Source organism: Typopeltis vanoorti, chromosome 20 (genome assembly GCF_054136105.1).
Source record: "Typopeltis vanoorti isolate ZY-2024b chromosome 20, IOZ_Tvanoo_1.0, whole genome shotgun sequence".
Taxonomy (NCBI): domain Eukaryota; kingdom Metazoa; phylum Arthropoda; class Arachnida; order Uropygi; family Thelyphonidae; genus Typopeltis; species Typopeltis vanoorti.
Genome location: NC_143568.1, coordinates 61,262,526 through 61,823,570, shown reverse-complemented (window position 1 = coordinate 61,823,570; position 561,045 = coordinate 61,262,526). Strand labels below are relative to the sequence as shown.

The following is a 561,045-nucleotide window of genomic DNA, read 5'->3' as shown; positions in this document are numbered from 1 at the left end:
AGCAGGTTATCAAGAATAGGAGATATAGCCAAGATATGAGTTTGAAGAAGATTAACTCATTCATGCCGGGCTGTGTTGCACATTATAGGTAAGGCTTGATTGACTATATATGCATCCTTTTCCATATCAAGCAGACAGACACATTCTTATAATTTCAATATATATATTGGCATGGCAGAATTTGATTTGTAACATCAGTATTAGGGAACTCGCTAAACAGAAAATTGCAAATATGTTCACTAAAATCAGTAATTTTGTCCTCTAGCTTAAAATCTACCAATATGGAAGTTACATCGCATATACTAGCATTAACAGGTATAGTTACATTTTCCACAACTGAAGATGTTTCAAAAAAAAAGTTGCTTTGAGGCAGAGGAAGAAATGATAAATTCCTTGGGAAGAAAAATTTGCATGTTTCTAATCAGTTCATTGAATTTGTAATTGTGTATTGGTAGTAAGTAAAGTTTACTTCCCTTTAAAGTCTCCTTAGAATGGAAACTTGACTCTTTCAGTTTATGGAAGAAGTAAAGTTTCCTTTAAATCACTAACACAAATACAGTTGAATATTGTGTAAAAACATGCACAACGCTAATTATTACTTTTATAAAATAATCATATACTTGAAAGAAAACTCAAAATCATGTGGAAGACATTTCATTACCAGACTATCCTACTAATTAGGGGCCTGATGTGGTTGAAAAAGTTCTGTTCGATCTTTAGAGCAGGGTCTCTGGACTATATAAAAAAAAAAAAAATGAATGTAATATGACATTCTACATATTTCTGTATCAAATAGTCTGATTTATATATATATATATATATATATATAAAAGCAGTTTTTGAAATGATTTTTAGGAGTTGAGATCACCCAAAATTCTTACTATAAATTTCTCATATCAAATATTTTGAAGTGTTATTGGGATGTATATTATATTTGCTGCAATAAAACTTTTCTTTTAGCCTATATCTATGGGGGGGGGGTCATTACACAAGGTCATTTTCATTCCAATACTAAGTAAACAAAATAGACAGGTGCTATTTATTATTGGTTAGTCCTTACTGGACTTGCAAATTATTGGTAATTCATTTATCTCTACTGAATGAATAGATGTGTATCATTCACACAGGTTCATGTCTTATTAATGTATATTTACATATAATTCCTTATACATCTGAATAATTTAAATACATCAATCAACTAATCTCTTAATTGGTTCTAATATATCCTAAAGAAATAAAGGTTAAAAAGATTATTTTCCCTCTCCCTCTACATAATTTTGGTTTTGAGGAATACTGTCTGCATGATATGCAAACAAAGCATGAGACAAATTCTTGTTCTGCCCATCATGTAAGTGAACAAATAATCAATTTAAACCCTATTAAAATTGAAGATATAATAGCAATGTAGAAAGTTTTATACAAGTAGCTCAGACGTAAATATATTTCACGTGTGAAAAAATTTGTTTTGCTTACTTGAGAAAAGAATTAAAATAGAGTATAAAATTTCTTGGTACATTTAACGTATATTTCATCCAAGGTAAAAAAAACTTTCTACATCTTTCTCTCATCCAGAGATTTTTATGAAAAAGGTCAAGTTCCTTTTGTCTACTTGTATATGAGATATATATGACTTCTGCATTAATTCTCCTGAGTCTGGCTCTCACTGAAGAGACCTCAATAAAGGTTGAAACCAGTCTGGGTAGTGGCCCTTCCCATTATGCATTGCATTATACATGCCTGAAAGGGGATGTTTTGCATTATGGGATGCATACTAAGGCAAGTGATATGAAGCCATTTAGCCTCTATATACAAGTAGCTCAGATGTGAATATATCTCACACCCAAAACTTTGCTTTGCTTACTTGGGAAAAGGATTAAAACCAAGTATAAAATTTCTTGATATCTTTAACATATAATAGCAATCTTTTCTAAATATTCAAATATGCATAAGCAGACTCTGTCTTTGATGTAAAAATGCAGAAAACCCAGGTGTGTATGTGAAATGATAGTTTCAACAGAAAAATAAGGCTATAGTTGAAGAAAGAGCCTGTGCTACAGTTTGACATAGCAAATTACAGAAATAAGGCTAAATTTTTTTTTTATTTTATAGCCAAATAATTGATTAAACTTAAGTTTCAAAATTGACCAGTGAGCTTATGGGAATACAACCTTCATCATTGAAGTTGCCTAGTTACTGCATTACTTAAGAGATACAAACTCTGATCAGGAGCTCTTTTATTAGTTCTTTTGAGATTTTAGAACAGACAGTGGTTTTGAACTGTTGCTTCTCATCAGAGACTAAGAAGAAACCTTTAGAGGATTAAAAAAACCTTCTTTTGAATCACGTGTAAGAAAGTTGGTTCTGTTTGGGCTCTGATGACAACCAACAATTTGAAACAGTTGTCAAAACAGTAAAACTTTTAATTAAAGCCCTAATAAAAGCAAACATATAGGGTTCTGGCCAGAGTTTATCTTAAGTAGTGCAATACTCAGTCAACTTCAATGTTGAAAGTTGTATTCTCATACGCTCTCTCTCTCTGGTCAGTTTGGAAACTAAGTTTATTTATTATTCATTTATTTAGCTATGAAATAAAAAAAATTTAATATCATTTAAAATTTCTGTAGGATGATGAAATCACTACAGAAATTTTGCACAATTATAGGATGGGATATCTCTTGATTTTTTAAATCTCTTATACACAAGCTAATTCGACCTATACTCTTTAGAAAATATAAGTATAGCAATAGAGGAAATTGATGTAGAGGATCAGAAAAATTTCTTCTATGAGTGTTGAATAACCACTATGTTTTAACAGTTTTAGAAGAGGGCGAGAGAATTACTAATGCCAGTTCTGATAAACTGACCATGGAAATATTTGTAGAAAACATAATCAGCAGAAATATGTGTGATGAATAGGTGTGAGATTAATCAATTTAATTTCTTTCTTCCATATTAAGTTGAAGTTTTAGGGAGCTGTGAGAGAGACAATACCCCAACGTGATAGCAGTATTCACTGGGTATGGATTTGAGAATTTTATGAGTTCAGTGGTAAAGATAACCTAATTTCTTGGCGGATGAGATGATACTATAGCAAATTCACATGGACCATGCAAATAGTTTGTTATGGTGAATTTCTTTTAGCATAGTATTCTACATATAGGGCTTTGTTGAGAAATTCTGGTAGTTACTGCAGTATTTTAGAGTTGACTGTGCATTAGGTGGGAGATAAATGTAACTGCTCAGTGTAAGACCACCAGCTTATTAAAGCCTAAAATGGCTTGAAAAGTTCCATTTTGTCTAGAGCAGGGTTTCTGGACTACGTAAAAAGAAAATGCATAATGTAATATATATACACACATACTTCTTGGAAAGAAGTCAATTGACATCATAGTGTGAAGAACAAACAGCCATGGCACCCATCATAATAAGATCTAGAGATCTCCTTTTGCTGCAATGACTGCATCAACCCTATGAGGCATACTCTCCACAAGCCTACGATAGCAATCGATGGGAATTTTGGCATGTAATAAAGTTCTGGACTGTTGTAAGGTGGACATCCCTTAACCTCACCTGACACTTCAGTTCATCCTACAGATGTTCATTAAGGTTGAAATCAGAGCTCTGGTGACCAGTCAAATGTAATGATATTCATGTCCTCAAACCACACACATTCCCACAGTTACAGCAGTAACCTTATGACACGGTACATTATCTTGCTGAAACAATGATCAGTTCCGTTCTTGGAGTTCAGTGTTTGTGGCAAAAGGTCTGAGGTCAATACCATGGAAACCAATGTTGTGAGCCTCCATTCTGAATGTTTTTGTGCAGATTTGTACTCCATTTGACGCCCGTATGGCAGTTTTACATATCCTGCATAGCACCCTACAGTCACATTCGGTTAAGTGTGGTGAGTCGTCCACTGTGGGCAGCACTTGCAATTGACTCCCTGCACTTTCATGGTATCGCTGATTTTTGACCTGGGATGGTCCAATTTGCCAAACGTGGCATCCTATAACAATGCCCCTTTCAAACTTGATCAGTTTCCTTCTTGCAGCCATTTCATCTGGACACAGCAGCACTGACTTGTGAGCATTACACTCCAAATTTATACTGACTACAAACGTGACACAATGTATCTTTCCCTTGGGATGTCCATTGCTTTCTTTCCAAGCAGTGTATATACTTGCCAGCTATAATTAAACTTCCCCTATTCAAACTTTATATATCTTGATCTAACAACTGGAATATCACCAAATTTGGTAGGGAGATTAATCAAGACATGGGAAGAAATCTGCAAAAAAAAAAGTTCGAAATGTTGCTGATAAAAGAAATATGGCACTGTATAATGTAAAAAATAAAATGACTAAACATAATTATCATTTCAGTATTGCACTTATAACACAGCAATAAAACATTTAATATCAATTAAATGTTTTATTGCTTTAATTATCAAATTTAGCACTAATTACGGTATGACAGTTACTGGAATGTGTTTTACAAACCTGTTTCACAACTCGAGAATACTGAGTTCACTGATGCGAAAGAGGATCTGGTTCAATGTGGCCACCATTCTCATGGACCAGAAACTGTAGCTTGTATACTGCATTCTTGACAGCAGAACGTAACATGTCTGAAGGAATGTTTGTCACAGGCCATGATATATTGTCCTTTAAGGCTGCCAAGTTGAAGACACTGCAATGTTGGCATTCAGGTAACCCCACCATTAAAAATTGCACAGAGTAATATCAGGGGAGTGAAGTGGCCATGCAACTGGGAAGAAGTGACTAATTGCACTTTCTTCTGTGAAGTGATGCCATAGAAGCTGAAGTTGTGGAATCACAGACTGCTCAGCATACATATTGCGATAATGGAACAAGTTACTGGTCCTGTCAGAGTGATGTCTTCAAAAAAAAGAATGGTCCTATTGTAAAATCTGCTGTGAAGCCACCCAAACATTACATTACATTACATTCATTGAAAACAGTAATTTTCAATGAATGTAATGAGTTCCTGGAGCACATGAGGTTAGTCAGAAGCCCAAATTCAACAATTTTGGGGTGTTTACAGTTCCATTAGATGCACCTCATTTCCCCACAGAATTTTCGATTTTCAATCTGACCAGAAACATCAGAGCAAATGTCAGTTGCTTATCATAATCACTGTGTAGCAGTTGCTGTACACAGCTGATCTTGATGGATAAAATGTAATAATTTTGCACAAGACTTTCCATACCATGGAATAAGGCATATCCAATTGTCACGTTACTCCATGGATGCTGCTATTACCAGCAACATTTTCATGTGATCTGTCGACAATTGCAATAGCAACTTCTTCAATTACCTGTGGTGGCACCGGTTTCGAACTTCTGAAGATCCCATTTCTTTAAACTTCCAAATCATCAATCTAACTGGATTAATTGAGAGGACCTTTATGCAAGTTCTGGCAGGTTTTAAACTCATGAAGAGCGGCTGATTCATTGCATTCATTAAGGTAAGATAATTTTACAAGTAATAATATGCAATAAGGTAAAGTGAGGTACATGTCAAAAACTAATATCAATACTCTGAATAGTTGAAGTTTAATTATGGCCATCCTATATAAAATTAATTTTAAAAAAAAGTAGAAAAAAGATCCTTATCCCACCCATAGTATGAACTTAACCCCCAATCATGAAAGATTTATAAAAACCCTTTCTTGAGTGGATCACATAAAAAAAAAAAAAAAAAAATTGTAATGCCAACATAAACTAAAGGGTTTGAAGGATTTTTTTTTAATGTGAATCTCCAACAGCTGTTAGCATCATGGTGTGAGCTAAGGATTACATAATTTAGAAATCCTGCTCTAGAGACTAAACATGGTATTTTTCAAGCCACTTCAAGTAAGGAAGTGAATGTTACCTCACCAGGTGATAACATTCATCTACCAGCTAAAGAAATTTCATTGTTAGCATGGATATTTTATGAGATTCAAGCCCATAGTTTGTTGCCCTTGACCAACCAAGCCAATCCAAAGATTTGAATATTGTTAAAAGTAAGATGGAAAGAAAAGGTTTTCTTTTGTGACATATACTGGCTCAATTTTACAAGCTTAACAGTTGTTAAAACTCTACTGAATAATCGCCGGAAAATTAGAATTTTAGGGTATATAGAATATCTATTTCCATAACTGAGGTGATGCTAGAATAGTAGTAGTGTTGCACCTTCTTCTTTTCAGCCATTTTCTGTCCACTGCTGGATGAAGGCCTCCTCCAGTTCTTTCCACTTTTCTCTGTTCTTGACAATGGTTGACCAGTTTTCCCCAACAAAATTTGACAATTCATCACTCCACCTTCTTTTAGGATGTCCTCGGCCTCGTTTCCCTTCTTTTGGAATCCAGTTCATTTAGTATGGTGGTCCATCGCTCATCTTCTCTTCTGGATAGATGTCTGGCCCATTTCCATCTTAGTCGCTTATGGTGAAGAATGATGTCAGTGATGCGAGTATGGCTTCTTATCTTTTAGTGTGATGCCTAGCATCAACCTCTCCATTTTTCTTTGAGTTGTTGTTAGTTTATTTGCCAGTGCTTTTGTTAGCAACCAAGTTTTACAACCATATGTGATGACTGGAAGTATACACTGAGTATACAGTACTTCCTTTTTTTTACAGTGGGACATCATTTTTTTGAAAAATGCTTTTCAATTTTCTGAATGCACTCCAGGCAAGTTGAACTCTCCTATTTATTTCCTTTTGGAGTCGATAGTTTAGGTCAATGAAATGACCCCGAGTATGTATATGAAGAGACTCTTTCCAAGAAATAATTTTCTATTATTATGTTTTTTGGTGTTATAAAATCATTAAAGATGATTTTAGTTTTTTCTATGTTTATTTTTAGACCAACTTTTCTGCTTTCATGATATAGGTCCGCCATCATTTTATTAAGGTCTTCTTGAGTGTCTGCAAAAATTATATCATCTGCATATCTTGGGTGTGTTAAATTTCTGTTATTAATTTTTATACCAAGGTTTGTCCAGTTTATATTATTAAATATATTTCTTGAAGGACTGCTGTAAAGATTTTGGGTGTAGAGAGTCTCCTTGCCAGACACCCTTTTCAATTGATATTTTATTGCTACTCATGTGAAGTTGGGTTTGTTGCTGTTGTAGTGTGGTATATTTCCTGGAGGAGGTCCATATATTCTCCAGGAACTCCTTGATTCTGGAGTGCTTTGATTGTTGCATTAGTGCTGATGGAATCAAATGCTTTTTCATAATCAATAAAGGCTAAACAGAGAGGCGATTGGTTTTCTTCTGCTTTTTCTATTATTTGTTTTACTGCATGAATATGATTAATTGTGTTAAAGCCTTTACAGAATCCTGCTTGTTCTACTAGTTGATTAGAGTCTAGAAGAGAGGTTAATGTTCGTTATTACTTTTGTGAGAATATTAATTTGTCTATAATTCTTTACTTCTTTGTCCCCTTTTTAAAATAACAGTATCAGCATTTTTCCAGTTTTCTGGTATCTTCCCCTCTTCTAGGCACAGATTTAGCAAGTTTGTGACATGGCGAATTATACTGTTTCCTCCCCATTTAATTAATTCTATGTGAATTAGGTCTTCACCAGAACATTTCCCATTTTTCATTTGTTTTAATGCTTGTTTTATTTCATCTGAAGTGAATGGGAGGATGAATTCTATATGTGATGGAGAAGAGTTATTTATATTTGATTTATCTATTGAAGGATCACTATAGAGTTCCTTATAAAATTCTTCTAGCCTGCTTAGGATTTGTTCTTGGTTCCTTATTGTAGTTCCATTCTTATCTTTATTGCAGTTATTTGACTTTTGCCAACTGATAGGTGTTGCACCTATCTTACAGATAAGTTTTATTTTAGTGAATATTAGTAATTATTTTTCGTTATATCTTATTTTTATACTGTAAAGTTGAGTATGTGTGTGTTTCAGAAATTTAATACAGGATATCGTTTAGAAAACAGTTCGGTTCTTCATGACACCGATGCGTACAAAGAAAATCGCAGCCTTATTTAGCACAAGTATGTTTTATGTATTCAATGCCAAGAGTGAATGGGTTATAGTATGAAAGCGAGACTATGGATAGCTGGGTGGTTGATGGAGAGATATCAAAGAGTAGTTTATTCAGGAGTAGAGTCCAAAAGACGGCCTGTGACTAGTGGTGTGCCACAGGGTTCTGTTCTTGGACCACTGCTGTTTAATCTGTTCATTAACGATATAGGGAAGGGTCTAAGTGGGACAGTTCATTTGTTCGCTGATGATGCAAAGTTGGGTAGGGCGATAGTGAACGCAGAAGATGTCAAAGTCTTGCAAGATGACTTAGATAGAATGGAGTTCTGGACTAAGGAGAATGGATGTCAATTTAATGTGACAAAATGTAAGGTTATGCATTTTGGAGTGAAAAGATTAGCAGCAGTATACCACATTGGTGGAACTGTACTCCAAGAGATTGATGAGGCCAGGGACTTGGGAGTGTTGGTGGATAGGGAGATGAAGTTTAGGGGGCACATTGCAAAAGTAGCTAAATCAGCTCATCAACTCACTTTGGTTGTTGAAAAATACCTTGACGAGCAGAGACAAGCAAGTTATTGTACCTCTGTACCGAGCCCTGATAAGACCTCATCTCGACTACTGTGACCAGATTTGGTCACCTCGGTTCCTTCTTGATGGGGATGAGGTGGAGAGGATCCAGAGGCGAGTGACTAAGATGATAGCAGGTCTATGGAATGAACCATATGAGAACAGGTTGAAGATATGTGGGTTGCAGAAACTAGTTGATAGGCTGAAAAGGGGAGATATGATTGAGACATTCAAATTGCTAAAAGGATTCTATAGGATTAATTCAGATGATATTTTTGAGATCAGGACTGGTGGTGGGAGAACTAGGGGACACCCATGGAAGCTGGGCAAGAGCGTGGTTAGCAGGGGTGTTAGAGCTGGGTTCTTTACTTTTAGAGTGGTAAATGAGTGGAATAAGCTGCCAGAGTCTGTTGTGGGTGCTATGACAGTGAGTGAGTTCAAGGCAAGGTATGATAGATACTGTGAGAATGTTGAACAGTTGTGTGAACATGATGTTTAGGGCCTCCCTCGATGAGTCTAAGGACTCCTGGAGTAGCCCGTAGTAATAATAATAATAATGTGAATACAAGAAGTGTGAATCATGTAGAAAACAAGAAAATGAAGTGAATAATTATTATTTTTATGGCTATTTAGTAATATGGCTATCCTAAACAAAAAATGGGCTTTTGTTTAGGAGTATCCCTTTTTTATATAAAGTCATAGGCTTTTTACTCAATTTTTAGGGCATTACTGTTGTTTTTTAAAAACAGATATATGAAGAATATATAAGAATAATAATTTGGACATACCTTTGCAGGATGTTGCTGGTTGTCTTTTTATTCAGCGGCATATGGCGATATACATTTATCTGCTGTTAAAGTATGACTGAAAGGAAGGGGGCTGGAAATGTGTGTGTGTGGGGGGGGGATAGAGAGATGTGGGAGAATTATTGGTGAGGCAAGAGGTGTGTGAATTTTAAACCCAGGCTTTTTAATGGTGGGCAGAGAATTCTTTGGGAGGGAGGTGAAAGACAGAAATTTTTTGGAAAGGAGAAGAATATGATGGGATAAGATCAGGGGTAGAAAACCCAAGCCAAATTAGAAATGAAGTGAATAATATCAATGATGTAAGGAAAGACAGCAAAGTGTTTTGGAGAATGTGAAAGTAGTGAATACTAGTGCGTGAAATATTATTATTATTATTACAAAAACCTCCATGGAGTCAAAGACTCATATAAATAAGAGCACGAAAGAAGTGGCTGAAAGTAATGTGGATGATGAGATGACAGTAAGGAGTGAAATAGTGCATTTACGTGACATCCCTTACAGGACAAAACAGGAACTCTCAAGCAACTGGAGAAATGACAGGCATGTGGTACAGCAGGAGGGAGAATGAAAGAAAACAGTAAATGGGACAAGTATGACTGCAAGAAACTGGAAATAAGAAGATATTGTATGGAGATTCGATTATAAGCAGTATACTTTATGAGAAAGTGGCGAAAGCATGTTTCCCTGATGCAAAAACAAGGATGTCAGTGAACTTGCTAGTTTGCAGAAGGGAGAAGTGGAAGAATTGATTGTTTTGGGCAGGAACAGGTGATTTAAAAGGGAAGAAATAAGCAATGAGAGGGGATATGAATGAAGTAAAAATGAAGAGTAAGATTATGAGTTCTGCCTTGGTATGATAGGACAGAGTTGAGAAGTAGGGCCATTATCACTAAAGTCAATGTGCAGGAGGAATGGTGTACAGTTCATAGATGTATGGAGTGAATTTGATGAATGAAAGTATATTTGAATAGTTTTGGAGTTAGATGTTTGGAGAAGGTGTTGTTTAGCGAGAGTTTGTAAGTGCAAAAACTAGAGATATTAGGGGATGGGGAGAAATGCAATCAAGCACATGTCTAGCCATTCCTGGGATAAATGAGTGTGTGTACAGAAATAATTATGTACTGCTGAATGTGATTACACAGATTTCAGATTTGAATGATTTGGTAATGACATTACACAAGGGTAATTGTGGGTCCAAGGGGATGATGAAATGCATGTACATGAATGCCATAAGTAAATAAGGGAAAGGGTTTTTTGGCATTGATGCCAAAAACCCTTTTGGCATAATGATGCCTATAATTTTTGGCACTTGGCCAAAAATTATAGGCATCAGTGAGACCTGGTTAACAGAAATGATAGAGTTATAGGGATAGAACATAAAGGGTGCTGTATTTTCAGGGAGGATATAGGGAATAGGACAGGAAGCAGAGTATTTAGAAATTAAGGAGGATTTTAGGACAGGAGTAGAGTACATATCAATACCTGAGGTAGAAAAAAACATTGAAAACTTGAAATGTGGAAAGGCGCTGGAGTAGATGATGTTCGGTCAGAAATGCTTAAGTATGGGAGTATAAAAATTTTGCATAATTCACAGGGCCTGGTTAGAAGGTCGAATTCCAGATAATTGGAGTGGAAAAGGGAATGAAGCTGGATGTGAGAATTACAGAGGAATTTCTCTGCTAAGTGGTTCAGGTAAGATTTATGCAAGCCTACTTGAAAAGAGGTTGAGAAAGACTGTGAAAGAGAAACTTATGAGTAAGCAGTTAGAATTGAAGGAAATACAGGAAGATGGTTTGATGTAAAATCAGGGGTAAGACAAGGATGCACATTATCTTCACCGATATGGATCACACTGATATTAGAATTGGAGATGTCAAACTTAGCGCTTTGCTTTATGCAGATGATGTACTCCTAAACACATCTAGTGGAGTCTGCAGTATTTTCTAACTAAATTGAATTTTGCTATGAAATCAGCAATAGCAAAACTATGAAAATAGGCAGAAACATTGAACACTTCAACTGCATTTTTGAATGGAGAGCCTATAGAACAAGTACAAATATAATAGAACAAATATTTTAGCTATTTAGGCACAGCTTTAATGAAGATGGCCAGTTAAATCTGGAAATAGACAAAATAAGCAAAGCTGGCATAGTGGGTAGCCAGCTGAATAAATATATATGGAATAAGAGAGAAATTAGCCAAAACACCAAACTAGCAGTACACAAGACAGTGGTCAAACCATTTTAAGTTATGGATCTGAGAGTTGAGTTAGAAATAAATCACTTAATCAAAGACTAGAGACCACAGATATGAGGGTTCTGAGAAAAATTAGGAGAGTGAACAGATGCATCAATATCAATGGCAAAATCATATTAAAAAATGATATTACAAAGGAACCTGACATTGTTAGCATTGAAGAATGTGTAAGCAAAACTAATCTAATGTGGTATGGTGGCCACTTAAATAGAATGGGTGAGAGAAGGTTGGCAAAACAGTGTTTGATCCCAAGATGGGGAAAGAGACCCAGAGGAAGACCAATGTCTAGGTGTATTAATTTAGTCAGAAATGCCTTAGAAGCACAAAATGTTAGATATAAGAATATTGGAGTGCTCACGATAGACTGATTTGGAAGAAAATTGTGGATAGGAGGTTAATAATAATGTAAGCTTAATCATGTAGAGCTGTCATAGTAGTCTGAACCCTCCCCCCCAAGGACACACAGAAAAATGATGTGTTGTATGAAAGGAGAGAAAGTTAGCACTCCCCTTGATAAAGACGACCGGCCTCTGGGCCTAATACATATAAGGTTAAGGCACTGCTGCCAATTTTTTCAGGATTCTAATTTTGCCAGCCTGGCTGGCCAAGTGGTTAGCGTATCAGCTCTCCAGTCAAGAGGCTGCGGGTTTGAATCGTGCCGTGATGTTTGTGATTTTCTGTGGAAATACTAGTGGTGGAAGCAGAGTTGCAGAGTGGATACCCTCCCTCGATGAGTCTTTGGACTTCTTGGAGGTGACAAATAATAATAATAATAATATATCAATGCTACTGGAGACTGACAGTTTAGTCACCTCGATACTGTTATATGCAGATGACCATGCTTGGTCCCAGCCAATAACGAAAATGAATTGGAATATTCTCTGGACAATCTAAATCTTAATTGCTGAAAGCTTTAATATGGAAATATCAACTTGCTGGCCTGGTTGGCTTAGTGGTTAACATACCTGTTCTCCAACCAGCAGGCTGCAGCGTCAAATCACACTGTAGGCATGGATGTATGTGATTGTCTTCAGATGAGAGATGAATTTTATCTAGCAGTCTACAACCACTTTAGAGTTTCTGGATTGGATTAAAAAAAAAAAAAAAAAAGTACAACAAAAATGATAAAACAAAATAAAAGTAATGACAAAAGTACAAAAAACTCCTTAACTTGTCCACAGTACTGATGTACTATAGGTTTACAATTTCATGGGCAGGTGACAAAGAAAAGCTAAAAAAAAAAAAAAAATGATGGCCTTTCAAGGAAGGGAATGAGTTAATAGTAAAATATGTACTGAAAATACAATTCTTAAGCAAAAGGTCTTAAGCGTAGGTGCTAGGGGAGCAGAGCCCACCTAGTATATATATATATATATATATATATATATATATAATTTAGTATTTTATGACTAGAACAGCGAGAATTAAAAAAATAATAAAAACAAATTTTATTCGCATGACTAGTTTCGTCTTTCACAGACTTCTTCAGGTGCAAAAAACATAGAAATAACCAGCAAGATAACCATACAGGAACTGGCTCTGAACAGTACAAAAAAGCATTAGCAAATAACTGTTAAGGTTTAAAAAAGAAGACCTCTCTCTAACTGTATTATTAGGCAAAAAGTGTGCATTTAAGATCTCGAGCACGCCAATATTGGATAGCAGACAATCTGACAAATTGCAACTCAGGTTACTGTTAATATGTACAGGGTTAAGGATTATTTCTTTCGATTCTATTATTGTCCTTTCTGTTTCATCGTGACAATGATGAATGTTATTTGACTTTTCCCAGAGAACTGGATGTGTGAGCTCTTCGTTGGAATTTGTGGAAAACAAAACATGGCTAGATAAAGCACTGGTTCGTGTCTGCTTGTAATTTATGTCTCTCTCTCTCTCTGATGTTCCTCGATGCCAAGTTCAATTGATTTTTCTGTCTGGCTTACCACAATTGCCTATATAAATATATATATAAATCTTGCTATCTTTAGTAATGAAACAAATAAATAAATAAATAAATATGTATATATATATATAATATAAAAATCAGAAAATATGATGATAATAAGAAACAAATAATATTATGCAGAGAACAATCATAATAATGTTAACATAAGAAGAGTAAGATATAGACGGTCGGGATGATGACCCTGAAGGGTGTCGCAAACATACGTGTATATGTTCGCGTCCTGGGCGACGGAGTTTTGTCTTTAACTTTCCGACTTCCTTGAGGCTCATGATCCCTCCTGATCGGTGCACTTGCCGATGCCGTCTGACTGCTGGCGTGCTTCGGCATAGGTGCACGTACTCAGTGCCGTTTCGAAGTGCTATTGCTGCCTATCGCAGACAATCTGTTAGACACCGGGATATTTGAGGTTGTTATGTCTAGTTTTTGACTTAAAAACTAGACATAACAACCGACTTAAAAGAGAACGTAGCTTTGGTAGCGTCGTAAAGAAAGTCCGTATGTTGCAATTTTGGTGTGACAGAGCTGATGTAAGGAATAGAAATGTTCCCTTTAAAAATTGTAGTATCTTCATTGCAGCGAGGGAGAGGACCGAACAGGAGTTTGTTGATAATCTTCATTGAGTAGCCATTTAATTGAAATGTAGTAAGAAGGAGATTGAGTTCATAGTTAAGTTCTTCGTCTGAAAGAAGTGAGCAAGCCCGATGTCCGAGTGTAGAAATAATTCCGAATTTCTGTGGAGGATAGTGGTGGGAGTGAGTGTGAAGATACTTGTCTGTATGGGTAGGTTTTCTGTAAATAGAAATCTTGAATTTACCTGCTAAATGGGTCAGCTTGACATCCAGAAAAGACAGAGAACTGTTGACTTCCAACTCTGCTGTAAACTTTATGTTAGGATGTATATTATTCAGGTGATCTTGGAAGTTCTGAAGGGATTCAAGGCCATGTTCCCAAATCATCAATGTAACATTTCCAAATCTTTGGTTTTAAAGGGAAAGATGATATATATATAAGGATGCTCCCAAAGTGAAATACACAATTAATTATTGGAAGTTTTTCCACTTGTTTATGCTATAAATTAAAGATACCAAGAAATTACATACTTGGTTTAATCCTTTATCCAAGTGTAAGCAAACAAGTTTGGGCTTGAACTATTTACAGGACTGAGGAAACTTGTATAAAGAAGCTAATGACTTCACATTACTTGCTTTGGTATCCCATAATGCAAAGCACATCTCCTTGCAGACATGTTCTATTCTGCACCTCTCTGCTACATTCCTCATAAGAGAGATAGGTCCAGTCTTCTATATTTTTCATCCACTCCAGTCTTTGTCTTCCTCTTTCCCTCAACAGTTCCTTCTAAGGCAGTTATGTCTCAGAATATGTCCAAAATATCTGACTTTTCCCTTTTTAATTTCTTTCATCAGTCTCCTGATGACGCCTGCCATCTCTAGTATCTCTTCATTTGTCTTTTTTTCTTTCCATGATATTCTCATAATTCTTCGCAGCATCCACATTTCAAAGGCCTCCAGTTTTTTCACACTCAGATTGGAGAGTGTCCATGTCTCTACTCCATATAATAATGTAGACCATATGTAGCATTTGGAGATTCTTAGTCTTGTTTTCAGATTTAATTCTCTAGATGTTAGTAGAGTTTTCATACTGTTGAAAGTTGACCTTGTGATTTCAATCCTTTTTCTAATTTCATCTTCTGTCCTGCCATTCTCTGTGATCAAGTGTCCGAGGTATATGCATTTTTGCACCTGTTCTTTTTTTTTTCCTTTTATATTGATGCATATTTTTGGTATTTTCTTTTCTCTTGAAATTATCATGATTTTTGTTTTCTTAAAGTTGAAACTGAGGCCATACTGTTCGCTATACTTGAGGGTTTCATCTGTAAGAGTTTTGAGGTCATATTTGTTTTCAGCTAGAAGAACCGTGCCATCTGCATACTTTAGGTTATTAATATTTCTGCCCCCTACAGTGATTCCTTTGAGGTTACTAATTTTATTAAATATTTCTTCTGTGTATAGGTTAAAGAGAATTGGAGAAAAGACACAGCCTTGTCTCACACCTTTCTGAACTGGGAATTCTTCTGAGGTCTCTCTATTTATTCTCAGAGATGCAGTCTGTTCCCAGCAAAGATTAGTTAATAGCCTAATGTTCTTTTCCACCCATGCCTATTTTTGAAAGGATTTCAATTAATTGTTCATGCTGGACATTGTCAAATGCCTTTTTGTAATCTATGAAGCAGAGGTACACATCTTTTTGTTTTTCCAGATATCTTTCTATGATGGTTCTGACGTTGAAAATACCTTCTCTTGTACCTACATTTTCCTTGAAGCCACTTTGTGTATCATTTATTTCTATGTTTATTTTTCTTTTATTTCTTTCAAGAATAACGTATAGGAGGACTTTTGATACTTGACTGATGAGGCTGATTGTCCTGAACTCTTCACATCTTGTAGCTTTTGTTTTTTTGGGAATTGGAACGAAAATTGAGTGATTAATATCTTTGGGTAGAAATTCAGTCTCGTATATTTTATTGCATCATTTTGTTAGAAATTTCAGTCCTCCTTCATCGAGAGCCCTCAGCCATTCTACCAAGATGTTATCTATTCCTGCAGCTTTATGTGGTTTTAGTTTTCTGACTGCATTTTCACCTTCACAGAGTAAAATGGATGGTCCTTCTAAATCAGTCTGTTCAGGAATATCATTTCTTTGTTGTTCATATAATTTCCTTGTGTATTCAATCCATCTTTCCATGATTTCTTTTTTATCCATCAGAATATGGTCTCCTGAGTCTCTAATGACACTTGCATGTTTGCTGTATTTGTCCTGCTTGTCATTTCTCTGATCTTTTCATGCATTTCTCTGCTTCTGTGTTTTTGGACATGTATAATGCTATGCATTATGGAAAGGGTCACTACCCAGACTGATTTTGACCTTTATTGAGGTATGTTTAAGTGCAATTAAGAGGTATTACAAACCAGGAATACCTCTCCAAAAACTCATGCAATTTCTCAGATTACCAAACAATGAGTGACCTGAAGGATCATTTAACTCAGCAATAGTTCTACTCCCACCCCACCACCAATAAGAACTTTCAACAGTGGCGCTGCCCAATGGCAGGCTCACCCCACCATTGAGCAGAGCCACTCACATCTCAGGGAAAGCAACCACTTCAGCACAAAAAAGCACATCAGTGGTAGCCAGACCCAGAAGTGATACCAAGGTTGAAGCAATGCAGAAGTCATAATTTTCATATACGAATAGCTAAAAGGTGTCACACCTTATCATTAAAATACTCTAGATTAGAGAAAGTTGTTGGAAGTTTTTCCACTTGGTTATGCTATAAATTAAAGATAGCAAGAAATTGTATACTTATTTTAATTATATACTAATTATAATTAATTATATACTAAGGCAAGTAATGTGAAGTTATTAGTTTCTTTATACAAGTTGCCCCAGTCCTGAAACTAGTTCAGGCGCAAACTTGTTTGCTTACACTTGGATAAAGGATTAAACTAAGTATATAATTTCTTGGTTTAATCCCTAGAATTCTTCGAACTCTAGGGACACATTCTGATATCACATCGTTTAAGTATTTTTTAAACACTTCACAAAGGCTGTTGATATCCTTCCAATCCAACAATTGATACCATGGTGCAGAAACCAGCACACTCTTCAGGCGATCATAATTTCCTGTTTTGTAGTTTAGCATGTAACCTTTTCTGAACGGAACATTCATAAATTTAGCCACTTCCTAAGTGAGTACCACATGATCACTTGACACAGTTTGACAACTTGCAGATCTCTGTTCTTATCTAGCTTCTTACTTATGCAGACATCTTCACACATGCTTAATAAGGCCAAACCAGATGAACACAGAATCATTCTCTCTTCATAATCATTCTCATCATAAATACAGTTACTTAACACTGTCATTCTTACATGCAGATTCTCAAGATTCCTCCCATCAGAATTTAGTTCCCCTGACTCTTTGTGTTAGGTCTCATATCAATAATTTTTTCATGACTCCTGATACTTATTTTAATTATATACTAATTATAATTAATTATATACTAAGGCAAGTAATGTGAAGTTATTAGTTTCTTTATACAAGTTGCCCCAGTCCTGAAACTAGTTCAGGCACAAACTTGTTTGCTTACACTTGGATAAAGGATTAAACTAAGTATATAATTTCTTGGTTTAATCCCTAGAATTCTTCGAACTCTAGGGACACATTCTGATATCACATCGTTTAAGTATTTTTTAAACACTTCACAAAGGCTGTTGATATCCTTCCAATCCAACAATTGATACCATGGTGCAGAAACCAGCACACTCTTCAGGCGATCATAATTTCCTGTTTTGTAGTTTAGCATGTAACCTTTTCTGAACGGAACATTCATAAATTTAGCCACTTCCTAAGTGAGTACCACATGATCACTTGACACAGTTTGACAACTTGCAGATCTCTGTTCTTATCTAGCTTCTTACTTATGCAGACATCTTCACACATGCTTAATAAGGCCAAACCAGATGAACACAGAATCATTCTCTCTTCATAATCATTCTCATCATAAATACAGTTACTTAACACTGTCATTCTTACATGCAGATTCTCAAGATTCCTCCCATCAGAATTTAGTTCCCCTGACTCTTTGTGTTAGGTCTCATATCAATAATTTTTTCATGACTCCTGATGCCAAACACATTCAAATATAGGCTGTCCCTCTTATACAAATCCACTCTTCCCCAAACTCATCCCATACATCCAAAAACTCATATCCACTCTTTCTACACAGCCTATGCATTGAATCGTTTGCCATCATAGCCATTCTTCGTAATTCATTATCATCATATCTAGGTAATATATTAACAATTTTATTTTCTCACTCTTCACTCTCACTTCTTCCAACAACCATTTCATATCCTCTCTCATACTGAGTTTAACACTAGTTAAGTCATTGGTACCTACTAGAATTACAACCTTATTTACTTTTCTTTTCAGTTTTTCAATTGCTTATGTTATATATTTAATTTCTGCTCGAGGAAAATTTATGTTATAACACGCTCATCAATGGCATGTTTTATGATAAGTCACTATATCAAATAACATTCTTCTTTGTACAATCAACTTTACTTACCAGATTTTTGCTTTATGCACTAACTTACTTGATTCAATGCTTTGTTGTTTTTCATTTTGTTGCTGAACTTTTTTTTATTCTTCCTACATTCCATTAAAAATGCCACTTAACTTTCTGTAATTTCCTCATCATCTGTCTAATAATCTGCTTTAACCTAGTAATTTCATAGGTTAAATTTTTTCAATATCCTCTTCAATATTGTCTTAATGGAGAAATCCTACTTTGCTGTTCTTATTAACATTCTGTTTCTTCTGCATTTTTGGGCAATTTACAGTTGTATTTAATATTACAATATAAATATGTTATAAAGACAAATGGATACTTTAAAAACATGAAAATCTACTCCTGAAGAGGAAAGAAAACACAATAATTCCATTATACAAGGTTGGAGCTAAGAGTGATGCAGCAAAGACCAATTAGTGTTTCTGGTGGGATCAGTCACCAACATATTGGAAAGGCTGGTTAGGAATTACATCCAAAAGTGAGTACACAATGGTGGGATCCTCTATAGAGAACCCTGTTAAAGGTAGGCTTTGTTTGAGCCATCTGGTTCTATAACAGAGTAACAGCAGCATTGGTTAAGGGGAATAGAGTGATAGGTTTGCATAACATATGCAAAATGCATAACTTTACATTTGCAACAATGAACTGACATTTTATTACATAACCATTCTATACAAATCAGCATGCTTGCAAGGACTCTGTATCAACTACATTCGTTATTGCCCTCCCGAACTCAGCATTGTCAGCAAATAACTGAACATCGCATTACAGGCAGAATACTATATTAATGGGAATTTGTTGGCAGTAGTCAGTGAAATTTAATGGGCAGTCTCATGCACCCAAATTTGTTGACAGGGCCAGTCTTCTCTATAAAGGGGCCTGGGTGCAAGAAACTTTTTTGGGGCCCTAAAATATTTTTCAAAGGTAAAAATTAAAAGGATTCGAGATAAACGTGTTGTAAAACCACTTATCTGCAAATGATTTTGGCACAGGAAAAAAAAAACACATTTGAAATGTAATACGTTTCCGCAAATGTGTACCGACTGTGCCCACTCGATCGTGGGACCTGGGTGCATTGCGCCCACTGCACCCCCGAGATGGCCGGCCCTATTTGTTGAGGTTTGGAAAGTTTTTTAGGTGCATGAGACTACCCCAAATTTGGGAAGCTTGCATCTTGAGAACTTCAGCCCAACAGCCAAGACAACCCAATATAGCCTGCTAGGAGGTACTTTTAGGATCTAGTAACACAGTAGTTTTCTCTCTTCTGCTGCATTTGCTTTTTGTAGTGCCTGCGTACACGTGTCATAGTTGTATGTTCCCATGAAGATGGCAATGTGACATTGCCGAAATATAGGAGGTATTTATTAGTTTCTTTTAATTAATATTCCAGTATACGTTGTAAATTCCTTAAATAATTTAATAGTCATGTGTTATCAACGTATAAGCTTATCTACAAGAATTCTGTTTCCTTTGTATGTTTTTGAAGGAATGAATTGTATGCCATTTGTTTTTCTTTTATTGCATTGTCTATCTATATCTGTGTTCCAGATTTTTAATGTTTTTCTTTTTAATATTTTATTTTTCTTTCCAAGTACTTCAGAAGCTGCTTTATGGATTATCTTTATTAAAGTTTTCCATTCTTCTATAACTTCGCTGATTTAAGCTTCCTTTAGATAATTTGTTAATTGTGATTGATATAGTATTCTAATGCTTTCTTATTGTAATAGATATAACTTTTTCTATTTATTGTTTTTTCTTATTTACTTCCTTTCTCCATTTTGCTAGTATTTCTATTTTAGACTACTAAGTAATGATCTGAAAAAAATATCAGCTTATTACTTAGTTTCACTTCCACTGTAAACATGTACACATCTCTCACATGTGGAGCTAGTTTCTGAAATTAGTAATGATGTAATCAATTATAGATCTTGTCCTCTGGTATCACAAGTATATTTATTGATATCCTTTTTTTTAAAAAAAAAAAAGGATTGATTGTTTTAAAACTATTGAAAGTACAGAAGTCTAATAGTTCTTGACATAATAGTCTAATTTCATAGTTTTGGCAGATAACAGATTAATCTGGAGGAAAATTGTCAACAGGAAGTTAGTAATGATTAACTTTTTCATGTAGTACTATCATTATATCCTGTCCTCCCCCCACCCCAAAGGGACAGGGGAGGAAACCCTATACGAATATTATTATTATATCCTGTACACTCCCTAAAAGGCAGGACTTTGATGACGATGTTAATGCAGCTATCTTTTCTGTTTTACCGAGTCTAAAACATGCCAATGTCCATGAAACCGAAATGATTGGTATAGTCTCCAGGATGGATCTGTGTTACAACTGAGCCTCATTCTAATTAGTTATTGCTTTGGATGTAAGACTCAACTACAGCTTAAACTTCTGTTCAAAAATGATTTTCAATGCTTTTGAACAATGTCATTCACATGCAACAGCCAGTGAAATTCCATTGTTTTAATAAATAAAGCAAAGATGCAACTTCAATTATCAGTACATTTTCAAGTAAAGAAATGCATAATAAATGAAATAACACTGAAAATATGTGTCATCCAGTAAAAACAATACATGCATGACAAAAATAAACAGACTATCTAAACAGTAACTGGATAAAGACACTTTTTATCTGACAGCAGGCTTCAGAATTAACTAAATGTTTTAATAACAGAAGGTTGCCTTGACTGCTTTTTTTTTTAAGATTTCTTCATCGCTTATTATAAATCTTTCCCTGACATTGATATTTGCTATGAGTAAGTGCATTCTAACAACGTTAAATTACAGTTTACTTAAAATCACATCAGTTCTTATAATTGCTGCATCCATTTTATTTATTTTTAACTCCTAAATATATACTAAAATGCAGGTAGTACTGTCAGCATGCTATCTCCAGTGATAATGTCACTCAAAAATGTCATCATATGTAACTAGGTCTCGTTTATCCTTATGAGGTCCTTTTTGAGAATCACTTGCAGCTATATATAAAAAAAAAAAATAATAATAAAAAAAAATCAGCAGTTATAATAATAATAAAAAATCAGCAGTTATATAAAACACTATCTTCTATAAAGTTTAATGAATTATGCAAATGATATTAGATGCAAGTGATAATTTTTTTTTATCTCCAACATAAACAAGACAGGTTATGAAAAAAAAAAAATGTGCATAACATTTGATCATTAAACAATCAAGAATGAATATCTTTGAGAACCAGGAACAAAATTTTTTATTTGTATTAAGAAATATGCATTTAGCAACTCTTACCAGCTTAGCAGGGCAAGAAAGTAAAGCTCTGCTTATGCTATCAACAGTGAAATGAAATCCCACTATGGCAGGGATGGTAAAAATCTTTAGCTGCTTGCTAGATACTTCATTATCCAACAGTTAAAGATACCTAGCATGACATGATTATTCTGCTTAATGGAGGGCTGAAGTGGCATAAAAATCTATTTGGTCTCTAGAATAGCATGCCTGGATTAACACAACTGTTCATTATATTATACATTAATGAACTACAGGTTTCCAAACTATTATTGAAAGTTTGGAAACCAATGAAAATTTAACATGCTGGTCTTAAAAAACAAGGAATAATGACGACTTTTTTTTTAAAATCAAAATCAAGCTAATGCTCATTTTGCAGTATGTGGATCTTGATGAAGTAACTTTTATTTCATAAAATCACACGTTAAAAAAAAAGAAAAAAGAAAAGTGAATACGTACTAGAGAAAGCAGAGGATTGGCCGCGGTTTAGAAGTGTTGTTAACATGTTCATTATTGATGTACTTTTCTGATAGGTATTTGAATTCATAACAATGCCAAGTGATCCCAGCTTTCCAGAGTTTCTCCTTGTTCATTGCATTATTCAAGATCATTTGACAGCCAGATACTTCAAATATGAAGATGTTAAGAAATTTGTTCTTGAAATTGTCAATTTCTTAAGCTTAAATGGGAAGCCCACCGACAGTTCAAAAATTTTATTGAAAAACTGGAGCTTGAAGATAACCCCAGTGATGTCTCGTTCTACTATATTATGAAGTGTCTTAAGTAGGTTTGTGGAGCTGTTGGAGCCTATTATACTTTTCTTGAAGAAAATAAAAGTTTCTATCTTCAACTGGAAAATGATGAATGGATGAAAACCTAATGTTCCTTACTGATATAATGAATCATCTACAAATTCTCAACTTGGCACTGCAAGGAAAGAATAAGATTGTTTCTTATCTTTGTCTGAAAGCTGAAAATTGTCTTACCCACATAATTTTCAGCATTCAGAATAAAATAAGTTTTTCAAAGAGACACAGTATCAAGAAACTTCAGTTAACTTCCCAATCTCAAAAGGAGAGTAAATACATTCCCTAATATTGAAATAAAAGACCACAAATTGCAAGATAAATTACAAGGACTGCTTGATAATTTCCTAGATAGGTTTGAGAACCTGCTTCACCTTTCTTGTAAATCCATTCATGCTTGATGTGATCAATGATGGTTGTCCAATTCTCGAACCTCTGGTTGCAGAATCATCTGCTGTGGGAATAGAACCAATAGAATTACAGGAGGATCTGAAAAGATGATCCATAAATCCCAGTCTTCAACTAAGTTCTGGAAGCAAGTTTCAGAAATAAAACATCCTGAACTGAAGAATTGTAGCAATGTTTGTTTGTGTCGAAAATATTATGATAAGACTATAATTTTTAAGGTGGTATTCTGATTAAAATATCTCTAATTTTATTGGTTTACATATATATTTCCCTCCATGTTTTGACCAGATATTTACTAAGACAGATAATTATCATTAAAATATCTGTTTTATCCCTTTTATTTTTGGCAGTGTCATTTAATGTTAATGAAATGCAAATGTGCATTTTTTTCTTAGATATTTCCATAGTTGTATGTGTACTTTGTAATTTTTAAAACTAATACAAATTAACAGTTTAAAAACTGCATGCATGAATAAATATTATTACATACATGTATTTCTTAATATTTCTATAAAATTTTTAACAAAATTATTATTATTACGGGCAACTATAAGGAGTTCTTAGACTCACTGAGGGAGGCCCTAAACACCACGTCAAGAACTATCCAACATTTGTGCAATCTATCACACTTTGCTTTGAACTCATTCACAGTCATGGCACCCACAAGAAACTCTGACAACCTATTCCACTCATTCACTACTCTCCAAGCAAAAAACCTAATTCTAACACCCTTGCTAACTACACTCTTACTCATTTTCCATGGATGACTCCTAGTTCTCCCACTAAGACACCTGTTTGAAAAATTTCCTCTGAATTAATCTTGTAAAAACCCATCAGTAATTTGTATGTCTCAATCATATTGCCCCTTTTCCATCTATCAACCAGTTTCTGTAACCCACAAATCTTCAACCTGTTCTCATAAGGTTCATTCCATAGACCTGCTACTACCTTGGTCACTTGCCTCTGGATCCTCTCCACCTCCTCCTCATCACCAAGAAACCCTGGTGCCCAGATCTGCACACAGTAGTCAAAATGGGATCTTATGAAGGTTCGATAAAGAGGAACAATAACCTCCTTGTCTCTGCTCGTCAAAGTATTCTTCAGTAACTAAGTGATCTGATGAGCTGCTTTAGCCACTTTTGCTACGTGCTCCCCTAAACTTTAACTCCCTATCCACTAACACTCCCAAGTCTCTGGCTTCATCAATTTCCTGAAGTATTCCAGTGATGTGTTATATAACTCGTAATTTTTTCACCCCAAAATGCATAACCTTACACTTTGTCACATACCTAGTCTTACACCTAGTCTGCCAATCTATCCAAATAGTTCTGCAAAATTTTGACATCATCTGTATTAACTATTGTTCTACCCAACTTTGCATCATTCGCAAATAACTGAACATATAACCTCTCAGATCCTTTCCAATATTGTTAATGAAGGAATTAAACAGTAGCAGTCCAAGAACAGAACCCTGCGACAGGCCTTCTTTTGGCCTCTACTCCTGAATAAACTACCCTAATATCTCTCCATCAACCTCCCTCCTATCCATCCCGATGTGCTGCAGTTTTCTGATTAGAATTCCATGTGGTATCCTGTCCAAGGCCTTTGCAAAGTCCACAGTATCATTGTAAACCCATTACATTTATCCAACTCAACTGTGCGTATAATGTGCATGTTTGCAACTGATGCTGACACTGAAATAAACAAATTAAAAGTGAATATTAATTCAGTTTTAATTTGTGAATGAAGTAACTTTAATATTTACTAGTCTTCTTTATTTAGGAAGTAAAAATTAGGAGTAATTTTTAGAAAAAAAAATACTCATACTGTTAACTAATAGGTATGTTAATGGGTAAACAAAATGTGCATGTAACAATAAAAACATGTGTGTAATATTTGTTCATATCTTGCAGCTCTCAAACATCTGACATTTAGTGCACATGGGTCTTAAGTAAAGGAAGTTTGGCTGCCCAGTACTATAAGAGTAGTTCCTACAAGTTTTCTACATGAGTTTACTTACTCTAGTTAAATTCCATTTCAAGTCAACCAAAGAGAGCAGACCATTTCTGAACTGAGAAAGGATCCTGCCATATTGTTAGTTAAAAGATGCATACCCATTTATGTTAAAAGTATGAGTAATTTTTTTTCTAAAAATTGCTCCTAATTTTTACTTCCTAAATAAAGAAGGCTAGTAAATATTAAAGTTAATTCATTCATAAATTAAAACTGAAATAAACAAATTAAAAGTGCCAATTAATATTCACTTTTAATTTGTTTATTTCAATGTCAATATCAGTTGCAAACAAAAGTTCCCATTATTTGTTAAGACACTGATATTTCAAATTAGCACTTAACAGATGAAGTGCAGAAATCATAGCACTCTTTGGTTGTTTTTAATACAAAGTGGCATAATTCTGTCATTGATTTTTCAAATGCAAACAATGTTTTATGCAACAAAAGAATGACAGACTTCAATAAAATGTTTCCAAATTTCAAAAGGAAATTATACATGTTAAGCATTTTCATATCTCACTGAAAAGAAAATTTAATAAACATACCTATAGCAGCCCAAGGAGATGCAGTACTACCTTCAGCAAGAACAGGAATCAAAGGTTGCCACCTTGCTAATGACACTCTTAACTTAACTCCTGATACCATACTGCCATTTACCTAATACACATAAGAATCAACAAATTATGTTTAGTTGCATACAATGAAAAATCATTTTAAAAGTTTCAGAATTGTAACAAATTTTTTATTTATTTATTTTAAACGAGTGCTTGAATTGGCTAATGTTATATTGATATAATTCTGAATTATGAGTATTCTCAAGAGTGGAAAAACATGCCCAAATCAGACTACCGCAGTTTAAAAAGAGCACGATTAATAAAATAAATTCCAGATAAAAATGACTCAAATTATTAATGCCAAAACAATCCCTCTCCCTTGTTTAAATTCATTGCACTGGCATTCTCTTCATTTTTTGAAGAATTCTTAGAAGCAAATTTAAGTTTACTTTTCAGTTCTTCCAAGGAAGTTTAATTTTATGGTATCATCATCAAATTCCTGATATGCACCCTCAGGGAATGTACAGGATAATTATGATTGTACTACATAAAACATTACTAAATTCTGATCAACAATTTTCCTCCAAATTAATCTGTTATCTGTCAAGATTCCAATATTATTAGATCTTATATTTGTCTTTTAAGATGCTTTTTACTGGATCAATTCATCTACATCTTGGTCTTGCTCTGGGTCTATTTCCTACCAACCTCACAAAGAATACGTGTTCTGCTAATCTTTCCTCTCCCATTGCTTTATTGACCTTACCAGCTGAGATTAGCTATACTAACAGATTCCTGAATGCTAACCATGGCAAAGTTCTTTGCTAATATCCTCATTTTTAATGTGATACTGCCATTAACGCCATCTATTCACTCCACTAATCTTTCACAGAACTCTCATATCAGAGGTCTTCAGTTTTTGATCAAATGTTTTATTTTCTAACCCAGCTCTCAGATCTATAAGTTAAAATTGGTTTGAACACTGTCTTGTATACAGCTAATTTAGTGTTTTGACTAATTTCTTTCTTATTCCATATAAATTTATTCAGCTCAATTCCTACCATACCAGCTTTACTAATTCTCTTATCTATTTCCATATTTAATTTCCATCTTCACTAAATATTGTGCCTAAATAGCTGAAATGTTTTACTTGTTCTACAGGTTCACCATTCAGGATATGGTTGATGTTTACAATGTTTCTGCCTTTTCATACCAAATTTATTACAACAGTTATTCAATTTAGCCAGAGAATCATGCAGACTTGTACCAGATTTATTCAGAAGAATCTTCATCATCATCTGCATAAAGTAAAGAGCCAAGATTAACATCACCAATTTTGATATCATATTTAATACCACTTTTCTTCATAATGTGATCTGTACAGATAATGAATAACGGTGGAGAGAATGTGTGCCCTTGTCACACACCAGATTTTACCTCAAACCATCTTCCTGTACCTCCTTCAATTCTAACTGCTGACTTATAGCTTAAATTGAGACTATGTATTGCTTGATATAATGTAATGTAATGAAAGAGCAGTTGATTGAGGAACATCAGACCATATTTATTGTACAAAGTTATGTATAGTTTCCTTTTATTCATATTTAATTATTATTTCCCTGTATAATTCACCTACCAAATCTAAACTGATTTCATTGTAATGTATCCTAATGTGTTGTAAATCACTTAATTACTTATTACTGTACCACTTGTGTTTGGATACGAAATAAAAAAAAAATATATAATGTAACATTTATAGCATATAATTGTAGCATTTTGAAGAACTTTCCTCTTGGCACCTTTTCATATTCCTTTTCCAGATCAGCAAAACTTAAATACAAACCCTTATTATATTCTCAAGATTTCTCAACTATTTGTCTTTAAGTGAAAATGATGCAGACAACCTCTGTTTGGCCTGAATCCAGCCTGTTCTTCATCAAGCTTCCTTACTACAATTTTTCTTAGCCATTTCTCAAGTATACTTGCATAAATCTTTGCCAGAAAACTCAGTAGGAATGCCTCTGCAATTCTCACATTCAATTTTATTTCCCTCTTTATGGATGGGTGCTATGAGAGCTGTGCTTCAATCATCTTGAATTCAATCCTCAGCTTCCAAAAAACTAGAATTTCTCTTTCACTCAAGATGTTACTTCACTCTTAAACAGTGTAAACTTTATACAGCAATCCCTTGATTAATGTGCTAATGCATTCTTTAAAACAGGCACACTAATTGAATATAATAACCTATGGGAAAAAGTATAATTCATTCCTCAAATTTCCTTTTTGATCCTTAATTTTTTTTTATAAAAGAATTAGGGCCTAGTTAAAGGAAAACCACAAAGCTGAAAGACAATAAAACATATTCAGAATATAAATGTATTATTCTGTTTCTTAATAAAGAATTGAGCTAACGCAGTTTGGCAGGCAATCAGTTTCTTTTTTTCATACAACTGACGATATGGCCCTATTGCCTCTTCTACTCTTCTGCAAATTTTACTGCTTCTGTCTTCACCAGGGTCTTCTAAGCATTGCTGCTTAAAACTTTGGTTGCATGAAAAATATTTTCAATTTGTTTCTGTGAAATCATTTTGGGCTTGTCAGTGATTAAATTTTCTTCATATTCTTCAGGATCTTCCTGCTGTGCATCTAAATTTAGCAGGTTGGAATGACTCAATATTTCAGAATGAGATTTAATTAATTTAGATTCATTTGAAAAGCTCTAAAATCATTTGCACAATGTGGAAGAAGGTGCTTCCAAGTGGCTCGCATATTGCTAGCAGTAATTTCATTTGACTTTGAGACTTTATAACCAGGCCGAGATTTCTTTGATTTGGCCAGAAAAGTCTTGGAAGGCATTCGCTTCCAAAAATGGCCGGTTTCATTGACATTAAATATTTATTGGTCACAACAGCCCCTTCTTACACAATTTTCTTCAAAATCTCTGGATAATTTGTGGCCACCTTCTTATCTTCACTTGCAGCTTCGCCTGTGATTAGAACATGATGTAGGCTATTTCTCTTTTTGAAACGCTCAAACCACCCAGCACTATGTGGAATTCTACCTTTTTTTCATCATTGATAGTCCCTTCTTTCGTTCAAGGTTACAAAGAGACTTAATGGTTTTGATTTAATAAGGTCAGTGCTTAGCAGGATCTGTTTTTGATTACAATCTTCGATCCATGTAGAAAGAAATCTCTCTAATTCAATCATTATAATACTTGGATTTTATGCATGATGAACTTAAAGCTGCCTTACCTTTCTCCTTGTATTTAGTAGCTTTTCTTAAAATTACTCTTATAGTTGATTCACCTATTTTTGTGTTCTTATCCTATCTTTGCTCTGAACTCACCTTGTTCATTTTTCTTTATTATTTCAAGTTTTTCTTCCAATGAGATTACTTTTCGAATCATTTTCACACTTCCACTTTTTTGCTCATTAATTCTTTTACTCATGATGAAAGGTTAGGAAAATACTTTAAAATGAAAATAAGAAAGGAAAACAATTGCAAAGGAGGCACGAGATATAATCAGCAAAATGCTATATAATTAGTAGAAGACATAAATTTTGGCGGTAAATTTGGAACATAGTGTACATGGAAATAGTGTAGTATGCCATTAAAAAATAACTTCGTAAAATGTTTTAAATCAGTAACTAAATTATTTCATCCTAGTGAGTAATTTTTTAAAATAGTTAGCCATAAAAAATGTATAGATAGAAAATTTTTTAAATCTGTAACATTTATTTTTAAGATGTATATAGGCGCACTAATTGAGGGATTGCTATACAAATCACAAATCTGCCCAGCTATCAACTATTGCTCTCACATTTGAAGTAGAGCTCCTAAAAGCTCCTCCGAAATGCTTAACTCAATACAAAGGAGAGCAATTAGAGATTGATAAATGGCCCATCTCTTACTGACCCCCCCCCCCCCAATTTCACACAGATATTTGGTCTCTGCAATTTGTGTATTCCATAAATATTTCCACGGCAAATGTTCATCTGAAATAGCATCAATAATTCCTCCACTCAGTACTAAGCCCACTGGAACACATACAGCTGCCACCCAACATCCTTTCACAGTGCACCTTGAAATCCACAGAACAAGTTGCTTTTCCTCCTCCTTCATCCCTGCTACTGCTGTTCTGTGGAACAGTCTTCCTCTGACGTATTTCCCAAGGAATACAATATGCAGACCTTTAAAATAAACGTAAACAAGTTTCTCCTTTCCCAACCCGCTACCCATATACAGTACTAATATACTATAGGTTGATCAATCAACCTCTCATGTATGGGCTCAACATTAAAAAAAATCTGAGAATTTATAACTTATGTGTAGGAGGTGAGAAACAAACAAACAAACTCTGTACTGCTTGAAGGCTTTAACAAAGCATTCAGTCAACTGCATCATATTTGATCATATCTCCCATATTCTTATTGTATGAAAGCAATTCCAGCAAAGCAATTAAAACTATATAACAAGTATATTATGCCAATGTCAATATTTTGCATTGAATCCAAGATGAAAGATGAAAACCCAAGATCCAGGAAGGGAAAGCACACTAACATAGGGGACCAGTTAACTCAGTTTTTTACTCTGAAAAAAAACTAATAAATGTTCTGCTCTTATAATAACAGCAATCAAACTCATACCTTTCCAACCAAAAGGCAATCATCAATGATTTCAATACGTGGAACTGGCCTCAACAAGTTGCTGTAAGTAAATGATTGCATGTTACTGATGCACTTTATCCTGCTCTAGAGACCAAAGTCTCTAGAGCAGGATAAAATTAGCTAATTCAGTCCTCAAATAAGGATGACAGTGGTCTTATACAGGACAAGGAAATTCACAAATATCCATGCCTACAGGAGGATTTGAGCCCACACCTGTTGGTTTAAAAGCAGGTTTAAAATATATTATTTTACTCAAAAGTTAGTTTAAAATATACTATTCACTCAGTGAACAAACAATGTGTGAAGGGTTTTTTCTGATAAGATCAGACTAGAAGTGATGGTGGACAGGGAGGTGAAGTTCAGAGATCACTGTCAAGTTTGTCAAGAAAAACAAAAGATTACTGTGATGCTGTTTATGACATTAATTATTAGAGAAAAGTTATTCATTAAGAACTTCCCTGATATAAATGCATCTGGACTACTATTCTCAAATCTGTTGTCTAGGTTAAGAAGAGGGAGGTAACATATATAAAATGGGTACAAAGTCAGAATAATCAAGATAACATCAGGACTAACATGTTAATTATGAAGATGAGAAAGTAAAGTATGCTATAAAGTTCGGCAAATAAGCAGAAAAGAGATGATAAAATGCTGTAGGATTTTGTAGTACAAATGCAAGTGGCAGGAAGTAAGAAAGAGAACAAAGGGATCATCCCTAAATATTAATGGTGAACAGTGAATTAAATGGAATAAACTACAAGGAGTGGTGGATACGTCATCAGTGGAATGATTCAAAGGAAGGATATTATACATTGTGCGAGTTATAGTAGGCCAAAGTCCTAAAGTCCTAGGATTCTCTGGTATAAATAACTGAATAATATTATACTATTCCAAGAAAGACAACAGGGAGAGAGGGAAAGAATCACTGCTGATCGACACTAATATTTCCCAAGTGATAGGCAAAAGTAATAAAAATGATTTTTGCCAGATAGAGAATTAACAATTTCACATGAAGATGAGTAGTTCACATATGAGTACTGAATCATTTTCTAGGATTTAATCATAATCAGCTAGGAATTAGCAAAGATGATGATAGAAATTTTAGAAGCACAGTTTTATTCTTACCTCATTGATAGCCTTTTCAGCTGATTCATTTTCTTCAAATGTCACAAAACCACAGCTGAAACAAATTTGCTCTGTGTTAATAATCAAAATAATGTTATAGCAATTAATATTCAGCAACATTTAAAATTTTACCTTGAAGCAGAAGTATGTGAGAATTTGACTAATTTGATGTGTCAAATTCAAATATAAGCCAAATCTTGTTCTTATTGTTCTCCAGTTTTCCAGGAATCAAAATTACATCCGGTGTATTAAAAGCAAGGGGCCACTATACAAAGCATCATACATCTCCTCCAGGAGATGTGCTTTGCATTAAGGGTAAACATTAAGAATAGTGATCAGACCTTATTCTACTTTTTACCATGAGTTGCCTTGGTCTTGCACTACGTGCAGGGTCAACTAGACTTGCAACACTTGCAGGTGCAAACTTGACTTGTTTGTCTGTTTGTTTACTTGGGAAATGGAGTAAAACCAGGTTTAAAATAGCTGGGTATCTTTAACAAAAATGTCATATATTGATGATAATTGTTTCACAAGAAACTTTAGGGAAGCCTCACAAATGCTTAGGATCTCTACACAATGTAATAAAAGTTTTAAAAGAGGTATATATACCGTGAGTAGACATATCGATACAAAATTAATAACGGAAAAAACTCACGTACAAAAATTATACTATTAAATAATCTTTGTACGTGAGTTTTTTCCGTTATTAATTTTGTATCGAAATGTAATAAAAATCAAGGCTTAATTTTACATCAAGTATGATCTGCTTTCATCAAAAATTTAACTGCCACAGACCTAGAATATAGCACACGTGATACCATAAAACGTGATAACAACTAGCGACGTTCCAACATACAGTAACGAATGTATCATTTGTGTTCTGGTTTATCAATTATTTAACAGTTGTGAAGTTAATACGTTTTTGTTGTGCAAAATTTTTATGTACCATTACCCCTGATGGTGTATGAAACTTGTCAGGTTTTAATTGTTTATTTTTAATAACTGTGTTTATTTTTATTACCCCTGATGGTGTAATTCTTATGGTGCATGAAACTTGTCAGGTTTTAATTGTTTATTTTTAATAAACTCTTTATATTACAATGTAGTCTCAATACTGAAAACTACCTACAGAACTGCTAGAGAAACCTATGTGTACATCTGGATTTACAACTTTTCATGAGCAGGAATCACTTGCAAAAATGAATCTTTAATGACAGGTTATATCCTGTTGATTTATATACCTATAGCATGTCTTCAATAAGATCTGTTAAAAGAGACAATTACTGAAGCTTTTAACAAAAAATTGACAGTAACAGTTTTGAAAACCTTTCAAACAAAAGCAGCATCATTTAATATGTCATTGAAGGATCAAGGGCTTACTTTGGTGAGTATGGGAGTGACAAACCTGAAGTACCTGATGCTGAACCATGCCTTATTTCATGTAATATACATCTGTTATATTATCTGTAGACTGGTCTCTACCCTTTCTTTTTATTTGCTTCCTGCTCCCCCACCCCCAATGCTATTAGAGTATTTGAGGGCAAGGGGTGAATCTTTCCTATTTTAATAATTCTTTTCGTCTTATGCAGTGGGAGTTGCCCTTTTCTCTCAGGTATTTGCCTCACATTGAAGTCACAACCCACCTAGCTGACCTGGACGAAATGGGACCAAAACTCCCCATATATGTAGAAACTGCCTCTGCAATCCTATAACTTTTTTCTTGCAGTGACTTCACTCCAAAATACTAATATAGCTGCCTTATAATACATTTCATGCTGCATTGGTGGTCATGCAAAATAATCATAGCTGTGTTTAGGGCTTAGGCAGAGGGTCCTGTTTGAGAAGTGTATTACAGTCTCCAACACAATAATAAATTTAGTTTAATCCTTTATCCAAGTGTGTGCAAACAAAGTTTGAGCCCGAAAGTATCTTCAGGACTGGGATAAAGTGCTACAACGCCGGGCAACTCCTTGCAAAGGTGGAGCAAGCTACCAACACTCCTATCTCAGTATCTTCCATGATGCAAAACACATCTCCTTGCAGATATGTATAATGTTATGCATTAAGGGAAGGGCCTACCCAGACTAGTTTCTACCTTTATTAAAGTCTCTTCAGTGGGAGCCAGGCCCAAGTGGAGATACCAGGCAGAAGCATTAGCAAGGTCATCTCCTCCTATAGGAGCTGCCAAATGGTGTGCCACCTTTTTATTAAATTACTCTGGATTTAGAGAAAGATGTTGAAAGTTTATTTTTCACTTGGTCAGACTATAATAAATTTAGTTTAATCCTTTATCCAAGTGTGTGCAAACAAAGTTTGCCCCTGAAAATATCTTCAGGACTGGGGTAAAGTGGTACAACACCGGGCAACTCCTTGCAAAGGTGGAGCAAGCTACCAACACTCCTATCTCAGTATCTCCCATAATGCAAAACACATCTCCTTGTGAATATGTATAATGTTATGCATTAAGGGAAGGGCTACTACCACTTTACCCCAGTCCTGAAGATACTTTCAGGTGCAAACAAAGTTTGCACCTGAAAATATCTTCAAGGAGATGTCCGCAAGGAGATGTGTTTTGCATTATGGGAGATACTGAGATAGGAGTGTTGGTAGCTTGCTCCACCTTTGCAACGAGTTGCCCGGTGTTGTACCACTTTACCCCAGTCCTGAAGATACTTTCAGGCATAAACTTTGTTTGCACACACTTGGATAAAGGATTAAACTAAATTTATTATTTTGTGACCAAGTGAAAAATAAACTTTCAGTCTCCAACACAATCAGAGTTACTGTGAACAAGGAAGGTTAACCTTACAGTGAACTTTATATAGGCATATGGTCTACAGATGGGTATTCTTGATATCGTCTGAAAAAAGATGGAAAGGATTAAAATCCCAGGAATTACAGAGACCAGATGGATGAAGAAGGTCATTTCAAAAGACATGATGGTGAGCTAATTGTTTATTTGGGTGGCCAGCAATCTCCCCATATCTCAACCCTATTGAACACATTTGAGACACAATAGGGAGATGCACTGCTACTTGAAATTCCCCTCCAGAAAACAAACAAGGACTTATATTTGTTTCAAGGACATATCCTTGAAGGAGAAGTCGGCCAGTTTGCCGATTTGAGGCAAGGTGTGAAGATTAAATAGAAAACTCGTTTTTTTTTAAAATAATATATATATACATATATATATATATATTATTATATTTAAGGGTGCTTTTTGATTTACATTTTATAAGCAAAAAATGTTTTGAGCAAAAAAAATACACTCAGGTAGTTTTTTAACATGTTCATGCTAGGCTATGTTTCACATGTGTCGCACATCTGATGTTGGCTCCCTTGATTTTTGTAAATTTCCCTTCCACTTTGGGTGAGCAGGCATGTTTTTATACAGAAACTATATCATTAGTTAGTGATTTACAACTCAAAAGTTGTAAATCACCATGTGCCTTCAGAGAATACAGAGAAAAATTTATGGAAGATATGTGTAAAAGTAGCTAATAAAAAGTCATGGGAGGATTTTAGTAAGACAGCAGTCAAAACACTCCATGTTTCGACTGCTGTATTGAGATCATCATCAGGAAAATATACATATGCATAAGACACAAGCTATATGACACCACACAAAAGTAAGATCTATTTAAATGCTTTGTCAATCATTTACCCTAGCCTAAATTCTGGTGGGAAAAAAATTAAATAAAAATAAAATTCATTTTTTATACATATCAGTATAATAATATACAGATTTGGAGGGGGGGTTATAGTAGAACTACATAATACAATTTCTATCTATTCTTCTCATATTAAGGTTTTCTTCAGTTTGGGGATGTTCTGGATACTAAATGGATTGAAGATGGATCCTCCAGATTCTTGGAGTTATTAATCCATCATTCTTGTTCAGATTCGGATGATGTTTAAATAATAATAAATTTTTATATCTGCCTTTTGAAACTGAATAAGATTGTTTATATCATGTTTTCAAAAAACATGGTATTAAACCATTCTCTTTGAAATAGCCCTTAATCTATTTAAAATTACTTATAGTTCAATAATTCAACTTCCAAATTAGTTTAAAACAATGATATATATATATATATATATATATATATACACACTTACTTTTTTTCAATTTCCATAGAAATGTTTATTATTTTACCAAATGGAGTAAATCCATTTCTCAGAATTTCTTCAGTTACTCCACAACCAAATACATAAATTGTATTTCCCTGACGAGGTCGTTCCTGCCTACCACTCCATTCTCTTTCTGGCTTGTCTACATTTCTTTCTCTATCATCTTTGTTTTCTCGTTCATCAACTTCTCCTGCACTAACAAAGCTTTCATATAAATTTTTAAGTGCTGGTCGAGACACTCCACCTGTCTATAAAAATAAATATATCTTGAGTTCACATTTGAAATATGGATCACATCATTTCAAAGTTTCTTTCTCCTACAATATATTTTCAAAAAAGTATATGGAAACATACTGAACATCGATATAGTGCTTAGACTAGTAAGTCTGAAAACAAAGACCACAGGGTTTGAATTCCATATTATGTTTTAATGTGTATTAACTTATATAAGTTATGAAAGAATAACAGATGGGGTGCTTAAGGGTCAAAGCTGTATAACTGAGAGGAGACCTCCACATAGCCTTTAAAGGAATGCGGAGAACCGACCAGGGCTTCTGACCTAATGTCCAATCCTCACCTTCTCGTGGTGCACCCTGTTGGGTATCTACTTTGATACTGAACGAACGAGGATGGGCTGGCAATTTGGGATTTAGCCGACCAAATTGTATTCTTATTGGTTAAACCAAAATAAAAAATGATGGTACAATATGACAAAATTTCATGCCGGCTGGGGCGTCGCCCGGTTAAACAAGGCCCCCGTTGTTTTCGCCAGGGAACCAGGGCGAACAGCGAAAAGTCAGCTACTGGAACAAATCTGAAAACAAACCCCAACTCAACATCACCAGAGTTAAAGATCGGTACTATCAACGTAAGAAGCCTGAATGGCAAAGAAATGGAGCTAGCTGAGGAATTAGATAAGTACCAGATCGACATAATAGGGGTGACTGAAACAAAAAAGACCAAAACTGGTGAGATCTTTCTGAGCAATAAATACAAAATGTTATATTCAGGCAATGACAATCAAGGAAAAGAAGGAGTAGCCATAGTATTCAACACAAAATACGAGGCTAATCTTCTTGAATGGCAGTCAGTCTCAAGTAGAGTAATGTGGGCAAATATGAGAATGGGGAACTGGACAATGAGACTTATTTGTGCCTATGGTCCCACAGAAGGTTCTACTAAGGTAGAAGTGGAGGAATTTTTTGAGGCTTTAGAAAAAGCAACTGACACAATGAAAAAGGAAAAGTTGGTCCTTGTTGGGGATCTAAATAGTAGAGTAGGAAATGATTGTGAGACATACAAAAATATTTTGGGAAAATTTGGAGAAAAGAGCAAAGCTAATAATAATGGCAAATATCTGTTGGATTTCTGCTCAGGACATGGACTGGTTATTACTAACACCATGTTCCAACATAAAAATGTGCACAAATTCACATGGAGAGAAGAGGCTAGGAATAAGAAAAGTCTCATTGACTATGTTATTGTTGATAGTGATGTTTTCTCCCTGGTGCAGGACACCAGAGTGTACAGAGGATTTGAAATTGGAAGTGATCACTATTTAGTCTTGAGCAGGATAAAATTGAATTTCATATTGAAAAGAATAACATGTAAGAAAGTTTTAAAGCGAATAAAAGTTGAGCAGCTCTCAGATGTGAACTGTAGACTAAAATACAGAAATATTATTGAAAAGAAAATGAAAGAGTTTGAGAACAGGAATCAAACCTTGGAGATTCAGTGGCAAACTCTGAAGGAAACATTGATTGATTCTGCCAGAGAGGCATGTGGTGAGGTTGTGTGCAAGGATAAAAAAATCAGAACTCCCTGGTGGACACAGGAAGTTAAAGAGGCAGTGAAGGAAAAGAAGAAAGCATATCAAAAGTTCCTGGCAAATAAGTCAGCTTTTACTCTTACAGAATACAGAGACAAATGTAAGAAAGCTAAACAGTGTGTAAAACTGGCTAAACAAAAGTCATGGGAGGACTTTGGCAAGAATATAGAAAATAAATATCAAGAAGGTGCAAATTATTCTGGAGGTTGTTGAAGAAACTTAGGAATGGAGGAAAGAGTGCTGTAAAAGGAATTAGAGATGATAAAGGTGAAATGAAAACAGGAGAAAAAGATATCCTTGAAGTATGGAGTAATTACTTTGAAAAACTGCTAAATGAAACAAGCAGTGATGACAGCACAGTGATAAAAAACACTGACCAGGCATGCAGTCAGGAATACATATCCATACTTGAAGTAGAAAAAGCCATCAAAGGCTTGAAATGTGGAAAGGCAGCAGGAGTAGATGATATTCGACCAGAAATGCTGAAGTATGGTGGTATAAGAGTCTTACAGTGGCTGCACTGCATAGTTCAGAAAGCCTGGACAGAGGGACGAATTCCCGATGATTGGAGTAGAGCTCTCATAGTACCCATATATAAAAAGGGAAATAAAACTGAATGTGAGAATTACAGAGGTATTTCCCTACTGAGTGTTCCTGGCAAGATCTATGCAAGTATACTTGAGAAACGGTTGAGAAGAATTGTGGAAGAAAAGCTTGGTGAAGAACAAGCTGGATTCAGGCCAAATAGAGGCTGTCAGGATCAGATCTTCACTTTACGACAAATAGTCGAGAAAGCATGGGAATATAACAAAGATCTGTATTTAAGTTTTGTCGATTTGGAAAAGGCATATGACAAGGTGCCAAGAGAGAAGCTATTCAATACGCTGCAGTTGTATAGTGTCAATGGGGCGTTATATCAAGCAATACTTAGTCTTTATTTGAGTTGTGAATCAGCAGTTAGAATTGAAGGAAGTACAGGAAGATGGTTTAATGTTAAATCTGGTGTGAGACAAGGATGTACATTATCCCCTCTGTTATTCATTATCTATATGGATCACATTATGAAGGAATGTGGTATTAAACCTGACATCAAAATTGGAGATGTTAATGTCAGCTCTTTGCTTTATGCGGATGATGTTATACTTCTAAATAAATCCGCTACAAGTCTGCAAGATTCTCTGACTAAATTGAATAGCTGTTGTAATAGATATGGTATGAAGGTCAGCAATAAAAAGACAAAGACAATGAAAATAGGCAGAATCATTGAAAATGTCAACTGTGTTGTGAATGGAGAACCTGTGGAACAAGTAAAACATTTCAGCTACTTAGGCACAATTTTTACTGAAGATGGTAAACTAAATATAGAAATAGACAACAGAATCAGCAAAGCTGGTATGGTGGGAAGTCAACTGAATAAATTCATATGGAATAAGAAAGAAATTAGTCGGAACACTAAATTAGCTGTATACAAGACTGTGTTCAAACCAATTTTAACTTATGGATCTGAGAGCTGGGTCAGAAGTAAAACACTTGACCAAAGACTAGAGACCGCAGATATGAGAGTCCTGAGAAAGATTAGAGGCGTGAACAGATGGCATCAATGGCAATATCATATTAAAAATGAGGATATTAGGAAAGAACTTGACATTGTCAGCATCCAGGAATGCGTTAGCAGAGCTAATCTCAGATGGTATGGTCACTTAAATAGAATGGGAGAGGAAAGATTAGCAAAACAAGTGTTCTCTGCCAGGTTGGCAGGAAAACGACCTAGAGGAAGACCAAGATATAGGTGGATTGATACGGTACAAAGTGCCTTAGACGATAGAAATATAAGATCTGATGATGTTGGAGTCTTGACAAGTAACAGACTGATTTGGAGGAAAATTGTAGATAGGAAGTTAGTAATGATGTAATTTTTTCATGTAGTACTGTCATATCCTGTACACCCCTTGAGGGTACATGGCAGGAATTTGATGATGATGATGAAGAATAACAGATTTAATGAGTGCCAGCTCCCAGAGAGGACAGATGCATATATAAACACACCAAACAAAAAAATTATAGAATGCTGATTGAAACATGGACATAATTTTAAAGTTGATGAACGTCAAGAGTCATACAGATAGGTAGTGCAAAACTGCTGGAATATGATTGTGGATGCCTGAGGTGTGTGCGTGTGTTTAAATGCATTTGTAGCATTCGGTATTCTCTTTTACAGGTATAATCATGAGTCGTAAAGGTGAGTGACAAAAGGGGTGTCATTACTTTTGGTCAAGAACATGGACATTTCTTGAAAGAGGTGGCAAAGTTTGTTGGAGTGTTGATTGGTTAATTCAAGTGCATCTGTATACAGTTTTGTTCATTAATTAATTTTATTTTTACCCATATGCTACATATAAAGGGTGTCCCAAAATTCACGCAAGATTTAAATTTAGCGCCATTTGTGCGGTAAAGTGTTGCCAACGAGAAAAAAAGACAGCGTGACAGTTCAGGGTTATCAAAAATGGAGTGCTACACGAATGAACAACGCATTTTCATTGTTGAGCAATATTTTAAAAATAATGAAGGCTTGGCAGCTACAGTTCGCAATTTTTGTACAAAATATGGTCGGAATAGTGATTTAACTTCATCAACTGTGAAAAGATTAATTAAAAAATTCAAGGAAACTGGATCAATTAGTGATCTTATACACTCTGGCCGTCCTTCAACAAGTCGTTCAACAGAAAACATCGAAGCAGTTCGTGAGAGTGTTGCTGAGAGTCCAGGAACATCAATTCGGCACTGTGGTTTTGAATTGGGCATTTCGAGAAACTCTCTACAGCGTATTCTCATGAAAGATTTGCATCTTTATGCTTACAAAGTTCAACTGACTCAAGAACTGAAGCCTACTGACCACACACAGCAAAGAGAGTTCGTTGAATGGATTATGGAATAACAACAAGTGGATGCTTATTTTTCGAACAAAATCATCTTCAGCGATGAGGCTCATTTTCATCTTGATGGCTTCGTTAATCGACGAAATTGTCACATTTGGGGTTCAGAAAATCCACAAGTGATTGTTGAGAAACAAATGCATCCACAACGTGTCACTGTTTGGTGTGGATTTTGGGCTGGAGGCATCATCAGTCCATTCTTCTTCTTCGAAAATGTGGCTGGTAAGGCAATAACAGTTAATGGTGCTTGCTATCGTGACATGATAATCCAGTTTTTTTGTGCCTAAATTGCAAGATATGGATGTGGACGACATGTGGTTTCAACAAGACGGTGCCAAATGCCATACAGCCCGAGAAACAATTCAATTACTGAAAGTCATTTCCTGGTCGTGTAATTTCCCGTTTTGGTGATCAGAATTGGCTGCCCAGATCATGTGACTTAACGCCGTTGGACTTTTTCTTTGGGTTTTTTTGAAGTCTAAGGTTTATGCCAACAAGCCCACGACCACCCATGCCTTGAAGGAGGAAATTGAGCGCTGTATCAACGAAATTCAGCCACATTTATGCAAAACATTCATGGAAAATTTTGACAAAAGAGTGCATATGTGCCAGCAAAGCCTATTTATGCATGGAATATGCTATTCCATGCATAACCCTATACTGTATACTTTATGAATCAATAAGGAATTACAATTTTTAATTAAAAACCCGTGTTTTCTATCAAAATTACTTCTTGCGTGAATTTTGGGACACCCTGTATAAACCATCAGAAGTCTAAAACCCTGATGGAACTGATGTGACCACCATCATGTAGAGCATTGGTCGCCAAAGTGGTCGATATCGATCCCCAGAGGTCGATTGGGGGTAGATAGAAAAATATAAGACATCATTGTATGGGTAATATTTAATTCGGTTAACTTGGATTACCTCCATCCTGAACGACAACGCAATTAAGAGTGAATCGTGGGAACAGTGACATGAATAAAACCTGGAAGATGGAGCAAGGTCATGAAAATAGTTACGGAGGCCAAAATGACGTATTTACCAATAAACGGATGTCGATGGTTCCTGCCCAGCAGTGCGGCGGGAGAGAGAGATTGCAACACGTGCGTGGTTGCTTATTTACTTATACTTACACGTATTCGATCCCAGTTCTCATTTTTGCACATCGACATACAAGTGAGCGTTAATGTTCTAAAATTTATCAACATACATATTACAATTCAATCGTTATTCATTCATGAACTAAACTTCTCTATGTTGAAGAGTTGAGCAGGGCTGGTAGTTTTGTACATCCTATATATACCTATAGGAAGATTGTATTATTGTTATTTTGTTATCTAAATTAAATTTTATATATTATTTATCTCTCCTATCAAATATGTAATGTTAGAAGGACGTCGAAAACAAAACGTATCCCTTTGACATTAAGCCAATATAATAGTATATACTATATTACACATACAAGAAACACTGTAACTATAAAATAAACAATCTAAAAACTCACATAAGTGTCTTTTCTGCTTGTCCTATTATAATTACGTAATAGTAAAATAGAGGGGGGTCGATAAAAAGTCAAGAAACTCTTGAATGGGTGGACGGTCAAAGAAGTTTGGCGACCCCTGATGTAGAGTATACTGAACTTTGGTGAATTCAGGTTGAACTGAGTAATGCTCTTCCTACAGCTACTGGTATGGGTATGCACATTTAGTAACCCTGGATAATTAAACTGTCAATCTGTATACAGTTTTGCTTATTGATTTCTTGTACTTTTACTCATATGCTAAATAAATCCTCAAAAGTCTAAAACACTGATGAAACTGATGTTGTGACTACTATCACGTAGAGTACACTAAAGTTTGGTGAATTCTGGTTGAACTGCAGCAACCCCCCCCACACACACTCCTGCCAACCAGCTTCAGACCATCAGAATGACAAAAAAACTATCTATAAGTGAACTAACATAGGTAGGGATCAAGGAATGGCAACCCTCAGCAGAAATGCCAAATCTCTGTTGTACTAGCCATCGCTAAATGGTATACAAGTTTCATTACCCAAAGTATGAAATATGAATGTTTTAGATTTGATTTCATTTGATTTTTATGGTGCAAAGACATCAAAGGTTATACTGCTCCAGGACGCAGGTTATACCAGTACATATGGTAAACAGTTCGTAGAACAATCACAAACATCCATGCCCTTGGCAGAATTTGAACCCACAGTCTCTTGGCTGAAGAAAGGATATGCTAACCACTTGGCCAACCAGGCAGACAATGATGTTTTAGAATTATTTCAGGCATCATAGAGAGAGAGAGGTTGAACTTTTCTTTGTGAGGCTATGATTTGAAAGGAATTGGATAATCTCCATGCATAAAGCTTAGTAAGGAATCCATCACACTATATTTCCAGTCCCCTCCTAATTTTCATTAAACTTAAAACAACATGAAAATTCAAGCAAAGAGAAATAAATAAATACATGCAAATAAAATTAACCCACCTCTATAAATCTTCCAAATTCACTTCACAAACATGCAAGGTCTGACCTCACTGATGTTCATTTCCACCTGCAGTGTGCAAACCTACTGTTATGTCTCGTTTTATCTCCCCTTTGTATAATGCTATTTTGATTTAGTGGTCACTACTCTTTCCTTTACCTTATTATATATGTTGGCCTCTGTCTGCTATCTTTAACCCTTATATATCCCTAAATCGTCTGCCTAACACTGAGTATATGATCTTACTGCTTACCTGACAATTTCTAAATTTTGGGCCCCAGAAAATACCTATTCCCTGATCTCTATAAGTCATCCACATTCACTGAGACAAATTTATTTCCTGCACCAGCCTGGGATTTAAGGACAGAGCCAAACTCAGCCTAAGGATGGTTATAGAATATCAGATGCCACTAATATAATTTGCTTGAAATCAGAAGCCGTAGGTTTTCCTTTTGTCTGTTTGCAGTCGTGCCCCCTTTCCTTTCTTACTTAGGATATCCCTGTGCATGTATATTTATAAAAATCCCTGTATTTTTATGAAGGGTCTATGTCAGTCAACATGGTCAGAAAAGCAAGCATGGAAGGTAACAAACAAGTGTAATAAATTCATAATTAATTACAATACAAAGTTGATATTAATGCTAGGCTAAAACTCTTATGTTTCTCTCACTTTCTCATTCTTAGATAAACATGGATTTCTTAATCTCTACAACACTATTCCTTCAAGTTATCAAATATTTAGTTTACAACTTAATAGGAGCCAGCTAGGTATTTGGCACATTATTAATCTCCCTCGAGTAGGTCACGACAGAATCTCCAGTAAGTTACTAGTTCTTAGAATTCAGCTTAATGGTATAGAGTCATTCACACATATATTAATTCTTCATGCTTTTCCTTATCATAAATTCGAGATACACTTTCTTCCGCTTCTGTTAGTCACATTCCCTAAAGGGCTAGAATATGCAAAGATACTTATCTACTCTATCTTAGGTTCCTTCGGGGTTTTCTCCGTCCTTCCTTCTTACGAAATTCTGGCTGCCTTGGTTCTGTTGCCACATGGGAATCGCATGCTCTCCCTGGATTGGGTGCTCAGTTTCTTTACTAAGGATTTACGTCTATGCTATTCCTTACCAACGGCCTGCGTTCAAAATTTGCAGTGCTCTGTGGCGGTGGCATACTGAAATTTCTCGGAGATCGGCTCTTAAATATAAGAACTGAATCACGATGACCACTCGAAGCACACGGTGAGAATACAGGAACAAACAAAACAGGGGGTTTCAATTCTGTGTTGCAGGTTTTATACGCTCCCCAAGAGCGCCACCTTTCCGAGTCTGATCTCTCCTTTTGCCCTTCCGATTCATCCCTGACTAGGTGACTTCACTGATCCTCATACGGGGCTTTCCAATTCCGGAAATGCATGAGTCTTGATGTTTTCTTAGAGGTAGCACCCAATACTACAATAGCAGCTTACGCTGCTATTGTAGTATTGGGCGACCGTTGCCCCTTCTTACCGAATTACTGGCATTCTTTCACGTGTAGAAATTCACTGGTAATTACTCTCATGTGAGCCCTTTTTGTTGACTTACAGTTACATAAAAGTATAAACACACTAACTACAATACAAACAGTTCTTATTCTAATTTGCCAGTTGTTATTTCTTTTAACACATAGTTAAATTATGCCAAATGATAAGTATGCTCATTTAATGGATATTATCTGTTAGACTCTGGAAAAGTGACCTCATTTAGAGTGAGGTCACCTGTTTCAGATCTAACACTACACATACTGTTTCTAACTGACTTAAATTTCAGATTTTTCAAGCACCAATGACTTCACCTATTCCTAGTTACACTCTCATTTGCTTGTTTCACCTCAAACTGAGGTGAAATATCTGATATATCATGTCAATTTGCAACATAGTATCTTCTCTTTTTTGATCTTTCACTGAAAATATCTCACTCCCACATTCTATTATTCGTTTCTTGTCTCTTATTACTCTACCAATGCCACCAACCATTCTGAATTTGATTTCCTTTCTTCACATTTCTTCAAGTTCAATTTTCCCAATAGTGAGGTCATTTTCCACAGATTTTAACGTTCACAACTTCATGTGGCTTTTCATTTTTAACTACAAAGCAAGTAAATATGCTAAGATCATTTGCTATCACCAGTGATCTAACACAAATTGTTCACATGCCTACCAGCACACTACAAACACTCTAGATTTCTTCCTCACTAATCATCTTACTATAACATGGACATTTTTTGTCCTCTAAATAATTCAGACCAAAATCCATTGTTGATTTTTTCTCCCATAGAGCAGACACTCATGCAATCATTCTGATCCATGTGCTGTCAGGCATTATTTAAGTATATTTAAACACTTCCCATGCACTATTGATATCATTCCCTTCCAATAACTGATGCCATGGCACAGAACCCAGCATACCTCTCAGGTGATCATAATTTCCTGCTTTGTAGCTGAGCATGTAACTCTGGGAACATTCATAAACTTGGCCACACCACTTCCCAAGTGAGTACCACAGGGGTTCAATGTCACCAACCAGAGGCAGAATAGTTACGTCTTTAATCAAACTCCCTCTGACACTATAATCAGATCTAACACTCTTCACAAGTTCCTTCTATCACATGCTGCTTAAGGAAGTTGTCTCGCAACAACTCAATAAATTCAGTTTCATTCTTCTCATGCGATCTTACAACTATCCGCTCAATGTTTGGATAATTAAAGTCTCCCATTATGATTGCTCTTTTTGCACCCATCGTATTTATTTGTTGATGCATTTCTTCATTACTAGCAATTGATCTCTTGCTTAATTGATTACACATCCATTTCACTCCTATTCTATTTATTCTCTTGAACTCTAGGGACACATTCTGATATCGCATTATTTGAGTATTTTTTAAACACGTCCCATGCACTGTCGATATCCTTCCCATCCAATATCTGGAGAACTAAATAAGAAAAGATCAAGGTGTTATTAAAGTAGAGAAGAATGCATAATATTCCAGTAAGTAGGTAGATAATTCAGCATCTCTTCCAGCGTGTTCACTGGAAAAGAGAAACAAGTTAGAATCGGAGATTACCGAAGTCACTAGGAAGATGTTTTCACATGAATAGTAAACTACAAAGTCAAGCTTCAGAGGGAGAAAACTAAAAGTGAGAATTTGGTGAGCAGTAAAGACAACAGATAAATGTAACTGAATGATGCAATGAAACCTTAATCCAAAGAATATCAAAAACAAGAATTCTAGATTTGAACTTCTCTGTTACAAAGGTAAAGCTACCCTTGTAGCAGAAAGAATTGGTCATGAAGTCTGGTCTTGGTGTAAGTGGTAATGTACATTACAATGTTTTTCATATTTATGAATTTAGGGACACAAAACACACGTGTTGAAAAGATTATTTTACTGATTAATAATAAAATAATAACTTGACGTTTCGACCCCTGTATTGAGGTCATCATCAGAAAGATACATGTGTATAAGAACCAAGCTACATGCTGTTGCACTCTATACAGGTAAATTACATCTACGTTGTTAACTAATCTTTTTTCTTAGCCTGCCCTCTGGTGATTAAAAAAAAAACCCTACAATAAACTCTGCTAAAGTCCTCACATACTAGGATTCTTCTGGAATTATACAGTTTATATTATTATACTGCGATTATCTTCTGGATTTGTACAGTACAGGTTGCTATTGAATGTTCAGGGGAAAAAAAAAAAAACTTCACCAAGTCTTCTTGTATTGAGATTTTTCTTCGTAGTTGCTATGAAGGTTGCAGATCGATCCTCCACATTCTTGGAATGGTTAGACCATTATTTTTATTCAGATTCGGATCATGTTTGAGCATTTCACATGCTTCCTTGAATTTCCGCTCAAACCAGGCTTTGGTGCGGTGTAGGGACTTGGTACCTTTCCAATCAATTCTGGGGTATGTTTGGAGTGCATGGTCAGAAAGGCCAGTTTTTCCAAAATGGAGGTATTTTATGTGTCGTTTGTGTTCATCCTTTCTGATTGGGATTTTTTTTTTTTTTAAATCACTAGAGGGCAGGCTAAGAAAAAAGATTAGTTAACAACGTAGATGTAATTTACCTGTATAGAGTGCAACAGCATGTAGGTTGGTTCTTATACACATGTATCTTTCTGATGATGACCTCAATACAAAGGTCGAAACGTCAAGTTATTATTTTATTATTAATCAGTAAAATAATCTTTTCAACACGTGTGTTTTGTGTCCCTAAATTCATAAATATGAATGCTGATCACCGTGTAATCTTAAAAGAAAAAATTACAATGTTTTTGTTTATGCTGCAAGCATTGGTGAAATAGATATAAAAATTATTTATTGATGGAATTTTTTTCCTATATTTTTATTTTTTGAGTTTTATTTTTTAACTGTAGTCACACTAGCTATTTGTTATTCTGGTCGTGGTTCATTTTGCTCTACTGCTGAAAGTAAGAACATGCTGTAAAAATTACTCTTGGAATTGATCCCATATAGAGAGCAGCCAATCTCCTTGGCATATTTTGGCCTCAATAGTGTCTCCCTTATGTGACTATAATAATTTATAGTGACAGCCAAGAAATGATATTCTTTGTTTAATCCTTTATCCAAGTGTAAGCAAACAAAGTTTGATAGTGAGGTATCTTCACACCTGGACTACTTGTATATGGAGGCTAATGACTTCACATCAACTGCCTTAATATCCCCTGCACTGCCTGGTTGGGCGAGTGGTTAGTGTACCCGCTCTCCAATCAACAGATCACAGGTTCGAATCCTGCTGTGGGCATGGATGTTTGTGAATGTCTTACCTTGTGTACTACTATAACCTTGATATGGTGCAATATAACTTTTGGTGTCCTTGTGCCATTAAAACCATAAATCATCACCTTAGTATCCCATAATGCAAAACACATCCCCTTTCAGTTGTGTATAATGCCATACATTATGGGAAAGGCCATAATGGTTCAACCTTCATTGAGGTCTCATCAGTGAGAGCTCATACAACTACTTGGATGACTCCCCTCAAGCACAGTCTGACAGTATGTGATAGCAGGATAATACTCCAGCTGATCAGGGCCAGCTGCCAAATGGCAACTAGTCTGTAAATGCTTTACTGCTATACTGTTGAATAGAGATTATGGATTTCCATGATGTGTTTGGCATGCCCTTGAAGAATATCTTGCACAGCAGATGGAAAAGAGGAAGAAACTAGAACTCCTGCTCTAGCTCCCATAATTGTGCTGATTATTTTCTGAAAAGAGAATAATCAGCACAAGAAGGAAAGGACTGACAACTGACAGAAAAAGCATGCGTTTTGCACTTCACCTGCCAATTCATGGACATAACTTAAGGAGATGAAGTACTTGGAAAAAGTTCCATGTGTGTGGACTCTAGAAAGTAGAGTTTTGGGATTATCTAATACTTAGTCTACCCACAGTACTAATGTAGGTTACATTTACTACCTCTTTGTGAATGGGGGTTCACATAAGAAAAAAAAAAAAAGTAATAAGAGCAGGTATACAGAAAGCAGCAGAAATAAACAAAGTCAGTGTGAAATAAATGTTGTTTAGAGCATGGTCAAACAATCTAAAATCATCAAAGATGAGTGAATGATAAACAAAAGATTCCTGAAGAGAAACATTTTTCTTTTCATCTCAAGTGAGTGTTGCATAGTATTTGTCATAACTGATTTGTCACAACAAGCACCTTCTCCACGTCAAACCAAATCAACCAAACCACAAAATAGCTCGTTTCTATAAATGGGACTTAGGTGCACCTAGAGAGTGTATGCTAGAAAAATGCGTTTATGCCAAGTAAAGAAAATGTAGACTCAACCTCTAGGTAGTGGATAATTTTCATAGCCCAACAAAATGTCACCATGCTGTTTATTAGAGGCCTGAAGTGGTTGCTGCATGTACTGGATCTCTGGTTTCTGTTACTTCATTTCTATATATATGCAGTGTAGAGAATCAGAATCACTCATATTCAGTGGTATAGTAAAGCAGCTCCACAGACCACCTGCAAGATACTATACAGAACAGAAAATAAAGGCAATGCATCAGGTTTCCTAACCTAAATATGATCCAGATGCCACACACCAAACAGACTATCTGGGAGACATGTTCATAAATCTTTAACCTCAAACTGCTACTCTGACTTTTTAAATGACTATGGTGTCTAAAATCCATCCATCCATCTATTCACTGGACATCAAGATGTTGTATGGTCACTCAGATGTTCAGTGACACATCACCGAACATCTGAGTCCTTGCCAGGTGGTCCTGTTGTATGCTTTTCTAGAGGCTTCAACTCTTTGAAGATCAGTCATTCCAGACATACCATCCATCTCATTGATGGTCTACCCTAACTCTTTTTTCAGGAACTTTAGTTTCTGTTACTGTTCTGAGAAGTCCTCCTTTCCATGTGTCCAAAGTATTTCATCTTTCTTCTGTCAAATATCTTTAAGCAGCATTAAAGTTCTACTGATCCTTTCCAGCACCCATCCATTTGTTTGCCTTTCGGTATATGATATCCTCAACAGCCTTTTGAAACAAAAACATCTCAAAAGCAGTAATCCTTTTCCTATCAGACTTCTTTAGGTTCCCAGTCTCACATCCATAAGTCGTTGTTGAAAAAACAGCTGCATCACAATTCTCAACTTTGTTCCTGTGGAGATAAATCCATTCTCCCAGATTTTAGACAAGTCTCTGACTGTTGTTTTAGCCATTCCTAATCTTCTTCTGAACAGCAATTCTTCACACAAACTTGCTGACTTTCTCAATTCTTTCTCCATTAAGGTACACTTGTTTCTTAGTATCTTCCCTGTTTATATTTCCTTTGAGAACCATAATCATGTCTTGCTGGGATTGATATGAATCCTCTATTCTTACTGATTTTGTTAACTTTATCAAGAATTTGTTCTAGTTCTTCCTTGTCATTACAAAGGAGTACTGCATCACCAGAATAGCTCGGATTACTGATCAACTACCACCTATCCTAATTCCTGTCTTAAGCTCATCCAATGCTACACGCATGATGTCCTCTGCATAGATGCTCAACAGGTGAGGAGAAAATAGGCATCCTTGCCTAACTCCCTTTCCAACCTGAAGCTAATCAGTTAATCCAACAACTGTTCTTACAGTGGCATCTTGCTCACCGTACAAGTTAGCTATCATCCTGATAGTGTGTTGAGGAAAACCTATTATTTTCATTATTTCCCAGTTTCACATGCTGAAGCTGTGTCACAGTCAAAAGCTTTAGAGTAGTCTAAGAAACACATTACCATTGGGAGTCTAAATTCTTTATACTTTTCTATGATCTGATCTCTGGTATCTTTACCTTTCCTAAAACCTGCTTGTTCCTCAGGTATCTCTGCCTCAACTTTGGGCTCAATCCTATTTAGAATGATCTTTAATAAAATCTTGCTTGCATGAGAGATTAAACTAATAATGCTATAGTTCTTGCAACCTTCATATCTTCCTTCTTGTGCAGTGGTATGAAAACTGACTTCTTTCAGTCTCTAGGCCACAATCCTGTCTCCCATATCCTTGTAATCAATCTATGAAACAATCTTATCCCTCCATCCCTTGTGGCCTTAATTAACTCTGCTGAGATTCCATTTGCACCCAGGGCTTTATTGCTCTTAAGCTGTTTAACTGTTCTTTCAACCTCATGCGTAACTGGAGAGTTCCAAATCAAAATTTTCCTGGTGAGAAGGCTCCTCCAAATTTTCCTTATCTTCTCTGTTATACAGTTACTCACAGTATTCTTTCCATCTTTTTTAATTTCCAGTTCTTCTGTTAATGGTGCTGCATTCTTGTCTTTGATGACATTTAATTTGGGCTTAAACTTGTAGTTTAGGTCACGAACTAAACACTGCAGACCAGAAAAATTCCCCAAAAAACAATACAAAAAATCCTTTAAATCTTCAATCAAAAACCTGGAAAATAACAAAAATTCAACAAAATTGAGGAGTTTGTAATTTTTCATAAGAAATTACCCATTTCTCATAAGAAATTCATATTAATTATTTAATGGACATTTCTAGAAAAAAATCAATTAGGAAAAATTACTAGAACAGGTTTTGAAGATTTATTTGCATAAAATATTGTCTCAAGTATCAAGAGCATCTGTATAAAATTAAAAATGAAATGAAGCCAAACAATGAAGAATCAATAATGTAAATGAGACAGTCATGTGAATAACAGAGAAACGCTAAAGTCCTAGTGGTGGTTATATAAAATAAATACAATAAAAATTAGCCAGAATGAGCCATGTTAATAACAAATTCCTATAAAGCAGATTCTAGTCCATCAAATCTCTGTAGATTAGGATGATGTAGCAAGGTTTCACAGTTCTCTTTAATACAACCACTGAAACTGAAAAACAGCAAAGCAGAACAGATGCTCATTCTAGAAAATAAGATAAAATCATGCGAAAAGATTATACCATCAATCTTAATGCAAAGGTGAATGATACATATATATATATTCTTGTTGGAAACTGAAGATTAATACATTTACAATGGGAAGTGTTTCACACATTTATCGTATGATGGGACTTCTCATTACCGTTTATGTGCTGCCTTCCATGTCGGGTGGAAGGGCTCATCTGACACAAAGTCTATATGGCATGTTAATTGCAACTCTTTTGATATAATTATTTGAAGTTAGGATTTCTGATCTGTCATAATGACATCAAAGATTTCAAGTGCAATCAAACAAACACTTATTTCATGTAATTGAAAATTTGGACAAATGTTTTTAGTTAGAGACTGTGTTTGGCAGTACAACAAATTGTTTTGCACGAGTCTATGCAGCATAGTTTCTGTGAGGGGGGGGGGGGGCATGTGATTCATTAGGTAGTGCCATTTTTACCCCAGTTGTCTATAATTACACTATTTGTTGACAAATAAATTATGCAGACCTCAAATATCTCTGTACCTTATTCAGTGAGACAATTGTTTTTCTTGCATCTGCAGTATAGTGGCTGTTAAGGAGGGCATGTTGTTCACTATATAGGGATAGTTGATTCTAGTCTTCAGACAGTAAGCACGTAGGGAATAAAAATTTATCTTTTCAAAAAATTAAAAATTATTTGAAGTTAGGATTTGTGATCTGTCATAATGACATCAAAGGTTTCAAGTGCAATCAAACAAACACTTATTTCATGTAATTAAAATTTGGACAAATGTTAGGACAATTGTTTTTAGTTAGAGACTGTGTTTGGCAGTACAACAAACTGTTTTGCATGAGTCTATGCAGCATATTTTCTGTGTGTGTGGGGGGGGGGGGGGGGGCATGTGATTCATTAGGTAGTGCCATTTTTACCCCAGTTGTCTATAATTACACTATTTGTTGACAAATAAATTATGCAGACCTGAAATATCTCTGTACCTTATTCAGTGAGACAATTGTTTTTCTTGCATCTGCAGTATAGTGGCTGTTAAGGAGGGCATGTTGTTCACTATATAGGGATAGCTGCTTCTAGTCTTCGGACAGTAAGCACGTAGGGAATAAAAATTTATCTATTCCTAACCGAAAATGAATCCTTCTATATTCTATAAGAAGAATGCATCTCATGAAAGCCAACAAACTAGAAACATATGTGGGAAATCCACATGTTCTAGTAATGAGTTTCCTGAGCTGCTGGGTAAAAAAAAAAAAAAAAAAAAAAAAAAAAACACGCATGTGATGAAGTTCAATTTTTGAAGATATAGTGAATAATTCAGATGATTTTAATCGAGTATTGTGTTTACAGAGCAGTTCATCTGACGAAGAAGATATAACAGAGGGCACACGAGGATTGAGGGTCTTGGATTTGGTCATCTCGTCAGAGTATGTAATTGTAAATGAGGTGTCAAATCAGCCACCAATTGGTGAGAGTGACCATGAGGTGATTACCTGGGTGGTTGCCAGCAGTGTGAGGACCTCTGTGAGAAAAGGGTATATGTGGACCTACAAGGGGGGGGGGGGTGATTATGAAGAGCTCAGGAGACAGCTTGAGGGTGTAGCATGGAATGAGGAGTTAGCTGGAAAAGAGATCAATGCAGCTTGGGGGATTTTCAAAAACTGTTTAGTAGATGCAATGTCTAAATGTAGTCCAAGGGTGAGAAAGTTAAATAAGGTGGGTGTGAGATGGATGAATAAAGAGATTAAGCATGCGATACAGAGAAAAAGGGCATTGTGGAGGCAGCATAAGAGAAGTGGAAATAACCAATTCCACGAGGCCTACAAAGACCAAGCAAGGAGGGTGACTTGGTTGGTGAGGGTAGCTAACGAGAGGTATGAAGAGCATTTAGAAAATGATGCAAAAAAAGAATCCTAAGGAGTTCTTTCGATATGTAGCCAGCAAAAGAAAGAATAATTATGGAAGGATGACATTGATTGGAGAAAATGATATAAAGACAGCTGATGCAGAATGTGTAGTGGAGATACTTAATGAGCAGTTCATTAAGATCTTTCAATCTTGTGAATGTGACTTCATGGAGGGATTGAGAGCAGCTGATGATGGGGAGGAGAGACTGACTAGGTGAGCAAGAGGTGTATGGGGGAGTTGAGTAAACTAGATGTTAATAAGGCTGTGGGACTTGATAATATATCACCACGTATTCTGAAAGAATGTGCCAGGGAGTTGATGCCTGCCTTGACATATTTTTTAATATGAGTCTTGCACTCGGTCAAGTTCCTAAGGAGTGGAAGGAGGGCAAGATTGTGCCACTTCATAAAGGAGGTGATCAAACTCAAGCATCAAACTATAGGCCTATCTGTGTGTCAGGTGTTGTGGTTAAGTTGTTGGAGAAGCTTGTGAGAACTAGGATCCAGAGTTGGGTTGATAACGATGGTATTATCTTTGATGGACAGCATGGATTTGCTAAAGGGAGGTAATGTTTTAGTAATCTACTTACTTATTACAATAAAGTGACTGCTTCCTTGGACAGAGGAAAAGGATGCACAGTAATATACTTGGATTTCGCAAAGGCTTTTGATAGAGTACCTCATGATAGGTTGACAGTCAAACTAGAGCAGATGGGGTTGGATATTAGATTGGTGCATTGGATTGGAGACTGGCTATCTGATAGGTATCAACAAGTTGTGTATGGGGGAGTGATATCCAGGAAAAGGAAAGTCACTAGTGGAGCGCCTCAGAGGTCTGTTTTAGGTCCATTACTGTTTAACTTGTATATTAATGATATAGGTGAAGATTTGGATGGAGATATTCAGTTGTTTGCAGATGATGCAAAGTTGGGACGAACCATGAAGTGTAGTGAAGATGTTGTGGCCTTACAGGAAGACTTGAATAGATTGAGTGATTGGGCAGAAATGGGGATGTGAGTTCAATGTTGCAAAATGTAAGGTTTCAAAATTTGGAAAACAAAGATGGGATGCAGAATTTATGCTTGGTGAGAATATATTGTTGGAGGTATAGGAAATACGAGATCTGGGGGTGATAGTGGCTAAGGATCTAAAATTTAGGGGACACATCACCAAAATAGTGAAGACAACACAAAGGCTTCTGGGAATGATGCAGAGGACACTGATGTGTAGAAGTAGGGAGATTCTTGTTCCGTTGTATAAGGTTTTGATTAGGCCACACATGGACTATTGTGCTCAGATTTGGTCACCGGGTTTTCAGAAGGATAAAGAGATGTTGGAAAGAGTCCAAAGGAGACTGACTAAGGTAGTTTTTGACCTCTGGAATGTCAAGTATGAGGAAAGATTGAGAAGATGTAATTTGCAGAGTCTGGTGGACAGGAGTTGGTAAGGGGTTGTTATAGGATCATTGCTGGAGAAGTTCTACAGAAAATAGTCAGAGATCGGGGGAGAACCAGAGGTCATCCCTGGAAACTGTATAAAGAGGGTGTGAGTAGGGGAGTGAGAGGCAGGTTTTTTTCGTGCAGAGTTGTGAATGATTGGAATGCCTTGCCTGAGAATGTGGTGTCTGCAAAGAGTTTGAATGTGTTTAAAACTGTTTATGATGAGCTGTGTGTGTGATAAAAGGACCTCCCAGATGAGTCTTGACTCCATGAGGTCTTGGTAATAATAATAATATTTCGTAAAATAAGGTTTCTGAATTTTCAGTTTCTAACAAATGAAATCCAGTAAGTAATGTGGCAGTACCGATTCAGGAGTACAGTAGAGAAGATGAGCTGCTTTCACCACTTGATGCAGAAAATCTATCTGCAGTGTACTCTGCATTTCTAACTGATTGCTTAATGGAATTTATAGTAAGAAAAACCAACAGATATGCAGATCAGTACTTATCTACAACTCAGAATTGCAAAACTCCAGGTAGACAAGTGAATTCCAAGAATTTAAAGTCATTAAGAACAAAATTATTTATGCATATATTATACTGCTATGTAAAAAACACTAATCATTAGTAAATAAAAGAATTATTAGAAATAAAGTGAAATATACATAAAAAAAAAAGAAAGAAATACATATATACAAGAAATATATTACCCAGACCAGTTTCAACCTTTATTGAGTTCTCATCAGTGGAAGTCAGACTCAAAAGAAATACTAAGCTGAATCAATGCAGAAGTAACAAGAATATAGTTTCTTGTCAAGTATAATTTACTTCTTAACCAACTGAAAAAAAACTTCCTGACTGTCGCTGATCCAGAGTAGTTTAATAATGAGGTGATGAGCTTTTTTACTACTTGACAGAGAAAACACGACTTCTGCATTGATTCAACCTTAGTATCACCTCGGACTATCCTACTGATAAGATCTCAATAATGGTCTAAATTGGTCTGAGCAGTGACCTCTTCCCATAATGCATAACAATATACATGTCCAAAAGGAAGTGTAGTTTGCATTATAGGATACTAATTCTTGAAGAAAGGCTTAGACATTGGTTGTACATGCTTACTAAATAACTTAAGGAAATTACAATATACAATAGAATATCCCTTAAATTAAACTTTAACATATTTCCAATATTTCGGCAACGTCACGTTGCCATCTTCAAAGGAACTTGCAATAAAGACACGTGCACACCAGCCTAATGGAACCTTGGTTTTTCTCAGTTTAGAGATAACCCACCCATACATTCACCAACAATCCCACCATCCCCCTCACAAAAATATGGAGTTGTTAAGACACTATACAACAGGGCTAAACTAATCTGTTCAAATGACAATGCCCTAACCAATGAACTAAATCATATCCTCAACACTTTCTCAGCCAATGGCTATCCCCCCCCCCAAAAAAAAAATCCAAAAAATATTGAAACCAGAAAACCACGATCCCCCTCCCCCTCACAACAAGGATTACTCTAAATCCATCACCATTCCTTACATCCGAGGCACCTCAGAAAAAATTACAAAAATCCTAAAAAAACATGACTTGACCTCTTGTTACAGACCATATAAAAAATTGGCATCCCTCATCTGCTCCACTAAAGACCAACCACTCCCCCTAGACCTACCTGGTGTATACCAAGTCCCTTGCAGCTGTAAGTTGTCCTACTTTGGCCAAACAGGCAGGACAGCAAATGTCAGAATTTCAGAACACAAGGCATCAGGTTTCACCAGTACAGCCGTTCCAGTCTTGCAGACCATGCTCTGGATACTCACCACAGAATACGGTGGAAGAAAGCCACAATAGTATACTGTAGCAAGTTTAAATTTGAAAGACTATTCATGGAATCAGCCTCAGCCCTAAGAAACATGCCAAACCTCAACAAATTTGGTTGCATGAGACTGCCCCAAATTTGGGAGGCTTATATCAGGAGACTTTCAGCCCAAAGGCCAAGAATACCTACATAGCCCGCTATGGGGCACCATCAGGACTTTTAGGAAAACCATAGCTTCCTTGCTTTGTTTCTCATTTACTGTGTTTAGTGTCTGCATGCACGTGTCTTTATTGTAAGTTCCTTTGAAGATAGCAACGTGTGGTTGTCGAAATATTGGAAATATATTAAAGTTTAATTTAATGTATATTCTACTGTACGTTGTAATTTCCTTAAGTTATTTAGTAAGTGTATAGCATACTAAGGCAACTGATATGAAGTCAACAATATCTACATACAATTAGCCAGTTGTGAAGATACTTCATGTACAAACTTGTTTGCTTATACCTAAATAAAGGATTAAACAACAATTCCTTGTCAGGTATAATTTACAATACTGATAGGATTAACTGCCCTATCATAAACAGTAAGAAGGTTTTCTAAGGAACCAAATTAACTTACTACAACAGGCCAGTAAGCCTAATATGAAAGAGAAAACAAGATGGGATGGTATATGGAACTCTGATTGGCAAGTTACATGTAAGTTAAGTGTTATATCATATAATATTTGTGGTAATTTTTTCATTACAATCAACTCTCACTATAGCAAACAATGCTATAACAAACTACAGGGCTAAACTAATCTGTTCAAATGACAATGCCCTAACCAATGAACTAAATCATATCCTCAACACTTTCTCAGCCAATGGCTATCCCCCCCCAATGGGGATAAAGGATTAAATAACAATGGCTATCCCCCCCCAAAAAAAAACATGAAAACAGTGCTTTGACACAATACCAACGTTGTTCTAAATTAACACAAACAACTTATGTATATAAATTAACTATTTACTGACATGAAATTTTCACACATCAACAAAAATTATGCATACACTAAAATTTGCAAATGCAATACTAATGTTTTAGTAAGATAATAATGCTCAGTTTAGTAAGGTAATAATGGTTAATTAAAAGAAATAATAAATATTAAAAGAAAATTTAAAACAAAAATCAGGAAAGATGAGCACAGTTAAGGAGTATTATTTCCCATAAGAGAAGCAAATGTAAATCATCAGAAACTGGAATTCAGGTGATTGATAATGCTTCACAGCTTTCTAAGTAAAGATGTTTCATAAGAAATCTGCTCTTGTGTAAAAACCCTAATGTTTAGAGGACATAGTACATTCCACAAGTCCAGACTCATCAGGTTCATGAAATGCTATAATTTTATATTTTATATTCTTCACAACAAACAGAAGCTTTAGTAAGGTAATGAAAAATTCCAAACTGACCAAAATATGATAAAATCACAAAAGGAAGGAATCTGGTAAATACATAAAAAGTTCAATAAGGAGAACCTTGTTTGGGGGTGATTAAAGAAAAGAGGAAATTTTGAAGACAGAAAAGAACAACATGCTACATGAATAGTAACTGGCCTGAGAATATCTGATATACAACCAGATATTAATTTGGCATAGGGGATTAAAATATGATTGATTTCATCTTGAGAAGAAGAAGAGTTCTGCGACTATTTATTGCTTTATAGAACACAGGACATGTGCATGAATTAGGATCTTAAGATGAAAAATTGAAAATTTCCATCTGGTTGACGAAGAAAATTATAATCATGGTTTTTGACCATTTCCAATGTTCTAGGATAACTTAAACAGATACATTAATTTTTGTAACAAATTATTTTTTTTTTTTAACTTTGTTAAAAAAACTGAAACATCGAAGAACAGAGATGGGGGTTCCCTCAAACACTAAGTTTTTTTAAATAAAGTTTTGCAGACAAACTGTCAAAAGAAAACACAATTAACAAATGTAATACACTGGCCTCATAGCTTTGGTTGCTTTAGCTATTACTCCAAATATGTGGAAAGGCTTATGTGTTCACAGTACATATTATTTATTTTCACGGTATTGATGACAACACAGAATGATAAGAAAATAATATTTATTAACTTATTTGCTGATATTTCGCTGGTATTATATCCAGCATATTTAGAGCACAAAAACAGTTTGTCATATTATTGCTAAACAACAAATTTGGTATAACAGTGGGACTAGTTTAAAAAAATTGTAACTGACAACACAAGGAACTAAAGTCCTAATTAGTCATCATCTATGTTGGAAAAAGAGAGAAAACAAATATTAATTAGATCTTAAATTGACTGTCTCCCAGATTTTTGGTAAATTTATACAACCATACTTGTTGAGGTTTGGAGTATGTTTTAAAGCTTCTGTTGATTCCAAAAACAATCTCTCTGACTTGTATAGCACTTTTCTGTGTAGCACTTTTGTTTTCTTCCAATTAATCCTGTGTGAAGTGGTATCCAAGGCATGGTCTGCTAGACCCGACTTATCATAATGATAGTGCCGGATGTGTTTTTTTACGTTTACCAAGGTAGATGTCAATAGTTCTTCCTGTCTATCCATAGTAAGCCTGGTCACGAGAACAGGGCACTTCATAAGCTCCTGGATGTGATAAAGAAGAGTATGTCCTTAGGTGAACAGATGAGAGTTGCCAATTTGACACAAGGTTTAAATACGATGCATAGCTGATATTTATTGAGCACTCTAGATATCTTTTCAGATGTGCCTTGAATGTATCAGATGGTAACAGTTTTGCTGCAGTCTTGTATGGTAGGCAATGGAGGGAATTTCTGGGGAGCATTTAGTATTTTTTCTATCCTATGGAGATTATAGCTATTTGTTAAGAAGGTGTGACATAAGTGAGTGAGTTCAGCAGTAAGAGCATTGTCATTAGAACAAATAGCTCTAGCTCTGTGAGTTAGTATTTTTAGGATACTATGCTGTTGAGCTGGATGATGGTGTGACTATTTGTGCAAATATCTCCTTGTATGTGTGGATTTTCTATAAACATAAAAAGATGAGGAACCATCTGGAAGTGTGTGATTAGTGTATCCAGGAAGGGCAGACAGTCATTAGCTTCCTGTTCTATTGTGAAGTGGATTTTAGGGTGTTGGCTATTTAAATGTACTAAAAATTAATCCAAAGTGTCTGGACCATGTGGCCAAATAGCAAACACATTATCAACATAGCATAGCCAAATCACTGGTTTGAGAATGGTTGTATTCATAGCTACTTTTTCCAAGTGTTTTGTTTAGAAATTGGCTAAAGGGGGAAAGCCCATTGCTGTCCCATCTAGTTGTTTGTATATATCTTCCTTTCCATGTAAAATAACTTAAATGTACTATAAATTTAAATAGTTCAAATATATCAGGGGGAAAACATGACTTTAGTAAATCAAGGGTTTCAATTAATGGTACAATTGAAAATAGTGAAGTGATAACAAAACTAATCATTACGTTTGAACTTTTTAAGATATGGTTTTCTAAAATACTTTTTAGGTGAACAGAATTTTTAACAAAGGAGGAAGAATTATTTGTGAGATTGGCTAGTAATTTAGCTAAATGCTTAGCTAGTTTGTATGTGGGACTGTTTATACTGTCCACAATAAAGCATAGGGGGTGTACCTTGTTTGTGAATTTTAGGTGCCAGATAGAGAGATTTTCAATTTTCTCTTTCAAGAAAAAAAAAAAAAAAAGAGTATAGGATGCTACATCCATGCACAGTCCTGCCATCATCAATTTCAAAAAAATAAAACAAATAAATGACATTATTATTGTGCATGCCCTGTATTCTACTGAGGCCCTATTATATCAAAAATTATACATCTAGCTAATTTCAATTAGTTCATTATCAACAATGCAATCAACAGTTGCACATCATCTTCCTCTCAAGAAGATGATCACATTTTAATTCCATATATCCAAAGAAGTATTGGAATCTCTCTCTAAAGTTCTTAGGCACCTTGTACTAAAGAAGCATGACAGTTTGTCATAAAGTAACCTGAAATTGTTGGAACAGTGGTTGTTAAAGAAAGAAAAGAGGAAGAATCTCTAAAATTGATTTTCCAAGCTTCTGCAACATATGGAACTGGAACTTACTGAACAGGATTGGGGTTCTTGAGGACATGTCGGCTTGTGTCGGATGCACTGAATCATCAACAAAGAGAAACCATTCGTGTCAAGTTCTCATTTAAGATCGTCAGGAGCGGAGTAGAAAACATGTGCTCTACTAAACAAAGATTTGATGATGCTATTTTTTGAGAGGAATCACAAGCTGAAAACTTATTGAAACATTCTGTAAAGTAGGTTTACAGGCTGCTACAACAAGATTTAGTTCACCGTAAACCTAATTTGAACCTTACCTTAGTTTGTAAACCAAAGCTGTTAGTAGAAGAGATGGAACATGGTAGAGGAGGACATCCAAGAAGGCTAATTTTCTGTCCTTTTTCATGGTGAAGTTAATATGATGGTGTAGGCTCTTAATCTTGGTTAGGAAGTAAGACAGAGCTGCTTCGGGTTTGGGCCAAATGGTGAAAATATCATACAGCATAACCAAATGAAGTTGTGGCTATACTGTCATTGTCTGGTAGCATCCTCTAGCAAGAGGGTTGCAGCAGATGAGCAGCTCTTCTCCATTTCTCTCTGTCTGTCGCCTCCGTCATTTTTAAACCAGTCCATTCCACAATATCGTTGAACCACTCTCTAGTTGGTCTTCCACGTCTTCTCCGCCCCTCAACTTTCCCTTGTAATATAGTTCTTGTCAGGTGTCCCGAAGAACCTCTCAGAAGATGTCCTGCAAATCTGGTCTTTCTTTGCATAATATTCTTGAGCAGTGTTCTTTCCATCCCAACTCTTCTTAAAACTTCTTGATTTGATATTCTCTCTATATAGCTAATCTTTTCCATTTTTCTATAACACCACATTTCCAATGCATTAGTTCTTTCCATATCTCTCTTTTTGAATGTCCATGACTTGCAATACTCCAAACTGTTGCTTTAACTATTCCAACTCTAACACCCAATTTAATATTCTTGTTTATTAAAATTCTCTTCGTTTCCATAAATGCCGATTTAGCTTTGCCTATTCTATTTCTAATGTCCAACTCTGAAGTTCCTTTCTCTGAGATCCAGCTACCTAAATATTGAAATCTATCCACATCTTCTAAAATCTTTCCTCCACATCTTATTTTTACATTATCTCCTATTTTTCTGCCCATTATCATTATCTTGGTCTTCTTTGTGTTAATCCTTAGTCCGTATTCTTTACAAGAGTTTTCAATTCTTCGAACAATTTGTTGTAATCCATTTTCACTTTCTGCCATCACCACTACATCATCTGCATATCTTAAGTTATTAATGATTCTTCCATTTATTTTTATTCCTTCTTCTACATCCTCAAGCACCTCTCTAAGCATCTGTTCATTATAAAGATTAAACAATAATAGTGATAACTTGCATCCTTGTCTAACTCCTCTCTCCGCTGGGAATTCTCCTGTTTCCTCTCCATTTACACATGCTGAAGCTGTTTGTGATCAATACAATCTCTTTAGAATTTCCAAGTCATAAGAGTCAATATCAATATTTTCTAAAATGTCAAAAAGCCTTTTATGTTTCGCTGTATCAAATGCCTTTTCAAACTCTAGAAATCCCCAAAACAATTTTCCCCCATGGTTTAGTGTTTTCTCCCCAATAATTCTTAGTAAAGATAAATAGTCGGAGTTGACAGAATCAAAGTTTGACTAAGTCTGAGGGAATTCTTGTGATAACAAATGGAGAGATCAGCTAACTCATCTTCAACTCAAAATAATGATTTCTCCCATCAAGACAAGAATCAAATTCAGGTAATTTCCAATTGAAGAATGCATTGTCCCATCATTCTTTCAACCACACTCGTTCCCCATCATCCATGCTAGGCCTGATGGGCAGTCATGGCCAAGTAACTTGGATCCTTAGAAACCTTCTTACTCCTTATAACAGGTTGGTTAATCCTATATTCATAGTCTTCTATATCCATAAATTGTATTCTTCTGGCAAGTTTGCATATTTGTAGGATGGAAAGCCTGCCACCTCCATATGAGACTGGCTAACTGATCTTCAACCAAACAGCTGAGTCCCGATTTCCAACCAAAGGCACCAATACTAACTGAATTACAGAGCCTCTAAATTTTTAAAATATGTCTCTCTAAATATGGAGAGACATATTTTAAAAAAAAACCTCTATACCAAATATGTATATCTTATTAGAATTAGAGCCAATTAGAATAGAAGACAGTAATAAATCAATCACATTCTTAGAGATTCATGAACTGCAGAAAAAATTGCAAATTTTTTTTGTAACATTTTTTTTTATATTTACCTCCCTGTAAATGTTTTACTTCAAATAATAAAGCTTTTTAGCTTACCATAGCATCATGTTCTTCATCATTGGGATGACTTGCTGAAAATGGCTGATATCCTGTTACTGCTCCACCTAACTTTTCTGAACCAAAACGCTTTCTTTCAAGGGCCTTAGGACGCTTAAATCCTTGTCTTTCTTTAGGTTCTATCTTAATTGCACTAATAGCCTGTAAAGAATATAATAAATTTAGTTTAATCCTTTATCCAAGTGTGAGCAAACAAAGTTTGCACCTGAGAGTATCTTCAGGACTGGGGTAAGGTGGTACAACACCAGGCAACTCGTTGCAAAGGTGGAGCAAGCTCACAACACTCCTATCTCAGTATCTCCCATAATGCAAAACACATCTCCTTGTGGATATGTATAATGTTATGCATTAAGGGGAGGGCCACTACCCAGAATAATTTCGACCTTTACTGAGGTCTCTTCAGTAGGAGCCAGGGCCGAGTGGAGATACCAGGCAGAAGCATTAGCAAGGTCATCTCTACCTATAGGAGTTGCCAAACAGTGTGCCACCTTTTTATTAAATTACTCTGGATTTAGAGAAAGATGTTGAAAGTTTATTTTTCACTTGGTTAGACTATAATAAATTTAGTTTAATCCTTTATCCAAGTGTGAAAAGCCTGTAAAGAAAAGAAACCAAAATGGTATAATGCTAAGAAAGGGGGGGGGGAAGAACTTCCAGGAATAGATAACATGTAAACATTACTATTTCATAGTTATATTTTTATTTAGAAAAAATAATAATAATAAATAGTAGATATTATTATTATTATTAAGGGAAACTCCAAGGCATCCTTAGCATCAAGGGAGGCCCTAAACATCATGTCAGGAACAACTATTCAGCATTTGCACAGTATCTATCATACTTTGCTTTGAACTCATTTATAGTCATGGCACCCACAACAAACTCAGACAGCTTATTCCACTCATTCACCACTCTCCAAATAAAAAACCTAGTTCTAACACCCTTGCTAACTACACTCTTGCTCAGTTTCCGTGGATTGCCCCTAGTTCTCCCACCACCAGACCTGTTCTGAAAAATTTCCTCTGAATTAATCTTGTAAAAACCCTTCAGTAATTTGAATGTCTCAATCATATCCCTTTTCTGCTTATCAACCAATTTCTGTAACCCACAGATCTTCAACATGTTCTTGTAAGGTTCATTTCATAGACCAGCTATCATCTTGGTTACTTGCCTCTGGATCCTCTCTACCTCCTCCCCATCAAGAAGAACCTCCCCCTGGCGCCCAGATCTAGCCACAGTAGTCAAGATGGGTCTTATCAAAGCTCGATTAAGAGGAACAATAACTTGCTTGTCTCTGCTCGTCAAAGTATTCTTTAACCAAGTGATCTGATGAGCTGATTTAGCCACTTTTGCAATGTGCCTGCTAAACTTCAACTCCCTATCCACCGACACTCCCAAATCTCTGGCTTTGTCAATTTCCTGGAGTACAGCTCCACCAATGTGGTATACTGCTGCTAATCTTTTCACCCCCAAAATACATAATGTTACACTTTGCCATATTAAACTGACATCCATACTCCTTAGCCCAGTCTTCCAATCTATCCAAATCACCCTGCAAAATTTTTACATCATGTGCATTCATTATTGCTCTACCCAACTTTGCATCAACAGCAAACAAATGAACAGTTCCTCTCAGATCCTTTCCTACATCGTTAATGAATAAATTAAATAGCAGTGGTCCAAGAACAGAACTCTGTGGCACACCACTAGTCATAGGCCTTCTTTTGGACTCTACTCCTGAATTCCTATCCATCCCCATATGCTGCAGTTTACTGATTAGAATTCCATGTGGTATCCTGTCAAAGGCCTTGCTGGACCTTAGCAAGGTCCAGCAGTATCACTGTAAACCCATTACCTTTATCCAGTTCAGCTGTCACTGTTATAAAACATGAGCATGTTATTGAGGCATGATCTACCCTTCACAAAACCATGCTGTCCCCCATACAGTATCCCATTATCATCTATCCATTCCTGTATTTTGCTCTTGACTACTTTCTCCAAAACCTTGACAATGACTCCTGATATGCTGATTTGTTGGTTATTTGCACAGCAGTCTTGGAGCCTCCTTTATGCACTTGGAGCCCTCTTTATAAATTGTTATAAACATATTTATAGAAATATGTATTTAAAGTTCTGAAAGGGTTGTATTAAAATACTAATTGACTACTAAAATTAGAGTTGCAATATTTCAATACAGAAATAATACATGTATTCTGTATCATCACAACCAACCATTTTTAATAACCAGCTATGTGATAAAATAATTCCTTTCCCCTACAAGCACTTAAGAAAATGTTAGACATTTCCAGGCAATTAATTATTTCTCTTTAAAAAAGATGTTATTAGAAAAAATAAAACAAAAGCTTAACAATTTATCAATCTTTCATTAATGAATATTCTATTGTGAAATGGTACAATGATTTAGAAAGATTATGATTACCGAAAGTATGACAAGATCCATTAATAGGATTACAAATTCTTAACATTTCACATAAAAACAACTGTGAGGACTTGTAATCCTCTATAATAAATAAACTGAGAAGAATATCACATCAGTAAACTTGTTAAGAGATTATTTGATTACCATTGGCTAATGAACCAAACTTCCCCATTATAAATGAAATATCTTTATTTCTACCTATGAGATAATATACAACTTACAAAGAAAGACTTTACAATTTAGAATGAAATGGAAATAGAACTGGGGTCTAAAAAGAGAGCTAAAGACATTCTTGCTGAGATAACTAAGATATACTGCATGATTACAGTAAGTTATGACATAACTACAAAACAGTAAAATTACACAATAACCACAGTATAAAAACACCTTCAATGAAAGTGCAAATATTTCCTACTACAAATAACAGCACATCAAAGAATGGGAATATAAGGTACATACAACAATAGGTTGTTTACCAATTAAAAGTGGTTGCCAGTGCTAGAAATTAATATAAATAAATCATATAATTAAAATTTTAAATTTAAAAAAATTAAAAAATATAAACATAAATGGATGGAACATGTTCAAAGAATAAAAATAGAAAGATTACCAAAACAAGCCTTGAAGTACAAGCCATTAGGAAAAAAAAACCAGGACATCCTCTTAAAAGATGACTTCTAAGGCCGGAACAGGGGCCACATGCTAGGCCTAAATCCTTGATATGCATGATGATGAAATAATATAATTATTATTATTATTAGACACCTTCAGGGAGTCCAAAGACTCATCGAGGGAGGGCACCTACTCTACAACTCTGTCTCCACCCAATGCTCCAACTACAATCATCATCTACACCAACTCCATTTACCGCCCATCACCACTAATATTTTCACAGACAATCACAAACATCCATACCCATGGTGGGATTCGAACAGCCTTTTGGCTGGAGAGTAGATATGCTAACCACTTGGCCAACCAGGCTGGCAATAATAATAAATATAATAATAAATATATTTTTGATGTTTTCATAAAATGAGAATCTCTTAAACTGCTGGGGGGGGGGAGAGACAATCATTCTGATTAGGCCAATGTAAAAGGGCTCCATACTTAAAACTGCTTCTATTGAGGACAACTTCATCTTGCAGGATACAATGTTTAGTGTGAATACCATGCTGTGCCACACCAGATGCTTGAGGTTTCACATATTCAATATAGTACTGACGTTCATTAATTCTTTTTTCTACAGAATGGCTTGTCTGCCCATAATAGACTAGTTTATTATATCAGTAAGCTACATAGAGTGAACCATTATTATGGAATTAATTTGACATACCGATAGACAGACTAATTTGGAAGAAAACTATTGATACAAGATTAGTAATAATGTAAACTTAATGGTGTAGCACCATCACAACATCCTTGTACACTCTTTTGAGTGTACATATGAGGAATCTGATGAGTAATATTGGTATGATAAGTAGTAAAGCTCAGCAGATTGTAGGCTTAATTATAATAAGCTTCACTTGTAGGAGCAGAAGTTACATTATCCTATAAGAATGCCTCACTGACTATTAAAGTGTCCTCAATCACAACTTTCACTATAAATTTCCTTATAATCTGAGTTTGAAAAATATTTTTTGATTATTGGCAGATCAAAATTTGATAAGTGGTATGTTCTGTCTGCACAAAAAAAATATACTATGAATGTTTCTTCTGGTCAACAGTAATATTCAGAACATATGTTGCAAAAGCTCATAATAAAATGCCTTTGCATTCCTGATTTAAATGTTCAATCATCAATTTTTTTTTCAGAAGTATACTTAATTTCTTTTCCTTCTTGTTGCAATCATAGTAACTTTACTTCTCCATACAAACTTAGAGAAAAAAAGTTTCTTAATAAATAATCTTCTTACAATACAACAGTCTCTTTCTTTTACTCCAATTCTGTTGCCCTTATCTACACCTTTTTAGATATTCCCACATTCAGATGTTTACTTCTGCAATTTCTGTTCTGGTAATTTGAAGAGACCAATAAGGAGGCAGAATTCTGATAGCTGCTCAGAAAAGATTCAAGTTGCCATTATTACCGTTTCATATAGTGTAAGTAGACTATTAGAGGAAGTTATTTAATTTCTTGTGTGCATCCAATCAGTAAATTACTCCACAGATTAAGCGGTTTAAGTCTCAATGCTTAAAAAATAATATCCGAAATTACAAAACACAGATTCATAACCCAAGATATCATACCTATAACATGTCCTCTAAATTAACATATTAACCATTAACTCATTAAGAGACTGAGTTTTCAGATATTTTTTAATTAAAAAAAAAAGATGTAATTTACATAAAAACATACATATATACAAGGGCGGTCTGAAAAGTTCTCGGCCTCGCCCATAGATGGCAACACTATCGGCAAGATTTTTCTTTTCTAAGTCGGTAGGTACATCTGTCATAAGCATCCATGTGAAATTGCAAGTCATTCTATCAAGTAGTTTGTTATATACAGCTATGTGAAGCAAAAGTGTTGTCTGTATCCCTTGAAATGGATAAAATTGGGTATCGTGCGGTTATAAAATTATATAAAAGAAGGTTTAACGCTAAAAGAAATTCATTTGAAGTTCATAAAAGTTTATGAGCACTCTTCTCCTTCATTTTCGACAATTAAGAAATGGGCTGCCGGGTTTAAACATGACCATACGCAGCCTTGAAGATGATCCATGTGAAGGACGTCCAAAAACTGTAACAACACCAGAAATTATTGATCAAGTGCACGATATGGTATCGGATGACCGGTGAGTGAAAGTGCGTGAAATTGCTGAGACTATAGGCATTTCAAAAGAACGTGTAGGATATATTTTGCATAAAGAATTGCATATGAAAAAGCTTTGCGCAAGATGGGTGCTGCGCTTGCTCACACCAGATCAAAAACGCACTAGCATGAAAATCTCTGAACAGTGCTTGGAGCGTTATAACAAGAATAAAACTTGGATTCACCATTACACACCAGAATCTAAACAGAAGTCAAAACAGTCAACAGAAGCTGGTTGTTCAGCACCAAAGAAGACAAAGTCAGTTCCGTCAGCAGGAAAGGTGTTTTGAGATGCTAAAAGCATTTTGTTTATTAATTATCTTGAAAAGGGTAAAACAATAACCAGAGAATATTATTCTGATCTTTTAACCAGACTAGATGAAAAAATTCGTTAGAAAAGATCCAATTTGCAGAAGAAAAAAAATCATCTTTCATCACAATGCACCTGCCCACAAGTGTTTTGGCAATGGGAAAATTAAGGGATCTGCTATGAATTGTTGGAACATCCACCCTATTCCTCAGATTTGGCTCCCTGTGACTTCAATCTGTTCCCACAACTAAAACTCTTCCTCGTGTCAGCGTTTTTTTTCGAATCAAGAGGTGATTGCTGCTGTAGAGAGGTATTTTACAGATCTTACTGAGAACCACTACATGGACAGGATAATGGATTTGGAGCATTGCTGAAATAAATGTATTACTCTTAAGAAAGATTATGTTGAAAAATAAAAATAATTTTGAAATTATAAATTCGTTTTTTCATTGTTAGGCTGAGAACTTTTCAGACTACCCTCATACAACATAAAATCAATTTTCAATAAAAAAAAGATGTAATTTACATAAAAAACAAATATATACAACATAAAATCAATATAACTGAACCATGCAAGCACAAATATATATATAATACTTCAGATCACAACATGACACTATATGAAAAATACTTTCAATGCACTGCCTTCTTTAATTATATTCCTTTTTGGACAAATTTCTGAGAACTTAGTCTCTTGTTTTGTTTCTAGAAGAACGTTTGCTCTCTTGAATTCATGCAGGAGTTAAAATTAACACAAACTGCTTCCTGTATAACAGCAAAATCAATCTGATTGTCCGTCTATTCTTCATTATACATCTTCCATTATTGTTTGTATTTGCACTTTTTCATATTGTTTTTGTTCTTTATGTTTGGTTCCTGCCAATCCTTAGTCAATATGTGATTTCCTATATTGTTAAAGGAAGTTTTTAATTTCTTTTGTATATCCAATCAGAAAATTACTCCCTTGTTTGAGTGGTTTAAGTCTCAACATTAAAAAACATACCATTATATTATTCTTCATTATACATCTTCCATTATTGTTTATATTTGCACTTTTTCATATTGTTTTTGTTCTTTATGTTTGGTTCCTGCCAATCCTTAGTCAATATGTGATTTCCTATACTGTTAAAGGAAGTTTTTAATTTCTTTTGTATATCCAATCAGAAAATTACTCCCTTAGTTGAGTGGTTTAAGTCTCAACGTTAAAAAACATACCACCTTCTTACCCACATAACTAGTGGCATATCCATCCCCATTTGTTCTAATTTATGTGACAGAGTTCCATGTGGTATTTGGTCAAATACCTTTGCAAAATCATCATGCAGCCTTTTCCATAGACTACCAACCAGACTTTTACTCAACTTCCAGGGATGATCTCTCGTTCTGCCCCTTTACCCAAGTGCTGAAACATTTCCCATGCACCAATCTTATAAAATGAACAGACCTGAGCACAATAATTCAGAAGTGGATGTATCAAGGCCATATAAAGAGGTATAACAATTTCTTTATCTCTACTTGTTAGATGTATTCTTCAATAGCCAAGTAATCATATAGCTACCTTAGCAATATATCTTCTAAACATCAAACTCTCTGTTCACACTCCTAAAATCCCTGGCTTCATCTATTTCCTGGAGTATAGTTCTATCAATGTGCTACATAGCTTAAAACCTATTTATTCCAATATGCATAACTTTACATTTCTCCACACTAAACTGATAACTGTTATCTTTTGCCCATACTGATAGCCTATTTAAATCATCCTGCAAGTTCTCCAAATCACCTTCATTCACTATTCCTCTACCTAATTTTGCATTAGCAAACAACTGAATATTTTCTTTCAGGTTATTTCCTATATCATTTATGTACAAATTAAACAGTAGTGGTCCTAGCACTGAACCTTGCTGCACCACCACTCATCACTAGCTTTCACCTGGATTTTGCTCCTCCATATATCACTTTCTATTATCTGTCCAGCAACCACCCTCTTACCCACATAACTAGCGTCATATGCATTCTACATTTGTTCTAATGTGTATAACAGAGTTCCATGTGGCATTCGGTCAAATGCATTTGAAAAATCCAGCAGAATCATCGTGTAGCCATTTCCTTTATTCAACTCAGTTGTCATTATTGTAAAATGTCAGAAAATTACTAAGGCATGACTGCACTTTCACAAATCCATGTTGCTCCTCAGAGTATATCATATTTTTCTCCACCCATTACTGAATTCTCTTTTTGACCAATTTTTCCAGTACTTTTATCACCACTCCTGAGATACTGACTGGAATATAATTTGCTATTGCAATCTTAGAACTTCAATTATGCAAGGGAATTATTTTGCCTCATTCTGCTCCCTTGGAACTCTACCAGAGATGAGACTTAAATTAATGAGCCTAGTCAGAGGCATTGCCAGTTCCCTTGCATACTCCTGTAAAACATAAATATAAATACAGCTGTATTTACAGCGAGATTCTGCAATATCTTAAGAACCTCCAATTCATCCACCTCTGTTCCCACATAAACCTCGTATCTGTATGATATGCTCTTGCAAAGTGGTCACTCGGTAACTCACCTATTTTATCTACTTCTGTTACCTTGTGACCATCAGCACTTATTCAGGCTATTCTTCCTCTCTTTGGGATGTCTTTCACCTGGCTCGTTTCTTCTCACAACCTGATTTTGCCTTCCTCACCATATGATAGCCCTCTCCTTATATATCCTCCATAGCACTTTTATTTTTCTGAAAATTAATGATATTAATGATGTTACTCATCCATCTAACTCCTACATGATTAACCCTCCTTACCTGACATATACAATTTAATGTAGCTTCCTCTAATGCCCTCTTGTCCTAAAATTTCTAGCATTAGTATATAGAAACTGCAGCATCCAGCATCCCTGTCTGGGACCTAAAGTCCCCCAAACACCTTTATTTCCTGAATTTACTACCCTATTTAATATTTATAGTTAAAAGACTGGATTACACACTTATTGGTCATTCTCCCATGCACTCACCTCATGGGTGCCTTCACACATTCACCTACATCCACCTTAATTGCTTTTTCCTGAATTTGTGCTTCAGCATACTTGGTGAAGCTCTATCTAGACACTTAAAACAAAAACCATTTAGACATAGTCTGCCAGCATTATACAAATCCTTCTTTCTGTCAAACACAGATCATAGGTCCACAAACTACATCATTCCTTCTGCACAACCTGTGTATTGATTTGTTTGCTATCAACGCCCTCCTCCTCAATTCACCCCATCATAGCATGGTGGGACTTACTACTTTCACTTTCTTGCTCTTCATTTTTGCTTCATCCAACAACTCCTTCACATCTTCCCTCATAGAATACTTCTCATCTCTCAGATCATTAGTGCCAACCAATACAACCAAAACTAATATCACTAATTTTTGTGCAAGGGAAACACGATTTTGTTATACCTTGTTTTTCTCATTTCTTGTTTTTGTTATACTTTGTTTTTCTCATTTGTTGACATGATCTATTTTTATCTTGGACCACTGCTTCTTTCTCTTCTCAGCCCTCCTAATCTCTTGTCACTTCTGCAACTTATCAAATTTGCACCTTGTCCTGTGAGGAATAACATGTGAGGCTGTACAAGCAAAAAACATTAAGCATAACACAACTGTCTATCAACAAACACTCCACATCTTTCTTCGGGTGCTTATACTCAAGTCCAAAACAGCTGCAATAAATCTATCAATGCTTCCAAAACTGCCTTTGTAAAAAGAAGGAAACTTGCATGGTGTCCAAATGACAACCAAGCCTTCTTGTCTCTTTCCAAAGTAATTGGTTGTAATTTTTGGCAACACTTCTCCCACCCTTGTTGCAACCAATGGCTCCACTGTGTTCACTACTGACAGAAAAAGCCAATTTCCAGGCTTCATACTTTTCCTTCAATGCATGCATAACTAATGCTAATAAATGCTCCAACCATTCTAAATGTGCAATACTCAATGCCTCCTTTATCCTTTTGCCAGAAAGAGATCAGAAGAATATTGTCCAAATTAGACACTAAAAAGTCTAGTGGTCTTGATGGCATTTCTCTGTCCTGAAGGGTTGAGTGCCAGAGCTGACTCCTGTCCTACATCACCTGCTGATGCACCATATATCCCACAGCCTGAAAATGGGCCTGTGTTCAACCCATTCCTAAGAATGGTGACAAATCACTACCAAACTAATTTCCAATAAGTGGTTGCACTTGATATTATTATTATTATTATTATTTGACAAATTTTTTTGAACTTTTTTCCATATCCTCTCACTATGCAACTAATACCAGGTGTTCCACAATGGTCTGTTCTCTCACTAAACCTTCTTCCTCCTGTATACATCAATGACTTACTTCAGCTGACTGCCAATGCAACACACAATTTTGCTGATGACAGCATGCTGCACTACTCCCTTTCAGTTGACAAATCATGCACTACACAAACCACGTCAACTTACAGAGCATCAATCGCCTGTTCTCAATTCTGATCACCATCCTCCATAGGAGTTCAAGATAATCTTGTCAATTTTAGTGTTAGCAAAACACAGTTCTGCCTCATTTCCCATAAAAAACATCCAAAGAGGGCAATATGATAAATCCTTTCATAAAGGAGGCTTTAACACTACAGTAGCAAATTATAGACCAATCGGTATCATAAGAGTGGTGGTAAAAGTACTGAAAAACTGGTCAAAAAGAGAATTCAAGAATGAGTAGATAAGAATATGATACTCTATGAGGGGCAACATGGATTTGTGAAGGGTCAGTCAAGTCTTAGTAATATGCTAACTTTTTATAATTGACAGGCTGAATTGGATAAAGGAAATGCCTACATGATGATTCTGCTGGATTTTGCAAAGGCATTTGATTGAATACCCCATGGAACTATTAGGCAAATGGAGACAGATATGTCATCCATCCCCATTTGTGGTTATGTTGGTAAGAGGGTGGCTGATGGATAGATGCAAAAAATTGGTATATAGAACAGCAGAATCCAGGAGAAAGCAGATAGCCAGTGGTGCAAGGTTCTGTGCTCCAATCACTACTGCTTAATTTGTACATAAATGAGAAAGGGAATATTTGAAAGGAAATATTCAGTTGTTTGCTGATAATGATCCAAATCATCTACCTTTATGATATAAATAGGCTTACAGTATGGGGCAGAAGATAATGGGCATCAGTTCAATGTGGAGAAATTAAAATTATACATCTTGGGGTAAATATATTACAGAATGTATACCATACTTTAACATATTTTAACATCAATGTTAAAATTTCATTGATGACTAATGAATTGACCTTATTAAGTAACAAATCTGCTTTAAGCATGTATATTTAAACTTGTATATTGGACAGTGGTATGAGCTCAGCTATAAACTTATTCTTGGACTTAAACTGGAACATTAATGCAACCATAAGTTGGGGAAGTGCCAAAGCTGATGCTGATTCTGAAAACAGTCTCTTCCAACTAATCCTATGTGAAAGAGCATTCAGAGCATGGCCTGACAATTCCAACTTGCCATATAGATAATTGTGGATGTAATTTTTGTGTTCTTCAAAGCAGATGTTAACTATCCACCAGTATGTCCAAAGTAGGCTAAACCTACAGACACAAGGAATTTTATACACTCCAGGATGTGCAAGGGGATGAAGTTGATTTTTAGGAGAATGGAAGGTAGCTAATTGAATGAAAGGTGATTGAAAGTGGCATAGAGATCATATCTGCAGAGAGCTTTGACTATTTTTTCTGATATACCCTTAATATGTAGGATGGGAATGGGTTTGCTTTGATCCTATGTATTGCAGGAGTGACGTATGAAGTATTTTATTTTATACAGACTGTAGCAAAAAGCTAAAATGATGTTGAGTAGGTTGCTGAACACAGTTTCAAGGGCCATGCATTTAAACAAATAGCCCTGACTTGGAAAGTGGAGGATGCCATACTGCTGAGAAGGGTGGTGGTGTGATTGCAAGCCTAGTTGGCCAAGTGGTTAGCATACCCACAAACCAACAGGCTGTGGGTTTGAGTCCTGCCTTGGGCATGGATGTTTGTGATTGTATTTAGGTGGGAGATGAATTCCATCATCCAGTGTGAGACCACTTCCCTGCTTACTGGAGGCCAAAAGTGGCTTGTAAAAGTTCCATGTTTAGTCTCTAGACTAAACCATAAACCCTGCTGTTTATGGACTTGTAAAAAATAAATTTAAAATTTACAAAAAAAAAAATAATAATAAATATAATATATATATATATATATATATAAAATTGATAAAAATAGAAAAAACAAATCCTTAGCTCACCCACAGTACAAAATGTATTATAGGTTTGCAAATAACCTTTCATGGGTGAGAGCAAGATAAAAAAAAAAAAAAGATACCAATTTCAACAAGTCATGAGAACAAGGATTTTCACAAATGAATCTGATCACTGGCCAAACCTGAGCTTTGTTAATGGCAAAAACCATTTCTTCACTACTATTTGTTAAAACTGAAGGTCCATCAATGACATGCTTCGATCCAGCAAAGTATGCTGATTCATGGCTGCTTAGAAAATGTCATTCAACAACAGACACAAATAGCAAGGAAAGAAGTTGGCATATTGTGCCATATGAGAACTTAATAAAATTTCAGAATTTTTTATAAAAAATTATCATATACATTTTACTTATTTTTTATATACTTGTATGGGAGGGGGGGGGTGAGATGAGAAGTTCTAATAATCACCATAAAGAAATTGAGGAAGAACCATGCAACTTACACATTATTCTACATATTCCTCCATGAAGTGCTATACACTTGTTACAATGTTGCTGCATCATTTGCAATCTTATGAGAAAAAAATCACATCAGAAAATATCATTTTGTTCTAGATGTTTATCGCAACTTCTCATTCCCCCCCCCCTTGTATAATATATTTATGCATCATAAACTGTGTGTTATATATTTAATTTGTTTTCTTATTATAAAATCAATCACACTATGAAGTAACAATAAGAAGAATTTTTTTGTTTTTTCATATGCTTTTAATTTTCAATCTTTACTGCTAGAATAGAATGAGTACTTGAACTTTTTCTGTATTAAAAAAAAATAAGCTTCTAGTACTTAAGTGTTCTCTAAAATAATGGAAAAGTTTATCAACAGTCAACTTCTTAATCACCTAGAGAACTAACCAGTGACCACCAGTGAAAATGATGACAATCGAGATCTACAACAGATCATCTACATCAGGGATTCTCAACCTATGGTATGCATACCACTGGTGGTACATGAGCCACTACCTTACTGGTACATCTAACATCTTGAATTAAATATAATGGTACATCACTGGAAAAGGTTGAGAACCCCTGATCACCTATCTCTGGAAACGTGCAATAGAAAGATTTGATAGGGTCTGGCATAGAGGCCTTTCCAACACATTGCCATCTTATGGTCTGCCTTCCAGGTTTGGTAAATGGATTACTAATTTTCTCTCAAATTATTGGTTGCATAGATTTGCAAACAAATCAGTACGAAATATTTTCTTACCTTCCCTAATATATCTGTGGGAGAGGGAAGGAATGCATAGGTATTCAGGTTGATCACATCAGAACTATTTGTCATTCAATGTGTGATAAGAAGTAAATATAATAAAATCACCACAAAATGTTATTTCCTTTATCATTTATTTTAGCACATATGTATTTTAATTCAATAAAATGGATATTATATATAGTTCACACTTTTATTCATGAGTAATACTACTAATAAACAACAAATTACACAATAACCACAGTAATTAACTTTAATGAAAGTACAAATATTTCATACTGAAAATAACAGTACATCATCAGTGAGTAAAAACAAGCAAATCAAAAAAACAGGAATACAAGGTACAAGCAACAATTTTTTGTTTACCAATTAAAAACTGTTGCCACATGCTAGAAATTAATATTAATAAATAATATTATTAAAAACTATTTTTTGATAGTTACATAAAATGAGAATCTCCCCAAACTTAGGGGGTGGGGAGAGACAATTGTTCCAATTCAGATTTGGCTGATGTAAAAGGGCTTCACAACTTTCTTTGAAAGGCATTCATATTTAAAACTGCTTCTATGGAAAAGACTCCAGTAATTTATCAACTAGTGTTTATCGAAAACCTACCTTTACTGGCAGATACATTCATCAAAAGTCTGCTAATTGCACCTCTCAAAAAATTGATGTTATTAAGTCTTTAATTAATAGAGCACATAATGTGTACTCTTCTCCCTTAAGCTTACAAGAACTTATTATCAAAACTTTAATGGAATTTAATGATCACAACCCTAATCAAATCCAGCAGATAATTGACTCCTATGCTCCAACACCACAGGATTCTTCAACTTCTTATATTTCTGTTATCTCTGAACCAATTGGTAGAATTTTGAAGAAGTATCATCTTATTCCCACATATTTTCCTATGAACAAAATTTCTCATCTGTTGCCATCTACAAAAGACAAACTGTCACCTCTATCATTAGCTGGCATTTACCAGATACTCTGTAAATGTAATCTGGCATACTTTAGGCAGACAGGCCGTTCAGTGGAAAAAATAATTAATGAACATCAATATTATATTGAATACATGAAATCTCAAATCTGGTCTTGCACAAAATAGTATTAACACCAAACACACTATCTGATGGGATGAAGCTCATCCTCTCCATAGAAGCAGCTTTGAATACGAATACCTTTTCAAAGAAGTTGCGAAGCCCTTTTTACATCAGCCAAATCTGAATCAGAATGATCGTTTCTCTCCAAAAGTTTGGGAGATTCTCATTTTATGTAATCAGCAAAAATAGTTTTTAATAATATTATTTTATTTATTAATATTAATTTCTAGTACACGGCAAGTTTTTAATTGATAAACCATCAACTGTTGTATATACCTTGTGTTCCCGTTTCTTTGATTTACTTGTTTCTATGCACTGATGATGTAATGTTATTTTCAGTACGAAATATCTGTACTTTCACTTCGTTAAAGTTAATTACTGTCATTATTGTATAATTTGTTGTTTATAGTCATGCCACAGGTATCTTTAAAGATTAATATTACTAATACTTAGGGGTCCTGTTACATTCTAATAAAGAACAGCATAAGTATAACTAAGAGGATGCAATTGTGATTCTTTATCAATCTGTGGGATGGAACCTAAAAACAACTGACATAATTCCATAAGGAACATCTGTTCTACTGCTGAAACATAACTGAAATCAGAATCACAACAATGTTTCAAACCAGAAATTTTTACTACAAAATTCATTTCCCTTATTATTTTTTTTCTCTTCTCTTTAAAAATTATGCCTTCTTCACAAAATCCAGAATTTTCAGACACATTTTGGGACAAAGGATTTAGATTCTTCCTTAGTACAGATGACTACCGTACTAAGGAAGTTTGTAGTAAAAACTTCTCCCTCGATGAGCATTTGACTCTGGAACTGTGTTGATAATAATCAGTTATCTAGTGTAGCATATAATTAACTGGTTGTTTCAAAGATGATCCTTAAAATATATGTTAGTATGTGCCCACCTTTGTTGTTCGTATTTATTTACAGATCTCTGTACATTTAAATGTATTTATTTACAATAAATACATTTGAGGTAAATGTTCTCCCTGTACATCTTGTAATATAATAAAGTCATGCATGTAAAGCCTTCCATCCAATGTTAAATCTTCATTACACTTTCCTACTCCATATCACATGTAATTAAAAAAAAAAAAAAAAAAAAAAAAAAAAAAAAATGAATACAGGCACAATGTTTTGAATTTAAAACAACCAAATAAACATATTATAAATTAAAGATGCCAAGAAATTATATTCTTGGTTTCATTCTTTATCCAAGTGTAAGAAAACAAAGTTAGCACATGAAGTCACATCTCCCAACTGGGCTACTTGTATATAGAGGCTAATGACTTCACATCAGTTGGCTTAGTTTCCCATAATGCAAAGCACATATCCTTACAGAGATGTGTATGCCATGCATTATGGGAAGGGGCACTACCCAAACTGGTTTTGACTTTTATTGAGGTCTCATCAGTGGGAGCCAGACCCAGAAGTGATACCAAGACTGAAGTAACGTAGAAGTCATATTTCTATATATAAGTATTCAAAAACGTGTCACACCTTATTACTAAAATACTCTGGATTAGAGATATAAGGTGGAAATCTTTTCGCTTGGTTATACTATAAATTAAAGAAGCCAGGAAATTATATTCTTGGTTTCATTCTTTATCCAAGTGTAAGCAAACAAAGTTTGCATGTAAAGTAACTTCATGAAACCAAGAATATAATTTATTGGCATCTTTAAATTTATATTATATTATAACCAAGTGAAAAAACTAAAAAATTTCAACAAATAAACATGTTGTTATAACCTTCAGTAATTATGTAATTAATGGAATACAATGCAGTATTGTAGATTATATTTCTATTCAGCAGTTTTCAAAGCATTCAATGAAAATACTTATAACCTTTTGAACTCCATCATTCAAGATATACCCTTTCCTCTCACACTGCCTCTTGAGGCAGTGTGAGTTTTAAGGAGATCCAGAAAAATACTAGGCCGTTTAATTAAGGCATCAATAGTATTTACTGATATAGTACTTTTAACTATGGTAGCCCATCAGCAAACTAAAAAAACATGGTTTTCTTTTGTTCTGGAAAATAACTTCATTCTTGGACAAAATTGCTAGAGCAGGGACAAAAATTATTAAGTGTGTGACATAACTTACATTTGGGGTTAAGTGAGTACTTGTTATACTCCTTCCTTTCAATGACTGACTTATTTTCACATTTTACTAGTATTTGTTGACAGGTTGATGATTAGTTTTAATGCTAATGAAGTGTGATTAAAAAATAAATTCTGTGCTGAAAATTTGGCAGGTTCTAGCAATATCTTCCCAAATTAATATTTACATTGGTTTGATTAAAATGCAATTGCAACATTCGTAAACATTGTGTTATTTAATAGTTTCTGGTATACTTTTTCTTATTGTAAATGTCTTTAGCTATATAATAATTAGAACAACAAATTTTTTTTCTACATTCCCTATCCTCGAGGCCTCTTCAACCTGCAGTTATGCAGTCCTTCCAACAACTTAATCATGGGATAGGTTGTTTTTTTATCCTGACGAATTTTCAGTAATATCACAGCATTAAAAATAGGTCTTGCAATCCACCATTAAAATGTGTGCACTACTGGTAACAGGTAGCTTCTTGTCATAAGCTCTTACTCACTAGCAAGCGCTTCGATTTCTGGAGGAGCTGAACTATTATCTAATAATAAAAACACAGCAAATTGCTTATAGTTCAGTATTTTTGCTGTGTTCTCTTCCATTTGTACAAAATTAGACTTGTGAACAGCAGATCTGCTCTACAAAAGGAAGTGGATCTGGAATCCATGGACTTTTGAAAGTCCTTAGGTAATAGATGAATTTTTTTTGCTTGGGCGAGACCACTACACTCTTTATTGGAGGTCCGATTGCTTAAAAAAGTTCCATGTTTTTTGATGATTGTAGCTTATAAATTCAAAATACATAATCACTCTTGCTGTTATTATTTTTTCCCCTGTTTTAAACTCAATTCAGAATACTTGTATTTTAAAGAAATATAAAGTATTTCTTTATATTTAATAAAGAAATACTTTATTTATATATGTATATAAATGGCTGCATATTGTGAAATTGGTAACTCATTAACAACCAAGTTATTTCTTGTTTATGAGTTGTAAAGACCTGAACAAACATTACAAACATATAAACAGAATAATCATTTTAACACTATCAACAGAATAATCATTTTAACACTATCAACAGAATAATCATTTTAACACTATCAAACAAGGTGACAATAAAGCAAAGAAAATATTTTATTCTTTTAAAATTTTACACATTTCATAATCTTAAAAAAAAAGTTTTGTAATATACTACAAACAGTTAAGAGTCCCCATCTCTTGCTAGAGAATCTTGAGTAATTTTGGAGTAGGCTGATTTTATGAAAATTTCCAGGAGATGTTAATTGCATCCTCTGGGATCTTTTGGTTTGGATAAAACTTGAGTAACTTTTGTAGTCATCTACTCTTAAGGACCAAAGATGCATATCTTTCCTTCAAAAGCAATGAATTTTTTCAAATGGTTTGTGCTGTTTACCAAGTTAAACTTTTGTCTTCAGCATCTTCATTCTTGCTGTCCTTGCAGTCCCCTTCCTTTGGACTTTCTAGTGGTGGAGTGTTAGTCACAAATTCAATTAACTCTTCATTGGTAAGAGTATGTGCACTAGGTGCAAATGTCATTCTGTATCCAGTTGTCTATGTTCTTCGGCAATATTCCCAAAATTGAAGTAGCTATTTCCGGAACGCTTACTTCTTAATGTAGGTGAGTAATTCTTGAATTACTCACCTACATTAAGAATGTATAGATCTAAAATCACCTACAAAATGTATAGATCTAAAACCACCTACAAAATGTATAGATCTAAAATTAAACACTGCCAGTGTGGATCAAATTCTATTCCATGCATGCTTTAGCATGGAGATTTATGCTCTTCCATGAACTCACTATTGCCTTTACTGTATATTTCATATGAAATTCCTGAGGTATTTCTTCAAAAACAGAACATTCTTTCTGTACAAATGTTTCAAGCTTCTGATTATTCCTTGATCCATCGGTTGAATAACTACTACAATTGGGTTGCAGAGAGAGATGGCAGAAATATTTCTGCTGGCAAGGGTTTTGATTTCTGGATGTGTCTGACTATTATCTAATAATAAGAACTCAAGAGTGGTTGCTGGAAGTCCAAGTATTTTGTTATGGCTGATTACTTCTGGTATAAAAGTATTCGTGAACTATTCCTGGTTTTGTCATCTATGCATTTTTCTGGCCTCTATACAGCAATCCCTCGATTAATGCGTTCTTATCGAAAATGCACTAATCGAATATAATAAGCTATGGGAAAATGTATAATTCGTTCCTCAGATTTCTTTTTTGACCCTTAATTTTTTTATAAAAGAATTAGGGTATGTCTCAGGGAGGGCCTAGTTAAAGGAAAACTATGAAGTTGAAAGAGAATAAAACATATTCAGAATATAAATTTATTATTCTGCTTCTTAACAAGGAATTGAGCTAACAAGTTTGGTGGGCATTCTGTTTCTTTTTTCCATACAACTGAAGCAGCCTTACCTTTCTCTTTGTATTCAGCAGTTGATTCACTCATTTTTGTGTTCTTGTCCTATCTTTTCTGTGGACTCGCCTTGTTCATTTTTCTTTATTATTTCAAATTTTTCTTCCAATTAGATTACTTTTAGAATCAATTTTACACTTCTATTTTTTGCTCACTAATTCTTTTACTCATGATTAAAAGTTAATAGGAAAATAATTTAAAATAAAAAAGTAAGGAAAACAATTGCACGAGATATGATCAGCAAAATGCTATGTAAAACAGATGACAAATTTTGGTGGTAAATTTGGAACATAATGTACATGGAAATAGTGTAGTATGCCATTAAAAAATAACTTTGTAAAATGTTTCAAATCGGCAACTAAATTATTTCATCTTGGTGAGTGATTTTTTAAAATAGTTAGCCATAAAAAATGTATAGATCTAAAATTTTTAAAATCTGTAACATTTATTTTTAAGATGTATATAGGTGCACTAATCGAATTTTGGTATCAAAAAAAAAAAAAAAATGATCGGGGGCGCATTAATCGAGAGATTGCTGTATATGACATGGAGAGAGATACTCCCACAAGTGATTGTGGATCACATTTTTTTTTAAATCACAAGGGGTTTTCATCTCTGGGTTTCAGCAGCATAGGCAACACAAAATATTAACCCACTTTCTGCTATGTTTATATCCGGCTGATGCATCATTTGCTGCCATGCACCATAGTTGATGTGGGCAACATTCACTAAAACAAGCCAATTCTTTGCGTTATTCACTTGTTCAGCAGATAACTTATGAACAATTTCTTGGAAAACTTTTACAAAGTCTTCTGCAGCCTCATAACCCAATGACTGCTTTTCTCTGCAAAGCACAATTGGCCTCTATTCCATGATACTGCTTAAATCAGTACAACCATCACTCACAATATATGCAATTTGAATGTATGTTTTTTTTTTTTTTTTTTTTCGGTCATTTCTCTAATCAGCCAGGCATGACATGGAAATCTTCCTTTCTGGTTGCTGCATGTACCATTCCTACACAACTTCATCCACAATCTTGGTTTTATCAGTCTTCCACTTACTCAGCATATTAGATTATGAGCAGATAAACTTAAAAAAGACTTCCCTTTTTTGCTAAAATATCCACCACAGTAGTTTTGCCAATCTGCAATGAGTTGTATTCATTGTAGATTCAAAATTTTGGACCTCCTACTTCAATCTATTTTAGAATTCCAGTTTTCTATGTTTGAATGTTTAATATATCCATTTTCTTTTTTGATAGGTGATGAATTAGATACCATTTTACCATTTCCAATAAAATTAAAAGGAGAGCAGTAACTATATTTCAGAGAAATTTCAATAGTTTATATATACTGGTATACTACTCTCTAGCCTATGAATTAAGATAACTTACAAAGCAAATTAATTTATTAGTGACAATATTTGCCATCTAATCAGTGCAATGAACAAGGTATTTTATTCAGGATCTTTTGTTTTACTGAAAATATTGCAGAAGTTTTTTTGTACTATTTTCAAATGCTTGCACAGAAAATAATTCCATTAAATATATACGAAAAACACACAATGGTTTCAAATAATATTTATTGAAATATATGGACTTTTTTTTTTCTTTCCTTGCAAAATTGAGTATACCTTGTCATCATGCTTACAATTACATTATTTTAATCACAACAATTTCATCAAAATTTATAGGCATGGAATATTTTTCTTTTACTTTTTATTAAACAGGAAATTTTTTTGCATTTCCTGTTTACCAACTGACAAGTTTAGCTCTAAGCCAGCAAACTTAACCACTACCTCCACCTTCTTTTCTCTTCTGCCATTAATAATAATACACAACAGGTCTGAGATTGCTACTCATTCTGAGTAAATCATTCCCATTGTTGTGAGATTAGTATGATCTGAGCGTGGGATTGAAAGTAGCAAAGCTAGGCTTTTAGTGCCCCCCAGTCTAATTCATAACTATGGTCTTTATAGTGTGACAGTTTCAACACTTTGTAAAATATCTTGTTATTAGCAGCCTTGGAAACCGTACCAATGCCAAAGCATTCAATACTGCTAAGAATACAGCTTAACAAAGCTTAAAATTATTAATTACAGTTGTGGAGAAAATCCAGTGCACCAAACCAATCTCTTACATGATATACAATTAGTCGGTTGACTGAAAGTGTTAGAAGTGCACGTTCCAAAACATGCAATGAGTAAAGCATTATTTTATTCCAATTTGATATTATTATTTTATTATTTATAACATTATTTTATTCTAAAAAACAAATAATTCTTTACACATGGTAGTTATATAAGAAACAGACAACATGAAATTTCCTTAGCTTTTAAAAATATTACTGTCGAATGGCGTGGACAGAGTTTTATCCTAGAAGTTGTTCATGTGAGCAAACTGTAACTAATATTGGGTACAGCTTGTAGAGAACCTGCATTGATTAGCACCAATACATTACTGAGACCTCTTATTTCACACTTAAAAATCACATTTGCCAAAATTCACAGTAATTTTTTTCCATGTTACAGTGGGCCGATTAAGGTATTTTCTTTTTCATTTTTATTTATAAAAAATAAAATGTATAAAAAAATACAAAAGTTTTTTTATTCATTTCTTTACCAAGTCTGGAAACTCTGTTCTAGAGACCAAACATGGAACTTTTTCAAGCCACTTCAGGCTTCTAATAAGCAGGACACCTTGCACCATCTTGCAATGAAATTCATCTCTCACAAAAAGACATCACAAACATTCCATCCCTAGGTGGGATTCGAACCTACAGCGTGTTGGCTGAAGAGTGGACATGCAAACAATAGTATATAACAAAAAGTAAATCTGGGTCAGTTTCACAATAAAAAAGCAACCAGTTTTTATGAAATTTTATGTTATAGTTCATTGCCAGCACCTAACAACGTTATTCAGAAGAAAAATGAAGGAAAATGTAGCTTTTAAGATTTTTTTTATGTACATAGTCATGACTTTTCTTTTATTATATTACACATCATCTGTTATTTTAGTTTAGCTTACTTTATAAAAGCTGGAAAAATGTGAAAAAAAAATGGTAATGAATAATGAGTATTTCACTCCACAAGCTATTTGTAGAATAATAAATTCAAAACTATTTTTTTTTTCTCAGCCAAATGTATAAGAAACTTTTGAAACTATTTGATGCCTGTCATTAAAAACTTTTAAATAACTTTTTTTTTTTTACATAAGCTAAACCAATACAAATAAAGAATGTCACAAGAGCAGTTATTCCAAACAACCAATTTTCTAAAGTTTCAAAATACCTTATATTAATCAATTACATGAATAGATATGAATTTGGTTGGTGCAATTTCCATACTGATAAATTACAACTAAAAAAGAAACATTTATTATTTATAATAAATGCCTAAATAAATAAATAATGCCGGCGTGGATGGCCGAGTGGTTAGCGTATCCGCTCTCCAGCCAAAAGGCCGCGGGTTCGAATCCCGCCATGGGCATGTAAGTTTGTGCTTGTCTGTGAAAATACTAGTGGTGGTGGTCGGCAGTAGATGATGGTGGTGTAGATGATGAAAATAGTTGTAGTTGGTGGAGACAGAGAGTTGTAGAGTAGGTGTCCTCCCTTGATGAGTCTTTGGACTCCCTGGAGGTGTCATGTAATAATAATAATAACATTTATAAATAATATTCTGCATTAATAAAATGCAAGTCCTTTCTTTCATGCTTACACAGTGATCAGAATACATTTTGAAAAATTATGGAGACAACTACTGTATTAGAGTAAAACATTAGTTTAATATAAACCAAAATCAACACTCAACGTTTCCACCTTCATATCAAGGTCATCATCTGGAGCATACAAAATATATACAGAGAAACAAGCTGCATTACAATCTACATGGTTTGCTAAAGTTACTGATCAACCATTACTACAATTATTAGCATGACCTCTGGTGAAAAAAAAAAACAAAAAAAACTTTACTATATCAAAGCTAGAGTCCTATTATTATCTATTAGGTTACAAAACTAAATTGGGCTGGAGAGCAACATGTTATATATATATATATATATATATTAGGGTTACCAAGTAATTTTATAAGCTTGGTTATTTAACTCCTAATCCCAAGTATGCAAACAATTAAGTTTGTACCCCTGAAACATAGTTCAAGTTTAAAGATTACAATGAATTGCCCTGGTACAACACCAGAGCAACTCGTTGTAAAGCTCTGATCACTATTCTTAGTATTTTCCCATAATGTAAAGCACATCTCACTAAAAGATGTATACTGCAATAAATTATGGGTGGGGTCACTACCCAGACCGGTTTCAACTTTTTTGAGGACTCCTCAGTGAGTAGCTAGACCTTAAATACCCACCTTTACAATTAGTTGCCCTGGTGTTGTACCATCTATAGACTTGAACTATGTTTCAGGCACAAACTTAATTGTTTGCATACTTGGGATTAGGAATTAAATAACCAAGCTTATAAAATTACTTGGTAACCCTAATATACAGTGTCCCCAAGTTAAAAAATTTATTACATATATATATATATATATATATATAAACATGTGTTATATAAAAAACAAAAAAAAAAACAATGTGATTATACATATAAATTTCAACCAATGGGGTGCTTAAGGGTCAAAGCTGTATAACTGAGAGGAGACCTCCACATAGCCTTTAAAGGAATGCGGAGAAACGACCAGGGCTTCTGACCTAATGTTCAATCCTTACCTTCTCGTTGTGCACCCTGTTGGGTATCTACCTGGATACTGAACGAACGAGGATGAGCTGGCAATTTGGGATTTAGCCAACCAAATTGTATTCTTATTGGTTAAACCAAAATAAAAAATGATGGTACAATATGACAAAATTTCATGCCAACTGGGGCATCACCCGGTTAAACAAGGCCCCTGTTGTTTACACCAGGGAACCAGGGCGAACAGCGAAAAGTCAGTTACTGGAACAAATCTGAAAACACACCCCAACTCAACATCACCAGAGTCAAAGATTGGTACTATCAACATAAGAAGCCTGAATGGCAAAGAAATGGAGCTAGCTGAGGAATTAGATAAGTACCAGATCGACATAATAGGGGTTACTGAAACAAAAAAGACAAAAACCGGTGAAATCTCATCATCATCAAATTCCTGCCATGTACCCTCAAGGGGTGTACAGAAAATGATAGTACTACGTGAAAAAAAAATTACATCATTACTAACTTCCTATCTACAATTTTCCTCCAAATCAATCTGTTAATTGTCAAGAACTCCAACATTATCAGATCTTATATTTCTATCGTCTAAGGCACTTTGTACCGTATCAAGCCACCTATATCTTGGTCTTCCTCTGGGTCGTTTTCCTGCCAACCTGGCAAAGAACACTTGATTTGCTAATCGTTCTGCGCCCATTCTGTTTAACACGTTCGCTGCCAACTACGAGTATACTCGTAGTTCGTATATGAGCTTCACAAGCCAACTACGAGTATACTCGTAGTTCGTATATGAGCTTCACAAGCCAACTACGAGTATACTCATATGTCGATTTACCGACCTCCTATGCCAAACACGAGTTAACCTTTAGTATAATTACCCTAATTTGGACCCTTGGATTCTGAATAAAGCGGAGAGCACATCTGAGGGGTTGATAGAAGGGAAATAATTTCAACTAAAATATAGTATATTATGTATGTGCCTCAGATGCCAACTAAGAATATACTCGTATGTTGATTACCAACCTCCTATGCCAAGCACGAGCTAATCCGTAGTATAACATTTAATTTGTAAATCAATTTAAAACTGATAAAAATCAATAAAAATAACAAAATGAAATCAATAAAATAAAAACAAATTTATTGAAATTACGAATGATACACTTCAAAACAATTTTCCATGCACAGTGGTGGTTTTTCCTGGCAAACAGGACAATAATAACGAGTCGTTGTTTGTTTTGTGTACATACTCGGCATGGCTTTGTCAGCGAATATTTTTTTCTGTAGGTGGTAAAATTCCCAAATAATTAAGATCCCAAATCCTGCTATTAATCTGTGAAGCTGTAAGCTTATCCATTCCAACAAAAACTGAGATAAATTGATCTCTAAATTTTATCATTGCATTTCCAGTAATTATATTATAAAATTTATGTGCTTTTTGAATGTATATATCAAGAATGTGTATTGCCAATTTCTTTGGCCCTCTAATTGTCTTTTGTAAGGAGGAATAGTAAGAAAGCATTTGATCAGAAAGATCGATGCATGACATACCGAAATTATAGTCCCTAACAATATTTGGTTTTAATTGAATTTTACCATTCTGATTTTTTGCATCAATCATTTAAAATTTGTGCATATTTGAAATGGAAAGAACTTTCCTCTTATCCTTCCATTTGCGATGATGAATTCATTAAATTCTTCATCGCTCATATTAGCGTAAACTTATAATTCTTTATCAGTAAGTTTTCTTTTACTGGTCATGGCGAAACTGAACGTTTTTAGAGACTAGATGCAATAAACATATTCGTCAGCGCACGTAATATATGGGTGGGGGTGATACGAGATTACTCGTAGTTGGCATACGAAACAACATTCTATCTGATAAGCCAGCTACGAGATTACTAGTAGTGACCTTGAAGACGCAAAAGCGTTTGGCGTGCGGGAACAAACTATGCCCGAGGAGCGTGGCAGCGAACGTATCAAGTGACCATACCACCTGAGATTAGCTCCTCTGCTAACGCATTCGTGATGATGACAATATCAAGTTCTTTCCTAATATCCACGTTTTTAATATGATATTGACATAGATGCCATCTGTTCACACCTCTAATCTTTCTCAGGACTCTCAATATCTGCGGTCTCTAGTCTTTGATCAAGTGTTTTACTTCTGACCCAGCTTTCAGATCCGTAAGTTAAAACTGGTTTGAACACTGTCTTGTATACAGCTAATTTAGTGTTTGGACTAATTTCTCTCTTATTCCATATGAATTTATTCAATTGACTTACCACCATACCAGCTTTGCTGATTCTGTTATCTATTTCTATATTTAATTTACCATCTTCACTAAAAATCGTGCCTAAGTAGCTGAAATGCTTTACTTGTTCCACAGGTTCGACATTCACAACACAGTTGACATTTTCAATGATTCTGCCTATTTTCATTGTCTTTGTCTTTTTATTGCTGACCTTCATACCATATCTGTTACAACAGTTATTCAATTTAGTCAGAGAATCTTGCAGACTTGTAGCAGATTTATTTAGAAGTATAACATCGTCCACATAAAGCAAAGAGCTGACATTAACATCTCCAATTTTGATATCATGTTTAATACCACTTTCCTTCATAATGTGATCCATGTAGATAATGAATAACAGAGGGGATAATGTACATCCTTGTCTCACACCAGATTTAACATTAAACCATCTTCCTGTACTTCCTTCAATTCTAACTGCTGACTTACAACTCAAACAAAGACTAAGTATTGCTTGATATAATACCCCATTGACACCATATAACTGTAGCATATTGAATAGCTTCTCTCTTGGCACCTTGTCATATGCCTTTTCCAAATTACCAAAACTTAAATACAGATTTTTATTATATTCCCATGCTTTCTCGACTATTTGTTGTAAAGTGAAGATCTGGTGAAATCTTTCTGAGCAATAAATACAAAATGTTATATTCAGGCAATGACAATCAAGGAAAAGAAGGAGCAGCCATAGTATTCAACACAAAATACGAGGCTCATCTTCTTGAATGGCAGGCAGTCTCAAATAGAGTGATGTGGGCAAATATCAGAATGGGGAACTGGACAATGAGACTAATTTGTGCCTATGATCCTACAGAAGGTTCTACTAAGGTAGAAGTAGCGGAATTTTTTAATGCTTTAGAAAAAGCAACTGACACAATGAAAAAGGAAAAGTTGGTCCTTGTTCGGGATCTGAATAGGAGAGTAGGAAATGATTGTTAGACATTTAGGGAAAATTTGGAGAAAAGAGCAAAGCTAATAATAATGGCAAATACCAGTTGGATTTCTGCTTAGGACATGGACTGGTTATTACTAACACCATGTTCCAACATAAAAATGTGGACAAATTCACATGGAGAGAAGAGGCAAGGAATAAGAAAAGTCTCATTGTTAATGAAAAGTTGACTATGTTAATGTCGATAGTGATGTTTTCTCCCTGGTGCAGGACACCAGAGTGTACAGAGGATTTGAAATTGGAAGCGATTGCTATTTAGTCTTGAGCATGATAAAATTGAATTTCATATTGAAAAGAATAACATGTAAGAGAGTTTTAAAGTGAATAAAAGTTGAGCAGCGCTCAGATGTGAACTGTAGACTAACATACACAAAGATTATTAAAGAAAAAATGAAAGAGTTTGAGAACAGGAACCAAATCTTGGAGATTCAATGGCAAGCCTTGAAGAAAACCCTGATTGATTCAGCCAGAGAGGCATGTAGTGAGGTTGTCTGCAAGGATAGAAAAATCAGGACTCCAAGGCGGACAACACAGGAAGTTAAAGAGGCAGTGAAGGAAAAGAAGAAAGCATATCAAAAGTTCCTGGCAAATAAGTCAGCTTTTGCTCTTAGACAATACAGAGACAAATGTAAGAAAGCGAAACATTGTGTAAAACTAGCTAAACAAAAGGCATGGGAGGACTTTGGCAGGAACATAGAAAATAAATATCAAGAAGGTGGTAAGATATTCTGGAGGTTGTTGAAGAAGCTTAGAAATGGAGGAAAGAATGCTGTAGAGGAGTTAGAGATGATAAAGGTGACAAGAAAACAGGAGAAAAAGATATCCTTGAGGTATGGAGTAATTACTTCGAAAAATTGCTAAATGAAACAAGCAGTGATATCATAGTGGTAAACACTCAACAGGCATACAGTCAGGAATACATATCTATACTTTGAAGTAGAAAAAGCCATCAAAGGCTTGAAATGTGGAAAGGCAGCAGGAGTAGATAATATTCGACCTGAAATGCTGAAGTATGATGGTATAAAAGTCTTACAGTGGCTGCACTGCATAGTTCAGAAAGCCTGGACAGAGGGACGAATTCCCGATGATTGGAGTAGAGCTCTCATAGTACCCATATATAAAAAGGGAAATAAAACTGAATGTGAGAATTGCAGAGGTATTTCTCTACTGAGTGTTCCTGGCAAGATCTATGCAAGTATACTTGAAAAACGGTTGAGAAGAATTGTGGAAGAAATGCTTGGTGAAGAAGCTGGATTCAGGCCAAATAGAGGCTGTCAGGATCAAATCTTCACTTTACGACAAATAGTCGAGAAAGCATGGGAATATAACAAAGATCTGTATTTAAGTTTTGTCAATCTGGAAAAGGCATATGACAAGGGCCAAGAGAGAGAGAAGCTATTCAATACGGTACAGTTATATGATATCAATGGGGCATTATATCAAGCAATACTTAGTCTGTATTTGAGTTGTAAGTTGGCAGTTAGAATTGAAGGATGTACAGGAAGATGGTTTAATGTTAAATCTGGTGTGAGACAAGGATGTACATTATCCCCTCTGTTATTCATTATCTATATGGATTACATTATGTAGGAAAGTGGTATTTAACATGATATCAGAATTGGAGATGTTAATGTCAGCTCTTTGCTTTATGCGGACGATGCTATACTTCTGAATAAATCCGCTACAAGTTTGCAAACTTCCCTGACTAATTGAATAACTGTTGTAATAGATATGGTATGAAGGTCGGCATTAAAAAGATAAAGACAATGAAAATAGGTAGAATTGTTGAAAATGTCAATGTCAACTGTGATGTGAATGGGAAACCTGTGGAACAAGTAAAACATTTCAGTTACTTAGGCACGATTTTTAGTGAAGATGGTAAATTAAATATGGAAGTTGACAACGGAATCAACAAAGCTGGTATGGTAGGAAGTCAATTGAATAAATTCATATGGAATAAGAGAGAAATTAGTCCAAACACTAAATTAGCTGTATACAAGACAGTGTTCAAACCAGTTTTAACTTATGGATCTGAGACCTGGGTCAGAAGTAAAACACTTGACCAAAGACTAGAGGCAGCAGGTATGAGAGTCCTGAACAGATGGCATCAATGGCAATATCATATTAAAAACGATGATATTAGGAAAGAACTTGACATTGTCAGCATCCAGGAGTGCGTTAGCAGAACTAATCTCAGGTAGTATGGTCACTTAAACAGAATAGGCATGGAAAGATTAGCAAAACAAGTGTTCTTTGCCAGGTTGGTAGGAAAATGACCCAGAAGAAGACCAAGATATAGGTGGATTGATACGGTACAATGTGCCTTAGACAATAGAAATATAAGATCTGATAATGATAATATTGGAATCTTGTCAAGTAATAGACTGATTTGGAGGAAAATTGTAGATAGGAAGTTAGTAATGATGTAAACTTTTCATGTAGTACTATCATATCCTGTACACTCCTTGAGGGTACATGTCAGGAATTTGATGACGATGATTTCAACCAACTGGTATGGAATAGTTTCCTAAAGTCGTAAACTATGCTAGATATTAAGTAGGCTGAATATGTGCCATCCAATTTCTTGGAATTTTTATGCCACCATTATTGTTGAGATTAGGGTGGTTAATCAGAATTTCACAGGCCACTTTAAATTTTCTTTCATACCAGGTTTTTGTATGATGTAAAGAGCAGTTACTTTTCCAATCAATTTGGTGTAGGGTGTTGAGAGCGTGATCTGAATGGCCTGCTTCACCAAAATTGTTATATTTAATGTGTCTTTTTTTTTTTTTTTTTTTTTTTTTTTTTTTTTACATATAGGGATTGTACGTCCAGTTTTACCATTGGGAGGAGAAGATCCTTAGAGGAGTTGAATATGTTTTTTAATTTTATAGTTGGTTTAAGAGTGGCATTGAGATTATAATGGTGTAGGATTCTATTGATTTTTTCTGATAACCCTTTAATGTATGGGGTAGCTATGGTTTTACTGTAATTCATATTTTGTTTTGATGAAGTTTTATGAAGAACTTTATTAATAGTATTTTTTGTTATATCCATTATTTATAAATGCGTTGCTAATAATTTTTAACTCTTGTTTAAGAGCTTGTTGATTAGAGCAAATTGTCATAGGTCTGTTTTTAAGGGTTTGTGTTAATGACTCCAAATTTTTGTGATGGGTGATGATATGAGGTAGCATGCATATATTGGTCAGTATGGGTCTGTTTGTGCTAAACCATGAAGGACAGTCCATCTGATGGAAGACGTGTGACCAGTGTATCCATTTTCGGGAACGAGTTCTGATTTTCAATTTACTTACCTTATATTGGTGAAACTGGACGTACAATCCCTATACATAAAAAAGAACACAAAAGACACAGTAAATATAACAATTTTGGTAAAGCAGGCCTCTCAGATCATGCTCTCAACATAAGGTAAGCAACATAAGATGGTTGGTGATATGAAGTAGCATGCATATATTGGCCAGTATGTGTCTGTTTGCAGTAAATAGTGAAGGATAGACTGCCTGAGGGAATACGTGCGACCAGTGTATCTAGTTTCGGGAGCGAGTTCTGATTTTCAATTACTTACCTTATATTGGTGAAACTGGACGTACAATCCCTATACGTAAAAAAGACACAGTAAACATAACAATTTTGGTGAAGCAGGCCTCTCAGATCATGCTCTCAACACCCTACACCAAACTGATTGGAAAAGTATCTGCTCTTTACATCATACAAAAACCTGGTATGAAAGAAAATTTAAAGAAGCCTGTGAAATTCTGATTAACTACCCTAATCTCAACAATAATGGTGGAAATTCTTGGAATAAAAATTCCAAGAATTTGGATGGCACATATTCAGCCTACTTAGTATTTAGCATACTTTAGGAAACTATTCCATACCAATTGGTTGAAATTTATATGTATAATCACATTTTTTTTAATATATATATATATATATCTACTCTATATATATATAAAAAGATAAGCCAAAATTTGAAACATTTTTATGTCACGTTTTTTGTCTTACCAGCTTACTGGCCCGGAACTTGGGGTGGGGGTGCCATAGGTGACTGGGGGGGGGGGGGCTTCCTAGTATGTATATATATAAACATGCTGTTCTCCAGCCCAATTTAGTTTTGTAATCTAATAGATAATAATAGGACTCTAGCTTTGATGTAGTAAAGGTTTTTTTTTCATCAGAGGTCAGGCCAATAATTGTAGTAACGGTTGGTTCAATAACTTTAGCAAATCATTTAGATTGTAGTGCAGCTTGTTTCTCTGTATATATATTGTGTTGCTCCAGATGATGACCTTGATATGAAGGTGGAAACGTTGAGTGTTGATTTTGATTTATATTAAACTAAAGTTTTACTCTAACATGGTAGTTGTCTCCATAATTTTTCAAAATGTAATAAAATGCAAGTATTTTTCATAGTACTACAAAGAATATCATGTAGAAACAAGATGCCTTTAAATTATTTTGCCTGTATAATCTGTATCAAAGCTACAGATAGTAATTTCTAATTACTTGCTTATTGGAAATTGTGATAATCAACAATAACATACAAATTTACAAAAAATGCTTGCTTTTTTTGTGAAACTGACCCAGATTTACTTTTTGTTATACAGGATTGTTTGCATGTCTGCTCTCCAGCCAACAGGCTGTGGATTCGAATCGCACCTAGGAATGGAAAGCTTGTAATGTCTTTTTGTAGGAGATGAATTTTGCTGGAAGGTGTGAGGTCACTGTCCTGTTTTTCAGAAAAAGAGTGATGGAGACTATACGCGCGTGTGTGTAAGAGAGAGAGGGGGCGGGGGGGGGTGAATGAGTGTCAAAAGAATTTGAATTCATGTTTAAAGTTATTAGCAACAAACATTTCCCTTTCCATCAATTATACACAGCATTTAAACACAATTTATTATGTGAAATGTGTGAATTTCAACCCAGATATTATTTATTGTTGAAGAAGGTATGAGAACACTGTCATGAGTTAAATTAGTAGATGAAAATCCTCTGATTCTCTTAGCAAATTTCTAAACATCCAAAGTATTGCATCTTGAATGCTGTTAACTGTTTTATTTTTCTAAAAACAAACATACTAATTTCTGATTGTCAAAGAGGATGAAGTATACAATAAAAATGTGCAGTGTGTGAAATGATTTTGTTATAACACTTAACATTTGTAAAAACGGACGACTCTCTTCTGGGTAACAATTATATATTTGGTTTAATTCTTTATCCAAGTGTAAGCAAACAAAGTTTGTGCCTTGGTCCGTGTTAGGGCAACTCGAATATATGGACACTTGGGAAAGCAATCATGTCTTCTATATGGTCTGAGCTAGGACAACTCGTAAATGCCGCAAATGTATTCCTGCAGGCTCTCTTGTCAACTTTTTTTTATGAAACTTGCATAGGTTCTACATTTGGCTTTGAAATAATGCTGGATTTATCATCCACTTGATTTATATAATTGTGTTGGTATTTTAAAAAAATATGGTGTCTTAAGCAAATTCATTTTTTCTTTAGAATGTCATCCAAATGGATATAATTCTGGTTTATTGTCTCTTGTTTGTGTTTACTTATTGACAATATTGATATTTATTCTTCTTTTCCTTGATTTACTATATTATAGTGCAGGCTCTCATTTGCTTTCAAGCTGGCTAAGAAATATCGATATTTATTATGACTTTCTAAATTTAGCAAAAGCAAAGATTACAGGCAGAGCCACTGTAGCCTGCTCAGCAACCAATGCATGCCTAGGAGCTACAAGTTAAGATGGCACCAAAATTGTATCACATAAAATTTTTATTTTACATATTTTCCAGAATTTTGGAACAGCAAATTTTAACTTCCCTAGAGGCAGTATATATGCTAAGAACACTCCCAACAAGCATTTATATGTACAATCTGTTTTTGCTGTTCGTGCACTATTCCACATGAAGAAATTTCAGAGTGCATACTTTGCTTGCTGCATGTTAAAATCTGGCTATTTGTATGCAAAACTGAGCCATCAATGCATACTGCCAGTTGCCATCATTTGTGTTATACATTACTGAAAGAAATATCCTGTTTCTTAGCATAGAGACGTCATTTCCTGTCAACTGTCTACAGGAAATTTGTAATTACAATTACTTCATAAATGAAAATGCGTCTGTATATTTTTGAAAATGCTTGGAAACAACACTTTTTTTTTTCCAGGAATGGTTATCATTTGATGCCCTAAGTAAGTGCACATGGAGAAAGCAGTTAACTTTTAGTTTCAGAATCACTCAAGAATGTATACAACACTAAGTGATTGATGCTAATCAGTCATATACATCACTCTGAGTAATTAAATGCATTTCCTTTTTTATGTTATCAGGCATTTAATAATACTATAATATACTCAACACTATTACAGTAAAATGTCAGAAACATTTGTACATTAAAATTATTTAAGAATTAGTTTATTATTATTAATTCTAGTATGGATGATTTAGGAGAATTATGCATAATAAATTTAGTTTAATCCTTTATCCAAGTGTGAGCAAACAAAGTTTGTGCCTGAAAATATCTTCAGGACTGGGGTAAAGTAGTACAACACCGGGTGACTCGTAGCAAAGGTGGACCAAGCTAACATCACTTCTATCTAAGTATCTCCCATAATGCAAAACACATCTCCTTGCGGATATGTACAACGTTATGCATTAAGGGAAGGGCCACTACCCAGACTAGTTTCGGCCTTTATTGAGGTCTCTTCTTCAGTGGGAAGCTGAGTAATATAAATTAAAATTTAAGATTAATATTCAAGATTCAAGAAATACACATTACCCAGAAGAGATGATGGAAGTTTTTTCACTTGGCTATACTACCAATTATATATTTGGTTTAATCCTTTATCCAAGCGAACGCTCGGTCAGTGCGTAAAGTATTTTATAAAATAAAGAACCAAAAGGCTTCAGTTCGGCGATGCGAAACATAAATCAAGTAGATATTAAATCCAGCATTATTTCAAAGCCAAATGTAGAAATTATGAAAGTTTGTAAAAATGCTGACCAGAGAGTTTACAGGAATACACTCACTGGCATTTATTTTATATAGCAAATACTTTACACATTGACCGAGAGTTCGCTTAGGAAAAAATACACCTTTCTGACACTTCGAGTTCCTTAGTACTGAACGAGAGTTTTTGTTCTCTTAAGGTTTCTGCCTGGTCTCTGAGGACAACCAACCAGTTTGAAACAGCTGTCAGGCCAGTGAAACCTTATCAATTTGGACCAATAAAAGGCAAATATATGGACACTTGGGCAAGCAATCATGTCCTATATGGTCAACGTTAGAGCAACTCATAAATGCCGATGAGTGTACTCCTGTAGGCTCTCTGGTCAACTTTTTTTATGAAATGTTCATAGTTTCTACATTCGGCTTTGAAATATTGCTGGATTTAATATCCACTTGATTTATATAATTTTGCATTGCCAAACTGAAGCCTTTTGGCTCTTTATTTTAGTAAATACCAACACAATGTTGTGATTTTTTCCATTATATTATTCATTTAATGTTATTTTTGCAGTTTAACATACTTCTACATACAGACACTCTGTGACAATATGTAGACCATTCCGCAATTTACACAAGTTGAAATTTACGCAGGTTGGATCCCCCCACCTCCTTCGACCTTTCATAATTGGCAAACATATATATAAAAAGTAAACATATAATTAATGCAATGCAGAAATATTAAATAGTAAAAAAAAAAAAAATTATAAACATCCTGTATTAAATAAAAGATGCATACATTTTACACCATATCCAGTTGGACAATTTTTAAACATTAAGCACACCAAAAATATTTTACAATTTGACTATTTGAAAGCCAAGCATGCAAACTAACCACTGTTTGCAGCAAACAATTGTGTTACTTCAGGATATTTTCCCTTAATGTCTTCAAATAAACTTCCTGTCTTAGCTTATATTGTCATAAGGCTCAAAGGAACACATTTCTGCACCTGCTCTTCCATCCACATCGAAAGCAATTTTTCCATATTTGTTAGTGTGTCTTCATATTCTTTTGTTATTACAGTGGTTTTCGAGCTGATATTTATTGTTGATACCACAAGAACGCATTCACGTGCTATACCTGATAAGCTTTGTCCACCTTCATATTTCTTTATAATCCATAATTTCATCTCTAGATCGATTGCACTACGTTTGCGATATCGTTCACATATTGATTCAAGGGCACATTCACCAGCAGCCATGATGAATCATATTTAGAAAAAAACAACAAAAACATGAAAATAAGTACAACACTATATAAATATGTTCATAGCAAGAGACATACAGGAACTGGATGATGCAGCATGCATGTGAGGCTGAGCAAATTTCTTATGTAAGTGTGAATTTACATATTCCAGGGTGTTGCTGTATTTATAAAGAGTGATATCTAGTATTAAGAGAAAAACAAAAATTCAGATGACTGCACAGAAGCACTGATATATCGCAGAAAAGTGCAGTTTCAGGGGATAGAGTTCAAATCCTTGAAGGATCGTTCTTTCAGAGATCGAATAAGTGGTAGGTTACTGTACAGTATTCTGCATAAAGTAAACAGCTGAGATGACATCTCCAATTTCCTTTGTGATGTGATTCATACATATAGATGATGAATAACAGTGGAGATAATATGCACTGTGTCTAACAGCTAATTTAATGTAAAACATCTTCCTGTACCTTCAATTTTAACAACTGAATTCCTCAAACGTCCCACTTACACCATATAACTGTAGTGCTTTGAACAGTTTTTTTTTTTGGCACATGACCTTTTCAGTTCTACAAAACTTGAATACCAATTCTCGTTATATCTCCATGATTTCTCAACTATTTGTCTTAAAGTGAAAATCAGATCCTCACTATTTCGCCCAATCTTTCTTTCTTTCAACAATTTTTCACAGCTTTTTCTCAAGATGCTTGCATAAATCTTATCTAGAATATTCAATCGAGAATTTCAGAGAATTTCTCAAACTCTCACATTCAGTTTTATTTCCTTCTTTTGCAGATGGACACCACAAAAGACCTACTCCAATCATCTTGAATTCAACCCTCTAAATAGGCGTTCTGAATTATTCAGTGTAACCACCAAAAAACTTTTATACTTGTATAATTTATTATTTGTGATTGAATATTTTCTACCCCAACCACCTTTCCACATTTCAGGTTTTTCCTATCTCAAGTACCCATGCGCTCCTGATTGCATTCCTTATGACTACTTTCTACTACTATCCTGATGTTGCTGCTTGCTTCATTTAGCAATCTTTTCAAGTAATTACTCCTGAAATTTAGAATGTCTTCATTTTTTGTGTGGCTGTTATCATCTATGATTCCCTTTACAGTACTTTTCCATTTTTAAGCTTTTTTTTTATAAACAGCTTCCAAAACATTTTGCCACCTTCCTGGTATTTATTTTGCATGTTTTTAGCAGTCTTCCCATGACTTCTGTTTAGCTAGTTTTACATAATGATTTGATTTCTTATATGCTTTCTTCTTTTCCTTAACTGTCTCTCTAACTTCCTGAGTCCATCATGGAATTCTGATTTTTTTTTTTATCTTGCAGACAATCTCATTTCATATATCTCTTTGGCTGAATAAATCAATGTTTTCTTTAAAGTCTATTACTGAAGCTCCAAAGTTTCATTCTTATTTTCAAATGCTTACATTTTTTTCTTGAATAATATTTGTGTATTTGAGTCTATAATTCACCTCTCAAAGCTGTTCAACTTTGATTTGTTTTAAAACTTTCATATACACTCTTCTTTTCAATATGATATTCAATTTTAACCTGCTCAAAAACTAAATAGTGATCACTTCCAGCTTCAAATCCTCTGTATACTCGTGTCCCAAACCAGCATGAAGATAATGTTATCAAACAATAACATAATTAAATGAGACTTTTATTTTATGTGTCTTCTTTCCCCGTGAATTAGCAAACATTATGTTTGGACAAAGTGCTAATAATGACTAGTTCATGTACTGAACAGAAATCCAGCAGGTGGATTTATTAGCTTTGCTCATTTCTCCAAATCTCCTAAAACATTTCTATACGTCTGGTAATCGTTTCCTACTCTGCTATTTAGATCTCCTAAAAGGATCAACTTTCTTTTTCATTGTGTCACTTTCCTTCTCAAATGTCTCAGAAAATTCTTCCACTTCTTCTTTAGTAGACCCTTTTGTGGGAACCTTAGGCCCAACTCATTTTCCATTTCATCATTGTCATATTTGTCATCACTACCTGATACTGCCTACCATTCAAAGTTATCCTCATATTTAGTTTTGAACACTATAGCTACTTTTTACTTCTGCCTTAGAGGAAGTTTTTCAAGAGTCTAACCAGAAGAATGGAGGAACTGAGATTAATAGAAAAATTCTGACTCATCTGTCTTTTGCTGATGATATAGTTCTCTTGGTAGAAGATACAGAAGACCTAGAAATAAAATTAAGGGAATTAGCTCAAGTTTTCAGTCAAACTGGGTTGAAGATAAATTTAAACAAAGTAATGATGAATGACAATTTAACAGCAAAAAGAATTATACTGAAAGACAGAGAAATGGAGAAGATAGATTCGTGTTTATCTGGAACAAATTGTAAAAATTAAAGATGGGCAAACGGAAGAAATAAAAAGAATGATACAACTAGGTTGGATGGCTTTTGTGAGGATGAAAGATATGTGATATTACTTTGAAGAGAAAAGCTTTCAATCAGTCTTACCTATAATTACATATGGCAATGAAATTTAACTCATGATATGGTTCACAAATTGAAAGTTGCACAGAGAAGAATGAACATGCTCCATGTGACACCTTAAGACAGGATGCCTTTCCATTTGATAAGATTGAGAACAGGGTGCACAAGACATCATCAGTTATATTATGCATTCAAAATGGAGATGGGCTGGATGTATCGCAAGATATAACAACACCAGATGGCCTAAATTATTGACAGAAAGAACCAATGGATACCATTAGGCAAAGGGGAAGACCAAAGAAGAGATGGCAAGATGAAATTGCTATGATTGCTGGAATGCAATGGATGAGATAAGCTGAAAATAGAATGGTATGGAGAATAGTGGGGGAGACTTTCATCCAGCAGTGGAGGCTGAAAAAGAAGACAGGTACTCCTTTCTCAGATCATTATTTTAATAATAATAATAACAACGATGACACAGTTAGGTTCACTTTTATATCATCCATCTTTAATGATGAGTGAAGCATGAAGTTCAATACATGCGAAGTTGAACCAACATACTGATGGTGACTGGCAGCTGTTCAGGTTTTCAATGGAATGAGAAAAGCTGAAAATAGAATGGTATGGAGAATAGTGGGGGAGACTTTCATCCAGCAGTGGAGGCTGAAAAAGAACTACTCCTTTCTCAGATCATTATTTTAATAATAATAACAACAGCAATGACACAGTTAAGTTCGCTTTTATTTCATCATCTTGACAGTAGCTAGTATGACAGAATGGCATCAAAAAAATAAAATAAAAAACTACAGAAAAGTTATTTACTTTATTCTATTACTTTATTACTTTATTCTACTGCCTATATATATATATATATATATATATATATATACATAGGCAGTAGAAGAAATAGGGTAAGAAAAATATATTGGTCAGTTTTTTGAATAGCTAAAAGCTGTAATCTTCTGGTAAATAAAAAGCAAGAAAAGCTATTAAAAAAGAACAGAGATAAATGAAATTAAAGAGGAGAAGATGATTTGGCAAGTTTAGAGATGCATGGTAAATCTATATATTTACCAGCAGCTGCTCCTGTTCTTGTGGTTATGGAAGAAAGTGGAGGAGTGATAGTGGCCAGTTCAGCAGAACACTGTTTATACTTGTAGAAGAGGCATAAGACAGAAACCAAACATCTATGAAAAAGGGGAGAGATCAGAGTGGTTATATGGGAGAGGGTTCATCAATTAAATCAGATTGCCCTCTTCTGAAAAGCATGAAGCAGTCTCAGAGAAACTTTGGGTTCACCACCCCAAATGCATGAGCAGTATTCCATGGCAGGGTGGATTTGGGATTTATAATATTAGCAGCAGTATAGGTAAAAAATAGCACCTTAAACAGAAAAGTACATACTTTATTTTTTTTGCAGAAGTTATAACTGAGATCTCTGTGATAGGAAAAGCTGGAGATGTAGGCCAACCCATTAATAAAAATCTGATACATGGATATTATAGAAAGTAAGGGGAAGTGATGTGAGCTCTTCCTTGTGAGAAATTATACAATATTGTTTTGGTAGCACTGTCATGAGGATAATCTCTCCCCAGTGAAGAACAGAGAAATCGAAGTTTAGGGCATTGATTATGGAAGATCTTGAGACTTCTAGTAATCGGAGCTGAGCTGCTTAAGAAAAGCTACGTAATGTGCATTGACAGATCTCGAGCAGCTCAATATACAGTATCAATAGTTGTACGAGTGAGAAGTAGCATCTTAAATGGAAAGGGACACCAAGTGTTTTGGATGCTGAGGAGGATATAAATGAGATGTATGTCATCAAAGTCTAATGGTGCAAATTCTATATTATGAGATAATATAGAACCATGTTTTGGTAGCACTGTAGTTGACATTTTGCCCTCATCTCAATGGAGAACTGCTAGGAAATTAGTATTTAAGACAGTGATTAAGGGTTCCTTTCAATGTTTGAGCATTACAAGGCCTGTCAAATGATTAACAGAAATAGAAAATGCTATCATCAGCAAAACATCACAGATAGGATTTGAGGCAGGTGAAAGAATGTTCCTTAAGAGGAAGAGCATAGGCAAAAGTACAGATCCTGATCCTTGGAGTACACTGGTATTGAAGGGGAAATCTGAAGACAGGAAACATCCACTATATGCAGTGAACAACCAGAGAGGACCCAAAGGGGTGGACCATCATCATCATCATCATCATCAAATTCCTGTCATGTACCCTCAAGGGGTGTACAGGATATGACAGTACTACATGAAAAAAATTACATCATTACTAACTTCCTATCTACAATTTTCCTCCAAATCAGTCTGTTACTTGTCAAGACTCCAACATTATCAGATCTTATATTTCTATCGTCTAAGGCACTTTGTACCGTATCAATCCACCTATATCTTGGTCTTCCTCTGGGTCGTTTTCCTGCCAACCTGGCAGAGAACACTTGTTTTGCTAATCTTTCCTCTCCCATTCTATTTAAGTGACCATACCATCTGAGATTAGCTCTGCTAACGCATTCCTGGATGCTGACAATGTCAAGTTCTTTCCTAATATCCTCATTTTTAATATGATATTGCCATTGATGCCATCTGTTCACGCCTCTAATCTTTCTCAGGACTCTCATATCTGCGGTCTCTAGTCTTTGGTCAAGTGTTTTACTTCTGACCCAGCTCTCAGATCCATAAGTTAAAATTGGTTTGAACACAGTCTTGTATACAGCTAATTTAGTGTTCCGACTAATTTCTTTCTTATTCCATATGAATTTATTCAATTGACTTCCCACGATACCAGCTTTGCTGATTCTGTTGTCTATTTCTATATTTAGTTTACCATCTTCAGTAAAAATTGTGCCTAAGTAGCTGAAATGTTTTACTTGTTCCACAGGTTCTCCATTCACAACACAGTTGACATTTTCAATGATTCTGCCTATTTTCATTGTCTTTGTCTTTTTATTGCTGACCTTCATACCATATCTATTACAACAGCTATTCAATTTAGTCAGAGAATCTTGCAGACTTGTAGCGGATTTATTTAGAAGTATAACATCATCCGCATAAAGCAAAGAGCTGACATTAACATCTCCAATTTTGATATCAGGTTGAATACCACATTCCTTCATAATGTGATCCATATAGATAATGAATAACAGAGGGGATAATGTACATCCTTGTCTCACACCAGATTTAACATTAAACCATCTTCCTGTACTTCCTTCAATTCTAACTGCTGACTTGCAACTCAAATAAAGACTAAGTATTGCTTGGTATAATACCCCATTGACACCATATTACTGCAGCGTTTTGAATAGCTTCTCTCTTGGCACCTTGTCATATGCCTTTTCCAAATCGACAAAACTTAAATACAGATCTTTGTTATATTCCCATGCTTTCTCGACTATTTGTCGTAAAGTGAAGATCTGATCCTGACAGCCTCTATTTGGCCTGAATCCAGCTTGTTCTTCACCAAGCTTTTCTTCCACAATTTTTCTCAACCGTTTCTCAAGTATACTTGCATAGATCTTGCCAGGAACACTCAGTAGGGAAATACCTCTGTAATTCTCACATTCAGTTTTATTTCCCTTTTTATATATGGGTACTATGAGAGCTCTACTCCAATCATCGGGAATTCGTCCCTCTGTCCAGGCTTTCTGAACTATGCAGTGCAGCCACTGTAAGACTCTTATACCACCATACTTCAGCATTTCTGGTCGAATATCATCTACTCCTGCTGCCTTTCCACATTTCAAGCCTTTGATGGCTTTTTCTACTTCAAGTATGGATATGTATTCCTGACTGCATGCCTGGTCAGTGTTTTTTACCACTGTGCTGTCATCACTGCTTGTTTCATTTAGCAGTTTTTCAAAGTAATTACTCCATACTTCAAGGATATCTTTTTCTCCTGTTTTCATTTCACCTTTATCATCTCTAATTCCTTTTACAGCACTCTTTCCTCCATTCCTAAGCTTCTTCAACAACCTCCAGAATATTTTGCCACCTTCTTGATATTTATTTTCTATATTCTTGCCAAAGTCCTCCCATGACTTTTGTTTAGCTAGTTTTACACACTGTTTAGCTTTCTTACATTTGTCTCTGTATTCTGTAAGAGTAAAAGCTGACTTATTTGCCAGGAACTTTTGATATGCTTTCTTCTTTTCCTTCACTGCCTCTTTGACTTCCTGTGTCCACCAGGGAGTTCTAATTTTTTTATCCTTGCACACAACCTCACCACATGCCTCTCTGGCAGAATCAATCAATGTTTCCTTCAGAGTTTGCCACTTAATCTCCAAGGTTTGATTCCTGTTCTCAAACTCTTAAAAAAAAAAAAAGGGGTGGACCATAAAATGATAATTTAGTAAGTAGGCTTCTCTCCCAGTCAGATGGTCTGAAAATATCGTGAACAATCATAGTTTCTCCACATCTTTTCATGGCTTATGTCCAAAGCTGAACACCATCAGCTAGAGATGTTACTGAACAATGATGACAATCACTAATTAATAACTGGTCGGTAGTGAGGATAATGGATCTTGGCATGACCATGCTATAAACTTACATAGGCTATGTTCTCTCTCTCTTATACATAACAAAGAAATTTTTATCATAACATATCAGAACTACAATGTTTCTAACACACACATATATTTAATTTAGCACCAAATTTTGACAAAGACCTAACAATGTTGAAAAGGCAATTTCCCCATCAACATACTGCTATCCATGATCAGCATCATTTCACTGTCTTACATTTTGGATTTTAATTTAGTTCACTTTATGCATTTCTTTAGCCTTTCACAAAAGTGTTCTATAATCTCTACTCATCTCTAAAAGTATTCCGTTTAATATTATACCTAATGGATGAAATTTAAACTGAATGAACAATTATTCATAATCAACATGCTACATATTTCTCATGAAACCCTTATGCCAAGTAAATCTCTTTATGATATTCTGTAAATTTGTTTTAATTGTGACACTCCCCCCCCCCCCAGCCCAAATGTGTAGCATCAGAAAGTTGGAATTGGCTCTTTATACTACAGACATGCTATTCTTAAGAAATTTTTTGAAATATGTTTTGAGTTTTCTAAAATTACTTTTAACTATGACTGGAAACAATCAATCATACCACATTTACTGAAATACAGCAAAAGTAGTACTAAGTTAAGAATCAGGTCATGAAAATAGAAGTTTTTTCTTTATAAGATTTCTTTTCTTCTTTATGAGACCATCTAACTCATCTCACTTCTTTATGAGCTGAATTAGATGGTCTCATATGGAGGTGGAAAGGTGTTTTCCTCCCAGAAATTTTTCATTCCATAAAAGAGGCAAACAGACAAAGAATGCTCACAATTGACAGACATAGCATACTATGCAGACAGGATTAACCATCATGATCAATTAAGTTTCTGGGATGCTAATAATTGGCCATGATTGGCCACTGAGCTAGCACCTAAGGAAAAGATGTAATGATAATTAGATTTTCAAATTTAGTCTGACTAGACAAGAACACCTGGCTGATTAGAAAAACAAACAAGACAAACATTTATTAGACTTTATATGAGTAATGTTAAAAAACATACTTACTCCTGATTTTAACAATTTTTTGGCAACTTCCTTTGCATCCTGTTTGGCTTCAATGGCTAACAACAACAAAAAAAAAAAAAAAAAAAAGAAATTTATAAAAATCACATTTTATTCAGAATTAAAATGTGATGAATAAATACCTATAACACTTAAATATGCTCTTTTTAAAAACAGTTCCACTTAATCAAGGGATACGAACTATAAATAATAGATAATCTTTCACTATTTTTATATATGAATCCCATCCACAAGATGATGTTGATCTCTACTACATTTAGTACCACAGGCAACATGGAGTAAGTTTAGATTATCCAGTTCCCTGCTCTAGAAAAGCTACAGTGCTTGTTAAGCCACTTCAGGTTTCCATTAAATAAGCAGAGTGATGATCTCACAGCAAGTGAAGAAATTCATTACCACCAACATTCATGCATTCACAAATGCAGTGGATTCTATGCATCATGTGTATCACATGATAGTATCACCTGACATGGTCAACCAAGTGGTGGTTAACCCATTCTTGACTAGCTTCAGACAACAATGTTTGTGAATGTCATGCTGCTTTTAGATGAGATTGAGATTAGGGTGGTTAATCAGAATTTCACAGGCTTCTTTAAGTTTTCTTTCATATATCATCACCTATTGCAAAAATGTGGAGTCATTAACACCCTTAAAAACAGAGCTATAACAATCTAATCAACAAGCTCTTAAACAAGAATTAAAGATTATTAGCAACACATTTATAAATAATGGCTATAACAAAAATACTATTAATAAAATTCTTAATAAAACTTCATCAAAAAAGAATATAGATTACAGTAAAACCATAGCTATCCCATACATAAAAGGGTTATCAGGAAAAAATCAATAGAATCCTATACCATTATAATCTCAATGCCACTTTTAAACCACCTATAAAATTAAAAAACATATTTAACTCCTCTAAAGATCCTCTCCTCCCATTGGCACATCATCCTGGAGTTTATTGTATCTACTGAACCTGTAACTTGCCTTATATTGGTGAAACTGGATGTACAATCCCTATACGTAAAAAAGAACACAAAAGACACAGTAATATAACAATTTTGGTGAAGCAGGCCTCTCAGATCACACTCTCAACACCCTACACCAAACTGAAGGAAAAGTACCTGCTCTTTACATCATACAAAAACCTAGTATGAAAGAAAATTTAAAGGAGCCTGTGAAATTCTGATTAACCACCCTAATCTCAACAATAATGGTGGCATAAAAATTCCAAGAATTTGGATGGCATATATTCAGCCTACTTAATTTCTGGCATACTTTAGGACTTTAAACAATTTTCAGCTTTTATTGGAAACTCTTCCATACCAATTGGTTGAAATTTATATGTATAATCACATATAAACATGTTGCTCTCCAGCCCAATTTAATTTTGTAACCTAATAGATAATAATAATAATAATAATAGGACTCTAGCTTTAATGTAGTAAAGGGATTTTTTTTTTTTTTTTTTTTTTTTTTTTTTACACCAGAGGTCAGGCCAATAATTGTTGTAATGGTTGGTCAGTAACTTTAGCAAACCACGTAGATTGCAGTTCAGCTTATTTCTCTGTATATAGTGTATGCTCCAGATGATGACCTTGATATGAAGGTCAAAATGTTGAGTGTTCATTTTTGTTTATATTAAACTAAAGTTTCACTCTAAAATGGTAGTTGTCTCCATAATTTTCGATAAATGTATTTTGATGACCATGTAAGCATGAAAGAAATGATGCCAGCTATTATCATTATTATTCCTCTTATTACTACTATTATTACTGGAAACTCTTCATTATGTCCCAGTATCACTTTGCTGAGACAAGCAGTAAAAAGAAAAGTTTGATACAAGTTGAATGATATAATGTTGGAGGTTTAATGGATTTTTTACAACACTCAGAAAGGATTAAAAAGAATTTAATACTTCCTATATTTCGTCCTAGTCACTAGGACATCTATGGGGATTACAAAAATAACTAATGTAACATAACACAAATATCATACAATACTAAGCCCAACCATGTGGGTGACACTAAAGTCCTATCTAGGTGGAGTGCCCTCTAAGGGCGGTTGTAGGTGGCCTGGAATATAAAATAGGATCTCTGGTGATGAGTGTTTCCCAAATTTTCGGAAGCTTAATGTAACCGTATTTATTAAGATTTGGTTGATTTCTAAGAGCTGCTGCTGCTTCTAAGAATAGTCTCTCTTTCTTGAATTTGCTGTGATGGAGCATGGTGGTTTTCTTCCATGATACTCTGTGGGTGGTGTCCAAGACATGGTCAGCCAAGCCTGAATGACCATAGTTGTGTTTAAAGATGTAAGCAATGTACGAAAGATCAGCTCCCTCCTCTCTCTCTGCCTGGAGTTTACAAAGTACCCTGTTCCTGTAAGCTGGCGTACTTTGGACAGACAGGCAGATCAGCATCCATCTGCCTAGAGGAACACAAGTCTTACATCTGTAAACACAACTATGGTCATTCAGGCTTGGCTCCATCACAGCAAATTCAAGAAAGAGAGACTATTCTTAGAAGCAGCAGCAGCTCTTAGAAATCAACCAAATCTTATAAATACGGTTGCATTAAGCTTCTGAAAATTTGGGAAACACTCATCACCAGAGATCCTACTTTATATTCCAGGCCACCTACAACCGCCCTTAGAGGGCGCTCCACCTAGATAGGACTTTAGTGTCACCCACGTGGTTGGGCTTAGTATTGTATGATATTTGTGTTATGTTACGTTAATTATTTTTGTAATCCCCGTAGATGTCCTAGTGACTAGGACGAAATATAGGAAGTATTAAATTCTTTTTAATCCTTTCTGAGTGTTGTAAAAAATCCATTAAACCTCCAACATTATGTCTTCACAGCACTTAAGCCTCTATACACAAGTTGAATGACTTCAGCAGGCTCCAAATGACATCTCAACAAACATGCTAAGTCTGCTACAACCTATCATGACACTTTCATGCTATACATTAGTGAAATCCAGGCAAGTAAAAATTCCTAAAATTTTAATGAACTGAAGAAGAAATGTCAGTATAAGAAAAAAATTGACATGAATGAGGAGGCAAACTAAAAGGAATGATATATAAATCAAGTGGATATTAAATCCAGCATTATTTCAAAGCCGAATGCAGAAGCTATGAGTTTCATACGAAATTTGACCAGCGAGTTTACGGGAATACACTCGCTAGCATTTATGAGTTGCTCTAGTGTGAACCTTATAGGAGACACGATCGCTTGCCCAAGTGTCCATATATTTGCCTTCTATTGGTCCATTTTGATAAGGTTTCACTGGCCTGACAGCTGTTTTGAACTGGTTGGTTCTCCTCAGAGACCAGGCAGAAACGCTAAGAGAGCAAAAACTCTCGTTCAGTACTAAGGAATTCTAAGTGTCGGAGAGGTGCATTTTTCATAAGCGAACTCTCGGTCGGTGCGTAAATTATTTACTAAAATAAAGGGCCAAAAGACTTCATTTCGGCAATGCAAAATTATATATAAATCAAGTGAATATTAAATCCAGCATAATTTCAAAGCCAAATGGAGAAACTATGAGTTTTGTAAGAAATTTGACCAGAGAGCTTACAGGAATACACTCATCAGGCCAATGAAACCATATCAAAATGGACCAATAGAAGGCGAATATATATGGATGCTTGGGCAAGCGATCATTTCTCCTATAAGGTCTGTGCTAGAGCAACTCGTAAATGCTGGTGAGTGTATTCCTGAAAGCTCTCTGGACAAATATCATATGAAATTCATAGTTTCTGCATTCGGCTTTGAAATAATGCTGAATTTAATATTCTCACTTGATTTATATATAATTTTGAATTGTCGAAATGAAGGCTTTTGGCTCTTTATTTTAGTAAATAAAAGGAATGAATTAAAAAGATATCTTGCTAGGACTAGTGGCTTTCATCAGTTGTTGCAATTAATTACAAGATGTTTTTAATAATTGTTTTTTAATTATTATTATTATTAAGAAAGACCTCCAGGGAGTCAGGGACTCACCGAGGAAGGCCACATACTACATGCACCAGCTATCATACTTATTCTTGAATTCATTCATACTGCTTGCACTCAACATCCAATGGCAATCCATTCCATTCACGCAACACCCTACGAGAGAAAAATCTAACCCCCATCTGCATCCTAGCGGCATTCATTCTCAGCTTCCCCATAAATTGTAAAATTCCATTAACTGAAACCCTGTATGACCCTTTCAGAAGTTTTTAAGTCTCAAACATATCACCCCTCTTTTTCCTGTTTCCTAGTGTCTGTGATACTGATTATGAAGACAGATTGAGAATCAGTATTCCACAATCCTGATATTATTTTTAATACTCTCCGTTGCACTCTCTCCACTATATCAGAATCACAAGAGAAACCAGACTTGTGCAGAGTAGTCCAAGTGAGGTCTTATCAAGGCCTTGTGAAGAGGCAAAAGGACATCCTTATCTTTACATGTGAATGTTAGTTTCAGCAGTGCAATTATACATCTTTTGAGATGTATTTGCAATCTTTGCTACTTGCTAGGACTAGTGGCTTTCATCAGTTGTTGCAATCAATTACAAGATGTTTTTAATAATTGTTTTTTAATTATTATTATTATTAAGAAAGACCTCCAGGGAGTCAGGGACTCACCGAGGAAGGCCACATACATGCACCAGCTATCATACTTATTCTTGAATTCATTCACACTGCTTGCACTCAACATCCAATGGCAATCCATTCCATTCACGCACCACCCTACGAGAGAAAAATCTAACCCCCATCTGCGTCCTAGCGGCATTCATTCTCAGCTTCTCCATAAATTGTAAAATTCCATTAACTGAAACCCTGTATGACCCTTTCAGAAGTTTTTAAGTCTCAAACATATCACCCCTCTTTTTCCTGTTTCCTAGTGTCTGTGATACTGATTATGAAGACAGATTGAGAATCAGTATTCCACAATCCTGATATTATTTTTAATACTCTCCATTGCACTCTCTCTCCACTATATCAGAATCACAAGAGAAACCAGGAGACCAGACTTGTGCAGAGTAGTCCAAGTGAGGTCTTATCAAGGCCTTGTGAAGAGGCAAAATGACGTCCTTATCTTTACATGTGAATGTTAGTTTCAGCAGTGCAATTATACATCTTTTGAGATGTATTTGCAATCTTTGCTACATGGCCCTGGAACTTCCACTTCCTATCTACTAACACTCTAAGATCCCTAGCCTCATTAGTTTCTTCTAGCATAATCCCACCAATATAATATGACATTGGATATCTAATCATGCCAAAGTGCTCGACTTTGCATTTACTGACATTGAACTGACATCCAGTTTTTTTTTTGTCCACAATTCCAGCCAATTCAAATCATTCTGCAAGTACTGTATATCAGCAGCATTCCTGATTACCCTAAGTATCTTTGCATCATCAGCAAACAGTTGTATGTCGCTTGTCAAATCCTTCCCAATATCATTAATGTACAGATTGAATAATAGTGGACCAACTGATCCTTGTGGTATACCACTGGTTACCTTAAATCTTGCAGACTCACATCCTCAGTACAACACTTTTTGATATCTGTCAATCAACCATCCTCTTATCCATGCTAATATTCTATAACCCAAACCCATGTTCTCCAATTTATGCAGCAGTCTGCCATGCTGTATTCTGTCAAAAGCCTTAACAAAATCCAAAAGTATCATGGTGTATCCATTCTCTTTCTCTAGTTCAATGGTAACATTGTTATAGAATGTGAGCAAGTTGCTAAAACATGACCTTCCCTTAGTAAACCCATGTTGCTCATTGCAAAGTAGAGATTCACTGTCAACCCACTTCTGAATGAGAGCCCTAACCAATTTTTCCAAAATCTTCACCACCACTCCTAAGATATTAATTGGTCGATAGTTGGATGCATCTGTCTTTGAACCATCCTTGTGCAATGGAATTACAATACATTCTTTACATCCTGTAGAAACTTCCCAGTTCTGAGACTTGTATTAAACAGCATGGTCTAAGGAATAGCCAAATTCAGATGAACACTCTTTTAGCATGTGTCCCTATTGCTGAATTCTTATTCAGTTTGTGCAACAGCTCTAATACCTCACCCTTATACAGCTGAGTTTCTTCATCCAGTGAAGAGGTAGCAGTGAGCTCAATGTTGCGTACACCAGGTTGATAGCTTTTAACAAAATGGGCACTCATTAGTTCAACAATCTCTTCTACATCTGTTACCCTCATGCCATCTGCAATTAGAAGAGTTATTCTTTCATATTCATTCTTTCTTTTACTTGCAGCATATCAATAGAATTCTTGTGGGTTGTCTTTAGCATGCAGAGGCAGTTTCTTTTCATACTCAGACTTTACTTTCCATACAACAGTTGTGACTATTTTAGCTTGCCGCTTATAACGTTATTAATTGACGTCATCCTTATGCACACAGTATTCCTTCCACATTGTCCTTTTCTTATGAATCTCTTGCATAATAAGATTACACATCCATTCGACTCCTACTCTATTTATTCTTCGAACTCTTGGGACACATGCTGATATCGCATCATTTAAGTATTGTTTAAATGCTTCCCACGCACTGTCAATATTCTTTCCACAGCAATCGATCCCATTCCACTGAACTCATTATACTCCTTAGTTGGTCATAATTTCCTGCTTTGTAATTCAACATGTACCCTTTTCTGCATGGAACATTCATAAATGTAGTCACTTCCCAAGTAAGTACCACATGATCACCGTCACCAACTGGAGGCGAATAGTTACGTATTTAATTGAAATGCCGACTGACACTATAATCAAATCTAACACTCTTTGACCTCCAGTTCCTTCTGTCACATGTGGATTGAGGAAACTGTCCTACAGCAGCTCAATAATTTTTACTTTCATTCTTCTAATGAGATTTTACTGCTACCCAATCAATATCTGGATAATTAAAGTCTCTCTTTATGATTATTCTTTTCACGCTCATCTTTTCTATTTGGTGATGATTTTCTTCATCACTGGCAACCGATCCACCGATCCCCCCCCCCACACACACACACAGTCATCCCTCGACTTGCATCTGTTCGGAGATATGTCTATAATCCCATAAGAGAATAAATAACATTTACGACTATACTTTCGAACAAGATGCAAGCGAGCTTAAAGTAAAAAGGTTTCTATTTAGCAACAATGCATCATGCGCAGTGGCAACAGTGCATTCAGCGGCAAACTCCCTCGGCAGTCAGCACGTCTTCAACAGTTTCTCTGTTGATTTTGTGTTTGAGAAATAGGTTATTTATGTACAGGTAACCTTTGTACAATGCGATTTCGATATAACGCGGTCTAAAAATTGTAGTAACCCTTTATCTTTTCATAATTTTTTCCCTGCAAGAATTAAAAATCAAATTTTATCTTTATTAAATTTGGGTCTGCCCATATCACGCATGTAGTTATAAGCAGCGAATTTATATTAGGAAAAATACCCTTTAGCACGCATGTACATCAATTGTTTACAGTATAAAGTGTTTATACTGTAAACACTTTATAGTGTATTGTTGAAAATTGTCTTCGTTTTCTGCCAGGAAAGCGCATTAAAAATCAAAAGTGTGTTAATCTGAAGCTGAGCACTTTATTTTCAGGTGAGTTGCATACAATATGTAATGCTTTATTATGTAAAAATTTTATTTTTATAGTAATAAAATTTTTAGTTATAAAATTATAATAATAAAATTTTATAGGGCTTTTGCGATTTGGTTGAAAATGAAATTAGTGAATTAATTGATGAGGAAATAGATTTAAATGAGGAGGAACTGGTTTAGTTAATAGATGATGTCGAACCAAATGGCAGGGAAAGTTCTGCCGAAAATTCTGATTGTGATGAATCCGTTAAAGAATTCAGTTTAAAGAAATTAGCAGAAGGATTGGTTTGGGCAAGAAAGTTATTTACGGATAATGATCCCTCAATGGAGAGCTCCGAAAAATTCACGAGACAATTGGATTTTGTTTAGCTCCATATTATGAACTTATAAAAAATTGCAGTATAGAGGTAAGCAAGGTCTTATTACTGACTTCTTGATAACTAAATGCTGAAGTATGCAATGAGAATCATACAAATGATGTCCAAGAGATTTCAAGTGATGATGCTGTCCGGCCACTCGTAAAAAAAGAACATCTATGAAATGTCAGTTTTGAAGATGGTGATGATGATTAAAATATGCCCTTTATTTTATTTTTCCTAAAACATTTAAGCATTATGTGCAATGAAGTTTATGTACAGTTTGCATTTTTATAAGTTTATACTATGTATTTTGTTTCATAGTTTATATGTTTTCGTAACTCACATCAATTACCTGAATTAATACATTTTTTTTGTTGGATATATCATTGTTGTTTATACAATTAAAAAAAAAAAACGATTTTGGAACATAACCCTAATTTTTCAGTGTGATCCGAGTCTCGCATAATGCGATTTATATAACACGCCATTTCTGTGTAACCTAACATCTGCGTTATATGAAGATTACCTGTATTTATTGTTAAATATTACAACATGGCCCCTATACACCCAATCAAAAAAACTAGTGAAGAATCACAGAAAAAGAGGCGAGCAATTGATCTTGAAATGAAGTTGCAAGTTATAAAGCAACACAAAGCTGGTAAGCATGTCAATGCGATTGCACATGACTTTGGATGGTCTCATTCTACTGTGACGACCATTTTGAAAAATAACGATAAAGTCATAGAGGCTGTGAAAGGATCTGCTTCCATTAAATCGACAACAGTGATAAAGCAACAACAAGGTCCTATTGGCGATATTAAAAGCTACTTGCATCATGGATAGAGGACCTGAACCACAAGCGCACACCCCTTAGCACTATGACCATAACCGCTAAGGCACTAAATCTCTTGAGGTGAAAGCATAGTCCGATTATGACTATGACTACGAATTCAATGCTTTTTCCGGTTGGTTCAGGAGATTCAAGCAGCGTTTTGCACTGCATAATGTAAAAATTATGGTGAATCTGCAAGTGCAATGAGAAGGCTGCAAGGAATTTGTGGAGAAATTGGATAAAATTATTACGGAGGAAAATTATTTACTACATTAAATATTTAATATGGATGAGACCTCCTTGTTTTGAAAAAAAAATGCCCAAGAGGAAATTCATCCACAAAAAGCTAAAATCTGTGCCTGGTTTCAAAGCTCTTAAAGATAGTATTATGCTTCTGTTAGTGAGTAATGTGGCTGGATAACCATTTGTGATATGGCAGCGAAAATCCACGAGCCTTCAAAAACATTAGGACACATACTCTTCCAGTTCATTATGTGGATGAATCAAAAATTGTTTGAGGATGCCTTAATCAACTGTTATGCAAGTGAAATGAAAAGCTATCGTGTGAAAGAAAATGTAGAATTTAAAATTTTATTAATTCTAGATAATGCTCCAGGTCATCTACCTTACATCGGAGATCTTCGCCCCAAGATCAAGGTCATGTTTCTCCACCCAAACACTACTTCATTGATCCAACCAATGGATAAGGGAGTTCTTACAGTGTTTAAGACTTATTGTCTAAGGAGAACTTCTTCACAAGCCATTTCCACAAATGAAGGAAATTATTAGACTTGCATGCAATTCTAGAAAGCATTCAATATTTATCATGCTATTAAAAATATTGCTGTGGCTTGGGATGAAGTGATCTTTCAATGTATGAATGGCATATGGATAAAGACATTAAAAAGGTTTGTGCATGATTTTGGAAGTTTTGAAAAAAATGAAGACCTTTGTAAATTGAGTGAAGAAATAGTGGGCCTAGAAAACAGTCTGAATCTTGAAGTGAATGATGACGACATAGTTCAACTCACAGAAAGTGCCTCTGAAGAGTTGACCAATGAAGAATTGGTAAAACTGGCGAAGCAACGTGTTGCAGAAGAGAAAGAATGAGAAAAGGAAGAGGTAATTAAACAAATCACAGTGAAGGGTCTTGCAGAAATGTTCTCTGCAGCTCACAATTTTCTCAAAGTGGCTGAAGACATGAACCCCAGTGTTGAATGCCACTCACTAGTAGAAAGAAAAGTACATGATGTGTTTGCTTGCTATAAACAAATTTATGAAATAAGCAAAGCACACTGGACAGTTTCATCAAAAAAACAAAGCTTACACCAGAAGAGCCACAGCCTGATCCTCAACATATGGAAGGTAATGAAGATGTGACTGTGGAGGAAGATTTAGGTCATTATTTTCTAGTGTCAGTAACACAGCACGGTTTTATAAAGATTGAAAATTAAAATCACTGCATACTTATTATGGTTAAGTTCCTAACCTCTATAACTCTGTTGATTAAATGAATCGACTCACGTCATGCCAGATGGACTGGAACCCTGCTGTAAGTTGAGCCATGACTGTGTGTATGTATATATATATACTAGCGGGGCTCCAGCACCTGCAGCGTCCAACCCCCCCCCCCCCCCCCCCCACCGAGTTCCGAGCAGGTAAGACAAAAATCATGACAAAAAAACATTTCAAATTTCAGCTTATCTTCATATATATATAGAGTAGATATATCATCATCATCAAATTCCTGCCATGTACCCTCAAGGGGTGTACAGGATATGATAGTACTACATGAAAAATTTACATCATTACTTCTTATCTACAATTTTCCTCCAGATCAGTCTGTTACTTGTCAAGACTCCAATTTTATCAGATCTCATATTTCTGTCGTCTAAGGCACTTTGTACCGTATCAAACCACCTATACCTTGGTCTTCGTCTGAGTCGTTTTCCTGCTTGGCACAGAGCACTTGCTTTACTAATCTTTCCATGCACAATCTGATCAAGTGACCATACCACTTGAAATTAGCTCTACTAACACATTCCTGTATGCTGATAATGTCAAGTTCTTTCCTAATAATCTCATTTTTAATATGATATTGCCATTGGTGCCATCTGTTCATGCTTCTAACCTTTCTCAGGATTCTCATATCTGCAGTCTCTAGTCTTTGGTCAAGTGTTTTACTTCTGACCCAGCTCTCAGATCCATAAGATAAAACTGGTTTGAACACTGTATACAGTTAATTTAGTGTTCTGACAAATTTCTCTCTTATTCCATATGAATTTATTCAATCGACTTCCTACCATACCAGTTTTATTGATTCTGTTGTCTATTTCCATATTTAATTTACCATCTTCACTAAAAATCGTGCCTAAGTAGCTGAAATGTTTTTCTTGTTCCACATATTCTCCGTTCACAACGCAGTTGACATTTTCAACGATTCTGTCTATTTTCATTGTCTTTCTCATTTTATTACTGACCTTCATACCATATCTATTACAACAGTTATTCAATTTAGTAAGGGATTCTTGAAAACTTGTAGCAGATTTATTCAGAAGTATAACATCGTTTGCATAAAGCAAAGAGCTGATATTAACACCTCCAATTCTGATATGTTTTATACCACTTTCCTTCATAATGTGATCCATATAGATAATGAATAACAAAGGGGATAATTACTTGTCTCACACCAGATTTAACATTAAACCATCTTCCTGTACATCCTTCAATTCTAACTGCTGACTTGCAAATCAAATAAAGACAAAGTATTGCTTGATATAATGCCCCACTGACACCATATACCCGCAGCGTATTGAATAGCTTCTCTCTTGGCACCTTGTCATATGCCTTTCCCAGATCTACAAAACTTAAATACAGATCTTTGTTATATTCCCATGATTTCTCAACTATTTGTCGTAAAGTGAAGATCTGATCTTGACAGTTTCTATTTGGCCTGAATCCAGCTTGTTCTTCACCAAACTTTTCTTCCACAATTCTTCTCAACCGTTTCTCAAGTACACTTGCATATATCTTCCCAGGAACACTCAGTAGTGAAATACCTCTGTAATTCTCACATTCAGTTTTATTTCCCTCCTTATATATGGGTACTATTAGAGCTATACTCCAATCATTGGGAATTCTTCCCACTGTCCAGGCCTTCTTAACTTTTATACCACCATACTTCAGCATTTCTGGTCGAATATCAACCATTCCTGCTGCCTTTCCACATTTCAAGCCTTTGATGGCTTTTTTTAGATCAAGTATGGATATGCCTTTTTTACCACTGTGCTATCACTGCTTGTTTCATTTAGCAATTTCTCGAAGCAATTACTCCATACATCAAGGATATCTTTTTTTCCCCGTTTTCATGTCACCTTTATTATCTCTAACTCCTTTTATAGCACTCTTTCCTCCATTTCTAAGCTTCTTCAACAACAACCTTCAGAATATCTTACCACCTTCTTGATATTTATTTTTAATGTTCTTGCCAAAGTCCTCCCACGACTTTTCTTTAGCTAGTTTTACACAGTTTTTAGCTTTCTTGTATTTGTCTCTGTATTCTCTAAGAGCACAAGCTGACTTATTTGCCAGGAACTATTGATATGCTTTCTTCTTTTCCTTCACTGCCTCTTTAACTTCCTGTGTCCACCATGGAGTTTTGATTTTTCTATCCTTGCAGACAACCTTACCACATGCCTCTCTGGCTGAAACCAATCAAGGTTTTCTTCAAGGCTTGCCACTGAATCTTCAAGGTTTGGTTCCTGTTTGCAAACTCTTTCATTTTTTCTTCAATATTCTTTGTGTATTTTAGTCTACAGTTCACATCTGAGAGCTGCTCCAATTTGATTTGCTTTAAAACTTTCTTACATACTATTCTTTTCAACATGAAATTCAATTTTATCCTACTCAAGACTAAATAGTGATCACTTCCAATTTCAAATCCTCTTTACACTCTGGTGTCCCGTACTAAAGAGAAAACAACACTATCAACAATAACATAGTCAATGAGACTTTTCTTATTCCTAGCCTCTTCTCTCCATGTGAATTTGGCACATTTTTATGTTGGAACATGGCGTTAGTAATAACAGTCCATGTCCTGAGCAGAAATCAAACAGGTATTTGCCATTATTATTAGCTCTGCTCTTTTCTCCAAATTTTCCCAATATATTTTTGTATGTTTGACAATCATCTCCTACTCTGCTATTCAGATCCCCAACAAGGATCAACTTTTCCATTTTCATTGTCTCAGTTGCTTTTTCTAAAGCATTAAAAAATTCCACCACTTCTAGCTTAGTAGAACCTTCTGTGGGACAATAGGCACAAATTAGTCTCATTGTCCAGTTCTCCATTCTCATATTTGCCCACATCGCTCTACTTGAGACTGCCTGCCATTCAAGAAGATTAGTTTCATATTTTGTGTTGAATATGGCTACTCCTTCTTTTCCTTGATTGTCATTGCCTGAACATAACATTTTGTATTTATTGCTGGGGTGCTTAAGGATCAAAGCTGTATAACTGACAGGAGACCTCCACATAGCTTTTAAAGGAATGCGGAGAACCAACCAGGGCTTTTGACCTAAAGCCCAATCCTCACCTTCTCGTGGTGCACCCTGTTGGGTATCTGCTTGGATACTGAACGAATGAGGATGGGCTGGCAATTTGGGATTTAGCCGACCAAATTGTATTCTTATTGGTTAAACAAAAATAAAAAAATGATGGTACAACATTTCAAAATTTCACCGGCTGGGACATCGCCCGGTTAAACAAGGCCCACATTGTTTACGCCAGGGAACCAGGGCGAACAGCGAAAAGTCAGCTACTGGAACAAATCTGAAAACAAACCCCAACTCAACATCAGCAGACTTAAAGATTGGTATTATCAACATAAGAAGCCTGAATGGCAAAGAAATGGAGGTAGCTGAGGAATTAGATAAGTACCAGATCGACATAATAGGGGTGACTGAAACAACAAAGACAAAAACTGGTGAGATCTTTCTGAGCAATAAATACAAAATATTATATTCAGGCAATGACAATCAAGGAAAAGAAGGAGTATTCATAGTATTCAACACAAAATACGAGGCTAATCTTCTTGAATGGCAGGCAGTCTCAAGTAGAGTAATGTGGGCAAATATGAGAATGGGAAACTGGACAATCAGACTTATTTAAGGACTTTGGCAAGAACATAGAAAATAAATATCAAGAATGAGGCAAAATATTCTGGAGGTTGTTGAAGAAGCTTAGAAATGGAAGAAAGAGTGCTGTAAAAGGAGTTAGAGACGATAAAGGTGAATATGAAAACGGGAGAAAAAGATATCCTTGAAGTATGGAGTAATTACTTTGAAAAACTGCTAAATGAAACAAGCAGTGATGACAGCACAGTGGTAAAAAACCTGACCAGGCATGCAGTCAGGAATACATATCCAACTTCAATTAGAAAAAAACATCAAAGACTTGAAATGTGGAAAGGCAGCAGGAGTAGATGATATTCGACATGAATATCATCTACTCCAGAAATGCTGAAGTATGGTAGTATAAGAGTCTTACATTGGCTGCACTGCATAGTTCAGAAAGCCTGGACAGAGGGACAAATTCCCGATGATTGGAGTAGAGCTCTCATAGTACCCATATATAAAAAAGGAAATAAAACTAAATGTGAGAATTACAGAGGTATTTCACTACTGAGTGTTCCTGGCAAGATCTATGCAAGTATACTTGAGAAACGGTTGAGAAGAAATGTGGAAGAAAAGCTTGGTGAAGAACAAGCTGGATTCAGCCCAAATAGAGGCTGTCAGGATCAGATCTTCACTTTACAACAAATAGTCAAGAAAGCATGGAAATATAACAAAGATCTGCATTTAAGTTTTGTCGATTTGGAAAATGCATATGACAAGGTGCCAAGAGAGAAGCTATTCAATATGCTACAGTTATATGGTGTCAATGGGGATTTATATCAAGCAATACTTAGTCTTTATTTGAGTTCTAAGTCAGCAGTTAGAATTGAAGGAAGTACAGGAAGATGGTTTAATGTTAAATTTGGTGTGAGACAAGGATGTACATTATCCCCTCTGTTATTCATTATCTATATGGATCACATTATGAAAGAAAGTTGTATTAAACATGATATCAAAATTGGAGATGTTAATGTCAGCTCTTTGCTTTATGTGGAAGATGTTATACTGCTAAATAAATCCACTACAAGTCTTCAAGATTCTCTGACTAAATTGAATAACTGTTGTAATAGATATGGTACGAAGGTCAGAATTAAAAAGACAAAGACAATGAAAATAGGCAGAATCATTGAAAATGTCAACTGTGTTGTGAATGGAGAACCTGTGGAACAAGTAAAACATTCTAATTAATTTACCACCTTAGTGAAGGTGGTAAATTAAATATAGAAATAGACAACAGAATCAGCAAAGCTGGTATGGTGGGAAGTCAATTGAATAAATTCCTACGAAATAAGAGAGAAATTAGTCAGAACACTAAATTAGCTGTATACAAGACAGTGTTCAAACCAATTTTAACTTATGGATCTGAGAGCTGGGTCAGAAGTAAAACACTTGACCAAAGACTAGAGACCACAGATATGAGAGTCCTGAGAAAGATTAGAGGCGTGAACAGACATCAATGGCAATATCATATTAAAAACGAGGATATTAGGAAAGAACTTGACATTGTCAGCATCCAGGAATGCGTTAGCAAAGCTAATCTCAGGTGGTATGGTCACTTAAACAGAATGGTCGAGGAAAGATTAGCAAAACAAGTGTTCTCTGCCAGGTTAGCAGGAAAATGACCCAGAGGAAGATGAAGATATAGGTGGATTGATACGATACAAAGTGCTTTAGACGATAGAAATATAAGATCCGATAATGTTGGAGTCTCAACAAGTAACAGACTGATTTGGAGGAAAATTGTAGATAGGAAGCTAGTAATGATGTAATTTTTTTCATGTAGTACTATCATATCCTGTACACCCCTTGAGGATACATGGCAGGAATTTGATGATGATGATGCATTTATTGCTCAGAAAGATCTCACAAGTTTTTGTCTTTTTTGTTTCAGTCACCCTTATTATTTTGATCTGGTACTTATCTAATTCCTCAGTTAGCTCCATTTCTTTGCCATTCAGGCTTCTTATGTTGATAGTACCAATCTTTAACTCTGGTGATGTTGAGTTCGGGGTGTGTTTTCAGATTTGTTCCAGTAACTGACTTTTCGCTGTTCGTCCTGGTTACCTGGCGTAAGCAGGGCGAACAGCGAAAAGTCAGTTACTGGAACAGGGGCCGTGTTTAACCGGGTGATGCCCCAGTCGGCATGAAATTTTGTCATGTTGTACCATCATTTTTTATTTTGGTTTAACCAATAAGAATACAATTTGGTCGGCTAAATCCCAAATTGCCAGCTCATCCTCGTTCGTTCAGTATCCAGGTAGATACCCAACAGGGTGCACCACGAGAGTTTAGGTTGTAGATAATTTAAATAAGGTGTGAGACTCTATCCTACTTATCAGAGGATTAAAGTTGGCTTAATTGGTTTCTAATGCTGGGTGCCCATATTAGATAACCTTCAATCCTCATTCATGGTACTAATGTGCTATCAGTTTACAACCTTTCATGGGTGGGTTATTATAAGAGGATGATATCAAAATAGCTTACACAAAAATAATGGTATTATTTAAGTGAAGGGGGGGGAATGCAATATGGAGTCATGGTTTTGTTGGGTGCACTGAATGATTGTAGCACTGCAATTCTAAGAAATCTTACTGAAATGCACATTTCTGAATTATCTGCCCATTCACAGTCAGTTTTCCTTTGTTGTATTATCTAGTACAGGAAAAGTACTCATCAGCTTCAATTGCACTTCTACACAGACTGCAAAATTTAAATAGTTGTTACACTCAAATGTTATTGAAAAGTCATCTGTTATTTATAAGATCCACGATTCCTTTGATGGCACTCTTAAATGATAAATGACCATTAATCAAATATAACTGAGAAAAGACCTCCATATGGCCTTTTAAAGAATGCAACTTAAGATCCTATTTACTGGATGGCGAATAAAAGAGGATGAGATGGCAATTTGGGATTTAGCCAACCAAAATGTATTTATTCCCTATTGGCTTAAGCATCAAATAAAAAATGATGGCACAAACCAATGGGGAAATCACCTAGCTCCACAAGCTCCCACTATTTTCATCAGAGAAGAACCATAACAAACAGTGAAAAGTCAACTATGGGTACAAACACATTGTCAGCAGAAACTAGATAGGAAATAATGTAAGAAGTATGAATGGAAAAGTGGAACTGGCAACTGGCAGAAGAATTTTAGTTTTGAATGGCTGCATGTTGAAGTGTGAGCATAAATCAGGATATATATATATATATATTTCCCTTCTTTTGGAATCCACTTTGTTAGTATAGTGGTCCACTGCTAGTCGTCTATTCTGGATAGATGTTTGGCCAATTTCTATTTTAGCTGCTTGTGGTAAAGAATGATGTCTGTGATACAAGTCTGGCATCTTATCCAGGCATTCTGTTTCTTATCTTTTAATGCGATGCCTAGCATGCCATTCTTTTTCTTTGAGTTGTTTCTAGTTTATTTATCAGTGCTTTTGTCAGAGACCAAGTTTCACAGCCAAATGTGATGACTGGAAGAATACACTGGTTATATGTGTTCTTTTTTAAACAGAGTGGGACATCCTTGTTTTGAAAAATACTTTTCAATTTTCCAAATGCACTCCAGGCCAGGTGAGCTCTTCTGTTTATTTCCTTTTGGAGTCCACTGTTTAGATCAATGGGATGACCTAAGCATGTATATGAAGAGACTCTTTCTAAGAAATAGTTTTCTATTATTATATTTTTTGTGCTACAAAATGATTAAACATGATTTTAGTTTTTTCTTTGTTTATTTTTAGACCAACTTTTCTGCTTTCATCATACAGATCTTCTATCATTATATTAAGGTCTTCATATATATAAATTTACTCTTCACGATTGAATATAACTAAAAGAAGATATAGACAAAGTGAAAGATTAACATAACTGATGCAGTTGATCGAAAGGAATAATAAATATTATTTTTATGGCTAATATAGCGTACTTTTGTTTAAGAGTGTCCCTTTTTTACAATGTCATTGGCTCTTTACTCAAATCTTAGGCATTACTGATGTGTTATAAAGCTATGTATGAAGAATAATATAGGAGGAAAATTCGGACATACCCTTTTTAGATGTTGTTGGCTGTCTCCTTATCCCGGCGATATGCATACATCTGCTGTTAAACTGTTAAAAGAGGGGAGGGGTTGGGAAAGTGGGGGTAATGTGGGAAATTATTTGAAAAAATCCAGGTTTTTTATATGTGTAATATTATTATTGTTAAGGATGGGTAAAGAGCAGGATCTGAAAATAGAAACTATTTTTTGGGGAAGAGGAAGGATCGATGGGAAAAGGTCAGGGGTGGGAGTAACAAGGTGTGAGCCGTTTCGACAGTTCATCGTCTTCGGAACTCGTGGGGAAAGTGGAGGCTATGTCATGTCGGCTTGGTGTTTCTGTCTTTGGTGTGCTTGTGTTATCTCCTATTGGTCGGACTCGTGACCTAATTTTTATGTTAAAGAGCTTCCAACTGTAAGAGATTATGCAGGTCAGTGGATGTTTATTGAGTTTTCGTCACATTTTATGGCTACTGTTTCTGATATTATAAGCATTGTTTCATTGTCTTGTATGTCTAATATTATGGCCTTGTCGATTTGTGGGGTATGTTTCTGTTTAAGTATTGATATATATAGTCCTGACTGCATTTCTTTTGAATCATTTCTATTACTGTTCTGTGACTGCATCCAGACAACAAGAATATCTTTATCTTCAGTTTTCGTATCATCTTTATTATCTGATTTTTTTTTGGTTTTGGATATTATTTGGTTTTCCTGTAATTTGTATTCTGTTTTTCTTTTTGTTGTTGCATTTTTTATTGTTTAAATGGATGAAAATTTGGATATACACAGTGTTGTTAAAGTAGCAAATTTTTTTGTTTCCGGGAAATGTGCTGTTCCCGAGTACTACCGTGAATTTTGGTGCGATGTTGTGATTGAGGCAATTTTTAAGGAATTTTATGTGTAGTTTTTGTGCAATGTATGTTAGGATGGTTTTTTGGTATGTTACTTTCGTGAAGTTTATGCTGTCATTGATTGTTTGGTACATGCGCTAAGAGATACTATTTTTAAGTGTGTTCTGTGCAGAGGGGGGGGGGAGTTGGAGGGTTTGAGTATAATATACTCAAACCCTCCAACCACCCCCAACTTTTATATCTCCATATCTGAGAATTTCTGGTGAAATATCATCTATTCCAGCTGCCTTGCCACATTTCAGGTTTTTGATGGAAAATTTTTCCTATCTTAAGTAATGATATATAGTCCTGATTGCATTTCTTTTGAATCATTTCTATTACTGTTCTGTGACTGCATCCAGACAACAAGAATATCTTTATCTTCAGTTTTCGTATCATCTTTATTATTTGATTTTTTTTTAATGGCACTAATGGACTTACAATTCAACAGGAGTGGCTCGTGCCTAGGTACTATGGAACTGCAGCACCCCGAATTTTTCTCGATATATATAAATATATTTATTAATTTATTGATATTTGCTTGTAATATTTAATTTTATCATCATCAATTCTCTTATTTTGTATAAAAAATAATAAAAATCCATCACTTAGGAGGGTGAAGGATGCTAGCAGCACTGTGTTTACCAGTGTCATATTGCTACACATGCAAGCATATGCACATCATAGTGAGCTATTAGCGTAATGCAGCACTGTCCATTGCACAGTTCCACTGTTGTTTATATGCAGTTTGCACCAGTAGTAGAGTGTTCGTAGTGCTTATTGTGTTTACTCTGTCAATTTAAATATTTGGACATTACAATTAAAGATATAACATTTATTATAGCTTTTATTTTAGAACATTATTGGAGTTATTGACAATTATGACCTCAGAAATGCAAGGTATTCTTTCACTAAACATTTAGTAGCTGCTAAATTATTTAACAAGGATAAATTAGCTAATTTTAAGAATAAATTGTCTACAGAAGAAATAAAATTGACCACTGAAGCATATCCCATGATCACAAAGAAAAAACTTGAAACTGAACATTGAGTATTCTACAGTAGACCCGACATGCATGATTATTGTAAATTAATTGACTTTTAAGTAATTCTGAATTATACCAAGCTGTATAATTTTATCAATAATAAACAATATTTTTTCATGTTTAATTTTTACCATCATTTTGATATTTTATCCAAACACGTATACACTGTACTTACAGTGTGTATGTATATTTCGAAAGTTGCAACACCCTCACGATTTCAAGCCATGAGCCCCCACTGCAATTAAAGCTTGCTTCATGCTTCTAACACCTCATGATCTGGTTTAAACAAAAGATATGCTTCTAAGTGTTATGCTGATCTTTTAAACCATTCGGCTATCTTGATAATGGTCATGAGATATGACTGAAAATTATTCTAATTAAAAAAATGTAGATAAGTGGTTTCTCCCACTCCCATTGATTATTTTTATCTTCATTTTAACTTATTTATGCTGTTATGTGATTCAAGAGAAGGCCTAGTTTGTTATAACCAGCATTTGTGTTGTATTTACTATTCAGTAATGAACGGCTGTAACCATCATGTGTTTAAATTTATTGTGAGCAGTTTTATCATATAAAATTACTTACTCCGCTTTAAAGGATTTTGCGTTGGTGGAGGGTCCTGTTTTGGAGCCTTAAGCTGCTGAAAGGCTTTTTTCTGGGGAAAAAAAAAAAAAGATGAATTTAAAATCCCAAGTATAATGAAATTATTTTCTAACATTATATTAATGAACAATAACAGAAATTTTAAAATGTTAATTTCATTGCACACAATAACAAATCTTATAATAAAAGTAATCTTTCTAAAAAGGAAAACATTACTATGAAACAAGGACTAAGTCTACATATACTGCAAAATAGTTATAATGCTAACTTTTCAGCTCCTTATCCATTTAAATTTGATTTAAAAAAACCTGTCTAGATAACTGTTTCGCAAGCTTTTCACTAAAACATGATTCAGAAGATTTCATCAATTTCTAAGAAAAAAAAGTTATTAAGTCAGTGTGTGAAAGAAAAAAGATTTTTCTTTTTCTTCCAAACCAAATTTGCAAAAATACAAACTTTCAATATCAGTTCCCTTGATGCCACGCCACCAACTCAGTGCTCTACTTAAGAGTTCACTGGCCTGGCAGCAGTTAACAATAATACTATGAATAAAACAAGAATACTATGGTAGTTCATAAAGTCACATTATTCATAAGCAACTTCCTGCTACTGAAGAAAATAACCCAAGTTTTGCAACACTGCTTTAAGATTTTTTTCATAAACCCTTTACCATTCTTTCAAAGGTACACAAAATTTGGATACTTACTGTATAATAATGAATATTTATTATCCTTTCTTTTAATAAGTTTAAATGTGGGGACAAAGTCTTTTTGGTTCTTTTCTTTGAGAACCGAATTGTTTAAAAATATCAATACAGTGACTTAAGATATCAGATTACAGATACGAGGGGTACCTAAAAATAAATAGAATTATTTTTTTAAAAAAATTAAAGTTTATAATACCATATTCTAGTATCCTTCAAAGTACTTGCATCGTTGGCATCCAGCATGTGTTAGCAGAGCTAATCTCAGATGATATGGTAACTTAAACAGAATGGGAGAGAAAAGATCAGCAAAACAAGTGTTCTCTGTCAGAAAAAAAAAAAAAAGACCCAGAGGAAGACCAAGATATTGGTGGATTAATACAGTAAAAAGTGCCTTAGAAAACAGAACTATAATATATGATAATGTTGGAGTTTTGAGAGAGATAGATTGATTTGGAGGAAACTTGTTGATAGAAAGTTAGTAATGATGCAAGTTTTTCATGTAGTACTATCATAATATCTTGTACATCCCTTGAGAGTACATGTCAGGAATTGGATGATGATTTTTATTAAAAATTATCCTATACATTTTACTTATTTTTTTATATACTTGTACAATAAATTTACGCTTAATAAACTGTGTTGAAAAACTCACATGGTTGCCCTCTACATTTCAAAGGCATTTGATTGGGTTTGGTACAGGGGCCTACTTAACAAACTGCCATCCTATGATGTGCCTTTCTCACTCTGCAACTGGATCACCAACTTCCTCAATGATAGCTCATGGTGGACAGTTTACTCTTCCCCACCAATGCAGGAGTACCCCAGAGTTCTGTTCTTTCACCCACTCTTTTCCTCTTGTATATAAATGACCTGCTGTCTCAGACTTCCAATCTTACCTATAGCTTTGGTGACAATTGCACACTCTATTCCATTCAACAAACCTTGTAGTTACTCAAGTGTTAGAATCCTCAAGATCTACCATGACCAGCGACTTGAACTCATATCTCCTAGCTATATCCCAGTGAGGCAATCAATCTTGTAAACTTCAATGTCACCAAAACTCAGTCCTGTCTGATCTCTCGCAAGAAAGAGTTCACATGCCTTCCCCCCCCCCCCATCCCTACCTTCAGTAATACTGAGATATTCAAGCACGATCAGATTTCTCTTCTTGGTCTGACCTATACCTCATCTTTCCTGGTACAACCACATTTCAACTATAGCTTCTGCAGCTGCCAAAAATTATGGCGTACTTTTTTGCACAAAACACTAACACTTCACAGCTGCTAACTCTAAACAAAGCCCAAATCCACCCAACCATGGAATATTGCTCCCATATTTGAAGTGGTGCACCAAAATTTGCTCTAAGATTGCTTGATTCTGAAAAGAGGTAAATCTGGCTAATTAATGACCCCCCTCTCTTATATATCCACTTCAATCCTCTCTCACAGATGCTCAGTTCTGCCTTGCGCCTCTTCTATAGATACTTTCATGGACAGTGCTATGCTGAATTGGCCACTGTTATTCCCTCCACTCTCCTCCAAAATCATTAAAACAAGAGCCATTGCTAACCAACACCTTTTACAGTGAATCTTGAAACTCACCAAACCAATTTCACTGCCTTCTCTTTCATTCTATCTACTTCTGCTTCAGCTGTTCAAGCAAAATGTGAACAGATTCCTCCTTTCTTCTATTCCTCTGCCCACACATGGCTAATGTGATATGTCATGTAGCTTTTTGTGTATGGATCAGATATAATATAAAACTTAATTTGCTGTTTTTATTCCAAAAACAGCATCACACTATGAAGTAACAATATCAATAAATGATTTTAGTTTTCTTTTCATATTCTTTTAATTATCAGTTTTTGGAAAAGTGAGCAAAAGAGCTATAAGGATCCCATAGATCAGAGATGTCCAACCTGCGGGCTGCATGCAGCCCTGGACTGTTAGTAATGCAGTCCCATAAGATTTTAAACTGTAAACATTATAATGTGATGCAAAAAATATGCTGTCTTTCTTTCCATTTTGATACAGGAATTTGAGAACAGGTTTCAAGATTTCAGAAAAAATTATCAATTGATTTGTGACTCCATTTCCTGTCGATATAAACACATTACCTTCAAATTTTCAAATGGAATATATAGAATTGCAATCAGATATTCAACTCAAAGAAAAATTTGATCATGTCTCTTCGCTAGATTTTTATAAGACCTATTTTCCCAGAGAAAAATATCCTTCGCTTCACAATCATGCTTCATTCATGTCATCACTTTTTGGTAATACATACACTTGTGAACAACTATTTTCAAGAATGAAGCATATGAAGAGTAAAGTAGATCAAAAATTTCTGACGAGAACCTTGAGAGCTCACTATGAATTGCAACCACTTCCATCGAACCACACACTGATTTCACGTAAACAAGGCCAAATATTTCAATAGTTTTGCATTTATGCTGCCCTCTTTTTTTTTAATGTTATAATAAAAAAATTTTAAAAATGCCAGCCTAAAAAATGGTTGGCATATCTGCTTTCCAGCCAAAAGGCTGCAGGTTTAAATCCTGCCATGGGCATGGATCTTTGTGACTGTCTGTGATAAATACTAGTGATGGACAGTAGATAACATTGGTGTAGTTTGCTGTAGTTGGTGGAATGAGTGGTGGAGACAGAGAGTTGTAGAGTAGGTGCCCTCCCTCGATGAGTCTAGGACTCCCTGGAGGTTTCACATAATAATAATAAAATAAAGGAAGTTTTGTTAATTATACATTAACTATATTATACATTTTATATGCAGCCCAAGACAATTCCTCTTTTCCCAATGTAGTCCAGGCAAGCCAAAAGGTTGGAGACCCATGCCATAGATGAAAAACAATGAAAAGTATGTTCTTCAACATCCTTAGAAATAAGCTGGTTATTATCCTTCTCAATAAGGATTTGATATGGCCACATTTGGACTGCAGTGAAAGTAATTATACTAATAATAAATTATATTATTGTTCTTATCGTTAACCTAATAATGAGCAAACAAGAGTTTGCATGGTTACTTGTACATAGAGGCAAATGTCAGCTTGGGTGGCTAATCTACTCTCCAACTAACAAACTACAGGTTCAAATCCTGCTGCGGGCAGAGATGTATATGATGTCGTTAGGTGGCAAGTGAATTTCATTGTTTGGTGCAAGCCATTGCCTTGATTATTGGAGGCCTCAAGTGGCTTGAAAAAAAAAAAGTTCCATTTTTGATCTCTAGAGCTGGGTTTCCAAACTAGGTAAAAAATGAATTATAAAAATATAATATATATATTATATTTAAAAATTATTAATGTAGTATATATATATATACAGGGTGTTCGGGATAAATTTGACAGTTTCGTAAGGAAAAAGAAAATCTTCTTTGTATCTATTAAATTTAATGAATTGACAAAAAAACATTACAGGCAGAGTTAATTACAATACTATCAACAAGATTTACTCAAAATAACCACCATTAGCATCGATCACAGCTTCAATTCTGCTTCAGAACCTCGAACAAGCTGATGCTACAGTCTCCCTGGGAAGGGCCGCAAAAACTGTTTTAATTTTATCCATTAACTGGGCTTTTGTATTACTGGAAGTGCGATTGGTGTCTTTTTCAACTGCGCCCCATACAAAATAATCCATGGGGTTAAGGTCTGGGGAGTTTGGAGGCCAAACATTTGGACTGGTGAAGTCGTAGAAATTTTCAGACAACCATTTTTGACTTTTCCCAGAGGTGTGGCAAGGGGCCGAATCCTGCTGCCATACATACGGCCTACCATTGGCTACCCTTGTTATCCAGGGCTTGACTACAGTTAGCAACTCCACGAACAAAGCCCGAATTCCAATGCCAGGGTTCTTCAACACCTGTTCCTGCAGATTTGCGAGGAATTCTGCTGTACGAACGCAATCAGATCGTCTGCTAGGGATCTTTCTTCTTGCTACATCCTTGTAGTCACCATTGCAAGTCTCTAGTTCATGCCTGATTGTTTTTACTGTATTCAGGGAGCATTGGGCAGCAGTCGTAATATCCTTATTTTGATGGCGGCCACGAATCATCATGATATAAGTTATTCTCTTCCATGATTCAGGTGGGTTCCAGCTATCCATCCTTTCTGACATCTTGTATATGAATGAAGAAGGGTCCAAACTTTTAAATGAAGAGAAGTGTGTGTTAATACATGTAACTTACGGAAAAATATAATTAATTATAAATATGTCAAATTTATCCCGAACACCCTGTATATACTATATTAATAATAATTTAAATATAAATATATATATATATTATTAATAATAAAAAACCTTAGTCCACCCACAATACTAACGCACTACATGTTTACAACCTATTGTGGATAAGTCGTGTGAAAGATAACTTGACATCAAACTGCCCTAGGAGCCAAATGTTTGCAATTAAAATGAAGTGGTTTTACAGAATATGATGAGGACATTTTTCAATATATATATATATATAAAATATGACAGGAGAGATCATGGGGGATCGACTCCTAGAACCTGTAAGTGTACAGTTAAGATGTGAAAACTAGAATTTTTTGCTTAGAGAATGGTGAATAAGTACCACATGAAAAATGGTTAGTGTGGGCCTGTAATGAGTCTTTGAATTGTACAGAGGTTCCTGCATAATAATACTGCTAAAACTTTGAGCAATGTCTGTTAAAGTTTTAGAAGTTTTTCAAGTTAACAAACCATCTACCCTCAACTTTCCTCTGTGCCTAGAAAAATACCAGTGGAAGTAGATTAACATCCTGCCCAGTCCAACTCTAAAACCACTAAACCAGTCCCTACTTCTAGTTCAATCCATCTTCTAATCTTCAGAACTATCTTCTTTGCCTAGATACCTCTGTTCTCAACCTCTGGGCCTATGCAGAGCCCTGTGCACTGGGATCCACAACCTATTGTTATTTGAGGAGCTGATATTATAAACATCGAGTTGTCTACTTTTTCTAATCTTTATTTAATAGGGGAGATGGAAGAAAAGCTACCTAACAGAAGTGATGTCAATTCAGGAGTTACAAATCCTATGAAAACATATATTTCTTTTAATTTGAGATGTAAACACTGTTGTGCTACTATAAATGAAATGGATGGCCATTATTTCCTTGGTTTATTGATCTATGTTAATATTAATACCTGTGATCATTTCCCCTCCCCTCCATGTATCTGTGAGTGTTGTAATAATAATTTCATGTTTCTGTTGTCTCTATCCCTTTCTCGCCAGAAACGACAAAAATTAAATATAAATAAATAAATAAATGATAATAATTATAAAAGAATAAATTAAACCAGTATACTTCCAAAATACTGGCCATTAATTACTGTTTATTGGCTGTGGAAAGGAGCATCTGTGAGATTTAATTTAATATGCAGATTTAGTAATCAGCGTGAAATTTGTTTATATTTTATAAAAGGATATTTAGGTATATTTATTGGCATTTAAAAAAAAAATATACAGAAATTGACATTAATTTCAAGTATTCTAATAGCTTTTTCATAAAACCAAAGTAAGCATGGAAATAATGACTAACCATTTCATTTATATATAGCCAAGTAGGGTATTAATATAGACCAATAACATATGTGAATAATTTCTTTGCTTACTTTCCTTTTTAGCTTTTGATATTTCTTCTGAAGCATTTCCTCTTCCTCGGTAAAACTTTGAGGAAAATGTAAATAAACCATCAGAAACAAATTTATACACGTGCACAACACCACTTTAACACTGACAGTGAATCGCTAGCGTCGTAACGAGTGATGTAATACCACACTCAATCCCTCAAGAAGTAGACCAGAATATTCCCCATACGAAAATAACAATATATCAGTATGAAGCAGCTCGAAATCTGAGAAAGAGCGATTTTCAAATTATATACTGTATATATATTCGACGTTCCATTACCATCAATACAATTTGTTTGTAATAACTGTACTGATGATGTCTTGGAAAAAGGCAAAAGAACTAACTTATCTTTAGATGTCAAGGTTCGTTTCAGCATTGCCATTATTCTCTGAATTGTATTTATAAATTTTACTTTTTTTAATTAAAATTTAATTACTGTGGTATAGTGTGAATTTATAGTTTTTTTTAAAGCTTATTATATGCACATCTCTATGATGCCCGTAGATTCATTGTGTTAGGCTTAAATTATAATAAAAAAACTGTTTTCCAGCCTTCCTCTGTGTCCATTACTCTATCTGTAGATCGCAAGAGCATTCAACACAGGATAAGGTGGTTGTCCAAGTTAGTCTCCCACCTCAGATGACTTTTCTGAATTGTTTCTATTAGGGGTGTTTGCTGATTTCTTCGAGAATGGTGGTATTAGGAATGCTATCTTGTTTTGTCCATCCTAACATTGATTGAAGGCACGTTGCTCCAAAACTATTGATGATATTAACTGCTCGTTGAGTAGTTGTAACATCAGCAAATAGCTGTATTTAACATGTCAAATACTTATCAATGTCATTAATGTGCAGACTGAATAACAATGGACCAAGGACTGATCATTGAGGCACACCAAAGTTTCTATTGTAGAATTAGTAAAACCTTAGTCATATTTATTTGCAATTTGTACTGCGCTGTAAATTATGTGATTGTAGTTGTTATATAGCTATTACTTTGCGCACCATAGACAGACTCCAGAAAGGGGGAAAAACAGAGAAGAGTAGCAGTGTGGAAAACACTGCCATAAACAATGAATCAATCAGTTGAGTTACTTATTGCTTTACAATCAGTCAAGCATCTGAAATTTTTTTATCCACCAGTTGAATATACTCAGCTAGTGGTTTTGTTTTAATCAGATATGTTGCCATGACAATTAGGTACGGAGTTTGTATGTAGAATTAGTGAAAACTTGGCCGTATTATTTGAATAGTGTGCCGGCGTGCGCACTTGATATATAACAAATAACTTCTTTGAGATAGTTTGTGTATTTGATCTGGTATAATGTAATCCCATTTTCTAAAATTTAAGGAACAACATTCCATGCTGTATTTGTAAAAAAGCCTTATAAAATTCCAAAAGTGTCATGGTACCCATCTCCTATTCCTAGCAACCTTCTGAGGCAGCAGAAGTATTCAACGGTTCTTCTTTTTTTGAAGAAACCTGCTTGATTTTTGAACAGAAGAGGTGTCAAATTATACTTGTCAAGAAATTACATTCTTCTTTAATCGTTTATCCAAGATTCCACGGTAATTATCTTCTCGACTAGGCTACTTTTATACGGTGGCTTAGGACATTCAGTTATCCCATAATGCAAAGGGCACTTTCTTTCAAAAGTGTATAATGCTATGCTTTAACAGAGGGTAACAAACCAGATCGGGTTTGACCTTTCTTGAGGTCTTACGATTGCAAGTTACTCCTAAAGAGTTATTAAGATTGAATTGATGAGAAGTCATACACTTCTCATATACAAGTAGTAAAAAGGATTTGAAATGTAGTATATATGAAAATAGAGAAACTATCTGACCTAGTCACGTGACCAGTCAAACGAGCTGTTACAGACATGTGATTTTTTTTTTTGTGTTGGAGTAGATTTTCCCTCTAACTCATCATTCGTTATGTGCCATGTATGGTATTCTTCAAACGTTTCCTGTATCATTTCATCACGAAAATCAAGTCTTTCTTCTTTTAGCAAGGTTCAACTCTCACATCCGTATGGTAAGAGTTATCAAGGGATCAATGAAATAGCTGCATTTTATTATCCTTTTAAAGTGGCTGTAATCTCGGAAGGGCAAGAGTTGCTTTAGCAATCAGTACGTTAATATCATGCTTGGATCAGCCATCTCTATGTTGTACACTTCCCAAGTAGGCGAATCTTTCTACTTCTTCCCATTCTTCACGATAACCTGAAATTTTCACATTCTCATTGCCTGAAGATATCGCTTTCGATTTGAATGCTGATCTTCTATCCATAATCACTAACTGCCTTAGAAACTCTGTTAATTATTGTAACTGATGTTCACTCTCTGCTGTTAGTTCAATGTAATCGTGGAATCTGAAATCATTGACTTCTGATAACTAATTGTAATTATCACTGTTTTCTAAAGCCATTTATTATATATTTCAAATATATTAGGTCAATGTCATTAGTGAATCTGAGATTACTGATTTTTCATCACCAATTGTAATTCCAATACCATTGTTTTTTAAAGTCATGTTTATTGTATATTTCATATATATATATTATAAGCTAGATTTTTTTTAATCCTTTTTCCCAAGTAAGCAAACAGACAATACTACCGAGAATAAAACTCATTAAAGTTTAATGCTGAGATGCTACTAGTTTCGTTGAAAAAATCAACTTCTTCAGGTATCAAAGAGAAAGAATTATATAAAATATAACAGAGACATTATAAAATTACATGAACAGATCTAATATAAAAGACCGTAGTACAGTTTAAACAGGAATGCGTGCTGGAGTTCCAATTGAAGTTGACTACGTGCGTGAGTTATCATGAGAACGCCAATACTGGACAGTGGCAATGTGTGCATCAGGAAGGTTGTAGCTAAGACTGTTGTTTATATGGGAGGAATTGAGGGATATTTCTTTAGATTCGATTATCGTTCTTTCGAGCTCATCATAACTGTATAGACGTTTGCGGCCAGTCTACGAGGTGTTGGTGACCTTCATCCCAGTTAATAGAGAAGAGAACGTGGCTTGAGAGAGCGCTGGCTCTTGTCCTATTGTAGGATATGTCTCTTCTGTGTTCCTCAATACGTAAAACGATAGATTTAGCCATCTGACCGTAATATGGTTTGCCACATTTCACATGATCTTGAAGACTCCTGGATACTGAAGAGGGTGATGCTTCACTTTAGGTCTATTTAGTATGGAGCGAAGTCTTTGAAACGTAGTGAAACAAGTTCTAATGTTGAATTTATTAAGAATTTTTGCCAGTTTTGGGTAGAGAGAGAGCTGATGTATGACAAAGATATAAATGCTCTTGGGGAAGAAGAATCTCCAATAGGTGAGAGATAAATTTATCAATCTTCTTAAGAGAGAAACCATTGTGGACAAAAGCCCTTTTTAGAAAATGAAGTTAATTTTCAATATCTATTTCGTGATTGAAAATGAATTTTTAAAAATGTGTTAAATTTTTAAAAATTTTAAGAAAGATGGTCTAGAAAAATATTGAGGTTGTTTAAACCGTGTTCCTAAATGAAGAATGCATCATATATATAACGGTACCAGATATTGGGTTTTAGTGTTGAGGAATTAATCGCCTTTTCTTCGAAGAATTCAAACAGAACTCAGGATTGGCTATGGGTAGTCTGCTCTCTCCAATTCTTGCTGATAAATTTCTTAAGGACTTCGAAGAAAAGGCGATTAGTTCCTCAACACTAAAATCCAAAATGTGGTAGCATTATATAGATAATGTATTTCTCATTTGGGAACACGGTTTAAACAACCTCAATATTTTTCTAGACCATCTCAACAAGTTTCATGAGAAAATCAATTTCACCTACGAACTGGAATCCAACAACTCTCTTCCCTTTTTGGACTTAAAACGTTCAAGATGCGCTGAAAATATCAAAATCCCTATTTTTAGAAAACCCACGCACACAGACAAATACCTTGAAGCTTCTTCCCATCACTACTCTCGGCAAAAATTTGGTATTATTTCAACCCTGGCACATCCAGCCAGATCTTTATTAACAGGCGAAACAAAGATTGAAAATGAACTTAATTTTCTAAAAAGGACTTTTGTCAACAATGGTTTCTCTCTTAAGAAGATTGATAAATTTATCTCTCACCTACTATTGAAGCTTCTCCTTCCCCAAGAGCATTTATATCTTTGTCATACATCAGCTCTCTCTCTCTCTCTCTCTCTCTCTCTCTCTCTCTCTCTCTCCAAAACTGGCAAAATTTCTTAAGAAATTCAACATTAGAACTTTGTTTCACTACGTTTCCAAGACTTCGCTCCATACTAAGTAGACATAAAGTAAAGCATCTCCCTGTTCGGTATCCTGGAGTCTACAAGATCATGTGTGAATGTGGCAAACCATATTAGTCAGACGGCTAAATCTATCCTTTTACATATTGAGGAACACAAAAGAGAAATATCCTACAATAGGACCAGAGCCAGCACTCTCTCAAGCCACATTCTCTTCTCTATCAACTCGGATGAAGGCCACCAACACTTCGCAGACTGGCCGTAAACTTCTAATATACATATGTATTATGATAAGCTCGAAAGAAAGATAATCGAATCTAAAGAAATATCCCTCGATTCACCGGTTTTGTTTGCCTTGCGTCTCTTAGTGCATCTTTTTGTGTGATTTTGGTGTGTTATAATTTATAATTTGATAAAATACGTTGAAAGTAAGTATGGCTCCAGTACGAAGGAAAATGGTGGCCAGTAATGATGGTTCGCCATCTTTATCAAAGAACGGTAGTATAAAAGAGATGATTCAGTGTACTAGCTGCGAAATGTACACTTTGCGGAGTGCGGTCGGAGTGTGGTTAGATGATAATAAAGGAGTGAATGTGTGTAGAAAATGTAGGGAGAATGAGAAATTGAAGAGTATTTCGGATCGTGAGTGTGATATTTTTGTCAAACTTCAGAATGAAGAAAATAGGAATATAACAAGAAACGGCGAGGTTGTACCAGAGAATTGTGAGAGTGTGAATGATAGTATTAATGGTTTTACTGAGAATAAAAAAGATGAGATAGACGCAATGAATGAGATCGCGTTGTTGAATGGTGCGAGACAAAGGGCAAAACAGCAGCTAGAGCGTATGAGCGAAAGTCGACTGAATGAACCAGCCAATAATAAAAAGTATGACAGGAAAAATAGACGTATGAGTGTGAACATGAACAAAATGAAGGATAGAGTGCTGTATGGAGACTCGTTAGTACGAGGTGTGATAGTAGAGGATTTGACAAAATCGTACCAACCTGGTGCGACCATAAAGGATGTAACTGAGTCAATTAGAGAGCAAAAGGAAAGGGTGAAATAAATGATTGTTGTGGCAGGTACGAATGATTTGAAAGGAGACAAAATGGAAATGATAGAAGACCTGAATGAATTGTTTGAGGTAGCAAAAGAAAAGAGTGAGAGAGTTAGAATGATTAGTCTTTTGCCACGGTATGACAGTGAAATGTTTAAAAGGAGGGCCATAATTGCGAATGACTTTATGTGTGGGTTATGTATGACGAGTGGTGTGGAATTTGTGGACGTGTGGAGTGAGTTCAATGGGCGAAAGGATCTATATAAGATGGATGGCTTGCATTTGAATGGTTACTGTGTAAGAAGACTTGAGAAAGTGTTGCTGAATGTGGTGGATGTGCAAATTCAGGGAAACTAGATTTATTAAGGGGGGTGAGTAGATATACAGTCCTTAGGGAGGCAGTTGAATGTAAGAATGAATATAATATGCCCGAGCAAATAAGGACAACAAATCAGAGTGGGATAGTTAATATAAGGCATCAAGGTAGGGTTGGGGTTAATGGGGGTCTTAAATTCATGTACGCTAATGCTAGGAGTATTAGGAACAAGAAGCAAGAGTTTTGGCCATGGTTGGGACATCCAGACCACAGGTTATTGGTATTAGTGAAACATGGCTGATTGTAGATGATATAGCTAGTGGGATTGAATGTGATGGGTATAGTGTGTTCAGGAATGACAGGGAGAATAAAATGGGGGGGAGGAGTATTGTTGATGATAGCTGATGAGCTGCAGCCAAGGAGAATAGAAGTTGAATTGCAGGATAGAGAAAAGAGCACATTTGAGGCCATTTGGTGTGAGATTGTGGCTAGCAGAACTAAATATACAATTGGGTGCTGCTATAGACCAGGTGATGGAAAAGATGGTGGTGACAGTATGCACAAGCAAATAGAAGAAATGAGTGGAAGGAAGGTAATTATTATTGGAGATTTCAACTATGGTCGCATTGATTGGAGTGAGGAGAGGACACACGGGAGGAAAGAATTGGATTTTATGCAGTTATTAAGGGAAAACTATCTGCGACAGCATGTAATGGAAAATACTAGAGGTCAGAGAGTGCTTGACCTAGTAATTACATCTGAGGATTTGGCTGTAACAAATATGACCACATTGCCACCAATTGATGAAAGTGATCATAGGGTCTTGACTTGGGAGGCAGCTAAAGGTGTGGAATTTACAATTAAGACAGGGTACATGTGGAATTCAGGCTGGAAAGTATGACAAGCTTAGGAGTTTGATTGGTTCAGTGCCATGGCATGTACGACTGCAAGAGTTAGAAGTTGATAGTGCACGGGAGGCAGTTAAGAAGTGTTTACATGAAGCAATGGCTGACTGTATACCTAGAGTCCGAATAATAAATCAAGTAGGAATTAAATGGATGAATAACACCATTAAGCTTGAGCTGCAAAAAAAGAAACAACTATGGAGGAAATTTAAGGAGAAAGGTGACCGGCAGGCACATCAACAGTTATAAAGCACAGGCCAGAAGGGTAACGAGTGTGGTAAGAAAAGCAAAAAAGGATTACGAAAGAACATTGGCCATGCAGGCTAAAGAGAATCCTAAACAGTTTTTTAGATATGTAGCAAGTAAAAGGAAAAATGTACATGGCTGAATGATTTTAAAGAATGCCGATCGTAGGGAGGTAACTGAATCAGTTGATATAGTTGAGTTACTGAGTGAGCACTTTGCAAGAATATATCATCCGGGTGGTGACATTGTAGAAACGAATGTACCAGTAGATTATTCGGGAATTGTGGTGAATGAAGTGGAGGTGAGTAGTCTATTGCATAACCTCAATGTCAATACATCTGTGGGATTGGATGGTATACCAGCTCGTGTTGTACGAGAAGCAGCTAAAGAATTGTCAGTACCCTTGACCATTTTGTTTAATTTGAGTCTCGGGTATGGGTTAGTCCCAAGGGGATGGAAAGAGGGGAAATAGTTCCACTGCATAAAGGTGGTTCCAAGACTGCTGTTGTAAATTACCGACCGATTAGCATATCAGGAATCATTGTCAAGGTCTTAGAGAAATTAGTCAAGAAAAGAATACAGGATTGGATAGATGAAAATAGGATATTGTATGGGGGACAACATGGTTTTGTGAAGGGTAGATCATGATTCAGTAACTTGATCACGTTTTATAACACAGTGACGGCTGGATAGGGATAATGGGTTTACAGTAATACTACTGGACCTTGCCAAGGCTTTTGATAGGATACCACATAATACCACACACAACTAATAAGTAAACTGGAGCAGATGGGGATAGATATATATGGTTGGTGAGATGGATAGGAGGGTGGTTGAAGGAGAGATACCAGAGAGTGGTTTATTCAGGAGTGGAGTCTAAAAGACGGCTTGTGACTAGTGGAGTGCCACAGGGCTCTGTTCTTGGACCACTGCTTTTCAATTTGTTCATCAATGATATAGGAAAGGATTTGGGAGGAATTGTTCACTTGTTGCTGATGATGCGAAGTTGGGTAGAGCAATTATGAGTGCACAGGATGTCAAAATTTTACAGGATGATTTGGATAGTTTGGAGGACTGGGCTAGGAAAAATGGATGTTAATTTAATGTGCCAAAGTGTAAGGTTATGCACTTTGGGGTGAAAAGAACAGCAGCAGTATATCACATTGGTGGAACCGTACTCCAGGAGATTGATGAGGCCAGGGATTTGGTAGTGTTGGTGGATAGGGAATTGAAGTTTAGGGGACACATTGCAAAACTGACTAAAACAGCTCACCAAATCACTTGGCTTCTGAAAAATACTTTAACATGCAGAGAGAAACACGTTGTTGTTCCTCTGTATCGTGCCTTGATAAGACCCCATCTGGACTACCGTGCCCAGTTATGGGCACCAGGTTTCTTCGTGATGGGGAGGAAGTGGAGAGGATCCAGAGACGAGTGACCAAGATGATAGCAGGTCTGTGGAATGAACCTTATGAGAATAGGTTGAAGATTTGTGGGTTACGGAAATTGGTCGATAGGCGAAGGAGGGGTAATATGATTGAGACATTCATATTACTGAAGGGTTTCTATAAGATTGATCCAGAAGATATTTTTGAAAATATGACTGGTGGTGAGAGGACTAGGGGCCATGAATGGAAGCTAGGTAAGAGCGTGGTTGACAAGGGTGTTAGAGCTATGTTTTTTACTTGGAGAGTAGTGAATGAGTGGAATAAGCTTCCAGAGTCTGTTGTGGGTGCTACGACCGTGAATGAGTTCAAGGCAAGGTATGATAGGTACTGTGTGAATGTCGAATATTTGTTCTTGACATGATGTTAGGGCCTCCCTCGATGAGTCTGTCGACTCCTTGGAGTTGCCCGGAACAACAACAATAATAATCCCATATAAACAACAGCCTTAGCTACAATCTTTTTGACGTACACATCGTCACTGTCCAGTATTGGCGTTCTCGTGATAATTCACGCACGTAGTCAACTTCAATTGGAACTCCAGCACGCATTCCTGTCAAAGGAATGCGTGCTGGATCCTCGCAATGTCAAAGAGGCAAAACTGAAGTTTTAATGACGATCTCCAGAAAGAATTCAAATTTATTAAAATAGAGATGCTGTGTAGTGATGTAACAAAAGCTAAAGCGACATCAACCAATATATACGTAGCCAGAAACATAAGGATGCTGAAAAGACTGTTTTCAGTTAAAAACATCAGCTCGTTATGGTGAGGTGTGGTGATAGTAAAGGCGATAAAATTGCAGCACGTGAAGCTTTTGTTGCTTATTATACTGTGATTCACGGACAAAGTTTTCGCACAAATGACTTCTTGTCGATATATATATATAAAAATCAGCTAACGCGTTTTTATTCCCGTATACGGAAGTAGGCGAGCCATTTAGCCCTATCTAACTTTTGGAGACTGAGTGGGTAGTTCCATCTCCACTGGTACCAATCAGAGATAGATGGCCCAAGGCTATCATTAATTAAGCGGTACATAGTGAAGAGAGTCGGCTCAAATGTACCGCCATCTCGTGGTCCCTAACCCTAACACAATATATTTAATGTCTGAAAATAGTGTGAGTTTTCTTGAGTTTACGGGATGAAAAAACCCGCTTACCCGTACCAGAGATCGACAAACTCGGGAGCCATTCGAAAAAAGAGGTTTAGAAAAATTTCCTCTAGTCGCCGGCTAGACTCGAAACCAAGTCTTCCTTCGTGCGCCCAAGCGCCATGGTGTGCAAACGCCACTAACGCGTTTGTTCCCGTATAGGGAAAATGGGAGGCCGCTTAAGCCCTATCTAACTTTTGGAGACTGAGCAGGCAGTTCAATCTCCACTTGTATCCAATCAAAGATAGCTGGCCCAAGGCTATTACTAAGTAATCGGAACGCATTGAAGATGGCTAATAAGTGCCGCCGTCTACTGGTCAGTAACCCTAATAGAATATTTTAAATGTCTGAAAATAGTGAGAGTTTTCTTGAGTTTACGGGATGAAAAAACCCGCTTGCCCATACCAGAGATCGACGAACTCGGGAGCCGTTCGAAAAAAAAGGTTTAGAAAATGTTTCTCCAGTCGGCGACTAGACTCGAACTTATGGTTTATATTCGTGCGGTTAAGCGTCATAAAGTGCAAACGCCACTTCTACTGAGATACTCAAGCTCCTTACTTGTCGATTTTGATAAACAAAATTTATGAACCAAAATTTTCTTCAGCACTTACCAATCTGAAGCAAGAATTAGCAACGTTTTATCACCATGCATATTGGGCGAAGAAATAAAGGATTTGAATAAAGCATTACAGTCAGTTTATATGCATCAAACTCTTTCTAATGGTTGTGTGGTAGTTTTTGCCAAATTGTGGTGTACAAGACAAAATTATAGACTATTTCCTTACCTGGTGAAACATCCCACATGCAGTGTGCTATGTTGAAGGAAGTAAGTGACATATTTGCCTTACAAAACAAAATTGTTGCTTTGTGTGCAAATAACACGAACACCAATTTTTGGTGGTTGCAAAAGAATTGGCAAAAATAATGTGTTTATGTAATAATTTTTTTATTGTCTTACTTTTTTCATGAATATAAAATGTTTCATAACCCCTGTCCCATTTTTTTCTCTAGGAAATATAGTCAGCCTAACTATAAATCTATCTTCGGGCAGCCTAGTGCAGAAGATGCAAGCGTCACTTCCACTGAACTAAACAGGCCTCGTAAGAATTTTAATTAGGTGTACTATTTTCTTATCTAGTTCATTTTCCACGACTCTACTCTACTGTGAACTACTCCCGTATGTCTGTCCCGCGGCCACCCTGATATCCAAGTGGCCAGATTCCCTCCTATCCCGATGTCCAATTTACGTAAAAGAGGTAAATGCAAGTATTCTGACAATAGCTTTAGTTAAGTCCAGCAGCTAAATTGGAGAAGAAAACGTACCATAACCCTAGGAAATTCAGTTGTTACTATTTTGTGAAAAAAAGAGAGTAAATTAATGAGACATGACGTGCTATTCTTATAGTTTTGTGAAATGTAAGCCATACTATCCTAATGAAGGATAGGCATGGCATGCATTTCAGTAAACCATGCTGCCTCTATCGCTCACTACTAAATTTTGCTATAAACTAACTGCTCTAACACCTTGAGTGCTACTCCTGAGATGTTGATTGGTAGATAATTTGCTACACCTCTTGGAGTCTGCTGAAACAGACTTCTCATTTCTTTCCACTACTTTTGAACCCTACCGGAAATGAAACTCAATCTGGTCAACAGCAAATCAGTTCCTCACCATATACTCATAAATGCGTGCTGTATTCGCAGAATGCTTCTCGTAATATCTCAAAGGACCTCTAATTTATCTTGCTCAGTTTCCACATCAGCCGTTGTCCCCAGGGGTTGCAAATCACGTGAATGGAACAAAATGTCTTTAAACATTTACCGGTAATTCAGTGTTTTACACCGGCATTTGGGAAAATTTTTTTAATGCATGCTATAATAATTTGAATATTGATTTTTTTTAAAAATAATATAGAATTTTTAGTTCCTTGTTTGAATAAACCGTTCGTCCTTAATGTTATGTAGATTTGTGATAAGGCACTTGCTGCAGGCGATCGTTATGTTTATGTAGTGTATGATGATACAAAGGCTGGAATGCCCACACGAGTATTCGGCATCATCTTATGATACGATATATTTATCACTAATTGTTGTAACGTATTTGTCTAGTTGAGTGAAGAAAAACTCGAGTTTCGGTGTGGAGAGAAATCTGTACCTCGGTATTAAACCAGCTAACACATTCAACTGAAAAGCCCTGGTAAAGATGTTTCACGTCCTAGATGAAATTCGAGTTGTGGTGTTTATAACCAAAAGGTTTCGTCTATACTGGGTGATATAGGCTAAGAGATCAGCCATGGATTAATTTAGCAAAATTCATAGCGTGGTCGTTGCTTAAATGGAAAGCATCTAGTAGTTCAAAAGTTGACTACTGATGTTTTTTTTTTTTGCATTATCTTGAAGAGAAGAGGACTGAGATAATGCAATACAAAGGTAATGAGATTGCAGGTTTTCATTCCCCTTTTCTGGAATACGTGCCAGCATACAAAATATAAAAGATCGTCGTGACAATACAAGACAGAAACTATCACTAGATCACAACGATTGACTACAATTAGAAAAATGCTATTGGGCACAGAATATTTTTGTTAATGTATAAGTTATTTTTTTGTCCATAGACCACAGGGGCATATGGTGCTCAGTTTTTGATATGGCAGGTGACGATTTGTTTTACGTATCTGTGGAAGAGTTGAATAAGAGCGATGCCAGAAATTCAGTTTTATCCTTAAGTACTGCAACAGTAGTGCCATTTCTATGAAAGAGAGAGGGAAATGTAGGTGAGCAGGACTTATCAGATAAAAGACTAGCAGGCGTGGCTTCCATTCGGACTGAAGGCGAGTTTTTATTTTTTTTTATGTCCTGGCCCTTTTGTGTGTGTGTTGTGTTTCTCCTCAACATGGTTGCTGGGGTAGAAATGTTACTTTACTAGGGAAATATTATATTATAGAACAAGGTGATTTTCTATTTCCTTCCTTGTCCAATAGTATTCTTTGTCTGTAGGTATACTTTACTTTACTAGGGAAATATTATATTATAGAACAAGGTGATTTTCTATTTCCTTCCTTGTCCAATAGTATTCTTTGTCTGTAGGTATCACCCATTCAAATTGGGATTTATTGTTGGTTGCTTTAAACTTATGACGTGGGCTACGAGCACATAGCTGGTGTTATTACGTTAGTCACATCGTTTTGATATACATTTTGTTGAACGACGGCTTGGAAATCGGGTAGAACGTTTGGGTGGAATAAAAAAAGAGGTTACATGCCAGTAAGGATAATCTCTGTGACGAATCAGAACAAGTTATTGAATCAATATAGGAGCAGTAGTCTAAGAAACAAAGAAAGCTCTAGTAGTTACACCACTTTCTCTTTATTTTACTAAAGACCAAAGATTGAGGTTGGATGTAAAAAGGAAAGTATTCTTTGAGAAAATAACTTGCACGAGATTGTGATCTGAGTTACAGAGAGACGTGATCTCTGCAGTATAACCAGGAGGAGGAAAGATGAAGAAATGGAGTTTATAAACTAGAGAGTTATCAGGAATTTGAGTTGTCAGATGTACGAATTGCATTAGGTCAATACTCAAACTGAATTCTTCTGCATCTCATCCATCTGAATAAGTTTTGATAGAAAAGAGAAGCCAACAATTGGAGATTTTTTTTTGTCAGACTTCCCACCCCCCCCCTCTAAAAAAAAAAAAAAAAACAAAAAAAAAAAAAAACACGAGGTCCCAAGATCTATCATATGGCATTATTCTGTGTGGAAAAACGGCACAAAGAACGGAATTTGTTGATGTTTTTTTTGAAGGGCTAACTTTATAATTATTGGCTGAAACAGAGAAAGTAGTATGGTGAAAACATTTCAATGTAAGAACTGTATGATGAAACATTTCGTTGGAAAGAACTGGGTTCGAATCCCGTCTATGTAGGCTGACCATACTTCCTTTAGACAAAAACGGGACGGGACTTATGTAATATTCTGTATTCATGAAAAAGTAAGACAATAAAAAAAAAAGTTTTATTACATAAACAATTATTCTTCAGTGACAGAACCCATACAAAAATTTAGGTAGACGTAGAGCAGGACTGTATTTCAGGTAAGGAAATAAAGTCTATAGTTATGTCTTGAACACCACAATTTGGCAAAAAGTACTGCACAACGATTGGAAAAAGTTTGATGTCTTTTTTGTTTGATAAAACGTTGGTTATTATTGCTTCTGATTTTGGTTCGAAATTTTATTTACCAATGTCGACAAGCAGTCATTTGTGCGAAAACTTTGGTCGTCGCATACAGTATGATAAGCAACAAAAGCTTCACTCGCTGCAATTTTATCGCTTTCACTATCACCATAAATGAACTGAATCCAGACTTTTCAGCATCGTTATATTTCTGGCGATGTTGGCATACTACTTTTGTTCCATCGATACACAGCTTGTCCAGTTTAATCAATTTAAATTCTTTCTGGAGATCGTCATTAAAACTGCAGTTTCTCCTCTTTGATATTGCAAGGATAGGCTCAAAACTAAAAAAATATGAAATTTATTTAAAGCATCGGCATTGAATAACAAAGCCACCGTTTAGCATACAGGCAAAACAGAAGCGGCGTCTGAGACGTGCAAGTGTTGCCGACATGCATTTATTATTATTTTCTCTGAATATATCACTGCAGATATCGATATTTAGCATCGAACAATGCGACTCCATGGTTATACAAAATAATGGTATCCATGATATTGATATACGATTATAGGTTATGAATAATAACCTATAATCGTATTATTTGTTCCATCGCTACACATCTTGTCCAGTTTAATCAATTTGAATTCTTTCTGGAGATCGTCATTAAAAGTGCAGTTTCTCCTCTTTGATATTGCATTCATTTTTATAGGTTATGAATAATAACCTATAATCGTTTTTAATAAAAACTATAAATATTCTTTATTATTGACCAATATTAAAGAATATTTATAGTTTTTATTAAAAACGGGAAAATATGGACATTTTTATTAAAACGAAGGGACAGCCGGGAAATACGGTACTGTCCCGTTCAAAACGGTACATATGTTCAGTCTACATCTATGCTGTGAGTAATCTGTGGTCTTTTAAACCAGTTCTGAGTTATTTGGTCTCATACGGTGTAGAGGTTTTTATTCCTGGAAAATCGGATTTAACCATTCAAACCTGGAGAACTGACCATCTATAGGCGCGCGCGCACGCGCACACACAGACACATATATATCTATATATATTAGCGCTTAGGGAATGCAGATGAAGAGTGACGTACTGGCTACATTATTAAATTGTCATAACCCTTAATCAGGGGATTCTACGCTTTCCTAGTGGAAGAATACGTTGAAGATGAAGAAAGTGGCAGTAGTTGAGCAAAAGAGAAATAGGGTTTAGAACGAACGTAAAAAAGAATGCCAACTTTCGGCATTCTTTTTATTAAAGAGGAAGCAGCTATGAACATGAAAGTTTTGTCTGGATAGGCTAGATGAAAATCAACCCAAGAAGAGAAAATTGATCCTGGTTTCCAAGTAGAATATTATATGTTGTAATGGTATAAGTAGAATATTATAAACAGAAGTGGGAAGCAAGATAGGGCATTTTGGGGTATTAAAATTCATCCAAGTATCTTTTCTCCACAAGATAATGGCAAGGAGATTGGTGTGGTTTAAGGCATTGAGTACAGTGCCTTAAAGAAGCCAAAATAATTTGAACTTGGCAAGGTTTTGAGAATGATAGGAGGAATGAAAGGTATTACTATCAATAAAGCTGAATAAGATTGGATGTCAGAGAGAGAGAGGGATGCTCGTTGACTTATAGTAGGAGGTAGAGAAAAGCAAGAGACCTGGGATACACCATCATTGATTGAAAAAACTGGATGAAAGAAAGGATTGCCAGATTATGTGGTCGTCCATATGCATGTCATAAGGGGATGGTTTCTTTCATCCAGTAGCTTAAGGTCACAATTCCAATCCGATAAAATACCTTGAAATATCATATAATGGACAATCACTTGGGTTGCTCCAAACTTTTCCTTAGTATGTATATAAAAGTGAGGATTAAGCTAACAAAACTGGTTGTGAAGTGACAATGGCAGAATCCACATTGATGATAAGTAATTGGAGAATCGCCAAGTAACGAAGCAGTTAGTTCGTGACGATGTTTTTCATTATTTGTAAGAGGGTTGGGAAAATGCTGAATAAAAACCTACTACTAGGTTGTTGATTAAATGTCAGATGAGTATAACAGCTTGAAAACGCGAGCCAATATGGTTATTAATTCCGGAGCACAATCTTTCAATATAAATGGAAATACTCCATCAGAGCAATAGGTTTTCATATAAACGTTATCAAGGTCAGAGAAAGCATATTGTGTATAATTCATGGAAGATTTACCTTCGTTGTCTATAAGAGTTGGAGAAATAAACTGACAAGAAGTTTACCTAATATTTAGCCGATGTTAACGCAGAACCAACAGCATGTGAGGTAAGTGGAAACATGAAAGCAGGGGCTACATCGTGCAGCCTTGGCGAGTGATTACAAGGATCGACCGCCATTTGAGTAGGAGACAAGTTTAGTGTATATGGTCCGTAAAAGCCTGCTTTGGAATCGTTCTTTTTGTAGTTGTTACGACTGTAGTATAAACTTAGTGAGAGTTTTAGGTTTTGACTTGAACCATTGGCTATATTCTGAATTTTTGGTTTGGACTGCTTGGAATAATCGTTGGTAAAACAGGGCCTTGGATAATGGTAGATTGTTTTGAGTGTAGTAGAGAATAAAAATACTCCTCATAGCAAGAATTTCAGTTATTAGATCATAACAAGTGCTAAGATCAGAAGCAATAATCTAACCATAGACACAAAACACAGAAATCACGAACGCCATCCCAACTCTTACTTTTGTACAGCCACAGGATACAAGGCTGATATTGACTGAGAAAAGGACGATCTTTACAAAGATAAGCATTGGACAAAGTTATCATTCAGACCCAAGAGAAGAGCTAATCAAGTGTATCTGGAGGGAGAGAGATTTAAGAGGCGATTTGGGACATTGGAAAATGATGAGGATTACCTGGAAGTTGTGGTAAAGCATTTTTGTGACAGCAAACAGTTCAGCTTATCTTACAGCATGGTTTGTGCAACTAAAGGAGGAAAGCCAGTCTGAATTATGGGCGCTGGCATCACCAAAAATGATCTCACTACTAAAGTAATCAGACTGTATATGATCGACTTTCAGAGTTAGTCAAATAAATTCATAAAGTCATCAGAGTTAGGGGAGACTTAGACACACAAAGGATCAAAATAAGGTAAGGAAATCTTAAGTCAAGCATATAAAATAAAGGGGATTACAGGAGTGATAAATTAGTAGTCATGGCAAATCCACTCTTATTGCAAAAAACATCATAAGGTTCAGTGATAAATAACACATCAGGTTTGGATGTTAGTAGGTGCATGTCATTGATATTAGAATCACTTGCCTTATGGTTCCACATTGAGCCCTTCTTGAGAGAATATTCCTCTGGTTTTATAACATCCAAAGTCAAGATTGCATGGTCACTTTCCCCAATCAGAGGCAATGTGGCCACCTTGGTTGTGGATAGCTCTTTTGATCCTATGACCAGGTCCAATACTCTAGCACCCAAGTCCCCTCCATCACATACCGTTTCAAATAATTATCACTCAGTAGGTGTATAAATTTCATTTCCATTCTGCCATGTGATCTCTCCTTTCAACCTATATCTCCATAGATTCTTCAAGTGTCATCCCCTAGGAGGAGGTTGGCAACCATGTCACAGAACCACCTTTTTCTTTCTTTTGCTGCTCTGGAACATTTATGGTAATTCAAGCCAGTCCAGTCCTTAATATCTTCAAACCACATTCTTCTGGGGCTACCTCTCCCTCTTTTTCCATCCAATTTCCCTTCTAATATTATTTCATTAACGTTCTTTTCATTTTTGCTGTCTTTAAAACATCTTCGTTTTTCATTTTCTCTGTCCATTGTATTTTCAACATTCTTCTGATGGTCTACATTTCGAAAGCTTCTAATATTTTCTCTGCTTTTTTATTTAGAGTCCAAGTTCCACTGTTGTGGAGAAGGCTTGACCAGATATAGCATTTTATTAATCTTTTTCTTGTGTCTATATTAATGTCTCTGAATGTTAGAACAGTTTTCATATTGGTAAAGGCTTTTCTTGCTATCTCTATTCGTCTTTTTATTTCTTTAAGGGAATTTCCTCTGTCTGTCTGTAAACATTTGTCCCAAATATATAAAAGACTAAACCTGCTCAATTTTCTTTTTGTTAACAGGTATGTTTAGTTTCTTATTTATTGGTTCTTTTGACATAATCATGCACTTTGTTTTCTTTAGGTTAATAATTAGTCCCATGTTTAAGCTTCTGTTGTAAATTTCTGTGACTAAGTTTTGAAGATCATCTTCAGATTCAACTATAAGGACTGTGTCATCTGTATACCTGAAGTTGAAGTTCCCACCTCCGACTTTTACACCCTTCAGTTTTGAAATATTTTTAAAAACTTACTATATACATTGTACAGTAAGGGTGATAAGACACATCCTTGCCTTACTCCTTTTTTGATTTCAAAGTTGCCAGAACGAACGCTATTTCTGAATATCACAACTGAAAATTCAGATGAACCAGCTGTGGCAATATATTTATATAACTGATGATTTCAAGTAGAAAGCAGGTAGACATTCAAATTTTTGAATCTTGCACAAAGGGATCATGTAGTAGCACTCAACAGGATAAAAGGCAAACGGCTGCACTAAGTGAATTGTGTTTGAAGGAAGCACTTTTCACGAATTTAGGTTTATAAAAAATAACAGGTGTAATTAACTCTATATTTAAACCAAATTTTATTCATTCCTAGTTCAAAAAAAACCAGACTAAAAGTATACAATACATAGCCCTACCAGTCCTAATGCATGGAAGTGAAATCTGGACAATAAAACAAAAAGACAAACAAAGATTAATAACAGCTGAAATGAAGTTTATGAAAAAAACTTGCAAAGTATACTCTATTTGATCACAAAAGAAACGAAGAAATTATGAAAGAATTAAACCAGGAATCAGTAACAGAAAAAATTAAAAAATATAAACATAAATGGATGGAACATGTTCAAAGAATGAAAACAGAAAGATTATCAAAACAAGTCTTAAAGTACAAGCCATTAGGAAAAAGAAAACCAGGACGTCCTCTTAAAAAAATTCAACAATGACTTCTAAGGCCAGAACAGGCAACTCTAGGCCTAAATCCTTGATAGGCATGATGATGCTTTTCATGAAGGAATAAAACTGCAAACTTAGATGCCGTGTAATGTCTTATACACATCATCTAGATGATTTCACATAGGGAAGAATTACTGGAAAGCTTGAAGGAGGTTACAGAATTATTGATATTGGCAAAGAGTTTGGAATCTCACGCAGCACTGAATCCAGGCTTTGGGCATCGTTTCACACCGTGCGTTCCAGATGTTTGCTAAGGGGTCTACCAGGAATATGAATTTTTGTTAACAGCAATAATTAATTGACACACCACAGCAGGTCAGTTTGCAAGCAAGTTCCATTCAAGCACAGGTACACGGATATCTCAACAAACTATAGTAAGATGTCTGCGACAAGTAGGCCTATATCCCCGAAAGCCTGTAGTCTGTGTCCCTTTATCCACAGCTTGTCGTAGAGTAATTTTCAGCGTAATGTATTAATAAAAATTGGACAAGGCACCAATAGGCTAATATACTCTTTACAGATGAGTCGTTCACTCTTTCCTCCAATTCTAGACCACTTGATCTGCCATGAAAGTGGTACTGCTTCCCATCAAGAGAATGTTCTTGAAAGGGATAGTTATGGCATTGCTGGAGTCATGGTGTGAGGAGGCATTATGTAATGGACGTACCAAGTTATAAGTGCTGGAAAAAAGGACTATGACTGGTGAATGATACTGCAATGAAGTTCTTCAATGTAATGTTTAATCCTTCTGTGGTGCTGTAGGTGAAGAATTCATTTTATAGATGATAATGCCACATTGTACATGAGCAGTGGAGATAATTCTGGAGACCAAAGATATTAATCAAATTGAGTGGCCAGCATGACCCCCCCCCCCCCGAATTTCAACCCCATAGAACATGTTTATGATGCAATAGGGAGATGCAGAAAACAAACAAGGCCTTATCCTTGCTCTGAAAGAGGAGTCAGCCAATTTGCCTCAAGAACTCCTTGAATCATTTGGTAGGAAGTTGTCAGAACTGCATCACAGTTCGGGGTGGACATATTCCATACTGAAATGTCTCTCTGCATAGTTTTCTGCATGCACTGTACATTAATTCCTTAACTACGTCCTTAGAAAATTTGTAACTTTTGCCAAAAATGTACTGCAATTTAATCTGCATGAAATTTATAACATTTTTTGTGTAATATAATTTATTAGGATGCTGGCATAAATTTATGTCTACATTTGGCTGCAGTCATGAAAATTTTTTCATATACATGTAAAAATGAAGTTTGTTCTTAACTTTTGGACACCAGTGTATTAATTTACTAATGCAAGTCTTCCAAGATCATCCCTGGAAACCCCCCCCCCAGCCTATAGCAGCAAACAACGGTATATTTTGATATTTTGTTTTATTGACCTTGATCTCACGCCAGAATACCTCAAATGAACAACCACCTTCCTGCCTATCTCCTATTCTCTTTGGTGAAGTATCGCTCCACATCCTAACTTCTCTATCTTCCTTGAAAATACTAAATGTTTTGTATTCTATCCCTGTAACTACATCTTACACTGTTAGCCAAGTCTCATTCATGCTTATAATTTTTGGTGAGGTTGCACTAAGCAACCAAAACTCTTCCCTGAGACTTCTGGCATTAGTATATAGAAATTGCAGCAGCTCTTTAGGTCCACTCCCACAACCACCTTTACTACCTGAATTCACTATCCTATTCAATATTTCTGCTTAACAAAACTAGATTTTGCACTTGTTAGTCATTTTCATTCACTTACCTCATGGGTGCCTTTACACATTCACCTACATCCACTCAATTTGCTTAAGTTTTTCTGAAGTTGAGCTTTAGCATGCTCAGTGAACAAAGATCTCTCTAAATACCAAAACAATTTAGATGAAGTCTATCAGCATTATAAAAATCCTTCTTTCCATGAAACTCAGACCACAGGTCCACAAATCCTACATAATTCCTTCTGCACAACTTGCATACCGATTTGCTTGCTATCAACACCCTCCTCCTCAATTCACCTCTGAAAAGTTTAAATATAAACCATAATCCATCCAATAGTGCATGTGACTTCAATTACTAAGAATCAGATCAGAAAATGGAAGCACTACACAGCATCTGATAAAACAATTGTTTCATGTTACTGCCTCTCAGGTGATACTTTGTTTTGCAATGTGCACAGTGAGGTGCATAGGCATACAAATGCTTTTTTTCTTGTCAGTGATATTTTGATTCATATAATCTTTTGAAAATTTTACTGGGGATTTTGAGAATTGCATTCTTCAAATGGAGAAGCATACTCACTCATTACTATTCAGTAATTTAAATAATCCTCACTATGATTCATTTACTTTTTACTGCCCAAAAAAGTTAATTTGAACATCCTCAGGATTTTTTAATTATAGACAGTTTTTGCCTTTTGTTAGTTTTATGAAAATAAGACAACCTTTAGCTGTTTTAGTTTAATAAAAATGTTTTATGAAGGGTGATTTTTAAAAAATTTTTTTTATTTTTTATTTTTTAAATATTAGGGCTATATTTACAAATAAAATTATTTACCTCTGAAATACTGATCTGGAATGCTACATCCATAATTTTTCAATGCGATTTGTTATTCATTTTGGTTTTCTTTATTCTAAATTGCTGGCAAACCAAATTTACCTCTTTACAATAAATTGTCTTATATAAAGTTCCCTTTTTAGTTTACATTAAAAATCCTTAATAATGAAGCTCTTAACTATTTTTTGATATAATAATAAATGCCAAAACACAACTAGAGATAGCTTATAAAGTGTGTGTGTATATATTGCAGTGTGTGTGTGTGTGTGTATATATATATATGAATTATAATGCCATATGAGGTAAATGTTTTTTCTCAATACACATAATGCATTTTGATGTTTATATACAAAATTCTCTCTTATGAAATATATCATTACAAATGAAGTATAATTTTATATGGTCCGAACTTTGACATATGAAAATATATATTATATACAGATATATACAAATCATTTCGGTCATAATGTAGGTGATTTTGACAAATTTACCTTCGGTGCTTTGTTATATACATTATAAACAATATGATTTAACAGTCTTAGGCTGTCTGTTCATAATGATACACAATTTGTAGAAACATTCATCTCTTACTACAGCGAAAATTGCTGCAGAGAACTCAGTCATTATAACAAACTTCAATAAAGTTCACCAATGCCCCATAGCAACAATACAATTTTAAAGGATATTAAAGTATAGCCAATTTTTCACAATAACAAACTATTACTTTGGTCCTGATGAGTTCAATAAAATGAGTTGATCTTGCCTCTTCTCAGCTATCACTGTTTAACTCTAATTAGAATACATGTGGATGCTATGAGTATTATCTTTCCAGTTCTACTTTGGTTTTGCCAGTATTTTTTGGCATTTTCTTGTTTGATGAGTCCTCCAATTCCTTGGATTTATAATAATGAGGAGCAACTTCCAGTAGCCATTTACTCTCAATTTCTATCACCTAAATAGATGGATGAATATTATACTTGATTAGTAAGCAATTTCCATAATTAAGCTAGAAATTTAATTATAAATTACGAGGGCTGTTCAATAAGTAATAAGACTAATTTTACTGTCGTGAAACCACTCATCACAATATTAATTTCTGTGGAATAAAGAAATGTTGCGGTCTGTATTAACAAAAGAGGTTGATAGATGGTGCATACGGGTTGATGTGCCAGAGTGTAATGTGACTAAACGCAAGCTTGTTTCGGCACGCCTACGAGCCGCGACTGGTCTTCGAAATGGAAGTGTCCTTGGAACAGCGTTATGGGATTAAATTTTGTGTGTGTTTGCAAAAATCGACATCGGACACTTGTAACATGATATGCGAAGCTTTCCACGATGAAGCAATGTCGAGGGCAAGTGTTTTTCACTGGCATAAAACTTTTAAGGAAGGAAGGCAAAATGTGGAAGATCTTGAACGTGGGGGAAGACCTTCAACGTCCATCACAGAGACAATGATCAACACAGCAGCGATTATCATCAAGGAGGATCGCAGAATTACAGTATGCCAGCTGCATGTTGTCCTGAATATTTCTGTGGGAAGTGTTCACTTAATCATGGCTGAACATTTGGGACTGAAACGTGTTTGCGCCCGATGGATTCCCAAACTCTTGACACCAGAGCAAATGCAGCATCGAGTGGATGTATACACAGAATGGAAAGAAAGACTGGAACAAGATGGCAACAACTTCTTAAAACGCATCATTACAGCAGATGAAGCTTGGTTGTATCACTATGACCCTACAACGAAACGACAAAGCAGTGAATGGAAGCATCCATCTTCGCCTACCCCCAAGAAAGCAAAAACTGTAAAATCGGCTGGTAAAGTTATGGCCATGATGTTTTTTGACTATGAAGGCATTGTTTACCAACACGCTGTAGAACCCGGGAATACTGTAAACGGCTCATATGCTATGCGGATGTTTTACGGACAATGGTACAGCATGTCAAAAGGAAGTGTCCATTGCCGAAGAATGGCTTCTTATTGCAACACGATAATGCAAGGCCACATATTGCTGGTTGTGTAATGGACGTTTTGCAGAAGAACAACATAGATATCCTACCACACCCTCCATACAGTCTTGATCTTGCACCGTGCAATTTCTGGCTGTTTCCTCAGCTCAAGAACCAATAAGAGGCCGCCATTTCGAAAGCAACAAAGCATGTGTAAAAGCTGCGGAGGAAGTTTTGAAAGAACTCTCTCTCAAAAAAAAAAAAAAAAAAAAAAAAAAAAAAAAAAGGACTTTCACATGTGTTTAAGAGGTGGACGCAACATTGGGACAAATGCATCGCATCTCATGGTAGTTACTTCAAAAAAGATCATGTAAATGATGACGATTAAAGGTAATCTGTTTTCTGTATAAATATAGTCTTATAACTTATTGAACAGCCTACGTAAATTATTATTTTTTTTAAAAGTCTTTTTTGCATTAGTTGATGTATCTATTTTGAAACATTTTTTGTATGTAAAAATGGAAAAATTACTGAAATCAGTTGTAAGTGCCAGTAAGCCCTGAAAAATTTTAGTATTGTGCATATTTTAAAATTCACAACGAGGCAATGATAATCTGGACATGAAGAAAACTTATGATTAACACAAAACTCTGTACAATTTTTTAAAGGTTTAACATTGATATCAGTAATTTTTTTAATGTTTTCAACATGATGCCCTAATATAGTAATAAGAGATCTAATAATTATTATATCAGTTTGATTTTGTAGTAGTCAGCATTGTTAATTGTTCATAATTAATGGTACTGACTGTCAGCACTATTAAAAAGTTAATATGTCAATTAGTGCTATGAGTGTGAGGAAACCAGGAAACCCTGCCCTAGAGACCAAACCAATGCTCAAATTATCCTAATTTCATCAGTGTATAACTGAATCCTGTTACATAAAATAAATTCTGGTTTTGTACATTGCATCTGATCATCCTAGCTGCTCCAATGACATTCCAAAGCTCATCCTGCATGTTATATTAGCTATGCTCATCAAATGGCCACACACACACACACACACCTGGTTTATTTTGCCCAATATCCTGGATAGTGGTTATCCAAATACTGCATGATATCAAAGTGCAATGGGCAGGAGACCATCATCCAGTACTCATACTGCCTGCAATGTTGGCAACAGTTTACTGCTTGTAGTCATGCAATTATTTCAACAGAACATTTAACAGGAAGCTCCTGATAGCTCATCTAGTGTCTCATAAAGGAAATGGAAGGAGACCACCAATCATTCCTGTCCAAACATATATTACAAATTGTTGTTTGTAATATACGTTTGGGACAGGAATATGAATTTTCATCAGATAAATATGCATACTGGTGATACACATATTCAAAATCCCATTCCATATAAAGTATACTTGAGTCATCATTCCAATTACAGTTATGAAAAGTTGAATAAACTGCAACTTGCTGCAGTAGACTGAATTTATTCAGACATCTTTATATAATCTGTTTCTGGACAAATTTATCACAATGATTAGCTATCATAGATAATAATTTTCATCAAATTAAAAATTTTACTGAAATATAAAATCTTTTAAATTCATCAATTCTACATCCTCATTCAGTACAAAGTTTATATCATATAAACAGATGAAAAATGGCTTTTGTTTTAATCTTGTCTTCAGATGCTGGTAAGCCTAACCGTGCTGCATAACTTCAATTAGCTAATGACTTTTAATTCAGGCTCTGGGCATAGTTTCAAACCAATGTGTGTTCCAGACATTTGCTAAGAAGTCTACCAGGAACATGTAGTCAGATTTTTGGATTAACAGCAAAATGTAATGAATACACCACAGCAGGTCAACTTGCAAGCAAGCTTCATTCAAGCACAGGTACACAGATATCTCGACAAACTGTGGTAAGATGTCTGTGACAAGTAGGTCTATATGCCCAAAGGGCCTGTAGTCTGTGTCCCTTTATCCACAGCTTGTCGTAGAGTAATTTTCAGTTGTAATTATTATTATTATTATTATATCACACCTCCAAGGAGTCCAAAGACTCATCGAGGGAGGACATCTACTCTACAACTCTTCGTCTCACCATTCCACCAACCGTCATCATCTAACACCAACGCCATCTACCGCCGACTACCACCACTAGTACTTTCACAGACAATCACAAACATCCATGCCCACGGTGGGATTTGAACCTGCAGCCTTTTGGGTGGAGAGCGGATACGCTTCCCATCAAGAGAATGTTCTTGAAAGGGATAGATATGGCATTGCTGGCCACTCAATTTGATTAATATCTTTGGTCTCCAGAATTATCTCCACTGCTCACGTACAATGTGGCATTATCATTCATAAAAATGAATTCTTCACTGCAGTATCATACAGAGAACAGGAGAGGGTGTTGTAGCACTAACTTTTGGAGACTGAGAGAGAAGTCAGAGATAGCTGGTCCAAGACTATCATTAATTAAAAGTAATTCAATTTCTTAAAGAAATTTTAAGAAATTGAAGTTGATAATGTTTAAGCTGATAAATGTTGCTGTGTGCTTAAAATCTGAATAAAGAGACTAAATATACTATCATACGAAGCACAGTGAAATAGTTGTATGTAGCTAAGGTGACCCTGAAGTTACTGAAGAAGTTGTTTCAAAAACAATCTGAAATTCTGTTCTTTATCTTTTGTGATGTTCATAAATATGTTTGCAATTGTCTTTTTCTCTGAGAAGAATTAAATGGATACCAAAGGTAACTAACTACAGAGATGAAAACAGAATTTCTTACTCCTCCTGTTAAAATCAATCTTGTACAAACTTTGTATAATCTGCATTTTGTAATGGAGCTAAGCTTAAAATAAATTTTGAGTAGCTGCATTTTTTGACATACTCTATATATATCTAATTAATCAAAAAAAAACATTGTTAGCAAGAATATTTTATTTTTTCTTTTAAGTGCTTAGGAACCTAATCCTAAGGTTTGACCATGTAACTGACAAACTCCCAATTACATAGATATAAGAGCATCATGCTTTGTCAGTAAGCTCCCAGCTCAAGACATTTCTAATGCTTGTCCAATATATTCAATTCAGTCCATCCACACAGTGGAAAAAATCTACCTTTTTCATATGATTTAATCTTATATCCTTGTAATTCTAAGTACAAGCATGAATTTTCCACACATTTACTATCTCATTCTCATCAAACCTAGAATATTGATCTATCAGAACTTTTAAAAAGATAGCATAGTTTGATACTTTTCTAGCTCTTTAGTTCTGCACAAGGCTTGGCCTTTCCTACTTATTCTCCCCCTCCCCAACTTAGAACACAGAGAAATGAATGCCTTGTGATGTGCTTCTACTATAGCAATATCATATTTGTTAATCAATAATATCACATGAGTCTATAGAATAAATTACTGATTTCTCCATATTGTGGTGGACCCATATATTTACTGTACTGGTTTTGGGGTTTCAGTGATGGATTCACATTACATCACCAATAACACTTTTTTTTTTTTTTTTGTGTGTAACTATCTGTAATTAAGCGGACACAGTTCTATTCACACCTGATAAAATTTCTGCTATTTACTGCATATTCCAAAATGCAATTTATTACAATTCTGAGTACACCCCGCTAACATAATTTACTAACAAAGTGCTTATGACCTCATATACTTATAAGAACATTTCTGTTCATATAAGTAAACTCATTCATTCTCATTCACACTTTTTAAGTAGTAAGTGGCAGATATCTTTCCCTGTTTGGTGATGCATTACTGATTTGCTTATCAGTGGTTCTGAATAGATAAAGCACTTTCACAAGTAAGTCACCCCTCTCATCTATGCTGTATGTCTCTACACTGCAATTAAATTTCTGACTTCACCAACCAGGAAACTACTGAGGCCACTAGAAACAAATTTCTAAGTATTTTGAAGAAAACCAAAAGCTTAGATTTTCTGCAGTGTAATTACACAAACTGCGAGGAATTCAGACTAAACTGTTTGTGTTTCTGTTACTACAGCATGTGTTTTGGTACCACAATGGTGCCAAATTGAATGACCTCTGGGAATTTCTATTCATCCTTTCCATGGTCTAATTACTGTTTCTACTTTCTGAGATCCCAATATTCAAAAACAAATAACTGAAACAATCCTTGCTGGAATGAGGGTCCCCTCTTTTTCCAGCTCCCTTCAAATCCTCCAACGACTATCAAAACCCTGTTCCCTAGTAAATTTGCGAAAGCAGTTTAAGATAAAAATCTGAGATGTCTAATTGATCCAAATTGAATACTTCAGCTTTGTAGTGCACAAACAAAATCTACAAAAACACAACAACAATTTCTAAATTTCATTCTCTCATATCCAGATGGTACTATCATAACTTAAAAAAAAAAAAAAAAAAAAAAGCTGACCTTTTTGCATCAGGTCTTCTCTTCAGCTCTTGCAGAGATGACCAAGGCATATTACCCCCAAGCTACCAAAACCAGCACACTGCATGCCTCCTCTTCCCCCCCCACCCCAAAAAAAGACATCAGAACAATCCCTAACAACTTGAATACCACCAAGTCTCTTTCTTGTCCAGATTGTTATTTGTCCAACTGTGCTCGAAATTTGTACAGTTGGACAAATAACAATCTGGACAAGAAAAAGTTATTATAAAGTCATCACATTTCTTTGGCATCCACCTAATATCATACATCTAAGCCTATCATAGTCCATTTGAAAATAAAGGAGATAAAAGCCGGCCATCAGATTATCATCCTGTTGCCTTTACCTCAATCTAAATACTTGAAAATGAAAAAAGTCATCATAGTAAAGTTTCTGAGATCTTCAGTTTCCCAGAAATTGAAGGTCCATAATTAGTGGACCAATTAGTGATACCAACTTTCCAAAAGCTTTGAAAAATCTAGCATAGGCCTTTCTGACCTCTGCAACTGTTGGATGGTTTCCTCTCTTCAGATATCCTTGCTAATGTCAGATTATCCCAGGGTTCTATATTTGCATCCTTGCTCTTCCATATTAATAATTTTCACTAATCTCAAATCTTATACACAGTTTGCCGATGAAAGCACATTTTAATCCTCTTCATTTTAAAAACCATTTAGTGCTAATATGATCCAAGCTTCAAAATATAATCATGTCTTTTTTCTTATAAGAAAGCTCTCACTTCATCTCCTCTTACTTTTGATAATCTCAAGACAAGATCAGATTTCTCTTCTTGGGATGACTTACACTGTTAATCTTTTCCTGTTGCAAACACATCACATTCATAATTATATTTTACTGAATGAAAAAAATGTCAACAATGCATGGGAATCTTTGAAAAAGTGCTTGAATGAGGCGGTATCTGAATGTATCCCTAGTGTTTGAAGAATAAATAGGTTGGGAGTGAAATGGATGTGCAGACATATTAAGCTAGAGATCCACAAGAAGAAGTTGATGTGGAAAGAATATTGTGAGAATAAGAGTGGGAGGAGTTATGAAATATATAAAACTCAGGCCAGAAAAGTAACGAGTATTGTGAGAAAAGCTAAAACAGAGTATAAAAAGAAATAGGCCATGCAAGCTAAAGGGAATCCAAAAGAATTTTATTGTTATGTCTCAAGCAAAAGAAAGAATGAATGTGGAAGAATAACTTTATTGAATGCAGATGGTACACGAGTATCGGAAGCTAAGGAGATTGTTCAGTTAATGAGTTCTCACTTTGCTAAGATATATCAACCAGGAGTATGTAGCATGGTGCTACTGCTACGTTAGAAGAGTTACGGGTTCATGAAAATGAGGTTGAAGAGCTCTTGCATAACCTGGATAAGAATTTGTCAACAGTGACAGATGGAATATCTGCCCATTTGTTAAAGGAATGTTCAGCTGATTCAGCTAGGCCTTTCACGCATTTGTATAACTTGAGTCTCGGCTCAGGAATGATACCACAGGAATGGAAGGAATGTATGATAGTTCCATTGCATAAGGGGGGTGCAAAAACTGATGTGTCTAACTACCGACCTATTAGTATCTCTGGTATGGTAGTGAAGATTTTAGAGAAGTTGGTAAGAACTCGCATACAGAAATGGGTAGACAAGCATTCTATACTATGCAGGGAGCAGCATGGGTTTACTAAAGGAAGGTCATGTTTCAGCAATTTGCTCATATTTTATAACAATGTTATGGCTGAGTTGAATAAAGGGAATGGATACACTATGATAACGCTGGATTTTTCTAAGGCATTTGATAGGATACCACACGATAGGCTGTTATGTAAACTGGAGAATATGGGACTAAAACATAATCTATTGACTTAGATCAGGGGATGGTTGACAGACAGATATCAAAAAGTGGTATACAGTGGGTGTAAATCTGCCAGATTTAAGGTAATCAGTGGTGTACATCAGAGTTCAGTCCTTGGACCATTATTGTTCAATCTATACATTAATGACATCAAGCAGGGTCTATCATCAGATTTGCAATTGTTTGCTGATGATGCGAAGATAGGCAGGGCAATCATGGATGCTACTGATATTCAGAAATTACAAAATGATTTGAATAGACTGGAAATCTGGGCTAACGAAAATGGCTGTCAGTTTAATGTTAGTAAGTGTAAAGTTATGCACTTTGGCGTGATTAGAGATCCAGCGGCATATTATATTAGCGGGGTTATGCTACAAGAAACTGAAGAGGCAAGGGATCTTGGTGTAATGATGGATAAGAATTTAAAGTTCAAAGGTCACATAGCAAAAGTTGCAAATACAACTCAGAGGATAATTGGTATGTTGAAGCGAACCTTGACATGTAAGGATAAAGAAGTAATTTTGCCTCTTTATAAGGCTTTGATAAGACCACACTTGGATTACTGTGCACAGATTTGGTCTCCCGGGTTCCAAGGAGATAAAGAAGCTGTGGAAAGGGAGCAAAGAAAAGTTACAAAGATTATATCTGGATTATGAGATTTAGATTATGAGGACAGATTGTGAGTATGTGGATTACAGACTCTGGTTAACAGGAGAAAGAGGGGTGATATGATAGAGGTCTATAAACTTTTGAATGGGTGTTATAGCATTTCAACTGATGAAATTTTTCATTATATAGAAGGTGGGGAGAGAACATGGGGGCATCCATGGAAGTTAAGGTTGTTCTCAGTCAAGAAAGGGTTATGAGCTAGGTTTTTCTCCCAGAGAGCAGTGAGTGAGTGAGTGGAATAATTTGCCCTTACGGGTAGTGAGTGCATCTAGTGTGAATGAATTCAAGGGTAGGTATGATAGCTGGGTTGGGTAATTTACAGCCTCCCTCGAGGAGTCCTTGACTCCCTGGAGGTCTTAGATAATAATAATATCATTTCATCATCCAGTGTGAGACTGCTGCCCTGCTCATTAGAGGCATGAAGTGGCTCAAAAAAGTTCCATGCCTGGTCTCTAGGAGCAAGGTTTACTATGAAAAATAATTTTAAAAGTACAATTTCATATATTTATAAAATAGCAATTTTATAAATACACACACACACACACGCGCGCGGTGGTATCTCTCTAATCCGAACTAATAAAAACCGTGCTTGTTCGGATCAGCAAATTTCCCCACAAAAGGCAACAATAACTACTATTTAATACAAAAATAATTAGATTCTAATGGTACATCAATTTAATTCTGCAAATGAATGAAGTAACTGATAGAAAAAAAAGCTATTGTATTGTAAGTAAAACTTAAAAAATAATACAGTACACAAGTTTATTTTAGCAAAAAGATTAATTTGTATGTACCTGTATTGAGGATTCTGATTTAATAAAATTGTATAGTTCACTACATAATTTAATTTGCTTAAAAAATCACTTTCTTATGCACAACACAAAAATTTTTTTTTATTTCTTTGTAAAAAAAAAGTCACTGATTTTCTTTTGCTTCTTGGAAGCTAAACTTTTTTCGAATGGTTCTTCTCGGAGCTGCATTAGCAATAAAATTTTGTGAAATGGCGTATCATTCTGCTTAACGCATTCTATACACATATTAAAACTTTCAACTTCCTCTTCATGTTTTATTTTTTTTTTTCATCGAGTTCTTTATCGTCATCATCGTCTTCTAATTCATTCTGTAGGGTCATATTTATCATTTCAGCATCTGATTTGATTTCAAATTCATTTTCGGTTCTACCTGTAATCCATTCCTTAATATCTGTTTGTGAAATTTACGTTTGTGTACAGTATAAAAAAGCAAACGTGAACACACAATGCCTACACTATAACCGTACAATCTACAGTATGAAAAAAATACTGTACTGTAATAATAATAAAATAAATAATAACAGTTAAAATAATAATTATTAAATAAAAATAACAGTACACAAAATAATAACACGTAATAAATAAAACTTTTTTTTCTTTCAAACCGCAGTTCAGATTACTGGAGGGTTCGGCCTAAAGAGGTTCGGATTAGCGAGATACCACTGTATATATATAAAATTGCTAAAAATAGAAAAAAAAATCCTTAGCCCACCCATGGTGCAAAATGTACTATAGGTTTGTAAATAATCCTTTCATGGATGGATACAACATATTAAAAAAAAAAAAAAAATCAGCCTACAAAAACACTTGGTGTCCACTTCTGTTCAAGACTCTACCTCTCATTTGTACAAGATCTAATACTATATAAATCTCAAAGTTGTCCAACCTTATTGGATTTGGGTGGTGATTTGCTTTCTCTTGCAGATATTCTGTTTGTGACTTATGTCTTGTTTATAAGTATTTACCTGAATGCCATTTCCAGTAAACTGACCACCATAATTTCTTCACTATGCAGTAAGCATGCTAAATCATGAGCAGTTGTTGGATCAACATCCATACATAGTTCAAGCTTATCAAAACAACTTCTTTTCTTTCTCTTTCATTCCCTCTACCTCTGTTTTTTAGAAGATATTTTTTCACATTTTATCCCAAAGACCAAAACTTTCAGCTGCTCAAGAAATACCTCTGCAGGTTGTTTCTTCATAGCAATTTGCACACATGGCACTTGTACTATAGGTCTGTGACTTCCTGTGTGTGAGATGTATATATATATATATATATATACACATCTCAATCATCATGGTTGTTTTCCCATCATTCTGGCAGAAACATCTTGTTTTGCTAATCTTTCCTCTTCCATCCAGTTTAAATGACCCTATCACCAGAGATTAGCTCTACAAACATACCATTGATGGCAGTATCATTAAAAATGATACTGCCATTGATGCTATCTGTGCACTCTTCTAATCCTTCTCAGAACAGTTCATATCCGTGGTCTCAAGTTGGATCAAGTGTTTTATTTCTAACTCAGTTCTCAGATCTACAAATTAAAAATGGGTTGAACACTCACTTGTACATATAGCTAGTTTAGTGTTTTGACAAATTTCTCTCTTATTCCATAAAGATTTATTCAGCTGACTTCCTACCATACCAGATTTGCTAATTCTGTTGTCTATTTCCATATTTAAGCTGCCATCTTTACTAAAAATTATGCCTAGATAGTTGAAATGTTTTACCTGTTCTATAGGTTCTATATTCAGGATGCAGATGAGTTTTTCAGTGTTTCAGTCTATTTTCATTCTTTGTCTTTTTAATTGCTGATTTTCAGTTTTCATTGTCATTGATTTCTTTTGTAGTACTCTTTCCTCCATTTCTGAACTTATTCAATAGCCTTTTTTTTTTAAACCATCTTCCTGACATTTATTTTCTATTATGTTCTTACCAAAGTCTTCCCATGACTTCTGTTTAGCTAGTTTTAGGCAGTGCTTAGCTTTCTAAGTAGGTTGGAGGGATTTTTCTTCATAAAATTACTCAGACTTAATAGAATTAAATATAAGCAATCTTCATTTGCTTTATCTTCAATTTTCTTGATTGTCTGTAGTAGTTGTTTCTTAGTTTTTTTAACCCAGAAAAGGAGGAAAAACTAGCCAAAATAACACACACACACACACACACACACACACACACACACACACACACACACACACACACACACACACACACAGTTAGCATAGTCTCAGTTGCCTTAGCCATAATTTCAAACAATGCAACCATCCTATTTTCCATCAATGCTTTTCACAGTATCATGATGCTTCTTCAATTCTACTGACTTTGGACATGCTTAACTATCTGAATTTTTACATTCAAATTAGTTTCCTGATGAAAACACCAGGAATACTGTATAACCAGTCAACACTCCAAGAATTATGATATATGATTATTTCACAATTATAATATTCGTGTATTTTAATCTCATACAGAATACAATTTGGGTTGACATTATCCCATATTTTCAGTACTGTCCTTATCCATTCAGCACACAGAAGGAAAGTGAACATTGGGTCAGATGCAGAGCTGATTCTCTGCATACAAAAAATCCTCAGAGTCATTTAGCTTTCATCTTTTCATCCAAATGCAATCTGTACATAGTCAAATAGGGAGGCAATGCAAAATTAATGGTAGGGTAGGTCCAACAGTACTTATTTACATATCAGAGACAGATATTAATTTTTATATAAAAGATTGTTTTGGTAACATAGAAACATATACTTTTGTAAATTATATAGATTGTATAAATAATCTAATTATTGGAAAATAATAAATTAATAATTTATATAGAAAACAACCCATATAGAAGACAGAAATGGAAGATCTGATAATATTGGAGTCTTAACAGGTAACAGATTAATTTGGAGAACAACTGTTGATAGGAGGAGGTTAGTAATGAACTTATTTTTTCACGTAGTACTATTCATGTAGTAATATTCTGTACTGATCCTCCGTCCCACTGGAGGATCAGGAATTTGATGATGATGATGATGATGATGATGTAACTGATATCTCATTGAACACACTGTAGTATGAGACATCTTTTCTTATATTTTGTTTATATTTATTAAAAATATGATTTAAAGCTTGTCTTTGGAGTAAAATTAAATCACTTTTTTAAATACAAAAAATACTTCAAATATGTAAGAACTCTGTTAATTAAGAAAAAAACTTATAATTCGTATAATTATCCTTTTTTACACCTCTCAAACATTTAAACTACTTTTTTCCAGTTTCTTGATGACTTTGTAACTAATTCATAGAATGGGAACATTCTCAAGATTTTCGATTAAAAATTTATAAGCTCTGTATTTCTACTTTTTTGAAAATGTACAGCACTTATATACTTATCTCCTGATCAGAAGAAACGACTATTTATCATAATGAAACACACTTTTTATATGAATGATAAAATTCACATCGAGACATCTACGAGAAGACCGATCCGGAATAGCACAACTTTCATAATGTAATTTTTACGAGATATTCCAATTAAACATGGAAAGAAATAATACAACAAGCAAAACTAGTATTGCAAAGAGCCAGCTCATGAACTGATAACAGAATAAGAGAGAAATCAGCCCAAAACACTAAATTATAACAGCACGATATTGTATTTGGTATTGGCTGGAGAGCGGATACGCTAACTCGGCCAACCAGGCTGGAAAATCCAACAGCCAATCACCTGTCCAACTCAGTAATCCAGTATCTAATGCATCTGTTCCAGTTTCAGTTACCAACTTGTCTTATGACAATCTATCAGAAGCCTTTGAAAATTTAATGGAGATGTTTACAACTATGTATGCATCACTCTTGTGTACAACCTCCCTTTAAAAAATCCATGTTAACCATCACAAGGAATACAGCTGTTACCAATCCACTTCTGTATTCTAGTTCTCACCAATTTCTACAACACCTTAACCACATCTCCAATACACAAATTTGTTCAGAATTTGTAGCTTCAGCCTTCATGACCACATTTGTAAAGTGGAACAATTTTGTCCTCTTTCCATTAACTCCCTTAGGAGATATGGTGGTACATTATCAAGTGCTCCTGTTGCTTAGTTAATTCTTCATAGACATATACGTTCCTCTAGATGATGGACTACTTGTCTCACCAGCAGTCCATCATCTCTCCTTTCCTCCACACTTGATGTTCTCATGATGTCACACTGATGAGAAAGAAATACCCTGATGAATTTTCTCACTTAATACTTCAACTACATTTAGGGTTTTTCTTAGCCCAACTTGATAATTTATTTTCATATCGCATTTTTGCTACTCTTAACAAAGTCACCTTCCTAGTCTGCTTCTTATACTTTTCATGCAACTAATTATTACCTTATTTATTTGTGTTGTCTCCACAATGCCTTTTCTTCTTCTTATTCTTATTAGCCGATAGTGTTGCCGATACTTTATAGTTTACTATATTCGGCAAGAAACTCTCTGATTCCAATCTTTGAGTTTCTTATTCAGTTTTAAAACTATGTGGGATTTAATATCCCTTAATTTAAGTAATTAAAAATTAAGATATTAGAGAGCAAAGGTTAGCAAAACAGGGATTTGATGCAAGGATAGCAAGTGGGAGGAGGGGGAAAAGAACCCCATAGGAAAACCAAAATCCTAGATGGATTGATGTGATAAATACTTCACAGGACTAAAATGTCAGCTCTAACAAATAGCTGATTAATCTAAAAGAAAACTGTCAATAGGAAGCTAATAATAGAGACTTAATTATGGATACCATATGTGGTATCGAGTATATCTCTTGAGGGGACATATTAAAAACTGATGATGATAAAATTTCCATACTTTATTTTGGTAGTCTGCAGAATTCTTGGCAAAGATGGAGACATTCCACAAGTTTCAAAAATGCAGATATCAATCTTGTATTCAATTCACAAGTTTTATAATACAGTTATTCCAGCATAAATAAATTTACAATGCATTGTTGAACTGATCTTTTTCATTTCGAGAAATGAAATACACTGAAGCTTTCTACATCAGTTATTAGTGCTCATGTGAGCTTAGTTAGTCAAGTGGTTAGATCAGCTTTCCAACCAACAGTTGTTCCAAGTTTGGTCTACAGCAGGGTTTCCAAAATTATCTAACTGTTATACTGCTATGTTAGAGCCTCTGTAGCTCATTTGGTATAGATGAGTCCTATATTGAAATTCTTACACCCTGGATATGAATCTCGTTTGGACGTGAAGAACTTTTATCAGGTGTTTTCAATTAAATGGAATTAGGTAGCGGCATAGAGAGATAGATATAGGACTTTTTCCCTTCTGGAAGTGTGTTTTTTAATCCACCAAAACAGGCAAACCTAACCAGCTCTCATGAGCCCACAGATGTACAGATATAAATACTTGCCTTTAGAGGATGTTAGAATCCAGTCATAAGAGCTAACCCCCCCCCCCCCCCCAATATGCCAGAGTTCCACTAAAAACAAAATTTAGTATAACGTAATACTATCACAGAGCCCTCTATAAGTACAGAGGGAAGAGTTAGCAAAAGCAAGATGTCTTTTTTCTGCCATCCTACCAGGATGACAGGAAAAAGACCCAGAGGAAGATCAACACTGAGGTGGATTGATACACTGAACCACTCCTTATATTGAAATATAAGATCTGATAGATATCTGTCTGGAGAAAAATTGTTGATAGGAAATTAATAATGATGTAATCTTTTCATGTTGTGCTATTGTAATATTCTTTACCCCCCCCCCCCCCCCCCCCCGAGGGCAGATATCAGGTATTGTTAGATAAAAAAAAGATAGAGCACAATGAAGAGGGGGGGGGGTGAAGAGAATGTCAGACCACTACTACCAGAGACATGTCAGAGTAAAGAGGTCTTGTAGATCTAAGAGGGCAGTGTAAAACAAGTAGCATAATGTAAATAGAGGAAATAAATATCCACAAAGTGGTTAAATGATATTCTGACTGGGTCCAGTATTCCTCGATTTATCAATTCGGGTTTAGGTTTTCACCTTCTAAGGTGAAAATTTAAACCTAACTGAAGTCAACACACGAGACTATATAACAACAGAAAAGGAACATTGACAAAAGTATTTTAGTGAATGATTATTGTTTCTAGAAGCTGCTGACATAAGAGGGACTTAATTCCTTTTTTTTTTCCTCTTGTGTTTACCATATCAAGTTTGTGTATGTGTATTTAGTGCTACTGACAGTTATTTAAAGACTAGGTATTTTGTCAGATACATCTTACTAGAGGTAGATAAAATAGATACATCTGATAAGAAAGAAAGAATGTGTAAATATTGCAATACATATATATACAGGTAGCCCTCGACTTACGACTATTCGCACTTACGATGGCCAAAAATTATTATTAAAAATTCTCTAATTTAACTTTGCGGCCAGCATATACATACATATGCTGGCAGCCAAGCCTATCACCAATACCAAATAGCCGCTGCTATGATTCGCCCACTTCTATCACAGCCTTTGGCATGTTAGTTGCTAATCAGCAGTCGAAGTGTTCATTTCTCTTGTTGCAAATTTTGTATCTCGTATTAAACCTATCATGTCCGTAAGAGAAGTAATACTACTGATGAAAATTCCAACATAAAAAAGAAGGAGAGGAAAGCTTTAAGTTTAGATGTTAAAATGAAGGTCATCAAAGCACATGACAAAGAAAGAAAACTGGTGAAACAGCACGAGAAGAAAATCTATTACATTCAACTGCTTCAACAATTTATAAAAGATAAATCAAGAATAATGGAGGCATCTAAAGGGGTAGTTAATATGAAATGTACAATTTTAACGAAAAAAAAGGGAAGATGAACAAATCAACAAGAATATTCCTCTCAGTTTGTTTACGATTCAAAAAAAGCACACGCCCTATTTGACAATTTAAGGAAACAACAAGAAGATAAATACGGCGAGTATACATTTAACGCTAGTAAAGGTTGGTAATGGTTTTATCGATTCAAAAGCCGATTTAACTTACATAACATACAAATAATGGGAGAAGCTGCTAGTTCCGATTTTGAAACTGCTAAAATTGGTGAAGAAATCATTAAAATTGCAAGAAAACAGGATCTAGAAATCAATATTACTGATATAGAAGTAGCAGATCACGAAGAAGGTGAACTGACTGATCAACACTTGATTAATTTCCAAAATGTTATAGAAGAAGAAAGGAATAATGAGGAAGATGAAGAGAAATCGTTAAAAAAAATTTACTGTAAAAGGATTAGCTGAAGTATTCTCTAAACTAAATCAAGGACTTCAGCTACTCGAAAATATGGATCAAGACACTGATCACTTCGCCAAAGTCGAAAAGCAAATTCGAGAAGAGGTCAGATGTTATCGCAAAATATATGAATTAAAAAAAACAAAAAAAAAAACAGAAACATTAACCAATTTTCTGATTAAAAAAGCTACTCCCTGATTGCAAGAAATAACCATATCATCCAAAAGAGTGACAGTTACTCACTTATTTAATTAAAGATACAGTTAATAAGTTTTTTGTTTATGTTAACTAATATTTAAAGGAATTTCAAATTAAAATAAGTGCATCATTTTTGATATGTGTTTATGTAATTTTTTCTTAAATTTTTCTTTCTTAATTTTGTATTTATATGTATATGTGCTAATCAATAATTTCTAAATGTTTATGTAAGTTTATACATTTTTAACCATTTTAGTTATATAGAAACCTAATTTATGAAAATATTATAACAGAAATCAAACAAATCAAGAATAAAAAAAGTCCTTGACTTACGACAGAATCGACTTACTACGGAGACTTTTGAAACGGAACCCTGTCGTAAGTCGAGGACTACCTGTATATATATATATATCTTGCTTTCATGGTAATCTCTGGAAAACTTCAATTTAAAAGTTGTGTAATGCTATTAAAAAAGGAAATGCATGGGAAATCCTAGTTAATGGTTATGATAAAATGCAGGTGTCACACCACTTATTGAAGAGCAGTAGAAAATAATGCCTCATTTTCTTTTTTCTTTTACAAAATATAATTTATTTAACAACAGCATTTACATGGCTTCAAATATTGCAGTTGCATCCCTTGTGCAAAGTGGTGAGGGCAAGCATTATCATGGGGAACAACCTCATGCATATATTTTAGTGGGATGAACTCTATGGATATAGTTTTTAAATTTCTGCAATTTCTTCATGTATCTTTCTAAATTGCTCATGGTGCCTATCTCCAAAAAACTCCATAAGCAAGACCCCATCTTTACTCCACAATATGGGTGCCATGACTTTGCCAACAGAAGTCTGCCTTGAATTTTTTCTTGCATAATGAATTGAGAGATGTTATTCTATTGACTGTTTCTTTGTTTCAGGGCTGTCATAGTGAATCTTTTTCAACACCTGTTACTAAGCATGATAGGAAAGCCCGTCCCCCCATTTTTGTAACATTGGAAAAGTTCTGTAGAGATGATTTTCTCAGCTTCTTTTTGTTCATTGCTCAGCTCTTTTAAGACTAACCACACACAAACTAGCATAGCCAAGGTTAATAGTTATGGTCAATATCATGATTAATAACTTGCCCAGCACAATCCCCAAGTTGTGATGTGATGATCCTCCTTGATCAGCACATCAATGCAACTCTTGTTGTCATTACAGTTGTTGGCTGGGCACAACTTTGTCTCGATCTTGGTATCACAACTCTTATCGAAGTGTCTGACCAAAAGTCCACCTGTGCTTACAGCAACAGTATCTTCATAAGCATTTTTCCAATGGATATGAATTTCTATTAGACTGATATCTTCTGTAGTAAGGAATTCAATCACCATGCACTGCTTCATATATGCATCTATAACAGCTGCTATTCTGAATTCCCTTTGTATTGTATTCAAAGGGAGTTCCATTTCAAGTAGTCTACTCAGTGATGATGTGTAAAACTTATTATCATTCTTAAACTGAAAGAAAAAAATAGAAGGCATTACTTTGAACCATTCCTCATTACTTAATACCCCTTTATGAGTGTTCTTTACTTAGCAAATGTTATATATTTATTATATAGTTAAATACATATAAACAAAATATAAACAGAAAAAAAAGCAAGAAATTTCTCACTTGTCTCATATACTCTTTTGTAGTGAGAACTAATTCATGATATATAAGCCATCGAGGTAAATCTTCAAATAAAGAACTATTTGGATGGATTAATACTGTTTGCTGCTGTTTCACAGTTTTATAATGCCCACTCTTGGATAGACGTGCAGTATGATAAAAGAACCCTGCAGTAATAGCCTGAATAAATTAAAAGAGTAATTTATGATTTCTGTTCATTACTATGTGGTACAGTAAATTTTGTACACTTTCAAATTATTGGTAATCACAAGGCATTTATATTTAAAGAACTTATACACAGAAAAAAAAAAAAATTAAATTAAATTTTAAAAAAATAATAATAAAATAAAAAAAATTCAACAGTACATTATTTTACAAAAAATGTAACCATTCACTTACAGTAAAATATCATTAACATAAAAGTGAGAAAAACAAGAATGGATTCTGTATTAATGAATACTAATCTTTCATCATAGTGATAATAAGTCATACTCAATGAATGTTGTTAGTATGAAGCAAAATGAAATTAATGATCTACATTTAGAGGTAAAATATACTGAAGTTTCATGTGCTTACTGATGAATCCAGAATAAATATTTTTTTAAATGTTTAAGGAACTTTCCAAAAGATAAATTAAACTGCAAAATCCGAAAGATTAACTCTCTGTTTTGCAGAATTAGACATCAAATTATAAAGAATGGACTTTATTTAGTAGGATCATGTGCTTAAGCAGAATGATTCAAGCACATGATCATTATCAATAACTAGTCAAATTTCCTCCGTCATAATGTGTACTATTAAACATTAGGATGGAAGAAAGATTACCCCCCCCCTAAATCTGCTTCAGATGTAACTAAATTGGTGAAAACAATAATTAAGGCCATATTTGTTATGTTAGTATATATGCGAATTACTAAAAGGAGTAAATATGTGAATGAACATTAATGAATCATGTGACAGTTGCAAATACAAGTGCGACAGAGAATATGTGTGAATAGAAACACTCTCATTATTAGCAAATGAGTTATTAACAGTTTACATTTGTGATATGTGTGACTTAAGTTGCTGGAATGGAGTGAATAATGTGATCCTATAACCCTAGACATGCATGTTTGCATTTATGATGGGCATAATTAAAAAAAGGGGAGGGAAAGAGATTTGTTTGCAAAATATAAATAACTATTTGGGAGGATTATTCAATAAATTAATAATGTTGATCAGGTGATTGATCTGGGTGGCAGGAAATGTGTAGGTTGATGAAGCAGCAAATCATTTTATACAATCTATTGTACTTGTTGTGTACATTCATTTCTATGTTTTATTTATATTTCACTTGTTTTCTAAGAATTTTCTTTTATCAAAGATGGTCAGTATAGACTTTTTACATAGTAACATACACATAAATACTTTCATATCATTATTAGAATTATCCACTTTCGTGAATCCTACGTTCATTACATAACTTTTTTTTTTTTGTCGGCAGCTCTTCTGTCTTATCAATAATAGATGCCTCACATATTGTAGTATTTTGTTGCAGATAAATGGATGCAGTTCTTATAATGCATAGGATTCATTTTTATTCTGTAATAGATGAATTTTTACTAATGAAGACTGGAATGAACACATTACTTAGTATAATCTTTTAATTCACGGCTTCACACATGGTAAGAGAAAACTAAATTTAATTTATTACTTCTATATATTTTACTCAATATGTCAGGAGCTTCATTTAGGAAGAAGGCAGAAGAACTGATAACATTTAAATTCTGAATACAAGAACAAGTCATACAGTATGCACATAATATCATATATCCCAGTCGTAGCTGTGCAAGTAGGAGGAAACAGAGTTCAGAGAAGTGGATATAGATGTATAATTAATTAATTTTAAAAAATTACAAACAATTAATGGCAATCACTTCCCAAAACTTAGAGATTGGATACAGTCTGTCTGATTAAGATTTGTTCTTGTATTCAAAATTTAAATGTTGTTACCAGTTCTTCTGCCTTCTTTCTGAATGAAGCTGTTAATTAAAAGATTATACTATGTTTAATGTGCACATCTCTATTAAATCTACAAAACATTACATTTTCAACAGACACTCTACTGCAGAAGCAAAAAAAATAAGTAGTTTGACTGTATCACTAAATACAGTACAGAAACAATTGCAGTCTATGTATCATTTAGTGATAGTGTAATTAAAGACAAATGGATCAAGATAACTTTACATAATAAAAAACGCTTTCCCTCCTACACACACACAATGCTACATACACTCAAGTAAAGCTATTTTACTATAGTGCCAAACACACTATCTAACTAAATACATTTGTATTAACAAATGCTTTCAAATTTTCAGTTGCCAAAAACACATAGTAACACCTGTTTATAATAGTCACTGGGTGCAGAAAGCAAACGATTTATGTAAAGAAAATTTTCTAAAGCAGGAGCATGCATATATGCACGCACGCACGCACACAGGGTGTCCGATAAAGAACTCCAAGGTTTTCAATGAAATTTATTTTATGACATTTTGAAGCAGAAATGTATGTAGCATATATTATCAAAGTACAATGTTACAAGTTTGATTAGCTATTAGTATAACTCAATGTGTGCACCATTTACAACCCTACCCTACACCTCACTTCCACCTCAGACCATACTTTTGGATAAGCATATACATAGGAAGTTTCTGTAGTTGCTGTTATTCTATGGCACAAGTGGGCAAGGGACTGGATTTTTTCTTGATAAACAATGTCTTTTACATAGCTCCAAAAGAAGAAATCCATTGGAATCTAATTGGGACCGCGCTGCGGCCAAGCAATGAGACCTCCACTGCCTATCCATTTTCCTGGGAATTGGCTGTTGAGCACACACAGTCTGCACAATTGCTGCATAATGTGGAAGGGCCCCATCCTGTTGGTAAATGAGGCCTTTCACATTCTCAATCTGGAGAAACAGAATGGGGTCCTGCCACATTATGTTCTTTAGTATATCCAGGTATGCAACACTTGTGATCATCTTTTCATGAAAAAAAAAAAAAAAAAAAAAAATGGTTCAACAACGGGATCATGCATGTTGTCGCACCAGACATCGACTTTCAGACATTACGGACAAACTCCACCAGTTTTAGTGGATTTTCTGACCTCCACACTCAACAATAATGATGATTCACAACTACATTCACATGAAATGTTGCCTCATCAGAAAATAAAATGCTCTGGAGGTAGTTCTCATGTTCAGCAATGAGGTCTAACATAGTGGTCACAACTGAACTCTGTTGCCTAATCAGTAGGCTGGATGTGATGAACAAGCTGCAGTTTATAAATAGGAAGCTTCAATCTCTTGTGAACAACATCATGCACTCAGCTTTTAGGAATGTTTAACTGATGAATCACACTACAAACTGAATGTTTTGCGCTATGCTGGAAAGAGTCAAATTCGTTCCACGTTTTCTGCACGTGTTGTAGGTCTACCTGTTGAATGTCCTTTTACAACACTTCCTGTTTCCAAGAACTGTTGATGTCACTTACGGATGTTTTTTGTCATTCGGAGCATTCCTACCATACCCACGCCTGAAATTCCTTTGGATATTTGTAACTGACTGTGCTTTCTCTTGTGACAATGCCATTACTGCAGCACGGCATGTCTGCACATCCATCTGGTTTGTCAGCACTGATATCAGGTGGAAAACATTTGAACTACAATTTGAATATTGTCGCTTGACGAATATGCTCAAAACACCAAATAGAAAATACTTGTGTTAGAAACCCCAGAGTTCTTTTTTTTGGACACCTGTATATATATAAAACTTGAAATTAGTTTGAACTGCATTTGAGATTTTCAATATCATTAAGACTGTTCACAAACGCTAATTTTACAAATATGTTCTAATGAAAAAGTTGCAACTAACATGCAGTATAATCTTTGTGAAAATGTGCCTGATCCAGTGCAGAATATTTTTACATAAATTGTTTACCTACATACTGTAAAGTGAGTTCCCATGGTCAGTGCAATAGATGTGGAATGCTGCTGGCATGAATGTGTTAAAAATAACATTCCTTCCTAAGACATCTTTATGTGTCCTTTATACTGTCATTATGTTATGTCGGGATAGTCATTGGCAAATGACTATCCAACATTAGGGCTTCAGGTATGTTTCCTGCAGGCAAAAGTATATTGGTTTATGGCTCTCTTCTGCAAGAGAGCCTTGACGGAGTCCACAGCAAACTGCACTGTAGGAGTGTTTTAATTATTTATTGATGGTGGTGTTATTTGGCTTCCAATGATGTGAAGCCTTCCTTGGATTTTTTTTTTTTTTTTTGGAGAATTGTGGATGGCTAATGTTCATCATTTTTTTCTTCTTCATTAGGAAAAATATTTAAGATGTCAAATCATGTTCCTTTTAGGGCACTAGGTATATCAACTGTTTTATTTTCTTGCATGAAAGCAGAGATATCCATCTTATCCATTAAGGAGGCATGTACTCATTCTCTGGTGCATGTCCTGTTATTTTTTTAATTAGTGGATTTTCATTTAGGGGAACTGTTTCTGGAATATCTTTGGGAGTAAACCCAAACTGATTTTTCTCTTTGATATGCTCTAAAGAGACAGCAAGCAAATCATATTATTCAGGGATGCTGTCCTGTCTACATAAGAGTATTACCAAAAAGATGTTGCTACTTTTGTAGTACACTTCCCCTTTGTCTCCTGATGAGGAATGCTCTGCTCAGTTTATATTTTTTTCATCTTTTCACCTTTGCAGAAGGATTAAAGGCACTCAGGAGTACATTAGGTGATCTCTCTCACCATTAGAGAATTTTGGTGTTTGGTTTTTAAATTCTGTTGCACCTAAATTGGACACAAATAGCCAAATCACAACAGGCAGTTTGAGGTTGACCATACTTCCAATATTTAAAGCAGCACAAAGAGTTCAGGGAAGAGCCTAACTGGGAAGCTGAGATATGCTTTTACAGATATTGGTTTAGGTGTGTTGGAAGTAAGGATGATATTCTTTGAGAACTAGGAGAACATCCCTACAAAAGAGAATTCTCGTTATCTTTGTCTCACTGGTCTTTAAATTCAGAGCCAATCTCTTCATCTGGAACATCAAGGAGGTCCACTCAGATATTACTCCTCAAGAACAAAGTTTTGTGGGACACAACTAATTGATATTCTCTTTCCCTTGATGGATGCTGCACAAAGGAGTTACTCAGATTGTGTTGTTATTTTTTTAAGAATGTTCCGGAATGACGTTTCTTTACTGATTGTGGAGATCTCCAACCCTTCCAAATCCTTCTGGATGAAGAAGAGTGCTTTCCTCAGTGGATGTTCTTCATCATCATCAAAATCCTGACATGTACCCTCAAGGGGTGTACAATATAAGATAGTACTACATGAAAAATTTACATCATTACTAACTTCCTATCTACAATTTTCCTCCAAATCAGTCTGTTACCTGTCAAGACTCCAACATTATCAGATCTTATATTTCTATCGTCTAAGGCACTTTGTACCATATCAATCGACCTATATCTTGGTCTTCCTCTGGGTCGTTTTCCTGCCAACCTGGCAGAGAACACTTATTTTGTTAATCTTTCTTCACCCATTCTGTTTAAGTGACCATACCACCTGAGATTAGCTCTGCTAACACATTCCTGGATGTTGACAATGTCAAGTTCCTTCCTAATATCCTCATTTTTAATATGATATTGCCATTGATGCCATCTGTTCACGCCTATATTCTTTCTCAGGACTCTCATATCTCAGTATCTAGTCTTTGGTCAAGTGACCCAGCTCTCAGATCCAAAAGTTAAAACTGGTTTGAACACTGTCTTGTATACAGCTAATTTAGTGTTTAGACTAATTTCTCTCTTATTCCATATGAATTTCTTAAATTGACTTCCTACCATACCAGCTTTGTTGATTCTGTTGTCTATTTCCATTTTTAATTTAGCATCTTTACTAAAAATCGTGCCTAAGTAGCTGAAATGTTTTACTTGTTCCACAGGGTCTCCATTCACAACACAGTTGACATTTTCAACGATTCTGCCTATTTTCATTGTCTTTGTCTTTTTATTGCTGACATTCATAACATATCTATTACAACAGTTATTCAATTTAGTCAGGGAATCTTGCAAACTTGTAGTGGATTTATTTAGACGTATAACATCGTCAGCATAAAGCAAAGAGCTGACATTAACATCTCCAATTATGATATTATGTTTAACACCACTTTCCTTTATAATGTGATCCATATAGATAATGAATAACAGAGGGGATAATGTACATCCTTGTCTCACACCAGATTTAACATTAAACCATCTTTCTGTACTTCCTTCAATTCTAACTGCTGACTTCAACTCAAATAAAGACTAAGTATTGCTTGATATAATGCCCTATTGACACCATATATCGTATTGAATAGCTTCTCTCTTGGCACCTTGTCATATGCCTTTTCTAGATTGACAAAACTTAAATACAGATCTTTGTTATATTCCCATGCTTTCTCAACTTTTTGTCGTAAAGTGAAGATCTGATTCTGACAGCCTCTATTTGGCTTGAATTCAGCTTGTTCTTCACCAAGCTTTTCTTCCACAATTCTTCTCAACCGTTTCTCAAGTATACTTGCATAAGTATTGCCAAGAACACTCAGTAGAGAAATACCTCTGTAATTCTCACATTTAGTTTTATTTCCCTTTTTATATATGGGTACTATGAGAGCCCTATTCCAATCATCGGGAATTCGTCCCTCTGTCCAGGCCTTTTGAACTATGCGGTGCAGTAACTGTAAGACTTTTATACCACCATACTTCAGCATTTCTGGTCGAATATTATCTACCACTCCTGCTGCCTTTCCACATTTCAAGCCTTTAATGGCTGTTTTCTACTTCAAGTATAGATATGTATTCCTGACTGCATGCCTGGTCAGTGTTTTTTACCACCGTGCTATCACTGCTTCTTTCATTTAGCAATTTTTCGTAGTAATTACTCCATACTTCAAGGATATCTTTTTCTCCAGTTTTCATATCACCTTTATCATCTCTAACTGCTTTTACAGCACTCTTTCCTCCATTTCTAAGCTTCTTCAACAACCTCCAGAATATTTTGCCACATTCTTGATATTTATTTTCTATGTTCTTGCCGAAGTCCTCCGATGAATTTTGTTTAGCTTTCTTACATTTGCCTCTGTATTCTCTAAGAGCACAAGCTGACTTATTTGCCAGGAACTTTTGATATGCTTTCTTCTTTTCCTTCACTGCCTCTTTAACTTCCTGTATCCACCATGGAGTTCTGATTTTTTTCAATCCTTGCAGACAACCTCACCACATGCCTCTCAGGCTGAATCAATCAGGGTTTTCTTGCCACTGAATCTCCAAGGTTTGGTTGCTGTTCTCAAACTCTTTCGTTTTTTTTCTTCAATAAGCTTTGTGTATTTTAGTCTACAGTTCACATCTGAGAGCTGCTCAACTTTTATTCACTTTAAAACTTTCTTACATGCTATTCTTTTCAACATGAAATTCAGTTTTATCCTGCTCAAGACTAAATAGTGATCACTTCCAATTTCAAATCCTCTGTACACTCTGGTGTCCTGCACCAGGGAAAAAATATCACTATCAACAATAACATAGTCAATGAGACTTTTCTTATTCCTTGCCTCTTCTCTCCATGTGAATTTGTCCACATTTTTATGTTGGAACATGGTGTTAGTATTAACCAGTCCATGTCCTGTGCAGAAATCCAACTGTTATTTGCCATTATTATTAACTTTGCTCTTTTCTCCAAATTTTCCCAAAATATTTTTGTATGTCTGACAATCATTTCCTACTCTGCCATTTAGATCTCCAACAAGGACTAACTTTTCCTTTTTCATTGTGTCAGTTGCTTTCTCTAGAGCCTCAAAAAATTCCTCCACTTGTACCTTAGTAGAACCTTCTGTGGGACCATGAGCACAAATAAGTCTCATTGTCCAATTCCCCATTCTGATATTTGCCCACATCACTCTACTTGAGACTGCCTGCCATTCAAGAAGTGTATTTTGTGTTGAATACTATGGCTGCTCCTTCTTTTCCTTGATTGTTATTGCCTGAATATAACATTTTGTATTTATTGCCGAGAACGATCTCATCAGTTTTTGTCTTTTTTGTTTCACTCATCCCTATTATGTCAATCTGGTACTTATCTAATTCCTCAGCTAGCTCCATTTCTTTGTCATTCAGCCTTCTTATGTTGATATTACCGATCTTTAACTCAGGTGATGTTGAGTTGGGGTGTGTTTTCAGATTTGTTCCAGTAGCTGACTTTTCGCTGTTCGTCCTGGTTCCCTGGTGAAAACAACTGGGACCTTGTTTAACTGGGTGACGTCCCAGCTGGCATGAAATTTTGTCATGTTGTACCATCATTTTTTATTTTGGTTTAACCAATAAGAATACAGTTTGGTCGGCTAAATCCCAAATTGCCAGCCCATCCTTGGGTATCTACCTGGATACTTTGTTCAGTATCCAGGTAGATACCCAACAGGGTGTACCACAAGAAGATGAGGATTGGACATTAGGTCAGAAGCCCTGGTCGGTTCTCCGCATTCTTTTAATGGCTACATGGAGGTCTTCTCTCAGTTATACAGCTTTGACCCTTAAGCATCCCCACTCCCTTCCTGACGTTCTTCGTTTGAGTGTAATATTAAAAAAAAAAGCGGGTATGTATGTTTATTGCTGATTCTGTTTTCTGTTTCTTGATTTTATTTTCATTAACATTTCATTAAACGTTGTAACACCAACATAAGTTGATGTTGCAATGGTTTCTGGATATGGTTGGAGCTTGTTAAGGATCCAGACAAACTTGATGAAAAATTACTCATACTCAAAGGGAGTTTGTTTCAGCAACATGTATTCAGCAACGTATGTTGTTGAATACATGTTGCTGAAAACTCCCTTTGAGTTTGGTAAGTAATGACTGCTTGGGGGTGGAATGTCAGGCTAATGTTCATCATGACATACTGGCAGCACAGCAAACCTTATACTTGGTCACCAGATTATGAGGGGAAAAGACTTACTGCAACACCATTGACTTTTGCAGGCAAGCCCATTAGCCAAACGATTTTGGTTGATTCATCCAGGTCTGCTTGTCTTGCTGAATCAGAGGCCAAAGTAAAGTAGTGTGACACTACCAGGATCCTCCATTCCAGATGTCTATGAGTCGCACTGCACAGCAAACACAGCTGCAAGGAACTGGGTTCCAGTGATAGTGTTCTGGAAGATAGAATAGTAACAGAAGAAGCAGAGTGAAGAATATGGTAGTAAAGCAGAGAAAAGAGGATAATGAAGATAAATGAAATGAAAATCATCACTGGGAAGTCTCCTCCACCATGAATAGGTGGCTCACATATAGGAGCAACAGAAGAGAAAGAAGTAAACCATAAAGAAATATTTGAAGAAATAATAGAAGGAAAGTTGAAAAAAGAATGAATTAGACTTAATTTACCTGACAGAATGGACAAAATAACTTCAACAATTATACAATAGAAACAACAACAGAAGTTACTAAAAATTTAAGAGAAAAAAAAATCATTATCAGAAAATGGATCGCTTAGAGAAAAACTTACTTTAGAGACACTTGATCTAATAAAAAAAAAGAGGAGCAGAATTAGAGAGTCATAGGAATAGCACAGACAATACAGAAATTGTAGAAATGCAGAAGGCAGAAAAGAAATCAAGAATATCAGAAACTTTAACAATTCAAAGCATGATAGAAAAAAAAAATCTATGAAAATAATCAAATGCAAGTTTTATGAGAACAAAATGGATTCAAAAACTGAAAAATAAGCAAGAAATAATATAATATAATAGAGAAAAAATAACAGAAATATGCAGTGATTTTCTATAGAGAATCACACATACAGCAGAGAAACAGATACAGATCCTCTACTAAATCTAGATGAGGCAGATGCAGAACCACCAATCATGATAAAAGAATTATGAAAAGTCCTCACATTAGCAAAGAATAATAAAGTCCTAAAGAAGATGGCACATCACTATTACACGGGCAAATCTATGGAGTCCGATATTTGAGCAATATTTATCATACTTTGCTTTGAACTAATTCACCTTCACAGTACCAATAATCAGCTTTGGCAACCTGTTCACCACCTTCCAAGCAAAAAAATCTAGTACTCAACTCTCTTGCTAAATGTGCTCTTACTCAATTTCCAAGGATGACCTCGAGTTCTTCTGTCACAAGACCTGGTCTAAAAAATTTTCTCTTTATACCATAGAAACATCTCAGTAATTTGCATGTCTCAATCATATCACCCTTTTTTTCTGCCTGCAAACCAATTTTGTACCCACAAATCTTTAATCTATCATCATAAGGTGCATTCCATGCGCACCACCATCTTGGTTTCTTGCCAATGGATTCTCTCTACTCCCCCTCCTCATCCCCAAGAAACTCAGATGATCAGATCTGTGCACAGTAGTCAAAATGGGTTTATTGTTTGGTGTTAAATGGGTATAATAATCTTATCTCTGTTCATCAGGGTGTTCGTCATTAACCAAGTAATCCAATGAGCTGTTTTAGCCACTTTTGCAATATGCCCTCTAAACTTCAACTCCCTATCCACCAACTCCCCAAATCCCTGGTTTTATAATTTCTTGAAGTACATGTCCATCAGTATGTTACACAGATGGTAGTCTTTTCACTACAAAAGCCATAACCTTATACTTTGCCACATTAAACTCACATCTGTTCTCCTTTGCCCATATTGCCAGTCTTATTTAAATCTTGCAAAATTTTATCATATTTATTGAATACTGCTCTTCCTAATTTTGCATCATCAGCAAAGAAGTGAATATTCCTCTAGATCATTTCCAATACTTTTAATGTACAAATGATATAGTAGTGGCCCAAGTACAGAGCCTGCAGCATGCCACTAATCACAAGTCTTCTACTGGACTCTACTCCTGATTAAATTACTCTCTGGTATCTCTCCATCAATCACTATCTTATCTACATCACCAACTTCGTATGAATTCATCCCTATTTGCTGCAATTTATTTATCAAAATCCTAAGCAGTATCCTATCAAAAGTCTTAATAAAGTCCAGCAGTATCATCATGTATCCATTATTTTTATCCAACTCAGCTGTCATTGTATTATAAAAAGTAACTCAGGCATGATTTACCTTTCACATAAACCATGCCCACCCCCCCATAGTATCCTATTCCTGGATTTTTCCCCCCTAACCAGCTTCTCAAATACCTTGATCACCACTCCTGAGATGCTTCTTTAGTCATGAAGCCTCGATTATGCAATGGAACTACTTTCTCCCCTTTCAGTCCTTTAAGGGCTATCCCAGAAGTGAGAGTTGAATTAAACAATGTGATCAAAGGGACTGCCAATTCCCTAGCACTTTCTCATAATACTTTGAGCTGATATACCAACTAATCCCATGGCTCTAGTTTCTCTTGATTTACATCAAGATTCTGTAATATCCTTTGCACCTCCAATGTGTCTATCTCTATTTCAACATCAGGCCTTATGTTTCTTGTTACTACAATATCTCCAGATAATATACCCTTGCAAAGTGATCACTTTGTAATTTAACTATTACCTCTCTACAACTGACATTTGCCAAAATTATTCTTCCTTTTCCCTGCTACATCCTGAAAGAACTCTTCGATCTTTGGTCAGCACAACTAATTTCCTCTCATACTCAGATTTTCCTTCCTTACCATCTGGTCACATTTCTGGACTGTGCTTTGTACTGCTGCTCATGAACCTGTTGATCACTTTTCTTCTTGAATTCCCTTCACAAATTTTTCTGTTTTGGTAGCTTCTGCTTAATGATGCTGTTCATCCATTTAATTCCCACATGATTTATCCTCCTGACTTGACATGCCATGGCACTGTTCCAAGAAATCCCTGGAATACTTACCAACTTATCGGCTCTGTCATTTCACATATATCCCCCCCCCCCCCTCTCCAAATGAACATTCCCCACATTTAACAATCTCCCAGGTCAAGACCACATAATTAATCTCACCAATTGGCAGCAATGTGGTCATCTTGGTTAAAGAAAAATCCTCTGATGCAGATTTAGTACTCTCAAATCCCTGATACGTTTCATCACATGCTGCCTCAGGTGATTATTCTTTAGTAACGTCATAAATTCCATTTCCTTCCAATTTATGTTCTCATAGTTGACACCCCCAAATATCCTCTACATTCTATTCTTCTAACTATATCACTTCTGCCAGTCACATCTCAATAATGCCAGTAACTTTTGCACGAGGAACTAACCAATGCTAGAAACTACTTCCCTTGTTACAAATGCTGCAATTTCCCCTTAGGAATCCACAGTTATACTTTATACAAACTATCCCATTCTAGTTTGTTACCAATGGTACTCTTTTAGGCATTTTTATAATAAAAAAAAAATACACTCTCACATTCAGTTGCCTCACTGGTATCTGTAGACCCAATCAATAGCTTCTCTCCCTAATAGTTCTAGTTTCCCTGACTTTGCATCTCCCATCTCACTTTATTCAAAAAGTTCAAAACATTCATCTTGTATAAGTCCTTTTGTTCATTCCACACATGCACATCATTCCTCCTGCATAACCTATGCATTGATTTATTCACAATTATGGCCCATCTCAACTCACTATCTTAACTCTGTCTTCTCTTTTTTTACTACTTTCAATAAGTGTTTCATGTATCATCTCATACAATCTCATGTCTTCTTTTAAATCATTCATTCATTCCTGCTAAAACAATAACCTCTTTCACTTTGTCCTTCTTCATCCCTAGGTCTCACTATCATTGTTAATCTTTGCACATGAGAAGAATGATTTCATCACTCTCTTGCCTAGCTCACTTCTTATCATGGAATCATCATAAAAGATCCTCTCCTTTTCATTTCTTGCTTAGTTGAGCATTTTATTCTCTTTTCTCACACCCCTTCTTTCTTTCTGTTCTCAGCTGTACCACTTGCCAGACATTTTTTCATGCTTCATTCTATGGAGAACTCTGAGTAAGTGCACTATCTCTCTCTCTCTCTCTCTCTCTCATTATGACCAACTATTCATTTTTCACATCTTCCATGCTAGTATGCTTCTGATTATCACTTTCACTCTATCAACGATGTCACTCTCTGAATGCTATCCTCTGCTACTCTGTTACACATATTTTCAGGTGATTCCCTGTTACATCCACCATTTCAATCTCCTAACTAGATCAGCACTTTTGACACTCGCTTTTGCAGAACACTAAACTAGGAAGTTTAGTGGTCATTAGATTAACAGTGTCATTAGATTATACTGGATATGCTTAATGATATTTCATAGAAAAAATTTCACTGTAATGGCATAAATCAATGACTTATTATGTTAAAAAGGTAGCAGAGATAATCAACAATTATAGGCCAATCAGTTTGTTATCACAACTGTACAACATTTTTATATCCATTATATTTAATATAGAATCACAAGATTTTTGGATGAGGCACAACCACACTTCAGCAAGATTCTTTACAACAGATTCGCCTGCTATAAACAAGCAATAGAAAAGCAAATGAGTATCTTTTTGCATAATTAATAATTGTAGATTTTGAAAAAGTGATTTTTTTTAAATATCAATCAGAAATAATACACACCTTAAAACAACGTGACATCTCAGCAAACATATATCAGATTATTAAAAACTATATATCAGAGCTCAACAGCAAGTATATAGGGAGAACATCATGGAAAGGAATTCAGCAGAGAGAGGAGGTGAGGCAAAGAGACACAATATCACTCAAATTGTTTTCTGCTATATTAGAAGTCTTTAGGGATGCAGCATGGAAAAACTATGGAATTAATGGAAGAAATCTCAATCCCTTATAATACACAACTTTTAGTAACATTTGAAACTTATATTTCATTCATTTGGTGTAAAAATAATGACAGATGTTAGATATTGTAAATCATTTGTTTTGCAGATGACACTATTCTGTTAGCAAAAAATAAAGAAGCTCAGGAAATGATAAAGGTAATTTATGACTTTGACAGAGAAATCAAGAAAAAAAGGTTTAAAAAATAACATAACTAAAACAAAACTGAAGACAAATTCTGATCAAACTGAATCCTATTGAAGTTGTGGAATAATATATTTAACCAGGAAAATAATTTAGTTAGCTTTAGGGAAAAAACAAGATAAAAAATTAATACAAGAAACACACAAAGGAACAAAGTGTTTTGTTTCCTTCTATTTAAGTCTGTTCTGTATGTTTAAAAATAAAGTAATTTAATATGTGCATTATTATTCCTGTGTTTAACTATGGAAGTGAGATGCAGGCAATGACTATAAAGCAGAAAGATAGTTGCATGTGGCATAAAGAGCTTTAGAGAAAAGAATGTTCAACATAGCAAAAAAAGGGATAGAATTAAAAATAACAAAATTAGAGAAAAATGACTGGAGTAAAGGATACCGTGAAGTACTGTAAAGCATGTAAACGGAGATAGACTAGCCACATTAGCAGATTAATAGATGAAAGGTGAACAAAATTAAGCTCTGAATGGATACCAAGAAAAGGAAAAGTCATCAAAAGAATGAGATAGAGGGATGGTCAACAAAGATTTGACATGAGATGGTGGAGACAGTAGCTAAAGATGGGAAGAGGCTAAAGACTAAAAAGACGAAGGCTAGGGAGTTGCTAAAAAGTATTTACCTTGAACTGATGAAAGCATGATTAAGGTCAAAACAGGTGTGGGTAGTAACCCTTCCCATAATGCATAGTAACATACATGTTCAAAAGGAAGTGATACTGAGGATCATGATACAAAGTTCAAAGGATACCGTGTCAACTGATGTGAAGTCAACAGTCTCTATATAAAAGTAACATAGCCATGAAGATACTTGAAGCACAAACTCTGTTTGCTTATGTTTGGATAAAGGATCACAACAAAAATTTCTTATATAGTACATTTTATAATTTAATAATATTTAATTTATTTCACTAAAATAATATACTCAGTGTATTTCTCTATCAACATCACCTCAGTGTACTCTACAACTTCTCCACCATCATATATAACAGAATATTTAAAGTCACATCACTGGTAATTTAAAAAACTGCAGTTTTGTTTAATATAGCATAAACCTACTCTTCATCTTTGCAGTAATTAAACATTGCATTTCTCATGTTATGGAATATATACTACCCTGATAACAGATACCCATGGATAAATTAACTTTGTGCACATATGAACAAAAATATAAGGGACAAAGCAGGAACAAGAGGAAAGAGTAAGTAAAAATGGACTCAGTTTACTGAGTCCATGTTTACTTACTAAGTTTACTTAGTTTTTAAGATTGCTATTTAAGACAACTGGAAGAAAAAGATGATAAAAATATATCATAAGAAAGTGAATAATTTTATAGATTATATAACAAAAGACAGCATTAGAGACACAAGCCGGTAATCAATCCAAATCAAGTTAAAAACATTTGGTCTAGAAGTGCTTCTTACCTTTCTAATAGCAACTGTATCCGAAGGATTAGAAACTACTTGGATTTCAACTCTATCCATTAGTCCTTCTAATTGTTCTCTAACATCTCTTGCTCTTTTCATAGATCTATGTTGTATGAAATTTTCAAAACACCATTGTGTAGAATAATTTGTTTCAGCCCACTAAATTAGAAAATATCAATTTACATAAATCAGTCATATATTCAAATATTCTACAGGTCAAATTTGTAAATACTGTTCAGAAAATTCAGATACTATTATGAACTACAGAAAATTCCTAAATAAGACAACTGGAACTACTGGAAGAAAAAGATGATAAAAATATACCAGTAGAAAGCAAATAAATTTATAATAACAGTTTTAATAACAGTGGCATTTTAATGTCATTATCGACATTAAAATATAACAAGGATCTGTATTTAAGTTTTATAGATCTGGAAAAAGGCATATGACATGACATGTGAGAAAAGCTGTTAGAAACACTACAATTATATGGTGTATTGGGATATCATATCGAGCAATATACAATCTATATTTGAACTGTAAGTCAGCAGTCAGAAGTGAAGGATGTACAGAAAAATGGTTTCATGTTAAATCAGGTGTGAGACAAGGATGCACATTACAACAGAAAGTGACAATCAAAATCAACATTGAACATGTTAATCTCAGATCTTTACTTTATGCAGATGATCTTATACTCCTAAATAAATCAAGTTTGCAGGATTCTCTAAATTGAATAACTCTATAATAAATTTGGTATGAAAATCAGCAATAAAAAGACAGTCTGAAAATCTGCAGGAACAGTGAAAACATCAGGTGCATAGAGAACCTATAGAACAAGTAAAACATTGATGGGCTGATTTTGTCAGAACACTGTCTTGGATATTGGAAGCTTGAAAAAGTTAAAGTTCTGTTTGTTTTCTAGATCAGAGTTTTTGGGCTATGTTAAAAATAAATAAATAATACAAAAATATATAATATTAATATAAAAATAGGAAATCCACCTACACTCAGTTTATAAAAATTTCATGGGTGGGAATCACAAAAAAAAAAATCAGCTATCAAGGTGCAATTTTTAGTGAAAATGTCAATTTAAATATGGGATAAGAGAGAAATCAGTCAAAACATTAAGCTAGCTATCTAGAAGACAGTGTTTAAGTCAATTTCAACGTATGGATCTGAGTTAGAAATAAAACACTTCATCAAAGACTGGGTAGATGGCATTAATTTCATGGTATACTATCAATAGAAAAATCATATTAAAAATGAGAATATCAAGAAAGAACTTGACACTGTTGGCATTCAGGAATGTGTGAGCAAAACTAACCTCACGTGATATGGCCACTTAAACAGAATGGGAGCAGAAATGTTAACATAACAAGTTTTATTTACCCCCCCACCTTCCCTTCAATCTAGGATGGCAAGAAAAAGACTGGGGAAGACTGAAATATAAGATTTGACAAGATTGGAGGAACAGTTACAGATTAATTTGGAGGAGAGTTGTGAATAGGAAGTTAAGTACTACATGAAAAGTTTATATTATTATTACTATAATAATATTTTGTTTTTTATGTTTATTCTCAGAGAAGCATGAACAATACAAGAAATAGGCATGATGGTCATTTTAAAAGCTCTACACATTGTGGTCAGTGGGATGACGGAATAGTTTTGCTCTTCACATGAGCCGTAAGCCAGACTGAGTGAAAATGTGCTTGTTTACTGTTTCTGGTATTATTGTTCTATGAAATAAGATTTCAAAATGGAGAAAGAATCTAACTTAGGTCGGAACTCAAATATTTTGCATGACAATGCAAGGCTACAAGTTTCATTAAATATCTTATGGAAGAGTATGGATAGAAAGTACTTCCCCTCCATAGTCATGATATGAAATCTTCTAAATTTATATTTATTTTCTAATGTGAAATAATCACTTCATTGCAAATGTTTCACTACTTCCTACAAGGTTTATTTTGAAGAGACCAGACAAAAGCATCAACAAAAAGTTGAGTTTATCTGGTTTGATAAGAAGATTTACCAAAACACTGACAGCAGTGATAAGACAGAAAAGAGATTATATCAAAGGTCGATGAATGCACAGACCTTCAAATAGAGTATGGTATATAGAACTTTTGATATGATCCACATACATTGCTTGGAAAGAAGTCAATGCACACCCACATGGGCAAGGTGCATCATGCCATGTAACAAATTGTGTTTGTAACCAGTATAAATTGGAGGAATGATGCTCCCAAGTCAGTGTTACTGTGTCCAGGTGAAATGGCTGTGAGAAGGGAACTGACAGAGTTTGAAAGAGGCATGGTGATAGGATGACATGTTGAAGGTTTATCTGTTTGGCAAATTGTTGACAAATTGGGCCATCCCAGGTCAACAATTAGCAATACCATACTGAGATGGATGTGTAGGGAGCCAACTGCAACTACTACCTGAGTGGATGATCTACTACATTCATTGAACATGACAGCAGGGGCCTAGGAAGGATAATATATAAAAACCCCAATACATCGGCTGACACATTGAATAAGGCACTCCAAGCATCGACTGGAACACGAATCTACATAAGAACATTCAGAACCAAGGCTTACAACATACGAGTTTCCATGGTAGGATGGCAATATGCAAGTCCCACATTACCTGCACCAACATGCAACATCATCTTCAGTGGTGTAAAGAGCATGTACAGTAGGACTTAGAAGCTTGGAAAGATGTATTATGGACTGATGAATCACATTACACCCTCTACTAAGCAGATAGACGGGTGTGGCAGATGCCCAATGAACTTCTCTTACCAGATGCATAAACCAGCTCTGAAATTTGGAGGTGACAGTATGATGGTATGGTCCTGTTTTTCCTGATTTGGCCTCGGACCTCTGTTTGCGATGCCATAAACACTGAACTCCAAGAGGTATCTAAACATTCTGGACAATGCAATGCTTCCTACTTTGTGGAGTTTCTATGGAACTGACCATTGTCTCTTTCAGCAAGATAATGCACTGTGTCATAAGGCTGCTGCTGTAACTGCAGTTTGTGGACATGCACGTCACCACATTTGATTGGCTTTCACAGAGCCCTGATCTCAACCCTACTGAACATCTGTGAGATGAACTTCAGGTCAAGGGATATTCACCCCCACAAAAGTCCAGGATCTCATTACATACCTACAGGAAGAATGGTCCAAAATTCCGACTATATGCTTGTGGAAAGTATGCCCTGCAGGATTGCTGCAGTCATCGTAGAAAAAAGGAGATCCTACATCTTATCAAGATGGACGCCATGGCTGTTTGTTCTTCACACTATGGTGTTCGTTGCCTTCTTTCCAATCAGTGTAAATTCCAAATATGGCTGAAATTAGTTAAACAACAAGACTTCTAGAGGTGTATACATAGGAAAAGAATGAAGAAAATGGCACTTTGTGGCCATTTTTTTTTTTTTTTAATTTCAAAGTATTCAATTTTAGGTGTTTCATTAGCTGCAATTAAATTCAAATTTTGAGGACTGTGTTCAGTTGAACCACCCCAGTAAAATAAAAGTGGTAGATCACTGATATCAACTTAGAGCTTCAGCAGGCTAAATTTGAGTCAACGATTCTTGCAATAACAGCAGTCACTACAGCATTTGGCTATGTGAGTGACTTGCTTCTGTGATAGAGTAGAAATCCTTCATACTGAAATTCCACACAAAGTAAACACTGATTGATCTTTATTTTGTGTGGAATTTCAGTTATCAAGGATTTCTACTCTTTCAAGGTTTACTACTAAATTTTTACTAAAAGGCTTATTATGAGACGATAAACAGGTGTCGAATGAGCACAGATTCCTCTCTTATACAGAAAGGATCTATATAAGAGGGATATAGCCTGCACTTGAATACATTTGGTATTAGGAGTTCTAGAAAAATTATTTATTAGTATGAGATTTAATATGGAAAGTCAGGGAAACTAGATCATGATGGGAGGAATGGTGAGAATCCATGTTTAAGTGCAACTAAATTATGGGACTGTGTTAATAATACAAATGTGCATGATCAGGGAGATGATTATGATGAAGGATAGCTGTGTGCTCATCTAGTTCTGACTTATTAAGTGTGCACAAAGATGTCTGCATGAGTGAGGCATTAGAAATAAATAGAGATCTGTAAACTGTCCAACTGAATTATGCAGACTACAGAGGTGAATATACAAAAAAGTCTGCAGGTATAAGAGCCAAAATATTTTTAATATTTAACACAGGCATTTGGTATGAAAACTATTTGGTATTCAATTTAGCTTCCTGTTTTTTGGTCAGCTTCCATGTCTCTGATCCATATAATAATATGGCTCTAACATTGCTATTGAAGATTTTTATTTTGGTTTTATTATGGTATTTTGAAGATTTCCATATATTATTTAATTTTCTGAAAGCAGTATTAGCTTTTGTCAGTCTTTCCATTATATCGCTATCAGTTCCACCTTCAGTATGTACATTTGTTCCCAAGTAGGTAAAATCTTTAACTTCTTCTATAGCAGCATTTCTCAAACTTTCCCTACGATTCACAAATCCTGAAATTTTAACAGAACACCTTGGTTAGAGTTGGGTATCATCGGTCTCATATTCAATGTAAAGCTAAGTGCACACTAAAGGCATGCCAGGCCGCATCACATTGACCTTGCTTGTGACTACACATTTCCTAGAATAGATTCCTCCATACTTGACTCGCGCTCAGAGGTGTCGACAACCATTGGCAGCTGAGTCAAGGCCAGCGCACACTGGCCTTAAGAGCACAATCCACACGGAAAGTGAGGGGCGCCTAATTTTCAAACATGTTTGAGCTTGTTGCAGTATTTAAAACCATTTCAGACTCATTAATTTTGATAATTTTTCACAGGACACTTATTCACTTTCTGCAGAACACAGTTTGAGAAATACTGTTCTATAGCATACTGATTGATTTTGATCTCTTTGTGGCATTTGCTATTTAATTTAAGCACTTTTGTTTTAGTCATATTCATTTTAAGACCAACCATTTCAGCTGTTTTATACAAGTCTTCTGATTTTGCTCATATATCATTGCATTTTGATGATATCAAAACTGTCATCAGCATAATCTAGACCTTCTGTGACATAGGATTCCATTTAATTCCTGTTTTTGTACCTGTAACTTTTCTCATAATCCAATAGATGACTATATTACACAACCCTTCCTCACACCAAATCTTATCTCAAACCATTCAGATGTTGTTTACTGTGCAATAACACAACTTTTACTCCAATTATATGTTTCTTTGATTATTCTCACATATTTGTTGGAAATTCTATCTTTTAATACTTAACCATAATGTGTCTCTGTCAATACTGTCAAATGCTTTAGCATAATCTATAAAATTTAGGTATAATGGGCTTCAAAATTCTATGCTTTGTTCAATGATGTTCCTTAAAGTAAAAATGTGATGCACAGCATTCATTGTTTTAAGTATGCTGTTTAGGTATCTTTTCAGTCTCTAGCATTGTTAAAGATCAGTTGCAGTTTATCAGCAGCAATTTCTTTAGTTGTCTTAAGCATTTCTATTGTTAAATTATCATATCCTTTGCATTCATCCAAAGTTAAAGTCTGATGAAGGTTTACAGCTTCGTTTATCATCAGACCATTCTTCTTTGAGCACATTAACCAGTCAGGTTCTGTGATCTACTTACTTGCTGCTGAGAGGTTGTCTGATATGATAAACAATTTTGTTGTGCTAGCAGCAGCACCTATGCATGAATTCAGTGATTTTCATGCAGAATGGAGTCCCTCCATACAGGAGGTCTGAGAAACATTTCATGGAAGCCAGAATGATCAGCCACCGTGTTTCCCACTGCATGTTCACCTCGTTCACTTGATCTGACACCTATGACTTCCAACTCTCGGGATTTCTCAAAGACAGGGTTTATTGGGATCATCCTGATAACTTGCCATCACTGCAAGCAAGACAGCATAAGGCAGCATGTGCCCAACACTAGTCCTGACCAACTGTGTTCTGCCATTGAACACACTGTGCATAGGATGCATACTTGTATCATACTGATAAGGACAGCACAATGAACAGCACCTCATACATTTATTCCTCAGATATTGCTTCCATACAATGCAATCCCTGCAAAATTTCGCAACATTTGAATCACTGAGCATCACTCCACAAGGCATTAAATAGGGATACTTTAATTTTGATTACTCTGTGCATTATCTGTTTCAGTGAAATTCTTAGAAAATTATTACCCCCCCTCCACAAAAAGATTTGTTCTTGCTAAATGAACTATCATTGATTCATATAGTTAAAATGGAACTTTATTATACAGCTATTTGAGAGAGAGAGAGAAAAAAGGGAGAGAATTTTAAAAGAGGTATACCGTGAGTAGACATATCGATACAAAATTAATAATGGAAAAAACTCTCATACAAAAATTATTTAATAGCATAATTTTCGCCTGTGTGTCACAGGCATCTTCAGTACATTAAGCTCAAATTAAACAATAACTGACAATTCCAAAAAAGCGCTACCTAAATATCTGGTGTAAGATAACTAAAAAGGTCAATAAATTTCCTTAAAAAAAAAAAAAAATCAATACAACAAAAAGTTAGGAAAGATTAGCTGATTTGTAACGTACTATCTCCCATAAAGGGGATAGACGTAAGCCGTCGGATCTGTTTAAGTTAGGAGAATGAAGTAGAGTTTCACATGTTTCTTTATAAAGGCGTTCCATGAGAAACTGACTTTTGTGAAGAACTCTTATCTTTCTCCAATGAATTCTGTGTCTAGAGAAGATGGCATAGTGAACTTCAACAATTTCTCACTAAGTTAAACGCATTTCATCCTAGGATCAAGTTTACCCTAGAAGTAGAATCAAATAAGCAGTTAGCTTTTTTAGATCTTCTAATTCTTCGCCAACCAGATGGTAACCTACATTTCTCAGTTTATAGAAAGAAGCTCATACAGGCCATTATATCCATGCGGAATCTCATCACCATCCCAGTCAAAAGGCAGGAACTATTAAAACATTGGTTCATCGGGCCCACTCCTTTTGTTCTTCAGACGATCTTTTACAGAAAGAACTACAATATATAATTTCTTCCTTTCTATCTAATGGTTATAAGAATTGCTTCATTAAAAGAACTTTGAGTAGTTTTAATATGTCTTCCTCTTCAAACACAGAAGAAATAACGCGCATTACTATCCCTTATGTACAAGGCATCAGTGAACGTATAGCAAAAGTTTTAAAACCACTGAATATTTTTGTTGCCTTTCGACCGTTTAGAAAAATCTCCACCTTTCTCACTTCTCCTAAGGACAAGCTTCCACATCTTAATCATCCAGGTGTCTACCAGATTCTGTGCTCTTGTGGATTATCTTATTTCAGACAAACGGGAAGATCTGCCTCTATTCGGCTAGAAGAACACCAATCTTATATTGAATACTTTAAACCCGAAAAGTCTGGACTTGCAGAACATGCCATCTTCACTAGAAACAGTGTTCATTGGAGAAAGACAAGAGTTCTTCACAAAAGTCAGTTTCTCATGGAACGCCTTTATAAAGAAACATGTGAAACTCTACTTCATTCTCCTAACTTAAACAGATCCGACGGCTTACGTCTATCCCCTTTATGGGAGATAGTATGTTACAAATCAGCTAATCTTTCCTAACTTTTTGTTGTATTGATTTTTTTTTTTTTTTTTTTTTTAAGGAAATTTATTGACCTTTTTAGTTATCTTACACCAGATATTTAGGTAGCGCTTTTTGGAATTGTCAGTTATTGTTTAATTTGAGCTTAATGTACTGAAGATGCCTGTGACACACAGGCGAAAATTATACTATTAAATAATCTTTGTATGCGAGTTTTTTCTGTTATTAATTTTGTATCGAAAAGGGAGAGAAAGCAACAGTATGTATATGAGAGAAAGAAAATGTATGCTATTTTTTATATAGGAAGGATTTTTAATATCGTTGTTAATGCTTTTGGTTTTAAACATTTTCAAAAAATTTCAAAGTTTACACATGAAGAAAATAATCCTAACCTGGTTATAAACTTTAAGGAGCATTAAATGATCCCCTCCAGAAGTAAAGAAGTTCTTCCTAGCTGTGTCAGCATGAATTATTTTATCTTTTGGTCTATAAAAGATAGCACTATTCACTGATAACATTGCTGAAATGGTTAAAATTTCTTCTGAGCATTTGTATTTTTCTGATGCCAAGATCATCTTAGATATCATGGGATCTACAGGAAACTCTGCCATGCGACGACCAATTTTAGTCAATTCACCGCGGTGGTTTAGGGCACCTAAGGCATATAGCTGCTCCAGAGCTAATACCTAGAATTGGAAATATGTTAACATACCATTTGATAGGTTAATTTTTTGTACACAATTCTTTTGTATATATCACTCTAATAAAATTTTCTCCTATTAGTTTTGGATAAGCATTAAACCTTGACTTTTCAAATTTGATTACAGGTTTCATTCTTATTACAAAGAATGCATATACAGGGTGTTCGGGATAAATTTGACATATTTATAATTAATTATATTTTTCCGTAAGTTACATGTATTAACACACACTTCTCTTCATTTAAAAGTTTGGACCCTTCTTCATTCATATACAAGATGTCAGAAAGGATGGATAGCTGGAACCCACCTGAATCATGGAAGAGAATAACTTGTATCATGATGATTCGTGCCCGCCATCAAAATAAGGATATTACGACTGCTGCCCAATGCTCCCTGAATACAGTAAAAACAATCAGGCATGAACTAGAGACTTGCACTGGTGACTACGAGGATGTAGCAAGAAGAAAGATCCCTAGCAGACGATCTGATTGCGTTCGTACAGCAGAATTCCTCGCAAATCTGCAGGAACAGGTGTTGAAGAACCCTGGCATTGGAATTCGGGCTTTGTTCGTGGAGTTGCTAACTGTAGTCAAGCCCTGGATAACAAGGGTAGCCAATGGTAGGCCGTATGTATGGCAGCAGGATTCGGCCCCTTGCCACACCTCTGGGAAAAGTCAAAAATGGTTGTCTGAAAATTTCTACGACTTCACCAGTCCAAATGTTTGGCCTCCAAACTCCCCAGACCTTAACCCCATGGATTATTTTGTATGGGGCGCAGTTGAAAAAGACACCAATCGCACTTCCAGTAATACAAAAGCCCAGTTAATGGATAAAATTAAAACAGTTTTTGCGGCCCTTCCCAGGGAGACTGTAGCATCAGCTTGTTCGAGGTTCCGAAGCAGAATTGAAGCTGTGATCGATGCTAATGGTGGTTATTTTGAGTAAATCTTGTTGATAGTATTGCAATTAACTCTGCCTGTAATGTTTTTTTGTCAATTCATTAAATTTAATAGATACAAAGAAGATTTTCTTTTTCCTTACGAAACTGTCAAATTTATCCCGAACACCCTGTATGTACTGTTAAACACACAACTCAATCTACTAAATTTTGTCAATTCACTGAATTAAAAAAAAAAAAAAACTTTTCTGCCACTTTTGACAAGAAAATCTTACTCATTTTTTTAATGTAAGTTATACATTCATGAATTCTTAACAGATCTAATGAGTAGTTGCAGATTAGACAAAGTAGAATTTTTTAAAATTTAATAAACAAATAACTTTCTAAACAAAATCTTTTTAATTTAAGAAAAGAAAGAAGAAAATTCATCATATGAAGGACCATTCTAATAACAAATTACATTTTCCATAAAATTAACGTTTTGTGATTAATGTTTTCCTACTCTTATTATTCATCGACTTTTCCTTCTTTGAATGGTTTTCACAAGGAAATCTTCAACTTTTTTTCCTCATTCCATATCAATTTATATAATTGGTTTTAACTTAGCTTTAATTTTATTATCTGTTTTCATATTTAATTTCTGCTCTACATGAAAAATTACATCTAAACAGAGTGAGTTACTTGTTCCATTTGTGCATTACTAAGAAAATAATTGCAGTTTTGGAAATAGACAAAAGCCAGAGGGTGCTAAGTGAGGAGAATAAAGTGTGTTGTATATTTTTGTCAAAATACAAAAAAATGCAGCTGTAACTTTCTGACAGCATCTTGTGATTTAGCAAATACCACTGCTGACATCAAATAAATAACAATCAGAAGGAACTTTAGTTTCTGGATTGCAGTTGTAAACTTGGGTCCTAATTCCACATAAGACTTCATTCTATGTCCACTAGGAAGTCCATCAATTTTGATCATTAACAAATGTTTGAAACAAACTTCAGGGAATCTTCTTCATAAGCATCCATTTGGCTAGGATAACATTTTTGTTATCTGATCAGACAGAACTTGGTGAAAATTTCTGGGTCTAACTAATAACCAACTTTTTCTGGTTGTTAATAATAAAACTAATAATCATTCATATATAATAAAACTTTTATTATCAATATATATGAATAACATGAGGATCTTTCTTTTTTTTAATTGGGACTCTATGAGTGTACATAAGTGTGCAAACATACATAAAGAGTTAGCTGGTTTGTGGTTTACTGGCACAAAGGCAAACAAGGTCATACTGCAACATTCTAAAGGTTACAGTAGTATAAAAGGTAATAAAAATATAAATAGATAAATTAGCAGATAACATGTACAAAAAGCAAGTTTCAAAAAATTAAGCCATGCCATATCTATATATATAAACAGCATTTTTGGCCAAATGATCGACCTGGTTGGCTGAGTGGATAGTGTATCCGCTCTCCAACCAACAAGTCGCAGGTTTGAATCTTGCCATAGGCATGGATGTTTGTGATCGTCTTTAAGTAGGAGATGCACTTCATTATCTAGTGTGAGACCACCTCCTCATTTATTGGAGATGTCTAAAGAAGCATGAAAAAAATATCATTTAAGCAGGATAAACATCAATATCATATCGAAAAGAAAAATATGCAAGAAAGTTTTAAAATCAAGTTGAGCAATTCAATGGTGTGAAGCATATGGATATAAAATTCCATCCCACTTTCAGGTTAGGCTAAAACATGGCTTACTTGAAACCTAATTAATGCTCTAATATGGCATTTAACACGTTGACTGCCGTAATGTTAAAAAATTTTGTGATCCCCAGGCCAACTTCTTTTTATTTTACAATTTGCTGAAAGTAACATAAAAGAATCATATTTTATGATTTTTTTTTATCTATTTCATGCAGCTAAATAGATTTGTTAAGTACGAATCATGTGTGCACCACACAGCCTGAGAAGAATTTTTTCACTGACTGGGCTGAGCGGTGCACACATGATTCGCACTTCACACAAGGTCAAACTTGCATGTCTATGATGCGTACGAACAGTTATATGCATTCAGTGTTTTGTCTGATGGAATAAATTTGCTATAGTGATAAATATTGTTATAAATTGCCCTAATATGGGAGACTACGAAAAAAAACGTCATTTAGAAGCCTTGATAAATGAAGTTCTATCTGATGACGCACCATACGAATATTTGTCGGAAAGTTACAACGGAAGTGATCATAGTTCTGTGTCTTCGGATTCTGATTCTCTCATTGCTAGAAAGAGAATAGAAGTATCTACAACTAGTAATACCAAAGTTTTCACTCCTAGTACATCTCAGTTTACTGCTGCTCATTCTGTAGAACAAACAATTGATGATGATGATGTTAAAAGAAATCTGCATTTGACTAATGATTCTTCCTCAGATGAAATACTAGGAAATGTGAATTCAACCGACCTACAATGGAATGAAATTACAGGTGATAATCTAAAACATTTTCAGTTTGTGGATAATAATTTCGGAATAAAACAAAATGTTATTGAAGAAATGCATGATAAACATCCTGTAGACTTCTTTTTTATGTTTGTTGATGAAGGACCGCTGGACCTAATGGTACAAGAAACTAACACATACGCTCTTCAAAAACTCAGTAAGACAATTTTACCAAAAGCAAGAATAAGAAAGTGGAAAAACACAAATCCCAATGAAATGAAGATTTTTTGGGTCTGCAAATTTGGTTTCAGTTTAGTGCAGATGCCAAAATTAGAGTGTTATTGGTCAAATAACATCCTCTATTCTACAGAAATCAAACAAGTTATGTCAAGGAATCGGTTCTATCTTCTTCTCAGTAACTGGCACTTCACAGACGAGGGTGGAAATACTTCTGAAAGACTTTATAAAATCACACCTCTCATAAATCATATAAGAAAAAATTTCCAGAAAATAATGACGCCATCAAGTAATATTTGTGTAGATGAAACTTTAGTTCCTTTCCAAGGTCGTCTTGCCTTTCATCAATACATCAAGAATAAACGACACAAATTTGGCATAAAACTATTCAAATTGTGTATTGAAGATGGATATACATATGATTTCAAGATATACCGTGGTGCAGAAAAGACCAATACTACTAATAGTATTCCAACTTCAATTGTTATGGGACTTTGTGAGAATCTACTTGACAATGGACGCACAATATTTGTAGATAATTATTATACCAGTATTGAATTAGTGCACAAACTTTTGAATAGACAAACACACCTTGTAGGCACTTTGAGAAAAATTCGAAAGGGAATTCCACAGGATGTTATCCAGAAGAAATTGAAAAAGGGTGAAATAATTGGTAAAGAAAGTGACACAGGGGTGGTGGTAATAAACTGGTGCGATAAACGTGAAGTGCTTATGTTATCAACAAAGCACACAAACAAAATGAAATCCCTTACAGAAAGAAATGGTAATGAAGTGCAAAAGCCGGAAGCTGTTATGGACTATAACAAAAGCAAAAGTTTTATTGATCTATCCAATCAGGTAAAAGCCTATACTTCTTGTCTTTGAAGACACATTTATGACATATATTATAAATAAATATTTAGCACCATTGTTATTGTTTTATTCAACATTAGAAATTGGCCTAAATCAGGTAAAAATAAAACCCCTATAATAGGTCACCTGTTGTACATGTAGTTGAAATTCTACCGTGCTAACTATATAAACCTGTTTACCAGGCCCCACATTTCCATTACCCATGAGCATTTCATTTAGATATGAATCATGGGTGAACTACACGGCCTGAAAGAAAAATCTTTATGCAAATCAAATATGATTCACGCAACGCAATGAAAAAATGTAGTGTGAATCGTATTTGATTCATAAGGCGGTCAACGTGTTAATGCTATCTGCATAGTGTATTATGGCTGTGAATTGTGAAATGTGAACTGTGAATTATGAAAAAAGCCGAGTTTCCAAGAGGAAAAATTGTGACACCTTCATACAGACTGGCTAACTCACTTTAAATTGAGTTAGCCAGTCTGTATCTGAAAATTTCCGATAATGGTTCTTCATGCCCTAGATGTGATTTGAACCAAGATCTTACAACTAAATGATATTGCTGAAATCAACTGAGCTACAGAGGCTGTTATACAAAATCTTAATGGAGAAAAAATAAAAACGTTTGAAAACAAGAATCATACTTTGGAGACTCAGCGGCAAAATATGAAGGAAACTGACTTAACTAGGGAGGATTGTGATGAAGTTATTTGCAAGCGATATGCCCAATACCGATGAGAGTCTAATACAATTAAGCTTATATTCTGCTAAGTAATAAATAATTGTAGGAATAGCAATTAGGAAAAGAAAGGAGTAGCTAGAGCATTCGACAAACTTTTTGAATGATAAGTGATTTCAAAGAGACTGATATAGGTACATTTCAAAATGAGGAATTTCAAACTGAACTTGTGCCTATAATTAAACCAGAGGTTCTACTAAGGAAGAAACAGAGAGGTTTTTCTGTCATCAGAGAGAGAGAGAGAGAGAGGGCAGGTGAAATAAAAATGGAAATTTGATCCTGGTTGAAGGTGTAAACAGCAGAGGAGGAAACAAAGCCCAAATATAGAGAAATGATTTTAAAAAATTTGGAGAAAAAAGAGCAAAGATACTCATAATGGATAAGTAGATTTGTTTTCAGGAGACATGGAGCAGCCATCACCAACATCATATTTAAACATAAACATGTGCACAAATTCAAATGGAGTGCAACACAGAAATAAGTAGTCTTATTGATTATGCTGGTGTTGACATATTTTTACAATGGTAAAGGAAAAAAGAGTATGTAAGGGATTTCAAGTAGGAAGTGATCACTATTTAGTTTTGGGCAGGATAAAAATGAATATCATACAGAAGAGAAAAACAGGTGAAAAAAAAGTTTTAAAAAGAATCAAAGTCAAGAAATTTTCAAGATGAAATGCAGACTCAATACAAATATTACCGAAGGAAAAAAAATGAAAGTGAAAAAGAACTGAAACCTGGAAGAATCAGTGGCAAACTCTGAAGAAAATACTGGTACAACCAGAAAGGTATGCATTGAGATTGTTTGCAAGACAGAAAACTCCAAATTTCATGGTAGACTGAAGAGATTCAAGAGGCAGTCCTGGAAAAGAAGAAAGCATACTAAAACTCCCAAGCAAGTAAATCACCATGTACTCTAAGAGAATACGAGAAACCCATTAACAGACCACTCACAACTGACAATGGGAACACTCAACTCATTCACAACTCTCCAAGCAAAAAGTCTAGTCCTCACACCTCTACTAACCACACCTTTATTCAACTTCCAGGGGATGATCCCGTGTACTTAAAGTACTGAAACATTTCCCCTGCATCTATCCTATAAAACCCTTTAAGCATCTATCATATCCCCTCTTTTTCTCCTATCAGCCAACTTCTGCAATCCACAAACCTTCAATTATATCCTCATAGGGAACATTCCACAGGTCACTCACCATCTTGGTCACTCCTGAATCCTCTCCACTGCTTCCACATCCCCAGGGGGCCAGACATGAGTGAGCACAGTAGTCCAGATGTGGGTGTATCAAGGTCTTATAGAGAGGAATAACATCTTCCTTATGTCTACTTAATGTATTCTTCAACAGTCAAGTAATTTTACGGGCTACCTTAGCAATCCTCTAAACTTTAACTCTCTGTCTATCACCACCTCTAAAATCTCTAGCTTCATCTATTTCCTGGAGCACAGTGTGATCAATGTGATGTGCACGACTTGTAATTTATTTATCCAAAAATGCATAACTTTACATTTCTTGACATTAAACTGACAAATATTAACTTTTGCCCATACTGACAGCCTATTTAAATCTTCCTGCAAGCTCCATTGATTGCCTTGATTAACTATTATTATACCAGATTTCACATAATCAGCAAACAACTGAATATTTTCTTTCAGGTTATTTCCTATATCATTTATGTACAAATTAAACAGCAATGGTCCTAGCACTGAATCTTGCAGCACTACTAGTCACCTGTTTTTACCTCGATTCTGCCCCTCCATATATGTATCACTTTTGGATATCTGTACAGCGGCAACCTTCTTATTCACTTAACCAGTGTCACTCCAGCACCCATTTGTTCTAATTTGTGTAACAGAGTTCCATGTGGCATTCTCTCAAATGCCTTTGCAAAATCTAGCAAAATCGTGTAGCCATTTTCTTTATCCAACTCAGCTGTTACTCTATTAGAAAAAGTTACCAAATTACTAAGGCATGACTGATCCTTCACAAAGCCATGTTGACCCTCATACAGTATCATATTTTTATTAACCCATTCTTGAATTCTCTTTTTTACCAATTATTCTAGTACTTTTACTACCATGCCTAAGATACTGATTGGTCTATAATTTGCTACTGCAGTCTTAGAACCTCCCTTATGCAAAGGAATTATTTTGCCTCTTTCCACTCCCTTGGAACTTTACCAGAGCTGAGACTTAAATTAAAGAGACTAGTCAAAGGCATAACCAGTTCCCTTCCACATTCTCGCAAAACACTAGCGGATATCCTAGAGTTGTATTTACATTGAGATTCTGCAATATCATAAGAACATCGAATTCATCCATCTCTGTTCATTCACACATTAATGTCTATAACACAGGTTAAAGAAGTAATCTCATTAGGATGATTATACCCTTGCAATGTGGTCACTCAGTAACTCAACTATTTTATTTGCTTCCGTCTCCTCGTGACCATCATCACTCATTAAGGTTAATCTTCCATAGTCATTCTTCCTTTACTTGCCACATAACGAAAGAACTCTTTGGGATTTCCTTTGGCCTGCTCAACTAAATTCTTCTCATATTTTGCAATCTGATTTTGCCTTCCTTGTCATGCTGGTCACCTTTCTTGCCTGAACCCTGTACTGTTCATGAGTTTGATGGTCACCTTTATCTTCATATACCCACCACAGTAATTTCTTCTTTTGAAGATGCTCGTGCTTAATGATATTACTCATCAATCTAACTCCTATCTGATTAACCCTCTTTTCCCTAGGTATACAATTTAATACTGCTTCCTCTAGATGACCCTTAACTATATCCCATGCACTACTAGCATCTTTACTCTGCAGTGTTTTATGCCATGGTACAGATTTAAGCTTTTTCCTAAGCATGTCATAATCGCCTGCCTTATAGTTCCACAAATACCCCTTCTTGATAGAATATTCCTCATGTTTTACAATCTCCCAAGTCAAGACTGCATGGTCACCTTAGTTATGGATAGCTCTTCTGATCTTGCGATTAGGTCTAATACTCTCCCGTCTCCCTCCATCACATGCCGCTTTAAGTAATTATCTCTTAGAAGGTGTATAAATTATATTTTCTTCCTACCATGTGATCTTCCTTCCTTCCAGTCTATATCTCCATAGTGGAAGTCCCCCATAATGATCACTCGACCTATACTCATTGCACGAATTTGGCGATGCATGTCTTCCAGATCGTCTGTGGAACTCCTTGGCCTAGCAACAATCAACTGTATATTTTGTCTTACTGGCCTTAATCTCACATCAAATTATTTCAAATGAACAGCCACCTTCCCACCTGTCTCCTATTCTTATTGGCAGAAATTCATCTGCTATCATCAGCAGTACTCCTCCCCAATCTCATCTTCTCTATCTTCCCTAAAAATACTAAACCCTTTACATTCAATCCCTGTAGCTACATCATCTGCTGTTAGCCAAGTCTCACTAATGCCTATAACTTTTGGTGAGGTTGCACTAAACCAATGCCAAAAACTCCTCCCTCTTGTTCCTGCTACTTCTGGCATTAGTATATAGAAACTGCAGCATCCTTTTAGTCCCCCCCCCCTACTCATCTGTACTTTCTGAACTGACTAACCTATTCAATATTTTTGATTGAGAGACTAGATTTTTTCTCACACTCACTCACTTCATGGGCACCTCTACACAAACTCACTTGCTTCCACCTAATTGCTTAACTTTCCCTGCATTTACACTTCAGAATGCTCGGTGAACAAATCTCTCTCTCCAGACACCTGGCACTAAAACCATTTAGGTGTAGTCCATCAGCACTGTACAAATCCTTCTTTCTGTTAAACAGAGACCACACATCCACAAATTCTACGTCATTCCTTTTGCACAATCTATGTATAGATTTATTGGCAATCAGTGTCCTCCTCTTCAGTTCACCTCTATCATAGCATGCTAGGAGATTTAACGTCTTCACCTTCTCACTCTTCAGTTTTGTTTCTTCTAACAACTCCTTTACATCCTCTCTCACAGAATACTTCTCACCTCTCAAATCATTTGCACCAACCAAGACGATTTCCTTCGACTTACCTTTTTGCATCTGGATATGGCTAATATCATGAATTTTTGTGCCTGGGAAACACGATTTTGTCACACTTTCGTTAGGTACTCCCCTGATCATCGAGTCTCCATACATAATTTTCTCCTTAACTTGTTTTTCTTGTTTTTTTTGGTCGGTTTTTATTATTCCTTTGGATCACCTGCTTCTTTCTTTTTTCAATCCTGATTAACTCTTGCTGCTTCTGCAATTTTCCAATTTTGCACTTTGTTCTATGAAGGATAACATTTAAGCACACAGTTTCTTTATTAATATTCATTTCTTTCTCCTCTATTTTCATGACCACATGTTCAATATCAATAACATAATTTTCCATCTTACTGTTGATATTTGACGTGTTCTTGTTGCCTAACAGGCACTTAATACATATTCTCTCTCCAGTTTCAATTTTCTTCTACATATTCTTTCATTGTCTCGACAAACATTTCACGCACTGAATAAAATCCTGCAAATTCAAATCACAGGAGAAAGTGGTCTTTGTTGCATACTTTGAAAGATTATTAAAATGAAACAAAATGACAGAAATTGGTGGAAGATGTTCAACAGAAATGCAATCAGGAATATAAATATTTGAGGTACAAAAAAACATGAAAGGTGAAAAGGTAGCTGTAGCAGATGATATTATATTCTGCCAGAAATACTCACATATCTTCTTCTTTGAGTGCCATCTCCTATCGGAGGTCGGTGACCACCTTAGCAAATTTTGAGCGATTCTCAGCTACTCTGAGCAGTCTCTCAGAGTTCATATCAGTCCACTGTCTAATGTCTGCCAGCCAAGATTTTCTTCGTCTTCCTTGTCCTCTTCTTCCATTTATCTTCCCTTTTATAATCAGTTGAAGTATCTTATATTTTTCATTACGAAGTAGGTGACCAAGACATGCAGTTTTCCTTCTTTTTATGGTATCTAAAAGTTCACGTGATTTCCCCATTTGGTCCAGTACTTCCTGATTGGACGTTTTTGCTGTCCATGGGATTTTTAACATTCGTCTGTATAATCACATCTCAAAGGCTTCAAGTCTTTTTATTGATGTTGTTTTTAAGGTCCAAGTTTCTGCACCGTACAGCAGTACAGACCATACATAGCATTTAACCATGCGCCGTACTCTAAGCTCTGAGTTTAAACTGCGTTACACAGTGTTGATTTTATCAAGAGAAAATTTTTTCTTGCCATTTCAATTCTAACTTTTATTTCCATTTCTGGATTGCAATCTTCATTTAACCAGCATCTGAGATATTTAAACTTTGCCACTCTTTCTATTTGTTTCCTATTTAAAGAAAGTGCTAAATTAAGAATTGGTTTCTTACTTATGACCATGAATTTAGTTTTGGTGATATTTATTTTTAATCCCATTTTTTCACTCTCTTCATTTATTAGTTCCAAAGATTTATTAGTTCCAAATCATTGAAAATGTCAACTGTGTTTTGAATGGAGAACCTGAGGAACAAGTGAAACATTTCAGCTACTTAGGCACGATTTTTAGTGAAGATGGTAAATTAAATATGGAAATAGACAACAGAATCAGCAAAGCTGGTATGGTGGGAAGTCAATTGATAAATTCATATGGAATAAGAGAGAAATTAGTTGGAACACTAAATTAGCTGTATACAAGACAGTGTTCAAACCAATTTTAACTTACGGATCTGAGAGCTGGGTCAGAAGTAAAACACTTGACCAAAGACTAGAGACCACAGATATGAGAGTCCTGAGAAAGATTAGAGGCGTGAACAGATGGCATCAATGGCAATATCATATCAAAAATGCGGATATTAGGAAAGAACTTGACATTGTCAACATCCAGGAATGCGTTAGCAGAGCTAATCTCAGGTGGTATGGTCACTTAGACAGAATTGGCGAAGAAAGATTAGCAAAATAAGTGTTCTCTGCCAGGTTGGCAGCAAAACGACCCAGTGGAAGACCAAGATATAGGTGGATTGATGTGGTACAATGTGCCGTATCAATCCACCTATACGGTACAATGTGCCTTAGGCAATAGAAATATAAGATCTGATAATGTTGGAGTCTTGACAAGTAACAGACTGATTTGGAGGAAATTGCAGATAGGAAGTTAGTAATGATGTAATTTTTTTCATCTAGTACTATCATATCCTGTACATCATCATCATCATCATCAAATTCCATGGCAGGAATTTGATGATGATGAGTTTCTTATTCGGCTAAGAAATAATGTTGGATTCAATATCCACTTAATTTAAATAAATTTACCTTGCCAAAGTGAAGCCTATTGGCTCTTTATCTCAGTAATTATTTTAAAAAAAGTTGGATGTGGCCAGACACAAAAACATGAATACATAATCTATATTTAATTTGTAAGGCAGCAGTCAGAACTGAAGGAAGTAGAGAAAGGATAGTTTGATGTAAAATCAGACGTAACTCAAAGATGCATGATATCTCCAATATTATTCATCATCTATATGGATCACATTATGAAGGAAAGTGGCATCAGACATGGCATCAAAACTGGAGATATTCAGCTTAGCTCTTTAATTTATGAAGGTGATGATATATGCCAAAAGAAATCCAGTACAAGTCTTTAGGATTCTTTTGACTAGAGTTTAATAAATCTGATATGAAAATCAGCAACATGAAAATAGGCAAGAACAAAAAAAAACTACCACCTGTATTTTTAGTGAACCTGTAAAACAAGTAAAATATTTCGGCTATTTAGGCACATTTAGTGAAGGCTGCAAATTAAATATGGAAATAAACAACAGAATAAGTAGAGTATAGTAAAGAAACAATCAGTTTATAGGGACTTAATTTTATATGGAATAAGAGAGTGAAATAAGCCAAAACACCAAGTAATGGTATACGAAAACAGCCTTCAATATTAACTTATGGATATGAGAGTTGGGTTAGTAATAAATTACAAGACAGAAATTATATTCTTGTTTTAATAATTTACTCAAGATTAAGCAACACAGGCATTGTAAGAATCATATTTTTACTTTAAGACAAATAGTTAAAAAATAATGGGAATATAAAAAAGAATCTGTATCTAAGTTTTGTACACCTGGAAAAAAACACATGACAAAATGCCAAGAGGTAAAAGCTGTTCAGAATGCTACAGTTTGGAACATTATATGGAGCAATGCATAGCGTATATTTAAATTTTAAGTCAGCAGTTAGAGCTGATGAAGTACGGTACGGGAAGGTGGTTTAATGTAAAAATAGGAAACAAATCCAGTTCAAGCTCTCCTGGATTCTTTAACTAAACTGAACAGCTGTAATAAACTTTTCATAATAATTAGCAATAAAAAAGATCAAAACAGGCAAGAACATGGAAAATTCCAACTGCATTTTCAATGGAGAAATGGCAAATTAAATATATAAACAGAGAACAGAATAAGAAAGACTGGTAGGCTAGCTGCATAAATTTATATGGAATAAGGTATATATAGAGGGAAAAAAAAACAGTTGGAATAACATCTTGTATACTCTTATAAGCAGCGTTTTACCTATTTCTCTCTAATTTCATAGAAACTTATTAAGTTGACTCCATACTATACCAGTTTTAATTATTCTATTGTTTATTAGCCATATTTAATTTACCGTCTACAATAAAAATTGTGCATAAACAGCTGACAAGTTTTCAATGATCCTGCCCTTGTTTTCATAATCTTTGTTTTTATTGGTGATTTTCAAATCAAACTTTTTAAGGAGTTAGTCAATTTATTAGGAATTTATTTAAGAGTTAAAGTAAAGTGCTGATATTAACATTTCCAATTCTAGTGCCATCTTAACACATCAAATCATCTTCTTGTATATCCTTCTGTTTAAGTGCTGACTTACACCGTACTTACTTGAATATAACTCGCATAGCTGATTTTACTTTACGAAAAAAGAAATTTAAATGTTTCACATATAGCTTATACACAAAAAAGTTTAAAGTTTTAAGAAATAGATAGTGAATGTTGTTATGACAGTTTCAGATATTTTGGAATTCCGGTTGAAGTTATCATATTTCAACCCAACAATCGTCGGCTTGCCTTTGTCAGTGAATCACATGATCTTTTGTTAATACCACACCAATTATGTGCACAGAGATGAAGGCAATCAGCAGAGGAAGTGTGGGAGTGAGAACACTGACTTATGCTCAATCTTGGATTGTGCAGGGGGGTGGGGGTGGAGATAAGATTAAGAAACCATCATTAGAACTGTTGTGCAACTGGATTTTGAGAGCTTGGGACATGATTTTGCCGGAAATAATTAGAGACATGATTTATCCAAAAAATTAATTTAATTACAAAATCATTGCCACAAAAGATTAAATATATTGCGTGATGAAGATGAGTGGTCAATCGCATAAATAATGTTGATAATTAATGAAATTACTGAAATAAAGAGGCTTCACTTCGGCGATGCAAAATTATATAAATTAAGTGGATATTGAATCCAACATTATTTCAAAGCGAATATATAGAAACTGCAAGAGTTTTGTACCGAATATAGAAACTATAAAAGTTTCAGTGAATCCAAGCGTAAGCAACCTTTCAGGACAGGGGCAACTCGTGGTAAAGGTGGAGTAAGTTCTGATCACTTTACTTAGTATTCTCCATAAAGCCAAGTGATCAGAACTTACTCCAAATTTACCACGAGTTGCCCCTGTGTCCTGAAAGGTTGCTTACGCCTTTGTGACACCTTTTGGCAACTCATATGGGAAAGTATGAATTCTGCATCACTTCAACCTGGGTATTATATTTTACATATGGGTCTGGCTCCCACTGACGAGACCTCAACAAAGGTTGAAACTAGTCTGGGTAGTGATCTTTTCCCATAATGCATAGCATCATACATATCTGCAAGGAGATGTGCTTTGCATTACGGAGAATACTAAGGAAAGTGATCCGAACTTACTCCATCTTTACCACGAGTTGCTCCTGTCCTGAAAGGTTACTTACGCTTGGATCTACCGTTTCGGCAGATCCAAGCGTAAGCAACCTTTTATAGTTTCTATGTTCGGCACGAAACTCTTGTAGTTTCTATATATTCAGCTTTGAAATAATGTTGGATTCAATATCCACTTAATTTATATAATTTTGCATCGCCGAAGTGAAGCCTTTTGGCTCTTTATTTCAGTAATTCTTGTTACCTTTTAACATGTGACACCTTTTGGCAACGCATATGGGAAAGTATGAATTCTGCATCATTTCAACCTGGGTCTGGCTCCCACTGACAAGACCTCAACAAAGGTTGAAACCAGTCTGGGTAGTGATCTCTTCCCATAATGCATAGCATCATACGTCTGCAAGGAGATGTGCTTTGCATTACGGAGAATACTAAGGAAAGTGATCCGAACTTACTCCATCTTTACCACGAGTTGCTCCTGTCCTGAAAGGTTGCTTACGCTTGGATCTGCCGAAACTTTTATAATTTCTATATTCGACACGAAACTCTTGTAGTTTCCATATATTCAGCATGAAACTCTTGCAGTTTCTATATATTCAGCTTTGAAATAATGTTGGATTCAATATCCACTTAATTTGTATAAGCCGATAATTAAAATTTAAATTCATTCATTTTATAAATAAGTGAGCAAGTATAAATTATAATGAATACTGAGGATTTAATTATAAACGTCAATTTAGTTTTTTCCTGAAAAACTTTAGTTTCTGAAAATCCCCGCACATATCTTGTACCACGATTTTTAACTTTAATTTTGGGAAAAAAGTGCAAGTTATATTCGAGTAAATACGGTAGACACCATTTACACCAAATACTTTTAGCATTTTGCATAGCAATTATTCTCTTGGCATACTGACATATGGCTGTTCAATATCTCATCATCATGCGTATCAAGGATTTAGGCCTGTTTCGGCCTTAGAAGTCATCGTTGATTAAGAGGCCATTCTGGCTTTCTTTTTCCTAATGGCTTGTACTTTAAGGCTTGTTTTGGTGATCTTTCTGTTTTCATTCTTTGAATGAATGTGTTTCATCCATTTATGTTTATATTTTTTAATTTTTTTTATTACTGGTTCTTGGTTTAATTCTTTCATAATTTCTTAATTTCTTTTGTGATCAAATAGGGTATACTTTGTTCAATATCTATGAAACTGAAATACTCATCCTTCTTATATTCCCATGATTTTTCAACTTTGTTTTAAAGTAAAAATATAATCCTGACAACCTCTATTTAATCTGAATTCAACTTATTCTCCTCCCAGTTTCCCTTCCACAATTTTTCTTAGCTTCAAGTATGTGCTGAATAAATCTTATCTGGAACATTCAGAAGGAAAAATATGTGTAATTTTCATATTAACTTCTAGTTCTCTTTTTATAGATGGTAGTACTGTGAGAGCTCTACCATCATCTTGAATTCGACCTTCTGAATTATGCCGAATTTACAATTCCAAGCAGTCTTGTATTGGACAATATAATACTCTATATTAAAAACCAGAATTAAAGAAGATAACTTACCAATGCTTCATGAGGAGGAGGATCAAGAAAATCAAAATGCACCAGGTCATTAACACCAAGTGATTTTAACACTAAAACTACATTTCCAAGATTAACTCTCTGAATTTCAGGTATAGTATTGTCCTCTAATTCATGTTGATAAGCCCAAGCTGTATAAAGACGGAAGCATTTTCCTGCTGCAACTCTGCCAGCACGTCCAGCTCTCTGATTAGCTGCAGCCTAGTTAGAGGTAAATAAAATGCATACAACATTATGAAATTGCAATTATATCAGTTGTGTTTAAGGCTGATGAAATTATTTCTGACAAAATTTGAAGAGGACATTACAAGAAATACGTTCACTGATTAAAAAAGTAGAACAGTATTTATGATTGATAGTAACAGGAGACTGGTCAGTGTAAATTTTGTGAGGAAAACCTTGCTTCTTTATGCCTTAATTATTACAAGGCCACCAGTTAGCTGAAACAATTGGGTTAGATTATCATTTTGGGATTAGAGCTGAGTAACTGTGAATGAGATCTGTGAATTATTTTATGTTATGGTATAATTCAAAATTTAAATTTTACAAATCATAACATAGGAAGCAAGGCATTTAATAACAATAGTAATAACTATAAATAATACAAGTCAAACTACACAGGATGGGACATAAATGTTCAAATTTAGATATCAGTCCTGAACATTGGTGGAATGGATAGCAGAATAGCGCGGTGTGACTTAACACGGATTTCATTATCGTGGTGAAATTAATTGCGGCAATCCCTTGATATACGCGGCTTGAGTTTTGATTAACGCGCCTTTAACCCTGAGGAACTCGCAGCTGATCTGACAGATACAAACAAAACGTTTAATATAAATATTCTTACACAATTCATTGTATAGCTTGGACGTCATGAGTAGCTGTACATTCACATGTCAGTTTGGTTTAACACATGTTATGTAAAGGTTTGTGATATTTGACAGTAAACTGTATCTGAGAGATAATCACGACCTCCGATGTCAGTATAGTATGGTTTAGTTTTTTTTTTTTTTTTATTCTTTGTTCAATAATTTTTAGATTGTAACCGAAAATAAATAAACTATCATGTATTACAATAGAGAGCCAAAGACTTATTTATTATACATGTCCTTTAGGAGATGTGCTTTACATTTATGGAAAATACTAAGGAAAGTGATCTGGAGCTTACGCCACCTTTACTACAAGTTGCCCTTAAGGTTATTTATGCTTGCATCTGCCGAAACTTTTAGTTTCTATATATTCGGCATGAAATTCTAGTAGTTTCTCTATTCGGCTTTGAAATAATGTTGGATTCAATATCCACTTAATTTGTACCATCATGTATTATATTTGCAGTGTTTATTTCTTTATTTATGTTTTATTGCTTGTTTGCCGAAGTATGGAGAGTCATTTTGCTTGTTATCATAGAATTTATGCCGATAAAAAAAAAAACTAAAACTGCTCAAACGACTCTTGATAACTTCTTTTGATAAAAAAATTGCAGTAAATAATGTAGGTACAAGCATTTATTAAACATTTACATTGCATTCATTTTTTTTATTTTTCCTAAAAGAGTACCACATAAAATGAATTATTAATACAGTAATCGATCATGGACGAATTGTAATTTTTACCATTGATTATTAAATTTGATTAACACGATTTTGATATATGTGGTAACATTGAGGGATTACTTAACTGTGTTAATCGAGGGATAACTATATATATATATATATATGTTGGGTCCATACACAAGAGGTCGGTTTAGTCATATAGTACGTTAGTAGTGTGTATGGAAAGAAATTTGAGAAAGAAGAACTTGTTCACATTAGACTTGAAGGATTGTGCATTGTATTCCTTGGGAAATACATAGGAAGGGAGGCAGTTCCAGCAGCAGCAAGAATGGAAGAGGAGAAGGAAAAGAAACTGATTAAAATTTGAAATGATGTGATGTGAGAAAAATGAGTATGCATCTAGATTGTGAAGGGATGATGAAGTGCTTCAGTGCATTTGATAGAGTGAGGGAGAATTACTGATGCTAGTTCTGATGAACACTTATCATGGAAATATTTATAGAAGGTGCATGCAGCAGATAATACTAAACACTTGTGTGAGTGGTTGGAATGAGCTGGTATGAATCGTTAATTAGTCTGTTGTTATCTGTATTGTATAGAGTATTTTTAGGGAAAACTTGGAGGGGCAGATTTGTGATTTGAATGCATCAATGTCATTCATTCAAGATGTCTGTACAGAGTTAATAGTTGGTCAGAGGTAAAGTGATGTCTTGAGCAAAAGTGGACTCCTGATTTTTTGGATGCTGAGGATGCAACGGTTGTGATGTGTTTATGCCCAAAGAGATTGATGTCAGGGTAATCTTAAGGAAAGAAATATCATTTGCCTTGAGATTTGGGTGTTGTAGTAAGGCTGTTAGAATATGGATCTTTATCATGGGAAATAAAGTAGAACTGTGTTTTAGAGGCACTGAAATCGACAAGGTTTTCTGAGCCTCACAAAGAATGGTTTTGGTGATTAGAATTTAGGGCTGCAGAGGTTGTTGTTCTGTGAGTTGTGATGGTTTATGTGATGCAAGATTTGTCAAGTGAGAAGGAGTGTATTGTAATGTCATCAGTGAAACTGTTTTGAATTAGTGATCATTATTTCTTCTATATTGATTGATAGAAGAAGGTGGATGAGAGAACAGAACCTTGCATGATCCCAGCATTAGTATCATAGAAGATAGGGAGTCATCCACCATCATGCATGTGCATCCAGCGAGAAAACTGGCAACTGTTGCAGATGTCATGGGGCAGACCAAATAATGGGAGCTTACTTAATAGGCCATTATGTCAGACCTGGATGAAAGCCTTTGAGATATCAAGTGCTACCTGCGATTTGCCAAACTTTTTCATGGTAATTACCCGGAGGTAGGTGACGTGGAAAGCAGATTCCCCTTTTGATTGGCATTGTTAGAATCCATACTAGCAAATCATTTATTAGTTGACCTTGAAAAGAGTGTGTGTGTGGGGGGGGGGGGTTTGAGTCTTTCTATTACTTTGGAGAGGACTAGGGAAGAGAGAGAGAGAATGGGTAGTAATTTCACGGTAAGGGTTTATCATCTTTCTTGGAAATAAATTGGACATGGGCTCATTTCCAGGATGTACAGTAAATACCAGCAGAGTAAGATAGTACAAAGAGGCAACACAGAACAAGAATCAAATCAAACCTTCCGGTCAATTGGAGAAATGTTGTTCGGACCAGATGGCCTGTTTGATATCTAATTTGTAAAAGGATTTTTCTAATCATTTTCTGATGAAATATCAGAATGGAATGATTTGAGAACATTTAACAAAATCATCTATGCATGCATTTGAGAAAAGTACAATGCCAGAAGACTGGATTTTTCTGTGGTGATGATGCAAATGTTATGGACAACTGCTTTGGTAAAGAGACCAAAATGTATGACTGATGTGGCCACGATCCAAATTTCCTGCTTTTGGCTCTATGGAGTAATCAGTAGTTTTCGATGAAGTATGCTTGTTTCTTCTTTTGTACAGCTTTAGCACATCTTTTGGAGAACCAAGACTTACTTGGGGGGATGGATTTTTGACATAGAATGGGGAAAATATGCTTCCATACCAGAGAGCATTACTTCAATGATATGTTCAGTGCAAATGCTTGGGTTGGAAAACCAAAGGCAATAGTCCAACCAAGGAAACGAGACATAGAAATCTTGAAAATCATCCCACCAAGCATTCTTATAATGCAAGAAGACTGCATTATAATAATGCCAATATAATTTACTGCATTGTTGATCGGTGGGAGAAGAGATAAGCACAAGATTGTGGTGTGAATTACCTAAGGAAGATACAACCTATGCAGTACACTTGGAGGAATCACTAGTTACAAAGAGGTCCAGAGTGTTTGGAGTTATCTGGTGCTCTGGCAGACATGTGAACAATAGGCGCAAGGTAATTTGTGATGACAAATGTCGTGGTATCTCTATTTGCTTAGTCTGTGCAGTTGGAGAAAAAGCCAGTTGGTATTTTGAACATTAAAATCGCTGAAAATAGAAAAGCCATTTTCTTAGATACTTGAGAAGATAATATATGAGGGCGATCTGAAAAGTTCTCCGCCCTCGATCATAGATGGCAACACTATTGGCAAGATTTTTTTTTTTCTAAGTTGGTACATCTGTCATAAGCAAAAGTGTTGTCGTTATCCCTTGAAATGGATAAAATTGAGTGTTGTGAAGTTATAAAATTCTTTGTGTAAGAAGGTTTAATGGCAAAAGAAATTCATTCGAAGTTCATAAAAGTTTATGGGCACTCTTCTCCTTCGTTTTCAACAATTAAGAAATGGGCTGCCGAATTTAAACATGGTCGTACCAGCTTTGAAGATGATCCGCGTGAAGGACGTCCAAAAAGTGCAACAACACCAGAAATCATTGATCAACTGCACGATATTTTATTGGATGACCAGCGAGTCAAAGTGCGTGAAACTGCTGAGACTATAGGCATTTCAAAAGAACGTGTAGGATAATATATTTTGCATGAAGAATTGCATATGAAAAAGCTTTGCGCAAGATGGATGCAGTGCTTGCTCACAGTAGATCAAAAACGCACTCCCATGAAAATCTCTCAACAGTGCTTGGAGCATTTTAATAAGAATAAAAAACTGATTTTGTGCGTCAATTTATCACTCTGGATGAGACTCGGGTTCACCATAACACACCAGAATCCAAACAGCAGTTAAAACAGTGTTCAGTGCCAAAGAAGACAGATTCGGTTCCATCAGCAGGAAAGGTCATGGCATCGGTATTTTGGGATGTTAAAGGCATTTTGTTTATTAATTATCTTGAAAAGGGTAAAACGATAACCAGGGAATATTATTCCGCTTTTAACCAGACTAGATGGAAAAATTCGTGAGAAAAGACCCAATTTGCAGAAGGAAAAAATCATCTTTCATCAGGACAATGCACCTGCCCACAAAGGTGTTTTGGCAATGGGAAAATTAAGGGATCTGCACTATGAATTGTTGGAACATCCACCCTATTCCCCAGATTTGGCTCCCTCTTACTTCTATCTCTTCCCAAAACTAAAACTCTTCCCCGCTGGTCAGCGTTTTTCTTCAAATCAAGAGTTGATTGCAACTGTAGAGGGGTATTTTGCAGATCTTACTGCGAACCACTATAGGGATGGAATAATGGCGATGGAGCATCGCTGGAATAAATGTATTAATCTTAAGGAAGATTATGTTGAAAAATAAAAATTATTTTGAAATTATAAATTTGTTTTTTCATTGTTAGTCCGAGAACTTTTCAGACCACCATCGTGTGTGTGTGTGTGTGTGTGTATATATATATATATATATATATATATATATATATAATGAAGAGTGCCATATTTTGGATTTTTTTTTACCTCCTTCCTTTAATCTTCAAATAATATTCTTAGCATATAAAGATACAAGGCAGGTTCCAAAAGTTTCTGGCCTGACATACAAAATTCGTGTCAATTTTAAAACGCTGTGCATGACAGATAGCACCATCTATGGGAAGCTTAGTGTATCAGTTTGAACTATCTACCTGAATCATTCAGTTGGAGGCACTATTTTGGCTAACATGTGGCATACTAAGTGGCTGCAACGTTAAAAATTGAGTATCACGCTGTGATAAAGTTTTTCACCAAAGAAGGCTTTTATCCAAGTGCTATCAAATAGCAACTGGATGATGTTTATGGGGAAGTTCTTCTTCATATTCCACAGTGAATGAATGGGCTAAACAGTTTCGCCTAGGAAGAGGGAGAGAGAAGAGGATCGAAGTTGATCCTCATGATGGTCGGCCTGTGGAAGTGATGACTGAGGAAAATGTCTTTCTTGTTGAGGAGGAACTGCTCAATGACAGACGGTTGAAGCTTGTAGAAATCTCAGCAAGGTTGGGGCTATCTATAACAACCGTCTTTTGCATCATTCATGAGAAGTTTCACATGACGAAGGTCAGTGCTGGAATCCATTGTCATCGGGGATGAAACCATGGTCCTTCATTATGATCCTCTTTCCAAAAGGGAATCCTGATGCAAACCAGGCAAAGCACTGCTGAGAAAAGCCAAGGTCGCTCACAGTCTACCTAGAAGATCATGGCAACAATCTTTTGGGATTGCCATGGAATTCTTTTGATTGACTCGGTGGTATTCCTTTCCTTCGAGAATGCAGGTTTGCCTGCTTCAAGACAATGCTCTGGTCCATATGACTATTGTTGCAAAGGCTGCAGTGAAGGACTGTGGCTTCCAGGAGATTGAACACCCACTGTACAGCCCAGATTTCTCGAAACTGAAGAAAGACCTTTGAGGAAAAAAATTTGCAGATGACAATGAGGTGAAAGATGCAGTTCTAGACCTTTCTGCAGATTATTTTTTCAAGGGCATAGAAATGTAATTCAAAGATATGAAAAGTGTGTTGAAGTAAAGGGAGATTATGTTGAAAAGTGACAAAGTTGTTTTCTTTCTATCAGCTCTAAAAGTTAGCAGGCTGGAAACTTATGGAACTGCCCTTGTATATACGAAATTGCTTTCCTTGATATCCAAGAAACTAAGTTTTTCTTTTTCACTATAAGCAATAATTTATCTGATGACAAAATGAGCTCATTATTAATCTAGAATAAATTGTAGAAAGTACATTTATCCAGAGAATATTTTTCTTATATATGAAATAATGTTCAAGGAAGTAAACTGAAATTCTGTACTTAGTACATAAGAGCAATTAAGTATCTTCACTATCTGTGTCACAACAAAGTTCTGGCTTCTGCATCATTTTCCAAAGATATGAATTCACAGCCACTGCCTATTATAATAAGCAATGGTAATTCCTCCGCTATCCTTTAAATCTATTAACACATGCGCAATGACCAGTAAACCACCCCTTCACCATTCATTCCTCCTCGTTCATCCTTTTTTATTACTGCTCTTTGAAACAACTTTCCTTTGGTCCATATGGCTATAGTTCTGGTCATGTTAATGTCAAATGTGTTTGTTTCCTCTTATTAACACTTTCTATAATACAAGTCCACTACAGTTTCACTACAATGCACTCTGTATGATCCTGACCATTCATGTTTGGAATCACTATAAAAAGAAATTCATCCTCCTTCCCACCCACAAATAAAGAACATTTAAATTATAAATATTTCATTATTAATATGAAAGATTTTCCTTTGTAAGTCTGCATTTTTTTTCCCTTCTCACAACACAATTACTAAATTTAGTATTTATGATTATACTATTTTGCCCTTTCAAACAGAAATAAAATACAAAATTTAATTTCTCCAGGCATTGCAACTATTGTGTTGTGATACTGTACTGAGATATATATGGATTGTTAGTAAATCTAAGCTGTTGTGGAGAGGAATGAATGAATACAGAAGACCGTGGGACAGGGAATTTCATAATAATGAAAAGAAATGCATTTACTGCAAGAAATTCTACTATAGACTATGTTTTGAAAGAATTAGTCATTGCAACAGAGAATAAAATATTCTACAGAAAAAAGAGAAAAAAAAGATACCTTCGAGATTGGAGTAACAATCAGAGATTCCATTCCTGTTCTAGCATTGTAGCTATTTTGTTTGCAAAATCCTGGATCTATCACATATATAATTCCATCAATGGTAAGAGATGTTTCTGCAATATTAGTTGCTAAAACAACCTGAAAATGTGATAAAATGAAATTTCAACAAAATATATGCAATATTAGAATAAGTAATATCTGCTTAAGTAACTACTAGCAAAATAAGTTTTATTCTCTGTCTAAGAACAATGACTACAAATATTTCTTAAGAGGCTTAACTAAATTAGCTAACATCACCAGAGTTTAATTAGCCTGCTGCAAATTCATTGCTTTTATTGATTTAGATAAAATGGTTTCCAAGCATTAATTTCTTTTAAGAAATTTAAATCAATTTTATTTATTTATTATTATTTTTTAATACAGTAACATATGGTTCTATAATTTACTGTTCTAAATATTTGTATGGATAATACCACTAATGAACTTTTTCATAGTTGAGGCACTATTTGTATACGTGAATGGTTTATCTAGTGGTATACTGGTTATTTGAATGTTCATGGTCATATTTGATATTATAACATCTGTGTTATTTATGAAACTAAATTTATGTAATAAAATACTCAGAAGAAGTATTCTTTAAGTAAAAGTATTTTATAAGTAACAGAGTAACCCACAAATAAACATCAAATTTTTCTCCCCATTAGTAACTTTAAATGCTTCATTAAGACTAGGTGTAGCATAAGTTAGTCATGTTTAAATCAAATGTCGCAGATTTCTCCTCATCGATACGTCTGCAAAAATTTTTAAATTTGAACAACAAACAAAAAAAAAAATAAAAATAAATAAATCTTATATTTCTGTCTTCTAAGGCAGATCTTACTGTGCCAAATAAATCCATCTAGACCTTCTTCTCTGGGTCTTTATCATGTCATTCTGGCAAAAAGCGCTTATTTTGCTAGTTTCCCCTCCCACTCTGTTTAAGTGACCATACCCGAGATTAGCTCTGTAAACACATTTCTGAGTGTTAATGTCAAGTTCCTCATAATATCCTTGTTTATAATATTATAATGTAATTAATTGATGTCATCTGTTTACTCCCCTTATCTTTCTCAGAACTCTCATAGTTGTAGCCTCCAGTCTTTGATCAAGTGTTTTATTTCTAACCCAGCACTCGGATCCATAAGTAAAATTGGTTTGAATACTCTCTTGTATACAGCTAATTTAGTGTTTTGACTAATTTCTCTCTTATTCCATATAAATTTATTCAGTTGACTTCCTGCCATACCAGCTTTGTTGGTTCTGTTATCTATTTCCATATTTAATTTGTTTTCCATACTAAAAATTGTGTCTAAATAACTGAAATGTTTTACTTGTTCTATATGTTCTTAATTCAGGATGCAGTTAATGTTTCGATATTTCTTCCTATTTTCATTGCTATTTGTAAGACTTTTGAAGGCAAAATTATAGAGAGCAAGTGTTGCCATCTCTGTAAACCCTAACACTTTTACTATTGTCTCAAAGTGAGCTCTTGGATTGCAAGGTTAAAAACTCAAGATTCTGGGAGGAAAAAACCCTTGACAGTTTTTTCTCCAAGAAAAAATACGTCTGCAACAAAGATCAACAAATTTGGGAACAAACTGATAAAATTACTAGAAAAAATTCGTCTAGTCAGCAACTAAAATCAAATGTGTAACAGTTCTTCTGGTAATCTAGCAGGAAATTAACACAAGGCTACATAGTTTTAAATTTGTTTAAATGTAAATATTTTAAAATTTATTGTTATACTATTATACTTAAATTACTTTAAAACATTGAAATCAATACAACTTATACCATATATATACACTATGATTATGTAGTACAGTGACAGCCTTTTGTACACATCTTGAGGGTATTTATCAGAACAGAATAATGTATATACCCAACAAAGCAGTCATGCACACACAGTTTGAAATGTGACTATCTCCATTATTTCATAACTGGCCATTTCAGACCACCAGGTGGTACTCTTATCACTGTGAAAGCCTGTACATATGATAGCAGAGGTATGTAATACAATGTTCATTCAAAGTTGCTGATTAACATCGGTAAGGGAAATTGGTGGATTTTGAAAAATGCATGATTATAGTATTCTGCATTGCAGACTATCTGCAAAGTGCTGTAGTAAAGGTATACTACGAGTGGAAGGAGACTGGGCAGAACAGCAGTTGCCAGATCAGTAGTAGGCTACACATCTCATCAATTCTTGTGGGGAATGCATGTTATTCTGCCTTGTGCAAACCAACAGACAAAAACTGTGGAACAGCTGACTGTGAAATTTAAGAAAATAAACTGTGGGGTTTCCTGGACTATAATCCAATGTATCATCCTACGAACCTCCAAAGCCCAATCAAGGTATCTATGACTACATTTACAATTTGCATCCGAGTGGACAATTAATGGAAAGGTTTTAATTTTCTTTTTGAATGACTCTCATTTAGGTAAAAAACCTGCAGAGAGAATTCATCCCAATCTAATTGTCCAGAAGAAAGTGGGAGATGGCAGCATTATGGCATAGGGGAGATTTTTTTCTAGCAATTTTATGGAGCGCTGATAACTGTAGACTAATTCCCTATCCATTTGGGGTGATCAGGTACACCCTTTCATGAAGACTGTCTCTCCAAATGGTATAGGTTGTTCCAACAGGATAAAGCACCATGCCAAACTGATGGTATCACTTGAGAATGGTTTGGCAAATACAGTAAACATGACAGCAACTTGCAGGTGTTACTATTGGTTACTGAACTTGTTGGATTTGAATACCATAGAACATCTCTGGGATTACGTAGAGCGAGAGATCTGGCATTCGAATTCTCCATCCTGAGTACCCATGTCTACAGGAAACAATCATGATTCTGTGCATTTACAGTATACCTTCTGCAATATTCAAAAGTCATAATCTGTGCCACGACATAGCAGTTCTATCAGTAAGTAGGGCCTATGAACAATTAGGAAGGTGGTCATAATATTTCAACTGGAGAGAATGTGATTATATATATATACAGCATACCTTCTGCAATATTCAAAGTCATATACAGTCTATGTCACAACATAGCAGTTCTATCAGTAATCAGGGTCTATGAAAAATTAGGAAGGTGGTTATAGTATTTCGATTGGAGAATGTTTTGATGCAATTAATTTACTTGACTAATAAGGAAATTTAATGGCTGGAAGCCAAGATACCAAAACAGAAAAAAACTATTTACAACCTCTGTCCAAAAAGAAACCGAACTTTTCGAAAATAGAAGAAACTAGTGGCGCCACCTCTTGTATCTTTTTTGTTGTTGAAAGCGGCAACCTTCATTAGTGTTGTGTCAACTGTTTACGACATTTGTTTCATTAGAAGAAGAGTTATAGTGCCAAGAGTGACAGCGTGTTTTGACGAACGGTGGGAAAATGTGTTTCAAACAGAGAGCTGCAACTGATTTTGTGTTAAACTTGGTAAATGTTTTACCGAAACGCATCAAATGCTTTAAAACGCATATGATAATGAATGCTTATCCCATACTCAAGTTTACGAGTGGTTTATGCAATTTCAAAGTGGTCGAGACGCTCAAGGATGACAAAAAGCTTGGCCATATAAAAACTGGATTGAGCGAAGTTAACATCCAAAAAGTGCGTGATTTCATCAAACAAAACCCGAAATCGTCTGTGAGATTGACTGAAGATGAATTGAGGATTCAAAAATCAATTATACACAACATTATGACCGAGAGTTTGGGCCTTCGCAAATTGAATTTGCAATTTGTTACCCACAAGTTGACCGACAACAAAAAATGTATTGAATTGAATACTGCAAAAACCTCATTAAAACCACTCATAAGGAACTCAAACTTCCTTGAAACAAAAGTTACTGGTGAAGAAACGTGGCGTTTTGAATATGAGCCTGAAACAAAGCGCCAAAATGCTGAATGGAGACCACCAGAAAAGGGGCATCTGAAAAAAAGTAGCTTGGAGAAGTCAAAAGTAAAGACAATGCTGATTTGTTTCTTCAATTCCAAGGGCATTATCCATAAAAAAATTCATTCCGCCTGGCCAAATGGTCAATGGTGAGTTTTATCTTGAAGTTCATCGGGTATGGCATGAATATCGTGATGCAGGTAGCTGGTCACTTTTGCACAATAATGCACCATCTCATCGTTCGAACATTGTGAGACAGTTATTGAGCAAAAACCAAGGTTGTGTTAGATCTGAAATAGGCGACTTCAAACTTTATTTGACGTCACCATTCCAGAATCTAACAATTAACATAAAAACATACTTGCATACTTATCTTTTTAGCGCAGTATAAATATGTTTTGTTTATAACAACTTCCTACATGATGAACTGTAAATTTTGTGAATTTTAAACTTTTATATCTAAGTGTCTAACATGAATGTAAGTCAGAAAAAGGGGCAAAATAAGACAGGAATTATTAATGAAATATTGTAAGTGAAAGAATGTGTACTATTCAACGACATAGGGCAAAGATCAGCCTAAATACTGTAAGATCAGGATAAGCACCCGCGGGCATCATATCTTAGAAGGCATCATGACGCATACGTTCCCCGAAATGAAAAGTCTCGTATGTTAATCGGTGAAGTCACCCAAACGGAGACCAATGGGAGAGACGATAAGATATTTCAAACTTGGAGAGGTGGCGCTCTAGGAGAGCGAATAAAACCCACGACACGGAAGTAAATGACCCCCGTTTTTTCTTGTTCCTGGATTTCTCTCCGTGTGCTCCAAGAGTTCATCGCAGTTCAGCTCTCATATTTGAGGGCTGACTTACGATAGAGTTCGGTATGACACCGCAGTAGAGTTTCAGCAAGACTAAACCACAGGCTGTGATGAGAAGATCATCGACGTAAATACCTAAGCAGAAAGATAGCGTCCAGCCCAGGCAAGCATGTGTAACCCACGTGGCAGCAAGGTCAAGACAACCAGATTTGAAACAAAGAACGAAGGACGGCAGAAAACTGAAGAAAGAGAATAGATAAGTACTCTCACTTATTCTAGCCCCTTTTGAGAATTGACTAACATTTTAGAGAACGCAATCTGAAATTTATATTAAAAGAAAGAGTGAAGAATTAAGATCTGTGTAAATGACTTTTGAGAATTGACTAACATTTCGAAGAACGCAATCTGAAATTTGTATTAAAAGAAAGAGTGAAGAATTAAGATCTGTGTAAATGACTTTTGTGAATTGACTAACATTTAAAAGAATGCAGTCTGAAATTTGTATTAAAACAAAGAGTGAAGAATTAAGATCTGTGTAAATGACTTGTTTTCTTGAAGCGAACTTTAAGGACTTTCAATCAGATAGAGATTCTGTTATGTTTATTCCGAGAGAGGTTATATAATGTGTTAAAATACTTTAATGTCCAAAATGAGTTGTAATCATATATGTAATATGTATTGAGTTATTGAGTTTTGCTGATACTTTGAAGTAAAGTACTAAAGTGCTTTAAGACTGAGAGAGAGTGAATGAAAGGTAGAGGTTTAACATTAGAATTGATGATCAATTTAACTTGTATGGCATTACTAATTGAATTTAATAAATGTTTTGATTCTACAATTATGTGTTTCTGATCATGATGACTGACTCTGACCCGTCATAAAATATCGAACCTAAGAACATGTGTGTGTGTGCAGGAATACCCCAATTGAAAGTAAGGGCACGACTGCAACTAAGAGTAAAATTATGCCAGAGAGCCCAGGTTTCTAGGAATTTAATTTATATCATTAATAACACCTGATATTCTGTAATTAACCTAAAGGCAGAGTCTGTCTCTAACTTTAAGACTCAGGCTGGCGCAGTAAAAAAATAAATTTGCCTGAGTGATCAGGATAATTTATAGAATTCAGGGAACGGGTAAACTGCTGGTGGCCCTCTTTAAAGATTAAGTTACATAAGAAAGAACATAAGAGAAGCAAGATACAAGGCTTAGTTATTTATTAATGTGGAACGCATAACAATGACGCAACCTACTTAACGTGGAGACATATGCGATAGAATTGATATTTGCGACTGTAATAATAAACGCTAAACTTGAATAAGTTGTCTCGAGATATCAATGAGAAAAATACTAGATATACATAAAATAGAAAGAAGGGACGACACGACAATGGCGCAGCTGATAGGAATTTGATTGTATAAGGTTTTAAGTAAGCAAAATGATAGATTCGAGAAACAGTAAATTAATGTATGATAAGATCAAACTGACTATTTAACACATAAAAATTACAATTCAACAGTTGTGTGTTGGATCACTCGCCGTATTCACCTGATTTAGCACACTGTGACTTCTTTCTCTTCCGCTGATGTCATTTGCTGATGAAAGGAAAGCGAAATGACATCATTGAAAACGTTCAAGCAGCAGTAACCATGACCCTCAACACTATCCCAAAAACCGATATAAAAAACTCATTTAACGAATTAATTGACCATGCCAAACACTTTATTGAAGCTGAGGGAGAGTATATTGATTGAAATAAATGATTTCAATAATTATAATTGGCCTGTGTTTTATTTTATATCAAAAGTTTGGTTTCTTTTTGGGCAGAGGGTGTATTATTTAAACACACAACTGGTTTTGTCTTCTTAGAAGACTTCATTGGGTGCATAACATGAAATGAGAAATGCAAAAATATACATTACAAGAGAAACAACAGCTATAAATTAACTTACAAATGTATTGCTGAGATTCGAATGCATTCTGGATCAATAGTATGTTGGGCATGTTCACACAACAAGTCTACATACTAGTTTACAAGATTTAATAACTGCAAATAAATGAATTTACAATTACTTACATTTATCTATTTAAAAAAAATCTTTAATTGTTGATTGTTTTTGCTATTTTTTTTGACATAGCACCATATTGCTTTGCATTGAGTTCAATACTTGAGCTGTTTTTTTACTATCATGTTCAAAGTGGACACGGAGAGTCCAAATCTTTTGCTAAATACACGTGTTCCGGCATGCCAATCTACACGTCGCAGAATTACCATCTTTTCTTCTACCGAAATACATTTTCTGTCTTTTTTCTCCATGTTACTAACATGGATAATCCATCACTGCAACTTGAAAGCAACTTTCACACGCTAAATTACGTAGCAGAAATTCTGCAATATCAATTCGTACTGTGGTTGAAAAATCATGGTATCGCTCATGACTACATTACTGCTGCAAGTGTACAAGTCACCGTGATGGTGGAAATGAAACTACAGCTGAAAGCAATGCATCTGGGAACAGAAATGTGCAGATTTCCACAGAAATCGATTCGAAAATCAGTATTGCTACCCGAGAAAAAAACGCAGATCACGGGAAATAATGTCCACATCAAGTTGTTAATGGCGGGAAAACAATATATCATAAGAACAGGCCTTAAGACAGGACCAACGGAAAATGACGTAAATGGCAGGAAAACATAAATTGCGAGAACGTAAAAATGAGGATTTACTGTGTGTGTATATATATATATATATATATATATATACTGGGGTGCTACGCCCCCTTGGCACCTAAGGCACCCAAGCCCCCGTATTCCGGACTGATAGGCCGGTTCTCCTTGAATTCTGATGACTCGAATTTTGAAGACTCGACACTCAGGGTAGCCCCTGAGTTTCAAAACACGTGACATAAAAAGGCTTATCATTTTATATACATAGGGTAGATATATTTCAAGCAAAGAATTCACATTATACTAAATATGAAATAATAAATATATTTAAGGAATGCGCCTTCTTTTTCTCATTAAAGTTACCTTTCTTGCACCAGGAGGAGTAGGCTCAAAAATTTTAGTCTGCATATCAGAAGGTAAATTGGAATAGATGGGTAGAACAATTATCTCTCGAATTTTAGAACCAAGCCTTTTGGTACGTTCCTTGCAATAAATGGAAAAAAGAAAGGGTAAAAAAAAGTTAATTATTCAAATACTTAATATATATATATTCAATACTTAATATGCATATGTCTACACACACACACACACACACACACACACACACACACACACACACACACACACACACGAAAACTTGTATAGGAGTTAAAATCTTTGTCTAGCCTAAGAAGAAAAGTTGCTTTACAGGAAATAAACAGTTACGTTATCTTCTTTTCTAGTTAAAAAAGGGATAAATAAATGTTCTTTCTTGTATAGGGAGACCTTCAGAGTTTCTATAATTATACAATCACATGTGTGCCACAGTAGAAAAATTAAATTTATTTTACAAATTTTCATATTACACATCATAAGACATCATTGGTGTACGTGTAGAACAACAGTAAGGAATTTGAAGTATAGAACAGTAGAGCACATGCAGCAAATTAGAATCCTTATATGCACATAGTTACATGTGATGCAGCTCTCACATGTTGTACTATGCTTAGCACCAAATGATTCAGGAGTTCTTGAGGCAAACTGGCCCACTCCTCCTTCAGAGCAAGGATAAAGCTTTTTTTGTTTTCTGATGGGGAATTTTGAGCAATGCATCTCCCTGTTGCATCCCAAACATGTTCTATGGCAGTGGTGTTCAACCTTTTTTACTACGCGAGCTACTTTTCTACAAAAAGTTATTCGCCGATCTACTCTCTTATATAGATCACGTTCCCCCAACCTGATATCTGATTATACATAAATAAACAACTAAAAAAAAAAAAAAAAAAATACACAACTAAAAACTTTGTGTATTTAAAAATTTATTCATCACTTTTAATTATTTTAATACAACAAAAAAAAAATATATATATATTGGAATAAAATATTTATTTCTCTATTTTGGAAAACCAAAGTTAGAAAAAACAACAGATTGATTACAGACTCAAGAAATGCTGGTTGATTAAAAAAAAAAAAAAAGAAAAAAAAGTTAATGTGAAATTTGGCATTGTTTGGACCTCGCAATAATTTCATAGTCAAGTTGATATGAAGAAGTGGCCGATCACAGACAATCATCCAAATGGTCATTGTAATTTGGTTTCTTAATTGATTTTTTATGACGGTCATATTTGAAAGAGCGGATTCTAACAAGTATGTTGATCCGAAACACGACAGAATTTTTCGTGCAATATCAGTTAATATTGGGAATTTATTGACTGATATTGCACGAAACTGATATTTCATGTGCATACTTCCAAATTACTTCATTGTTTATTGATTTTAAATGTGATTTTAAATGTAAACTATTTTGAATGTTTATTATCTCAAGTTCTACTTCAACTTGGTTTATATCAAACAGCCCACTAATTTTATTTGAAATTTCTGTGATGTTCAAGTTTTCTTGAAATGGATTATTGATAAAAGATACAATCGTTTCAGTTTTATTAAAATCTTTAAATCTTGAATTTATTTCTTCCTCAACTAATTCTATTTCACGAATAAATTCTTTTAAATCATAGCAAAGCATTTCTTGATTTTGTTCAAAAAATTTTAATAAATATGAGAGATGTCTAAATTCGCAGTCATTTATATTTTTCTTTAATAAAAGTAAGTATTGTTGGAAAGTTTTTATTGAACTTAACATGTCAATTAAATTTTTATCTTTACCTTGTAACTCTAAATTTAAAATGCTAATTTCATACAGAAATCTACTAAAAATGATAAGTGTAACAACCATCTTTTCTCACTCAAATGTGGATAAATATCCCCTTTTTCATCAAGAAAAATTCTTATATCGTTAATTAATACAACAAATCTTCCTAAAAACTGACTTCTGCTGAGCCAGCGAACATTATTGTCCAACAGAAGTTCCCTATCATCATCTGCCTGTAATTTAAATAACCGCCGTTGCAGGGCTTTTCCTCGAACAGAATTTACAATTTTAAATGTAATATCCAAAACATCTTTTCTATTTAATCTTTTACTACACAGTACTTGTTGGTGAATAATATAGTGGTACGTTAAAAAATCTGGATATTTGTCATCGTTTTTACATCATGAAATGAAGCCTGATTTATTACCTATCATTGCAGGAGCACCATCAGTAGTAATAGACAAGTTTAAAAAGTGGAAGTTTGCGTTGTTTCACAAATTCATCAAATGCCATAAAAACGTCTTCTTCCCAATAATGGTATAATTTTCAAAAGTTCTTCTTTACTTGAATAATCTTGAAATACCATGTGAATAAATACCATTAACTGAGCAATATCAGTGAAGTCATTTGATTCATCAAATTGTAATGAAAAACGCAACACACTGGTGAATGTCTGACATTAACCTGTCCTGGAAACTTTTCTCCGGCAATTGGAACTCTTCCTTTCAGCAATTTGAAACCTTGTCTGCTGCCTAGAAGTACTCTCGAACCGAGAAGCTCCTTTCTGGAAGCAAGAAACTCCTCTCTCAAGCAAAGTGGATCCGGGCAGTCTCTCTGATGGCGAATCTGGACCGGACGGCCTCCTCTCTGACAGCAATTCTGGAACCGAGACCCCTTCTGCTTGCTTCAGTCCCTTTTTATTAGGCCTCCTCTGAGACCTCGCATGAAGTGTGGCAACCCCCAAAGAATTGATATGAGTCTTTCATCTTAAGTTTCAAGTTCGGCACGCCTTTTGTTCTCCTCTGCTTTCTTTTGAGTGTAAGTTGCCGGCCATCGGAAAGTTGTTTGAACTCTTTCTGACTGACTTCGGAGATGTTTACACTTAGAGCCTGCAAGCCTTTCTCATACACACAAGTTTCAATAACAATCTTTCTAATGCCGCCATGTACAGCTTTGGCAACAAAAACATTGTCTTTGTTTTTAACACTCTAACATATTCTTATTAAAGCAGTATATACAGTTAGTTTCAAAAGAGTTATTTACAAAAACATCAAATACAAACTATACTGAGACAAACAAAGTTTAATTTTTTACAACATTCACATGAGACTTAACCTAAGTAAAAAATCGATGTAATGTGCTTTGGAATATTTAATATTTAAGCTACAATCGAGTTTTTACACTTTGCTTATAATCGTATTCACTCGGCTCGCTGTTTGACTTCCGCTGATCCAAATTAATTCATTTACCCGGACTTATAAGAAAATTACTGATTTGACAATTTTAACGAAAAATAAATAAACAATAGCAATACACTTTAAGCGAATTAAAAATAATACAAAATAATAATAAATAAAATATTATGCTTTCAGTTTTAATTAAATTTGTAAGCAAGGAGGAATACACAAGAGATCGACCAAAAATCGCTCCGCGATCGATGAGAAAAGATGTTCAACCCTTGATCCGCAATCAAGGGTTGAACACCTCCCTGTTCTATGGGGTTGAGATCTGTAGAGTGTGCTGGTAATTTGATTTGATTAACATCCTCAGTCTCTAGAAGTATCTTCACTACTCATGTACGATGTGGTGTGGCATTGTCATCCATAAAAATGAATTCTTCGCCTACAGCACCACGGAACAATCAAACATGAAGAACTTCGTTGCAATATCGTTCACATTTCACAGTTCCTTTTTCCAGCATTTGTAGTTCAGTGAGCCCAATAAGCACAATGTCTCCCCCACACCATGTTCCCAGCACCACTGTATACATCCCTTTCAAGAACATTCTCACAACGGCAAGCAGTAACACTTTCATGCCAGACCTAGTGTTGTCTAGCATTGGAGGAAAGACTAAAACAATTCTCATCTATAAAGAGTACATTAGCAAACTGATGCCTTGTCCAATTTTTATGGATACAACACCACTGAAATCATGCTCTATGATGAGCTGTGGATAAAGGGAAGCAGACTACAGGCCTTCGGGAGTATAGACCTCTTGCCAGTTTGTCAAGATATCCACATAGCTGTGCTAGAATGAAGCAGGCTTGGAAGCTGACCTGCCATGGTGCATCAATTACATTTTGCTGTTATAATCAAAATCTGTCTTCATGCTTCAAGGTAGAGTAAGAGCGACCTCTTAACAAATGTCAGGAATAGATTCTTTGAAATGCTATGTGAGATTTCAAACTCTCTGGCAATATCAGCAATTCTATAGCTTTTTTTCAAGCTTTCCTATAATTCTTCCCTGCATGAAATCATTCAGATGATGTCTTTGAGACATTACAAGACATCCAAGTTTGCAACTTTATTCCTTCAAGAAAAGAACTTTCTTCACACATGATTTCCTTAGTGCAGCATTTTGTCTTTTATCCTGCTGAATGCTACTTATGTGATGCACACGATTCAAAAATTTGAATGTGTGTACCTGCTTTCTACTTGAAATCAATAGTTATACATATTTCACAAGCTGATGTAACACATGCTTCACAATGGAATCTTGACATATGCAGTCAAGATTCCATTGTGAAGGATAAACACTTTTGGGAATTATAAAAAATTCATACAGTTAACTAAACTTAAATTGTAATGATTGCCTTTCCATTCCAAAACTTTTGGAATGAAAAAGCAGTCATTACAATTTAGGTTTGGTAAAATACAACACTTGCCTCAGAACCCTAAGGATACCAACTATCTGGAAGCATGCTAAAGTGGTGGCCTTTCTGAAATCAGGGAAAACTCCAACCAAAGCAAAAAATTAGACCTATATAACTTGATTTGATCAACATCCTCAGTCTCTAGAAGTATCTTCACTACTCATATACAATGTGGTGTGGCATTGTCATCCATAAAAATGAATTCTTCGCCTACAGCACCATTCATTTGTTTGCTTCTTTCGTCAGCTGAGAATGCAGATCTTCGAATTGAAGGGGATGCAATACCAGCCAAAGTATATGGGTCTTTTAGTGGGTGTTGGTTTCAGCAACCTCTTCAAACTCAATGAACAATTAATTTTGAATAGGCTACAACCCCTGATTGAACCCCATCTTACTGATCAGCAGGCTGGTTTTAGACCAGACAAATCCTGTACATCACAAATTCTCAACCTCAGTCAATATACAGAAAATAGAAAATGGTTATGAGCAAAAACTAGCCAAAGGAGCAGTTTTTGTACAGTCTTTGTAGACCTAACTGCAGCATATGATAGCATAAACCATCTCACACTCAGAAATAAAATATACAGAATAACTAGAGACTATCGCCTTGTTCTCCTGATCCAATCACTCTTGGAAAACAGATGCTTCTTTGTGGACCTGGGAGGGGGGGGGGGTAGGAAGAGCTGCTGGCATCTCCCAAAAAATTACTTCCCTCAGGGAAGTGTGTTATCACCATTACTTTTCAACATTTACATCATCTCCCCATCTTTCCAGGAACTAGAAATTTTCTCTATGCTGATGACCTTGCCATAGATACTCAACCAAAAAATTTAAAGACAATTGAAACTACTCTATCACTTGCCTTAAACAGTATAACCACATATTATAGCAGCAATCAATTAAAACCAAATCCCTTGAAAACCCAGACTGGCCTTTTCCACCTTAACAATAAGGAAGCCAACAGGAAGCTACAAATTTCTTGGTAAGGCTCTAATTTAGAACATTCCTGGAACCCAATCTACCTCAGTGTGACTCTCGATTGTACCCTTTCATATAAAAGACACAAAAAAAAAAATGAAGGCAAAAGCGAATAAAAGAAACAACATACTAAGAAAGCTTACCTCCTCCAAATGGGATGCAGACTCTAGCATACTGAGATCTTCTGCGTGGTATGGTCCAGATCCTGCAATGCTGAAAAACTTGACCCAGCATTGAATGAAAGCTGCTGCTTAATTACAGGATACCTGAAACCAACACCACTAAAAGACCCATATACTTTGGCTGGTATTGCATCCACTTCAATTCGAAGATCTGCATTCTCAGCTGACGAAAGAAGCAGACAAATGAATGATGAATGCCACCCACTATTCGGACAGACCACAGTACCCCAAAGACTAAGATCCCAACAAAGCTTCCTAGCAACTGTTGAACCGCCTAAAAACCCTCCAGAGACAAGACTTCAACAATGGCTTGCACTATAACCTGAGAGTAATACTGGTATTCCAACAGCGGAAGATCTTTCACGTGGTGCCCACTTGGACTGGAATACTTGGTAAAGTTTCAATAGACTTCGAATGACAGGATGCTGCAACAAAACCTTATCAAATGGGGCTACCTCACTGGACCAGATAATTGTGAGTGTGGGACGACCCAGTCCATGGAACATGGAGCACAAAAAAGAGGACCTTATATTCTGCACAGAAAGGGCAGTTCATTGTGCAAGATACTGGAGGAACATCTGATCATATTTATTGTATATAACTTATGTATAGTTTCTTTTTCTTAATATTTTACTTATTATTCCCTGTATAATTTACCTACCAAATTTAAGCTGTTCTTATTTGTAATGTATCCTAATTTGTTGTAAATAATGTTGTACCACTTGAGTTTGGATACAAAATAAATAAGGTTTGGTTAATGTACTAGGGCTTTGGTACTTTTCTTGAATAAACTTTTGTATTTATAAATACTATTATATAGGAGTTTGATGTTATCCCAATGGATCCCATGGCTAGTGCCGTCAATTGCATGTCGAGCAAATCCTGATTTGCGAGACTTAATAAGTTGGTTAACTGATTGGCTTCAGGTTGAAAAGGGAGTTAGGCAAGGATGTTTACTTTCTCCTCGCTTGTTTAGTATATATGCTGAGGACATCAAGCATGAAGCATTGGATGAGCTCAAGATAGGAATTAGGATAGGTGGTAGATTGATCAGTAATCTGAGGTATGCTGATGATACTGTATGCCTCTGTAATGACAAGGAAGAACTAGGAAAAATTCTTGATAAAGTTAACAAGATCAGTAATAACAGAGGACTTCAATTCAATTCTAGCAAGACAAAGATTATGGTTCTCAAAGGAAATAGAAATAGGGAAACTCTTGAGAAACAAGTGTACTTTAATGGAGAAAGAATTGAGGAAGTCAGCAAGTGAGTAACTGGGATCCATTATTAATGTGAAAAATTGCTGTTCAGAGGATGCCAGAAGAAGATTATGAATGAATAAAACAGTCAGAGACATGTCTAAAATCTGGAAGTTTCCTGTTCTCAAACTCTTTCAATTTTTCATCAATAAGCTTTGTATATTTTAGTCGTCAGTTCACATCTGGGAGCTGCTCAACTTTTATCATCATCATCAAATTCTGCCATGTACCCTCAAAGGGGTGTACAGGATATGATAGTACTACATGAAAAATTTACATCATTACTAACTTCCTATCTACAATTTTCCTCCAAATCAGTCTGTTACTTGTCAAGACTCCAACATTATCATATCTTCTATTTCTATCGTCTAAGGCACTTTGTACCATATCAATCCACCTATATCTTGGTCTTCCTCTGGGTCGTTTTCCTGCCAACCTGGCAGAGAACACGTGTTTTTCTAATCTTTCCTCGCTCTTTCTGTTTAAGTGACCATACCACCTGAGATTAGCTCTGCTAACACATTCCTGGATGTTGGCAATGTCAATTTATTTCCTAATATCCTCGTTTTTAATATATGCTATTGCCATTGATACCATCTGTTCATGCCTCTAATCTTTCTCAGGACTCTCATATCTGCAGTCTCTATTCTTCAGTTAAGTGCTTTACTTCTGACCCAGCTCTCAGATCCATAAATTAAAACTGGTTTGAACACTCTCTTGTATACAGCTAATTTAGTGTTTCGACTAATTTCTCTCTTATTCCATATGAATTTATTCAGTTGACTGCCTACCATACCAGCTTTGTTGATTCTGTTGTCTATTTCTATATTTAATTTACCATCTTCATTAAAAATCATGCCTAAGTAGCTGAAATATTTTACTTCTTCCACTGGTTCGACATTCACAACACAGTTGACATTTTCAATGATTCTGTTTATTTTCACTGTCTTTGTTTTTTTAATGCTGACCTTCATACCATATCTATTACAACAGTTATTCAATTAGTCAGGGAATTTTATTGTAGTGGATTTATTCAGAAGTATAACATCGTCTGCATAAAGCAAAGAGCTGACATTAACATCCCCAATTTTGATATCAGGTTTCATATCACTTTCTTTCATAATATGATCTATATAGACAATGAATTGTCTATATAGATTTGATTTACAATGCTGATTTACAACTCAAATAAAGTCTAAGTATTGCTTGATATAATGCCCCATTGACACCATATAACTGTAGCATATTGAATAGCTTCTCTCTTGGCAACTTGTCATATGCCTTTTCCAGATGGACAAAACTTAAATACAGATCTTTGTTTGGATCCCATGATTTCTCGAATATTTGTCGTAAAGTGAAGATCTGATCCTAACAACCTCTATTTGTTCTGAATCCAGCTTGTTCTTCACCAAGCTTTTCTTCCACAATTCTCAACCGTTTCTCAAGCATACATAAATCTTACCAGGAATACTCAGTACGGAAATTCCTGTGTAATTCTCATATTCAGTTTTATTTCCCTTTTTTATATATGGGTACTATGAGAGCTCTACTCAAATCATCGTGAATTCATCCCTCTGTCCACGCCTTCTGAATTATGCAGTGCAGCCACTGTAAGACTTTTATACTACCATACTTCAGCATTTCTGGTCGAATATTATCTACTACTCCTGCTGCCTTTCCACATTTCAAGCCTTTGATGGCTTTTTCTACTTCAAGTATATATGTATTCCTGACTGTATGCCTGGTCAGTGTTTTTTACCATCGTGCTATCACTGCTTGATTCATTTAGCAATTTTTCGTAGTAATTACTCCATACTTCAAGGATATCTTTTCCTCCTGTTTTCATATCACCTTTATCGTCTATAATCTTATATCTTTATAATATCGTTCCTTTTACAGCACTCTTTCCTCCATTTCTGTGCTTCTTCAACAACCTCCAGAATATTTTGCCACATTCTTGATATTTATTTTCTATGTTCTTGCCAAAGACCTCCCATGACTTTTGTTTAGCTAGTTTTACACAGTGTTTAGCTTTCTTACATTTGTCTGTGTATTTTCTAAGAGCACAAGCTGACTTATTTGCTAGGTGCTTTTGATATGCTTTCTTCTTTTCCTTCGCTGCCTCTTTAACTTTCGGTGTCCACCAAGGAGTTCTGATTTTTCTATCCTTGCAGACAACCTCACCACATGCCTCTCTGGCTGAATCAATCAGGGTTTTCTTCAAGGTATGTCACTGAATCTCCAAGGTTTGGTTGCTGTTCTCAAACTCTCATTTTTTTCTTCAATAATCTTTGTGTATTTTAGTCTACAGTTCAGATCTGAGAGCTGCTCAACTTTTATTTGCTTTAAAACTTTCTTACATATTATTCTTTTCAATATGAAATTCAAGTTTATCCTGCTCAAGACTAAATAGTGATCACTTCCAATTTCAAATCCTCTGTACACTCTAGTGTCCTGCACCAGGGAGAAAACATCACTATCAACAATAGCACAGTTCATGAGACTTTTCTTATTCCTTGCCTCTTCTCTCCATGTGAATTTGTGCACTTTTTATGTTGGAACATGGTGTAAGTAATAACTAGTCCATATCCTGAGTAGAAATCCAACAGGTATTTGCCATTATTATTAGCTTTGCTCTTTTCTCCAAATTTTCCCAAAATATTTTTGTATGTCTGACAATCACTTCCTACTCTGCTATTTAGATCCCCAACAAGGACTAACTTTTCCTTTTTCATTATGTCAGTAGCTTTCTCTAGAGCCTCAAAAAATTCTTCCACTTCTACCTTAGTAAAGCCTTCTGTGGGACCATAGGCACAAATAAGTCTCATTGTCCAGTTCCCCAATTCTCATATTTGCCCACATCACTCTATTTGAGACTGCCTGCCATTCAAGCCTCGTATTTTGTGTTGAATACTATGGCTACGCCTTCATTTCCTTGATTGTCATTGCCTGAATATAACATTTTGTATTTATTGCTCAGAAAGATCTCACCAGTTTTTGTCTTTTTTTTGTTTCAGTCACCCCTATTATAAAAATCGATCTGACACTTATCTAATTCCTCAGGTAGCTCCATTTCTTTGCCATTCAGGTTTCTTATGTTGATAGTACTGATCTTCAACTCTGGTGATATTGAGTTGGGGTGTGTTTTAGGGTTTGTTCCAGTAGCTGACTTTTCGCTGTTCTCCCTGGCGAAAACTACAGGGGCCTTGTTTAACAGGGCAACGCCCCAGCCGGCATGAAATTTTGTCATGTTGTACCACATTTTGTATCCTCTGTACACTCTGGTGTCCTGCACCAGGAAGAAAACATCACTATCAACAATAACATAATCAATGAGACTTTTCTTATTCTTTGCCTCTTCTCTCCATGTGAATTTGTGCACATTTTTATGTTGGAACATGGTGTTAGTAATAACCAGTCCATGTCCTGAGCAGAAATCCAACAGGTATTTGCCATTATTATTAGCTTTGCTCTTTTCTCCAAATTTTCCCAATATATTTTTGTATGTCTGACAATCATTTCCTACTCTGCTATTTAGATTCCCAACAAGGACCAACTTTTCCTTTTTTCATTGTGTTAGTTGTTTTTTCTAAAGCCTCAAAAAATTCCTCCACTTCTACCTTAGTAGAACTTTCTGTGGAACCATAGGCACAAATAAATCTCATTATCAGTTCCTCATTCTCATATTTGCCCATATCATTCTACTTGAGACTGCCTGCCATTCAAAGAAGATTAGTCTCGTATTTTGTGTTGAATACTATGGCTACTCCTTCTTTTCCTTGATTGTCATTGCCTGAATATAACATTTTGTAGTTTTTGCTCAGAAAGATCTCACCAGTTTTTATTTTTTTTTGTTTCAGTCACCCCTATTATATTGATCTGGTACTTATCTAATTCATCAGGTAGCTCCATTTCTTTGCCATTCAGGCTTCTTATGTCGATAGTAACGATCTTTAGCTCAATTGATGTTGAATTGTGTTTTCAGATTTTTTCCAGTAGCTGACTTTTTGCTATTTGCCTTGGTTCCCTGGCGAAAAGAATGGGGACCTTGTTTAACAGAGCGATGCCCCCGCCCGGGTAGTTTTCGATTCAAATTTAAGATTATTTCTTCCAAACATTCTAAATTAAACTTTGCTAGATTTGGGAATAGTGGTTAGACCATGGAGAGTTTATCTTTCCAAGTAAAATATACAGAGGTGATAGTAAATATAAATAAATCCATAATGAGGAACATTGAAGAAAAATTGATGATTCCGGAATGAGGAACAATGGTGAGAAGAGAGACAATGCCAAAATTAAACTTTGTATCTGAAGACAGAAAACCAAATTGCAACTACATCAACCACAGTTCACCTTCAATGCCTAAATTATATTCTTCATGATTTTTCACCGCAAAAGTGGCACTTGCACCTTTGTGTGATCTGACAGTGCTTGCCAGAGAATACCAAATTTTGAATCCTCTGCTTTTGACTTCTCTGCTTCAGGGTTTCCTTGCCCTACTTAGTAACATTCATCTGCTGCATTTACCAATCTCCAAAATCTGAAAACCATTTGTATTTCTTCACCGTACTCTCCACAAAGCTTGGCCATCTTCATTCCGGCTATCCAAACAGCAAAGTCATCTTTTTAGGTGACCTTAATTTTAATGACTCCAATTGGCTCCCCATCTCTATCGATCAAGCTGGACATGATGCAAACATCTTTGATATAAGCAATAATCTAATGAAAACTGTACATCTACCTACCCAAATTCCTGACAATCTCTCCACTTTCTGATTTTTTTTTAAACTAGTTCACCTTCCAGATAAACCACAGAGGTCACCACTCCTCTTGGTAACTTCAGAACCCTCATATCTGTGGTCTCTAGTCTTTGATCAAGAGCTTTATTTTTAACCCAACTCTCAGATCATTACTTAAAACTGGTTTGAACATGGTCTTGTATACTGCTAGTTTAGTTTTTTGACTAATTTCTCTCTTATTCCATATGAATTTATTCAGCTGGCAACCCACTATACTGGCTTTGCTTATTCTGTTGTCTATTTTCAGATTTAATCTGCCATCTTCACTGAAAACTCTGCCTAAATAGTTGAATTATTTTACTTGTTCTATAAGATCTGTTCAGAACGCAGCTGAAGTTTTCTATGTTCCTGCCTATTTTCATAGTTTTGGTCTTTTTATTGCTGATTTTCATGCCAAACCTGTTATAGTTGTTATTCAATTTAGTAAGAGAATCCTGGATACTTGCGCTAGATGTGTTTAGGAGTACAACATCATCTGCATAAAGCAAAGAGCTGAGTCTGGAATCTCCAATTCTAATATCAGGCCTAATGCCACTTTTTTTTCATAATGTGACCCATATAGATGATGAGTAAGATTGGAGATAATGTACATCCTTGTCTTACTCCTGATTTTACATGAAACCATTTTCCTGTATTTTTTTCAATTGTAACTGCTGACCGACAACTTAAATATAGACTATGTATTGCTCTGTATAATGTTCCATTCACCACATACAATTGTAGTATTTTGATAAGCTTTCTATATTTCTCTGAGCACCATGTTGGATGCCTTTTCCAGATCTACAACATTTATTTTTCACTTTCTGTTTCAAATCCTCTGTATATATACTCTTGTGTCCTGAATCAGTGTGATGATATTGCTATGATATCAACAATAACATTGTCAACAAGACTTTTCTAATTTTTTATGTTTTCTCTCTATGTCAATATGTGCATCTTTTTATGATGGAATGTGTTAATAGTCAGTCTTGAAATAGTCATTATTATCCAGTATTCACTGTTATTATTATTTTTGCTCTTTTTTCCTCCAAATTTTCTCCAAACATTTCTATATTTCTGGTAATCAATTCCTACTCTGTTGCTTAGATATCCCATTACATCCAACTTTTACTTTTTTGTGTCAGATGCCCACTCTAATGCCTTGGAAAATTTCTTTGTTTCTTCTATAGTAGAACCTTCTGTAGGACAACAGGGACACATGTTTTATTATGCAATTTGCAATTCTAATGTTTGTCCACATTACTACTTAACGCTGCCTGTCATTAAAGATTATGCTCGTATTTAGTGTTGATTACTACAGCTATCCTCTTTCTATGGTCATTATTACCTGAATTTAATACCTTACATTTGATATTTTGAAGAATCTCACCTGATTTTCTCTTCTTTGTTTTGACAACACTTATTATATTGATCTAGTATATCTCTATTTCTTCTGCTAGTTCCACTTCTTTTCCATTGATTCTTCTTATTTTGATGCTGCCAATTTTGAACTCCACTGATGATGAGTTGAAGTTTGTTCCAGTAACAGACTTTTCAATGTCCACCCCAGTTCCTTCATGAAAATGTGAATGTTGTTTAATTTGGAGATGCTTCAGCCAGCATGAAATTCTTATTGTGTTGTACCATCCTTTTATTTACTTACTAACAGGATGCACCACAAGAAGGTGAGGATTGGATATTAGGTCAAAACCCTCAGTTGGTCTTCAACATTCCTTAAAGGGCCATGTGGAGTCTCCTCCCAGTTCTTCTCCCTCTAGCTCTCACCCTTAAGTAATTTGCTTGCTAATTGTTTTATTTTCCTCTTAATGCACCAGGCTCAATGTCAGAGTCTCCTTCCAGTTCTCTGCCCTCTAGCTCTGACCCTTAAGCAATTTGTTTGCTAATTATTTTATTTTCATTTTCCTCTTAATGCACCAGGCTCAATGTCAGAGCCAACTAATTTGGATTCACAGAAACCAAATTAATGTAATGATGGGATGGTTAATTCTATCTGTACAGTCTGCATGTATTATCTGGATGGCTTATTCGCCATATGGGATGAAACATCCAAGTTTCTTGGGGGGGGGGGGGGGGGAGAGAAGACGAATAACCACACAACCTCTGTACAAGACCAATCAAATCAAATCAACTTCCATCAGTTCTCATACTAAAATTTCTTCATGTTCTAGATAGTATTTAAACTCAGATATTTTCAACCAAAGGAAATCACCACCTACTAAGCTACAGAGGTGTGTCCTGCTATAGTAAGCTTGATAATTATATAAATTTCAAACTTTATTCCCACAAACTTAGTTTTAACTGATAATAGTTCAATTTTCAAGTCAAATTTTGTAATTAATAATCATCATCATAATAATAATAACAGTGACCATAATATTCATATTAACTTACAAGTAACATTTCTTGACAGGTTTCAATTTCTTCTTGACCTGTTAAAAATACCAGTATATCCCCAAGAGGCTGGGTGACATGAATCTGGAGCACAGTAACCACACAGGCATCTAGATAATTTGCTTCAGGAGCCTTAAAAATAGATATTCATTTGAAAGTTCAAATCATTCACATAAAAAAAAAAAATATATATATATATATATATATATATATATATATATATATATATATATATATATACACACCATATATTCCGGCATACAAGTTGACCTGGCATATAAGTTGATATTGGAATTTTTTGAGTTTATTTGAATTTTTATAGTATACTCGTCGTATAAGTCGGCTTGAAAAATTTCTTTAAAAATAAAAATTATGACAGTTTTTGAGTAAAATTTTTATACAGGCATCAACCACTAGGATCATAACTGCCTTTTTTAGTCCTTCCATTCTTTGTTTTAGCAAAAGATATAAAATACCTAATTGACAAAAGAAATTTTATTTCGTATTGACCAGTTGACCAATAGTCAACAACTGAAGTGCAATGGCTCCTTTTAAAAGAATGAAATACGACGTGAGTTTTAAGTGCAAAGTGATTAAATTTGTAAAAGAAAATACTGTCTTGCTGCAAGTCAGTTCGGAGTAAACGAAAAACTAGTTCGCAATTGGAGAAAAAATGAAACTTTAATAATGAAAATGCAAAAAATAAGTGTGCATTACGGAAAGGAATTTGTAAGTGGCCTATTCTGGAAAATAATGGTGTGGATTGGGTTCGAGAAAATTGCTAAAATGGACTCATTATAACGAGAAATAATATTCGTTTATTTGCTTTGAAGTGGGGCAAAGCAAATAAAAAGGACAGCAAAAACTTCAAAGCCACGGTGAGTTGGTGTAGGTTTATGGAAAGGAAAAATTTAGTGCTTCGACTAAAAACGAAAATAGCACAGAAGCTGCCAAAGGATTTGGATGATAAGTTCAGTTTTCAAAGATTTATAATTGCTAAAAGAAAGCAAAAAAATTATTTATTGTCTCAAATCGGAAATATGGATGAAACTCCCGTTATGTTTGACATGATCGGGAATAGAACAGTAGAATTGAAAGGAAGTAAAACCATTTCTTTAAAAACGACTGGACATGAAAAAAGCCATTTCACAGTTGTACTTGCTTGTATGGCTGATGGTACTAAATTAAAACCTATGATAATTTTTAAAAGAAAAACAATGCCAAAGATCAAAATTCCAGGAAACGTTTTCGTCCATGTTCATGAGAATGGTTGGATGGACGAAGCAGGAGTTAAGCTGTGGATAAAAAATATTTGGAATACATGACAAGGTGCATTAAAAAATCCAAGCAGTCTTTTAGTGTGGGACATGTTCACATCCCATTTAACGGAGAGCACAAAATCTTTATTAAGAGAGAATAATATTAATATGGCAGTGATTCCAAGTGGGTTAACTTCACTAGTGCAACCGTTGGATGTTTGTATAAACAAGCCATTTAAAGACAGTTTACGAAAACAGTGGAATGCGTGGATGCTAGAAGGAGAGAAAAGTTACACTAAAGGAGGACAAATGCAAAATGCATCTTTGGTAACTATGTGTGAATGGGTAGCGAAAGCATGGGATGAAATAAAACCAGATACAGTAATAAAATCTTTTAAAAAATGTGCTATATTTAACAAATTAGATGGCTCGGAAGATGATTTTGTTCACAATGATCACGAAATTGATGATAAATCTGATGAAGAAAACGAATACAATTTATATGATGATATACTGGAAGAAATTACAGAACCAGAGTACAATGAATTTTCCATACATTCAGACAGTGAAAATTAAATTTTAATTATGTAGTACCTACCTATTTTCTTTTGTAAATAAATAATTATATAACATGTAAATAAATTTGATATAAGTTGAAATATTTTTACTTATTTACCCTTTTTTTTATATTGCTAATAAATTTAACAGAGTATGATACGTACTAGTTTTTTCTTGGAAAGAAATCAATTTTAGACCTGGTGCATAAGTTGACCTAAAAAATTTAGTACTTTTTTTCGATGCTGGTAAGTCGACTTATACGCCGGAATATATTGATATGTATACGTTCATGAACATTGACTCGGCTGTTTTGATACATTTTATAAAAAGATTTAATGACTAAAACTGAGAATAACTGTAAGACTTTAATGATATAAAACACTACTAGTTTCGGCTTTTGACAACCTTCTTCAAGTGTCTTATAAAAATAGGAAACAGCAATAAAAACACTGATATTTAAAACTGAGAAGCACAGGAAAATTGCAGTACATAATTGTCATGAAATAAACATCGTATTTACATTTAAGTTGTTCTTTCAAACGTGGCATTGTTTGTTGAGTGCATGCCTGCAGACTCTCGTGAATGCCAGTACTAAACAACAGTAGAGTGGCTATCAGGGATGTTGTAGCTCAAATTGTTATTTAAATGTTCACGATTAAGGATAATTTCTCTGGACTCCACAATTTTTCTTTCAAACTCATCATAGCAACGAAAGATGTTTTCGGATCTATCCCAGCAGACTGAATGACCTGGTGTTCATCATCAGGATTGTTTGAGAAAAGAACATGACTAGACAAGGAACTAGCATGTGTTCTTTTGTAAGAGATCTCTCTCCTGTGTTCCTCCATATGCAATTCAATAGATTTATTTGTTTGACCAAAATAAGGATGTTACAATCACACCATATCTTATATACACCAGGATATTTCAGATTATGATGAGGCTTTGGATGGCTTACTAGAGAGCAGATTTTTGGAAGTGTAGTGAATAAGGTCCTGATGTTGTACTTGTTAAGAACTTTAGCTAATTTTTTGGAAACCGAACTGATGTATGGGATGGAGACGTTACCCTTAAAGTTGGTTATTTCTTCAGTGCGGTGGCTAGGATGATTTAGAAGAAATTTTTTAATGATTTTATTAGAATATCCATTTTATCTAAAGACATGTGAGAGGTAATTAATTTCTTTTTGAATTGCATCTGGGTCATTCAGAAGAGAGCGTGCTCTATGTCCCAAGGTAGAAATAGTTCCAAGTTTTTGTGAAGGAAAATGAGGGGACTGACTATGAAGATATCTATTAGTTTGCATAGGTTTTCTATACATTGAGATTCTAAATTTTCCAGAGCAGCATGAAAGTTTTATATCCAGGAATAGTAGGGAATTGTCATATTCAAGTTCGACTGTGAATTTTATATTAGGATGCTGATTATTGAGATGATTAAGAAAATCCATGAGAGAGTTGTGGCCATGACTCCAAATAATAAAAATGTCATCTACATAGCGTTTCCAAAGTTTTGGTTTAAATGAGAAGGATGATATAGCTTTTGTTTCAAAATCCTCCAAGTAAATGTTTGCAAGAATAGGAGATAAAGGGTTGCCCATTGCTAGACCCTGGTTCTGTTTATAGATGGTGTCTTGATATCGTAAGTAACCAGATTTAATGCAATGGGTCAGTAAAGCAAACTTTTTTTGGATAATTTGTTCTTTAGTAATATTAGCACTTCTTCTGTAGGGACATTTGTAAATAAAGAAACTATGTCAAAACTTGCTATTATGTCATTCTCGTTGATAGTCATATCTTTAGTGTGTGATATAAAGTTCACGGTATTGTTGACGAAGGATGAAGACTTATTAGAAAGATTGTAAGTCGGAGAATCAATACCTTCCACGATGGGACGAAGCAGGATGTTTTCCTTGTGGATTTTTGGAACTCCATAAATACGTGGGATAAGTGAACGAAGAGAGTGTAGAGAATGCCGAATGTTGCGAGATAGTTCAGTTGTTGTCTTCAATAAATTGTTTGTGAGGTTTTGTAGTTCCCGTGTTGGATCTTTCTGTAGTATTGAATAAGTATTATTTTCAAGTAATTCCAGCATCTTCTTCAGAATTGAGGACTACTGTAGCATTGCCTTTATCTGCCGGTAATATTATTATATTCCTATTGTTTTTCAGGTTTTTTATAGCCTGTCGTTCAGCTGAAGAAATGTTATCTGTAAGAGGTTTCGCATTATTAATAATGAAAATGGATTCAATACGTAGAAGTTCAGCCATTTGGGTAGGAGTGAAGTAGCCTTTTCTATTTTAGTAAGGAGAGATTCCTTTGGAATAAATCTTGGTGAAGGAATGAAATTAAGACCTTTGCAGAGAATGCTTTTTTCAGCTGCAGTAAGAACATGAGAGGACTTGTTTATTACAACTTTGTCAGAATTGATGTCGGCTTTTGTAAAATCAAGTGTATTCTGCATCCTTTTGTAAGAACACTGGCATGTGTTCTTACAAAAGAACACATGCCAGTGCCTTGTCTAGTCATGTTCTTTTCTCGAACAATCCTGATGATGAACACCAGGGGCATTCAGTCTGCTGGGATAGATCCAAAAACATCTTTCGTTGCCATGATGAGTTTGAAAGAAAAATTGTGGAGTCCAGAAAAATCATCCTTAATCATGAACATTTAAATAACAATTTGAGCTACAACATCCCTGATAGTCACTCTGCTGTTGTTCAGTACTGGCATTCATGAGAGTCTGCAGGCATGCACTCAACAAACAATGCCACGTTTGAAAGAACAACTTAAATGTAAATAAAAAAGTTTTTTCATGTCAATTATGTACTGCAAATTTCCTGTGCTTCTCAGTTTTAAACATCAGTGTTTTTATTGCTGTTTCCTGTTTTTAGAAGACACCTGAGAAGGCTGTCAAAAGCCAAAACTAGTAGTGTTTAATATCATTAAAGCCTTACAATTATTCTCAGTTTTAGTCATTAAATCTCTTTATAATATATATATATATATATATTAACAAATAAATATTTATTTTATACCGTTTTAATAAGAAATAGGCAAGAGAAATGAAGAATTTACATAACGTTAAGAATAAATAAGCAAATTAGGAATATAACTAACTGATTTATTCTCAATATTCAATTTAATATCTATCATTATTAACCTGAAGATTCTCAAATTATTATTCTTGTTTGCCAGGTAAGACAACATAGGGACAAACAAGAACAATTTAATAACAATATATTTCAGTACTGTTTAAAGACATGAATAATATTTTGAATATTAAAAAAGTAAACAAATATAAACATTCAACTAATAACCTGGATGAAAAATTATACAATACCAGTTAAACTTATAATTTTAACTGAAAGCCTTTTTTAAAAGTATGGGAAAATTTTTGAATATATTCCTATTTTTGCACAATCATTTTCTGAAAATGCATATAAAAATAGTGATTTTATTTTCAGTTTTTAAATAAATGTACTTTCTCTGCAAAAGTTATGACATTCATTCTAGATTGCAAATGACAAAATAAAAACTGTATCATCATACAACTGTCTTGTTTGCATTTGTCTATCCAGGCTTCCCTTACAGTGTTGAACTCCCCTTTATATTTGCCAAACCCTCATGTTCAATGGCTACAGTGCCAAAAAGAACAACAAATTAGCTGTTCCTCACATCCCCCTCAACATACTGAGGCACTCCAGAAACAATAGCCTGAACTTGAAAGAAATATAATCTCTGTACTGCTTTCAAACCTCATTTAAAGCTGGACTCACTTTTCTGCTGCCTTAAGGATCCTCTCCTCTCTGTTTACAGGGTTCATTGTTTGTGCAACTTATCATATTATGGTCAAACTGGAAGATCTGCCATGTCCACCTTGGTGAACACAAGTACATCTGCCACCATAACTATGGCCAGTGACCATAGCTGACCATACCATAGATATCTTGCACAGGTTCAGATGGAAAAAACTACTGTGCTTCATTACAGCAGATTTTTGAATTCCTGAACAATCTGTTCCTATCTGTGCATTAAATTTTTTCATTGGATGCGTTGGTACAGGTTACAGTTGCTTCTGAGTTTGAGTTTAAAGTTATGGGTATTGTTCAACTGGAAAATTTGAAGAGACAAATCAGATGCCACTACTTATCTTTTGGTTTTCTAGGACTCTACTTCCCCATTACCAGATCTACCTGATGTAGAAATTAAAGACATTTTTTTAGTTCAATGTGACTGTTCCATTCAAAATCACTTCTTCTGTATTCTTGGATGCAGATTACATCAACATTTGCCAGCTCTACCCCAGTGCAAATCTAATGAAACTTTCCACGTTTCAGAAGGGAAAGAACATCACAGGTGGGTTTCTTCAGAACTGATGTTTTGGGTGCTTACTTCTTACAGCTGTAGCTCATGGGATTCCTTGAAAACTTTCAATGAAAAATTTCATTAATTTTTGATTAATGCTGACATGCTTCACCAGCCACATTAGCCTACTGGAAGTTTACCCAGCATTCCCTGGGAGACATGGCATAGCATCCCTGCTCAAGTCAGACCTCCACTTTATTTAAATATTCTAAATATGCATAAAGAATGTAACAAAATTTCATTAAATGTCATTCAACTAATGTAAAATTATTAATACCAGCTTAAATTGTTCTGCAGATAAAATGATTCAAACAAAATCAAAACTGAACCACACACACATTCTAAATCCAGAATTTAATTAAATTTCAGCAGTCAGAGCAGAGTAATTGCAATATATGTGATTTTAACATGTTCTGTTGCTTTATGTCATTGAAAATAGTCATGGAAACAAAACAAATGTCTTGGTGACATAAGAATTTCATATACAAAATTTTAATAAAACCATTTCAGTGAGAGTCCTAAAATGTCTTGCATAAAAAGAGATGGATGGAAAAAATTAATCAACCAGAGTTATAAAAAGGACTCAGGGAATATGAAGGCAACATTAATGTTGAATTTTAGCATGGAAACACGAATGCAACTTTATGCTAATACCTTATGCATTCTGGTTATTGAAACTAGACCTGAAGTATAGATTCAGAGTTGCATATACTTAAGGATTGACAAATATGCTCATGAACTCAGCCATGGCATGTGGATTTTGCTAGTTTGGCAAGTAGATGCAGACCAGACAGAATATTTTTTATTTAACAATAATAATAAAAAAAGTCTCCAACCACTGTATGACTACTTTCTTGTATGTTCACTTTATGACACTCTTATTGACTTATTGGGACATTTTAATAAAAGAAATGGGGGAGAGGGAAAGGTTCTTGGGCGAGTTTCTTTTTTGTGTGCTAAAAGGTTTGTTTAAACTGAGAGAAAATTTCCACCAGATCATCAGAGAATTTCATGTGTTGTTTAAATTGTAACAAAAACTTCTCACTTAAGAACTAGATATGATCATAAGTTGATCACACTATGCCAATTTTGTCATCATCATCATCAAATTCCTGCCATGTACCTTCAAGGGGTGTACAGATATGATAGTACTACATGAAAAATTTACATCATTACTAACTTCCTATCTACAATTTTCCTCCAAATCAGTCTGTAACTTGTCAAGACTCCAACATTATCAGATTTATATTTCTATTGTCTAAAGCACTTTGTACCGTATCAATCCAGGGTCGTTTTCCTGCCGACCTGGCGGAAAACACTTGTTTTGCTAATCTTTCCTCAACCATTCTGTTTAAGTGTCCATACCATCTCAGATAAGCTCTGCTCACACATTCCTGGATGCCAACAATGTCAAGTTCTTTCCTAATATCCTTGTTTTTAATATGATATTGCTATTGAATGCCATCTGTTCATGCCTCAAATCTTTCTCAGGACTCTCATATCTGCGGTCTCTAGTCTTTGGTCAAGTGTTTTACTTCTGACCTAGCTCTCAGATCCATACGTTAAAACTGGTTTGAACACGGTCTTGTATACAGCTAATTTAGTGTTTGGACTAATTTCTGTTATTTCATATGAATTTATTCAGTTGACTTCCTACCATACTAGCACTGTTGATTCTGTTGTCTATTTATATATTTAATTAACCATCTTCACTAAAAATCGTGCCCAAGTAGCTGAAATTTTTTACTTGTTCCATGGGTTCTCCATTCACAATGCAGTTGACATTTTCAATGAGTGTGCTTATTTTCATTGTCTTTGTCTTTTAATTGCTGACCTTTGTACCATATCTATTACAACAGTTATTCAATTTAGTCAGGGTATCTTGAAGACTCGTAGCAGATTTATTTAGAAGTACAACATCGTCTGCATAAAGCAAAGAGCTGACATTAACATCTCCAATTTTGATATCAGGTTTAATACCACTTTCCTTCATAATATGATCCATATAGATAATGAATAAAAGAGGAGATAATGTACATCCTTGTCTCACACCAGATTTAACATTAAACCATCCTTCCTGTACTTTCTTCAATCCTAACTGCTGATTTACAACTCAAATAAAGATTAAGTATTGCTTGATATAATGCCCCATTGACACTATATAACTGTAGCATATTGAATAGCTTCTTTCTTGGCACTTTATCATATGCCTTTTCCAGATCGACAAAACTTAAATACAGATCTTTGTTATATTCCCATGATTTCTTGAATAGTAAAGATCTGATCCTGACAGCATCTATTTGGCCTGAATCCAGCTTGTTCTTCACCAAGCTTTTCTTCCACAATTATTCCCAACCGTTTCTCAAGTATACTAGAATAAATCTTACCAGGAACACTCAGTAGAGAAATATCTCTGTAATTCTCACATTCATTTTTTTTTCCCCTTTTTATATATGGGTACTACGAAAGCTCTACTCCACTCATCGGTAATTAGTCCCTCTGTCAACGCCTTCTGAACTACGCAGTGCAGCCACTGTAAGACTTTTATACCACCATACCTCAGCATTTCTGGTTGAATATCATCTACTCCTGTTGCCTTCCCACATTTCAAGCCTTTGATGGCTTTTTCTACTTCAAGTATGGATATGTATTCCTGACTGTTTGCCTGTTGAGTATTTTTTACCACTGTGCTAATACTGCTCGATTCATTTAGCAATTTTTCGAAGTAATTACTCCATACTTCAAGGATATCTTTTTCTCCTGTTTTCATATCACCATTATCACCTCTAATTCCTTTTACAGCACTCTTTCCTCCATTTCTGAGCTTCTTCAACAACACCTAAAGAATATTTTACCACCTTCTTGATATTTATTTTCTATGTTCTTGGCAAAGTCCTCCCATGACTTTTGTTTAGCTAGTTTTACAAAGTGTTTAGCTTTCTTACATTTGTCTCTGTATTCTCTAAGAGCACAAGCTTACTTATTTTCCAGGAACTTTGATATGCTTTCTTATTTTCCTTCACTGCCTCTTTTACTTCCTGTGTCCACCATGGAGTTCTGATTTTTCTATCCTTGCAGACAACCTCACCACATTCCTCTCTGGCTGAATCAATCAGGGTTTTCTTGAAGGTTTGCCATGCCACTGAATCTCCAAGGTTTGGTTGCTGTTCTCAAACTCTTTCATTTTTTCTTCAATAATCTTTGTGTATTTTAGTCCACAGTTCACATCTGAGAGCTGCTCAACTTTTATTCAATTTAAAACTTTCTTACATGTTATTCTTTTCAATATGAAATTCAATTTTATCCTGCTCAAGATTAAATAGTGATCACTTCCAATTTCAAATCCTCTGTACACTCTGGTGTCCTGTACCAAAGAGAAAACATCACTATCAACAATAATACAGTCAATGAGACTTTTCTTATTCCTTGCCTCTTCTCTCCATGTGAATTTGTGCATATTTTTATGTTGGAACATGGTGTTAGTAATAACCAGTCCATGTCCTGAGCAGAAATCCAACAGGTATTTGCCATTATTATTAGCTTTGCTCTTTTCTCCAAATTTTCCCAGAATATTTTTGTATGTCTCACAATCCTACTCTGCTATTTAAATCCCCAACAAGGACCAACTTTTCCTTTTTCATTGTGTCAGTAGCTTTCTCTAGAGCCTCAAAAAATTCTTCCACTTCTTAGTAAAGCCTTCTGTGGTACCATAGGCACAAATAAGTCTCATTGTCCAGTTCCTCATTCTGATATTTGTCCATATCACTCTACTTGAGACTGCTTGCTTTTCAATAAGATTAGCCTCGTATTTAGTGTTGAATACTATGGCTAGTCCTTCTTTTCCTTGATTGTCATTGCCTGAATATAACATTTTGTATTTACTGCTCAGAAAGATCTCACCAGTTTTTGTCTTTTTTGTTTCAGTCACCCCTATTATGTCAATCTGGTACTTTTCTAATTCCTCAGCTAGCTCCATTTCTTTGCCATTCAGGCTTCTTATGTTGATAGTACTGATCTTCGACTCTGGTGATATTGTGTTTTAGGGTTTGTTCCAGTAGCTGAATTTTAGCTATTTGCCCTGGTTCACTGGCAAAAACAATGGGGGGGGCCTTGTTTAACCGGGCGATGCCCCAGCCGGCATGAAATTTTGTAACGTTGTACCATCATTTTGTATTTTGGTTTAAGAAGCTAATAAGAATACAATTTGGTCGGCTAAATCCCAAATTGCCAGTCCATCCTCGTTCGTTCAGTATGCAGGTAGATACCCAACAGGGTGCACCACGAGAAGGTGAGGATTGGACATCAGGTCAGAAGCCCTGGTCAGTTCTCTGCATTCCTTTAAAGTATAGGTAAACTCTCAGTTATACAGCTTTGACCCTTAAGCACCCCTGCCAATTTTGTGTGTATATATATATATATATATATATATATATTTTTTTTTTTTTTTTTTCATTTGTTATCCATTTTTTTTTTTTATTTATTTATTTTTTTTTTATTTTTATGTGATTTCCACCTACAAAAGGTTGTAAACCTAGAGTATATTAGCATTGCTGGTGGTCTGGTATCTGTACCCTCTAGCTTAGTTGGGATTCGAACCCAACTAAGCTAGAGAGGTGCATACTATAAGTACTACATTATTAAGTTTACATTATCACGTAGTACATATCAACAATTTCTCTCCATCTACTCACTTTCATGTGGGTGGGTATTAGCCCACCCATATGAAATAATTCATGATATCAATTACTTTATCTTCATGAAATATATCATTATTAATAAATGAAAAGTAATTTCAAAGACTGGCTTACCTTTGTATAATAGATGTCTACTGGAAACCGCCTTCCAGGTATGGCAAAAATTGGTGCATCATCAAAAAACTGGAAAACAGAAACTTTATTTAAATTTTTACTTTATGCAAAAAATAAAATAAATTAAATTAAAAATGAACAATAGCAATAATAATAATAATAATCATAAAATTCTTGATATGCATTTTCAAGGGGTTATAGGATATTATAGGCGTGTGTGGTATATCCTCAACCTAGTGGTTGGTGGGGTAAGCAATGCTACTTTAATAGGGAATTATTATAGTATAAAGCAGTTTCCTATTTCCTTCATTGTCCAATAGTATAATATGTCTGAGGATGTGTGTGTGTTCAGGTCAGTTTGCCTGTTTTGAGAAAACTCGAGTTTTTGGGAGGAAAATGCTGGGAGGAAAGTGAGTTAGACGGTCTCCATATGACACCGTCTAACTCACCTTCGACTGAAAACCCTTGATAAAGATTCTTCTCATCATAGATAGGATTCGAACCCAACTAAGCTAGAGAGGTGCATACTATAAGTACTACATTATTAAGTTTACATTATCACCTAGTACACATCAACAACTTATCTCCAAATTATTCCATTATTTGTCAGCATTGGAACATGGTCTGTTCATACATTTTGGCCTTCTAAGGCAATTCTTATAATTTAAATATAGACAATGTTTTAGTATAATGTTCCATTACCCCATGTAGCATTTGAAAATGCTTTTCTTGTGGAACCTTGTATTCCTTTTCCAGATGTACAAAAATTAAATACAGATCATTCCCATGATTTCTCAACTGTCTCTTATAAAATCTGATCTAGACAGCCTCTATTTGGCTCGAATTCAGTTTGTTCTTCTACAAGGTTCTCTTCCACATTTTTTTTTCTTCTCAACTTTTTTTTTCAAGTATTCTTGCATAAATTTTATCTAGAATACTCAGTATGGAAATTATTCTGTAATTTTCATATTGTTTTTATTTCCTTTTTTATAGATGGGGTACTATGAAAACTTCATTCCAATCATTCAACCTTCTGACAAGACCTTATGAATTATGCAGTCAAATATCATCTACTTAATTGCATTTCCACATTTCAGATTTGCGATTGGCTTTCTGTACCGCAAACATTTATATGTAGAGTATGACATGAGAAAAAAAAGAAGTATTAATTAACTACAATGATATATGCTATGTCAAAGTTCCTTTTTTTTTTTTTTTTTTTTTTTTTTGTGCCATACTGTACTTGTGACTGGACTTCTTCCTTAATATTTTCTTTCCCTGTTCTGTCAATTTATCAGTTTTAAAATTCTTTCAAAAAATAATTACTCCAGGCATTCAGAATATGTGTTTATCCTTCGTTTTTAAGTCACCCTTAATCATCACTGATTCCTTCTACTTCACTTTACCTTCTATTCCTAAGCTTTTTCAATAGCCTCCAAAACATTTTGTCACCTTCACAATATTTATTTTGCATATGCTTACTGAAATCTTCCCCAAACCATAACTTTAATCTAGCTACTTTTATGCAGAGCCTTAGTTTTCTTACATTTTTCTCTATTATTTTTATGTCACCTGCTCACTTTTGATAGGAACTTTTAACATAACCTTCTTCTTTTCCAGGAATGCATCTTTATTAACTTTGAGGCCACAATCAAGTTGAGTTAGCATTTTTCCATCTTTTTTTTTATTGATTCTACACATGAGAGAGAGAGATCACAAGACCTATAACACAAGCTATGTGTGTGTGTGCAAGTGATTAAGGAGAAAGGAAGTAAGTAATCTACTGACAAGCTTATTGAAAAGGTTGGAGTTGTGCTCATTTTAAAAAACAGTATGGGAAATGCTTCCAAAGAACAGATAGATGAAACACTGGTTCAATGTTTGGAGTTGGGTTATGTACTGATGTTGATCAGTAGCTGTAGTAGCCAGTTCAGCAGAGCAAACATCCATTAAAAGTATACCTATAAAAAGGCATAGTGTAGAAACAGAGTGCCTATGGGAAAGTGACTAGAGAGAGTCTGTAAGAGAGTCTCATGTTAGAAGCTTAATAGAGTGAAACATCATTGAGAAAAGATTGAAAATATTTAATTTTTCCAATTCATCTCAGTCACAGAGACATCTTCAGGGAGTATCTTAGTCTCTGACCCAGACAAAATATTGAAAGAATTAAATATTATTTTAAATCCTTTCTCAGTGATATTTCCCTACATTAAGATTCTAACATGAGTTTCTTCTGGCACTTAAGCCTACACACAAATTCGTAAGAGAGAGAGGGATTCACCTATTAGGTGGAATACTTTTTCTGAATCAAGAATTCTTAGAGAAGTTTGTACACTATCCCAAATATGAGAACAATACACTAAGGTTTGCTGGATTTGAGATTTATAAAGTTAAGAATTGAACAGGAGAGAAGTATTGTTTTGAATGAAAAAGAATAGCAAGTTTATTAGAAGCTGAGGAGGCTATTAATGTAATATGATTTTTGCCAGAATAAGCTGGATGTGAAAGTTACCCCAAGAATGGAACACTGGTCTTGAAGAGATATCAAAACAGTAACAAAAGTAAGGAGGAGCAAAGTGGGATCTTTCTTGTGGGTAATACAATGGATTTCTCCACATCTTTCCATGGCCTGTATCCAAAGGTGGGTAAGGGTAAGTGAAGTCTGCTATAGAATGAGAATAGCAGAATCCAAACTGGTGATCACTAACTGACAGGTCTCCAGGTAGTGAAGAAGCTGGTTGATGACTTTCTCCATCGCTTTTGAGAGCAATAAAATAATAGTTTGATGGATGACTTTTATTTCCCTGTCAGACTTTCTTGGTAGATTCCAGATGAATATGATTGCTTATATAGGTGATACAGGATGAGCATTAATTCTGGATATGGGCACACACATGCATACACACACTTCATATACCATTAAGTCTGATAACAGTTTCCTTTCCTTTAGTGTTACACAGTGATCAGCATTCATTTTACACAAATTATGGACTCTACAATCGTGTTGTAAATAATTATTTTAATTTTCCGACGTTTCGACCTTCAAATTAAGGTCATCATCTGGAGTATACAGATATATATATATACAGAGACAATGATTTGATCAATGGTTATTCTACTGAAAGAAAAATAAAGAAATTCTACTGAAAAAAAAAGGCGCAGCAATGGGCTCACCATTACCCCCCCCCCCCATTGCTAACTTTTACATGGAATATTTTGAGCAACGTGCTCTAGATTCCTCTCCTTTAAAACCCAAAGTCTGGCTTAGATACATTTACAATGTTTTCGCTATCTAGCCCCATGGCCACCAGACACTTTCCGCAGACACCTAAACAAACAACACAAATGCATACAATTCACAATCGAGATTGAAAAGCAGAACACACTTCCATTTCTAGATGTCAAACGTCTTCCTTCTGGCAGTCTTTCCTTCACTGTTTATCGGAAACTGACACATACTGGCCAATATATACACAAAAACTCCTACCACCACCACCCAACACAAAAACTAGGGGTCATTAATACACTTAAAAACAGGACTTTGAAGATTTGCTCCAAAGAACAAGCACTTATAGATGAATTAAAAGTTATCAGCAATACCTTCCTAAAAAATGGCTACAGCCAAAATACTATCAACAAAATTCTGTACAAGACCTCACTTAAAAACAAAAAAAAAAAAAAAAAAAAAGACTACATAAAATGGTAACCATGCCATACATTAAAAAGATATCAGACAAAATAACCAGAATACTACAAAAATACAACCGTAAAGCCACCTCTAAACCTCCTGCAAAATTAAAGAATTTACTCAACACATCCAAGGATCCACTCCTTCCACTGGCTCACCTTGGAGTATACCGTATTCATTGCACCTGTAATTTGCCCTATATAGGGGAAACAGGATGCACAATTCCTGTTCAGAAAAAAGGAACATAAATGACACATTAAATATAATAACTATGGTCAAGCTGGTCTTTCTGATCATGCCCTGATCACTTTACAAAGAATTGACTGGAAAAGCACATGTTGTTTACATCACACCAAAACATGGTATGAAAGTAAATTTAAGGAGGCCTGTGATATTTTTATTAATCACCCTAATCTTAACAATAATGATGGTCTAAAAATACCAAACATATGGAAGACATATTCTACCCACTTAACCTTTCTCCCAAAGAGTTAATTTTACATAGAACCATAGGTAATCCAGGATACTAAATCTAATATACTAGTAACAACTGTCATGTTAAATCAGGACATCATTTTCATTATAACAAAACTATCTATATAAAATAATGTTTCTCTGATGTTGTCTTAAATAGAATATAGCTTTGATATAGTTAATTTATTTTATTTCATTTATTTATTGTAATTTTATTTTCACTAGCAGTCAGGCCAGTAGAATAACTGTTGATCAAATCATTGTCTCTTCAGCATACTATGTGAAATGTAATTTAGCTTGTCTCTGTATATATATATATATGTGTATACTTCAGATGATGACCCCTTAACATGAAGGTCGAAACGTCGGGAAATTAAAATAATTATTTACAACACAGTTGTAGAGTCCATAATTTGTGTAAAAAGAAATCTGATAGCATTTATTCACCTGTGATGTCATTTTGATGAAGTATGATCACTCTCATACCTCAATGGGTTTTGAGAATGAAGCCTTCTGCTAGAAGTGGTAGGGTCACAGATTCCCATTCCAAAAAGAGTTAATGGGGCGATCACAAAATGTTGCTGAAGAGCAGATATGCTAGGGAAAAAAAGAGATTTCTTTTCTTTCTGAAGCAGGCAACATTCTCATACACATTCACACACCTTTTTTTTTTTTTTTATTGGAAGTAGTATGTTAAGTTCCACTGTTATCCCTAAGGCAAAATCTCCTCACATTATCAAGAACTGCTCATTCCGTACCATCAATTAAAAAAAATCAGAAGAGACCTGAATAATCTCGACATCAACAAAATATCCAATTTCAATACTATCCCACTTACTGGGCTGAAAACTTGTATTCCTGAATTAATAACTTCTTCCTCTCCTCTTACAGTTACTTCTTCACTAATTAGAGAATCAATATGGATTTTGCTACTCTTGATCCACAGCCGATCTAGCTTTCATCATTCATATGGTTGCTCTCAACATTTCTACGACATCTAATCAGGTCTGATGTGCAAATTATCATCTTTTATCCTTAGCAATTGGGTCACCAGATTCTTCTCTGGTTGCTCACCATGTCATGGTTTATAGCTTCCACTCCTCAAAAAAGTAGATATATCACAGGACTCTGTAATTTCATCAACTCTAACTTTTGTACATAAATAACTTGCTCTTACTTCAAATCCTGTTCTTAACTTTAATGATGATTAGTATACTCCATGTTTTCATTTGAGAAAACTTTGTAGTGTCCAATTACTAGAAACCTCAAGATCTACTATGATCAATGCACTAAACTCTGATCTCTTTGCTATACTTTGATGGAGCAAAGATAACCTTCTGAACTTCAATGATACCAAAGCTCTGTCTTCTTTAATTTTTTTGCAAGAAATAACTCACATTACTAACTTACTTTCAATAATACCAATATGCAAACTTGAACAGATTTCCTTGTTGATATTACCTACACCTCCAACCTTTCCTGGCAAAAACACATCTTGGCCATTGCTTCTGCAGCTGCCAATAAACTTGTGTTGTTTTCTGCTCAAGACATCACTTCTCACCTGTACAACTTAACATTGTATAAATGTCAAATCTGCCTTTTCATGGAATACTGCTCATACACATTGGAGGGGGGGGGGGATACACACAAAGAACCTCTCTAAGGATGCTTGATGCTAATCTGTGACCCTCACCATCTGATAAATGTTCAGTTTCTTCTTTATATCTCTTCTACAGTTACTTTCATGAACAATGCTCTGTTAACTGACCATTATCATTCCTCCACTTTCTTGAAAACTGTAAGAACAAGTATAGCTGCTAACCAGTACCCATTTACCATCCATCTCCAGACTTACAGAACTAACTTCTCTTCTTCTGTTCTTTGGAATAGCTTCTCTCACTCTGTTTTCCCCAAAGATTAACTTAAAACCACCAAAAGTCAATAGATTCCTTCTTGTTCATGCATGGCACTGATGTGCTAAAGGTTTTGTAACCTTTATTGCATAGGTAAGATATTGGAAAGTTTTCTTTCAGTAGATAATATAGTTTACCCACAGGTACTATTGAAATATATGGTATATAAATTCATACCTCATATATATTTCACTTTTTCTCTCCTATGGATTGCTACTTTTTTCATGATGGACAGGCGTGCATATTCCTGTGATCCTGCAAGCAAGGTTTTCAAGCCTTATAGTCTGATAAGGTCACTTATGGTCTGATCAAGATATAAGAACCAATCTAAGCATAATCCAAAAAGACCTCAGAAGTAGAAGAAAATATTCTATATTCAATAGCTAGAATGATGTAGGAAGAATGAAGCATAAAATGAACTGCTGACCATTATGGTCTCATTCCACCCAGCACTAATATTCCCGTATTAAAAAGTCACGTCTTCCAAATAAGGATCAGCGTTATCCAACACACAATATCTACCCAAGTCCACCAGTGACTAAGTAGCAATGGAATACAGTTCCTCGTCACAAATGTAGGTAACAGATGTTTATTTCAGTTGCATCAGAGCATTCCCTTTCAGGATTCATACTACTCTATTCTATGACTACAACAACTTTACAGACCATTTCATGTAATCAATCTCCATTTAAAATACAGAATCAAAATAAAAATTAAACTGAAAGTAATGCAAGATATACAGAGGATATGCCCATAAAATCTGTTAGCTCATGATGATAATATCAACTTCTGGTAAAAATAAATAACGAAAAATTTTGTTTTTTTTCTTTCACAATGAAAATAGACATTAAAGCACTTGTTGATTAACTTACCTCTGAAAACTTTTCAGCATCAAGAGTGGCACTAGATATTAATAATTTAAGATCAGGACGGAATCGTGCAATATCTTTAACAAGACCAAAGAGTATATCTGTGTCAAGAGTACGTTCATGAGCTTCATCGACCATTATGACACTATTAAAACAAATAAATATAATTCAAAAATCATGTTTAAATAACTAAGAATTTCAGAAATAGAAAGCATCTTATTTTTCATAAAATTTTTAGAATATACATTTAAGTTTATGTTTAGAAGAAAACAAATATAAAACTAAAAGGCTTTTCATTATTGTTTGTAATGCAATCCATCCCATGAAAATGACCCTTCATTGTAAATTCTAAATCAATCATATCTTATCAATTATATGTCACTTATGACGTACTACTAACAGTATGTCATGCAACATACTCCAATGATGTTCGAACATCAGTATTAGGCAAGCTTGGGTAACACTTGGATGTGACCTATAACAATTAAATTAAAGATGGCAAGAAATTATATTCTTGGTTTATCCTTTATCCAAGTGTAAGCAAACAAAGTTCGTGAATGGAGAATTTTCACAACTTCACATTAATTGCCTTAGTATCCCATAATGCTGAGCACATATCCTTTCAGGTGTATATAATGCTAAGCATTATAGGAAGGACCACTATCCAGACCGATTTCAACTTTCATTGAGGTCTCACCAGTGGGAGCAGACCCAAAGTCTACACGACCTATAGCAAAATTATATTTATTTCAGTTAAATGATGATTATATAATGAAAACTCAAAAATACATTTTTATGACGATAAAGAAAGCATATGAACTTCACTGTGGGTTTAAAATAAGGAAGCCTGTGAAAAACTGGTTACAACATAAATAGGTTTGACAGGAGCCAAAGAATGATGTTGCAAACTACTGTTTTTGTTTAAGTAGTTAAATTTTTGTATAAGACACAAAAATACATTATACAAATTCATCTTCCAGTCCTAAATAACCTGAAAATTTTGCAGGAAGAAAGTGTATATACAACTCTCACAACAGCAAACTTGCAGGATCAACTGAAACAGTGTGTTAACACACTGTTTTTACTGTTATGAATTTACTTCAGAATAGCACTGTGTCTATGAGTCACTGGTGGGACTACAGTGAGTGAGGCTGTTATGATGTGGTGACAGAGAATATAATTCTGCATCTAGAATTTCAAGTAAAATTAAATGATCATTTGATTATATGTAGAAAACTGAATGAGTTGGTTAGAGATTTGAATTCAAAAAATTCAACCTGAAGTACTTGGTTACAAGTTACAAGGACAAAACTAAGAAAATGTATGTATTAATTTCTTTTAAATAATGTAACATAAGAAAATATGATCACTTATCATAGCACTTGACGCACCTCCTGAGGACATAAGGTGATAAAGAAATAGATTAAAATAAAAATTCAATAATTTTTTTTTTTCTCAAAAAACTTATATGTGCAATATCATTCCTGAAAACATCTGAAATCAACACACAAAAAAAAGGTTCAATAATTTCATTACTGTTACATTATTTACAGTTGTTACATTATCTACAGTAAAAGGATTTTCTAAATACCAAGAATGATCCCTTTATTTTTTACCAGCATATCTAAAGCCAAAAACCAATTATTTTCTTCCTCTAAGCAAGCTGACGGTGCTACACTTAGTTAACATGTTCAGGTTGAGTCGAGGTGGTAGTAGCTCACTTGCTGAGAACCTAACTATCTGGCGAAGTGAGCGAAATTACTGGCAATTTTGTTCCCCCATGCCATCAAATGCTCTGCTTTACATAACGGTTTCTTCAATTGTGACTAATCCCATATTCAGAAGAGATGGATAGGTGAAAAGAAATGTTCTTTTTAGAATATATTACAAAAAAATAATTAAAGAGAATGATATATCTGATTATTAGTTACTATACTTGATTTACTAAAAGATGTAAAGAATATCAAATATAAGGAAGAGAAAGAATAGGCATGAATAAAAATATTTTCAGTACTGTAAAATGGATTAGGAATAATTTATATCTGTGATATTGTATATTGTAGATGCAAGAAAAACAAGTAGTTTTTTATAATAGCACTGAATATGATAAAGAGACATTTGCAGTCTGTGTAATATATTTGTCAAGAAATAGTGCAATTAGAGACAACTGAGATAAAAACGGCACTACCCAATGAAACATGTCCCCTGCCACAGAAACTAAGCTGCACAGACGCATGCAAAACCGTTTGTTGTACTGCCAAACACAGTATCTAACTAAAAACAATTGTCCAAATTTTCAACAACATGAAATAAGTGTTTGTTCGATTGCACTTGAAATTTTTGATGTCATTAAGACAAATCACAAATGATAACTTCAAATAAAATTCTACTGAAAGAGGTACAACTAATATGGCATATAAACTTTGTGTCAGCGAGGCCGTCTGCCAGCTCAACTCAGTACACAAACAAGTGTCAAAAAAATTCTACCAAAAGGGTTGCAACTAACATGGCGTATAAACTTTGCATCACTTCGGCCCACTCACATTATGCAGAAGTGACACACAAACGTTAATGAGAAGTCCTGTTGGTACAATAAATGTGTCAAACACTTCTCGATGTGAATGTGTTAAGAAAATCTCTTCTTACCTGGAAGTCATCATGTGGAATTTGCAAATGAGTAAGTATCTAATGGGTTTGTTTTGTCTACCTTCACAGAAATTAAGCTTAGACTCTGGCTAGATCAAAATTCACAATCTTCAGAAAAATTGATGAGGTAATTTTATTTTTATTTTTTTCAATGTGACCATATGCAGAGACAAACAAAAAAAGTTTTAAAATTATTATATATACTTTAACTCCATTTTGACTGGATGGATTTAATAAAATTTGATATTTAGGATCTCCATTAAAATTTGTCAAGTCATTTCAATTTTGGTTTCAATCAGATCACCTGATTGAACATTTCACACAAAAAAAGTTACATTTACAGCACATCAGCTATTACAAGTAAATTAAAGTTTCATAAACCATTCTCTACCTTCTGACACACACACACACCAGTTTTTTTTTTTTACAAAAGCACTACCATGTTGAGTTCTTTGAATATCGCAAATATGTCATGGACATTGTGACTGTAAAAAATTGTGCTAACATATCTACTACTCCGCAGTTCTTGTCAAATTGATAGAAATAATCTCTAAAAATTCAACCATGTATTCATCATATTGTTGTGACGTTCTCTTCTTCATGTTTGAATCCGCCATCTTGTTACAAGTCACTTTCATAAAAAAAACAACTAATTGTAAATTGATCACCAATCCAAGGGTAGAGAAATTTCTATTATACTGCGCCACTCTATCCTTAGATTAGTCTATATAAAATAGCAGGATCAATTCATAGTTAGTTAGCAGTCTCCTCATTCATTCTGGCCGAGGTATTTTATTTTCCACTTGGGATTCCCGCAAGATTCGAATTTTTATGAACGGTGCAATAAAAAGGAATTCAGGCAAACACAATAATTAGATTAACAAAATAAAACATTTAATATAAGCTATATGACACATACATAAATTCTACCTCTAATTTTAAACAATAGAATAAAGTTAAATATTAGGTTAAGTCAATCACATTAGTTCAATCTTCCAAACATTACATATACTTTCTCAGTTTCTGAGTCACAAAATTCCTACACTTAATTAAATACAATAGAACTTCCAATCTGAATGGTTTCCACACAGTTCTCAGCTATGCTATACGCTTAAAGAACACTGCAGGCACTAGTTGCTGTAAATATCTCTCAACAATTTCTTATTTTCAAATTCTCATTCGCAAAGAATTTCCACAGTTAAAGTTAGGTTAAATGTAGCGTAACTAACATTCAATTCTTCATACATTGAAAATGATCAATATGTCAGTGCTTACCAGAAACAGTTCCTAGTACATCAATTACGTTGCGAATAACTTTCAAAATATATTTGTTGCACTTAAGAACACATTTATAAGACTTCTCCGCAGTTATAACTAAAACACTATTAATCACGCTTCACGACTATGGATATCAACTGTAAGGTACTTTGATTATCCTTGTTACCACTCATTAAATAATTAAACACTGTGCAGTTCTGCTTAGGGCGATTTAGAATTAAGTCGCAATTCTAGATTAACTGGGTTTAATCAGAATTCGTCACTGAACGTCCAGTTTCTTCATATTATCTGATTGCGACATTAAATTCCTTTAATTATCGCTACTGACTTTACTTTCAGCTAACTATAAAATTCACTTCGTCTTTTTTCGCTTATAATTATTATCCCCGCCCTTGAGAACTTTTTATTTACTTCCACCTCTCTAGTTTATACCCTTGCTTCCTTTCACTTCAAAATTTCCGTTCCAACTCCCTCTTGTTACCTCTATATAATTTTTTTATTATCCTTGTCCTAGCTCATGCTCTGTTCCACTCGCGCTCGCTTCTTCATGCGTCTCCATGACAACAAATAAAATATAATAAAATTGAGCTATTGCATAACTCTAAACTTCTATAACAGAAATAAATAGAGAATATTTACATTTCAATTAATACGCAGTTAAAATTATCAAGTACAAATTCTATAATATTAACATAGTAATAAATAAAATAACTTAATATTTAATACAGTATTTTCATTATTAATACATATATCTTTGATTAATTAATTTAATATTAGACAAAATTAAGGTAGTTATATGAATATTTAATTGTAAAATAAGTGATTTACATTAAATAATATTTACAAGTTTTGCCTATGTGATGGAAGATCATGTTGGATTCTGAAACAAATAATAATTACTTCAATCTCTATATAATCAGAATCCAACAATATTAACTGGCTTTTGGCAGTTTTGAAACTGCCAAAAGCCAGTAAATATGATGAATACATGGTTATGTGTAGCTTGTGTTATACAGTAATTTTCAGTTTTAGATTCAATACTCACAAATACCCTCCCATTTCACAACAGTATTATCATTCTTAGCTAGGTTGAAGACCTACCTAAGTGCAAGGGTGCTTAAGGGTCAAAGCTGTATAACAGAGGAGACCTCCACACAGTCTTTAAAGGAATGCAGAGAACTGACCAGGACCTCTGACCTAATGTCCAATTCTCATCTTCTTGTGGTGCACCCTGTTAGGTATCTACCTGGATACTGAACAAATGAGGATGGGCTGGCAATTTGCGATTTAGTTGACCAACCTGTATTCTTATTGGCTTAAATCATAACTCAAAATGATGGTACAATGTGATGGAATTTCATGCTGGCTGAGGCATCACCCAGTTAAGCAATGCTCCCATTGTTTTCATCAGGGAACCAGGGTGAACAGTGAAAAGTCAGCTACTGGAACAAACCTCAACTCAGCATCAGCAAAGATCAAGATTGGCACAATTAACATAAGAAGCAACAATGGAAAAGTAATGGAACTAGAAACGAAATTGAAAAAAAAAAAAAAAAAAAATATATATATATATATATTAATATACCAATTGATTTTTTTTTTTAAATTTAAAATGTGTAAGCCTTCTGAACAACAGAGGATGGGCTGGCAATTTGGGATTTAGCTGACCAAATTGTATTCCTATTGGTTAAACCAAAATACAAAATGATGGTACAACATGACAAAATTTCATGCAGCTGGGGCAGCACTCAGTTAAACAAGGCCCCCGTTGTTTTCGCCAGGGAACCAGAGCGAACAGCGAAAAGTCAGCTACTGGAACAAATATGAAAACACACCCTAACTCAACATCACCAGAGTTAAAGATAGGTACTATCAACATAAGAAGCCTGAATGGCAAAGAAATGGAGCTAGTGGAGGAATTAGATAAGTACCAGATCAACATAATAGGAGTCACTGAAACAAAAAAGACAAAAACTGGTGAGATCTTTCTAAGCAATAAATACAAAATGTTATATTCAGGCAATGACAATCAAGGAAAAGAAGGAGTAGCCACAGTATTCAAAACAAAATACGAGGCTCATCTTCTAATGGCAGGCAGTCTCAAGTAGAGTGATTTGGATAAATATCAGAATGGGGAACTGGACAATGAGACTTATTTGTGCCTATGGTGCCACAGAAGGCTCTATTAAGGTAGAAGTGGGGGAATTTTTTTGAGGCTCTAGAGAAAGCTACTGACACAATGAAAAAGGAAAAGTTGGTCCTTGTTGGGGATCTAAATAGCAGAGTAGGAAACGATTGTCAGACATACAAAAATATTTTGGGAAAATTTGGAGAAAAGAGCAAAGTTAATAATAATGGCAAATACCTGTTGGATTTCTGCTCAGGACACGGACTGGTTATTACTAACACCATGTTCCAACATAAAAATGTGCACAAATTCACATGGAGAGAAGAGGCAAGGAATAAGAAAAGTCTCATTAACTGTATTATTGTTGATAGTGATGTTTTCTCTTTGGTAGAGGACACCAGAGTGTACAGAGGATTTGAAATTGGAAGTGATCACTATTTAGTCTTGAGCAGGATAAAACTGAATTTCATATTGAAAAGAATAATATGTAAGAAAGTTTTAAATTGAATAAAAGTTGAGCAGCTCTCAGATGTGAACTGTGGACTAAAATACACAAAGATTATTGAAGAAAAAATGAAAGCGTTTGAGAACAGCAACCAAACCTTGGAGATTCAGTGGCAAACCTTCAAGAAAACCCTGATTGATTCAGCTAGAGAGGCATGTGGTGAAGTTGTCTGCAAGGATAGAAAAATTAGAACACAATGGTGGACACAGGAAGTTAAAGAGACAGTGAAGGAAAAGAAGAAAGCATATCAAAATTTCCTGGCATATAAATCAGCTTGTGCTCTTAAAGAATACAGAGACAAATGTAGGAAAGCTAAACAGTGTGTAAAACTAGCTAAACAAAAGTCATGGGAGGACTTTGGCAAGAACATGGAAAATAAATATCAAGAAGTGGCAAAATATTCTGGAGGTTGTTGACGAAGCTTAGGAATGGAGGAAAGAGTGCTGTAAAAGGAGTTAGAGATGATAAAGCTGATATGAAAACAGGAGAAAAAGATATCCTTGAAGTATGGAGTAATTACTTTGAAAATTTGCTAAATAAAACAAACAGTGCTGACAGCACAGTGCTAAAAAACATTGACCAGACATGCAGTCAGGAATACATATCCATACTTGAAGTAGAAAAAACCATCAAAGGCTTGAAATGTGGAAAGGCAGCAGGAGTAGATGATATTCAACCAGAAATGCTGAGGTATGGTGGTATAAAAGTCTTACAGTGGCTGCACTGCTTAGTTCAGAAGGCGTGGACAGAGGGACTAATTACCGATGAGTGGAGTAGAGCTTTCGTAGTACCCATATATAAAAAGGGAAATAAAACTGAATGTGAGAATTACAGAGATATTTCTCTACTGAGTGTTCCTGGTAAGATTTATTCTAGTATACTTGAGAAACGGTTGAGAAGAATTGTGGAAGAAAAGCTTGGTGAAGAACAAGCTGGATTCAGGCCAAATAGATGCTGTCAGGATCAGATTTTCACATTACGACAAAAAGTTGAGAAAGCATGGGAATATAACAAAGATCTGTATTTAAGTTTTGTTGATTTGGAAAAGGCATATGACAAGGTGCCAAGAGAGAAGCTATTCAATATGCTACAGTTATATGGTGTCAAGGGGGCATTATATCAAGCAATACTTAGTCCTTATTTGAGTTGTAAGTCAGCAGTTAGAATTGAAGGAAGTACAGGAAGATGGTGTAATGTTAAATCTGGTGTGAAACAAGGATGTGCATTATCCCCTCTGTTATTCATTATCTATATGGATCACATTATGAAGGAAAGTGGTATTAAACATGATATCAAAATTGGAGATGTTATTGTCAGCTCTTTGCTTTATGCGGACGATGTTATAGTTCTAAATAAATCCGCTACAAGTCTGCAAGATTCTCTGACTAAATTGAATAACTATTGTAACAGATATGGTATGAAGGTCAGCAATAAAAAGACAAAGACAATGAAAATAGGCAGAATCATTGAAAATGTCAACTGTGTTGTGAATGGAGAACCTGTGGAACAAGTAAAACATTTCAGCTACTTCGGCACAAGTTTGAGTGAAGATGGTAAATTAAATATGGAAATAGACAACAGAATCAACAATGCCGGTATGGTAGGAAGTCAATTGAATAAATTCATATGGAATAAGAGAGAAATTAGTCACAACACTAAATTAGCTGTATAGAAGAAATTTTTTAAACCAGTTTTAACTTGTGGATCTGAGAGCTGGGTCAGAAGTAAAACACTTGACCAAAGACTAGAGACCGCAGATATGAGGATCCTGAGAAAGATTAGAGGCATGAACAGATGGCATCAATGGCAATATCGTATTAAAAACGAGGATATTAGGAAAGAACTTGACATTGTCAGCATCCAGGAATCCATTAGCAGAGCTAAGCTCAGGTGGTATGGTCACTTAAACAGAATGGGCGAGGAAAGATTAGCAAAACGAGTGTTCTCTGTCAGGTTAGCAGGAAAACGACCCAGAGGAAGACCAAGATATAGGTCGATTGATACGGTACAATGTGCCTTAGACGATAGAAATATAAGATCTGATAATGATAATATCGGGGTCTTGACAAGTAAGACTGATATGGAGGAAAATTGTAGATAGGAAGTTAGTAATGATGTAACTTTTTCATGTAGTACTATCATATCCTGTATATCCCTTGAGGGTACATGTCAAGAATTTGATGATGATGTAGTCTTCTGACTAATTTCAAATCTAACTTCCAAAGCAGGGGTGCTTAAGGGTCAAGTCTAGTCAAGAAAAATTGAATAATTACCAAAACGACATACTATGTGTTACTGAAACAAAGAAGACAAACACAGGTGAGATCTTTCAGAGCAACAAATACAAGATGTTATATTCAGGAATAACAATCAAGGAAAAAGAAATAGTAGCTATAACATTAAACATGAGGATAATCTTCTTGAATGGCATGCAATATCAAGTAGGGTGATGTGGGCTAATATTAGAATAGGGAACTTATTTGAAAACTGGTCCCACAGAAGGTTTTACTGAGGAAGAAGTGGAGGAATTTTTTTTTGAGGCATTAGAGAAGGCAGCTGACACAGTAAAAAGAGGAAAAGTTGGTTCTTGGAGATCTAAACAGCTGAATAGGAAATAATTACCAGACATATAAGAATGTTTTGGGAAAATTGGAGTAAAGAGCACAGCTAATGATAAGTACCTGCTAGATTTCTACTCAGGACATGGACGAGTTATTACTAACCATGTTGAAAATTTTTCCTACTTGGTTAGACTATAAATTATAAATTTAGTTTAATCTTTTATCCAAGTGTAAGCAAACAAAGTTTGCACCTGAAGTATTTTCAGGACTGAGGCAACTCCTGGTAGAGGTGGACTAAGCTCACATCACTTGTCTTAGTATCTCCCATAATGCAAAGCACATCTCCTTGCGGACATGTATAATGCTATGCATTAAGGGAAGGGCCACTACCCAGACCGGTTTCAACCTTTATTGAGGTCTCGCCAGTGGGAGCCAGACCCAGAGGTGGTGATACCAAGGTGGAAGTAATGGAGAAGACATATTTACCTATATGAGTTACCAAAAGGTGTCTCACCTTATTATTAAATTACTCTGGATTAGAGGAAGATGTTGGAAGTTTTTTTTGCCTCAGTTCTGAAGATATTTCAGGACTGATATTACACTTGGATAAAGGATTAAACTAAATTTATAATTTATAGTCTAACCAAGTTGGAAAAAAACTTCCAATGTCTTCCTCTAATCCAGAGTAATTTAATAATAAGGTGAGACATCTTTTGGCAACTCGTATAGGTAAATATGACTTGTCCATTACTTCCACCGTGGTATCACCACCTCTGGATCTGGCTTCCACTGAAGAGACCTCAATAAAGGTCAAAACCAGTTGGAAGCTTGGGTGATGAATGGCAATGCTGTAGCCCATGAAGTTAACTGAGGCATGGCTGTTACCCCCCCCCCCCCCCAGATGAAATATGAGTGGCTCTGCTTGGTGGTGGGGTGAGCCTGTTATGGAGGGGAACAATGCTGAGTTTTTGGTCCTTCGAGTTGTTCATTGTTGGGTGATCTGGGAGGGGGACACACGAGTTTCTGGGAATGACCTGTACTTAAACACTAATAAAGGTCGAAAAAGGTCTGGGTAGTGGCCCTTCCCTTAATGCAGTTTTATACATGTTTATATTATACATGTTTACAAGGAGATGTGCTTTGCATTATGGGAGATACTAAGACAAGTGATGAGAGCTTAGTTCATCTTTACCAGGAGTTGCCTCAGTCCTGAACATACTTCGGGCACAAACTTTGTTTCCTTATACGTGGATAAAGGATTAAACTAAATTTATAATTTATACTAACATCATGGTCGAACATAAAAATGTGCACAAATTCACATGGAGAGAAGATGAAAGGAATGAAAAAAGTCTCATTGACTATGTTATTGTCAACAAGATGTTTTCTCACTGGTCTAGAACACAAGAATATACAGAGGATTTGAAATGGGAAGTGATCACCATTTAATGTTGAGCAAGATAAAATTGAACTTCATATTGAAAAGAAGGGTGTGTAAGAAAGTTTTGAAATGAAAGTTTTGAAATCAAGAAAAACTAAAAGAGTGAAAACAAGAACCAAACCTTGGAGATTCAGTGGCAAACCCTAAATCAGGGATGCCCAACCTATGATGAATGTCCCAAAAGTGGCACACTGAACCCAATGATAATAATAAAAAAGTAAACCTATTTATGCAAAAAGTATTAACCACAAACCGATTTGTAGAAAAAACACACAATAAAACTTAGTCATTATTTTTAACAATTTTATTTTGTTTCATGCATGTTTCCCTTGTTTGATCTTGTCTGAGGCCAAGCATCAGGATCAAACTTCTTCAAATTTGAAGAATTCTCTGATGCTCTCAGTTATGAATTTAACTCAAAACATTAAAAGCTTGGTGAAATCAAAATAGGCTCGAAAGTCTCATTAAGCTAAGTAATGTTTATCTTGTTTTTGTATTACATCAATATATATCATCTATATTAACATATTTTACAGGGAGTTTAAGGATACAAGAGTTGTATGGCACATCTGAACTCGTATGTGAAAAATTGGTGCATTGAACGTGAAAGGTTGGCCACCCCTCACCTCCCAAAAACTTTGAATAATTCAGCCAGATAGGCATGTGGTGAGATAATCTGCAAGAATAACAAAATCAGAACTTTTTTTTTTTTTTTTTTTCAACATCTTTCTCTAAATCCAGAGTAATTTATTAAAAAAGGGTGGCACACCAATTGGCAATTCCTATAGGTGGAGATGACCTGCTAATGCTTCTGCCTGATATCACGACTTGGGCCTGGCTCCCACTGAAGAGACCTCAATAAAGGTCGAAACCGGTCTGGGTAGTGGCCCTTCCCTTAATGCATAACATTAGACATATCCGCAAGGAGATGTGTTTTGCATTATATAGGAGATACTAAGATAGGAGTGTTGATAGCTTGCTCCACCTTTGCAACGAGTTGCCCTGGTGTGTACCACCTTAACCCAGTCCTGAAGATATTCAGGCGCAAACTTTGTTTGCTCACACTTGGATAAAGGATTAAACTAAATTTATTAAAATCAGAACTCCATAGTGGACTCAGGAAGTTAAAGAGGCAGTCAAGGAAAAGAAGAAAGTATACTGAAAGTTCTTGGCAAGTAAGTCCTTGTGCTCTTAGGGAATACAGAAAAAAATGTAAGAAAAAGTACTGTGTAAAATTAAGTAAACAAAAGTCACGGGAAGACTGGTAAGAACATTTCTCAACCGAGTGTTCCTGGTAAGATTTATGCAAGTATTCTTGAGAAATGGCTACGAAAAATTATAGAGGAGAAACTTGGAGAAAAACAAGCCAGGTTCAGGTGAAACAGGTTGTAAGGATCAGATTTTAACTTTACGACTAAGAGTTGAAATATCATGGGAATATAACAAGAATCTGTATTTTAAAGTTTTGTAGATCTGGAAAAGGCATATAACAAGGTGCCAAGAGGAAAGCTGTTCAAAACACTCCAGTTATATGGTATAAATGGGACATTATATCAAGCAATACATAGTCTCTGTTTAAGATCTAAATCAGCAAGGAAGATGGTTTGATGTTAAGTTAGTTATGCAACAAGAGTATACATTATCTCCACTGTTATTCATCATCACATTATGAAGGAAAGCAGTATTAAACCTGATATCATGATTGGAAATGTTGGTCTCATCTCTTCACTTTATGTAGATGATGTTATACTCCTAACCTAAATAAATTATTATTATTATTATTAAGAGAGATCTCCAGGGAGTCAGAGACTCATCGAGAGAGAGGCCACATACCACACACACACTAGCTATCATATTTATTCTTGAATTCATTCACACAACTTGCATTCACAACATCCAAAGGCAATTCATTCCAATCACGCACCATCCCATGAGAATAAAATCTAATCTTTATCCCCTTCTTAGCAATCTTCATTCTCAGCTTCCAAGGATGCTCTCGTCCTTTCCCTACCCTCCATAATTGAAACATTTTATCAATTGAAATCCTGTATGACCCTTTCAGAAGTTTGTAAGTCTCAATCATATCTTCCCTCTTTCTGCTGTCTGCTAGTGTCTTCTTCTTCTTCTGCATCTTTTCCCACTTAAGTAGGGTTGCTGTTTGTGGTGAGTCTCCTCCACAACATCCTATCTTGGGTTGTAGCCACATCCAAGTTCTTCATCCTCAAGTTCTCCTCCAAGATCTCCCTCCATCTCTTCTTTCACTGTCTGCGCTTCCTCCTCCTCTGTACATCCACCTTTCTTCCCATATACTCTTCCTCCCTCCTCATCACATGATCAAACCATCTCAACCTTGCCTCCTGTATCTTTGCTCCTAAATTCGTAACTTTCACCACTCCCCTTATATAGTAATTTCTCAGACGATCCTTTCTGGTCACACCGCACATCCACATAAGCATTCTCATCTCCGCTACCTCCATCCTGCTGATGTTATTTTTCTTCAGGGCTACAGTTTCCATAGCATACATCATAGCTGGTCTCACTACTGCCCTGTAGATTTTGCCTTTTAGATTGATCGGCACCCTCTTATCGCATAGCACTCCAGCCATCTCTCTCCTATCCTGCTTGTATACTACATCCCACTTCTTTCTCAGCCTCACCGTCCTCTTTTATTGTTGAATCTAAATATCTAAGGTCACTGACCTTCCTGATGACATTTCCTTCCAGATCTGTCTCCTGGCTGCCATCCGCTTTGCAACAAATATACTCTGTCTTACTTCTGCTCAGTCTCATAACTCTCTCTTCCAGTACTTTCCTCCAACTTTCCAGTTTAGCTGCCACTTCTCTTGATCTGCACACAGCACGATGTCATCTGCATACAACATACTCCAAGGCACGTCTTCTCTCACCTCCTCCATCACCACCTCCATCATAATATTAAACAGGAACGGACTTAACGCTGACCCATGCAAGCCAACTGTCACTTGAAAACTTTCTGTCTCTCCCAGGCAGGTTTGAACCCTTGTCTTCACATTTACATCTCCTGCACCAACCTGACATATTTCTCCGGTACCTTCGCTCTCAGACACCTCCAGACTTTTTGCCTTGGCACCCTATACGTTTTCTCCAGATCAATGAATACCAGATGTAGCTCCTGCTGCTTCTCTCGAAACTTTTCCATCACCTGTCATAACCCAAAGATAACATCTGTCGTCGATCGACCAGTCATGAAGCCAAATTGCTCCTTTGCAATCTCCACCTCCTTCCTCAGTCTTCCATCAAGAACCCTCTCTAGGATTTTCATTGTGTGGAACATCAACTTTATTCCTCTGTAATTCTTACAGTCTTGGGCATCCCCTTTACTCTTGTAGATGGGGACAAGAGTACTTTACCTCCATTCCTCAGGTATATTTTCCTGTTGACACACTTTTATTAACAGGTCCCATAATAGGTCAATTCCCTCTTCCCCCAGTGCCTTCCATGCTTCCAAGGATCCTGTCAGGGCCCACCGATTTTCCATTTTCCAGTATCTGCAAGTCAACAAATTCTCAACCTGTCTTCACACTCAGTATTCCACAATTCTGATATCATTTTTAACACTCTCCTTTGTACTCTCTCCAATATATCAGAATCACAATGGAAACCAGGAGACCAAACCTGTGCACAATAGTCCAAGTCAGGGCCGGTTTTATCATTAGGCGAACCTAGGCAATTGCCCATGGGCACTAAGACTTCAGGGTGCCAGATTTTGCTACATATAAAACTATATAAAACTAACAGGAACTCCTGTATTCCATAAAATTCATTTATGTAAGTGTACCATTTCTTTGCTGGATATATATACTCGCCTAGCAAACCTGGATAATATTCTGTCCACCTGCTGAAAGAACATGGGTAAGAAGTGTAGTTTGACCGTCATGTCCATTAGAAGGGGGAATAATCCTTCACGCTGAAAAGAACACTTAACTGAATTACCTGGCGTACATAGTAGCTATGCTCAGTTGCCTACAGCAAGAAACGCAATTGCTAGCTGTTTTCTCGGTAACCGGAATCTAAGTTATATCAGACTAAATACCTATGAGTTATATTCATTTTGCTGCATGTTTTTATCGTATAATTATAGTTTTTAATGCCAGTGCAAAATAAGATATCCTTTCATACTTTCTTCACTTCATATTGTATCACTTTGGAAGATCAATGTCATTATCAATTTTTTGCTAATTATTTTAATCGCCAATACATTTTAAAATTCTCCAAGAACTTGATTGAAGATAATTATTTTTGTCAAACAATTATTTTATAAATTCATGAAAATCCAAATCTAAAAATGAATACAGCCTCCATCTGTTCCAAATTAAGTTTTTTTTATTCATAATCTTAGTTCGAAGATTAGTTCACAGATTGTGCAAAGGTTCGCGCTTTTGAATTTTGCTTTGTAGAGAATAAAAAGTAAATCTTGAATCATATCATGTAATGCATAATTTTTATAAATGTAATCTGTAGGTTTTTGCATTTCAACTATCTTGGTTTCCCCCAATCACTCCCTACAAATCGAAATAAACGGCAGTTTTGAAGTAGCGATATTTTACCTACACTTTATCTTTCGAAACATGTGTAGGTGCATGTGTCAAAATGAAATCTTATTTCCAAAATTTTCATAACAGAATCAATTCACCTTTAATGGCTAACTTACCCCCCCCCCCAAAAAAAATTATCACCACACACACACACACAAAATACTGCTAGATAACACATGTGCACTTTCACTTTGTTTGAATTCGTTATTTTTCCAAATAATTGTACTGTTGCAGTTTTAAGCAAAAGACAAATGCGAATAATCTCTGATAAAATATCATTGGATATAAATTTTTGATATTAAAAAGACTCACAATCGAAAACCCCAAAAGTAATGCAGTTTAACATCATTTGTTGTTCATTAAAAAAAAAAAAAAAAAAATCGTTCCTAAAATTGAAATGTGCGACCCATATAATTTTATTTTGCAAGGAAAGAAAGCAAAATGCCATATTTATTTCAATAAATGTTATTTAAAAAATATAAATATTTGACATAATATTTCCAATGTAAACAAACGTTTTGATTATTTATTTTCGCACATGAAATTCGTTTTTATTTTGGAAGAGACACAATAAATAAATTGTGCAGCAAAAAAGGGTCAAATATCGTAGGACAGTAACGAAAATTCTAAGTAATACAGTGCACATAAAGAAAATCTGTTAACCGCGGGGGGGGTAATTGAATTTTAACAGAGAATGTTGATGAAGTTTCATCAGCATTCTACATTTTTATTAGGTCAAAGGGATTTTCAGTATATTTGCAAACAGATATATTCAACATAACTTAGACTGTTTTGTTGTAAAAAGTGCCACATTTGAAGAAATATTAGTGGCATAATAATAAAATAGCAAAATTCATAATGCTTCAGAATAACTTGATCATTTTGATAATACCAAAACAAGATGAGACACATCTGTGGAAATCTATTATTGTTGTTGTTATTATTATTATTATTAGAGGCCTTTTAATTATGAAATCTATAAAGATATATTTAATAAATTGGTTGTATTTTTGTGTTTTTAATTAAATAAACTAGTTTCAATTTGTCACAGATGGTTTTTGCTTCTGGACAATTGTTCTTATCAATATTACCAAATTCCAATCTCCTTCACTGGAAATTTTTTCTTAGTAAATGTTTGACTTGTGTTGACCAATCACTGACTTAGCAGTTTAATCCAGAGATTAAATATATGGTCAGTTTAATCCATAGCGTTCTTAAGAATATTTCACCATGTGATTTCCCAGAATCCTGTTAGGAAAGAACATATCGCTGAGTATTGAGTTTTCGATCATTTTGAAACACGTTTCTGAGACAACAGAGGTTTTTTTGTGTGCTGCTGCTATTTGTATTAATTAGTGGGTAAGAGCAGCTCCTATATCACATAAACAGAGCATTTGATTTTCAAATTTTATTATTATTTATAAATTAAACTGATTTTTCAATTCATTTTTTTGTGCATCAAGATTCTAGTTATTTTAGGGTAAAATGTCGAGTAAAAAAGTGAGCATAGAAAGTTATTACTATTGATTGCCTCTACATTTAACTAAAGCTGGAATTATTATGTTTATTACTGCAACTTAAAAAAAATCAAATCTGGAGTTGAATAAATCTTAATAATTGTGGAATAAAGTTGGAACTAAATTAATCCTATATATATATATATATATATATATATATATATATATTATATGCTTTTTATGTGAATCCCAGACCTCCAGTAAGTAAGGTGGTCTCTCACTAGGTGGCAAAATTTACCTTTCACCTAAAGTTGGATGGCTAGAAAGCAGATACGTTAACCATTCTGTCAACCAGGGAAGCATACTGTGCATGTTACTGCAAACTGAAACGTTTTATATTTATATTTGGTCCATGTTGTAATTCCATAAATATAATGATTTTTGCGACAATTTTTATTACCGTAAATTCAAAATTTTTATTTTTAGTGAGAATATCTGAACTTTACAGTTGATGAAGTTTCTATTTTTACCTTGATTAGCAAGCTTAATTTGATTGCATTTAAATTTTTTTTTAAAATAACTTTTATCCTTATACTAAATTATTACCATACCTTTTAATATTTTTTCGGTATTTAGAATTTTTGTAGCAACTATGATCATTTTCAGTGTTGAACGAATAAAAAATTATTTAAGAAGCAACTTGCACCAAAATAAAACAAGTGACCTGTCGCTATTATGCATTGAATCAGATATAATGGACTCGATTAATTATGATGACATTATAGATATATTTGCTAAAGCCAAAAAAAAAAATTTTAGTTATTGATTTTTTTTATTTAAATTTGAACTGATTTATTTTTCTTTTTTTAAAATGCAAATATATGTATATCAGTGTTGTATTGTGTTATTAAAATTAGTTATTAAGGAAATGTTGAATTTTATTTTCAATAAACTAAAAAAAAGTGCTTATTTTTGAGGCCTCATAATGATGTTGCGCCTCGGGCCTCCAAAAGCATAAATGTAGCCCTGGACACTGCCTGTTTATAATGATAGCGGTGAACGCTCATTTTCTGTACTTAAACGCGTTAAAAATATTTACAGACTTCGTTAAGTCAGATGCATTTGAGAAATTTGTCAATTATGTTCATAGAAAACGGTATTGCTGAATTATTAGATTATAAATGTATGATTGATAAGTTATATAGTTATAACTTATAATTGATAAATACTTCATTAAGTAAATGTATAAAAATTTATTTGTGAATTACTGAATAGTTTAAAGTCCATATTTTTTATAATTAAGTTTATTTTTAAATATTTCAGTTACTGGATTTTAAAAATGGATAAAAAGAAATCGGGTTTTTAATATTGCAAACGCAAAGCGGAAAAGGAAGAAAGATTGAAAAAAACAAGACGGTGCATTTTTAAAATATCTTCGCCGAGAAGATCGTAATTGCATACAAGAAGAAAATCTTCAAGATTATTCGTTGGATAATTCGTCTGTAGTTTCGATTAATGAATTGCAGGAGAATTCTACAGATACCAAAAATTGGATTAAAACACTGAAGGGGAAATCTACAGATCATATGAGTATTGTTGATTCTGAAGCTGGTTGTTCTACAGATCCAATCATAAAAGGATTTGATTTTACAAATTTAAATTATAATGATCCAGCAACTTGGTGTCCTGTAAAATTTTCCAATATCAATCAGTTACATTAACTATTAATTGAACATGGACCTGAACAGATTCATAATTTTGATTTTCCGAAAGATAACAATAATAGAAGATTTTCAACGACTCATTATACTCGAAGACTATTTAACGGCGAGACAATGAAGCGTTTGTGGTTATTGTATTCAAAATCCACGGATTCTGCATTTTGCTTCTGTTGTTTATTATTTGATCAATGGCGGATTAACCTTGCTGATTCTGGATTGAGGGACTGGAAAAATGCTTTTTTTATTTTAGCTGCGCATGAAAAAAGTCAAAGACATGTTGAAAATTACCATAAGTGGAAAGAATTAGAAATTCGAATAAAAGAAAGAAAACCATTGATAAAGAGAACTTGCTAGGTATTAGAAAAGAGGAGAAACATTGGGTGCAAGTATTAGAATGACTCTTTGCTTTAGTTCAGATGTTAGCTATTTGTTTTTGAATTTTTTGAAATTTGTCGAATTTCTAGCCAAGTTTGATCCAATAATGAATGAACATCTTCGAAGAATAAAAGATAAAGATACATATGTGCACTATCTTGGAAAAGATATTCAACATGAAATAATAAACATCTTCACCAATGCGATGAAAAAGAAAATTTTAGAATCTGTTGTTGCCGCAAAATATTTTTCCATAATTATTGACTGTACGTCCAACATTGGTCACATGGAACAAATGAACATAGTACTTCGATTCGTAGACACTAGTAATAGCATGGCTTATATAAAAGAACACTTTTTGGGATTTATAGAAATAAAAAATACCACTGGAGAATTTTTATCAAATGAAATACTAGGAGCTCTAGACAAATTTTCATTACCAATACAAGATTTACAAGGTCAAGGATACGATAACGCCAGTAATATGAAAAGTGATGTAAAAGGTGTGCAGCGACGAATTTCAAATATTAACCTGAGAGCAATGTATGTACCTTGTAGTTCACATTCATTAAATTTAGTAGTGAACTGCACTGCTAATACTTTAGATGCCACAGCATTTTTTGACATGGTATATCGTCTATGTTTTTTTTCCAGTTCGACTCGTCGATGGGAATACCTCAAAAGACAAATAAGTAATTTTACACTCAAACCAGTCTGTGATATACAATGGGAGAGTAGAACTGACTCATTAAAGCCCCTAAGATATAATTTGTCCGATGTTTGCGAAGCACTGCAAGAAATATCTCAATATGATAGTTTATGTGGATTAAGTGGAAATACCATGAAATTAGAAGCAAGTAGTCTTCTTAAAACTTTAAGGAAGTTCAAATTTATCGCATCCCTAGTAATGTGGTATAACATACTTTATGAAATAAACTTTACAAGTAAACAACTTGAGAATACGAACCTTGATATAAATGGTGCCATAAATTGTATTAATGATATAAAGAATTTCTTAATGAAAATCCGAAATGATGATGAATTTGAAAAGATGTTAACAGATGCGTAAAAAATCGCTGAGGTCTTAGATGTAACGCCTAATTTTGAACAAGAAACAGTTAGACTTAGAAAAAAAAAAGAAACAATTTGTGTATGAAGCAGAGGATGAATTCATAACAGATTTTAAACAAAAATTTAAGGTAGATTTTTATTTTTAAATTATTGATACTGCAATTGCATCTGTTGATGAAAAATTCAAGCACATGTCTACAATTAACGAAAAGTTTGCTTTTCTTTTAAATATATATGAATTTCAAAAAATTACTTCAGCAGAACTGCTTAAAAAATGTTTGATATTGGAAAATTATTTAACACATGATAATTCTAGAGATATTGATGGAACATTTATGTAGGGAATTACAAATAATAGCAAGGCGAATTCCAGAAAATACTTCCTCATTAGATGTCCTGTCATGCATATGCAAAAATAATTTAGAAAATAGTGCTTCAAATGTGTTTATTGCTCTGAGAATTTTTTCGACATTACCAGTATCGGTAGCAAGTTCAGAAAGGAGTTTCTCAAAATTAAAACTTACACTCGCTTTACGATGGCTCAGGACTGACTCACTGGTCTAGCAATAATATCTATAGAGCATGAAATTGCATCTACAATCAATATAGATGAATTAATTCAAAATTTTGCCAAAGCAAAAGCCCAAAAGATTAATTTTTCATAATTTTTGTATTTAAGATGTAATAATTTTCTTGCTATACAGATATTAGGAGTATCATATATCTATACAAATGTATTGGTTTTGATTAATAAATTTTATATATAAACATTTATATATAAATGTTCATAATGATATTATTTTTATAAATATCCACGTATAGGTGTATATGTGGGCTTGTGTGAGTATGACAAAATATATATACAGCAATCCTTCGATTAGTGTGCCTAATGTGTTCTTTAAAACAGGCGCATTAATCGAAAACGTACTAATCGAATATAATAACCTATGGGAAAAAGTGTAATTTGTTCCTCAGATTTCTTTTTTGAACCTTAATTTTTTCATAAAAGAATTAAGGTTCTGTTGCATCGTCTCAGGGCCTAGCTAAAGTAAAATCATGAAGCTGAAAGGCAATAAAACATATTCAGAATATAAATTTTATTATTCTACTTCTTTACAAAGAATTGAGCTAACGTAGTTTGGTGGGCATTTTGTTTCTTTTTTTCATACAACTGATGGTATGGCCCTATTGCCTCTTCTACTCTTCTGCAAATTTTACTGCTTCTCTATTCATCAGGGTCAGCCTCTGCATTTCTGCTTAAAAACTTTGCTTGTACGAAAAATATTGTACGCTGCCATTTGTTGTAATAGGCTTGCAGGCAATTTTTATGATAGGTCATAAACAGCGGTATTCTCTTTCCCGATTGTTGAAAGATTTCAATGTGTGAAAATTAACGATAATTCATGAATATTTCCATGTTTAAAAATATGCCACTTGGTAACTGACGTTTGTTACACAGATGTCATTTCTTTCAGTTTGAGAACAGAGAACGCCAGCGATTGTTATAATCCGCTTGCAGGCAATTTCTAAGACCGAACATAAACAGCGGTATGCTCTTTCCCAAATGTTGAAAGGTTTCGATGTGTGAAAATTAATGATACACAAATGTTATTAGGTGTTCTGGGTCTGAGCTTTTCGACATATTCTCGAATATTATTCTCCTCAGAATATTTCCACTATAAAATATTTATTCATAAAAAATGCTTAGAAAACTAAAATGACAAATTCCAGGAACTTCTTGCAGAACACAGTTTGGGAAACCCTGGTATACATAGTGTACATAGAAGTAGTGTAGTATGCCAATTAAAAATAACTTTGTAAAATGTTTTAAATTGGTAACTAAATCATTTCATTCTGGTGAGTGATTTCTTAAAATAGTTAGCCATAAAAATGTATAGACAGAAAATTTTTGAAATCTGTAACATTTATTTTTAAGATGTATATAGGCGCACTAATCGAATTTGGGTATCGAAAATAATGATGCACTAATTATAGTATAGGGATGCCTAAATTTTCTTTGCCTAGGGGCTTCCGATACTAAAGATATTCACCTTTGCAATGAGTTGCCTGGTATTGTACTATGTACTAGGACTACTTGCATTAGCTCACGCTAGTAATCGCCGATTTTTTTATAGTTTACTATATTCGGCATGAAACTCTCTGATTCCAATCTCTGAGTTTCTTATTCGGTTTTAAAACAACGTGGGATTTAATATCCCCTTAATTTAAATAGTGTTTATATCGCCGAAATGAAGCCTGTTGGCACTTTATATTTAAGCAACTTAATGGGTGCACCTTTTGGACAACTCATATAGCAGAGTATATAAGGTTCTTTTTGCTATACCCTTTGGTATTAATTTGATCTAGCTACTTACTGATGAAGCCTCAAAAAAGGCTGAAACCGGTCTGGGTAGTGACCTCCTACCATAATGTAATAACAGCATACATTTCCTAGGAAACATGTTTTTACATTATGGAAAATACCAAGAATAGCGATCAGAACTTTACTCACCTTTGCAACGAATTACCTGGTATTGTATTACGTACTAGGACTACTTGCATTAGCTCATGCTAGTAATCGCCGATTTTTTTATAGTTTACTATATTCGGCATGAAACTCTCTGATTCTAATCTTTGAGTTTCTTATTCGGTTTTAAAACAGTGCGGGATTTAATATCCCCTTAATTTAAATAGTGTTTATATCGCCGAAATGAAGCCTGCTGGCTCTTTATATTTATCATATTCAGTTTTATATAAGTTTTCATAAGTTTTCTAGAGAAATTGCACTCAAATAAATGTCAATTTTTGTTGTAATAATTTTTGTATTTTGTAATAACTTAATCATAGGCCTTTGTTAAATTAAAGTGCCGCATGATGTCATTACATAATGCTGTTAACCCATGTTCATATATGGAAATTGCAAAAGACGCGTGAAGTATGATGTCTGATGTCGTCATATTCGAATGTCAAAATGTGACCATATATGGAAGTTTCAAGAGACGTATGCATGCGTAGAATGGAAGTCTGGGCCTTTATAAGGTGAAATGTCGAGAAGGACTCTGTCTTAGGTTCCTCAATCTTCTCTTATCTAGGTCCGCCGCTTTGTAATTTCTTAGGTTTCTCAATCTTCTCATTCCTGGATCCATTATCATGAGAAGAATCGTATTGATCATCAGAATGCCTTGCTAGGAAGGAGTTGTACATTGCTACCATGGTAAGGGTCCTGGAGGGCATAGAATAATCGATGTCTCGAACAAAGAAGAAATTTGGGAGAAAGTCAACAGAAGGAAAGAAAGACAAAAAGAAGCACTTTCGTGTGGGAAAAAGATTCATGTGAAAGGCAGTGCTGAAAATGAATTGTAAGTACTTATATATGCGATATTTCTGAGCAAGAATGTACATCAAGTGTCTGCTTCTGGGTACAATAAGATTGTGTAAGTTAATAATTGAAATAGCTCACTCAAGTTGTGTCTTAATCTCAATTTTGTATAATTAATTATTGTAAGAGCAAGAAGAGTACTGATATAAATTAGGTATGCTTTATTATCAGTTTGTGTATGTATGATTTTTCTTTTTGATTTAATTAAATGGTTTGTGAACAACACATTGGAATGATTCTGTCAATGTACTATTCTGAAAATTTTGAACATGCATAAGATTAATTTTAAGTGATCAATAATCAAGTCACAACTAATTAAAGGTAAAGAAACATAAGTGGGAAATGCTAACAATATCTGCCTTGACTTTAATTTAAAAATCTTATAATCTCGCACTCAATACAGTCTGACTGGCACAGTCGTAAAACAAATAAATTTGTTAGACTATAGAAAGTGAGAACATAAGATCTAGTAGGAATAAATAAATGGCAACAGTAATAGTTAAGGCAGTCAGCTATTTAAGACATCTCATGAAATTTAAGTAAAGAACAAAAAAAGACAAAGTAGGGTTGAAATATATGTAACAGAAAATAAAAAATGGTGTAAAAATATTTATGTAGCTCCAAAAAGTAAATATTTTTACATAAATTTTACCAAGGTCAAGCCCAGTAAGAATTGTAACTTGTACATAGATATTTGTTTAAATGTAAATAATCCCAATGGGAATTGTATATGCTCTCTGCCAAATAAGGGAATATTCTATGGTATTAAGGCAATGCCTTGCCAATAGTAAACAGTATATTTTTAGCTCTTTGTAAAGACGTCAAATTTTGTGCATGTTCTACATGGAAACGCTCAAGGTCAGTGCTAGGTGGACCGACAAAAGCTTCAAACGAATGTCCGCTGCCAGAACGAATAGGATTTAGGGAGTGTTGGAGAAAAACAAAGGAAGGGTCAGTCTGAGAAAAGGATCAAAGGATTTCACCGAAATGTTCGGGGGGGGGCACATATATCCGTGCAAGGATTCACAAGTGACCGAATAAAAGGCATTGGCGAAAAGATCGCAAGATTTTTTCCAGAAATTTTCGTCAGTGATTCAGAGGTCATTGGTCAGTTGTCGGCAGTTATCTGTCAGATGCACATAATCAGGAACGCGACTTCAGGAGAAATCATGCCAGTGATCTAAAAGAAAGATGACGAGGAGCCGATCCGCCAGGCAAAGCAGATATTGGATGACGAGTTGAGGAGTCTTCACCGGGAGCTGTTAACCAGAGGGAAGAAATTGTTAGTCCAACGCGTTAGTCCAACGCGTTGGACTAACAACGTTGGAATCAGTTAGTCCAACGCGCATGCAAGCATACCACAAGCCGATAATCTTTGTCCAAAGTGCAGCGAGTACAGCATCCCAGAAGCGTCAGAAAAATATATCGCCGGCGTAAAGAGGGAGAGAAAAACCTGACACGGAAGAAAAAGGGAACAGAAGTCCAGTTCGAAGCCAAGTGCACAGTGGGTAGCAGCTATAAAGTGAGTTGACACATTTGTTCAATTTTCTTGAGCTTTTAAGAGAACTTTTATTAGTGGACTGTAAAGCAGAGGCTGATCTAAATAGGCATATTTCACAGTTGAAGATTATAGAGTAATTAATTGTCAGGAATTTGTAGTTGAAATAAGTCATAGTGTAACTGTTTGCTGAATTGGTGAAACTTACCTATAGAATATTCCCAGCATAGAAAGGAAGGAGCAATTGTGTGTAAAAGATATTGCCTATGTGTTTGATGAATAAGAGTTGACAATTAAGTAATAAGTACCATTGCTCAGTATAAATGATTTATGTTATATTAAGAAAATTAGTTAAATATGTGATATGATTTGTGTGAGTAAAATGCAGGAACTTAACTAATTTATTTATGCAGATTTGAATTGAGATTTTTTTTCTATTATTGCAAATGCAGTGTAAATTTGACTTATGTGAATTAAATTTTTGTTGTTTAAATATTAAATAAGTGTCGCCTGATTCTTAATTATTTGATGCACTGTTCCAAAAAAATATTAGAGCCGATTAGCGGGAACCCAGGAGAAAGGATAGTAAGGAATAGATAGTAGACCATGACTGCAGATACTAATTAAATTAGGGATATTCTGAGGGTAAATGGAAAACTACTGGAAGCATTTTACACTTCTTGTTAACAGAAAACGAACATCAGTGGCTCAGCTTTTAAACAAATAAATTTTCTGGTGTTCGAAGAATAAGAAGGCAAGTGTTGAAGGCAGCTTAGCGTAAGGAGATATTAAAGATATACCGAGGCGAGATAAGGAAGAATAGTTAAAAGTACATAACAAAAGGTGTTTATAAACATATAAATAATAAAGATATATATATATAAAATAAATAAGAAACCCACCATATATTTACAATGGCATGGCCGACAGGATAAAGTCCAATATAGATGGAGAGTAAAATTATTATTGGATTGGGATAGTTTTGACATTAGTATCAGTGTGTCTTCAACTTTTTTATATTGTACCATCATATTGTACCTCAAGGGATACTATCATATCCTGTACACTCCTTGAGGGTACGTCAGGAATTTGACAATATCGTTAACTTCGAAAGAAGTGTTATTAAGCTAGTGGTTTTTCTCCATCTTACTATTTCATATTGATGTAGTGTTTTGGTGTTCTCTTATCTGTTCTGCAAGTGCCCAAACATGGTGTGAAAAGTTTTGTGTTTGGTCTGTAGAGCAGGTTTTCTGGATTATGTAAAAAAAAAAAAAAAATACAACAAAAATATATAAAACTGATAAAAATAGAAAAAAAATTCTCATACACTCCTTGCAATGATAATGACTGGATTTCACTTTTAGGAAAGTAGACACAAAAGGCTCAGTCTGAATACTGTATTGGAGTAACTTACATGTTCTAGTTTTGTCTCTTTGTTCCCATGTCTAGCCTCAAGATCAGGGTTTCTGGATTCTGTCAGAATCCAAAAACTCTAGTTGGCCGAGTGGTTAGCGTACCTGCTCTCCAACCAACAGGTTGGGGGTTTAAATATTGGCATGGGCATGGATGTTTGTGATCGTAAGGAAGAAGAATTTCACCACCCAGTGTGAGATCACTATCTCGCTTATTGGAAGTTTGAAGTACAAGGGTGGTTTGAAAAGTTCTCGGCCTCGACCATAGATGACAACACTATCGGCAAGATTTTTTTTTCTAAGTTGGTACATCTGTATTTAAATTTGACATTTACGATATTTATTAAAATTTGTAAAATCATTCCAGTTTTGGTTCCAATCAGACCATTTGTTGTAGCAAAATTATGCTTACAACAGAGAATCAAAAAATGGACTGGAGTTTAATAAAATATACTATTAACTTTCCAATGAATTTTACAGAGGTCCTATTACTCTAAGAGTTCATCATTAATGTATATCTGTCAAAAAAACATCATGAGGGTGACAAATGATGCTATTTACACACAATATGATTATAAGAGGTGTTAAGATCTGTAATTGTGTGGACATGCTACTGGACAGAAATTTTCGTTAATATCCAATACATCAACACAACTGCTAAATTAATTCTTGATTCAAGATGGCTGAAAGAAAGTTTTGTCCTTCCCCTGTTATAATTAAATATTTTATTAGGAAAATGATTTGAATTTTTTTTCCCCACTATAACTGAACCTTTTTAATGACAAAATAAGTAAAACCAAATTATGTTTATGGTATATATGCAAAAAACAGCACAATTGCTGTGATTATACAAAACACAATCCTTTCATGACTGTTACTTGTGAATTAAATTGTCAATCATTACTGAAGTAAATGTCTTACATGCCTTATCATACAAGCCAAACTATAGTCTGAAATTATTTAGTTTTAACTGACCATTTCTTTTCCTTCTTCTTTATACAAACAATGAAAGCATTTTGATGGTAATGATTAAGGTTTAGAAAAAGTGGATAAAAAAGAAGAACAACTAGGAAAGTCCGACTGAAACACACACACACACACACACACACACACACACACACACACACACACACACACACACACACAGAATATGTTAAATGTATATGGACCATGTGTAAAATAATTAAACCAAACAAGGTTCTCTAGCAACAAATGTTTGAATATACAATGCCAGCAGATTGTCAAAACTTTGATGCCAAATTATTGAAGAATTAACACTTACCTATAGCCTGCAAGGTCGGGTTCTGAAAGGAATTCACGCAATAACATACCGTCAGTCATGTACTTTAATACTGTTCGCTCTGAAGTGCAGTTTTCAAATCGAATGCTATAACCTACCTAAAGACAGCAATAATGTTAATCAATTTAGTCTAATAAAGAATAATGCACATGAATTCATAAAAATAACACACTTGATGAATAATACTATTACTTAGCAAGATAAAGGGTTCATTAAAATGAATACATCCTCCTTTTGATTGAAAATTCTATTTTCTATGCAGCTTAAACCACACGTTTTCATAATCCTGAAACAAAAGCATTACTGCATGCATTCTCTGCCCAGTTTATCTTTCTACATGTGCAAGCATCAAAGAAATCATTACCCTGTTTGATGAAGGCCTTAAGTGGCTGAAAAAGCTCGATGTTTGGTCTCCAGAACAGGATCTCATTTACATAACTCTAAGCTCACATATAATATTGATGTAATATAGGTTAACTACTTTCAGGGTAGGATTCACATAAAATTATTTAAAAATTAATAAATAAAAAAAAAAGCAAAACAAATCCATTAACATCTTTTATTCTCAGAGAGTGAGTAGGTAGGACTCCTTGATCAGTCATCTCCACCTTTCAAGCTTCACTGATACTGGGCCCAAGCTATCAATGAACCAAAAGCTTTCAGGATAAAGTGTATGCAGGTAGTGATCATTAATCCCAACACGTGCATTACTATCTGTAAGAGAGAGAATTATGACTGATTTTCTTGAGTTCAGAATTAAAATCTGAGTTTACAGGGGGAGTTAAATGCTAATGGAAAATATCAACTAACTGAGGAAATGACCAAAAAAAAAGGCACAGAAAAAGTTCCTTTAGTTGTAACTGGAATCAAATTTCTAATGGTCTTGCTTTGGGTGGCACAGCACTACAGATGCAATGTCATTCATCTTGTTAATAATTTTGTTTTTATATGTTATAGAAGGAAAAACTTTGCCATAAATGTTTTTCTCAAGAAAAGAAAAAAATGTACTGTGTTTAAAACTTTTAATTTCTTTCCTTTCACTAACATTCTGTTTTTTTTTCTATTGTGAAATTCTGAACCCTATGCATAGTCTGAACTCAATCAAGTGAAAAGTGATTTCCAAAGGTAGCCACTGCTACTTTACATTATAATGTAGATACTTAGTGTGACACGTGGAAGTCAATGCACTTTCGTATGCCTATGATATACAAAAAAAAAAAAAAAAAAAAAAAAAAAAAAAAAAAAAAATTATAAAGTAACAGTATTTTGTATGCAGACTTTTACTATGTCCTTATGCTACGGGAAAATCAGGATGAAAACAAGAATATAATTTCTTGATTAGTTTAAAATACTACTCATTCCAACAGAAATGACTTTCAACTTGAGTTATCATTTCAACATACCATTTTTGTGCTAAGTGAAGACAGCATCTTTACACTTAGCACTGTCTCTTTTTTTTTTCCCCTTTCCTGTTTCTGCCATTTTGATGGCAGCACAGTACGATAAAAAAAAACACAATTTTTACAATATAAATGACAAATGAATGTAAAAGAAAGACCAATGCAAGTACTTCAGCTACTTTTGTAAGTTTTTTTGAAAAAACAAAAGCATTGGGGAAAAAAAGAACATTAAAACAAATGTCAAATTGGCAAAATTATTCTGACATTTTGAGAAAAAGAAGACTGAACAGGAAACAAATTCTGCTGAATAATAAAAACCAGTTATTAGATTCATGCAAGTGCCATCAGGGAAATGAAGGAGTAGGGATGGCATTGAATACTAAACATGAAGATAATCTTGATTGGCAGGATTTTTCAAGTAGTGTAGGAAAATTTAAAAATGGGAAATTGGACAACAAAACTTAATATTGTACCTATTGTAACATAGAAGACTCCAATAAGGAAGAAGGAATTTTTCATGTCATAAAAAAAAAGGTAGCTGACAAAAAAAGTCCTTGCTGGAGATCTAAACAACAGAACAGGAAATGGATTTCAGACCTATAAAAATGTTTTGTGAATATCTGAAAGAAGCAGCAAAGCTAATGATAATAATTGTAAGCAGTACTTTTTTTCTGGCAGTACACAACGGTATGCAGTAGTACCGGCACCTTTTTTCTTAAGTTTTTAAAAATTTTTATTGACAGCAAAATGCATTATAAATATTCTGGTACGTGGTACTGTGTTCACAAATTGAATTTTCAGTTTTGATTATTCATAACTGGCACCCTGCTTTCCTGTTTCATAGGTCGGTATGTAACCGGAAACAGGAAGTTGTGTTCACTTTTGATTGCTTCCAATATCGGTTTATCAATTCTATATTTACTCTGCAAGAGGCAGGTGTTCACATGAGTTTTGAATTAATCTAAGTTAAATCAAAATGAGTAAAATAAGTAGTTACTTTATGCCAATGAGAAAAAAAGTAAGGCTGAAGAAGCAGAAATTGTTGAATCTACTCGTGATCCTGTAAAACAGAAAACTAGCACCGAAAATACACTTGGTGAAGAGGATCACGAAACCAAGACGAAGATCCACGTGGTCAAAAGGAAGCAGCTTCTGATAACGATTGGCCCGAATATTGGACATTTTTGCAGAAAAATGACTTCTGTAAGAGAAATGAGTGGCTGCATGTCAAGAATAAAATGTTGGGCTGCAAAGTGGGTTGTGATGTCGGAAGTCTTGTCGATAAACACATGGGAATGAAAATTTCAGCGGAGTGGTCAAATGGTAAAATCAGTCATTTTGGAGAATCTCACAAACAACAGTTAATGTCATTAAGAAAAAAGATTTATGATCATAAGGAGAGTGCAGTGTACAAAGCGAGATGACGAGGGTATATCGGAGGATATGTTAAAAGTGTGGAAGTTGCTGTAATAACATCTTCATGGTGAGTACTGGCACCTTTTTTTTCCAGGAAAAAAGCACTGATTGTAAGTAACATGGATTAGTCATCACTAACCAGTGTTCCAACACAAATCTGTGCATAAATTCATGTGGATAGGGGGATAATAGACAAGAAATAAGTTTTATTGAATGCTAACTATTGAGAGTTATATCTTCAAGTTGATTCAGGAAACAAGAGAATACAGGGGATTAAATAAAAAATGATTATTCAGTTTTAAGCATGGGGGTTGGGTGCTGTGGGGGGAACCCTCCTTTCGAGTCACCTGAATTCAAGGAGAACTGGCCTACCGGTCCGCAACTTGGGGGGGTGGAACCCCCCTCCCTTTCGAGTTTTCAAAATTCAAGTCATCAGAATTAAAGGAGAACCGGCCTACCAGTCCAGAACTTGGGAGTTGGGCGCCGTAGGCATTGGGGGGAGGGGGGGGACAACCTAGTATATATATATATATATATAAAGTTAATATATTTATTATTATATTTTATTAAACTTAAGTTTCAAAAACTCACTAAAAAACTTATGAGAATACAATCTTTGGCATTGGAGTTGCCTTAGCTTGCACTAAAAGACATGAGTGCTATCGAGGCATCCATATGCTCATCTTTAATTAGTTCTTTTGATTAAGGTTTCACTGGCTTCACAGCTGTTTTGAACTGTTGGTTCTCATTGGTGATCAGGCAGAAATCTTAAAATGACAAGAATCCTCATTCAATACAAAAGCAATTCTGTTTCAGAGAATTGTGTTTTTCGTAGCAAAAAGTCAGTGCTTAAGAGTAATAATCAAACAAGAGCCTAAATGTATTTCATTTTAGCATTGTAAAATAAACAGATCAATCCATATTTCATGTGCTACTTAAGAAACTTTAAAGTTTCTTAAGTAGTGCATGGTAAGGCAACTCTGATGCTGAGGGCTGTATTCTCATAAGCTTTCTTATCTTTATTCGAAATTCTCCAAGTTTCTATATATATATATATGTATATTCAGCAAAGAAATAAGCACATATCTTTAACATCTACTATTTCTGTTTATTTTACACTACAAAAATGAAGACTTTGATATCTTCTTTGATAGAAAGAGAAAATAAAATTTTACTTTCCCTAAACATAACTGTCAAATATTTAAGTATTGAGCCATGACTTCATTTTGAAATATGAGATGTTGAAATCGATATCATGGTTCCATTCACATTTTATAGTCAAATGTAGAAAATAAAAAGGGTAAAAGTTTCAAAAATTTACCACAGAGTTTGTAAGAACAATCTTCTCTTAAGCTTTCTAGTAAATTCTTGAAAGTAAGAAAAATTTCTACATTTCATACTTTAGTTTGTTTCCAAATTTCGCTATAAAATAAAAACATATCTATAATATTCTCTATTACAACGAATTACATAAGACAAATATAAGCTTGCTGGTTCTATAGTTTAATATTTTATTATGCATGCAACCTCCACCCACTGAGAGATCACTTATAATGAATTTAACTTTCTGATATAGCTTACTTATACCACAGAATGCATTTTTGTCTTCAATCCGGCTCGTACGTTTTTTTTTTTGAATTTGGTCGAAACTTAATCATTGCATTAATAAAAGGTGAATATATTGGTTGCTGGGCAGAGTTTAAGCCAAGTCAACTCCAATTCAGATCTTGTTCTCATAAGCTCACTGGTAAAAGTAAATTTACCTTAACTAATAAATAAACTTAAGTTCTCATAAGCTCATTGGTTTCATAAGAAAGTAAAGTTTTGAAATGAAATTAAAACTGTCATTTCATTTCATTTCATAGAGAACATTGTATTTAAAAAAATAATATAGCATAAAAAAATCAGAAAAAAAATTGCAATTATTTCTTCAAATAACAAAAATATCAACAAAACTTATTTTAAATTGTGACATATAGAGAATAATTATGGATTTAATAATCAAAATGAATTAGTGACAAATTATGATGTTGGAAAATGAATTTTTCAGCATTCTTTGGAGTAGCATACGTCTGGTTTCTACATAAATATTTCTGGCATCAAAAAACTCTTTTAAGGAATACACTGGTGGGTAGTGCTGAAAGAAATTTTCCATGAAATTGTACTGCAGACTAAGTTTACTCAATTAGCCTTGGAAACCCTGCTTTTTGAATGGTCACACAAAATAAGGGGAGGTTTTTCCTGCTTGGATGTGTTTGTTATGATGCATTTAATGGAAATTTTTCTGTTCGGCCAGTCGAATACCTGAAAAACACATTGAATCAGCCGAAATAATGAATATTTGCTGCATCCCTAGTTTAAAAAATCATTATTATATATAGGTATGAAAGGAAGTCAGGGACTCACTAAAAGAAAGAGTTTTGAAGGTGTAATTTGTAATCTGTCATACCTTTTACTGAAAACATTTACTGAAGATGCACTCACAATGTCTAGTGGCAGCTTATTCCATTCACTCACCACATGGCATGGAAATCTCATCCACACGTATTTCCTCACTATACTCTTACTCAGTTTCCAGATGATGACTCAAATTCTCCTTCTCCTCAGATGCTATGATCTGAAAAATTTCCCAATAAGGTTGGTCGATTGGTAGAGTCTCTGCTACTAATGGTTCAGCAAAAAGTTAAGCAAGTTTGAGCATGGTTAGTAGTTGGAAGGGATTAATTCGTTGCTGTTGGCACACTCTCCCTCAATGAGTCTTTGGACTCCCTGGAGGTGTCACATAATAATAATAATATGCATAAGATCCCCTAGCCAGCTTGTATGTTTATCACATCTCTTTTCTTTCATTCATTACTCCCACTCCTTAAGTTTGTCTTCATATGCAAAGTCAGAGTTGGTGCTGGATTTTTTTAACTGTTTCTATGGAACCAAGGTTACTATACCATAGCACAGCAATCCAGATGTGGTCTTTATAAAGTAGAAAAATAACTCCATATTTCTACAAGTTAGCATTATTTTCAATACTGCAGTCATCCAACATGATGTCTTAGCCACTTCAGCAATGTGGCCGCTAAACTTCTCTAACTTGATGTCTCCAATTGCTCCTGAATTTTCAGCTTCATCAATTACTTGCAGCCAATTCCTATTAATTCTACTCAGCTGGCAACATCTTCAATCCAAAAAGCATAACCATGCACTTAACATTAAAGTGACATTCATCAGCATTTGCTCAGAGAATTAAGTCAGCCTACAAGGATCCTGTATCAGATGTGTCCAGTGCTTTTTTTTTTTTTTTATGCAAGCAAGTTCGTTCAGTAGAAGGTAAAGGCCCGTAAGTGAAGCTAAAGAAAGGTATTGTGAATTTTGTCTTATGTTAACTAGAAGTTGTTTGTGATAGGTACCATTTGTTACACCTGATGTCTTGAGAATATAATATCCTCAGTTATCATGGTGTAACATAAAAAAAATAAATAACATAAATAAAAACCCCTGCATAAAAGGAATAATTTAATTAATTAAATATTCTTGCATCCAGTATAAATTGAGTAAAATGTAAAGGTCTATTGTTTAGTTAAGATAACAAAAGAAAAGAATGTATTAAGATGTATTATGACTAAACAAGGAATTTGTATTAAATAAGTAGCTAACTAAGAATTAATATAGTAATGCGATTAAGAATGAGGGAGTTAAGTGCATAAGTATAAAAGAATGAGTCATGAAATACGCTATGTAAGAGGCTACAGATTAAGCATTAAGTAGAATTCTGAGAAAAGGTTTAAAAGGGGGTTAAGATAGAGGCTAACAAGAGAAATAACGGAATATCGCTTAGGGCATATGCCCGGATAGAAACTTCATTACGAGTTGCCGATTAAAATGACGTATGGCTGCAAAATGCTACCCAATTGGTAGACAGACGGAAAACAAGTAGGAGGCGGGAAAAGGAAGTAAGAAAGGGCCCGTTAGGAGAGCAGCTATAAAAGGGTTGGTAACCCCCCCCCCCCAGAGGCAGAAAAGGCTTTTCAAAGAGTAGGCTCTTCTGGGTTGAGAAGACGTTTAGATAGTCAAGGAGGCTTTAGGCCTTTCTGCCAGAGGAGAAGAAATGTTTGGATAGTCGTGGTGGTTTTAGTTTGGTTTTCTAGTGGATTTCACGGTGTTCCTGAGTGGAGAGATATGGCTTATATCCTCATGCCACAAGGAATCAAAGGTGAGCGGGAAAGCTATTCCCGTATTCCTATGTAGAAAGCGAAATATGCCATGGAGTCATAGGAAACTGTGAAGATGTCGATGTCCTCGTTTCGGATAGTACAGCCGACCGCGCAGATGTTTATATAGCCCTGAATTGCAAGAAGTTATGCAAGCAAGTTCGTTCAGTAGAAGGTAAAGGTCCGTAAACGAAGCTATAAAGAAAGGTATTGTGAATTTTGTCTTATGTTAACTAGAAGTTGTTTGTGATAGGTACCTTTGTCATAATACGGAACTGTTAAAGTGATTAGGGAGAAATTATAATAGGACTTTAGAATTTAATAGAGAGTGTTAAAAGTAAGCTAGCTAGTGTTGATAATTTGTGAATAATTAATTGTCCTAAGAATCTTGAGTGCCTACTATATTGTAAAAGGAAAGTTAATGACATAGTTGTGTGTTAATGAAGTAAATGGTTTTGTTAATATCGAGTTTGATTAGTGTGAATTGAGTAATCAAGTAGCCTGAGGAATTTGAATGCCTAGTGTGATGTGTAGAAAATCGGAATTGTCATAAGTATGTGCTAGAGTAGTTAATGATTTTGTTAGTGTACTTGAAGTTGAAAAATCTAATAGTGTGTGGTAATCTAATTTGTCCATGTTATGTGAATTCATGTTTTGTATGAAATTTTGTGGCAGCATGATCGTAGTAACTTTTGTCGAATCATAGCCCATCTACTTGTATTAAGCTAATTTTAGTGTGTAAGTAATTTAGTTGAGTATTTTGATATGTACCATGTTTAGAGAAATAATAAACCTTTTGTTTAATGATAAAAAAGTTTTCTGATATCGCTAATCCAATGCACCGCTTAGAAACATTCGAGCCTAATCACGCGAGGAATTAATGTTAAGAAACGGGAAGTTTAAGGAATTAATGTTGAGTAACAAGAAATAGTGTCGCGACTGCAATAGTTACACTTTCAGATATTTGAATTCTTTTTCTCTGTTTATGTATAAAATATCCTAAACTAAATATCCCAAATGGCGCAGTTAAAATACAAATACTAGGGATACTACGGGGAACAATAACTCAGATATTAGTAGAAATTTTGGTGATGTCTTGAAAGTAGAAGTTAGAATAATATAGATGAAGGCGATTTGTAAGACAAACAAAATCGTAAGATAGAATAGGGACATAACAAAATGGCGCAGCCAACAGGATGTAATTTGGCTAATAAAATCTAAAATATAAGCTATTTACAATAAGTTGGTTTTGGTAGCAGATCAGACAACTAAGAGGTAAAATTTAAGTTAAGTTTTGTTGAGAAATTTAGAGAATTGACTAGTGTAAATTGGATACAAGTAGGACTGAACCCTCGAATAGTTTAAACATGGACAACAGCGAATTTTTTTGGTATATTAATCCACAGCAAGTGTTCCCACAATTTTCGGGTGAAGAAACAGATGACGTTCTAAATTTTTTTGGTTATGTAGAAGAGCTTAGAAGAGTTGGAGGATGGACTGATTTTCAGTTGCTAGTCCTACTCAGAAGTAAACTGGTGGGAAAGGCTAAAGCTTTCCTGTATTCTTCCCCTATTCTTAAGGAAACCCTGGATTACTCCCGATTTAAGTCAGTCCTAATTTCTGAGTTCTCAAAACTAGGAAGCTTGGGACCTAACTTATGGAAGCTCCAGAGATGTTCTCAAGAAGAAAAGGAAAGTGTGGCTGAGTTCCATAACAGGTTACTGATGATAGCTAGTACCCTAAGTGTCAATAGTGAAGAAAAACATCACTTGGACTGGGCCATTTTCCAACAATTCAGGCAGGGAGTCAGACCTGAGTTGAAAGAAACAGCATTCGATAAGAAACTATCTAATTTAAGAGAATGTTACGATGCTGTAAAAGAACGAGAACAATTGCTCGGAGACCTTCGTCCCGCACATGTTCAGGCGTCAGTGAATGTCATTGAAGAAAAGAAAACTTTTGAAAGAGAGCAGAGACATATTAAAGAGAGTAAGAAAGGGAGAGACAGATCAAGGACAGGAGAGAGACTAGATAAAGGTAATAAACAAGAGATAAACAATTTGGCAGAGTCTAATATTGATTCAGATAAGATAAAAGATATTGTAAAGCAAGAGATCGAGATACTACAAAAACCCATTATGGATAGGTTAGGTGAGGTAATGAAACAATTGGGAACATTATCTGCTGGAACCCCAGAGCCTAATTGTAGCAAAACTGAAGATACAATTAAGTTGGTTAAACAAGAAGTTAAGCGTCCTCAAAGACCCCTTCTAGATAGAGTAGACTCAGTTATGCAGAGATTATCTGAAATTGTACCTCAACAAGAAACAGTTATTTTCCAGAATCAAGAAAGAGCTAATGAGCCTAGAGACAGAAGGGAGCCTCCTAGATGCTTCAATTGTAACGAGATAGAGCACTTTGCTCGTTTCTGTTTTAGAAATAGGAGATCCCCCATGAATAGTAATAGATATGAGTCGAAGTTTGGGCAAACTCCTCATAATTATGTAGATAGGCAGAGAAATCATGAACAAAGAAAGACGGATATGATAATTAAGGGTAAGATACAAGGTTTGCATTGTGATGTATTGTTAGATACGGGTTCACAGGCCTCTATCATATCGGATCATTGTTTTCAAAGAATAAAATCCCATGGATGGCGAGGCGTTTCTAGATTAAAGAAACCGATCAGATTATTGGGGATTGCGACCTCTAGTGTTTACGTAAATAAGAAGGTTAGAGTGAAATTGTACTTACATGAGTTTAATATGTGTATTTGGCAGGAATTGTTGGTCCTCCCAAGGACATCTCGCCCAAGCTCACAAATAATTTTAGGCATAAGATTTCTAGAGAAGTATGATTTCTCATGCAACTTCTCTAGTAAGGAAATGTTCCTTATGGGAAGAAAGCGGTCAGGTAAAAAGAGAAATTATAAGGTAAGGAAGTATAGAGAATCACATCAGGGCAGGATGATGAATGAGACTAATATCGTACTAAAAGTACAGTCTAAGAAGGATAATGAAGAATGCATTGATAGCCAGACTGATTCTTCATTAACTTCATCTTGCGAAAACAACTGCCAGACTGAAAATCACCTCATTACAAACGTCAAAGTAGCGGAAGATCAAAGTGTAGAGGAAAGGAAATTAGAGGAAAGTAGTCAGGAAAGGGTCGATGTTAATTTAATTGAGAGACTTGAAAGATCTGGAGGTTATTTTAAACACACAGGATGGAACATGAAAAGGAGAAAAGAAGTGAATGTACAATCTAAGCAGCAGTTCATTTATGCTGACTTCTTGTGTTTCATATTTAAACTTAGAAGGACTATAAGTGAGTGGTTAATTTGTGATTTACCTCTTGCTATGAAGGCTGCACACATACTCACTGATTGTATAAGACTTGCAAATTATTATAATGAGAAGAAAGGTAGTCAAATGTAATCAGAAGAAGGAAGGAAAAAAGGGGGAAAGGAATATCTCATAGGATAAAGAAATTTCTCTTAAAGAAATTTTTTTTGTTTAAAGGGGGGACCTTTGATACACCTGATATCTTGAGAATATAATATCCTCAGTTATCATGGTGTAACATAAAAAAAATAAATAACATAAATAAAAACCCCTGCATAAAAGGAATAATTTAATTAATTAAATATTCTTGCATCCAGTATAAATTGAGTAAAATGTAAAGGTCTATTGTTTAGTTAAGATAACAAAAGAAAAGAATGTATTAAGATGTATTATGACTAAACAAGGAATTTGTATTAAATAAGTAGCTAACTAAGAATTAATATAGTAATGCGATTAAGAATGAGGGAGTTAAGTGCATAAGTATAAAAGAATGAGTCATGAAATACGCTATGTAAGAGGCTACAGATTAAGCATTAAGTAGAATTCTGAGAAAAGGTTTAAAAGGGGGTTAAGATAGAGGCTAACAAGAGAAATAACGGAATATCGCTTAGGGCCTATGCCCAGATAGAAACTTCGTTACGAGTTGCCGATTAAAATGACGTATGGCTGCAAAATGCTACCCAATTGGTAGACAGACGGAAAACAAGTAGGAGGCAGGAAAAGGAAGTAAGAAAGGGCGCCGTTAGGAGAGTAGCTATAAAAGGTTTGGTAAACCCCCCCCCCCAGAGGCAGAAAAGGCTTTTCAAAGAGTAGACTCTTGTGGGTTGGGGAGAAGACGTTTAGATAGTCGAGGAGGCTTTAGGCCTTTCTGCCTTTTTGGCAGAGGAGAAGAAACGTTTGGATAGTCGCGGTGGTTTTAGTTTGGTTTTCTAGTGGATTTCACGGTGTTCCTGAGTGGAGAGATATGGCTTATATCCTCATGCCACAAGGAATCAAAGGTGAGCGGGAAAGCTATTCCCGTATTCCTATGTAGAAAGCGAAATATGCCATGGAGTCATAGGAAACTGTGAAGATGTCGATGTCCTCGTTTCGGATAGTACAGCCGACCGCGCAGATGTTTATATAGCCATGAATTGCAAGAAGTTATGCAAGCAATTTCGTTCAGTAGAAGGTAAAGGCCCATAAGTGAAGCTAAAGAAAGGTATTGTGAATTTTGTCTTATGTTAACTAGAAGTGATAGGTCGACTACGCCATTTTGTTATGTCCCTATTCTATCTTACGATTTTGTTTATCTTACAAATTGCCTTTGTCTATATTCTTCTAACTTCTACTTTCAAGACATCACCAAAATTTCTACTAATATCTGAGTTATTGTTCCCCGTAGTATCCCTAGTATTTGTATTTTAACTGCGCCCTTTGAGATATTTAGCTTAGGATATTTTATACATAAGCAGAGAAAAAGAACTCAAATGTCTGAAAGTGTAACTATTGCAGTCGTGACACTATTTCTTGTTACTCAACATTAATTCCTAAACTTCCAGTTTCTTAACATTAATTCCCCGCATGATTAGGCTCGAATGTTTCTAAGCGGTGCATTGGATTAGCAATATCAGACAACTTTTTTATCATTAAACAAAAGATTTATTATTTCTCTAAACATGGTACATATCAAAATACTCAACTAAATTACTTACACACTAAAATTAGCTTAATACAAGTAGATGGGCTATGATTCGACAAAAGTTACTGTGATCATGCCACCACAAAATTTCATATAAAACGTGAATTCACTTGACATGGAGAAATTAGATTACCACACACTATTAGATTATTCAACTTCAAGTACACTAACAAAGTCATTAACTACTCTAGCACATACTTATGACAATTCCGAATCTCTACACATCACACTAGGCATTCAAATTCCTCAGGCTACTTGATTACTCAATTCACACTAATCAAACTCAATATTAACAAAACCATTTACTTCATTAACACAAAACTATGTCATTAACTTTCCTTTTACAATATAGTAGGCACTCAAGATTCTTAGGACAATTAATTATTCACAAATTATCAACACTAGCTAGCTTACTTTTAACACTCTCTATCAAATTCTAAAGTCCTATTATAATTTCTCCCTAATCACTTTAACAGTTCCGTATTATGACAATGGTACCTATCACAAACAACTTCTAGTTAACATAAGACAAAATTCACAATACCTTTCTTTAGCTTCACTTACAGGCCTTTACCTTCTACTGAACGAACTTGCTTGAATAACTTCTTGCAATTCAGGGCTATATAAACATCTGCGCGGTCGGCTGTACTATCCGAAACGAGGACATCGACATCTTCACAGTTTCCTATGACTCCATGGCATATTTCGCTTTCTACATAGGAATACGGGAATAGCTTTCCCGCTCACCTTCGATTCCTTGTTGTGGCATGAGGATATAAATCATATCTCTCCACTCAGGAACACCGTGAAATCCACTAGAAAACCAAACTATAACCACCGCGACTATCCAAACGTTTCTTCTCCTCTGGCAGAAAGGCCTAAAGCCTCCTTGACTATCTAAACGTCTTCTCAACCCACAAGAGCCTACTCTTTGAAAAGCCTTTTCTGCCTCTGGGGGGGGGTTACCAACCCTTTTATAGCTGCTCTCCTAATGGCGCCCTTTCTTACTTCCTTTTCCTGCCTCCTACTTGTTTTCCGTCTGTCTACCAATTGGGTAGCATTTTGCAGCCATACGTCATTTTAATCGGCAACTCGTAATGAAGTTTAAACCCCCCTTTTAAACCTTTTCTCAGAATTCTACTTAATGCTTAATCTGTAGCCTCTTACATAGCATATTTCATGACTCATTCTTTTATACTTATGCACTTAACTCCCTCATTCTTAATCGCATTACTATATTAATTCTTAGTTAGCTACTTATTTAATACAAATACCTTGTTTAGTCATAATACATCTTAATACATTCTTTTCTTTTGTTATCTTAACTAAACAATAGACCTTTACATTTTACTCAATTTATACTGGATGCAAGAATATTTAATTAATTAAATTATTCCTTTTATGCAGGGGTTTTTATTTATGTTATTTATTTTTTTTATGTTACACCATGATAACTGAGGATATTATATTCTCAAGATATCAGGTGTAACACTGGTATTCATTCTATGTTAACAGAAAAAATTAAAAATTAGAAGGTTTCGATTAAAAGAAAACTAAAAGATTATTTACTGATATTTTTACTTCATATTTTGATGTTTTCGGAATAAGAACAGCAAATTAAAAGCATAAATTTATTATACCAAATATCTTAACAATAGATGTGGTGGTTGAAAATATAAATTTCAATAACTAACTATGCATATATTTACATAATAGGTAAACATTTAAAAAATTTCTGAATATTATAAATTTTACATGTACAGCAGCAGCGTATGTCACTCATCACTATTAATAAGAGTACCAGTACACTGTACTCCCCCCCCCTGCCCCCAAAAAAACACTGGAAATGTCTCTTATCACTGACTTTGCACCACCTGCATATAATCGAATGTTTCTTTCCAGATCATCCCAATGTTAGTAAACAATCATTATGAATAATTATGTAGACAAACTACTGTATTATAGAAATTACTTTAATTGGATTAAAATAATATTTCGCATTTTAACCATATAGTTTGCGTATGTGTGGTGGTGGGCTACGTATAACTCCTTTCATCGACAGTTGATCCTAGCCTGACCGCTGGTGTGGAAAAAACAAATCATAAATTGGTGAAACTATATCAGCAGTTTAGTTATGTATAGACAGTTGTCTATCCTTCACTGTTTACCATAAACCCATACATAAGGGCCGATACATACACAAAGACTCATATCCTACATAAAAACCAAGTTAGCACCCTTAAAAACAGAGTTCTAACAATTTGTTCTGATGAGTAAGCTCTGAAAAATTAATTTGAAATAATAAGCAAGTGTTCACAAAAATTGGCTACAACAAGGATTCTAATCCATAGAATCCTTCACAAAAAATACAACCAAAAATAAAGATTACAATATAATAGACAAAACTGCAAAAATACAACATTGGGGCCACTTTTAAACCACTAATGAAAATAAAAAGGATACAGCTTTTCTAAGGATCCTTTCCTTCCCTTACCCACATTGGTGAAACAATATGTACAATCCCAAAACAAAAAGTGCACAAATTACACAAAATTCTTTCATTGTGGAAAAGAAGTGAGCCTTTCTGACCATGTACTGCAAACGTTGCACAGGATTGATTGTAACGGCACCAAGCCATTATATTGGACCAAAACTTGGTACAAATGTAAATTCAAAGAAACGTGAAATGCATATTCAGCAATCCAATCTCAACAAAAATGGCAACTTGAAAGTCCCAGAATTTGGTTTATCTATGACCCACACACAGCATCCAGAAAAAAAAACTCAAACAATTTTCAAACAGGAATAAGTCACATAACTGAATATACTAGGAAGAATAATAGAAATCTAATCTAATAATCATCTGGCAGCTCTCAAACAAACAGAACTGAAAAAGAAAAAACTATAGGAACCTATACTGGAAGTTTTTTCACTTGGTTTAATCCTTTTTCCAAGTGTAAGCAAACGAAGTTTGCACCTGAAGTATTTTCAGGACTGTGGCAACTCGTATAAGGAAGCTAAGATTTCACATCACTTGTCTTAGTATCCCATAATGCAAAGCACATCTCCTTGCATACATGTATAATGCTATTCATTATGGGAAGGGTCACTACCCAGACTGGTTTCTACCTTTATTGAGTTCATGGAAAAAGGATTAAACCAATTATATAATTTCTTGGTATCTTTAATTTATAGTATAACCAAGCGAAAAAAATTCCAGTAACGTTCTCTAATCCAGAGTAATTTAATAATAAGGTGTGACGTCTTTCGGCAACTCATATATGAAAATATGACTCCTACATTACTTCAATCTTAGTATCACCTCTGGGTCCCACTGAAGAGACCTCAATAAAGGTTGAAACCCTTCCCATAATGCATAGCATTATACATGTCTGCAAGGAGATGTGCTTTGCATTATGGGATACTAAGGCAGGTGATGTGAAGTCAAATACTTCAGGCACAAACCTTGTTTGCTTACACTTGGATAAAGGATTAAGCCAAGTATATAATTCCTTGGTATCTTTAATTTACAGGAAACTATACCCTTAACTAAACTGCTTATGTAATTTTACCATTTATATTTTTCACACTAGAAGTGATCAAAAGGGGTCGATATTGATGTAAAGGTTGAAGTATCAAATACTATTTAAAATCTAAGTAAAGTAAGTTTTCTAGCAAAGTAGTTTACCTCCATAATTATTCATAATGAAGGCTGATTACAGTGTAATCCTAAAGAAAAAAATTATCCATATACAAGTTTTAAAAATGAATAGTCCAAGGATAGAATTTTGGGCTATCCCAAGTCACCCCATTTTCTTAGAATTAGCTCCTCCATACATTACTGTTTGAAAACTGCTAGAAAGCTAGTCTCCAATCTATGCTACATGCATATTTTGCATACCCACTCCTTTAACTTTGCATAATAACTTCCGATGTGAAATCTGCCAAATGCCTTAGTAAAATCCAAAAGAATCACATTATATCCATTCCCTTAACCAAAATTTTTTTATGCTATGTTGCATTTGAATAATTTTTCTGCCTGGCTTTTCTCTCTCTTTCTCTTGCTAAGTTTTAAAGTGTGAAATCGAATTTTACATATTGAATGTTAAGTTTTTCTTATAATAATTAAACTATTTGGACTAAAAAAAAAAAAAGCAAAGAAATATTAATATACATATAAATATGACTTTTAAAGCAGCTATAACACTATAGATTAATATATAATTATTAATTAGCACAACAGTAATATATTTTGCCAGTGTAATCAGGAAATGTACATCAAACTTTAAGGATAAGGAAACTTTTTAATGAGTTTTTTCTTTTTTTTAACTAAAATAAAGAGACAAAAGGCTACATATAGTTTGGTGATGCAAAGTTATATAAGCAAAGTGGACACTAGATTCAGCATTATTTGAAAGCCAAATGTAGAAACTATGAAAGTTTTGTAAAAATACAGAGCCTATGGGAATACACTTGCTGGCATTCATGAGTTGCCCAGTGCTGACTACCTAGAAAACAGCCCAAGCTTCTATATATATATATATATATTTGCCTTCTATTAGTCCATCTTGATAAGGTTTCACTGGCCTGACAGCTGTTTCGAACTGGTTAGTTCGAAACAGCAAAAACTCTCATTCAGTACCAAGGAACTTGAAATGTTGGAGAGGTGTATTTTTCGTAAGCGAACTATCGGTCATTGTCAGTCGCTAACATAAAGAGCCAAAAGGCTTTAGTTAGTTCACAATAACAGAAAGCGAATATATAGATGCTTGGGTGATGCCTATGTTTTCTAGATAGTTCACGCTGGGGCAGCTCGTGAATGATGAAGGATGTATCCCCGTAGGCTCTCTGGTACTTATTTTTATGGAACTTTCAGAGTTTCTGCATTCAGCTTTGAAATAATGCTGAATCTAGTGTCCACTTTGCTTATATAATTTTTAATGAGTATTTTCAAAGTATAATCAAATCACATGATAAGATACTAGAGTATTGTTCATGGTGATGGCACAACATACAAGTGATTGCACTCAGTTTACGAATAGCAACTAAGAAAAACATTCATAAACTGACCTCATTTCCAAGTTTTATGCCAATTTCTTCAGCAACTCTTGCTGCTACACTCATGGCAGCAACCCTTCTAGGCTGCGTACACCCCACTTTTTTATTTCCTTTGGTATAACCCTATTGCAAAGAGAAAAGGGAAAAAAAAATGATATATCAATTATTAGCTATGTGGATATCACAAACACAATTCCTAGATACAAATCCTAGATTCATCATAGCAAAACAAATCTGGTATAGTGCATTTGAGGAAAGAGACTATTTTCTCTACCCCAAAATGGTATTCCCTCACTGCCCACTCTAGAGCTAATCTCATGTAATGGATCAGCAATCTGCTCTATCTGTAACTTTTACCTCTATTCAACAGGCTTTCAATAAGTTTTAGTAAATCGATAACTTTAATAATTCCCTTTAATATTAATCGTACACGAGAGGTTGTACAGCACACCAGTGCTGCATGTGGACAAATGAAAAAGAAAAAAGGAACCTATTAATTTTTTTTTTTAATATATATAACTCTAGGTCGCAGTTCTCAGACTGTTTCAGAGTATAGAAGCAGAAGGTATGAAAGAGTAGGAAGAGAAGTTGGTTCAGTAAGTTTGGAGTTGGAGAGTGACCAGCAACTCATGTGGTTATGGGTTTTAGGGAATACAGAGAAATGGTGTCAGAACATTCAGCAGAATAGCACTTATGAAATGGCACAAAGTATAAGCCATGTGTCTTTGGGGTAATGACTGGAGTAAGTTAACAAGTGAATTGTCAAACAAGCAAGTTATCCTCTTCTGCACAGTATCAAGCATTTTTAGAGATGCTTTAGGTGTATCACCCCATATGTGAATACAATATTCTAAGATAGGTCAGATTTTGATTTACATGATGTTATGAGTAGAATTCAGTTTTGGATGTATAGAAAGAGTATGGATGTGATAAGCTTATGCCAGGAGAGGCAGGTTAGAGGTGAGGAGATATCCAAGAAGAGATAACTGATCTTGTGATGAAATATTGGTATTATTAGAGATGAGGGAGTGAAGAGTAGTCTTTCTTGCAAGAAATAAGGCAGGACTGCATTTTGGTGTCACCAAAGTTAACAAGTCCTCAATCCACTGAAATACAGAAAGGAGATAAGTGTTTAAGATGCTGATTATGGAAGATCTCGTGGCCTAAGATATTAGCCACTGCAAGATTGGTCAAAAGAAAAACTGTCATCAGCATATATGGATGATGTAAGTCAGATCTGCTGCAGACAATAGTAACAAAATTCATACTGGTAAGCTCCCAGGTGATGAAAGGGTTGATTGTTGATGACTATATCCTGTTTTGTTTTTTTTAAAATATATATATATGGCTGGCTTTTATCTCCTTTCTTTTGGATGGGGTGTTTCATTCTGAAAGAATGATGCTAGATGAGTATGAAAGATTGTAAAGATGACACAGAATTAGGTGTCAGTTCAGTAACAAAAATATTAAACACAATTTTGGGAAAAGGGGGTGGTGGTACCATCAAGATCAGAAAACAGAAGATGAATCCTGAATTCCATCACTCCTCTATCTTTGAGGCATGCAGGAAGCAGTTCTTGGTAGTGTGAGTGTGCACGATTTCCCTTAACAGTACAGGTGTCAGAGAAGAATGAAGCCTAGTGGCTTCATTCTTCTCTGACCTCCTAGCCTTTATTATAATGGGTGATATTATAATGGTACTATCTGGATGCATGAGAGAGAGAGAAATAGAGAGGAAGAAACACAGATGGCCAGACGTTGTGGCAATTGTCTTGGCAGGGGACCAGAAAGTTGGAATGGTAGTGAGCAGGAGACAAACATACGAGACTGAGAGTAATGTGAAGGGTGTTCTGAAATAAAAAAACAGAGATGAGGCTAAGCTCAGAATTATCATGAGGAGAGCTGACATCTACAATGTATATATCAGGAGAACTCATTAAAAAATGATCAAGTGTGTTGAGAGAGTGAAGAAGATTACAGGGAATTCTGGTGGGAAAAAGGACAAAACACCATTATTGATGGTGAATAGCCCAGTGACTGAAAGCATGATTAGTGAAACTGGAGTAGAAAAGCCATTCAGAGTTCTGAAGGTTGAAGTCTCCAGGAAAGATTACTTCACTGTTAGGTCATCCAGACTGAAGACTGTCAAACTGGAAAAGATCGGAGGAGTTACCGGAATTTGGAAAGCAATAGAGACAGCACATGAACATAATGAATGAAAAATTTTGAGTCACAAAAGCTCATAAAGAGGGAACACAAGTTTAGCATTCTCTGGCACAAAACAATAGTCTACAAATGTGCAGAGTGTATTTAGGAAAGTTGAGGTAGTCATCATCACCAAATTCCTGACATGTACCCTCTAGAGATGTACAGTATACTATGATAGTACTACATGAAAAACTTATACCATTACTAACTTCCTATCAACAATTTTCCTCCAATTCAATCTGTTATCTGTCAAGCCTTCAACATTATCAGATCTCATATTTCTGTCTTCTAAAGAACTTTTTACTGTATCAATCCACCTATATTTTTGTCTTCCTCTGGGTCCTTTTCTTGCTAACCTGGCAGAGAATACTTGTTTTGCTACTCTTTCCTTCCTATTCTGTTTAAGTGACCATACCACCTGAGATTAGCTCTGCTAATACATTCCTGGATGCAAACAATGGCAAGTCCTTTCCTAATATCCTTGTTTTTAATATGATATTGCCACCTGTTCATGCCCTTAATCTTTCTAAGGACAAGTGTTTTATTTCTAACCAAGCTCTCAGATCCATAAGTTAAAATTGACTTGAACACCGTGTTTGTATTCAGCTAATTTAGTATTTTGACTAATTTCTCGCTTATTCCATATAAATTTATTCTGTTGACTTCCTACCATACCAGCTTTGTTGATTCTGTTGTCTATTTCCATATTTGATTTACCATCTTCACTAAAAATTGTGCCTAAGCAGTTGAAATGTTTTACCTTGTTCTATAGGTTCTCCATTCATAATGCAGTTGATATTTTCAATGTTTCTGCCTTTTTTTTTCATTGTCTTTGTCTTGTTATTGCTGATTTTCAAACCAAATTTATTACAACAGATATTTTATGCCTTTACTAATTAAAGTGTGGATATGTATTCTTGATTGCATGCCTTTTGAGTATTTTTTTTACCACTGTGCTATCACTGCTTGTTTCATTTAACAATTTTTCAAAGTAATTATTCCACACATCAATGATATCTTTTTCTCCAGTTTTGATGTCATCTTTATCATCTCCAATTCCTTTTACATCACTTGACTAACAAACACACGTAATAACCACAGTAATAAGTTTTAATAAGTAAATATTTTCATGTTTGAATTAACTGTAGTGATGTATCCTAAGTATCTTAGGATACATCACTACAGTTAATTCAAACAATACTAGGAATAACATACATTTAGGGCGAATGATTACAATGGAATCCCAATATGCGTGCAGAAGCGTGTTATAGAATTAAATGAAAATATATCTGGAGGAATAAAATAAAAAAAAAATTACATTAAAATAAGATAACATACATAAAAATTATTTCGCACAATTTTGTATGACAATTTCCCATACTTCAGGAATAGCAAGAACGTCATTAAGGTTTAGATTTGGTCTGTGAAGTATGGCTTCAGCACATTCACCAATGGATCCTATGGTTTGGGTTTTCACCTCCATGTTGTGCAAGGCCAGATTTCTGCGGTTAGATAAGACGGATATGGTCTTGATGTTTCAAAATGCGTTTATGAACAGATCTGCCTGTCTGTCCATAGTAAGACAATTTGCAGGAGCATGGAACCTCGTACATGCCAGGTAGCATCAGAGGTGAGAGTTTGTCTTTAAGAGAAGGTAACAAGTTATAGATCTGCTTGATTGATTTTATACACAACATTGAAAGAAACATCGGCCATCTTTCCAGTATTGAAGCCAACAGACTTCGTTTTGAAATAGCCAAAATAATCTATGATGCCAAACCTTCAGACTTAAATATCCCACCATCAGAATTGAAAGCTCTTACCTCCTGAAAACTTAATAAAAACATAATCATCACCAGAGCTGACAAGGGAAATACCACTGTTGTTCTAGATACCAATTTATATGACCGAAAAATGAATTTACTACTCTGAAATCAAACTACTTACGCCAAACTTGATTCTAAACCTACAAAAAAAAAAGACAGCTCAAGAAACTGAACAAGTTACTTGATGAAACCACTTCCTTAGATGAAGAAACAATAAAAAAACTCAGGACATACCATGCTAGGCCTCCTAGAATATACGGTTTACCTAAGTTTCACAAGAATAAGATTTCATTCAGACCTGTAGTGGATTCTATTAGCAATCCGACTTACAAGTTATCAAGATTTTTATCTAACCTTCTCCATCCTCACATAGGCCACTCAGCCTCATCAATTAAAAATTCCACAGAGTTTCATGCAAAAATAAAAGACATTCAACTGTTGGAAACTGACATGTTAATTAGCTTTGACATTGTCTCCCTCTTCACTAATATTCCCCATAAGGAAATGGTAGACTTGTTAACTCAAAAATTTCCATCTGATATTGTTGAATTATTCAAATTTGTTATTACTTCCAGTTACTTCACTTGGATAGAAGAAAAAATTTACAAGCAAGAGGAAGGAACAGCAATGGGGTCTCCCTTATCACCAAACTTTACAAATCTGTCTCTAGAATGCTTCAAAGAAAAAATTTTCACGTTTAAACCCAAACCAAAAATTTGGCTATGTTATGTCGATGACGTCTTTGCTGTCTGGGGTCATTCCGAACAAGAACTACACCTGTTTCTAGATAAAATAAACCTTCTTCATCCTCGCATCAAATTTATGCAAGAAAAAGAATCTCTACAGGGTATCTCCTTTCTGGATTTACACATCCAAAGAAAAGAAGATGGTTCCATCTCCACTTCTATCGCAAGCTGACATTTTCAAGTCGCTACATTCACAATTCTTCTGCTCATCATCCATCTCAAAAATTTGGCATCATTAAATTATTAGTAACCAGAGCACATAGATTCTGCTCCTCTGAAGAATCTCTAAACCAAGAATTGGAAATAATCAAATATACAACCATACTAAATGGATACAATCTTAAAACAACTCAAAAAATCATCAGTCACTTTCCAAACATCAACCTAGACAAGAAAAAGCTCATAGGATTCCCATACCTTATGTCAAAGGCATATCCAAACGTCTTTCAAAAATTATGAAGAAATACAAACCAATCAATCAGATCTATAACTTGTTACCTTCTCCTAAAGACAAAGTCTCACCTCTGATGCTACCTGGTGTGTACGAATTTCCATGCTCCTGTAAATTGTCTTACTATGGACAACCAGGCAGATTTGTTCATAAATGCATTTTGGAACATCAAGACCATATCCGTCTTATCAAACCGCAGAAATCTGGCCTTGCACACACGGAGTTGAAAACCCAAACCATAGGATCCATTGGGAAAAGACCAAACTTCTACATAGATCTTTATATAAACAAGAACGTTTATATAAAGAAAGTGCCAAAGCCCTACTTCACAGACCAAATCTAAACCGTAATGACGTTCTTGATATTCCCAAAGTATGGGAAACTGTCATAAATTGTGTAAAATAATTTTTATATGTGTTATCTTATTTTAATGTAATCCCCCCCCCCGGATATAATTTAATTTAATTCTATAACGCGCAACTGCACGCATATTGGGATTCCATTGTAATCATGCACCCTAACTGTATGTTATTCCTAGTATTGTTTGAATTAACTGACGATGTCCTAAGATACTTAGGATGAAATATTTATTTATTAAAACCTATTATTGTGGTTATTACATGTTTTTGTTTAGTCATGAATTCTCCACAGGTTTAATTGTACAATAAAATTTTACAGCACTTATTCTTCCTTTTCTGACCTTTTTCAACAGCCTCCAGAATATTTTGCCACCCACGTGATATTTATTTTCTATGTTCTTGGCAAAGACTTCCAATAACTTTTATTTAGATAGTTTTACAGTATTTAGCTTCCTTACATTTGTCTTTGTAGTCTCTAAGAGCACAAGGTCAGTTATTTGCCAGGAACTTTTGATATGCTTTCTTCTTTTCCTTCACTGCTGCTTTAACTTCTTGTGTCCAACATGGAGTTCTGATTTTTCTATCCTTGCAAACAACCTCACCACATGCCTCTCTGGCTGAATCAATCAATGTTTTCTTTAGGGCTTGCCACTAAATCAAGATTTGGTTCCTGTTCACAAACTGTTTCATTTTTTTTTCAATAATGTTTGTGTATTTCAGTCTACAGTTCACATCTGAGAGTTGCTCAACTTTTATTTGCTTTAAAACTTTCTTACATGTTCTTATTTTCAATATGAAATTCAATTTTATCCTGCTCTAGACTAAATAGTGATCACTTGCAATTTCAAATCCACTGTAACTCTAGTGTCCTGCACCAGTGAGAAAACATCACTATCAACAATAACATAGTCAATGAGACTTTTCTTATTCCTTGCCTCTTCTCTTCATGTGAATTTATGCACATTTTCGTGTTGGAACATGGCGTTAATAATAACCAGTCCACGTCCTGAGCAGAAATCCAACAGGTATTTGTCATTATTATTAGTTTTGCTCTTATCTTCAAATTTTCCCAAATATTTTTACATGTGTGACAATCATTTCCTACTCTGCTATTTAGAACCCCAACAAGGGTCAACTTTACTTTTTTCATTATGTCAACAGCTTTCTCTAAAGCGTCAAAAATTTCTGCACTTCAGCCTCGTATTTAGTGTTGTTAGTGTTCTCCCTGATTGTTATTGCCTAACAATCAGGGAAAAGTAGGAATTGCAATAGTATTGAACACTAAATACTTGGATTTAGAGATTTGAAGCTTTAGAGAAAGTAACTGATACAATGTGGACAACAGTGGTGAGGCTATCTTTGCAATTCCATTAAGAACAAGATATTAACTGTCTGTAAGTGTAACTGCACATTTAAATTGGTACTCTATGAATGTTAATGAAGTAGATATATATATACATATATATATGTGTGTGTGTGTGTGTGTGTTTTTAAAAGGGGATATTGTTTCATCCGCAATGCTAACAAAAATTTAGTATTCTGACTGTTGCTTAATGTTAAGGAGTTAAACAGCACAAGCATGTAGTGAGAGTAAAAGATCCACAACCCCCCCACCAATACACATACAGAGCGAGAGAGAGCACACCATTACACTTTGAATCCTCCAGGCAACAACACAGCAAAGTAAATGGCAATAGAATAATTTGTTAGTTGATCTGAAAGCCTGCTGATGTATTAGCAATGAGTTCAGTGACATGTACTAACAAGTGGTTGGAATATAGAACTATTGTCAAATGGGGGAGGTCTTAGGGACCTTACAATGTGTTCAGCTTATCCATGAGGATCATCCATACCACATATAAGAAGAAAGGGTTAGGGTGGGAAGAAACTGGAAACCTTGATTTTTTTTAATTTCAGAATAAGTTACACAAAAGCATCATGGTCCCAAGAGTTCAGTAACTACAACAAATTTTACTACATTTTATATTTTTATGAAATTCACGTATAAGATGCAGATATTCCTATCTGCATATTCTACAGATAGGATTAACTGCTAATAGAAATTAGGTTTTTTCTAAGAAGACAAGTTACTTGGCTATAACAGGCCAATGAGCTAAACACAAAAGAGAAGATGAAGAAATTTTGACATGATCTGTGCAAATTCTTTAGCACTTTAAACAATTTCCAGATTGCTAGTCACAATTTGAAAATAGGTAGGTCACATGCAACAAAAATAAATAAATAAAATAAAATACAAATAATTATAATGGCAGTTATAAATTTATTCATATATATAACAACTCATGTTAGTTATCAAATCTTCAATACCTATAAAAAAATAAAGTCACATATTCTGATTTTAAAACAGATGGTTTCAAGATGAGTTTAGGCATGAAATTTAGGCACATCCATTATCCTATTACCTTGAAAATTTTTATACTGAATACATAAACTACAAATGTTGAGGTTTATGTATTTAGCAGGACTAATGAGAATCCTTCTTGTTTTATCCAAATATCTTGGGTACAGCATGCACAGCTTTCCGCCACCCCCAATTTTTTTTATTAGTAAAAAGTGTTAAAAGCTGTATTTAAAATTATAGCTAGATGCATTACAGCCCAACAGGAACTCTTTGTTTCTGATTTTGCATTCATTCAAAATTTTATAATCACACTGAATAAATGAATTATGTATATACATATATATATATATATATATACACACACACACAGTAAAACCCCGTTTTTACATTCCCGCAATTTACATTTTCCTGCCATATATGTCATTTTCCGTTGGTTCTGTCATAAGGCCTATTCTTATGATATATTGTTTTCCCGCCATTAACAACTTGATGTGGACTTCATTTCCCGTGATTTGCATATTTTTCTTGAGTGGCAATACTGATTTTCGAATCGATTTCTGCGGAAATATGCGCATTTCTGTTCCCAGATGGTGTTGCTTTCGGCTATAAATTTCGTTTCTGACATCACAGTGACTTGCATGCTTGAAGCAGTAATGTAGTGATGAACGATACTGTGATTTTTCAATCACAGTACGAATTGATATTGCAGAATTTCTGTTACGTAAATTAGCATCTGAACGTTGCTTTCAAGTTGCGGTGGTGGATTATCCATGTTAGTAACATGGAGGAAAAAAAAAGAAAATGTATTTCGGTAGAAGAAAAGATGGCAATTCTGCGACGTGCAGATTGGCATGCCTAAACACGTGCATTTAGCAAAAGATCTTGGACTCTCTGTGTCCACTTTAAACATGATAGTAGAAATCAGGTCAAGCATTGAACTCAATGCAAAGCAATCTGGCGTTGTCAAAAAACAATCGACAATTAAAGATTTTTTTAAATAGATAAAATGTAAGTAATTCTAAATTCATTTATTTTCACTTATTAAATTTTGTAATCAAGTATGCAGACTCACATACTAGCAGCAAGTCATCTTTTAGCCTTTTTTTTAAATTTTTCTTTTACATTTCCTGCTATTTACACTGTTTTCTATCAGTCCCTTGAAAAGTGTAAAAAAGGTTTTTATTGTATATATATAAAATGGGAGAGCACATGAAGAGAAGGGATAAACTCTTCATAGTCTAGACCAGAGATTGGCAATCTTTTTTCACTGGGTCAAATTTTGCAATTTGTATGTTCACCTTTAATCCGTGGGGAGAAGGGGGTGATGTTAGTAAAAAAAGTAGGGTTTATAAACGAAGTACTAAGCATTACAGAAAAAAAAAAAAAAAAAAAATCCTTTTATATTACAATGTGGTCTCAATACCAAAAATTTCCCACAAAACAAAACCTTTTTTCTTCACATAAATGAATATGAAAAAAAATAGTACAAAAATCTGCAAAATACTATTTCAATTTTTTCAAGCATATTTAAATCACAAATTTATATATAAATTATCACAGAAGTATATACTGTATTTTTTGAATAAGGCACTCCCCTAACACTTTCATCACTCCTTTTGATGTATAGATAATGCATGTGCCAACTAGCGATAGAGTTAGGAAGTACAGACAGAGGATGGAGGAATTCTTTAAAAGCACATGCTTTGCTAGTGGCAGCGGTTGATTATTCTGTACATCCTGTTTTAAAATATTTCATAAAGTAAATCATTATTTGTTTATATTTTATTAGATCTGAATTACCCATGGAAGACAGAAGTACTTCTCGGAGAAAATCCTACACAGCGGAGTTCAAGCTTGAAGTGGTAGAAGTAGCAAAGGAAAAAGGGAATCGTGAAGCTGGTAGATTGTTCAGTGTTGGAGAAAGTAGTGTTCATGAATGGCAAAAGGCTGAAACAGTCCTGAAATGTTTACATTTGAGGAAATGTGTTATGAGGTTTAGAAGGTGCTTGTGGCCAACCATAGAAAAAAAGCTGTTTGATTGGGTTGTTAGTGAAAGTGCTAAAGGTATGAGAATATCTACTGTCCGTGTGTTGCAGGAATCAAAAAGAATTGTGCAAAACGATAATATAAAGGATTTCAAGGCCTACCCATCTTAGATTTTTGGATTTATGAAGCGGAACAATTTAAGTGTGCGCTCCTCCACTATTGTTGGACAAAATTTGCCATGCGACTGGGAAGCAAAAGTAGCTAAATTTCATTTGTTTCTGAGAGAAAACTTGTGTGGGGGTTGATGCTTGTCACTTTGGGAATATGGAGGAGGTTCCCGTAAGTTTTGACATGCCTAGTTCTAGGACTGTGAATCTAAAGGGAGCAAAAGAGGTTTCAGTTGCTACAACAGGGCACGAAAGGTCTAACTTTGCTGTGGTTCTCTGCGTAACTGCAGATGGTTCCAAACTACTACCGATGGTGATTTTCAAAAGAAAGACTGTTCCAAAAGGTTGCAATTCCAAAGATATTATTGTTACTGCTAAAGAAATTTTTAACGCAATTGATTCTTTCAATATCGAGTCTGATGAAGAATTTTTTGGATTTGAATAGTATAATGTTCAATAAATATTAAGTAATACTTCTACCTTAGTTTTGTTATTACATTTGATTTACCTCTCATACCTTTCAAATGTATACTATGCATATTCATTTTTAACAAATTTAGACTTTTTTGTATAGATAACGAGCATGTTATCTATTCGAAAAATATGGGAAATAATGCAAACATAATATAAATAATAATAAATACATGAAACCAATTATAAAAAAAAATGTATATACAAAATCAAACAATAGAAAAATAATATTATTTTAAACACACTTTCATTGACTTCCTTGATTTTGTTTATCTTTGCACAGGCTATCTAAATTTGGTTCGCTGTTGGAAACTTTTATATGGACACATGACTCAGAATTGTGACATGTTAGTTTGCTTCTTAGTATATTTAAAATGTAATTATCTGAGAAAATATTTGCTTATATATATGTTAGTTTCAGTAAGGAAATACCATGAGTAGACATATTACTAACTATTATAATAATGGAATTAACTCATCAATTATTCTTTATTTGTAGAATTTTCACCTGAGTATTCCAGGCATTATCAGTACAGGTACAAGGCTAATTAAACAATAACTGTTATATTCACAAAGTGCCACCTAAGTAGCTAAGGTTAAATTTCCTAAATTTATTTACTTATTCAATTATAATAATTAAAAAATAATAATAAAATAAAATAATTTATTTTAATTTTTTTTTTTTATAATTAAATATATATGTTAGGAAGGATTTGCTGCTTTATAAAGTACTATCTTCCACAAGGGGGAAAGACATAGGCCATCGGATCCTTTTAAGTTAGGGGAGCAAAGTAATGTTTCATAAGTTTCTTGGTATAGCCGTTCCATTAGGAACCGACTTTTGTGAATGACTTTTGTCTTGTTCCACTTAACTCTATGTCTGGTGTTGATGGCATGTTCTGCAATTCCAGACTGTTCAGGTTCAAGGTACTGGATATACGACTGGTGTTCTTCTAACTGGACCTGAGTAGATCTTCGTGTTTGTTCGAAATATGATAACCCACACGAGCAGGGAATCTGGTAGATACCTAGATAGCTGAGATGTGGGAGCTTGTCCTTTGGAGACGTTAGGAATGTGGAGATTTTTCTGATGGGTCGAAAAGCCACACAGATATACACAGATTGACCCATCAGAAAAATCTCCACATTCCTAATGTTTCCAAAGGACAAGCTCCCACATCTCAGCTATCCAGGTGTCTACCAGATTCTCTGCTTGTATGGGTTATCATATTTTGGATAAACAGGAAGATCTGCTCAGGTCCGGTTAGAAGAACACCAGTCCTATATCCAGTACCTTGAACCTGAACAGTCTAGAATTGCAGAACATGCCATCAACACCAGACATAGAGTTAAATGGAACAAGACAAAAGTTGGTTCCTAATAGAACAGCTATACAAAGAAACATGTGAAACATTACTTCACTCCCCTAACCTAAACAGATCCGATGGTCTATGTCTTTCCCCCGTATGGGAGATAGTACTTTATAAAGCATATATATATTTTTTTTATTTTATTTATTTTATTTTTTTTAATTATTATAATTGAATAATTAAATAATTATTTAATAATTAAATAACTAAATAATTAAAAATAATAATAATTAAATAAATTTATGAAATTTAACCTTAGCTACTTAGTTGGCGCTTTGTGAATATAACAGTTATTGCTTAAATAAAGGGCCAATAGGCTTCATTTCGGCAATGTAACATTATTTAAATTAAATAATGTAATATGTATGTAATTAAATAATTTAAATCGCCGAAATAAAGCCTATCGGCTCTTTAAGTAATTTAATGGATGCCCCTGTTTGACAACTCATATAGTAGAGTATATAAGTTCTTTTTGCTATACCCTCAGTATTAATTTGGTCTACCTACTCACTGATGAGACCTCAATAAAGGTCGAAACCGGTCTGGGTAGTGACCTTCCACCATAATGTATACATCTCCTAGGAGATGTGTTTTTACATTATGGGAAATACCAAGAATAGTGATCAGAGCTTTACCCACCTTTGCTACGATTTGCCCTAGTTTGTACGTGCTTTGGCTTACGCTAGTATCTGCCAATACTTTTATAGTTTACTATATTCAGCATGAAACTCTTTGAGTTTCTTATTCAGTTTTGAAACAACGTGGGAATTTAATATCCTCTTAATTTAAATAACAGTTATTGTTTAATTAGCCTTGTACCTGTACTGATGATGCCTGTGATACTCAGGTGAAAATTCTACGAATAAAGAATAACTTATGTGAGTTAATTCCATTATTATAATAGTCAGTAATACATATACAGGGTGTTCGGGATAAATTTGACATATTTATAATTAATTATATTTTTCTGTAAGTTACATGTATTAACACACACTTCTCTTCATTTAAAAGTTTGGACCCTTCTTCATTCATATACAAGATGTCAGAAAGGATGGATAGCTGGAACCCACCTGAATCATGGAAGAGAATAACTTGTATCATGATGGTTCGTGCCCGCCATCAAAATAAGGATATTACGACTGCTGCCCAATGCTCCCTGAATACAGTAAAAACAATCAGGCATGAACTAGAGACTTGCAATGGTGACTACGAGGATGTAGCAAGAAGAAAGATCCCTAGCAGACGATCTGATTGCGTTCGTACAGCAGAATTCCTCGCAAATCTGCAGGAACAGGTGTTGAAGAACCCTGGCATTGGAATTCGGGCTTTGTTCGTGGAGTTGCTAACTGTAGTCAAGCCCTGGATAACAAGGGTAGCCAATGGTAGGCCGTATGTATGGCAGCAGGATTCGGCCCCTTGCCACACCTCTGGGAAAAGTCAAAAATGGTTGTCTGAAAATTTCTACGACTTCACCAGTCCAAATGTTTGGCCTCCAAACTCCGCAGACCTTAACCCCATGGATTATTTTGTATGGGGCGCAGTTGAAAAAGACACCAATCGCACTTCCAGTAATACAAAAGCCCAGTTAATGGATAAAATTAAAACAGTTTTTGCGGCCCTTCCCAGGGAGACTGTAGCATCAGCTTGTTCGAGGTTTCGAAGCAGAATTGAAGCTGTGATCGATGCTAATGGTGGTTATTTTGAGTAAATCTTGTTGATCGTATTGTAATTAACTCTGCCTGTAATGTTTTTTTGTCAATTCATTAAATTTAATAGATACAAAGAAGATTTTCTTTTTCCTTACGAAACTGTCAAATTTATCCCGAACACCCTGTATACATTATATATAACAAATCAAACACACAGAATAGCTACTCTGACTTTTTATTTTTTTTTCCCATTGCTAGAAATGTTGAAGAAATCGATGCCAAATATTTTGTTATAATTTGATTTTTGGTATTTTTCTCTAGCTTATTGAGCATTTCTTTAAATTTATTAGTCCATATGATTGAATTTTTAAATTCAATCAATTCTTAAACATTCAAAATAAAAACATATATGCAACTTGAGTTTCATCAAAGTCCTCTGGATTAATTATGGAGCTAAATATAGCACCATGAGAAGTCAAATTTTGAAATCAATTTTGAATTTGAATTGTGTGAGAGCTGCATGTGCTTTGATTAAATTTATTATTTTTAACACAACATTCATAACTTTAATTGCTTTGTAGATGCTTTAGCACATCGACTTTCTTCATGAATTATCAATGAAATGATAAAATCGGATGACAAATTTCATTTTCTAAAAGTTCTTTAAATCCAATATTTTTGCCACACATGGCTGGGACACTGTCAGTTGTTACAGACAAGACTTTCTTTAAGGCTGATCTTCTTTCACCAAAATCTCTGAAATCCATAAATTTTTGAAAATATCACATCCTTTAGTAGTAACAAACATTAGTGTTAATGTGAATAATTCTTCGATTCGTTGTGATTTAATTAAATCATAACAATGACCATAACCAGCTGCTAATGCCAACCGAGCAATATTATTAATATCAGTACTTTTGTCAAGAGAATTACTAAAAACATCACAGGACAATAGATCATCTCATTTGTTCAATATTTTTTTTGACAAATTATTTACTCTATGTTGAACAGTACAAGCTGATAAAGGCAATTCTTTGATTCTCTTATATTGTTTTGATTCTTAAAATCTTTAAAAAGTTCCTCAGCACAGTCAATAAAAGTATTTTTCAGAAATTCACCATCTAAAAAAGGCTTTCCATATTTTGCAATACAGCAATCCCCTGATTAATGCACCCCCAATTGATGCGTCATTTTTTTTTTTTTTGATAACCAAATTTGATTAGTGCACCTACATGTATCTTAAAAAAATAAATGTTACAGATTTTAAAAATTTTCGATCTATATGTTTTTTATGGCTAACTATTTTAAAAAATCACTCACCAGGATGAAATAAATTAGTTACCGATTTGAAACATTTTACAAAGTTATTTTTAATGGCATTGTTGTGTCCTGAATAAACCAAGAAAAAGAATTACCATTTAATTATTCAGGAAAAACTCTTTGAAAATAGGCAGAGAATGTGGTGTGTTGGCCATAAACTGGAAATGTATATAACACTAAGATAGGAGTAAGAAATTATATAACAAATGAAAGAAAATTGTAAGACCTAACCTGTTATGTAGGTGGGTCTGATAGAGAAATTATTTGATGTATTGAATTAATTTAAGAACCCCATTTTATGTGTCATAAGATAGCAAAATCGGTAAGCCAGAGTCCAAGGGTCACCTTTTGACCGTCCAGTGTTACATGTACTGGGGGGGGGGGGGGGAAGAATTATGAGAAAGAGAAACTAGAGCGCTTTCTAAGAAAACACGCCAAAAGCACATGCGACGTAGTGGAAGAAGCTGGACGCCATGACGAAAACCCACATGACCGCATTGGCGGCCATCGCGAGATACGAGAAACACCGGGAAGAGCATGAAAACAAAAAGGTCAAGCAAATCCCACTCGAGGCTTTTTTTGGTTCCTGTTTCCTGACCTCTCGGACGTCGGTCCAGTCTGCACCTATGGAGAAGTTCCAGGCTGGCCATGGAAAGTATGAGTCGTCTGCTGCAGCATATGGAATAGGGCTAGCTGTTTCCTTGGACTAGGATAACTATGCTATATCGTGTGACGGAAACCAAGTAGATGCCATCCGTTCTGGCTAAGCTCCTGAGCCATATCGCCCTTCCTACTGAGAATCTGGCCGTACAGTTGTCGAAGGTGACCAGATGAGCAGCAGGCTGAGAAGAAGCCTTGATGCCCAGACAAGCAGAAGAAAGGAACAAGTATCATTTCAAAGATGGTTTTCCAAAGAACATTTTGTGTAGTGGACTTATTATATGGAACTTTAGGAACTGCCTCCAACTTGGCATAGACCCATCTTTGTTTGAGAACTGTCTGCCTAGAAGGGCTCTATTTAATTTGTATGAATTAATTGTGTTGTGTTAAGTGATATAACTGGTGACCACGTGAGTGTAGAATGTGTGATAATTTGTGATGAGATAATGTTATGTTACCTATAGAGGTGGTCCAAGATATGTTCATGTATTTCATTAGTAGTAATGAACCAGAGATCTTACTAAAATTTGATTCAGATTACCTAGAAATAAGACTTTCATATATCATTTCTTTAATTAATAAATATGTTTCTTAGTACCTGCCTGATCTGGTTTAGTATATGAATTCAAACAGCCACTCATAAAATTATTATCGAACTTAGCGGGAAGAACCAACGTGTATAATTTAACAAAGCGGACCACGACTGCATGCAAGAATATAGTGAACAGAAGTTAGAAATTTACTGTAGTTTAGTTACTGTGTATCACTCTGAGAGAGCCATCCTGGATAAGAGTCTCATCTATCCTCAGTATTGGCTAGCGCAGTTAAAAAATAAATTTGTCAATGTTTATCAGGTGGACTGTCTCAGAAGATATGTTTAATGGCCACGTCTCATTCTAGGACAAAGCCCTAATCATAAAGTATCCTACACGTGATTAAACTTAAGAGCGTCCAAAGATTTTGTTTGTTTAAAAAGGGGAAAGGTTTAAGAGAACGAGTTAAGTGTAGACTAACCTTAAAGGCTAAAAGGGACAAAAATATAGAAATAGAGGATATAACAGCATTCTACATTATTTCCATGTTCGCTATGTTCCAAATTTATCGCCAACATTTATGTCGTCTGCTTTACATTGTATTTTGCTGATCATATCTCATTCAGTTATTTTCCTTACTTTTTTTTTTTAATTATTTTCCTAACTTTCAATCATGAGTAAAAGAATTAGTGGGTAAAAAACAGAAGTGCGAAAATGATTCGAAAAGTAATCTGATTGGAAGAAAAACTTGAAATAATAAAGAAAAATGAACAAGTCGAGTCCAGAGCAAAGACAGGTCAAGAACACAAAAATAGGTGAATCAACTGCTGAATACAAAGAGAAAGGTAAGGCTGCTTCAAGTTCATCATGCATGCACTTGAAATCAAAGTATTATAATGATTGAATTAGAGAGATGTCTTTTTACATGGATGAAAGATTGTAACCAAAAACGGATCCCACTAAACACTGGTCTTATTAAATAAAAAGCATTGTCTCTTTGCAACCTGGAAAGAAAGGGCTATCAATGATGGAAAAGAAGAATTCCACGTTAGTGCTGGGTGATTTGAGCGTTTCAAAAAAGAGAAATAGCCTATATAATGTCCTAATCACAGGCGAAGCTGCAATTGCAGATAAAGAGATATTCAGAGATTTTGAAGAAAATTGTGTAAGAAGGGGACTATTGAGATCAACAAATATTTAATGTCGATAAAACCGGCCTTTTTTGGGAAGTGAATGCCTTCCAAGACTTTTCTAACCAAATCAGAGAAATCTCAACCTGGTTATAAAATCGCAAAGTCGAATGAAATTACTGCTAGCAATATGCGAGCCCTTGGAAACACCTTCTTCCACGTTGTGCAAATGATTTTAGAGGATTTTCAAATGAATCTAAGTTAATTAAATCTCATTCTGAGAAGCTGAGTGATTCCGACCTGCTAAATTTAGATGCACAGCAGAAGATCCTGAAGAATATGAAGAAAATTTAATCACTGACAAGCCCAAAGAGGTTTCACAGAAACAATTTGAAAATAGTTTTCATACAATTGAAGTTTTTAAGGAGCAATGCTTAGAGACTGACCCTGGTGAAGTTTGCAGAAGAGGCAATAGGGCCATACCACCAATTGTATGAAAAAAAAAAAAAAAAAAAAAGAAACAGAATGCCTGCCAAACTACGTTAGCTGAATTCTCTGTTAAGAAGCAGTATAACAAATTTATATTCTGAATATGTTTTATTGACTTTCAGCTTCATGCTTTTCCTTTTAACTAGGCCCTGAGACATACCTAATTCTTTTATAAAAAAAACTTAAGGGTCAAAAAAGAAATCTGAGGAACAAATTATACATTTTGCCATAGGTTATTATATTCGATTAGTGCGTTTTCGATTGATGTGCCTGTTTTAAAGAACGCATTAGGTGCATTAATTGAGGGATTGCTGTATATATAGGGATGCAATAAAGCCAGTTTTTGTTTAGGCACTGGTTCTTATTTACTCATTACTGTAAAGTTCACTTTTGTTGCTTATTATGCAATATACATTGTTTTGTGTATGCTGATCTTCTTCTATGCTGAATTTGCTCATTGAACTTAAATGCTTGGTTTCATAATGATGCTCAATATTGTAAGTTCGACTTATTACACTTTCCATGCATAAACTACATGCATCCTTATCAAAAATGTCCACAATTCTATACTTTTCTTCCCATAGAGCTTGAAAATTCTTAGATTTCATTTCTTTGGTTCCAACATGGCTAAAAATAAATATTAATTAAATAAAGATGTTGTTTATTATTATATTTATTATAATACCTTATAAATTTGATGTAAATTTAAAATTACTAACAGCAGTAACCATTTGACTTACTATCAACATAACAAACATAGCGATGAGACAACACATGCACTATCACACACCACTGGAAGTATGTGCATGCATCGACAAGGAGAGTAAATAAATTGTTGCATGAAATGATAAGTGTAGTTCCCAATGCAAGGCCAAAATGTACCTGTATTAAATATAAATAAAATTGCAAAAAGGAACTTATTTGCTTTTTTATTTTTAAAAATTCAGATTATCGGTTTTCAAATAAACTTTCGATGGGTCACCCTTAATGTTTTCGCAAGTCACTCAGCGACCTGTGGGTAATAAGTTGCTAACCCCTGGCCTAGACTTTTAAGTGACATCTGCATGTCAGTGTAAAGAGAGAGTACCGCCAATGGTTAAATTGATATTATGTATCCTTATTATTATGAAAGATAAGAATACATAATATTAACTACCATAAGATAATATAAAACTGTCCCTTTCAGAGTATTCTGCATTTTCTAAGAGAAACCCAATGCAAGGAGGGGGGGCTACAGAAGGAAGGTTTAGTATAGGAATTGGTGACAATCAACAAGCAGTCCCCCGATAGTATAGTATAATAATATACCACTATAAATGTTTTTAATATTATTGACAAGAAAAAAAAAATGAAGTAACTTACTGCCTCATAGAGATACTGAGGTATCTGTGTTGTTTTTCCAGAACCTGTTTCACCTTCTATAATCAGGATCTACATACAAACCAAACTATAATTGAATTTCTGTGTGTACATATCAATAATTTTAAATTAAATTAATTTTAAATAACAGGTGTAACAAATTTAGCATGAAAATCAGCAATAAAAAGACCAAAAGTATGAAAATAGGCAGGAACATAGAAACTTCAGCAACATTCTCATTGAAGAATTTATAAAACAAGTAAAATATTTCAGCTATTTAGGCACAGTTTTTAGTGAAAATGGCAAGTTAAATTTGGAAATAGACAGCAAATTTAGCAATGCTGGTATGTAGGAAGCCAAATGAATAAATTTATATGGAATCAGAGAGAAGTCAAAACACTAAATGAGTTGTATACAAGACAGTGTGCAAAAAATTTTAACTCAGGGATCTGAGAGCTGGGTTAGAAATAAAACACTTGACCATAGACTTGAAACCATAGATTTGAGTTCTGAGAAAATTTAGAGGAGTGAATAGATGGTATCAATGGCAGAATCATATTAAAAATGAAGATATTAGAAAGTAACTTGACAATGTTAGCATTTAAGAATGTGTCAGCAAATGTGTATTTAGATTAGCAAACACATTTGTGTTTGCTAATCTAAAGTGATATGGCTATTTAAATAGAATGGGTGAAGAAAAGTTACTAAAACAGGTGTTTGATGCCAAGATAGTAAGAAAGAGATCTGAAGGAAGACCAAGGTCTTGGCAGATTGATTCAGTCAGAAGTGCCTTAGAAGAAGAACATGTTAGATACAATACTGGAGTGATGACAAGTAATAAACTAATTTGGAGGAAAATTGTTGATAGGAGATTAATAATAATGTAAACTTAATCATGCAGTGCTGCCAGAGCAGCTGAAACAATTTTTGAGGGTATATATCAGGAAATTGATGATGATGATGACAATAACCTAGTCAGTGACTCTTCTTATTTCTTCCATCTTCTATCAGCATGAATTTGTGCACATTTTTATGTTGGAACATGGTGTTAGTAATAACTAGTTCATGTCCTAAACAGAAATCCAGCAGGTATTTACCAGTGTTATTAGGTCTCTTCTTTTTTCCCAATTTTTCCCAAACATTTCTATATGTCTGGTAATCATTTCATGCTCCTCTGTTTAAATCTTCAACAAGAACCAACTTTTCCTTTTTTGTTCAGTAAGCTGTATTCTCTAATGCCTTGAAAAATTCCTTCATCTCTTCCTTATTAGAACCGTCTAAGACCACAGGGCACAAAACAAATCTCACTGACTAGTTTTCCATTATGATATTTGCCCACATCAATCCATTTGATACTGACTGCCATTGAAGAAGATTATCGTCATATTTAGTGTTGAATATTATAGCTACTCCTTTACCCTAAATTTTCCCCATAACATTTCTATACATATAAGATTGATTTTTTGTTCAGTGTTTAGGTCTTCATCATTTTTTTTCTACTTTTTCACTACCAGCTGGTCCTTAAGTACAAATAAGATGTGAATTATTTAACTGCTCATTTTGAAATTTACCACATTTACTAGAAATTCCTATAATTTAAAAAGTGTCATCATGGTTACTGTTTGACACAGCTTCCCCCCCACCCCCCAATACGTACTTTTGGAATAAATCATATTATTTATAAGTATTATGTAACCTGTTTCAATCTTCATTTTGATAATACCAATTTTGCTTACAAGGGATTTTTATTATTCCTCTTCTACATCCATTTCTATCAATGGCTCTTTTATATCATTGTTGATGGTGGTGTCTATTTTCATTTCTTTTCAGTTTTCCAGTAGCTGATTTTTCACTCTTTGCTCTGGTTACCAGAAGAAAATGGTGGGGACCTTGTTTACCTGTGAAAACCTCGAAGCGAATAAAAATATTTCCATCATACCGAATATAATTTGGTCAGTCTAGTTTAGATAACTGAAGGTCTCTTTCTAGGTTATCTGGACTGGAGACACAACATATCCATTTTATTTTTTACCATTGTGTCTCTAAGCGAGCCTATCTGAAAGCCAGATAATCACATGGATAATCAAGATATCATTATGTACATATAATTTGGCCATGGCATCCCTGTATTTTGCTACAAAATACTCTGCCATTTAACTCCTACAGTGGCATTGATGCTTGCACAGGTAATATATACAAGTGTCCAAAATCCAAGGGTGAGCACTATTTCTGAAGATTACAATCACAAACTGAGACAAATCAGCTTGTGGCAATTTGTATAACTGACGATTTCGAGTAGAATGCAGGTACACATTCAAATTTTTAACTGTGCAAAAGGGTCACGTGGTAGCACTCAACAGGATAAAAGGCTGCACTAAGCAAATTATGTTTGTAGGAAGCTCTTTTCACAAAGGAATAAAGTTGCAAACTTGGATGTCTTGTAATGCCTCAAAGACATCATCTAGATAATTTCACACAGGGAAGAATTATTGGAAAGCTGGAAGAGGGCTGCAAGAATTAGTGATATTGACAGAGATTTTGGAATGTCACAAAGCACTGTATCCAGGTTCTGGGCAGTGTTTCAAAAAAAATGGAATGTATTCCAGATGCTTGATAAGAGATTGCCCTTGCTCTATCATGGAGCATGAAGATGAATTTTTGTTTACAACAGCAAAACGTAATCGATGCACCACATCAAGTCAGCTTGCAAGTCCGCTTCATTCAAGCACAGGTATGTGGAAAGATGTCTGCAACAAGTAGGCCTATTATGCCCCAAAGCCTATAACCTATAATCTGTGTCCCTTAATCTACAGCAGCTCATTGTAGAGCATGTTTTCAGTGGTGTTGTACCCATAAAAATTTGACAAGACCAATGGGTTAATGTACTCTTTACAAATGACAGTTGTTGTAGCCTTTCCTCCAGTTTTAGATGACACTTGATCTGTCGTGAAAATGCTACATCTTACCATCACAAGAACATTCTTGAAAGGGATATGTATGGTAGTGTCACGTCATGGTGTGAGGAGTCAATATGCTTAACGGATGCAATGAGCTACAAGTACTGTAAAAGGGCGTATGACTGGTGAATGATATTCCAATGAAGTTCTTCAACATTGTGTTCGACTGTTCCATGGGGTTGTAGACAAAGAATTCATTTTTATGAATGACAGTGCCACACCACATCACACGAGTAACGGAGATACTTCTGGAGACCAAGGATATTAATCGAACTGAGTGGCCAGCACGCTTTCCAGATCTAAACTCCATAGAACATGTTTGAAATTCAATAGGGAGATGCATTACTACTCATAATTCCCCTCTAGAAAACAAACAAGGCCTTATCCTTGCTCCTCTGAAGGAGGAATGAGCCAGTTTGCCTTGAGAACTCCTGAATCACTTGGTGCTAAGCATAGTATGATGCTGTGAGAGTTGCACTGCAGTTTGGGGTGGACATATTCCATACTGAAATGTCTGTATGCATAGTTTTCTCTAAGCACTGTACATTAAATCCTTAAGAAATTTGTAACGTTAGCCAAAAACGTATGCAAATTAATTTGTATGATATTTATAATACATTTTTGTGTAGTATAATTTATTAGTATAATGTCAATAAATTTATGTCCACATCTGGTTGTATTCATGGAAAATTTTTCACATAGAGATATGAAATGTAGTTTGTTGTTAGCTTTTGGACAACAGTGTACGTGATTTTCATCACACAGTGTGACAATTCTGGTGTATTACCACCTTGATCACTAGAAGCTTCAAGAAACCATGTTGGCAGGGCAGGATTTTCCAATCAGTTCTAGAACACAGTAGAGTTTCATTCTTTTTTGGGTAAGATAGCCATAATAAGCATAATGCAAATAAAACAAATTTTTACAGTGTCTTCTGTTGTACTGCTATTTTTGTACACATTGTTTGTATGCAAAAGTGGAACAAACTTTATTTTGTCTGCAAAATAAAGTTTGTTCCACTTTTGAACAGTCTATCAAATTGTATACTGCAAGAAAGCTTGTATGCATCATGAAAATGCAAACCTAGCCAGGTAGAATCCCTTTAAGTTCTACATCTGATTTTTTTTTTTTTTTATTTTTTTTTTTAACACTCTTTTTGCCACAAAATACTCTATCTTCAATTCCTACAGTAGCATCAATGCTTAACATAGGTAATATATGATTTTCATCACATGGTGTGACACCACAAGAAATATGTGCCAAAATGAATGGGACGATAAGAAAACAATCATACAGTAACGCTTTGGCTGAGCATGTCACAAAAATGCAGCACCAATAAGGTACTGTGATAAAGAATAAATCATTTCCACACAAAAATGCATTTGCTACACAATGTAAATGAACTCAATTATTAAAATTTTCCAAACATACTCTCAATGATGCACTATGATAGCTTAAGACAATATTTTACTTTTTTTTTAATGTGACTCATTCATGAACGGTTGCAAACCTGTAGCACATTAGTACAATGGATGGGCTGTTCTTTTTTTTTTTTTTTTTTTTTCATTTATTTTGACATTAAAAACATTACTACTGGAGTTATTCGGAAATTTGTTATGAAAAAGTAATACATTACAGAGGCATTCATATACTTATGGTAAAGACGTTTTTAATGCCTGCCATGACACAAAAATCAATTTCTAAAACTTCTAAATAAACAGCAGGATATGTTAATGTGCCTGGTACAGAATTTTCTGTTTTTACTTCATAAATATTTACTTATTTACATAATCCAGACACCTTACTGTAGACACCAGTATTGGAACATGGAACTTTTTTTCCAAGCTACTGCAGGCCTCCAAATAAGCAGGGTGAGAATTTCATCACTCGTTCACAAAAAAAAAAAAAGTAAGTCTATATATGTAAATTTCTTTTCTTATTTTACATTCCTAAAATACAGTTCACATAGCAGAACACAATCAAAATTCTTTGAAAACATTTCCAATATTTCTTAAAATGTTGAATAACATAAGCATTAACCAAAAAAAATATCCATAGTAATAATTCACCTGATGGTTTTTGATTGCTTCCAGCAAGTCATTTCTGTAAGGATATATTGGAAGACTCTTTCTGGTTTCTTCTATTGTAAGTTTCTTTTTTGCTGCTTCTGATATTCCTTTATCCTAATCAGAATTCATATGTTAATAAAATATATTTTGAAGAGTTATTCAGAACATTATGGAACAATAAGCCCATACATACATACACACATATACACTGAATAAACTCCATGTCATCATCACCTTAACATATTAGGCTCAATTACCCTTTAGAAAAGTATGTTATTAAATTTTAGAACTTTCCTTCTTGAAAAATCAGCTGTAGATACACAGCTGACTTTATTTGATATATATATATATATATATATATATATATATATATATATATATATATATACAGTAGTGAACAGATTAATCCAAACACTCGCATTTCAAAGAAAAATTTTAATTTCACAAGAAAATAAATATAAAAATTAAACTCAACTTTACCTAATAATTTAAGTGCTCCTCAGTTCCTAATAAGTTTGTTAATTTGCTTAGGCACAGAATCTACCAACAGAGAACACATTTTTCTTATTTCTGCATCTCAAAGCCATACTTTTATAATGGATTGTGTTAAGTTATCCTTTGTATCACAATTTAATTTTCCAAGTCTCTTTTTCACTATACCACAAATTTTCTATTGGGTTAATGTCAGGAGAGTTACTTGGCCAGTGAAGCAATTGGATGTTGTGATTTTTGAGGAATTCTTCCACTTTTTTTTTTGAAGTGTGGCATGGAGTGAGATCCTGTTGGAATATGAATTCTTTGTCTTTCTGGATCTGTGGGACCACTCTTTTTTTTACCAATATTTTTATGTATTGGTCACTTTTCATCATACTTTCAACAGGTACAAGTGATCCTGGACCATCATTCATATATACAGGAAACCACCCTAGAACATCTGGGCGGTTTCCTGTATTCATGAAAATTTTTTCATATAGAGGTAAAAATGTAGTTTGTTGTTAGCTTTTGGACAACAGCGTACATGATTTTCATCACATAGTGTGACAATTCTGATGTATTACCAACTTGATCACTAGAAGCGTCAAGAACACCCTCCTAAACACCCACCTTCGGAAGGTGGGTGGGAGAAGTCTTCTAGGCTGATGAACATAGGGTGCTCTTTGACTCTCATCTGAGAATACGACCTTCTTCCACTTCTCAACAGTTTAATCTTCATACATTTGCCCACTAGAACCTCATTTTCTGCATAGCCTTTGTCAGTTGCTTCTTTTTTTTGGTCTCTGGCAGTCCTCCCTGCTTCCAAAAGTCATCGATAGACTGGCATGTGAGAAACATTAATCTCACTAGCTGCCAAGTCTACAGCAGACAATCTTGGATTCATTTTGCTTTTCCTAGCCAGTAAATGATCTTGAGTAAGTGTAGTTTTTCTTTTTCACCCATATTTTCCTTTTCTGTCAGGAGATAGGCACCTATCTCCCTTAAAATCGCATTAACAGTACTCAAATCAACACCACACTCATTGGCAATTTGTCTTTGAGTCATGGATGTGTACTGAGAAAGAGTACATATTTTTGAATGCTTTCTTGAAGATGCATTCATTTTATGGCTACAAAATGAACAAATGACGAAAATTTTGCTTGTTCAGATTAATTTGTTTGCTACTGTATGCAAATACAGTTTTATATATATATATCATCGCCGTATGCATGGGCATGCATCCACAGAAAATTTTCTGGGGTGGGGGGGGGGGAGAGGCAAAGCTTGGAGACAAATAATTAGATCAATAAATTTTTATAATTATTGATTTAATTAAATAATTATATCAATAACTGTCTTTTAGCTTTTTTTTTTTTATGTAATTATTTGTCGATGTAAACTATAAATACATTATTTTCATTTCGCATCGATTTTAATGCTCTTTAATTCTTGGGGAAAAAAAAGGTATTCAGAATTAATAGTTTTTAGCACAGTTTCATATATAAAAAAAATGACCGGCATATTTTATTAAAAATCAACTAATTAATTAATCCTAAATTAAATTATTTCAGTTTAAAAGCAAAAAAATCATAAAAGTAAGAAGTAAAATAATATTAAATTACATACACCTACTTTTTAAAAATGAATTTTTCTGTTTAAATTTGTTTCACTATAAATTTACAATTTACACTTCATCAGTAACTCACTAGACACAGAGGGCACACTAACAGGTCACTGTTCACAAATCAGAAAAAGATGAACCAAAAACAGAACACATGTTTTATTGCTGTTCTATGGCTACAGGCCAACCCATAATAAATTTTCAAGACAGACAAAATGTTCCCAGGGTCGAGGGTGTAAGATTACATATCTCAATCAATTTTATGATTATAATTTGTGGAATATTTTAATCGATCCAGGGAGAAGTGCCCCCCTCACTGGACACCCATGATCGTGTGATTGTATTTCATCGATGTATGAAAGTTTGGAGAGGGCATAGCGAATCAGCGCTCATCTTAATTGGTCCAATGCAATTAATTGCAGGATAACTTTGAATACTTCTGCGTAGAGTGGAGGTACAATCTATTTTAGGATTTATTAGAAAACAACAATGAAGGATAATGCTATATTTGGTTGGTATATTTGACATACTCAAAGATAAAAATATGTGAACCATCATTTATACGACATGTAAGAATAGGAAAGAATAAGTATGAGTAGAAACACTTTCATTAATGGTAAAGAATAATTAATAATTATCATTTGTGATATGTGTGTCCTATAAGTTACTGGGTAGAGCGAATAGCACGATCCTTTAAATTCTAAATATGAATAAGTGAATTTATGATGGCATAATTAAAAAAAAAAACTTTATGAAGAGAGAGAGAGAGAGCGAGAGAGAGAGAGAGAGTATTGCAGGAATATATATGGTTTGATGGAGCAGCAACTCGTAAAATTTGTTGCACATGTTAAGTGTATTTCACTGGTTTGTGTATATTTTGCTCCGTTTTCCAAGAATTTTATCTTGTTTACTGAGACTCAGTATAGATAACATACGATCATTATCGGAATTATCCACACTTTCGGGAATCCTAAATTCATTAGTTTTTTTTTTAATAGTATCAGCGGTTCTTCTGTCTTATCAATCTCACATATGCTGGTATTTTGTTGTAGATCAACAATGTCTTATAATACACAGAATATTAATTGTTATTCAGGAATAGATATTTTTTACTGTCTGTTGTTTCCGAAGACTAGAATAAAAAGTCCGTTAAAAAACTTTGCAACCTCAACAGATGCTATACTGCACAAGTAAAAGACAAAACAATTAGCTTTTTTCTCCTAACATCCACTTTCAAATTTTCAGTTCCAGAAAACATGCGTAACAACTGCTTGTAATACAGCCATTGGATACAGAAAGCGCTCAACTCATGACAGGTGACAATGTTCAATTGGCTTGGATGACACAATAACCAATCAGTTGCTAGGTGCTGAGTGAGCTCAAAATTTTAGCTCACCCAGACCCGCCTTCTCAGCATTTTAAAAATATTACAAAGCTAAGAATTTGACTCACTGCGTCCTCTTTACATATTTTCGAATGGCTTAAAGGTGTATGCATTTCGAAAGCACACCCGGGCTGTTAAAGCGAATGTGATGCAATGTTTACGCATTGAAAAGCGCCTTCTTCATGAAGCACTAATGCTTTATTACCCTCCTGAAGAGGAAAATGAAGCATTAGTACAGTGTATCATGTTCAGTTTCAGGAATTGCACGAAGTCTGCAAACAATTGGGGGAGTCTTTAAGGAGAATAAATGCAAAAATATAATATGGATGATACTGATATTTCATGGATGAGCACCACACACCTGGAATATTCACCTCTGATATACAGTGAGTCCCTGTAGCTCAGTCAGTATAGACGAAGCCTTTTGGTCGGAAAGACCTGGGTTTGATTTCTGTCCATGAAGTGAGGAACCTTTATCTGGTCTCTTTCAACTACAGGTGAGTTAGCCAGTCTCATACAGAGGTAGAGGGTTTTCCCACCTGGAAACTTGGGTTTTTTCATCCCTCAGAACAGGCAAACCAGCCCATGAACACACACAGATCTACAGTCAAAAATACATACTTAAAATCTCTCATTGAAAGGTTGAACCTGTCCTAAGGGATGGATGAATAAAACTGAGGGAACCCAACACAACAACAACATATCATATACACACACACACACACGAGGTGTGACAATTTAATTCCCGGAACGACCTTGTAGTGTCTCCCGTGTGGTGATTTGGTTGGAGTCACATGAGTAATTGTGTATGTACATGTTTTAACTAATGAGTGTGTAAACCTCAAGCCAAAAGAGCCATCTTATAGTTGGCTATTACAAAAACAAGAGATCTGTGTGTAAACTTTGGCGTAAAAACGTGTGATCAAAATTTGGAGAACCATATTAACATCAAATTTTGTGTGAAAATCAGCAAAACTGCTACTGAAATGTTGGAGCTGTTGAAAGTGGCATATGGTGTGGATACTCAAGTCAAGTGTCTTTGAGTGGCATAAGGATTCAAAGGTGGGCGAGAAGATGTGAACGATGATCCCAGAAGTGGGCAGCCAAAAACAAAAATGATGGATGCAAATGCGAACAGAGTGCAAGATTTGGTAAGGTCTGACAGACGATTAAGTACGATTAATGGTTGATGAATCGCAAATGAATCGAGAAACAGTTAGGAAAGTTTGGGTATGCAAAAGATTTCTGTGAGGTTTATGCCTCAGATCTTGATGGATGAACAGAAGCAGCGGCGGATTCAAGTTGCGACTGATCTTTCTGCAAATAAGCATATGTTTCCGAGAGTAATGCGAGTGATGGAACCTGGTGTTTCCAGTAGGACCCTGAAGGGAGAAAAAAAAAAAAAAAAAAAAAAAAAAAAAAAAAAAAAAAACGCCAGAACATGCAGTAGAAAAGCCAAGTTTGTCACGTGTGAAAAAAGTATGCTTGTCGCATTAGCAATTCAAAACCGCGTTGGTGTGTTTCTTTGATCACAAGGGATAGTCGGCTATGAATTCCTTGAACAGGGACAAATGATCAACCAACAATGCTATTTAGAGGTGCTGAAAAGATTATGAGATACTGTTTGGAGAACCTGAATTGTCACCTGACAAGTGGATCATCCATCATGACAATGTGCCAAGCCACAGTGCGCTCATCGTGGGCGTTTCTGGCCAAAAAATCAAATACTGAATTAGGTCATCCTGCTTATTTACCCAACTTAGCTTCCTGTGATTTCTGGCTGTTTCCAAAATTAACACGTTCGCTGCCAACTACGAGTATACTCGTAGTGGGTAAACCTGCTTCACAAGCCAGCTACGAGTATACTCGTAGGACGCGTACCGCCGGGAACGAGATTATTGTAGTGACCTTGAAGAAGTGAAAATGCTTGGCTTGTGGGGCTAGCTTCAAAACTGTGTATTCTCATAGACCGTATATGCTCTGTACAAGCCAACTACGAGTATACTCGTAGGTCGTTTACCTCCGGTAACGAGATTATCGTACTGACCTTGAAGAAGTAAAACTGCTCGGCGTAGGGGAACAGACCATGCCAAAGTAGCGTGGCAGCGAACGTGTTAAAGACTGCACTAAAAAGGAAGATTTTTTGACATTGCTGATATTTAGCATAATGTGATATAGGAACTCAAGAGTATTCCGGAAAAAGAGTTCCAGACCTGTTTCCAAAAATGGGAACACAATCTAAACCAGTGTATAAATGCACAAGGGGACTACTTCGAAAGACAATAGTAGCCACTATTGTATAGATGAGAATGTAGGTTTTTTTACAGGTCCATTCCGGGAATTAAATTGTCATACCTTGTGTATATATAAGGAGAGAGTACTCCGGGTATGCAGTGCCAACCAATAAATGCAAATATATAATACTGATATTATATATTTGCATTTATTCTTGTTAAAGACTCCCCTAAATGTTTCCTGGCTTTGCGTGATTATTTAAATTAAACACAATATACTAATGCTTCAAGAAGAGAACACCTTTTGATGTGTAAACATTGCATGACATTGGCATTAATTACATGGGTGAGCAGTCACACATACATACACCTTTTGAGCCGTTTGAACAGATGTACAGATGGTGCAGCAGGTCAAATTCTTAGCATTCCAGTGGTTTTAAACTGCCCAGAAGGAGAGGCAGTTTGAGCAATGAGACAATAGCACCTAGAAATCACTGGCTGTGATTAGTTATTGTGTCAGCCAGTCGAATTTAACGTTATCAGTTGTTATGAGTTGCTGTTTTTGTTTTCGAGTTTCATCTGTTTTGCATGCGTGAAGTGTAGACTGATGTGTTTAGGACACAGACATAGACAAGATTAATTTATATTTATAATAAAATCTATATTAATTTAAATTAATATAGATTAACCTTTATCTTTAAACCAATAAATAATTTATAACTTCTCTGCCCATATTTACACTGGGAAAGTGTTGACGATCTCCTGAATGTCCCGTTATCTACGAGAGCTTTCGCAAATTGTATGATTGGTTATAGTTGAAGGAGGTTGGAACCTGTGTATAAATAAGTAAAACAAGTTATTTCTTTGGTTGGTTTATCTTTAAACCAATAAATAATTTATAACTTCTCTGCCCATATTTACACTGGGAAAGTGTTGACGATCTCCTGAATGTCCCGTTATCTACCAGAGCTTTCGCAAATTGTATGATTGGTTATAGTTGAAGGAGGTTGGAACCTGTGTATAAATAAGTAAAACAAGTTATTTCTTTGGTTCAGTCTGGAAAAACGATTTCCCAAGTGATTACTTTTTCCAATTTCTGTGTGTATTATATGACTGTATTTAAAAATTGTATCAAAATTCAAATTATTTGTATCTCACTCTAGTATTTGCCAATGATAATTTAATGTCACCACGAAGCATAAACCCTATGCTCATATAAACAGCACACATGAAGCATAGCTATTGTTCATTTGACCTTCAAGTTAAGTGTAGAACTAATCAAGTTTCTCAACTTAGAATTAAGTAGTCTTTATACCAGAGCTCTCAAGAAGAAATGGAATTTATACAGCTACCATGAGAGAATAACCTGAAACATAATCACCTGATCACCTCATCCCCTGATGTTAGGGGATGAGGGATTTGAGAGTGTGGATCAGGTAACAGCATCAAAAGACGATGTTACATGATCCACATAAACAATGTAGTTGCATTGTCTTCAAATGGGGAGAGTTGTCATGCAGTCTGTCAATGATTTGAGATAACTTAATTCCCGGAATTTAATTCTCAGATGATACTATGAGAATGCATTCAAAACATACACTATCTACCAATAGGCAAACTGTAATATTGAGTATATCCACCTTTGGCTTTGATCACCTCCTGCACCCTTTGAGGGATGCTTTCCATCAATGTTAAGCAGACATCAGGTGGAATTTGTCTCCATTTCTCCATCAAAGCAGCAATGAGTTCAGTAACAGATCGAGAACGTGCTGCTCTGGACCTCAATTGGCACTCCAATTTGTGTGACAGGTGTTCAATGGGGTTGAGGTCAGGATTCTGTGCAGACCAGGGCAGCAGTCATTTAACACCTATCTCTTCATACCATTCCATAACAGTTGCAGCTTTGTGGCATGGGGCATTCGTGGAACCACAGACAACGACCAGTGGTCCCACTCCAAACCAGCTGAACGAACCTCACACCATTACTCCTCTACCACCAAACTTTACTGTGGGTACAGCACACTGTGGTAACAAGCGTTCACCAGACTGCCTCCACACCCTGCCATCAGACTGGAAACAGATGAACCTTGATTCATCACTCCAGAGTACCGTTTTCCACTAGTCAATTGTCCAGTTCACATGCTCTTTGCACCAGGCCAGACGAGCCACCTTATTTGTTGTTGTTGCGATGTTAGGCTTGTGTATTGCTGGAAACCCAGTAAGTGGAGTTCTTTTTGTACAGTATTAGTACTACTCACCATGGTGTTACTAGTGCTCTGGAACTTTTCACAGATGGTTTGTGCTGATGGAGCCGGTTTTTGCATGCCACCTGTTTTAACACCCTCCTGTCTCTGCCAGTCATTTCTGGTGGCCACCTTGGTATTTTCCTGCACTAGTGATGCCAGAATGTCTCCATTTGTTGATCACATTGCCAAACGTTGATTCTGAATGTTTCAGTTGAGCAGCAATGTCACGTACCAACATGCCACCAAATGTGACCGACACAATGACACCTCTCTCAAAGTCACTGAGTTCATGTCGTACTACTTCGTATTATCTGTACACCAGTTTTTATGTAATTAAAAAACCTAGAATGTTCCATAACTTCAAATAACAGCGATGTCCTTACAATTACTGGTACATAGTGTGTATCTGATTAAGGGTGATTGCAAAAAACAATTGCTGCTTTATAAATACACACACGGATTTGTAAACAACTTGTTCATTAAAAGAAACTTGCCACATTCTATACATGCTTCTATTCTTTACTGGATGTTTTGGTGTTATACTCTGCAAACCAAGCTATGCAGTATGAAACTTGACCTAAAAAGGATGGCATATGCTAGACATGTAATGGTATACGATAAGCAATGTAACTATGAGTATTTATTGCTTTCAATGCTTTCTAACAACTACACTAACAAAAAAAAAAAAAAAAAACTTTTAGTATGCTTGGGATAACATATGCAGGGATTCTCTATACTTATGAATATAAGTATAGAGAATCCCTGCAAGTCCCTAGAGTACTAGCTGATTTTTCAAGCGGTGGATTAATATCATATATACTTTAAGCGAACAGGATACGCTGTTCATTTTGCCCTCCATCTTTATTAAGGTCAGCATTTTATAAATAATTCTTAATAATGAAAAAATATTTATTTATTCACTCAGCATTAAAAATTTGCAGTTCCTCGATACCTTTCCTAACTTAAGAAGAGATAAAAATGAACTTTATTAGGATGCATAGTATAGTAATCTAGCTTAATTCAGTAAAAAAATTTTATGAAGAAAGGCAACACACATACCTCATGATCCTTAGTTCCAGGCATTTTTAAGATCTGTACAAATTCTATGGCATCATCGACTACAAGATCATACTGTTTTTCCTTCAAAATAATGAAATATTTGGAATTAAACAAGCAGTGACATACACACTTTTATCAGCACCAACTAAAGCTTTTTGCATTTTAAAGATTAAAATGAAAACTGTATAATTACCGTTTGTATTGTAATTGTCAAATTGTTTATAAATTTATTTGTGAAAAAAAAAGTTATCCTTATTCCTTTAACTGATAATTACGTTTTTACTATCTTGATATTAACTATATAGAAATTTACATTTGATTCATCATCATTACCACCATCTTTATTTCTTAAGTAAAAAAAAAAGCATTATTCGTTACTACAAACAATTTCATCAAACTGTTATGATATTTGTTAGTCTAATTTCATCTGTCATTCTTTTATCGTTTAAGGCAATTAAAATATAAATTCTCTTTTGGAGAAACATAAAATAGATGGCAGGATCACTTCTGCACAAAAATCACAAATAGAAAACAATTATTTGTTTTTCTGAGAATTCTGAACAGAATGGGTATTCGATTAAGAAAGTCACCATAAAACTGTTACGTAGTTATCGGCTATAAAATATTGAAGCTACTTAGACTTAAGTCAGGAAGCACATTTAAAATATAGATTAACATAGTATATTTCTTGCCAAAAAAATTATATTCTTGTTTTAATCCTCTATCGCAAGCATAAGCAAACAAAGTGTGTGCATGAAATATAAACTAGTCCACTTGTGTATAGAGGCTGTTGATCAATTGCTCCGATATCCCATAATGCAAAAACACTATGAGAAGAGTCACTACCCAGAGGAAGTTACTATGGTTAAATCAATGCAGAATTCGCATATTTTCCACAAGTTATTTTGCTTTGTTTATTAGGAAGGAAATAGTTATTCATCATCATCAGCTATTTTCTGTCCACTGCTGAACAAAGACTTCTCCCAAAGTCTTGAGCTCATTTATGCCACTGAGTTCCAGTTATCTCTTTAATCTCATCCTCCCACCATCTCTTTGGTCTTCTTGTAGGTCTTTTTCTGTCACTGGGATAGCAATCTGATATTAACTTCATCCATTTTTGAGTGATACTTCTTGCAATATGACCTACTCCTTACCATTTGAATCTTTTAATGGCTGTTATGTCTTTCACCCTAATCTGAACACTGTATTATGCTTTCTATCTAGAATGGTAATACAGAGTAATGATCTTTCCATTTTCTTCTGGGTACTCTTCAACTTGCCGGTCAATTTTTTTAGTCAAGTCCATGTTCACTTCCATATATCATGACCAGAAGTATACAACTTCAAATCCTTTTCTTTTGAGGCAGATTGGGATGTTTCCTTTAAATGCATCACGGTGTTCTTCCAAAAGTCACTACCCTTCCTCTGGGTAGTGACTCTTCTACCAACAAAGTCGAATTCTATAAATAATTTCTTCTTCACAGCCTCCCTCTGCTGTCATCTTTTGTCATGGGTAAACATAGGAGGTTACTATATTAATTTCCTGGTGTTCCATTTGTACAGGATTATGGTAATGTATTTATTATACATTATTTTTGTTTTATCTTTCTATATATCTAATCCTTTCTTTTTTACTTTCTGCATTCAATTCATTGATTATTTGTTGATCAATTGCCCCGATAGATTTCCTAAAAGAACATTTGTCATCGGCAAATCAAGATTTAGTTCTTTTTCATTTACTATAATTCTTCTAGTTTTCTGCTGTAAATTCAGTTGAAATGGCATCTCCCTGTCCAACTCCCTTTTTTATAGGAAATTTCCTATTTGTTCTTGATTTTATAGATGTAGTTGAATATATGAAACACCACATGAAACACTGTTATACAAATAAGAACAAATTGGGATGGATATGACTGGTTAAGTGGATAGGAGAGTAGCTGCTGGACAGATATCAAAAAGTGGTGTGTGTATATATATGTGTGTGTGTGGAGGGGCAGAATCAAGGTGAAAGCAGGTAACTAGTGATGTGCCACAAGGTTCGGTGCTGGGACCATTGCTGTTTAATTTATATATAAATGATATAGGAAATAACCCAAAAAGAAATATTCTGTTATTTGCTGATAATGCAAAATTAGGTAGAGTTAATAGTTAATCAAGGCAATGTGGAGAGCTTACAGGACGATTTAAATAGGCTCTCAGTATGGGCAAAAGATAATGGGTATCAGTTCAATGTCGAGAAATGTAAAGTTATGCACTTTGGAATAAATAGATTACAAGCTGTTTAACCCATTGATGGCACTGTACTCCAGGAAATAGATGAAGCTAAATATTTAGGGGTGGCAGTAGACAGAGAGTTCAAGTTTAGAGGACATATTGCTAAGGCTGATAAGGTAGCACATAAGATTACTTGGCTAGTGAAGAACACATTAAGAAGTTGTAATTCCTCTTTATAAGGCCTCGATACGCCCACATCTGGATATAAACGACAAGAAACCCAGGGGACCAAACTTGAGCACATCACTGTGCTCAAGTTTGGTCCCCTGGGTTTCTTGGGGATGTGGAAGCGGTGGAGAGGATTCAGAGACAAGTGACCAAGATGGTGAGTGGCCTGTGGAATGTTCCTTATAAGGATAGATTGAAGGTGTGTGGATTGCAGAGTTGGTTGATAGGAGAAAAAGAGGGGCTATGATAGAAACATTTAAGTTGCTTAAAGGATTTTATAGGATAGATGCAGGGGAAATATTTCAGCATTTGGCTAGAGGGACCAGAACAAGGGGTCATCCCTGGAAGTTGAATAAAGGTGTGGGTCAGTAGGGGTGTGAGGACTAGTTTTTTGCTTGGAGAGTGGTGAATGAGTGGAATAGGTTGCCATAGTCAGTTGTGAGTGCTTTCTCTATTAATGGATTCAAGGAGAGGTATGCTAGATTGTGTTGGATAGATTGGATCTCCCACAATGAGTCTTCAGACTCCATGGACGTGCCTGTGTAATAATAATATATGGTAAAGTATATTAATATAAGCTTTTTCGATTCTTTGATTTTTAATGGGTTTTAAAATAGCTAATATTGAGATTGAATCAAATGACTTTTCAAAATACTAAATGCCAGACCTAAGGGTTTTACATATTCATTTGTCTTGTTATTTTTATATGTGATCAATGGTGGTGTAATTTTTTCTGAATCCTACTTGTTCTAGAGGTTGGCAAAAATCTAGTTTGTGTTTGTATTCTGTTGCAAATGATTTTTGTAAAGATTTTTAAAATCTTTATAATGAAACAGAATGGAAGAGTATACGCAACAAAATAAAGCAAGCAGCCAATGACAATCTAGGAACAAAGAAAAAAAATGGCACGTGAAAAGAAGCATCAAAAATTAGAATAAATATGCAGAAAAAATAATAAGAGAAAAATGAAGCTTACAGAAAATGGTTATTTCTGATCAGCTGAATATAAACCAAATTATAATTGAATGAACGGAACAACTAAAAGAGAAATTAGAAACTTACATAGAAAAAAAAACTAGATGAACAAGGAACAAGAAATGGAGTTAAATAGTACATAATCATCAATATATAAAATCCTAACTTACTGAAACAAAGACATTAAAGAACAAAGTAATATAGATATAAGTAAAAAGGAATGTAATGACTTTTATGAAAACTTATAGAAATATAATGATTTTAGACCTCCTAACATAAATAAACAAACAGTATAACAAATCAGAAACATCATAACATTAGATGAATTAACTGAAATTCTAAAAAGGAAATGTATTATATACAAATTATTCAAATATGCTGTCTATGAACTACAGAAGAGACTAATAAATCTATTAAATAAAATTGCCGATTTTCAAAAAAAGGAATAAATCAAAATGTGCTCAAATAGCTGAATAATGGTATTCATTCTTGATATAAAATATATTGGTTTCCATAAATTAATCAACAAAGAGAAAAATCAAGATAATTCGGAGGGGAAAGGGAAAAAAACAAATTAACACGTTCGCTGCCAATTACGAGTATACTCGTAGTTGGTATATGAGCCTCACAAGCCAACTACGAATATACTGGTATGTCGATTACTGCCTGCAACGAAATTACTCGTACTGACCTTGAAGAAGTGAAAGTGCTTGACGTGCAGAGCATAGCAGCAAAGTGTGTGTGTACTCGCAATTGGTATATGAGCCTCACAAGCCAACTACGAATATACTCTTATGTCGATTACTGCCGGCTATGAGATTACTTTTACTGACTTTGAAGAATGAAAGTGCTTGGCGTGTGGTAACAAACTATGCCCGAGGAGTGTGGCAGCGAGCATGTTAAGTCAGCTACATTGCGCAATAGGTGACGTTGAGTCTGATTATCATATATAAATGAGTGTGGTGCTGTCAGCAGTATATGCAAATTATCCACAGCCTTAAAAGTGGGTGTTTTGGTGTAGTTTTCGTGTCTAGAATGAGAACAAGACATTTCATGATAGCAAAATTCTTGGCTATGGCTTCAAGGCATTATTTAACAGATGAATTCAGGATGGCAAGCATTCTAAAACTAGAGGCAAGCCAAAGTCAGATGATTGCATGTGAGTCATTCTGTGATTCAGAGTGTGGAACAAGACATAGAAACATTACAGGAAAATTTGTAGAAATGGGAAAAAACAATAATAACGAAAGTACTATTTGAAATTATGAATTTATGCACATCTTTGAAAGATGTGCATAAATTCACATGGAGGAAACATATAAGAAAAGTCTTAATGAATGAAGATTTTAAAAGGAATTGAAGTAGAGCAGGTTAAAATCTTGACTACAAATACACATATATTTATTTCATTCAGACATCCCCACTGGGTTGGAACAATGCACTCATGACCCATTACTCATGACCAATACACTCCAGAAACCCATTCCACGCTCTTCGAGCAAAAAATCTAGTCATCACATTTTTGCTAACCCTAACTTAATTTCCAGAGATGGCTTTCTGCTCTCTCCCATCTAAAGTGAAAAAGTTCTTCAGCATTTATCCTATAAAACCTTCTTACTAACGTAGGTTTCTATCATATCACCTCTATAATCCACAAATACCTAGTCCAGCAATAAATACTATTACAACTTGAACAGTGCATAAACATTTAAACTATCAGTAAATCATTTACAGCTTTCAGCACATACATAACAAATGTATAACATGCATACAGCAACAGTCAATGTTCGAAAGGTTCCCTCTTTTGCTTTCACACATGTCCAAAGTCTGTGAGGCCAGATACTGATGGCAGCAGGCACTGCATCCAACAGAATCACTGCCACTGCTCGCTCAATTTCACTTTCAGGCTGGTGATGCTGAGATGTTGTGATTCAAAGAGGCATGTGGTGAGGTTCTCTGCAAGGATATAAAAACCAGAGCTCCATGGTGGACACAGAAATTTAAAGAGGCAGTGAAAGAAAAGAAGAAAGATATTGAAAGTTCCTGGTGAATAAGTCAGAAATGGAAGAAAGAGTGCTGTAAAAGGAATTAGAGATGAAAAAGTGACATCAAAACCGGAGAAAAAGATATCCCTGATGTATGGAGTAATTACTTCAAAAAATTGCTAAACAAAACAATCAACAAGGATGCAATCAGGAATACATATCCATATTTGAAGTAGAAAAAGTCATCAAAAGCCTGAAATGTGGAAAGGCAGCAGGAGTAGATGATACTCAACCAAAAATGCTCAATATGGAGGTATAAAAGTCTTGCGGTGGCTGCACTGCACAGCTCAGAAGACCTGAACAGAGGGACGAATTCCAGATGATTGGAGTAGAGCTCTCATAGTATAAAAAAAAAACTGAATGTGAGAATTACAGAGGTAGAACTACTGAGTGGTCCTGATAAGATTTATGCAATCATACACTCCTAATTTCTAATTTCTGGATGCTCAGTCCATGTCCTGAGCATTCAGGAATGTGTTAGCAGAGCTAATCTCAGATGGTATGGTCACTTAAACAGAATGGTAGAGGAAAGATTAACAAAGCAAAGTGTTCTCTGCCAGGTTGGCAGGAAAAATATCCAGAGGAAGACCAAGATATAGGTGGATTGATAAAGTAAAAAGTGCCTTAGAAGACAGATAACAGATTGATTTGGAGGAAAATTGTTGATAGGAAGTTAGTAGTGATGTAAGTTCTTTATGTAGTACTAATCATAACATCCTGTTTAATCCTTGAGGGTACATGTCAGGAATTTGATGATGATAATGAAGTCAAGATCTACCTGATGACGTGGTTAGGGTACTCACCAAGTTTGAGGGTATTTTGTCTTTAATAAAGGATACTTTAATCTTTAATTTGAAACAACTTGTACATAACAGTACATATTTAAATAATTTTTAAACTGTGGATCTGAAAATGAGGCAGAAATAAAATAGTTAATTGAAGACTAGACATCGCAGATGAAAGTTTTGATGAAAATCTGAGGCGTGATCAGGTGGCATTTTAACCAGATTATATTAAAATGAAGATATTAATTAGAAAGGATCTTGACAACAAGGTGCTTGATGTGAATTTCATGATGTCATAGTATTCAAGAATGTGTGAGCAGGCAGATCTAAGATGGCATTGGTCCTTATGTTAGTAAGGAAAGGGTACAAAAAAGGTATGTGATGGAAGGAAAATGACCTAGATCTAGGTGGATCGATACATGAGATAGGACTGTAGTCCTACCTCAAAGCGATGTTAGCAGTGCTTTAGAAAAACAAAATGTAAAATGAGACAAACAACAGATTAATTTAGAAGGGAACTTGCTGGGAACCTATTAATAATGCATTCAAGAAACAATGATTATATACAACTCTACATCATGACAACCACTATTTAGTGGTTCTCATGATGTAGAGATTATCAGTGAAGTTATACAGAATGTCACCAAAAAAATCTCTTCACAATCCAACTAGAAAACACTGACATTATATAATTTAAAAAACTGTAAGTGTGAGAATAATAATCAATTTGCTTGTGGGTAATATAATACTTATTTTGTTAATCCAAGTTTAATGAAACATTGAATTTAGATTACAGTAAATTGCTCTTATTAATTTTATGTTTGTATAGTTTTTTAAATATAATTATAGAAATTTATATAATAATTTAATTGATGGAATACAGCTGTTTATGTATGTAGATTCAAATCTGTTGGTGCAAGTTTTTAATACATCTTTCATACTGCTTCATTATTCAATTCACTATTTGTAATCATCTACACAAGTTTGAGTAACTTTGGATAATGACTCATCTGCAAAACTCAAAACTATATATAACTGAGTGAAACAAAATTATTTAAAATGCACACAAAGCGTACCATTACAGTAAAGTCCATTTGTGGCTCTACGATTATGACTGCAACTATATAGTCATACCTTATAAAATTCTAATGGCAAATTTCTTTAAAGGTGTTAAATTTAATTCTTTTATAATTTTCTTTTTAAAGAAAATTATAAAAGAATTAAATTACAATTTAAAAAAAATATTTATTGGTATTTCATATTTTTATACTTTTATTATTGTTATGAAAAAATTAAATAAAAAAAATGCAATAAAGATATTATGTTAAATATTAAAAACAAACAAAAGTATACTTTTTCTTTGTGCCTTTCTTTTGCATCTCTGGCCCCAAATCTCATTTGTGCAATTCCCAATCTTTCTTCCTCCCATTTTTTTTGTTCTGCATTTGGAACTTTTTCTTTTTCATCTACCTCTATATATGTGTCATTGGCTTTCTAAAAAAAATAAATAAATATATAATAATATAATAATTAAACAAACAAACAGACAGAATGTTAGACTATATAGAATGTTAGTTTTCCCTGACATAATCAGTATGCTGACTAATTCTGACAGGGAATTTTTTGCAGAACTTGTTACTTGGAACATAGTTGTAATAACAAAGTAGAAATATTCTGAATAATTAATACCAGGCCATGTGGATGTTCATTTCAGGAAAATTTCCCTTTTGAACTGATTCAACACTGTATTTATAATCTACAGTAAAAATACAATCTTCGCAATATGCAGATTGTCTTTTGCAATGAACCTGCAAATTCCTATATTTATTATTTAGAAACTTTTTCAAGACAACAGAAATGTGAGCAAGGAAGATTATCATTTTAATTTTCTAATGAGGATGAAGCATCTTTTACAAACAGAATATATTATATAAATGGGTATGATATAAATATGTTACATAAATAAATATATTGTTTATTTTATCTTGTGTTGTTAACGAAAACTGTTATAAAAAAACTCAACACGAATTGCCAACACATGCTTTCTACTCATGTGCTAGTCTCAGTCAACACACACTCTGCCCAAACACAGCACATCCATGTTAAAGGGTTGAGAGTACTCATGAGGTTTATAAATATATATATTTCTCAATCTATTCTCAAAATCTGCATTCCACAATCTCAATAACATTTTTAACACTACTCATCTCTGTACTTTCTCTCTCTCTCTCTCTCTCCACTGCATTTGCATAACCTCAGAAACCAAGAAATCAGAAGACCAGATCTGCACATAGTAGTCCAGATCATATCAAAGCCTTGTAATAACGAAACATGACTTCTTTATTCTTACAGGTCAGTGTTTGTTTCAGCAATTGCAATTATCTTCTGAGTGGTATTTGCAATTTTTGCTATATGACCTTTGAACTTCAACTTCCTGTCTACTAAAACTCCAAGATTCCTAGCCTGGTCGGTTTCTTCTAGCATAATCCCACCAATACAATATACCAATCGATATCTCATTAAATATAAAGTGAATAACTTTATATTTACTAACATTGAACAGATAGCCATTTTCACATCACAACTGCAGCCTATTCATATCATTCTGCAAGTGCAGCATGTCAGTTGCATTTTTGATTACTCTGCCTATCTTAGCATCATCAGTAATTAGCTCTATGTCTCTTGTCAAATCCTTCCTAATGTCATTAATGTAAAGACTGGATAGTAATGGACCAAGGACCGATTGCTGGGTTACCCCACCAATCACCTGAAATCTGGCAAACCCACACCCACCATTTTTTGATATCTGTCATCATCCTCTTATCTATGCTAATACTTTCTAATCCAATTTATGCAAGTTCTTCATGCTGTATTCTGCCAAAGGCTTTGGCAGGATACAGCATGCTACTAAGTAGGAAACTAGTACATAAGTATCATGATTTATTTATTCCCCTTGTCTAATTCAACTGTAACATTATAATGTTAGCAAAGTTACTCAAACATGATCTTCCTTAGTAAACCCATGCCATTCATTGCAAATTATAGATTTTGTGTCAACCCATTTCTGTTTGTAAGCTCTTACCAACTTTTCAATAATCTTCCTGAGCACTCCAGAAATACTAATATACTGACACCTAAATACATCAATCTTTGCACCACTCATGTGGAATTCCCATTCAGTAGTTATACTTCATTCTTTTACTTGCAGCATAATGATAAAATTCTTTTGGGTTGTCTTTAGCCTGCAGAACCAGTTTCTTTTCATACTCAATCTATCTTTCCATACAATGCTACTTATAAATTCTAGATGTGTTATAATTTCTGAATGGAACATCCATATACTTAGTCACTTCGCAGGTCAGCACCACATGATCATCAACTGGAGGCAGAACAGTCACACCATTAATCCTGGCTGACACTCTAAATTCTAACATTATGAACTATAGTTCCTTCTGTTACATGCTGCTTGACAAAGCTGTCTCACAAGAGCTTAATAAATTCAAATTCATTCTTCTCATGAGATTTTACTGATACTCAATGTTCAGATAATTAGTCACTCATGATGATTTCGTTCAGCAACTATCTTGACTAAGTTGACTTGGCAAAACATTTCACTGTTACAAGCATTGATCTTATTTGATTCATCTCAGGATCGTTGGTACATAGAAAATTGTTAATAATATTGCAGTCATTGCTTTCTACCCTAACTGGATTGGAACCACTGATATCATTAGCACCCATCCATTCTCTCCTGTCTTGTCTGTCCTTCCTAAAAATATTGATCCTTCACACTCGATTCCAGTAATTATAGCTGCCATTGAGAGTGAGATCTCACTAATGCCTACAATTTGAGGCAACATATTTCATCAAGGCACCAGACTCTCCCTTTTGTTCCTGATACTCTTGGCATTTGTGTACAGATATTAGTTACCTCCAGGCTTATATCTATACTCACTTCTGTAATATGTATCACCCATCTGGATAGCTGCAGATCTCTGCAAGTTGCAATTTGCAGATAAGGTATCTAAGACCTCGTTATATAGATATCCTTGCACATACTTAATAAGTTCAAACCAGATGAGGAGTTGCATAAATTATCTCATACAGATGATGAAACAGTGATCATAATTCAAATTGATGTTTTAAAGGAGAAAATGTACAACTAAAGATAACTAATTAAATTTACTTAGAGATTAAATTATTAGGCCAATATTTCAATTGTCAACAAGACATCTTCATGAGCACAAAGAAATACATTAAGCATGTGTATTTATTTTGGGGGGAATTTACTTGCCATCTAACATTAGCTCTGCTAATACATTCCTGATGACAAAATATGACAACATCTTCATCAAATTCCTGACATGTATCCTTAAGGGGTGTATAGGATATGATAGTACTACATGAAAAACTTATATCACCACTAACATACTATCTACAATTTTAGTCCAATTCAATCTGTTACCTGTCAAGACTCCAACATTATCAGACCTTATTTTTCTATCTTCTAAAGCACTTTCTTTTTACTGTATCAATCCACTTATATCTTATAGAGAACACTTGTTTTGCTACTCTTTCCTCTCCCATTCTGTTCATACCACCATATCACCTGAGTTAGCTCTGCTAATACATTCCAGGATGCTAACAATGTCAAGTTCCTTCCTAATATCCCTGTTTTTAATATGATATTGCCATTGATGGCATCTGTTCACACCCCTAATCTTTCTCAGGACTTTCAAATCTGCAGTCTCTAGTCTTTGGTCAAGTGTTTTATTTCTATCCCAGATTGCAGATCCCTAAGTTAAACTTAGCTTGAACACTATCTTGTATACAGCTAATTTAGTGTTTTTGACTAATTTCTCTCTTATTCCATATAAATTTATTCAGTCGACTTCCTACCATACTGGCTTTGTTGAATCTGTTCTCTATTTCCATATTTAATTTACCATTTTCACTAAAAATCACGCCTAAGTAGACAAAATGTTTTACTTGTTCTATAGGTTCCATTCATAATGCAGTTGATATTTTCAATGTTTCTGCCAATTTTCATTTTCTTTGTATTGTTATTGCTGATTTTCATACCAAATTTATTACAATAGTTATTCAATTTAAGTCAGGGAATCTTGAACACTTCTACTGGATTTATTTAAAAGTAACATATCATCTGCATAAAGTAAAAGATTTCAGATTAATTTCAGGTTTAATACCGCTTTCCTTCATAACATGATCCATTTAGATGATGAATAAGAGCGGATAATGTATATCTTTATCTCACACTAGATTTAATATCAAATCATCTTTATGTACTTCCTTCAATTCTAACTGCTGACGTACAACTCAAATAGAGACGAAGTATTGTTTGAATAGCTTTTCTCTTGGCAACTTGTCATATGTCTTTTCCAGATCTACAAAACTTAAATACAAATCTTTGTTACATTCCCATGATTTCCCAACTATCTGTTGTAAAGTGAAAATCTGATCCTGACAGCCTCTATCTAGCCTGAATCCAGCTTGTTCTTCACCAAGCTTCCCTTCTACAATCCTTCTCAACTGCTTCTACAGCAGCTGAGAAGGATTGTGGAAGGGAATCTTACCAAGAACACTCAGTAGGGAAATACCTCTGTAATTCTCATTCAGTTTTATTTCCCTTTTTATGTATGGGTACTATGAGAGCTCAACTCCAATCATCTCATCTGGAATTCGTCCCTCGGTCCAGGTCTAATGAACTATTAAGTGCAGCCACTGTAAGTCATTTATATCTCCATACTTGAGCATTTCTGGTCAAGTATGATCTACTCCAGCTGCCTTTCTACATTTCAGGCTTTTGATGGCTTCTTCTACTTCAAGTATGGATATGTATTCATGATTCCAGATTTGAGGGTTTTTTTTTTTTACCACTGTGTGGTTACTGCTTGTTTCATTTTGCAATTTTTTAAAGTAATTACTCCATACATCAAGGATAGCTTTTTCCCAGTTTTGATATCATTATCATCTCCAATTCCTATTACAGCACTCTTTCCTCCATTTCTGTACTTTTTCAACAACCTCCAGAATATCTTGCCAGCTTCTTGATATTTATTTTCTATATTCTTACCAAAGTCTTCTCATGACTTTTGTTTAGCTAGGTTTATGCAGTGTTTAGCTTTCTAACATTTGTCTGTGCATTCTCTAAGAGCACAAGCTGACTTATTTGCCAGAACTTTTGATAAGCTTTCATGTTTTCCTTCACTGCCTCTCTAAGTTCCTGTGTCCAACATGGAGTTCTGATTTTTTTCTATCCTTGCAGACAACCTCACCCCATGCCTCTCTGGTTGAATCAATGTTTTCTTCAGGATTTGTCACTGAACCTACAAGGTTTTGGTTCCTGTTCTCAAACTCTTTCATATTTTCTTGAATAATGTTTGCGTATTTTATAGTAATAAAATACTATAGTCTACAGTTCACATCTGAGAGGTGCTCAACTTTTATTCACTTTAAAACTTTCTTACATGTTCTTATTTTCAACATGAAATTCAATTTATCCAGTTCAAGACTAAATGGTGATCACTTCCAATTTCAAATCCTCTGTACACTCTAGTATCCTGCACCAGTGAGAAAACTTCACTATCAACAATCACATAGTCCATGAGGTTTTTCTTATTCCTTGCCTCTTCTCTCCATGTGAATTTATGAACATTTTTATGTTGAAACATTTCCTTAGTATTAACCAGTCCATGTCCTGAGTAGAAATCCAAAAGTTATTTGTCATTATTATTAGCTTTGCTCTTTTCTCCAAATTTTCCCAAAATATTTTTGTACATCTGAAAATCATTTCCTTCTCTGATATTCAGATCCCCAACAAGGACCAACTTTTCCTTTTTCATTGTGTCAGTTGCTTTCTCTAAAGCCTCAAAAAATACCCCCACTTCTACCTTAGTAGAACTGTCTGTGGGACGACCATAGGCATAAATAAGTCTCACTGTCCAGTTCTCCATCCTGATATTTGCCCACATCACTCTACTCGATATTGTCCGCCATTCAAGAAGATTAGCTTCATATTTAGTGTTGAATACTATGGCTGCTACTCCTTTTTCCCCGATTGTTACTGCCAGAATATAACATTTTGTATTTATTTCTCAGAAAGATCTCATCAGTTTTTGTTGTTTTGTTTCCATCACCCCTATTATGTCGATCTGGTACTTATCCAATTCCTCAGCTAGCTCCATTTCTTTGACATTCAGGCTTCTTATGTTGACAGTACCGATCTTGAACTCTGGTGATGTTGAGTTGGGGTGGGTTTCAGGATTTATTCTAGTAGCTGACTTTTCACTGTTTGCTCTTGTTTCCTGGCGAAAACAATGGGGGATCTTGTTTAACCAGGCGATGCCCCAGCCAGAATGAAATTCTTTCATGTTGTACTATCATTTTATATTGTGGTTTAAGTCAATAATACAATTTGGTCTGCTAATCACAAATTGCCAGTCCATCCTCCTTCGCCCAGTATCTGGGTAGATATCCAACATGGTGCACCATGAAAAGGTGAGGATTGGACATTAGGTCAGAAGCCTTGGTCGGTTCTCCACATTCCTTAAAAGGCTACATGGAGGTCTCCTCCCAGTTATACAGCTTTGACCATTAAGTACCCTATAGTCAATGAGACTTTTTTTTATTCCTTGCTTCTTCTCTCCATGTGAATTTGTGCATATTTTTAAGTTGGAACATTATGTTAGTAATAATCAGTCCATGTCCTGCGCAGAAATCCAACAAGTTTTTGCCATTATTATTAGCTTTCCTCTTTTTTCCAAATACTCCCAAAATATTTTTATACTTCTGACAATCATTTCCTACTCTGCTATTTAGATCCCCAACAAGGATCAACTTCTCCTTTTTCATTGTGTCATTATTTATTGTCAATATGTTGTCATTAATGTTATTAATTGTCATTATGTGATGCTTTAGTGGTGTTTTTATTAAACTGATTATTTTATTGTGTTCCATTGTTGTTATTGTACTGAGGATGCCAATGATACTTAGGTGAAAATTTTACAGCTAATAAATTTATTTTACATAAGTTAAGTTTCCACCTTTAATATTTTCTAAGGATACAGTTTCTGTGTTGTCAGACAGATATTAGCCATTCTTTTGATTTGTGTATGATTTCAGTGGAGAGAGAGAGGCTAGTACAGGTCAGAGCAGGTGGTTCTCTATTTGTTAAGGTTAAGTAAGAGAATACTGCTGCTGGGGGGGGGGGGGGGAATGTGAAGAATGAACCTTCCATTGTGGACAGGTTTTGTGTAGACAAAAAAGAATAAGGATCCGATGGATGTTGGATCCTTATACTGGTGACCAGAGTGCTAACGATGGATAGTTACTCTCAAAGGTGAAACAGATCCACATTGTATTTTCAAAATGTTTCATGAAAAGATTGGCAAATTGAATGCATTCAATCTGCTTATACGATTTCCTCCCTAAGTAAAATAACTTGATAATTTATAACTTGATAACTTGAAATAACTTGCATAGTAAAAGTGAATAAAGTTGATATGTGGGGTGGGGGAAAGCCTAAATGAGTTCTGAAGTTTCTTTTTTTCTAAGGAGGCTACATCAAAAGTGACTATAATTTTGGAAAATCACATTTAACACATTTGAAAGTGCATGAGAGTGCTTGGGTTATATATTTGGCCACTTCAGGACACATTTTGTTTGTGCACTTTTGTAATCCTTATATCCCATGGAGGACCAAGATTATACAATTTAAGTTTTTAAATAGTTTCAGGTAGCCAGGATACAATGTTGTCTAATAATTTTAGGAGTGTCTTGTTACTTACCTATCCTTTCTCCACTAATGAATTGTACAATTAATAAAGTATCAGTTTTGATGAATTACTCTTGCTCCTTGTTGATTATTTTATTAAATGCACAGAGGCACTGTACCCTTAAATAATGAAATTCATGTCTCATTATTCAAATTAAGTGGATATTGAATCCAACATTATTTCATGTTGCATTTCATATTTCAACATTATTTCATGTCTCATTGTTTATTACAGCACTTATAATTTTTCTATTGTATTATTTCACTATAAACAATGAGTAAAATTAGTTAAAAATATAGCAAAATAGACCTACACTATTGAAGCTGTTTTATATTTCTGGCATGTCAATTGTTTATATATCCTTAGTTCACACTGTGATTTCCTACTTACAACCTTTTTGGCTTATGATGGGATCAGCAGAATGGAACCTTGTTGTAAGATAAGGACTATTGTAGTATGCTGTCACGAACAATTCTATGCATTGGGTTGGTGATCACTGAGTAGGCTATTGATAAATATATAGAAGAGAATGGGTGGAAAAACAGAGTTCTGTAAAATCCCAGCAGTTGTAGAGTTAAAAGACAGATTCACATTGTTTATGCATGCTACATGATATGTAGAATGCATCTGGTCAAAGGCTGGCAATCCAATGCAGAAGTTACAGAATAGACCAATGAAGGAAGGCCTTGGAGATATCAAGAGCAACCCTGAGACAAGCTAAAATTTTTCCACAGTACTTGTTCAGAGATGGGTGATATGGGTAAGCAGATCCCCTGCTGATTGACAGTGGTGGAATCCATACTGTCAATGATTTATTAGTTGAGCATTTTTAAGGTAATGAAGGGGGTAGAATGTTGATAATTCTCTCCATTACTTTAGAGAACCAAGTGAAGGAAATTGGATACAGTTTGATGGCAAGATTTGTCATCCTTCTTGGAAATAGGTTATGCGTGAGCTAATTTCCATGCCACACAGAACAGATACTAATAGAATATGAAAGTGTCAAAATGCAGCATAGAATGGGAGGCAACTCTGGAGCACATATAGGACACCTAGAGAAATGCTTCAAACCAGAGTTGTTTTTTGTCTAATTTGGATAAAATTCTTCTGACAGAATGTCAAAGTGGGCATTGAGTGTTTGGAAGGACTGGGGAGATGTTCACCAGGGTCAACCATACAGGAATTAGTAGAAAAGTAAGAGGCTAAAAGATTGGCCTTCTCTGTGGGTGATGATGCTACAGAAACATTCAAATGTAGCAGTAGTTGAAGCTGTTGGGCAATGGCTTTGGTAAGAGACCTGAGGGCATGGAATACCGTTTGGACAGGATGCAAGTTTCCTTCTTCTAGCTCTTTCAAAATCACTTTCTGATGAGCTGATAGTTTTCTTGCAGTTATTCCATGTTTGGTATAAGCAGTAAGGGGAAGATGGAGTTTTGGATGAGAGCCAGTTACAGTATGCTTGATTCTTCATTTGTACAGCCATGGCACACCTTTTGAAGAACCAGGGCATGGTCAACAGCAGTAGGAAATGTAGAGTGAAATGGGGAATAAATTCTTCCACACCAAAGAGGATTATTTCAGTGACATGTTCAGTAGTACATATGCTTGGGTTTAAAGTTTAGTAACAGTATCCCAATCACAGGAAGTTGCAAAGATCATCCCAATTTGTGAGTAGGAGTGGGTGTGTGCACACTAGCACTATGTTATGGTCTTTACTTAAAGGCCAAACAACATTCATAATGTAGTAATATGAAAGGGTCACTAGTAAGGAAGATGGCTAGGGTGTTTGGAGGGGGATTGGGATTATTTGGTATTCAAATAGGTGCATGAATGATTTATATAGCCAGTTAATGTTGTGAGCATTAAAATCCTCGAGGGAGATGGTATCCCTGTTAGGAAAGTTAGATTGAAAATACCAACATTTAGATAAAGGAAATCTAAAAGTTCAGTATGGTTGGTGGCATTAGGATAGCAGACCAATAGAGACAACAAATAAATCTGGTAGAAAGGGACAGAGAGATTCTCATTCAAAAAAGATAAAAATTGGGAGATTCTAAGTTGGATACTCTTTGGAATGGTATATCAGAGCAGACACATTTACAGATGGCATGTCTGAGTCAAAATGAGTCAGAGTACATAAGTAGAAAAAGTCAAGATGAGTAGTGCTAGAGGAAGTTGTAATATGAGTTTCTGTTAGGAAAAGCCAGTGAGGTTTTAGAGACTGGAGATGGACATTACTCTCAGGTCTCCTGTTGACTGCATGGGTTGAACATGTTTTCTGTGTAGTACTTGATTCTGTTTTTCACGGTAGTTGTTAAATATAGCACTTGATTTTCACACCAGCATTTCTTGGTTGTAGTCAGTGGTCCACACTTCATCATTTTGACATTTTTTTCCTCCAGCTGATAATGTAGTTGATGACCATGTTCTCATTGGATGACGACAAGATCCAGATGGGCTTGTAAACAGTTTGCTTGTTTTGCAAGATGAAAATCCTGAATCTTCAAGAGGAAAAGCATAGCCACCTCTGTATGAGACTAACTCAACTTTCAAATGAAAAGTCCTAAAGGTTCTTTATCCTAGAAGGATTAACGAAAAGAGACTTTTCAACTAAAGAGTATCTTTATTGTATAGATTAGTTGTCAGAGGAGTATAAAAGTAATCTATATTATTATTATTATTAATATATTAGTAATGTATCAATCTATAGCCTATAGGTTGGAATAAAAGAACAGCTCAATTGCCTTTTTATAAAAGGTTTGCTCTTTTCAGTTGACTTGTTATAACAATTATCTTTTTACGCTGGAAAATTATATAAGCCACTTTTATACAAATAATATGCAACATAAATCAGTATTAGCAACACCAAAAAAAATATATATGCAGTCTCCAGCTTACGTACGAGCTATGTTCCACAAACTTCACATAAGTTGGATTTAACTCCCTTGCCTGTTAATCACGTTATAGTGCAATATGCTTTAAATGGTGATGCACGCACGCACGCACATGCAAATTAGGTTTCGGTATGAAAAATGCAAAGTAATATAAGTATAATTAGTATGAGAAAACAGAAAAAAATTTTTAATTTTGCCATTCAACCATCTGTATGAAATTATCAAGCAGATAACTGAAGAGTGGCTAGACAGGCTAAAAGCATCTATTTCTGTTTGGACTGTTATCAAGTGCTTTATGAAGAGAAGAAAGAAGTAATTTTTCAATTATCTTCAATATGAAGATAACTGAATAAGTGATAATCGACAATATGAAGGTAGACATACCATGAGGCATTAGGATGTATTCTCTAATTGCTATGGTTACCTTCACACTAATGTTAAAAATGCTTTTTTGAGAGGTATTCAGAAATTTTCATATGAAACAGTGTTATGTTATGAATTCGTTGTGTTCGAGAGTGTTGCATGTGCAGGGGGATTATGATAAAGATGTTTTGAATGCCTGCTGCAACACAAAATTAAACTTCAAAAACTTCCAAATATGCAGCTGGACACACTGTCTACATTGGTATAGAGAAGTTTTTAAAAGATAATTATGAAATAAGTATCAGATAATTTTTTTTTCTTTATAATTTTTATGTCTAGTTCAATTTTGGTGCATTTTGCTGGGTTCATTTTTTTTTCACTTATAATTGTACTCTATCCCAGTGCATACTAAACTTTATGAAAGTGTATAAATACATAGCACGTCTGTAATCAACAGTAAGGCACACACACTTATACCCCGCAGGTTATTCTCAAGGTTGTCTGCCTTAGGGACAATAGCTGTTACGTGGCGCACTAGTAATATATGCACGGTAAAAACAATTTTTATTACTCAGATTTTTTTCCATAGCTCTTTCAGATAATTTACCTGAAAATCCCAGTTTGCATAAGTTGAATTTAGGCAAATCAGGGATTGCCTGAACTTAGGGGAAAAAAAAATTTTATATGAATTTTCATGTGTGTTCTGATGTTTTTCTTTTAACCCTTTTTTATAGCCACTTCTGGTTATAGGTATCTCCCAATTCTCTCCATCTCTTTCTATTCTGAGCTTGTTGATACCAAAGAGTTCCAATTGTTTTTCTTATATCATCTGATCAACCATCTTATTTCAGGTCTTCCAGCTGATCTTTTACCTTCATATGGCTGCCGCTCCAGTATAACCTTCGTCCATCTATTGTCCTTGAGTCCTGTAATGTATTATCCCACCCATTTCCATTTCTTTCAAAGTGTTTTCTCCAATATCTAAAAATTTTGTTTTAGCTCTTATTTCTTCATTTTTGATTTTATCTCTGAGTCTTATGTTTAGCAGACATCTTTCCATTCTTCTTTCTGTTTTTTTGCATTTTGTCTATTATTTCCTTTTTGATTGGAAAGGTTTCTGCTGTTGTTGTTGTTGTCTTGTCCTTTGAAGAGTCTTAGATGTTTCCGTGTGCTCCTTGTACTGCTTTGGCTATGTCTGTGATTTTGTTTGTATAGAGCTGTTGTTCAGGATTAGGATCTATTTCTTGCAAGGCTGCTGTAATTGCTGGACAGGTAAAGATGTGAGTGGGTGTCAGTTCAGTATTGGGGCAGAAGGTTTCTGCTCCGTACGTCATAACAGGCAATACGCATTGGTTGAACAGTCTTGATCTGTTCTCAGGTTTTATTTAAAAATCTCTCCAATTTTCCAAAAGCTGACCATCCCATTACTATTCTTCTTTTCGCTTCTTCCACAACTCCTTGTTTCTTCATTGTTAACAATTTTCCCAAGTATACATACTTATCTACTATTTCAATTTCTTTACAGTTTACCTTCAAAAACTTGTGTCTTTCATCATATCCTTCTCGGTTTGTCATTATTTTGGTTTTCTCAGAATTAATGTCTAATCTAATTTCTATTGATTTAGTTGTTAGATATTCTATCATTTCTTTTAAATCTTTCATATTGTTTGCAATAATAAGAAAATCATCAGCAAATCTTATTTAATTCAATTTCATTAATACTGACTCCTTTATTGGATCATTCTAAATTACTCATCATATATTCCAATGTTAATGTGAAGAGTTTGGGAGAAATAATGTCGCCTTGCTTTATTCCTTGATTTGTGAAATTTGTTTATTTCATTAAGAATGATATTTGATGTAGCATTTCCATAAATATATTTTATTATACCAATAAATTGTTTTTCAATGCCATAATATCTAAGAGCTTCTATTATTGATGATGTTTTTATGCAATCAAAGTTTTTTTTAAAATAAATGAAGGCCATGTGAAGAGGAAGGTTTCATTCATTGCATTTTTCAATAAGCAGGCTTATTAATTGAATACGATCTTTTGTACTGAAGCTCTTTCTAAAACCAGATTGCTCAGAAGGTTGTATTGAATCAAGTCTTGTTTCTAATTTATTGGTTATAATTCTAACGAAAAGCTTATAAATGAGGGATAACAAACTAATAGGTCTGTAGTTTTTTTAGTTTTAATTTATTTCCTTTTTTATGCAGTAAAATAATGTTTGCATTATTCCATATTGTGTATTTCCCCCTTTTTTGATGCATCTATTGAAAAAGAAGTAAATTAAAATAGTCAAAAAAAAAAAAAAAAATAAATACAATAAAATAAAAGAGAGAGGATGGTTTACTAATAGAAATGATTAAAGAAGGTAGGGATATTCTAAAACAAGAATTGAAGATGATTTTAAATTCTTGTTTTACAATATCCCCACCTTCTTTAATCATCTCTATTATTAACCATCCTCTCTGGAAGCTATCATTTTTCATTTGTTTTAATGCTTTTTCAATTTCAAAGATTTCGAATGGAGTATATCAGAAGTATTATCAATCAATTTTTTCTGTTGATTCTGAAATTTTCTATCTTCACTTTATACAGATTCATGTAGAAATTTTTTTGCTTCTTCTGTGATTTCTTGTTTGCTAAATTTTCTTCCATTTTCATCTTCAAGAACTATAATATTCTTTCATCCAGATTAAAGGTTATTTCTTAGAATTCTGAGATTTCCATTTTCATCAATGATTTTTTGGACATTATCATCTTCTCTTTTCTTAATATCTTCTTTTATATTTATCGTTATTGCCTTATTTATTACTGTTATTTCAATAGTTCCTCTTTTCCCTTCTGCAATCAATTGTTTTCTCTTTTCAATAAGATTTATTGTTTTTTCTGATAGTTTCTTGGTCCAGCTGCTTTTGTCTTGTTTTAGAACATTTCAGGGCTGTTCTGATGTTAACCAATAGAAAATGAAGTTTTTCAGAGTGAATTGCAAAAGTTCCAATATATACAATAGCAAACTTAAAATGATCATCATAGTCATTTATGTAGCTTGTGATAATGAAAGCTGACTGCAACAAATGACCACAATAGAGTCCCACCACTAAATATTGAAAATGAATTTTCAAGTTCTCCTGCTTTGATAAAGCAGCATCATCAATTTATTTTTCTTCAAGATGCTGCTTTATCAAAGCAGCATCATCAAGAAAAATAAATTTTTTTTGCTAACATCTTTGGAAGAAGAAGAGAGATCACAAAATAGTTACCATCCTTCCTTTAGATTAATAATGCAGCTTACATTTCATGATCAGCATTAAATTAGAAATTATTGCTAAAGCAATGAGCAATAGTCACAGAAGGTTCTTGTTTCAACTCCATCTAGAATAGAACAGGCATGGCTGAAGAATAGTAATCTTACTCCAGGTCAAGGTCAACATTCTCAACACAGCTCTCAACTTTCCTACAGATGAAAGAGAAGCTCATGGATTTGAATGCTAGTTACAGAGTCTCAATGCATAAACCCCATGATTTTCTTCAATTACGATTAAGCCTTTAATGGAAGAAAGCATAAAATAACTTAAAAGTATATATATATTTAGAAAATTTTATAATGTGATAAAAAAAAAATCAACATTCTTAAATAATTTGATAATTCGTCTTACTTTATCTTTTCGTTCCTCGGGCATGTGATACCTCTGAATTTTTTCAAGTTCTCTTGCTTTATCATGATCTCTAGCTAATTCCAAAACTTTCTTCTTGTATTTATATTCCAGTTTTTCTTTATCTGTTACTCTTTAAAAAAAAAAAAAGCAGAAAATTAATGAGAAAATCTGAATGCAATGACATGCCACAAGATGGCATATTTGTCTATGAATATATATAATTCTCAATTATCAGCAACCTCAACATGAGTGAAACATAAATGCTTTAATGTGTTATTTTAATATATATATATAATTTTCACTCATTGAAGACAAAGACAATGCTAATGTCATTACAAACTCTAGCATTGTCTTTGTCTTCAATGAGTGAAAATTATATATATATATATAGTCCGTGCGGTTAGCCTAGTGGCTATGCGCTTCGCAACCATATGCCTGGGGAAGGAGTGTCCTAGGTTCGATTCCCATCGGTGCCTGAGGAGCTGAAGGATCTTCCTCAGCCATAGCCAAGTTAGCCAGTCTTGGGCGTGGACAGCAGGGTTTTTTCCCCAGTTTATTCTGGGGTTTTTCATCCCGCAAAGCAGGCAAACTGGCTTGAGAACTCAACACTACAGGCCATAGGATACACCGGGGCATAAGGCTGACCACCTTATCCTGTAAATGGATTGAGGTCCGATGATCAGTGGACCCTCGACACCGCAAGGTAAAAGAGGGTATAAGGAAGATGAGATGAGATGAGATATATGTATATATATATTAGAAAATTATATATATCTAGAAAACTATCCACTATAACAAACTACTCTTGTGGTCCCTATGAATTTTCTGCTTTTACTGTATATAGCTAATGATTAAAAAAAGACTTAAATGACAAAACTATATACAGTAAAAGCAGAAAATTCATAGGGACCACAAGAGTAGTTTTTATAGTGGATAGTTTTCTAGAGTGAAATCTGTTTAGCATACTGTTTAGGATTTTTGGTAGTTTGTTATAGCAGTATTTGCTACAGTGAGGGTTGAGTGTATAAAAGAATCACAAATTACAAAAGAAAGGCAACAGAAAATAAAGGAATGGTCTCTGCAAGATCAGCCCATCCGTTCCTAACTTGCCAGTCAAATTATCTTTATAAATGTGCTGGTGATACCATAGATAACAATGTTTCTCAATCAGCTGAGGTGTATCCTCAAGGGTAATATTGGAGTCTCATTATGTAGTATGAAAAATATTTGCTATTACAATTTTTATTCAAATTAGGAAAACCAATTATATTTTTTTTTACTAGAGAACAAGGTACACAGTTACTGCTATTACATCAACGAACAGCATGTGCAGCAGATCATATGTCTGCTGAAAATTAGTTTCTACTGTTTAAAGTGGATTGTGAAAACCCCACAAAAGAGTTTGATCTGAATGCAAGTAAACTTTGTTCACCAGTGAACAAATTTTGTAAATTGGGATGGAAGAATTTGATATAGCAACAATGTCTGCACGGCTCAAAATGCTGAATATGTTTGATTACTGCATAGATACAATTCCTTGTTGTGTAACTGTTTTCCAGAACATCATGCACAAAACATGAAAGTGAGCTATTTGAATATGTTTGGAAACGTTACACAAACAAGTGACTGAATGAATTTTAAACAGATGTGAACTGTCACTTGTTAAATTGTGATTGATTGAAAATATATAAATTCCAATCTATTCATAATTTAACAAATCAGAACTAGAGAAATTGAGTAGATATATGTGTTTGTCTCTGAGTATACTGTAATGTAACTTTGTAAATATGTCTAGATTCCCTACTGTATAGTTTTCCTTGCTAATTATGTTAACATAACTGAATAATTGTATCAGACATTGTTTAATTCACATTATATTATGATATCAGAAAGCTATCTATGACTGAGTAAATGTCCGAAAATTGTATGATTTGCATTGTATTTTGTTATAATTAAGTTATCTATGTGAAATGCCTCTGTCAGCCAGATACCAGTATCAATCAAGGTCAGGGGTCCTGTCTTCTTTGTTCACAATGAGTTACATATGGCAATTTTGTCACACCCTTCTGCTTGGGTGGGATCGGTCAAGCTTTCAGACTGTTACAGCATAACTTGCGTGGAATTCAAAAGGGAATGTCACCCAAAGTCCGGGAGTAGAAATATGAGAAGGACAGTTTCACCCCGGCGATCACATACCAACAGTGCAGGAGAGGGGTTAGAAGAGAAGGTGGCTGTTATGACGTTTGACCCATGTGAGTAAGGATTTGAATGTTATGAGAATATTGTAGAGTACGGGAATCCCAGTGACCAGCGGGAAATAAAAAGGTCAGGAGCACCCCGCTCACTCTCTTGTTCCTGGTTCGAGTCGCATTGAGTTTCCCGAGATCGTAGGTTGGACGAAGGTGGCAGAGCCTCCACTCTGGAGCTGGTCAGATGATGCACAAGTGGAGACAGTAGACCTGAAGTCCAGTAAATCTGCAGCTGAGCCAGTCATCTATAAAAGGAGGAGCCATGCACTCGTCATATGAAGACCCAAAACTGTCGACAGCCAGGAGAGCCACTAGCCACTGTTCTCAGCTGAAGGAAGGAAAAGGGACATCCATTAAGAGGGCCATTTTCCAACAAGAAGACAACGGAGATAGATAACTAGAAAATTTCCATTGTTAGCTGTGGATGAAAGGAACGTGGTTAAGTGATTAAGTTAAAGAGAAAGAATTAATGATATTTTAAGACAGGATTGTAGTGATTAGAAGATAAGGACCCTGATCGATAAAATGTTGCAGTTTCTTGGCAGTGCTGAGTTGTTTAAATGATTAGGAGAATGTTGAGATACTTAAGATATGGTTTCGACGATTAGCTTAGAGGTTTAAATGATATTGCTACTGAGAATGAGAATTTATAATGATTTAATGATAACACTGACACACAATATAGTCTGTTAGCATTCAACGTAGTACTGAGCATTACCATATATAGTTAGCTGTGAGCAGGGAATTGTTGATTAATGTTATTGATAACGATAATGCTGATGCACAAGATAGTCTGTTAGCTTTCAGTTCAGAACTGAGCATTACCATATGTATCTAGCTGTGTAGAAGGATTTATTGATTAATGTTATTGATAATGCTGATAATAGTGCTGATGCACAAGATGATCTGTTAACATTCAGCATAGAGCTGAGCATTACCATATGCGTTTAGCTGTGTAGTAGGGATTTATTGATTGATGTTATTGATAATGATAATGCTGATGATAGTGCTGATGCACAAGGTAGTCTGTTAGCATTCAGCGTAGAACTGAGCATTACCGTATGTATTTAGCTGTGTGGTAAGGATTTATTGATTAATGTTATTGATAATGCTGATGATAGTGCTGATGCACAAGATAGTCTGTTACCATTCAGCGTAGAACTAAGCATTACCATATGTATTTAGCTGTGTAGCAAGGATTATTTGATTAATGTTATTGATAATGATAATGCTGATGATAGTGTCGATGCACAAGATAGTCTGTTAGCTTTCAGTACAGAACCGAGCATTACCATATGTATCTAATTGTGCAGAAGGAATTGTTTATTTAATGTCACTGATAATGTTTAGTATGGAATGATTGGGCCCAGCTAGAGTTTAATATCGTAATCTGTATGTATAATATATTGCTCATTTAATTTTTGTTTTCTTTAGCCTAATCAAATTGTCTGTGTGTTGGAATCTGATGCACCGCTTATAAAAATTTTAATAAGAACCTCATCAGGAAGTTAGAGAATAAGACCTTGGCCACGTCTGCAAACTCAGGAAAGAACACGGGTGTTCTTTCCTGAGATCATTTCTCTCTTAATGTAACTTACAAAAATTTATCACTCCTAGGAGGCGCAGTTTCAAAAATAAATATCTTAGGATTTCTTGAGAAGCTGATCTCAGGACCCTGAGACATCGGGATTGACTCCTTCCAGAGCCAATTCTCTTGTAGCCCAGGGCCGTTACGTGTTATCTGAGAAGGTCTTATCTATATCGTTACATGAGAAATACGAAAGAGAATTAAAGTAAAGATAAACGTGTGTAACAATGTCTACATGGCTCAAATTGCTGAATATGTTTGATTATTGGATTCCTTATTGTGTAACTGTTTTCCAGAACATCATGCACAAAAACATGAAAGTGAGCTATTTGAATATGTTTAGAAACATTATACAAACGAGTGACTGAATGAACTTTAAATAGATGTGAACTGTCACTGCCACTGGATGTTCCAGCAGTCAATCGCATTCAGAAATAACCTAAAGGTTAGATAATCCAGAGACCAACACAGCATCTTGAAAACTACCAAGCAGCCACTAAAACTATTCATTATGGTATGTGGCTAAAGTGAGAATGGAGAATCTCCTTAAATCTTGTTGGAAGTTTTTCCACTTGGTTATACTATAAATTAAAGATACCAAGAAATTATATACTTGGTTTAATCCTTTATCTAAGTGTAAGCAAACAAAGCTTACACCTGAAATAGAATCAGGACAGGGCAACTCATATATAGAAGCTAATAAAAGGTCGAAACCAGTCTGGGTAGTGACCCTTCCCATAATGCATGGCATTATACATACCCGTAAGGATATGTGGGATACTAAGGCAAGTGATGTGATGTTATTAATTTCTATATACGAGTTGCCCTGTCCTGATTATATTTCAGACTTTAAGTTTTAAAAGAGGTATACGTGAGTAGACATATCGATACAAAATTAATAACGGAAAAAACTCACGCACAAAGATTATTTAATAGTATAATTTTCGCCTGTGTGTCACAGGCATCTTCAGTACATTAAGCTCAAATTAAACAATAACTGACAATTCCAAAAAGTGCTACCTAAGTAGCTGGTGTAAGATAACTAAAAAGGTCAATAAATTTCTTAAAAATAATAATAATAATAAAAAAAATAAAATAAATAATAAAAAAAAACAATAAAAAGTTAGGAAAGATTAGCTGATTTGTAAAGTACTATCTCCCATAAAGGGGATAGACATAAGCCATCAGATGTTTAAGTTAGGAGAATGAAGTAGAGTTTCACATGTTTACTTTATAAAGGCGTTCCATGAGAAATTGACTTTTGTGAAGAACTCTTGTCGTCTTTCTCCAATGAACTCTGTGTCTAGTGAAGATAGAATGTCCAGATTTTTCAGGTTTAAAGTATTCAATATAAGATTGGTGTTCTTCTAGCTGAATAGAGGCAGATCTTCCCGTTTGTCCGAAACAAGATAATCCACAAGAGCACGGAATCTGGTAGACACCTGGATGATTAAGATGTGGAAGCTTGTCCTTAGGAGAAGTGAGAAAGGTGGAGATTTTTCTAAACGGTCGAAAGGCAAGAAAAATATTCAGTGGTTTTAAAACTTTTGCTATACGTTCACTGATGCCTTGTACATAAGGGATAGTAATGCGCGTTATTTCTTCTGTGTATGAAGAGGAAGATAGTACTTTATAAATCAGCTTATCTTTCTTAACTTTTTATTGTATTAATTTTATTATTATTATTTTATTTATTTTATTTTTTTTTTATTTTTAGGAAATTTATTGACCTTTTTAGTTATCTTACACTAGCTACTTAGGTGGCGTTTTTGGAATTGTCATTTATTGTTTAATTTGAGCTTAATGTACTGAAGATGCCTGTGACACACAGGCAAAAATTATACTATTAAATAATCTTTGTACGTGAGTTTTTTCCGTTATTAATTTTATATCGATTTCAGACTTTGTTTGCTTGCACTTGGATAAAGGATTAAACCAAAGATATATTTCTTGGTATCTTTAATCTAATTTATAATCTCTTTAAATGTATGGATAAAAAAAACAGTATTAATTCCAAGCATCCCTTAATTTTTGGACTGGAGAAGGAAAAAAGTTATGTAAGACCATCTCTGAATTGTATGGATAGCATGAACTGTTACACACACACACACACACACACACACACACACACACACACAGTAATCGTAATCTACCATTTATCAGACCTCCAAAACAGTGATCCGTCAAAGATCCCTTATCTCATAACTGATCCCTGTAATTGCCGCTTCCCATGATACATTAGTGCTCTTGTGCAATCAGCTGAATTTAATTGTGTTTTTGTTTGTTCCCTTAACACTAGTTATCACTCTTTATAGATATAATATTAAATGGGTAATATAATGGGAAAATAAACACAACATTGTCAGTAAAAAAAAAAAGTATGGCACATAAACAAATTCATCACTCTTTCTTTAGAATGACATTCTAATGGATGTAATACTGATTTATATGATCTCTTGTCTGTGTTTACTTATAGTGCATATTTTTTTTTTTTTTATTCTCATAAAGCAAAGAGCTGAGATTAACACCTCCAATTTTGATATTAGGTTTAATGCCATTTTCCTTCATAATGTGATCCATATAGACAATGAATAACAAAGGGGATAATGTACATCCTTGTCTGACACCAGATTTAAAATCAAACCATCTTCCATAATAATACTTAAATTCTAACTGCTGACTTACAACTCAAATAAAGACAAAGTATTGCTTGATACTGTACAATGCCAATTGACATCATATAACTGTAGCATTTTGAATAGCTTCTCTCTTGACACCTTGTCATATGCCTTTTCCAAATCGACAAAACTTAAATACAGATCTTTGTTATATTCCCATGATTTCTCAACTATCTGTCGTAAAGTGAAAATCTGATCGTGACAGCGTCTATTTGGTCTGAATCCAGTTTGTTTTTCACCAAGCTTCTCTTCCGCAATTTTTCTGAACCGTTTCTCAAGCATACTTGCATATATCTTACCAGGAACACTCAGCAGAGAAATACCGCTGTAATTCTCACATTCAGTTTTATTTCCCATTTTATATATGGGCACTATGAGAGCTCTACTCCAATCATCTGGATTCGTCACTGTGTCCAAACCTTCTGAACTATGCAGAGCAGCCACTGTAAGGCTTTTATACCTCCATACTTGAGCATTTCTGGTCGAATATCATCTACCCCTGCTGCCTTTCCAAATTACAAGCCTCTGAAGGTTTTTTCACTTCAAGTATGGATATGTATTTATTCCTGACTGTATGCCTGTTGAGTGTTTTTTTACCACTGTGCTGTCATCACTGCTTGTATCATTTAGCAATTTTTCGAAGTAATTACTCCATACTTTGAGGATATCTTTTTTCTCCCATTTTCATGTCACCTTTAACATTTGTGATTCCTTTTACAGCACTCTTTCCTCCATTTCTGAGCTTCTTCAACAATCTCCAGAATATCTTGCAACCTTCTTGATATTTATTTTCTATGTTCTTACCAAAGTCCGCCTATGACTTTTGTTTACACAGTGTTTAGCTTTCTTACATTTGTCTCTGTATTCTCTAAGAGCACAAGCTGACTTATTTACCATCAGCTTTTGATATGCTTTCTTATTTACCTTCACTGCCTCTTTTACTTCTTGTGTCCACATGGAGTTCTGATTTTTCTATCCTTACAGACAACCCCACCACATGCCTCTCTGGTTGAATCAATCAGTGTTTTCTTCAGGGCTTGCCACTGAATCTCCAAGGTTTGGTAGCTGTTCTCAAATGCTTTCATTTTTTCTTGAATAATGTTTGTGTATTTTAGTCTACAGTTCACATCTGAGAGCTGCTCAACTTTTATTCAATTTAAAGCTTTCTTACATGTTATTCTTTTCGATATGAAATTCAATTTTATCCTGCTGAAAACTAAATGGTGATCACTTCCAATTTCAAATCCATTGTACACTCTGATGTCCTGCACCAATGGGAAAACATCACTATCAACAATAACACAGTCATTGAAACGTTTCTTATTCCTTGCCTCTTCTCTCCATGTGAATTTGTGTATGTTTTTATGTTGGAACATTGTGTAAGTAATAACTAGTCCATGTCCTGAGCAGAAATCCAACAGGTATTTGCCATTATTATTAGCTTTGTTCTTTTCTCCAAATTTTCCCAAAATATTCTGGTGTGTCTTACAATCATTTCCTACTCTACTATTTACATCCCCAACAAGGATCAATTTTTCCTTTTTCATTGTGTCAGTCGCTTTCTCTAAAGGCTCAAAAAATTCCTCCACGTCTACCTGAGAAGAACCTTCTGTGGAATGATAGGCACAAATAAGTCTCATTGTCCAGTTCCCCATTCTGATATTTGCCCACAGTTCTACTTGAGACTGACTTTCATTCAAGAAGATTAGCCTCTTATTTTGTGTTGAATATTATGGCTACTCCTTCTTTTCCTTGATTGTCATTGCTTGAATATAACATTTTGTATGTATTGCTCAGAAAGATCTCACCAGTTTTTGCCTTTTTTTGTTTCAGTCAACCCCTATTATGTCGATCTGGTACTTATCCAATTCTTCAGCTAGCTCCATTTCTTTGCCATTCAGGCTTCTTATGTTGATAGTACCAATCTTGAACTCTGACTTTTCACTGTTTTCCCTGTTTCCCTGGTGAAACCAATGGGGGGGGGGGGGGGTCCTTGTTTAACCGGGCAACACCCTAGCTGGCATTCAATTCTGTCATGTTGTACCATCATTTTATGTTTTGGTTTAAGCCAATAAAAATACAATTTGTATTTTTATTGGCTTAAATCACATAATTTTATTGGTCGGCTAAATCACAAATTGCCAGATCATCCTCGTTCGTTCAGTATCCAGGTAGATTTCCTAACAGGGTACACCACGAGAAGGTGAGGATTGGACATTAGGTCAGAAGCCCTGGTCAGTTCTCCGCATTACTTTAAAGGCTATGTGGAGGTCTCCTTTCAGTTATATAGCTTTGACCCTTTAGCACCCCTTTTTAAGACGCTTGGAAAACAAAACTTTTTTTTCCAGGAATAATTTACTCATCATTTGATGCCACAAATATATGCACACCTGGAGAGCAATTAACTTATTGGTTTTGGAATAATTTTGTTAGAATGTACACATCCCTAAGTGACTGATGATAATCAATCATATACATTGCTGTAAGTAATTAAATCCATTTCCTGGCAACTTTTATGTTCACATGGTATATTCCGGTAATTGGACCACAGTTTTTTTAATAAGCTATATAAAACAATGGATTAATAAAAGACCTGACAAGTTTCGTAAGTCGTTTGACTTACATCTTCTAGGGATAAAAGTTAACTTAAAGTTTAAAACACAAAGAAAAGAGATATTATTAGTAATAGTTCATGCTATACAGTTGTAGCCGTCTGACTATTCATAAAATTAAAAATCAGAATGCAAATTCAAAGCAGTGCTGAATTTAAACAATGCTGGATGATGCCACATTCTGTTATTCACGTTCATAATGTCCGAGGTCTGACCGAGGTATATTTTTATTAAAGCGTGACCAAACTTGGTGGAGAAGTAATCCTTGATTTTTATCGCATTGTGTTGGCATTTTAAGCATGTTTGCAGCTTCTTTAAATTTCCTTATGTAACAGTTTTTTTTTTTTTTATGTGCAACATGTTTGTTTTCTGCCAGAGTACATTGTGGCTGGTGGAAGTGGTATGTTTTGCTAGACCTGATTTGTGTTCTCTTCTGTTTTGCACATCCTTTTGGTGTTCGTTCATGCGAATTTCCCCAGATCTTCCTGTCTGTGCTATGTAGTAGATGCTGCAAGAACAATAAATTTTGTAAACACCTGGTTTTTTAAAGGATGGTGAGGAGGTTTCGGGGAATGTAGAAATCTCGAATTTTTTTCCAGTGGCAGAAAGGCTACTTTGATGTTATATTTGTTAAGTAATTTAGCCATCTTGTCTGTAACATTTTTGATATATGGAATCGAGATAGCGTTTTTATGAAATCTTGTTTTTGAGAGATGCTTGTAGGAGGTGTGTGGAGGATTTTTTTGATAGTCTTGGTTTCATAACCATTCTTTTGAAAGATCTGTGTTAGATATTCTAATTCTTCATTTCTCTGTTTTTTCTGTGCTGGAAATGTTATATGCTCTGTCCTTAGGGTATTTATTAGGCCTATTTTTTGTGAAGGATGGTGGTGTGAGGCCACATTAAGAAATCTTCCTGTGTTGGTGGGTTTTCTATATATTGTGAAAGAAAGTTTATTATCTTTTTCATTGACTTCTAATAGAATGTCTAGAAAAGGCAGTTTCCTAAGTTCTTCTTGTTCTAAATTAAATTTTATATTATTATGCAAATTATTTAGGTAATCTTTGAAAGCAATGAGTTCATCTGTTGTTCCTGGCCATATGATGAATATATCGTCTACGTAGCATAGCCGTATTTTTGGTTTTTTATTATAATTGTTTAAAGCATTATTTTAAAAGTTTTCCATAAATAGGTTAGCTAGAGCCAGAGAAAGGGAAGAGCCCATAGCCAATCCTTCCTTTTGTTCCCAAAATTTGTCTTGATACATGAAAAAAGTATTATTTATACAATGTTTATAAAGATCTGCGATGTCCGGAGGAAAAAGTTCTTCTAGGAGATTCACAGTTTCGTTTCTTGGAACATTTGTAAATAGGCTGATAACATCCAAACTTGCTAATATGTTTGAAGGTCCAATATAAATATCTTTTAGTTTTTCAATAAAATGTGTACTGTTCTTGATGAAAGAAGATGTTTTTCCTGTATGAGGTAAAATCATGTTGGTGAGATGTTTTGCTAAATTAGAGGTTGCAGAGTCTCTACCTCTCTCCGGCTTTAGCTAACCGATTTATGGAAAACTTTGAAAATAATGCTTTAAACAATTATCATAAAAAATCAAAAATATGGCTACGATACGTAGACGATATATTCATCATATGGCCAGGAACAACAGATGAACTCATTGCTTTCAAAGATTACCTAAATAATTTGCATAATAATATAAAATTTACTTTAGAACAGAAGAACTCAGGAAACTGCCTTTTCTAGACATTCTATTAGAAGTCAATTCTTTCTCAATATATAGAAAACCCACCAATACAGGAAGATTTCTTAATGCGGCCTCACACCACCATCCTTCGCAAAAAATAGGTCTAATAAAAACCCTAAGGGACAGAGCACATAACATTTCCAGCACAGAAAAATAGAGAAATGAAGAATTAGAATATCTAACACAGATCTTTCAAAAGAATGGTTATGAAACCAAGACTATCAAAAAGATCCTCCACACACCTCCTACAAGCATCTCTCAGAAACAAGATTTCAAAAACGCTATCACGCTTCCATATATCAAAAATGTTACAGACAAGATAGCTAAATTACTTAACAAATATAACATCAAAGTAGCCTTTCTACCGTTGGAAAAAATTTCGAGATTTCTACATCCCCCGAAACCTCCTCATAATCCTTTAAAAAAACCAGGTGTTTATAAAATTTATTGTTCTTGCAGCATCTCCTACGTAGGACAGACAGGAAGATCTGGGGAAATTTGCATCAACGAACACCAAAAGGATGTGCAGAAGAGAACAAAAATCAGGTCCAGCTTTCCATACCATTTCCACTGCCCACAATGCACTCTGGCAGAAAACAAACATGTCGTATATATAAAAAAACTGTTATATAAGGAAATCTAAAGAAGCTGCAAACATGCTTAAAATACCAACACAATGCAATAAAAATCGAGGATTAATTCTCCACCAAGTTTGGTCAGCTTTAATAAAAAATATACCTCAGTCAGACCTCGGACATTATGAACGTGAACAACAGAATGTGGCATCATCCAGCATTGTTTAAATTCTGCACTGCTTTGAATCTGCATTCTGATTTTTAATTTTATGAATAGTCAGATGGCTACAACTGTATAGCATGAACTGTTACTAAAATTTCTCTTTTGTTTGTGTTTTAAACTTTAAGTTAACTTTTACCCCTGAGATGTAAATCAAACGACTTACGAAACTTGTCGGGTCTTTTATTAATTCATTGCATTTTATATAGCTTATTAAAAAAAAATGTGGTCCAATTGCTGGAATATACCATGTGAACTTCTAAATCACAGAAACCTCCACTTACAACTTTTATGTCATCAGGCAATTAATAATACAATAGTGTACTGTATACTATTACAATATATTGTCAAAACATTTGTAGATTAAAATTATTTCATTTAAGAATTAGTTTATTATTATTAATAATAATATTAATAATGTAAAAAGAAGATGATCCTGATGGGTGACTTTAATCAATGGAAGGAGGAGATAGTGTACAGGAACAAGGAGAGTGAGTTTGTTGAATTTCTGAGAGATAAATATCTTAAGCAGAATGTGAGTGAAGCAACTGGAGGCTTTAATGTGTGGTGTTTTTTTTTTTTTTTCTTGACTATTATGTATATAAACTATTACACTTTTTTTATAATGTTAGTCAAGTGGCTTTTTAATTTATCGTCCTACATATTTCGCCAATTTTTCTATTTTGCTAAGCAAGAATCTCGTATGGCAAATTCTTTCTCTGAGAAGTGCAAACGAAGTTTGTTGGTAAATCATGTTAGCTTTTTTAGTTTTATAATATAAATTTTATAATTTCTTTGTCTAAAACAATATTATAAAACTAAAAGGGCTAACATGATTTATCAACGAACTTCGTTTGCACTTCTCAGAGAAAGAATTTGACATATCAGATTCTTGCTTAGCAAAATAGACTCACAGTGCTATAACTTATTCACAGATATCTCTAATAACCTTGACGCAGAGACATGGCAACTATTAGATAATATGATTAGCAACAGTTTTACCAAAACCTTTAACCACAGCAAAAAGACACAAATTGATAAACATGCTGTATGATAATCATATCAACTACAAACCGTCTCTACCAGATAACCAAATGATAATTAACCTATCTAAACACGTTTTAACAAAACCCGAGATCTCAATTCTCAAAAAAGGATTCAATTTTGTCTTAAAACCCAGTGCCATTCCTAAAATAGAGTTCATCTGCAACTTAGAAAAAGCCTTCTCATTGCTACCACTTCCAATAGCTAATGACCTACGTTTAAAAAGCAGCATAATCCTTTCAGCTCCATCAAGATCTTCTAACATCAACTCTAACCAAATGGAAAGAAGAATGCTTCTCAAATTAAAGAATAAAAAAACATAATCATACTTAAAGCCGACAAAGGCAATAATACAGTTATATTAAATACTAAAGATTATGAAGAAAAAATTAAAAATCTATTATCTGACACGTCTGTCTATGAAGTTCTCAGTACGGATCCTACCCTAAAAAACCATAATGACACCAATGAACTATTACGTGGAATGACTAACTGGCCTATAGAAGTAATAAGAAAGCTAAAATCAACGCACCCGCTAACTCTAAGATTGTATGGCGTTCCTAAAATTCATAAAGAAGGTATACCATTGCGTCCAATAGTTGATGGCATCTATTCTTCTACTTACCAACTGTCCAAGTACCTTGCAAAGATTTTACAACACACTCACGTCTCGGATACTTATATTAAAAACTCACAACATTTTATAGATAAATTAAAAAACATCCTTATCTATGAAGATGATATACTAGCAAGCCTGGACATTACATCTCTGTTTACAAACATTCCAGTGGTTGAAGTCATCAACATCTTAGAAAACTTGTTCCCAAGAAACATCACTACTTTGTTCAATCACTATTTAACTTCTATTTTATTTGGCAAAAAATTGTCTACAAACAACTCACCGGATTAGCCATGGGTAGCCCCCCTCTCTCCTCCTTGCTGACTTATTCATGGAAGATCTAGAGGATAAAATCTTATTCCAGATCATTCCAAAACCGGAAATTGGGTACAGATATGTTGATGATATCTTTCTCATTTGGGATCATACGAAAGAAGAACTAATGGATTACCTCAACCAAATCAATTGTTTCCACCATACCATCAAATTCACATTAGAAATTGAAAAAGATGGAAAACTGCCATTCCTAGACATCCTAATAAAGAAACAAACTAATAATAGTATCAACCTATCTGTGTATAGAAAACCCACCAATACTGGACGTTACCTCCATTTCAACTCGTCTCATCATATATCTCAGAAACATAGCATTATCCATATGCTCAAGAAAAGAGCCATACAGTACACAACAGACCAAGATGACCTAAAAATGGAATTAACTACGATATCCAGAGAGCTATCTTTAAATGGTTATCCAAAAAGACTCTACAACAAGATTCTCTTGACTGATATACCACATAGACGTGATGACGTCCAATACATCAGTACTATTACTATTCCATTTGTCAGCAGCATTTCCAAAAAATTGGCTAACCTTCTAAAACCACATAATATCAGAGTAGCATTCAAGCCAGTCAACACTATTTGGAAATTTTTAAGATCACCAATAGACCCTCATCCATTCTACAAGTACTCTGGAGTGGTATTAGTTACGTAGGTCAGACCTCTAGAAGCTTCGAAACGAGAAAGAAAGAACACATAGGTTATTGTCAGAAACAACAGACAAGACATTTCAGGCCTTTCTTGCCATTTTGCCTCTACCAACCATCACATTGAGTGGGATAAGAGTCTTATGTCCTATATAGAAGATAAAACTACCATTCAAGAACCTTCAAGGAAGCAGCTACAATCACCCGCACAACTGAAAACCTAAACAAGAATCAAGGTCTAACCTTACCAGAAATTTGGAAAGCTTTAATTAGATCATTAAACATCAAAGAAATGAACTTTGACAATTACATCATGAGTCATAACAAATAAATCACTTTCCCGAGACACGCACATTGTCTCGCACAATACTAATTTTTGAATGCATTAGAATCAGTTATAACCTAGTCTGTTACCTACATATAGCTTACTAATTTTGTATTCCCTGAAGATGCTGACAGAAAAATTGGTGAAACATGTAGGACGATAAATTAAAAAGCCACTTGACTAACATTATAAAAAAAGTGTAATAGTTTATAGAGGCTTTAATGTTTTGGATTTGGTGATAACTTCACAGGGTGTAGTTGTTAATGAGGTATTAACACTGCCACTGTTTGGTGAGAGTGATCAGGAGGTACTTGTTTGAGAAGTGGTGAAACAAGAAAAGATTACTGCCAAAAATTGATATATGAAGTATAAGGCAGGTGATTAGGGGAATCTCTGTAGTCAGTTAGCATCAACAAGTTGGGTTGATGAACTGTGAAGAAAAGATGTTGACAGTCCATGGAAATTCATAAGGCAGTATCTGACACAAGCAATGTATAACTGCATACCAAAGGGGTTAAGCAATTAAATAGAGTAGGAGTGAAATGGATGAACAGTGAAATCAAGCAAGCTGTGTTGGAAAAGAAAAGGCTATGGAAGAGGTTCAAGACAGTTGGTGGTGGCCAGATCCATGAACAGCATACAGTGCAAGCTAAGAAGGTGATGAGCACAGTAAAGAAAGAAAAGGTGCAGTATGAGAGGAGATTGGCTGGTCAGGCCAAGGTTAACTGAAGAGTATTTTTCCACTATATGGTGAGTAAGAGAAAGAATAATTATGGCAGGTTGACACTGGCAGATTGTCATGGCAGTTGAGTGACTGCTGCAAAGGATATAGTGGAATTACTGAATGAGCACTTTATCAGGTGTAAATAATGCCATGCAATATATAGAAGGGAGGCAAGTATTAGGAGAATTAGAAGTGAAAGAATCAGAGGTGTATCATGTGTTAATTGGGTTAATGTTAATCAGGCTATGGGAATGGATGACATATTCTTAAGGAATGTGCACAACAGTTAGCTATGTACTTGACTAGGTTGTTTAATGGAAGTCTTGCAGTAGGTAAGGTTCCTAAGGAGTGGGAAGAAGGCAAAATAGTACCAGTCCATAAGCATGGTTCTAGGACAGAGGTTTCCAGTCTGTATAACTGCAATTGTAGTCAAGGTGTTGGAGAGATTGGTTGGGAATAGAATACAGGATTGTGGACATAACATTCTTTATCATGGTCAGTATGGATCTGTAAAGGGTAGATCTTGTTTTATCAATTTACTTGCATTTTATGATAAGGTAACAAGTGTGTTAGATAAGGAGAATCATATAGTGATATTCTTGGACTTTGCAAAAGTGTTCGATAGATTGCCATATGATAAGTTGGTGTACAAACTGCAGAGGATGGGAATAGATAGTTATATTGGTTAGATGGATCAGAGATTGGCTCTCTGAACGATACCATCAAGTTGTGTATGAGCAGTCTCAAAAAAGGAGGACAACCAGTGGCATGCCCCAGGGTTCTGTTCTTGGATCTCCTGCTGTTAACTTGTTTGTAAATGATATATTATGTGGACTGACTGCAGATCTTCAGTTGTCTGATGATAATGCAACATTCGGGAAAATTATAAGTAGCGTGGATGACATTAATTCCCTTCAGGAAGATTTGAATAGACTTTTGACTTGGACAAAGGAGTGGGGGGGTTATAGTTTTAATAGGTGTTGCATTTTGGAGTGCAGAAATATATGGCCATATACTATACTGACAGTGCTGTACTACAGGAAATAGATAACACTTGAGATTTGGGATGATGGTTGACAGTAGATTGAAGTTTAGAGGGCACATTGCAAGTGTTGCAAAGACTGCACATCGTAGTGCTGCTATGATAAGAAGTATTCTAACATGTAGGGATAAATAAACAGTTGTGATACTGTATAAAGCACTGGTCAGACCACACTTTGACCAATGTACCCAGATTTGGTCATCTGGTTTTCAATGTGATGTAGAAACATTGGAATGATAAAGTGTATATCACCAATAAGATCAGTTTGTTTTGGCAGATGTTGTCTACATCAACTATGAAGCATGGCAGCAAACATGACTCATCAGTCGGATATAAACAAACTTAAGAGCAGGTTACTATTTTGTGTTGTGCTAATGCTACTAGAACCCACAGATGCATTTGATGGATCGTGATTTGATGGAGCAATCCATGGTCATTTTAGCTGCATGATAAAAAATGACACTTCCATTTTGGTGATTACTGTAAAAATCTTTGTGTGGCTCTCCTGATTAATTTACTCCGTCTACTGACATGCTTTTAAGCAGCATAGCTAAAAATTGGCAATTTTTGACTTGGGTTATTTTATTCATCGGGTGCGATATATAAAGAGATTATACAAATTACAATATTTTGTATATTAGCATAGCTTGGTTAAGCTAATATTGACGGCTTCGGCAGATTCATAGCTAAATACCTTCTTTCAGTGTGACAATTTTAATAAAATATCATGTCACTGGTGCCAACCACTGCATAGATATATCTTAAAAAATTTTCTATTATAACACTAAGTTTCTCATGATATTATGTGTTATATAACACAAGGAAATGAAATAATTTAGGAAGGATAAAGATTGATTTGTTTTCTAAGTAAATTTTCATTTGCAGTTCCTTGGCTTAACAGGTATACATGCATACAGTTAAATTAGCACTATTTGTAAAAAAATTGGCAAAGAACATTACTTTAAATCAGTATGATGAATACACAGCAGTGAAATGAATAACTAGTTTGAAAATGGTTTTCCAAGTTGAAGTGACATGTTGCTTTTATAAAAGTGAAATGCTCAACAACAAAGTTTTTTTATAAATAGAGGGCTTCGGGAGGGGAGGGCGGGAGAGAGAGAACCACAACTAATTGCTTGATGTGACAGCAAAAACAAGAAAATACCACGAAAGAGCGAATAAGAAGCCGGGAGAGCTCTAACCTAATAATCTGCAGATACTGGGTGCACTTGCAATATATATTGATTATTTATTAATAAATAATAATTTATACATAATTGACCATAATTTATTATTTTAGTCAACTTAAAAATTATCGACAATCTTTTATTTTGTCTCCTCTAACTCTTTGGAAGTTAGTAGATGAGTTCAATGAAATTTTTATAGCAGACTAGATCCTTATCTCCTTACTGTAATTTTTCAAAATTTTATTTATTAATTTTTGGATGGGAGGGGGAGTAAGAATTCTCCATTTGAGTGAAAGGAAATAAGTTGTAAATAGTTTAGGAAAACAATAGCTTTCGTTTGGAGAAATAGTTTGTTAACGCTTTCTCTCTACTTCAATGGCGACTTTCTTTTTGTTTGCTGATGGGAAACCATTATGCTGAAAATGTTACTACTTCAATTTTAATTTAACAATAACATGAAAGTATCCATTGGCCTCAAGAGTAGTGCTTCTCTGCAGCCAGCTCACAAAGCATACCTTCAAAGTTAACAATTCTTCAAATCGCCGAACAAAAAATTGGTTTCCCAAAAACGTCAGATAAACAGTAATTACTGTATATATAAGAAATAGAGGAATTTTTCAAAAAAAGCTATTTCTTGTTAGAAACCAAACAGAATAATAAATGAATACAAAGCATCAAGAAACATTTTGGAAAAATTTCTAGAAAAGGCATTAGTGATGACGATAATACTGCAAGTGCCTGCTAAATTTCTGCTCATGACATGGGCTATTCGTTATTAACACTATGTTCTAGAAAATGTGCTGAAATCATGTCGAGAGAAAACACATAAAACAAGAACACTTGTTTAGGTTATTGTTAACAGTAAAATTTTCAAACTAGTCCAATATACAAGTCTACAGGAAATTTAAAACAGCAAGTGACTGCCACTGAGCAACCAAGTATTGAGCATGATAAAAATGAGCATCTCAATGAAAAAACTGTGTACCCAAGTCCTGAAAAGAATCAAAGTTGAACATGACTTCTAAACTAACATGATACACAAAAAGTGTTTGAAAAAAGAAAAATTTTAGAGACAGAGTGGCAAAACGTGAAGAAAACATTGATTCACAGGGTAAGTCGTGACAAGGATATAAAAAATTTCATAGTGAAGGGTACAAAGTTGGAAAGCTATACATGAACACAACAAATCGTATAGCAAGTTCTTGGCTAATAAGCCAGCATATGTCATGAAGAATATAAAGAAACCCGTAGAAAAGCAGCTTAAAAAACGCAGCTTTCGGTAAAAATATCATTGACATCATCAAATTCCTTACATATACCCTCAGGAGGAAGATATATAGAATATTATGACAGCACACTACATGAAAGAGTTACATCATTACTAATTTACTATTGACAATTTTCCTACAAATTAATCCATTATAAGTCAGTATTCCAATATTAGTGGATCTTATATTTCTTAGAATCAAATTTTAAGGCACTCTTTTACTGTATCAATCCATCTAGATCCAGGTCTTTTTCCTGCTTGTTAGCTACCTTTTCCTCTCCCATTCTGTTTACGTGCACCTGAGATTAGATCTGCTAAAACATTCCTGAATGCTAACAATGTCAAATTCTTTTCTAATATTACATTGGCAAAGTGGATATTAGATCCAACATTATTAAAAGCTGAATGTTTGTAGAAACTATGAAAGTTTCGTAAAATTGACCTGAGAGCTTACGAGAATGTAATCAGCATTGGAGTTGCCTTAGTTTACACTACTTAAAAGACACGAGTGTTGCCAAAGCATCCATACATTCACCTTTTATCAGTGCATTTCACTGGCCTGACAGCTGTTTCGAACTGGTTGGTTCTCTTCAGAGACTAAGCAGAAACCTTACATGAGCAGTAATTATTTTTACGCACTGACCAAGAGTTCACTTATGAAAAATACATTTCTCTGACATTTGATTTATTTACAATATTTCAATTAATCACAAATAATTATAAAAATTTTTTTAACATCTGCATTACAATAAATTACAAATGTAAAGCTCAAAATTATGAAATACATTTTAGTTATATGAATTCAATATACATACATACAGTAAAAGCAAAAATTACAAAATTTAAATTTTAAGTAATAAAGACAAAGTTAATAAGAAGGAAGAAATTGTTTGTTGGGAAGAAGTTAGCTTGAAAAATCCAGTTTTATATTTGTTATTTTTATTATGTGCTGATGTCAGCAAGTTGCAGAGGCATATGTTTAGAGTGTCTATTTCCTTTACAGTACAGTCATTTGAACTCATGCAAACAGTGGTGGAATTTTGTAGCTACATGGATTTAAGTGAATTAACCCCGTGCTGGTGAGGCTGGAAAACGTAACAAAAGTGGTAAGGTGGGTCCCACAGATCCACCCAAATAATGTAGTGTATTATAGAAATCCATATCTTTTTAATCAATATTAGATTATGCATGGTTTAAGTGTCCTATAATTTTACAGAATAAAAATGCAGATCCACAAAATTAACTTTTTATTACCCAAAAATGCTTAACTAATAATTAATTTCAATGGCTGTGAGTCCCTGTTTTACGGGGATGTACGACACCACCTCAATCCCCCCAAATTTTATCCGGGCTCGGAACCGGCATAGCTGACGAATCAGATCTATGGCTGGGTCAGTATTCCTGACTGTAATCCGTGTGTTTACGGGGCCGGTTTGCCTGCTTTGTGAGATGAAAAACCCCAGATAAACTAACGGAAACCCTGTTGTCCATTCTCAAGACCGGCTAACTTGGTTGTGGCTGAGGAAGATGCTTAAGCTCATCACATCATCGATGGGAATCGAACCTAGGACACTCCTTCCCTAGACATATGGTTGTGAAGTGCAAAGCCACTAGGCTAACCGTGCAGACATATCTTTATTTTAACTTTTAGCGTCATCTATAAGTTGACGTAACCTCTGTTCTTCCTGCTCGTAACTCATCTGGTAAAAAAAATATTATTCTCAAAATACCCTCTAAATATTCACGAAAACGTATTTGCTTATAGTTGGCATATAAAAACATAGAAGACACAGCAGTAATGATAATATTTTAGTAGAATATACATGAGAACAACTTACGTTTCAGAAGTAAATGAAGTCACACTTTTGGTAAGGTGGGATCTGGTGGATCCCAGCACACTAAATTTGCTTGCACGCAATAGCCTGTCATCTATGGCGTTGAGTAGCAGGTTATGGGAGGGGAAGCTACACTCAGGCATGACTAACTGCCATGCGTTGTTATAGTCAAGTTATAGTCAATTTAAAATCTTTATGGTCTGTGACACTGCACCTTACTAATGCCGGGTTAATTTAGTGTTAACAATTTTACAGATTATAGCTAGAAAAAAGGGGCGACATTAATATGAGAAATATTACATTAGTGAACATATTTTGTGAGACTGGAAACTTGCACACAGAATGTTTTTTTTTTAAGTGTACATGGGTCAGCAAAAATTAGAGGGAAAATTATTGGTTTGAACTAATATAAAAGTATCTAAACAAGTTTTAAATTGTTTCAAAACGTTATTTTGTAATTTGTTATTAACATAATAATTTTGCATTTCAGAAAAAAAAATAAACCAGGTTTAGGTTGATTCCAAGTAACCAGTGATGTTATAAAAGTTGCACCCTGTAAATAATCTAATTTACCTCTAATTTTTTGTGCAATCATTCTTGTTTAATTTGTTTCATTTTCTCCTCTTATAAAGTAATTTCACTTCCTATTATTTTAATGGCTAATATAGCCTACTTCGTTTAGGAGTGCTCCTTTTCTTACAATGTCGTTGGCTCTTTACTCAAATCTTAGGGCATTACTGAAGTGTTATAAAACTAATATATGAAGAATAATATAAGAGGAAAATTCAGACATACCTTTTTGGATGTTGTTTTCTGTCTCCTTATCCTGGCGATATGCATTCATCTGCTGTTAAAGGAGGGGGGGAAAGCCCCCACATTACTTTAACCCAATTCCCCCCCTTTATTTAACAGCTTAACAGCAGATGAATGCATAAGGAGACAGAAAACAACATCCAAAAAGGTATGTCTGAATTTTCCTCCTATATTATTCTTCATATATTAGCAGATGATTGCATATTGCCGGGATAAGGAGACAGAAAACAACGTCCAAAAAAAAGGTATGTCTGAATTTTCCTCCTATATTATTCTTCATATATTAGTTTTATAACACTTCAGTAATGCCTTAAGATTTGAGTAGAGAGCCAATGACATTGTAAAAAAAAGGGGCACTCCTAAACAAAAGTATTAGCCATTAAAATAATAGTTTATTTTAGAGGAGTAACATGGGAATATTCCCAGAAATAATACCTATAATTTCGCTTCCTTTTCTGGTGCAATAAATTATACAAAAAGAATTTTTGGTATAATTTATATTGAAGAATTTTGAGTGGTGTCATTTTACTTAGTTCATAGATAAGGAGATTTATAATGGTCACTGGTTTATTATTTATTATAACAAAGTGATTAAACTGACAAATCTATCCAAATTTGATAAGTAAACAAAGATGTAGAGAAAATATTGTATTCTCATGGCTAAAGAATTAACAAATAAAATTTTATGGAAATGAACAGGGTCACAAAAGAAATAAATTCATAAATGCATCAACATCAAAAAAGAGGATCTCAGTTACAGATTCTCACTAATGTTATAACGATGAAAAGTCCTAACAAAAGCTGCATGGGTATAATGCTGTACTAAGAGGAATGCTTATACTTAGCTATCCACTATAATGAACTATTCCTGAAGTCCTTAAGAGTGTGCTAAGAATTTGAGAGTTGATGTATTTAGTTTTTCTGATCCAGGATGGTCATCCTAAAAGATGATCATACTAAAGAATGCAGTTGTAACTGAATGCTAATGAACAGAATGCAGCCTAGCCAGGGAAGATGCTCTGTTTTACATTAAATAAAAAGACACAATGTCCAAAATTGTATTGCACTGTCCTTTAATTGCTGTAAGTAATACATTCCATCCACGGCTTTGACCACACCACAACCACTACTACTTTGGTGACAGTCTAAAAAGTTTTCATTAAATAATTTATATTTTGAATATTAAAAAGTTATATGCAGAATATATTAGTTAAGATTTATTTCTACTCATCAGCACATTTTCTTTCCAAGACTTAATGCTTTGGTCTTTACAACACACTGTGAAATATAATTTCAGTGTGTTGTAAAGTATCAGTTTTGCAATTTAATGAGACATGTTTTATATATAACACCAGTTAGATTACCTGTTTTTTAAATAAATAAAAATTGAGTGGCTTTAGAATAGCAGGAAAACCATTTTTTTTTTGCAAAAGAAAAAAAAATATTAAGGACTACATTCACATGAAATAAAGAATAGGTTCCTACAGAATTAACTTAATGAGTGGTCATAGAAAACTTACTTCACATCAGAAAACAAAAATTCTTCATCAACAATATCACCCTCAAGTTCTAGCAATTTATCATCTTTCCTTTTTTCCAAGTATTTTCTACGAGACTCTGTTCTTAATTTTGGTATTACTTTTTTTCTATCTTCAGCTTCTAACCGTAGCCTCCGTGCAGCTTCTTCATATGCCTGTCAAAGTAACACATCAAAATATTATTAAAGTTTATTTAGAAGAAAGATTACAATTGAAATGTGAAAAAAAAAATGTAAACATTATCTAGTTTAGTCATTTATTTATTTTTTAGTTTTATGAAGTATATAAAATCTGTAGCAATGTCTTTGAATAGGTTTGTGGGTATCGACACTGCTTTTATTTTAATGCCATTACTTTATTTATTGCAAGAAAATAGACTACATGTGAATCTATGCTATGTACCAGGACTTTATTAAGATGGTCAAACAGATATGATTCTGACTCAACAGTTAATGTTCCATGCTGATGACCCTTTCATGTCTTTCATACTGGTTTTCCTAATTGAGTGGGCAAAACTGCCTCTGCATTTCACAAAATCAAACCAAAATTATTCAAATGGAGTATTATTTGAGTGTTTTCGATTTCAATATGGTTAGTTCATAAGTGTCTTTTAACACAAACATACACATTCCTACAACAACTGAGAGATTTTGCAAATCTTTCCTCTTCAATTATGTGTAAATAACCAATACTTTAAATTAGCTCTGCTTACCATGCTCCAGAAACTGTTAATTCCTGTAATTATCTTCTGAAAACTTTCATCAGTGGTTTTTGATGATCAGTTGCTATATTTTAAAAACCAATGCCTAGATTCATATGCTGAAATTCATTTAAAAATTTTTTTCATATAGTTTAAACATTTAAACTTTTCTATAGTGCTAGTTTTATGTCTTGGCTAATTTCTCTCTGAATAAACTGATATAGAAAGCCATACCTACTTGGAAGTTTTTTTCCACTTGGTTAGACTATAATAAATTTAGTTTAATCCTTTATCCCAGTGTAAGCAAACAAAGTTTGCACCTGAAGTATCTTCAGGACTGAGGCAACTCATGGTAAAGGTGGACCAAGCTCTCATCACTGCTTATCTTAGTATCTCCCATAATGCAAAGCACATCTTTTTGCAGACATGTATAATGCTATGCATTAAGGGAAGGGCCACTACCCAGACCGGTTTCGACCTTATTGTGGTCTCGTCAGTGGGAGCCAGACCCAGAGGTGGTGATACCAAGGTGGAAGCAATGAAGAAGCCAAAAGGTGTCTCACCTTATTATTAAATTACTCTGGATTTACAGAAAGATGTTGGAAGTTTTTTCCCACTTGGTTAGACTATAATAAATTTAGTTCCGCAAGGAGATGTGCTTTGCATTATGGGAGATACTAAGATAAGCAGTGATGAGAGCTTGGTCCACCTTTACCATGAGTTGCCTCAGTCTTGAAGATACTTCAGGTGCAAACTTTGTTTGCTTAAACTTGGATAAAGGATTAAGCTAAATTTATTATAGTCTAACCAAGTGGAAAAAAACTTCCAGCATCTTTCTCGAAATCCAGAGTAATTTAATAATAAGATGAGACACCTTTTGGCAACTCATATAGGTAAATATGACTTCTCCATTGCTTCCACCACCTCTGGGTCTGGCTCCCACTGACGAGACCTCAATAAAGGTTGAAACCAGTCTGGGCAGTGGCCCTTCCCTTAATGCATAGCATTATACATGTCTGTAAGGAGATGAGCTTTGCATTATGGGAGATACTAAGATAATTTTATTTTAAAAATAATTTTTTTTTTAAATAAAATAATTTATGCTATGTCATTAATAGTCAGCCATTTTCACCTAATGAAAAAAATGTAGAATCAAACAATAGTTTTACAGTTTTATTTAAGTCTTGTAAAGATATAACTTACTGTTAAATCTCTGCAAGAGACAAAATAATCTAACTGGAAAAATTGGATAACTATAAAGTATTATGTAACTATATAAGTTTTTTATTAGTACACTTGCTGTGCATCGAATACCATACTGCTGTCACATAGTCCAAAGTATAATGATGGCAAAAAAGCATTTCTGATAATCCATCATAATTCTACCTACCAAGAAGTTCCTACCTGTATGGGTCATGTAAGACAGTGCTTCCCAAACTTATGGATGTAAAGGCCCCTTTAGAAAAATTAAAATCTTTCAAGGCCCTCATCAAGAAAAAAAATCATAATACAGACATATATTGTTATAATATTTATTATAACACTAGCAATGAAACATTAATTTAAAGTGCGAAAAACTTGGCTGTTTTAAATGAGAGCAAGATTTTGCATTTGTAAGCTTATCAATACCTTTGAAATGAAACTTATATGAATAAGCATATATTTACTAATATTGATTAAATCTAGAGATTTAGGTAGACAGAAAGTTAAAGTTTAGGAGACATATTGCTAAAGAAGTTGTAATTCCTCTTTATAAGGTCTTGATACATCCACATCTGGATTACTGTGTTCAAGCCTGGTCCCCTGTGTTTCTTGGGGATGGGAAGCAGCGGACAGGATTCAGAGACGAGTGACCAAGATGGTGAGCGGCCCGTTCCTTATGAGGATAGATTGAAGGTGTGTGGATTGCAAAAGTTGGTTGATAGGAGAAAAAAGAGGGAATATGATAGAAACATTTAAGTTGCTTAAAGGATTTTATAGGATAGATGCAGGGGAAAATGTTTCAGAACTTGGCTAGAGGGACCAGAACAAGGGGGTCATCCCTGGGAGCTGAATAAAGGTGCAGTCAGTAGGGGTGTGTGGACTAGATTTTTTGCTTGGAGAGTGTGAATAAGTGGAATGGGTTGCCATAATCAATTGCGAGTGTTTTTTCTGTTAATGGGTTCAAGGAGAGGTATGATAGATTGGATCTCCTGTGATTTGTCTTCAGACTCCATGGAGGTGCCCGTATAATAATAATAATAATTAAATTTAACAATTTTTAATCTTAGCATCTAATGTAATAAGTTTACGAGTCTTCTTTTCAATGGAAGTAACAGTACCCTTATTTTAATTTTTATTTTCCACTGTTAGTTAGAGTACAGTTTATAATTTACAGTGAGACACCGAAACAGAGATAAAGCAAGCAATCCTGCCATAAACAAACTTTTGTGAGTCCATAAAAACTGTGCACTGGTTGATTCGCTGCAGTGTCACATCACTAAAAGCATCATATAAATGGGTGTATATTGTTAATAATTGAGAACTACTGTGTGAATGGATTGTTGGGAGACAAGACCTTATTATATACTGTTTGCACCTGAAACCCATTACTAGACCACTTAAACTGGAGAGAGAGAAAAAAAAAAAAAAAGCCTTTTCAAATGAATCTCATCTCCAGCTATACTGTATATGAATGGTAGGTGAAAACCTGGAGAAAATGAATCACACTTAATGTCATGGTTCAGCAGAAACAAGCTGAACCATGAAGACAACAGAATTATGGCATGTGTGTGGGTTTCCTTGAATCTCTTCGAGCCCTGATAATCATATTTTGTACTACAGATACTATAAAGTATCTATCATGGCTAATCAGATATATCCTCATCATGGTAGCTGTCTTCCAAGATAGCACAGATGTGTTCCAGCAAGATAACACACCATGTAGATTATCAGTGTCATTTGAGAGTGGTTTGTTGAACAGTGGCTTTTCAGTGTTTTACCATGGCTGTTAAATTGCTGGATTTGAATCCCATAGAACATACTCAAGGTTGCTTCCCAATCCAAGGGAAGCAACTTTGATAATGTGGTACAGCATATCTCCTGCAAAACATCAACAGTCTTATAGAGTTCATGGCACATTTCAGCAGCCGTAACAGAGTGGGGAGTGCATGTTCATGATTCAGCATTTGTACAAGAAATATAATAAGACTGATATCTTGTGAATGCTCAAAGTGAAGAGTTATTTACTCTGTTGAAAAGAATAAGGAAGATACCTGAACTTTATGAGTTAGTTAAACTATGGTTGATTCGCTAAGGGTGTATACAGTCAACAGCCCATTTTGTTCCAACTAGGGCAAAAACCTACTGATCTAACAATGTAGAAAAGTAAACTAGGTGACACCAAATTCTTTTAAGCTAAAGAACAAGAGGTAAAATTTCTTTCTTTCTGAAACAAAAGGGAGAGAAAGAGAGATGAACCAACATTGCATAATATAGTCAGCAAAATTCCACGAATAATAAATGTACTTATTTAACTTGGAAACTTTCAACTATTGCAAGGGCACAACAAAATCTTATCTGGACTTTTAGTCAAGAGTGACTGGAATATATGACATGAACATTAACGTCCTGTATTGTGAAAAATCAGTGCAAAGTTTGTTAGAGAAGAAAGTAAAAAAAAAAGTTGATTTTCCTTTATTGTCATGATTAATAAATGCTGTACAGAGTGATGAAAACCAGATCTCACTATAGTGAGAAAGGAATCCGATTGTAATCTCATCATAACAGTTATACCAACCATTATTGGCAGGTATAATTGTCTCATAATCATTATTGATTATGAGACAATATAATTTTGTGAATTTCCTCGGAGATTTTTATTTTATATACAAATTTATGACAGTCAATTTATTTGTCTTTTACGTTTTTTTTTTTTTTTTTTTTTTTTAATTGCCTTTAAAAAGAATCATATCAGCAAACTTACTTTGTATGCTACTCTATTCTGGTGAAACAAATTATCCTCCTCATTATTAACTTGACAAGTAAATTTCTGTTTACCTGCCTACTTTCAGTTTTCATTTTAAAGACAATCATCATCATCAGCCATTGACAATCCACTGCTGGATGAAAGCCTTTCCATGATTACTCCAAAACTGTCTGTCCATGGCTCTGATTTCCCATGACACTCCTGCAAATCTGATGATATCATCAATCCACCATGATTTAGGGTAATTATGGGTGCTTAAAGGTCAAAGCTATATAAATGAGAGGAGACTTCCACATAGCCTTCAAAAGGAATGTGGAGAACTGACCAGAGCGTCTTAATGTTCAATCCTCACCTTCTCGTGGTGCACCCTGTTAGGCATGTACCTGGATACTGAATGAATGAGAAGGGGCTGGAAATTTGGAATTTAGCCGACAAATTGTAGTCTTATTGGCTTAAACCAAAATAAAAAATTATTATACAACATGACTGAATTTCATGCCTGCTGGGGCATTGCCCGGTTAAACAAGGCCCCCGTTGTTTTCACCACGGAACCAGGGCAAACAGCTAAAAGTCAGCTACTGGAACAAATCTGAAAACACACCCCAACTCAACATCACCAGACTTCAAGATTGGTATTATCAACATAAGAAGCCTGAATAGCAAAGAAATGGAGCTAGCTGAGGAATTGGATAAGTATCAGATTGACATAATAGGGGTGAATGAAACAAAAAAGGCAAAAACTGGTGAGATCTTTCTGAGCAATAAATACAAAATGTCATATTCAAGCAATGACAATCACGGAAAAGGAGGAGTAGCCATAGTATTCAAGACTAAATATGAGGCTAATCTCCTTGAATGGAAAGCAATCTCAAGTAGAGTGATGTGGGCAAATATGAGAGTGGGGAACTCGACAATGAGACTTATTTGTGCCTATGGTCCCACAGGAGACTACTAAGTAGAAGTGGAGGAATTTTTTGATGCTTTAGAGAAAGCAGCTGACACAATGAAAAAGGAAAAGTTGGTCCTTGTTGGGGATCTAAATAGCAGAGTAGGACATAATTGTCAGACATACAAAAATATATTGAGAAATTTTGGAGAAAAGAGCAAAAATACCTGTTGGATTTCTGCTCAGCACATGTACTGCTTATTACTAACACAATGTTCCAACACAAAAATGTACACAAATTCACATGGAGAGAAGAGGCAAGGAATAAGAAAAGTCTCATTGACTATCTTATTGTTGATAGTGATGTTTTCCCTGGTTTAGGACACCAGAGTGTACAGAGGATTTGAAATTCGAAGTCATCACCATTTAGTCTTGAGCAGGATAAAATTGAATTTCATATTGAAAAGAATAACATTGAGCCTGTGTAGCTCAGTGGATGTGGCGTTTGCACACCACCGCACTAGGCCGCACGAAGGAAGTCTTGGTTTCGAGTCTAGTCGGCGACTAGAGGAAATTTTTCTAAGCCTTTTTTCGACCGGTTCCCGAGTTAGTCGATCTCTGGCACGGGCAAGCAGGTTTTTCCTCCCGGAAACTCGGGTTTTTCGTCCTGTAAACTCAAGAAAATCGACCGTAGAACCCACATTATTTCAGACATTAAATATATTGTGTTAGGGTTAGAGACCACGAGATGGCGGCACATCTTCACTGCGTACCGCTTAATTAGTGATAGCCTTGGGCCATCTGTCTCTGATTGGGTACCAGTGGAGATTGAACTGCCCACTCAGTCTCCAAAAGTTAGATAGGGCTAAATGGCCTCGCCTACTCCCGTATATACGGGAATAAAAAAAAGGCGTTAGCTGATTTTTTTTTTTTTTAAAGAATAACATGTAAGAAAGTTTTAAAACGAATAAAAGTTGTGCAGCTCTCAGATGTGAACTGTAGACTAAAATACACAAAGATTATTGACGAAAAAATGAAAGAGTTTGATAATAGGAACCAAACCTTGGAGATTCAGTGGCAAGCCCTGAAGAAAACACTGATTGATTCAGCCAGAGAAGCATCTGGTGAGGTTGTCTGTAAGGATAGAAAAATCAGAACTCCATGGTGAACACAGGAACCTTCACTGCCTCTTTAACACAGTTAACACTTTCATTGCCAATCACGCGATGCGAGTTCTCACCAAACGGCCGATCACGCATTATCGTGTTGACGTCGCTAACTAAATAAAAAAAAAAAAAAATTTGGCCACCACAAAAATTCCAATTTTCAGCTTGGCAATGAACGATATCGTGCGATCACGCGATGCGAGTTCTCACGAAACGGCCGATCACGCGTTATCGCGTGGACGTCGCTAACTAAATAAAAAAAAATAAAAAATTTGGCCACCACACGAAATTCCAATTTTCAGCTTGGCAATGAAAGTGTTAAAGAGGCAGAGAAGGAAAAGAAGAAAGCATATCAAAATCTCCTACCAAATAAGTCAGCTTGTGCTCTTAGAGAATTCAGAGACACATGTAAGAAAGCTAAACACTGTGTAAAACTAGCTAAACAAAAGTCATGAGAAGACTTTGGCAAGAACACAGAAAATAAATATCAAGAAGTGGCAAGATATTCTGAAGGTTGTTGAAGCTCAGGATTGGAGGAAAGAGTGCTGTAAAAGGAATTACAGATGATAAAGGTGACATGAAAACTGGAGAAAAAGATATCCTTAAAGTATGGAGTAATTAATTCAAAAAATTGCTAAATGAAACAAGCAGTGATGACATCACAGTAGTAAAAAAAACAGTGACCAGGCATGCAGCCAGGAACATATCCATACTTGAAGTAGAAAAAGCCATCAAAAGCCTGAAATGTGGAAAGGCAGCTGGAGTAGATGATATTCGACTAGAAATGCTCAAGTATGGAGGTATAAAAGTCTTACAATGGCTGCTCTGCATAGTTCAGAAGGCTTGGACAGAGGGACAAATTCCAGATGATTGGAGTAGAGCTCTCATAGTGCCCATATATAAAAAGGGAAATAAAACTGAATATGAGAATTACAGAGGTATTTCATTACTGAGTGTTCCTGGTAAGTTATATGCAAGTATACTTGAGAAACAGTTGAGAAGGATTGTGGAAGAGAAGCTTGGTGAAGAACAAGCTGGTTTCAGGCCAAATAGAGGCTGCCAGGATCAGATTTTCACTTTACGACAGATAGTTGAGAAATCATGGGAATATAATAACAAAGATCTGTATTTAAGTTTGTTGATCTGGAAAAGGCATATGACAAGGTGCCAAGAGAGAAGCTATTCAAAATGCTACAGTTATATGTTGTTAATGGGACATTATATCAAGCAATACTTAGTCTTTATTTGAGTTGTAAGTAAGCAGTTAGAAATGAAGGAAGTACTGGAAGGTGGTTTTATGTTAAATCTGATTTAAGGATGTACATTATCCCCTCTGTTATTCATTATCTATATGGATCACATTATGAAGGAAAGTGGTATTAAACCTGATATCAAAATTGGAGGTGTTAATCTCAGCTCTTTACTTTATGAGGATGATGTTATACTTTTAAATAAATCTGCTACAAGTCTGCAAGATTCCCTGGCTAAATTGAATAACTGTTGTCATAGATACACTGGTTAAAAACTTCTCTTTTCAGGCATAATGGTAGTTGGCTTTTTGAATATTGAAAGTATTTTTCCAAATGCTTTCCACCCAAGTATCATTCGTCTTTTAATTTTGTCCATGATATTTTGTTCCATTGATATCTGTTGTCTTAGTATATGTAATGATCTACTCATTCAATTTCATCATTATTGATGCTTATTATTTCTGGTTGGACATATGACAATATTCATATTTTATTTGTTATTTTAATTTGTTAGAGTTTTCTGATTTGGTTGATGGGTCTCTAGCTTTCTAAATTAAATAACCACTGTAAAATGTTTTATACTTCTATATTTAATCATTTCAAGTGAGATATCTTCTCAAGCTGCCTTTCCACATTTCTTCTAATTTTAATAGTAAAGGATGAAAAATCTACTGTTAATTACATTTCTGAAAAGTCTTTAGAACTGTTTCATTACTGATTAAATGTAATAATTGTTAATTACTCTAGACATTCAGAACATTCTTATCTTCAGCTTTTATATCACCTTTGATTCCTTATATTGCACTCTTCTTCCTATATTTCTAAGTAGCCTCCAGAACATTTTTGTAACTTTCAAGATATTTTCTATACATTTCCAATGTCCTATGGGAAAATAGCACTCCTATATTTCTCTATACTCTTTAAGGGTCCACTTAATATAACAGAATCTTCTATATCTTCCTTTCCTGGACTATTGCTTTAATTTCTTGATTTCACCATGGAATTCTTAATTTATTCTCTATCTTGAATGTCTGACAGCTCAATTACACTGATGAATGTTTTCTTCAGGTTTTTCCACTGAGTCTGATACTCGTTTGGAATTATTATTACAAATTACATCAGTGAAGATAAGTTATTCAAATTTCATAGAAGGTGTAGCATGACTTCCCTTTAGAAATGAGCCCCCCCCCCCCTTGCAAAAAAAAAAAAAAAAAAAAAAAACACATCTGTGATACTTACAACCAAAGAGAGGAACAGCATAACTATCTATAACCACCCACATGCATCAAGTATATCTAAAATAATATACGTTTTGTATCTATAAAATTATTTATTTTTGTATCATCATCATCAAATACCTGATATATACCCTCAAAGGGTGTACATGATATGATAGTACTACATGAAAAATTACATCATTACTAACTTCCTGTTTACAATTTTCCTCCAAATCAGTCTGTTACTTGTCAAGACTCCAATATTATCAGGCACTTTTTACTGTATCAATCCACCTATATCTTGGTCTTCCTCAGGGGCTTTTTTCCTGGCAACCTGGTAGAGAACACAACACTTGTTTTGCTAATCTTTACTCTCCCATTCTGTTTAAGTGACCATACCACCTGAGATTAGCTCTGCTAACACATTTCTGGATGCTGACAAAGTCAAGTTTTTTCCTAATATCCTCGTTATTAAAATGATATTGCCATTGATGCCATATGTTAATACCTTTATCTTTCTCAGGACTCTCAGATCCATAAGTTAAAACTGGTTTGAACACTTGTCTTGTATACAGCTAATTTAGTGTTCCAACTAATTTCTCTCTTAATCCATATTAATTTATTCAATTGACTTCCTACCATACCAGCTTTGTTGATTCTGTTGTCTATTTCCATATTTAATTTACCATCTTCACAAAAAATCGTGCCTAAGTAGCTGAAATGTTTTACTCGTACTATAGATTCTCCATTCACAATGCAGTTGATATTTTCAACCATTTCTGCCTATTTTCATTGTCTTTATCTTGTTATTGCTGACCTTCATACCATATCTATCACAGCAGTTATTCAATTTAGTCAGGGAATCTTGCAGACTTGTAGCGGATTTATTTAGAAGTATAACATCATCTGCATAAAGCAAGGAGCTGACAACATTAACATCACCAATTTTGATATCAGGTTTAATACAACTTTCTTTCATAATGTGATCCATATAGATAATGAATAACAGAGGGGATAATGTACATCCTTGTCTGACACCAGATTTAACATTAAATCACCTTCCTGCAAATTTTAATTTTCAAATAAAGACTAAGTATTGGTTGATATAATGCCCCATTAACACCATATACATGTAGCGTTTCAAATAACTTTTCTCTTGGCACCTTGTCATATGCCTTTTCCAAATCTACAAAACTTAAATACAGATCTTTGTTATATTTCCATGATTCTCTGTAATTCTTTTCAATATGAAATTCAATTTTATCTATCGTAAAGTGAAAATCTGATTCTAACAGCCCTCTATTTGGCTTGAATCCTGCTTGTTCTTCACCAAATTTCTTTTCCACAATCCTTCTCAACCATTTCTCAAGTATACTTGCATATATCTCATATTCAGTTTTATTTCCCTTTTAATATATGGGTACTATGAGAGTTCTACTCCAATCATCAGGAATTTGTCCCTCTGTCCAGGCTTTCTGAACTATGCAGTGCACCCACTATAAGACTTTTATACCTCCATACTTGAGCATTTCTGGTCAAATATCATCTACTCCTGCTGCCTTTCCACATTTCAGGATTTTGATGGCTTTTTCTACTTCAAGTATGGATATGTATTCCTGACTGCATGTCTGGTCAGTGTTTTTTACCACTGTGCTGTCATCACTGCTTGTTTCATTTAGCAGTTTTTCAAAGTAAGTACTCCATACTTCAAGAATATCTTTTTCTCCTGTTTTAACGCAATCTTAATCATCTCTAATTCCTTTTACAGACTCTGTCATCCATTTCTGAGTTTCTTCAACAATCTCCAGAATATCTTGTCACCTTCTTGATATTTATTTTCTATGTTCTTACCAAAGTCCTCTATGACGTTTGTTTAGCTAGGTTTACACAGTGTTTAGCTTTCTTACATTTGTCTCTGAATTCTCTAAGAGCACAAGCTGACTTATTTGCCAAGAAAATTTACCAATCAATTCTTCAGGGCTTGCCACTGAATCTCCAAGGTTTGGTTCCTGTTATCAAACTCTTTCATTTTTTTCTTCAATAATCTTTGTGTATTTTAGTCTACAGTTCACTTTTATTCGCTTTAAAACTTTCTTACATGTTATTCTTTTCAATATGAAATTCAATTTTATCCTGCTCAAGACTAAATGTTGATGACTTCGAATTTCAAATCCTCTGTACACTCTGGTGTCCTACACCAGGGGAAACATCACTATCAACAATAAGATAGTCAATGAGACTTTTCTTATTCCTTGCCTCTTCTCTCCATGTGAATTTGTGTACATTTTTATGTTGGAACATTGTGTTAGTAATAAGCAGTACATGTGCTGAGCAGAAATCCAACAGGTATTTTTGCTCTTTTCTCCAAAATTTCTCAATATATTTTTGTATGTCTGATAAATTTTTGTCCTACTCTGCTATTTAGATCCCCAACAAGGACCAACTTTTCCTTTTTCATTGTGTCAGCTGCTTTCTCTAAAGCATCAAAAAATTCCTCCACTTCTACTTAGTAGTCTCCTGTGGGACCATAGGCACAAATAAGTCTCATTGTCGAGTTCCCCACTCTCATATTTGCCCACATCACTCTACTTGAGATTGCTTTCCATTCAAGGAGATTAGCCTCGTATTTAGTCTTGAATACTATGGCTACTTCTTTTCCTTGATTGTCATTGCCTGAATATAACATTTTGTATTTATTGCTCAAAAAGATCTCACCAGTTTTGCCTTTTTTGTTTCATTCACCCCTATTATGTTAATCTGATACTTATCCAATTCCTCAGCTAGCTCCATTTCTTTGCTATTCAGGCTTCTTATGTTGATAATACCAATCTTGAACTCTGGTGATATTGAGTTGGGGTGGGTTTTAGGATTTGTTCCAGTAGCTGACTTTTCGCTGTTTGCCCTGGTTCCCTGACGAAAACAAGGAGCCTTGCTTAACCAGACGACGCTCCAGCCGGCATGAAATTCTGTCATGTTGTACCATAATTTTTTTATTTTGGTTTAAGCCAATAAGAGTACAATTTGGTCAGCTAAATTCCAAATTGCCAGCCCATCCTCGTTTGTTCAATATCCAAGTAGATACCTAACAAGGTGCACCATGAGAAGGTGAGGACTGGACATTAAGCCAGAAGCCCTGATTGGTTCTCCTTTAAATTCCTTTAAACGCTATGTGGAGGTCTCCTTTCAGTTATATAGCTTTGATCCTTAAGCACCCCTTATTTTCGTATATATATCTGTAATATCCAAAGGTTATATTGACTCCAATGTCAATATAACTCCAAGGTTATATTGACTCCAACTATATAATTATGGACATATATACACATCCAGGATGGTACGGATGTGAATCATGACAGACAAGAATAGTGTTATAGTATTATTAATGGTGATAAGCCAAATCCATTAAAGAAGTAGTTATCAAGGTAGCATTATCATTCTTCCTACAAAAAATATTCCTGCATTTTCTCCAAGTTAAAAAGATTTTATTTAGAAAGTTTTTTTTTTTTTTTTTTTTTAAATATAAAGAATATTCCAGTGTGTCCAGTCTGCAACTACTTGCATGCTGGCAAAATTTTGTATCTCTTGAGCCCTGATTTTCGATATTCAGTACAGAAATTCCTGCATAATTCTCACACTCGGTTTTCTTTCTATTCTTATAGATTTAGTGCAATGAGATTACCTTCCACCATCTAGAATTCAAACTTTAGAACATTTGGCATGTAAAATGATTACACCTCTATATTTAAATGCTCTAAGTCAAATATAATGAGAGGGATGAAAAAGTGATTGGGGTTCATAATATCTGTGTGATTTAGTTATTTATAAAGCATTATGGAAATTTCAGTATTAAAACAATCATAATTAATATTGCAAAACAAACCTACTTCAACAAATAATGAAGCTAAAACATTTTTATAATAAACATCTAAAATACATGAAAACAATGTAAAATTCCCAAAACTAATTCAGTTAACTTGTTACTTTTTTGTCTGATTTCTCTACAATATTTCGAGTGTGCTCTTTATCCTTCTTCTTTAATCTTTTAGTGAATTCATCTCTTTCTTTAAGATCCTGAAGTCTTTCTTGCTCCATATGTTCATAGTCACTTTCAGAATCTGACTTCTGTTTCATAGTTTTTTTTGTTTTTATAGTCCTGCAGATAAAATAATTATTTAAGAATATGAAAAACACATTTTCAAGCACAGATGAATAACAAAAATAATGACTAATGACTTCACATAGACATCTGATCACAATTAAAACAATCTTGAGTTTAATTTAAAATATAAAAATTATCTACCATAATCTTTCAAAAGAATGAAATGGGTTCACTTTCTTCTTTCAGGAATGAAAGTGGGAGGGAAGGAAATTATATGCTTATATAATGTATTGTGCAAAACAAAACAATGGCACTATTGTCATTACTTAAAGAATGCTATATTATTCTTAATTATAATAATTTAGTGCAATGGAGTCAGGGACGGATCATGGGAGGCCACATATCACCTGCCATGTCTGTTCATTGTGCTTACCACCTTCAATGGCAATCTATTCCGACATAGCACTCTATGAGAGAAAAAGCTAGCTTTCACCCTTTTTTTTTTAATGCATTCATTCTCAACTTCCATAGATGCCTCTTGTCCTCTTCCAACAACATGAAAATTCCATCAACTAGTATCCTGTATGACCCTTGCAGAAGTTTGCAAGTCTCAATCATATCCCCCCCCCTCTTTCTTCTGTCTGATAGTGTCTACAGTCAACAAATTCTCAATCTGGCTACATGATCTGTATTCTACATTAACGATATTATCTTTAAAAATTCTTCTCTGCACTCTCTCTCTCCACTGTATCTGCAACACCACAGAAACTAGGAGATCAGAACTGCACAAAATAGTTCAAGAGAGGTAGTATCAAGGCCTTATAAAGAGATAAAACAACTTCCTTATCTTTATGTCTCAAGGTTCATTTCAGCATTGTAACTATCCTCTGAGTTGTATTTGCAATCTTTGAAACATAGCCATCGAACCTAAACTTCCAATCTACAAACCCCAAGATATCTTGACTGATCAGTTTCTCCTAGCATAATGCCACCAATATAATAAAATATACAATTATATTAAATTAACTACATATAATTTTATAACTATATAAAATAACTTTTCACAAACATCTGGATACTTTTATTGTAACCTTATATATACAGGGCAAGAGAGATACAACTTAAATCTACTACCTATAAAAAAAGTTATAAAAAAAAAACAGGAATCAAACCTTGGAGATTCAATGGCAAGCTCTGAAGAAAACATTGATTGATTCTGCCCAAGAGGCATGTGGTGAGGTTGTCTGCAAGAATAGAAAATTCAGAACTCCCTGGTGGACACAGGAAGTTAAAGAGGCAGCTAAGGAAAAGAAGAAAGCATATCAAAAGCACATAGCAAATAAGTCAGCTTGTGCTCTTAGAGAATATAGAGACAAATGTAAGAAAGCTAAACACTGTGACTAGCTAAACAAAAGTCAAAAAAAGACTTTGGTAAGAACACAGAAAATAAATATCAAGAAGGTGGCAAGATATTCTGGAGGTTGCTGAAGAAGTTCAGAAATGGAGGAAAGAGTGCTGTAAAAGGAATTAGAGATGATAAAGGTGATATGATAACTGGAGAAAAAGATATCCTTGAAGTATGGAGTAATTACTTTGAAAAATTGCTAAATGAAACTAGCAGTGATGACAGCACAGTGATAAAAAACAATGACCAGGCGTGCAATCAGGAATACATATCCATGCTTGAAATAGAAAAAGCCATCAAAAGCCTGAAATGTGGAAAGGCAGATGGAGTAGAATGATATTAGACCAGAAATGCTCAAGTATGGAGGTATAAAAGTTTTACAGTGGCTACACTGATTAGTTCAGAGAGCCTGGACAGAAGAACGAATTCCAGATGATTGGAGTAGAGCTCTCATAGTGCCCATATATAAAAAGGGAAATAAAACTGAATATGAGAATTACAGAGGTATTTCATTACTGAGTGTTCCTGGTAAGTTATATGCAAGTATACTTGAGAAACGGTTGAGAAGCTTGGTGAGGAACAAGCTGGATTAAGGCCAAACAGAGGCTGTCAGGATAAGTTTATCCTGACAGCCTCTAGTTGAAAAGTCATGGGAATATAACAAAAATCTGTATTTAAGTTTAGTAGATCTGGAAAAAGCATATGACAAGGTGCCAAGAGAGAAGCTATTCAAAACGCTACAGTTGTATGGTGTCAGTGGATCATTATATCAAGCATCAAGCAATACTTAGTCTTTATTTGAGTTGTAAGTCAGCAGTTAGAATTGAAGGAAGTACATGGAGATGATTTAATGTTAAATCTGGTGTCAGACAAGGATGTACATTATGAAGGAAAGTGGTATTAAACTTTATATCAAAATTGGAGATGTTAATGTCAGCTCCTTGCTTTATGCAGATGATGTTATACTTCTAAATAAATCCGCTACAAGTCTGCAAGATTCCCTGACTAAATTGAATAACTGCTGTGATAGATATGGCATGAAGGTCAGCAATAACAAGACAAAGATAATGAGAATAGGCAGAAGCATTGAAAATATCAGCTGCATTGTGAATGGAGAACCTATAGAACAAGTGAAACATTTTAGCTACTTAGGCACAATTTTTAGTGAAGATGGTAAATTAAATATGGAAATAGACAACAGAATCAATAAAGCCGGTATGGCAGGAAGTCAATTGAATAAATTTATATGGAATAAGAGAGAAATTAGTCAAAACACTAAATTAGCTAAATACAAGACAATGTTCAAACCAATTTTAACTTATGGATCTGAGAGCTGGGTCGGAAGTAAAACACACTTGACCAAAGACTAGAGACCGCAGATATGAGAGTCCTGAGAAAGATTAAGGGCATGAACAGATGGCATCAATGGCAATATCATATTAAAAACGAGGATATTAGGAAAGAACTTGACATTGTCAAGTTCTTTCCTAATATCCTCGTTTGTCAACTTCTTTCCTAATCTTTCCTCAGCTAATGCATCCAGGAATGCATTAGCAGAGCTAATCTCAGGTGGACATTCACTTAAATAGAATGGGCAAGGAAAGATTATCCAAACAAGTGTTCTCTGCCAGGTTGGCAGTAAAAAGACCCAGAGGAAGACCAAGATATATGTGGAATTGATACAGTAAAAACTGCCATAGAAGATAGATATATGAATATAAGATCTGACAATGTTGTAGATTTGACAGGTAACAGATTGATTTGGCAGAAAATTGTAAGTAGGAAGTTAGTAATGACGTAAATTTTTCATGTAGTACTATCATATCCTGCACACCCTTGAGGGTAAATGTTGGGAATTTGATGATGATGATGATAAAATGGGTTTACTTGCTCAATCTATCATTCTATATCAATACCGTTATAGATGATCTTAAAAAAAAATGTTATATTGACAAAAGAAAGTAATACATTCTTTAACTCTCAATATACATTACACAGAATTATACCAAAACGGGCATTCCTTTAAGGTGGATTTAAAATGCAACACAGCTCATCACAATTTAGTTTGTGTTTCTTTCGTTTATTATTAATAACGAAGGGTGAATTTATATAAATTATCCATAAACACAGTAATTTAACAGGAAAGACAAGTAGATAGCACTCGATGTGGAGCCAGACTCACTTTTCACAATGCACTCATGCAACAAGACAAGTCAAAGACTTGTCTTTGCAAGATAATTGTATTGTAAAAGAATCTGCATTATGCACAATTTTCAAGCATTTGTTTATCATCTTGTGAGCTGTGAAAATAAGCTTAGCACAAAACTATATTACAACTATGCACCAACTGAAGTGGTAATAGTGTTGAAATAATAAGATATATAACTCTACTACAGTATTCAATTAGATTGTTCCAATTTTAATTTTTGCATTTATGACTGGTTATTTTCTTAATGAAATTATATTATGAGAAAAGTACAATTATTATTATTTTAAATAATATTGTCTATTATATATGTTCATGCATATGTATATGCATGTAAGTTTAATAGCATAGAATTTTATGTCAAATAGTTTTTTATATTTTTACTTACTGCACCTATTATGGAATGCCAATCATTACAAATGCTTGTTTTGCCAATTATCACGGATTTTGTTGTAATGGAATACAACCAATAAAGGGCACAGATGGACACAGACTTTTGTCTTCAGAAAGTAGTCAAATAAAATAATCAGCTAATATACAGTAAAGATGAAATGATCAGGTGTCACAGTTTTTCATTTTGATTTTTTGCAGTTTAACTCACAGCACACAAAAAATAAATATTTATTTAGGTATTATTTCTGGGAAATTCCCATGTTACTCCTCTTAAAAAACTATTATTTTTACGGCTATTCCTGCCTGTTTTCGTTTAGGAGTGTCCCTTATTTTAAATACATTGGCTCTTTACTCAAGAATTCTTAGGGTATTATAAGTGTATTTTAAAGGTAAATATACGCAGATTAATAGAGGAAGAAATTTTGCATATACCTTGTTTGGAAGTTAGGATATCTTCTTTTTCCATACTTCTGCTGTTTGCTGTTAAAAAATGGGTGGGGGGTTGATAAATTAGAAAACCCAGGGATTTTTTAAAATAATATATATATACATTATTATATTTAAGGGTGCTTTTTGGGGAAGGGTTATATGAGAAACCGGGGCGGGGGAGAACATTTAGTGGGCTAACACAGAAGTATGGAGTAAGAAGACATCCTAACTTCCAAACAAGGTATGTGCAAAATTTCTTCATCTATTAATCTGCATATATTTAACTTTAAAATACACTTATAATACCCGAAGAATTCTTGAGTAAAGAGCCAATGTATTTAAAATAAGGGACACTCCTAAACAAAAACAGGCAGGAATAGCCATAAACACAATAATATTTATTTAATTCTCTAGCTGCTAATATTTCGCTGGTTTGCCCACCCATCACCCAACCAGATGGCACTGTTACAGTATCCAAAGAAAAAACTGACCTTCTAGCATCACTCTTTTACTCTAACTCCTGCATAGAAGACAAAAGCAAATCAAATCACCTCCTTCCATACTAGCAACTGAGCACCTATGCCTCCTGTGGCTTTTTGGGAGAAAGACATTATCAGACAGAATATTAGACAACCTGAATGCTACAAAGTCATCAGGTCCCAATGGCATCCAAACCTGTGCTCCAGAGCACCTAGAGAAAGCAAACTACCTTCCTTTGGTCTTCTGCCACCCTTTCTTTTCTGGTCATTCACTGTATGTCATGATGGATGGCACCCTCTCTTCAAGCTTTGCCACCAATGCAAGAGTCCCTCAGGGATCTGTTCTCTATCTCATCTCATGGAAACTAATATATATCCAACCCATTCCACAAAAAAACCTACCATCAAACTACCGACCAATTGCCATCACCTTAATCCTCACCAAAATAATGGAGAAAGTATCAATGGTCGGTTTTTTCATTACCTAATTTTTTCCATCATGAAGCTCACGAGTTAATCAGCGACCACCAGTATGGATTCTGCCAATCCAGGTCCATGGCTGATATCTTATCCTACATCACTCACAACTGGACAAGTGACATGGAAAGGCTCGAAGAAACGTGTGCTTTGACATTTCCAAGACTTTCGATTGTGTTTGGCATCAAGGCTTGTTTTGCAAACTGCCTTCCTTCCGTCTACCTGCCACCCTTTGTAACTGCATAGCCAGCTTCCTCTCTGGATGTTCACAGTGGATCGTACAATCTCTTTGAGCTTTGTCATCACTGCAGGAGTGCCTCAGGGCTCTGTTCACTCACCTATCCCTCTTTCTCTTATACATAAATGACCCACTTTCAATCACTGATCCTATCCATATCTTTGCTGACAATAGCACTCTTCATTCATCCTACTCCTTTGACAAACCATGTAGTTCCCAGACATCTCTTACATCAAGATCTGCAACCAGTGCCTTAAACACTGATCTGCACATCATCTTTCAGTGGGGCAAGGATAACCTAGTAACCTACAATGCTGCCAAAATGCAGTCCTGTCTTTTCTCTCGCAAAAGGGATATTGGAGGTAAATGTCAGTCCAAGGAGAGATAGTTCATCCTCTATAATACACACGTCACCAGACAGGATGAACTTTCTCTCCTTGGACCGACATTTACCTGCAATCTCTCTCTCTCTTGGCTCAAACACATTACATCAATATCTTCCTCAGCTTCTAAAAAACTAGGCATTCTTTTCCACTCAAGAAGCTATTTTATACCCACCCACCCAGCTACTAACCTTATACAAATTCCAAATACATCCAACATCCATCCTTAAAACACTGTTCATGTATTTGGAGTGGTGCACCTAAAACCTCCTTAAAAATTCTGGATGCTATCCAGAGGAGAGCAATTCAGCTTGTAAATGATCTTTCCCTCACAGGCTCACTTCAACTTCTATCTCGCAGACAGTGTTTCAGCTCTCTCTCTCTCTCTCTCTCTCTCTCTCTCTTCTACAGGTACTTTCATGGTCAATGCTCTAGTGAATTGGCAAACATCATTCCTCCACCTGCTGTTAGGCCTGTTAAAACAAGAGCAGCAGCTGTCCACCATTCCTTTACAGTACAACTGCAAACTCATTGAACCTGTTTCTCCTCTGCTTTATTTATTCCATCTACCTCTGTTCTCCATGATGTGTTTCTCAACATGTAGTTGGGAAACACATCATTTCAACTTACATCTCTTTAAGAAGAATGCCAATAGGTTTCTTCTTTCTCAACCTTTATCTTCACCTCACACATGGCACTAATGTGCTATAGGTTTTTGTACCTCGTGTGAATGAAATATAAAAAAACAATCTTCAGAGTACAAACAGTTTTTCACAATAAAAACAGCAACAATAAGTTAATAGTGGGAACAGCAAAACTGTACCAGACAATAAAGAAGCCCTATATGGCACCATTTATTGTCGGATAAATAAGTTTTACAAGTAACAATTCATTCTTAAAACGAATGTCTGTTTTGGGTATAGTACTTCAGTCCCCACTTACTATCTAATCCTTTAGATCAGGTATCCAAAGTATGGTCTGCCAGTACTGGTTTGCTATAATGATGGTGCAAAATGTATATTTTATGTTCTCAACGGTGGATGTTAACAAATCTTCCTGTTGCCCATATTAAGCCAGGTCACAAGTACAAGGCATATAAGGCATTTCATACACTCTTGGATGTGGTAAAGGATAGGGTTTGTCCTTACATGAACAGATGTTTGCTAGTTTGATATATGGTTTCAATGTGGTATGGAGCGTACAATTACTAAGCACTCTGGATATCTTTTCAGATGTACCCTGAATATATGGGAGAGTAACAAGTTTACTGTAGACCCTTGATTTGATAAAGTCTCATTTTTTCTTCCTAGAGATATACAAATTATTCAAATTTACAGTGCATGTTTTATTTAACATTGAAGCAAAACATACAAAACAACTGGATAGGACAGCAATGGTCTCCCCCCCCACTCCAGCTAATTTCCATGTAGAACACTTAGGAGGAATTGTTGTAGATAAACTTATATGTTGGTTATACATGACTTTAAATTTTTCAGGAAATGACAACCTATGGGGGGCTTAATGATCAAAGCTGTATAACTGAGAGGAGACCTCCACATAGCCTTTAAAGGAATGCAGAGAACCAATCAGGGCTTCTGGCCTAATGACCAACCCTCACCTTCTCGTGGTGCACCCAGTTAGGTATCTGCTTGGATACTGAACAAACGAGGATGATCTGGCGATTTGGGATTTAGCCGACCAAATTGTATTCTTATTGGTTAAACCAAAATAAAAAATGATGGTACAACATGACAAAATTTCATGCCGGCTGGGGCATCACCTGGTTAAACTAGGCTCTCATTGTTTTCGCCAGGGAACCAGGGCGAACAGCGAAAAGTCACTGGAACAAATCCTAACACCAACCCCAACTCAACATCGCCAGAGTTCAAGATTGGTACTATCGACATAAGAAGCCTGAATGGCAAAGAAATGGAGCTGGCTGAGGAATTGGATAAGTACCAGATCGACATACTAGGGGTTGACTGAAACAAAAAAGACAAAAACTGGTGAGATCTTTCTGAGCAATACATACAAAATGTCATATTCAGGCAATGACAATCAAGGAAAAGAAGGAGTAGCCATAGTATTCAACACAAAATAAGAGGCTAATCTTCTTGAATGGAAGGCAGTCTCAAGTAGAATTGTGGGCAAGTATCAGAATGGGGGAACTGGACAATGAGACATTTGTACCTATGGCCCGCAGAAGGTTCTACTAAGGTAGAAGTAGAATTTTTTTATGCTTTGGAAAAAGCAACTGATACAATAAAAAAGGAAAAGTTGGTCCTTGTTGGGGATCTAAATAGCAGAGTCGGAAATGATTGTCAGACACAAAGATATTTTGGGAAAATTTGGAGAAAAGAGCAAAGCTAATAAAAATGGCAAATGCCTGTTAGATTTCTGCTCAGGACATGGACTGGTTATTACTAGCACCATGTTCCAACATAAAAATGTGCACAAATTCACATGGAGAGAAGAGGCTAGTCATAAGAAAAGTCTCATTGACTATGTTATTGTTGATAGTGATGTTTTCTCCCTGGTGCAGGACACCAGAGTGTATAGAGGATTTGAAATCGGAAGTGATCACTATTTAGTCTTGAAGCAGGATAAAATTGAATTTCATATTGAAAAGAATAACATGTAAAAAAGTTTTAAAGTGAATAAAAGTTGAGCAGCTCTCAGATGTGAACTGTAGACGAAAATACACAAAGATTATTGAAGAAAAAATGAAAGAGTTTGAGAACAGGAATCAAACTTGGAGATTCAGTGGCAAACTCTGAAGAAAACATTGATTGATTCTGCCAGAGAGGCATGTGGTGAAGTGGTCGGCAAGGATAGAAAAATTAGGACTCCATGGTGGACACAGGAAATTAAAGAAGCATTGAAGGAAAAGAAGAAAGTATATCAAAAACACCTAGCAAATAAGTCAGCTTGTGCTCTTAGAGAATACAGAGACAAATGTAAGAAAGCTAAACACCGTGTAAAACTAGCTAAACAAAAGTCATGGGAGGACTTTGGCAAGAACATTGAAAATAAATATCAAGACGGTGGTAAGATATTCTGGAGGTTGTTGATGTAAAAGGAGTTAAGGTGACATGAAAATGGGAGAAAAAAGATATCCTCGAAGTATGGAGTAATTACTTCGAAAAATTGCTAAATGAAACAAGCAGTGATAGCACAGTGGTAAAAAGCACTCAACAGGCATACAGTCAGGAATAAATACATATCCATACTTGAAGCCATCAAAGGCTTGAAATGAGGAAAGGCAGCAGGAGTAGGTGATATTCGACCTAAAATGCTAAAGTATGGTGGTATAAAAGTTTCACAGTGGCTAAGCTGCATAGTTCAGAATGCCTGGACAGAGGGACGAATTTCCGATGATTGGAGTAGAGCTCTCATAGTACCCATATATAAAAAGGGATATAAAACTAAATGTGAGAATTACAGTGGTATTTCCCTACTGAGTGTTCCTGGTAAGATTTATGCAAGTATACTTGAGAAACGATTGAGAAGAATTGTGGAAGAAAAGCTTGGTGAAAAACAAGCTGGATTCAGGTCAAATAGAAGCTATCAGGATCAGATCTTCACTTTACGACAAACAGTCGAGAAAGCATGGGAATATAACAAAGATCTGTATTTAAGTTTTGTCGATTTCGAAAAGGCATATAACAAGGTGCCAAGAGAGAGAGAGAGGCTATTCAATACACTACAGTTATATGGTGTCAATGGGGCATTATATCAAGCAAAACTTAGTCTTTATTTGAGTTGTAATCAGCAGTTAGAATTGAAGGAAGTAAAGGAAGATGGTTTAATGTTAAATCTGGTGTGAGACAAGGATGTAATTATCCCCTCTGTTATTCATTACCTATATGGATCACATTATGAAAGAAAATGGTATTAAACATGATATCAAAATTGGAGATGTTTATGTCAGCTCTCTGCTTTATGCGATGTTATACTTCTAAATAAATCCGCTACAAGACAGCAAGATTCTCTGACTAAACTGAATAACTGTTGTAATAGATATGGTCAGCAATAACAAAATAAAGACAATGAAAGTAGGCAGAATCGTTGAAAATGTCAATTGTGTTGTGAATGGAGAACCTGTGGAACAAGTAAAACATTTCAGCTACTTAGGCATGATTATTAGTGAAGATGGTAAATTAAATATAGAAATAGACAACAGAATCAAGAAATCTGGTATGGTAGGAAGTCAATTGAATAAATTCATATGGAATAAGAGAGAAATTATTCGGAACACTAAATTAGCTGTATACAAGACAAGTGTTCAAACCAATTTTAACTTATGGATCTGAGAGTTGGGTCAAAAGAAAAACACTTGACTAAAGACTACAGACCGCAGATATGAGAGTCCTTAGAAAGATTAGAGGCATGAACAGATGGCATCAATGGCAATATCATATTATAAACAAGGATATTAGGAAAGAACTTTACATTGTCAGCATCCAGGAATACGTTAGCAGAGCTAATCTCAGGTGATATGGTCACTTAAACAGACTGGTTGAGGAATGATTAGCAAAACAATTGTTCACTGCCAGGTTAGCAGGAAAATGACCCAGAGGAAGATGTAGATATAGGTGGATTGATACGATACAAAGTGCCTTAGACGATAGAAATATAAGATCTGATAATGTTGGAGTCTTGACAAGTAACAGACTGATATTTGGAAGAAAACTGTAGATAGGAAGTCAGTAATGATGTAATTTTTTTCATGTAGTATATTCATGAAGAGAATAAGAAATGTATTTGCCATCATCTCAATTTTTGGAGTCAGTGGCAGCAGCTATGAAGCATTCCCAAAAACTCAACAAGTATGGTTATATTAATTTGCCAAACTCTATTTTTTAATTTTTTAAATCCAACAATAGATGGTGCCAAATAAGCACCTTAGTTCTTTGTATTTGTCTGCTAAAATTTTAGACAACTCTTAATTTCACACAGCACCTCTATCTGGAAAAGTGAAATCCTACTTGACATGAAAAGAAAACTTCCTTAGCACTGTGGCATCTTAGAAAATATGAAAAGTGAGAATTATGTAAAGAAATGAATGACTCATCTGTAGTACATAATTAAAAAAAAAAGAATGAAGTTCCTGGTGGAACATTCTACAGTTCTATATAGCTCAGGTAATGAAGAAAGCACTGGAAGAACCCCAATAGCAGACTTACACTAGTTTTGACTATATCCTGTGTGACTTATGGAAATTTGTAATGCTTAAATGAGCTATAAGGACAGATTTAGTTTCAACACAGAAACAAAATAAATGACTACAGAGCAACAGATTTCAAAATGGCCTATTGTATATGTGTGTGGAGTGATGCTTAAGTAGATAGAATATGAGAAATGTGAAGAGGACACACCATGGCAGCGTAAGAATATACCAAATAATGTAAGCAGCCTATTTTCACATACCTCATGCAGCAATCCAAAATTCCAAGAAAGCATTTTATTTAATTATTTTTGTCAACATTATACACGAAAGGTCACAAACCCTTTAATGACTTTGTGTGGGCAAGTGCTAATGAAAAATCAACATGTTTCTTGAATTGCTAGAGGTAGTAATCATTGCTCAAAGAATAAGAACGAATGGAATGAACCTGAGAAGTTCATTCAATAAGTTTAAGTTGAACTGTATGTTAATCAGCAGCTGATTTCACAGGCATTTCAGTAGAGAAATGCCTGTGAAAATATAAAGAAATAACATCAAAGAAGAAACAAAGCATTCAGGAAAAAAGTGACTGGAAGGAATGTGTGTGTGTGTGAGGGGGAGGGAAGAAGAGAGAGAGATCATTATTTACAGACTGCTTCTTCTGGCTAACATAAAACAAAGACTTGGAAAACGAAGAACCCGTAATGCTTCCCTTTTGATTACTGAACAATGGACCTCACGTGGTGGTGGACCCAGGTAAGAAAAGAATGAGAACCCTAATACAGTCCTTCTTGCCATTTCGCCTTATAAAGGATCTGATTTCCATTGTATGCATGCGTGCATCTCTTGAAACTTCCATATATGGTCACGTATTGACATTCGACCATGATGACATCATACTTCTCTCATCTTTTGAAATTGCTATATATGGGCATGAGTTATACAGTGTTATACAATGAAGTCATACACCACATTATTTTAACAATGGCTCACAGTTAAGTTATTGCAAAAATACAAAATTATTAGACAAGACTGACATTTTTCTAAGTGCAATCTCCTTAGAAAAACATGTAAAAACAAGCATGATAGATAGCAACTTATCATGAGAGATTTTAATGTCTCATGAACTAACTGATGACCGGGGTGGGGGGGGGGGGAGTATCATTGTTCTACTGGACACCACTGAAGAGGTGTTTAACTGCCAAATTCAGAGAGGTCATCACATGTGCCAGTGATGGTTGGAAGGAGACATATCTGGGGGTATCCAAGTTGCATTTCTGCGAGACTCTAATATACAACATACAAGACTATTAATACCTATTAAAAACGAGGTAGGTGCCAAAAGTTGCTACAATTTTGTTAAACTAGTCCCTTTGTTACACCTTGTTGTTGTAGTCTCGCATGCTGTGACAAACTGTGTTTTTGTGTTCTGAAGATGCTGGTTATAACACCAGCAAAATATCAGCAATAAGTCAATAAATAATTATTTACTTATAATTCTGTGTTCTGATATATACTGTCAAAATTAAACAACATGTACGATGAAGATATAAGCCTTTCTACGTGTTTAAATACAAAGTAGGGGCATGCAGAGTATGGGTGAAAGACTCATGACCATCCTGTAACACTCACACTGTGTGTGTAAGTAGAGGAAGAGTTCAGAACAGCTGAAGACCCTGCTTTGGAGACCAAGCATGACAACATCCACTTCTGGCTTCTGATAAGCATTGTGTTTCTGTAAATGAAAGTTATCAACCACACTAGCTGGTTGGCCACATGATTAGCACATCTGTTCTCTAACCAACAGGCTGTGTATTCAAATTTCACCATGGGCATGGATATTTTGTGCATTTCTTTTAGGTGTGGGTGAAAGACTCATGAACATCCAGTAACACTCACACTGTGTAAGTAGAGGGAGAGTTCAGAACAGCTGAAGACCCTGCTTTGGAGACCAAGCATGACAACATCCACTTCTAGTTTCTGATAAGCATTGTGTTTCTGTAAATGAAAGTTATCTACCACACTAGCTGGTTGGCCACATGATTAGCACATCTGTTCTCTGGATTCATGGTTCATGGATATTTTGTGAATTTCTTTTAGGTGTGACATTAATTTCATTGCCTAGTTTTTGGAAACTTGAAGTGGCTTGAAAAAGCTTCAGGTTTGGTTTTCAGAGCTTAGTAAACAGATTATATAATCCAAAGCTCACCAATAATGCTAGTGCTAATTGTAATATAGGCCTTTTGCAGGTAGAATTCACATAAATCAAAGAGGCATTTTTTCCAACTGCAACAAGAGAGAGAGAGTGGGGAAGGAGAAAGCTAAATAGCACTATTTTTGTTATAGGCCACAAGAAATAAGACACTACCTACCTTTCAACTTCATCTTCACTGCTTGATGCTGTCCTCTTTCTAATATGCTTGCGTTTTTTGTTGTCTAAATGAGGTTTCTATTAGATTAAAAAAAATGACTATGTAAGAAAAAAATGTATGCAAGACAAATTAATAAATCACTAACTGCATTTATGTAAAGTTGGGTATAATAATATATTCACAAACAAATTTAATATAATAGAATAAATTGCAAATACAAATAGTTATTGCAAAAGTTATTTTGTGTGTTGAGGCTTAAGTGCTGGGAGGACATCATGTTGGAGATTTAATGGAATATTTACAGCACTAGGAAAGGATTAGAAACTACTTTTAATGCTTCCAATATTTAGCCTCAGCCACTAAGACATCTTCAGGGATTACAAGTAACTCTTGTAACACACACACACACACACTCAAATACGACACAATACTAAGTGAAACATGTGGGCAACCCTAAAGTCCTAACTAGGTGGTGCACCCTCTAATAATTAATGTTTCCCAAATTTTGGGAAGTTTTATACAACCATATCTATTTAAATTCAGTTGATTTCTGGGTGCCCCATGAAGATTCTAAAACAGTCGTTCTTTTTCATCATCAAATTTCTGATATGTACCCTCAAGGGGTGTATAGGATATGATAGTACTACATGAAAAACTTACATCATCACTAACTTCTTATCTACAATTTTCCTCCAAATAAATCTATTACCTGTCACGACTCCAACATTATCAGATCTTAATACTTCTATCTTCAAAGGCACTTTTTACTGCATCAATCCACCTATATCTTGGTCTTTTCCTGCCTACTTGGCATATAACACTTGTTTTGCTTAATCTTTCTTTTCCCATTCTGTTTAAGTGACCACACCACCTGAGATTAGCTCTGCTAACAATGTTAAGTTCTTTCCTAATATTCTCATTTTTAATTTGATATTATTGTCATTTATGCCATCTGTTCACGCCTCTAATTTTTCTGAGGACTCTCATATCTGTGGTCTCTAGTCTTTGGTCAAGTGTCTTATTTCTAACATAGCTGTCAGATCCATAAGTTAAAATTGGTTTGAATACTCTTGTATATAGCTAATTTAGTGTGACTAATTTCTCTCTTATTCCATATAAATTCATGCAGTCGACTTCCTACCATACCATATACCAGCTTTTTTGATTCTGATGTCTATTTCCTTTAATTTACTGTCTTCACAAAAAATCATGGCTAAGTAGCTGAAATGTTTTAATTGTTCTACAGGTTCTAAATTTATAATGCAGTTGACATTTTCAACCTCTGCCTATTTTCATTGTATTTGTCTTGTTATTGCTGACCTTCATAAAATCTATCACAACAGTTATTCAATTTAGTCAGAGAATCTTTTAGACTTGTACTGGATTTATTTGAAGTATAACATTATCTGCATAAAGTAATGAGCTGAGATTAACATCTCCAATTTTGATATCAGGTTTAATACTACTCTCCTTCATAATGTGATCCAAACAGATAATAAATAACAGACGGGATAATCTACATCAGCAATATATCTGTTAAATCTGGTGTCTGACACAAGATTTAACATAAAACCATCTTCCTGTACTTCCTTCAATTCTAACTGCTGAGTTACAACTCAAATAAAGACTAAGTATTGCTTGATATAATGCTCCATTAACACCAGATAACTGTAGTGTTTTGAATAGCTTTTCTCTTGGCACCTCATCATATGCCTTTTCCTTGCCTTTTTTGCTTGAATTTACTATGGTGGAGCATGGTGGTTTTTCTCCAGAAGATCCTGTGGGTTGTATCCAAAACATATTCTGCAAGGTCAGATTGACCATTGTCATGATTGCAGATGTATGATTTGTGTTTTTCTAAATGAATGGTTGCTAATCTGTCTGCTGTCTGTCCGAAGTAAGCCATCTTGCAGGAACAGGGTACTTTATATACTCCAGGCGCTGAGAGAGGAGGGAGCTGATCTTTGGTAGAATGGAGCAAGTTTATGGTGGGGCTTAAAAGCTGAGTAGAGTTTCTACTTTTCTAAGGACCTAGCTATTTTTTCTGATGTGCCATGAATATAGGGAGGATGGTGATAGCATTTCTGAAATTCTTCTGAAGAGATGGCTGGGGAATTGGGGAGGAACTGATTATTTTATAAATTCTGTAATCGCTATAGCCATTGGAAAGGAAGGTGTTGTATGTGGTTGAGTTCGGTTGAAAGGAAGGTTCCACACGTACAAAGATTGTGGGTCTATTGGTTAGAGTTTGAATAATACCACGTTGTTGTTTGTAGTCTATTGAGGTGACTGAAGAAGTAGTCTAATGTGTCTGGGCAATGAGGCCAAATAAAGAACACATCATCTACATATCTTAGCCAGATAGAGGGGGGTGGGGTTTGAGTCTTTGGCTCATTTTTTAAAATTTTCCATGTAAAAATGGCAAGAGTGGGTGAGAGGGAGAACCCATAGCAGTTTTCTCAATCTGTTTGTAAATTTTGTTCTTCCAAGAAAAATAATCAGTATTGATGGCAAAAGAAATGAGATCTAAGATATCAGAAGGGGAAATGTTTTTTAAGAGTGTTAAGGTGTCATTTAAGGGAATATTGGTAAACAGTGAGGTGATGTCAAAGCTTACCAATATATCTGTATTATTTAAAGTTAGATTTTCAATTAAGGTTTTAAAATGGGTAGTTTTTTTTATACAGGAAGTCCAGTGTGGGAGGGGGGGGGGAGAAGGTGTAAGAGTTAGCCAGCTGCTTTGACAGTTTGTAACATGGTGCATCAGTGGCACCTACTATAGGTCTTAGGAAAGAAGAGCCGATGGTGGTGTTTGTACAGAAAGGCTGCAACAAACACCATTGCACTTATTTGGTCTCTTAATAGTGCAAGGCTTGCACATTGGTATGTGTATATATATATATATATATATGGAGGGCTTTTTTTCGACTGAAATTTAATTTTTAGTTAGGTATCACTTGTGTTCTGACATTTTTGCATCATCCGCATTGTTTGCGGATGATGCGAAGTTGAGTAGGGCAATAGTGAATGCAGATGACGTCAAAATTTTGCAGGATGATTTGGATAGATTGGAGGTCTGGGCTAAGGAGAATGGATGTCAGTTTAATGTGGCAAAATGTAAGGTTATGCATTTTGGGGTGAAAAGATTGGCGGCAGTTTACTCCATTGGTGGAGCCCTGCTCCAGGAAATTGATGAGGCACAAGATTTAGGAGTGTTGGTAGATAAGGAATTGAAATTTAGGGGACACATTGCAAAAGTGACCAAAACAGCTCATCAAATCACTTGGTTGCTGAAGAATACATTGACAAGCAGAGACAAGCAGGTTATTGTTCCTCTCTATCGAGCCTTGATAAGACCCCATCTAGACTACTGTGCTCAGATTTGGTCACCTAGGTTTCTTCTTGATGGGGAGGAGGTGGAGAGGATCCAGAGGCGAGTGACCAAGATGATAGCAGGTCTGTGGAATGAACCGTATGAGAACAGGTTGAGGATTTGTGGGTTGCAAAAATTGGTTGATAGGCGGAGGAGGGGAGATATGATTGAGACATTCAAATTACTGAAGGGTTTCTATAAAATTAATTCAGAAGATATTTTTGAGAACAGGGCCGGTTGTGGGAGGACTAGGGGACATCCATGGAAACTGGGCAAAAGTGTGGTTAGTAAAGGTGTTAGAGCTGGGTTCTTTACTTTTAGAGTAGTGAATGAGTGGAATGCGCTCCCTGAGTCTGTGGTGGATGCTGTGACAGTGAATGAGTTTAAGGCGAGGTATGATAGATACTGTATGAATGTCAAATAGTTGTGATGAATATGATTTGGGGCCTCCCTCGATGAGTCTAATGACTCCCTGGAGTTGCCCGTAATAATAGTAATAATAATAATAGTAATATTTTTAGCAAGGTCAGCCAATTTAATTGTCTAGATAAGCTTAGTTTTGACTTACCATACTGTCTTGATTTGCATGCTATTTCTTCACCATGAATGATTAGAATCCGTGTGTGTGTGTTGAGGCTTAAGTGCTGTGAGGGTATCATGTTGGAGGTTTAATGAGAGCAGATAGCCACAATGTGTGACTGGCTCTTTACAGGCAGAGCAATCTGTGATACTCAACCCTGAACTTGGGTCCATTCTCTCAGACATCTCAGAAGCTTCCACACAGAAAGAATTCCAAAAAATAAAAATAAGAAAATCAAAAAGTATATCCCGTGTAAATCCAAACCACAATTGCAAATTCAACTGCTCCAGACAGTAGCAAATCTATCTTCAAAAAGGGTCAACGAAGATGCCATCAGTGCCCTAAACCTCGACCACAATTTTGCCGTTGCTAAACAATATACAACATCTAACATGAAATCTGTTGCTTAGTGCTGGAAATAGCCAATAACATCACACTTGATGTTGTCAATTTCCTCTCCCAGTCGTTGTCGACAAAAAATAATTTATCTTCCAGAAAACTCTCTGTTCTCAGAAAGTTATGAAAAAAAAAAGTATTGTCATCCAGAGTGGATAAGGATAAAGCTATGGAATTGAAAAATGCATATTATTCTCTGAGACTGGGATATCTACATCCCACTAAAGCATGATTCCATGAAAATTCAAGTTAAAAAACTTAAACCATTCACTTCTCACCCCCTCTCCCCGATATATAGTTTACCTAAAATCCACAAATCTCCCCTCCCCATCCCCAAGACCTATAGCAGTTGCCACTGATGCACCATGATACAAACTGTCAAAGCAGCTGGCTAACTCTATTACACCCCCCCCTCCCTCAATGGACTTACAATCTATATAAAAAACTACACCTGTTTTAAAACCTTGATTCAAAATCTAAGTTTAAAAAATACAGATATATCGGTAAGCTTTGGCATCATCTCATTGTTTACCAATATTCCCTTAAATGACACTTTAACACTCATAAAAGCATTTTTCCTTCTGATATTTTACATCTCTTTTCCTTTGCCATCAATACTGATTATTTTTCTTGGAAGAATAAAATTTACAAACAGATAGAGGGAACTGCTATGGGTTCCCCCCCTCTCACCAACTATAGCCAATTTTTACATGGAAAATTTTGAAAAATGAGCCAAAGACTCGACTCCTCTATCTGGCTGAGATATATAGATGATGTGTTCTCTATTTGGCTTCATGGCCCAGACACATTAGACTACTTCCTCAGTCACCACAATAGCCTACAAACTTTCCCACCACCACCCCTCTCAACAATATGGTATTATTCAAACTCTAACCAATAGAGCCCACAATCTATGTTCTAATGGAACCTTCCTTTCAACCACATACACAACACCATCCTTTCCAATGGCTATAGCGATTACAGAAATTATAAAATAATAAGTTCCTCCCCCATTCCCCAGCCATCTCTTCAGAAGGATATCAGAAATGCTATCACCATCTCCCTACATTCGTGGTATATCAGAAAAAATAGCCAGGTCCTTAGAAAAGAACAACCTCTACACAGCTTTTAAGGCTCACCATAAACTTGCCAATCTTATCCATTCTACCAAAGATCAGCTCCCTCCTCTCTCAGTGCCTGGAGTATATGAAGTACCCTGTTCCTGTAAGATGGCTTACTTCAGAGAGACATGTAGATTAGCAACCATTCGTTTAGAATAGTGGTGCTTAACCGGTGTTCCCTGAAACACTTGTGTTCCTCTGGTGAAAGATGTCACATGACACAGTTCTGAGTGTTGATTTCTAAACCAATGGAATATCAATTATAGGTCATGTGTTTGCAGGATATATTATATCCATGCACTGTTTTTTGCACAGAGAATCCCTAGTTTGAAAAACATTACCAGCAGTATTAAAACTTGTAATAGACCAAGTTGTAAATATGGTAAATCACATCCAGTCATGATCTTTAAAAGCACGCCTTTTAAAAAACTTTGCATATCTATGGAAGCCAAGCACGAATCTTTGCTTTTGCACACTGAAATAAAATGGTTATCCAGGAGTAAAGTGCTATTCGAAATTTTAGAACTTAAGAATGAATTATTGGCCTTTTTCAAAAAGAAGGTACAGCTGTTTTTGCAAAATATCTTCAGAATGCTATTTCGTGTGCTAAATTGGGATATTTAGCCAATATTTTTAATTACTTAAATAGCATTAATACAAGCATCCAATGGAAAATAAAAATATTTTGACATCCACTGACAAATTGCCAGCTTTTCAGAAAAAAAAGTATCTCTTTGAAAAAACTGCATATCAGAAAAAAATACAACAGATGTTTCTCTTGATCCATAAATAATAAAAATGTCGAGGGAATAATTTCGTTATAACAGAACATTTAACAATACTGGAAGAAAAGATTTCAAGTTACTTCCTTCCTTAAATACACAATTATGGCTGGATATACGAAATCCATTTGGCACAGTTAATACATTGAGTTGTGAATTTTTGTTACAAGAAGAAGAGCAATTAGTTACCTTGTCAATGGATCGTACTCTAAAAATGAAATTCTCTGAAATAGCTCTTGAGGAATTTTGGATTTTTGTCCAAGCTGAATACCCAGCTCTCTACATAAGGGCACTGAAAATTTTGTTACAGTTTTCATCATATTTATGAGAGCTCGGTTTCTCAATATTAACCAACATAAAAACTAAAAAGCATGAAAGACTTCCTAATATAGACAAAGAGATGAAGGTAGCTATGCCATATATTAGACCTGATATTGCTGAAATCTGCAAACGCCGACAAGCTCAAGTATTTCATTAAAATAAGTTCCATTTTTTATAAAAGGCAAGTCAATACATATTTTTATTGTTAGTTTTATGATCCTAATGCTTTTGTTGTTCCCCACATTCTTCTTATAATCAAAAGTGTTCCATGACTTCGAAAAAGTTAAGAACCACTGGTTTAGAAGAACACAAATCATAGATCTGCAATCACAACTATGGTCAACATGGCCTTGCAGACCATGTTTTGGTTACAATCCACAGGATCTCCTGGAGAAAAACCACCATGCTCCACCACAGTAAATTCAAAAAAGAAGACTGTTTTTAGAATCTGCGGTGGCACTCAGAAATCAACCGAATTTAAATAAATATGGTTGCATAAAACTTCCCAAAATTCGAGAAACATTAATTATCGAGGTCCCACTTGACATCCAAGCCACTTACAAATGCCCATAGAGGGCACACCACCTAGTTAGGACTTTAGAGTCACCACTTAGTATTGTGTTGTATTTGAGCATGTATTACAATCCCTGAAGATGTCTCAGTGACTGAGACGAAATATTGGAAGCATTAAAATTAGTTTTTAATCCTCTCCTATTGCAGTAAACATTCCATTAAACCTCCAACATGAAGAAGAAAAGTTGTTTCATATATCATGATCACCACTATTTTCTAGAATTATCCTATGCAGGATAATTGTAATATCCTATATGTATAGTGTCTACTGTTTTATAGTAGACACTATAACGAATACCACGAATGAAATGATGTGCTATCATGAACTACGGCCAGTTTAAGTTCTACAGCAAAGGCTTTCCTATAAATTATTGCTCTATTGCAATACTGAATTTCCTCAAAAATAGCATCACTATCCATGTCATAAGATGCAGCTTTTGGGAAGTACTGCATAAAATTTATTCACACCTTCAATTAAAACTAGAAAATGAAAGAAAGAAACAAAGAAAGAAAACTCTACCTGCAAGCAGTAAACAAACAGAGGAAACAGGAAAGGAAAAAAAAAAAATCAATAAAACACAAAGAATCAGCTGGAAACATAACAAATGCACACAAAAGGACAACATGAAAAATTACAAATGCATGCAATCATGGCATAAGAAAGAAGAGAATTGGAAGAGTATGAAATTTTGAAAAATGAAAACCCAGAAATTAATGTTTACATTTTGAAATGCTCATCATCATCATCAAATTCCTGCCATGTACCCTCAAGAGGTGTACAGGATATGATAGTACTACATGAAAAAAATCATATCATTATTAACTTCCTATCTACAATTTTCCTCCAAATCGGTCTGTTACTTGTCAAGACTCCAACATTATCAGATCTTATATTTCTATCGTCTAAGGAACTTTGAACCGTATCAATCCACTTATATCTTGGTCTTCCTCTGGGTTGATTTTCTGCCAACCTGGCAGAGAACACTTGTTTTTCTAATCTTTCCTCTCCCATTTTATTTAAGTGACCATACCACCTGAGATTAGCTCTGCTAATGCATTCCTGGATGCTGACAATGTCAAGTTCTTTCCTAATATCCTCATTTTTAATATGATATTGACATTGATGCCATCTGTTCACGCTTCTAATCTTTCTCAGGACTCTCATATCTGCAGTCTCTAGTCTTTGGTCAAGTGTTTTACTTCTGACCTAGCTCTCAGATCCATAAGTTAAAACTGGTTTGAACACTGTCTTGTATACAGCTAATTTAATGTTCCAACTAATTTCTCTCTTATTCCATATGAATTTATTCAATTGACTTCCCACCATACCAGCTTTGCTGATTCTGTTGTCAATTTCTATATTGAATTTACCATCTTCACTAAAAATCGTGCCAAAGTAGCTGAAATGTTTTACTTGTTCCACAGGTTCTCCATTCACAACACAGCTGACATTTTCAATGATTCTGCCTATTTTCATTGTCTTTATCTTTTTATTGCTGACCTTCATACTATATCTATTAAATTTAGTCAGAGAATCTTGCAGACTTGTAGCGGATTTATTTAGAAGTATAACATCATCCGCATAAAGCAAAGAGCTGACATTAACATCTCCAATTTTGATATCATGTTTAATACCACTTTCCTTCATAATGTGATCCATATAGATAATGAATAACAGAGGGGATAATGTACATCTTTGTCTCACAATAGATTTAACATTAAATCATCTTCCTGTACTTCCTTCAATTCTAACTGCTGACTTACAACTCAAATAAAGACTAAGTATTGCTTGATATAATGCCCCATTGATACCATATAACTGTAGTGTATTGAATAGCTTCTCTTTTGGTACTTTGTTATATGCCTTTTCCAAATCTACAAAACTTAAAACAGATCTTTATTATATTCCCATGCTTTCTCGACTATTTGTCGTAAAATGAAGATCTGTTCCCGACAGCCTCTATTTGGCCTGAATCCAGCTTGTTTTTCACCAAGCTTTTCTTCCACAATTTTTCTCAATCATTTCTCAAGTATACTTGCAGAGATCTTGCCAGAAACACGTAGTAGGGAAATACTTCTGTAATTCTCACATTCACTTTTATTTCTGTTTTTATATATGGGTACTATGAGAGCTCTACTCCAATCATCGTGAATTAGTCCCTCTGTCCAGGCTTTCTGAACTATGCGGTGCAGCCACTGTAAGACTTTTATACCACCATACTTCAGCATTTCTGGTCGAATATCATCTACTCATGCTGCTTTTCCACATTTTAAGCCTTTGATGGCTTTTTCTACTTCAAATATGAATATGTATTCCTGACTGCATGCCTGGTCAGTGTTTTTTACCACTGAGTTGTCATCACTGCTTGTTTCATTTAGCAGTTTTTCAAAGTAATTACTCCATACTTCAAGGATATCTTTTTCTTCCGTTTTCATGTCACCTTTATCATCTCTAATTCCTTTTACAGCACTCTTTCCTCCATTCCTAAGATTCTTCAACAACCTCCAGAATATTTTGCCACCTTCTTGATATTTATTTTCTATATTCTTGCCAAAGTCCTCCCAAAACTTTTGTTTAGCTAGTTTTACACAGTATTTAGCATTCTTGTATTTGTCTCTGTATTCTCTAAGAGCACAAGCTGACTTATTTGCCAGGAACTTTTGATATGCTTTCTTCTTTTCCTTTATTTCCTCTTTAATCTCCTGTGTTCACCATGGAGTTCTGATTTTTCTGTCCTTGCAGACAACCACACCACATGTCTCTCTGGCTGAATCAATCAAGATTTTCTTTAAGTTCGCCTTGGTTCCCTGGCTAATGAAGCATTTTGAAATGCTACATTAGCTTAAATTAATAACACTGCCTTATATCTTCATAATGAACTAAACTTTTATGTTCTGTACCATTAAAATCCCAAACAACCTGAAGACTTTGTAGTTGGTCCACTTCATAACTGGTTGCCTTCTATTACAAAGAGGGAAGGTAAAAAAGTGATTGGTACAGCTGGTGTGTGAACAAGTAAGCTTCCTAATTGGAAGAGACCCAAAGACACATAGTAGCTGGGTGGATGAAAAGTAGGCAGTCAGTCAACTTTATAACTAGTCACCTCCTATTACAAAGAGGGAAGAAGAAAAACGTGATCAACAGCTAGCCTACATTTTAGTCAGCCTAATGAGAGGGGAAAAGTGACTGGCGCAGCTAGCGTGAACAAATAAGCTTCCTAATTGGAAGAGACCTAAAGATATAGACAGCAGGCATTTATTTTATGGCTGGGTAGATCTGAGATTTTTATTAGTTGTTGGGTGAGTGAAAAGTAGCATCTTGAGTGGAAAAGGATGTCAATTTTTTAAGAAGTTGAGGAAGCAACTAAAGCAAGGTTTATATGACAGGAAAGACTACAGGTAAATATCAATCTGAGGAGAGAGAGATCTCATTCTGTTTGATGATATACATATTATCAAGAATAAAGGAAGATGAAGTGAGACCTACTCTGTGTGAAGAAAGGCAGAACTGTGTTTTGTGGACAGTGATAATGACAAAGATTACTCTCATCCCATCAAAGAAGCATGAAGATCTATGTTTTGATAGATCTTCATGCTTCTTGTCATTTGACACATCTTCATGTCATTTGACACACCTTATTAAGGCATAAGGTGTGTCAAATGAACATGAGGAATGGGATATATTATCAACAAAACTATGGATAGAGCTAATGGTCAGTGAGAGATATATTTATAAGAAGGTAGGTGATAAAACAGAGCTCATAGGGCACTCCAGCATTGGAGGGGAAATCGAAAGAGAGGAAGTTATCCAATATTACTTGCCTTGACCAAATCAAATGCTCTAGAAATATCAAGAACAATAGAAGTTTCTGAAATCTTTCCAATGGCAGTATACCTATTCTGTAGGAGGAAAAATCTTAAGTTTCCAGGAGAAAATAACCTGCTACTTCTGTACAGCTAACTTGCCTTCCAATGAAAAGAACTATAAAGTTCCTTGCATTCTAGATGGTATACAAACCTAGGTCTTTCCAATTTTAACTAATGCAACTGAGAGCTGGATTAGAAATATAAACACTTGATTGACCACAGATATGAGAATTCTGAAAAAATTAGAGGAGTGACAGGAAGAGCATGACATTGTTATCGTTCAAGAAGGTGTGAGCAGAGCAAATCTCAGGCAGCATGGTTGCAAACAGAATGGAAACAGTCAGCAGAACAAGATTTTGTTGCTAGGATGACAGGAATAAGACACTTCTTATAATCTTGTATATCGGCACTTCACTAAGAAGTGCCGATATACAAGATATTGGGGTCTTAACAGATAACAGACTAATTCGGAGGAAAACAGTTGATAGGAGGTTAGTAATGATGAAAGCTTTTCATGTAGTATTATCATAATATCCTGTATGTTACATTCCCCCAAGGGTTCACATCAGGAATTTGATGGCGATGATAAAAAAAAAAGATTTTTCTCAAACAAAACAATGAAAGAGATAAAGATAATACTAAAAACTGAACAAATGCAATGCAAATTAATTTGCAACACCCACAAATCTTAAACAAAATAGGAAGGCATAACAAAGTGACCATCATAATCCATTTCACACTGTTGCTCAGATAATGAATTATACTGTTTTAATCTGTAAAGAAATTATGAAGAATCTCAAGTCCTACATATTTAGTTTAGACTACTTTACAGTATATTATATCAGTTTAGTAAAATAAGTTCAATTTTACCTTTGCAGATGATTTATTTTCAGCATTATCAGCAACATTGTTGTCGTCGTCATCATCATCATCTAGTAACTTATAACTTTGGTTTTTTTCAAGCATCTCAACAATTGTACGTTCATGTATCCTGGCAGGTTTCTCTCTTTTCACAGTATGTGGTACCTGTGGAGGGGAAAGTGTAATCTAATTTTTTCAAAAGTATTAAACAATAATTACCTATAAAAGCAGGAAAGACTCAAAAATCATGCACCACAGGTAAATTACATTACTTCCAGATTTGAATTGCAGGCTGGATAAAAATAGGTATAATTTCCTAATGTGCTAATTGCATTTTGGAATATGATGAACTAGTACCCTTCTGGCACATTTCTGAAAGACCAAACTGGTTTATTATAACACAACAATAAAATTAAGTCAAAAAGTGCAAGGTCTGATGACCTATTCATAATATTCAATGGAACAATCCTGTGTCTGATCCACTTGATCAGAACAGTTAAGGTATAAAATCAGAATATCAGCAAACTGCAGCATGCATTACCTGAACTTTTAAACCACAGTTTATGTCATTACACTAGGTACTGTCAACCAAATCAGCCATCAAAAATGGCTACATGATATGATTAACTACCACACTACAAAAGGAGACAAATAATTTTTCTCGTATTACAGGTACACTACCGACTTTCCAACACCCTTGATTACAGAGTCTTGCTGCATTAGCCATTTTTCTGGATCAATGGAGGTTACATAATAATCTCTCCTTAGCCTGTAGAACACCAGTAATCACTAGAAACCTAAATATTAAATGTAAATTAAATATGATTAGATTTGATTTTTTTTTTTATGCTGCAAAGACATCAAGGGTCATACTGCACCAGGACACAGGTTACAGCAGTACATATGATAACTGGCTAGTAGGACAATCACAAACATCCATGCCTTTTGCAGGATTTGAACCTGCAGCCTTTTGGCTGGGAAGCAGATACACTAAACACTAGGCCAACCAGACCAGCTTTAAATATGAAGTTTAGTGATTAAATGACATACATTTGTACAAATGATATTGTACAAGTGTATTAGTATCAATGAAACAGGATTATTAATTGAACAGATGTTAACTGCAAATTAAATGTGAATTAAATGATTGAATGAAATGCATACATTAGTACATGCAGAAATGATACAGGTTTATCAATTCAATTCAATACAATATAAATGAAAACAGGTAGGTCACTTAAAGGTCAAAGCCAAATAACTGGAAAGATACTTCCACATTGTCTTTTAGGAATGTGCAGAACCGACTGGGGGCTTCTGAACTAATGTCTAATACTCACCATCGTGTGATGCACCCTGTTAGTAGGTATCTACTGGGTAGTAAACGAACAAGGATGGGCTGGCAATTGGGAATTAGCCAAACAAATTGTACTATCTACTTGCTTAAACCACAAATGCATATGATGGTACAACATGATGAGATTTCATGCCTGCTGGGGTGTCGGCCAGTTAAACAAGGCCCTGCTGTTTTTGCTAGGGAACCAGGATAAACAGTGAAAAAACAGCTACTGGAACAAACTCCAACTCAACATCTAAAAGAAGAAGAATAAACCCAACATCAGAAGAAACGGAAGATAGGAACCATCAACGTAAGAAGTATTAATGGAAAGGAAATCGAACTTGCAGAACAATTGGAAAAGTACCACGTGGATGTAATTGGCATTACTGAGACGAAGAAAAAAAAACAGGTAAGATCTTACTAAATAATAAATATAGGATGTTATTTTCAGGCAATAATCATCAAGGAAAGGAAGGAGTAGCGATAGCATTTAACACCAAACATGAAAATAAACTTCTTGATTGGAAGGCAGTTTCAAGGGAGAGTTAGGCAGGCAAACTTCAAAATGGGGAAATGAACAATGAACTGATTTATGCCTATAGTGCCACAGAAGGTTGTTCCAATGAAGAAGTAGAAGAATTTTTTTGAGTTATTAGAACAGGCAGCTCACATAAAGAAAATGGAAAAAGTAGTCCTCGTTGGAGATCTGAACAGCCAAGTAGGAAATGAATCCCATCAGACATATAGGAACATTTTTAGAAAATTTGGAGAAAGTGCAAAGCTATTAGGGGTGCTTAAGGGTCAAAGCTGTATAACTGAGAGGAGACTTCCACATAGCCTTTAAAGGAATGCGGAGAACCGACCAGGGCTTCTGACCTAATGTCCAATCCTCACCTTCTCATGGTGCACCCTGTTGGGTATCTACTTGGATACTGAATGAACGAGGATGGGCTGGCAATTTGGGATTTAGCCGACGAAACTGTATTCTTATTGGTTAAACCAAAATAAAAAATGATGGTACAACATGACAAAATTTCATGCCGGCTGGGGCATCACCTGGTTAAACTAGGCTCTCATTGTTTTCGCCAGGGAACCAGGGCGAACAGCGAAAAGTCAGCTACTGGAACAAATCTGAAAACAAACCCGAACTCAACATCACCAGAGTTAAAGATCGGTACTATCAACATAAGAAGCCTGAATGGCAAAGAAATGGAGCTAGCTAAGGAATTAGATAAGTACCAGATCGACATAATAGGGGTGACTGAAACAAAAAAAGACTAAAACTGGTGAGATCTTTCTGAGCAATAAATACAAAATGTTATTTAAATAAAAAGAGCTAATAAGCTTCATTTCGGCGATATACACATTATTTAAATTAAGGGGATATTAAATCCCACACTGCTTTAAAACCGAATAAGAAACTCAAAGATTGGAATCAGAGAGTTTCTTGCCGAATATAGTAAAGTATTCGGCAAGAATATACTTTATAGTATATTCCGAATAGTAAAGTATTTGGAATATACTATAAACTATCGGCGACCACTAGCGTGAGCTAATGCAAGTGACCCTAGTACGTAGTACAATACCGGACAACTCGTAGCAAAGGTGGTGAAGTTCTGATCGCTATTCTTAGGTATTTCCCATAATGTAAAAACACATTTCCTAGGAAATGTATGCTGTACGCTGATACTTTATAGTTTACTATATTCAGCAAGAAACTCTCCGATTCCAATTATTATTATTATTATTATTATTGTTCAGGGAAACTCCAAGGAGTCGACAGACTCATCGAGGGAGGCCCTAACATCATGTCAAGAACAACTATTCAACATTCACACAGTATCTATCATACCTTGCCTTGAACTCATTCACGGTCGTAGCACCCACAACAGACTCTGGAAGCTTATTCCACTCATTTACCACTCTCCAAGTAAAGAACCTAGCTCTAACACCCTTGTCAACCACGCTCTTGCCCAGCTTCCATGCATGGCCCCTAGTCCTCCCACCACCAGTCATATTTTCAAAAATATCTTCTGGATCAATCTTATAAAAACCCTTCAGTAATTTGAATGTCTCAATCATATCACCCCTCCTTCGCCTATCGTCCAATTTCTGCAACCCACAAATCTTCAACCTATTCTCATAAGGTTCATTCCACAGACCTGCTATCATCTTGGTCACTCGTCTCTGGACCCCATAGCTGGGCACAGAAGTCCAGATGGGGTCTTATCAAGGCTCGATACAGAGGAACAACAACTTGTTCGTCCCTGCATGTTAAAGTATTTTTCAGAAGCCAAGTGATTTGGTGAGCTGTTTTAGTTACTTGCAATGTGCCCCCTAAACTTCAACTTCCTATCCACCAACACTCCCAAATCCCTGGCCTCATCAATCTCCTGGAGTATGATTCCACCAATGCGATATACTGCTGCTATTCTTTTCACCCCAAAGTGCATAACCTTACACTTTGCCACATTAAATTGACATCCATTTTTCCTAGCCCAGTCCTCCAAACTATCCAAATCATCCTGTAAAATTTTGACATCTTGTGCACTCACAATTGCTCTACCCAACTTTGCATCATCAGCAAACAAGTGAACACTTCCTCTCAGATCCTTTTCAATATCATTGATGAACAAATTGAAAAGCAGTGGTCCAAGAACAGAGCCCTGTGGCACTCCACTAGTCACAAGAAGTCTTTTAGACTCCACTCCTGAATAAACCACTCTTTGATATCTCTCCTTCAACCACCCTCTTATCCATCTCACCAACCCTATATCTATACCCATCTGCTCCAGTTTACTGATTAGGGTTCCAAGTGGTATCCTATCAAAGGCCTTGGCAAGGTCCAGTATAGTTCGCCCACCGTTTCCAGGTCCCTGCTTCGCGTCTTTCCAAGAATAGTCGATTCATGCTGAAGGGGAGAAAAAAATGAAGGACGTCCGAATTGGTCGCCAACACGCGAAATCACGTGCTTTATAGGTAAAATTTTCCAACTGTTATACAAGCAACATAGTTAACTACATTAATCATGAAAGAGAAGTTAATTTTCCGACCAGTAATAATAAACAACTCATCCCACTATACGGACTGATTACCCTATTATCGGAATGGATTCATCTTTTTCTGAGATGTGCAGAAGTGTCGAGGGACCACAAATCACTGGGCAAAATATAGTATCACTGTAAACCCATTACCCCTATCCAGTTCAGCCGTCACTGTGTTATAAAACGTGAGCAAGTTACTGAGGCATGATCTACCCTTCACAAAACCATGTTGTCCCCCATACAATATCCCATTTTCATCTATCCAATCCTGTATTCTTTTCTTGACTAATTTCTCTAAGACCTTGACAAAGATTCCTGATATGCTAATCGGTCGGTAATTTACAACAGCAGTCTTGGAACCACCTTCATGCAGTGGAACTATTTTCCCCTCTTTCCACCCGCTCGGGACTAACCCAGACCCGAGACTCAAATTAAACAAAATGGTCGAGGATACTGACAATTCTTTAGCTGCTTCTCATATAACACGAGCTGGTATACCATCCAATCCCACAGATGTATTGACATTGAGGTTATGCAATAGACTACTCACCTCCACTTCATTAACCACAATTCCCATATAATCTACTGGTTTATTCGTTTCTGCAATGTCACCACCTGGATGATATACTTTTGCAAAGTGCTCACTCAGTAACTCAACTATCTCAACTGATTCAGTTACCTCCCTACCATCAGCATTCTTTAAAATCAATCTGCCATGTACATTTTTCCTTTTACTTGCTACATATCTAAAAAACTGTTTAGGATTCTCTTTAGCCTGCATGGCCAATGTTCTTTCGTAATCCTTTTTTGCTTTTCTTACCACACTCGTCACCCTTCTGGCCTGCGCTTTATACCGTTCATGTGCCTGCCGGTCACCCTTCTCCTTAAATTCCCTCCATAGTTGTTTCTTTTTTTGCAACTCAAGCTTAATGGTGTTATTCATCCATTTAACCCCTACTTGATTTATTATTTGGACTCTAGGTATACAGTCAGCCATTGCTTCATGCAAGCACTTCTTAACTACCTCCCATGCACTATCAACTTCTAGTCCTTGCAGTTGTACATGCCATGGCACTGAACCAATCAAACTCCTAAGCATGTCATACTTTCCAGCCCGATAATTCCACATGTACCCTGTCATAATTGAAAATTCTACACCTTTAGCCACCTCCCAAGTTAAGTGCCTATGATCACTCTCACCGATTGGTGGCAATGTGGTCATATTTGTTACAGCCAAATCCTCAGATGTAATTACTAGGTCAAGCACTCTCTGAACCCTAGTATTTTCCATTACATGCTGTCGCAGATAGTTATCCCTTAATAACCGCATAAAATCCAGTTCCTTCCTCCCGTGTGTCCTCTCCTCACTCCAATCAATGCGACCATAGTTGAAATCTCCCATAATAATCACCCTCCTTCCACCCATTTCTTCTATTTGCTTGTGCATACTGTCACCACCATCTTTTCCATCACCTGGTCTATAGCAGCACCCAATTGTATATTTAGTTCTGCTAGCCATAATCTCACACCAAATGGCCTCAAATGTGCTCTTTTCTCTATCCTGCAATTCAACTTCTATTCTCCTTGGCTGGAGCTCATCAGCTATCATCAACAATACTCCTCCCCCCATTTTATTCTCTCTGTCATTCCTGAACACACTATACCCATCACATTCAATCCCACTAGTTATATCATCTACAGTCAGCCATTCCAATCTTTGAGTTTCTTATTCGGTTTTAAAACAATGTGGGATTTAATATCCCCTTAATTTAAATAATGTTTATATCGCCGAAATGAAGCTTATTAGCTCTTTATATTTTAGTAACTTAATCGTTGCACCTGTTTGGAAACCCGTATAGCAAAGTATGGTGGTATAAGAGGCTTACAGTGGCTGCACTGCATAGTTCAGAAAGCCTGGACAGAGGGACTAATTCACGATGATTGGAGTAGAGCTCTCATAGTACCCATATATAAAAAGGGAAATAAAACTGAATGTGAGAATTACAGAGGTATTTCCCTACTGAGTGTTCCTGGCAAGATCTATGCAAGTATACTTGAGAAACGGTTCAGAAGAATTGTGGAAGAAAAGCTTGGTGAAGAACAAGCTGGATTCAGGCCAAATAGAGGCTGTCAGGATCAGATCTTCACTTTACGACAAATAGTCGAGAAATCATGGGAATATAACAAAGATCTATATTTAAGTTTTGTCAATTTGGAAAAGGCATGATAAGGTGCCAAGAGAGAGAGAAGCTATTCAATACGCTGCAGTTATATGGTGTCAATGGGGCATTATATCAAGCAATACTTAGTCTTTATTTGAGTTGTAAGTCAGCAGTTAGAATTGAAGGAAGTACAGGAAGATGGTTTAATGTTAAATCTGGTGTGAGACAAGGATGTACATTATCCCCTCTGTTATTCATTATCTATATGGATCACATTATGATGGAAAGTGGTATTAAACATGACATCAAAATTGGAGGTGATAATGTCAGCTCTTTGCTTTATGCAGATGATGTTATACTTCTAAATAAATCCGCTACAAGTCTGCAAGATTCACTGACTAAATTGAATAACTGTGTAATAGATATGGTATGAAGGGCAGCAATAAAAAGGCAAAGACAATGAAAATAGGCAGAATCATTGAAAATGTCAACTGTGTTGTGAATGGAGAACCTGTGGAACAAGTAAAACATTTCAGTTACTTAGGCATGATTTTTAGTGAAAATGGTAAATTAAATATAGAAATAGACAACAGAATCAGCAAAGCTGGTATGGTGGGAAGTCAAGTGAATAAATTCATATAGAATAAGAGAGAAATTAGTCAGAACACTAAATTAGCTGTATACAAGACAGTGTTCAAACCAGTTTTAACTTATGGATCTGAGAGCTGGGTCAGAAGTAAAACACTTGACCAAAGACTTGACACCGCAGATATGAGAGTTCTGAGAAAGATTATAGGCGTGAACAGATGGCATCGATGGCAATATCATATTAAAAACATGGATATTAGGAAAGAACTTGACATTGTCAGCACAGGAATGCGTTAGCAGAGCTAATCTCAGGTAGTATGGTCACCTAAACAGAATGGGCGAGGAAAGATTAGCAAAACAAATGTTTTCTGCTGGGTTGGCAGCAAAACAACCCAGAGGAAGACCAAGATATAGGTGGATTGATACGGTACAAAGTGCCTTAGACGATAGAAATATAAGATCTGATAATGTTGGAGTCTTGACAAGTAACAGACTGATTTGGAGGAAAATTGTAGATAGGAAGTTAGTAATGATATAATTTTTTCATGTAGTACTATCATATCCTGTACACTCCTTGTGGGTACATGGCAGGAATTTGATAATGATGATGAAGTACATTAAAAATGAGAATACCAAAACAAATTTTAAAACTAATTAAGATAGAATACACGTGTGTGTGCACACACACAAGTTATATAATAAGTACTATAATAATATCTAACTGAAGTTAGTGATGGATAAAATAATATAGAAAGTAAACAAAATGGGGAAAAATGTGGAATATAAATTAAAAATGAAAATCTAAAAATTGGATATGCTGATCATATAATGTTATTATCAGAAAATGAAGATTGCATAGAATATTACTAAATACAATCAATAACGGAGTAGAAAAGAAAAATATGAAATATCAGCAGAAAAATGACAGCTACCAAGGAACCCATAAGATGTAAATTAGAAATCAAAGGAAAATAATCAAATAAGATAGTAAGATAAAGTACAAGAACAACCAACAAAAGCTAGTAGAATATCTGGATGTCTCAACGGCCTCATCTGGAAGAATAAGAACATAAGCAAAGAAACAAAAATAAGAATTGACAAGAAGTAATTAGACAAGTACTAACATATGCAATAGTAACACATGCAGCAATGAAATCAATCAATGAAACCATTTGAAACTACTGAGATCAAACTTGAACATGTAACAATATTAAACAAAATTAGGAACTCAGAAATCAGAGAGAATTGTAAAATTCAGCCAATAAATAATTGGATCCAAAAACTAAAAGAAGAATGGGAAAATTATATAAAAAGAATGCAGGATAACAGATGACCAAAGAAAGTAAAGAACTGAAAGGGAAAGAGAAGTAGAGGAAGACCAAGGAGAAGATGGTATTCAAATCAAAGGCACTACAAGCAACTAAGCTTAATAGTGAAGAAGGAAAAAAAATTAACGGAAACTAAAAAAAACTCATAGCCCACCTATGATACATATGTACTGTGAATTTAGAATAAATTTTATGGGTGGAAGTCACATAAAAAATTGGTGTTGTTTTTTTTCTTTTTTTTTTATTAAGGCAATATTTGTTATTTTTTATATTATTACAAACAAGTGATTACAGAATTATAGAATCTAAATTAAGGTATCTTAATTTAGATTCTATAATTTTACTGAAAAATATTGCAGAAATTATTTTTGCGACTTACTGAAATTAAATCATATTAATTATATGATTTTAACTTTTTTTTTTCCTGGCAAAATTTCCATATACGGCTTGTCATCATGCTAAAATTATTCTATGTTTTACAAATACAAGAGGGGGGGGGCACTGAAAAAGTCTGATAAACACCTAAAACAAAAATGATATTAAAGCAATTGATATAACCACGAGAAAGAACATATCTTACAATCTTTTATAACCCACACATGGTTCTACCTCAATTCCATCATGGTGATTATTGCAACTTTTCAGCACACCCTTGTAGATAGCATGTTATATTTCCCTATATAAATAAAAATTGTTTAGGCCTTAAGGTTTTTTTTTTTTTTTTTTTTTTTTTTTTTTTTAAATGGAGGTTTATTAATGCTGCTGGGTTCTATTTCTGAAATACTTTTTTAGAAATCTGTAATAATCCTCTCTACCCTAGCAACAAGCTAAACATAGAAATCTAATGTTGAATAATGATATTCATCTACAAACTAAAAACACTCATAGACCTCCACACCCATAGTGGGATATTTGAGCGCAGCCTTTTTGATGAAGAATAGATCAAACCAAAATATCCAAAATACTACATTGTAACAAAACAAATACTTCTGAAATATGCAACCATATTAAATACAGATACACAAAAGCCCCCAATAGAGGGAAACAGTAATGATACGAGACTCTACACTGCTTGGAAAGAAATCAATGGACACTCCCATGGGGAAAGATGCATCGTGCCATGTAATGAATGACATGTCACATGTTTGTAGCCAGTATAAATTGGAGGAATATGATGCTCCCAAGTCACTGCAACTGTGTCTGGATGAAATGGCTGCGAGAAGGGAACTGACGGAGTTTGAAAGAAGAGTTGTGATAGGATGCCAAGCTACAACTACAGCTGTTTGGCAAATTGTTGACAAATTGGGCTATCCCAGGTCAATAATCAGTGATATCATACCGAAATGGAAGCACAAGGAGTCAACTGTACGTGCTATCCAGGGTGGATGACCCACTACATTTGCCGAATGTGACCATAGGGCACTACAAGGATAATACAGTAAACCCTCAATTTAATGGACAAAATTTCCGGTCCGTATGTCACGTGAAAATTAACACCGGTTAATTTTAATATGCTTTTAATTATAAGATTTGCTTATAATTAAATTAACAGGTTATTTTTTATTATTAATTTCCTGTTATTTTTAACAAATTTTGGTGAATAGGCCATCATATGTTGGAAAAACACTAATAATTTAGCCGACATAAATGAGTCACCACTCATAAAACATGTTCAGCAAATGATTAGGATGTGATCACACCAATCACGCTGTAATTGATTCTTTTGTCGCGTGACTTTCTGCAGCAGTTTTATTACACACATTTTCGTAATTTCAGGGAGTTAATTATAAAAAACAGCAGAATTCAAAAGTTCAAAAAACTTGATAGTTTATTTCAAAGCAGGATTACCTAAACCAAGCACCTCAACATCGAACATCGTCCATAATTTACGAACAATTACTTATGAACATTAACGAACATAGACCGCTAAATCAAGGGTTTATTGTATGTAAAACCACCATTCATCAACAGACACGTGGGGCTGCCTACAGAATCCACAATAGGTCTATGGAAAGTTACTTTTATGTAATTTTGGTGAACCATACATTCTAGGAAGTCTTGCATGGTATGTTAGACCTATTGATCACCTAGACCAGTGATTCTTAACCTTTTCGAAGTAACAGAACACTTTTGATTATAAGAAAAATTTGGGGAACACCAAAAGCATTAGGGGCATAAAACTAACAATAAAAATATGTATGGACTTGCCTTTTATAAAAATGGAACTTATTTTAATGAAATACTTGAGCTTGTCGGCTTTTGCAGATTTCAGCAATATCAGGTCTAATATATGATATAGCTACCCTCATCTCTTTGTCTATATTTATGTCTTTCATGCTTTTTAGTTTTTATATTGGTTAATATTGAGAAACCGAGCTCACACAAATATGAAAACTGCAACAAAATTTTCAGTGCCCTTGTGTAGAGAGCCAGGTATTCGGCTTGGACAAAAATCCAAAATTCCTCAGGAGTTATTTCAGAGAATTTCATTTTTAGAGTACGATCTGTTAACAAGGTAACTAACTATTCTTCTTCTTGTAACAAAAATCCACAACTCAATTTATTAACTGTGCCAAATGGATTTTGTATATCCAGCCATAATTATGTGTATTTAAGGAAGGAAAGTAACTTGAAATCTTTTCTTCCAATATTGTTAAATGTTTTGTTATAACGGAAATAATTCCCTCAACATTTTTATTATGGATTGAAGGAAACATATCTACTGTATTTTTTTCTGATATGCAGTTTTCCCAAAGAGATACTTTTTTCTGAAAAGCTGACAATTTGTCAGTGGATATCAAAATATTTTCATTTTTCCCTTGGATACTTGTATTAACGCTATTTAAGTAATTAAAAATATCAGCTAAATATGCCATTTTAGCACACCAAATATCATTTTGAAGACATTTTACAAAAGCATCTGTACCTTCATTTTGAAAAAAAAAGGCCAATAATTCATTCTTAAGTTCTAAAATTCGGAATAGTACTTTACACCTGGATAACCATCTTATTTCAGTGTGCAAAAGCAAAGATTCGTACTTGGCTTCCATAGATATGCAAAGTTTTTTAAAAGGCGTGCTTTTAAAGATCTTGACTTGATGTAATTTACCATATTTACAACTTGGTCTAGTACAGGTTTTAATATTGCCAGTATGTTTTTCAAACTAGAGATTCTCTGTGCAAAAAACAGTGCGTAGATATAATATTCGGGTTTATTTTCTTTGCAAGGGTAACAAATCCTGTAATACAGCCTACCATAGATGGAGCAAATTCCTACACACAGCTCCCATGAAATTTCAAAATTTTTGAAATATGACGTAATAGAGTAAAAAATATCTGCTCCTGTTGTATGTTCGGTTAGTTCTCTCCATTAATGAACCGAACGAATCCTAGTACATGAGCTTTACTGCTAATGTCAATGGACTCATCAATTTGTAAAGCAAAATGTTCTTTGACAGATCTTTCATTTTATATTTTATCATATTGTATGAGGAATTTTCATAATTTCCCTTTTGCTTTGTCGCCAAACATAATGTTTACTATTTCACAACATGCTGGTAAAATAAGAGACCCTGTTATAGCATGTGGTTTTAATTTTACAGCAATTAATTCAGCTACCTTATATGATGCTAGTTGTGCCTTATTGGAAATTGTAACAGTCTTTTCAAAATATTTTAGTTGTTTAACTTGCATGTCCAATAATCTCTTGAAATAATCTTTAGTTTTTGAAGCAAGATTGGCGTGCTTTGTAGTAAAGTGACGTTTCAACTTAGGAGGAACCATTGGCTCTTCAATAGTTTTTCCCTGCATACAAGACACTGGGGACATTCTTCCTCACTGGTCCACGTAAAACCGCAACTTAAATATTCATCCAAATACTGTCTATTAATTCTTCTTATTTTACTACGTATAATGCTGTCTTCTGTATGAGATGTATTTTCAGCAACGGCATTACTATTACTTCCAATTGTACTTGCCCCATCATGAATATTTGCCTCAGAATCACGCTTTTGTTTAATAATAAATTTATCCATTGTGTGCTACTACAATGTTAGACAACCCACAAACTAAATACACATAAAAATGGACTGTGCTATTACAATGTTACCAAACACACATCACTAAATGACTGTAAAAAGAGAAGCCCCTCCTGCAAACACATGACCTATAAACGATATTCTATTGGTTTAGAAGTCAAAGCATATAGCAGTCTTCAGTTGTTAGGATCACAGTAGCCAATTACACTCAGAACTGTGTCATGTGACATCTTTCAGCGGCAGAACACTTGTAACAGTTTGCGGAACACAAGTGTTCTGGGGAACACCGGTTAAGAACCACTGACCTAGACCCAGTGGTGAGCTATGAAAAGTTTAACAAAGGGCTTGCATCGTCGAGAAAAAAAAAAAAAGCCTAACTTAGCCCTTATAATACTTATATTGCGACTTTGTAGAGCTTCTGACAGATATGATAATTCCTGTAGGATATCAATCATTAATGCTAGATCTTTTAAAAATTCCAAATTGAGAAGTCGGTTTAAAAAGCCGTTATATTAACCGTTGGATGCAAAATGCTTCCATAAAGCTGGGTAATTTCTCCACACAGCAAGAGCCATTCATCAAACTGCAAGCTGCCTATCGTGGTCCAAACACACGGCCGATCTTTAAAATTTCAATACCAAGGTCTTTTGCAATCGTATTTAATTCTCGTTGATTTTTTGGTGATTAATGATAAAAAGTATATAATTTATCCATAAATATTTCAAAATGATTTATTTCTTTAAGGTTTTTTTATCGAATCATCTAATGCTAAGTGTAAACGATGAGCATAATGCCAAATCAATGCTAGGAAATTTTTGAAGAAGTTTGATTGCAACACTTGATTTGTTTCCTAACATTACACTAGCTCCATCAGATCAAAATGCAATGAAATGATTTTTTATATAGTTATCAGAAAATTCATATGAATTTAAAGTAGCAATTATAGTAGCATGTATACTATGCACAGTGGTATTTTCTAGTTCTACAAGATTATTAAACAAGAAGAACAAGGGGTGCAAATTTGAGAAAAATTTAACAAAGGGCTCGCATGAGCCCCTTATAGCTCACCACTGTCTAGACCTATTGTGGATTCTATATGCAGTCCCAGGTATAAAATATCAAGATTTCTGTCTAACCTTCTCTGTCCCTTCACAGGCCACTTCTTAGCTTCTATGATAAAAAATTCCATCCAATTTCATACAAGGAAAATATATATTAGCAAGCTTCAACATTGTCTCTCTCTTGACTAATATCCCCTCACAAACAGACAATAGAATTGTTAACCCAAACATATCCACCAGACATAGTGGAATTATTCAAATTTGCAATCACATCAGGTTACTTCACATGGAAAGATAATATATATATATAAACAAGAGGAAGGAACAGCAATAGGCTCACCCTTATCACCTAACTTAGCCAACTTTTTTCTTGAACATCTAGAAGATAAAATTTTTGCTCTTGACCCAAAACCAACAATTTGGCTACACTATGTTGATGATGTCTTTGCAGTTTGGAATCACACAGAAACTGAATTCTACTCAATTCTAAAAAATCAACCCTGCATCCTCGTATCAAGTTCACACTAGAAAAGAATCATCAAAAGGTATTTCATTTCTTGATGTACACATCTTGTATAAACAAGATGGATCCATTTCCACTTTTGTCTACTGAAAACTTTTTCAGGTCGTTATATCCATGATACATCAGCTCACCATTCATCTCAAAAACATGGCATCATAAAATCTTTAGTATCCAGAACACACAAGATTTGTTCTTTTGAAGAATCTCTAAAACAAGAATTGGAAATTATCAAAGAAACAGCCTTACTAAATGGATATAATCCAATAACAAACCAAAAAATAATTACCCACTCTCCTACAAATCAACCCAGACAAGAAGCAGCACACAGGACTCCTATATCATATAAAGTCATCTCTGAACATTTGGCAAAAATTACGAAAAAATATCAACTCACTGCTACTTACAAACCCATGAACCAAATTCACAACTTGCTACCATCTCCAAAACACAAATTCTCTAATGATGCTACCATTCCCAAAACACAAACTCTCTAATGATGCTACCTAGCATATATGAAGTACAATGTTTGTGTAACTTTTCTTATTTTGGACAAACAGGAAGATCTATAAATAAATGCATCCCTGAATATCAAGACCACATCTGCCTTATCAAACCTCACAAATCTGGCCTTCGAATCGAAAATGCTAACCACAGGATCCAATAGCAAAATGCCAAGCTACTACACAGATCGATATATAAACATGAAAGTTTATATAAAGAAAGTACTGAAGCCTTACTTCATAGTAAGGTTTCATCCTTACTTAATCGGAACCTTATCTTAACCAAAATGACTGTTTCACTATTCCAAAAGTTTGGAAAATTGTTATTCTCAATTGTATTAAATAATTATCTGCTATATTTTAATTTAATTAATTTTAATTTCAGCCCAATAGTTTTAATCTATTAACACATGCCTGTATATGTAGAGGGATTCCAATTTAAGCATGTGCACTACTGTTTTTTGAACTCAATTCCTATTATTGTTTGGTAGTTGTACTGATGATATCTTATGATACTTAAGATGAAATATTTACAAAATAAAAAAATTAAACAACGAGACTTTTTGTGGTTATAAGACCATAGGTTCTTTAATTAATACACATATTAGTATAATCTCCCCTACTAGTTTTCCTAGCAAATGTCTAGCTTTGTCAAGGCTCAAAAGGTACATACAAAAAAAATATAAGAGAATACAGAAACGTTGCTAACTGTTTGAAAAACTGCTAAATGAAACAAGCAGTGATGACAGCACAATGGTAAAAAACACTGACCAGGCATCCAGTCAGGAATACATATCCATATTTGAAGTAGAAAAAGCCATCAAAGCTTGAAATGTGGAAAGGCTACAGGAGTAGATGATATTCAACCAGAAATGCTGAGGTATGGTGGTATAAAAGTCTTACAGTGGCTGCACTGCAGAATTCAGAAAGCTTGGACAGAGGGACGAATTCCCGATGATTGGAGTAGAACTCTCATAGTACCCATATATAAAAAGGGAAATAAAACTGAATGTGAGAATTACAGAGGTATTTCCCTACTGAGTGTTCCTGGCAAGATCTATGTAAGTATACTTGAGAAATGGTTGAGAAGAATTGTGGAAGAAAAGCTTGGTGAAGAACAAGCTGGATTCAGGCCAAATAGAGGCTGTCAGGATCAGATCTTCACTTTACGACAAATAGTCGAGAAAGCATGGGAATATAACAAAGATCTGTATTTAAGTTTTGTCAATTTGGAAAAGGCACATGACAAGGTGCCAAGAGAGAAGCTATTCAATACACTACAGTTATATGGTGTCAATGGGGCATTATATCAAGCAATACTTAGTTTTTATTTGAGTTGTAAGTCAGCAGTTAGAATTGAAGGAAGTACAGGAAGACGGTTTAATGTTAAATCTGGTGTGAGACAAGGATGTACATTATCCCCTCTGTTATTCATTATCTATATGGATCACATTATGATGGAAAGTGGTATTAAACATGATATCAAAATTGGAGATGATAATGTCAGCTCTTTGCTTTATGCAGATGATGTTATACTTCTAAATAAATCCGCTACAAGTCTGCAAGATTCACTGACTAAATTGAATAACTGTGTAATAGATATGGTATGAAGGTCAGCAATAAAAAGACAAAGACAATGAAAATAGGCAGAATCATTGAAAATGTCAACTGTGTTGTGAATGGAGAGCCTGTGGAACAAGTAAAACATTTCAGCTACTTAGGCATGATTTTTAGTGAAAATGGTAAATTAAATATAGAAATAGACAACAGAATCAGCAAAGCTGGTATGGTGGGAAGTCAATTGAATAAATTCATATGGGATAAGAGATAAATTAGTCGGAACACTAAATTAGCTGTATACAAGACAATGTTCAAACCAATTTTAACTTATGGATCTGAGAGCTGGGTCAGATCCACAAGTTAAAAGGTAAGTAAAACACTTGACCAAAGACTAGAGACTGCAGATATGAGTCCTGAGAAAGATTATAGGCGTGAACAGATGGCCTCAATTGCAATATCATATTAAAAACAAGGATATTAGGAAAGAACTTAACATTGTCAGCATCCAGGAATGCGTTAGCAGAGCTATTCTCAGGTGGTATGGTAACTTCAACAGAATGGGCGAAGAAAGATTAGCAAAACAAGTGTTCTCTGCCAGGTTAGCAAAAAAAGGACCCAGAGGAAGACAAAAATATAGGTGGATTGATACGGTTCAAAGTGCCTTAGACGATAGAAATATAAGATTTGATAATGTTGGAGTCTTGACAAGTAACAGACTGATTTGGAGGAAAATTGTAGATAGGAAGTTAGTAATGATATAATTTTTTTCATGTAGTACTATTATATCCTGTACACCCCTTGAGGGTACATGGCAGGAATTTGATGATGATGCTAACTGTTAGGCAGTAAAGTTTGAACATATGCGTGACAATGCGTGCATGTGTTGAGAAGCTTCAGTTAGTATCAGGATACATGTTGTATGCACATGCGTAGCATGATTTTTCGCGTATTGTAGATCTGTTAAACTAAGTGAGTTGATTAAGTTTTTCCATATATCTTTCGGTATGGCACGTTGATGTTGTGAGATATTAACATTCTTGCTAATCTTGAAGAGACTGAATCAACATAAGGGATGACTACTGTTGAAGCATACTGGTTGACTGTTCCTTGTTGTTGGAGGTTTTCTTTATAAAGTTATTTGTTGATGATGTTTGTAGGAAAACCATTCTGTGATAGTGTTATAGCAATTTGAGAAAGTTCTGTCTGTACCTCTTCTTCTGAAATAAGCTTTTTGGCTCTGTTCCGTAACATGTGAATGATGCTATGTTTTTGTGATCTATGATTGATCAACCTCCCAGATGACAAAGTGATTTTCAACATGTCAAACCTTACCAAACAAGAATCCAACATCCTAAAGAAAGGTTTCAACTTCTCCATAGCTCCCAATTTCATTCCAAAAATGGACTTCATTTGTGGAATTGAAAAAGGCCTCCGTCCTCTCCCAGAGAGGATGGAGGCCTTTTTCTACAGCTAACGATATTAGATTCCAGACCATGGTTATCCTTGCAACAGCAAAATGACCCAAACAGAACACCACTCCGTACGATAGGAAGGCCATTCGTAACTTACGAAACAAAAAAGAGATAATCATTACTAAAGCTGACAAGGGGAACTGCACAGTCATTCTTAACTCAAAAGACTATTTCACTAAGATAAACAATCTCCTGTCGGACAGTTCCACGTATATAATACTAAAGAAAAATCCTATCATGACAAACCACCATGAAACAAACCTGCTGATCAGAAATATAACTGGTTGACTGGCTGAGAAATAAAAAGAAAACTCAAATCCGCACATCCCATAACTCCTCACCTTTATGGTGCATCCAAAGTGCATAAGGAGGGTGTTCCACGGCATCCGATTGTGGATGGCAGATCCTCCCCTATATACCTATTGGATAAACACCTTGCCAACTTACTAAAAGGAAACATTAGGACAAACAGAGTCCTATATTAAGAACTCTGAACAATTTGTAGAGAAATTGAAGTACATTAAGACATCACAAATGGACATAATGGCCAGCCTGGATGTAGTTTCCTTATTTACGAATGTTCCAATGGAGGAGTCATTAACATTATTAAAGATCTCTTCCCTACAGACATTACACAGTTGTTCAATCACTGCCTGAAATCAAATTTCTTCAAAGTAAAGTTTACCAACAATTGGAAGGCCTAGCAAATGGGTAGCCCACCGTCACCACCTTGTGCAGACCTATTCATGGAAAAGTTGGAAAATTAAATTTTTACCAAAATTACACCTAAACCATCGATATGGTGGAGATACATTGATCATATTTTCATCATTTGGAATGAAAACATGGAAAACCCACAGGTGTTTTTAGAGAGAATAAACTCACTGTACAACAAAATTAAATTTACTCTAGAAGTTGAAAAACACAGACAACTCCCCTTCCTAGACATACTGGTGAAAAGGCAGGAAAATAATTTTAAACTTTCCATATACAGAAAACCTATACAGATACTGGACGTTATTTACATTATTCTTCTAACCATCAGAGATTACAAAAACATAGCATCATTCACATGTTACAGAACAGAGCCAAAAAGTTTATTTCAGACGAAGAAGAGGTACAGATAGAACTTTCTTAAATTGCTATAACACTATCGCAAAATGGTTTTCCTACAAACATCATCAACAAATAACTTTATAAAGACAACCTCCAACAACAAGGAACAGTCACCCAGTATGCTTCAACAGTAGTCATCCCTTATTCAGTCTCTTCAAGATTAGCGAGAATGTTAAAATCTCACAACATCAGAGTGGTATTTAAGCCAACCACTACCATCAGACAAGTATTAAGATCTCCTAAAGACAGTGTACCATTTTTCAAATATCCAGGTGTTTATAGAATTCCATGTACGTGCGGCCTTTCATATATTGGGCAAACTTCAAGAAGCTTGGAAATCAGACCGAAGGAGCATGTTGGGGATGTTCAATCACAACAGGACAGTCTCCTCAGGCTTAGCACATCACTTTGCAACTTCCAACCATGTAATTGACTGGGAAAATAGCTCTATGCCATATTTGGATGATGATTACGGTTACAGAGTTTTCAAGGAAGCGGCAGTGATATTAAGAACGGGTAACAACCTAAACAGAAATCAGGGTGCCATACCGAAAGATATATGGAAAAACTTAATCAACTCACTCAGTTTAACGGAACTACAATACGCGAAAAATCATGTTACGCATGTGCATACAACACGTATACATGATACTGACTAAAGCTTCTCAACACATGCACGCATCGTTACGCATATGTTCAAACTTTACTGCCTAACAGTTAGCAACGTTTTTGTATTCTCGCATATTTTTTTGTATGTACTGTTCGAGCCTTGACAAAGCTAGAGAGTCGCTAGTGAAACTAGTAGGCGGGATTATACTAATATATATATTAATTAAAGAACCTATGGTCTCGTTGTTTAAGTATTTCATGACCAAATATGTATAATTTAAATAAAAAAGTTATTTACTGTGGCATACGTGTTATTCTATAGTTATGGATACTCCACAGTATACTCTTCATGTGAAGTATATACTCCACAGTATATACTTTACTCTATATAACATACATATAAAAAAATTACCCGAACCAACATGCAATGGCATCTTAAGTGCTGAATAGAGCTTGGAAAGCTGTGTTATGGAGCAACAAATCACCACTGAGCAGATAGATGGTGTGATGAATGCCTAGTGATCATCTCTAACCAGAGTGTGTAACACCAACAATGAAATTCAGAGGTGGTGGTGTGATGTTATAGTCTTTCTTTTCCTGGTTTTGCCTTGGATCTCTGTGGTGTATGCCAGGAACTTTGAACTCTGAAAGGTATCTGAACATTCTGGACAATGTAATGTTTCCTACTTTGTGGCATCTCTACGTAACTGACCATTGTCTCTTTCAACAAGCCAATGCACAGTGTCATAAAGCTGCTGCTGCTGCTGTAACTGTACGGTTTGTGAACACGAATGTCACCACACTTGGCCAGTCTCCACAGAGTCTTGATCTCAACCCTATTGAATATTTGTGGGATGAACTGGAGCATTGGGTGAGGTCAGGAGATATCTTCCCAGGACCTCATTACATGCTACAGGAAGAATGGTCCAAAATTCCTATTGATTGCTATTGCATGCTTGTGGAAAGAATGTCCTTTAGGATTGCTGCAGTCATTGCAGTGAAAGGAGGTCCTACACTTAAGGTGTGTGCCATGGCTGTTTGTTTCTCACACTATGGTGTCCATTGACTTCTTTCGAAGCAGTGTATTTCCACCTTCGTGCTGCTGGCATACACATCCTGCCCTGCACACTTGAAATCATGGGAAACATCAAATTAGTGTTTAATTTTTTTTTTCTTGGTAGCTATAATGTATTCATTCCACTAAATTACAACATGATTTCCAACTAGAATTTAAGTCACGATGAAACTCCTCGTCCCTTCTTCCTTGGAACACTAGGCCCAAAGATTATAGCCAAGTAACTTAGCTTCCTATAAAACAATTTTGGTCTGGATTACATGATTAATCCCATATCTATAGGATACTATGTCTGGCAGTACATACGTTTTCTTGTTGGGTTGTCTATTATGCAGGAGGAAAACCTCACCATCTGCATATGAGAATGGCTAATCCACTTTTAGAGTTATAAAGCCTTTATGTTATGTTTCCTATATGATGAAACTAAATGAAGTGCAATGCAGAGGTACTAAATAAACTGCCTTACAGAAGTAATATAAGCAGTCTATATGAGCCAGAGGAAAAAACCAAAACTAGAAATAGAATTTTATAAAGATCTTCAAAATGTAACAGACAAAAATAAAAATTGCATTGCATACTATATAAGAATGTAGTATAAGAATTTTACTTATGTCTTGTAATAATAACAATAACTAAACTTGTAATAGAAGATTGGAATCATTCCTTAAAATAAATACATGGTGCATATAGCACTTTGTATATCTTTCCCACTGATCAACGTTCCTAGAAATATTACTACAGTCATCCCTCAACTGACGTCCTTTCAAAGATACGTTCGTGATTCCATAAGGAAATAAATAACATTTTCGGCTATACTTTCAAACAAGACGCAAGCGAGCATAAGGTAAAGCATGCACAACGGCAACAGTGCTTTCAGGGACAACCTCCAGCAGCAGTCGGCACGTGTCTTCAACAGTTCCGCTGTTGATTTTGTGTTTGAGAAATGGATTATTTGTGTATTTATCATTAAATATTTCGCGATGTTTTGTGCAACATGGCCTCTACATGCACAATCAAAAATCTAGTAAAGAATCACAGAAAAAGAGGCGAGCAATTAATCTTGAAACAAAGTTGAAAGTTATAAAGCAACATGAAGCTGGTAAGCCTGCCAATCTCTTTGCACATGACTTCTGATGGTCTCATTCTACAGTAACGACCATTTAAAAAAATAAGGGTAAAATCATAGAGGCAGTGAAAAGATCTGCTTCCATTAAATCGACGATAGTGACGAAGCAATGACAACGTCCTATCAACGATATGGAAAAGCTACTTGCATCATGGATGGAGGACCTGACCAAAAGAGCATACCCCCTTAGCACTGTGACTAACTGCTAAGGCACTAAGTCTCTTCAACATGTTGAAAGAGAAAGCAGAACCCGATTATGACTATGAATTCAATGCTTCTTCTGGTTGGTTCATGAGATTCAAGCAGTGTTTTGTGCTGCATAACGTGAAAATGTATGGGAATCTGCAAGTGCTGAGAAGGTTGCCAAGGAGTTTGTGGACAAATTGGATAAAATTATTCTGGATAAAAATTATTTGCTACAGCAAATATTTAATATGGATGAGACGTCCTTGTTTCGGAAAAAAATGGCAGAGTGGACATTCATCCACAAAAAGCTAAAATCTATACCTAGTTTCAAAGCTCTTAATGCCATATTATGATTCTGTTACAGGTAATGCAGTTGGATATAAACTGAAACCATTTGTTATATGGCACATATATCAGAATCCATGTATCTTCAAAAACATTAGGAAGCATACTCCCAGTTCATTATCGGAGCAATAAGAAGTCGTGGATGACTCAAAAATTGTTTGAGGATGCCTTAATCAACCATTATGTGAGTGAAATAAAAAGCTATTGTGCGAAAGAAAACGTAGAATTTAAAATTTTATTAATTCTAGATAATGCTCCTGGTCATCCATCTTGTACATTGCGGTGATCTTCACCAAGTTAAAGGTCATGTTTCTCCCTCCAAACGCTACTTCATTGATCGAACTGATGGATCAGGGAATTCTTGCAGTGTTTAAGGCTTATTATCTACAGAGAACTTTTTCACATGCCATTTTTGCTTCTGAAAGAAATGACAGATTCTCATGCAATTCTGGAAAACATTCAATATTTATCATACTATTAAAAATATTGCTGTGGCTTGGGACGAAGTGACCTCTCAATGTATGAGTGGCATATGGAAAAAGATATTAAAAAGGTTTGGGCATACTTTTGGAAGTTCCTCTGAAGTTGACCATACAATGAAGGGTTTGCAGAAATGTTCTTTGCAGTTAGCGATGTTCTCAAAATGGCTGAAGACATGGACCCCAATGCTGAATGCTACTTAATAGAAACAAAGTACATGATGCGTTTGCTTGCTATGAACAAATTTATGATGAAAAGAAGAAGAGGAATAAGCAAAGTACATTGAACGTTTTCATCAAAAAAAAAAACAAAGATTACACCAGAAGAGCCACAGCCTGATTGGTCACACAGGGAAGGTAATGAAGATATGATTGTGGAGGAAGATTTGGGTGATTATTCTCCTGTTTTATAGTGGCACTAACACAGTACAGTTTTATAATAAGGTTTAAAATTTAAAATGACAGTGTACTTATTACAGTTAAGTCCCTAACCCCTATAACTCTGTTGATTTAATGTATTGACTTACGTCCTGCTGGATGGAACGAAACCCGGACATAAGTCGAGGGATGACTGTATTTTCTAGATTGAGTCCCTTATTCACATTTTAGTTTTAAATTCTACAACTTGTTCAATGATATAAGTACTACCAAACAGAATTATTCTCTTCTGAGTGACAACAATAAACTTAGATACCTACACTTAGAAATATTTGTTGTAATAGCTGTCTGGTTTAAACATTGTTTGTATAGTTCAATAGGCTCCAATAATAAACTGGATGAAGCTCATTGTTCTGGATTCGCATGACAATTTAAATAAATGGGAAAGATTAATCTTAAAATTTAATATCTGAATAATAAGGTTTTGTTGTAATATAAAATGCTATAAAATACCACAAATCATATATCTGAATTAAGTACAGCTATTTATTTACCTTTGCCCATAACTCTGAAGCAAATGTCTTCATCTTGCCATCTACAGATACAGTTCCAGTGTCTTGCAATTTTTCAATATAATCATTTGCATTATCACACTTTGTTGCAAGATTAATTAAATATTTAGAAATGAGAGTATCACTCATTCCCATAAGATCATACAGCTGTTCATTCACCCAGTGTTCCAAACTTCCAGCCATGACTGATCTACATTAAAAGAGAGAGAGAGAGAGAGATTAGGAATTCTGTAAATAGTTCAAGATTTTCATCTCTTTAATTTCAAATACAGTAAATTTTATTATTTTAGATAATGTAGATTGAAGGAGCAAGGGAAAAAAAATAAGGGCAACCATTTTTGAAGGAAATTATCATGAAGATAAATCATAAAAATTTAACAGAACATTGATATAGTTAACTGTCAGTTATCTGGCAACATCATTAGGATGAATAATGAGGAAACAAATTCAAAAATTTAACCAAAGCAGAACTCAAAAATATTTTTTAACAAAAAACAATTTAGAGCTACAAACAAATTCCTACTCAAGACATCAATATATATTATATATAGTTCAATGATTCAATATTGAATTACAGACCTGATGTATTGCTAGAACAAATGGATGACTTCCAAATGTGTGCAGGATGAGAACTGGTTCCTCTTTAGATTAGTGTGAAAGTACACAACCTTGGTAGACTCCTAAAAAAGATGAGACAGGAGATTATTTTGAAGCTGATGTCTAATCTATTTCATAATGTTCTATGAAGACATGAGCTACTAGGCCTTACTTCTTTCTTTCTTTGTGGATGACACTGTAATCGCATTCATCCTCTTCTAGTCTGACTTATGTAAGTAAGCCTTGTTACATTATATTTTATCCATACCTAAATAATTCTAGAAAAGAGGCTGCCCTTTGAAGACTGTAAAAGACTTAGAAGTGTCTGAACTAATTTAAAGAAAAAAGTGATACCTACATCTTGTAGCATAGAAGCTATACATCATGAAATCCCATTGAAGTATGGTAAAGAAATAAAGTCCTATTATCTGAGATGGCACACAGGGGTTTCCTCTGTGTACAATATATAAAGAATTATTTTTGAGTAATTATTAAAAACAAAGTGGTAGTAGATAAGGGTCATTTTTTTTTTATTTTTATCAAAATCTAAGATATGAGTAGCTCTAATTTTTAGTGTGATAATAATGTTAACCTTCTTTGGTAAGGCGGAACAAGATGACAAGAAAATCTCAACCAGTACAAGTTCAATCAACACTACCACCCACTTTATTATTAATATTATTACGTGACACCTCCAGGGAGTCCTTGGACTCCCTGGAGGTGTCACGGGAGGGCAGTCTACTTTGCTAAATACATCTCACCCTCTCCACTACTACTTAATTCTCCTACTACTCCAACGGTATTTTTTTGCCTGTAAATTGCGTATGTTCTGAAGGCCGATTTGTCTGTATGTGGGATGAAAAACCCAAGTTTCTGGTTGAAAAAACCCTGTTACCTTGGTATGAGATTGGATAATTCACCTTCAATTGAAAAAGTTCAAATAAGGATTCCCCTCATCATGACCAGAATCGAACCCAGGTCTTTTCCAATCGAAGGGTACAATGTTCTGCTGTTCTTATAATCATGTTCTTCCACTTCTTTGATGATTAACATGTTCAGAAAAGGGAGTTTGTTGTTCACCTCTATTTAAACAGTGAAATTTTTGACAGAAACCATTAAGAGAAAGTCATTCAGATCATCCACACTGAATTATTCAAAATAGCAATATACTGTCCATGGTCATTTGGAGAATGTAAAAGGCTTGGAAGTGTCTGAACTATTGTCCAAGATGCCCTATTCTGGATGGTATCTAATGGAAACATCTTCTATATAAGAAACGGCTTCCTACACTTGTATATTTGGAAACAAAGAAACCACATCCAGGAGTGTAGTCGGGCCAGGGCACTTTTTTTAAAACTATCAAAATTTTTAAATTCATTATAATAAATTATAAGAATTACAATAATGAGACTTATAATGCATTTCCAGCTTTTGGTCAAAAAATACAGCTTGTTGCTCTTGTCATTTTCGTTTCAGAAAACAAGGCAATATTTCTCTGCCATATAGCCGTCGCAATAATAATAATAATAATAATGCCACACTTCGTGCTCTGGATTTTTGTTTCCAAGGTAGAAGATCCCTAGCACTATTTCTTTTAGGACTACACCCCTGACCACATCTAAACTATCTAGAGTGTAAAAATGGCAAACTTGAATTTCAGGATTTTTAACTAACCAATTTTTAATGAAAGAATTAGTACAGAGGATGTGATGAGTAGAGGAGCTCATACCAACTACTACTGAGTGAAAGAACACATCAGCTTTCTGATTTTCAGTAAACCATACAACTAGAATAAGAGGATGATGTAATTTTAGTTGTTTCTTTAAAATGCCAAACCAGTCAAGCATGCTGTTAAGTCTGTCTTACCATGTTCATCAAGTAGGATTGCCATCCATTTCTAAATAGGTAGAAGGACGTTGAAAATTTTTTCACTTGGTTATAAATTAAATTAAAGATGCCAAGAAATTATATTCTTGTTTAATCCTTTATCCATGTGTAAGCAAACAAAGTTTGTTTGTGTGTGAAGTATCTTCATGACTGTATTACTTCAGCCTTGGCATCTCTTCTGGGTCTGGCCATTCTAAGGAAATTAATGAAGTCATTAGCCTCTTCATATAAGTAGCTTAGCCATGAAGATATTTTACGTGCAAACTTTGCTTCCATTCGGATAAAGGATTAAACAAGAATAATTTTTTTGCATCTTTAATTTAGGCAGAAGGATCTAATAAAAGAACAGTCATTTTGGGTTCATAGCCAGTGGTGTTCAGGATTACTGATGCATTCCCATTGACTGCTTTACTAAAGACAATTACATTATGTTGTAGTATTTTCTTTGGGATATCTCATTTCAAAGCAGTTATATTATTATTATTATTCAGGCCTCCAAGGAGTCAAAAGACTCATCGAGGGAGGTCCTTCCTAAGACAAAGTCTGTCAAGACTCATCGAGGCCCCCCCCCTCCCCCCGAGAAACAAAAAGTCTATCATATCACTCTTTAAACTCACTGGCCGTTCTCGCTCCCACCACTCCATCAGGCAATGCATTCCACGGCTCAACCACCCTCCACACAAAGAAACCACTCCTTACCCTCTTGCTCACAGTTTCCTTTCGTAACTTCCAGGGATGGCCTCTTGTCATCACTCCTTCCCGCTGTTCAACCAAGCGAAAGAACTCCCAGTGTCAACCCTGTAACCACCTCTCAACAGTTTAAAAGTCTCAATCATATCACCTCTCCTTCTTCTATCCACCAAACTCTGCAGTCCACATTCTCTGAGCCGATCCTCATAACTATCCTTGTACAGTCCTGAAACCATCTTTGTATCCTTTCCACAGTTAATTTATCCCCTTCAAATCCTGGGGACCAAATCTGAGAACAATAGTCCAAGTGTGGTCTGATCAGAGACTTATACAACGGAATGATAACCCTCTTATCTCTGCAGGTCAGTGTCCTTCTCATAATAGCAGCAATCCTCTGTGTTACCTTCACCACCTTTGCAATATGTCCCCTAAACTTCAGGTTTCTATCAATCATCAACCCCAGATCTCTTGTCTCCCCTACTTCCTCCAGTATAACTCCTCCCATAGAGTATGCAGCATCCCATCGATGTTTCCCAAACCTCAAGACCTTACATTTTGCTGCATTAAACTGACACCCCCATTCATTTGCCCATCTATCTAGCTTATTTAACTCCTCTTGCAGGGCTACCACATCTGCACTATTACTAATAATCCTTCCCAACTTCGCATCATCTGCAAACAACTGAATATCCCCCTGCAATCCACTGGCTATGTCATTGATATAAAGGTTAAACAATATAGGTCCTAGTACTGAGCCCTGTGGGACCCCACTTGTAACCCTCTGCCTCCTGGAAACTGCTCCACCATACACAACTCTCTGATACCTATCAGACAGCCAATCCTGAATCCAGTTGACCAATCTGACATCCAGACCCATGTGCTGCAACTTAAATATCAGTTTATCATGTGGCACCCTGTCAAATGCCTTCGCCAAGTCTAAGAAAATTGCAGTATATGCCTTTCCCTCATCTAATATTCTTGTAACTTTATTATAAAAGGCTAGCATATTGCTAAAACAAGAGCGTCCTTTCACAAATCCATGTTGATTCTCACAGATAACATTACCCCCATCTGCCCAATGCTGTATACGGTCCCTCACTATTTTCTCCAAGATCTTAACTACTACTGATGACACACAGGCTGGCCTATAATTAGACACTTCCAGTCTGTTACCACCCTTATGCAATGGCACTATCTTACCTTCCTTCCATTCCCTGGGCACCTTTGCCAAGGCCAGACTTTCATTGAAAAGCCACGTTAAAGGTACTGTCAATTCCCTAGCACATTCTCTCAAAACTCGTGGTGAAATACCATCCAGTCCCACAGCTTTTAAAAAGTCCCACAGCTATTTGGGACAGCATTTAAAAAGATGGCTCTATTTTGAGTTCATTTGCACAACAGGTAAGTACTTTGTTGCTTTTTTTCATGCTCAATATTATTTCATCCTGTGGAATTCTGGAGGGTGTTACTGCAAAATCAAAACCTTTATTCAGGACTGAGGTTTCAATGCAATTTAAATTATAATTTGAAAGGTAAATAATGACTTATATAGATAGCTGTACATCATGTTCTATGTACAATGCAAAAGAATTTCAATCTGTAACCAGAATCTTTTCTCAGGATACAGCAAAATTTGGTCTTTTACATATACATTTTGATATAATTTTTCCAACTGTAACATGCTCTTTGATTTTTAGAATTTTGGAGTGACCAAGTAATGGAATTGATTTTTTACAGGACAGCCCTTTGAATAAATGTAACATGTTTATTATTCATATCCACTGTGAATTTGTTCCTGAGGGTACCACAGTGAATGGTCAGTATTACCTTGATGGAGCTGTGATTTCAGTCAGGATTTCTCCATGACTGCAGGTCGTAAAGAGTCCAGCTATTCCTGTCTTGGGCCTTTCTTCTCCATTTTCTTCCAACTTTCTTAATTATTGGGTTTTCCCACCTTAAGGCTGGTCTTCCAGGTTTCCTTTTGGTATCTCTCGGGATACTAGTTTGTAACTGACTGTCCACCTGTTGTCTCTCATTCTGGCAAGATGTCCTGCCCATCTTCTTTTGCTGTTGTAGACTGCTTTTATTATATCCATGAGTCCAGACTTCTTCCTGATTTCTGTGTGTCTTATGTGGTCTATTTTGTTTATATTGCACATTCTTCTGTCTATTGTACGCTGAGTTGTTATTAAGCTTTGTTCTTCTTTTAAAGTTGTGTTCCATGTTTCACTGCCATAATGCTGGTAAGATGTGACTATTGAAAAGATGGGCTCTTATTTCTATATCTATGTTTTGGTTGGTAATTGTTGATTTTATTTTGTTGAAGGCTATCCAACATCTTGTTCTCCTTGCTATTTCATTTGTTATATCATTATTCATTTTTATGGACTGGCTGAGGTAGACATATTCTTCAACTTTTTCAATGGTGTGAGATTCTAGAGTGATTGTATGATCTTTATAGTATTTGTTTTTCATCCATCTTGTTTTATCCGGGTGTATTTCCAATCCAATTTTTTGGCAGTTTTGGTTTATGTTATTCAACATTGATTCTAAGAGTTTGGGTGAGTGAGATAGGATATTTAACATTTCACCATCAATGTTTATTCCATATTTCATGTCAATTTTTCAAATGATGCTGTCCAGAGTAGATGTGAAGAGATTAGGTGATAAGACATCACCCTGACATACTCCTCTACTTAAGTTAATTTTAATCGAGTGATTGAAAAGGTGATATTTGTTATGCCTTCTTTGTAGATATCTTTTATGAGTTGGATGTATGGTTTTTCTACGCCTTGTTCTATTAAAGCTTGGAATACTGCATTATGCTCAACAGTGTCAAATGCCTTTTTAAAATCTATAAAAAGAAGACAAAGTGGAATCTGGTATTCTCTGCACCTTTCTGTTAGTTGAGTAATAGTTTGAAAAGCCTTTTTTTTTTTTTTTTTTTGAAACCAGCCTGTTCTTTGCAGCTATTTTCGTTGATGGAGGTTTGTATTCGGTTTAGGATGACTCTGGCGAATATTTTATATGGTGTTCTAATAGACAGATGGGTCTGTAGTTACTGATGTCTTCTTTATTACCTTTTTTATGCAGAATTATGGTCTTTGATGTTTTCCATTCAGTAGGTACTTTCTCCTTAATTGTATACATCGAGTAAACCTTTTTTGCTAGAGCTTTAAAGAGTATTTGTCCACCCATTTTTTAATTCATCAGTGTATGACCATCGGTATAAAATCCGATGGTCAGTATTATTTAGGAGTAATGCAATGTTCTACGCCCACATGCAATGTGTCAGGAAAGAACTGTTCCACAATAACAATTTGTTCTGTTGCATGGCATGCCCAATCGTTGATGCAATCAACTCTCCTACCTACTTATTGTCAAAACATCTCTCAAAACTCTTACAACAACACATCCACAACTCAGAGAGTTACATTAAAAACTCTGGACATTTTGTGGAAAAGCTAAAAAACATTAACATATCGGATAATGATCTTCTAGCCAGCCTAGATGTCACCTCTCTCTTTACAAATGTTCCAGTAGTGGAGGTCATTGACATCTTAAGTACTTTGTTCCCACAAGATATAACCTCATTGTTTGCTCACTGCCTAAACTCCAACTACTTTTCTTGGAAAAATAAGATCTATCAACAATTAACAGGTTTGGCAATGGGGAGCCCACTCTCACCTTCATGTGCTGACCTCTTTATGGAAGACTTAGAAAACAAAATCCTGTCTCAAATTATTCCAAAACATAAAATTTGGTTCAGATATGTGGACGATATCTTCATTGTATGGAACAATAACAAAGATGACCTATATGATTATCTCAAAAAGATCAACTCCTTCCATCGTTCTATTAAATTCACTCTGGAATTGAAAGAGAAAACCAATTACCGTTTTTAGATATCTTAATCAAAAAACAAATTGATGGCAGTATAAATCTATCGGTGTACAGAAAACCGACCAATACAGGTTGCTACCTACATTTCAGCTCCTCTCACCACATCTCACATAAACTTAGCATTGTACACATGTTAAAGAAAAGGGCGATTAGCATCACAACGGACAACGAGACCCTTCAAGATGAGTTAAAATTTATTTCCAACAATCTATATTTGAACGGCTATCCAAGAAGACTAGTCAATAAAGTCCTTTTCTCTGAACCACCACAAAGAGAACAAGATATTCAATATATAAAAACAATTGCAATTCCGTTTGTAAGTGGCATCTCCAACAAGCTCGCCAGCCTCCTCAAACAACACAAAATAAGAGTAACATTTAAACCAATAGAATCTATTCGCAAACTACTAAGATCCCCAAAATACAACCATCCTTTCTATAAATATGCTGGAGTTTATAATATTCCATGCGTTTGTGGCTCTAGTTACATCGGACAGACTTCGGGAAGCCTCGAAATCAGGCAAAAGGAACACATTGGCTATGTCAAAAACAACAGACAGGATATTTCTGGCCTATCGTCTCATTTCTCTACAACTAACCATGTCATTGAGTGGGAACAAAAGCTGTTCTCCTTACATAGAGGAAGATTACCATTCAAGAATTTTCAAAGCAGCAGCCACAGTTGCCCATTCTACTGTCAACCTTAACAGAAATCAAGGCCTAATACTCCCAGAAATATGGAAAACCCTAATCAGAACTTTAAAAATGGAAGGAATGAACTTTAATACAAACTACAGAAGGTTCCTCAGCAACAGCTAGCTGATCTTGTACACGCGATACGTGTTTCACTCACGTTCGATACTATTGTATTTGTAATTATTCTAGTCAGATTTTACAGTTATTTTTGTCAGTTTTTACAGTTATGCATAATTGTGAGATTGTTTAAACTTATAAGTACCCTGAAGATGCCAACAGTTAAAGATGTGGTGAAACTAGTTGGTTCAGTTTAATAATAAAATTGATCAACACTTGATCTGTAACCAAATATTATTATTATACTAATTTATAATCAAGAAAATACCTTCATGAAGATGTAAATGTTATATGGAGTTGGAGAGAGATTATTTTCAGTCTGTGTAATTGATGATTCCAAACATAGTTCTTTGTTTTGATATAATAATTGTCTCATTACTTAACAGGCACAGTGTACATATTTATTAAGTATAATGAAAATCTCTTAAATATTAAAATCAAAAAGAAGTACTCCTCACAATTTTATTTTGCACTTAAATGCATACTTTTAGGAAAGGTTTTTTAAGAGGACACATGTGCATATGTGTGTGTGTTTTGAAGGGGCAAAAAGTTTCAAGAATGTAACAGTGTTAAGGGAAATATATAAAAAAAATTATATCTAATATTAAAACTACCAAGAAACCTAACTTTAGTGTCCAGGATGCCAGCCTGATTGGAATCCTGCTATAGGTACAGATGTTTATGATTGTTCTTAGATAAAAAATGAATTTCACTGCCTGATGTAAGATCATTGGGACCCACTTACTGGAGGCCTGAAGATTCATGTTTGGCCTCTAGAGAAGGATTTAGAGATTATGTAAAAAATAAATTATATAAAATTAATAAAATAAAAAATTCTTAGCATGGCTACAGTACTACTGTACTATAGGTTTACAACCTTTTGTGGACAGAGTCACATTATTTAAAAAAAAAGGCTGTCAGGAAAAAAAAATGCCGACTGTATAAATTGGACATGTTAAGTCTATTTTAATGATGCTCTGCAACCTGAAATATCCATTTCAAGCTTCCAATACACAAGATAGTTGTATTGCACTAGGAAATGGCAATCATCTACCATATAAAAGACCAGCAAAAGTATACAATAGGAGCCAAGACGTAAGTGAAATCACATGACCCAGTAGGAAGTATGTTGTTGAAGTCACCAGAAGTGATGTCATACAGATGACTAGAAACCATTATGCAGATTTTTTATTACTGAAGTTGCTTCAGATTATTTTTTATTTTTCTTAGTAGAGTTTCTTGAATTGAGTCTTATACCTTATTTTTATTGTGTTCTTGCTTGTTGTTGTGGTATATTTATTTTCATGGATTTTTCTTCTTTTCTACAGTTTGTATGTGTACACATTCTATTAGAAATTTGAGTTTATTTTTTATGACGAATGTGGTGTTGTATGTTGGTGTTTTTTTTCATGTGGGCCAGGTGTGTGTATTTGAAGGTGGGAAAAGGTGGTGGTTTTTTTATGGGATATGTGTGTGTGTTTAGTGGGGGTGGACAAGTGTATGATAGGTAGTGTTTTTTGAAGTGGAGCAGAAAGGCAGTACTATAGACTGTAAACCTATAGTACATTAGCGTGCATGTATATTAGGGGTGAAGAAAGGCTTTTTTTTTTAAGGGGACGTGTGTGTTTTTGTTTGTTTGGTGGGGACAAGCATGTATAGTAGTGTGCTTTTTGAGGTGGGGAAAATGTTTTATTTTTTTGAGTGGCAGGCAAGATGGGCAGGTGGGGGTACATTAGCTTAGCTTTTCAAGCACTGCAGGCCAGAGGTGTTTGGTTCTTGGTGACTGCATTTCTGGTATTGGTTTTTTAATGTTTTTGGTGGGTCCTGTTTGTGTTGGAGGTAACGATTTGTTCATTTTGCTGAATGGTCGGGTTAGCTCTCAAGGAGGGCTACATTTGTATCTTCTGTTTTTCTTCTCGTGATCACAGCCGATTCCAACTGCACCTTTTTACTAGTTGTATATGAGAAATACATGGCATCTGCATTAATTCAACCCTGGTATCTCTTCTGGGTGTGGGTTTCATTGATGAGACCTCAATGAAGGTCAAAACCTGTCTGAGTAGTGACCCTTTCCCGTAATGCATAGTAACACACTTCTGAAAGGAGGTGTGCTTTGCATTATGGGATACTAAGGCAATTGATGCAAAGTTATCAACCTCTATATACAAGCAGGCTAGTTGTGAAGATACTTCATGTGAAAACTTTGCTTACACTTGAATAAAGGATTAAGCAAGAATACAATTTCATGGCAAGTTTAATTTAATTTCTAACCAAGTGAAAAAAATTTCTCTAATCGCCCACTAGGTCACATGATTTTACTTATGTCTCAGCTATCAGGAAGCAGGCTATTGTCATATACTTTTATCCAAAGACCTTCATAAACATCCATGCTAAAATGTGAATATACAGTCCATTATAAAGGGGAATAAACTATAATGAATATACAGTCAAAGATGATGAAGTAACACATGCACTTATAAAAATGAAAAATACAAGTAAAAGGCATCTGGACCTGATTTCAGACAAATCATGGACTCTACAACCACGTTATAAATAATTATTTTAATTTCCTTCATATTAAGATCATCATCTGGAGTATACACACACACACACACACACATATATATATATATACAGAGATAAGCTAAATTACATTTCACACAGTATGCTAAAGAGGCACTGTGTGAAATGTAATTTGATCAACAGTTATTCTACTGGCATGACCTCTAGTGAAAATAAAATAAAATCTTAAAATATAATATAAAATATAAATATATATAAAATAAAATTCTGATCATGCCCTGAACACTTTACATAGAATTGATTGCAAAAGCACCTGTTGTTTATATCACACCAAAACATGGTATGAACATAAATTTAAGGAGGCATGCGAGATTCTTACAATCACCCTAATCTTAACAATAATGATGATCTAAAAATCTCAAAAATATGGAAGGCACATATTCTACCAATTTAACCTTTCTCCTGAAGAGTTAATTATAAATAGGACCATAAGTAATCTAGGACATCATTTTTACTGTAATAAAACTATCTATATGACAGAATGTTTCTCTGATATTGTCTTAAATAGAATATAGCATTGATGTAGTTATTTTGTTTTATTTATTTTAATTTTATTTTCACTAGAGGTCATGCCAGTAGAATAACCGTTGATCAAATCATTGTCTCTTTAGCATACTGTGTGAAATGTAATTTAGCTTGTCTCTGTACATACATACATACATATATATATATGTGTGTGTGTGTGTGTGTATACTCCAGATGATCAATCCTGATGTCCAAATATCTGAATATCTAAGTCAACTCATTTTCTAAAAGTTAACACTACAAGACGAGTTTGGTTAGTATTACAGCCAGTGGTGAGCTATGAAAATTTTAACAAAGGGCTCACAACATCAAGGGGAAAAAAAAAAAGGGGGGGGCTAACTTAGCCCTTAATATTGCGACTTTGTAGAGCTTCTGAGAGATATGATAATTCCTGTAGGATATCGTTCATTAATGCTAGATCTTTTAAAAATTCCAAACTGAGAAGTCGGTTTAAAAAAGCCGTTATATTAATCGTTGGATGCAAAATGCTCGCATAAAGCTGGGTAATTTCTCCACACAGCAAGAGCCGTTCATCAACTGCAAGCTGCCTATCGTGGTCCAAACACACAGCCGATCTTTAAAATTTTGATACCGAGGCCTTTTGCAATCGTATTTAATTCACGGTGATTTTTTTGTGATTGATGATAAAAAGCATATAATTTATCCAAAAATATTTCAAAATGATTTATTTCTTTAATGTTTTTTTTTACTGAATCGTCTAATGCTAATTCTAAACGATGAGCTATGCAATGCCAAATCACAATGTTGGAAAATCTTTGTAGAAGTTTGATTGCAACACCTGATTTGTTTCCTAACATTACACTAGCTCCATCACAACAAAATGCAATGAGATGATTTTTTAAATAGTTATCAGAAAATCCATATGAATTTAAGGTAGCAATTATAGTAGATGTATACATTCCGCAGTGGGGTTCTACAAGATTATTAAACAAGAACAAAGGGCTTTGTTAAATTTGAGAAAAATTTAACAAAGGGCTTGCGTGAGCCCCTTATAACTCACCACTGATTACAGCCAAAAGGCTAAGGTTTTGAAGCCAGTTCTCCAGCATATGACTGTCTGTGGGGAAAAAAAAAACAAAAAAAAAAAAAAACACTATATTTTAAAGTAAGAACATGAATTTGCTAATATTCAATCTTCTCATAGCCTACAAACATAGACTTGAAAATTTCTCTGAAATTGCACTCTCTATTCAAGCTGCTTCTTCATCCCATATTCCAGGAAGGACCATAAAGTAGATACCAGGAAATATTCCTCATATAAATCTTCCACTCGGTCCTCGATTGATACTGCTTTCAGCTCTGTAAGTGAAGTCCCTTTCAAAGTTTTTATATTATCTATCCAATTTACTCTGGGTCTACCTCTTTTTTCGAGTTACTGGAATAAATCATGTGGCCAAGCCACATAAGTTTCTTCAAATCTTAGTTATGTTATCTCTTGGATTGGCAAAAGTACTGATTTTTTGTCTTACAAACACAATAATTCTGAAATGCTGAATAGACACTTTTTGATACTTCTGTTATAGTGTTAGCTGAAACTTAGTAGCTTCAAATACCACCTAGTTATTAGGAAAAACGTTTTTTTTGTTTTGTTTCTCGGAACTTTTAAAATATGTATTAAAACAATACAGTCATCAAATTTATGGGTCATTACCATCAAAGTAAGACCAAGTTTAACTGTTAATATCAAACCATCAGTTTTATTAATATTTATTAGTGATATCACCATCCTATGTGCATGAAACACAGAACAAAAAGTAATTAAGAAACTTAATAATAGTTATTAACTGATTATTTATAAGCATACAAGAGGAAGAGAGTGGATGAAAGAACAGAACCCTGGGGTTCTGTTCTTTCACCCACTCTCTTCTTCTTGTATATAAATGACCTGCTTTCATAGACCTCCAATCCTATCCATAGATTTGCTGATGACAGTACACTCCATTCCTCCTTTTCATTCGACAAACCTTGTAGTGCTCAAGTATTAGAATCCTCAAGCTCCACCACGACCAGGGACCTGAACTCAGATCTCCTAGTTATATCTCAGTGGGGGCAAGGACAGACCTGCACCTCTGATCTTTCCTGGCACAACCATATTTTTTCAACTATAGCTTTGCAGCTGCCATAAAACTTGGTGTACTTTTTCACACAAGATACTACTTCACACCGTCACAGCTGCTAACTCTATACAAAGTCCAAATCCACCCAGTCAGGGAATATTGCTTCCATATTTGGGGTAGTGCAAAAAACCTCTCTAAGATTACTTGATTCTATCCAGAAGAGGGGAATCCAGCTAATTAATGATCTCTCTCTCTCTCTCTCTCTCTCACACAGACATTCAGTTTCTGCCTTGTGCCTCTTCTGCAGATACTTTCATGAACAGTGCTCTGATGAATTGGCCACTATTATTCCTCCACTTTCCTTAAAAATCATTAAAACAAGAGCCACTACTAACCAACACCCTTTTACAGCCCATCTTTAAACTCACCAAACCAAATTCATTGCCTCCTCTTTCATTCCATCTACTTCTGTCTTTGGAAAAGTCTCTCTCACACTGCCTTCCCGAAAAATTACAACCCTCAGGTGTTCAAGCAAAATGTGAACAGACTCCTCTCTTCTATTCCTTTTGCCCATACACGACACTAATGTGCTATAGGTCTTGCATTTTGGTGTTCAAGCAAAATGTGAACAGACTCCTCTCTTCTATTCCTTTTGTCCATACACGACACTAATGTGCTATAGGTCTTGCATTTTGTATATGGATCAGATATATATATATAAAAAAAGTGCTTCAAGCCAACTAATAAGTGGCTGATTGCAAAAAATGTATGTCAAAACTTTTCAGCAGTGATTTGGACAAATATTTAGCATTAATGTTCTGTGTGTATATACACAATTTTTGTAATCTGCCATTTATTAGTTGACTTCAAGCACATTTATAATTACAGTTGCCCTTGAACAACATGGGTTTGAACTGTGCTGGTCCACTAATACGCAGAGTTTTTTCAATAAATATATTGGAAAATTTTTTGAAAATTTGCGACAACATGAAAAAACTCAGACGAGCTGCATAGCTTAAAAATATCGAAAAATTAAGAAAGAGTTAGGCATGTCATGAATGCATAAAATATACGTAGATACTAACCTATTTTATCATTCACTACCATAAAATATACATAAATCTATTATAAAAAGTTAAAATTTATCAAAACTTATGCACACAATACGTGGCACCATTCACAGACTAGAGAAATGTAAACAAACATAAAGATGCAGTATCATAACTAATCATATAATGATTAACATATAATGATCTAACAATAATAAATCATAACTGCATAAAATTAACTTATTCATTAAATGAATTCTAGAATTAAGATAACAAATAAGCCGTAGCTTCCTGACTATTATAAGTGTCTATGCCCCAGAGGAAAGAAGAGAGGAAAATAGTGATTACTTTTATTCAGATTTACAAAAAATAACATAAAATAAACACAAATTATTATTTATTAATAATAGGATATTTTAATGCTAGAGTAGGGAACATTCCACTAGGTACAAATAGGAATAAATGATGAAACCAACATTCAATAAAAATGGGTACAACTTAGGGATTTTTCTGCATATAACTTGAAGATTACTAACACCTTTTTTCAAGCATAAAGATTGCCATAAATTCACTTGGGAAACAAGAAAACTAAAAAGTATAATAGACTATATAATAGCTAATAGGAAAACATCTAATATGATGCTGTGTTAGATTGTGATAGAGTGGATAATTAAGTATTCCTATCTTATCACAGTCTAACATGCTTTTCCAAACAAAGGAATGAGATATATAAATATAAATAAATTGCCTCTAAGTGTAGAATAAGCATTAGGTATATATAAACCAAGTATGCTCTGTTAAGAAAAGGTTAAATAAGTGTATATTTTGTGCCATTCGCGAAAGTGATTAATTTAGTATTGAAAATGTAAAACATTACTAGAGCTTTAGAAATTAACCTGTGCAAAAGGATTATAAAACGTAAGCACAAATTCAACGGGGGGGAGTCAAATCCAAAGGTCGTAACGCGATGGAGCGACTCGCACGTCTGCGTACATGCAACAAGCAGGGCAGACAATGGACGCCATGACATAGTAGTTCGCTGGACATCGAAAGGGGCGAGAAACGCCGAGAAATAGGAGGGAAATATAAGGGTCATGCGACCTTGAAACAAGGCTTTTTCTCCCTGGATTTTCTGGTGTTCGGTTTCCATGTGGTAGCGTGGGGCGCGAATGTCCTCGATGTCCGAGGGGTTCCGATGCTTATCGGAACCCCTCGGAGGACGGGTTCCAATAGGCAGCTACGGTCTTGGAGGCCGTGTTCTCCGTGGAAGGAACGAAGTCTGGCAAGTCCACAGAAGGCCAGTTTCCAGTGAACCTCTGGAGCTCTAAAGAACCAAAGGCGAAGATAAGTAAACTTTATTTGTGTTTAACAGAATATGTGCAAAGTTAACATGTTATAGAAAAGGAACATTAATGATATTGGATAAGATTATATTGCTAGGACTTAAGAAGGATACTGAAATTATGTTTATTATCTGCCGTTGTGTTTATGTTTGCCATTATATTAAGTGAAATTAAGGATATGTTTAGAGTAAAGAATTGGCATAATATTAAGAGATTGTGAAAGATATGAATGTTATCTTGTGTAGTCTGACAGAGCTACGGAGCCTTAGATTGATTGTGAAAATAGTACATAAATAACGCATTAGCGAAGGTTAATATAATTCATACTTTAGGAAGCTACTGTATATTAATTTATATGTGTAACAGTAGTGTTTGAATTTTATATACCTTGTCTGAAACTCCCTTAAGATGGGATTTATTTTAGTGTTCTTATGTGTATCAACCTTTGAGTATATTAAACCTTGCTTTTGATTCTAACAAAGACTTTCTGTGATTTCTGGAATCCAATGCACCGCTTATAAAAATATTAATGCGAACCTATGCGGGATATTTGAAAAGAGTAAATTTTGGTCACGTCTGCAGAGTTAATTGGTATCACTAAGTACCGTCCTGAGATTACCTCTTGGTTGTTAATATTAATTAATCTAATAGCGCTAAGTGGCGCAGCGAAACAAATTTCTTGGCATTTTAAGAGGGGTAAATCTCAGACACTCTGATACTCTGGTACTGCCTCGAACTCGAGGAAATTCCATTGTCCCTCAGAGGTACCACGTGTTACCTGATAGAGTGTATCAAGGAGATATAGTAAAAGGTTAAAGTAGTTGTATTTGAGAAGAAACGTTACAACATAAACCGCACAGCAGATAGGATATAAGTTAATGTACAAATTAAAATTTAAGAAAAAGGAAAAAGCTATACAACATAAATGGCGCAGCTGGTAGGATTATTATTGAAGGAGGCTTAGGTTAGAAAAGGATAGAATAAAATACAATAAAAGTCAAGAAAGCAACACAACAACTGAATAGCCGAGCATTTAGAAGGAGAATAATAAATAGCTGGGTAAATAGAATCTGATCATTATCTAAAGAATCTTTTAGAGTTCAACTCTTGGATGATAAAAGTAATGATTAGCTTTATTTTCAAAAGAATAAATGGAAAACTAGAGCAAATAAAAGAAAATGATGATATAGAGATAGAATGGAATAATTTAAAAAAATTTATTAATAAATGCAGGCTCCAGGAGGTTGAACCAGAGTGCCTCAGGACAAAAAGTAAATAAAAGAGGAGAAAGGGAATAAGAAACTGGGATAAAGACATTGAAGCAATAATCAAAGATAAGAAAGAAGCATATAAACAATGGATAAACACAAAATCACTAGAAGCAAAAATTAATTATAAATACAAAAGAGCAATAGCAAAAAAAGCATAGAGAAAAATGGGATAATTTCATAGCAAAATTGGAAAGAGATCTTACTGTGAAGAGACCAAATACACACAAAATTCTAAGGAATATGAATAAGGAGGCAAAAGAAAAAGTGAAACTTGAAATAATCAAAGAGAAAACCTAATGCAAGATAGTAATGAATCTAAAACTGACATAACACTTATTACGAATATCTTGGAAGAGGTAGAGGAAATGAGAGATCTGGGAGTGATTGTAGACAAGGACCTAAAATTTCTTGGACATGTTACTAAAATAGTGAAGACAACACAGCGGATAATGGGAATGATGCGGAGGACATTGACTTGTAGAAGTAAGGATGTTATGGTTCCTTTGTATAAGGCTTTCATCAGGCCACATATAGATTACTGTGCACAGATCTGGTCACCTGGTTTTCGAAAAGATGAAATTGCATTGGAAAAAGTTCAGAGGCGATTGACTAAGGTGGTTTCTGGTCTCTGGAATGTAGAGTATGAAGTCAGATTGACAAAATGCAATTTGCAGAAATTGGTGGATAGAAGGAGGAGGGGGGGGGGGATATGATTGAGACATATAAGCTGTTAAGTGGTTATTACCAGATTAACGTTGGGGAGATTTTGCACAGAATGGGTGAGGATAGCAGGAGAACAAGAGGTCATTCCTGGAAGCTGTATAAGGAGGGTGTGAGCAAGGGAGCGAGAAGCAGGTTTTTTGCATAGAGAGTGGTGAGTGATTGGAATGCTTTGCCCGAGAGTGTGGTGTGTGCAGAGACAGTGAATATATTTAAGGCACAGTATGATAAACTGCGTGTATAACAGCGGACCTCCCACGATGAGTCTTTGACTCCATGGAGGTTTTTATAATAATAATAATAATAACACTTACTACTAACTACACAGTGGAAGAAAGAACATTACAAGAAATCCAACAAGCAATACAGCAAAGCAAATCATGAAAAAAAAAAAACCTGGAGAAGATGGAATAAATATAGAACTTATAAAATATGGAGGCATCCTATTCATCAAACAACTTTAAAATTATTTAACAATATCTGGAAGCAAGAAAAAATCCCAGAAAGTTGGAATAAGGGAATTAACATCCCAATATATAAAAAAGGTAATAATACAACTGTGAAAACTACAGAGGAATAAGTCTTCTAAATGCTGGTTATTAAGTCATATGTACGAATATTAACTTCAAAACTTAAATCATATATAGAAGATAAACTTTGCAAAGAACAAAAAGGCTTTCAAAAAGGATGTTTGTACACCGACCCAGCTTTTACATTAAAAATCTTAATGTAAAAAAATTACAAATACAACATAGAAACACATATAACATTTGAAGACTACCAGAAAGCCTTTGACAGAGTCATAAGAAACAAACTGTGGACCATACTCAAGAATCTATCAGAACAACCAAACAGCTGTAAGAATCAATGAAAAAGTTACAGAATGGAAATCAATAAACAGAGGGGGTCCATCAAGGTTGCCCAATATCACCACCACTGTTATTTAATATCTATATAGATGAAATAATAAAAAAATGGAAGGAAAATACAAAACAGGCATTTAAACTGGATCGTGGAACTATACTTAATACCCTTCTGTATGACCAAATAATCATAGTAAGAAGTGAAGTTGAATTCCAAAAATCAATAAAACAAAACAAAAATCATGGCTTTTAGAGGACCATTTCCAGTCAGAAGTAAAATTATGATTGAAAATAAAATTTTAAAACAAAGTAACTGCTTCAAATACCTTGGATGGGCTTTATCATAGACAAAAGAAGATGACATTGACATCAAAATTTCAAATTTTCTAAAGATAACAGGAATGATCAATAATATTTTCAAACCTAACCAAGTTCAAAACATATAAGAATAAGAGTTTATAAAGTTTTGGCAAGATCTTCTCTACTGTACAGAAGTGAATTATGCACCATAAAAACTGCAGAAGAAAAAAAGAATAAAAACTGGAGAATTGAAATTCCTGCAAAGGAATTTCAATTCAGGGTATACTCTCTAGGAAAAAGAAGCACAGAAATACATAAAGAACTAAAAAAAGACTCAGTATTGAACAAAGTTTATTATTACCGAAAGAATGGACAGTTCAAGACTATCCCCAAAAAATACTTCGATACCACCCAGATGGGATATAGAAGTCAGGGATGACCATGGGAAAGATGGAAGGAGACTTGAACAGGACACTGGGCCTAAATCCCTGAAAGGACGATGATGAATTTTTATTAATTAATTAGCATAAGATAAAAATTTTATAACAATTGAGCAATATGGTTAAAGCAACAATATTGCTGCTTCTTCATCAATGCATGAATCAATATTATACCTATAAATAAATATAAATTCCTTTTATCACATTATCATTTCATTTTATGTTTGGTGTTAGTAATACATATAACATGTACATAGTGCTTTGTATCATATAAGACGATATTAATGTAGGTACTGACAGGCAGACTATTTATCCTGTATACAGATGACGAAAACTTGCAGTGTTGATAAATACAGTACAGTACTGCAAATGTATTGTCTTTTTCTTATGATTTTCTTAATAACATTTTCTTTTCTCTAGCTTACTTTATTGTAAGAATACAGTATATAATACATATAGCATACAAAATAAGTGTTAATCAACTGTTTATGCTATTGCAAAGGCTTCCAGTCAACAGCAGACTATTAGTAGTTAAGTTTTTGAGGAGTTAAACTGTAATCAGTTATTAACAATTATTAAAAAATTTTAATCTGATAATGTTGGAGTCTTGACAAGTAACAGGCTGATTTGGAGGAAAATTGTAGATAGGAAGTTAGTAATGATGTAAATTTTTCACATAGTACTATCATATCCTGTACATCCCTTGAAAGTACATGGAAGGAATTTGATTATTATTATTATTATTTGACACCTCCAGGGAGTCCAAGGGCTCATCGAGGGAGGCACTTACTCTACAACTCTCTGTCTCCACCACTGAATCCAACAACCACAACGAACTGCAACTATTATCATCATCTCTAACAACAGCATCTACTGCCCAACATTACCACTAGTATTTTCACAGACAATCACAAACATCCATGCCCAAGGCGGGATTCGAACCCACAGCCCTTTGGCTGGAGAGCGGATACACTGACCACTCGGCCAACGATGATGAAAAAGATTTTAATTACTTTTTTGTAATGTGTTTCACACATATAGGCTGGTGGTATCATTAAACCTAATCTAGCCATATCTAGACACACAGAATCAGCAAAGCTGGTATGGTAGGAAGTCAACTGAATAAATTTATATGGAATGAGAGAGAGATTAGTCAAAGCACTAAACTAGCTATATACAATAGTGTTTAACCAATTTTCACTTATGAATCTAAGAGCTGAGTTAAAAATAAAACTCTTGATCAAAGATTGGATTCCACAGATATGAGAGTCCTGAGAAAGATTAAGAGTGTGAACAGATGGCACCAATGGCAATATCATATTAAAAACAAGGATATTATGCCAGCCTGGCTGGCCGAGTGGTTAGTGTATCTGCTCTCCAGCCAAAAGGCTGCGGGTTCGAATCCTGCCATGGGCATGGATGTTTGTGGTTGTCTGTGGAAATACCAATGATAGTGGTCGGCAGTAGATGGCGTTGGTGTAGTTGTGGTCAGTTGGTAGATTGAGTGTCGAGACAGAGTTGTGGAGCAGGTACCCTCCCTCGATGAGTCTTTTGACTCACTGGAGGTGTCAAATAATAATATTAATAATATCAGAAAAGGTTAGATAAACGCAGATTATGTGTGTGTGTGCGTGTGCGCAAACACACACATAAAATAGGCCTCCCTAAATGAATCCTGGACTCTTGAGGATTACTGGTATTATTATTTTTTAAACAAAGCAAATGTAATAATATCAACGTATAGAACATATTATACCAATACCTTGACACTTAAAACTTAAAAAACTCCAACCTCAGATTTAGTAATCATCACCTAGTTTAGCTTAAGCACTTAAATAATATATGTCTTTAATAAAGACAACGAATGTTCATGTCAATTTAGCAATACTACACAGACCGATGAGATGAGTAGCTTCGTCAATCATAGTGTCGCTAAACTGCTTGCAGGCTCTATGACAACGTTTCAGTACTTCATTTTTCTGCAATAAATAAAACGAAGTAAGCATTTCATTAGGTTTATAGCTTAGTAGTGGCATATTTCATAAGCATCTAACGAATTTCTTCGTAAAACCTACAAAGATCAACATCTCTAACGCGTACTACACGTTCAGAAAGCAAAAGCTCTAAACGCCATCTACAAAATTTAGTTTTTAAATTATCACGCTTTGCCAATTTGTAACGTACAGCAGAATCCTAATTATCGAAATACACATTTTAAAAATAATGTGATTGATTTCCTATATAAAATGTTTTTAAAACGCTGTTCTTTGTAGATTTTATATGTTACCATTTTGTTATTATGAAACAGTATTATATTTCAAAGCAAGTCAGCAATTACTTCAGTCATTTCAATCACTTCCATAGCAGTAATAGTATGTGCTAAATTTGCATAGTTATTACAGTGAGTTGTTTATTGTAAGGTTTTTATTCTAAGCATAAGCCTCATTCAAATAAAATTGGCCTTGGTACAAAAATGAGAATCTAACTGGATCATCCTTAATAATTAAGATTAAGGCTGTAGGATCCTCACCTTTAAGACTGCAGTGTCTCGTCACCAGTACTCTGGGTGACGCCAGTTGCTACTGAATACTCAATGGGCAAACACTCATTATAAACAGATATTTAAGTATAGTGGAAGTCAGACTACAGACGCTAACTCAAAAACTGTTGCTTGGCTAGGGTGATCACGTACAAGAGTGTTTTGGTTATACCAAGGATGATACGAAAAGAAAACATCCATTCAATGTCATGGATGTGGACAGAAACAGCTGATCTATGCAAGAGGCAGACCAAGGACCGGTGTAGAATCCGATAAAAGACTGTAAGGTATAACCAAGAGGACAAGGTAATGGGAATTCAACTGGATATGCGGCGGACACTGTTTCAAATAAGAACAGTTTAGTTTGATCCGTTGTAATTGATTGTGTTGTAATGAAGTTTGAGCGCGGTTAGTAGTTGGAAGGGGATCAATCGTTCGATGCTGTTAACACACTCTCCCTCGATGAGGCTTTGCACCCTACCTTTACAACGAGTTGCCTAGTGTTGTAGCTGCAAACTTGACTTACTTGTCTGTTTGCTTACTTGGGAAAAAGGATGAAACACCTAGCTTAAAAAATTGCTTGGTATCTTTAACATAATATATACCCAAGGTAAAAAACTTTCTACATCTTACTCTCATCCTGAGATTTTTATTCAATGAGGTCAGAGCACATTATGGCAACTTGTTTAGGGAAAATATTTATAAGCTCTGCATTACTTCACCCTTGGCATTTTTTAGGTCTGGCTCCCACTGAAGAGACCTGAAAAAAAGTCGAAACCGGTATGGGTAGTGACCATTACCTTAATGTATAGCATCATACATCTCCACAAGGAAATGTGCTTTGCATTAGGGAGGAAATTCTAAGGAAAATTATCAGAGCTTACTCCACCTTTACAACGAGTTGCCTAATGTTGCACTACATGCAGCCACAAACTTGACTTACTTGTCTGTTTGCTTATTTGGAAAAAAAGGATTAAAACCTAGCTTATAAAATTGCTTGGTATCTTTAACATAATATATACCCAAGGTAAAACTTGGGTATATATTATACCCAAGTTTTACATATATATAATAAGATTTTTTTTATCTTGGGAATAATGTATATTAGGGTTACCAAGTAATTTTATAAATAAACTTGATTATTTTATTCCTAATCCCAAGTAAGCAACCAGTTAAGTTTGCGCCTGAAACGTAGTTCAAGTCTAAAGGCGGTGCAACACCAGGGCAACGCACTGTAAAGGTGGGTAAAGCTCTGATCACTATTCTTAGTATTTTCCATAATGTAAAGCACATTCACACTAACAGATGAATACTGCAATACATTATGGGTGGGGTCATTACCCAGACCGATTTCAACCTTTTTTGAGGTCTCCTCAGTGAGTAGCTAGACCCTAAATACCAAGGTTTTAGTAATACAGAGCCTTATCAACTTTACCTATGCAAGTTGCTAAAAGGTGTTTTTATTTTGAATAATCTCTGGAGGAGATATAGATGTAAATAAGATTTTTTTTTACCGTGGGAATAATGTATATTAGGGTTACCAAGTAATTTTATAAATAAAAAAAATAATAAAAATTCTTATTTACATCTATATCTCCTCCAGAGAGTATTCAAAATAAAAACACCTTTTAGCAACTTGCATAGATAAAGTTGATAAGGCTCTGTATTACTAACTAGCTACTCACTGAGGAGACCTCAAAAAAGGTTGAAACCGGTCTGGGTAGTGACCCCACCCATAATGTATTGCAGTATACATTTCTTAGTGTGAATGTGCTTTACATTATGGAAAATACTAAGAATAGTGATCAGAGCTTTACCCTTCTTTACAATGCGTTGTCCTGGTGTTGCACCACCTTTAGACTTAAACTACGTTTCAGGCTCAAACCTAATTGTTTGCTTACTTGGGATTAGGAGTAAAATAACGAAGTTTATTTATAAAATTACTTGGTAACCTTAATATATATATATATAACACCCCGTTTTTACGTTCTTCCCGCAGTTTACGTTTTCCTGCCATTTACGTCATTTTCCGTTGGTCCCGTCTTAAGGCATATTCTTACGATATATTGTTTTCCCACCATTAACAACTTGATGTGAAGGTTATTTCCCGTGATTTGCGTTTTTTTCTCAGGTGGCAACACTAATTTTCGAATCGATTTCCTCTCATTCAAATCGATTTCTGCGGAAATCTGCGCATTTCTGTTCCCAGATGGCAATGCTTGCGGCTGTAGTTTCGTTTCCGCCATCACAGTGACTTGCACGCTTGCAGTAGCGATGAGCGATACCGTGATTTTTCAATCACAGTACGAATTGATACCACGAAGTTTTTATATCGGTAATTTTAAACTGTCAGTAGCTCGTGGCACCCATAGCGTGTTGTGATGTGATTTCATATTCACAGTGCTCTATTGAAATCGTGAACAAGAATCATATACAAATTGTGAATTTGTATATGATCATTCATATACAAATTCACAATTCACTCACATTCACACTTCTACCAAGTAACAGTTGTTACTCGTTAATATTAGATATCAGTGAATAAACCACAGTTCGTGAAATATCGTTTCACTAGCTTGCAGTGAAGCGATATTTCAGTGTTCATAGTCGCAATTCAGAAGCACGTGGTATATTGCAGAATTTCTGCTACGTAATTTAGCGTGTGATAGTTGCTTTCAAGTTGCGGTGGTGGATGATTCATGTTAGTGACATGGAGAAAAAAGACAGAAAATGTATTTCGGTAGAAGACAAGATGGTAATTCTGTGACGTGTAGATTGACATGCCGGAACACGTGTGCAATTAGCAAAAGATCCTAGACTCTCCGTGTCCACTTTGAACACGATAGTAAAAAACAGGTCAAGCATTGAACACAATGCAAAGCAATCTGGCGCTATGTCAAAAAAACGAAAATATATCTGGACATCGACATACGATGAATCGGATAAATTTGTGGCGGAGTGGTTTGTTTCTACGAGAGCATACGAGGTCGACTTTGGGATAAATGGTTTTACTGCGTCAAATGGATGGATTGAACACAATGCAAAGCAATTGTGTTGCAGGGGAAACTGTAAACCAGTGGAAACATGAACTAAAGACTATTATTCAGGACTATGAACCGGAAAATATTTTCAATGTTGATGAAACTGGGCTCTTTTAAAACATTCAGCCAAGTAAAACATTGTGGTTTAAAGGAGAGATGTGTCGCGGTGGAAAACTCAGCAAGCAGAGGGTAACTGTTTTGCTCATCGTCAATGCTGTTGGATCAGAAAGATTACCTCAACTAGTAACTGGTAAATTAAAAAGCCAAGGTGTTTTAAGAACGTGAAAAATCTGCCTACTAAGTATGATGCCAACGGCACAGCATGGATGACCAACAGTATCTTCACATCCGCCATGCATGCTCTGGATACTAAAATGGGGGAAAATCACCGCAAAATACTACTACTTCTAGACAAATGTCCTGCACACCCTGAAGATCTGCAGCTCAGAAACATTAGATTAGTGTTCTATCTCCCTAATTGTACAAGTGAGCTTCAGCCATAGATCTGGGCATCATCCATGCGTTTAAATAAAAATGTAGAAAAAAGCTTGTTGAAAAACCTGTGTTTATGCATGATAATGGTATGGACCCCAAACAAATGACTATATCAATCCTTGATGCCATGCATTATGTGGATAAAGCATGGTTGCATGTTACTCCTTAAACCATATCCAACTGTTTCAGGAAGGCAGGAGTTACGTTTTTGGAAGAGGAGGAACAACTACAGGAGGAAGAAGAAATTTCAGAGCCCAACAACTGGTATGTGATGGATGAGTCTTCCTCTTTCCAAGACTATGTTGATGTTAATGCTGGTGTGATCACATCAATGGTACCAAGTGTAGAAGGGCATCCTTTCCAACCACCTCAGTGAAGTAGAAGAAGACTGTGTTCAAGAACCTACCGTCCCTACTAGTAAAGAAGCAATGGAAGCTATCTCTGTTTTGAGGCAGTATATTGCAAGTGTATCAGGAGATGATGTGGTATTTAATGCCTTATACACTGTGGAGAGGCGGGTGGAACTTATAAGAGTGCAGAAAAAGCAAAAACAATCAACAATTAAAGATTTTTTTAAATACATAAATGTAAGTAATTGTAAATTCATTTATTTTCAGTTATTAAATTTTGTAATCTAGTATATAGTCACATACTTACAGTAAGTCATCTTTTAGCCTTTTTTTAAATGTTTTTTACATTTCCTGATATTTACACTTTTTTCCATCAGTCTCCAGGAAAGTGTTAAAAAGGGATTTTACTGTGTATATATATATATATATAATCTGGCCTCACAATTAACCCCCTCCGTAGGACACCTGGAAGAACCACAATACGGTTTGCTCTTCGACTGGCAAAGGAATAATTTCGATTCTCGTCGTGACGAGAAGAATCTTTATATGAGTTTTTTCAATTGAAGGTGAGTTAGCCGAGCTCATAAGGAAGTAGCAGGGTTTTTTCTCCAGGAAATGGTGTTTTTCATCCCACTTACAGACAAATCTACCTTGAGTACACACAATTTACAGAGGAAAAAATCCTCTGTAAATTCAGCGAATAGACTCGAACACTAAGTCTATCTTCGTGCTGTCTAGTGCAAAGGATGCAAGCGCCACTTCCACTGAGATACACAAGCCTAGCATACTACTACTACTACTACTAATAATAATATATAAACACTCATTGGACAAAACATTAGAAATAAGGGTGATGGACAATTGACAATGGCATCCCCCGCGTAGAGTGAAACGTATTTAAACCGAACGCAGACGGGAAATTCCTTAGTAGACATAAGGGCCTAAAATATTTAATTCCAAAAGCAAATAAAGAAGCAATACACAAACATTATACTTATTTAGCGTCAAAAGTATTCACCACACTACCTTTAACAATAAGATATGAAATTAGCCAAATAAATACGAAACTCTAATCAAAGAGTATTTATTTCCCCACAAAAATGAGGAAGCTCTGTTCAAAATAATTGTATAAATTATTGGTTTTTAGCATATTCAGAGATCCAGTCTCATGTGTAAAATTGTATTCAAAAATCCAGCCTTATGTGTAAAACGTAAAATTTAAATGCTATTTAACTGCTTTGTTTTATTTTGTTACTAATTAATTGTTATGCAACTTTCTCTGTATGATGAAATTTTATTTTATCTGCGATTTTATTAAGTATCATACGTAATTTACATGTATTACAGCGCCATGTATCGCCCTAATGGCAACTTTTAGAACTAAGGTTGGGTTTTTGCGCAAAATAAAATTCCATCGCATTTCGAAATATGAACTTTAATTATACCCACCCTGTATATTACTTAAGATCTTTAGCCAACTTAAGAGCAATATACTATGAAAACAATTTTCGAAGATAAATAAGAATGTATGGTATATTCTTTCATCAGTCATAAAACTGCCTATAAAAACATTATATCACATATTTTGACTTGTTTGGCAACAAAGAAATCCAAATCTCGTGAAATATTTTAATGAACACTATTGATATATCCATATCAGTATTCAGCCCTTAAAAAGAACGTGTCGAGTGTAGCCCAGTGGATGCGGCCGTGTAGCTCCGTGTTTTTTATTTATTTATTTATTACATTTATATTTATTAAAGTGCTCTTATGGCAAGTGAAATTGTTCGCGCCTATTAGGATTATCTGGGCCTTCCTCTAAAGTAAGCCGAGGGAATACGGAGTATCAACAGTCACTTCGCAATCAGTGCGAAGGTCATTCAAAAGAATTAACCTGTGCTCTGCGATCTTAAATGTGTAGTGTCGTGGCACATCACTCGCCCTTAAAGCTGATCTGTGGCGATGCAAGTCCGTCACCGGTTCATTTGCTTTCAACAGTGAAGGCCAATCTAACAAGTAAAATAAGTAATTTTGCATTTCATTTATCGTCAAATTCAGAAAACATGAAAATGAAATATAATAACGTTAAACCAACCCAGTCAACCAACAGCAATGGCCAAGAGAATGTAACAATAGTTAGTGGAACAAAATCGGTAAAATGTGAAATTAGTAATTTTGACCTTCTAAAATCATTAAACGTACCCTCGGACATAGACTGGTCAAAGACAGTTATTTTGTAATGCAACCCCAAGTTTGGTCCTTATCCAGAGGAAGATATAATAAAAGGCTTTGAAATGGAAATAAAAAGAAGTGACGTATGGCATCTTGTTCACTTCATTTAAAATTATATCTCTCTTCTATCCTTTAAAAAATTGGTTGTTAAGGAAAGGTTCATGAACATGGGAAATTATGAACATAAACTTTCCCAGGACAGTAGAAATGATCGTGCACTGGATGCCACCGCACGTGCAAACAAATTGGTTGCATCACATTTTGAAAAATATGGTAAAATAGAGTAATGGTGTGGGGGTGCATTTAACTGGTTTGGAGTGGGACCAGTAGTAATTGTATGTGTAGGTAGCACCTGATTATCTAGAATATGAAGGCAGCTCACTACCTTGATATTCTGGATAATCAGGTGCTGCCTATACTGACTGTGGAGTTTTTATGGAACGGACCCATGTTACTAACAAGACGACAATTCCCTATGCCAAAAACCCAGAGCTGTTATGAAATGGTATGAAGAGATGGGTGTTAAATGACTTCCCTAACCTGTGCACAGTCCTCACCTCAACCCTATTAAACACCTGTGAGACGAATTGGAGCAACGATTGAGGTACAGAGCAGCACGTCCTTGATCTGTCGTTGCACTCAGTGCTGCTTTGATGGAGGAATGGAGAAGAATTCCACCTATCTGCTGCATATTGGTGGAAAGCCTCCTTCAAAGGGTGGAGGAGGTGTTCAAAGCCAAAAGTGGATATACCCGATATTATGGTTCGCCTGCTGATATCAATTGTAAATTGCTAAAGTGTCCATTATTGGTGGAAAGTGTACAGTACATTGTTGTGCAAATTGTAAGAGAGGCTGCGAATGTTACATTCACTAATTAATGACTTCTAGATATGAACTATAAGTCCTTGGTTTCTATTCAGCCTAGCATATGAGTAAATGACCTCGGAAAACTTAAACAATCTGACGAAAATATTCTCTTCTAAGTAAGGAATGGAGGAAGCTTTCTAATCAACTGTTTTATCTTCTGCGATTACGAGTTCACTTGTTTCTTCGCTCTTTTCAACATCGCCCACATGTTTCTTTGTACAGATTTCAAAACATCAGTTTTTCTCCCAGTTTGATTCACGTACACCTTTCTGCAAGAAAAATGAACCTTGTATACCCCCAAGATCTTTGTAGACCAGAAACGTAGGAAACTTTGTAAAGTGTTAACTGATTTTAATGGGAAATTTTTCTTGTCCATATATTGCCTAGGAGACCGTGCTTTTGTAATCAATTTCCGGGTTAACGTCGGGATGGTTCATTGGAAAATAACAGTTTGTTTAGTAACTTTATTGAGTAGCCTTTTTGGAAGAACTGGCCAAATAGGATTTGAAGTTCTTTCTTTTCTTTTAAATCCTATTTGATCAGTTTGTCTGGTAATATTTTAAGGTTTTCTTTTTCAAGTTTAACCAAGTGCATTCTCTTTCCATGTTTATCATAAATATATATATACCAGACAATATATGAAACTTCTTATTGTGATATAGTAACAGCGTTTTCTACAAGAAATACTCATTATAGAAGAGTGAAAATAGTCAATAACAGCGAATGCTATAAATGCAAAATGCATCATTATGTATTAATAATATCATCTCATATAACGTACTGCGAGATCCATGGTTTTAAAGGTTTTTAAATAACCTTTTGAATATTTAAATATTCTTGTGCATTAAGTGGGGTGCGAAAGTTAACTACCTTTTCAATATATTTTTTATTAAAGTTTTATTATTGCAGGCTGATTATACAGTGATGTTGTGGACATTTAAGAATATCTTTTAGTAGAAAGTGAATTTAATTATTAAGAGAAACAATCTTGCTAATTAAAAACCGAAGTAGATGAAGAATCCTCAGCGATTTTAAGAGCATGTTTCAAAGGTAATCTAATATTTTGATTGTTTATGGTAGTAACTTAAAATTGTGTTGCCATATATTGTGGCTAGGTGAGCATATTTCAATTCTTGAATACATTACTGGTATTAAACGCTTGATAATGGAACATTAATAGTGCACGGTACTCAGTGATTCCGAGCATTTCAGATGTTCTGGAGCTGACATTTTTTCCATGGCAGAATCCCATGATCAGATGGACAGAACTCGTAATTTCTTCAATGAATAAGAACAAATTGGACCTCAGTATTACGAATGAAACTACGAAACATTGCGCTAATCGATTGGGAAATACTTAAGTTCGATTTTGTAGCGACGAGAGGCATATTTATATAATTTTCAATTGAAGTTGGGCTAACCGATTTCATACGGAAATAACAAGGTTTTTTCGGCGGGAATTCGAGTTTTCTATTCCTGATACAGACAACTCGCTGGAGAACTCACAAAATTTAAAGACAAAAATACTCGTCGTGACCAATGGACCTTTAGTGTAGTGTATTGATTGTTGTTTTATGACTTCTGGAGTAGATGTAGGATTAAACAGTAAAGACAGTGATTTATGTGGAATGTAGTCTTACAACGACTCATCATTGTACTCCTTGAGCTCTCACGTAATAAATAAATAATTTAATAACAATATAAAAATAAATAAATAAATAATAATAAACTGATATTATTTTATGACTTACAACATTACATTTCAGTACTTTCTCTTTTGATTGTTTGTCAAGAGGTCATGCACGCATTAAGACAGGAATGAGCATTTTTACAAATGAATATTATTGACATGAGAATTGACATGAGAATTATTATCCCACATAAGAATGTTTGGAGATCAGAATTTAGAGTACTAGGATATAATGACAAGGAGGTACGGCGGAACTGCCGAAAAATTTACAACGGCGTGATGATAAATTTATGATATGAAAATATCCTGTGAACTGAACCTGGTGAGATAAACTGCATTCAATCAGAAATGCAGTGCCATCCGCAAAAGTGTGGCTTTATATAAAAAGCACAGAAGGCGAAATTAAATAATCTTGTCGAATTTTTTTGAAATACTCGACGACAGTTTCTCATTAGATCAAAAGATTAAACACTGTTCTCATTTTCACATATTAAGTTTTAGGAAACTTGGAAGATTGTAGTTTTTGTTCCGTGACGAATTGTCTTGTGTAATTGATCGGAAACACCGTTATGAAAAAGCTCTCTTAACACACATGTATATTCTTTTCTTCTTATATTATAAGAAGACTAGCCTGCTTAATTATCGATATTCGTGGCTTGTGTTTGCATATATCTGTCGGAAAGTTTTGGGCAGTAATTCTCTTATAAATGTATTCTCCAGTCACTTCTTTAATACCAGATAACTCGCAAGAACTAACATTTTCTTCCACTCTTAATTTGGACAATAAAATTATGGAACAAAAAAAAAAAAAAAAAACAACTAAATATCATAAAAGAAAAATATCCTAACGTTTACTTTTAGCATAAAGAGCACAGGGGCAGTAATTCTCTTATAGATGTATTCTCCAGTCACTTCTTTAATACCAGATAACTCGCAAGAACTAACATTTTCTTCCACTCTTAATTTGGACAATAAAATTATGGAACAAAAAAAAAAAAAAAAACCAACTAAATATCATAAAAGAAAAATATCCTAACGTTTACTTTTAGCATAAAGAGCACAACTACACAACAAACCTTACGAAAAGTCGCATTATTATTACTATACCAATATCCAGAGTGAAAATTGTATGATCTGAAATGTAAATAATATACATCATCTTTGATGCTTATGCAATCAGAGTTCTTGATAAATTATCTTTTTTCTCACAATATCCTTAATATTTACTTAACTTAGTCAGATTTTTGACATAAATTTAAATTACCATTATTATCAAATCAAACTCCCGTTATATATCGTCAGGGAGGGTATATGATATTACCCCGTCAGGTGGGGGGGGGGTATATAGTTTACTCTATTCTGTTATGCGTCAGGACTCCAATATTATCAGATCTTATATTACTGTCTTCTAAGGCAGTGCTTCCCAAACTTCTGGATGTCAGGGCCACCTTTGGAAAAATTAAAATATTTCACGGCCCCGTCGAAAAAAAATCGTAATATAGACATATATTATTATAATATTTATTGTGTTTATATTCAATACAAAACATACACAGCGAATATTGCAAAAATTAAATGCAAATGTGATGGATACACGTGTTTCAATACTGCTACACAAAAAGTCAATATCAGGGGAAATATTTGAAACGGCAATTCTTAGATTTCTGCTTTGAAATGAAACTTATACGAATAAGCATATATTTATATTCAATACAAAACATACACAGCGAATATTGCAAAAATCAAATGCAAATATTACATTTTTAGCATCTTACATACACATTTGACATGGCACATTATCTCATATTTACTAATATTCATTAAGCGCCGAAATACGCAGGAAGCAAAATTTTTGAACCCGCACCAATGTGTGATTTTTTTTTCCAATAAAATATAAAAAAATAACAAAAAATAAATACTAAAAATTAAATACGTTTCTTTTAAGATAAAAAATCTGCTTAGTCTTAAAACCTTTTCAATTTGTTTTCATTATTTCACGCCCCCCCCCTCAACAAAACCTACGGCTCCCAAGGGGGCCGCGGCCCACAGTTTGGGAAGCGCTGTTCTAAGGCACTTCTTAATGCATTATTGCTGCCAGACTTTAATTTTTTTTTGTCTTTTCCCTACCGTCTTGGCAAAAAAACTTCTTTTGCTAAAGTATTATATCAGATTCTCTTTAGGCGACCACACCAGCTGAGATTAGCCCTGCTCATACATCCCTCAATGCTAACAATGCCAGATTCCTTCATAACATCCTCATATTTAATACGATTCTGCAATTGATGTCATCTTTTTAGCACTCCTAAATTTTTCTCATAACTTTCATATATGTGGTCTCTATTCTTTCATCAACTGTTTTAATTTTCATCCCGTTCTCGGATTCATACGTCAAAACTGGTTTGAACACTGTCTTCTATTTAACCAGTTCAGTGTTTTAATTGTTTTTTCTTATTCCATATAGATTTATTCCATTGACTTCCTAACGTGCCAGATTTCCTAATTCTATTGTCTATATCCATATTTAATTTGATATCGTCACTTTGTCAAAATAGCAAAATGTTTTACTTGTTTCAGAGGTTCTCCATTCATGATCAGCTGATGTTTTCTGTGTTCCCACCTATGATATGGGCATGAACACTGCAAACTTTTTTTTTAATTGTTGATTTCTACACCAGGGTTATTACACGAATTTTCAATTTAGTTATTGAATCCTGCAGGCGTGTATTTGATTTATACTGCTTGGAAAGAAGTCAATGGACACCTCCATGGGCAAGAAGTATCGTGCCATGCAACGAGTCACGTGCTTGTGGCCGGTATGATTTAGAGGAATATGATGCTCCCAAGTCAGTGCAACTGTGTCCGTGGAAAATAGCTAAAAGAATGGGAACTGACGGAGATTGAATGAGGCGTTGTGATATGATGCAATGTTGCAGGCCTATCTGTTCGTAAATTGTTGACAAACTGGGCTATTACAGGTCAAAATATATATACTGATACTATACTGAGATGGAAATGTAGGGAGTCAAATACAAGTGCAACCAACAGTGGATGACGAACCACACTCACCGAACTTGACCGTAGAGTGCTACGACATATAATATGTAAAACCGCCATTCGTCAGCTGACACATTTAATGCGGAGTTCCGAGCATCAACTGGAACACGAAACTGCACAAAAACATTTAGAACTGATGCTCCCAACACATGTATGATCGAAATATTCAAGTCCCGCCTTACCCGAACCAACATGCAGCGTCGTCTTCAATTGTGCAAAGAGCTAGTACAGTGGGACGTTGAAGTTCCGAAAGCGATGAATTACGATTCACCCTGTACTGAGCAGATGGATGGGTGTAGGCGTAGCAAATTCACGGTGAACGTTTCATACCAGAGTGCGTAACTCCAACTATGGAATTCAGAGGTAGCGGTGGGATGGTATGGTCCTGTGTTTTCCGGTTTGGCCTCCGACCTCTGTTTGTGGTGCCACGAATATGGCACTCCAAGAGGCATGTGAACATTCTGGAGAATGAAATTCATTGACTACTTTCCAAGCAGTGTATTTAGTAATATAATATCATCTGCATAAAGGAAAGAGCAAAAATTAACATCTTCAATTTCGATATCAGGTTTAATGTCATTTTCCTTTGTAATGTAATCTCTATAGATGGAGACAACGTGCACTGTTTTCTCACACCTGATCATCTTCCTGTAACCCTCTCAATACTAGCGACTGACTTTTAAATTAAATCTAGATTGCTCAATATAATAATCATTTATATCATGTAACCTTTTGAACAGATTTTTTCGTGGCAAGTTGTCATATGCCATTTCACGATCAACAAAACTTAAACACAGATCTTTGTCATATTGGTATGATTTCTAAACTATGTGTCCTCTGTGGCAGAATCATATTTCATTTTCAGGATCAAATGAAAATCTGATCCTGAGAAACCCCTTTAAGGCCTAAAACTAGCTTGTTCTTTTCCATTTTTTAGTTGACAATTTTCTTAGCCTATTATCGAGTTTTATTGCATAAATCCTACCTGGAGGTTTCAGTAGGGGATTTCCTCTGAAATTCTCATAATCCGTTTTAATTCCCTTTTTGCTGATGGGTAAAATAGCAGATCTAATAAAATCATCTGAAATTCGAACTTTGAGCTATGCAATGAAGCCATTTCAAAGTTTTTATCTACTTACACGAGCATTTCTGGCCAAATATCAAATACTATATCCAGCTGCCTTACCACTTCTCTGTTTTTTGGCGATTTTTTAATCTCTATTATTGATACTTACTCCCATTGCATTATTCTGGAATATTTTCTTCCACCGTTCGGTTACTCCTTGTTTCGTTTACGTTTTGAAAAATAATTACTGCAAAAATCTAGGATATGTTTATCTTCAGTTTTCATATCACCTTTGTCATTTCTGGTTCCGTTTACAGTACTCTTTCCTCCATTTCTATGCTTTTACAACAGCCTCCAGAATATTTTGCCAAATTTTCTCTTTATTTTCTATGTTCATATCAGAGTCTTCCCATTGCTTTTTATAGCTAGTTTTACAATTTGTTTTGTATTCTTGCATTTTTCTCTTTATTCTCTTAGAGCATATGCTGACTCACTCGTCAAAAAATTTCAATGTGTGCTTTCCTCTTTTCCTTGGCTACCTTTTTAAATGTCTTGAATCCATCATGGAGTTTTGATATTTTTATCCTTGCAGACAGCCTCACCATATATGACTCTCTGGATGAATAGGTTAATATGATCTTCAGGATTTGACAGTGAATCTCCTAGGGTTGGTTCTTGTTTTCAAACTCTTATTTTTTCTTAAATATTATGTGTTTGTTTGAGTCTACACTTCGCGTTGTGTGTATTTGAGTTTACACTTTGCCTCTGAAAGATTATTCAAATCAAAGCATTCATTTAAAGTCTTAAATTCATTTCAGACTTTCTTATACACTTTTTTTCAATTTAAAGTTCAAGTTTATTCTGCTCAACTCTAAATGGAGGTCAATTCCTATTTTAAATTCCTCTGTTGACTATTATGTCTTGAACCAGTGGGAAAACATTATCGACAGTAACATAGTCAGAGGATAAACTGTGTAGCTCACTGGAAGTGGCGTTGCACTCCATGGCAGTTGACTGCATGAAAGAAGACTTGGGTTCAAATCTAGTCACCGACTAGAGGAATATTTTTTCTAAGCCTTTTTTCGAGCGGTTCTTTATGTAATTTTAGGTAATTTGACATGTAATTACCTAAAAATATTCAAAGACTTTTGTGGTTCACTCGTTATTTTACTTTACTGGACACAAAACACCACAACACAATACAATAGCTGCACTGGATGAACGAATTGCAGTAACTGAAAAGGCATTCGACTCGATTCTTTTTCCTTATAGTACTGTTTACCTTACCCTTACCTTTACCGTTCCTTCCAAAATGAAACTTTCGTGCAGATGACTCACAGACATGTTTCCGCATGCTGTTGGATATAATGCTGATGTGAGATTATCTCACTTTGTGACATCATTGGGCAAATCTTATCTCTGTGGCTCGAAGGGTATTCTATATTATTTGTCCTTATTAAGTTAAGTATTTTATCCTAAACAGCGTTTTAGATGTTAGAACATGTGACTAGTTCTCTCACTCATATGTCCGAAATTGTTGGGATGGGGATAAAAAATAGCATTAGGTGGTGGAGGTGAAAGAGTAGGCAAGAGGGTGACAGTGATCTTCGCTGCAATGTTCCCCACCAATCCCATAATACCTCACCCTACTCTCCTCCAGAATATGTCTGCTCAGGATGTAAGACCATGTGACTAGTTTTCTCACTCATATGTCCGAAATTGTTGGGATTTTTTTCCATGGGATGGAAAAAAAATAATAAAATAGCATTAGGTGGCGGAGGTGAAAGGGTAGTGAGAGGGTGACAGTGGTCTTCCCTGCAATGCTCCCCACCCCATACTCTAACCCCCTCTCTCCTCCATAAGATGTCTGCTCAGCCTAGTGGAGATGAGCGAGCTCCTCATTTGTGGATATCTTTTAGTGATGTCACCTCCAACTGATACTGCAGAGAGGAAAAAAAAAAACGCGTTTTTTTTTCCACTCTGCAGTTATCAGTATCATAGACATATCTACAGTGCGGGAAAATAAATTCACATAAAATTTATTTATTAATTAATTTTTCTCAGTTATTCTGTTAGAATATGTAGGGAACTGAATTTAAAAGTAAAATAGAGGCAATACAAATCTACCAGAATTCCAAAAAAACAGGAAATCGTACGTATCCTCAACTCTATGATGTCATTTGGACAGACATGAGGCAAAATGCAAATGAATTACCGATGAGGACCAAACGGACATAATCTAAAAGGAAGAAATAGTCGACTAGATTTCAGATTATTTACAGAAATATCGTTTTCTTTCAACGTGTATTTTGTGTGTGTGTGTTGTGCTGTAGATATAAATTCAACTATTTTGGAATATCTATTCGTATTAAGAGCCATTCTGGAAAGACTGTAAGTAATTTTAATTATCATTAGAATTTACAGACTACATACAAAAGGTGTTGTAATCCATTTAAGTGTCCGTTTATATTAATTTATTTTTTTAATGCCATTTAGTTTTTCTCTTGACTGTAAACTAAAAAAACACCAATAGCCAAACATTTTGTAAACGATAACGTTAATTAGAAAAGTAATGAATTTTAAGATCTTAAATGTAGACAAATCAAAATATTCGGATGAGTTATGGAAATGAGAAAAAAAAGTGTGTGTTTGAGGGGACACCAGCATATAATTAAATTATTCAGAAAAGCCTAAATGCTGCCTGCATCACGACTGTACTCTAAGAATTCCTAATCTTTAACAGGAACGAAATACCACAAAATGTATTGTAAAGTTAGTATTGCCAACTACGGACAACCAAAGACAGAACTTGAAGACAATGACGGATGTGTGTCACCCTGGGAAAATTCCAAGATATCTTATCTCAAAAATATCGGCCACAATTCCATAAGCAAACCAAAACATCATGTTATGTCACAGAGACATATGTTCCCCAGAAATTTCCAAACACATAATGTCATGATTCCTTATCTCAAAATCACCCACAATGCTTTAAGTGAACCATACACCACGTGATATCCCTGACAGAAGAGGGGTCCCCAGCGAAATTCTGAACATTCCATACTCTATCTTATCTCTACCATCACACATAATGCCATGTGCAAACCATTGACTTATTTACATCTGATAACAACACTCATCCAAAACACTGACTCGTTTCCCTCATTAGCCATACTCCTGTTTGGTTTAAATTGTCCCACCAATCACGCCACGAATCCTTATCCACTAATATATCTTCCTTTTCCATTCAAAACAATAACGTCACTTATTTACAACTAACAAATTACGTCAGTAATCTTGATCTGATAACAACACATATCCACGACACTGCTGTCACTTCCTCCATTCATCTTACCCCTATTTGGTTTAAAGTGTCCCACCAATCACAACACGAATCGTTATCCACTAATATATCTTCTTTTTCCCATTCAAAAGAATAACGTCACTTATTTACAACTAACAAATGGCATCACTTATCTTTGTCCGATAACAACACACATCCAGGACACGGACGTCGCTTCCCCCATCCACCCTACCCCTATTTGGTTCATAGTGTCTCACCAATCACGACACGAATCCTTATCTGTAACCATCACCCACAATTCCATATGCGAATCAAACAAACAACGTGAAGTCACTGACACATATGTTCCCCAGAAAAATTCCAAACATTCAAAACACATGACGTCACATACACAATAAACTCATCACCTTATCAACCAATCATGTCACGAGTCCTTATCTCCAACCATCACCCACAATTCCATACGTTAACCAAAATACAAGACCTGACATCACTGAAACATATGCCCAAGGGAAATTCCAAACATTCCAATCACATGACATCACACACAATGACGTCACGATTCCTTATCTTATCTTGATCATTGTCTGGTCACTAGTGAACACCCTACTACTCACGTATATTGCGAGAGGAAATAATAAAATTCCTCGTTTTTCTTTTTTCTTCTTCTTCTTTTTTTTTTTTTGGCAAATGCAAGTGGAATCACATCTGATTACACAACATGTCCGCAAGCAATTTTCTACATGTTATAGTGGCCAATTGAAGTGACTAACATTGTGATTAAATGACGGCTGTTTTTTCCTATGTTTAATCCTCACAAATGCCTCTTCAAATGCTGATATGAAGAGGCATTTAATCAAAATTTAAATATTCCGATTAAAAGTTGGGGATAAAAAAAAAGCAAAAAACAAAAAAAACGGGAAAGCTTCTGCTGCCAAATATGTAAGAAATCTAATATTTATTGAAGGCACTATTGTGGAACTTCATATATTATCATAAATAGTAATCTCTTGTCAATACTTGACAATATTTATCATTCGGATGAGAGTAGCCTCGAAACCCTTTATGTTTACCGTCTTAACAGGTGGGATGAAATCTAACAAAATGACTTCATGTACTTCCCAACAGATGGTTGTGCATAATCTTTCTCGCCTCTTATATCCTTGAACGTTTTTTAGTAAATCTCGTGAACATGTCTCCACTTGTTCCAGACGCGACACTGATGTGGTACATAGCCATGTCATTCTGCTGAGGGGTATTTTGCCTATAGGAAACAAAACGAATTACTGATTGCCCTTACTGTTTGGTGCATAAGTTCAGTATGCTCCTCATTTTCCAACAATGGTTAGGACACAAGTATTCAACCTTTCAGACAGTGCGGGCCGCATTAAGAATTTCAATGAATCTTGCGGGCCACTAAGCTATACTGCGGTATTTAGAATTGTAAGAGTTAGATAGGGTAAACGGCCCCGCCTACTCCCTATACGGGAACAACATAGGCGTTAGCTAAATTTTTTTTTATAAAGATGCTTTCCAGATTCACAAGGAATGCTGTGCATTTGGTACTTTACATAAAATCCTATAAAAATAAACACACTCAGCTTTAAGAGCGTAGGTAGGAGTTGGCTTCATGATGAGTAAATGCAATTAATACTTTAAAAAAGATAATTAAATGAAGAAAACATTCATTTTTTACAATGTCAATGGGAAACTTGGCAATGCTTTTCCTTGACCAGCTTGTCGATGTTGGCATCAATGTTGGAAGTCGTTATGCGCAGAGTATTCTACAGATGTTGATCCATAATCTGAGTTCTTGTCTTGGACTTCACATGCTTCATTCTGGAGAAGATTGCTCAAATAAGTATGTGCTTCCTAACAAAACGCACATCGTAAAAGCATGCCGGCGAAGATTAGGGAATGCATCCTCAGAAGTGTAGGCTTTGTAAAATGTAAGCAAGGGCACATTGAATAATTTTTCTCTCAAAGAAGAGTTGTTTTGGAGTTCAAGCAGCTACATTTGTACTGAGCCTGGAATTTCGGCAGCAATGACACCGAATGGCATTGAAAATAAATCTAAAGAATACTGTTGGTTACGAAAATCACTAAATCTCTCTTCGAACTCACTTCGCAACACGGCTAATTTTGTAGCGTATTCATCAAGAGACGAACAGTTGGACTCAGTGAGAAGCTGAAAATGAATTAAGTCTTTTTTGCGAGTTGTGCCTCCCAAAGTTTGAGCTTGACCACAAAAGCTTTGATGTGATCATACAAAGTGTGTACAGTTGATCTTTGGATTGTAGCCGCATATTTAGGTCATTCATATGCAACGAGATGTCGGTCACAAAGGCAAAGACTGTCATCCACTTCGGATCGCTGAATTCTGCAAACGGCTTCCCCTTGGTTTGCATGAACTTCTGTATTTCGCTCCTTAAGCCAAAAACTCTTTTAAGAACCTTCCCTCTGCTCAACATCACTATAATAAACCACATTGCCGTGATCCGCTTCGCACTCTTGGGTCAAAAACTGTTGGAATTGACGATGATTCAATCCTCTTGCCCTAACAATGTTGACGACAGTCACAATAACTTTCGTGACATTCTCAAATCCAATAGTTTTCACGCACAAATTCTCCTAGTGGATTAAACAGCGTTAATGGACGAAATATTTTCCTTCTAGTTCTTTCCGTAGCAGCACAACAAACCCTTCGTTTTCTCTCACCATAGCAGAGGCGCCATCAGTTACCACACCCTCGAGGTTGGTTAAGCTGAGATCGAAAAGCTGGAGTGTTTTCTTGGCAGTAAGAATATCAGTGCCTTTCGTCGTTCTCTTCATAGGTAAGAGCGATAGCAGTTCTTCTGTCACAGTGAATTGTTGATCAATGCTACAGACAAAGATAGCCAGTTGTGCTGTATCCTTCACATCTGTGCTCCCATATAAAGCAAGTGAATATGACGTAAATTCGGACTACCTTTTTTTTAAAAGTTCCTTCAATGTCATTGGCAAGTTCTTCGACGCATCATGCTACAGTTACTCCAGATTTTTAAACACTTCCTTATTATTTGGACACAGAATTTCTCCATCAGCGATGGGACACTCTTTCACAAACTCGCCGACCAAGAAGGCTTCTGATTTTTTTAGTAATTTTTTCAGCTATTACATAACTTAATTTGATGCACGCTTCGCTTTCTTCCCTCTGCCTTTTAAACGTACCCTGCTGGCATTTTAAATCAATTTGGAGACGGTTCACTTTGTCCACATGAAGCTGCCCTTGAAGGTGACCGAAATTGGATGCATGCTTTGTCTCATAGTGTCGATTTATATTGTATTCTTTTGATACTGACACTGACTCACGACAAATTAAACACACTGGCTTGTCGTCGATCGGCACAAAAAAGTTCCAATTGGTCCACTTTTCATTAAAAACCAGAATAATCACTTGATTTACGCTTTTTACTCGTGATGGAAGGTGAACCCAAAAAATGATCCAAAATGGCCGTGTAACGGTTATTATCCATTGAATATGTCTCACACTGATGAAAAAAGTCTGGCAATATAAAACTACAATAGGTTATGGCTGACACGACGAACCTGCGTGCGCTTATATACGAATATCACACTGTTCACGACTGACTGTGGATGAGATCCTCTTGTAATTATATGAAAAATAACGAAGTATCGAGAACCTTTGAGATGTATCTGGTAGGCACCAGACAGCGCACTCGAACGAACTACTGCTTCAGCCATTTAACTGCGACGTTAGTACTAGTACTTAAGTACCACTTGGCGCTGGTAGATGGCTGAAGCATGTCTATTTAATATTTATTTTTATAGGATTTTATGTAACGTATCAAATGCACAGCGCTCCTTGTTGTGTCCCCTTTTTACCGTCCTATAATTGTTAATTCCTCTTACAAGTTTATTTTTTATCTTATTTGTAACAAATTTCTTACTATACTTGATATTACCAAAATACAAGGTATCTAAGCTCTTGCTCCCCTTAATATCCTAAAACATTTATATTTTTTAGCTGCACCATTTAAGACATTTAGTCTATGAAAGAAAATCAAAACAAGAAGCAATTTCTTAAATATATTTAGGTGTGAAACAATTATGCAGTCGTGACCTTGAACTCACAACTTAATTTTTATCCCCCCCCCTCCCGCGGCTGGATTCGTACGTTATTACAAGCAGTGCATTGAATGGCAATTTCAGACAACTGAGTTTTCAATGAATAAAAGTTTATTATACACAAAAGCATAATATAATACATTAAAATTCGTTAAAACTTAATTCAATACTAAGCTGAGGCAATACAAAGCAATACTAGCAAAACACATAAAATAGGTTATAAAATTCTATGTGGGAAGGGCGATTATGCCGCCACAAAAGACTCCACACATACGATGAAAGGATATCCTCGCAAATGTTAACAATTGACTAAAACTTCTCATCTGTCTGAGCACACTAGTATGATACAATACCTTAATTAAACACAATTAGTTTACACATGTTAGCTCACGAGAGTAATATGAGTTAAACAGTCCTATCGCTACAATAGTAACCACATTCGATTCTGCAGACAGCTCTCAGACAAAATATAGATGACATGCATAAGTTACTAGACACACGATTATTTATCTATTAACACTGACAAGCTTATTCTCTTTCTATTCTTAAATGCGCTAATGTCCTAGTTCAACTCTCGTTCAAGTCTTTCAATAGATCGGTGACTGAACTACAATCACAGCTACATAAGATTTGAAATAATATAAGATTTTGTGATACCGTTTGATAAGGATCTTCTATGCTAGTCTCTGCTCTTACTAGTCTGTAATTTCCGAGGACGAATTCTTCTGCATTGGACCATATCTGAGATTCCTCGGATCAAGGTAGGCCTTCAAGTCTTCAGCACATCAAGCTTCTTGCAAGGAAACACAATGGATCTGCGATTCTGTAGTCGTGAGATTCACTACGCAGGCACCAACTTCTACACAGAATTTCCTTTTTCGTCAAGAACACGGTTAATATAACATGCAGTAGTTACCTTTCTTCTCAGCTGTACAGCGTCCCTCCTTTCTATAATAGGCAAATAGGACCGAAATCCCGCTTACTTTGTTCCTTGTTGTGGCGGAAGGAGAGAACTCCTGACCGTCACTCAGGAAAACCACATAAGACAACCCATACGAACACTGGAGAACCAAGAGAGAGCTTCGCGTGTGTGTGTGTGTGTGGGGGGGTCCTAACCCTTTTATAGCATGCCCTACCGGCACCTTCTACAATTAATCCTCCTCTCCTTCCGATGTCTGGATAAGCTTTCTGTGACTAGTTAGGGTAGCGTGTTTCTTCCGAAAATTCCCGCGCGCCGTGTGCACGCGACTGACTCGTGGCGATGTCCAAAATTGGGAACTTTGAACTTGGACCTTACCTTGTTTCTTGCTAACCCTATGAGTCACATTTATTAAACTTTATCAGCTTACCAAACTTTTCTAAGAATTGACATAAACTTATAATCCCTTGTTTCAATTGTTTAACAGCGAGCCTTTACATGCAAAATTCTTATGACCAATATTCTATAATTTAATTATCTTATTTTCATCATATTACAACAAATTTTCTTATGTGAGTTAACAAATAATCTCAGTTGTATTTCACATTCAGATGCAAGTATATTTTCTTTTTTTATTAAAGGTTCCTACTTGTTAAATGGTGACAAAAATTAAATTCCTTTCAGGAACTTTATTAATCACAAACTTTAACATTGTGAATCTGGAAAGCGTCTTACAATTCTAAATACCGCAGTATAGCTTAGTGGCCCGCGGGTTTCATTGAAATTTTTTTTATTTAATCGCGTTTTAATGTTAAGTAGCCATTTTTTCAAAATGGCCGGCGGCCCACGGCAAAGAGTTCAACGGGCCATGCATTGAAGACCCCTGGGTTAAGATATACGCACAGTGTAATGTCATTTTCCACCTAATATCGAACTCACGTACCGTGCACTTTCGAGTTAAAATTCCTTATGATACTTAAATGGGAAAGAAGTACTCGACAAAGAACTTAACTAATGACTTACTGGGCTACGTTTAATAAGAATAAACAAATTCAAAAGAACAAGGAGATAAATATCGCTAAAAACGAAATGAAAATATTTCATGAATTAAAGAATTAATTACACTACTTTATAAAATATAACTAACGCTGGGTTTATAGGTCATAATAATTATTTAATAAACCTGGTTTCGCCACTTTAGTGGCTTCGTCTGGGTAGAATAAACACAAATAAAAATCCACAAGAAGCCAGTAGCTTAAGTGACGAAACTAGTAGTTTATTGAATAATTATTACGCCCTATAAAAACCCAGTGTTAGTTATATTTTTATTACATTACTTTTTTGGTCGAGAAAAAAATCAACATACTTATTATACTATTTCATATCATGAAATAGTATAATGAAATAGTATACTATTTCATATCATGAACAAATATAGCTGGATATGAACGACTTCTGTAAAGACAAATCATTTCATCGTGTGCATGTTTGTTATGTGTGAAATGCTTCTGATGTCTCAGGCTACTTTATTTACCACTAGAGACGAGAAATCAGAATTCCGCCTGAGATTGTTTATCGACAGAATGCAGAATACTATCCATCTATAATGATATGCTTTGGAAATTGCATATAAAACACCATTGATTAGAATTAATAAACAGTAACTGAACTATCAGACTATTACACATGTAATAGTCTGATAGTTTCAGACTATTGCTATGTTGACGACCGAACACACTTTAAAAAATAAGATTTACTTTTTAAAGATTATTCTTTGCTTATTTCGTCGTTATATAACGTCTCGATTGTATACTGCTAAGCTGAATTGGATTCAGTACATTATCAAGATCTGATGAATTCAAAGCATTTAAAGCGCTGGCTTTCTGGTGATTTTTTATTTGGATCTGAGGTAATAATAATCATCTCCTTAACCATTAAACTTTAAGCCCTTTAAGATTAAAAGTTAACTATAACAAAAAAAGCTCCGCATTTGCCATTCAAGGAAGCTATTCATAATTCCAGTTTGAATTAAACAAACAGACAGGATCTTATCCTATCCACAGTGCTAACGTACTATAGGTTTGCCATTTGTATGTGTAATTCAAGCAAAAAAAAGCTTGTTTGCAAAATGCAAACACGCTTTTCGTTTCCATTTTGCAAACTGCGGGGAATCTACAGGATACATTTGCCCATTTATGCTTATTCATATATAGCTCGTATATAATTTTCTCAATTTCAGTTTAAATCGAATAATTTATAGTAACTAAACGATACGCAATTATATAGCCTGATATAGCTAGAAAGAATGTAATGAGATTTGATATTTGAAGATTTTCACTAAAATTCTCTGGTCATCTCAGTTTTCAATTACTGTTTTAGTGGAAAAATTGGGCAAAACGATTTGAAATGATGCAAATGTATTATTATTACAAATAACAATAAATAAACTGTTTATATTACATAAGACAGAAGTGACTCCAGGTATTCAGTTGCTGTGATAATGAATGATGTCGATATACAGTAATATTATTGCTCAGAGAGTAGAAATCTAACGCACCATATTATTTATGACTAGTTCTTTTGCACTAATAAGTGAATAGGTTCTCATTTTATTCTACTATGACACTATTATATATAGCTAGCAGATTACGAGTCGCTACTTATGCAATGATCAGTTTAACAATATGAAGTACTAAGATCTTTTTCATCTTTAAAAGGAATGAATAAATCAAAGAGCAGAGAAAACGAACTGACATGATTAATAAGGTACGAAATTTAATCTCATTAATTAAAATGAATCAGATTAATAAACTTTGAAAGATTTACCACGAACGTCAGAAAAAAAGGATTCAGTATTACGTATACTTTTTTTAAAAGTGGAGATCATTCAGGGCCTAGTACTCCATTACCTTTCAAACTAACTTCCTTCTACAGAGACTTTCTATAATGCTGGAAGAGCGCAGTGACTGAATCATCTCAAAAGCTGTACTCAGAGCTTCTGTTTTCAAACGGAAGCATAATAAGACCAAAAAACTGGCCACTTCATTCTGTTTTCTACGTCATAGGAGATCTCCTTATTCATAACCTGAAATGGAAAACACTCAGCAAATTACCGATAAAAGGTTTAAAAGAAAAAATACGATACCAAGAGGTGCAACCATCAATTATAAAGTCCTTCCAGACATCATCTCTTCTCAGAGGAATCCAAATTACCACAAAAAACTCACACCAACCCCTATTGCGACTTGTACCATCTGAATCTTCCCTACCACTTTTACTCACTAAGCTCAAGAAAATATACTATTTCCTCGCTTCAGCCCATCCAGCTTTATACTTTGCATATGCACACACATCTTCAACCACCTCTGCACACCTACCCATGCCACCCAACCTTCAATGCGATCTTCCCTACAATAGGTCTACCAGAATAGATGCCGACATACAGTGGAGGATTTGAAACATCTTACCCACTTCAACAAAGCTCCACCAATTCCGACTCAGAGAATCCTATCTCTGGCTTTTCTGCAATACTCCAAGTACTTTTAAACACACATATATGACGTATCCTGTACGAGTATAAACAGAGGGATAATCTGATATGCCATCGAGGTAGCCTCTAAGTACCTGTAACCATACACACAGTCATGCAAATTATTGTACTCCACACAGACCAGAAAACACAGGATATGTAACTTCCTCTTCATTGCTGCCAAGACTGTCATCTGTAATTTTCACTTAAGAAGTACAAGAGAAAACCAGTAGCCATTCGTCACTGACTTCGAGCGACACCTCAAGCAAAACTTACGCAGGAAGCTACACAGTGAACTGTTGCTCGAATATTACTATCACAGAGAACAAGACTCCAAAATTTCCCATTTGGAATCCAATGGAATCCAAATGGTGCTAGGAAGCATCGAGAAGCCACCCAGAGCTGCAGTGCATTCTCCACATAAAGAGAAAGAGAGAGAGAGAGGGGGGGGGGAGAATTCCTATCTGTCTTTATTTTTTGTTTTTATTTTTGTTGTTATGTAATTTAAAAGCAATCTCTATCCATCTATATGTATTCTGTAAAATGTGAATACTGTAGTTTGTTATTTCTAGTTCTTCAAATGTGTATTTTTACTGTATAATAAATAAAAAATAAAATAAAAAATCGTATTAACAAGCCTTGAAAGATTTACCAGAAAGATTTACCACGAAGGTCAGTGGACATGATTTAATATTACGCATAGCCTTTTTAAGTGGAAAATCATTCACCTATTAAAAATAAACCACCTCGCTCGCGCGCGCGCACGCACACACACACACACACACACACACACACACACACACACACACACACACACACACACACACACACACACACACACACACACACACACACACACACACACACACACACAGAGAGAGAGAGAGAGAGAGAGAGAGAAAGAAATAGATGGGATTTGTTTTACTTGTGACGTTTCACACATTGTACATGATAAGGAGCGTAATAAATACAAATATACAAATAAAGAAACGCCGCACAAACGAAATAGAAGATCGGAAAGAAGTGAAAGAAGTGGCCCTAGTGACCACTTCTATTGCTGAACAGAGTGTAGAGCAGAAGGAGTACATATAAACCAACAATAACTAGAAACATTCTGATTGAAATTCAAAACTCTCCAGGAAAGAAACTGCCCAATATTTAGGACACACTGCTGTAGCCAATCAATGAGCGACGCCACTGAGAATTCAGTATCATGCATGAATCAAAAATATTAGCGAACTTTTGTTTTATATACCAACCGATAATATTCGCTGCAGTAGTGTTGAGAAATTAATAAACAGTTCAACAGTTTATTCACATCACGTATACAAGATATACCTATTATACTATTCAACTTGTATAATTCAATGTACGATATTTCACAACACAATTCAATGTACAAGACAGTATTATAGAATAAAATTAAAGTATTACTATCATATTCTGTTGGTACTAACATTTATTTTTGGCTATTATTTTATTATAGTTGATACCAAGTTTTCTCATATGCAAGTAGAGTATAATATATTTCGAATACTTTATCACTAAAACCAGTAACTTATTATAAACGTAGTTTATAATAAGTTACTGGTTTTAGTGATAAAGTAAGTTAGTTTATGTATTTATGTGTAACCAAGGGCCGTAGCCATACTGGTTACTAGAAAAGTAATTAGCTCAAACAGTCACTGAGAGTCCAGGACCGCATCTATGAGGGCTACCTTACCGGTTATAATGATGTATATGTTAATATATTAATACCTAATTGAATGAACTAATTAGTATATCAATAACGTAATTGGTTATGATATATGAGATATAATGATCTCTTATACTATAAGTTTAAAGTAAATGTCAACATTACTTAAATTAAGGGAATATTAAATCCCACATAGTTTTAAAACCGAATAAGAAACTCAAAGATTGGAATCAGATTGGAGTTTCTTAAAACGGTCTATGATATAGTTTACTATATTCGGCAAGAAACTCTCTGATTCCAATCTTTGAGTTTCTTATTCGGTTTAAAACATTACTTAAATTAAGGGGATATTAAATCCCACATAGTTTTAAAACCGAATAAGAAACTCAAAGATTGGAATCAGATTGGAGTTTCTTAAAACGGTCTATGATATAGTTTACTATATTCGGCAAGAAACTCTCTGATTCCAATCTTTGAGTTTCTTATTCGGTTTTAAAACTATGTGGGATTTAATATCCTCTTAATTTAAGTAATGTTTTCATTGCCGAAATGAAGCTTATTAGCTCTTTATACTTAAGTAAATGTCAACGTTGTTTAATCCCATGAGATAGTTTCTCAATCTTTTTCTGAATGTATATTCTGAGGTTATAGATTTAATTTCATTTGGAAGTTTATTATAGCTTCTTGTCGCTAGGTACTCGAAGGATTTATGAAAAATTTTTTTCATAAATCCTTCGAGATTGTTTGCCTTGGGTACTGCCAGCATGTTTCGACCACAGCGTAATCCATAATCTACATTATATACCAAGAAACTTTCAGTGTTGCTTTTTATATATAACAGACGACCATAGAGATATAGTTTGTGAAGTGGTAGAATATTATGAACGACATACAGATCATTGGTTGAATGTGCGAAGTCGGTAGTAATTATGGCTCTAATTATTCTGTTTTGTATTCTTATTAATGGAAACAGATTGTTATAATAGTCTCCGCCCCAACAGGTAATGCCATATTGCAGTGAGGAATTTACCCAGGAATAGTATAAACATCTTAAGAATGCTGCATTAACAAATTTTTTAACGTAATATATTCTGTTAATTACGAACCTGAATTTATTTGTTAAGAAAGTGGTGTAGGAGTTCCACTTCAAGTTGCTATCGATATGGATGCCGAAATACCTGACGGATTTTTTTTTTTTTTTTGATAAAACTACATTTACAATTTAGAATGTCACTACATTTCCTTTCATGCCATTTTATAGTTATATTGTGGTCTAACTTGTCTGTTAATGTGAAGTACATATATCTCGTTTTATCTGTATTAATGTTAAGCCCATTGTTACTAAACCATATACGTACTTAGTTTTAATATATCACTATTAGTCCGATTTTTTAGATCTTCAAGGGCTGTTTCAGTGTATACTAATCCAGTATCGTCAGCAAAGGATATCATTTTGCCAAAACGTTTGTACTTACATAGATCATTAACATATATTATAAATAGGATGGGTCCTAGTACTGACCCTTGCGGAATTTTTATTTTATTATGGTTGTTGCGCTTTTAAATGTATCATAGCTGGTGTATTATTTTCTATTATTCAGATAGGATCTGAACCAGTCATTAGTAATTCCTCTAATGCCGTCTTTGGACATTTTCAGTAGCAATAGATCATGAGGAACACAGTCGAACGCTAGATATATCAAGAAAAACGGCTGCTGTGTGCAATCCTTCATTTATTCCTATAGACCGTTTTAAGAAACTCCAATAGCGCTTTTTCAGTATTGTATCCGGATCTAAACCCATATTGATTAGTTGCGTAAAAGGTTATTGTATTTAAATAGCTATTTAAGCGTTTTTTTTATCAGGATTTCGATAACCTTTGAGATTGTGGATAGTATAGATATTGGTCTGTAATTTCTGATTTCCTTACCTTATAAGGAATGGATTAAAGGGGCGAAGCAAGAATGCTTTTCATTTTCCCCGTTATCTGTAGAGGACAGTGTAGGGATAAGGTGTCATTGAGCTATTAAAGCTCTGATCATGGCAGGAGGGTAACAGCAATAGCGAGCCTCAGTTAAAACTTCATTAGCTACAGCATTGCCATTCGTTACCCTGGGAGTCCGCTGATTTCATTTCTGTTACCTCCTTTAAATAGCGGTACAACCGAAGTAGTCTTTAGGTGTTCTATAAATTTACCATGTTCAAAGGATTTATTAATGATATTTTTAAAGAATTGTAATTTGTGTTTAATGATAATTTTAGTTTTTTAACGTTTATATTGTCACATCCCACTTTTTTCCCTTTTTTTAATCCGATTACTACACCCTTTACTTCATTTTCGTTTACTGCGTGTACATACATGGAATTCTTAATCCACGGAAGGTGGCTCACATACTTTACCCTTTCTGCAGGGTCGAAAACACAACTGCCATAGTTGGTAAAGTGGTTGTTCATTTTGTTAAGTATATCAGTGATGTCATTGCCCTCTGGGAATTCTCGTATTTTCTGTTTTGTGTTACCTATTATCATATTAACCAATCTCCATTCTTTACTTTTATCATTATTACAAGAAAGAAATTTCAATAGCAGATAACATTCTTTTGCCTGTTTTATTTTTTTCCTTTAGATGTTTTAGCGAAATTTTTATAGTTGGGGTCAAAATTTAAATTTTCTGGATTTTTTCTATGCTTATAGTATAGCTTCTCTTTTGTCCTTGTCATATTTTTTAGTTCATCTGTTATCCGATGTGTGTGAACGTCCTTTTTTGTAGTAACTGTTTTGCGATATTGCGATTTGCTGTCTGCATATTTAATCATTTTGATAAATTCCTCATATAACTGATTTGTCGGTCTGCGGCAGTTGATAATGTTTAATGTAGTTCTCAAATTTATTATAACTGGTGCCAATTTCGAATTTTTTATAACCACCTACGCAGCTCGTGTCAACGATATTAGGTAAGGATAATTTCAACAGTATCGAAATTATCTGTTATTTTGCTAAAGTAGATTGCGATGGATACCTCATAGGCCTTTCTGTTTCTTATGAATATGTGATCAACGCAACTTGCCGAGTGCTTCATAAAGAAGTCATAAACGAATCACTAAATCAATAATGAAAGCCCATATGGTCACATATATGTGAATAAATATGGTCTGTGTTTAAACACATACAGTATTTATATGAATCCCAACTACGAAAGATTTACAACCTTTCATAGTTAGGATGCACACGAATACTGTCGGTGGACTTTTTTTCCTGTGGATTAATCCTAAAATTCTGCTGTAGAGACTATGCATAGTATTTTTGTTTCAAGCCAGTTCAGGACTCTATCAAGCATATTCTTCTTCTTTTTCAACCTTTTGGTTCTGTCCACTGCTGGACGAAGGCTCCCCCCCCCATGATTTTCCAGACCACTCGGTTTTCGGCATCTCCCATCCATCTCACTCCTACAATTTGTTCCAGTTCATCCCTCCACCTTCTTCTCAGTCTTCCTCTTTGTCTTGTTCCATCTATTGGCCTCCACTCTGTTGTTTTTCTATTCCATCTCCTGTCACTGCATCTGGCAATATGACCAGCCCATCTCCACTTAGCCTGTTTAATGTATTTTACAATATTCCTGACACCTGTTTGAGATCTTATCCAGGTATTTGTCTTCCCATCTCTTAATGTTATTTTTAGCATATTGTTGTGTTGTTCTCAGCTTTTGGTTTAGGGCTTCTGTTAGAGTCCATGTTTCTCCTCCGTATGTTAGGACAGGGAGTATGCACTGGTCGAAAGCTTTCCTTTTTAGACTCATAGGAATGTCACTTCTGAATTTGTCTCTCATTTTCCCATAAGCCATCTATCCACAGTGAATTCTTCGTTCAATCTCTTTTTTTTTTTTTTTTTGGCAATCCTCAAAGGATAACAATTGGTCCAAATATACATATAAAATAACTTGTTCTATTTCATGGTTTTAAATTTTGACACTTCTATGGCTTATGTATTCATTCATCATTATTTTTGTTTTTTCTCTATTTATTTTTAATCCATTACTCCGGGGCTTCATTTAGCTGATTTAGTCTTTCTTCCAGCTTTTCAATATTATCTGCTATTAGGACAATATCATCTGCAAATTTCAGATGATGCAGCCTTTCTCCATTTATGTTTATTCCTTTTGTTTCCCAATCAAGGCTTCTAAAGACTTCCTCTAGTGCAGCTGTAAATAATTTGGGAGATGGTGTCGCCTTGCCGGATGCCTTTTTGCATTGGGAACTTTTCACTGTTTTTATATAATTTAATTACAGAAGTTGCATTATTGTAATAAATATGTTTTAGTATTTCAATATATGCTTTCTCAGTTCCCTGGGTTTCAAATGCTTTTAGTGTTGCAGATGTTTTAACTGAATCAAATGCTTTTTCGTAGTCTATATAGGCCAGACATAAGGGTTTATTGTATTCAATTGATTTTTCAATGAGCTGTCTTAATGTGTGAATATGGTCCAAAGTATTGTAATTCTTTCTAAATCCAGCTTGTTTACAGGATTGCATTCCCTCTAGTTTAGATTTTATTCTATTATTTATAATTTTTGTGAAGATTTATATATGGTGGGGAATAGGCTTATAGGTCTATAGTTTTTAATTTCTTCCTTACTGCCCTTTTTAAAAATTAATATTAGAAGTGAATTGTTCGAATTTTTTGGAATTTTTCTCTGTTTTTAGGCATTTATTATAGAGTTTAGTCAGCTATTTGATGACAGGGCTTCCTCCCAGTTTTAAGAAGTCTACTATAATTCTATCTTCTCCTGGGGCCTTTCCATTCTTCATTTTCCGCAGTGCCATTTCTACTTCACCTTGTAAGATCTCAGAGACATCATGTTCTTCCTCACTCGAGTTATCCATAGATGATTCTTGGATGTCTCGGTCTTTGTCTTCATAGAGTTCAGTATAAAATTCCTGAATTCTTTTGATTATTGCATCTCTATTTTTTATACGTTCACCATTTTTTTTCCTCTTATAGCAGCTATTTCCTTTGTTCCAAATGATAATGTTCGTCTTAGGACCTTCATATTACTATTCTTTTCTATTGTTTCTTTAATTTTCATAGTATTATATGATCTAATTTCATGTTTCATCCTTTTACGTATAGTTTTACAAATTTTCGCATATTCTATTTTATTGGTGTCATTCAAATCTCTTTCATATCTCTTTTTTTCTTCATCAAATAATTATCATAATTAGTATTTTGTTTATCTGAAGTGTATTATCGATAAACAGATAGTGAACTTATTATTTTACGAATATGTCGTAAGTAAATATATAAGAACGTGTAGCAAAAAAAAAAAAAAAAGCCCCAAGTGTTTAGAATAATAAATAAATGTAAGACAGCTTTAAATGATGTAAATGACTAATCGTCATTTACATCATTTAAAGCATATTAATATTTAGGCTTACTTTTCAGCGCAAAATTTCTTAAATTATTATTATTATTATTGGCCTTCCACCAGGAAACTTATGTCCATCTCGGATGGCAAACGGCATTAACTCTACGAAATGCCAAAATTCATATTTATACTACGATGTACACGTAACTAAAACCGGAATGTATAGTCGGTTTTATGTTTGTGAGGGGAAAATGGAACAGTCGGAGAAATAAACGAACTCCACAACCGCAGTCTTAGACTTTTTCCTCAACTAACTCAATGTCAGGGGAAAAATACAGCAGGTGAGTCATATATTGGCTTAACAGCACTGTGTCCAAATCGATAGGTGTACAGAAAGTTTAGCTATCGTTGTATAGGACAGTTTGTGGACATGCACTCAATTTATCTTCTGATTCGCGCATCTTTAAAATTTTTTTTAAATTTCTTTATACATATGTATATATAGGTATGTAACAATAACGGCATGTTCAATAATGCCAAATTAGTTAATCATTATTAACTCATTTGCCAATCATTAACCAATCCTCTGCAAGCTATCTACTTCTGCCTTTAAGTTGCATAGATTCTGTAACCCATTGATGAACTAGCCCACATATTTTTCTACTCGAATCGTAAAAAAAACTGAACTTTGTATATTTGTTCTGTCTTCTTCTTCACTGACTTTATTATGTCCTCAAGTAGAGCCTGATTCATCTAAATTCATCTAAATTTATGAATTAAACAATAATTAATTTAATTGAATTAACCTTCAATTAAATCTCCTCTTCGCCTCCTATCAAATAAATTAATCGGAAATGCAATTAACCAACCAATTCTCATAATTATCATGCTACAGTCTCTCTGTATGCTTTGGCAATATTCTCTGAATATCCTCGATTTTTCTTGACAGCCATTAAAACTTTTGTGAGTAAAGTTGGTAGTCATAATCCAATACTAGCCTGATTAAAGACTTGTATAACGATAGTATCATTATTTCCTTTCTCTTATAGGTAATCCCATCTGCGAGAGGTTGAGAGCTGAAAGTACATTAGTAGAATGGATTGAACAAGGATGATTAGATAATTGAGAACGATATTCTGAAAACTAGCATGTTTCCCCCCAATTATGGTCTCCATAAGTAAGGAGGTATAACACTCGATTTTCTTGGGCAGATCCTAATAAATTTCTATAAATATCTACACTGGTGTCCAAAAGCTAAGGACGAACTACATTTTCACCTGTATATGAAAACATTTTCATGACTACAGCCAAATGTGGACATAATTTTATTGCCAGCATACTAAGTTACAGTACACAAAAAATGTGCTATAAATTTCGTGCAAATTAAGCTGTAATACGTTTTTGGCAAAAGTAACAAATTTCCTAAGGACAAAATTAAGGAATTAATATTCATCGCTTACAGAAAGCTATACGGAGAGACATTTCAGAATGGAATATCTACATCCTGAACTGTGATGCAGTTCTCATAACGTCGTATCATGCTTAGCACCAAGTGATTCAAGGAGTTCTTGAGACAAACTGGCGGACTCCTCCTTCAGAGCAGGTATACGGCCTTGTTGCTTTTCTGGAGGGGAATTTCGGCAGCAATGCATCTCTCTCTCTCTCTCTCTCTCTCTCTCTCTCTCTCTCTCTCTCTCTCTCTCTCTCTCTCTCTCTCTCTCTTTCTCTCTCTCTCTCTCTATTGCGTTCCAAACGTGTTCTATGCGATTGAGATCTGAGAAGCGTGCTGGCCACTCAATTCAATTAATATCCTCGGTCTCCAGAATTATATTCACTGCTCGTGTATGATTTCGTGTGGCATTGTCATCCATAAAATTGAATTCTTCGCCAACAGCACCACGGAACAATCGAACATGACGTTAAAGAACTTCGTTCCAATATCCTCACAAGTCACAGCCCCTTTTTCTAGCACTTGTAGCTCAGTGCGTCCATTAAGCATAATGCATCTCCACACCATGACCCCAGTACCACCGTTTCACCCCTGAAGAATTTATTCACATTCAAAAGGCAATCAAACGTTTCCTCTGGAACAATACTAACTGGACAACATACTCTAAACTCCGCAAGCCACTCAATAAGGGAGGTCAAGGCCTGATTTCCCTTGAAAAGAAGATTACATCCTTCAGGATAATCCTTCTCTTAAAGACACTTCAGTCAGTCAAGTTTACGTAACCACCTTCGATTACATCATGAAATCATCCACCCGAGGACTTACACTTTCCACAATCCTCCGAATGGCTATTTCTACACCATCTCCTCTTAAACTACCTCATTTTTACAAAGATGCTCTACAGCGGTGGAAAAAGACGGAACTTCGTCACACACTGACAGGATCAACAGCGTCAACTGTACTATCAGAACCACTGTTTTCGAACAGAAACATAGCAAGTCTCACAACTGGCCAGCCCTTTCTTTTCCCTACATGGGCAGGAATAAGAATCACAGGGGACCTCCTTACCAGACCCTAAAGTGGAAAACATTCACAAGCCTACCAATGAAGAACCCAAAAACTGAAAAGCAATACCAACAGATGTAAGCTGCTATTAGAAAAGAGCCAATCCAGATATCGCTATACCCCAGGGAATCCGTATTTCTTCTAGAAACTGCGGGGAGCCTACCTTTCATCTTGCATTATCTGAAGCCTCACTTCCAATTATTCCCTCCAACTACAAGAAAAATATACCACTTCCTCATATCAGTGCCTCCAACCTCGCCCTTCTTATATTCATCCTTAACCCTCTTATTTAATAAGCATGCCACCCAGTTTTTCAGTGGGATCTTCCATATAAATCGAGGTGTGTCAAACCAGATTCCGACATACAGTGGAGGCTACGGCATAACATCTTGCCAACTCCTACTAAGCTCCACAAATTTCAGCTAAGACAATCAGATCAGTGTCTATTTTGCGAAGTTTCAGGCACCTTGGAACACACATATCTAACCTGCCCTGCAAACGAAGTGATGATCACCTACGCCCTCAATACAGCCTCTAGCACGCAAACAGCCAAGAAGACTACTGGAATTTAGTCGATACAGAAGAGAACAAACATAAAATATGCAATTTCCTCTTCATCTGCGCCAAGGCCATCATTTATTTCTACCTTAAGCACACAAGAAATAACCAGTACTCATCCATCACTGAATCGGAACAAACCCTCATGTGTAGCCTACGGCGGAAACTACAAAGCAGGCTTTCACTGGAACTTGATTACTACAAAGAAACAAGAACAGTCACGAAATTCATAGAGGAGTGGAATCCAACTGGAACCCTATTCTGGATTGCCGACGCCAATACACTCCATCTGAAATATAACTAAGAGTGAAATGTTGTACTGAACTGTAATGTTGATTCATTTATTGCAATTTCTATTGTATATCCGAAAGGAAAATCTTCCTTTCTCTGTAATATATATATATATATATATATATATATATATATATATATATATATATATATATATATATATATATACAGGGTGTTCGGGATAAATTTGACATATTTATAATTAATTATATTTTTCCGTAAGTTACATGTATTATCACACACTTCTCTTCATTTAAAAGTTTGGACCCTTCTTCATTCATATACAAGATGTCAGAAAGGATGGATAGCTGGAACCCACCTGAATCATGGAAGAGAATAACTTGTATCATGATGATTCGTGCCCGCCATCAAAATAAGGATATTACGACTGCTGCCCAATGCTCCCTGAATACAGTAAAAACAATCAGGCATGAACTAGAGACTTGCAATGGTGACTACGAGGATGTAGCAAGAAGAAAGATCCCTAGCAGACGATCTGATTGCGTTCGTACAGCAGAATTCCTCGCAAATCTGCAGGAACAGGTGTTGAAGAACCCTGGCATTGGAATTCGGGCTTTGTTCGTGGAGTTGCTAACTGTAGTCAAGCCCTGGATAACAAGGGTAGCCAATGGTAGGCAGTATGTATGGCAGCAGGATTCGGCCCCTTGCCACACCTCTGGGAAAAGTCAAAAATGGTTGTCTGAAAATTTCTACGACTTCACCAGTCCAAATGTTTGGCCTCCAAACTCCCCAGACCTTAACCCCATGGATTATTTTGTATGGGGCGCAGTTGAAAAAGACACCAATCGCACTTCCAGTAATACAAAAGCCCAGTTAATGGATAAAATTAAAACAGTTTTTGCGGCCCTTCCCAGGGAGACTGTAGCATCAGCTTGTTCGAGGTTCCGAAGCAGAATTGAAGCTGTGATCGATGCTAATGGTGGTTATTTTGAGTAAATCTTGTTGATAGTATTGTAATTAACTCTGCCTGTAATGTTTTTTTGTCAATTCATTAAATTTAATAGATACAAAGAAGATTTTCTTTTTCCTTACGAAACTGTCAAATTTATCCCGAACACCCTGTATATACAGGGTGTTCGGGATAAATTTGACAGTTTCGTAAGGAAAAAGAAAATCTTCTTTGTATCTATTAAATTTAATGAATTGACAAAAAAACATTACAGGCAGAGTTAATTACAATACTATCAACAAGATTTACTCAAAATAACCACCATTAGCATCGATCACAGCTTCAGTTCTGCTTCGGAACCTCGAACAAGCTGATGCTACAGTTTCCCTGGGAAGGGCCGCAAAAACTGTTTTAATTTTATCCATTAACTGGGCTTTTGTATTACTGGAAGTGCGATTGGTGTCTTTTTCAACTGCGCCCCATACAAAATAATCCATGGGGTTAAGGTCTGGGGAGTTTGGAGGCCAAACATTTGGACTGGTGAAGTCGTAGAAATTTTCAGACAACCATTTTTGACTTTTCCCAGAGGTGTGGCAAGGGGCCGAATCCTGCTGCCATACATACGGCCTACCATTGGCTACCCTTGTTATCCAGGGCTTGACTACAGTTAGCAACTCCACGAACAAAGCCCGAATTCCAATGCCAGGGTTCTTCAACACCTGTTCCTGCAGATTTGCGAGGAATTCTGCTGTACGAACGCAATCAGATCGTCTGCTAGGGATCTTTCTTCTTGCTACATCCTCGTAGTCACCATTGCAAGTCTCTAGTTCATGCCTGATTGTTTTTACTGTATTCAGGGAGCATTGGGCAGCAGTCGTAATATCCTTATTTTGATGGCGGGCACGAATCATCATGATACAAGTTATTCTCTTCCATGATTCAGGTGGGTTCCAGCTATCCATCCTTTCTGACATCTTGTATATGAATGAAGAAGGGTCCAAACTTTTAAATGAAGAGAAGTGTGTGTTAATACATGTAACTTACGGAAAAATATAATTAATTATAAATATGTCAAATTTATCCCGAACACCCTGTATATATATATATATATATATATATATACACTAATAATATGTAAATAGTCCTTTTGTTACCTATCTTCTAATGTATATTTTATCAAGTTAAAAAAAAAATCCTTTCAAGAACATTCTCGCGATGGTAAGCGGTACCACTTTCACGCCAGATCAAGTGTCGCCTAGAATCGAAGGAAAGACTAAAACGATTCTTATCTGTGAAGAGTACATTAGCCCATTAGTCTGTGATCTTCGGTCTTTCTTTAGACCTATACGCCCGAAGTCTACAAGTCTTCGGGCGTACAGGCCTACTTGTCGCAGACGTCTTACCACAGTTTGTTGAGATATCCGCGTACCTAGGCTCTTGAATGAAGCCGATTTGCAAGCTGACCTGCCGTGGTGCGTCGATTACGTTTCAATGTTATAACCAAAAATCTGTCTTCATGCTCCGCGGTAGAGCGAGGACGACCTCTTAGCAAACATCTGAAACACATTCCATTGGTGTGAAACGCTATCCAGAGTCCGAATACAACGCTGGTGAGATTCCAATATCTCTACAATATCAGTAATTCTGCAGCCTTCTTCAAGCTTTTCAGTAATTCAACCCTGCGTGAAATCATCCAGATGATGTCTTTGATATATTACAAGACATCCAAGTTTGCAACTTTATTCCTTCACAGAAAGAGCTTCCTTCAAGCACAATTCGCTTAGCGCAGTCTTTTGCCTTTTATCCCGTTGAGTGCTACCACGTGAACTCTTGCAAGATTCAAAAATTTGGATGTGTATCCGCTTTCTACTGGAAATTGTCTTTTATACACATTGTCGCAAGCTGATTCGTCGGAATTTGCGGTTGTAATCTCTATGAGAGCAATTTTGCCACTTTATTGCGTGCGATCTTCAGTGGGTTTGTATGTCTAGCGGTTATAAAATCCAAGTTACCGAGGAGACCGAAAGCCAGCTCTCACTTTGAATGAAATGAAAAGATATCCTAAAGGTTTAGGAGGATTAGAACCCAGATTTTTCTAAACAAAAGTGTATTGTTGATACGAACAAGTTCAAATAAAGTGAAAGCTTTACTTACTCATAAATGTGAAAGTCTAACTGCTATATGTGTGTGTGTGTGTGTGTGTGTGTGTGTGTGTGTGTGTGTGTGTGTGTGTGTGTGTGTGTGTGTGTGTGTGTGTGTGTGTGTGTGTGTGTGTGTGTGTGTGTGTGTGTGTGTGTGTGTGTGTGTGTGTGTGTGTGTGTGTGTGTGTGTGTGTGTGTGTGTGTGAATGATATCATGAGTGCGCCAAAAAACTGGATTATAGCGCTATGTTGTGAATCGGGCAGGCTGTAACTGAGATTGCTTCTCAATCATATTCCTAAGATAATATTGGCTTGAATTAACTTGTAACCTTTAGGATTTTACGCAACTCTTAGGGGTTACGAGAAGTTAATATTACGAACTTAGCTCCCCACTGTTCCCTTATGCGTGATAGATTTCATCTCCTGTCTTATTTATTTACTGTAGTATACTCAACCTGAAAAATGATATCACCGTCTAATATGATGCGTGATAAAATTCAAATTTAATCGAAAGTGAAAATAAATATTAGGCTGTTTAATTTAATATATAAATACTGTTTGGAGACGTAAAGTTATTCAATGAAATGATATTAAAAATGCTTCATAGTCAACTATTTTGAAATTTAAAAGTTCCAAAGCGATCAGAGCTTAAGAGAAAACAATTTTCAGCATCAGAGTTACCTTAGTTTGAACTACTTAAACGACACAAAGTCTGTCTAGGAATTCGTATGTTTTCGCCTTTTATTAGTGCTTTTGATTGGTGCATTATTGGCCTGACAGCTGTTTCGACATTTTGATTATATCTAAGAAAAGAAACTTCACGAGGGCAACAATTATCTTTTCAATATCTTGGCAACAATCCCTTAGCCAACAATCCACTAGTCTGAAAAGCCTAGAAGGCTTCATTTCGCCCAAAGACTGAGACTTTCTAATTGTGAAGTAATATCCTAAAATTTAAAAAAAAAAGTTTAATTAAACAAAAATCTTTTTTTAAAAAAAATGTCGAGCTGCAATATTATTATTATTATTCCTGATACCTCCAAGGAGTCCGAAGACTCATCGCGGGAGGACACCTACAACTGTCTCAACCACTACACCGAACCTCTACTACGAATCATTTCCATCAACACCATCCACCGCACACCTCCGCCACCACAACAACTAGTATTTTTTGTCTGTAAATTGCGTGTGTTCGGAAGGGCCGATTTGTCTGTATGCGGGATGAAAAATCCGAGTTTCCGGGAGAAAAAAACCTGCTACCTCCGTATGAGTTCAGCTAACTCACCTTCGATTGAAATCGTCCAGATAAAGATTCCTCCCGTCGCGACGAGAATCGAACTTAGGAGTATTCCAATCGAAACGGTGCAATATACCGTCGTTCTTCCAATTGCGCTACGGAGGCGCTATATTAACTACACATATCTCGTTCTAGGAAGACGTTCCAGGGAGACACAATCTCATAGTTTAAGAAGCATTGGTCTACAATAATGCAAGCTAAAAGGTGTATATTATAATCGAATTCTCGCATTAAATATCTAAAATATTTTAAACTATTCCAGAAAACTTTAGCTCTGCTGTAGGTTGAAGTTGTCTGTTATTTATTACCAACGCAAAGGAACGATTTTTTTTTTTTGCATGAACCCATAAATATGATTCACACTTTTTTTTTCACGTGATACTTTATGAGAAGAATCACTTAATCCCACAAATGGACTGTAAAGAATGTTTTATTTAATAGACATGGTTACATTATTTATTAATAGGACCGGATGCCTCTTTATGATTCTATCGTGAGGACATTTTTTGAAGAAAAGAACAAATTCTATTTCGATGTTTTCAAAACAAAAAAAAAAGTACTGCTAAATTTAAATAATTATCTCATTTATTTCTGAGCCATGTTTACTTTATGGCATCTGAAATGTAATTCTGTGTAATGTCATCTTAAGGAGCCAGTGTTATCAAAGCGATCAGAGCTTATGAGAAAACAATCTTCGGCATCAGAGTTACTTTAGTTTGAACTACTTAAAAGACACAAACTCTGTCTAGGAAGTCGTGTGTTCACCTTTTATTAGTACTTTTTGATTAATGCATTACTGGTCTGACAGCTGTTTCGCCTTTTTGGTTATATCTAAGAACAGAAATTTTACGCGGGTAACAATTACCTTTTCAATACCTTGGCAACTAAATAAAAGTTTAAATAGGCAAGAAATCTTTATTTTTTTAAAAAAATTGTCGAGCTGCAAGACCAACTACACATATCTCGTGCGACATCAACTACGTTTTCCCCCATAGAGCTGGTCAGTCATGTATAAGATCTCTTTGACTTATCTATTTCAGGCTTTTAATATCATCCATCCAAGTCCGTTTTCTTCCTCTTTTTCCAGCTAGGCTATTTCTTAAGATATGATTCCAGTAGCTGGATTTTGTGGTGTTGTATGGTTTTCAACATTCACTTTCTATCACACATTTTCTTCATTCTTCTTTAACATCACACTTTATATGCCTCATGCCTTATGCGGAGAATAGTGGCTTTCATACCTTATAGAATAATCATACGTTTTACACCTTTTCACCATAAAACTACCAAATAGTTATATACGTTGTCCAAATCAAAAACTAAATCCCAAAACATATATTGGTCATCTGTACTACAGAGATTAGGAGGGCGATGAAATCTTGGGATTCATTGAACGGGCAGTATTTTTTTTCCTATTTGAAGAGCCAAAATGTTCCGATCACTCATCTACAACTAACAAGTCTCTCTCTCTCTCTCTCTCTCTCTCTCTCTCTCTCTCTCTCTCTCTCTCTCTCTCTCTCACTCATTCCCACCACTCACCCATACAAAATAGAAAAAGAAAACAATAGAACACTATCAGAAAGTGTTCTACAATTTTTTTATTTTTTTTTATTTATTTATTTTTTATTATTATAACTCAGACTTTGCTTCATATCACTTAAGAGCGAGATAAATTGATTAAAACCACCAATCCCGCCGGCACATAAAAATGTTTCATCGACATACAGGCACCGACAACAAGAATCTTCCTAGTTTGCTAGTGTAGAAGATTGAATTTCTTCCAAAAGGAAACTGTATTTAGGGAATTAAGAGTTAGATCAATCGTCAAATTTGACAGAGACCAGGTTTTGTAGAAAAAGAAACTGAGGTATATAACAAATTATCTGATAGAATTAGCCACGTTCAAAGAGATTTTTTTTTTCCCAGCTAAGAAGCCCAGAGGTTCCACCCTCAGAACTTTAGACAACAACAAGCATGTCCACGCTATTCATCCAGGGAGTAGATGAGACTGAATGTGATTGGTTAACATTAAGATTTTTAGTTTCTAGATAGAAAAATGTAAAGAGGATACAAATAGGCTCAGTCACCAGAAGTCACAGATGAAAGTGGATTAGAACCATTTGCTCGACCTAATTTAAGATTCTAAGACAGTAATAGGAGAGCTATAAGAACAATAGCTGAAACATCTCGTATCCAACCCTCTGCCAATTTCACGAGACAGAAATTTAGTTTGCAGTTCTAGACTGGTTACTTACTGACCATTAAATTCTCTTTCTCTCTTGACAAAGATGTTAGAACCAGAATCGAAATATCGGACTTCTCTGAAAATATGTAATAAATATGTGGAACCAGGAACTAAATATATATCTAATTTGAGGTATAATAATTTATCCCATGGAATAATAATTCATAATAACGGTTATCTTGTACACAGCTTACCATTGCATAATTCACTGTTCTGATCAGCTATTAAATGGCCAATTATTTTTGGGATTTATAGTTTATAGTTTTATTAATTTATAATTTATAGTTGTTACTCATTAAACATTTTGGGACACTTACACATTGAACTGTTTGAAGGTGTTTTTTTTTTTTTTTTTTTTTTTTTTTGTGGACATAGTACTATGATAAAGAATTTCCGGTATACAAACTACAAAGTCTCTCAAAGTGAAGGGGGGTTCTTTAAAAGAGAAATCACACAGACAACTTTAATGCATGAGTATAGATGAGATATACTTTAAAGAATGAAGTAAATTATATGCACATCAAGAATATATTTTTCTTGATAAGTGCGTTGTCAATATATGCCATTACGCAAACCTTGAGTTTCATGGGGGGGAAAAAAAGAAACAAAGAAAGAAAACCTTTCTCTATCATTAATGTCTAGGCGATCAAGTGCAATATGCATGTTGAAGTGTTCAGGAAGCTATTCAACCTTGTTTTGAATGACAATCTCACTTTGGCAAAGTTTCTCGCACAGCGCACTCTGCCGGGAGAGGAAAATGAGGACAGAGAGCTGATGAAGTCATTGCCCTACCACAGTCACCAGTGAGTTAGGAGCTTGGTGTCGGTGCGCTGCGTTGTGTGTACCGTTACGGAGGTCCCTCAAAAAGCACGTGTAGGATTAGTGATATCCTCGTCGAAGTTGGTAGACGAAGAAAAATAGAGTTGATATCGATGATGTTCGGAGTTTGGATCAAAGTGTGTACAGGATACAAAAGGATACTTATCCTGGAGGATGCGGTGAGTTTCGTACCAGTAGAAAAGAAAATGCTTTTGTTTTTTTACTTATTTCCTTTATTTTTACTTTACGTGACCCCCTTACATAAAAGACAAGACATGGAGCTTTACAGTCGTTTCTGCGGCCACGTCCATCTCGGTTACTGTTTCATGATGTCAAACCGCTAGTGGAGTATAAAATACTTTCTCACTCCATTTCTCTTTCTTAATCGCGTTCCGCGGTTCACACGCCACCGTCTCTACCGTGAAAGTCTCGCTACATGCATGGAGATTTTTTTTTTCTTATCGTTACTAAAAAAAAAAAAGAGGAAAACAACGAAAAAATATAGCGCAGACACGATGAGCTAACGACACACTGCAAACTCAACAAGTTGTCTTCGATGTAAACCCGCAAGCTTTTAGTTAACGTAAATAAATATGTCGCCCATCCTTTCGGAACACGGAAGAAGAATCAAGATTAATAGCAACTTTTCTACACCTTTGAAAGTGAACCGAATGGTTTGTATCTAACCTATATAATCTTAATAATAAACAGTACATCAGCGTAGCATATTCTGATCATAAAATCTTAAGAGAGCGATTATTAGTGGTTAATGGCATTGAAGTTACAACGAATGTTAGGACTTCAACAAAACTACAAGAAACTTAACCTGCAACACCTTCTGACCTATTTTCTAGAACTGATTAAACAGTGCTACTGAAAAAGATAAAGATATTTCGAATGTCATGTCTGGCTAATACTTATGTGATGGGCGACACTCCACAGCGAGGATCGATAATGTGGCATTTAACTTATTCGGGTTTATTTGTTGCTCCTGCTCTTCTGATGTCTGTTTATTTTTCTAATTATTGTTACGGAATATTTAAGTTGACTGATTTAATTTATATGATGTTTGTTATGTACATATGTTGATTTAATGAAATGTAGTTGAATTTATAATTTAACATTATAATTAAATGCTTATATGATATGCTTATATACATGTTTTTTTTTCTTTTAATTAAATATGTTTACAAAAATGGAAGTTTAAGTAATTAAATAATTACGGTGTTATTACATGAAAAAAAAGCAGGGTTTGTATTTGTATAACTGACTTTTAACGAATTATTTACTGAAAACTTGGATTCCATTTTTCAAAATGGAAAGTAAGTTTTTTTATTGATTAATTAATAATAATATAGTATTATATATAATATAAATTATATAGAATATATTATTTAATTCACAATAAAGGTAAAAATATTTCACGTTTTGAATCAAACTGATGCCGAAATAATGGCTGTATCTTTGATCAATTTTTAAGTTTATTCGTGATGCTACATTTATAGGCAGTTTAAGAGTAGTAATGAATATAAGATGAAGAAACTGCGTGAATAAATAAGTTCAAGGTGGCGCTGTGAGTAAAGATTTTCTGAAATTTTCAGTTTTTTTTTAACAGCTCAATTTCTTTCTTTAGCATGCTATAATACTCGTACGTTTGATTGAAGGTAAATTTTTTGGTAAATTTGCCTCCAACTTAAATTTATTTACAATTCTAATATTTTATTAATGAGAATAAGAAAGAGAGGAATCGCAAAATGTACCCACTAGTTATTCTTCTGAGAATTCTATTCGAAAACTTTTGGAGATTTATACGCTCCATCACTGCCACAGCAGAGCTATGATAACAGACAATAAGATAATACTACTTCCCTATTATATTTCCAACCTTGAAAATTTTAACCGAAGTAATCAAAGGGATGTTATCCATTTTAACATATCAAGTGCTACATATAATAAATAAAAAAAGTTCAATAAATAAAATGTTTCATAATTTTGATTTAAGAGTTTTTTCCTCCCGTTGAATTCCAGCCGGTTTTCAACTGCTCGGTTTATGAATTTAATGCTAGAGGTCACCGAGAGATGGCGCCAGTAACGAAGACCGTTGTGTCGATCTAGATATACAGTACAACTTGTATTCAGTGAAGCTTTATACTGTATATCGTTTTCCTACTTTCTTCTTGAACTTTTTCGGAATGGGAATTTTGATTTAATGACTAATGAATTCTATTTTATAGGATTTATTTTCAGAAGCACTTAAATCACAAAAGTATTTGCTTGAATGTTTATTTATCTTATTACTCTATAAAGAACTAAGTGACTCAGGAATATATTGCGAATGTGGAGAATTAGAAAACATTTTTTTTTTTTTTAGTCAACTCTTGTTTCATACTAGATTTTAGGATTTCAGCTGATTTAATAAAGAGAAACGCCATTACGTTGATGTTTTAACTAGTAATACGAAAAATAACAGGAAAGAATTTGAAATGAGATATATTATTATAAATCATAAAAATTTATTTTTTTATGGTTTTGTAGTTCACAATCTTGTTGTCCAATTAACAGCCTTATCCCCCCTTTCTGGAACATTCACTTCATATGTGCCAAAGTATGCGTAGTCGTGGTATTGAAATTCATGTTCGCACACGCGTTGTGGTTCTTAAAATAGTTTTAGGTCAGAGGGGGAAAAGGTTACCCTTGTCGCAGATGCCCCCCTTCCGTGTGTATATCTATATATGGAGAAATATATTATAAAACATTAATTTATTTCAATAGAATTAGCATGTATTTATTTCTTTCCAGATAAGCGGAATGAAAAATATTGAACAAAAATTAATTATTTTATACAATAGCCTGTAATGTGTACTGCAAAAATGAATGTTAAAATCAGATATTATAAAACCAGAAGACAATCCCCAGGGAGATTGGTAAACGTTTGACTCTCGTATACATTCTGCTAACTAAAGTATATGAAAAACTGATAAATTTCATGTAAAGTGGCGTTTTTACAATATAAGTATCAACGTCAGTTTTGTTAATATTCCCCACCCTTTCCTTAGATACGCACTTTGCTTATTGAATCGATTTTTCTGAATAAGTACCTTTTTTTTTTTAATTTGATAAGATCTGAGACATATGACTTCGTGCATTTCTCATAAAGGCAGCTTAAGTTTCGCCCGAAGAGACATCAGATGAAACTAAAGTTAACTTAGTCATAAATTAGCTCCGAAGTCTTCGCGTACTTTTTAGAGGAAGAAGGGAACTAGAGATTTATGCAACGAATCGGGAGCGAATTTTGACTAGGCTAACCTAACCTAAAATTAGCACGTGGTTGTTTACACATCTATTTCCTCCGTCCCTCAAGTATAGTAAACAAAACGAAGGGGTCTCGGGTGGCCATGAGATGAATCGGAGGAAAGGTAAAGGATTCCCTGATCTATTCTCTACGCGAAATATTACACACACACACACACACACACACACACACACACACACACACACACACACACACACATCCAATAGGGTTCGTCGTTACATATTGCTAACTCCATTCCTCGAATACTCAATAGTTCATAAATTGGTGTACAATTAAATAGGAAACCAAAACGGCTTACATGTTTATATACATATTTATAAAATTCAGATATTCAGTTTTAATTTTTGAGTTTGTTATCGTTTGCAATGTTTTCTTGCATGAAATCGTAAGAACGTTTCCAGATATCAAACAAGATAAGAATCAGTCATTTTGATACCTAGTTATAAATGAAATAATTCCCATAAAAGTCAGCTGATGAAACATCATTCATTTCAATAAAGGTCATCTATAAATATGATTAAATATTTCTAGATGACCTTTATTGAAATGGAAAAATGCGTGGAATCAAAAGGCAAATGAATGATGTTTCATCAGCTGACTTTTATGGAAATTATTTCATTTATAACTAGGTATCAAAATGACTGATTTTTATTAGAAAGAGCTCTGTGAGTCTCAAGTCCTAGAAACTTGACTGACTGCACTTTTAAAGTGGTAAAAAGTTAATTAATATTTTTACTAAGTACGAGTAGCTGTGAACATTTGTCTCTAGCATCAGCTTATGTAAATTTAATTCCATGCATATCTGTTATGTAAATTTAATTCCATGCATATCTGTTATGTACATTTTGCTGATAACCTTCATGAGAGGAACATGGATATTTACGTTCTTTGCTATGCACTTTAATATTTACTAAGAGATCATAAATACACTACAAGGTTTCTCAACAATCCTTATTTTTAATCTTAATTATTTTTCTTGGTGCGGCTTACAGGATATTACTATCGAAATTCATACTATAATTTCATGCAGAGAAACTAACATTACGCATCATATATTATTAACTTGTGAGGTTTCTGGATGTCCTATAAATTGCCAAATTGTATACTAATTCTCGAATAATACTTACAAAGCATAACATATTCGTATGGATATGTGGATAATATTTTATTAATATAGTCTTTTAGCAAAGAAGTTTAAATCTGTTTCATTTCCTTGACTGGATAAAACTCAACACACGTCCGCTGGTGAGGGAAAACTCCTACAAACATTTTAGGTCTATATAGATCACCCACATACGAAGATATCTAAATGTCTTCTCTGAATCGCCATTACTTAAATCACTACCAATAAAAAGTGTCAAACGAGTCTGTATTGATTCGATACACCTGCAACACTTAGCGGATACTTACAAAAAAAAAAAAAAACTGTTACAAGAAATTTAAAAAAAAAAACATTCTTTTCATAGAGAGACAAAATAAAGCCATAGAGACTTGAAAGGACTGTCATTTTACTAGATGTCAGGAAATAATAAAAGCAAGCTTTCATCACTGATTTCCATCCTTCCTAAGTTTAATAAAAGCGTTCACACTCTGCAGAGAAGAAACCAGACTTTCCATGATTTTCTGATAAAATAAAGATAAATACGGAAAAATATATTCCAAAAAATAAAAATAAAAAAGGAAAGAGATTCGGACATGAGACGTATAAAAATTACTGATATGATAATGTTTAACAAATCTTAAATCCGATCATTTTATACGAATTTGAACTACTTAGAGGTGGCTAAAAAGATCAATTCGTCCATTTGTAATAAAAATGATATGGATTTCAGAGATATGTGAACTTCCATTATCAGAGCGCAACACTTCTTATCCATCCATTACAATTGGCTCTGTCAGAATTGCAGATGCGTTACCGACGCTTATGTGCATTCACAGAACGGTGTAAAAGCACCATTGAGGTGTTTAATGAAATTTCTTTGAGTTCTGAATTCTGGGAACTTGTTAAAGTGGCTTCTTCAATTCGAGCATTTTGGAGAAAGACGAACACAGGAACATTCTGTGAAACGCACTAGGTGTGAATCCTAAATCACTTCACCGATGACGGTGGCGTAACGCGTATATTAAACTACAAATTTTAATTTTGGTTTATGTATACTGTTCTCAAAAATCTACCTGATTTCGAGCTATTTTCGAAAATAAACTATATAATATTGCTTTGCTATGACCTCCGCAGCTACTTCATTTCTGCTTTCGATTTACTCCTATTCGTTCGGTAAGCAGCATGACTAGATTCTTGCATCATATCTACAGCGCTTTGTTTCCATTCGCCTTGAATGATGTTTGGCGTTTTACCTTTACCTGGTTTCTTCACCGCTGACCTATTTCTCTGGACTATGGGTAGTGTGCGGTAAAAGTGATTCACTTTAGAACCTTGTGTTTCCTCTCTCTCTCTCTCTCTCTCTCTCTCTCTCTCTCTCTCTCTCTTTTTCTATGACTAAAGCAAAACAATTCTAAGAAATGTCTGAATTCCTTTCGTAAATGTGGCTGATGGAGATTATGAAAAAAACAACCAATAAAAGAGATATAGCAGTATTTCTATTACTGCATTATCAGACCACACGCACAAAACGTACATTTAGCAGGTGCAACTTATCCAATGAAATATTTTTGAATAGGATCATTTTTTCTCATCTTTTTTTATTTTTAATAAATTTTAAATACGTAAATTCTAACAAATTATCGAATAACTAAGGATGACTATCATTATTATTTCAAGCTTTCACCAGCATATATTAAGTCCATTAAGAGCGGCAACAGTGAAACCTGCAGAATTATTAAGAACTAAAATAAATTTAATGATAATCGACAATACTGACAATCTTTAAAACCTACGACCTACCCCATAGTTGTTTTAACTATGAGTTTAGGATAAGGTTAGTCTTATGCCTAAATATATATCTCTGTTTGCAAACTGCATGTGTCTTCCCGGAAGGGTTTTGCTCGGCTGTGGAGTGAAAAATCAATTTCCGGGAAGAAAAACTTTGCATTTCCGTATAAAATAAATTCAACAGGTATTGCATTTATTCTACATTTGCTTTCAAATTATTTTTCTAGCAATTTGTGAAATTTGTCCTGCAGCTGTATTTCTCTGTATAAATTAAACTTGGTGAAATAGATATGAAATTTAAAAAAATAATTGTAATACATTTCATGCATTGTTCGTTCTTTTGAATCATCTCTCTCTCTCTCTCTCTCTCTTTCTCTCTCTCTGTTGATCGCCTCTATAATGCAGTCAGTAGAACGATGGCGCCCTTTGGTTGAAAGTCCTCTGTTCGAATCCTCCTTAGAACTCAAGGACAGTAGTGGGATTCCGCCTGACTCAATGCTAGGGGTACCAGTTTAGCTGCCAAAAGTTATGTTGTTCTTTTTTTTTCTTTTTTTCTTTTTTAAGTTTACTATTTGATGTATATTCGAACACTCAAATGAGAAATGATTTCGGCGAAACCCTGATAAAGTTTTCTGCATCAAAGACAAGAAAAACGAAAGATGCTTAATCGGTATCGCGATCATATATCAGCATTTCCAACCGCTTTAATTTTTGTTGTTAAATGCATATGTGATATATACCTTTTCAGTCAATTATTCGTCAGGCTTGCTCTGGACATCATGAGAGTAGTGATATATTATGCTACACTGACTGACGACTAACAAGTGATGAGAAATTAATTACCAGATCGTAGTAGAATAGAACAAAAGCAATCCGGAGCTAGCAGGACAAAAGGTTAAAACTTACATACGCAATTAACACCAGAAATAACAGGACATGGAACTGACAACAAAAGAAGTTTACGCGGAAGAAGCTTCTTTTTTAAATATAATTCTTATTTTGATTCATATAAATAGCATATATGTTATATAAAATAACTAGATAAATAACTTAATAACTCGATAAATAGGTCGATAAGTAATAAAGGATAGGACGATGCAAATTTTGTACGTACTTCATGCTCGCTACGGCAATGCAGGGGGATAAAGGCTTTTTCCTTCTTCCAAAGTTGCGATTTTTGTTAGTAATCGAATCAAAATGCTGTTCAAAGATACTATCCTTTCACGTCTATCTTTTAACATATTAAGATAAACATAAGATAATCTCAATATATATTTTGCATGTCTCTCTATATGACTCTTGAAAATTCTCAGACAGTTTTATGGACTAAACATTTTGACTCACCCATGTGAAGTAGCTTGCTAAGAACCTCTATTTCCTGCTTTATGAGTCTTTGGGCTTATATCGAGTGAAGAGTGTCGTAGATGTACAGGCTGTTGGGGAAAAAAGCTAAGCAGTGCTTCATTTTTTTCAACATTTTAGCAGCATATTTTGTCATTTCAAAATTTTATTTTAAATAAACTTATTTAATTAACATTTTTGTATAATTTAAAAATTGGAATTTTTACTTCGAATATAATAATACTTTGAACTAATTTCCAAAAATTCAACTTAAACTACAACTAAAAAAAACTAGCCTTCAATCTTTGACCAAGTGTTTTATTTCTAACCAACTCTCAAATTCATAAATTAAAATTAAAATTGCACATTGTAGTATTCCTGGGACTTTTTCAAAACGTTATGAAGACTTTTCGATGCACAATAATATATGTAAAATTCTCAAAAATTAATCAAGGCAAGTAAGGAAAAAATTATCTCACATAATCAAGAAAACTGAGCGTTTAGTAATTGCAGTACTGTATAGCGATTCCATTCATTATTATAAAAATTCAACCTACAGTAGTTTTTGCAATATGTATTCTAGTCATAAATTTATTTTGCCTAATTTACCATTAAAACTGTTTCATTAAAATCAAATTTGATATCTATACAAATAATATAAAAATAACTAAACCATTTAATAGAGATCATAAAGACTAAAATTAAACCCCATCCAACCAGTGCGGTATTCTTATTATCACAAATGACTTGGTCGAAACTTATATCTCAAGTTTTATTACATTCTTTATTATATATATAAATAGACTGGTTTTGTTCACTTGGACTCTGTAAAGCGTTTGATTGAAATGATAACTGGAATGACTGATAAATTTTTGTTTTATAGGAATTCCAAGAATCATTCAATAAAATCCATTGGTAGTGAGTTTCAGTACAACTTGTGAAGCAACAGACAAAAACAAATCTAGAAAGTGATGACGCATTTTGCAAAAAGTACCAAAACACGAATTGCGTTAATGACTTATTTAGTGACAACACCAAACACTTTTGTTGGAAAGATTCCACTCTAATACTAACGGAATCGAACCGAGGTCTTTCCCACTAAAATGCATCGTTGCCGCCTACTAAACTATGAAGACGAACAGCTTTCTTTCTCTCTTTAAATATTAATTCGAATTTGTCATCACCATGACAATTTCGATATGTATTCTCAATGGGGTGCACAGGATGCTGTGACAATAGCACACGATTAAGTTCACATTATTACTAATCTCCTGACAACAATTTTTCACCAATTATTCAGCATTCCAATATTGTTATATCTAATTTCGGTCTTTTGGGCACTTCTGACATCTTGAATGACAACAATGTTAAGTTGGTTCTTAATATCTGTAGAACTTGAGGTAATAAGGAATATCACAGTTACCTAAAGTTCCTCTAGTCTCCAATCTATTATCAAGTGTTTTATTTCTGATCCAGCTCTCAAATCCATAAATTCAAATTCAAATTGCATATTCTAGTATTCGAGGATTCAAAACTAGAATCCATTAAAAAAAAAACATTATGAAGACTTTTCGATGCAATAACGTATATGTAAAATTCTTGAAATTTCTCGTCAAACATCCTTACCAAAAGCCTAGTGTGATGAAATCCGGTTGATATTTTGCGCAACGCCTTAACTGTAGCCATGCAAATTCTTCTTTCTCACTTTGTAGCACCTTCCCAGTTACTTGCTGGCCATGACTCTTTTCAGAATACTAAATTTCGAAATCATTCTTCAATGACCTACAACTTCCAAACCGTTAGATTGTCTTTTAAAAAGGGGTCATGAATAGAGGTCATGGTGAGAGGACTTTTACTGTGACGAAGTGGTGTACAGTAACTGATTGTGATGGCCGTAAGACTCAACAGATATGACAAATCTAGACTAGGCCAATCGCAAAGCAGAAAAACAGCACTCTACTGTTTACCCCAAGTACTTGACCTCGATGACATCCAGTTACCCTTGCTCTCTTCTTCATGTTTAGGAGATACCCAAATTTATCCGCAACACCCATTTTGGAGATGGCAAAGTGCCATATCGCCTACAGAAGTGTAAACTAGGTTTGGATAGGTGTCGGTTTTGCAAAGGAGAAATAGAAAAGAGGTATTCTATGGCTGGCGTATGTGCAAATATTATTATATTATATTATATGCAAATATATGCAAATATTATTATATTAATGAAATTACCTTTTGTTTTGCATATAGAGAAATCGAGATTAGGGTTGTGACCGTATTCGTTTTTTTCTTTTTCACACACACACACACTAAATATATCAATTAACAATGATAAAATGTTAATTGATAAAATCAATTAACAATGAGTTTGGCAACTACAGTATATCGATAGGCAGATAGGAGAAAGAAAGACACACACACACACACACACACACACACACACACACACACACACACACACACACACACACACACACACACACACACACACACACGCACACACACAGAATAAAAATGAGAGACTGCCTGATTACAGTCACATGAGCATTTAAAATGCATGTGTCAAGCGTCAAATTATGTTACAGGCACAAATGCGTCGAGGTGTTTCTAGTGCATTCGTAGTAGCATACCTTCAGCTATATTTTTACATTGTGCTACTATTGAAAATTACATCAAAAGAGGAATGGAGTGACTTAAATGGGCGTGATCGAAATTCGCATCCCTTCTAGGATGAAGGGAATATTTATAAAACCCTATCCAGCTTCTATGGAGGTGGACAGGGTTTGATCTGTTTTGCGGAACGAAACTCAAGTTTTTTCCTTTCGCCTTCCCTAAAATAACCAAACCAGAAATTTGAGAGCACATGCATGTGAGCAATATATTTGCCTCATGGACCTTATGTTCAGCTGCATATTTTGAAAAACTCAAAGTAGTCACTCGCATGTTAGAGGGTGCTAATCACAGTTATCTAGCTCATTAGTTACTTTTTTTTTATAAAACAACTTTAACGAATTTTAAAGTATATATATTTTTTATTTAAAATATATTACATTATTAATATTTCAATTAATTTTCCTTGAATAAAAGAGCATCAGACTATCACCGATCTAACAACACTGATAGAGTTTATAGTAGATGTATAGAATTTGATCTTCATTTTCTGTTTTGAGGATTACTCGCGATTTTTTTTAAATTTTTTTATTTAGCGCCTCTCTCTCTCTCTCTCTCTCTCTATATATATATATATATATATATATATATATATATATATATATTCGCACTCGCAATATCGTAATAAAAATATCAAAACGTACTGCTATAAATATGCTGCAAGAAGTAGAAGAAATTTAGTGTTATGAATGCTTTTTAGATAAACAATATTGTAAACAATATAGATAAATAAACAATTTAGATAAACTGAGGCTGATTAAATGATCAACGCTGCACATTTCGTATTATAAGACTAGTAGGAGCCCTTTCAGATTGACCGGAGATGGTCACGCATAACCATTCGTTATGGCTCATTACTTCGCAATTCTTAGCCAAAATGATAACGGTTGAGATAATGAGAATTTCGTTTTTAGGTAGGGGATATCAATAATAATTATGATGAACAGAAGGTCAATTATTAAAATAACTGATCCCTATTTTTGACCACTTCTCATTTATCGGTTGTTATATAATGATACTGACGGATGGACCGATTGACACTGACTTTTATAACTATCATACAGGTATCCAAGATGTAGTACATTTTATGCACTATAAATGATCCTACCATTTGGCAGCACCAAGTATTTTCGAGGAAAAAATTTTATAGAAAGAAGTTCTTGAAATTTAAAACGAGGTTTTTTTTAATGAACGGAATGACATCTGAAAATAATTCGCATATTTTTCCAAACACTGATTGTGTAGACTGTTATAGTAGTAGAGTAATGCCATTCTTATATTAATAACTAGAAACGGGTTTGGTAAGGCAATACTAGTATTTCTTTACATTGAATCGCTGTATGATTATATTTAAAGGTCGTTATCTGGCACCAGCCCTGAAAAGTTGCCATGCACGGTCTAGGCTGAAGTAGTCTGGTGTTGACGATAGAAATGATGGTCACACAAAGAAAGGGGAAAATGGATTTAAAGTAATTTGTCTACTGCCAACAATATATTCAGAGATATTTTTTAGAAAAGTTTTGAAAAAAATAGATTGAATATTGTATAGTGAATTGGTACTATTTCACTTATAAAAACAAAAATAAACTGTAAATACATATTGGATTACATGACTTAAGGAGCGTGTCTAAGATTCATTTACTGGGGGAATGCTGAAACCAGATTATCCAGAAAGAGTGGAAGGAGGATGCCATACAGGATTTTTTTTTATAATAATGATATGCTATTCTTTTACTTTTCTGCAAAAGAAAGCTTTATTTTTAGCTAATTATCTATTTAATTCGTTTTAAAAAGATCAAGTCCATATTAACCCTTTTAAGTACTACATTCCGTTTAGAACTTCTATTAAGTGATGTCAGTTTTTAAGGAAATGTTTATTTCCTTTAATGCTGAGTTTCAAATGTTTATCTTTCCTTCCAAGTTTTAAAGTTACGATAATACAGAAACTTAGCTTATTAATTTTTGTAAGTTAATTGGTGATTTTAATTATACGTAATATAATTTAGAGAATAAACCGTGTATCAACAATGATATATTATTGCTAATGCACAACTTATTCTGTAAATAAAATGCGTACAACTTATTTAAAGAATAAAAAAAAAACAGAAATTAATAAATAAGTGAATAAAAACGAAGGCCTATTTTTATTTAAAAATTTTCTTATCGCTGCTGTCCTTTTCAAAACTGCATAACTGTCTTATTTGTTGCTATACATGCTGATAATACAGTTTACTCTGTTTGCAACTGCAGGAAAGCAGTGAACAGTTATTTATTTTATGTCATGAGAGTTTTATAAAAGATTTTTCCTTGGATAACTCCAAAACTCGAACCAGAAATTCCCTATAGGAAGCAAAATGCACGTAGTCGTATAATATTAAAATGCGTAGCAGTATATGTGTCGTCACTAAATATTCGTAAAGGTCTTATTCTTTTCAACCCCAAGGCTATACTGCCTGAGGGCGGTAGAAAGGGTATATGTGGGTCATAGAAAGCAAAGGGTGTACATCAGGAATGGAACGATGATGTTACTGAACTTTATCCAATACCTCCACCCCCAATTTTACAAGACGCTTAGATTAACCACACTGATAACACCAAACCCGTATGTGGTAGATGGGTAAATGACAGAGATGGTACAAGAGCTCCAATCGAGAAATAAGTGTTATGGAGGTCACTACCCTCGGTGATTGATAGTCGGTGTTGCGAAAATATGACCTACCTTCTCAGGAAGAGCGGAAAGTTAGCCGCTTTTCAAACTTGCTTGCCAGTGATGCGTCTCCTCTAGAACTGTCCTATATTTCCGACCAGTTTCCCGTTATGCGAACAGCTGGGAGAGTTGCCAGCAGTGAAGGGGGAAGGGTGGGATGGAAAACGCTAGGTTAATAGTCGTTTGACTACTGCTGAAAGAACAAAGGAGGTTCACGTAATACCTGAAATGAATAAGCTAGTTTTAAAACGATTCACTGACCTACGAAAAAAAAAAAAACGCTCTAGAAAAAAGTAGAGAATAAATAACTGATTTAAAAGGCAGGTTTCAAAAAACTCCTGTTGTGTGTACATACATCTGTGCAGATCTAATAACCTAAATGGATGTACTTAACGCGAAAGACTTTTACTCGTGTTATTGATAATGAATAATATAGTGGTGATCGCTATTGTTATCCATTTTTAATTATAAAGAACTATGAGACTGTCCAATTAAGATAGAGTTGTACATGTGTAGGTTAGCATAAATAAAGTATAAAAATAAGAATGGTATTAAATGAACAATGCAAACTGTTGTGAGTAAAAAATAGTATTTTATTTATAATCTGGAGTTTGCGGTAAAATATTTCCTATTTTGTTCTTTAAAGCGCCACGCGCATATACACAGGATCGTAGAGCATCACTTACGAATGTTTTACCAGTAAGACTGGTAAAACATTCTTTCGCCCATCTCTTTCGCTGTTAATTGTAAACTTTTGTGCCACGAGTCATCTGGTAGCCGAAATCACAATCTGTTGTTATCACAGAAACAGTGGAAGCATAACTTCTGTCTTATGACGTTCGCGTATCCAACAGACGAAACTACTTTATTACATAGAGAGATTTAATAATTATAAAGTATAGTGATGAAAATTCAACTGAAGGATTCCTTGATAAATCTCATGAAGGGTGATCAAATGGATTTCATTTAATACTACTTGCATTTTTTTTGTTTATGAAATTAAGTGAAAAACCATAAAGAAAACACTGATTGCAAATACGATACAGAAAAAATGATTTCTATGCTGAACGAGAATTTAAAGAAGTTCTCACGACAAAAAGAAATATCAAAAACTCCTAGCTCCTATATATATATATATATATATATATATATATATATATATATATTAGGGTTACCAAGAAATTTTATAAATAAACTTGGTTATTTTACTAATTCCAAGTAAGCAAACAGTTAAGTTTGTGCCTGAACGTAGTTCAAGTCTAAAGGTGATGCAACACCAGGGCAACTCATTGTAAAGGTGGGTAAAGCTCTGATCACTATTCTTAGTATTTTCTATAATGTAAAGCACATCTCATTAAGAGATGTATACTGCAATACATTAAGGGTGGGGTCACTACCCAGACCGGTTTCAACCTTTTTTGAGGTCTTCTCAGTGATTCTTTCAAAATAAAAAACACCTTGCAGCAACTTATATAGGTAAAGTTAATAAGGCTCTGTATTACTTAAACCTTGGAATTTAGGGTCTAGCTACTCACTGAGGAGTCTCAAAAAAGGTTGAAACCGGTCTAGGTAGTGACCCCACCCATAATGTATTACAGTAAACATCTCTTAGTGAGATGTGCTTTACATTATGGAAAATACTAAGAATAGTGATCAGATCTTTACCCACCTTTACAACGAGTTGACCTGGTGTTGCACTACCTTTAGACTTGAACTACGTTCAGGCGCAAACTTAATTGTTTGCTTACTTGGGATTAGTAGTAAAATAACCAAGTGTATAAAATTACTTGGTAACCCTAATATACATTATTCCCAAGTAAAAAATTTATTTACACACACACACACACACACACACACACACACACACACACACACACACACACACACACACACACACACACACACACACACACACACACACACACACACACACACACACACGTGTGTGTGTGTGTGTGTTCTCGTTGTACATTTAATGGACTACGTTTCTATTCTATTTTCTGTAATTGTAAACTGTAAAAGGGAATAAAAGCTAAACGCGAGAATTATAAAGCAATTTTCTTACAGAGAGTTTAAGATTTATGCCAGCACTGAGAAAATTCAAAGAACGTTGTTGAAGGGAAAATTGGTGAACAACTGGATTTAGACAAAAGTCAAGAAATCATGTAAATATAACAAGGATTTCTATTTAAACTTTGCAGATGTTGATAAAAAGAAGTTTATGGATGACAGAAGATGGTTTGATGTTAAGTCTAGTATAGGCAGGATTGTGAGCAATTCAAAGTATTATTTGTAATCTATACATTATTAAGAAAAGTGGTATTAAACCTGATAGACAAATATAAAATATCAAGCTAAGGTTTTACTCTATGTAGGTGACATTATTCTCTTAAAATAAATCTGATAATCTTACCTCCCCCCCTTCCCACCAAAAAAAAAAAACTTATGGCATATTTGCATCGGTATTCAGTGTAGGAACCTTTAAGCGTAGATTTTTTTTTTACATATGACTCTTACTCACGAAAGTTTATAAGCCTATAGTACATGGTAACGTGAATGGGTTAAGGATATTGTTTCTATTTTTATTAAAAAGTGGCAGCCACGCACCGGCGATGAAGTGCACCCATTATTTAGAGACAGACACATACATCAATACTCCACATGGATTCGAATCCTCCAGCATGTTGGATGCAAAGTGGAGATGCTGGCCACTTGATTATCCAGATCTGTTAGGTTAGTTGGAATGGTAAAATGTTTGTGAGTTCTGAAATATCCAAATAATGGCACTCGATACTCTTCTGGTATTCTTCTGTTCTTATAATAAGAATTCATGCATCCACATAGTTCGGCCCACAGTGTTCTATGTAGACCCGGAGGTGTCCTATATTATTGGTCAAACTGAGTTTTTTGGAAATATTGTATCAAAGTATATGAGCTCTCCTATGTCTTAGGGAATATATTTTCTAGACATAATGACAGCAACCATAGAGAACAGAAGTTCAGTGATCAATCACTGAAAATCCTTATTGGACTTCTACTATGCGGTACTACTCCATGATTCAAGAGCAAAGTTAGATTCAAAGCTCTGCAAAAAGTGTTGACATCGACAAGCAGCTTATAATTGCCATGGGTTAATAGTTCTGTTTCACATACCGTCGACATAACGGACGTGCAACAAAACATATAGAGAGGATGAACGATGAAAGATTGACGAAAGGACGTTTTAATGGATACTACCATATTAAAATAAGCTTAGTAGATAAAGATGTAAAAAATGGAATGAAATAAATAATAAAATACAATGGAGAAAGAACCGTAATGGAGAAAATACTTAGGATCGAAAAATGGTAATCTACAAAAAAAAAAAAAAAAAGAAAGAAAGAAAGGAAGAAAGCATTAGTTATTTCACATGATCATTTAAATAGTTTAGTGTTTGAGTCGATAGCAGAAAGCGGTAGTCCATTGAAATGGTTGACTCTAAACCATGAGTTGACAGTGGAAGGTAGTTAATGTTAAGGTGATGACAGATGGTGATAGTATAAGAAATAGGAATGGAATTATTATTAATTAATTAATGCAATTAAGTTATGATCATGATCATAATCTTAGTTTATAGTTTTAGTATATACACATAACACACGGGCATTTTTTGTCGTTCCGTAAAGAAGAATAAAGAATAGCGCACGCGCGCACGCACGCACGCGCACACGCACACGCACACGCACACGCACACGCACACCCTGTACCAGTGGCTCCCTGAACAGACATCTTTAGCAGGTAGCTGTTTCCCTTTTATTTGCCTGAAGAGTATCTATGGCACGGCTATTTCACGCTCACTATGTCAGATACATTGTAAAACCTTCAAGGATATTGGTCTCCCTTCAGTGAGTGGGAATGAAGGAAATCTCTCTTACAAGGAAAGCAAGAGAATTTGAAGATAACAATAGAAATTTGAGGATAGCAAAGAGAAAAATCGCGTTAAAGTTTCTCAAGGGAGAGAAAGAAAGATCAACAACCTCAAAATTCAAGTATTTATGCGGAATTTTAATATTTTGCTGAAGCATTATAAGAATACATATTTTTCTCTGCTGCTATCTGTGTGCAAGTAAACAAACGTTATCATTTTTTTGTTGTTGGATTTTCTTTTCCCTTATCGCTGTATAGCTTAGGTGTTCGTTAGTTATAATTTGTTATCTATATATTCAAGGTGCTGTGAGGTTGCTAACCCGAGAGAATTTATCGCAAGGGTGAAGGACATGAGGTTGTGTGATTTTCTACTCTGAAGGCACATACTTGCAATCGATGATACGCACTTCATTACTTTATTTATTTTTGTTGTCATATATTTATTTTCCCTGTTTTTGAGCTTAAATGCCATCTTAAATTCATAAATGCCAATAACTATGAACACAAAAATAAAAAATAACAATAATAAACATTTTAAGTAGTTTATATTATAAACTACTTAAAATGTATAAAGTGTATTAAAATAATAACTGAGTGATCGATCCTGCATTTCTCGATAAAATTATGAAAATCAACCAATATTTTAGTTTTCTTTAATCGCATTATTTAAAAAATTCTTGTACACTGCTTACAAACAGGTATTGCCGAGGACAAATTATTTCAGTCCTTTTTAATGTTTTCATATTATTTAATAATATTGTAATATGTTTTTCTGTTGTTATTTTTTTTTTAATTTCAGATGTCACTAAACTCAGATCCGTAACTACCAGGAGGATGTGTTTATTATTATTATTATTATTATTATTATTAGTAGTAGTAGTAGTATTTCTCCTCAACAGGATCATTTTAATGGTGGAGATTGTGTATTTTAGTAAATTGTTGGCATTTTTCGTTCTCTTTTCATAGAACCTTTTGTCCTCAATAAATTTGTTATAATGGCATTTATATAAGCGAACTACTAAATGAAGAGATATTTTGATATTTTGTTACCAAAACGTAGAAAAAATCGACACAGAACGACAAAAGAACATAAAAAAAAACTATATTTCTATGGAGAAACAAAAGGTGAAATATAAGTCAAAAGTTACATAAAACAGGCAGATTTCGATGGAGTTGTAAGGTAGTTAAAATTTGAGCTTAAACGTAGTTTAGAATCATCCTTCAGTCATAGGAAGATTATGTAAAATTTGAATGTGGCAAGTGCATTTGCAATTGGAATCCATTAAGCAGATATTTGATTTTCATATATGAGATACATTGGTATGGAACAATATGTACTTGGTAAATCATCCCAATCACTCAACTTAACAGTAAAGATAAAAATATTTACTAATTTTTATAATCTGATACGCATTTGTATCATATAACGCAATTATTATACATATCTGTTATAGCATTTTTATGTTATAAAAAAAAACAAACTACAAAACGATGTCAATTAGAACCAGCTAGTCAATCATTTCCTGCTTGTCTACTAATTATCATTCCTGGCATACGGCAACGTGTATTTTGCTTATAATTAAACCAATAAATGACGTTATTTCGGTAGACAGACATAAATGACCTTGCCTAATACGTAATTACTTTGAGTGAAAAACTAACTGTTTCTAGGACGTTTTCTTCTCGGTAAAGAGAAACAAACTAAATTTCCTTTTCTGCTAAGTTTATTTGCATTAATTTTAGAAACTGGAAACAATATATATATATATATATATATATATATATATATATATATATATATATATATATAAAGAGAGAGAGAGAGAGAGAGAGAGAATAAATATCTGTTTAAAATGAGAAATAATGTACTATTATAAGAAGAAGACTGTTGACCAGCTGGCTTTAGCTTTGTATGAAAAGCTTCTTAAACGCAATATTTCAGCTCAACCATTCATGAGAGAATTCTGATTCAAATCCATTTACTGAAGAATCTTTAACAAACAGAGAAAACCGATTTAAAGAACACCTGAATAGTGAGACGTAAGTTGTTAAATTCTGTATATTCTACTAAGATAGAGTTCTTGGAGATGCCCCGAGAAGCATTCCAGGATACCTGCTTCTAGGCTTTTCGAAGCAGGTGATAACCTCACTAATAAAAAAGATAAAAGGAGCAAGAACGGCATAATAATCCATATATATGGTAAGGCAAGTTTCCTCACAGACATTTTAAGGGTATAGATAGAAAGGGGCGTTTCATTTTCATACCTGCGGCAACATCGTTGACTCCACTTGTCATGGTATATCCTCCGTATATGTAATTAAGTAGGTATGAATACTATATATATATATATATATATATTTTGCGCACGCACGCACACACGCACACATACACACACACACACACGCACACATACACACACACAATACACGTGGTATCGAAGAATATGCACTCACCCAAGAATTGAACAATGACGAAAAGACATTGTAATGTGAGCGCGGATGTATTCATAGTGGATAGTCTCTTGAGAGAAACATACCAAAAGGAAAGTCCAATCTTTTTCATTGAGAGGGGGATTAGTGAGCACCAAACCTGCATTGTTCTAACTTGAATGAGAAACATGGTTTATCTGTGCAAAAAGTACGGGGAATTTTGACCCTACACGGTATAAATTAAGAAACCTTTTAGTTCGCAAGTGCTATTTCACACATGCTAAAATTGAAGTGATAAATCTGTTGTGTTAGTCCATACGAAAAGATTCCAACAGTGAAGTACATAATCTCTGGCATGTAGCACTTGCCTTAAAGCTTTAACCAATTGTTGTATGTTCTTGCCTTACTTCAAATTAGCTCTTATTTTTGTATCAGTGATGATGGAAAGAGTTACTCACCCAGAAATATTTAATGCTTTAAGTTTATCAATAAACAGTGTTTTTCCTTGTGTGTACACTATACAAGTAAATTGAAGAATTCACAACTTTGCAAGTATACTATACAAGTTTGCAAGTAAATTCCAGAATTTACTTGCAAACCATTAAATTGAATCATTACTGAACCATTACTGGTTCAGTAATGATTCAAGCGCACAGAAATACTCCTATCATTCCTTTCTGAGTCATCAGTATACGACAAGAACTGATTAGTTCTTGTCGTATACTGATAACATACAAAATAACTTAATGCAAAGGACAATTCTGTCTTATACATATTAAACAAGCTTCAATATGATTATATAAACACTTACTATCCTATTCAGCCATGAAAATAATACATATATAGTGAGACCAATTATTTCAACTAATAAGGAGGAAGGGATTATTCGAATTTCAGAACATAAATATATAAATGTTAATATAATGTTAATCCATTACTATCGCAAAATCACAACATAGAGTGCTTTTCGACTAGTGGTGCACCATAAACTTCTTTAAAATGTTTCATGTTGTTTCTCTAAGTCATTAGTTGATTCGTTTAATTAATGACTCCGCTCTCATGGACATAATTTAACTGCTAATTCATAAGCTATCTGTCTTATGTCTATCCTATCGGTACTTCAACGGTGATATTCCAGAATGGTGGCATCCATCTTTCTTCACTTATGAGTATGAGTAATGTAAGAGACCATCAGCTCCATTCTTTCACAGTCCAGTTATAAATTCATGGAATCAGTTTCTTCTAGTCCTGTTTCAGCGTATCTACTTTTATTTTCTGTCTTCCTCAAGAACTACAATTTTCAGCTTCTCTCCTCCGCTTATCCCCGATCTCCCAAATCAACAAATCTCTCTCTCTCTCTCTCTCTCTCTGTCTCTCTGTTTCCAACCTACAAGTCAACATGTAGCAATAATGCGGTATAAGTCCTACATTGTTTCTGTGTTGGAATGATATACATTTTTTTTTCAAAAACTAATTTAAAAAACGAGCGAAATATTCCTAATAAAGTAATAATATGCTAACACTTATCAATTAGAAAAAGAAAGCATTTATAATTATTGATTATAAAGAGAGCCTAAACGCATTCGACATAAAATTAAATACAGAAAATTCAAATCGGGTAGAGCACAGAGAATACGATTTGTTAAAAAAGACGTAAACGCCTCTCCCCCCAAAAAAAACTTTCTTAAAGCACTCCTAAATTTTCTGTTAAGATTTCCATTGTATTAACATTTCCCAATGTCGTTCTTCATTTCTTCTAGATTATAAACTTTACTTGTCTTTAGATGTTGGTGAGCTAAAGCATAAACTTTTCTCGAATACTAGATAGAAGTCGAATCCGGGCCTTTCTAACCAAGGTCTTCTCTTCTGAGTGTGTTGAAGAGGCACTGGAAAAATCTTAAGCTCTGGTTAAGAAGTTATGCTGGCCTGCTCTCCTAACCTAACCAACCAAAAACTTCAGTTTCGAATCACACCCTGAGCTTATGTTTGTGATTGCCTTTAAGTGGGAGAAGAATTTCATCGCCCAGTGTGAGACCACCACCTTATTGGAGATCTGAAGTGGCTCGAAAAAGATCCATGTTTGGTTTCTACAGCAGAGTTCGAGGCTCATGTAAAAATTAAGAATAAAAATATATAAAAATATTAAAAAAACTTAGTCAACTCATGGTAACATGGGTTTACAAACTCATGGTGAGAGTCAATAAAAATGTGGAACACTCAAATTCTTGAACTTTTATTACGCAAGTAAAATATGAAGTATCATATAATTTACATTAAAAAAATCAGTCAATATATTTGATAATTTAAAAATGCCGGTAAATAGTAAGGATGCGAATTTCGAAGGAAACAGATTCTTTGGATACTTTCAAATGCTTTATTTTGTTTTTATTTGGCTTTATGCAGCCAGTGTTTTCGAATTTTAGTAATCTCATACGCACTGGTATGCAGCTTGCTTTCCTTACACTTTCTTTTCAGAAGAGCAATAGTTTTTAATAAGGAAGTGCAGAACATATGTTCAGTTATTGCACTGGACTTTATTAGATCTTATTATTATTACATTCTTGTAACGAATGCTCTATTCTATTCAAATATCTATCTTGCATATTTTGCAGAAACAATATATGACTTTGAATATCCTTGGTATTCTGTAATCTTTATGGCTTTCTCAAGTCAATCATTATTTTTATGGCTTCGTTTTGCACGTCCTACTGCACTTGAGAGTGGACTCTCAACATAAACAGCAAATGATTTGCTTGACTGTACCATAAATCACAAATTCTCGAACTGAAAGCAGTTCTCTTTTTATATTTGTAAGGGGAAAATTACGAAGAAGTAATCGGCAACTTCTAAAGTTGAATAGATATGTCACAGAACAAGAACGCTGGGGTGAACATATTATTCACTAATAATCAATTAATTATTGCTATCATTTCAACAAGAGATTCTTTATGTTATAAAACTGATGCTATGAGGTTTCCGCGAATAAAATTTTACCGTTTTATTGATTGTTTTTCGTTATACTTTCATCGTTCCTCGATTAGCGTGAATAATTCGATGAGGATCAAAGTAGATATATACTGAATTTTCAACTTGGAAACCTCAAGTTAGACTTGCACGTATTTTATCAGCTCTTAGGTGCCGTCGTTAGTGTAATTTGCATACCACAGTCTCTCAAAGCCCATTAGATTATATACTGCTTTCGCCTGGTGTTTTTAAGAAATTCGTGCACCTTTTTCTAAACTTTATTCTGCATACCTGATAAAGTTATGCAAAAACAAATTAAGGAAACAGTTAACAAAATTTGCAATAACAGCTGCATAACCGATTCTGATATATAAACGTTTTAAACAGCAACACAATATAACCATATAACGCAACAGTTTTCATTTAAAAATAAATAAATAAAAATTAAGAACCCCCATGATGAACAATAGAGAATATTTTTAATTCGATATACTCCAAAAGTTTAGATACAGGAAGAAGACCATAATTATAATAAACTAGTTATAACCTACTAAATTTCATATATCATATATACAGTATTTACCATACTGTATAAACAGTATGTGTAAACTGAGTAAATTAAAACTACTTCAAATAATTTTAATATTTAAATGAAATTAGATCACATCAATTATCGATTTCATTTAAATGAAAAGAGTTTCTGACATTTAATCATCTAACTACAGTCTGATCTAAAATGAAATAAAAATTTGTTCAAAGCGTTACCGGCCTATCCAGCTGAGCATAAAATACACTAAGTTCAATATTAAATAAGCGTACTTTATATATAAAAATAATTTAAATGACAATAATAACCAAAATAAACTTAGCAATGCATTTATATAATCAAAATTGATTTACAATTCTTTTCAAAATGTTATCTTCATCTAAATGATGACCTCAAGAAAAACAAATATTAACACTACAATTTACATTGTAAATCAAAGCATTTATTTTATATAACGCAACTATTGTTTTTATGTGACACAACTTGCAGATGAACCTAATAACTTTCTGCAGTATGCAGAGTAAGTAATTGAAATATGGAGGAACTTTTTTTTTTTTATTTCGTCTCTGTCAACTCTTGACACATTAGAATAGTTCTTGAACCTAGGATGCAAATCCTTCATTGGCGGTATCCCTTGTTTTTGTAATCTGCACACAATGCTTTGCGTATAAATTAGAGAACGCACTGTGCTCAGTCGCATGGAACTAAAATAGAAAGGTTCCGTATACAAATGGCAGTGGCAAAACTAGGTCAACACCTTGGATGCTTGCAGATCTAGGCCAAGAGGACAGCGAACTCAGGACGCTGGCATCGAGAAGCAGTGAAATTCGTATCCTTCCTTCCCCCCCGTTCCCTTCTTTCTTTCAACACGGTGGTGTGCAGGGCTAACTTTTATTGGCCGTGACCGGGTATGACCCACATATGGCCCACTACAGTACCGAACTAACGTGTAAGTGCGTCGGTAGATATCTACGGCTTTGAGAAGCTGTAGCTTACCTTGGTATCCCTCCGCGGAGTAGCGGAAAAACAACAGGGCAGTTGATCGATTGCCAAATAACTCTGTATGGCTAATTAATGTACGCATTTTTTGGTTTAACGTAACTATTTAGTCAAAAATTGAACTACGAGTGCAACAAGAACTCGTTTTTTTTCTTTCTCAATGGCGGAAGAACTAAGTGATGCGGCAAGTAGGGTCAATGTCCTCTGTATGAACGAACAGCGAGGGAGTAGCGAGAGCATGCTGACCCATAGGATTGCATAGAGCGTGTTTGAGATGCTCTGCTGTTCTTGTTTTTTGTATTTAAAAAATGGAGCTGGATGAGCGTAATGTGGTCAGTGGACTAAACAAGGCATTTTTCAGCCATACATTGTAGTCGTGTGCTTGTCAAACCGGCTATTACATCTGAAGCACCGGAGCTCGCAAAACTTTTACCGGGGTTTAATTATAACACAGCCGATAGTGTGTATGCAAGCAAATTTTGAAGTTGAGTGGGATTTTTTTTTTGTTTGTTTCCAATGACATGTTACCAAAATATTTGATACCGCGTTTCCACAGATAGGAAGGAACGAAGACTGGTGAGGTATGTCTTTTTTATTATTATTATTTAGTCCCTTTTATTCATAAAATCAAAGTATTTGCAGTGTCAATGAAGCGTTAGCTCTGTAATTGTTGATGGATATTAGTTTTATTTAATTTATGATCACTCTTATTTTAACTAACGTGAAACACCAAGTTCTGCGATATGAGATAATCACCTGTTACACACAAAGAAAAAGAGAGAGAGCGCTTGCAGAATATTACCCTGATAAGTGAATCTGCTTTATCGTTCATTTATACCACTAACAATGAGTCATGACAAATACTGTCAGTCCATATATGATGTGTGTGTGTGTGCGCGCGCGCGAGTGCGTGTTGGTGTTATTTCCTAAATGATGGATAAAGTCAGGCAAGGATAACATCTCTTTTGGATATTGCTTTAATTTATACTTGTAATATACATGCAATAATGACTAATAAAATTTTCGATGTTTCGCAAAAATAGGGATATTATGGTAACACTAAGATTTAAGATTTTGAATACAATAAAGATGGCTTCACAGAACGCTAAATAAGACAATAATAAAGCAGCGTGTAGTTCATACTTGGGGGAACTATTCTATTAATTATTGAAAAATCTTAAAAATAGAGAGGGAGAGACTTTAGTCCTCCACTAAGCAAAACAGATGTCACACAATAAAAGATAAAAAAAAAATTACCACCACCTAAAGATTCACAAAAACATCTATGCAACAACCTGTTGGTTGGCAAGTGCAGATGCTACTACTCAGCCAGCGAAATAAACGTACGACAAATCATGATGTATTATGTTGTATTTAATGCACTGCCAGTCTGGTTGGCCGAGTGGTTAGCGTTCCGCTCTCAAGTGCGAATCCTGCTGAGGGCATGGATATTTGCTTGTTTTTAGGTGGGAGATGGGTTTCATCGCCCGGTGTGAGACCATCGTCCTGCTTATTAAAAGCTTGAAGTGGCTTGAAAAAGTTCCATGTTTGGTCTCTAGAGCAGGGTTTCGGATATGTAAAACAAATAAAATACAAAAATATATAAAATTAATAAACGGAAGAAATCCTTATCCCGCTCACGATATAAATAAATAAATAAATAAATAAATAAAAATAATTAGGAGTTACATAAAAATGGTGTTTGGTATAATTACTGTTCGCATTACATAATCAACGTATTTACAATGACAAAGTTTTATCATACAGATAATTTACATATATATGATTTCATCCATGTTAAAATTCAGCGCAAAATACTGATTATAAGACAAAAATGGCTTCGAAATTATTATTGATTATTATACACATATTTCGAAGCCAAACTTTGGCTTGTACGAATATGATGGACTCATTAAGATAAATAATTGGAATGATAATAATATTTTGCAACAGATGTTACAAATTTTATGTTACAGTAAAGATGTTACAATAATAAGATTGGTGAATCCTTATCTCACTCACAGTACTAAATACGCTACATGTTTATAACTTTTCGTTGATGTGATTGTTATGAAGCAAAAAAGTTAGAAATATTCTATTTAAAATTTCGACAAAGTTTGAAGATGGATACTTTTTTTACTCAGATTGTTGAGTTGTCTATAGTAATTAAATACTGACTAGGTATAGTTTATAAGACATAATATATTTAGAGAGTTTCTATACGATCGTCTGTACAGTGACGTAAATGTTGAACAACTCAACATATAGTATCCTTAGATAATGAACACAGTTTTGCCAAATAAATTTATTTCAAATATTCTGTTTTGAAATCATATAATAAAGACAGTTACAAAAACAATATGATTTTGTTAGTATAGTACTCAACATTTTTTTTAAAAATTATCATGACATAAGATTTTGAAAATATGTTTCGAATCCGAAAAATTCAACATTTTCTAAGAAAAATGCTTCGCCTTCTTTGTGATTTGATATTATTCTAAATATATCAAATTTCAAACATGATATGTCATATTTTTCCGAGTATTCCCCAATGACACTCAAAAATAAGCTATGCCATTTAACACAGACTTTTATTTTATGTCGAGAGAGGATAAATAATATTTATTTCCATATTGTGTCAATCATTAATTAAATAAATGTCCCAAAAATATAGCAAAAATTTAGTTCGGCAGTAACTGATGCTATATTGGTGAACTCAGAACGATCATTATCTGTCAATATCACTTTTGGTTCCATTTCGATTCTCAGATTTATAAAAGCTGGTGCTGTAGGTATTCACCAGGCTCCCACTCTTCCAAGATTTATTCTCTGAGAGTCCATCTTTCTCAATGAGAATTTATGAGGAAGAAATCTTGATCAAATATCCAAGTTATTTTAAATTTTGAGAAGCATTTATCTGCTATACACACTTAGCTTCGAATGTATAAATGTATTTTTTATGTCGATCTAAACAGTGAAATTTTGAAACTATCAGTTTTGGGACATGGCTACTCCAAGGATAAGTTAACTGGCTATCTTATTGTAGAGCTCAAACATGCAAAATCGTCTACCAGTAATCAAGATGGAAGGGAAATAAAAATCGTCTAAGATTATACTGTAAACCTTGCACTCCACTGAACTCTTCTGGTTGCAAAATTCGGTTGCATTATGGAACTGTTCAAAAACTAGAGCAAATAACAAAACTCCGAAGCAAACAGTATCTTAACATATCATTAACATAGTTTCTTAATATATCATTCGAAATAATTATGATTAAATATTTGACAAGATACTTGAGACAGCAAATATGATGAATTAAGAATTTATTAATTATGTAAAAGACAGTTAATATCTGAAATAATACTTTGGAAATAAGATTTCTATAAAGGTGCAAAATGAAAAAGGTTTGATATAATAATATCCCTATATAGTTGGCTAAAATTTCTTGCAAGCAAATACTTTTGGTCGATATTTATAGCCGTTACCTGAGTTACAAAATCATTGAGACTTTGGAACTATTACTAGTTCCTAATTGCTAAATAATCCTATGTACAGGTTTAAATAGTTTCATCATGTTATTGCTAAAGTCACTAAAAAAGTCGTTATAAAAAAAGAAAAGAAAAAAGACTTTTCGTTCTCTTTACTTGAGCAGTAGAAAAGAAAGGAATCAACAGGGCGAAAAAAGGAAATTGTCTGAAATGCGAAAAAAAAAGGTTCGATCAGACCCCCCCTCGTCTCGGTTTCTTAGTTCTCATGTCATTTTAAACTAGCGCTAATACAGTGCTTTACAACAATTCGGGAATTACTGATATCCCAAAAGAGAATGGATACAGATTTAACGTGTACGGACGTGTTTAACAGGTTAAAGTTTCAAAGAAGGTAGTTAATGAATGTCAACCATGTTCATAAATGGGCTAATCATGCTAATCATTCCAAATAAATAAATAAATAAATAAATAAAAATAAATAAATAAAATAAATAAATGAAGATACATAAAAATTAACAAGAATCTCATCATTTACTTTTAGAGATCTGAACTGAATTCTTTGCAATGCCATAACAAAGATGTAGGATAACATTTCCATTTGCAATACAGCCTACAATGTTCTCTTCATTTCAATGAATAGCCAACAGCGTTTTCAACTTTAGAATGTCACTGTTTTCTTTGGTCTACCTGGATCTCTGTCTCCACTGGTGTGATTTATAATTTGTGATCGATTTTGGGATTATTTGGAAATCCTTACAATACGCTGATACTTATCACATATTGACCACTTTAGACTTTGCTGAAATAGTAATCACTGGTGACTTACTACATTTAATTGTGCAGAGCAGCTTATGATGTCATTATCATTTCTTTTGAATCTTCGACAAATTGTATAAAGGGTACTTGGGATAGTTCAATATAATTAGAAATTGTATCATTACTTTTCTAACAACAGAATTGTTATTACTCTGATATCTGAAGCGTCTCTTATTTCATCATCCATGTCTTTTCTATCCCTAAAGTGGCTTAACATCTATCTATCTATCTATATTTTGGTATTCCATTACATCTCACTATTTTTCCTCACCCTTCATGAAGGACAAGTGAACTAAGGAATTTTTTTTTCGTTAAATTCAAATATCTTTTTTTTTTGTAATATTTTATTTCTCGGTTTTAGCTAGAAGGAATTATTGAAATTTTATATATGTAATTTAAACAAATTTTGTTGCACCAATCTATTTTCGTTTTTCTCTGACTGCAAGGATAAAATCTGTCCAATGACTCCTGCGTAGGCCATTGCTTGTATAGCCTTGAGCAGTTATAAGGCTTGTCTGAAATAGTAATTCAAAGCTAGCAAAACAAAATTACATATTTACACTATATAAGCAAAAACGAACTGCTCTAGTCAATTGTCATAATGATTAAAACACTATACAACTCATGCGATTAAAAATCACGCCTTTTCATAATTGCGATCATTTCATTTTCAATATGACACTGATACAACTTGCAGATCCACATGCATACGTTGTACCGTGTAATTTAGTTTATTTGACTAAATATCAAACTATACTGCTAGTTTAGTGTTTGGGCTATTTTTTCTCTTATTCCGTAAATTTATTTCACTGGTATCTAAGTTAATATAGAATTAATTTGTTTTCATAAATTTTGCTGAGTACTATTTTTTAAAATATTTTTATGTGGTTCCCACTCACAAAAGGTTATTAGTAAACCTATAGCATATTCGCACCGTGGGTGGGAGGATTTTTTTCCATTTTTATCCATTGTTATATTTTTTATAATTTTATTTTATTTAATATCTATATTAACAAATATTACTTAAATAGTAGTTACAAGTAGTTACCTAAGTAAACGGTGTAAACTTGTAGTATTTACACAAGTTGTACAACATGCAATTTATGTAGGCCCAGTATTGAGAATACAATTGACAGATTTTTTTTTCTTTTACCTGAAAAGAAAATGTAAAATAGAAGGTTTATCTGTGTTACACGTAAAAACTAGTTCAGTTCTATGTCCAAGTAATTTCTTTTGATTTCTCAAACATACCTCGATTAGCCTTAAATGATATGATCCAGTTAATTTTTCACAAAAATTTCCTTCAGTTACATTTCTTACCATATTATCAAGAATATTCGCATAAATAATTTTTCTTTCCTAGGACACGCGGTTAATATTCTATAATATTATTTTGTTATTGTTATTGCTCTTTTTATTCAGTGTTATTGCTCTTTTAGATCAGTATAATGAAATATCATTATACTGATCGTTATGCATTAATCATCTGAGATGATTTTCTGAATGAGGTGGTGTATTTGACCATTTCAAAAAGAACATCTGCAATTCAATTCATGTTTCTAATGCCTTTTTCTACGAAACAAAATATATTTGATGCTATATCGATCCACTATATAATATTTAATCCTTTTTCTGATGCTCTTTCTTTTATTTTTAATTATTTCCCCAGACATTTAATGAGCTTCTGGCAATGTATTCTATATCATTCTAAGTCTCAAGATCCAAACTGCCTAACTTTTTCTAACAATAAAATTTGTTGTATTTGTAGCTAATAGTACGATAGAGGTGTTCAACTTTAATTATTTTTTTAAAAAATGTACCACATTTTATTTTCTGAATGCCAATTTTTGTTTTGCTCAAAAGGGAAAAGCTGTTTTTTTCCCTTTAGCCTATATTTGTTCGCCTAAATTTAAGTCCTTCATTCTAGAAGAGAATATTAATAATGACAAGTCACTGTGCAGATAAATAATTTCAACTGGATTTTCCATTACAGTTAGCTTTACCATTTTCTCTAAATTTTCTCATAACCTTTTCATAAGTATGAGGACTTGTTGTTATCGCTTTCAAATAATCAAAAAAAAATTTCCTCCACTTCTTCTTACCTTCCGGGTTACTTAGATAAATTTGATGAGATAACCCCCTCCGGATGAAATTTCCTCCCATTCTTCTCATACTTGTGTATTAATTTTATTTATAATCAAATGATTGCTCAATCATGAATAATAAGTAGCTTTGACTTTGTATTTGTATAGCACTGAACGATTGTATAATGATGATTTTTCATCCTTCCATTGTTACTATGGTAACTCAAAAATCAAATTTTCATATGGTGACGGTCTCTCGTAGAGGTTTGATACTAAAAAGTAATTCGTATGTAAGTAATTTTGCTATAGCGTAGCGAAACATTCAATTTGCCATAATTACTGAACCATAATATAATTACCATAATGTTATTTATGTAATGTCTTAAAATGATGATTTTCTGAATATCACAAAGATTCACCGAACGTAATTAATTAAAAGATACCAGCTTTTAATTATCACTGTAAATTTATTTGTATGCGATTTCCACCTGCGAGAGGATGTCAACCAATGATACATTAGTACTGTGAGTGGGGTAGGCTAAAAGTATATATATATATATATATATATATATATATATATATATATATATATATATACACAGGGTGTTTCAAAATATGAATACGATTATGAAATATATATATATATATATATATTTCATAATCGGGAACTGATCTAGAAACCAAACATAGAAGTTTTTTCAAGTCGCTTCAAGGCATCCAATAAGCTAAACAGTAATCTCATATCGAGCCGAGAAATCCCGGATTCGAACCTGTAGTCTGTTGGATAGAGAGCACGTAAACTAACCAACCAATCGCGGCCAATGAGGTCGCAATTTAACTTTTAATTACCATCATAAATTTATTTATCACACTATAAAAATAGATTTATAAATTAAATATATTCGAATTACTGTTATAAATTTATATAATTTATAACCATTATCAAAGATTGCTCATTATTAGGTGCGTTTCGAACATTTCAATTTTATTTAATGTCTAAATTATATTGCCAAATGCTAAAAAACTGTAAAGAGCATCTTTTAGCTTCATCGGCGCTACTTTTCGTTTTCAATTTTCCTTCGTTATTTTTTTTTTAAAATGCTAAGGATATATATATATATATATATATATTTATTTATTTTAATTCTATTTCCTTGGAACCGTGAGGTAGTGTGGGAAAAAGTTTATTCTGCAGGGTTTCATTCTAAGTCTTGGCGCTATAGATTTCCATCCTTGAGCAGGTATCTCACCTGCTGTAATGACCAAACATGGAACTTTTTAAAGCCATTTCAAGCTTCCAACAGTGTGGTGGTCTCACACTGGAAAATGAAATTTATCCACCACCTAGAAAAATTCACAAACACCCATCTACAAGGTGAGATTCGAATCCATTCGACCAAGTAAGCAGGCAAATTAGCAGCAAATGTGACTTAGCGAAAAAGAGGTATAGTTACTCATGGGCACAATGAACAGGGAATACCTTTTTATGATTATTTCATGTTTTTTAAATATATTATAACAAAGGAATTGATTTTGCCTTCCCCTGGCACATAACACTTTTTGCAATGCCAATGACAGACCACACGAAAGGATTAAATAAAATGACTGTGGATGTCAGATTTTTTTTTTTTTTACTGTTATAGTTCTTGATTCAAATAAATAAATAAATAAAATAAAATAAAATAAAAAATAAAAAGGATTCCTGGCTCTGTAGTTTATGGTCATCACAGCTTTAATATGCAGTCTCAGGACTCCGAAACCTTGATGATAACCTGTGACGCCACTGGCGCAAAACTTGGCGAGATAGTTGCCTTGTGTGAATGAAATTTCATAAGTTGTTTTTTACGCAAGGTACATTTACTAAATTTATGCTTGTCATACTGGAAATAAAAACAATAAAAATGTTTTAAACGGAAACATTGTTAAAATAGCTACTCCTTTTCTCATCGCGCTGGTCGTTCACGAAGCATGGAGCAACAGCAGATAACGAGCACATCTATTATTTCTATACTGCCTTGTACCGTTATGTCAAGGCCAACCAGCGGCCTCCCAAAGCACAGTTAGGGGCCGAACTTGGCCTAACACCAGGCAAACCATATGGCTATAGTCGGTTCTGTAACTGCACTGCTATCAAGGTTTTCTATTCCTGTTTATCACAACTGCCTATGTTGTGTTGTATAGAGGAGCTCAGCAGCCCAAGAGCGTCATAGTTTGCCGAGACACAGTCCTTGGCACGTGCCACACCTCAAGGTAAAGCGAATAACTTACAGTGGCAAGGTTCACTGACGAACGAGGACGAAGGATATTGTATCCTAGTCTATTATTTGTTGGAGATAGTGTAAAGGATGGTGTACGTCTAGTATTCACCCTTAGTTAATATAATTTAAATAGTTTATCATATGATAAAATATAATCATGATTATTCGAACCTAATAAATGCTCTTTCCTGTAAAAAAAATCTTCCCTCGGTATAGGGGATCAGCGTTTACGCGAGCAGGCACACACAAACCGATTACATAAAGAGAGAGAGAGAGAGAGAGGATCGTATTTTGAAAGGATACGAATATCACCCTTCCCGCAGAATCTCGGGGGAGAGGCCATGTTAGGGTCAGGGTAAAGACCTCACTGCATCTGCTTGTGTTGAGGATTGGTTTTTAGCATATAAAGTGTTTCATATTTTTTAAGAAGAACAAATCGTTAACAAACCAAATATTTTTTTCACATATTTCGAAAAATAACTCATATTATCTGTTATTGTTAAATATTCCTCTGAAAAAATATATATATATTTGGCGTATTAAATCCATAACCCTGAACTTCTTCATTTGCTTTTTAAAAAAAATTTTTTTGGTTAAGTCAATTTACATCACAGCCTTAATTCATTATAATCATATCCCATTCATCATCTTACACACTTAGATAACGCACGAGCGGAACGTGAGAATTTAAAAAAATATATATTGAATTAAGTTTCGAAATAGCTGGATATCTTGTTCTGTTTACTAAGTTATAATTACCAAGCTGAAGTGATTTTTCCTACCTATCAAAGCATTCTGCATTGGAAATATGTGGCGAATTTAATCCTAAACCAGAGGGGATGACGTTAATTATATTATCATAGTTAATTTTAATTATATTGATAATTGAGAATATAATATATATATATATAAGTTTTTTTTTACCTTGGGTAATGTATATTAGGGTTACCAAGTAATTTTATAAACTTGGTTATTTTACTCCTAATCCCAAGTAAGCAAACAGTTAAGTCTGCGCCTGAACGTAGTTCAAGTCTAAAGGTGGTGCAACACCAGGGAAACTCATTGTAAAGGTAGGTAAAGCTCTGATCACTATTCTTAGTATTTTCCATAATGTAAAGCACATCTCACTAAGAGATGTTGCACCACCTTTAGACTTGAACTACGTTCAGGCTTGAACTGTTTGCTTACTTGGGATCAGGAGTAAAATAACCAAGTTTATAAAATTACTTGGTAACCCTAATATACATTACCCAAGGTAAAAAAAAAAAACTTATTTAAATCTATATCTCCTCCAGAGATTCTTATTCACAATAAAAACACCTTGTAGCAACTTGTATAGGTAAAGTTGATAAGGCTCTGTATTACTAAAACCTTGGTATTTAGGGTCTAGCTACTCACTGAGGAGACCTCAAAAAAGGTTGAAACTAGTCTGGGTAGTGACCCCACCCATAATGTATTGCAGTATACATCTCTTAGTGAGATATGCTTTACATTATGGAAAATACTAAGAATAGTGATCAGAACTTTACCCACCTTTACAATGAGTTGCCCTGCCTACGTTCAGGCGCAAATTTAACTGTTTGCTTACTTGGAATTAGGAGTAAAATAACCAAGTTGGTTATATATATATATATGTTAAAGATACCAAGCTATTTTAAACCTGGTTTTAATATATATTGCCTTTCATAATAATATGGAAAGGGAATTACACGAGAAGAATGAAGCATTTTAGAGGGATAAAGTTCTATTTGGGGGGGGGGGGAATATATGAAACGTGGTTGGATAGCAAATGACATAGCAGACAGCCACAATATAGTATCGTAACATATTTTAAATAATAATTTCTCAACTTCCAAGCAACAACAATTAAAGGATCCATACGACTGGAAACAATAATAAAAATAATAACAATAAAACATGACCGCTTCCAAACGATGTTTTTTTTCTCCAGCATCCTTATTCGTATGAGGTATGAACACCATATCATAATCGACTTTGCTGCGAATTTTCCGTTAAATTCATGCGAACTTGTCACGTCATAGAGGACTGAATCATTCGTATATACTTGTGAAGACAGTGTAGAATCATCTACACTACAATATCCACTGAGTTATCATAGTTTTGTTCTAATTCAAATTTCACGTGATCGTCTGCTAGAAGTGCATAGCAGAAGCGCGCGTGCGCAAATATTATAATACGTCATGAGCGACAGGTGCGGCAGTCAGGCAAGAGTTGCGACCATCAGTGAAACGCTTTATGTCCTTGCATCTTTCTTTACCGCCAATCCCTCCACAGTTGGCTGGCAGCCAACTAGGCCACAACGATGAAGCGCCACCACTGAGGTTAACGACCCCGTCCTTGCGTAGGGAAAGAGAGAGCGAGCGGGAGGCTATCACTTCCGCAAAAAGACACGCGCTGGTGACTAGCAGCGGGCGAGACTGGTGTGAGACTTGACACCTGCGGACTGCTAACTTCGTCTCTGCGGTAAACCAGGGAGAGACCCGCCAAGTGTGTCCAACAAAAAGAGAAACTTTCTCGAGTTGAACCCGGAGCTATATTCTCTATAGACTTGCTGCTCTACATACCGCACGCACACACACACATACACGAAACAATAATAAAAGGTGAAGTCGTTTTTCCAATTCTGAAAGTTGAAAATTTAATCACGTGTTTTGATTACTGTGTGTATTCATGAAGAAAGCATAAAGCAAATCTGTTTATGAAAGCGAAACCGGGTAGATATTTTTAACGAATCCCAAGTCAGCTTTATTAAAGAGACCATAAAGCATGTAAAAAAAAAAAAAATGCGGACAACTATTAGAATTGTTAGATGTTAACTGAATATCAAACTTCGCATTGCATTTCTTTGCATTCAGCCTATGCAGAAGATGGGTGAGGGGAGAAGAAACTAGAGAGAGCGTTTTTGTCATTCTAGCACTCCGCTGTCTTGTTTCCTTATGCTGCTGCCTTCCATAAAAATTCGCCCCTTTTTTAACCCCTGGCTTTTAAGAGGAGGTCGTCAGTGAATGCAGCGAACACTATAGACTATTTTGTGATTCGACAAACTGTGAAGGCATTAAAAAAAAAAAAGATATTGGTCAGGTGACTTACGGCTGGTATCCCCCCCTCCCCTTCCCCCTTCTCCCGGGGAGCTACTGTTGCAAAGAACACTAAGATACTTGGGTGTGTGCCTGCTCACACAGCACCAGCTTTGATACAAAACCTGGATTGTGAATGTGGATGTTGACAGTTGAGGTCGTTCACCTCAGAGTTGCGCAGTCTCACTAGAAACGCTTGTTCCCAGTGAAACTGAAACAAGATGAGCCTAAGCCAGTATGAGAGTTTTAATAGCTACTCTAACAAATGCACACCGCTTACTACTAATTCAGAACTTTTCAATTTCGGTCGGCATGCGCATTCAATAAAAGAAAGTGGAAAAAATATTTTTTTTAAAAATGTACCCACACATCTCATAAACGCCATAAGATTTATGAATGCCTTTCATAAAGACTTATCTTTAGGATGAAAATAAATTGAAAGGAAAAGCTGTCTTGCAGATAATAAAGTCCATAACTTAACAGCTCTTAAGAGGATCGAGAGAGGAAGGTCAATGACCTGTCTCAAGATCGTCTACGTCTATCTAAATGCACGCCAAGTATCATGGATAGTTTAGATCGCGTATTCATATACAGTGAGGATCGAAACTGGGTTATTAAAAAGTGAAATTATTCACTTTCTCTGATTCTACTGTAATGAAATTCTGATGCCAGAAAAAGTAAAACACCTAAAATTAAGTTTAATTTAATTGAATGGAAGCTTAAGTGAATTTAAAATTTAAGAGAAAATTCAAGAGGTTTTTCTTAAAAGAGATTTGGAGAGGAGAGAAAATTAAAGAAAATGAATTCGTGATATTACTATGCTTGATTCTGAAAATATTAATATTTACATCAACGAGTCATTGGTGTAAATATGAGACTGCGACTCGATGAAGCGGTAAAGTGGGATAGCAAGCATAATAAATTTTGCCTAACACAGAATCAGTTTCAGGGATGGAATCTTAATGAAGTTAAAAGTATACGACTGGGTGTTTTATGGATGGATAACAACGAACTCGGCCGTTGGAAAGGAGACGTGTATGTGCTTTATATAGAAAAACTATCCACTAGTTAAATGAAGGGTAAAAAAATGGTCAACACCCATCGGTTTGTGCTCTTTTTATAATTCTTGCTGTATATTTTAAAGTTGTTTTGAAAAAGATATTGATATGATGCAATTTACACAACGATTACAATTTCAGACTCTCCCAGTTTGTTCCCCTCCTCTGGGTCTGCTTTCCTATTCTGTTTCATGCTACTATTGTGGCATGACTCAGTGTTTCTAAGGGCCTTTCCCATTTCTGCACCCGGAAGTTTGAGGGGTCCCCCTCCCCGAAACAACACAACCTTTGTATCTCCGGCTGTAGATGAAGTGCAGGGAGGCAGGAGGGTGTGTGAATGGTGCGTGTACTGGTGATTATCAGGATTCGTCTGCGACGTCAAATTTCTGCGGGCAAATGGGGCCATTGACCTTGCGTCGTCAGAATGGGCCCTGATGGCGATATTCTTATGCTGACCGGAGAATTTTGTTGACAACAAATATATGCTTATTTAGACCTACTCGTGACTGTGACATCATCTAGAGATTGTGGGTCACCGGTGACTAGTGGTACTATTTTTTTTCTAATCTGTTGATAAAATATATTTCATTTAGACTGCAAAGATAAGTTTTATCGTTTTCTGTTAGTTCATCTATGCTGTGATTTATATTAAGCGAGGGGAAATTAGGATAAATGGAGAAATGCAATTTTTTTTCCCTTACAGAAGTCTCAGATTTCACTATCTGTGGATTAAGCAAATGTTCTTAATATCGGGAAAGAATGTGGTTACCTAAACGTGAGCTATAAAGTTCATTACATGGATCACTAATAAATCGGTACCGGGAGATCTGATTGATGATGACATACGTTTTGAAATTCTTCATTATAAAATCAAGCATTGTTTCCGTTGTACTTTTACATTTCTTATAAGTTTATTTGGCTAACTTTATATTTGATTCTATTAACGAAAGTAGGAAAATGAATAATTCAGCCTAGTAAACTGCATGTTTTTGTGTGTCAAGAGAAATAACTCTCCGAATCGTGCGCATGATGAAAAACATGACGTATATTCTACAAATGAGATTTAATCCCGTTTTAATTTTTATTTGAAATCTTTATTTTTTTTTCTGTAATCTTCAACAAATGAATAAAAACCTCAAATGCTTGTAAATACAAACAAATTTTCTTCTCTTAGGATGAATCCTATCAAATTCAAGTTACATTTAATTGTGTTAATCCAAAATTCATTTTGAAGTCAGCTGAGGTGTTCGTGACATACATAAGGAATCTAAGCACTTTATTTTATTTTATTTTATTTTATTTATTTTTAAGGCTGTGTTTCGTAGAAGGTGCAATTATCTATCATTGTCATTTTGTGCTTTGTCTGCGTGTTAACAGAGCATTTCGGGATCGATTTTTGATGCAATTTAATATTTGTGATCTATGTGAAATTGTGAAATTTATGATCTTCGCATGATTCCTACAATTTTCAAGCATTACTGTATGTTCCACGTTGTTTATGGAAGGTACTGTTATTATTCATTGAAGTCAGCTGGAATAAAGGTTGGGAACAATTAAGAAACTTAATTACATTGCATTTAGATTATAAATATTGTGTTGTATGACATTGTATCTGTAAGTAGCCATTTTTAGGTTTACAGTCCTGAAAAAGTTTCGTGTCCAAGAAACACTCACTTGTGTCCCTTCCTTTATCGTGTGACCTACGTTAAAGATCCATTTTTGGAAACAACACAGGACAGGGATGAATTAACATTACTTTGAGGGGTTTATAAGTAGGTTTCTGAGTGGAGGATAACAAGACGTTTTAAAAGGTTTAGAAGAAAGTGATCCAGATAATTATAGATGCCTATCTGGATGAACAATGCTCTTGAAGTAGACATCAAGTGACTGCATTAGCATGGAGAAAAATAAGACTATGAGTCGGGTTAGTTGGAATTACTGCCTGAAGCAGCGAAGGATATGTCTACTAATTGTATGTATTCTCTTTGGTGTGCAAGTTTCATTTGAAAAGCCCTTATAAAAGATCCTTGCGTTCTAGATGAGATTTGAACCAAGGTCTTTCTAACGGAAGTGTCAAATGTCGCGACATCGTAGCAACTTTACTACGAAGGAGCTAATAAGGCTATGAAGGGTTATGTTACGTTCGTCGACTGCTCGTATTTTAAGCCTGCAGTTAATTTGGCTTGATAATTCATTATATTTTCTATAAGAAATATGGTATAGCATTAAAAATAATCATGATGTCAGAAAACTCAACCTAGGATGAAAACAGGCATAGCAAAAGGTCTCTGTTTTTGAAGGGATTCGATCAAAATACAGAATTCTAGAAAGAATAAATCATAGTAATTGACAATAATTGAATGATAGAAAATTAAAAAAAAATCCCACTTAGATATAGGCCTTGTATATGTAACGAGATAAGCACTAAGTAGAAAGAGATGTAAAAGGAAAAGTAAAGTACATTTTCCCTACTGTACTGAAGGATGAATTAAAAGGCCGGATGTTATCAGAACAAGAAATCTTTCTAGTATTTAAAAATTTTAAATTTTAAAATGACAAAATCGATATGAACTTTTTCTGCCAAAATAGGACGGAGGCATCGAGTACGGTGTGCGTGCGTGTGTGCGTGCGCGCGCGCGTGTGTGTGATATAGTGGCAGGAGATTTGCTTAGATTATCAATGATAGAATTGGAGGAAAAGCAAAATGCTGGTAGGTCAGCTCTACCTTAAAGCAATATGGTAACAGAACCATCGGAATGTAGAAAAAGTGGAAACAAAGTTGAAGAGAAGCTTCACAAGGAAGTAGAGTGTCAGACTGTCATTTCGAAGTGGCGTAGTTTTTTTTTTTTAATTTTTTGATCTTTTCAAAAAAATCAGTCTGCTATTAAATATCTGGTATGAAAATAAAACTCACTGTTTAATAAAGACAGACAACATAATGCAAACTCCTATTATGGCATGGAATGTGAATAGCACCCCTTCCTATTTCACCAAGCATTTCTTTGGTACTTGAAAGTCGGAATCTAAAAGAGAATAAACAAATATTCAATATATATATATATATATATATATCAAATATTCAATATATATATATATATACACACACGCGAAGCAGAGTCTATTTTATTTAGCTGCTTTTATAATGATCTTCACTTTATGTTTCTCTCCTGCAAATCGAAGTATCCTAGTAGATCTAAGTTAAAAAAATCAAATAATGTTATAAGCAGGAAGCTCGTGTTTTAGATCTGCGACCTACTGTTACACTGTACCGATGTTCAGAGAGCTGTGGAGGTGGGGTGTTGTCAGAGCACAGCGGCGGACAGGAATAACGGTCTATATACAGCACATTCTTAGCGGTGAACCGCACAGCATTAGGTTGCCGACCTTTAAGGTCGTCCGATCCTCTCCTGTTGGGCGGTTTTATACAATGGAAAGCTTTTGTGAGACATTAAACAGTGCGGAGACCTTTGTATGGGGATCGGATGCCTTTTTTTTTATCCTTGTTTAATAAACTGGGTCAGTGGCGCTGCGGACAGTGCAGTGACACTGGGGACATGACACCTACAGGTTTATATTTTATTTATTTTGCCATTACGTGCAAACAGCGGAAGTATCACTGAAATGCATGGCACTGTGAGAGTTTGTTGCCCTAACACTGTTGGATGTAAACTGCATAAATTGTTACTGCATAATTGTTACTAGCAAACAGTTTAATTGAAATACACGAGAAGATTGCTATTAAAATACGATATTAAATGCATTTTGACGGCTTTCACAAAATGCATAAGCAACATCAGATTCATTTCATCCATCCATCCATGCTCTGGCTGGATGGATTTTTGAAGAAATTGGCATTTGGACTGATCGGTGTTAAAACTGGTTGATTCATCACTATTTAAATACTTTAAATCAACCGTTTTTAAGGACAAAACATTGTGCAAAACATTTCGAAATTATACAATGCAATAACTCCATTTTGACTGAACGGAATTTAATGAATTTGGAAATTATCATTTCTATTAAAACCAGGTGCGTCGTCTTAATTTTGGTTTAAATCCAGCCATTTATAATGACAAAAATTGGGCAGAACGATCCAAAAAAAACGATATATGTTCAAGAATATTTTATAGAATAATACAGAACGATATATTACAAAAGGCAATGAATAAATTACCTCCATATTATTAAGCCAAACGACTCTACGTTTAGTTTCTATGATAACAAATGAGGTCATTAAAAACAATGCAATTGGGAAACAGGCCTTTTTGTGATTTACGGGGGTTATTTCCATACTTCTCGAAATATGGAAATACGTGCGTATGGAAAGGATGGAAAGTACGTGTCGTTTTATGCTGATTGTGAAAATTGGTCTAAATAATTGAAGTTTATTTCCTATTAATTATAGAAATATTATAATAATAGCAATGAAATCTATCCTAAAATTTCTTGGTTGCGAAAACTCTTTTCAGAATGTTGCACTTGCTCCATTTTAGTTCATTTAAAAAAGATATTCAAAAATTATAAATAACGAACATAAGTAAAATATATTTAATAATTAATCCGCCTGAAATCGAGAGAAAAATAATGCAGTTCCTCCTTTGAGGGTCTCATTTAAGCAGTCCCATTAAAGTAGTTCTCCATTTCAGCAATCCTAATGAGTCATTTCCATCGGAACAGTACGTGTGAGACTAGTCCTGGGACAACAATATATATTTTAATAACGGAAATGTTTAAACACGTTACGCAAAAATAACAAGGAAATTCAAGTTTGTTTGTAGGTACAGAAGTTTAAGGTATTCTTCTTATTACGTTTTATTACTCAGGTGCAAGGTAATACAAATAACGTAATGCAAATATTGCATTACGAAATGAACTGATGATCACGGGATTAAAAAAGGAAAAAAGCGCTATCCATCTTTCGGCTGAACTGCAAATTTCCGCAAAATGTGCAATTGTGAACGGTTGACCTTGAGAATGAAAACGGTAGACGGACAACGACTCTTCTCGATCGATATTCTTGCTCCGTCAAAACAAACTGCTACAGCCATGTGTTCAACGACCACACGGCTACACTTTCAGAATTTCAGAGTGTACCGTATTTAGGTCCTTTGGAGAATTCGCACTACCTTAAAATGTTTTTCTTGGATAAACATCCATTCGTGAATCGCAACAAAAGTGTAGAGCATGAGTAAAAAATAAATCGTCAGCATTCTGAATTTTCCTTATTCAGTGATATTTTAGTAAAATGAAGGCATCGAACCATAATTATCCTAAATCACATTCGCATGTAAAATATTAGTTATAAAATATATTTAAAACTAAACAACATATCATGAAATCGAAATTACTAAACTTATTTAGTAGTACAAAATATTATTCAATGTAACATTTTAGTTTCATGGCTCTAGACTTAATTGCTATTGAGACTTTTTTGATAAGAGGCTTTTTTTTTTCTTTTCTTTTTTTTTTTTTTTTAAAAGAAAGCTATCATTAATGAACACTATCGAAATATGATGGATGAGAGAACGCGAAAGTTTGCAGACAAAAATAAAAGTTTTCAATGTCATTTATTTGCAAGCAATATGCAAATACAATATATTCTTGCAATATGCAAGAACACTTAAGTGATTCATGATGAGTCAAGAGCGGATTCCCTAAAAATCCTGATGACAACACTGGAAATGCGAAGTCTTTATTATTATTATCATTACCATCAAGTTTATAAAATTCTCTCTTTCTCTCTCTCAATCACCATTATGAAAATCTCTGCAGCTGTCTGAGGTTTTATAAAATTTATAAAAATAAATAAGAAAAATTCTCCTTTACCTTACTTTTATCATCTAATCCTTTAATTAGGAAGCTATTTTCCTTCTTGAAACAGCAATAATTTAGAACTTTTCTTTCCATAAACATATTCGTATCACAGCCATGGCGGCTTCATCATTCATAAAAAAAAAAAAAAAAAGAAGGAAGGAAAAGAAAAAAAGGAAGCTGGGATTTCTATTTCAGCTGGGCGCTACATGGCGTCTTCGTATTTAAGGGAAAATCCTTAAAATATTCATGAAATATTTGATACCATTCAACAAAGCAATCAGGGATAAGTCAAGCATTTTGCCTCTTCGAGACCGGACGCCTGGTCGCGAAAGGCCATGTTTAAAACATAGTTCTCAGATTAGCTAAGCTTTAACCTGCTTACAGATTAAAGTGCATATTTTTGTGCATATTTAATATATTAGATGTGCGCAAAGTTTCCGCTGGAGAAAGGAAATATTTGTTGTTTGCTGATGATACAAAATTAGGTGGAGTAACAGATGATCAAGGCGATGTGGAGAGCTGCAGGACGATTTCAATAGGCTGTCACTATGGGCAAAAGTTAATGGGTGTAAGTTTAATGTGGAGAAATGTAAAGTTAAGCATTTTGGGATAAATATATTACAAGCTGTATAACCACATTGATGGAACTGCAATTCATCCACGAAACAGATGAAGCTAGAGATTTAGGGGGGTGGCAGTAGACAGAGAGTTAAAGTTTAGAGGACATATTACTAAGGTAGTCCATAAGATTACTTAGTTATTGAAGAACGCACAATTAGAGATAAGGAAGTTGTTATTCCTCTTTATAAGGCCTTGATACATCCACATCTGGATTACTGTGCTGAGATCTGATCTTCTGAGTTGCTTGGGTATGAGGATGCGGTAGAGAAGTTTCAGAGGAGAGCTACCAAGATAATGAGTTGTCTGTGGAATGTTCCCTATGAGGATGAAGGTGTTTGGATTGCAGAAGTTGGTTGATAAGAGAAAAGGAGGGGATATGATAGAAACATTTAAGTTGCTTAAAGGGTTTATAGGGCTGATATAGGGCCATAACAAGAGCTGTTGTGAGTGCTTTGTCTGTTAATGGGTTCAAGGAAAGGTATGATAGATTGTGTGGATAGTTTGGGTGCCCCGCAATGAGGCTTCGGAGTCCATGGAGGTACCCGTACAATAATAATAATAAAAACAAAAAAACAAAAATAATATTCTTGACTGTCTTCTGTGGAATGAATTCATCTTTATTTAACGCAGTTGTAAGCACATTGGGATAACACCTTTAGACTGAAAAAGATACGAGTTTGATATTAATGACGAGAAGAATTTTATATTAACTTTTTCAATTAAAGATGAATTAGTCGATTTCATTGGAGGCGGAGAAGCAGGATTTTTCTTCCGTAAACTCGTGTTTTTCACCTCACACGCAGTTAATCGCGCACACGCACACACACACACACACACACACACACACACACACACACACACACACACACACACACACACACACACACACACACACACACGAAATTAACAAACAAAATACTATTAGTGGTGGTATATGGTGTAATGTGTGTGTGTGTGTGTGTCTGGGGGAGACTGCTCTAAATGCCAACTGAAATAATTTATCTATAGCATTGTTTTTCAAAAGAGAGAGAGAGCAAATTTTCGCCCCAAAATAAATCTATTGCTTTATTTCGAATATACAGGAAGTTTAGCATTCAAATAACGTAAATTCTATTCTGTCAACTTTCAGCAGTTTTTTTTTTTTTTACTAAAAATACCCATCATTTTAAGATTTAAAATGCCCGAAAATCAATTAGTTTTCTGAACTTCCTAACCAAGTTGTTTCTACTATCACTGGTCTTAATTTCTTACTTTTATTTAAAATATATCACACCATGAAAAACAGAAGGTCTCGTTCGGTAGCTATTCACTTTTGCAGCCAGATGAGCTTCACCAAATTTTCAGTAAAAAAAATTAGTTTAAATTTTAATACTAATACTAATTTCATTACATTACTAATGTTTAGCCTTCAGGTAAGGGTTTTTCCCATTTCCTCATTCCCCAGCTCAATACTAAAATGTTCTATAGGTACTTTTCCCCAGGATGGGACTACTATTAAATTCTTGTTATTAAGTTATGCTTCCTAAATCTATAACGCTTATTTTATCTTAAGTCGATGCAAAAGGACCTTGTAAATTTGTATTTGTGATTTAGTTCTTCTGTATTACAGGCATACGAATTTTAAACAAAGGTATCTAATTAGTATAAAATACTGTATAATTAGTATGAGGACTACAAAAAAATACATGAAGTTACTTTTGGGGTCCATGAACACAGCTATGTTGCACTATAAATGAATAACATTCAACTGTTAAAAAAATCTGTTAAACTTGCTAAAATTTAAAATTGAACGCAAAGTCAACAGTAAGTCGATTATTAATATTACATAATGGAGTTTCAAATTTATAATGAACTCTATAATAGTTTTTATAAGTTGTTATGACGAAACTAGACCTGACGTCTTTGATAAGCAAAAATTAATTTTGTTTAAGCCTGTTTTCAATAACTGTTTTAACTGGGAAATATACATTCATCGTGGGGGTTTATGCAGCTTGTTCATTTTTTTTTTTTTTTGATTATCAAATTCATTGCGCATGAATGAATTTAATCCGATGTAATCTGCTGTAATACGATTATCAGGATAGGATAGGATATGAATATGTAACATACTATGCTGCTAAATATGACTTCTAAATACTTCTAAATAATTATAGAAATTACTGTTTTAAAAATTAAATTACAATTAATTACAAAATTAGTATTAGAATTCATCCAGTTAAACTATGTAATCCGATAATCGAATTCTACTGTTAGAGAAAGAGAATCAGATATTAGAGCGGGAATTTGGGATGTCTTATTTTAAATTAGGATATAGATTTTTTTTAATGAAATTGTTTGCTATTTGTGCTTTGTCTACTAGTTCACCTATCCAACTTCATTCATACTTATTCGTTATTTACTCTACCAAATACATGGAGAAATGTCCAGTTTTGCGCTCCATGAAATTATATAAAAATATATATTCAAAGATGTCTGGAATAAACACAGTCTTAACATTAGTCCTTCAATTAATGTACAAAACTATGTGGGAATTTATTCGCATAAAAAAACGGAGCTAGTAATATATGTGAGGATTCCTCGTGATAATTAATTAACATTAAACAAATATCCTAAATGAGACATATAAGAAACTTATATCCTGGCACACAAGTAGTTATGGTATACGCTGCGTTTGTAAGATGTCAAGGATGAGCAGATGTTCATTCTCTATTCTTGGTCAATTATGCCCGAAGGTTAAAACAATCAAGTCAAGGTCGTTGTAACGGTTAAGCGGCCAATCAACTACATAACATTGACAGTTATTTTATTGCTGTGTGAGCAAGAGCAAGAGCAATGTTTTACGGTGAGTCAGCAATTTCTACAACAATGCAAGAAGATCCATTGTTTCGAAGAACTTGATCGTAGCTGTTTGATCGGGTCACGTCTAGCTAATTTCTAGTTGGTCGACTTTTATTAACGTTCACTTTTCCTTGCGTTCCAGTCACCAGCAGGTGGCGGAGAGGTAGTCACTCTTCCTGCCCTAGTGCAGACCGGTTTAGCAAGAAAGGATCTGGTCGTTAGGTCTCTGCCACATTGGGTTACGGTGAAATGTTTTCTTTTATTTTCTCTCTCTCTCTCTCTCTCTCTCTCTTTAATCGGTGACCCGAACAACGGCCCTACTGGCCTATAGCCGATAGCCAAACTGGTTTGGTTAGTCTATCAGCAAAGTGAGGGGCGTTGGATGAGTCGTTATCTTGCATTGGGAAGACAGCAACGGTAGGCCACGGGGACAGATCTCATGTGAAACAAACACACCTTTTTCTCTGCAGCTAAAACGAAGGTGGCAACTGAGTGGGAAAACAGAACTGATAGCATGATTAAGGACTTGTTCTGCGTCACTGCTATTTGACTTTGTTATAGTGCTCTGAACTTTGATCCTAACTAAATAAAAACATAATCATAAAAAGTATACAGTACTGAACTGTATATTTTTACTCATCCAACAAAAATATTTTCTCTTTTGAGAAAATATTTTTGTTGGATGTTTCGTTGCTGTCTTTTCATGCTGTACGGTGAATAAATTTTGAATTTTCTTATTATCAAATTATTTTTTCTCTTTGGGTTTATCATCTACCAAACAGAAAAAAATAGCTGATAACACATGCAATTTAGAGACAAAATATTTCAATATGCATAAAACTAGCCATCTTATCCTAATAAATTAAGGTTAGGAAAGCTAACGTGGGCAGTCAAGTCATGTAAGTACTAGTGACGATGGCTGAAAGGTTCCTTGCATAGTCGTCTTATAATTAAATTTTCATCCTAAAGAGAAGATATATATTTCTGTCTACATAATAGCGATATAACACTCTTGGCGCATATGTGCATTTTAGCGTTTTTTTCCCCAAAATACAAGTAGAACAAGTTTCTAGTTTCAATTAAAAATGCGACAGAATCTTGAGAAATGCTATGTAATGTATATTAGAATGCAGTTGCTTCGAGTCAAAATAATTTCAGGACCCCATCTTGAATGTTTTATTTTTTATTTTTCACTTTTTGTGTTTACACACACCCATTTTCGGCTTTTTTTATATATATAAAAAAATGTTTCTCTATCTAAGAGTTATTTAAAAGAAATAGTGTATTATTCAGGAAGAATCTGACTTGTGTCGATAAAAAAACAGTCGAGACGTTATAGCGATTAAAAGGAGTTTGCTTTCAAATCTATAAACAAGGCTGAGATTAGCAGGGCGTTCAAGTGATTTATAACAAGTTCGATATGATTCGAAATAAATAAATGCATCCCCCCCCCACCGACCAACTCGAAATGCAAGTATAAAGATTACAGTTCCATTCAAAATATACGTATTTTTCGATACAAGGTTTCATATCGGCGAATACGTAGTAGTTTGGTTATGGGGGTGTGCTTGTAAATAACCACTCTATATCGTAGTTGTTAGTTTTAAGGTCACAAACAATATATCGGAATTGCATTGTCTCACAGGCCTCGAGGTCAAGATTAGTGTCTTCTCCCACGGTTGGTATCTATCCATAGATCACTGAAGTCCCCAAAATAGAAAAATAGTCCCTGCTTTTGTTCCCTGAAAATGGAAGAGGCTATTTCTCAAACGCGACCCACTTCCTTCATATCAGGAAGTTCGCCTTATGCTACCGCTATCTCACAAGGAGAAGCGTGCCACTGTCAGTAGTCTAGCCAAACGGAGGCCTATTCTGTGGTTCTGGGGATGGGACAGAAGAAGAGGGAAGGTGCTCTACGATTCTATTCAGGGCACTCAGCAGAGGTTTCGGAAGACGAAGATAAACTGGTTCAATGATCCGCTCTTTCACTTACGGCATGTACAGTTACTCTAAGGTCACCAGTTAATGCTACTCCGTGTATCGAAAACAACATCCCTGCCACAGTTATTAATGTTATTTCATGAAAGGGGCTTAGTAACATTTTGGATGTCTATATTCATAACTTTGTTAGAAACATAGACGTTGTGGAAGTGATAGAAAAACTTGAACCTGCAGTATTGGTAATTCTTTGAGTAATTCGTAGCCCACCCACACGACACACGTAAAAATATACTATAGACCCACAGACTTCTGTGCGTAAAATTCATATTAAAAACAATGCCATTCAGGTGTAAAAATCAACCAGCTAAGAACAGACAAAGGCTGAGAATGAGGCACAAGTCGATCCTAAACGTTTTCTGGCATAAACAAAAAATACAACATTATTTATTTTGAAAATAAATTTGCAAATACATGTAAAGCTAATATAAAAGAATACGTTTTTATTGGCCCATAAATACGAATAGTTATTGAAGGACTTGTTTTACAACAAACTAAATAAGTAGAAAAGATAGCATAATTGGCCTAAATTTAAGTCAGTTTGAATATCCTTGGTAATTTGAAGTCTGACTATTATGTTAAATCGTGAATGTGATCTTAAGGTGCTATAAATCCATGGGTTGCATTATGATATTAAAGGTGCATTTCCTTGATTCATATCTGGAATTCATTCGTACTAAGTTGGAGGTAATAAGCAAAGAACATGAAGGTTCCATCAAGACGTCACCACTTCAGCAGTGACAAAGACGTTTCTGAGCGGGGACTCTCCATAAGGAGCTTACGGGAAAAACATCAGGGAAAAAAAAACTGATTAATTATGCAGTGAATAATTAATCTCTTTTGCTTTAGTTTTATTAAAATTGGATCGTTATATAAGAATTTTATTCCATTAAAATGAATTGTACGTGATAAAGACTTTCTGAAAACAGGTTTGAAATCCAGAGCACTTTATTTATAAAAATCACCAGATTTTGCTTAAATGTATTGAATTTATTTTTAATTCTGTTCTATCAAATGGTTACAGAAGCAAATGAAATAAAGTAGAGCTGGTTCCAAATCAATGCGCCTCAGATCGGGAATACTTCTCTGCCACTCAAGATATTGTTATCTCCCTTCGGTAAATGAACTGGTTCATCAAAGTATTGCGAGTCTGATCTTCCATGGCCTACAACCATTGGAGGTTGTCTGATCCTAAATTCTGTGTCAAAATTAAGTTACTGAACTTATTTTAAGAAATAAGTTCAATAAGTTTCATAAAAAATAATTAAGTCTGATAATAATTATCAGACTTAATAAAATATTACAATTCATTTTAAATAATGAAATATTTTCACAGTGAGAATAAGCCAAAAAAGTATATATATATATATATATATATATATATATATATATATATATATATATATATATATATATATATATATATAACTCTGGAAGTTAACTGCTTAAGAGAAAAGGTGTAGCTAACTTCTTAAACTGAAAAATAAATACCACTAAAAATATAAAAAATATTAATTGAAAAATAGTATCAGCACAGTGGTACAAGAGGAAACGGCTCAATAAAAATGCTATGCTATCACAGAGCACAAAAGTTTGATTACAAAAACGAGTGTTTAACAAAAGAGCCCAGTAACTTTTTTTTATGTTTGTTATAATAGGAAAAGTCCAATACTGCTGTAGCATTACCTTTCTCATCTTTCCAATTTAGATAAACAACTAAACTTCACTGTCTTAACATCGAACGTGTGTCACGTTTCAGTCAGTTCACTACTATTCAAAGCATTGCCATTAGCCAACCAAGTATTTCTCCACGCTTCATTTTAACAGGCGCGTTCTTCTAGTTAGCAAACGTGCGTGTCTGTGCGTGGCATACAGAACACCTCCACAAATATCTGCGATTGTGGCCTTATTCCATGACATAATTGTTGCCAAAGATAGATTTCGCTAGCTTCCCACTTTCCCTTTACCGAGTTCGCTGACCCTTCTAAAAGGAAAAAAAATCCTACTAGGTAGGAATAAAGGGTTAAGCATAGATGATGTTTCGAAAATTTCTCTCCTTGAAGTCTTAATCTGTTATCTACTATCTCTTTATCTTCCAGAGGGCATGCCAAACGTGTAACTTCTTGAATACATAGCTCCTTTTCCTTCTCAAGATCATTGTCCCTACTCGGTTATCACGCAATGGCCTACTTTTTCCCTTTCTCATGCGACTGGGGCGATTGTGGACCCTTCCTAGTCGTATTGGTATCTGATAGTGCGCTATGTGCGTATGTGCTACATTCTCCTGTGGTGCCTATATGCGAACGTGCATCTCCCACGCCTTTCTGTCCATTTTCTGCACTGCGTTGTTTGCAAGAGTGCAATGACCTCCACTACGCTATCTTCGTGAACATTACGTCACTGCTCACGAGTTATTTCAGAAGATGGCCTAACCTAATCATTCTTACGTGTCAATAAAGACACGTACGTAAATGGTGTTTACAAAAGATAAGATTAATACTAATCAGATTGGCTGCACAGAAGATAAGTAGGATGGGGGAAAAAACAGTGTTAAGTGACATTACTATCATTGCTGTTCACTAATTAACAAAGAATACACAAACATGGATTGTTCTTTATAAAGTCATGTTATCACAAAAAATGCATGATTATGAGCATAAAGCAATTCGGGAAGTTATAAATGTATTCATAGCATTCCAAAGTTCTGGGAATAATACTTTCCGCTAATCGAAAGTATGTTAACGATAATAATTATCAGTTTTCTTAAACTATTTGAATTATTGAAAATAGCTCATTTTATTTTATTTTTTGCAGGAGTATTAAAAGAGGTGCTACTTATATCTCGCTTTTCTCTACCCTAAAACATAAATTTAAGATTAAATTCTGTACTCAAAATGATTACTTGTGGTTTTATTGCAAACGGTAACCTGATAGGATCTGAATAATACTTAAAACTTCTCACTAGCTCGCATGTATAAACTCTGTTGAAGGTCGTTATAACTGCCTCAACAAGGCATCGTTCAAAAAAAAAAAAAGACAGCTATGTATGACGTCAAAGCAACGAATACACGTTCATGTCAAAGACAAAACTACAAGGCCACAGAGATCAAGGATTTTTCATTGTGTAGTGCGTTATTTGGTTTGTTTCCCACTTGATACATAAAGGACTATACTGAAATACCACAGAACTGTTTAGTTTAGAGGTTTTTTCAAAAAAAAAAAAAAAGACTGGGATATTTTGATTTCAAATATGGGCTAAAACTTATATTTAAGAGCAGAGCCACGCATAGGAATTTTGTCACCCCGTAAAGTAGCATATTTTACCGCCCCTTCCCTCTTATTTTTCGTATAGTTTATGCCAATTTTGCTGCCCCGTGCATATGCACGTCTCGTCTTGCACAATCTGTAGAGTCGGCCCTGTTTAAGAGGAAGGACAACACCGAACTAAAACATGTTATAAATTTGATGAGACACCTGTTTCCTTTTGATATCTTGAATCCGAACCCTAATCACCCTGGAGAATTTTATAACCTCTTGGGATGGGGAAGGCAATAGTGCTGATATTTATACGAATTCTTTTGTGTAAACAACTTAATCGTACTGAGAGAAGACTTACTCGAAGAAAATAAAGAACAGATTAGTGCAGTAATCGCAAATGGCTAGTGAACTTTAGAGAATAAAACAGGTGTTTTGTTTTTTAATGCTTTATATTGATAAATTTCTCCGATTAACGGTATGTGAGTTTGAATATTACTGTCAGCATGAACATTGTGAAAGTCTTTAGGGGACATATAATTTACGTCAACTGGTGAGGCCATCACCCTGCTTACTGGAGACCTGAAGTGCTTAAAAAGTATATGCTTTCTAGATTAGGATTCCCTGATTAGCTAACTTTTAGCTCATCCTATTGTACTTGAAAATAACAAAAAAAAAACTAAAAATATATTTCTCATCGTATTTTCACGTCGATATTACGCTTTATTCCAATGATGAGAGGTTGCAATTACATTCTTGGATTGCCATCGCCAATTCCAGAATAAGTTATTCTAAAAGCTTATTTTTTATCCTTTCTAGACAGATGAACAAATAGA

At 34.8% G+C, this 561,045-nt stretch overlaps 2 protein-coding genes and 1 pseudogene across 5 annotated transcripts; 1 reads left to right on the top strand and 2 right to left on the bottom strand.

The window, feature by feature from the left end:
- Positions 1-12,125: 12,125 nt before the first annotated feature.
- LOC150095485 (U6atac minor spliceosomal RNA) lies at positions 12,126-12,227 on the top strand (annotated as a pseudogene).
- A 9,006-nt stretch (positions 12,228-21,233) lies between these two features.
- Positions 21,234-133,159, bottom strand: Nelf-E (negative elongation factor E). Its single transcript, XM_090410221.1, has 8 exons — positions 133,031-133,159; positions 126,680-126,749; positions 106,119-106,174; positions 63,051-63,212; positions 35,745-36,004; positions 31,626-31,680; positions 25,822-25,933; positions 21,234-21,763 (listed from the first exon to the last, which is right to left on the bottom strand). The coding sequence occupies exons 1-8, from the start codon at positions 133,109-133,111 to the stop codon at positions 21,690-21,692; spliced, it is 870 nt and encodes a 289-aa protein (XP_090266347.1). The 5' UTR covers positions 133,112-133,159; the 3' UTR covers positions 21,234-21,689.
- A 21,465-nt stretch (positions 133,160-154,624) lies between these two features.
- Positions 154,625-466,156, bottom strand: l(2)37Cb (DEAH-box helicase 16 lethal (2) 37Cb). Of its 4 annotated transcripts, none has more exons than XM_090410204.1 (24): positions 465,831-466,156; positions 445,587-445,687; positions 444,990-445,197; positions 421,520-421,675; positions 409,637-409,713; positions 395,970-396,141; positions 382,785-382,957; positions 359,733-359,862; positions 345,368-345,508; positions 337,768-337,848; positions 328,750-328,863; positions 323,727-323,795; positions 304,650-304,760; positions 287,516-287,631; positions 260,191-260,332; positions 253,244-253,312; positions 242,252-242,383; positions 228,004-228,123; positions 220,213-220,353; positions 212,659-212,877; positions 196,633-196,926; positions 188,590-188,751; positions 173,090-173,266; positions 154,625-155,199 (listed from the first exon to the last, which is right to left on the bottom strand). In XM_090410204.1, exons 3-24 carry the CDS (start codon positions 445,188-445,190, stop codon positions 155,068-155,070), a joined length of 3,129 nt encoding a protein of 1,042 aa, XP_090266330.1. In that variant the 5' UTR covers positions 445,191-445,197; positions 445,587-445,687; positions 465,831-466,156; the 3' UTR covers positions 154,625-155,067. The 4 variants fall into 4 exon arrangements, 3 of the variants coding, with proteins under 3 accessions (XP_090266330.1, XP_090266331.1, XP_090266332.1); XM_090410205.1 differs by having other exon boundaries at positions 465,966-466,156; XM_090410206.1 differs by lacking the exon at positions 445,587-445,687.
- Positions 466,157-561,045: the final 94,889 nt, after the last annotated feature.

Bases quoted from the DNA above. Each gene is read 5' to 3' on its own strand.
- Nelf-E (XM_090410221.1), bottom strand. From the start codon at position 133,111: ATGGTTTATTTACATTTTCCTCAAAGTTTTACCGAGGAAGAGGAAATG. The intron at 106,175-126,679 runs GTAAGTAATTTT...TGTTGTTGTTAG, and splicing joins GCAAAATCCTTTAAAGCGGA to CCATTGAAGCCAAACAGGAT. The intron at 63,213-106,118 runs GTAAGTATGTTT...TATTCTTTACAG, and splicing joins AAAAATTGTTAAAATCAGGA to GCTATTAGTGCAATTAAGAT.